We start from the raw sequence: 475284 nt of genomic DNA on the forward strand, positions 1-475284 counted from the left end.
CCTGCAGTGGGAAGCAGAGCGCTATGGCTGGGAGCTGGCGGAGTGAAGCGGGCTGGGGCCAAGCTGCTCCACTTCTCACTGCCGGTGAGTGCAGGGAAGTTGGGGAAAGGATGCTCTCAGCACTCACCGGCGGCGGGAAGTAGAGCGACGCAGCCCCAGCCCACTCCACTTTCCTTGCCCTGGCCCCAGAAGTGTCGCCGGGGGGGGGGGGGGAGGGGAAGAGTGTGTTAGGGAAAGGTCCTGCACTCACCTGCAGCGGGAAGCGGAGCGGGCTGGGGCCGGGCTGCTCTGCTTCCACTGCTGCCAGTGAGTGTGGGGGGATCCCTCCCCCCCAAGTGACACGGCTGGGGCCAGGGCGAGGGAAGTGGAGCGGGCTGCTCCCGGTCCCCTGCTAATCCCCCTGGCCACTCTGGGACTGCAAGGCCCCCAAAAGTGCCCCCCCAACAGCTCCTGTCTCAGACCCTGGGGAGGCAGGAGTCCCTGACCGCCCCCGAGACCCTCTGCCCCTTATCCAACGCCCCGGCCCGGCCCAGTACCCTTAACACGCTGCCCAGAGCAGCGTATCGGAGCTTTACCGCGTTGTATGCGGACCTGTGTTATATTGGGTCACGTTATATCGTGGTAGAGGTGTAGTTGTTCTTGTTTTCTTACTTATAGTTTATTGTTTTTGTTGTAGATAGTGGCAGTTGGGTTGCAGGGCGGGGGATTACCCTCCACCCAACTGCTTTTCCTTGAGAGGGCTCTCATGCCCAAGGCCCCGGGATTCAAGCCCTGCAAGTCCTGCTCCAAGCCTATGCCAACAGGCAACCCTCATGACTCTTGTCTGAAGCATCTGGGGGAGGCTCACCTAGCCGAAAAGTGCAGGATCTGCAAGGGGTTTTGTCCTAGGACCAAAAAGGAGTGGGACTTTCGCCTTAAGCACCTCCCAGTCTCCTTTGGAGTGGCAGGATCCAGCACCAAGTTCTTTGGTGCGAAGCGCCCTGGCAACAGTAGCGGAAGCAGCACCATGGATGGACTCTGGCAGAGATCCGCGGCACCACCGTTCCCAGCACCAAAGCCGGTGGCATCTACCTGGCACTGCTCCCACTCCCCAGCACTGAAGTGGCACTGGAAGCAGAAGAAAAGTGGCTCTCCATCCCAGAGACCCAGCCCTCTGGAGCCAGCTGATGTGGTGCGTCCCAGAGAGGAGCACCCAGGGGCAGTCTGTGGCCACGGCATCATCAACTTTGGTCCCACAGGGGAGCCGTAGAGTCTGGTGCCCTTGGACTCCCCAACCCAGAGCATTGTGGATGTCCAGCTGCCGTCCACCCGGACACCTTTGCGGCTGTGAGGGACCTCATTGCCATGACCGCACCAGGATCTCCTCTGCTCCAGTCCAAGCCTCCAGTGCCTCAGTATATGGCACCATCTTGAGGTAAGCCAGCATTGATCCAACAGTCAGCGCAGTCAACACTGTTGGTTGAGCCTCAGCACCGCTTAAGATCTCGGCACTGCTAGGAGTCCCTGTAGCGCTCCGCACGCCGATTGCGTCAATGCTACCAGTCATGGCACCGCTCCACACGCTGATCGCCTTTGCGGAGCAGGTCCCGTATCAGTCCCGGCACAGCTCCCCAGCCTTGCAGCACTGCCCTGGTCCTCACAGTCCCGATCCTGTTCCTCAGAGTCGGAGAGCGCGTCTCTGTACTCAGAGCAGGACCGGCACCGGTTGGACCGTGGGTGCCCTGATGTGGGAGCGGGGCCATGGCAGGGGCCAACTCAGTGGCCATTTTGGACTCCGTGAGCATACCACCAGACCTATCTTCCTGGTCTCCCGCCTCTGAATAGAGGGTGCCGGCAGCCTCAACCAGTCGGCCCATCTCTAGGGGTGCAGAGGAGGCATCATGCCCCCTTCCCCCCTCAGAACCACTTCCAACTCCGGTTCCTGAGTCAGAGGGGGTCATCGATGCAGGGCATTGCAGGGCATCCAAAGAGCAGGAAGTTTGGGATGACCCTCTCCTTCCCCCTTGGCCTCTTCGTCGTCCTCCCCTGAAGAGGCCGTAGCAGGCACCTCTGTCTCTGGGCCACCCCTCAGACAGCTGTGCCCACCAGGAACTTCTGCGCAGGGTGGTGTGCAATATGGGACTGCAGGCCGAGGAGGTGGTAGAATCGGAGGATCTGCTGGTAGACATTTTGGCCCCGGAAGGTCTGTTGAGGGTTGCTCTGCCCCTCATCAAAACCATTTAGGCCAATGACAAAAACCATCTGGCAGACCCCAGCCTCCATCCCCCCCTACGGCCAAGGGGGTCGAACACAAGAACTTTGTGCCCTTGAAGGGGTATGATTACCTCTTTACGCACCTGTAGCCCTGCTTATTGGTGGTTGCAGCCATGAATGAGAAAGAGAGGCAGGGTCAACAGGCCCCAGCGCCCAAGTCAAAAGAGGCCAAGCGGCTGGACTTGTTTGGCCACAACGTTTACTCCACGTGGGGGGCTCCAGCTCAGGATTGCCAACCAGCAGGCATGCCCGAGCCGTTATAACTTCAACTCCTGGAACTCAATGCTCAAGTTCAAGCAGCTTGTGCCACTTTAGTCCAGGGAGGAGTTTGGGGCCTTTGTTGATGAACGCAAAACGGTGGCACAGATCTCTTTGCAGGCCTCACTGGATGCTGCGGACTCAGCAGCGCATACTTTGTCCTCTGGAGTTGACATGAGGCGCACCTCCTGGTTGCAAGCCTCAGGCCTGCTGCCTGAGGTTCAGCAGACTCTGCAGGACCTGCCCTTCGACAGGGTGGGCTTGTTGGCAGAACAGACCGATTCTAGGCTGCATACCCTAAAGGACTTGAGGGCAACTATGAAGTCCCTGGGTATGCACACCCTAGCAACCCAATGGAAGGACTTCAAGCCCCAGCAGCTGCAACAGCGCTCCTACCCTCCTTGGCCAAAGCAGGACTTTTACAGGCATAGGGGACGGAATAGCAGAAGGAAGCCTTCCAACCCCCCGTCTGGACAAGGCCAGGGCCCGACCAAACCATCGTCTGGTTCCAAGCAGCCTTTTGAAGGGATGCTCGAGGATGGGGTACCAGACTTACCCCTGGATCCTTCCCCACCATTTTTGAATAGTCTATCCCACTTCCACCGTGCATGGTCCCAAATAACCTTGGACCGATGGGTCCTTCACACGGTGGAAGTGGGATACTCTCTTCAATTCTGCTCCTACCCACCCTCCCATCCCCCTTCCCTGTCCCTCTTCAGGGACCCCTCTCATGAGCAACTCCTTATTCAGGAGGTTCAGGCGCTCCTCGCCATGGGAGCAGTAGAGGAGGTTCTGCGGGAGCTAAGGGACCAGGGGTTCTACTCCCAATATTTCCTAATCGCCAAGGCCAAAGGGGGCCTCAGGCCCATCCTGGACCTGCAGGGGCTCAACAAATTCGTGGTAAAGTTGAAGTTCCGCATGGTCTCCCTAGGCACTATTGTCCCCTTCCTGGATCCTCAAATGCCGCCCTCGACATGTAGGATGTGTACTTCCACACAGCAATTCATCCAGCGCAGAGGCGCTTCCTGGTCAACCGTGAACATTACCAGTTTACGGTCCTTCAATTTGGCCTTTCAACAGGCCCCTCCCTGCCCCCAAGTGTTCACCAAGTGCATGTTGGTCGTGGCTGCCTTCCTCCGTCAACAGCAGGTGCAAGTATATCCCTACCGCGATGACTGGCTATTTCGGGGCCGCACCAGAGCACAGGTGCGGTCCCAACTCTGCCTGGTCAGGTGTACATTCAAACAGTTGGGTCTCCTCCGCAACGTGGAAAAGTCGACCCTGGAACCGACCCAGAGGATAGAATTCATTGGGGCGGTGCTGGATGCAGTTCAGGCATGAGGCCTCCTACCGGAGTCCCGTTTCCAAGCTATCGCGGGCATCATTCAAGGCCTTCAGCAAAACCTTACCTCGACAGCAAGAGGGTGAATGAACCTCCTCGGCCACATGGCTTCTTGCACGTACATGACTCAGCATGCCAGGCTCCGGCTCAGGCCATTGCAGGCGTGGCTCACCTTAGCCTACCATCCAGGGCGCGACAGCTTGAATTCAGTGGTCACTGTGCCGGGACAGGTGTTCAGCTCCCTTCGCTGGTAGCTCAACCCCTGAGCAGTGTGTGATGGAGTCCCCTTCCACAGCCCCCAGCCTTCCTTGTCCCTGGTTACGGATGCATCAGCTATGGGGTGGGGAGCACATCTGGGGAACCTTCAGACTGAGGGCCTGTGGTCACAGACCGAGTTCTTCCTCCATATCAACGTCAGGGAGCTAATGACGGTGCACCTTGCTTACTAAGCCTTCCAGGCCCAACTGCATGATCACTGCGTGGCGGTTCTAACGGACAACATCACGGCCATATTTTACATCACCAAGCCGGGGGGGGGGGCATTTGTCCCCCCTCTGCCAGGAAGTCATCTGACTATGGGAGTTCTGCATAGCCCACTCCATTCACTTGGTAGCGTCCTTTCTTAGAATCATAGAATCATAGAATATCAGGGTTGGAAGGGACCCCAGAAGGTCATCTAGTCCAACCCCCTGCTCAAAGCAGGACCAAGTCCCAGTTAAATCATCCTAGCCAGGGCTTTGTCAAGCCTGACCTTAAAAACCTCTAAGGAAGGAGATTCTACCACCTCCCTAGGTAACGCATTCCAGTGTTTCACCACCCTCTTAGTGAAAAAGTTTTTCCTAATATCCAATCTAAACCTCCCGCATTGCAACTTGAGACCATTACTCCTCGTTCTGTCATCTGCTACCATTGAGAACAGTCTAGAGCCATCCTCTTTGAAACCCCCTTTCAGGTAGTTGAAAGCAGCTATCAAATCCCCCCTCATTCTTCTCTTCTGCAGACTAAACAATCCCAGCTCCCTCAGCCTCTCCTCATAAGTCATGTGCTCTAGACCCCTAATCATTTTTGTTGCCCTTCGCTGTACTCTTTCCAATTTATCCACATCCTTCTTGTAGTGTGGGGCCCAAAACTGGACACAGTACTCCAGATGAGGCCTCACCAGTGTCGAATAGAGGGGAACGATCACGTCCCTCGATCTGCTCGCTATGCCCCTACTTATACATCCCAAAATGCCATTGGCCTTCTTGGCAACAAGGGCACACTGCTGACTCATATCCAGCTTCTCGTCCACTGTCACCCCAGGTCCTTTTCCGCAGAACTGCTGCCGAGCCATTCGGTCCCTAGTCTGTAGCGGTGCATTGGATTCTTCCATCCTAAGTGCAGGACCCTGCACTTATCCTTATTGAACCTCATTAGATTTCTTTTGGCCCAATCTTCCAATTTGTCTAGGTCCTTCTGTATCCTATCCCTCCCCTCCAGCGTATCTACCACTCCTCCCAGTTTAGTATCATCTGCAAATTTGCTGAGAGTGCAATCCACACCCAAATCCACACCCAAAGGCCAGAAGACAGCAAATCAGTGGCATAGTGCTCCCTCTTCTTCTTCTGAAGCTAGTAGCAGTGCTGCTCTCTGCAGGTAGTTGAAGTGACAGTCATTCCCTCTGTGCTGCGCACAGCATGCAGAAAGAACAAAATGCTGCATTTGGCAATCTGGAGCTGCAGTTAAGTCTTGACTTGTCTCCTCACAGACTAAAGAAGGAAAGCAGCTTTTGGTTTTCCTCTGAACACATTTGCAGTAGATGAGGAGGAGGGAGCATGGAGTGAGGAAGAAAGGACAGGAACGGAGGAAAAAAAAGGACAGGAAAAACTGGTTAAAGGTGACATGCAAAGAAAAGGGTGGGGAAGTTGTCTTTAGTTTCTTATGACATAAAAACCCAGAAAAAACAAACAAACATTTTTTAAAGTTATTCCTCTGGCAACTTCTCTTATGCCTAGAGCTCACAGTGTTTTTCCAAGAAAGCAAGAGCTGAAGTTTTGAAGAGCTGAAAAAACCAAGCAGAACAAACCCCTTTATTTAAAAATAATCTCATAGTCCTTCTCTATAAATCATAATGCAGCAGGGAATAAAGTGCCCATACCCCTTATTTTTCTTTTGCAGTTTACCTCTAAAGCTAGAAGGAAAAAAAAAATGAAAAAGTAGAGCGGAGAGTAAAGCGTAATGTGAGAGACAGAAAGAAAGTAGCTAATGAAAGGGAAAGAAAAGAAACAAAGAGATACAAAAGAAAGCATCAGATGGGACAGAAAAGTGAATACACTGAAGAAAATGAAGCAAGAGACAGGGACCAAATTCCAATCTCACTCATGCAGTGGGGGTACATGGGTAATTCCCAGTTGCTTTCATGTAGCATAAAGTTACCAGCTCCAATAATTTGACACAGCAGCTACCAAAATCAGTTCAGAATTGAGAACTAGGAAGAAAAGGATGATATTAATGAATTGTGTGATTTAAAGGCTTGTATCTACAGTGATGGCACACAACATTTGTTTCTGGCTTTCCATTGGCATATGGTGTTTATATAGTACATAGCTCTCCGCTACTCAGTTGGAGAATACAGTATTGTGCAGGGAGAGTTTAACCACAGCAAAGCACAATGCTAATTGATGTGCAATTGAATCAGACAATGAGAACAACAAGAGCTATTAGACCAACCATCACTGAGTGGCTGCCAGTCCTTTCAAATATCTCATCACCTAATTGAGACATTATATTGCAGCAAAAAACCTGACACCACAATTGCCACTTTTCAAAGATATGTGGAAGGCACCATGCCACAACTCATCAGCAGAAGATCAATCTTGTACTACATTACAAACCATCTCCACAACAGATGCGATCACACTGTGGTGAGCAGAATGGGAACAAGTTGCTCCTTTTGTAAGAAACTCCTTCTACATCACTCATCCAGATCAGAGACTGGCTGGCCTTGAGCTGCCATGCTATCTCTGGGGCAAGCTCAACCAGTTCAGATGTGGGGTGAAGTGCAGGAAATGACCACACCTCGGGATTCAGGAACAGCCATCTGTGTAGCTGACGTACACCTGGAGACGCCATACATCTACTGAATGGCTGCTCATCTTCTGCTGGTCTACCTGGAGAACTTTTCATACTCCATACTGCTGACCCTGAAGCTATCGAATGGCTAAAATGTGTCTCATATCTACCTAGCTCTTTTGCCTTTTTTTTTTTTTAAATAAATTTCTGTTTTACTCTACTTTATATTTTGAACCTTTTCCCATCTTTATTGTACCACTTGTGCATTTGCTAATAATGGGCACTACCCTAAAATACATAGCAGAACTCTCTAGTCCTGTTGGTTTTCTAAGGTATCAGACCTCAGAACTGTGACTTGATTGTTTTCTAGGCATTGATTCAGGATTTTATATCAGTTACCAGTCCTTGTAACTTTGTAGTTTTCAATCCTTTCTGGTTAGCTGCACACAAAACACTATAAAACAGTTTGAGAGGACAAAACAAATACTGAATCCAATTAAGCTGATGAGGGGAATTTCAGAGAAAGAAAATATAGTAATTCAAGTTGGATCTAGAATGCTTTAAATATTTTGGATCATGAACTGATAAACCAATTTGAATTCTGCTGCTGTTTAGAAAGGAGTATACAAAAGAAAAGAAAACGAACTCAGAGTGAGCACACAATACAAATTAACAGGGAGCTGCTACAGTAAGAATTTAGTGGTCTCAAAAATCAACTTACTTTAGTGAATTGAGTATAGGGTGGAACATACGTAAGGTTGGGAAGCTTGAATAAAATGGAAATACCGATACTTAACCTGAGATAGGTGTTCAGATTTTAAATGTGTATCCAATAACCATGAAGTGTCATGCAAGTGCTATATATTACTTAATGTACCATCAGGAGTTTTGGCCAGGGATGCAAGGGAGAATCTAAGCCTTCTACATATTGTGGGTATTTGCATTAGTTTCACTCGCACAGTTCTAGAAACAAGCCAGAAAATGGAAATGTCCAAGGAGATGTTCTCCCCTTATTCTAAAGCCCTTACCTCTCAGAAGCAACACCAAAACAACCACAATCAGTACAGCAACAGCCACTACAGCAACCATTACTTTGCAGATGTTGGAGTACTGACCTGAAATCAGAAGAGTCAACACCAAGTCTTATTATACTGAATAGAATGCTTATGAATGCCTTGCCTTTCTACATTACTTTCCATTGGAGGTTCTCAAAGCACTTAAGGAATTAAAATGACTACATCTACTTTAAACAGTGACATTATTGTCTGAACATTGTAACAAGTAATCCCAATGATGATTACAAGAGAAAAATTGAAGAAAAATTTCGTTATTTCTATTTTTCAATGTATTTTATTTATGTGATAACTGTTCATTGTCAGTCAGTCTCTGTGTTACTTTCAGACAGCAAGAGAAAACAAAACATTTTAAAAACAGAAAACTATAAAGGTAAAGTTAGATACATTATCATGGGGACTCAAGATATATATATATATATACACACACACACATATATACACACACACACACACACACACACACACACACACACACACACAGTATAAGTTTTAAACAGTTTAATACTGTACACAGCAATGATGATTGTGAAGCTTGGATAAGATAGTTAAGTGAGAGGGTGGGATATTTCCCAGGGAATGCCTTACTGCTAAATGATAAACTAGCACTCGGCTGAGCCCTCAAGGGTTAACACATTGTTGTTAATAGAAAAGGAGTACTTGTGGCACCTTAGAGACTAACAAATTTATTACAAGTACTCCTTTTCTTTTTGCGAATACAGACTAACACGGCTGCTACTCTGAAACCTGTCATTGTTGTTAATGTAGCCTCACACTCTACACGGGGGCACGAATGGAGGGAGGAGATACAGCCTGGCAGACAGAGAGACACACCCTGTGTGTGTGAGAGAGACGCATTGCCCCTTTAAGTATTCTGCGCACACACACACACACAGTAAACCAGAGTGCAAACTCCGGTTTGAACCCAAACTTCCCTACCATCTACACACACACCTGTCTGACTCACCTCAGCAACCACTCAGGACCCAAGTCCTAGGACTTGCCCAGGGGTTGGGTCGTAGCCCAAGTCCCACTATGACTTTGTCATTTTGCAGCGTGGATACAGGTCAAGCCATGGACCTGAGTCAGAAGATCTGCGTGGGTACATCTACACAGCAAAAAATAAAATAAAAAAAAAATATCCATGGCAGCAAGGCTAAGAGTCTGGGTCAACTGACTGGGGCTAAAAATAGCAGTGTAGAGGTTTGGGTTCGGGCTGAAACCCAGCAAGTGGGGAGGGTCTGGGAGCCAGGAATCTAGCCCCACTAGCTATACTGCTATTTTTAGCCCCACAGCGTGAGCTGAGCAAGCCTGAGTCAGTTGACTGGAGCTCTAAGAGTAGCTGCTGAGGGGTGGGGGTAGGGGTGGTGTTGCTGTGTAGCTGTACCCATAGTGCAGTAGGCTCCAAGCCAGGAGCTGAAAAACCCCTTGTTTGAAGTAGAAAAGATTCCAAGGCATTTCAGGAGGCAGCTCCTCCTAGAACTGTATTTTTTAAAGCGACTGAACTCCCAGCCGTTTAACCTGGGACCAGGGCCGGCTCTAGGCACCAGCAAAACAAGCAGTGGTTGAGCGGGCACATTTCTAGGGGCGGCATTCCGGTGCCCCCGCCGCCCCAGCTCGCCTCCGCCCGCTCCCCTGAGCACCCCGCCGCCGCGCGGAGGCGAGCTGGGGCAGAGAGCGGTTTCTCTACCCCCCGCCCCCCACCTCCGCTCGGCCTGCTCCCCGGAGCGCGCTGCCTCTCCGTCCCCGGAGAGGAGAGAGGCCGAGCGGCGGCGCATTCCCGGGAGCAGGCGGAGTGGAGCTGAGCTAGGGCAGGGGGTTGCTGGGGAGCTGCAGGAAGCGATGGGGGGGGGGATATGCCGCACGCCGGGGCGGGAGGAGGCGGCGGTGGAGGAGCTGGGGATTGGGGAAGGTGGGGGGAGCACAAAAAAAAAAGGGGGGGCACCCGAAAATTGTTTTGCTTGGGGCAGCAAAAATCCTAGAGCTGGCCCTGCCTGGGACGGTCCTCGAGGGGGGACCCTGTAGGGATCCCCGGGCCCTCCCCAGGCGGGGCACCCGCCCGCCAGCACCTGGAGCGGGGCGGCTGGAAAGTCGCCCCCAAGGAGCTGCCCTGCCGCCTTCCCTCTCCTCTCACCCCAATGGCGCGGCACTGGGGGGCTCGGAGTCTGTCGTTGCCCGTCGCTGTCCCGGGGGAGCCGCCCGTCCCCATCGCTGAGCCGGGAGCAGCGGCCGCACGCAGGCGGCTCATCCTTCGGCAGGAGGCTGCAGCCGGAAGCGTCTGCGGCTCCCTCCGCATCCAAGGCGGCGGCTGCTGCGGGGCTATTGGGGCCGGAATCGCACTCGGCTTCGGAGAGCGAGAACTTCCCCACCACAACCTCGGGCGAGTCCTGCCGGCGCTGCGGATGCTGGAGGCGTAACCGGCGTCCAGGCCCGGCCTTTCCTGTGTCTTCTGTCCTTGCTCGGGCGTCTGCAGCTCCCACTCCCGAACCGCCGCCGCCGCCGCCCATTAGCGAGGCCACCTGCTCACGAAAGGGGGCGGGGGAAATAAAAAATCAAATTTGGCGCGCGCCGAGAAAACACCCTCCTGTAGCAACGTGGCGCTTGTGCTTGTGCTTTAGCTTTACAGAGCAGGCTCAGTAACCCTCGCTGAAGCCCCTGCCCTTCTCCCTGCCCTTATTAGCCCTAAGATTCTGCGGACTGCTTTTTACAGGTTTTAAAGGGGGCAAATCGGAAGGGGCAGGGACTGAATAGGGGGGCGGAAAGTGACTGGTTGGGGGGGATCAAGTAGCGGAAGTAGGGTTAGGATAGGTTTCAGAGTAGCAGCCGTGTTAGTCTGTATTCGCAAAAAGAAAAGGAGGATTTGTGGCACCTTAGAGACTAACAAATTTATTAGAGCATAAGCTTTCGTGAGCTACAGCTCACTTCATCGGGTTAGGATAGTGGCTAGGATAGGTAAAATCAGGGATGGGGGGGAAAGGAGACGGAGTTAAAGCCTGGGGTGAGGCGCTACCAGAGGGTAAAACCCCAGCACAAAGAGGGGCAGAGGGGGTAACAGCTCCCCTGCTGGAGCGAGATACCAGTGTTTGTTATAAAAAAAATAGGTATGTGGAGCAGAGGGGCTTTTTTGCATGGTCACAAACTGAGCATGCTCAGAAACATCTGCTGAAGCCACTACTCTTCACCTTGCCCGTATTAGCCATAAGATACTGCTGACTGCTTTTTACAGGGCTTGCAAAAGGGGCAAATCAGAGGAGGGGGGTGGCCAAGGTCTGAGCAGGTGGTGAAAATTGACTGGTGGGGGGGCTGTGTCAAGCAGCTGGAAGCAGGGTTAGGATAGGGACTGAAGGCAAAATAAGGGGTGAGGGGGGAAAGGAAATGGAGTCAAGCCCCAGGGTGAGGCGCTGCCTGAGGATGACAGAGGGCAAAACCCCAGCAGAGTGGGTAACAGTTAGCCCAGTGGACTAAGACACCAGTGTTTGGCTAAAAATAGGGTAGGGGGAGCAGAGGGTCTTTTTTAGTTCCCCTCCCACAGACAGTACCTCTCAATATGGGCTTCCCAGGGCTTGGTTCTTAAAGGCATAGGCAACCGAATGCCTAGTCATTGAAGGTTTCAGAGTAGCAGCCGTGTTAGTCTGTATTCGCAAAAAGAAAAGGAGTACTTGTGGTACCTTAGAGAATAACAAATTTATTTGAGCATAAGCTTTCGTGAGCTACAGCTCACTTCATTGGATGCATTCAGTGGAAAATACAGTGGGGAGATTTATATACACAGAGAACATGAAACAATGGGTGTTGTCATACACACTGTAAGGAGAGTGATCACTTAAGATGAGCTATTACTAGCAGGAGGGGGGGAGGAAGAAAACCTTTTGTAGTGATAATCAAGGTGGGCCATTTTCAGCAGTTGACAGAACGTCTAAGGAACAGTGGGGGGAGGGGGAATAACATGGGGAAATAGTTTTACTTTGTGTAATGACCCATCCACTCCCAGTCTCTTGAAGCCTAAGTTAATTGTATCCAGTTTGCAAATTAATTCCAATTCAGCAGTCTCTCGTTGGAGTCTGTTTTTGAAGTTTTTTTTGTTGAAGAATAGCAACTTGTAGGTCTGTAATCAAGTGACCAGAGAGATTGAAGTGTTCTCTGACTGATTTTTGAATGTTATAATTCTTGACGTCTGATTTGTGTACATTTATTCTTTTACATAGAGACTGTCCAGTTTGACCAATGTACATGGCAGAGGGGCATTGCTGGCACATGATGGCATATATCACATTGGTAGATGCGCAGGTGAACGAGCCTCTGATAGTGTGGCTGATGTGATTAGGCTCTATGATGGTGTCCCCTGAATAGATATGTGGACAGAGTTGGCAACGGGCTTTGTTGCAAGGATAGGTCCCTGGGTTAGTGGTTCTGTTGTGTGGTGTGTGGTTGCTGGTGAGTATTTGCTTCAGGTTGGGGGGGCAGTCTGTAAGCAAGGACTGGCCTGTCTCCCAAGATCTGTGTGAGTGATAGGTCGTCCTTCAGGATAGGTTGTAGATCCTTGATGATGCGTTGGAGAGGTTTTAGTTGGGGGCTGAAGATGATGGCCAGTGGCGTTCTGTTATTTTCTTTGTTGGTCCTGTCCTGTAGTAGGTGACTTCTGGATACTCTTCTGGCTCTGTCAATCTGTTTCTTCACTTCAGCAGGTGGGTATTGTAGTTGTAAGAATGCTTGATAGAGATCTTGTAGGTGTTTGTCTCTGTCTGAGGGGTTGGAGCAAATGCGGTTGTCTCATAGAGCTTGGCTGTAGACAATGGATCATGTGGTGTGATCTGCGTGAAAGCTGGAGGCATGTAGGTAAGTATAGCGGTCAGTAGGTTTCCCAGTATAGGGTGGTGTTTATGTGACCATCGCTTATTAGCACCGTAGTGTCCAAGAAGTGGATCTCTTTTGTGGACTGGTCCTGGCTGAGGTTGATGGTGGGATGGATATTGTTGAAATCATGGTGGAATTCCTCAAGGGCTTCTTTTCCATGGGTCCAGATGATGAAGATGTCATCAATGTAGTGCAGGTAGAGTAGGGGCATTAGAGGACGAGAGCTGAGGAAGCGTTGTTCTAAGTCAGCCATAAAAATGTTGGCATACTGTGGGGCCATGCGAGTACCCATCACAGTGCCGCCGATTTTAAGGTATACATTGTCTCCAAATGTGAAATAGTTATGGGTGAGGACAAAGTCACAAAGTTCAGCCACCAGGTTAGCCGTGACATTATCAGGGATACTGTTCCTGACGGCTTGTAGTCCATCTTTGTGTGGAATGTTCGTGTAGAGGGCTTCTACATCTATAGTGGCCAGATTGTAGTTTCCTCAGGAAGTCAGTGGTGTCTCGAAGATAGCTGGGAGTTGTGTTGCCCAAGTGATCAATTTTGGCTGGTGTTGGGAATTGCTGTACTAAACATTTTTATTATATTATAATTAATTTTTACATAAGAACATAAGAATGTCCATATTGGGTCAGACCATGATCCATCTAGCCCAGTATTCTGTCTTCCAACAGTGGCTAGTGCCACATGCTTCAGAAGGAATTAACAGAACAGGGCAATTATTGAGTGATCCATCCCCTGTCATCCACTCCCAGCTTCGGGCAAACAGATGCTCTCAGAGCATGGTGTTGCATCCCTGCCCATCCTGGCTAATAGACATTGATGGACATACCCTCCATGAACTTATCTAGTTCTTTTTTGAATCCTTTCTAGTTTTGGCCTTCACAACAGCCCCTGGCAAAAAGTTCCACATGTTGACTGTATGTTGTGTGAAAAAGTAGTTCCTTTTGTTTGTTTTAAACCTGCTGCCTATTAATGTCATTGAGTGACCCCCTAGTTCTTGTGTTATGTGAGGGAGCTTTTGACTTTCTCCACACCAGTCAAGATTTTATATCCCTCACATAGTAGTCTCTTGTTCAAGCCGGAAAGTCCCCCAGTCTTTTTAATCTCTTCTCATATGGAAGCTCTTCCATACGCCTAATCATTTTAATTGTCCTTCTCTGTACCTTTTCCAACTCCAATATTTTTTTTTTGAGATGAGGCAATCAGGACTGCACACAGTATTCAAGATGTGAGCATACCATGGATTTGTATAATAAAAGTGGAGGAGCTTGGTTTGCCAGACTGATCAGCAAAGCCAATGCTGACAAACTATGTGAAAAGGCTGCAAAACACCAATCCTCTGGACTGCATCGACATGCAGAAAGCCTTATAAGCCAGGTTTCAGAGTAGCAGCCGTGTCATTGTCAAAGCCAATTTTAGAAGTACTTAATGAGGCTGTTAAGAATGCACATAACAGTTTATGTGAACAAACATGGCTGTCACATCATACTTTCTCTTTTAAGCAAGAGATACCACACTCTACAAACTGGAGGCCAATGTTAAGTGCATTGTCATTTGTTAATCCAGAAGCTGGACACTGTTTCCGACCAAGACCAGCAAATGCTCACTATCTTTCTACAAGAAACTCAACTGACTGGTTAGAAGCATGCAGTGCCACAGTGACTCAGCAGTTGAAAAAGTGAAGAATTTCTCACCACATTCAGAAAATGTGCATACATGGCTGATGAATGCACTGATGCAAATGGGTGTCAAGTATTAAGTCACTGCCTACGTTATCTTGATATAAGTGGTAGGTCAGTAGATGAATTTCTAGATGTTCAGGTTATAGAAGACACATCGGCTGCATCTCTAAAACCCACATCTTAGAAGAATTAATGCTTGTCAATTGAACGCCAAACAGATGGCTGCTTGTGCATTTGTTTGAGCTGCAAACTTCTCTGGAAGACATAGTGGAGTACAAGCTTTGCTCAGAGAAAAGTGTAACTCTAATTTTTCCAATACACACTGCAGGGGCCATCTATTCCAGCTAGCACTAGTACAAGCTGCAGAAATTTCAAAAGATATAACTTTAATGTCATCATTATACTCTTTTCCAGAAAGGTTTCAGGGTGGTAGCCGTGTTAGTCTGTATGAGTGGGTTTTAGCCCACGAAAGCTTATGCACAAATACATTTGTTAGTCTGTAAGGTGCCACAAGTATTTCTCATTCTTTTTCAGAAAGAGTCCAAAAGGACTGAATGAATAGTTGGGGGCTGAGGGTGACAGCTAGTGGTGTTCTGTTATTTTCTTTGTTGGGCCTGTCCTGTAGTAGGTGACTTCTGGGTACTCTTCTGGATCTATGAATCTGTTTTTTTTCACTTCAGCAGGTGGGTATTGTAGTTTTAAGAATGCTTGATAGAGATCTTGTAGGTGTTTGTCTCTGTCTGAGGGATTGGAACAAATGCAGTTGTATCTTAGAGCTTTGCTGCAGACAATGGATCATGTGATGTGTCCTGGATGGAAGGTGGAGGCATGAAGGTAAGTATAGCGGTCAGTAGGTTTCCAATATGGAAATGGTATAGGGTGGTGTTTGTGTGACCATCGCTTATTAGCACAGTAGTGTCCAGGAAATGGACCGCTTGTGTGGATTGGTCTAGGTTGAAGTTGATAGTGGGATGGAAAGGCTGCTCTAGATTTGATTTTGACAAATAGGGAGGAACTGGTTGAGAATTTGAAAGTGGAAGGCAACTTTGGTGGAAGTGATCATGAAATGATAGAGTTCACGAGTCTAAGGAATGGTAGGAAGAAAAAACAGCAAAATAAAGATAAAGGATTTCAAGAAGGCAGTCTTAGCAAACTGAGGGAGTTGGTAGGTAACATCTCATGGGAAGCAAGTCTAAGGGGGAAAAGCAATTGAAGACAATTGGCAGTTTTTCAGAGAGACATTAACAGCACAAGAGCAAACTATACCACTGCATAGGAAAGATAGGAAGTATGGCAAGAGACCATGCTGGCTTAATCCGAAGATCTTCAATGATCTAAAAATCAAGAATGAGTCCTTCAAAAAGTGGGAACTAGGTCAAATTACAAAGGATTAATATAAACAAATAATAGAAAAATGTAGGGACAAAATTATAAAGGGCAAGGCACAAAATGAGATCAAACTAACTAGAGACATAAAGGGTAACAAGAAAACATTCTACAAATACATTGGAAGCAAGAGGAAGACCAAGGACAGCAAGGTCCATTACTCAATGAGGGGGGGAAAACAATAACAGAAAATGTGGAAATGGAAGAGGTGCTTAATGACTTCTTTGTTTCGGTTTTCACCAAAAAGGTTGGTGGTGATTGCATGTCTAACATATTTCAGAGTAGCAGCCGTGTTAGTCTGTATTCTCAAAAAGAAAAGGAGTACTTGTGGCACCTTAGAGACTAACAAATTTATTAGAGCATAAGCTTTCGTGAGCTACAGCTCACTTCATCGGATGCATTTGGTGGAAAAAACAGAGTAGAGATTTATATACACACACACAGAGAACATGAAACAATGGGTTTATCATACACACTGTAAGGAGAGTGATCACTTAAGATAAGCCATCACCAACAGCAGGGGGGGGAAGGAGGAAAACCTTTCATGGTGACAAGCAGGTAGGCTAATTCCAGCAGTTAACAAGAATATCAGAGGAACAGTGGGGGGTGGGGTGGGAGGGAGAAATACCATGGGGGAAATAGTTTTACTTTGTGTAATGACTCATCCATTCCCAGTCTCTATTCAAGCCTAAGTTAATTGTATCCAGTTTGCAAATTAATTCCAATTCAGCAGTCTCTCGTTGGAGTCTGTTTTTGAAGCTTTTTTGTTGAAGTATAGCCACTCTTAGGTCTGTGATCGAGTGACCAGAGAGATTGAAGTGTTCTCCAACTGGTTTTTGAATGTTATAATTCTTGACGTCTGATTTGTGTCCATTCATTCTTTTACGTAGAGACTGTCCAGTTTGGCCAATGTACATGGCAGAGGGGCATTGCTGGCACATGATGGCATATATCACATTGGTAGATGCGCAGGTGAAGGAGCCTCTGATAGTGTGGCTGATGTGATTAGGCCCTATGATGGTGTCCCCTGAATAGATATGTGGACAGAGTTGGCAACGGGCTTTGTTGCAAGGATAGGTCCCTGGGTTAGTGGTTCTGTTGTGTGGTGTGTGGTTGCTGGTGAGTATTTGCTTCAGATTGGGGGGGCAGTCTGTAAGCAAGGACTGGCCTGTCTCCCAAGATCTGTGTGAGTGATAGGTCGTCCTTCAGGATAGGTTGTAGATCCTTGATGATGCGTTGGAGAGGTTTTAGTTGGGGGCTGAAGATGATGGCCAGTGGCGTTCTGTTATTTTCTTTGTTGGTCCTGTCCTGTAGTAGGTGACTTCTGGATACTCTTCTGGCTCTGTCAATCTGTTTCTTCACTTCAGCAGGTGGGTATTGTAGTTGTAAGAATGCTTGATAGAGATCTTGTAGGTGTTTGTCTCTGTCTGAGGGGTTGGAGCAAATGCGGTTGTCTCATAGAGCTTGGCTGTAGACAATGGATCATGTGGTGTGATCTGCGTGAAAGCTGGAGGCATGTAGGTAAGTATAGCGGTCAGTAGGTTTCCCAGTATAGGGTGGTGTTTATGTGACCATCGCTTATTAGCACCGTAGTGTCCAAGAAGTGGATCTCTTTTGTGGACTGGTCCTGGCTGAGGTTGATGGTGGGATGGATATTGTTGAAATCATGGTGGAATTCCTCAAGGGCTTCTTTTCCATGGGTCCAGATGATGAAGATGTCATCAATGTAGTGCAGGTAGAGTAGGGGCATTAGAGGACGAGAGCTGAGGAAGCGTTGTTCTAAGTCAGCCATAAAAATGTTGGCATACTGTGGGGCCATGCGAGTACCCATCACAGTGCCGCCGATTTTAAGGTATACATTGTCTCCAAATGTGAAATAGTTATGGGTGAGGACAAAGTCACAAAGTTCAGCCACCAGGTTAGCCGTGACATTATCAGGGATACTGTTCCTGACGGCTTGTAGTCCATCTTTGTGTGGAATGTTCGTGTAGAGGGCTTCTACATCTATAGTGGCCAGATTGTAGTTTCCTCAGGAAGTCAGTGGTGTCTCGAAGATAGCTGGGAGTTGTGTTGCCCAAGTGATCAATTTTGGCTGGTGTTGGGAATTGCTGTACTAAACATTTTTATTATATTATAATTAATTTTTACATAAGAACATAAGAATGTCCATATTGGGTCAGACCATGATCCATCTAGCCCAGTATTCTGTCTTCCAACAGTGGCTAGTGCCACATGCTTCAGAAGGAATTAACAGAACAGGGCAATTATTGAGTGATCCATCCCCTGTCATCCACTCCCAGCTTCGGGCAAACAGATGCTCTCAGAGCATGGTGTTGCATCCCTGCCCATCCTGGCTAATAGACATTGATGGACATACCCTCCATGAACTTATCTAGTTCTTTTTTGAATCCTTTCTAGTTTTGGCCTTCACAACAGCCCCTGGCAAAAAGTTCCACATGTTGACTGTATGTTGTGTGAAAAAGTAGTTCCTTTTGTTTGTTTTAAACCTGCTGCCTATTAATGTCATTGAGTGACCCCCTAGTTCTTGTGTTATGTGAGGGAGCTTTTGACTTTCTCCACACCAGTCAAGATTTTATATCCCTCACATAGTAGTCTCTTGTTCAAGCCGGAAAGTCCCCCAGTCTTTTTAATCTCTTCTCATATGGAAGCTCTTCCATACGCCTAATCATTTTAATTGTCCTTCTCTGTACCTTTTCCAACTCCAATATTTTTTTTTTGAGATGAGGCAATCAGGACTGCACACAGTATTCAAGATGTGAGCATACCATGGATTTGTATAATAAAAGTGGAGGAGCTTGGTTTGCCAGACTGATCAGCAAAGCCAATGCTGACAAACTATGTGAAAAGGCTGCAAAACACCAATCCTCTGGACTGCATCGACATGCAGAAAGCCTTATAAGCCAGGTTCAGAGTAGCAGCCGTGTCATTGTCAAAGCCAATTTTAGAAGTACTTAATGAGGCTGTTAAGAATGCACATAACAGTTTATGTGAACAAACATGGCTGTCACATCATACTTTCTCTTTTAAGCAAGAGATACCACACTCTACAAACTGGAGGCCAATGTTAAGTGCATTGTCATTTGTTAATCCAGAAGCTGGACACTGTTTCCGACCAAGACCAGCAAATGCTCACTATCTTTCTACAAGAAACTCAACTGACTGGTTAGAAGCATGCAGTGCCACAGTGACTCAGCAGTTGAAAAAGTGAAGAATTTCTCACCACATTCAGAAAATGTGCATACATGGCTGATGAATGCACTGATGCAAATGGGTGTCAAGTATTAAGTCACTGCCTACGTTATCTTGATATAAGTGGTAGGTCAGTAGATGAATTTCTAGATGTTCAGGTTATAGAAGACACATCGGCTGCATCTCTAAAACCCACATCTTAGAAGAATTAAATGCTTGTCAATTGAACGCCAAACAGATGGCTGCTTGTGCATTGTTTGAGCTGCAAACTTCTCTGGAAGACATAGTGGAGTACAAGCTTTGCTCAGAGAAAAGTGTAACTCTAATTTTTCCAATACACACTGCAGGGGCCATCTATTCCAGCTAGCACTAGTACAAGCTGCAGAAATTTCAAAAGATATAACTTTAATGTCATCATTATACTCTTTTCCAGAAAGGTTTCAGGGTGGTAGCCGTGTTAGTCTGTATGAGTGGGTTTAGCCCACGAAAGCTTATGCACAAATACATTTGTTAGTCTGTAAGGTGCCACAAGTATTTCTCATTCTTTTTCAGAAAGAGTCCAAAAGGACTGAATGAATAGTTGGGGGCTGAGGGTGACAGCTAGTGGTGTTCTGTTATTTTCTTTGTTGGGCCTGTCCTGTAGTAGGTGACTTCTGGGTACTCTTCTGGATCTATGAATCTGTTTTTTTTCACTTCAGCAGGTGGGTATTGTAGTTTTAAGAATGCTTGATAGAGATCTTGTAGGTGTTTGTCTCTGTCTGAGGGATTGGAACAAATGCAGTTGTATCTTAGAGCTTTGCTGCAGACAATGGATCATGTGATGTGTCCTGGATGGAAGGTGGAGGCATGAAGGTAAGTATAGCGGTCAGTAGGTTTCCAATATGGAAATGGTATAGGGTGGTGTTTGTGTGACCATCGCTTATTAGCACAGTAGTGTCCAGGAAATGGACCGCTTGTGTGGATTGGTCTAGGTTGAAGTTGATAGTGGGATGGAAAGGCTGCTCTAGATTTGATTTTGACAAATAGGGAGGAACTGGTTGAGAATTTGAAAGTGGAAGGCAACTTTGGTGGAAGTGATCATGAAATGATAGAGTTCACGAGTCTAAGGAATGGTAGGAAGAAAACAGCAAAATAAAGATAAAGGATTTCAAGAAGGCAGTCTTTAGCAAACTGAGGGAGTTGGTAGGTAACATCTCATGGGAAGCAAGTCTAAGGGGGAAAAGCAATTGAAGACAATTGGCAGTTTTTCAGAGAGACATTAACAGCACAAGAGCAAACTATACCACTGCATAGGAAAGATAGGAAGTATGGCAAGAGACCATGCTGGCTTAATCCGAAGATCTTCAATGATCTAAAAATCAAGAATGAGTCCTTCAAAAAGTGGGAACTAGGTCAAATTACAAAGGATTAATATAAACAAATAATAGAAAAATGTAGGGACAAAATTATAAAGGGCAAGGCACAAAATGAGATCAAACTAACTAGAGACATAAAGGGTAACAAGAAAACATTCTACAAATACATTGGAAGCAAGAGGAAGACCAAGGACAGCAAGGTCCATTACTCAATGAGGGGGGGAAAACAATAACAGAAAATGTGGAAATGGAAGAGGTGCTTAATGACTTCTTTGTTTCGGTTTTCACCAAAAAGGTTGGTGGTGATTGCATGTCTAACATATTTCAGAGTAGCAGCCGTGTTAGTCTGTATTCTCAAAAAGAAAAGGAGTACTTGTGGCACCTTAGAGACTAACAAATTTATTAGAGCATAAGCTTTCGTGAGCTACAGCTCACTTCATCGGATGCATTTGGTGGAAAAAACAGAGTAGAGATTTATATACACACACACAGAGAACATGAAACAATGGGTTTATCATACACACTGTAAGGAGAGTGATCACTTAAGATAAGCCATCACCAACAGCAGGGGGGGGAAGGAGGAAAACCTTTCATGGTGACAAGCAGGTAGGCTAATTCCAGCAGTTAACAAGAATATCAGAGGAACAGTGGGGGGTGGGGTGGGAGGGAGAAATACCATGGGGAAATAGTTTTACTTTGTGTAATGACTCATCCATTCCCAGTCTCTATTCAAGCCTAAGTTAATTGTATCCAGTTTGCAAATTAATTCCAATTCAGCAGTCTCTCGTTGGAGTCTGTTTTGAAGCTTTTTTGTTGAAGTATAGCCACTCTTAGGTCTGTGATCGAGTGACCAGAGAGATTGAAGTGTTCTCCAACTGGTTTTTGAATGTTATAATTCTTGACGTCTGATTTGTGTCCATTCATTCTTTTACGTAGAGACTGTCCAGTTTGGCCAATGTACATGGCAGAGGGGCATTGCTGGCACATGATGGCATATATCACATTGGTAGATGCGCAGGTGAAGGAGCCTCTGATAGTGTGGCTGATGTGATTAGGCCCTATGATGGTGTCCCCTGAATAGATATGTGGACAGAGTTGGCAACGGGCTTTGTTGCAAGGATAGGTCCCTGGGTTAGTGGTTCTGTTGTGTGGTGTGTGGTTGCTGGTGAGTATTTGCTTCAGATTGGGGGGGCAGTCTGTAAGCAAGGACTGGCCTGTCTCCCAAGATCTGTGTGAGTGATAGGTCGTCCTTCAGGATAGGTTGTAGATCCTTGATGATGCGTTGGAGAGGTTTTAGTTGGGGGCTGAAGATGATGGCCAGTGGCGTTCTGTTATTTTCTTTGTTGGTCCTGTCCTGTAGTAGGTGACTTCTGGATACTCTTCTGGCTCTGTCAATCTGTTTCTTCACTTCAGCAGGTGGGTATTGTAGTTGTAAGAATGCTTGATAGAGATCTTGTAGGTGTTTGTCTCTGTCTGAGGGGTTGGAGCAAATGCGGTTGTCTCATAGAGCTTGGCTGTAGACAATGGATCATGTGGTGTGATCTGCGTGAAAGCTGGAGGCATGTAGGTAAGTATAGCGGTCAGTAGGTTTCCCAGTATAGGGTGGTGTTTATGTGACCATCGCTTATTAGCACCGTAGTGTCCAAGAAGTGGATCTCTTTTGTGGACTGGTCCTGGCTGAGGTTGATGTTGGGATGGATATTGTTGAAATCATGGTGGAATTCCTCAAGGGCTTCTTTTCCATGGGTCCAGATGATGAAGATGTCATCAATGTAGTGCAGGTAGAGTAGGGGCATTAGAGGACGAGAGCTGAGGAAGCGTTGTTCTAAGTCAGCCATAAAAATGTTGGCATACTGTGGGGCCATGCGAGTACCCATCACAGTGCCGCCGATTTTAAGGTATACATTGTCTCCAAATGTGAAATAGTTATGGGTGAGGACAAAGTCACAAAGTTCAGCCACCAGGTTAGCCGTGACATTATCAGGGATACTGTTCCTGACGGCTTGTAGTCCATCTTTGTGTGGAATGTTCGTGTAGAGGGCTTCTACATCTATAGTGGCCAGATTGTAGTTTCCTCAGGAAGTCAGTGGTGTCTCGAAGATAGCTGGGAGTTGTGTTGCCCAAGTGATCAATTTTGGCTGGTGTTGGGAATTGCTGTACTAAACATTTTTATTATATTATAATTAATTTTTACATAAGAACATAAGAATGTCCATATTGGGTCAGACCATGATCCATCTAGCCCAGTATTCTGTCTTCCAACAGTGGCTAGTGCCACATGCTTCAGAAGGAATTAACAGAACAGGGCAATTATTGAGTGATCCATCCCCTGTCATCCACTCCCAGCTTCGGGCAAACAGATGCTCTCAGAGCATGGTGTTGCATCCCTGCCCATCCTGGCTAATAGACATTGATGGACATACCCTCCATGAACTTATCTAGTTCTTTTTTGAATCCTTTCTAGTTTTGGCCTTCACAACAGCCCCTGGCAAAAAGTTCCACATGTTGACTGTATGTTGTGTGAAAAAGTAGTTCCTTTTGTTTGTTTTAAACCTGCTGCCTATTAATGTCATTGAGTGACCCCCTAGTTCTTGTGTTATGTGAGGGAGCTTTTGACTTTCTCCACACCAGTCAAGATTTTATATCCCTCACATAGTAGTCTCTTGTTCAAGCCGGAAAGTCCCCCAGTCTTTTTAATCTCTTCTCATATGGAAGCTCTTCCATACGCCTAATCATTTTAATTGTCCTTCTCTGTACCTTTTCCAACTCCAATATTTTTTTTTTGAGATGAGGCAATCAGGACTGCACACAGTATTCAAGATGTGAGCATACCATGGATTTGTATAATAAAAGTGGAGGAGCTTGGTTTGCCAGACTGATCAGCAAAGCCAATGCTGACAAACTATGTGAAAAGGCTGCAAAACACCAATCCTCTGGACTGCATCGACATGCAGAAAGCCTTATAAGCCAGGTTTCAGAGTAGCAGCCGTGTCATTGTCAAAGCCAATTTTAGAAGTACTTAATGAGGCTGTTAAGAATGCACATAACAGTTTATGTGAACAAACATGGCTGTCACATCATACTTTCTCTTTTAAGCAAGAGATACCACACTCTACAAACTGGAGGCCAATGTTAAGTGCATTGTCATTTGTTAATCCAGAAGCTGGACACTGTTTCCGACCAAGACCAGCAAATGCTCACTATCTTTCTACAAGAAACTCAACTGACTGGTTAGAAGCATGCAGTGCCACAGTGACTCAGCAGTGAAAAAGTGAAGAATTTCTCACCACATTCAGAAAATGTGCATACATGGCTGATGAATGCACTGATGCAAATGGGTGTCAAGTATTAAGTCACTGCCTACGTTATCTTGATATAAGTGGTAGGTCAGTAGATGAATTTCTAGATGTTCAGGTTATAGAAGACACATCGGCTGCATCTCTAAAACCCACATCTTAGAAGAATTAAATGCTTGTCAATTGAACGCCAAACAGATGGCTGCTTGTGCATTTGTTTGAGCTGCAAACTTCTCTGGAAGACATAGTGGAGTACAAGCTTTGCTCAGAGAAAAGTGTAACTCTAATTTTTCCAATACACACTGCAGGGGCCATCTATTCCAGCTAGCACTAGTACAAGCTGCAGAAATTTCAAAAGATATAACTTTAATGTCATCATTATACTCTTTTCCAGAAAGGTTTCAGGGTGGTAGCCGTGTTAGTCTGTATGAGTGGGTTTTAGCCCACGAAAGCTTATGCACAAATACATTTGTTAGTCTGTAAGGTGCCACAAGTATTTCTCATTCTTTTTCAGAAAGAGTCCAAAAGGACTGAATGAATAGTTGGGGGCTGAGGGTGACAGCTAGTGGTGTTCTGTTATTTTCTTTGTTGGGCCTGTCCTGTAGTAGGTGACTTCTGGGTACTCTTCTGGATCTATGAATCTGTTTTTTTCACTTCAGCAGGTGGGTATTGTAGTTTTAAGAATGCTTGATAGAGATCTTGTAGGTGTTTGTCTCTGTCTGAGGGATTGGAACAAATGCAGTTGTATCTTAGAGCTTTGCTGCAGACAATGGATCATGTGATGTGTCCTGGATGGAAGGTGGAGGCATGAAGGTAAGTATAGCGGTCAGTAGGTTTCCAATATGGAAATGGTATAGGGTGGTGTTTGTGTGACCATCGCTTATTAGCACAGTAGTGTCCAGGAAATGGACCGCTTGTGTGGATTGGTCTAGGTTGAAGTTGATAGTGGGATGGAAAGGCTGCTCTAGATTTGATTTTGACAAATAGGGAGGAACTGGTTGAGAATTTGAAAGTGGAAGGCAACTTTGGTGGAAGTGATCATGAAATGATAGAGTTCACGAGTCTAAGGAATGGTAGGAAGAAAAACAGCAAAATAAAGATAAAGGATTTCAAGAAGGCAGTCTTTAGCAAACTGAGGGAGTTGGTAGGTAACATCTCATGGGAAGCAAGTCTAAGGGGGAAAAGCAATTGAAGACAATTGGCAGTTTTTCAGAGAGACATTAACAGCACAAGAGCAAACTATACCACTGCATAGGAAAGATAGGAAGTATGGCAAGAGACCATGCTGGCTTAATCCGAAGATCTTCAATGATCTAAAAATCAAGAATGAGTCCTTCAAAAAGTGGGAACTAGGTCAAATTACAAAGGATTAATATAAACAAATAATAGAAAAATGTAGGGACAAAATTATAAAGGGCAAGGCACAAAATGAGATCAAACTAACTAGAGACATAAAGGGTAACAAGAAAACATTCTACAAATACATTGGAAGCAAGAGGAAGACCAAGGACAGCAAGGTCCATTACTCAATGAGGGGGGGAAAACAATAACAGAAAATGTGGAAATGGAAGAGGTGCTTAATGACTTCTTTGTTTCGGTTTTTCACCAAAAAGGTTGGTGGTGATTGCATGTCTAACATATTTCAGAGTAGCAGCCGTGTTAGTCTGTATTCTCAAAAAGAAAAGGAGTACTTGTGGCACCTTAGAGACTAACAAATTTATTAGAGCATAAGCTTTCGTGAGCTACAGCTCACTTCATCGGATGCATTTGGTGGAAAAAACAGAGTAGAGATTTATATACACACACACAGAGAACATGAAACAATGGGTTTATCATACACACTGTAAGGAGAGTGATCACTTAAGATAAGCCATCACCAACAGCAGGGGGGGGAAGGAGGAAAACCTTTCATGGTGACAAGCAGGGTAGGCTAATTCCAGCAGTTAACAAGAATATCAGAGGAACAGTGGGGGGTGGGGTGGGAGGGAGAAATACCATGGGGAAATAGTTTTACTTTGTGTAATGACTCATCCATTCCCAGTCTCTATTCAAGCCTAAGTTAATTGTATCCAGTTTGCAAATTAATTCCAATTCAGCAGTCTCTCGTTGGAGTCTGTTTTTGAAGCTTTTTTGTTGAAGTATAGCCACTCTTAGGTCTGTGATCGAGTGACCAGAGAGATTGAAGTGTTCTCCAACTGGTTTTTGAATGTTATAATTCTTGACGTCTGATTTGTGTCCATTCATTCTTTTACGTAGAGACTGTCCAGTTTGGCCAATGTACATGGCAGAGGGGCATTGCTGGCACATGATGGCATATATCACATTGGTAGATGCGCAGGTGAAGGAGCCTCTGATAGTGTGGCTGATGTGATTAGGCCCTATGATGGTGTCCCCTGAATAGATATGTGGACAGAGTTGGCAACGGGCTTTGTTGCAAGGATAGGTCCCTGGGTTAGTGGTTCTGTTGTGTGGTGTGTGGTTGCTGGTGAGTATTTGCTTCAGATTGGGGGGGCAGTCTGTAAGCAAGGACTGGCCTGTCTCCCAAGATCTGTGTGAGTGATAGGTCGTCCTTCAGGATAGGTTGTAGATCCTTGATGATGCGTTGGAGAGGTTTTAGTTGGGGGCTGAAGATGATGGCCAGTGGCGTTCTGTTATTTTCTTTGTTGGTCCTGTCCTGTAGTAGGTGACTTCTGGATACTCTTCTGGCTCTGTCAATCTGTTTCTTCACTTCAGCAGGTGGGTATTGTAGTTGTAAGAATGCTTGATAGAGATCTTGTAGGTGTTTGCCTCTGTCTGAGGGGTTGGAGCAAATGCGGTTGTCTCATAGAGCTTGGCTGTAGACAATGGATCATGTGGTGTGATCTGCGTGAAAGCTGGAGGCATGTAGGTAAGTATAGCGGTCAGTAGGTTTCCCAGTATAGGGTGGTGTTTATGTGACCATCGCTTATTAGCACCGTAGTGTCCAAGAAGTGGATCTCTTTTGTGGACTGGTCCTGGCTGAGGTTGATGGTGGGATGGATATTGTTGAAATCATGGTGGAATTCCTCAAGGGCTTCTTTTCCATGGGTCCAGATGATGAAGATGTCATCAATGTAGTGCAGGTAGAGTAGGGGCATTAGAGGACGAGAGCTGAGGAAGCGTTGTTCTAAGTCAGCCATAAAAATGTTGGCATACTGTGGGGCCATGCGAGTACCCATCACAGTGCCGCCGATTTTAAGGTATACATTGTCTCCAAATGTGAAATAGTTATGGGTGAGGACAAAGTCACAAAGTTCAGCCACCAGGTTAGCCGTGACATTATCAGGGATACTGTTCCTGACGGCTTGTAGTCCATCTTTGTGTGGAATGTTCGTGTAGAGGGCTTCTACATCTATAGTGGCCAGATTGTAGTTTCCTCAGGAAGTCAGTGGTGTCTCGAAGATAGCTGGGAGTTGTGTTGCCCAAGTGATCAATTTTGGCTGGTGTTGGGAATTGCTGTACTAAACATTTTTATTATATTATAATTAATTTTTACATAAGAACATAAGAATGTCCATATTGGGTCAGACCATGATCCATCTAGCCCAGTATTCTGTCTTCCAACAGTGGCTAGTGCCACATGCTTCAGAAGGAATTAACAGAACAGGGCAATTATTGAGTGATCCATCCCCTGTCATCCACTCCCAGCTTCGGGCAAACAGATGCTCTCAGAGCATGGTGTTGCATCCCTGCCCATCCTGGCTAATAGACATTGATGGACATACCCTCCATGAACTTATCTAGTTCTTTTTTGAATCCTTTCTAGTTTTGGCCTTCACAACAGCCCCTGGCAAAAAGTTCCACATGTTGACTGTATGTTGTGTGAAAAAGTAGTTCCTTTTGTTTGTTTTAAACCTGCTGCCTATTAATGTCATTGAGTGACCCCCTAGTTCTTGTGTTATGTGAGGGAGCTTTTGACTTTCTCCACACCAGTCAAGATTTTATATCCCTCACATAGTAGTCTCTTGTTCAAGCCGGAAAGTCCCCCAGTCTTTTTAATCTCTTCTCATATGGAAGCTCTTCCATACGCCTAATCATTTTAATTGTCCTTCTCTGTACCTTTTCCAACTCCAATATTTTTTTTTGAGATGAGGCAATCAGGACTGCACACAGTATTCAAGATGTGAGCATACCATGGATTTGTATAATAAAAGTGGAGGAGCTTGGTTTGCCAGACTGATCAGCAAAGCCAATGCTGACAAACTATGTGAAAAGGCTGCAAAACACCAATCCTCTGGACTGCATCGACATGCAGAAAGCCTTATAAGCCAGGTTTCAGAGTAGCAGCCGTGTCATTGTCAAAGCCAATTTTAGAAGTACTTAATGAGGCTGTTAAGAATGCACATAACAGTTTATGTGAACAAACATGGCTGTCACATCATACTTTCTCTTTTAAGCAAGAGATACCACACTCTACAAACTGGAGGCCAATGTTAAGTGCATTGTCATTTGTTAATCCAGAAGCTGGACACTGTTTCCGACCAAGACCAGCAAATGCTCACTATCTTTCTACAAGAAACTCAACTGACTGGTTAGAAGCATGCAGTGCCACAGTGACTCAGCAGTTGAAAAAGTGAAGAATTTCTCACCACATTCAGAAAATGTGCATACATGGCTGATGAATGCACTGATGCAAATGGGTGTCAAGTATTAAGTCACTGCCTACGTTATCTTGATATAAGTGGTAGGTCAGTAGATGAATTTCTAGATGTTCAGGTTATAGAAGACACATCGGCTGCATCTCTAAAACCCACATCTTAGAAGAATTAAATGCTTGTCAATTGAACGCCAAACAGATGGCTGCTTGTGCATTTGTTTGAGCTGCAAACTTCTCTGGAAGACATAGTGGAGTACAAGCTTTGCTCAGAGAAAAGTGTAACTCTAATTTTTCCAATACACACTGCAGGGGCCATCTATTCCAGCTAGCACTAGTACAAGCTGCAGAAATTTCAAAAGATATAACTTTAATGTCATCATTATACTCTTTTCCAGAAAGGTTTCAGGGTGGTAGCCGTGTTAGTCTGTATGAGTGGGTTTTAGCCCACGAAAGCTTATGCACAAATACATTTGTTAGTCTGTAAGGTGCCACAAGTATTTCTCATTCTTTTTCAGAAAGAGTCCAAAAGGACTGAATGAATAGTTGGGGGCTGAGGGTGACAGCTAGTGGTGTTCTGTTATTTTCTTTGTTGGGCCTGTCCTGTAGTAGGTGACTTCTGGGTACTCTTCTGGATCTATGAATCTGTTTTTTTCACTTCAGCAGGTGGGTATTGTAGTTTTAAGAATGCTTGATAGAGATCTTGTAGGTGTTTGTCTCTGTCTGAGGGATTGGAACAAATGCAGTTGTATCTTAGAGCTTTGCTGCAGACAATGGATCATGTGATGTGTCCTGGATGGAAGGTGGAGGCATGAAGGTAAGTATAGCGGTCAGTAGGTTTCCAATATGGAAATGGTATAGGGTGGTGTTTGTGTGACCATCGCTTATTAGCACAGTAGTGTCCAGGAAATGGACCGCTTGTGTGGATTGGTCTAGGTTGAAGTTGATAGTGGGATGGAAAGGCTGCTCTAGATTTGATTTTGACAAATAGGGAGGAACTGGTTGAGAATTTGAAAGTGGAAGGCAACTTTGGTGGAAGTGATCATGAAATGATAGAGTTCACGAGTCTAAGGAATGGTAGGAAGAAAAACAGCAAAATAAAGATAAAGGATTTCAAGAAGGCAGTCTTTAGCAAACTGAGGGAGTTGGTAGGTAACATCTCATGGGAAGCAAGTCTAAGGGGGAAAAGCAATTGAAGACAATTGGCAGTTTTTCAGAGAGACATTAACAGCACAAGAGCAAACTATACCACTGCATAGGAAAGATAGGAAGTATGGCAAGAGACCATGCTGGCTTAATCCGAAGATCTTCAATGATCTAAAAATCAAGAATGAGTCCTTCAAAAAGTGGGAACTAGGTCAAATTACAAAGGATTAATATAAACAAATAATAGAAAAATGTAGGGACAAAATTATAAAGGGCAAGGCACAAAATGAGATCAAACTAACTAGAGACATAAAGGGTAACAAGAAAACATTCTACAAATACATTGGAAGCAAGAGGAAGACCAAGGACAGCAAGGTCCATTACTCAATGAGGGGGGGAAAACAATAACAGAAAATGTGGAAATGGAAGAGGTGCTTAATGACTTCTTTGTTTCGGTTTTCACCAAAAAGGTTGGTGGTGATTGCATGTCTAACATATTTCAGAGTAGCAGCCGTGTTAGTCTGTATTCTCAAAAAGAAAAGGAGTACTTGTGGCACCTTAGAGACTAACAAATTTATTAGAGCATAAGCTTTCGTGAGCTACAGCTCACTTCATCGGATGCATTTGGTGGAAAAAACAGAGTAGAGATTTATATACACACACACAGAGAACATGAAACAATGGGTTTATCATACACACTGTAAGGAGAGTGATCACTTAAGATAAGCCATCACCAACAGCAGGGGGGGGAAGGAGGAAAACCTTTCATGGTGACAAGCAGGTAGGCTAATTCCAGCAGTTAACAAGAATATCAGAGGAACAGTGGGGGGTGGGGTGGGAGGGAGAAATACCATGGGGAAATAGTTTTACTTTGTGTAATGACTCATCCATTCCCAGTCTCTATTCAAGCCTAAGTTAATTGTATCCAGTTTGCAAATTAATTCCAATTCAGCAGTCTCTCGTTGGAGTCTGTTTTTGAAGCTTTTTTGTTGAAGTATAGCCACTCTTAGGTCTGTGATCGAGTGACCAGAGAGATTGAAGTGTTCTCCAACTGGTTTTTGAATGTTATAATTCTTGACGTCTGATTTGTGTCCATTCATTCTTTTACGTAGAGACTGTCCAGTTTGGCCAATGTACATGGCAGAGGGGCATTGCTGGCACATGATGGCATATATCACATTGGTAGATGCGCAGGTGAAGGAGCCTCTGATAGTGTGGCTGATGTGATTAGGCCCTATGATGGTGTCCCCTGAATAGATATGTGGACAGAGTTGGCAACGGGCTTTGTTGCAAGGATAGGTCCCTGGGTTAGTGGTTCTGTTGTGTGGTGTGTGGTTGCTGGTGAGTATTTGCTTCAGATTGGGGGGGCAGTCTGTAAGCAAGGACTGGCCTGTCTCCCAAGATCTGTGTGAGTGATAGGTCGTCCTTCAGGATAGGTTGTAGATCCTTGATGATGCGTTGGAGAGGTTTTAGTTGGGGGCTGAAGATGATGGCCAGTGGCGTTCTGTTATTTTCTTTGTTGGTCCTGTCCTGTAGTAGGTGACTTCTGGATACTCTTCTGGCTCTGTCAATCTGTTTCTTCACTTCAGCAGGTGGGTATTGTAGTTGTAAGAATGCTTGATAGAGATCTTGTAGGTGTTTGTCTCTGTCTGAGGGGTTGGAGCAAATGCGGTTGTCTCATAGAGCTTGGCTGTAGACAATGGATCATGTGGTGTGATCTGCGTGAAAGCTGGAGGCATGTAGGTAAGTATAGCGGTCAGTAGGTTTCCCAGTATAGGGTGGTGTTTATGTGACCATCGCTTATTAGCACCGTAGTGTCCAAGAAGTGGATCTCTTTTGTGGACTGGTCCTGGCTGAGGTTGATGGTGGGATGGATATTGTTGAAATCATGGTGGAATTCCTCAAGGGCTTCTTTTCCATGGGTCCAGATGATGAAGATGTCATCAATGTAGTGCAGGTAGAGTAGGGGCATTAGAGGACGAGAGCTGAGGAAGCGTTGTTCTAAGTCAGCCATAAAAATGTTGGCATACTGTGGGGCCATGCGAGTACCCATCACAGTGCCGCCGATTTTAAGGTATACATTGTCTCCAAATGTGAAATAGTTATGGGTGAGGACAAAGTCACAAAGTTCAGCCACCAGGTTAGCCGTGACATTATCAGGGATACTGTTCCTGACGGCTTGTAGTCCATCTTTGTGTGGAATGTTCGTGTAGAGGGCTTCTACATCTATAGTGGCCAGATTGTAGTTTCCTCAGGAAGTCAGTGGTGTCTCGAAGATAGCTGGGAGTTGTGTTGCCCAAGTGATCAATTTTGGCTGGTGTTGGGAATTGCTGTACTAAACATTTTTATTATATTATAATTAATTTTTACATAAGAACATAAGAATGTCCATATTGGGTCAGACCATGATCCATCTAGCCCAGTATTCTGTCTTCCAACAGTGGCTAGTGCCACATGCTTCAGAAGGAATTAACAGAACAGGGCAATTATTGAGTGATCCATCCCCTGTCATCCACTCCCAGCTTCGGGCAAACAGATGCTCTCAGAGCATGGTGTTGCATCCCTGCCCATCCTGGCTAATAGACATTGATGGACATACCCTCCATGAACTTATCTAGTTCTTTTTTGAATCCTTTCTAGTTTTGGCCTTCACAACAGCCCCTGGCAAAAAGTTCCACATGTTGACTGTATGTTGTGTGAAAAAGTAGTTCCTTTTGTTTGTTTTAAACCTGCTGCCTATTAATGTCATTGAGTGACCCCCTAGTTCTTGTGTTATGTGAGGGAGCTTTTGACTTTCTCCACACCAGTCAAGATTTTATATCCCTCACATAGTAGTCTCTTGTTCAAGCCGGAAAGTCCCCCAGTCTTTTTAATCTCTTCTCATATGGAAGCTCTTCCATACGCCTAATCATTTTAATTGTCCTTCTCTGTACCTTTTCCAACTCCAATATTTTTTTTTTGAGATGAGGCAATCAGGACTGCACACAGTATTCAAGATGTGAGCATACCATGGATTTGTATAATAAAAGTGGAGGAGCTTGGTTTGCCAGACTGATCAGCAAAGCCAATGCTGACAAACTATGTGAAAAGGCTGCAAAACACCAATCCTCTGGACTGCATCGACATGCAGAAAGCCTTATAAGCCAGGTTTCAGAGTAGCAGCCGTGTCATTGTCAAAGCCAATTTTAGAAGTACTTAATGAGGCTGTTAAGAATGCACATAACAGTTTATGTGAACAAACATGGCTGTCACATCATACTTTCTCTTTTAAGCAAGAGATACCACACTCTACAAACTGGAGGCCAATGTTAAGTGCATTGTCATTTGTTAATCCAGAAGCTGGACACTGTTTCCGACCAAGACCAGCAAATGCTCACTATCTTTCTACAAGAAACTCAACTGACTGGTTAGAAGCATGCAGTGCCACAGTGACTCAGCAGTTGAAAAAGTGAAGAATTTCTCACCACATTCAGAAAATGTGCATACATGGCTGATGAATGCACTGATGCAAATGGGTGTCAAGTATTAAGTCACTGCCTACGTTATCTTGATATAAGTGGTAGGTCAGTAGATGAATTTCTAGATGTTCAGGTTATAGAAGACACATCGGCTGCATCTCTAAAACCCACATCTTAGAAGAATTAAATGCTTGTCAATTGAACGCCAAACAGATGGCTGCTTGTGCATTTGTTTGAGCTGCAAACTTCTCTGGAAGACATAGTGGAGTACAAGCTTTGCTCAGAGAAAAGTGTAACTCTAATTTTTCCAATACACACTGCAGGGGCCATCTATTCCAGCTAGCACTAGTACAAGCTGCAGAAATTTCAAAAGATATAACTTTAATGTCATCATTATACTCTTTTCCAGAAAGGTTTCAGGGTGGTAGCCGTGTTAGTCTGTATGAGTGGGTTTTAGCCCACGAAAGCTTATGCACAAATACATTTGTTAGTCTGTAAGGTGCCACAAGTATTTCTCATTCTTTTTCAGAAAGAGTCCAAAAGGACTGAATGAATAGTTGGGGGCTGAGGGTGACAGCTAGTGGTGTTCTGTTATTTTCTTTGTTGGGCCTGTCCTGTAGTAGGTGACTTCTGGGTACTCTTCTGGATCTATGAATCTGTTTTTTTCACTTCAGCAGGTGGGTATTGTAGTTTTAAGAATGCTTGATAGAGATCTTGTAGGTGTTTGTCTCTGTCTGAGGGATTGGAACAAATGCAGTTGTATCTTAGAGCTTTGCTGCAGACAATGGATCATGTGATGTGTCCTGGATGGAAGGTGGAGGCATGAAGGTAAGTATAGCGGTCAGTAGGTTTCCAATATGGAAATGGTATAGGGTGGTGTTTGTGTGACCATCGCTTATTAGCACAGTAGTGTCCAGGAAATGGACCGCTTGTGTGGATTGGTCTAGGTTGAAGTTGATAGTGGGATGGAAAGGCTGCTCTAGATTTGATTTTGACAAATAGGGAGGAACTGGTTGAGAATTTGAAAGTGGAAGGCAACTTTGGTGGAAGTGATCATGAAATGATAGAGTTCACGAGTCTAAGGAATGGTAGGAAGAAAAACAGCAAAATAAAGATAAAGGATTTCAAGAAGGCAGTCTTTAGCAAACTGAGGGAGTTGGTAGGTAACATCTCATGGGAAGCAAGTCTAAGGGGGAAAAGCAATTGAAGACAATTGGCAGTTTTTCAGAGAGACATTAACAGCACAAGAGCAAACTATACCACTGCATAGGAAAGATAGGAAGTATGGCAAGAGACCATGCTGGCTTAATCCGAAGATCTTCAATGATCTAAAAATCAAGAATGAGTCCTTCAAAAAGTGGGAACTAGGTCAAATTACAAAGGATTAATATAAACAAATAATAGAAAAATGTAGGGACAAAATTATAAAGGGCAAGGCACAAAATGAGATCAAACTAACTAGAGACATAAAGGGTAACAAGAAAACATTCTACAAATACATTGGAAGCAAGAGGAAGACCAAGGACAGCAAGGTCCATTACTCAATGAGGGGGGGAAAACAATAACAGAAAATGTGGAAATGGAAGAGGTGCTTAATGACTTCTTTGTTTCGGTTTTCACCAAAAAGGTTGGTGGTGATTGCATGTCTAACATATTTCAGAGTAGCAGCCGTGTTAGTCTGTATTCTCAAAAAGAAAAGGAGTACTTGTGGCACCTTAGAGACTAACAAATTTATTAGAGCATAAGCTTTCGTGAGCTACAGCTCACTTCATCGGATGCATTTGGTGGAAAAAACAGAGTAGAGATTTATATACACACACACAGAGAACATGAAACAATGGGTTTATCATACACACTGTAAGGAGAGTGATCACTTAAGATAAGCCATCACCAACAGCAGGGGGGGGAAGGAGGAAAACCTTTCATGGTGACAAGCAGGTAGGCTAATTCCAGCAGTTAACAAGAATATCAGAGGAACAGTGGGGGGTGGGGTGGGAGGGAGAAATACCATGGGGAAATAGTTTTACTTTGTGTAATGACTCATCCATTCCCAGTCTCTATTCAAGCCTAAGTTAATTGTATCCAGTTTGCAAATTAATTCCAATTCAGCAGTCTCTCGTTGGAGTCTGTTTTTGAAGCTTTTTTGTTGAAGTATAGCCACTCTTAGGTCTGTGATCGAGTGACCAGAGAGATTGAAGTGTTCTCCAACTGGTTTTTGAATGTTATAATTCTTGACGTCTGATTTGTGTCCATTCATTCTTTTACGTAGAGACTGTCCAGTTTGGCCAATGTACATGGCAGAGGGGCATTGCTGGCACATGATGGCATATATCACATTGGTAGATGCGCAGGTGAAGGAGCCTCTGATAGTGTGGCTGATGTGATTAGGCCCTATGATGGTATCCCCTGAATAGATATGTGGACAGAGTTGGCAACGGGCTTTGTTGCAAGGATAGGTTCCTGGGTTAGTGGTTCTGTTGTGTGGTGTGTGGTTGCTGGTGAGTATTTGCTTCAGATTGGGGGGCTGTCTGTAAGCAAGGACTGGTCTATCTCCCAAGATCTGAGAGAGCGATGGCTCGTCCTTCAGGATAGGTTGTAGATCCTTGATGATGCGTTGGAGGGCCTCACATCAGCCACACTATCAGAGGCTCCTTCACCTGCGCATCTACCAATGTGATATATGCCATCATGTGCCAGCAATGCCCCTCTGCCATGTACATTGGCCAAACTGGACAGTCTCTACGTAAAAGAATGAATGGACACAAATCAGACGTCAAGAATTATAACATTCAAAAACCAGTTGGAGAACACTTCAATCTCTCTGGTCACTCGATCACAGACCTAAGAGTGGCTATACTTCAACAAAAAAGCTTCAAAAACAGACTCCAACGAGAGACTGCTGAATTGGAATTAATTTGCAAACTGGATACAATTAACTTAGGCTTGAATAGAGACTGGGAATGGATGAGTCATTACACAAAGTAAAACTATTTCCCCATGGTATTTCTCCCTCCCACCCCACCCCCCACTGTTCCTCTGATATTCTTAGGTTTCAGAGTAGCAGCCGTGTTAGTCTGTATTCTCAAAAAGAAAAGGAGTACTTGTGGCACCTTAGAGACTAACAAATTTATTAGAGCATAAGCTTTCGTGAGCTACAGCTCACTTCATCGGATGCATTCATCGGATGCATCCGATGAAGTGAGCTGTAGCTCACGAAAGCTTATGCTCTAATAAATTTGTTAGTCTCTAAGGTGCCACAAGTACTCCTTTTCTTTTTCTGATATTCTTGTTAACTGCTGGAATTAGCCTACCTGCTTGTCACCATGAAAGGTTTTCCTCCTTCCCCCCCCTGCTGTTGGTGATGGCTTATCTTAAGTGATCACTCTCCTTACAGTGTGTATGATAAACCCATTGTTTCATGTTCTCTGTGTGTGTGTATATAAATCTCTACTCTGTTTTTTCCACCAAATGCATCCGATGAAGTGAGCTGTAGCTCACGAAAGCTTATGCTCTAATAAATTTGTTAGTCTCTAAGGTGCCACAAGTACTCCTTTTCTTCATGTCTAACATAGTGAACACTAATGAAAATGAGGTAAGATTAGAGGCAAAAATAGGAAAAGAACAAATTAAAAATTACTTAGACAAATTAGATGTCTTCTGATGAAATGTGTCCTAGAATATTCAAGGAGCTGACTAAGGAGATATCTGAGCCATTAGCAATTATCTTTGAAAAGTCATGGAAGACAGGAGAGATTCCAGAAGACTGGAAAAAGGCAATTATAGTGCCAATCTATAAAAAGGGAAATAAGGACAACCCGGGAAATTACAGACCAGTCAGCTTAACTTGTGTACCTAGAAAGATAATGGAGCAAATAATAAAGCAATCAAGTTTGCAAACATCTAGAAGAAAATAAGGTGGTAAGTAACAATCAGCATGAATTTGTCAAGAACATATCATGTCAAGCCAACCTGATAGCTTTCTTTGACGGGATGGATGGGGGGAAATGGTCGACATGGTATATCTTGACTTTGGTAAAGTTTTGATACTATGTTGCATGACCGTCTCATAAACAAACTAGGGAAATGCAACGTAGATGAAGCTACAATAACATGAGTGCAAAACTGGTTGGAAAACCGTTCCCAGAGAGTAGTTATCAGTAGTTCACAGTCATGCTGGAAAGGCATAACCAGTGGGGTCCTGCAGGGATTGGTTCTGGATACATTTCTGTTCAATATCTTCATCAATGATTTAAATAATCACATAGAGAGTACACTTACAAAGTTTGTGGACGATACTAAGCTGGGAGGGGTTGCAAGTGTTTGAGGATAGGGTTAAAATTCAAAATGATCTGGACAAACTGGAGAAATGGTCTGAAGTAAATAGGATGAAATTCAATAAGGACGAATGCAAAGTACTCCATTTAGGAAGGAAATGACTTCCTAGGAAGGAATACTGCGGAAAGGAATCTGGCGGTCACAGTGGATCACAAGCTAAATATGAGTTAACAGTGTAACACTGCTGCAAAAAAAGGGAACGTAATCCTGGGATGTATTAGCAGGAGTGTCATAAGCAAGACACGAGAAGTAATTCTTCTGCTCTGCTCTGCACTGATTAGGCCTCAAATGGAGTACTGTGTCCAGTTCTGGATGCCACATTTCAGGAAAGATGTGGACAAATTGGAGAAAGTCCAGAGAAGAGCATCAAAAATTATTAAAGGTCTAAAAACATGACCTGTGAGGGAAGACTGATAAAATTGGGTTTGTTTAGTCTGGAGAAGAAAAGACTGAGAGGGGACGTGATAACAATTTTCAAGTACATAAAAGGTTGTTACAAAGAGGAGGGAGAGAAATTGTTCTTCCTAACCTCTGAGGATAGGACAAGAAGCAATGGGCTTAAATTGCAGCAAGGGCTGTTTAGGTTGGACATTAGAAAAAACTGCCCAACCGTCAGGGTGGTTAAACTCTGGAATAAATTGCCTAGGGAGGTTGTGGAATCTCCATCATTGGGGATATTTAAGAGCCGGTTGGACAAACACCTGTCAGGGGTGGTCTAGTCTAGATAATACTTAGTCCTGCCTTGAGTGCTGGGGACTGGACTAGATGACTTCTTGAGGTCCCTATGATTCTGTGATAATACTTTGTCCTGCCATGAGTGCAGGGGACCAATTGCTATCTGTAGGCGTTTGCTACCTCAGGTAAAAGTTGTTTACAATAGCAGTTTCTTACACTTTGTTACCCATCAGTAACCACTACAGGCAGCACAGGTTTCAGAGTAACCGCGGTGTTAGTCTGTATTCACAAAAGAAAAGGAGGACTTGTGGCACCTGAGAGACCAACACATTTATTTGAGCAGAAGCTTTCGTAAGCTACAGCTCACTGGAGCTCACGAAAGCTTATGCTCAAGTAAATGTGTTGGTCTCTCAGGTGCCACAAGTCCTCCTTTCCTTTTACAGGCAGCACACTCTACCAGGGAGCAAAAAGAAAAGGAGTACTTGTGGCACCTTAGAGACTAACAAATTTATTAGAGCATAAGCTTTCGTGAGCTACAGCTCACTTCATCGGATGCATTTGGTGGAAAAAACAGAGGAGAGATTTATATACACACACACAGAGAACATGAAACAATGGGTTTATCATACACACTGTAAGGAGAGTGATCACTTAAAATAAGCCATCACCAACAGCAGGGGGGGGAAGGAGGAAAACCTTTCATGGTGACAAGCAGGTAGGCTAATTCCAGCAGTTAACAAGAATATCAGAAAGAAAAGGAGTACTTGTGGCACCTTAGAGACTAAGGTGCCACAAGTACTCCTTTTCTTTTTGATAATACAGACTAACACGGCTGCTACTCTGAAAAGAATATCAGAGGAACAGTGGGGGGTCGGGTGTGGGGGAGAAATAACATGGGGAAATAGTTTTACTTTGTGTAATGACTCATCCATTCCCAGTCTCTATTCAAGCCTAAGTTAATTGTATCCAGTTTGCAAATTAATTCCAATTCAGCAGTCTCTCCTTGGAGTCTGTTTTGGCTGCTACTCTGCTACCAGGGAGCAGTTTCCCGCCCCACGCTCTACGCTGGCGTGTGTCTGACGCAAGCGAAGGAACGTTCCTTTGGTGCCGCTGCTGCGCGCGCAGTCCAAACTCCTCCTCTTTTCGCCCCCCCTCCCGCGGCCACCCCTCGCCCGCGCGGTGCATTGTGGGAGTGGCGGCAAGATGGCCGCGGCCGCCGCCGCTGCTGGCTTAAGCTGGAGGCGGGTCCCTTCCTCCACCGGGCCGGTGCCCCGCTCCCGCCACGGACATCGCGCCGTGGCCATCCGCGAGCTGGTGATCATCTTCGGGGGCGGCAACGAGGGCATCGCCGACGAGCTGCACGTCTACAACACGGGTACGGGGCGCGGCCCGGCCCGCGGCGGGCGGGTCAGGAGCCGCCGCTGCCGCCACCACGGCCGGGCTGGGCGCGCTGGGGCTGAGCGGGTCTCCCAAGGGAGCCATAAGTGCGGGTGCCTGGGGCATATGGAGCGCGTGGGGGGCATATGCGGGGGGGGTGCACGGGGGTGAGGGCTCGGGAGGGATGTTTTCTATCCCTGCTCCGCTGATTTTTGTGGGACGTGGGCTTCCAGCCCTGGGTGTCTGGCGGCAGCTGCTGTTGACTGTGCTGCAGGCCACTGAGAGAAAAATCTTCCCTAGATTTGGGTCCTGCTGGCGTTGTGCCAGCATTTGAATGCCAAGGCTGGATTTACTCCCTCTTCTAAGGCAAAGGAAGTTAAGTCCCTAGGTGTGAATCTGTCATAGCCTCCTCTTTAGCTAGGACTGGATTGGATGGAATTGACTGAGAAGGTGCCTGTTGAGCAAGTGGAGACCAGTTTGTTGCTCTTGTCTCTCCTTCATCCGCCAAATCCCACTCGTTCCTTCTGGTGGCAACTCAAGGCATTGAATATGAAGAGAAATGGATCTGGGTTAGCAAAGTGAATGTGGCTGCATTGGGAGTTTTATCAGACAGCAACTCCTGAAGACTAATTTTATTCATGAAAGATTAGATGCTGAAACACTTACTGCACAGAATCCCCTCTGACTGGGATAGTTGTGTAGAATTTCAGTGCGTGACCTGAGATGGGGACTAGGTAGGCTTCTCTATACAAATCAGTTTTCGCTACAGCTGGTTGGGATAAGAATTAAAGGACACCCAAGTTGAGAAAATGAGAGCTAGACCATCATTTTCCCTTTCCAAATTTGAGTACTATAGAAACGTATATAAATAGGAAAGAAATGGTTGTATGATTTTTTTGACTGCATTTTAGCTGAAGTCAGGGATTGTGAAAATATTTTGAAGGTAGCTCATTCAGAGGAGAAATGTTAGATTTTTCTTTAGAGCAAAATTTTGCCATACCAGCTTGCGGATATGACTTTGCTACACTTAAACAGATGCAGTCAGTTTAAAAACCCCACTTTTTAAAATGTCCTAATCTACTATATTGTTATAAATAACATGAGATTGGGGAAAGCGTTGTTTACATTTTACTTTGTGTATTTACAGTATTTCTTGTAGAATTAGTTTAATGGTTTCCCCTATTGTGTGTGTGTGGGGGGGGGGGGGGGAATCTGACAGCCAAAGGGGAGAAAAATATTTACAATAAAAAAAATGTAAATGTACATATATTACTGGTTGGGGTAAATATAATGAAACTTTTTAACACTGACTAGATGTCAAATTGATAGTGTCCTTTTAAAACACTGTATGGTAGTAAAAGGATATATGACTTTGACCTTTATTTCACTGTGACAGTAGAAAGATTTTTTTTCTTTGGAAAGAGTCAGTGTGGAAGTTAGTGAGTCTGACCAGTGTGAGAGACTTTTACTAGTTACCTGGGTCAGGTCTTCACTAGGGATAATTGTGAAGAATTCCCTGCAGTTGTTAACATTAATTCAATTTCTGCACCAATCTAGCTAGACTTTGTCATAGCAGGGCTAGATGACATAGCGCTAAAACCGTGTTAGTAATGAAACCACATCTGCACTAAAACTCTGAATGTTGCTAAATTCGATTAATCTGAACTGGTGTTGGCAATAATGGAAATTTTTTCAAAAGGTTCTCTACTGTTGACAGAGGCATAGAGAGTGTGATCTAGAACTTAGTATAACTGTAGAGTAGCAGCCGTGTTAGTCTGTATTCACAAAAGAAAAGGAGGACTTGTGGCACCTTAGAGACTAACATTTATTTGAGCATAAGCTTTCGTGAGCTACAGCTCGTAAAAGCTTATGCTCAAATAAATTTGTTAGTCTCTAAGGTGCCACAAATACTCCTTTTATAACTGTAGAGGAAGCCAGAACTACTACGGTTGACTCTGCCAGTGGCTCATTGTGAGAGCTTGGGCAGGACAGTTATGCACTTTGACCTTGTATGTTCTATCTGGGACAGTTCCACATATTTGTCATCTAAAAAGAATGTCTCAGGTCTGAGAATCTCCCTCATCCTCTGCAGTGAACAGACTGATATAAACAATTCATTTAACTTCTCTGCTTCTTTAGCACCTTGATCGTCCAGTAGCCCCACTGATTTTTTGGCAGGCTTCCTGTTTCTGATGTGCTTAAAAAATTTTACTGTTAGGTTTTTATGTCTTTTGCTAGTTGCTGTACAGATTCTTTTTTGGCCTGACTAATTATTCTTTTACACTTGACTTGCCAGAGGTTATGTTCAGTAACACCTGTTCCACAGAGCAGTGATTAATGTGGTGTTGTTTCCATCAATTGACTTGCTTTTTATTTTATAACCTCTTTATTGTTATCCTTTCCCATTGAGAGCCACCTACAGTCAGTAAAGAAGAAAAAGTCTCTTGTGTGTCCCTCTTTTGATGGCAGAGTTGTTAAAGGAGCATCAATTCCATCTGTGGGTGTTAAAAAAATTTTTTTTTATACTATAGCTACAAATCAGTGGTTTCTTCCTGCTGTTAGAGGAGATATTCCTCCAGGCTGTGCAGCCCATGGATTTGTCTGCGATGGCACCAGAATACTAGTGTTCGGAGGAATGGTTGAATATGGAAGATACAGTAATGAATTATATGAATTACAGGTAAGAAACACAATAAAGACCTTTCAGTTTTAAAGATTGCTGAGTTTATCTATTTTGCTAAAAGATTCTGCTTCTATTTAAGTGAAATAATACACTGAGTTTGGAATGATCTGACAGGCTGTGGCTCCCAGAAAGCTGGCATGGATGAGCATTGTGTGTTCTGTTGAGGAGAGAAGAACTAAATCTTGAAAATGGATCATAAAATGAAAATGTGTAATGTCATTAGGTTTTACTTCATCATTAATTTATTATCAGTTGTTACTTAACTTTATTCCTGTTTGATTTAGGAGGGTATCAGGAAATATTCAATAAATTAATACTCAACTAAAGATTATACAGAAAATATGCAAAGAATAGTACATGATGTTGTCATCTTGATTCTCAAATTACACTTTGATAGTATGTGAGCAGATTTGATTTCTGAAGTTCGTTTTTTTTTTTTTTTTTTTTTCCCTGCCCCCTTTAAGGCAAGTCGATGGTTGTGGAAAAAAGTAAAACCTCAGCCTCCATCTGTTGGTTTACCACCTTGTCCTCGACTTGGCCACAGCTTTTCTTTATATGGTAACAAGTGTTATTTATTTGGTGGCCTGGCAAATGAAAGTGAAGATTCAAACAATAATATTCCCAGGTATGCTGATTGTGTTTGATCAAAATGTATAAATAATAGATGTAACAAGACACAAACCAAAAAAGCTTCCAAACTGTTAGAAGAAGAAGAAGAAGAATTTTTTTCATGTCCCAGATGATAGTGATGGAATTACTAGAAATGCATGTTAGATAGCCTTTGCGCAATAAAGGGGCTTTGCTATAGTCTTCCCATTAGGCTTGTTGCAGGGAGAACTGGCTAGAAGCTCTGACATATTTGCAGTGGAAGCTAAATAGACTGCCGTTTTGCAGAACTCCAGGATTAGCTACTAAATTTCTGAACAGTAGTCTCTTTCCTTCAATCTCCTGTTAGAGAAACATCAGATGACCTTTTTGGGTACGTCTGCGGTGCAATTAAACACTTGCGGCTGGCCCATGTCAACTGACTGGGGCTCAGGCTCAGGGCTGTTTAATTGTGATGTAGGTGCCTGGGCTCAGACGGGAGCTTGGGCTCCGGCATCCTGCAGGCTGGGAGAGTTCCAGAGCCTGGGCTCCAGCCCAAGCCTGAACATCTACACTGCAATTAAACAACCCCTTAGCCAGAGACCCACAAGCACGATTCAGCTGATATGGGCCAGCTACAGGTGTTTAATTACAATGTAGCTATACCCTTAGATATCTTTATACAGTGCTTTGGCATGCGAGTAGTATTTTTTAATTTAAATTTCTTCAGTGGAAGTTCCCATGAGTCTTTCTGCTTCAGTGGATTTGGGTTGGAAGATTTTGTTCACAAAATCCTTATAATCCTTCAGTTATATTTTTCAATATCTTCCTAATTTTACACTAGATATTTAAATGATTTCTATGAACTGGAGCTGCAACATGGTTCTGGAGTCATAGGCTGGAGCATTCCAATGACCAAAGGGATCTTGCCTTCTCCTCGAGAATCCCACACAGCCATTGTGTATTGCAGAAAAGATTTGGGAAATCCAAAGATGTATATTTTTGGAGGGATGTGTGGCTGTCGACTTAATGACCTTTGGGAGCTTGACATAGGTGAGTTCAGTCAATGTGTGAATCAGCTGAAGTGCATGTCTGGTGTTGAAGAAAAGTGAAATCCTATGACAATTAGTGATATATAATTGTAGTTAACACATGATTTAATGACATCCAGTATATAGTCTTAATGCCATTTTATTCAGTGGGACAAAATGTGTCAGATTTCTATGACTATTACTTTTACCACTAACATGCTGCAGCATTCACTTGCACACCAAGATCATTGGTTTTACTAGGATATCTTAAATATTCTTACCAAAATAATTAAAAATTAAGTAGCCTTAGTGAAATTGGGATTATAATCTCAATTGGTAAACAGGTTTGTAAACCAATTATATAAATCTGAAAAGGACAGTCAACATAAAAATCATCTTGGTGTGAAGTTACTAAAAAACTAAATGTGAAGATGGATATTAGCTTGAAAGGGCTACCTTCTTGCTTTGTTAAAATCTAATTAATAGTAGGTACGTGCACATTATTTCTCGAAATCTAGGAAGTGATAAGCACAAATAGCTGTATAGAATATATTTATTATTCTACTGAAATGCTATGATGTGATTTTTTTTTTTTAATAGAAACAATGACCTGGTCAAGACCAGAAACTAAGGGGATGGTGCCACTTCCTCGCAGTCTCCATACAGCCAATGTAATAGGAAACAAGTATGTCTGTTGTTAAAAGCTCAACTATAGAAAGGTACACCTAGTAGGAGAATGATGATATAGTGTTTCTGTGTTGGATTACCCTTACCTACCACCGTACAACATAAACAGCTTTGGCCTTGTGGAATGCTCTTCTGGATGTTGTGCTTTCGTGGAATCTATGGAGATAGCAATATGCCATCATCTAAATTAAGGCTGTTAGTGAATTTTAGTAGTATTACTACTATTATTACATCCTTCTCATGCCAATGTTGGCGCACAGGGCAGAAACCAGTCTCTTCCATTCCTCTCTGTCATTAGCTGCTGCTTCTATCTGCTCTGTGGTGTTGAAATCAACTCTTCTGCTAAAGGGTAGTCTCACACCAGTTGGCTTCCACTTAACAGCATCATGTGGGAGTCTGCATATTGGCATCCGGAGTATATGTCCCAAATATGCCCAACGCATCCTTCTAATTCTAGTGGAGACGAGCTGCTGGTTGGTAATTTCTCGGATCTCTTTATTGGTAGACCGTAGTTTTAAAGCTCTTTCAGTAGTAGGCACATAGTCTCCTGTATTAACTTCACAGCTTTTTACCTCAAGCCATAACATTTAACAAATTTCAAAAACTCATGAAAATAGAGACAGCTTTTAATACATGTAAATAACCACCCATGCGCTTTTGCAATTGCAGAATGATAATCCATAAAACCGGGTAGTGTAATATTTGAACGTATGGGGTAACACATACAATCATCTGAAAGATGGGTCATTCTATTACTTTGTAGGGACTTCAATATTGTAATATACTGGAGTTGAAGAAAGAAGGGGAGAGAAACATTCCAGATACTGAATGAGAGTAGGGAGTGGGGGGGGAAGTGTATGTTGAAATGCTAAACTTTAGAGTGATATTTTAAAAAAGACTGATGTTACTTAGTAGTATAAATAACATTTAGCTTGAATAGTTTTTTCCAGGCAATACTGCTGATAACAATTTAGTGGGAGAGGTAGAGCTTGATCATTAGCCTTTTCGTTTCGTAGGCCATCAAAGTGCTGTGGAAATACATACGCACAGGAGTGTGCATGTGTGCGCACGCGCACACACAACCCCATAAACTTCCATCAGCAAAACTGAATCTGTATTCTAAATCATGTAATCAGACTGAGTCATGCATGTATCTAATTCTTTCCCTGGTCCCTTTGTGTAACTATACAAAATAATACTTAAAACATGGAAAATTGCTCTATGTTCTTTTACTCTCTAGATCAGTGGCTCTCAACCTTTCCAGACTACTGTACCCCTTTCAGGAGTCTGATTTGTCTTGTGTACCCCAAGTTTTATCTTACTAAAAACTGCTTGCTTACAAAATCAGAGATGAAAAATACAGAAGTGTCACAGCACACTATTACTGAAAAATTGCTTACATTCTCATTTTTACCATAAAATTATAAAATAAATCACTTGGAATATAAATATTTTACTTATATTTCAGTGCATACTATATATAGCAGTATAAGGAATTTGTATGAAATATTAGTTTGGACTGATTTTGCCAGTGCTTTTTATGTAGCCTGTTGTAAAACTAGCCAAATAGATAGATGAGTTGATGTACCTCCAGAAGACTTCTGAGTACTCCCGGGGGTATGTGTACCCCTGATTGAGAACCACTGCCCTAGATTACTCTTCTACCAAGTATCATAACTCAGTCCATCAGATAGCTTTAAAGAGTAAATATACTTGCTTCCAATTTATGTCACCTTACAGGTTGTATACATGGGGTGGGGGAAGAAGAAGAGTGCCCTCTGAGACAAGATCACAACTTTTTTTATTCCTAAAAAATGCTATCAGATTGTATTTCATACAACGCATTTCTAATTTTGATATCTGACAGTCTTTTAAAATGGTCTGTTGTGAACAATACATGGAAGGGCTTTAAAGTTGTGTGTAAATGTTTAACTTCTAAATATCTAGCAGTTTCAGTTGCCTTTATTGAGATAAGAAATATGCTACAGGTGTATTAATTTTGTAAGTGTCCTAGTGCATAATATGGAATATTTCTCGTAGTTGTTTTGCTCAACACTTTTGATATCTATAGACCTGTAACAGCACCGATTAGAAAGAGACGTGGGGCATAAACAAACTCTTGTAAACTACGCTTGAGACACTAAAGTCCTGTAAATATTCTATTTTGTCATAGAGTATATAATGAGATGGAACGATTCAACAGGCCTGGGAACATTGTTAATTAGCTTTGTTTTTTGTTTTGTTTTTTTTTCCCCCATCCCTCTTCTTCCCTTATTTTTAGAATGTATGTTTTTGGTGGATGGGTTCCACAGACAGTGGAGGATGAGATTTCTGCTTGTGATGGTGAATGGAAGTGTACCAGTTCATTTTCTTATCTAAATTTGGGTTAGTGTTTCTGCTCTTTTTGATGATAATGATAAATTGAACACTTGTTTTAATAGATGTAAACCTATGAGTAAAGTCTTAAAAAATATTCTTAGGTGACTTTAGAATGAGACACCAGTTTCACATCCCACCTGGCACATGTTTTACTTTCTCCATTGATCTGGGTGTACATTTAATTTATGAAAAATACTTTCTGGATAATAGATGTCATGTTGTAAATAGGGCTGTCAAGCAATTAAAAAAAATTGTGATTAAGTATGTAATTAATCACACTGTTAAACAATAGAATACCATTTATTTAAATATTTTTGGATGTTTTCTAAGTTTTCAAATATACTGATTTCAATTACAACACAGAATACAAAGTGTACAGTGCTCACTTTATATTTATTTTGATGACAAGTATTTGCACTGTAAAAAAACAGTGTTTTTCAATTCACCTAATATGAGTACTGTAGTGCAATCTCTTTATCATGAAAGTTGAACTTACAAATATAGAATTATGTACAAAAAAACTTGCATTCAAAAATAAAACAATGTAAAATTTTAGAGCCTGTAAGTCCACTCAGTCCTACTTCTTGCTCAGCCAATCATTCAAACAAATTTCTTTACATTTGCAGGAGATAATGCTACCCGGTTCTCGTTTACAGTGTCGCCTGAAAGTGAGAGCAGATGTTCTCATGGTACTGTTGTAGCTGGCATTGCAAGATATTTACGTGCCAGGTACACTAAAGATTCACATGTCCCTTCACGCTTCAACCACCGTTCCAGAAGACGTGTGTCCATGGTGATGATGGGTTCTTCTCGATAATAATCCAAAGCAGTGTGGACCAACACATGTTCATTTTTATTAGCTGAGTCAGATGCCGTCAGCAGAAGATTGATTTTTCTCTTTTGGTGGTTTGGGGTCTGTAGTTTCCACATTGGAGTGTTAGTCTGAAAGCAAGCTGAACACCTCATCCCTCTCAGATTTTGGAAGGCACTTCAGATTTTTAAACCGTGGGTTGAGTGCTGTATCTATCTTTAGAAATCTCATATTGGTGCCTTCTTTGCATTTTGTGAAATCTATAGTGAAAGTGTTCTTAAAATGGACAATGTGCTGGGTAATCATCCGAGACTGCTATTACAGGAAATACATGGCAGAATGTGGGTAAAACAGAGCAGGGGACATACAATTCTCCCCTAAGGCATTCAGTCGCAAATTTAATTAACCCTTTTTTCTTTTTAATGAGCGTCATCAGCATGGAAGCATGTCCTCAGGAATCGTGCTGAAGCATGAAGGGGCATACGAATGTTTAGCATATCTGGCATGTAAATACCTTGCAATGCTGGCTACAAAAGTGCCATGCAAATGCCTGTTCTTATTTACAACATCACCAGAAAGTGAGAAGAGGGCAGCATTATCTCCCTTAAATGTTAACAAACTTGTTTGTCTTAATGATTGGCTGAACAAGAAGTAGAACTGAGTGGACTTGTAGGCTCTGAAGTTTTATGCTGTTTTGTTTTTGAGTGCAATCGTATAACAAAAAAAAATCTACATTTGTAAGTTGCACTTTCACGACAAAGAGATTGAACTACAGTACTTTTATAAATATTTCTTTTATCATTTTCACAGTGCAAATATTTATAAGCAAAAATAATGTACACTTTGATTTCAGTTACAACACAGAATACAATATATATGAAAATGAAGAAAAACATCCAAAATATTTAATAAATTTCAATTGACATTCTGTTATTTAACAGGTTTCAGAGTAGCAGCCGTGTTAGTCTGTATTCGCAAAAAGAAAAGGGGTACTTGTAGCACCTTGGAGACTAACAAATTTATTTGAGCATAAGCTTTTCGTAAGCTACAGCTCACTTCATCGGATGCATTTGTTAGTCTCTAAGGTGCCGCAAGTACCCCTTTTTCTTTTTGTTGTTTAACAGTGCAGTTAAAACTGCGATTAATCACGATTAATTTTTTTAAGTTAATCATGTGAGTTAACTGCGATTAATCGGCAGCCCTAATTGTAAAAAGTCAGCAGCATTGTAAATACAGAACAATGCGGGGGTAACTCCCCAATAGGTTCTGTATTCTGTTATATTCCTGTTCTATAAGATGTGGTTATTGCCTTTTGATTATGCACACTGAACTACTTTAGGACCCATATCTTTTTACTCTACATTTCCACATGATGCAACCAATAAACAGGAAAATGGTTTCAATTATATTTGTTTGCCAGGAGACAAATTTGTAGATCATATATGGTACAAATCAGTTGGAGTGGGGGCTCAAATGACTTGCCTGCAATGTAGATATCTGGTCTAACTTCAGAGGTTAGAGAATATTGGAAACATTAATGATTCAAATGAGTAAATGTAAACATATGTATATTCTCATAGATGATCACTCCCTCTTTGACTAGTTAGATGGATTATTATCCGTATTTCTTGTTTTGAAAACGCTTATTGAATGGTACTGATTATTTCAAGTTTCACTTACTAGATACCACGGAATGGATCGGTCTAATCTCAGATTGTCAGGAAGACAAAAAGAACTTGTTACCCGGGCCAAGAGCTGGACACTGTGCTGTGGCAGTCGGCACTCGTCTATACATCTGGAGTGGTAGAGATGGTTATAGAAAAGCTTGGAATAATCAAGTTTGCTGCAAGGATCTTTGGTATTTAGATACAGGTGAGTAAGACCATAATAAGTACTATAATATGTTGTTCATCTTACTGCAATATAGAAACTTGGCATCATACCTACTCGGAAGTTTTAGTCTATAGCAAGTTTAGTGAACTTTTAAATCTCAGGTTTTTCTGGTAAAATATTGTTTGTGTTGATGCATTTAAAGATCTTTATTATTATGGCTTTCTGCGAAAAACAATGATCTGTTTCACAGTCCTCAAATCCCACAGGTGTGCAAAGATGTTTTATGAGGCTAAATTCAATAAAACACCTCTAAGATTCTTGAGTACAAGATGCTAAAGAGCATATTATCTAAACATTTGTAAGTTGTTTTTTTTTTTTTTTTTCCTGATGTGCACTTTACATTTTCCTTAATTTCACTTTATTGTTGTGCCTACCTCTTTCGCCCCACTAAACAATTGCTATATTTGGTGTTTGCACACTTCAGGTACTTGTAAAAGGTTGTGTTCCACTCTTAGTTGCTTAATGAAACAATAATATTCTCACATTTTCTCATAGGTCGTCTTCTGCTGCTTAGCCATATTTGTTGAATTCTGTCCAATTGCGTTCAATGCTAGAGATACTTAGACCCAGTCTTCTGGGTGCATTGTCAATAAAGCTGTCTAGGGAGCCTCTGTTTTCCATGATCTTTGAAGTGATGCCTCTGCATATGTAGCCTAAAACCTCATTGATTTTTCTGCTGGCGTGAGACTTCAAAAAATGTGCCTTGAATGACACTCGAGAGAGACAATTCAGTATTTTCTGGCTTTATTTTATAACCTGTTTGAAAAATACTTTTTTGTCACGTGGCCTATGCCATATGTATTTGGAGAAATGAGAACCGTTGATGTACTGTCATTACAGAAATATCATTTGAAAGAGCAGCTTTAAATATTCCAATTGTATTTAATTGGTGTCTTTTAGAGAAACCATCAGCACCATCGCAGGTACAGTTGATCAGAGCTACAACTAATTCTTTTCAAGTAAAATGGGATGAAGTTCCTACAGTTGAAGGATATCTTCTTCAGTTAAATGCTGACTCCCCAGCACCTATGGTGACTGGTGGAACTGTGGTTCCTGAGACTGCACTGCTGAGTTCACAAGGTAGTATTGCAATATTTCCCTTAGATGAAACTACATTTCTACAAAGGTTCCTGTAGATATTTACATAGATAGTTAAATATGTAAGATAAAGACCCAAATCCTTGGCTATGCCTAGGGAGTGCACACACTGCAACTCAAGAGTTGAAAATCTGGTTTTAAACTACCCTTGTGCTTCATGACCCCGAGTTGGCTGAATGATGGAGTGGTTCCTTGATGTAAGCTAAAACTTCATGAGCCTGGAAGTGCCTTACAGAGTGAAACATTTGATATGAGGCAGGAAAATACAATCTATGCTCAGAATGGATTTTGTACTTCGCTATATGATATTCTGAAATCTGGCTGCGACTTTGGCTAGTACATGAAGTAGTGGGGAATGAGTTCAAAGGTAAGTTTAACATCCTGTTTGTATGTGACTTGAAGGCGAAGGTATTGGGAAAAGGATTTCCGTTGATTTTGTTTGCTCTTACAGTTTCATTTCAGGCTTAGTGCTACTGTAACTAGAAACAGAGATTTTGACAATAAGACAAAGGGCCTGATTCTCATTTACACAAAAGTGCCTTCATACTGCTCTGGCTCTCACTCACTGGGATAAAATAGACTCCATATAAAGCATTTTAATGCTTCATAGAATCAATGGGTGTTTGTTTTTGTTTACCTGTAAGGTGGTTCTACTCAGCAGCAAAGTCTATAATCAATGACTATCATCCTTCCTCCAGGAATCAAGTTGGATCTTCACAGCCAAACAAATCACATGGTTCCTAATAATGTAAGTGTAAACTGAAAATTCTCAAATCAGGACAATGTTTTAGTGATGGTCTCACTTCCCACCCTAATTTGCCAATTTAAAAAAGTCTGAAATATTTTTAAACTAAAAAATTAACTGCTTAATTACATTACTTCTGTTCTAACGATGCTACCTCACTTCCTGATTGAATGGAGGGTCTTGAAAAACCATTGTTGCTGATACAAGAGGGAAGCTGCAGTCTCACTGAGTATTTTATGGTAGCTGGGAGCCTGATACCAAGAAGAAAATCTCCTTCATCCTCAAAGCCCCAGCAAAATGGGTACAGAGAGGCAGAGAGGATATGCTACTTTATTAGAGCCTTGGTGAAATTCCTTTCTTTGTAGCAGGCTCCTAATATGGTGTTTGGAAGCCTGTTAGTAGCAGCTGGCTCCTAATATGGCCTTTGGAAACCTGTGAATAGCAGTGTATGTACAGCTGACTTCCCTTCTGCCCTGTTACCAGTAAAAGAAGGGTCATTAAAAGAGAGATTCTGGTTAAAAAGACTTAAACTTTCAAAAATCTAGATTAGGTCATAACTGCTTAAGGCCTCTAAAAACAGCCGAACTTGTGTGGAATCAAAAATTGAAGACATTTAAAGACTACAACTTGTTCCTCAAGACTAATTGGGGATCTTAATGAAATACAAGTTTTCTTTAATAATACTATATGTTGATATGAGGGGGAATTTCTAATAAAATGTCTTAATCTTTTTTGGAATATAGTTGAGCCTACATAATTGTACTTTATGTGATTATTTGCAAATAAACTAAATGTACACAATAATTTTAATTTGCACTTCCATTTAAGAATACCAGTGGTCTCCAAAATAGAGCTTTGAATGTTACAAGGACACTATCAGATCAAATTTAGACTTTGTGAAAAGCTTGTTTTACAAGTTTAATTACTTTCATCTTTATTTGAAATTCCAGTGGAAAGATTTTTATGAACAAACATTTCCTTGCAATGTTTGCAGCTCAAATTGTAAACTCCAATAATTATTGTAAACAAACAATTGCTTTCTTTTTGGATAGGTACAAGTTGCATCTAATTCATTATTAAAACTAGAAGCTAAAGAAAATATTACTGAACCTGAAAACATGGTTACACAAGAAGCTACAAAGAAAAACCATCTAGATTCCAGAGGATTCAAAGAGTCAAATGCCCCCTCACTTTTGCCAGTGTGCACTTTAGGTAAGAGTTTATTCAGTAGAGACTAAAGAAAAGTTAGAGTTAAAATCTTGCAAATATAGCAAAGAAAAAAAAAAAACAAACCCACAAATATTCTAAGTTAAGCCTTTCACAAAGTATCTGTTACTGTACATATTTAGAACAGTGGGGAAAGATGAAACCATAATTTATCCTTAGTCTATTGTGCTTTAAGAGGAATAAAGTGTTCACTTCTGTCATTATGATGACAAATACTTGGCTATAAATAGCTATCTACAAGAGAGAGGTCTGTTGCTACAGGTTGAAAATTGGCATAGAAAGTATCAACTGAGAAACGAATTCTACAGTTTTATAATATTCCTAGTCACTTAAATTGCATGGACTGGCAAAAATTTAGGATTTCAAGGTTGCAGATGTTTTTGCTACTAAGAATTGCTTTTAGGTCAATGTTTTTAAATTTTTACCTCCCAGATTTAATGCTTAGCAGAATAACAGGATTTAATCAGATGGGCCTATTTTATCAATCAAGGAACTAAGAAGCATCTTATGTACCTGTCCGTAGTTAGGTATTTTTGTGTTTTGTGTAAATATATCAACTGGTATGGGGGAGAAATTGATATTAATTAAATAACACCAAAGTTGGTGAATGGCAGGGATCTAACCAGACTCATTCTAGTGTGAATCTGGCTAGCATCAATTCCTATAGCAGACTAAAAAACAACTAGATTAGGCTGATATTTATCAGTTGACATCAATATTGAAGTTGAGTTAATATTTTTCATATTGCAGATCCTCAGACTTCAGCAAATGTAGCTGAATTACGTGACTTGGACATACGAACTGTAAATCCTGATGCTTCTGTATCCAGTACTGTCTCCAGCACACAAACTATGGTAACCCAGCAGGCTGTTAAAACTGAGTCATCAAGTACAAATGGGGCAGTTGTTAAAGATGAAACTTCACTAACAACATTCAGTTCAAAATCTGAAGGTTTGAAATGTGTTTCACATACTGTATTTTGAGCCATATTTATCTAAGGCCATCCAACTTCTAGTGTCGTGGGAAATTTGTGATCTTTGAATAGTGGCTGGGATTAAAATAATGGTTCGGGCATTGATGATATTGAGCAAGCTGAAAGATCTCTGCCCTGGTCTCACTTTAAAATGAGGATAATCCTTACACACCTTTGTAAACCATTTTGATTTGTGTGGGTGAAAAGTGCTACAGATATTCATTACTAGTTGACAAAAATCCACCTTCTAGATAATGGTAGCTACAAACTTTGGTGCCTGTGCATGTTTGCGCGCTCCAATGTTTTTCTGGCTAAAAATGCAATATAGTCAAATGGTGACCTCAGATCATCTTAATTTCTTTCCAAATTGGAAGCCTCATACCACAAATTAAATTAAATTAATCACATTTATTATTTTAGACTGACCACCTCCTAATGTATGATTTGAAATGTCTGAAATGAGCAGGTTATGTAAACACAATGTATAAACAATGCCAATACAAAATTTCTAGATGGAAGCGAATATTAACTATTTGCCATTGCCTGAGAGCAGTAACTACTGGTTGATCCTCTGCTGGTGATGTCTTGCATACACCAGCACTATTCTAACAATTTGACATGTAAGCACAGAATACAAATGGAATAATTAGAGTTGTCTGAATCTTGAATACAATTATTATATAATGAATGTTATTTTTTCTCTTCCAATTGGTGGGTTATTTAAAAAATGTATTTTCTGTATTCCTTGTTTAGAGTTCTCACGTGATCTGTACTGATATGAATGAGTAAGGCTCAGGTTGTATGACTTCCAGAGACCTCTGTGACATTTTCCACTTCAGCCCTGGGGCGGTGGCTAGAGCTGTCAGACGGTGGGGGGCACTCCAGCACTCTCAGCCAGCCTGGGGGAACTCTGGCGCTCTCAGGAGCAGAGGGGGTGGGAAGCCGTGGGTGCTGGACCTCCTTCCCTTCTCATTTTGTCACAGTTATTTTTAGTAAAAGTCCGGGACAGGTTACAAGCTTCCGTGAATTTTTATTGCCCATGACCTGTCCCGGACTTTTACTAAAAATAACCTTGACAAAACTTTAGCCTTATGCATGAGCAATACATTTAAAATTATTCATTGCCTAGGTTTAACGTTTAGGTTGTTCATACTGGGTGGGCAATTTCTGCCCCAGTCTGATTTGTTTGTGTATAGTCCAATATTGATGTAAACAGAACTTATATACGACTCTAGGCCATAACTATTAATAATGCCACTGCCTTAGAGTTGTGTAGGTCTAGTCTCCATTGATGCTACCATTTTAACTGCAATGGCATGCAACGCCGGACACCCTTAGAGTTGTTCTGTAAATTTAAAACCAACCGTTAGTTTTAAAAAGCTATTAAAATTGTTACGTTGTAAATAGCACTGCATGTAAAACATACCAAACTATGTCTGAAATACTGAATAGACTTTTGCAAGAGACACTTGTCACTGAAATCCATTTACAAATTTTATAAGCTATGGAGTCTGTCTTTACATATCAATTGTTTTATGTGAACTAATGTTTTTAATATAATTCTTGTTTCTAGTTGCTGAAACTACTTTTATAATACCTTCAACCAAAGTCAGCACTGGTCAAACAAATAACTTGACTGTGCACTTATCTGTAAGTATGTGATATTGCATAATAACAAATAAATGATCTCTGTTCTTAGTCTCGGGCCCCTCCAGGTAGTTAGTTATATTTTGTTTGAAAGAAAAGCATGATGCATTGCTTAGTAGGTTGCGGTGAATAGTACAGATGAAAATTATACGTTGTATCCAGTCTCTCAAAAAATAACTTCTGTGTTGCAAACGGTTTGGTTTGAGAGAGTGTAAATGAAACAACTACTCAAGAAAGGTGGGAGGAAACTGAACTACATTTCAACTCTAGGACCCCATTTCTTATCACTCAGTATAGTACAACTATGTGTATATAGCTGGTATGCGTAATAAGATAATAAATGAATCCTGTAATTTAGTACTTCAATTAAAATAGAAGTATATAATCTTGCATACTTTAGATCAGGCATACTGCACAGTTTCAAACCTATAGATAATTTAATTAAGTTCCTTTTGAACTCCAAGATGAGCTAATATAGAACTACTTGCCCCTTTAGAGGTGACAAAAAATCTAATGTCCTTTCAAGAAGAACCTCTTTTCTGGGGCAGTACTCTTAGAAATGACATCAGAACATCAGTTTATTTGTATTTCTAATATGGTAGTAAAATCTGTCTTGGCACATACTATCTGCATACCTTCCACCTTATGTGTTTGGAAGTACCATGTTTTTAACAAGTTTAACCATTCAATACTTTAACTGCATTTGAGTAATAAATGTATATTTGTTCTTTGTAAATACAACAAAGTGTAACTTACTGGAGTGATTGGGAGTTCTTTTTTCATACATTTTAGTTTTATGAAATGTGACTTTTTTATGTTAGTTAAAGTATGGGTGGTCTGTATAACGTGTTCCTCAAACATTAGAAAACTACTCCACTAAGACAGATGGCAACAGTGAAAACAAGAGAACGACGGTGGTACGATGTGGGAATTTTTAAAAGCAGTAGTGCTTTGGTGAGCCAGTACTATTTGTTGCCAGAAGAAAAATCAAGCATCTCCAACAAGGTAAGTGCTATTTGTGTGTTCTTAATTTTGGAATGTGTTGCCCAAGTGTATTAACTGGTTGAGACTAAAGGTTTGGGAATTTCCTGGTTTGGTACACTGTGGAAGGAGCTAGTGCTAGTAGGAGTTCTGGACCCACAGTTAAAAAACCTAATTCAGGATGCTGGCAGATATCTTGCTTACTTATGTTCTTTTTCTGAGGCTAAATCTTCAACCAGTCTAATAAAATGCATGATTATAGGGAAGGTGCATGTAAGTTTTTACTAGTTTTATGCCAGTGTTACATAGGAAATAGCTCTCAAACTGGTAAATTTTCAAACCAGTAAGAACTTTTTGTGTGATCGCTGGAGGTATGAAAACGTAGAAACCTGCAACTGGATTTCAAAATTAAGAAATTGTGTGGGTTAGCTATACATTTTTAATATAGTATCTCTATTTTTGAATACAACCTTGAAACTTATTCACTGAGGTCTCTTCTCCTTTAATTGTGACTTTTTTTTTAATACTCATTAACATTGTTTGACATTACACATGTCCTTACTTAAACGAATTAATGAATTCTGTATTGGTTAGCCACATAGTGACTTTTAAGATTTATTCAATTTTATTTTTATGTCAAGTCAAAGTTATAGCTCATGACTATAAACAGCAACTTCTGAAATAAAAAAAAGCTAATGGACAAAATATAATAGCTTGGGCATAAGACTGTTCATTTTTTCAAATGCATAACTTAAAAAGCTTGCTTGTGCCATTCCCTTCACTGCCCAAAAAATAAAATAAAATAAAAAAATCACACTAATGCTAGAAAGCAATCAAAAAGCATTTTTCAGGAAGTGAAAATAGGGATTACAGTTTTAACTGTTTTTTACCTTATCTGTCATTCCTCTGCAGTAGGTCAGTGCTTTAATTAGTATAATTTTTGTAAATTACTGAAATAAAAAAATATATTTAGTTTGTTTAAAGAAAACTAATAAATTGTGACACTAATACAAAGCAACGTATGGCAACTCCTATGTTCCCTACCAAAGCAAATAATTTCTGTTTAGTCCAGTATCCTGCCTTTATCACTGACCATAATCAGATGAAAAAAAAAAAAAACAAGCCATAATATGCTGTGTTCAGTGTAACAGAGCAGACTTCACAGTGAAACTGTAGCTGAGGATTTCTTTATTCTTATGGGGATTATAAATTTCTCTTAAATGCTTCTGTTATAAGGGCTACTCTTAGCCCTTATAACAGTTTGACCTAACTTCTGGGGTCCGCTGTGTATATACTGTTCACGCACACTTCTAAAATCACTTTACATTTAGTTTTTTCTTAAGCTGATCCTGCCACCTGCTAATTCATTAGGTTAGGTGTGATTTTTAGTGTTTTACAGGTAAACTTATTTACTTGAATTTTGCATTATTTAAATTTTCAGGTGGAAAATACAGATGTCCCAGACTACAGTTTACTTAAGAAACAGGATCTCTTTCCAGGCACTGTGTACAGGTTCAGGGTTGCTGCAATTAATGGCTGTGGTGTAGGCCCTTTCAGTAAAGTCAATGAATTTAAAACCTGCATTCCTGGGTTTCCTGGGGCACCTTCAACGGTCAGAATCACCAAGGTGAGAAAGCTGATTAGGATTTCACTTTGTGTAGTTTTGTGTTGACTCCCAAACCTAATCTGGTAATTTCTGGGATTTTTACTTAAAAAAACAAACAAAAAAACTGTCCTAGCATATAGTGTCAAAAGTTGATGGGTAAATTCTACTTGCTGTAACTTTTGTGTATGTGTGTGTGGCCTTTTTGTTAAGAACCACATTCAGACACTTAACAATGAGATAGAGGTGTTGATGGAAAATATTATTACCAGGTAACACTTACTTTTCAGTTCTCTGATAAGTAAAGACTTTGTTTAGTGTTTGTGTTAAACTGTCTCTGTCCTGAGGTGCTTGCAGCCTAAAAGAAAAGGCCTGACAACACCACGTTAAAAGATCCAAAGAATGGTGATGTTTTAGAATGTTTTTTTTTTTTTATAAATCAGGCAGTAATCATGTTAAAATGTTGGTCACTCTGAAAAGTTCTTAAAATGACATTGAAATTTAATATTTGTCTCAATGACTGTATTAAATTTTTTCATTTACAGATAAAAAGATGGGGGGGGGGTTTGTTGGCCACCCCAACAAATTCAACTTGGAATCTGAAAATCAGTCTCTGCTTTTTCTGACTCGTGTTATCTTACCAATAATACATTTTAAATAGTTTCTTCCATTATTTACACTTACACAACCTCATTCCTGCCAAGATATCCCCTTATTTGTACATCTGGACCACGGTGTTTGTTTTGCATAAGCCAGAGTAGAAGTTTTCTGTTTTCCATACCTGTTTTAGCTCAGAATTGCTATCAAGAGTAAAAGGTAGTAAATGCTTGTGTAAGTAAAGTAAGCAGCTGTGACTCAGAACAAACATAAGGACCAGTGGTCTGAGTAAGACTGTGCCTTTTCACTCTCCATATAGTATAACCACACTTAAATAGTAATGGAACTTTATGTAATGTACTTAATTTACAGTTGAGTTTCAACACATTGTGATACTATGCAGATAATGTTTCAAATTTTTCTCCAGAGTGTAGACTGTATTCATCTTTCATGGGAGCCACCTGTTTCACCTTCAGGAAATATCTTGGAATATTCAGCTTACTTAGCTATTCGTACCACACAAGTACACGAAAACCCAAATCAGCTTGTATTTATGAAAATATACTGTGGTCTTAAAACATCATGTGTAGTGACTGCTGCACAGCTTTCAAATGCCCATGTTGATTACACCTCCAGACCTGCTATAGTGTTCAGGATTTCTGCAAAGAATGAGAGAGGATATGGACCAGCCACGCAAGTTCGATGGCTTCAAGGTAAAGTGGATACCAAATGTTGTGTTAAATGGGATTTATCTGCACTATGAGAACTATTTATCAAACCATTTTTCTGTTTGTTGAGTCCATTTTTCCTCAGCAGCATGCATGAGGAAACCTCTTCTCTCTGAATGATCTGTACAGTTTTTAGAAACATTTGGTCATTAATTTAAGCTCATCTTAAAACTTTCAGACAACTTGTTTTATTCATTTGGATGCAAGTAAAAGCTGAAAAGTGGGGAAAAAAAAACCTTAATCAATATATTGGTTCACCCCACAGGTATACATTAACAGAAAGAACCCAAACTTTAGATTCTAATTAGCTTAATTTCAACTTCAAAATTTTTGTCTTGCTGATACTGACAACTAACGTAGTATCATCCACTGTTTTGATTGGTTCCTTCTGTCCTTTTTCCTCTTTAATCAGAGAGTAATTTGTTGCCTCTGTGTATGAGGTGCCCTGATTTTGTTCACCCAGTAAAGGCAGTGAAATCACTGCTTTCTCTTAAGGTTTCTAAAATTGTGTTAGTGTCTTGGCTTATTAGGACAGTGAGCCACTCATTACTACTTTCTAGCTTTTACATTTAAACCAGTAAAACAATTGCAGGGCTCAAACCAAGGTGAACTATAAGAAAACACTATTGTCCACACTTGAAAACTGTTTCTCTAATATGGGGGAAGACAATGTAGAAGAATTTAGTTTGGTGTTTACTATTTCAGCCTTGCTTTGAGGGTTTTGGCAATAATCTATATATACTTTAATCTCTAGATACAAGCTTCAAGAGTATGGTCTGTTTGAATGTGTCAGACCACTTAAACGTTCCGTGACTTCATATAGGTAATAGTGTGTCTCCTTCTTTTCACAGAAATGAAAACATCAAGTTCAAAATAGAAGCACCATAATAAAATTCAAGTTATAAATGTAGTGTTTAACATTTGTAATATTTTGTAAATGCTCCAAATACTTTATTTTTGCATTGTTTTTATCTTAAATTTATATGAACACTTTTTTTTAACATTTTAAACATCAGCATTATGCAGCCTTGCTCAGGTTGAACTACCATATACGGAAATTCATATAGTGAAGGTAAATAATTAGATACTGACTATCTTCTATCAACAACCATTTTGATAGTTAAAATTTTAACTATCAGTGTCTTTTAAATCTGAAATTGACACTTGAAGCAGAATTTAAATTTGTTATAACTGCAGGTGCACAAGATTATCTGCCACTTTTGCCAGTTTTCAAAGATTTCGTAGAGATTGCCCTGTCGAAATGTCATTGCACAGATAATGAGGCGTTACAAAGTTATCTCTGTTCAGTTGAAGTTCTTATACCACATTCATCACTGTGGTATCTGAGTGCAAGGCGAACATTTCCATTTATTATAGTATCTTAAAATGTATAGAATATTTTAATATATGTACTTTTTGTAAAGAAATGATTTTTCTACTATTTGTAACAAATATTTTAATCTTTAAAGGCATTCCCTGAAGATATGCAAATACTAGGAAACTTAGTCACTTCTGTTATGAAAAATATAAATGTAATGTAAATGCACTACTAGTAGTTGGGATTATCCTTTTGAAGTTGTACAAATCTTAAATCTGTAAATATTCTTAATGTTTACAAAGAGACCTCTCTGGTCTAATATTAAACCCTTCATGAGGATTCATCCATTTTTTAAATCCATATGCTTTGCTTCCAGCATATGCTTGCTTTTTGCACTAATAAGAATTTAATGTACCTCATTCTTATGTTTATAATCGCTTGTGTTGCTTCCATAACATTTCTGTAATACTTTAGTATAAAAATTTAACCAAAGTTAAAATACATGGTAAGCAGTTTTGCACATATTATATGCTAATTCTTATGACATATTTATTCCAGTTAGTCTTCATAACTGCTTGTTTGGTAGAATATACAAGTAAAGCAATCAGTTCAATATTCCCATTTACTTATCAGTAATTTTTCATTAATTAGATAGCTATTTAGCTCAAAAAGCACTGCTGTTAGGAATAGGTTGATCCATTCCGGTGCTAAAAAAAAAAGTACAAAAAAAATAAATAATAAACAAAAAAAAAATAGAACAAATGTAAACATTTCAATGCTATTTATTTAAAAAAAAATTTGTTTACCAAAGTGTAGAGTAAAATGGCTGAATTGTGCAAAGCCACTAGGTGAATAGATTTTGAGGCATCTAATAAGAATTTTTTTAAAACGAGTTACTGCACATGTGCAATGAAGTTTTATACTTTGCACTTTAAATTTTTCCTTCAATGCCAAAATAATATACATCAAGGTGGAATTACTTGCCTTTTCCCCTTACATTTGTGTTAAGAACATATACTGTAAATATGTAATCTTAAAAATCAAGAATGGACTTACTTCCTTTGGTTTGGTTTGGTTTTTTTTTAATGGAGGGCATAGATATTTGGCAAAAGATTCTCAATAAAAGATTGGATAACCCAAATATGCTGAAGTAAATTTTATGGCCAAACTTTAGACTTCTAAAAGGCAGGGTTTATAATGGCAGTGCTGGTACAGCCTTAACACAGCCACAATCTGTGATGCCATGTAAAAGCACTTGGGGACTTTACAGATCTTCATTGTAGAACTGATTGTGACATAAGAGTAGTAAAAATAGTTATACTCATAACAATAGAAAACCTGACAAGAAAAAAAACTTGTGCATATAGTGTTGATTTCAACAGATTCGTTTGAAGCCGAGTGTTCACATCATGAATTTTTATATAGGGTTTTTTCCTGCAGACAAAGTTAAATGGGCTTAAAAACATTAGTATGATGGTCTTCTTCATCAGTTATGACCTTGACACTACCCAGTAACTAAAATCTCCACTTACGTGCAGGCTGTAACTAGAAAAGTACAACTTTTGCTTTTCTTATTAGTACTGTGAAAGATGCCTTTAGAAAACATTTATGGCTTTAACTTTTGCTGGTTGGTAGCTGTGATTTTTTTAATGATATTATTTAAGAATAAAATCTGTTGGGTACGTCCATGAATGGAGTTTTTGCACTTGGTTTCATATACTTTGCACATTTTATTTTTTAAAGGATGTGTCACGATGACCAAAGGTAGAACTGTGGTGTTTTCAATCAAAATATGATTTCTTTGTAAGTGTACTTACAGCTGGCTTTATGTAAGTTTTCACTCTCTTCCATTATCCCAGTTGGGTAATGTTTGAATAGTGAACATATGCAAATCTCCTGTTCTGTGCTTCGCAGTTTTACTTTAAAATTAAATTACGTTATACACTGTGAAAATGCACATTGAGGTCTGCTTCTCAGAACTGTGCTTGCAAAATGTCTAAATCCCACCTAAGTTTCATCTTAGAGAAGCATTTTATTTGCTTATAAGCTAGATGTTGCACAAATATACTGAGATGTTTTTAAATTTTTTGATATACGATTGAAATTAGCTGTTTGAGAAACTGCATCAGAAGTTCTCATTATTCCATATTTGTTGTTGTTAAAATACATGTAAACAAAACATCCACATTGATCGGAGTACAATATCAAATTTGTAGAAATTTCAAGGGGTTTGATAGACTTTTCATGAAAGTTCTGACTATATAAGTAGAAAAGTTATGCTAGCTGTGACAGATATTGCAACAACTTAAGAATGTTTTTGTGAAATTTGAAATAAAATGAACAAGAACCTACATTTTTGTGTTTAAAGTAATTATAGCAATATCTTTGAATATAGTTTGAAGTAGAGCACATGATGACCAAGCCAGAAACTATGGAGGTGTAGTTAACGATACTGTTGTTAACTGGTATTTCAAGATGGTTGATTTGAGGTGGTTATGGTTTTATGGCCTGTTACTTCAGTGATCTCTACAAAGAAAATGGACATTTTGTACAATGAAAAAATAATTGAATATATCTTATTTCAAAGCATTGTTTATTCTTTGTAATAAAGTGGTTGTCCTATAAAATGAGTTGTATGTCGGTACTTTAAATTGAGAACTATTTGTGTACAAATTTCAAAGGTCAGAGTCCTTTGAAAGATTTGGTCTTCTAGGTTTTAAACTTAAGGATTTGCTTTAAGAGGTACAAGGAAGGAGGGCACTTTCATGATACAGACATGAATGTCAACAGTACCTTTCCCAGAACAATTTTAGATTAAGAAATTTCCGGACTATTCAAATGCATCTCTTCTGCCTGTCCCAAAGAAAATTAGTTGGATAAGGAAAGACAGATCAAATGTGAGTAAATTAAAAAGTCTTTTTCTTCTTCCTAGTCATGACTGAAATAACACTTTTTTTTAAAAAAACGTCAGGTTGTCATTTATTGAAAGCAAAAGTTTAAAAAAAAAATACTTTCAAATTTGAATTCTTCTTTCTTGTATAAGAAATATTTGTTTCCCAACGAATAGCAGATGTTCTGTAAATGCACATTTTGCAGTTAAGATTAAAATACCTTTGTTTTTGCTTATTAACAAACCTCAGTTATGGTCAAAAATAGGGAATGATTCCCAAGGTCCTCTCATTCTGACATGGAAGCACTAGCAGCAGTGTCCTTTTAAAATATTTTTTCAATGGTAAAAATATCTACAATTTCTTTGCCAGACTTGAGCTGTTTGCTTCAGTTCACTTGACAATACTAATCTGTCAATCAGCCTTGTTTTGATGTGCCACAACAGTATCTTAGTATTGCCAGTTATTCAAGATTGTTCTCCTTGGATGGTTCCAGGACACTTTGAAGACTGTGTAGAAAAGTTGTTTTGACACTGACGTTTAGAGGTTGTTTGAACTGCATATTTTAACTGCAAGTTTATAAATAAACAACAAGACACTGAAAGATTGACACATCACAGTGAGAAAAGATGTTAGTGAGGGACTCATCCCAATAATTGCAATGACCATGTGTATATGACTCAGTACTATTCACTAGATGTTCTCCAAACCCATGAGTGGTTAGGTTATCACTGAACTTAATGTCTCCTGGTCAATACCCATTATGAGTTTGTTTTTTATAGTGTTTATTGCCTTAGACCTTAGTCCATCCCATCCTTTGCTGCACATTGGGCTACCCACATTTGTCATCCTTGCCTGTCAACTGCCTTTCTCTCCAGATCTTCCCATTTCATGTTGAGGTGCTTGATGTCGTTCAGAACTGTTTGTTTCCATGTTATTCGCAGTCTTCCTCTTTTTGTGTTTTTCTGGCTTCCATTCAAGAGCGGTATTTGGTAAGCGTCGTTTACCAGTCTACTGGGGGGAGCTGAATGAGGAGAAAAACTGCTAAAAATTATCAGGTAAGAAGTTTCTTGGTCTGTTGCACAACTTCTCTCCTCATTCGTCATTAATGGGAAGTTGCCAGCAGTGAATCACAGTAGTAGGGGTAAAGGATAAGCAGGTTTAATTATAGCAGAATAATAGGCAGGAATGGAAGATCTCCCCTCCCTCCATATAAAGCTAGAAATTGTGGTAACCAGCCCAGAAGCATGTTCCTACCAAAGGTGGCAGCTGCTGCTGCAGACGAATGAAAATGTACTCATTCTGCAGGTGAGGTTACTACGTTTTCCTCAATGCCACTAGGGCAGAGTTGGGCAAGCTATGGCCTGCGGGACCGTCCTGCCTGGCCCTTAAGCTCCCTGCTGGGGAGGCTAGCCCCCCCAGCCCCTCCCCTGAAGCCTCGGCTCACCATGCTGCCAGTGGTCTGGGTGGCGGGGCTGTGAGAGTCGCCAGGTGTGGTGTATTAAATTGCTCCCTGTATGAATGTGTTACGTTATGGAGCACCAGGACTGGCAGTCATGAGTAGTACACCGTAAGTGGCACATTCTTACAGGGAGCAATTTATTATACTACACCTGCGTAGGGAAGGCAGTGCCTCCCCAAACAGCCTGTCCCCTATACGCCCCCTCCCACTTCCCACCCCCCTTAGAACCTGCGACTATCTAACCCCCCCCGCTCCTTGTCCCCTGACTGCCCCTCTGGGACCCCACCCCCTATCCAATCCCCCCTGCTTCCTGTCCCTTGACTACCCTGACCATATCCATACCCCAACTCTCTGACAGGCTCCCCGGGACTCCCATGCCTATCCAACTGCCCCTGTTCCTTGTCCCCTGAGACCTCCTGCCCCTTATCCAACCCTCCCCACCCCCTTACCATGCTGCTCAAAGCACCAGGAGTGGCAGCCGTTAAGTAATACACCGTAAGTAGTACATTCCTTTGAGAAGCAATCTAATACACTACACTGGCCCTCTATACAGTTTTGGAACCCTGATGTGGCCCTCAGGCCAAAAAGTTTGCTCACCCCTGCCCTAGGGACTTTTGTGAATAATTTCCCAGATGCCTAGCATGCCAACCGGTGGAGATTTTAACATCTTAGCTGCAAAGTTGTTGCAGACATCAGGCCTTGGCATTTTGGATAGAACGAGATGAACAGGGTACAGTTGGCATAGGTACTCTCCATATGCTTGTGATGTATCTTTAGCGTACTAGGAATGCTTATTTATGGGAAACCTTCCAGAAGGAGTGCTAAGAGGTAGAACAAAATGATGGAAGAACTCTTTCCCAGGAATTGCGGATTGAGGAATTTACTCATGAAGAGAGGTTTCTGGAACTCTAAGAATATCCTTTTTCTCCCACCAGCAGCATGGTTCTTGTATAGACAGGGGAACTAATTCCAAAGCTTGCCTGTTGGAGGGAAGGGCCATCCTGGAGTTGCATTCAATGGGGTGTTGGGTTTTTTGTTTTTCACTTTCTCTCAAGTATCTTCTTAGTGAACATGTAACATTTTAAACATTAGTGAACATTTTAAAGACAGTGTGGCTGCTTTTTAAAACCCAAATAAAAAAACCTTAAGGCTCAAATATATCTTCAAAGAAAAAGGGGAAACATTAAAACCTGTGAGCTACTGACAGCAGTTTTGAAGGTTATTTTTATGTTTAACAATACAAATGTGAAAATACTGCATGTCACATGTACAAACAGTTAGTGTAAAAACTATTTCAAACTGTTTTTTGAAAATACACAAAGTGAGTGCTTGTTCCCTTCCAGTTGTTCCCTTCAGTTGTGAAAAGTGCAAAACCTATGTCTTGGGTTGCAGTGTACTCATGGTAACATTTTAGTATCTGATATTCTGATTTTAGATTGTGACTACATGGGTCTTGTGTACAATGCGATTTAGCTACCACTGCAACCCCCTACACCGCAACCATTTACACCAGTGAAGTGTGGTTTATTTGAAATGAGTAAGCTGCCTTGATATAAATCATATTTAGGCTGAGGGTAGGCAGTGGTGTAGCTACAGTTTAGTATAGTATAAGATCTTGAAAATGTTTACTCCTGGTTTGTGTTTATCAAGAAAAAACATTATGGTAGGAAAGTTTCTGTAAAATGAATTTAGAAATAACAGGAATTCTAGTTGCCCTAAACAATGTAGTAATTACCTGTGCCTAGACTTCTTCCTAGCTAGAAGAATGAGGGAGATTACAAGGATATCTAGTGGAAAAACTGACTGACAATGTATAGGGATGGATCTGAATTTGGCTGCCAATTACTGAAAACAGAAAAGGAGTTGAAGCAGTATCACCACCTTATTGGAGGGCCTTGTTAATAAAGGGCAAAGCAGTCAGACGTATATGAAATGTTACCATGTCTACACTGGCCTAACCCCAATCCTCACAATTATTTTGAAGAGGAATAGTTGAGGTGTATTAACCTTATAGAAGATTAAATTACACAGACATGTATCAAATGCCTGCGATGTAAGAATTTGGCTTGACCATCTCCTGGCAGCCAGCTAATCCTCTGACGATGCAATTCTGAGGAAGTAGTGTTGCGGGATATCTGTGACGTGTCTAATGTAGAAGCCCTAGAAGCAGGCTGTCTGGCAGGCATTGAAATGTTCCTAGCAGTAGAACAAATCCTCCTGATTAGGAACTGTGTGTTAAGTCTATGATTAAAGAGAGTACCTATTGCTCCAGGTTGACTAAGCAATGCCTTTCTACAATGCAATCTGATTATTCCCGGAGGAGGGCAAGGCATAACTACTGTGGTGTGTCTTATGAGTATAGCTGGTGATACTCTCACACTGTTTACTGCTGTCCCCATCTCCAGCTGATGCAAGAAGAGCAGTGGTGATGGGGTATGGATTCCCTTTCAAACTTACCAGGATAATTACTAAGGTAGTAACTGAAGAGATTTGTAAGAAAACCTAAACCCCAGATTAGTCAGCTCCCCTATAACTAGTCATAAGAGAGACTAACAGTGGCAGATCAGAGAAGAAATGGCTTGCTGATAGCCTTAAGTAAATGAAACAGCTAGAAGTGGGCTTTAGTTCCCCCTTCCATTATGTAGTAATGAAATGCCTATGGATGAGCAAATCAGCAGGTATGTCGCTATCTTGAGTAAATGAGGACCTAGCTGTTCCTGACTGTCTACCTAAGAAAATGAGACAATAGCATAAGCAGTCCATAAGAAGTCATTAAAGTTATGCCCCCAAATAATAGCTGGTATGCTCCTTAATGAAATTGGTTGCTCATGCTGAACCCTAAGAGCAAGAACTGGGATATTAATTGGAGAAAATAGGGTTCTTGCCCTCCATGACTTAACCAGGCACCCTGACTCAGATCTATAAATGTGGACATTTACCCCCAAATTAGAGATGTTCTCAATGGTTGGGGATATGAAGGTGACTCCTGCATTGTACATTACCAGAGAACTTGGAGATGAATTTCTGATTGGAAATGATGAGGTAGAAACATCAAGTACTGGATTATTACTGTCTTGTGGTTGCAAGTACTGAAGCATATACCACTGGGATATGTGAGAGGGGAAACAAGTTTATATGCAAAACAAAATTGTAAGCTTTCAACTGTTAATATTTTACCAAAAGTAATCTAAAATCTGATATTTTGTGTGGGATGGCCCAGAGCAATTACTAGGGATGCAAGAGTTAAATTGTCAATGTTCAAACTGTTTCCTTTTGAATAATAGACTTTAGCCTCCTGAGAGTGTTATTTCATACAAAGGCAAACCAGATACCATCACTTCTGATAAATGCAGCATACAGCCTGCTGTACTGTAAGAGGATATTCCAGAAATTGACCCTTGCACTTTGCCTGGAAGGGTTTCTGAGAGAGTGCATAGCAGAATTACTATAAACACTGATGTCTTTTCTTTTAACTGCACTGCAACCACAAGGTGGAGGCAATAGTTTAGTTTTATATGTACCGGGCACCAAATTTCAAAACTACTGTATGTGGAGGAGCAACTATGCTGCCTACCTAGGGACCACAGCTTTAGACAGCTGGGCATTGAACTAGCACTGATCTTTCTATTAGCTTTACATTATCTTTTACCTGCCACTGATGAAACACAGCATGCCATTCAGTTTCATGCTAGCCTTGCAAGTAAGTTGATCAACATGCAGTTGCCTAAGATGAATAATTTACAAGTCTCTTGCAGGGTGTAAGTTCTGAATAGTTGCACCTGCCAATAAAAATGCAAGCTATTTCTGAAGAAAGGTCTTTCCCTTTGGAAGGGAAAAGGAAACAGGCACTCTACTGTAACAGTATGCCCATAGTGTGAGTTGCAGTAGTTTCGATGTGTGTAATTCCTACTTTACTAGTCTAGTTGCATCTATCCTGGTGCACTTTACCCAGCTAGTTTAACAGCAGGGGGGAGGAGAACCTATTCCCCCCCCGCCCCTGAGTGGAAATATTAAAACTCTATTTTACAAAGTATTTAGGCCTCAAACTAAAGACTGCATCTAAATGTATTTTTAAGATGAAAGTAATGTAGAGAATAGGAAGAGTGTAACAGTTTATTATTTCTCCTCTTTCCTTTTTTTCATTCATGCTAGAAGTTTACTTACTAGTAGTATTTTCCATCTATGGTAAAGAGACAGCTACTATTAAAGTAAACTGAAATCTATTAAGAAAAGCCATCCCCCTTCTTGCCCACATTTTACCCTGCACAAAACAAGCCCTAGGGATTCAGTCTAAAAACAGATACCTGATCATTTAAAAAAAAAAATCCAAGTCTGCACAGATGAAATGAAACATTATTCCCTTCTAAAGGTGCTAGCATGCAAAGAATTCCACAGCCTAAATGAGGATAATGCTAGATGTTAGTGAAATAAGTTTTTTCCCCAGTGGTGTTATGCAGCAGCCTCTGTTGAGGTATCCTTCTGCAAGCCACTTGTACTGTATATGCTGCACTGCTTTAGGTACAATGAACCATATACTCCATTCCACTGGAGAAAGGGGAGCAAAATGAGTAAGATCATGCAGAAATTTAGGTGGCAGGCTTGGAAGAGAAAAGCCACTGTTTTCAGTTGCGAGCTGCCATTTGCCTCTCCACATAGTTGACAAGTCACCCTATTTCCCCCTCCCTCCCACAGCACTTACTTGCCTAAAATATGTTAATACTGTGCAGAGCAGTATTAACTACTCACCCTACACTCTGTGAATCCCAGCTACTGAGGAAGCAGGGAGACCTGTAAACCTCAAGGAAGCTTGAGTGGAGACTGACTAATCCATACTGAATGCAGATGGACACATAAGCACAGGTCAGCAACATTTTATAATCTGTTTCCATACATACTAAAAGTCCACTCTACACACTTTGGCTACACCACATAATTCAATACACAGCAGAGACCAACCAGGGGGAGCAAAGGCACAAGCTAAAACTATCAAAACACAAGTACTTAATGTTTGGCACCTAAATAAATGGGGTGACGTGTGAAAGTGCTGAGCACCAGTAATGAAAAAGTGTTAGAGGGGCCCAACAAGTCAGACCCCTTTTGGGTGGGGGAGGAGACTTTAAGCACCCTTATTTGACAACTTTGGCCACAGTAGTTTAACTCTCTTCCCCTTTTATATGTGGAAAAGGGCCAAAAGACCAAGTAAAGAAGTTTTAACCAAGAATTCCGATATTAGGCTGCCATTACATGCTTTCAGCTACAATAAAACTATTGCGCATGCTGCATGAGGTGATCTTTCATACACTAGTGCTATTTAGAGTTAACATTAAAATGTGAAACAAGGTAACAAGCTCGATGTCTGGAAAGAATCAGGGTTACATTACTTCTGAAAAAAAAAAAAAAACAGTCAAACAAAGCTTTATTATAGAACTGCACTTGGGATAAAGCATCAGATGACATGACCAAATTGATGTCATTTTAGGGTTTTTTTGTTTTGTTTTGTTTTTTTTTTAAATGGAAGGGAGCTGGGGAAGAGAGAGAAAACATACCTATCTAGGTTGTACTATCTATCTCTATCGGTAGGGACCCATGTAATTCAACACCATTGAATTCATCCTTGCCAGAGCTGTGCTCTAGAATCTAAGCTTTAATTTAAAATAAATAAAATCCATCCCTCATGTTTGAGGACATAACCCTGAAACCATGCAGCTTGTGTGCAATGCTGTCTTCCTGACTTCAGAAAGAATAGCACACGTGTGAACTGCTCCATTCATCTCAAAGAGACTTAACTCTGAAACCTAAGATAACGAGTTAAAGAGATTAAATATCCGCATTAAAATATGTAATCAACACTCTCCAACTAATGAGCTTTTCCTGCAAGTCCAAGATCCCTTCTGTGCCCGCACCAAGTGCCAAAACCTCTGGTTTGTCCCGCCCACTTTAAACGTTACCCTTATTCAGTACCAAATTCTGCACATCAAGAACTGGAAATATGGGACTGGTCTAAAATAAATTGAACATAAAACATTCAGGGCTCCTGTACTGCTTGTGTTATTAATCTCATATTTAATGAAAAACTTGTTGCTGCAAAAATGACACCAGACTGCCAGAGCACCTGAGAACACTGCTACAGAAGATACGTCCATCTTGCCACAGAATACAGTGGCCTTGTCCAAGGACTTGCCTTGGCATATTGTTAGCCTACATATAAATTATGACATTTCAGTTACCAAAGAAAGATATACCAAGACTGCTGGCCACATACAGCCCATAATTCTGAAATTTCATTCTTTTGGTTGTTTTGTTTTAACCCAATTATCTAGTCCATTAAGGATTTAAACATCACATTTGCAAAATAGCCTCCAGGAAAATTACGGCACCAGGTCAAAGGTTTAAGTTTAAAAAAAAAGTGTGACAGAATGAGGGTTATACTAACTTTCAGCTCACTGAAATACAAATAGAAATATTAAAAGTCTCCAAACTCAGCCTGAACAACAGGGATGCTAGTACACGACCACGCTTACACCAACACAGTCTGGGACACTGAAGTATCTAACAAGATTACTCACCGAATTATTTAAAAAACAAACCAACTAGAACGTTACTAAGAATAGCTCACTAAATATACAAAATTACATTATCTAGGTACAGTTTATTGCAAAATCAGGAAGGAAACAGCAAACTAGAAGTCTGAGTCTTTCCTTTCAGATTTTTATCACCTATTCACATTTCAGTCACTCACACATGCATATGCATGTATGCACGTGCACACACACACGTACACACACCCTGTACACACTATTTCTGAAACATCTGAGCGTTCCTACATTCTTACAGGAAACCAAACCTTATAACATTTCAGTTTAAAAAGTTAAATTGAGGTCATTTATCACAGGACTATAAAATCCTCCTAGAACGCTTGAGGGAACAGTTAAATTTTGTGATTTGGCTTTCCAAAAATCATGCATAAAAGGAAAGCGTATAATTTCAATAGCACTAAGACTACTTTAAATTTAACAAATTACTCTTCAGGAGTCTGTACAGAGTTATTAAGTTAATATAATTGTAGAAGTAGCTAATGAATGCCTGTAGTGGCTATCTCAAATAAAAACTGTTGTACTATAGTAAACACTGTTGATGGGCACCAAATCTCTAAATTTAAACAGATCTAACAATTGTTTGCTTCTGGATTAACATTAAATTCTAAAGTTACATTAAAAAAACAATTTTAACAATTCTTTTGAGCTGCTAGAGTTTCATGAAAAAAATCCCTTTCAAATTTTCAATAAATATATCAACATTAAAAACCTAGTTAAGACATGCAAGACAATTTACATAACCAATAACAATTCAAATTTTATAATAAAGGCAACTTGCATTCAAAATGAACTTTACCCTTATTTTATTCAAAGGGTAAACATGAATTAAACTCAGCTGTTTACTTGAATTACAAAAGTAACATGATTCAATATGAAAATAAGAAACTGTCTACAAATCTCTGACAGTAATAAATTGCAATATACAATGCATACAGGAGTTATACAGAGCAACAAACTCTTGTACAAAACAAATACTTTAATACCCTTAAAATCCAATTTTTTTTTTAAAATTCATGAAAAAAGATTTGAGTCAGAATTCACACCTCCATTAGTCAAGCTTCCGGTAGCTACATTACAGCTATTTAATGTACAAAGAGACAATTCTCTCCTCTGTCATTTAAAACTAATGTCTCTTCTCACAAGTTGTACAGCTTTCTTGTCTCTCTCTTCCATTCCCAAATCCAAAGCCTTCTTCAAATCATGAGAACTGAATTTGCTGAACACCAGAGATCTAGAGAGATGGGGGGGGGAGAGGAGGAGGAGAGAACATAAGCTTAGTTTCAAGTTTCCATCCTCAAAAGATGTATCACATTTAGTAATCTTGCATGGTCGTAATGTCAGAAAGGCATGACAAAAGTCTAAATACAAGTTATTCTCATCTCTTTCAGACTGGGGGGTGTTGAAATAGGGCTTTCAATTTTAGCAACAGAAGGAAGAGAGAGTGGAGGAGAGGATACTGTACCTGTTGATAAGATGTTGTATAAACCATAACATTTTGCTGTTGGCCATCTGTAGTTATTAAACCTGCTGGCAACTGGTTAGCTAAAAGAAAGAGCATTTTAGTTAAGGAAGTTAGACAATACTGCAGGAGACATAGAACCTTGTTTAAAGTATATATTATCATTCACAACAGAAAGTTCAGTAATGGTCAGAAGGACTATGGCTATCACCTTCCTCATCGTATTTACTTCTGAAGTACTATAAACTCACATCAGTTTACTTTACTAACAAAAACAAGTTAACTGCCATTAGCACTGCAGAGTTGAAATTGATTTTATTCTGCATCAAATCATTATCTGAAATCAGCTTGCAAAATTTTTACTGCTGATGATGTATGAAGGCAAAAACCAGCTGTACTTTCCAATCGGAGGTGGACTTTATCATACTGGCCACTTGAATTCTAAAAAAATTTCTTAAGAGCATTGAGCACATAGTCCATGCTTTACAAGACATGACGGGAGACTAGGATTTGTTAGTGGAGAAAATGGGGTAGTGGTAAGGGTAATGGTAGCAATTAGAGCTGTGATGTAGGCTTGGATGGAATTGTGCAGTGTTCTGAAGGATATGACAAAGAGCTTGAACTTAACACACAGTGACCTACAGGAAGCCAGTTAAATGAATAAAAAAGTTTTTGACTAGTAAACTGACTAAATGTGGTGTGGAAGTCAAGAGAATAAAGGGAAAACCTGTTAGGTAAACATTGTTGTAATTGTGGGTCTAAGCCCTGTGACAATCAAAGAGTAGAATTATAGAAGTCATTAGGAAGCAAAAGTTAGAACTCTGATATTCTGTATTTGGAGAGAATAAGATTTGGAAAGTCCAGCCATTTCTACATAAGGATAAGAGACAAAAACAGAAAAACCTCAAAACAATCCTAAATCAGTTTCCCATGTAAAAAAAAGTTTAACCAAACTTATGACAAAGCTGAACAAACTAAAAGTTACATGCAAAAGACACATTAAGTCTGAAGTTAAACTCTCCAGGCAAGATAATCCTGTACATAGATACATGACTTGCAACGCACAGTTTTTATAAGAGATAGTGTCTGTCTCTTAGTTCTGCCTCTGCTGGCTCTTAGCCAGGACTTCTTGCTCCCTGCCAAGTCCTACTATTCTCCTCCAAAACTGCCATTTTTTAATGCTGGCATTAAATGACATGTGTAAAGTAACTTTCCCAATCTCTCAAGCTTTGCATCATAGAATGTACTGAAGCCTCCAGAGCCTGGGAAATTTGAAATATAATTGGTGAGCAGGTGTCAAGGCATTTCTTCAGCCTTCTGCTTCCAGATTAGGGAGCATCTCCCAGAGACCAAACTTGGGAAGTAGACAGCAGACTCACACAGTTGATGGGAGTATCCTATCTTCACACCAGTTCTTGAAAGTGCTATACTAGTACTTCTAATAAACACACACACGAATGGTGCTGTTGGAGCACATGCTTCCTAGAAGCATAGGAATGTTTCCTGTGAGTACTACATCAGTGCCTGCATAAAGGGGTCATTCATGTGGTCGAGTTAGCTTTCTCTCCTCCACCCATTTTTCTTTACACGAGTCCTTGGGAAATTACATACGACCCCTAAATCATTGAGTCCAGTCCCCTGCTACTGCAAGCAACAGAGGTAGGATTAAAAATCCTAAAGGTTGGATCCAAACAATCAGGACCTACAAGAGTTGAGGTTTCTATATCAATGTTAAATCATTACACACACAGTATTTTCTATTCCTGTTTACCTTGCTAAATGTATAGACATACATTACTGTTCGTCTTTAAATGTCTGACAGAAAATATACAGAAGGCGCAACATGGCTGAGTTAATGTTGCTGTTGGAAAGTTACCCTTTGCATTTGCTGACCTCTGACTTTAAATTGTGAATGTCAATGTTTCACTAACTGTGGGGGTTTTGCATTTTATTAAAATAACTTGTAAAATTCCACTGCAATGTCCCCCTTTAAAATTCTCAGAATCACGAGGCTTGCTGGAAACTATCTTTCTGGCCACAAGAGCCTCCATAGGTTTTTCTACATTCTGTAGAGCCAAAATGGGATTGCATAGGAGTGCAAAGTGCATCTCATTGCTTCAGCAGGTCATCACCTAGTCAAGTCTATAGCTCATCTCTAACGCATTAGATTAACAATAATTTTAATAGAGGTATTTACCAGGTATTTTTAAACTGGTCTAACTCTTGAAAGTGGTGAGAGCTCTCCCTCAACTTCTCTGCAACTGCTTTACCACCACTACCCACAGGTACTTAAAGCAAGAACAGAAGACTCCACTGTTACTAAGACCTTAGTTCCAAGTTTAAAAAAAAAATTTGAGGGACCCCTATGAACCTTCAGGCCCCATTGCATGATATGGGGAAGTACGCTACAATGAAGCCATAAAGGAAAAGAATAGTTTCACAAGATTCTTCTTCCCTCGACCACAGCTGCCTTTTTTCCCCACGTCCACAAAGTCTGTGCATTCTATTTACAGCAAGAGAAAGCAAGTGTTTTAAGAAGGACAGGAGCCAGAGAGGATCCTCAATTTCATTTTGGCAGACTCTACGGCTCCACAAAATGTGATTTACTTTCTTCTCTCCCGTGCATTTTTGCAGGAAGATTGCATATGGGCTTCAATGGTTAGCTACTAAGGAAATAAGAAAACTTTAAAAACTACATCCGATGAAGTGAACTGTAGCTCACGAAAGCTTATGCTCAAATAAATTTGTTAGTTTCTAAGGTTCCACAAGTCCTCCTTTTCTTTTTGCGGATACAAACTAACACGGCTGCTACTCTGAAACCTTTAAAAACCTACGTTCTTTAAAATCTAATGAAAAATTACAGCACTAGTTTATGCTCTCAAAGCACTTCACATTAGGACTAGAATGTAAACCTAGTGCCATCAGATAGGATTACCAACTGCAAAGTTAATATCAAACGACTGATGAATAAATTCTGACCCTAGGCGCACAAAGCTTCTGTTGACTCCAATGAGTCCATCTAAATGCAGGTTATCACCACACTTCCCAAATGAAAAAATTCTGATTATTTTAGATCCCACCCAGCTAGTCTGACCCAGGCTCAGTTACTAAGAGGAAAATTCTGATGATTAACATTTCCTCAAATCTGAAACCTTAGAGTATCTACAAATAAAGTAGTAATGAGATCTGAATTAGCAATTTAAAAGTTTACTTACTAAATGCTTCTTCTGTGAGCTCTTCACTAAGACCGTCTGCAGTTGTAACTGTTCCTCCAATCCCTTTCTCTCCTTTCATTGCCTTGAATGAAATACAGAAAATGTTTGCATTATGATATAGTTACCTTAGATTGATCATGATCCTAGTTTCCTAAAATGGGAACTTTTACAACTGCTAACAGAGCCTGTATACAGTAATGAGAAGTGTGACACTAACATCCAAGGACTGCAATGATGATATTCTTTAAAACACACACACAGTATGTAAGCAAAGTAAAAACTGCACTTTTATAGGAGATCCTTCAAATTCTGCAAAAGTAAGAGTTCTGTGGTAACTCTTAAGGAATAGTTAGGTCTACATTTGTACCTATAATCCACAGCAGATTGCAGAATTCCAGGAGTACTAAAAATGTGGCAAACATATGCTGGTTACATAAGCTTATTGGTTGCATTTTATACATGGATATATATGCCTTCTAGTACAATTCTTGGAATATGAAGTGGGAAAGAGACAAGATGTGGTGTTGGGTTGTTCCACTAATTTGTATGCTATAGCTTTAATGCCTTTTCTAATAGCTGTGGGAAGTAATTATGTACAGTGCCAATGTCATACAATAGGAACGTCACATTTAAACCCAAGATAATGGATTTCTTCCCCATAGTATCCAATATAACTAGAACCTGGGGTCAGCATGATGAGCTAAGGCACCTAACGAACTGTGTGCTGTTTCATCAGCCAGGCTTTTTGTGAAAACATCAAGGCAAGTACTAACGTAATGACAAACTGTCCATACATTTAAGGAAAAAAAAAAAAAGTTGAGACCATTTCCTTTGTATAGTACTCTGAAGACAAGACTGGAAACATCATTTATAGCGGACAGGCAAAACCAGAGTCAACAAATCCAGATATTAAAAGCTAGCTCCATTAGCCTATTGACACAGTTGGTAGTGTAACCTATGTCACTGTAAAGAAGAGGTACGTTTGAAGCCAAACGGGCTCAAACATTTTCTGAAGAGCTACTGCAACATACAATTTGGCGTCTTTGATACAAGCTAACCTAGCATTCAGACACTGCTACATGAACACAGGGAAGAGGGTTAGAGCATAGGGTGTTCTGTGTACAGCGTGGGTATGCGGGAAGAATGGAGGGATGTTGAGGAGGGGAGAAGCAGCTTATTAGCTGAAAGTTCCTATAACTTGTTTGGACAGACTCAGTTCTTGAGTCAATGTCTCATGCCACAGTCTCATAGGAAAACTCCAACTCTTTGGCATAAATTGCCACAGAGGGATGGTGGGTGAAAGAATAGAAGATACATTAATCTCTTCAGCCCCCCAAAGTGGAAAAAAGCAGAGGACAGCTCTATTTTGCATGAAATGAAGGTTGCTTGTAGGAAGGAAGAAAGTTCATGCTAAATTCTGAGAAGACTAGAGGATATGCTACATCTTGAAGCATCTTCTGCAATAAGAAATGCAAATGCCAAAACAGGGTATTGGAAAGTACTTGACAACCAAAGCAAAATATGCTCAAACAAGCATGTAGCTGACAAGTTTTCATGTCACCAAAGTAATGTGTTAAAAATATAACTTTCCCCTTTGCAGATTAGAAATGCAATCTGATAGAATGTAGTGGGCTGGCTCCTCAGCTGGCGTGAGTAAGTGTAGCTGCATTGAATGTCGCTGAGGATCTGGCTGAGTTCTTAACAGGAGCACAAAAACTAATTTTTACCATAATGTTAGAAACGTTCAAAAAAAAAAAAAATCAGTTGGACAATTTAGCTACTTTGGAACAGCAAATTTGCCAATACTCTTAATTATGTTTTTAAGTGGTTTTTATCCCATGTCATGTTTTATTCTGATGTAGACATGGATGTTACATCAGTCACTGGATAGTAGATTCTGGGGTACAGTGCAAATGAACCATTTTCAGCTGTATATGGAGATAATAAAAAGAGCCAACACTGAACACAGTAAGTTTGTCTAAACCTGTGTGGAAAGATAGGCTACCAACCTCTCTGAATTTTTGGAGATACAGCTTCAAAGGTTCAACATAACTATCAAATCCCAAGGTAGACATGGCAAAGAGAATATCCTCTCCATTGATAGTCTTTCGTTTCTCTTGATGACACCTCTCACTTGCTTCAGATGTTATAAAGCTGATGAATTCACTTACACACTCTTGCACACACTCCTTTGCATCTTTAGCAATCTGGTAAGAAAAACCATTACTAAAGTCACCTGAAGTTTGCTTAAGCTTCACTGTGTTAATAAACTGCAAATTAAAGTTCTACTAACTAAGCCTGTTCCCAAAGCTCAGTTCAGAGATCTGATCCTGAAAGGTGCCGGCCAGCCACAACTCCCCTTGACTTCACTGGAAGTTAGAGGGGCCGAGGCCCTCTCAGGATCAGGTTTGTGGATTAAAGCCCTTAGGCCCACAAGTTCAGAGAATCTTGAAACATTATACTAAAGACTTGTAGAACCCCAACTCTTAGAACGGGAATAATAAACCAGAAGATATGGGGATGCCCCCACAATAATTATCCACAAGTAATATGCATATGTGAACAAAACTAGTGTGCATATGCAAAACAGTCACTGGATGTCACCACTGTTCCAGGTAAAATGCAGATAAAATAGCATTTTAAATAAACTAAGACTATTATGTTACTATTTCAGGTGACACTGCAGACTTCTACAATTTCTGTAATATTTCACAGCTGCATTTTGTACAAGCTGTTATATATGCACACTGTTTAGAGACACTAGTGGGTTGCATGCTTCCCTTTCTTCTCCTCTTTGGACACAAGCCATTATATTCACAGTCAGATCTGAATTCATAAGTTGTAAGTGTAAGTGAATCTCATGGCACTATAACCTTCTGGAAATGGAAACTAAGAAAGGTACGAAATTGGAGTCATGATGAATCTGACTGGACAGCACTTTATAATGTCTTGAGGGACAAAGCATCTTCATGAATTTCTATTCTCCTTTAATTTGCTCAATCTGCTATGGAGCCTGTATCTCACGCCTTCCAGAACTAAATTTCTGCAGCTCAGGCAGGGATATTTTATCCTAATCAGATTCATAACTAGTGCTTATTCAGTTCACCCAGCAGTGGTTTTTAATATTCTAAGTTTTCTAAACAAGCATTCAAGTGAATAAACAGATGTGCTCCTGCCAAGAATAAATTAGGTAAGTTAAATTAAAGTTTTTATCCCGTTAAAAATAAATTAGGTGATTTAGAATAGCAGAGGGGCGCTACAGCTGAGTATTTTAGGAAAGTAAATAAACAGGAATCCACTGAAGCATTATCCTTATCTGATGCTTGTTCATATGTGACAAATCTATTCCAGTTGGAATATGAAGAAGAACCTTTGTATCTCAGAGTAATAGCAATCTTTATTCAGAACCCCATATTCTCTCAGACATAATTTTCAAGCATCCAGACACTTAGGGGCAGCAGCTCCCATTGTGATATTTATGGCCAGATTTTCAAGACAGCTTAGCACCCAATGTGCCAACTTCTTTGGAAAACCTGACCTCAATTGTGGGTGCTGAGCACTTTTGAAAATCTGGCATAAAGAAAAGATTAATGACTAACAATCCTACACTGAAACACTCAGGGGTTTTGAAAGTATCCATGACTGCCATGGTTTGCCTATGTCAGGTTATATTTTAATGTCTTGCTAGCTGTCTGATTATTTTGTAAGCTGTATCCAAATCCTATGTAATATTAGAGAGGACTCAGATGACAATGACTGTTTGGTTAAGATAAGTAGCTTAGAGGGTTCCAATATTTAATCAAATCTCAAGTCTGCAGAAGTGGAGTACAAGTCTCATGAGAAAAGCTCTCACAAGCCTTCTCATATCTCGTACTTCTAGTAAGGCCAGAAATTAAAGCCATTAGAACAGCCTATTTAATGGCATTTTGACATCTTGCTTTTGGAAATACAGAAGTTCAAAGATGAATAACTAGATTTTTTCCTCAGATAATTGAGAAGGAAGTTCTTATTTCATCCAAACTGGCTCACTCATTCCAATTTCCCTGCACTCCAATCAAGAAAAGTAAAAAAGTCAAAAAAAGAAAAAAATCTCTTTCCTACAAGTTTAACAGTTCTCAGTATTTGATTGCCACCATGCCTGATAACTTTTATGAGTGAACGTCTGGTGGCTATTTTGAAAACATTCTTTGTCTATGTAAAGCATTGTAGACACTAGATAAACACAAAACCTACTTTGGACCCGGCTACATCAGTAATTTACATTTGTCATATCTCATTAGCCTGTTTAAGCATGTCCACTCAGGGGTTTGCATCAGTTTAAATTGCTTTAAAAACAGTTTTAGTTAAACTGCTGCAAACTGTGTGTTTAGATAAGGTCTAAGCAAGCCAGCTCAGATATTAGCCTCTATTTTTGACCAAATAAGTCCACTTTTATGTGGCAGTTATGCATAATTTGCGTGTCTAGAAAAATACCACCAATCACCACAGCTACAGACTTCATAATATGGATGAATAAGTAGTTTATATTTTTTATGAAAAGAGCAATTTCATCTTTTAATTGTTGGATTCCTGTAACTCAAATATAGTTCAATATATATTTTGGGAAACCTGGCCAAAAAAAATTGCTCTCAAAGAGCAAGCATGCAGTTTCAGCAACTGAAGATAGGAATGTTGTACTGGAACCCAACTTTGCCTAACAGAAGAATGAATGCAATACGTGAATATGTTCTCATTAGCAGAACAGCCCTGTTGGATTTAACCATAGATATTACCTTTCCTGTCTGGGGTATGGCATTTTTCATTATCCTTGCCACATTTGCAATTGGAAGATATATATCTTGTTCTCTAAAACTCTCTTTTGAGCCATTTGTGTCTTCATGATCATTCATACTGTCCTCAGTGTCTAGCAAAATAAAGAAAAGTTAGTATTGGATGCATTTGCCAAGCACCTTCAATCATCTTACCTGTAGTCTACTTATTAATCCAGGACTACTAACATTCCAAACCTCTGATCAACTTCACATAGCTGCCATTAAAAAAAGCTTGCCACAGAAGTGCTCCTTCTTATCATCCCCTAAATGTAAAATTTCAAACTCCACCCGCAACATTAAAAGAAAACGATACTGGTCTGAAATAAACCTCACTGAATATTGCCAGTCATTTAAGATTTAACAACAAGGGTGGAAATGGGAGATTCCCAACTTCCAAGTGAGTACCACACTTGCTTACAGCCCTTGAAGGCCCAGAGTTGTTAAAAATTAACACGTGCCCATGACATTGTGGTGCTTAGGAAAGTTGTTTTCTATCACACCTCACCAATATGTATTCTTTTTATATATTACACATGGACACATCCAATATTGTACTTCCTGACACCAGCTTCACAAATATTAAGATTTAATTTGTTTATTGAACAATGTTATAAATTTATTTGTTTATTTTTTAAAAAAGGAGAGACATTCCTCTTCCAGCAAAGACAAGTAACATCCTTTGATATTTAACACACACCACCCCATAACAGGTCAACATTGAGCATATTAGTGTGGATTACTTCTTTTTCCCAGAACACTAGATTGCTTTCAAAGGGGCTCTGATGCTAACACTCAAAGTTGCAAACCCATTTTCAAATTGATCAAAACTGAATTGTATGCAGGGAGTCATTATGAATGCAGATAAATACCAATTCTTAGCTTCATGAATGATGGAAAATTGGTTGAAGAGCTAGACAAGAAGTGACAGGACATAGCATAATACTATTAAGTATGATAAAGTAAGACAAACTTCCACTTTAACTGGTAGGTTTCTTACCATCATGAGGCTGTATTACAAAGTGACTACCACCAATGTAATCTCCAGCAATTCCTAACTGAGAAGCATCTGTTGTAGAACTGTCACCATCCATCTATAACAAAACAAAACAAAATCATGTACTCCAGTATACCACAAATGCTACTGCTTAGCAGTAGATTCATTTAAGTTACCTTGAAAGTAAGGGGCCAAATTCAGCTCTAGCATAAACAAACACCTTCCTAAAACAGTGTCCATTGCTCTTCAATTAAGGCTGAATTTGACCTGCCATGCTTTGGCTTCAGTAGCTCCTTCACATTTAAATTTATAGAAAGGTACTTTTAGTGTAATACAATATTGTTCATGAAAAATATTAAACCAAGGAAACATCCTTTATTATTCAAAGGGTTGCTTAATGTGGTCTATGAAAATGAAAGCTAACAATCCCTCTCTCCGGTCCCCATTCAGGCAGAAAACAAGTCACAACACTCTCTCAGATTACAACCGGAGACTGTATATTCTCCTTTTAGATTATTAAGCAAAACGCAGGCAGCCACAGGTTAAACTACAAGACCATGATAAAAAGCTGAGTGTTTAAAAAGAATTACACTGTTTATTTTGAAAAGTAACCAGGTGTGCTCCTATAAAAGAGTGGTATTTATGTCAATATAATTTTATATTTAGGTAGTGAGCCTTGTATTAGTCACCTCAGACTACCCGTAACCGCATTTTCAATTGGTTATAACTTTGTTAAACTTTTAACTGCATGGGCTGAAGTTTTCCATGTTTGGCCTCTGCCTCAGACTGAGTTTCTGGAGGAAAGCTTCAGCAAAAACTCTGTAACCATTTGAGAATGAGAATAGGGAAACACAGGTAATTTTGCCAGTTTTTAAAAAGGAATTTTAAAGCAGTGGTTCTCTATCCTTTGAGCTCAGGACCCATTTGTAAATCTTTATGGCCTGTCATGACCCAGTAAATAGTTTTAGTGCAAAAAACAAATGTTTTAGTAAGCCAGATCTTACCCACGATATATAGTATACATATTAAGTACTAAATAAGTACATTGTGTATACCACAGCAGTAGCTCCTGTCCTGCAGGGCTATCTGTGCTCAGATCCCTGCTCTGGGCATTGCAATCTCTCAGGTTCCAATGCTATTCAGGTCTAGCCAGGCCAAATTTGTGAATGGTGCAAAGGATCACAGCACCACTTGCTCAAATTTAGCCTGGCTGGCCCGTCACCGTGGTGGAGGGACAGCTGGGTCAAACCTGAGCGATGCTGTGGCCCTGCATACCAGGTAGCAACTCTCAATGCTAGGACCTGAGCTCAGCTGGCCCCGCAAGACCAGAGCTGTAGGATGCACCCCTACAGGATAAGAGTGGTGCACAAATCTGCAATTGCCTACCCCACTACCTCCCACACACTTCCTAACCCCAGAAGCAGGACCTTGCCCCCTCGCCATTCTTTGACACATACTGGCAACCCGGTTTTGGGCTGCAGCCCACTGGTTGAGAAACCCTGTAAAGCCTCATTGGTTAGGAGCAAGAACTCAAAATCTGATTGGGAGTTAGTCCTGGGGCTACAGAGGTGCCTTTTGCTGTTCCCATGAAAATATGTCCAGATTTGGCCAAGTCACACTGAAAATTGCCCTTTGCTTATAATTTTCTGGATGTTCTGTCTGCACTATGTATGCTTCTTGGTCTCAGTGACCCTCTGGCTTAATTCTGGAGCAGGCACACAGACCAGCAGCTCTAAGTTGTATGCAGACCAAATGGTTTCACCTCAATTTCTGTCATGAGCTTACCAAAAAAAGTAATTGAAATTTCTGCAAATTCAGAAGCATCTTTCATTCTGTTTGTTGTAATGGTTTGATTTTTCTGCAGAACTATTTTTAAATTGAATTTTTGATGATTTTTCAATGGGGGGGAACCCATCATGCAATTACACTTTGACTGGGCAACACTAGTGCTTCCCTCCCCCCTTCCCCCCAGAGAACATGCCAAAACTGAAAAAAAGATTTCTCAAAACAAGCAGAAAGTCTTTTCACTTCAAGTTTCCATCAGAAGCTTTTTTAAACAAAAATGGAACATTTTGAAAGTTTTTTTCATGAAAATATGCTCTTTGCATAAAAGACTGAATTTCAATGAAAAATTTATTTGAAAAATGTCAAGCAGCTCTGGCTGTTAGTATGAGCTAGCAGCCATGACAGTAAGATTACATCTGTAATATGACTTACACTGCAAACAATGTATGGTAATTTTAATCGGTATTAATAAAAATGTATGAAATTCTAAAATTTAATTTGGCATTATTTCAAGAAATCCACTTTAGTAGAGTGCACAAGTGGTCAATTGAGTAACATTATTATTATACTAGGACTTCTCCATTGCTTTCATAGTAGGGAAGCAGCAACACTCATCTGTCATTACCCTGTTATTGAGGAATAGCGGAGTTCAAGGCAACCATTTTAGATAAAGTGTGATAGCTGGAATGCTGTCTATCATATTCACTTAAAAATTAATTTGTTATTTAATGTTCAGCAAGACAGATGCTCTATCACCATTTCCATATCTGGGAATTAAAGTAAATGTTTCCTACCTTCAGGAGTTGAATTAACCTTGTTTACTGTGGTTCTTTGTGTTGTTTCTTGTTTAATCTTACATAGTCATTGGCTAACAAAACCCCAACCAGTCACATCTGGATTTCTCCTTAATGAGAGAATGAAAAGCGGTCTTACACCTGATCCTACAAAGGGATCCACCTCATGGATCTTTATGACCGCAGAAAGGGTTTTCTTCAAGAGCATAGTCCATACCAGATTGAATACCCAGTTCACTGCAACCACCAGCAATATTGCAGATACTTGGTTGCTATCACTAGTGTGAGTTATCAGAATGAAAATGCTTGAGACCTGTCTACATCAGCAGCTTAGAAGAGGTCAAACTGCACCAGTGCTGGCTGTTTAGTAACAGGGGTGCTAGTATTATATCTACTGTGGATGAATCCAAGGTGAACTGAAGAAGCAACCTTGTAACTACGTTGATAAGAATTACAAGATTAATAATGTTGCTAGTTTAACCACATGAAGGTTGTGTCTATCACAACCTGGCCTAGTCCCCCTCTCTGAGAAGACAACATTCTGTTGTGAGTGAACACAACTACTGGATGCCACATGTTTCTAAGCCCTTTGGGTCTGGACAGTGACTGGTCACTATTCCTAGCCCTGGGTCTTTAGACACTCCAAGGTGAAGATACCTGTCTGACACCTCTCTTGGGCACTTGGCCCCCACAGTCCAGTCACCTCACACTCCAGCCTACCTAAGCCTCAAGTGCTTATATATGCTCCCTCAGAGTTCCACGACACTGTGTTAACCGTTTCCAAGACAATGTGGCAGACAAGCAAGGAATATGAGCTTAGTAAAGGAATTTCTTAACCACAGACACTTTACTCTTAAAAATCACTTGAGTTGCAGATCTCTGAAAAACAACAGTCCTGAATACATTCTCCTCATCCCTGATCTCATCTCTCCTGCGACTCCTGAGTTTGATCAGCATCCTTAGGCTGGGCAGCCCTTCTTGCCTCTTCTCTCCTTAGCCTGGTCTTCTTGAGTGTGGCATTAGTCTGACATTCCCCACCCCTTTCACAGAGAGCATTCCCTCTTGAATAAAGTCTCTGACCCCTTTGGCCACATGTCTAGGTTGAGGATCATCAGCTACTTTTTCAGCTAGGCTTCTGTGTAGAGTTCATTGGTCTTCTGGATGGGCTGGTTGTTGAAGATTGCTCTGTGCCCTCTTCACAGACAGTCAATTTGTGTCAAGCCTGTACTACCAATATTGATGCTCTAGTCCACAAAGCAGGATTCAATACCACATGAAGGTCACGCTCCAAAGTGAAGGTAGCAATAAAAAGTTGAGTCTCGGAAAAGTGGCAATCACACAAAACAAGACGGAGTTTACAATGACAGACTCTCTTCTCCTCCCCCCCCCATCTGCACTGGGGAATTTTAGAGGAATCCCCCCCACACCTTACTCTTGCTACCACCTGTATGACCCCACTTGTGATAACAATGATGCAAGCATTTATATAGAGAAAGGGCACTCGACAGCCATCAGCATTTGAGGCAGTGTTGCCTAACCCTGCTCAGAACAAGTCTATTGGACACAGTGGGTAAAATGAAAAGAAGTACTTGTGGCACCTTAGAGACTAACAAATTTATTAGAGCATAAGCTTTCGTGAGCTACAGCTCACTTCATCGGATGCATTGATGCATCGGATGCATCGAAATGCATCCGATGAAGTGAGCTGTAGCTCACGAAAGCTTATGCTCTAATAAATTTGTTAGTCTCTAAGGTGCCACAAGTACTCCTTTTCTTTTTGCGAATACAGACTAACACGGCTGCTACTCTGAAACCAGTGGGTAAAATGTCAGTGCCTATACGATTCTTTTTATTACTGACCTTGGCACAAAAAGTGGGAGTGTGCTAATAAAGTTTGCAGATGATACAAAGCTGGGAGGTATTGCCAATTCGGAGAAGGATCGGGATATTATACAGGAGGATCTGGATGACCTTGTAAACTGGAGTAATAGTAATAGGATGACATTTAATAGTGAGAAGTGTAAGGTTATGCATTTAGGGATTAATAACAAGAATTTTAGTTATAAGTTGGGGACGCATCAATTAGAAGTAACGGAAGAGGAGAAGGACCTTGGAGTATTGGTTGATCATAGGATGACTATGAGCTGCCAATGTGATATGGCTGTGAAAAAAGCTAATGCGGTTTTGGGATGCATCAGGAGAGGCATTTCCAGTAGGGATAAGGAGGTTTTAGTACCGTTATACAAGGCACTGGTGAGACCTCACCTAGAATACTGTGTGCAGTTCTGGTCTCCCATGTTTAAAAAGGATGAATTCAAACTGGAGCAGGTACAGAGAAGGGCTACTAGGATGATCCGAGGAATGGAAAACTTGTCTTATGAAAGGAGACTCAAGGAGCTTGGCTTGTTTAGCCTAACTAAAAGAAGGTTGAGGGGAGATATGATTGCTCTCTATAAATATATCAGAGGGATAAATATAGGAGAGGGAGAGGAATTATTTAAGCTCAGCACCAATGTGGACACAAGAACAAATGGGTATAAACTGGCCACCAGGAAGTTTAGACTTGAAATCAGACGAAGGTTTCTAACCATCAGAGGAGTGAAGTTTTGGAATAACCTTCCAAGGGAAGCAGTGCGGGCAAAAGATCTATCTGGTTTTAAGATTCTACTCGATAAGTTTATGGAGGAGATGGTATGATGGGATAATGGGATTTTGGTAAGTAATTGATCTTTAAATATTCAGGGTAAATAGGCCAAATCCCCTGAGATGGGATATTAGATGGATGGGATCTGAGTTCCTATAGAAAATTCTTTCCTGGGTATCTGGCTGATGAATCTTGCCCATATGCTCAGGGTTTAGCTGATTGCCATATTTGGCGTCAGGAAGGAATTTTCCTCCAGGGCGATTGGAGAGGCCCTGGAGGTTTTTCGCCTTCCTCTGTAGCATGGGGCATGGTTGACTTGAAGGAGGCTTCTCTGCTCCTTGAAGTCTTTGAACCATGATTTAAGGACTTCAATAGCTCAGACATGGGTGAGGTTTTTCATAGGAGTGGGTGGGTGAGATTCTGTGGCCTGCGCTGTGCAGGAGGTCGGACTAGATGATCAGAATGGTCCCTTCTGACCTTAGTATCTGTGAATCTATGAGTGATTTTACTGATTATATGATTGGTACAACTGACTTTTGGTGGGAGGGAGGAATTTCTGGGAAAAAATGCAAGCACAGATAAGACCCAAGAAGAGAATTTATTCCATTGGTTGGAACTGGTGGAATTTGGACTTTTAAATTAGATGTTCTACCCAAAGACATCAAGAGTGCTCCTCATAGTCTTCTCACTTCAATAGAAAAATGATAAAGAATATTCCTTATTCATGGATGAACTTTTATGTTTAGGGTCTTGTATCTTCACTTTTATAAGAGTTAGATTAACAGCAGACATAGGCTCTGGAATTTTCCCTCATAGTTCAACTGGGACTTTCTTAATTCATTCCCAAACCTTTCTGGAGTAAACACTATTTGTTCCATGGTTTTGAGGTGTAGAGGGAAAGAAAAACTAAATTTCAATTGTTGCTTAAGCCATCAGGATCCAGGTATCCAGAGAAGAGATACCAGACTAACATGACACCCTACTAATTTTTCTTTAGGTTCCGTTCTTGGCATTAACATGAGCCTGTTTAAAGATCGCTGTTACTAACAGTTCTGTCACAGTGGATAGTCATAAAATACTGGAGTTTTAAATTCAGACTTGTTTAAAATTAACATTTAAGTTTACAATAATCTGTCGTTGGAGTTAAGATCACCATAAGTGTTTACTTAACATGCTCAAAGTCAGCTCAGTACAAGACTCATACCCTATATAGCATGACCTGATTTATGCAACAATAAAGCGCTGCGGTATACAGCTATGTTAACTGGCTACAAAATAATTCAAAAGTATCCAGTTTTAAACTGAAAATTATTCTAAAAATGCATCAAAGTTCAATGTACCAGAGAAATACCCCCAGCATACAGACACATTTCAGAGTAGCAGCCATGTTAGTCTGTATTCACAAAAAGAAAGGAAGTACTTGTGGCACCTTAGAGACTAACCAATTTATTTGAGCATAAGCTTTCATGAGCTACAGCTCACTTCATCGGATGTAGCTCACAAAAGCTTATCCCCAGCATATAATAATCTGACTCACTGACAAAGTGTGGAGGAGAAGGGCAGCGATTCCCGTCAGACTGATACTTCTGGTAACAACAATGCAACTAAGCCATTACTGCAAGTGGGAACTAATTTTCAGAACAGCAATGAGCCTCTAGAGGGAGAGCTAGACCTTAGTTAATAATTTCAAGAGTGCCTATGCAAGTCAGGAGCCTATATCCCACGTTCAAAGATTACTTATGCATTTAAATTCTTTTTGAAAATGGGACTTGGCATCTTTGAAAAAACTCTTGTCTTGACTTGAAGGACTCAAATCCTGCACAAGGGGAACTCTACCGCATTCCTACTGAGATGAGATTATTCGATGTCATTTTTAATAAAAAGGAGCATATTTCCCTGTTTGCGTGATCAGGTAATGGCATCATACATGGAGTCTCAAACACACTGAATTAATAAATTGGATTGCATACCTATCCAATCAAAATACAGCTACATTCTACATTTCTGTAGCCTGTTTGAAAAATGACTTGAAAAAAACAGATTGGCTTGGACAGAAACACAAGCAAATGGAGTGAGCACAAATAAAGATAAAACGGGGTAATGTATCAAATTGAGAGTCATGAATTGGGATTTTGAGGTGGTGAGGTTAGTTCCATTCTTATTTGATATGGTCAATGATTTGGAAGTAAACAGCACAGTAATTTGCATGTAAATAGTCAGGGAAGTATTGCAAACACCACTGAAGACAGAGAAATATTGTGAAGAGATCTTGAAGAGTTAGAAATAGCAGGAAATACAGTGAAACTGCTGGGGAAAATGGAGATTAAAACACCTGGAGAAGACAATTCAAGAAAGGGGAGAGAGAGAGAGAGAGAGAGAGAGAGAGAGGAAGGAAGGCAGGCATTCAGAATTGTACTAAATGAGACTCATAGGTAATAGTGGACAGCAAATTAGTTTAGATGTGAACTTACACTATCACATTACATTAAAATAAAATGAGGTTCTGGGCTGCACATAAAGATGTTCTGGAGCAGTATGCATTATTTCCTTGTCAGCAATGCCCTGTTGAGACTGCACCTAGAATACTAAACTCAGTTCAGAACACCTCAAGATCATAAAAACTTAAATGGGATATAGGATTTACTTGGAAGAAAAAAGTCAGGAATATCTGTGGCTTGGCTCAGTGACAACTATGGAAGGACATAAGTCTACAAACTTTTGAGAAGTGTGAATACCAAGGAGAGGAGAGGAAATTTAGCACAGTACAATAAAAAGTGCATAACTAACCATAACAGGAAATGAAAAATTTGCCTTAAGAACAGGGAAAACTCCCTAGCAATGTGATTTGTAAGACTGGAATGATCTCCCACAGGAAGTTAAGCAGCAGGCCTTGTATGACATTTAAAACTAAAACTAGAAAAAAATAAAACAATGTAGGCAATAATCCTGCACAGGCAGGGAAGGGACTAGAATAAGTTTGTTGAGCTTTCTTTATCCTCTTCAGTTGCTGCACTTGATTTAACCCAAAGCCTGAGGTTCCCCCTTCATCTTTATTCATTGAATTTTGAAAATCCTAGAGTCTTAGTAATATAATCACTAGCTTGAATAGTCCACTCTATCAATTTAGATAAGAAACTTTGCCTAACGAGCATGTGCATGGGACTGGGAGAGAGGATGTTATTCCATCAATTTCTACAGAATTACTTTATTAAAATGTTTAAAGTCTTTATACATTTGCAACCTGTGAATGGATGCCCTGTGTTCTTCCTGCATCTGAAACATTTCTATTTGCTTAGATACTCAATGCCTTCCCTAAGAGCTGTAGAGTGACACTGACAAGACTGGACAGTTTCAGTGCTGCTATTCAGCATCTAGGTTGTAAGAGGTTCCGTCCATGTAGGCCAGAGGTGGGCAAACTACGGCCCATGGGACCATCCTGCCCAGCCCCAAGTTCCTGGCCCAGGAGGCTTGTCCCCCGGCCCCTCTCCTGCTGTTCCCCCTCCCATGCAGCCACACAAGTAGTAGGGCTGCGAGCTCCTGCCGCTCTGAGCGGCATGGTAAGGTGGCGGCTGCGGCACCACGTGCGGCAGTGAACGGGTTGGGTAGCGGGTCCCGGGGGCAGTCAGGGGACAGGGAGCAGTTGGATGGGGCGGAGATTCTGGGGTGGTCAGGGGTCGGGGAATGGGGGGGGGATAGGACATGGGAGTCCCGGGGGGCCTGTCAGGGGGTGGGGGTGTGGATAGCTCGGGGCAGTCAGGATACAGGGGGAGTTGGAGTGGGATGCCAGGGGGGTGACAGTTTGGGGTGGGGAGGTCCCAGGAGTGGGCAGTCGGGATGGGAAGTGGGAGGGGGCAAGGGCCAGGCTGTTTGGGGGGCACAGCCCTCCATACAGTTTCACACCCCGATGTGGCCCTCGGCCCAAAAAGTTTGCCTACCCCTGATGTAGGCTCCTCCACACTATACATAAAAAGTGTTCTAACAGAAGCCCCTTATGCCAGTTAACTTGTACACTAGCATGGTTACAGTTGCAGCATGGACAGACTCCAACAACAGAAATTTCTTGTTGAAACAGCCACTAAACTGAGTGGCTTGGTCTGAGTGTGGTGGGGGACACCAGGAAGAATTGGGCACAGTTTCTGTGATTTCTCTTGTGGGTTTTTGGATTTTTTTGGTGGTGGGGAGGGAGGGCGAGGGAGCATGGGGGGACATGTGAACTGGAAAGAATCAGAGCTTATACAGGCTATTTAAGAAAGTTTGTGCAGTTCCACTACTTTTGCAGAGACTGAAACGGATAAGCAGTGCTGAAGAGGAGGCAGCACCAGCAGCTCTCTGTCCTATATATTCCATCAGCACAAGCACGAAGACACAGTTTGAAGTGTTTTAAAGACATTAAATTAATATTTTAATAACTGTCCTAGTACCTTTACTTAAATAAAAATATCCTTCATTTTCTACTGTGATCCATTATTTTTGGCTTCCCCCCCCCCAGATGAGTTACAATTTTAAGTCAGGGCAAAGGCTATTTGTCCTTCCTTTATCATATTTAAAAATATTTCACACACTTATGAAAAATAATTTCTTCACCTCAAGCAATGAGCAAGTAGAATTTTACAAGACTAATTCAGGATAGTTTTATTTACGACCAATACTTGATACTCTAACATGCTGAGCTATTCAGTTTAATTCTAACATTGTGGCTTATACATTTTGATGAACTCTATTTACTATTTAGTAAATAAATAACTTTCATCTGTTTTTATTTGGCACTAATCCTAAAAAGATAGACACTTTCTAAATAACATAATTACAAAAGGTAATTAAAAATAAAGAGTCCGAATAATGCAATAACCTCATTGCTTAATCACAGAAAGATTTCAGATCCGATACCCAACAATTAATTTTCAGATTAAATAAAAATTACATTAGCAATTGTATCCCTTTTAAAATCCTGATTAAAACAGTTAAATTGTCTTGACTAAAGTCAGGGATTAAAGCTATTTCTATACCATAGCCCATATCTTAGTAGAATCTCATGGACCACTGTCCTCTTGCCAACCACAGATCTGTAGAACAACTTCCCCTATCCACAATCACAGAGTCTCCTCTCCCACTGGCAATCAGATATCATTTATATGGCAACTACTGCAATTATTTATATTGAAGGGTAATACCAGGATATTTATTTTTAGCTTTTTTTTAGTCTAGTTAGCAGCTCAAAATGCCAGCAGCCAACACTACATAACCAGCCAGCTCTCTTCAGACCATCAACAAGTGGTTGATATACCATCTTGGGAATTAATGATTTAGGATTAGACCACCCTGGATTTTCCTGAGCATTACAAATAGTATTTTTCCTAACATGTTAAAACAGATGCAATACAGACTATACAGAAGAGATAATCTATTATATAGCAGAGTTTGGCTGGCACAGTGATGAAGTGTATACACTGTTCAGGAAATCTATTCTAACAGCTGCACATGAACACAGTTCTTGCACATGTAACTACAATTATACTAAAAGAAAAGGAGTACTTGTGGCACCTTAGAGACTAACAAATTTATTTGAGCATAAACTTTCGTGAGCTACAGCTCACTTCATTGGATGCCTCCGATGAAGTGAGCTGTAGCTCACGAAAGCTTATGCTCAAATAAATTTGTTAGTCTCTAAGGTGCCACAAGTACTCCTTTTCTTTTTGCAAATACAGACTAACACGGCTGCTACTCTGAAACCTATAACTATACTGTGAGTAGTACCCCAAGCTGCTCCTTCCATTTTGCCTTTGGGCTACTGCTTCTTTTGTCAGGAAAGGCGTAAGTAAGCAAGATTTAAAAAACAAAAGACAAAAAACATTTTGCATCCCAATTAACTTTTTAAAATATGTTTTCCTGTCAGCAAGGCAAAGGTCATTATGAATAAACTGATAAGACATTCAAGGATGAAAGGCAGCCTTCATTTATTTGATACAGTCTTGTAATCCATGACTTAATAAACCAGAATACCCCTAAAGAATCAATACAACCCTGCCACTCCTACAGCCTTCTACACTGAATCTTATTTACAGAAGCAAGGTCTTGCATTGAAGGGACACAAAAAAGGGGCAGTAGTAGAATCTGATTAAATTTCTTTGCAGTTTTACCCTTTTGGAGTGGCCTACAAAATGTTCAAGCTTGAAGAGTCACATACGGTACTAGTCTTCTGATATGTTATTGGAACTTTAAGTTTGTTTTCTTTTCCAAGTTATTCTTAGGCAGTGTACAGCACTTTGCTCTCTCAGTGTCAACAGCTTGGATTTTGTTCCAAGATGGCAGCAAAGGTTAGCACACAAGAGGAGCTAAAGACAGGGGTAATGCACCTTAAAATTTAAGTGTGTAAAACAATTTACAGCGATTATTAAAATGGAGTGTTGGTCCCAGGCTATTAGAGAACGCTTTTGAGCTTACACAGAGCAAGAGCAGAAGAGCTCTGTATAAATTTGAGCACTTGTCTCTCTCACCAACAGAAGTTGGTCCAATAAAATATATTACCTCACCCACCTTGTCTCTCTCTTAAAATAGAAATGTTTTCAGATTTAGGCTACTAGTCACCATTTGTTACCGGTTACTTTTGCATTTTGCTCAGATTTGTCAGCCTAATAAATTTCATTTCCCTCTTCTTATGCACTTGAATACAGCTGTGCCTGAGTTACAAACACAAAAAGGAAAATCTTTACATTTAAATAAGTTTTGTGAATTAAACTTCATGAAAACACTTCAATATTAAGTTTTGTAATGCATTCCCTACATCCACAGCCAAAATCCCCTAAACCAAGATCAAATCTGCTTCACCAGACACCCTTTTTTGTCTATTGGTTGAAGTTCACATCAAGTTTCTAAACACCTAGAAAAGTTTATTTTTATCAGCTTGTTCAGAAGCTTAGCTGCCATTTCAATATTAACTGTAGCTGCTGGAGGGCACACCTATGGGAAGGGAAAGTCCCCTCTCCCCATCACTTACTTTCCGGTCCTCAGGGGAAGGTTTACCCACAGGCTCAAGATGCCATCATTTTAACTGTGAGAGTTGTGCATGTTAAAAAAAAAAAAAAGAAAAGAAAAAGACAGAGAGAGAGACTAAAATCCATTATTTCCTGTCTAAAACTGAAGTGCCACTGCCTACCTACTGTGGAATCAGATGCTCCTGCCTGGTTTCTCAGATCCTCTCACCACATCCTGGGGTTTTAGAGCCTCACCCTACGCTCCTTACTCATGCGGAGCACTTTGACGGCGTTTTTGCCTGCGAGAGGACTGCAAGGTTAACTCCGGGGGGCCGATGTAGAGGAGACTAGCTGTCCTAGCTCTGACCCCAGGATCGCCGACAGGCTGCACCACACCAGCACCGCCATCCTCCCAGCCCACAGCACTGACAGCCGCAAACTCGCAACTGCGCGGGGGAGGCGGAGGACGGGGAGCAGCTTTGGCCGCACCAGGGGCTCGGGACTTCCCGCACGCTCCGCAGGAGAGGCCGGGACTGCCCGGGGATGGGCAGAAAAGGTCGCCCCCGCCTAAGACCCCACAAGCGGCCCCCAATCCGCAGAGACCCAAGTCGCTCCGCTACAGGGCGGGGGAAGGAGCAAAGGGGACGCGACCGGCGTTGGACCTGGGGCGGGAGGATCCCCGCTGCTGGGCACCGCGGCCAGGGGATCCCGGAGGCGGGCAAAGGGGGGGGGGATCGCGGCCCCCAACCCCCGCTGTGACCGGGACGGCCCAGGGGCCCTCCCCCGTGTGTGGCCGGGCGCGGGGCAGCAACAGCCCGGGGAGCCGCGCTCCCGCCGCCCGGGCCCACAAAATGGAGCCGGGGCCGCGGGCCCCCGCCCCCAAAGCCGAGGCCCGGCGGGAGCTGGGGGGAGGGGAGCAGGGCTCCGCTTCGGTCCCATCTCCCCCCGCCCGTCCGTCCGTCCGTCCCGGCTCCGGCCGCACAAAGAGGCGAGTGGGCGCTGGCGGGGCCCGGGCTCCTCTCCCCACTTCCTGGTCCCCTCGGCGGCGGCGCGGCGGCGGCGCCGGGGCCCGGGGAGGGAGACGGACATTTCATTCGAGCCTGCAGTGGAACCGGTTACCAGTCATTGGCCGGAGCCAGGCACAAACCTCCAGTGCGGCCCTGGTTGGCTCCCTCCGCAAATCGGCTGTTTGGTTGGACAGAAAATGGCTGCGAAGGAACCAGTCCCAGCGCGGAGCCCCGCTTCCCGCAGCCGGCCTGCCCTCCCTCCGCGCCGCCTCCCCTCCAGCCCCGCCACCCTCGGCTCTTCCCGCCGCGCGGACTCCCTCCCGCCGCCGCCCGCCAGAGCCTTTATACGCGGGGCCAGAGCCGGGGGGAGGTGGTTGCTCCCTCAGCCAGGGGTCGCTCTGAGAGGGGGTTTCGGTGGGGTGGATCCTGTACAGCTCTCCCCACCACCATTCACACGCAGATTGGGGGGGGGGGGTGTTCTCCGATAGGGGGTTTCGTTGCGGGCAATTGGGATAGACCCGTGCAGCTCTCTCCCACATCAGGTCACACACATGGCTCTTGTAAACCGAGTTGTCTGGGCATGGAGTGTCTGTGTAAGAGGAGGGATGCGCTGGACACTACATTTCTAAGAGGGAAACAGTGTTTGTTTATTAAGTAAAAAGAATTGAGGACTTGCAGCACCTTAGAGACTAACACATTTATTTGAGCAGAAGCTTTCGTGAGCCACAGCTCGCTTCATCGGAGGCATTCGGTGGAATATACACTGGGGAGATTTATACACACACACAGAGAACATGAAACAATGAGTTTTATCATAGGCGCTGTGAGGAGAGTGATCACTTAAGATGAGCTATTAGCAGCAGGAAAGGGGGGGGGGGGAGGAAGAAAACCTTTTGTGGTGATAATCAAGGTGGGCCATTTCCAGCAGTTGACAAGAACATCTGAGGAACAGTAGGGGGTGGGGGGGGGAATAACAGGGGGAAATAGTTTTACTTTGCGTAATGACCCAGCCACTCCCGGTCTCTATTTAAGTCTAAGTTAATTGTATCCAGTTTGCAAATTAATTCCAATTCAGCAGTCTCTCCTTGGAGTCTGTTTTTGAAGTTTTTTTTGTTGAAGAATAGCCACTCTCAGGTCTGTAATCGAGTGACCAGAGAGATTGAAGTGTTCTCCGACTGGTTTTTGAATGTTATAATTCTTGACGTCTGATTTGTGTCCATTTATTCTTTTACGCAGAGACTGTTCAGTTTGACCAATGTACATGGCAGAGGGGCATTGCTGGCACATGATGGCATATATCACATTGGTAGATGTGCACGTGAACGAACCTCTGATAGTGTGGCTGATGTGATTAGGCTCTATGATAATGTCCCCTGAATAGATATGCAGACAGAGTTGGCAACAGGCTTTGTTGCAAGGATAGGTTCCTGGGTTAGTGGTTCTGTTGTGTGGTTGCTGGTGAGTATTTGCTTCAGGTTGGGGGGCTGTCTGTAAGCAAGGACTGGCCTGTCTCCCAAGATCTGCGAGAGTGATGGGTCGTCCTTCAGGATAGGTTGTAGATCCTTGATGATACGTTGGAGAGGTTTTAGTTGGGGGCTGAAGGTGATGGCTAGTGGCGTTCTGTTATTTTCTTTGTTGGGCCTGCAGTACGTTACTTCTGGGTACTCTTCTGGCTCTATCAATCTGTTTCTTCACTTCAGCACATGGGTATTGTAGTTGTAAGAATGCTTGATAGAGATCTTGTAGGTGTTTGTCTTTGTCTGAGGGGTTGGAGCAAATGCGGTTGTATCGTAGATCTTGACTGTAGACATTGGATCGTGTGGTGTGGTCTGGATGAAAGCTGGAGGTATGTAGGTAGGAATAGCGGTCAGTAGCTTTCCGGTATAGGGTAGTGTTTATGTGACCATCCTCTATTAGCACAGTAGTGTCCAGGAAATGGATCTCTTTTGTGGACTGGTCCAGGCTGAGGTTGATGGTGGGATGGAAATTGTTGAAATCATGGTGGAATTCCTCAAGGGCTTCTTTTCCATGGGTCCAGATGATGAAGATGTCATCAATGTAGCGCAAGTAGAGTAGGGGCATTAGGGGATGAGAGCTTAGGAAGCGTTGTTCTAAGTCAGCCATAAAAATGTTGGCATACTGTGGGGCCATGCAGATACCTATAGCAGTTCCACTGATTTGAAGGTATACATTGTCCCCAAATGTGAACTAGTTATGGGTGAGGACAAAATCACAAAGTTCAGCCACCAGGTTTGCTGTGACATTATCAGGGATACTGTTCCTGACGGCTTGTAGTCCATCTTTGTGTGGAATGTTGGTGTAGAGGGCTTCTACATCGATGGTGTTTTCAGACCTAAAAGTTGCGATTCTTCAACAAAAAAACTTCAAAAACAGACTCCAGTGAGAGACTGCTGAATTGGAATTAATTTGCAAACTGGATACAATTAACTTAGGCTTGAATAGAGACTTTGAGTAGATGGGTCATTACACAAAGTAAAACTATTTTCCCATGTTTATTCCCCCCCACTGTTCCTCAAAGGTTCTTATCAACTGCTGGAAATAACAGGTTTCAGAGTAGCAGCCGTGTTAGTCTGTATTCACAAAAAGAAAAGGAGTACTTGTGGCACCTTAGAGACTAACAAATTTATTTGAGCATAAGCTTTCGTGAAGGGAGCTGTAGGTATTACCTAAACAGTCAATATCTTTCCAGCCCTCAGGAATGTATTTTTCCTCATCTCCATTTATTTTGAAGCTTGTTTTCATCACTTGCTACCTTATTATTATAAAAATGCACTGTTACCTTGCTCTGCAGCTTTAAAAGGGTTGTGTGGATTCGGTCACCCCAACCAGGAATTTCACAAATAAATCAGTGAGCACACATTGAGTCAGGTACAGAACTTCTCAAATCTTTGATACTAAAGTTAGGGCCAGATCCCACTACCATTTAAGTCAATGGCAAAACTCATTTTTACTTTAATGGCAACAGGATTGGGACCTGTGACACCTAAATTATGGTCAAGTCACAGCAGGAAAGCTTCAGTGAGGAAGTAGTTAACTATAAAATGAATGATATTGAAAGAATAAAGTGCTTTAAAAGACAGCTCAAATATTTTCTACTCTGAACATGCGAATATTTTGTATGAAATCCTACTGTCTTTTAAAAAATACTACACTATTCTGTAGAAATGACCCAAAGCTTTTTCTAGGAGTACTACAGTGTTTTGTACGATTAATATAGCATTTTATATATATATATATATATATATATATATATATATATATATATATATATATATAATACACACAACCATGTTAATAGAACATTATTAAGGTTGCAAAGTCAAGCCTTCAGAAGTTAGAAAATGCTGCAATTAAATTTGCCTGTGCAACCTTAATTCATCCCCCTTGTGTGCATGCACTATGATACATCTTTTAATTACACAATCACATACTATTTTTTCCATAGGACCCATTTCTCATTCAGTGCCTGGTTTGAACGGTGTTCCCTTAATAAGAAGCTATTCAATATTTTGTTTTCTCCCTGTTGTTCAGCGACTAGCCCCAAGCGTTATTTACTGCACACTGTTCAAACCCTGCTCTGAAAACAGAATTATTAATTTCCTAATGAACTTTTCTATGGTGCTTATCACTATAATATCTGAGTGCTTCACACACAATAATGAATTTATTACCACAACCCCCAGTAGGTAAGGAGGTGGTTGTGAGTGTGACTTTACCCAGAGTACAATCTGGACAGCTGTGTCCATTCAATTCTCCAGCGTGGGGTTCCTTTTACACTGCTTTACTGTGAGAGCAACCACTCCTGGTCTATTCACACAGCTCCAGCATATAAATCACTCCCAGCTATATTGTAAGAGTGCTATAGCCAGTCACTCATGAATTACACTGTAGGGCCACACCAGCATGGGAGTGTGCCTCAGAGACCCAGAGCTAGGAACCGTTTACCAGTCACTACCCAGACCCAGGGCACTACCTCCTTTCTCTATCACTGTGGACAACACCACTATCCTGCCTGTCACTCAGGCCCAACACCTTGGTGTGAACTTTGACTTGGACCTCTCTCTAGGTCCTCACATCCAGGCTATGTCTAAGGATATGTCTATGCTAGCAATGCGGCACCAGCTCAGCTGTAGTTGAACCACTGCAGTTTAGACACTTATTACAGTGATGGAAGGGGTTCTTCTGTTGCTATTGTAAACTCACCGCTCCAAGACGGGGTCAATTTAGTGGTGTAATAGGCATAACTATGGCTCTCAGGATGGGTAAATTTTTCACACCCCTGAGCAAAGTAGCTAGGTCAATCTAACTCTGTAGCATAGACCAGCCCTTGGTCTTGCAGCTTGTTTCTGCATAACAGCTCTAAAATATTGCCTTTCCTTCCATCCACACATCCAGAACTCTCAGGTAGGTTCTCATCAGTTCACATCTCAATTACTGCAACATCCTTCTTTCTGACCTTAGCAAATGCAATCTTGCTCCACGTCTCTCCATTCAGAATGTAACGCTGCTGCAAAGATCATTTTCCTAGCCCATCACTTCAACCATGTGTGAAGGGGTCTCCAGTGATCCCCAAACAAAACACGGGCACAGGGGTTAAGAACCTTCCTGGCCCACAGATAGCAAAAGCAACCTCAGCTGCTCAGCTGTAAAAATGGTCAATTATGAAAAGACATGCCCAAAACTGCTGCAGCTAATGAGGGCAAGCCCAAGTGTAAAGATGGAGAACAGCATGAGAAAGGGTGGAAGAGTTTTCTCCTTCTACAAGCTCCCTCTTCTCTAGCACATCAAACATAAATTGTTTGTCTTTGCTTTCAAGGCCCTTCATAGCCTATCCTGCTTCCTTCAGTCAATCAAAAGATTGACTCCTGCTTCTGATTGGTCCAAGATGCTTCCAATGCCCATTCCATTCCGCTGTTAAAGTTTCAAACAGCCACTTTTGTGCATTCTCCCAGCCTGTGCCTATGTGGGGGAGAAACTCCCTGTAAACATCTGCAAAACTAACTTATTATTCTCTTTCAAAACCCTCCTTCAAACTGTCCTTTGTCATAAGGCCTATAAAAAATTGAGACTGGGTAGGCTGCTGGAGTGCTGAGATCACTGCCTATCGTGCTGACCAATATCATCTCCTTGTTTCCTTGTACTCCCATCTGCCTGTATTCATCGGTTATCTCTCATCTTACACTTAGATTGTAAGACCTTGGGGGCAGGGACTGTTCTTGTCCTGAACTTGTCTATTTACTAGCACAATGGGGGTCTGGTCCATGACTGGGGCTCCTAGGCCCTAGGATAATACAAATAATAAAGCATGGGGATCCAGCAGTTGGGTTTATTTGCAACAGACTGTTGTCTTTCCAGAGAGAGAGACTGGGCAGGTTGTGAAATTGAGATGACCATAACTCATCTGAGAGGAAGGGTAGCCCGGTGGCTAGGGTGCAAACTGGAGGTTTGAGGGATCTGCGTTCAATTATTGGTTCCACCTTAGACTTATTGTGTGACCTTGAGCAAAGTCGTTTTGAGCTGGATTCTCAAAGGTATGTAAGGCTTCTAACTTCATTTGAAATAAATGGAAGTTAGAAGCCTAAATACATGTGATGATCTGGACCTTTGTCGCTCTGTGCCTCAGTTTCCCCTTTGTAAAATGGGTCTGAGTACCTCTATAGTCTTAGGAGTGTTGTGAGGATAAATACTGTAAAAGATTGTGCAGTGCCAGATATTACGGTAATAGAGGCTGTATAAGTACCATAGATCGAAATGGTAATTAATCTTGGTTTCACCAATGGAACAGCTAGCTAGCTCAGCAGCACCAAGGGTATGTCTACACTTGAAACTTAGTCATGTTTTAACATGTATTAATTAAACCTAGGCTGCTCAGGGTTAAACATGGGTAGCAACAAATGCTTTGTGTTGTGTCTGCACTAGAACTGACTTACTTGGGTTAATTAATATGTTAAAAGATGACTAAAAAATCTAGTTTAGACCTACCACAAGAGTGATAGGGAACTTCAAAGAACATCTGCAGGAAGAAGATCCAGGTGTAGAGGATTCTGAAATATTAATTTGAGAGATTATATTAATGGAGCCCCTCCACTCTGCCCAAGAACAAAACAGTTGGAGGTGGTGCAGTAACGATGTCCTCACCATCTTTTATTCAGCAGAGCAGTGTTGTGATTTTACTGAAGCACATTCTGACAGGAGCCCTGCTTTGTGACTGTGTGGGAGCCTACAATTGTAGCATAATAATTTGAACAAAATAATATGAACAAAATAACTTGCGCTAGTCTTAGCTCCATTTTAAACACAGGAAAAAATCAATGCTGATCTTAAATGGAAAAAGATAAAAGCATCTTTATTTTCAAGCATTGTGCGAATATAACAAACAATGACTATGAAATTAGAAACTGATAATACTTTTAATTGTTAATTTTTGTAACTATGCTTATTATGCACTTGCTAATAAAGATCTCTTACCATGTAGGAATTTTTTGTTGTTGTGGTTAGTTTCTAATTCTCTGTATTCCATTGGCTTTTTGGACATTCTCAGCTGCACTTGAGTGAAATTTATCTAGCAGCATAAGAACTGTGAAAAGCTTATGCTATACTGCTTTGGAGAATGGACAGTTGCTTAATGGCAGTGCAGAGAACTCTATGTTCCCTGCATGTGGTGGAACTGGGTTCCACACCAGCTCTACTTAGGCCAGTGTGGAGGAAGTAGTGGAGGTTGGACAGTGATCTGGGTCAGTAATTACAAAGATAATGGACTGTGATCTGGGTCAGTAATTACAAAGATCCTATGATCACAGAACTCTACACAGGTGGTGCAATGGAGTTGTGGAGTAATAGCCACGGAGGGCTGCAGAGTTGTCCCACATCCTGCTTGTGGGTTAAGTGGGGATTCCATCTCCTTCTAGTCCCTACATAGTTTCCTTGCCCAAAGCCAATTTTCTCAGACTTTGTGAATAGTGTTGAATTTCATCCTTGTCATGGATTTGAGGACTTTATTTTGTTCATGCCATTGAAGGAATTCAGAACTTGCTACAAAATGACAGAGCTGTCCAGATCCTCTGGTGTTGGTCATCTTTTGTAATTTACATCCCGCGCAGGTTACTGTGTGGGACACTGGGATGCAAGGAATTCAGGGTCTGTCTGCACAAGTACAACCATGTTAGCAACATGGTAAAAACAAAGTTGTCCCCTAAACCAGCTACAAATATGATTCCAATTAGTAGCATCAACTGGATCCGAACTATCTCCCCTAGGTTGGTTGGTTCTTTGACATGGTTGTATTTGTAGTGTAGGCAGAGCCATAGATTACAGTATGTTCTTTTTTCTCCTGTGATCCTAAACACAAATCTTGCAAAATTGACAGCCTATCTTAATGAAATTAAAATCCAGGACATCCATGAATGGTGTAGGTTTTAATAGTGCTAAGATACAGCTGCTTTTGCATTCAGGGCTGAGAGTTCAAACCTTAAAGCAGTTGGCATTACAGGATCTTGACATTACTGAGACAAGCTTTTCTCTTCTAGTTTACACATAGGAGAGATCTTAATTTCACCAAGAGAAATTGTTAAAAGATAGGTAACAAAGGGTAGGAATAAACAGTCAGATTTCACAGCTTTGCAGGGTAAATAGTGGGTCTCCCTAGGATCTGTACTGGCACCTGTGCTGTTCAACATGTTCATATATGATCTGGAAAAAGGGATAAATAGGGAGATGGCAAAGTTTGCAGACAATACAAAACTACTCAAGATAGTTAAGTCCAAAAATGACTGTGAAGAGTTGCACTGGGATCTCACAGAACTGGGTGACTGGGCAACAAAAGGGCAGATGGAAATTCAATATAGATAAATGCAAAGTAATGCACATAGGAAAAACATAATCCCAACTATACATACAAAATGATGGGGTCTAAATTAGCTCTTACCACTAAAGAAAGATCTTGGAGACACCGTGGATAGTTCTCTGAAAACATCTGCTCTATGTGTAGAGGCAGTCAAAAAAGCTAACAGAATATAAGGAAAGGGATAGATAATAAAACAAAAAACAACATAATCCCACTATGTAAACCATGGTATGCCCACACCTTGAATACTGTATGCAGTTTTGGTCATCCAATCTAATATAAAGGTATATTAGAACTGGAAAAAGGACAGAGAAGGGCAACAAAAATGATTAGGGGTATGGAACAGCTTCCATAAGAGGAAAAGTGAAAAAGACTGGGACTGTTCATTTTAGAAAGGAGATGATTAAGGGGAGGAGATATGATAGAGGTCTATAAAATCATGAATGGTGTGGAGAAAGTGAATAAGGAAATGTTATTTATCCCCTCCCATAACACAAGGAACAGGGGTCACCCAATGAAATTAATAGGCAACAAGTTTAAAACAAACATAAGGAACAGAGGTGAAAGTAAGCCGGTATGGTCCGGTGCGGCGTACTGGCAAGAGCCAGTACACGGTGCCGGACCGGACCGGACCAGCTTCCCCAGGCTGGCGATTTAAAGGGCCCAGGACTCCCTGCAGCGGCCGGAGCCCAGGGCCCTTTAAATCACCTCCCGAGCCACGCTGCCAGAGCCCTGGGGTAATGATGGCAGGGCTCCAGCTGTGATTTAAAGGACCCGGGACTCCCGCCACTGCGGGGAGCCCTGGGCCCATTAAAGCATTGCCTGAGCCCTGCCGCCGCTACCCCAGGGCTCTGGCAGCTGGGCTCGGGCAGAGATTTAAAGGACCCAGGGCTCCGCTGAGGTAGTGGTGGCTGGAGCCCCAGGCCCTTTAAATTGCCCTTGAGCCCTGGGGCTCCCAGCTGCCTCTGCAGCTGGGAGCTTGAGCAGGATTTAAAGGCCTCGGGGCTCCCAGCCACAGCCGGAGCCCCTGGACCTTTAAATCCTTAAAGGCCCTGCCTCTTCCGGTTGAGGCCATGCCTCTTCTGGTTGAGGCCACGCCCTCGCTCAGGACTCCGGCATACCAGTAAGTCCTTTAAGTTACTTTCACCCCTGAACACTCAACCTGTAGAACTCATTGCCAGGGGATGTTGTGAAGGCCAAAAGTATAACTGGATAAAAAAAGAATTAGTTAATTTCATGAAGGATAGATCTATCAATGGATATTAGCTGAGATGGTCAGGGATGCAACCCTATGCTCTGGATGTCCCTAAACCAGTGCTGAATTTGTAATGAAAGAGATGCCAGGGCTCAAGCAATTATTTTACACTCATAAATGATGCAGCAAGCCCAGAGGTGCCAGGGCTATGAACTGTGAAGCCTCGAGGTGCCAGGCCTCAGACCTGGCACAAATTAAGCACTGCCCTAAACCTCTGTAAGAAGCTGGGACTGGACAACAAGGGGTTGATTGCTCGACTGCCTGTTCTATTAATTCCCTCTGAAGCATCTGGCACTAGCTACTGTCAGAAGACAGGCTACTGGGCTAAATGAACCATTGGTCTGACCCAGGATGGCCAGTCTTACGTTCTTAATGAGATACTTGGTGGGAAAAAGGATTCTAATATTATTTTAATGATCCCACTAGCTCAGTCACTGGTTTGGGAGTCAATCGTCTTAAAAAACAGTGAGATAGCATTGTGGTGGGCTCAGAACCACAAAGGTATTTAGGCTCCTCATTTCCACTGCGATCAATGAAAGTTGGGAGCCTAAATACTTTGTGGATCTGGGCCATATAGCTTAGATGATTGCAACTCTTTTATTAGGGTCCTTCAGCAGGGATCATACATTGGGTAAAATTACTTGAAAATACCTTCACCAAGATTTCAACATAGAGTGAAATGCCTTCTTATATTTCACCATTATAGAAGCTGAGTTTTTTATTAGTGACTAGGGCACTTCATAGACTTACTACATATTACTGAATTTATTCCCCCCCCCCATCTCCCTCCTTTGTTTTCATGATGCTGGTGCAATATGTGTAATGTAATAGCCCAAAATACCAACCAGTATGATGCATTTGCAATCTTTCTTTTTGCTTTACAGAAATTCCTAAGGATACAACCTCCTGTCCTGCTCCTTTGAGAGTGCTGTGGCATCACAGAAAAAAAGAGAGCAATATATATAATGGTTTTATACTGCTGCCTATCACTGTAATATGAGTGCCTTCCATGTAAAAGTGGTTAGCAATAATGAAGATCCTAGTGGACTTCACGGAGCCTCTGATTCTTCTCCCTTTTCTCCAGAATGCTATCTGATGTTCAAAATAAGTGATTGCTTGTTGTTGCACAGCAGTCCTTAACATCTGGACAAGTTTTTCACACTGATAGAAATTAAGGATGACTCCAAAGCATATTTAAGTCAATGAAAAGACTTCTAGTTTTCCATTGACTTCAATAGGCAAAGTTTGGATCAGGGCCTTAAATTAGAGTCTGTGTCCAGGAAAAACTCCAGGATCCAAGTGCTTCTCCTTTGACTTTTATAATACCCATGCAATGCTCTCCTATGCCTATTTTATTATTTAAAAGAGACATGATCAATTATTATTTATTATGCAGATTGAAGTAGACCTCAAAAGGTTCTAGACATTTTCCAAACACAGAGAAAGAAACCAGTCCCTTTTCTGAAGAGTGTACACGTTAGGAAAAGATGAGCAAAGGCTGGGAGAAACAGATACAACATACAGTCAAAGGAATCAAGGTGGTGATAATCACATAGATTATTAGTTACATGATTGTAGTTTAAAAAAATAAGTTTCACACACCACATTTTCTTCCCCTCACTCTCCCTCCACAATTCAGCTCTCTCATTTTTATCCCACAATTCCCATCTTAAATTCCAATGTTCACATGCATCGTCTCAACATTTGACCCCTTACCTTCATGAAAATGAGCAGTTCATTCATGCAAAGAACAACTTAAATAGGTAAGTAGGTGTCTTTAGTCTGCTTTATCATAGATATCACAGAAAAAATAGAAAAGGAGTACTTGTGGCACCTTAGACACTAACAAATTTATTTGAGCATAAGCTTTCGTTAGCTAGAGCTCACTTCATCGGATGCATTCAGTAGAAATGCTGTAGCTCACGAAAGCTTATGCTCAAATAAATTTGTTAGTCTCTAAGGTGCCACAAGTATTCCTTTTCTTTTTTGCGAATACAGACTAACACGGCTGCTACTCTGAAACAGAAAAAATAGTTTTTTTCTGGAGGGATTTAAATTAGGAGAGTACAGTGGCTTTGGGCACCAGCTCAGAAGTATTTGATGTGTAGGGGATGGTGTGAAAAAAGCATTGAGACACTTGTGGGAAAAACAGACAAACAAGGTGATGAGACTGGCCTAACTGGCAGAACAGAAAGGATGACAGGGCAGCAAGATAAGAGTCAAGGTTAAATAAGTAGGGAGGACCAGAGTTATGTAGTGCCTTGGAGTTGACCACAATGAATTTGCTGTGATAGAGATGGGAAGACAGTGACAGGATTCAAATTGGGGGCATGAGATGATCAAAACCATAAAGAACATGACCTTGGAAGCTGCATTTTGTATTGATTAGAGGGGACAGTCAGGGAGGCTAGGGAGGGGGCTATGATAGTCAAAAGGGGATATAGGGTGGTCCCGAAAAAATGTTTTAGAAGTTGGGACAGAGGAGGGGAGAGAGGAAAAGCTGTTTTAGGAATATTGTGTAGGAAGAAGCAGCAGATTTGGACAACCCATGGATGTGTGGGGAGAGGGAGAAGTTGAAGATGACCAGTAGCTTATTTGGCTGTACTGACAGGGTTCTATTCAGTAGCAGCAGGCACTTTTGTTTAAATTTACTTACCTACTCTTGTGGCATGTAACATCTACAATAAATATAACTGAAAGACATTAGGAAGATATATTTTCAGTTTTCTTATTTTGTGCCCTAGACAGTGTATAGTTCCCTTTCACTGTCCCCCCCTTTATAGTCAGATGCAGCCAAATTTTCATTGATTTTGGGCACCTCTGTTTTTGGGTGTCTTAAGTTGAGCTCCCAAAATCATTGGCCACTTTCAAAAATGTTGATCTTTGTTTCCCCTTTTGTTTCTGTGGGTCTTTCTCACAAGAACCTAGGAGATATTTTTATTTTTCTAATAAAGGAATATGATTGTGAAACCACAAAAATTGTCAAGAGATACCAAGGCAGGTGCAGTATCTTATGCTACTTTTAACTTGTTTATTTTCAAACTGACGAAATGTCCATTTGATGGTGTCCCTTTGAAGACTTTGTGGGGCTTGGTGGAGTAGAGTGACTTCCCACAACCTATCTTGAGAATGATTTTATATCCCTAAGTCTGAAACCGTAGTCCCTGAATGACTGTTCTAGTTATTACCCTCTATTATAATAATTATTGCTATATAGATGAGTGAATACAGATATTAACTGCAAAATCTCGGTGATCATTCTCATTGCTAGGTCAGAAGCACTGCTTCATTTATAAGTGCACTGTAATAAAGTCATCTTAATTAAATGAAGATAGCAGTTTATGCATTTATAGATTTAATTATCTTAACTCCAAATTATTATTCTTTTGCCTTAGAAGTCATTTAACAGGGTGGGCCAGAGATTTCCATTTAAAAAATATGGCTTTGGTAAAAATATTTTGCCTGTTGGTTTATCCACTTTGTACAAAATTAAATGGCTTACCCCTTGGGGTTTTAAATTAGATAGAGGTCAGTATACTTACATACCAGATTTAGGTCCCAATCCTGCAAACTCCTATGCACATGAACATCTTTATGCATGTGAATACTGATGAGTTCAATGGGACTACTCACATGTGACGTTATTTATATGCATATCTGTTTGCAGGATCATGGCCTTAGTCAACAAAAGTGTTTCAGAAATTCAAGTGTAATTTTTTGGTACTTGAATCTCCAATTAATGGTGGAGATTGGATTGTAGGATGAGAGCACTGTACAGCATTTGTAACAGGAATGGCAAAAGTCATCCGTGCATACAGACCGGGTTTCTGGGAGGTTATACTCGTGTTTGGAGGCTATTCCACCACCACTGTGAGAGCAGAGAAAGAGGTTTCCTTTCTATAGAGATCCCTAGTGTTGTATGTTATTTGTATTATGGTAGTGCATAGAAGCCCCAAGTGAGATCAGGGTAGGGTGACCAGATGTCCCGATTTTATAGGGATAGTCCCGATATTTGGGGCTTTTTTTTTTACATAGGCTCCTATTACACCCCCCCCCCCGTCCCGATTTTTCACATTTGCTATCTGGTCACCCTAGATCAGGGTCTCATTGTGCTAAGTGCTGTACAAACACATAGCGAGAGAGTGTCCCTGCCCCAGAGAGGTTACAATCTAAGTAGACAAGACAGGTATAAAGGTGGGGGAAAAAAGAAGGATAATTATCTCCATTTTACAGCTGGGGAACTGAGATACGGATAACAAGAATGATTTCCCCAGGATCACTTAAAGTCTATGACCAAGCTACAGAATGAACCTAGATCTCCTGAATCCCAGTCTAGTGCTTTAACGACAAGGTCATTCTTCCTCTCAGCATATATCCTTCTTTTCATTTCCCCCCACCCCTAGCATATAATCAACCTGCATAATGGAAGAGATGATTTGTTACAAAGACAAGAATTTTTTTTTAAACATCAGGTATTGGCCATAAGCAAGAATAGGATACCAGCTTTGATGGACTTATTGTCTGAGCTGGTTTGGCCAATCATATATTTCCATACAAAGAGAAAGGAAATGCACAATTTCAACGAACAGTAAGAAAACCACATCACATGTATGCTGTTGTTTTACTTTTATAGATTCATAGACTTTCTCTCCCATCTTTTACCTTCTGTAAATTCTGGTTCTCTCGTGTACCTTTAACATCTATCATAAGGGTATCTCAATTTTGGTTGGGGCTTCTAAGCAGAACTGTAGTAGCTCCTAATTTAAGACCAGAAGAAAACCATGATCATCATCTAATCTGACTTCCTCCATAGCTGAGGCCACTGAATTTCAGTGAGACACATACAAAGTCAAACGTTTTCTTTCTTTTATACTTTCTAAGTTGGAAATTATTGGTTTTGGAAAAAAAAGACATGCTGAAAATTGTCCCATATGTAGATATTTACTTTCAGAGTCCATCCTTGGGGTTTTTTTAATCCAAATGTTTCCAAAAGCTAGACAGCATATGCGGACACGTGCTACTGTCTGTGATTTACTTATAGTTAAAGTTGTCCTCCTTTACCCCTTTTTAATATTTTTGAAATCAGAAATGAAAAAGATAAATATAATAATTATATCTAGCTCTCATGTAGTTCTTTTCACCTGTAGATCTTAAAGCATTTTACAAAGGAGGCAAGTATCATCTCCATTTCACACATGGGAAACTGAGGCACTGATAGGTGAAATGATTTGTCCAAGGTCAGCCCTCAGGCCAGCAACAGAGCAGGGAATAGAACCAGGTCACCTGATTCCACTCCACTGTTCTATCCACTAGGCCACATTGCATTCCCATATGGGTGGATGCTTGCAAGTAGGATTGCAATAAGGGCAGGTCATATTTTTAAATTTTTCACTTAACTCCTTTGTAGTGTCCCTTTGAGCATGGTTCCAAAATAAAAAAAAATTCAAAAAGAAAAAAAAAAGTAGGGATATTTAACTTTTAAAATGTGTTTTGCCATGTGCTCTGTTCTAATTCCATGTCAGTTTGCAATATGCTTCTTGAGCTGCCTTGCTAAAGCTCCAGTTTTAGTACTAGTTTCTGCATATTTTTATATTGAAGAAAATCCCCCCACCTTTACTCAATGCCTTATTTTAGCTGCATTGGTCTTCCAAAGAAATTGAGTAATGTCTTTTACTTCTAAGACACCTCATCTGTAGTGTCTACGGTATGTACAGTAGTTTGAGGTATGCTTGACTAAAAATTAGGGCTGTCGATTAATCATAGTTAAATCACACAATTAACTGAAAAAATAATAGCAATTAATCACAGTTTTAATCACATTGTTAAACAATAGAATACCAATTGAAATATTTTTGGTGTTTTTCTACATTTTCAAATATATTGATTTCAATTACAACACAGAATACAAGGTGTACAATGCTCACTTGGTATTATTATTTTTCATTACAAATATTTGCCCTGTAGAAATGATAAACAAAAGACATAGTATTTTTCAATCCACCTCATACAAGCACTGTAGTGCAATCTCTTGACAGTGAAAGCACAATGTACAAATGGAGATTTTTTTTTGTTACATGACGGTAAGCAAAACCAAAACGATGTAAAACTTTAGAGCCCAGAAGTCCACTCAGGCCTACTTCTTGTTCAGCCAAGCGCTAAGACATTAATTAATCATTAATGAATAAAGTCACAAGGGAGCTGCCCCTCATCAGCTGCTCAAGACTGCAGGTTTGGGCACAGGCCAATTCACTAAACAGCTGCTGTGATTCCCCCTCCAGGGGCGAGCTCAGTTTCTTAAACAACCTGGTGTAAAAAAAGAAAAGGAGGACTTGTGGCACCTTAGAGACTTAACACATTTATTAGAGCAGAAGCTTTCGGGAGCTACAGCTCACTTCATCGGATGCATTTCGAAAGCTTCTGCTCTAATAAATGTGTTAGTCTCTAAGGTGCCACAAGTCCTCCTTTTCTTTTTGCAAATACAGACTAACACGGCTGCTACTCTGAAACCTGGTGTAAAAAAGAATCAAGTGGGAGGCAGGAGGCGGTCCGGCGCCGCGTCCCGCACTCAGTAGCTGAGGCGCGTCCGCCGGCAGGGGTCGCCGGCGCGGCAGGGTTTGCAGGCGGCTCTATTGCTATTGCAAGCGGAGCTTCGCCTCGCAGGAGAGGAGCGCGCAGCTCCCTTCCCTGCAGGCGGGGCTTCCCCGGCGTCCTCGTCTGGTGCTGGCCTGGCTGAGGGCGCTGCGCGGCCCCTCCCTGGGAGCCGCTGGGGGAGGATGCGCTCAGACCCGCGCCATGGGGAGCTCGGTGAGGAAGGGCAAGGCGGTGCTGCCGGCAGAACAGGCTGCCCGCCCCAGTAGCCCCGGCCGGGAGCAGCCCCGCCGAGCAGGTAGGCAGCCCGCCCCTCGCGGGGGGACCAGGCGGCAGCCGGGCAGGACGGGGGGAGCAGGGAGCGGGGCTCGGCTCCCGCAGCAGCAGCCAGTTCGCTCTGCCCGTGCCAGGTGGCAGCCGCTCCCCAGCGTCTCCCCATCTCCTCGCGTCTCTCCCTGCCAGGGGCCTGCCTTGCCAAGCGTGGGGGCTTCCGCAGGGAAGCCTGCGATTTTTCTTCTGGGTGGGTATCGGGCAAGATGTTCAGCCCTGCCACTGGCTAGTGATTTGGGGTGCCCATCTTCATAGACTGGGGCCTGATTTGCAGAAGGTGCCAAGTGCCTGCCCCATGAAAATCAAGCCCTTTTAAGATGCCCTAACTAAGGTAAGTGCCCCAAAATAGAAACACCCCAAATCACTAGTTGCTTTTGAAAATCTCGGCCTCCTACCTAGATCAGGTGTGAGTCTCTGCATCGAAATAGCTAACTGTATAGACCATCTTTCTACATATCTGCCTAATAATACACAGGTTTCAGAGTAGCAGCCGTGTTAGTCTGTATTCGCAAAAAGAAAAGGAGGACTTGTGGCATCTTGGAGACTAACAAATTTATTAGAGCGCATCCGATGAAGTGAGCTGTAGCTCACGAAAGCTTATGCTCTAATAAATTTGTTAGTCTCTAAGGTGCCACAAGTACTCCTTTTCTTTTTAATAATACACAGTACTCGCAGCCCCTTTACACAAAGTACTTGACAAATGCCAATTAATCGATAGCTCTGGTCCATAAACTGACAATGAAACACTTAGATTTTCCGGTAAAAGAATTCATAAGTCTCAGAAACTGAAGCTAAAAATTGTGTGTGTGGGGTGGGGCAACATAAAGTCAAGAGCTCTGTAGCTATCTTTCTGCTTCAATTCCCTCTTCTAATCCTGACTCAGGACTTCTTATACTGGGACTTTTTAGGTACCTGTGTATGTAATTTTGAAGACAGACCTGTTTAATGAAGTAAAGGTGTGACTGCAGACAAGGCTTCAGTAATAATATGTTTCTAAAATTCAATTTGAGAAATTGAATTGTTTTCTGTGATTGCTTATACTTATCAAAATCTTGATCTGGTTTATGTGAAACAAAGATGATGTGGTTGATTCAGTTCTTATCTGTTTATGGCCAGATTCTGATAACCTGTCGTTTTGTTCTGTGTTTGTACAGCACCTGGCACAATAGGGACCTGACCTCTTTTAATAGGGCATTCAAGGCTGAAGGAAACTTTTAAAACATTACATATTTATGGATTATGGAAAGTTTTTAATACATAGCCCTCGCTCCCTCAAAGTTGGATACGGGTTGGTTGTTTTTTGTTTTGTTGTTGCCATAGAGCATTTTTGTATATATGATACTTGGAGAATCGTCAGGGCTAAAACACTTTTGTAGTTCTCTAAGATAATGTAAACCACTTTACATCTGTTTTATATACAGCTTCCCCAGAAATACAATGCAGAGAGGAGCACCCCCTCCAGAGCAGCAGCTTTGCTCCTGGAACCCCCCCAGAGCGCCCAAGATTTAGTCAGGGGTATATAGTACAGGTTATGGACAGGTCACAGGGCTGTGAATTTTTGTTTATTGCCCGTGACCTGTCCATGAATTTTACTAAAAATACCCATGATTAAATCTTAGCTTTACACATGATCACATACTATATAGCCCATAGAATCTCCCCTCCCCTTCCCCAGCTCCATGTCCTCATGTCAGTTTTGCCTCCCCTGTCTCCCCCAACTCCACATCTCGGTTCAAATTTGTGAGGTGCTGAGTGCCTTACGCTTCCAATAACTTCAGTAGGAGTTGCAGGTTGGGCTCTTGAGACGCAATTCCTTGTCGCTGGTGTGTATGGAAAGATTCTAACTGGAATCTGGGAGTGAGTTTGGTATCAGGCCCTTCATGGGTAGAGTTGCAAAATACTGTTACTATTAAAAATCACTGTTGCACGTTTTCTTTTACTAATAATAGCTGGCAGAGCCCCAAAATCCAACACGACTTCATGGTATAAAGATAAGGGGCCCAAATCACTGTTGTGTTACTCTACATTTATGCCAGTGTAACTGTACTGAAATCAATGAAATTACATCAGCGTGAAACTGGAGTAATGTAGTGATGAATTAGGCCCAAACTCATTTTATTTCTCTTTGTGCTGTTTCCTGTAAACATTTCTGCCATATTATTGTGTGTGTGGACTTTTAAAATATAACAAACAATGCTTCATAGCTGTGTTCACATAGCATTATTGTTGATGGATGCAAGCTTGCAGACTCTGGGCTCAATTTTGTCCTTGCTTACATCAGTGCAATCTTAGGCCTAGTCTGCACCTAAAATTTAGGTTGATTTGGCTATGTCACTCAAGGCTGTGAAAAATCGACACTCCTGAGAGACATAATTGAGCCAATCTAAGCCCCACTGGAGACACCACTAGGTTGACCTGGCTACCGCCTCTCGAGGGGGCAGATTTTCTACAACAGAAAAATCCCTTCCATTGCTGTACCAAGTGTCTACACTACTATGCTACCGTTGCATAGCTGCAGCACTTGTAGTGTAGACATACCCTTAGTGACCTCAGTAGTAACTGAGAGCAGGACTTATCCTTTAGTATATGAATTGCCAGTACTTTTCCTTGCCAGCCTAATGCTCATTCAATATGCATTTTTTTTTATTCCTATGTGTTTTGCAATATGCCCTAGTTCCCCACAAGCATAACACAATCAAATGGACATTTCATCAGCTTGAAAATAAATAAGTTAAAAGTAGCATAAGATACTGCACCTGCCCTGATGTCTCTTGACAGTTTTTGTGGTTTCACAATCATATTCCATTATTAGGAAAAGAAAAATATCTCCCAGGTTGCTGTGAGAGAGACCCATAGGAACAAAAGGGGAAACGAAGATCAACATTTTTGAAAGTGGCCAATGATTTTAGGAGCCCAGCTTAAGACACCCAAAAACAAATGTGAAATAACCTAAACTCTTGAGGAACTTTAACAAGACTGAACAAAACACATAGGAATAAAAACAAGCATAACATCTGTACACAGCCCAGGGTATTCCCTCATTCTTTGAGCTATTAGGTCTTATCCCATTGCCTTCTCTCCCTGGTTCCCCAAGGCCCTTTTTGGCCTCAGCTCTCTTTCAGCATCCCTCCTCCCCAAGATAGTCCTACCCAAACTTTCTGAGGTCTGGGCCTTTAGCACTGACACTGGCTTCGTTATCTGGAACATCTTTGGTCATCTGAGAAAACTTTCTGGCCATTAAGTGCCTCTCTATGAGGGTGACTAAATCATCATAAGAGGAAGGGTCATTTTGGCCAGCCTACCCTCGGAGGTCTTGTGGTAGTCTTCTCGGGAATCTGTCCAAACTCAAGAGTTCCATGATTTTTTTTTCATGCTGTTTGTCCCGGAAGGCAGCCACTCCCATCTCAGATGGATCAGGTTGAACAGTTGTGATCTTGGTGCTTTGTCTCTGGGTATCTCCACTAGTGGAATCTCTGGGCCCCTATGGTTGTAGTTGTCTGGAAGTAGTCCTTAGCAGTTTCTGCTGGCATGTCATAGTATGCCTTCTGGGTCTCCCAATATGCGAAAGGAACCAGGAGTGTGGATACTGGCCCACTGGTCTCGGAGCCAGGCCTCCTATAGGGCTGTTCTTTCAAATGTGAGGAGATATGCCTTGATGTCATGTCTCTGTTGTCATTTTTTGTAGATAACTGTTAGCCTTCAGGGATTAAGTTCCCTTGTGGCCACCTCCCATCTGAGTCAGGGCTTTTAGTTGCAAGTTCCCTTTGCATAGAGTGACTTGGTCTTGTGTTCCTGGTTTATCAGCAGTTGACTGTCTTCTGCTGTGTTCGCACCCTCACCACTTCCTCCATTCTCTGAAATGGTTTCCCTCTCCCTGGGAAAAGTCAGCTGTGCCAAATCCCATCCCTAATACCATGTGTGACAATACACCTCTTTCATCATGTCAGGTTGCAGCGTTTCTCCCAATGGCATTGGGGGCGTGTGAGGTAAATCAGTCCTACTCTAGAAGTTTATTCTTCATGTTGGTTTATTTAGAGGAGGCCCTAGGTTTGATCCAAGAGCTTCCTTAAACAAACGGTCCATTTCCTACCTCTCACTGGAGTATGCCTCTTCATATGCTGGCTACCAGTTGCCAGCCACCCTCTAACCCACTCTATGCCCAGCTATGCTGGGAACTAAGGCCTGCTCCCGAAACAGAAATAAACACATTTCCCTTATTGAGGAAAAACAGCTCTTTATTTGGAAAAGCCTTCCCCCCTCACTGCACACAGCCCTTTTGTTGCTTGCTCCTCTCCTCTCTCCCTCACTCTCCCTGGAAGAGGTTTCTAAAGGTCACAGGTTGTCCTTAATTAGACTCAGGTGTTTATAATTCACCTGAGGTAACCTTTTCCAGGTGATATTAAAAGGTCTTTAAACATTCTAAGACTGATATACCTGCCTTCAACCACATATTTATCCTTTTAAAGATAAGCACAAGAAAAGAGGTGCTCATTAATGGAGGTACATTACTATAATGCTCTACTTCTAATAGAAATGAACAAGCTGTTTACAGTTTAAATTGCTGAATAAGATATTTGAGCTATTTTAAAGCTTACTTTTGTGTTTTAGTACAAACTAAATGAAGGTGAAATACATGCTATAGGAATTTACTGATATTTCTGCATCATGTGTACAATATTGAACAAAAGGATTTTTTTCACTTTGTTTGTTTTATTTTGAATAGTGTCATGTTTTTGAATTTAATAAAGTTATAATATTCCACCTTTCTAGAACTGTCAGGTCTACCTTTGTCATGTTGCTAACACCTGAGAGCTTCCAGACTGCAAATCTCTAGGATTTGGACTCTCTTCTACTGCTGACTCATTCTATACTTAGCCTCAAAACACTTTCAGAGATGCTGGGACACTGCCTAGGAAAGCTTGGTTTCCTTTGACCATGTTCACTTTTGATACTTGGTTGATGGTACTCTTCCTTTAGTGCAAAGTACTTCCCTGTGTTTGCTTGTTCTGTGTCACTAAAATGCAGACCTGATAGTAAATAATAGATAGATAGAGATGGTGCAGAAAGGAATAGTTTTACTGGTGTGCATCAGGCAGTGTTGTTTGTTAGAGCAGTGGACTAGGACTCAGGATTCTATTCCCAGCTCTGCTGGGTGACCTTGGACAAGTCAATTCAGTCCTCTGTGTCTTGGTTTCCCCACCTGTAAAATGAGGATGATGATACTGAATTCCTAAGCACTTGGTGCTAGATTCACAAAAGTTTTTAGATGCCTATGTCCCAGTTTTAAGCTCTTTAGTGATCCACAAAACTAGTGAACTCTGTAGGCGTCTAAACTAATTTGACACCAAGATTTTCAGGGTACAGGTTCCCTTGGTACCTAGATTTCTGCCTCTGAACATGCACGCTGCTTCCTCCCTCTAGGCATCTGGACGCCTGTCTCCTGCCTAAGCCACAGAAGGATTGACAAATGGGAAAGATAGGCACCTATCTTGCATGCAGGGCCTGATCTTGTAAAGTGTGCTGAAGGGTTGCTTATTAGATTGGATCCCAATTAAAATCTGGCCAATGGTGGTGTCCACCTTACAACTTTTAGCCCAGTGGCAGGAGTACTTGCTTGGGATGTGGGAGACCCAGGTTCAATTCCCTCCTCTGCCTGAAAGGGAGAAAGGATTTGAACAAGGTTCTTCCACAGCCTAGGCAAGTGCTCTAACCACTAGGCTAAAAGTTATAAGGTGGGCACCACCACCCATGGGTGCCAGAAGGACTGCAAAAAAGGCTAATATTCTGGGGAGTATTAACAGGAGTGTCGTGGAAAACATGGAAGTAATTGTCCCGCTGTACTCGGTATTGGTGAGGTCTTATCTGGAGTACTTTGTCCAAGTCTGGGCACCACACTTTAAGAAAGATGGGGGCAAATTGAAGAGAGTCCAGAGGAGAGCAACAAAAATAATACAAGGTTTAGAAAAGCTGACCTATGAGGAAAGGTTAAAAAAAAAAAAAAACCTGGGGAAGCTTAGTTTTGAGAAAAGAAGACTGAGGGGGGGACCTGATAAGAGTCTTCAAATATGTTAAGGGCTTGTTATAAAGAGAATATTGATCAATTGTTCTCCATGTCCACTGAAGGTAGGAGAAGTAATTGGCTTAATCTGTAGCAAGGGAGATCTAGGTCAGATATTAGAAAGTTTTTTCTAACTATAAAGGTAGTTAAGCTCTGGAACAGGCTTCCCAGGGAGGTTGTGGAATCCCCATTGCTGTAGGTTTCTAAGAACAGGTTGGACAAACACCAGTCAGAGATGATCTAGGTTTACTTGGCCCTGCTACAGTGCTGGGGACTGGACTAGATGACCTCTTGAGGTCCTTTCCAGCCCTACATTTCTGTGATTCTATGAGAAGGGTGTGTGTGGGTGTGTCTGTGAGGTGGTGGGAGCGGGCTAACCAACCAAAACAGCTCCTTCCCAGAGCCGTGGAGGGAATACCCTTCCCCCCCTCAGCCTGACCCTCCTCTTCCCCTCTCACACCTCACCCTCACACGTACCAGCTTGACCATCTCTGGCGCCTGTGAACCAGAACCAGTTCACCAATCTTTAAACCTATTTATATTTTCACCACAATGAGAAAAATCTCTGTTCACAAGAGATTGCGCACTAAACAGTGTATTTAGAGATTACAAATATTGCAGGATTTTTCTTGATAGGACCAAGATAGCAGTCAAGAATGGGGGCGGCAGGAACAGGATGACTAAGGGTAGGTGAAGGTCTGCGAAAGAGTTAAGGGGGTAACAGATCCATAGATTTCAAGGCCAGAAGGGACCATTGTGATCATCTAGTCTGGCCATAGAACTTCTCCAAAATAGTTCCTAGAACAGATCTTTTAGAAAAACATCCAATCTTGATTTTAAAATTGCCAGTGGTGGATTTTGGTTACTCAACTTTTTTTTAATTTCTTCTAGCAACAGAAGATTATCACCATGCAGCTCAGAATGCAAACAATGGACAAGCCATTACAGCTTCCTGCAAAAATAAAGATACAGACCTGCAGTTTAAAATACAGGCCTACATAGATAAAAACACTGTTATGATCTTCAGTAACACAGCATGCAGTCTCTCTGCTAAGGTAATGTGTCAGTTTTCATGCAGAGATGTACAGGATTTGTCATATCTTCCAGGTTCAGTGTCCTTCATTTCACTAACGTAATTGAGTTGCCAGATCCCATTGATTTCAGCATGGCTCCACATGGGCACAGGAATCTGTCCACGTGGAGTCATTTTCAGGATCATGGTTTTCGTTGCTGTCTCCTCTACTTTTCCTAGTCCAGCCATGGCCAGAACCATCTTTCTGTTTTTTCCCCCCTGAAAAGTGCATGTGTGGTCTCTCATCCTAGCTGCAGACTGCTCCTGCATCTGGCACCCATCCCACTGTCCCTGACAAATATCTGGTCCTCGCCTTCCAGCTCACAGGCCTCAATCCAGAAGAGTACTTAAGCATGTGCCTAACATATGTTTACTTCAGTGGGACATATTTAAGCACATGCTTAAGCCTAAGCATATGTTGAAGTGGTTTGCTGAGTGAGGGCCATAGAATGCTCTGTTTCTGGATGTTCTCCACCTGGAAATTAAGTTGCAAAGGCTAAATTTTGGCTCTTTATCCCAGTCCATTCGTTCAGGGCCTGATCCTAAATTAGAGTTTTCCTGTTGACTTCAAGGTTTTCCTCCTGACTTGGGTCAGGCCCTCAGATAGATGACCGAGATGAGATTTCTTATTAATTCTGGTGCAGAATTTATCATCCCTTTGTCAATGCCTCTTCTTGAGTTACCTTGCTTCTGTAATACCCTTGCTCTGCTATTTAGAGATTTATTGAAAAGTTGTTAATTTATCTAGTTTTTCCTTTTGGAGAAACAGAACTGTGAAGAGTAGTTTCTGCCTTTTTCACGTATTCATTGGGTTTGATTAACTATGGATTATCTTTCTGTTAAAAGATGACCACTTTTTCTTTCTGTTATGGATAACATGTTTAATTCTTATTCAGGTTGAGAAGTTCCCAAAAGGAAATTCACATCTACATAAAGATATTTTCCCCCTTATTATGTAACTACCTGCATATGCCTCTACACATTATTTGTACATTTGTACTCTAATGGATGTAATTAAAAATAATTTACATTTTCTCAAAGGGGAACAGAAGTTTTATTTCAAGTTAATACATTATTTTTAAAAATGGTGGGCAATTGGAATAAGATTTTATACATTAGCAGAGGGATCTATGTTAGAGCACAGCCCCATTGTTCCTGTTATTAGTGCTTCTGTTTTTCCGGATTTATTTTTAGCAATTTTTGATTCATTATTTATTTTTAATTTAGCAATTTTATGTAGATGTCCAAAAATCAGGGCACTAAGGGGCTTTCTCTTTGTATATACTGTAATAAATAATCACTTCATAATGTTCCCTAGTGCACTTCAATGTAGTACTGTTTCAAACAGCAATACATTAAAGCACACTATGGAATCTAAGGGTTTACGCGGACCAATTAATGCACAACACATTAAAGTGCATTAGAAATCACCACCGTAGTGTGCGTTACTGCTCCATGTAGACAAGCCCTTAAATACAAGTAACTATTTCCAGAGTTTTTCCAGTGTTTATTGAATAAGCACCGATTTCATTTTTTAAGTCAGTAGTGTTTTATTGGTATTATCAGTTAAAACTTAAAACCAGAAGCCCTACTGTTAATGTAAAGTATTTTTAACTGAATTCTAGCTCAAATCATCCGACATCTTGCTCTCACTCAAATCAAGCTTAACTTTGGATGAAAGCAAGATTGGGCCCTAAGACTTTAAAAGCCGCAGAGCAGAACAACCACAGCACAACTAAGATTAAATCATTCTAGTTCTTGTGTCAGTAGTATAATGGATAGATAAGATAGTGTGAGTGTCTGATTTTCTCAGGGCATTGATTATAAGGACAGAGTGGCAAAAATGGAGGCAAATATAAGTCCTTTTGAACTTTGGTGTTCACCTCTATTTTCAAGGCGTCAGAATTAATGAATACCTTGCCCGGCTAACTTCTAATATGGCAGAACAATCTACCTCATTCCTGATTTACCAGTTATGAGGCTAACATGACTCCTTTTTTAATGGATTTTAGAGGGCTTGTCAAAATTAAATTGATAACAAAAACTCAAGGGTAGATTTGATCCTGATCCGAGTTCTGCTTGGCTTAGGGAGGTGAGTGTAATGGAGGAAGGGCATTGGGTAGCCAATTCCAGCTCCTTGATCCTGTGGGCCAGTTTACAGTGGTCTAAGCAGTGGTGAGCTGGAGCCGGTTCACGAGGGACAACCAGTTCTAAAAAGGCTTCTAAATTTAACCAGCCAAAAGTGGCACCTTAGGCGCTTACTCCATTGGTGCTCCAGAGAGTCTGTGGAATTTCTTGTGCAAGACAGTGACTGCTCACCATTTGGAGTAAGGCCCAGTGTTTCCCAGAGACTGGCTAAGTGACTTGCGCAAGGACACAGTGAGGCAGTGGCAGAGCCAGGAAGAGAACCTATGGCCTCTGAGGTTCTTCTCTAGCCATTCATCTACACTGCCTCTCAGTGGGAGGATTCTTATGGGCTAAATGTAGATAGGAGGATAAATGGGTGGCTTAATAGAGGGAAGAATGGAAAATTTCAGTGTTCAGTGCTTTGTATTAATGTCACTATACACTGTGCTTTATGCAGGTGAAGGAGCTGTTCAAATCCATGAGCGTTCCCTATTGTTCACTTGAACTAGACAAGACAGGTAAGGCTCCTTTGCAGCTGAGTTTGTTGCATGCAAATAAATATACTCACAGTCTGTAAGCACCACAGTCTTTCTTAATATTTTCTATGACTATTTCCTCGTTGGCTGTATCTGCAAACAATGAGATTGCTGTTCTTCATTGTAGTCTAAAGACAAAAATTTTTTTGCATCTCTTCCTCATGGAGAGCATAGATGTTCTTGTAAAACAGGTGAAACATTTCCTCACCTGCCTCCTCAGAACAACTATCGAGAGTAACCTCTGTGTGACCTGTTAAAACTACAGTACCAAATGGAAGAACAATGAGGAGTCCTTGTGGCACCTTAGAGACTAACAAATTTATTTGGGCATAAGCTTTCATGGGCTAGAATCCACTTCATCAGATGCATGGAGTGGAAAATACAAGAGCAGGTATAAATACATGAAAAGATGCGAATTGCCTTACCAAGTGTGAGATTGGTCTAGCGACTGCACCAAATGGGATTCACTGCTGTTGTGTTTCATTCTGCTATAGCTATGGCTGGGATTTGCATGATGGTATCTGAAAATGATAGTGATGCTTCCTTCATCCTATACTGCTTTTATTTAATGTTTTAGCCCCTATGAGAGAAGGTGAGATTATAAGTGAAGTTGCTTTTATATGTATGGTGCGTCTTAAACACAAGTAGCTAAATTGAGAGGTGAGGCCAGTGAGACTGTAAGTTCATGTAACATACGCCTTCATCCATACCTATAGGGCTTGCTTCTGATCTCACTTATGACATTACATTAATGTAACTCTTCTGACTTCAATGGGTTATTCCTGGCTTACATTGATGTCAGTGAGAGGCGTAGAAAGTCCCTTGTCTGTACATTATACCCATTTAGATTATCTTTGACTAACCAACTTGCTCACTTTGGCACAGCCAATGATTGAACCCTGACTGTGAAGGCAAATGTGGCTCTAAACCACATTCATGTTTCCTCTGAGCTCAGTGGAGCCAGGGGTTGGGTCATCCCCTGACACAGACTATCCACAGGGCTGCTCTAATTTTTATGGTAAATTAGGCTACAATGGCCCTTTGGTCAGGGATCAGTGCAGTGTCACCCAAGCCAGCCCTGCTACATCTCTTGCAATGGAGTTGAGGGGTGGCAGAAGCCACTGACATAAAGCCAACATAGCTGCCCTCTGCAAGATCACAAAGAGAAACTGTTGGGACAAAGATCTAGTCTTATGATTTACACCCACTCATCACCCTGCAAAAAAGTCTTATGCACATCACCTTTGAATTTGGCCCACTGAACCTGAGTCTGTTGAACTGTAAACTGATGTAACTCATATTGCTGAGGGTCTAGGTGATAGGAGTAAAGCAACTGGCACATCATTGTTAAAACGAGGCATTTGTTTTTAAGTTGTCTCTTTCAGAGTAGCAGCCGTGTTAGTCTGTATTCGCAAAAAGAAAAGGAGAACTTGTGGCTTTTTGCAAATACAGACTAACATGGCTGCTACTCTGAAACCTGTCATTATGCAAGGCACTGAATTTAGCCATATAGAGTGGAAATCTGTCAACTTCATGATTTATTTTTAGTGCCACAAGTTCTCCTTTTCTTCTTCCAGATTGTTAGAGTAGTAATGACAGCTAATTTTTCAATCAAATTCTTTATGGTGCTGGTGCATGCCAATGCCAATCAGCAGAAAGTTTCTGCTTTGTGATATGGAGAGCAAATTCTTACTTAAATCAACAAAGACTTTTTTGCCTTGAAGTGCAGTTCTTAGATCTGCATGGCAAGTACTTTAAGGGTTTACACCTACCACACTTTCTTACATAAGCAACAGTTGGTTTTATTCCTTACAGCACTAGAAGTTACACAAACTTTAGTCTGAAGTTCTCAGGTGGGGGCTTAATGTAAATGAGAATCAGGTCCTCCATTTTACTCTTGTACTTAATATTGAATTTTGTTTGGCTTTTTAATACTGTAAAGAGGTTTTTTTTTAATAGTATCAGATTGTTAATGAACCCTTGTGCAGGGGGCACAAGGGCTGGGATCAAAGCTCTTTGTGCTTTTCTCCCCTTATCCTGCTCCACTGAGCTATCACAGGGTGCTTTCCTCCACAAAGGGGGCAGGCACAGAGGGGTAGAGTCTGTGCGTGGGCCAGCAGGTGAGCCCAGATGTGAGGAGAGCACACACTGCCTCCATTTCAAGGGTGGCAGAGCTGCAGTGTGCGCTCTCTGGAAACCCCAGGAAGAATTCCTCCTGTGCTATCATTGCAGCATAGACCCTCCTTACCCATTCAGTGCAGGATTGTGCCTTTAAGGCACGATCCATCTCGTAGTGCTGTTAACATTGATGTATATTTAGTGACAGGGTGGGGGAGTTTCATATTTTCTTTAACATTACAGTGTGCCAGATGTAGTCCAATATCATGGCCCAACCAGCTTTTTATGGGGTTTCCTAACGTTATGGGCCATATATTCACCTGGTGTAAATTAGCACAGCTCCACTGAAGTTAGAGTGACCAGACAGCAAATGTGAAAAATCAGGACAGGGGTTGGGGTAATAGGAGCCTATATAAGAAAAAGATCCAAAAATCTAGACTGTCCCTATAAAATCGGGACGTCTGGTCACCCTAACTGAAGTCATAACTTCATTAGAGCGATGCTAATTTACACCAGCTATGAGAGTGGCCCTAAATGCCCTCTGTCTCAGAGAAGGATCCAAATGTGCTAGATGTGAGATCCAAGACTTGCTTGTGGATGTTACCCTGAGGAATATGCTAGTTTATCTGAGGGAAAATATTGATTCACCAACTCCCTACATTATTGTAATTTCCATTAATAGAAGAGATCATACTGAGTGTTTGCCAGAACAAACACAGGATATGAAAAGCGCTTCTTTGTCATTCGTCTCTGGCAGTTTGCCCAGTGCAACAAGGGAGTGGCCAAGAAGCTATGAATTCATGACTAAGTTCTCCTGGTAGATACTTGGGGTGACTAGAGTTAATTGTGTACAATTTGCCTTGTCCAACCAACATATTTTTATCTCATTTCAGAGTATAGTTTTACATGAACATTCTTGAAGCTGTTTAAACTTGTTATAGGAATACACATAAGGTTCATTTGTTTAAAGTCCATAGAATTCTGGCTTTTCGTAGGGTTTTTTTTTTTAATTTTATTTTTGTGGCAGGGGGAATGTTCTCCCTCAATACAAATCCTGGGAGGTATTCAAAAACTGTCCCAGTATTCCTCAGCATATATTGGGGTAGGCTGTTGTCCTGTTCCCTCCGCTCAGGAAGCATTAAACACTACATTTGGAGTCTGTTCAGTCCCTTTCCTTAGGGCACCATTTGTTTGCACTGACAATCTTTAGCAAATCCCAAAATCAAACAGTTCAACATAAATCCAGCAGCCACCCTTCCCTCAACTCGAGGGCTTTCTTGCTGGAGCCTCTCTGCACCTGGCAACACCTGGTGCTGTGCTGGGAGTGCTGCCTCACCCTCTGTCCTGAAGTGGTTTCCATCATATCCAGGGTTTACAGTTTGGTTCAGTGGCTCTCAGCATCCTCACTATACAAATTGTTCCAGTGCCCCTGCCAGGCAACTCTTCCCCAGCCTTCCTATGGACCAGAAGCTGCCAAAGTTACTGATCCTCCAAGCTGCATATAACAATCTTCAGAAGTTCAAGATCTACAGCACAGCTGCCAGGGCCTCGGGCTTATGCCCTGCTGGAGGCACCTGCCAGGCACAAGGCTTCGGTCCCGCTCTTGTTGAAGCCCTGGCAAGTGCACACCATGGGGCTGAAGCCCCGCAGAAGGCCCTACCACACCACCCTGCTATAAGGCCCGGTCACCCTTCCACTTCCCCCCGCTGAGTCTGGTAGGTGAATGGGGGAGGGGTCATGGGGGGCCTCCAAGAGCCACACTTTAACTGTAAAAGAACCTCATGCGGCTCGTGAGCCACAGTTTGGCCACCCCTACTATAGACCGTCTTCCTGGGAGTCCCCCTGCCACATGAGCCAACCTGCTGCCTGGAGTGTTCCCTCTGAGTAGAGCTCTTTCAGCCTTGATTGGAACCGGGTGTTCATCAGGCAATTACCTGACTCCTTCCTTCCCAGGGGCGGGGCAGGAAGAGGTGTGGCAGGGGCGAGAAGAAGTTGGGTGGGGCCTTGGGGGAAGGGTTGCAGTGGGGGCAGGGCCTGGGGTAGAGCGGGGGTTGAGCACCCCCAGGGAAATTAGAAAGTTGGTGTCTTGGGTGAGTATTATCCCTAAGTTACGGAGTAGGAAATGGAAATAATAAAGTTAAGGGCTAATTTTCAGTAAGTTGGTCTGTCTGTATTTGAGTGCACAATTGAATTTCTCCTTTGTGTGCTCACTACCAGATATGTATGCACATATCCAGGACAGGTGTGTGTCTAGCCATGTGCATGTGCAAACCAGAATTTGCACTGCACATCCTGTAGTAAGCAGAAGTATGCACACAATTAAATACACACACGTGCGTGCTGACCAACTTATGGAAAATCAAGCCCGTCGTGACTTGACCAAAGTTGCGTGGAGATTCAGGAGCAGAGCTGGTCATAGAACGTGTTGTGTGCAAACCTTGCCTCTCCTCCTCATTCAGTGCTATGCCAGATCATAAATCATCAGGCTTGGAGAATTTTCTGGGTTTTCCCAGACATGACCTCTTTTTTTGGTAGTCTGCTCTCCATCTGGGAGGATTTTTCAAATAAGAGGAAATGTCTGGGGAGTAGTGGAGCAGATGCTGCCTCTCAGAAAGAGCGGTCTGTGTGCTCCGATCAGTCCCTCCCCTGCATACGCAGCTGCTGGATCCCACTCACCCCACCCCGGCCTGCCAGGTAAGTGGAGCTGCCAAGTGCCTCTCAGCCATGCCGCCTGCCGGGCTTCGGTGCCTTCGAGCCTGGCCAGGAGGGTGACCGGGCCAGGCTGAGGCTCCCTGCCCTGGGGATGTGGAAAAGCCTGCAGGCACTGACTGATGTGCTGGTGCCATGTTGCAGGCCTGCCACTGTGATAGGGGGTGTGACATTGACCCCCACCTTGATTGTGAGGCCACAGGTACTCCCTCCAGCACAGCCCAGGTACCTCCAGCACCCCCAAATACCCGTCCCAGGAAACCCCTCACCCCCACCCGCTTGGCAGTGTCCTCTATTTGGGAACTTGAAATATGGTAACCCTAGTCATGGTAACAGATCCAATTGAAGGAAGAGTTCTGAAGAAACTAACCAAAAGAGAACCATCCCAAACTTTTAATAAATTTTCATAAAATATTAGCATGAAAAACTAATGGTTGATGAGGGCTTTTTTTCTGGAGAGCTGCGAGAGAAAAATATTGGTAGTAATTTTCTTTAGAAAATTTAGAAAATTCTTTTAAAAATTTAACCACAGACAATCTAATTATATTGTAAAACTGGCAGGAACCCTAGCAAATCAATTTATTGGATTTCAGCAGATTAAAATATAGCAAGTCATTCTACCTTTGCATGTGACTCATCATTGCCTTAGGAAATAGGTTGCATTGCAGTGTAATCCAATTCATGGGGAAGTGAGTGATCTTTCTTGAGAAACAGAAAGCCACACCCCTCTGTGATTTCACTTCACATAGTAGCCTTCATAAAGGAAGACTTTAGACTGTATTTTTGTTCTTTATTTCACAGAGGATGGGCAGAAGCTGCAAGACGCACTGTATGAACTAACCATGGAAACTTCAGTACCAATTGTATTTGTGCAACAGAAGCAAATAGGAGATTATGACAAAATTTTAAAGGTAGGAAAAGAAACAACATGAGCAGACCTTTATAACTTTTTAGGTTTGAAGGTAAGAATCAGTACAGATGCAGCCTTCCTTTTAACAGTATGTAGTTCGGGGGGTTGTTTCAGCCTCGAATCACAATCACCCTTTCTCCATATTACTGAATGGGAAGCAGGTCCTGGCAAGATCCCAGCTAAATCAGAGCAGAGCTCTGAAGGGGGACTGGGAAGGGGGAGAGGGGAAGGATCTTGATATGGAAAAAGTTGAGAACTACTGATGTAGTAAAGACTCTAAACAGTTTCATAACTTGTGTGATGCAAAGTGTAACTTTTTTTTTTAAATTTTCAAAGCATGACTTACAAAGTATCGTCTCCTCTCCAGATACACTATAAGTAGGTTTTGTAGTCTCTTCTTATGATGTGTGCTTCATCAAGGTATCTTTTTTCTCACTAATTATGTTTGATGGTTATCTGGTAGCTATTTTGTGATGGCTGTCTATTCTCAGACAAGGCTGTCGCCATCAGGCAAACAAAAGGATGTGTTTTGGGGAGGAAGAGGGGTGGAGAGAAACAGTACACTTTCTTTTTAAACTTATTTCTGTAAACTTGAACAATATGAATGGTATTTCACAGAGTACAGTAAATGCTTCCTTCCTAAGCTCTTCTAACAGAAATAGAACTTGAACCTAGGCATAGGGCAAAGGCCATGTTGCAAAAGGGGAACCGAATCCAAAGTTTTAGATGCAATATTCTTTTTTCTGTGGGGTTTGGGTGTGTGTGTGTGTGGTTACATGTTCCCAGCTACTGATGTGTCTGATGCTTTCAGGGTTTTGTTTCCATTTTTAAAAAGCAGTCTGATTATCTAATGCTTCTGATTTATCTTTCTACAGCCAAGTCTATACTACTGACTTTTGCCAACATAGCTATGTTGGTCAGGGGTGTGGATAAGGTGAGATCTGTGACTTAGAGCTGTGCTGGAAAAAGCCCCCAGTATAGATGGTATAGCTTTTATGATGTAGCTTATTTCGCTTGGGATGGCTGGAACAATAAAAGTGCAGCTTTGCCAGTATAAGCTGTGTCCACCCAAAGAGCACTTTGCTAGTATAGCTATTCTGGCAAAGCCTTCAAAGTGTAGACCTGGTCTAAATAATGAGATGTTGCATGTGAAATTTCAGTGAGGTTGACTTGTGCTGGGGCTAGGAGGTTGGAAAATCTAGCTTAAAATCAGAAGCTACTGTGAACCTTAGCTATGGAAGCATCATCATCCTTCCATAATGCATTACACATGATGTCTGTTTGGTGTGAGAGTCAAATACATTGTATAAAGAAAAGGAGTATTTGTGGCACTTTAGAGACTAACAAATTTATTTGAGCATAAGCTTTTGTGAGCTACAGCTCACCTCACGAAAGCTTATGCTCAAATAAATTTGTTAGTCTCTAAGGTGCCACAAGTACTCCTTTTCTTTTTGCGAATACAGACTAACACGGCTGCTACTCTGAAATACGTTGTATATGGTAGAATATTGTCTCTTTGGAAGATATGATGTACTCATTGAATGAAACTCCAAATAGAGAGAAATTTGTAGTTATTTCAGTGTGGGTTTAGGGCATAAGGATGCCTTTGCTAATTTATCATATGTGTGATTTGTGATATAAATGACAGCACCATAATTTGTTGAGATGTTGTTTGCTTAGTGTGGAGTTTTTTCAGGGGGCAGGGAGATGGGTGGAGTATTGCCTGATCTGTTCATTCTTTACTTCCTGACTTTGTTCTATGAATTTAGTATTTTCTTAATACGTTTCTTTATCTGACGCATTTGTTCTCTTCATGTACTTTCACACCTTGATCCATGGGGATAATAACCTCGCAATGCAGTGCAAACAGCTAACTCAACAAAAATGTGCTTGGCATGAAATTATAATAGATAGATGCTTGAAGGGGTCTTGAAATTTAGTCAGTTCAATGAAGTGAGTTAAAGGTATTTTCAAGTGCTTTTCTTGTTCCCTGAATCCCTTGCCAATTTTGGGGGTTCTTTTTTGTTTTTCAATGATTTTCTCTCCTTGCTGTCTGAAAGAAACAGAACAACAAAAGAAAACACTAACAGACAGTGAGCTACATCTTCTTCTTTCTCTCCACTCCACCTTGATCCATGCATGGCTCTCAATACCTTTGTGCTGAAGAGAGATTTGTGCGCTTTCCCCTGCTCTGAACACTGCAGAGGCTTCTCTGCTCAGTCTGGGGTCCATGCAGAAGTATACAATGGGCTAGGACAGGGATGGCTAACCTGAGCCTGAAAAGGAGCCAGAATTTACCAATGTACATTGCCAAAGAGCCACAGTAATACGTCAGCAGCCCTGCATCAGCTCCGTGGGTGTCCCCCCACCCCCCAGCACCTCCCGCCCACCGGCAGCCACTCCCCCTCCCTCCCTGCGCCTCCCGATCAGCTGTTTGGTGGCATGCAGAAGGCTCGGAGGGCGAGGAGCAAGGGCTTAACAGGCTCACTGGAGGGGGAGAGGGTGGGAAGGGGTGGAGTGGGGGCAGGGCCAGGGGTTGAGCAGTGGGAACCCCCCGGCACATTGGAAAGTTGATGCCTGTAGCTTCAGTCCTGGAGTTGGTGCCTATACAAGGAGCCGCATATTAACTTCTGAAGAGCCGCATGTGGCTCCGGAGCCACAGGTTGGCCACCCCTGGGATAGTAGGATGCCTGTCATTCCCACTCTGACCTTCCAGAATTTATCTGGAGAAAATAATTCAGCCCCAGCCTAGCTGTGTTACCTCTTCCATGGAGGTCCACATTCTGAAATGAAGTTTCAGAATTACAAGATGCAAATTTTCTGAAAAACTTTCTTTTTTTTTTTTTAGTTTCAAACTTTTTTTTTTGTGGGAATGTCTGTCGAAATAATGTATTTTTCTAGATGCTTTGGCTTCAACAAAAATTCTGTCAAAAGTTTTGATGAAAAATTTCCTTCCAGCTTCCTTCCACTAGCTGACAAGCTCTCAGAGAGCTGTGTGGTTTCAAAGGTGGCTGTGTCCCTTTAACATACGGGGATGTTTATTTAGTATGGAAAGTCATTTGGAGCTATGCCCATGGACACCAGCTAAGGATCTGGACCTTGCTCACTAGAGGTCTTATCTTGTGCCGTTGGGGTCAATGGAAGTTTTGCCTGCAACATCAAGTATCACACATTTAATACAATGGCTGATTTTGGACAGAGGGATATGAATATTAATGGAATGTGCTTTATAGACAACTGTCCAAATGCATGACTATTAGAGCAGAATAACAACAGCTAATCCACAAAAAGAGAGCAGAGGCAAATTCATCTCTGGTGCAACTCCATTGACTTCATTTGACTTCCTGTCATTTGGACTTATGATTCTGGAATGAAAGCTAAAACTATTATGTCAGACCTCAGGGAAAGCCACATGCAAAAAACATTAAGTATAGTTTTGTTTTCTAAGAGACTAGTTTATGTAAAGTGGTAAATGAAGTTTGTTTAAAAACTTTAGGGGATGTTTTCAGGGAATATGGCACTGCTGAATTTTCCTGCTCAGACATGCTGTGGAAAAAACAATTCTAGAAAAGAGTGGCAGTTGGTGGGGGAATAATTATTTTAAAAACCCCAACAGATTATACACCTGTTGCATTCACCCTGTCAGCATATTATATAGTATGAACAGGGACTAGGGCTGATTTAATACAATACATTGAACTGTTCAGCTCAAACCTGCACAAAAGCAGCAGGTTCATATCTTTGTGTCTATATAGGAAGCTGAGCTACTGGAGTAAGGATTACAAAGATACAACTCTAAGAAGCTAATGGGGAGCAGTGTTTGCAAACTCCAAAAACACCCATTTCCCCCTCCACCAGCAACTGTTTCTCATTGGAAGTATTCATTTTGTCATTGATTCAGAGTTGAGAGCTATGGATAATACTTTTCTTTGAATAAATGTGTCTCTTTGTTTTCTTCTTTCAGGCACATAAGGAAGGAAAGATTCAAAAACTACTTGAAACAAAGGGACATGATCATATGCAGGATTCCTATGACTATGATCTAATTGTCATTGGAGGGGGTTCTGGAGGTCTGGCTGCTTCCAAGGTACGAGTGACAAAATGCAAATGTATGAGCCACTGATAATTAAGCAGAATACATCCTGAACGTTTCAGGTCTGAATATCTCTAATATTGTAGAGGCATCAAATTAATTCTTGTTCTTTTGTGGATCTTCGGGTGCTAATCCTAGTAGCATGGTATCCTCATTTAAAGAGACAGTGGTTCTGAAGATGAAAAGTATGAAAATGTAACAAAGTGAATATAAAATAAAACTTGACCTTTTTCCCCCCCACCTCCCTTCCAGAGATATTGTTAGAAAACACTGGGAAAATATCTCAAGAGGTTTTCTTAGCATTTGGATTAAATTGCTGAGACTATCTTGAAATTATTATAAACAAGTTTTTATTTTTGTCTGAGATTAATATCCACCTTTGTGTGTGTGTTCGTACATACACGCACCTGCGCACACATTTTTTAAAAAAAATTTGGGATCAGTCATTTTATTTTTAATGGAAGAAGTTGTATAACTTCAAAGTTTCATAGAATGAAATCCTGGCCTCACTGAAGTCAATGGGAGTTTTGCTTAAATAGTGTGAGCCCTTCATATGATGGAATATAATTAATAGCGCGTGAGCCAGTTGTGGTCATTCAAGATATCAGGTTACTAGTTTGAAAAACAAATGCCACTCTTGACATCTACAGATCGTGGGCTAAATTCTGTATTCATGTATACCAGCACGACCACATTGAAATGTAGGGGATGTGCAGAGATGTAACTGAGGGCAGAATTTGGTGCCAGGTGCCTTTATGCTGTTATAGGACATGTCAGATCAATGCAGTAGAAACACGTTTTTAAAGGGAGAACCAGATAAATAATGTTAGAAGGATTTTAAAACAAATGGAATGTTGAGAAATTATTTAAGCAATATGACTGGCTGAAGTGGAGAGCATCAGTTCTTTAGCAGTGCCCTCAACCTACCAGGTGGAACTGTATCACTTGTAGAAATCTGTATGCCCGTTTCCCCCCCCCCCCCCCTTTTCCATTTGAGCATGCAGATTAATCCTGAAGATTAATGACCGTTTGGCCATGCCCTTGCAACTCAATTGTTATTACATAATTAAAAATGACATTGATTTTCAGCAGTGTATGATGCTATCATGTAGTATGGATATAAGTTCTAATATTTCAATATTTGTGTTTAATTTGTTCTCCAGGAGGCTGCCAAGTATGGCAAGAAAGTGATGGTGCTTGACTATGTTACTCCTACTCCTCGGGGAACTAGATGGGGTAAATTTCTGATGGCTACAGTCATGTTGTTATAAAGGGGCATTTCTTATTAAACTCAGATTCTATTTTAGAACAGAGCACATTCATACATAAAACATATTCTCTTCTCTTAGGTCTTGGAGGGACGTGTGTAAATGTGGGTTGTATACCTAAAAAACTGATGCACCAGGCAGCTTTGCTAGGACAAGCCTTACAAGATTCACGCAAGTTTGGATGGCAGTTTGAGGAGAAAGGTATAGAAATTAAAAAAAAAAATCTTAATTTTCATGTACCTCTAACCTGCAAGGTGCTGAGCACTTCAGGACCTCTGCTGCAAAGCAATTCAGATTGTGCTAGCTTTAAGAACATAAGTGGTACCATTGAGTTCAGTGGGATGACACACATGCTTAAGTGCATTGCAGGATCAGGACCGGAGTACTCAGCATCAGGTCCTCAGTGGTGTAGTGTGCATTTTTATAGTCATTGATTCCTTCCAGCGTTTAATATCATGAACTTTACATGTCCATATATGTGGGTCAGGATTTGGTGCAGGCATGCTCCTGTAAGTGGGAATATGCAGAGGCAATTCTTAAAGAGACGTAACCTGTTCGTGTTTTAACAGACACCTACTCACAGTTGTCAACAGAATATTGATACTGAGATAATATTGATACTGAGATGAAACTTCAAGGGTAGACATAGGAAATGACAAGATCTTGAATGGCTTGGTCAGAGCCCCCTGATAGCAAAATGCTTGCCTGCCACTGTTGTTGCAGCCATGTGGTAAGCACTGTAGGTCAGACTACCTTATTCCATCTTTTTGCTGGTGTAACTCATTAGATTTCAGGGGGTACACAAGGGTGAAACAGGAGCAACACAGTGGTGAATCGGGCCCTGTGTGACTACTGTGATGTGATAATCCCACTGGAAGGCTGTGGAAAATGAGGAATAGACAGGTTAAAAGCTGGATATCTTTGTTTCTTCAACAGTCAAACACAGCTGGGAGACTATGACAGAAGCTGTTCAGAATTATATTGGCTCTCTCAACTGGGGCTACAGGGTGTCTTTGAGAGAGAAGAAGGTCACGTACGAGAATGCTTATGGAGAATTTGTTGGGCCACACACAATTAAGGTACCAAATAGCAATGTGTCCTCTATCTCTTCTTTACTCTTTTTGGACAAAGATGCTTTTCTGACACAACAATCTTCTTGTTGGTAAGAGTGTGAAATACAAACTGTGTCCTGTTGCTTTGCATATAGGCAACAAATAACAAAGGAAAAGAGAAATTTTACACAGCGGAGAAATTTCTGATTGCCACCGGTGAAAGGCCACGCTACCTGGGTGTCCCTGGAGACAAGGAATACTGCATTAGCAGGTAAAAATGGGCAGGAATGCAGAATAATCCACTATGCCTATTTTAAAATGGTCTCCTATAGTATGAGTTCTGCAGGTTGTAAGAGAGTAGGGGTGCTGAGCATGGTGCTTTATTACTCATGGCCCTGTAAAGTAACACAAGAGGAGGAGAATGGCCATGGCAGAATAATGGACCAGCAAGAACACCAGACCTAGCATACATCACGAGGCTGTGAGCACTTAGCTATGAGACATGTTTCATGCAATCCTTTAGTAGTACTACTTCAGGGGGACAGCAGCAGTAATTGAGAATACCATAATGCCCAGAATTTTGCATTAATTCATCAGGCCTATCTCCATGCCCATTGCACTCATTTCCTCCCTATTCGCCTGCGACTGGTTCAATGCAGCTGTGGTGGTTTGTTCAAGTTGAGGAGCACTGTGCACTTTGAGGAAGCCTTTCTGCACAAGTGCTGAGGAAATCCTGAGTCTGAAAGCATTTCCACTCTACAAGTCAGCAGTCTGTATAAACTCATGTAGCAAGCTGAAGTACTGTTGACCCAAGAAATACTAGAGTTTTTGTTGTGAAACCACATGAAATTTGCCTGTCTTCTTGTCTTGTTACAACTTTGAAACTCAATCCAGGTTCCCCAAGAAGTTCATAAAATTTCATGAATCTTATGGGTAAACGCGAACTGATTTATGACTCCATGAAAGCCATACAAAACTTGTGGCTTTGCAAGTTTTTAACACATCCAGGTGAAATGCAGTGGTTTCAACCGAGTATAACTTTTAGGTTCTTTGGAGCATGGAACCGAAGGCAAAAATTATGGGCATGCAAATCTTATATGAGTCAAAACAAATAAAAGGTTTGAATAAACTCCTGTGAATGGAAACAGCCAAATTTCACACTTCTCTACTAACAGGAAGTGGTGAGAGTGGACATAATTTATATATAGACAACATAACACACAAAACTGGTAAAAGAACATTAAGATTGCAAAGTCAAGCAAGTACTCAGAAGTTAGGAAATGCCAGAATAGTTTGTCAATCTCAATTCGGTCCCTTTGTGTGCATGCATTATAATACAGACTTTAAGGACATGATCATATTCTGTTTTTTCTACAGTAGCTTTTTTAGGGAGAATCCTGCTGAGCCTCTGCAGTCCTGGGCTGGAGCATGCTTATTATAGATGGAATCCTTGGAGATTTCAGCTGCCAAACTTTAACAAATCTCTACTAAGCATGTGGAATGCACCCGCTGCCAGATTTCAAGCCGTTGCTCTAAAGCAGGGGTTCTCAAACTTCATTGCACCATGACCCTCTGACAATAAAAATTACTACATGATCCCCAGGAGCAGGGACTGAAGCCTGAGTCCATCCAAGCCCAGCTGCCCGGGGAGCCGGGGGGGCAGTTCCAAAGCCTGGTGGGGCCAACGCTGAAGCCCAAGGGCTTCTGTCCCGGTCAGGGGGCCTGTAACCTGAGCCCCGCCACCCAGGGCTGAAGCCCTTGGGCTTTGATCCCAGGTGGTTGGGCTTGGGCTTTGGCCCTGGGTGGTGGGTCTCAGGCTTTGGCCACAAGCCTCAGCAAGTCTAATGCCAGCCCTGGCAACCCCATTAAAACGAGGTTACGACCCACTTTGGGGTCCCACTCCATAGTTTGAGAACCGCTGCTCTAAAGCATGGTGGAGCTAAAGCCACTCCACAAAACAGTTGAACTACGTTTGCTGAAACATTTAAAAAAAAAAAAAAAAAAATTGAGCCTGAAGCAGACACTCAGGTTGGAAAACTTCAGCCCAAACAGTTAAAGCTTAGCAAAGTTACGTATAACTGTGTGGACCTAATGGCCCCACCTATAGTTATGGTTTGTGCACATTTGTTATATTTTATTTGCATATTGGTTGTATTTTTAATATTTTGTACTATACTGATTTAAAATAAAATCTTAAAAAAACTCAAGATGGTACATTTATCTACATACTGAGCCCTCTTCCTTGCGAAGAGTTAACTCATTACAACACCATTTGCAATGAGATTCAAATTTTAAGAAAAGCAGGCACTAAGATCTGCGCAGCTGCTTATATTTATTGTAGAAAATCCATAATTTTTTTGGTAATTTGGACAAACTGAAAGGCAAATTAGAGTATTCCACATTCATTTTTGATGCTCCTAGTTAGAACTTCTCTGCCATGTGGTGACCTCAGATTCCAATTGTGTATATAGTGTATTCCTAGTTCTAAAGATTTCCTATTTCCGCTAAAGAAAAATAGCTGTCAATTGTAAAGAATTGTATTATAGTCTATTTTTTTTTTTTTTTCAGTGACGATCTCTTCTCTCTGCCTTACTGTCCAGGAAAGACCCTGGTGGTTGGAGCTTCCTATGTTGCCCTTGAATGTGCTGGATTTCTTGCAGGTCTTGGTTTAGATGTAACTGTAATGGTGCGATCCATCCTTTTAAGAGGATTTGATCAGGAAATGGCGAACAAAATTGGGGAACATATGGAAGAACATGGAATCAAGTTTATTAAACAGTTTGTTCCAACTAAGGTAAGCCTTTTCATTGGAACAATTGAAAGTGATACATAAACATAAATGAAAGCAATCTTCAGATCGTAGTATTTTAAGAAACATGAATTATCTATCTTAGTGGCAACAAAAAGTTGAATCCATATTATTGGATCTGCTAAAACGTAATGTGACAAAACTCTATCCTTGCCTCCGTGGGTCCTGCGTTTCCTGGCGGATTTCGCTAGCCTCAGAGGCTCACTGTGACCCTCCACGTAACCCTTCTTTCTCTAGGGACAAGGGTCACAGTCTACTGAGCCATCTTCATCATAAGCCAGTGAGGGAGGTGAGGAGAAGCTATCCTTCCTTGCACAGTGTCTGTTATCTCCCAGTCTCAGTGATTAATCAGGGGGCAAAGGTGGTGGGGGGAGCCCAGGCCCACCCTCCACTCCAGGCTCCAGCCCAGGATCCCTAATAGCATCAGCTATGGTAGCTGACCTTTTAGAAACATGACATGTACAATTCCTTGGGCTACTTCCCCCACAGCAGCCCTCACTTCTTCAAGCTCTACTTCACCCTTACCTCAAGGCCTCCTTCCCTGTGCCTGATATGGTGTGTACTACTCAGCCTCTCCAACCGCGCAACTTCTTCACACAGCTCCTGACATGCACCCCCACCTGACTGACTGGGAGGCTTTTAACTAGTTTCAGCCAGCCCCTGATTGGCTTCAGGTGTCCCAATCAACATAGCATTCTCCCTGCCTTCTGGAAAGTTCTTAATTGGCCCCAGGTGTCTTAATTGACCTGGAGCAGCTGCCATTTCACTTATCCTGTACCAGAGATTTGTTTAGCCTGGAGCTAATATACCTATCTCCCACTACTCTTCCATAGCCATCTGGCCTTGCCCCATTATAGGAAGTAAGGTTAATTTTTTTATTGCCTTGTAACAGTCTGATTTTATAAACTTTATCTAATTGAGAACTACAACCTAGTTTTATTATTTAAGTTGCCTGAGGTTTTAAAATTCTGTATAAGAATTAGATTCTTTAGCCTCCTGTGCTAAAAATATTGTTAGAAACTAAGGTTCTGATTCTGCAAACATTGAATGCACATGCTTAACTTTGAGTATGTGAATACTTCCAGTGAAGTTAGCAGCACTATTCACATACTCAAAATTAAGCATATGCATAAGTTTTTGCAGAACTGAAGCCAATGCATTGAAAGCATTCACATTACATGAGGATAAACTGAATGCCAGTTTCAGTTTGTAACAGTCTGAACCTCTAAATGCTTACTGCAGTACCTAATGCTTACTACCTAGTAGAGTCAAGGGAGCTATCCTTTGATATTAACCACTAAGTACGGTAGTAAGTATTTGCAGCATAATGCCTTAAATTTGCAAGGTGACAAGAAAATTCTTTTCACTGTGGAATAAAAATAAGAAGAATGTTTATCTGATTATTTTATTGAAAATAGTGTAAAAAATTAAATACCAACCACCTTGCAGTTTAGTCCCCAATTGTGCAAATAATTACACGTGTATATCTTTACTCACATGTAGTGTTTTGGAGGATGGGGATCCCGAGACATGGACTCCTGCACCTGTGGCTTTAACAGAACTATGTGTGGGCATTGGGATCCACACCATCAGATCCCAATGCAGGGCTGGGGCCTACCTGTAAAAAATACAATTGTATCTTTACAGTGTAAGATAATGGCTAAAATGAGGCAACAAAAAGGCCTTGATTGGCAAATCACTTAAGCACATGCTTAACTTTGACTTTGTGCCTATGAGTAAGCCTGTTAAAGTTAAGCATATTCTTAGATGAATTAGGGCCATAAAAAGGACCCATTATACTACATATAAAGCTTTTTTGTCCTTTATGTAAAGTTACTATCAAAGACCAGGGCGGGTGCCAACAGCATTTTGCTTAATGATTAGGTTTTAATTATTATAAAATGGGAAAGGAATTACAAAACAACTTCCATTAGGCGCTAAGCCAATACATTATAATGTTTTAGGTGTTCAAGGATTAAAAATTAAATAAAATGCATTCCATTTTTTTCACTCTTAGCACACCAGGGATAGGCTTAAAAAACTGTTTGTGTGTGTAGGGGGGATTGCTAATTTCTATTGTGTGAACTCACTCTGTTCTCGTAAAGGATAAGAGATTTATCCTGAAAGTGGATATTGCAGTGGAGTTAGAGTGGAGATTGCAAGGAATTTTCTGTTTTATTCATGCAAAATCTGCAGCAATCCCAATGTATATGAAAAAGAGAGAGCTGAATGTTTAGCTTCTAATTGCTCCATATTTAGTGCAGCAGTTTTTTATGGGACCCAATCCTACAAGATGCTGAGCCTTCCCTCAAAGTGCTGAATACTCTCCACTCCCATTTGAAGTCAGCAGGCACTGAGGATGCTCAGCACCTCACAAGTGCTTAGCACACTGCAGGATTGAGCCCATTCTGCATTACTTGCAGAATATACTTTTGACTGTTGCATACTGTGTCTCTGCTACCTTGCCATTAACTTCAATAGGAGCAGGATTCAGCCCTGTATCCATTCAGGAATTTACTTGGACGTTAAGTCTCAGATGACTGGGCAGATTTTCAGCAGCCATCTTCCTTGTTTTTCTTTTTGGCACTGGGTTTGAAGTTACGTACATTCCATTTTAGTATCAAGCCTTGTGTTGAATGTTGTGAGACAGCAGATGCATCAGCCTAAATCAGTGGTTTTCAAACTGCGGGTCACGACCCAGTACTGGGTTGTGGAATGTAAGGCACTGGGTCGCGGCGGCTTTGGTCAGCACTGCTGACCAGGCCATTAAAAGTCTGATTGGCAATGCTGCCTGGCTAAGGCAGGCTAGTCCGTACCTGTTCCGACACCGTGCTGCGCCCCAGAAGCGGCCAGCAGCAGGTCCGGCTCCTAGGCGGGGGGGCTATTGGGCTTCGCGCGTTACCCCTGCCCTGAGCACCAGCTCAGCACTCCCGTTGGCTGGGAGCTGGGGTTCGCACTGCCTGCAGGCAAGAGCCACACAGAGCAGCTTGCACGCCTCTGCCTAGGAGCCGGACCTGCCTCTGGCTGCTTCTGGGGCGCAGCGTGGTCCATGGTGCCAGGATAGGCTGGAAGCCTGCGTCTGCACCCCCGCTGCGCCGCTGACCGGGAGCTGCCCAAGGCAAGCCCACTCCCCAACCCCCTGCCCCAGCCCTGACCCCCCCAAACCTGGAGCCCCCTTCTGCACCCCCAATCCAGAGCCCTGACTCTCTCCCACACCCTCACCCCCTGCCCCATCCCAGAGCCCTCTCTCGCACCCCAACCCTCTGCCCCAGCCCTGAGCCCCTCCCACACCCCAAGCTCCTCATCCCCAGCTCTGTTGGGTCGCAGTCATCAACAGTTTTCTTCAACTGGATCGCCAGAAAAAAAGTTTGAAAACCATTGCCCTAAATAACACTGAGCTGATTCAATGCAACCTGTAAAATGGGTCCAGTGGCACAAAGATTTTAAGAAATTGTTAGGAAAAATCACAAGAACAGTTGTTACAGTTTATTATTTTGGGTTGCTTAGTAATTATGCAGTAAAACTGTCCCTGAAAATTTCATACCATGATAAACTTACTTGTAAAAGGCTAGGTTTTGTTTTATACACCGCCCCAGGTCAGAGGCAGCATGGAGCCTCACAGCCTCTGGGAAAGCACAGGAAGGGATTGTACTTTAGGAGGCGCAGTCTCATTCACATGGCTCAGTGAAGAGGAGGTGTGGCACTACAGAGAACTGACTGCATGGATTTGCAATCTAAATAGGTTCAGAGTCTGTTCTTTAATTTTGTTTGATTAAATGTTAGTTTCCCTTTGGTGAGAGCAGATCCTGTGTATTCATCAAAGGAAATAAAGTTCCATGGAAAATATTGTGGTATATCTTGCTTTCGAAGTGTCCATAGGAGCGTTCTCAGTATGAAGACCTAGCTGCAGTTAGATACAAAATTTCTGTCTTTCACTCTGTTATGCTAGGCTGAAAACAGCTGCAGCCTTAGTATTTTACTTCTGCATATCTCCCGTTCGGAAAGTAAAGCTTCATTTTCAAATATTGTAGATCGAACAGCTTGAGGAAGGAACTCCTGGCAAATTGAAAGTCATAGCCCAGTCCACAGACGGCAGGGAAATAACTGAAGGGGAGTACAACACTGTAAGTAATTCATAACGGTGCCTTCACATTGATAAAGAAGAGCATGGAAAAACCTTTGAGTGAACATTAAGATTTAGTGCTGCTGGAGAGATCTTCTGGAGATTCAAGTGGTTTTCGTTATTCAGGCCTTGTCTACACTACCGCGCTAAGTTGACTGAGTCACGTAGCTGGAGTCTATGTAGCTTATGTCAACTTACCGCGGTGTCTATGCTCTTCCATCAACTTACCTATTCTCATTCCAGTGAGTACCTGAGTCGACTGGAGAGTGATTTGTGGCTGATTTTAGTGGGTCTTTACTAGACCCGCTAAATCGATCCCCATTGCATCGATTGCAGCAGCGTCGATCCCCGGTAAATGTAAACATGGCCTCAATGTCAAGATGTGTTTCTTGAATATCTGCAACAGATAATGAGTAAAATTTGCAAAAGCACATAAATGACATAAGAACATGAGTCCTACTGACTTTCAAGGGAACTTAGGCTCCTTGAGCCACTTAGGTGCTTTGAAAACTTTACTCATTAGGGAGTACAGGGGTCTGCATGTGTGGAGCCATTTGCAGGATTTGGCCCTAAGGAGTTACCCATGATAAACTATTGGCAAAGGAGGATACATAATGGCTTCTACTACAACTACAGCATGCTGCTGCAATATTAGTATACAACAGATGGACACTCTAAAAACCAGACACAAATAAAGGTGATCCCTTCTCAAGACCAACTGGTGAAACAACACTTACATGAAATCACCCAATGCCTAATTCAGTGGTCCCCGAACTTTTTACCTTGTGCCTCCCCCTTGCGCCTGTCCATGTTTCCACCCCCACTGCCCCATGGGACTGGGAGCAGAGCTGCGACGGGGGGGGCGGGACAGGACGTGGACAGGAGTAAGGGGGCCAAGGCTGGCTCCAAAGCTTGGGATGGGGCCAAGAGTGGAGCCCTGGGCGCAGGACCTGCAGCCAGAACCGCGGGCGTGGGGCTGGCAGTGGGGCACAGAGCTAGAAGCTGGTGCTGGGGTCAGGAGTGGAGGTGGATGGTGCTCCCTCCTCTCCCCCTGTGGAGGACTGACCCCGGGCCCCAGCCACACCCCCGAACTTTCCTCTCCATCCCCCTGGGGGGCATGCTCCACACTTTGGGGACCTCTGGCCTAATGGCTAGGCTGAAAGACAGCTAGGGAAAGCTATACTTATTTTTAATGACACACACACAAAATATACCATTTTAGTTTTATTATATATATTTGATTGTTGCCCTTTTCAATTCACCTTTTTGCATGCCACTCATTTTCTTTTACCCTGATCCTGACAAGACTTATGCACACACAGTCAGTGAGACTACTTACAGTGCATAAAGTTAAGCCTTGTGAGATCAGGGCCTTTGATTGTAAGTGCTTGGAGGCATGGACTTATCTACCTCAATGTATGCATAGAGCCTCTGTGTATCTCAGCGTATCACACCAGGGCCTCTGGGTACTACCATAATATAAATGTTTAATAATAATTGTGTTGTGTGACATTAATTACTTACTACCCTTTTTTTCTGACTTATGCTAGTGGGAAGCCCTAGGTCTCAAAACCTGAGCCATCTCTTCATAAAGAAAAAGCTGCTGATTTCCCACCACCAATACCCCTCCCCTGACTATATCACCTTGATCTCTCCTTCCCAAGGGCTGTCATTCCATTTAGGACCAGTGAGCTAATGAGTCAGCTCAGTTAAGAATGTAATCAGTTACTCTTCTGGAGAACTAAATTTAGCTGAACCATCTGGTAGTATTGCAGCTCTGAAGTGCTCAGTCACCCAGCAGGGATGAGAGGGAGTTTTTGAACGTGTCTTCAACAGTTCTTAGTGGTTGGATGTGTGGCATTGTGAGGGCTGAAGCAACTCCTTGACCATAATTGCAGATCTTGATGGACCCTTTTTTGGGAATCTACCATGCTCAAAAAGGTGGCCAATTGGTGGGATAGGTGAAGAATTTCACCTGGCCTAGCCAACATTCTGAGCAAATGCTTGTGTAGAGATAAGTCCTCTTTGACCATCGTCTTGCTTAGGGGACATATTCAGACATAGCTACTTGGGGTTCCAGAGCTAAAACAAAAAGAGGTGACTGTTTTGCATTCTTCTTATTTGCCAACGCCTTTGAGTTTCCTAATTAAGGAAGCCTTCCATTAAAGAACTGTTGCAGACTCACGTCTTGATTTTTTTTTTAAAAAGTGTCATAATACTTCTGTGTCACAGATGAGAGAGTGGAGAGACAGGATCTGATCTGCATTTGGGGATGTTGTCTTGAGGGAAGATGTTTAACTGGGCTTAATGGTAAAAACTATCAGCTGGCACCATTAGCTCATGGAAGAGGCAGGGATTGTCTCTAACATTGTGCTTGCACAATGCTTTGCACAGTGGGATTCTGATTGGGCCTCTGGCTGCTACCATAATATAAATACTTTAATAACGTATAATAACAGATAAGTATGCAAATGCCTTTCCATGCTCTTAGGAAATCACTAATACATGCACTGATGTTTTTCAGGTGTTGTTAGCAGTAGGAAGGGATGCATGCACAAGAACAATCGGCTTAGACAAAGTCGGAGTGAAGATCAATGAAAGGTAACGACAAACTTCTTTGCAGCTTTAATGATTGTGTGGATATGATTTACTATTGCAACATTAGTTATATAAGACATAACATTTAATTTTTGAGACCTTTATTTTTCTTTCAATTTCACTTATATGGCAGTAGAAAACCTCTTAGCAAATAGCCGCCCTTTATTAAATGCACAAAAAGGACAAATACGACAGTAATGCAAACATAGTCTGTTTTACCTAGGTTCTTATACTGCCCTTGTCACCATGGTATCTCTCACTGGCTTCCAGCAGTTCATTAAGCAGCATGACTTGCATCTGTCACATGGTTCATTCTTTCTCTCATCCTCTCCCTGGGTGGAGAATTGTGTCTGCACTGTCGTGTTTTAGTAGGGATTTGTTTATTAGGTTTTTTGTTTCTTTTTTTAATGTACATGCTACTGTGTGTTTAAGTGAGAAAGCAAGGTTGAAGAAATGCACCTTGCACTTCAGGTGGAAGATAATGAGATGTGTGATGGTCCTTAATTCTTGGGGGAGTTCATTCCACAGTCTGGGACTGCCCCCACCCCTCCAATATTCTTTCTCCTGCACAGACAAGTTTCTCCCTCACTGTAAGGAGCATGTTGTGCCAGAGGAGTGGTGGTGTTGGCCATGGTATTCATCCTGAAGCTTTAGTCGATCTTTTTTAGATAGTCTGGGCTCAGCCTATGGATCGCCTTGAAGAGAAGGGCCGCAACCTAGAACTTGACCAATATTCTACGGGAAGCCAGTGTAGAGAGCAGAAAACAGCTCTGATGTGCTCACAGTAGCCCAGGTTGCTGAGGAGATGTGCTAAACTGGTTGGAGTCTCTACATCTATGGTGTCTCCATTTGTTGTTGTCTTGGGAACAGCAAAAGACACTTCCCCCCAGCCACATTCTAAAGTCCTGGTGTAAGTCATGGAGGGTGGTAGAGTTCTTAAAATAAAAAGTTACAGAATTTTTGTAATGGGAAGTGTGAAGTGACCTTTGTATAGGAGTCTATAGTGGTCCCACTATAATTCCTTCAGTCAATACTGTTGGTTGTTACCATGAGATGAACGTCTGTGCAGAATTCCTTATCTACCTTTTTCCCCTCCCTGTAATGCCAGCTGCGCTATTGACTTATTAGCAACCTAAGAATTATTAATATTTTAATAACTCATTAAATATAACATTTAAAAAAATTCTTGTTAGTTCCCCTTAGATGGGATGTTCTAGAACTCTGGTGGGCAACCTGCGGCCTATGGGCCGCATACGGCCTGTCAGGATAATATGCTGGCAGGCCGCCAGACAGTTTGTTTACATTTTGCACAGCCGCCCACAGCTCCTAGTGACTGTGGTTTGCCATTCCCGGCAAATGGGAGCTGTGGGAAGCGGCGGCCAGCACATCCCTGTGGCCCACGCCATTTCCCACAGCTCCCATTGGCTGGGACTGGTGAACCGCAGCCACTGGGAGTTGTGGGTGGCCATGCAAATGTAAACAAAGTGTCTGGCTGCCCACCAGCGGATTACCCTAATGGGCTGCGTGCGGGCCGCAGGTTGCCCACCACTGGTCTAGAAGCTTAAACTGCATGTCTGGCACTTAAAGTGGAAGACCAAGGGTTAGGGCCTCAGTAGCAACTTCTACCATCAGGTTGGATTATCAGCAATAGAGAAGTTCTGCTTCTGCTCCAAAGCTTGTGTGGGAGAATATCTCCTGTTTTGGGTCCTGGAGATTCTCTGTACCCAATGCAGCTACTGGGGGTGGGTGCTGAGAAGAGGATCTGGGTCCTGCCCTATGAGACTGTAATTCAGAAGCCTGACTACTGCTTCAAGAGTCCAGGTCCTTATCTGGTGTGTAAATTGGTGTAGCTTCGGTTGGAGAGATGCTGGTTTGCACCAGCTTAGATTCTGGCCCAAGACTGTAACATAGGGTTGTCTGGCTACTTGAATTTCTCTCAGACACCTCAGTATGTATCCTTCTGATAGAGCTAGAGGGTTTTACTTCTACGGGTTATTAATATTTTACTCCTCCAGTTTCCTCTATTGAGTTACTTCATGCCTTGTCTCTTGTTAATCTAACTTGTAGATCAGGAAAAATTCCTGTCAGTGATGAGGAACAAACTAATGTGCCTTATATTTATGCCATTGGGGATGTGTTGGAGGGCAAGCTGGAGCTCACACCAGTGGCAATCCAAGCAGGTAGATTGTTGGCTCGAAGGCTTTATGCTGGAACAACCTTAAAGGTAAGCAAGCAATTAGCATGAAGCACTGTCGTTGTTCTAACCTTTAAATGCAGCATATTGGACTATATACTCATAGCATGTTTTTTAAGCATTAGCTTTGTTTATTCTTCAGTCTCCCTCCTTTGCAAAGATGTTACTGCAGATGTGTTCTGCCTATAGTGCAGGACAAAATTAATACTTTAAGAATGCAATAAAGGTCTGATTTTTATCTAGTATAAGTGGGTTTTTTCTTTCTCTCCGAGAGTATAATAAGAAAGTAAACTGAGTCCATTTTGACTAAATTTTAGTGCTATCTTATAAATGTCAGCAATAGCCATAGTTTCATTAAACTAACTCTCATTCACAGGCAATTTAGTAAATCTGCTTATTGTCCCTAACAAGACAATAATAGGGTTTCAAGATCCTATGTGGTGCTGTTTGTTCTCAGAGCTATTTGGACTAATATTTTTAACTTCCCATCTTTGTGTTTTCATTATAATACATAACTCTAAGTTCTTTGGCATTTTAAAATGTGTATAGAACAAGGGTCTGATATATTAGTGGAGCAGCATATTTTCACTTATAGGGTCTGGATCACAACTGCGTATTTCCATTTTACATCAGTGTAACTCTGTTGAAGCCAGTGGTGTTACTCTAGAGCAACACCCTTAGGTCCTGTTGCTTTCAAAGTGATACCTTCAGAGTTATGAATTTCCCATCTTTTCTTCCTGTGTTTCAAATCTACCTGAAATGTTAACAATGCACTGATTTATAACTGGTATATTGATGATGCCAAACATGCTGACATAAAATAAATAAATTTAATCCCATACAGTGCGACTATGTGAATGTTCCAACCACAGTGTTCACTCCACTGGAATATGGAGCCTGTGGATTCTCAGAAGAGACAGCGCTGGAGAAGTTTGGGGAGGAAAATATTGAGGTAAACTGTTTTTAGTTCTTCTTTTTCATTAAAAGAAATATTTTTGAATTAAATTTTAACTTCCTACCCTCTATCAGAATGAGGGAATGTTTACACAGCAAGTAGACGCCCACAGCCAGCCTGTTCCAGCCGACCCAGGCTCGCAGGGGATGGGTTGTGGGGCCATTCCATTGCTGTGTGGACTTTCAGGCTCAGGCTAGAGCCTGGGCCTTAGGACCCTACAAGGTGGGAGGGTCCCACAGCTCGGGCTCCATCCTGAGCCCGGAAGTCTACACAGCTATGAAACAGCCCTGTGAGCCCAAGTCAGCTGGCATAGGCCAGGCATGGGTTTTTCTTTGCTGTGTAGACCTACCCTTAAGGGCAACAGGATACTAAGAATATTTTTATCGCTTTGGTTAGACCCTAAAACCTGGTGTAAACATTAGTCTGCAATTCTGGTAAACCTAGCTGCAGATGTGTTTTCTTGTTGGCAAACGGGGCTTGTGCATGAAATACTTGTAAAAATGTAATCTTTGTCCCTAGATGTAATAAGGGGATCAATTAGTGGAGGAGCGTTGACATGCAGTAAATGGTTTTTAGTGCCAAAGCTGAACTATTGGTGTAATCACAAAGTATGGCAATATACTCCTCTGCCATGGTTATTATTCCTGTTAGGCTGTTTGGACTTATCTACACAAACGCATAGTTCATGGCAAGCTGGGGTGTAAGTCTACCTCGCACTAGCCTGCCACCCACTGTCAGTGTGGATCCTGCTGCTATGCATTCTTAGTTCTTTAGTGCACTTTGATCTACCCTGCTTTGAAATGGCATCAGGGTCAGCATGGACTCTTAGGGCAGATCTACACTATGGGGTTAAGTCGACCTAAGTTATGCAACTCCAACTACATGACTAACTTAGTTGGAGTCGATGTACCTTAGGTCGACTTATTGGGGTGTCTGCACTGTACTGGGTCCATGGGAAAATTCTCTCGTCAACTTAACTTACACTTCTCGTTCCGATGGAGTACTGGAGTCAACAGGAGAGTGATCTGCGGTTGATTTAGCGGATCCTCACTAGACCTCGCTAAATTGACCCCCGGTGGATCGATCGCCACAGCATCGATCAACGGTAAGCGTAAATACCCTTAGTGTAGCAGGCTGGTCAGAGGTGGATTTACACCTCAGCCTGCTGCAAGCTAGATGGTTCTATAGACAAGCCCTAGGGCCCTGATTGTACAAACACACACATACTTAATTTTATTCAGGGGAGTAGTCCCACTGAGATTGCTCATGGGAGTGAAATTGAATATGTGTAAGAATTTGTAGGATTGGGCCCTAAAACAGTAAAATATTCTACAAACCACAGAGTAGAAAAAAGAAAAAAATCTTTGCAAGAATCTGGCAGTGAATGGTGTCTTCTCATTGATATAATTTTGGGAGCAAGACCTGGGTGAATGATTATGTAAGGACTGGTTCATAAATTAGCAACTTTTAATAGAATAAAGCTAAGAAGATTTTTAAGAGAACTGTGTGGAAAAAGAATATGAGTTGACACACAATGGCCCCTTCCCCCTCCCCCCCTTTTCTGGCCACTAGAAGATAGCTGAAATTCTCATTTGCACACACACCTTCAGTTTATGTTCACAAAACCCAGTCTGTGGAAGCCCCCAAACTGGATGTGGAATCTTGGACCCTTAACTGTGAAAAATGCACTTGAAGTTTTAGAAGACTTTTTTTTTTTTTTTTTTAAATTTGATCGAGGAGGCAAAAAGACTTTCAATGTCATTTGTAACCTGGCTGACTTCTAATTTGGATAATTACAATTTCCTTAGCACTTAGTTGCACCTGTACTCTCCTTTTCTTTGTCCTCTAAACATTTTTTAGAGGTGGTCTTGAGCTGCCTTTCACCCCTGAAATGGCTAAATTTCAGTGTTGAGTGACAACATCTTTCTATATATGTAGTTTATAAAGTGCCTTAGAACCTTACTTATGTGAAATGCATTAAATCAGTTCTCTCCTGATTGTTGAGGGGCATATGTTCAGTTTTTTTCTCAGTAAGCTGCAGTTAATTAAACTCTTGTCATCTAATAATTCATTTACAGTTATCTGATAGTAGAGCTGCACTGTTACGCAGAGAACTCCAGGAGGGATTGTGCTTTACAAAATACAACCACTCCCAGAGCTTCCAGGGGACTGGGAAACCTGATCCCCTCTTAGAACTCAACCAGCAGTTCAGACAGTTGTAGAGGAGGGACAGGATCATGGTCCATTCTGCCCCCCATCCTTCCCACTTCAGGTTGATGTGCACCCAGATGACTCGGAAGGTGCATTCCGCAAGCACAGGACTCTGAATATTCCTTTCCTTTGTACTTGGTGTGCCTCCCCTCATACCTTTTTTTTAGGAAATCTTGTCTCTATATGGCTTAAAGTATTCCAAGTTTTGTATGCTTGGATAATTGTCAATTAACATATTAGTAAATGATTTATGCTTGCATTGCATCACAGTTTGTACTCATTTTTAAGAACTATAAGGGTGAGAATTTCAAAAGTGCCCCTTGTCAGCCTAATTCTGCTCCTGCTGAAGTCAGCAGTAAAACTCCCCATTGACTTCAGCAGGTGCAGAGTTAGTTCAATGCTGAGCACTTTTGAAAAGCCTACCTAGCACCATAAACTTATAAAACTTGTTTAAAGTCCTTATTGTATTTCTAGGTTTACCATAGTTATTTCTGGCCACTGGAGTGGACTGTCCCATCTAGAGACAACAACAAATGCTATGCAAAGATAATCTGCAATATTCAAGATAATGTAAGTGCATTTTTTTCCTCATGAGGAAACAGGAGTTGGCTAGTCATTTTAGGGGCCACAGTGAAAGGGATAAGTAGTTTTTCCTATTTGTTAAAAATAAATATCCTTCAGTTTGTCACTAATCTACCTTTTGAATATTATTAAACATTTCTAATAATATGTACCAAAGATTTATAGAAAAATGGCCATTTAACAGACTATATGACTGACATTTGTACATAGTAGTTTTCAATAAGGATAAAAAATATTGGTAGTTATCACTAGAAATGTTCATTATATTTCAAAAGTAGGTATATAAACTATTAGTAATGCTACATAACTCTTACACTTTTTTAAAAAGTCATCCTGTTCTTCCTCTAGGAGATGCATCTCCCTTAAATCAAGGTCAGCCAGAATCCATCAAATTTCTTCTCCTTACAAATCCATGGGTTAGTTTTGAACCCTCGAGATGACTATAACAGGATTTCTCTGTCTTGCCCTCACAAATCTTATTTTAAATGATAATGCTAAGATTAACCTGCCATAGTAGGGATAAAACTACCACCCTTCACTACTACAGACCTCTACAGAAGCTGTTAAACCATTAAGTAGATTATAAACCATTTAGAAGAATCAGCATTCCCAGCTGTAAGTGAGCAAGATCTGTTTAAGAGCTGAGTTGGACTTTAATTATTAACAAGTCTCTCCCTTGCCTTTAACTTTTTCTACTGTGACAGTATCTTTGTTACTAGATATTGGCATCTAGCAACTAATATGAGCAAATGTCCATAAAATCTATTTTATCTAGCTACTCTTATCCATGTTGTCTAATGTACCTGTGGTAATTTTAAGGATCCTACCACAAGCTTATGGTGTCTAAATAACTATCTCATTTCTAAAGTGCCCATCACCATAGTATTTAAGCTCCACTTTTTGGAGATCACCTTTACACCCATGTTGATCCTGTGATAGAACTGGGGCTATAGGGCCTGATCCAAAATCCATTGAAGTAAATGGAAAGACTCCCATTAACTTCAGTGGACTTTGAATCAGGTCCTTTGCTTTGTTCACATTTTATTGTCCTGAAAATTGTAAATGAGTTTAATTATCTATAGGGTTAGAGGTTTCCAGGATGAAAATTGAGAGCATTAAATATTTAAGTTTGTACCTGAAACTCTTATTAATACATTGTCATAAAAAAAGATAATTGAAAATAGATATACTTTAGGTTTTACCCATTATCTTATCCTTGAAATAGCTCATAGGTAACAAGCCCAGAGGTGCTCACTAATGAGGAAAAATAATCTTTAAACTCAAATCACAAATTGTGTGTCCTGTAGTTAGCAGAAGCAGATAGCCTTTGATATCCAACAGGATTGCTATGGCATGAAAACAAAGACACAGAACCTTAGCTTGCATAAATCACATAATTCCATCAAAGTCCATGGAGCTATGGCAATTTATACCAGCTCAGGATGTAAAATATTTTATAAATCAGATTTGTTGTTCTCTCGGTAGTACGGAAAGGAGCTATACTAAAATGTTTCTAGATATTTTTAATTTGGACACTGGCGTATGCTAGAGAAACGGAGTATGCAGTGATAGTAGTTTTCTTGTGACTATCTGCCTAGTCTGTTTCAGCAATCACCAGAGATGTTATCTATTGGTCGTAGTTAAGGCTACGGGTATTTTGGCACAGGTATTTTTATTAAAAGTCACGGACAGGTCATGGGCAATAAATAATAAAATAACAGAAATGAACATAGGGCTGGCATTAGGGGGTAGCAAGTAGGGCAGTTGCCCTGGGCCCCCATGCCACGGGCCCCACGAAGCTAAGGGGCAGAAGGGCTCAGGCTTCAGCCCTGGGCAGCAGGACTTAGGGCTTTTGACTCTGGCTTTGGGCCCAGGTGGCGGGGCTCAGGCTTCAGTCTCCTAGTAACCTGACATCACATCCATGAGCCGATGTTTTGATTTATGACCTTTTGCACAGAATATGTTTTACTTGTCGGTGAATATATTTGCCCAGCAGAAATCATTCAATTCCGTCAATCCAGTTAGAAAAGCTAAATAGAATTATATATACATGTTTCTTGTGGTGTTACACTTAATGTTACTTAACTGCTAAACTGGAAGTTGTAAAATTTAATTTTTATTGAGATGATTCAAAACAAACACACAGTAAATGAACAACTAACACTGGCCCTGGTATTGCAATATGCTTGATATACACATATGCTTATCTTCACTTAGGTGAGTAGCCCATTGAAGTCAGTGGAACAGCTCATCTGAGTAAAAGTTAAACACACTGTCTTTAATAATAAGAAAATCTTCAAGACTATCTGGGTATAAACTGGCCACCAGGAAGTTTAGACTTGAAATTAGACAAAGGTTTCTAACCATCAAAGGAGTGAAGTTTTGGAATAGCCTTCCAAGGGAAGCAGTGGGGGCAAAAGATCTATCTGGCTTTAAGATTCTACTTGATAAGTTTATGGAGGAGATGGTATGATGGGATAATGTGATTTTGGTAATTAATTGGTCTTTAAATATTCAGGGTAAATAGGCCTAATCCCCTGAGATGGGATATTAGATGGATGGGATCTGAGTTACCCAGGAAAGAATTTTCTGTAGTATCTGGCTGGTGAATCTTGTCCATATGCTCAGGGTTTAGCTGATCGCCATATTTGGGGTTAGGAAGGAATTTTCCTTCAGGGCAGACTGGACATTTAAGAAGAGGCCCTGGAGGTTTTTCGCCTTCCTCTGTAGCATGGGTCACTTGATGGAGGATTCTCTGCTCCTTGAAGTCTTTAAACCACGATTTGAGGACTTCAATAGCTCAGACATAGGTGAGGTTTTTCGTAGGAGTGGGTGGGTGAGACTATGGCCTGTGTTGTGCGGGAGGTCAGACTAGATGATCAGAATGGTCCCTTCTGACCTTAGTATCTATGAATCTAAGAGAATAAATGTACAAGGCTACTTGAATTGATTTTCTTTATTTAGGAGCAAGTTATCGGTTTCCATGTGCTTGGTCCAAATGCTGGAGAAGTTACCCAGGGGTTTTCAGCAGCCATCAAATGTGGACTGACAAAAGCGCAGTTGGACAACACAATAGGAATTCATCCAGTTTGTGCAGAGGTGTGTATTCACTGTCTATTATTGTGTGGTATCGCTAAACAAAAAATACATAAGGTTAGATTTTCTTATGCAGTGCAGCCCCTTTGCACTGCAGTGCCAGATGATGTGATCGTAAAGCTAGCACATCCAGCCCCAGGGGGATCACACCTGATTATGCCATCTTGCTTTAGCCAGCACAGGGGGATCTTCTGATAGAGGAGAGCAGGCATCTCCCTCCTTCCTGCTGCCAGCACATGAGGGGAAAGAGTGCTAATGTAAGAGCTCCCATACCTGCCCTACTCCACCAGAAGATCTCTCTTTCTGATCCTCAACCTTATGGACATTAACAGCCATCATAAATCAAAGTATCCCTAAGATGCTCTAACTCAGAGCACAGGGACCAGTCTAATAAAGGATCAGGGATAGTTCAAGAATGAACTTTAAGCCTGCCCATAGCTACTTCCACCCTTACACTCCCCAGCTTGCACTATGCACATTTTGGCCATAGCTGAGAATCTGTCTCACAGCCTTTTATTTTGGGGTCTCGGGGGAAGATGTTGGAAATCTTCAAATAATTAGTCTATAAAAATGAAGTTTGGTTTCTACTCAAAGTTTTGATTTGAATTTTGGATGACCAGGAATTTCAGATACTAAAGTTTTGACTGTATATAAAGACTCAGGGTTTTTCTTCACATATGTTTAATTCTTTAATTATTTAATGTCAATGGTCTGCCATGATGTAGTGTCTCCTCTGTCTGAGAGTAGAGAATTCTCCTCATGCTCTGACTCTCAGAAATCTGTATATGGAGGCTTCAAATATTTATTTCTGCTAATTGGTTATCAAAGCTAACATTTCAGGTTGATCTAAGTACTTAAAATAGACTTATAAAGTGGTATTCGAGAGAGAGAGAGAGAACAACTACTTAATGATTTTTCTCTTAAATTTTGCCTCTCCGGAGATTTTTTTCTTTATTCAGTTCATGTGTCTGACTCCAAGTAAAGAAGCATGAAAAGGAGCAAAATCATTTGCTAGTGTAAATCAGTGACGTTCCATTGGAGAGTGCCTATTTACACCAGCTGAGGATTTCCTCTAAGGCTAGACATATGCTGCAATTAAAAACCTGTGCCTGGTCTGTGCCAGCTGACTTGGGCTCGGGCTAAGGAGCTGCTTAATTGCGGCATAGACGTTTGGGCCCGGGCTGCAGCCTGGGTTCTGGAACCTGAGAATCCAGGCTGCAGCCTGATCATGAACATCTATGCACGAGCAGCTATAGGTGTCTAATTGCAGTGTAGACATACCCTAAGCCATTTTAACTCTTGAATCTGTCCGTGGGTCTTGGACTGAATCTGTGTCCTTAAGTACATATTTTAGCTACAAGCTGTAATATTATAAAATTCCAGAGATCTGCAAAAGTAGCCCCATCCACTTGTCTGTGCTATTTGTATGTTATGTTTTCAGCATAATGCAAGGTAGGTCAAGATGACAGCCTTTGTGAATGTAACAGATTGGCAGATACCCGAGTGATTTCAGAGCATCCACGGGAAAGGTTTTACCTTTCTCTGTAACATCATGTTATAATGGAGTTCTTATAAACCCTCAAAGAAAGGAAAACAAGTTCTCATTTTATCAGAGGCCTTTTCCTGGTAGACGGCTGAGTCGGAGTCTTCACACCTGTGAATTCAAATGGAGCATTAGCATATGCAGTGTGAAGATACATTATGATTATCATTCTATTTTGGACATCTGAGCTGCTAAAATTGAAAATGAATTAGAATGATTAGACGTAAGTTGGTGAGGTAATTTCAGCTAATTATGTTTATTTGGAGAGGAGTTGGGGAGAGAATCATCTGAGGAGGAACATGCAAATTAAAAGCTCCAGAGGGTTGTGATAATTTTGTAGTCAAAAGGTTTTTGCTCCTCTTACTAAATCTCATCTCTTATTCAGCCACCACCAACAACAAAAAAATCAAAAAATTTGTTGGCATTTTGTAGGTACTGAGTGTTTTGGGACAAATAGAACAATGAATAATCTCAGCCTGCTTTCTATGTTTTATATATTTATAAACATGCTAAAGGAAAGGAAATTACTATCACTTTTCTGCACAGATGTATCACCAATTTATTTAGGACCAGATACTGCCACTCTCAGTAACTTCCAGTAGCATCTCATTTCACAAGCGGTCTTCTGACAAGTACAGAGGTATTCAGCATGAATATTTTGCTTTTATAAATTAGAGCCAGATTTTGCTTCTCTTACTCACTCTACAAAACAGGCTCTTGAAATCAATGAGACTGTTTGTAGAGACAAGTGCTACTCAGCGTGAGTATAGATGGCAGAAACTGGGTCTTAATGAGACCTGGTTTTAAGAGAGACTGAATTGTAGTAATTAAAAATGTTGGTATTTACAATTCAGGCAAATCTTCCTTTTAAAAACTGGCATGACTCAGCTAGTTCACTAAATGAGTGCTTTCCATTTATTGGATCTATAGCCTTGTCTTCACTTGTACAGCTAACAAGCTCTCAGTTGAAAAGTCATGTTTCCAGTAACTCAGATAGATCCCAGCTGGTTTGCTTTAGTCAAAAAGCTATGCAGAGACAGCAGCTAGACCTAGCCGGTACACATAGAAGTTGGGGTCAAGACCAAGAAGGAAAAACAGATAAAGCTAGCACATTTTAATCTTGATTTTCATTTCAAAGTGACTTCAACAATGTAGTGCAATCAAAGTCCACTTGAAATGAAAATGAAAATTAAGATGCGCACATATTGCATTGGAGAATTAGAAGCCCTATTTCAAACCCAGTCCCTTAGCTTAAATATATCCTCTTTCTTTTCACTATACATTAAGGTAGTTTCTTGCATGTATCTGAATTTCTTATTGGTACGTAGTGTTTTATTTGCTTACAGAGGGAGGATGTTGTGTATCATTTATTGATGCTATTCTCCAAAGAGCTGTTAGCAGTCTGTATACACCAAGGCTTCAACTTACTGAACTTTAAGGCTTTCAAATCTCTATTAACTGCAGACATTTCAATCTTATTTGCATGGCTGAAATGTGCAGATACTCTGTTCTGTTCTCAGTTTATTCTTCCTCAGAGATGACTTTGATGCCAGCTAATTACTGTAGCTTTGAACCATTTAGATAGAAGTGGTTTTGATTTCCTGTAATCCTTCCTGTATTATATGTGTGCAAAACAACAACATCAGTTGTGTAGTAAACCTTAACTACTAACTGAGATAATTTGTTGGATTTCATGCAACTTATTTTTCTTCTAGAATTTCAGTATTTTTTCATTTTACAAAAACTACTCTTGAACATCTTTATTTTTAATGTAAGTTTCAGGAAAGCACCAAGAGTCCTCACTTTGTAGACTAGATCTACAAAGGGTTCTTAGCTATTGTCTGGGGGGGAAAGAGAGAGAACCTTTACAAAGTGCATTGAGAATATTTTTCCTTCAGCATCATGTTAGAGCAGCTTGAATCCAAGAGAACTACATTGGAAGAGTTGTGCTCATGGATTTTTCATTTTTTGGGGAACTGTTTGAGCTCCTTCAGTCAAAGATATAGTTAAAAAGAGCCTGGTCCTGAAATATGTGGGATACCTCCATTAAAGTTTATTATTATTATTTTATTTGTATTACAGTAGCATGTAAGGGGCCCAATGTGCGAGGCACTATATAAACCCATAGTAAGAGATAGTCCCTGCCCCACAGTGCTTGTAGTCTTGTAGATAAGACAGACAAGAAGTATGAGAGAGGGACACACAAAAGCAGAAGATTGTAAACTGAGGCATGGAGAGGTTAAGTGACTTGCCCAAGGTCACAGAGGAAAAGTGTGTCAGAGTAGGGAATGGAACACAGGTTTCCTGGAGTCCTTGTCCAGTGCCAATATCATTTTTGGCCTTCAACAGGCAAGTTGCTGGGGAAGAATTTCCTCCTTGCAGGTACTATGTTGGGCCACAATAGGTGTCCCTATACTGGCCCTTCCCCAGACGAACGTTTGTGCCATGGGCAGTAGACGTTGAGGCCTTAGTGTATATTCCCATGGCCATTCTGGCTTGTACCGCAAATGATAGGAACCCCAAGGTATGCTGCCATAAATTAAAGCAGCCTCCAGGACTGTTCTAAATTACGCTGGTTGGCATTTTAGCCCCAGAACCAGGCAGACACAAAATTAGCTTAAAACCATCATTCTCTTCCCCTTGCCCAGGACTTCTGGAGACATAGCACAGAATTCCAGTGTATGTGTCGGAATGGTAGCCACATCTTCTCCACGCTTCCTAAAGCAGGAGTTCCAATCACCAGATCCTGGTCAGCACAAGTGCTGTAAATCCTAATCCATAATATCTAGAGCTGGAATTGGTTCCAGAATTAAATTTGATGTGATATCTTAACTAACGTGATATCTTAATTTACCATATTAAGATAAAAGTGGTAGAAAGCCATGTGACTTTCCCTCAATCATTTCTTCTTGACCACAAAAATAAAAACCCAAAGAAAAGTGGTGAAGACAAGAGGTGTGTACTGTGAAGCAATGAGGATGTTAAATGAATCTTTGCTATTGCAATATACTACTTTGAATAAGAAATGCTATTGTTGTAGCATTATTCCTTATATATCTGAGTGCCATCCTCCTTGGGATTCATTTCACTATACTGAAAACATTCTTGCTTCCTTCCTCTCAGATATTCACCACGCTGTCAGAGACTAAGCGTTCTGGTGGAAATATCCTTCAGTCTGGCTGCTGAGGTTAATCACCCCCATTGTTGCTGCATTTGCCAGAGACTGACTTTCATCACCATGGTTGACTTGTGCAAGGCAGAAGAAAACATCTCCAAACAAGCCGTCATCATCATCCTTAGCAGCAGTGGGCACCCCCTTGACCAAAGCATTCACTTAACTGAATGAATGAGAAAAGCACACTGGGAGTTGTTAGTCACTCGTGATGATTGGATGGCAATCGGCAAAACAGTGGGAGTATTTAACATCAAGCTGCTGCATGGCAAGGCATCTACAGGATGCTTCCATGATGTCGCAGCCTAAACCCAGTGTTTTCTGGTAGGCAGCGATGGAAGAACTGCTGGCACAGTTTGATAACCCTTTTTCCCTAAATGAAGAGCTTCCTAATTTAAATGTGTTACCACGAGTACTGATAGTTCTATGGTGTCTCTGATATATTGCATTATAAAACAGTATGATGGTGACTCTTCCTCAGTGAGCCTGCATATCATCATCATCATCATCAGATCACAGTTATGCAGCAGGTAAAGTATGAGTATAGAGGAGTGATCTTATCTCATGTTTCATTCTGAGTCGCAAAATAGCCTGTCACGTACATTTAGCCATAATTAGCAATATCTAGTCTAGCAAGTCTTTTTTGGCTTCCAAAAATCCTAACACCAAAACTAATCCCTCATAATTTGTTATTTTAGAGACGACTACTTGTTACCATGGTTGCCCTTGTACTAGCCTCCGAGAAAGGAAAATGTTTATCTCAGAAAGGCCTTGCCTACACGGGAAAGCTTTTTTGGGGGTATCTTTAGTTTTTTGGCATAAACTGCTTTCCATCCAGACTCAAATGATCTTGTGGGGCATTATCTTGCATCTTATCCCTCTAATTAACCCATTTGGGAAGTGACATAATTCTGTTTTGGAATGTGTTATACCGCTGTAAGATTAGTGTGGCCATATCCCTGTTTTGAAATAGCTATATCGCATCAGGTAGTCCTCCCACTGCTATCCCACTCTGCATTACTTTGTATCTGGATTGGCTTGTCTGATTACATATGCACTTTCCACTAGAACTGGGACCAAAACTACTTTTTGTCCAAAAAATGCAGATTTGGATCAACCAAAACATTTTGCTAATTCATGTTGAATTCGCCGAATTGTTTTTGTCAGGAGCAAAAAAATTCTAAAATAATCAAAACACTTTGTTTCAACATTTTCTGAATGAGGTGTTTCATTTTTTTTATTCAAAATTATTTTGCAGTTTGAATTTTACCTCAAAATCATTTTAAAATTTTTGGGGGAAAAACCCAGACCACATCCTCAAACAAAACATTTAATTCAACCTGAAACAATTCCCCCCCCCGACTTTACGGTTCACCCACAAAACTAAAAAATGACTTATTTGCACAGCCCTGTATCCTCCACTGTATCCGGTATTTAAAGTGTATGTGCTTGGTGAGGGAGTGGAGGGGGGACATGGTGGTCTAAGGGGTTGCAGACCTGGGGGGGGGGGAAAGAAAATTTAAAAAAAAACGAGCTAGGTTGCTGAGGGGCACACCTCAAGCACTGTTTTACCAAAGCTGCTGTTCCCAGATTATGATGGACCCCCCCCCCCCACACACACTTTTTCAGACCAATTTAAGCACTGACTGCATGTTGATTGGCCGTCCCTATCTCTTTTTATATACTGGCAGACACACAAGTGCATCTGTGTCTCTCCAGTTTGGGGCAAGTTCACAGACCCTGAGTCCATTGCACCCTCATGTGGTTGCATCAGGAGACTGAAGAATTCCTGGCCTTGCAGGGAGAAAAGTACATTGTCTCATCTTTTCAGGAGTCACTAGAATGCCAAGATTTACCAGCAGCTAGCAGAGCAAATGCAGGCGAAAGGGGTATTCCCAGGATATGTGCCAGTGTGGCACCAAAACCAAGGAGCAGTGGCAGAATTACAAAAACAAAGGTCTGTTAATGCCCCTAGCATATATGCATGCTATGGGGAGCTGGACTGAAGTAACTGCTTAGTTTTATCCTCTTGCTCTAGAACCATCCATGTGGTGTCACAATTGTGGTGATCCTTCATCTCTTCCAACACCACCTGCCTACGCAGTTAACACACATGAGCACCCTGTTTGCATTAATGATGGTCAGGATTGCTGTACTCAGCAGTGCTTCCTCCATGCTGCCTGACAGCAGTTTGAAAACTCATTTGAAACTAAAACAGTTTGAAAATCGTATTGGCTAGTGAAAAACAAGCAAATTATGGGTTACAGTGGAAGGAATCAACTACCATGTTCCAGTAGTCCTGTAGATTCCCATAGGTATCCCACAATCCAAAACAATAAACAACCCACAGTGTATTGAGCCTAGCAACAGAACATTGTACCCTGGGACACCTGCTCAGACAGCTTGTGTGCGTATTTCAAAAAACACAAAGGAAGTTGCTTAAGCCACTTTAGACAAAGCAGTGTGAATGCACTCTTTCAAGTTAGCTATATTTGTATAGTTGAGTAAATAAAAAGGAAAAAAAAAACCCTGTCAATCTTTCTTGTGTAGACAAGACCTAAAACTGTCCTCATTTCCATATGTGCATTGTTTATATCTGATTAAGAAAATTATATATTTAAAATAGACTATATAAGTGGTGCACTGGCCTTGCACTGGGCTTCTGCACAGGGTGAATATCACCATTTTCTATTAAGAAGCTTCTAATAGTGTTGTAAATTATTTTTATAAACTCGTATACTTAACTGAAGGATTTTTTATGCTTTATACCATATAAAACAATGTGTATTTTTCCTTGGCCAGTTTATGACAGCAAATAGAATGTTTGCTTGAAGTGCTACTCCTTTTGATGCACTCCTGAGTGAAGAAACTATAGCTTAGCAAGACATACATTTTTAAGACCAGAAAAGGCCACTTTGATCATAAACCTTTGCATCATTTTATTTCAGTCTTTTGATTTTTGAGCAGTATGTTAGATATTTTCAGAAAAATGCAGGGTTTTTTCCCCAGTGCATATCAAGCAAATAAGGACATGTTTTTAAAATGTAAGGAATGAAAAATTAGAAGCCTACTTTTCACTAACATTAGGAGCATTTGTGTTCCTAATGCTCTAGATGTCACATATATAAGACCAGAAAATATAGTGAGTAGAGTTTCACACTAGGTAGGTCCTCGAACTCAAACATTTAGACACATGGACAACTACTTAATGCGTTGTCTCCTGAAGACAGACATTTAATTATATGAATAAGTTCCATGTGTACTCAAGCATTTGCAGGACTGGGCTATAGATTATAAATCCTTCTTTACTGATTAATTTGCTAAATAATAATTTTTGGTGTACATTTTCAAAGCTGCTGATTTTTATATTTTAAATAAGACAACTGAACTGTGAAAACATTAATACTTTCTCCAGATTTTTCTCTCCAATATTATTTTTATTGTGGGTCTATGCATGGTGAAAGAGGCGTATAATTTATGAAGATATCATATAAGGCTACGTTAAAGGCCAAAACAAAATCCTTTGAATTAATATCAAATTAAATATACATTTTATTATAAAATCATGGAAATATACTAGAAAATGTAATAAATTAAACTATTTATATTCCACTCGTGTCCTGCTCTTTATTTCATTAGTCATTAACATTTTTGGATCTCCTACATGAATACAAGCCAAATTTCTCCAAAGGTATTTCATGTCAAAAATGTAGAGATTCAGTATTTTGTAAAGTTTCAGTGCTTAATTAGCAGGTTTTATCTAATGAGATTAAAATTTTTACTGTTTTTAATTCTCTTCCACTTATCTTTACCCATCCTGGTGTGACCTGTTAGAACAACCCTAACCTGTACATGATTGTAGTATTCAGAGAGATTTGCTGATGGTGATGCCTCCCTCTTTCAGATCAAAACACTACAGTTTTTTGTTCTGTAATCAGAAGGTTGCTTTCTTGGGCTTAATTGTCAGATGCCCTCTGACCTCTTTTAGCCCCCTTATGGACTCACATTTTCTGGAGTTGGGGTAGGAAGCAGCTGCTGCTGGCAGAGCTACTACTGTCTCACTCACGGAGATGGGCAAGGATTGGACAAACAAGAGGGGGGAATGGACAGAGTATTGGCTCCACATTCCCATGCACCAGCCAGCACAGCTAGGCTGGTGAAGAGGGAAATTAGGTGGTGCCAGATATAGTGCTGGTGCAGTTTACTTATCTTATAAAACAAGGAATAAGAAAGGACCCTCGGGTATGAGAGCTACACACTGCCCCTACTAAGGGCTTTTGATCACTCCCAATCTAGCTCACAGGTTTCAGAGTAGCAGCCGTGTTAGTCTGTATTCACAAAAAGAAAAGCAGTACTTGTGGCACCTTAGAGACTAACAAATTTATTAGAGCATAAGCTTTCGTGAGCTACAGCTCACTTCATCGGATGCATTTGGTAGAAAAAACAGAGGAGAGATTTATATATATATATATATATATATAGAGAACATGAAACAATGGGTTTATCATACACACTGTAAGGAGAGTGATCACTTAAGATAAGCCATCAGCAGCAGCGGGGGGGGGGGGGAAGGAGGAAAACCTTTCATGGTGACAAGCAAGGTAGGCTAATTCCAGCAGTTAACAAGAATATCACAGGAACAGTGGGGGGTCGGGTGGGGGGGAGAAATAACATGGGGAAATAGAAAAGGAGTACTTGTGGCACCTTAGAGACTAACAAATTTATTAGAGCATAAGCTTTCGTGAGCTACAGCTCATGATGAAGTGAGCTGTAGCTCACGAAAGCTTATGCTCTAATAAATTTGTTAGTCTCTAAGGTGCCACAAGTACTCCTTTTCTTTTTGCGAATACAGACTAACACGGCTGCTACTCTGAAACATGGGGAAATAGTTTTACTTTGTGTAATGACTCATCCATTCCCAGTCTCTATTCAAGCCTAAGTTAATTGTATCCAGTTTGCAAATTAATTCCAATTCAGCAGTCTCTCGTTGGAGTCTGTTTTTGAAGCTTTTTTGTTGAAGGATAGCCACTCTTAGGTCTGTAATCGAGTGACCAGAGAGATTGAAGTGTTCTCCAACTGGTTTTTGAATGTTATAATTCTTGACGTCTGATTTGTGTCCATTCATTCTTTTACGTAGAGACTGTCCAGTTTGGCCAATGTACATGGCAGAGGGGCATTGCTGGCACATGATGGCATATATCACATTGGTAGATGCGCAGGTGAAGGAGCCTCTGATAGTGTGGCTGATGTGATTAGGCCCTATGATGGTATCCCCTGAATAGATATGTGGACAGAGTTGGCAACGGGCTTTGTTGCAAGGATAGGTTCCTGGGTTAGTGGTTCTGTTGTGTGGTGTGTGGTTGCTGGTGAGTATTTGCTTCAGATTGGGGGGCTGTCTGTAAGCAAGGACTGGCCTGTCTCCCAAGATCTGTGAGAGTGATGGGTCGTCCTTCAGGATAGGTTGTAGATCCTTGATGATGCGTTGGAGAGGTTTTAGTTGGGGGCTGAAGGTGATGGCTAGTGGCGTTCTGTTATTTTCTTTGTTGGGCCTGTCCTGTAGTAGGTGACTTCTGGGTACTCTTCTGGCTCTGTCAATCTGTTTCTTCACTTCAGCAGGTGGGTATTGTAGTTGTAGGAATGCATGATAGAGATCTTGTAGGTGTTTCTCTGTCTGAGGGGTTGGAGCAAATGCGGTTATATCGTAGTGCTTGGCTGTAGACAATGGATCGAGTGGTATGATCTGGATGAAAGCTAGAGGCATGTAGGTAGGAATAGCGGTCAGTAGGTTTCCGATATAGGGTGGTGTTTATGTGACCATCGCTTATTAGCACCGTAGTGTCCAGGAAGTGGATCTCTTGTGTGGACTGGTCCAGGCTGAGGTTGATGGTGGGATGGAAATTGTTGAAATCATGGTGGAATTCCTCAAGGGCTTCTTTTCCATGGGTCCAGATGATGATGTCATCAATGTAGCGCAAGTAGAGTAGGGGCATTAGGGGACGAGAGCTGAGGAAGCGTTGTTCTAAGTCAGCCATAAAAATGTTGGCATACTGTGGGGCCATGCGGGTACCCATCGCAGTGCCGCTGATTTGAAGGTATACATTGTCCCCAAATGTGAAATAGTTATGGGTGAGGACAAAGTCACAAAGTTCAGCCACCAGGTTAGCCGTGACAGTATCGGGGATACTGTTCCTGACATGTTATTTCTCCCCCCCCACCCCACCCCCCACTGTTCCTCTGATATTCTTGTTAACTGCTGGAATTAGCCTACCTTGCTTGTCACCATGAAAGGTTTTCCTCCTTCCACCCCCGCTGCTGGTGATGGCTTATCTTAAGTGATCACTCTCCTTACAGTGTGTATGATAAACCCATTGTTTCATGTTCTCTGTGTGTGTATATAAATCTCTCCTCTGTTTTTTCCACCAAATGCATCCGATGAAGTGAGCTGTAGCTCACGAAAGCTTATGCTCTAATAAATTTGTTAGTCTCTAAATCTAGCTCACAGTGTCAGTTGAAAGTTTGGCAGTTGGAGGTAGCTATTGCCTGAGGTAAAACACTATTGCCGGGTGGCACTGTCGGAAATGGCAGAGCACCTCTTAACTTAAAAGGACAACGTGTAAAACCATAGAAATCTATTCAGTTAGGGCCAGGTCCACTCCCATTAAAGTCACTCACAGGACGCCCATTGATTTTTACTAAGCGTTGAATTGGGCCCTTCAGAGCCATTGACAAGCCCACTCGATTAAAAGGGTAACATACTACAACCTAGTGTTAGTTTAATTATTCTTTTAGCACTGTATTTTTTTCTTTTAAACAGGACTTACACTAGGCTGCATGTACTGTAATCAAGTTGTGCCTGCTGCTGGCTTAAGAGTAAACTGTGCATAACATTTTTAGCCTAAAAACATCAGTGTAAATAAGGCACTCACTGAACAACATTACCCATGCTGAGAACTGAATGTATGCCACACAGTTGACACAGAAAGAAGAATGATGAATTGTGCCTGGTTTTAGATGAGGTTGGCCTTCACTCTCTGAGACTCTTACTCTATTTGGTTCTTTGGCCATGGTTTTTATTGCACTTTGTGAATTGTGGCATAGGTGAGCTAAAGGTTTTTCCAGTTAAATTCTTCATTCAAGTCAGCTTGTGGCCAACAAGTAATTCAAGCAAAACAAACAAAGACCCAAAACAATAATGACAACCACATACACTGTGTTCCATAGCCAAAAGTTATTTAGTATTCTCCAGTTCATGTTCTTTGTGCATATTTATCAACATGGTCATTAGAAAACCACCTGCATAGTTGAGTATAATTGCACAATTGGCAGTATCTGCAAATCCACGCAGAGGACTGAGGCGCTGTGCCAGATTTGATGTGGGGAGGCCAAGAGTAATATAGCAGAGGGTATTGAAAGTCAGAATTCAGATGACAGTGACAAAGCTGTGTGTGGAAAGCTTACACAGCTCTCATTTGTATTTTTCCTGGCTCTGCCCAGCATCATCTGTCCTTTAGAACATAAATGATCTCTCTCCTGCCATCCATCTCCACCCTCTGACAAACAGAGGCTAGGGACACCATTCCTACCCTATCCTAGCAAATAGCCATTAATGGACTTAACCTCCATGAATTTATCCAGTTCTCTTTTAAACCCTGTTTATAGTCCTAGCCTTCACAACCTCCTCAGGCAAGGAGTTCCACAGGTTGACTGTGCGCTGAAACCTATGCGCTGAGTGAAGAACTACTTCCTTTTATTTGTTTTAAACCTGCTGCCCATTAATTTCATTTGGTAGTCCTTAGTTTTTATATTATGGGAACAAGTAAATAACTTTTCCTTATTCACTTTCTCCACACCACTCATGATTTTATAGACCTCTATCATATCCCCCATTAATCTCCTCTTTTCCAAGCTGAAAAGTCCTAGCCTCTTTAATCTCTCCTCATATGGGACCTGTTCCAAATTCCTAATCATTTTAGTTGCCCTTCTCTGAACTTTTTCTAATGCTAGTGTATCTTTTTTGAGATGAGGGGACCACATCTGTTTGCAGTATTCAAGATGTGGTTGTACCATGGATTTATATAAGGGCAATAAGATATTCTCCGTCTTATTCGCTATCCCTTTTTAAATGATTCCTAACATCCTGTTTGCTTTTTTGACTGCTGCTGCTCACTGCATGAACATCTTCAGAGAACTATCTATGATGACTCCAAGATCTTTCTCCTAATTAGTTGTAGCTAAATTAGCCCCCATCATATTGTATGTATAGTTGGGGTTATTTTTTCCAATGTGCATTACTTTACATTTATCCACATTAAATTTAATTGCCATTTTGTTGCCCAATCACTTAGTTTTGTGAGATCTTTTTGAAGTTCTTCACAGTCTGCTTTGGTTTTAACTATCTTGAGCAGTTTAGTATCATCTGCAAATTTTGCCACCTCACTGTTTACCCCTTTCTCCAGATCATTTATGAATTAGTTGAATAGGATTGGTCCTAGGATTGACCGTTGGGGAACACCACTAGTTACCCCTCTCCATTCTGAAAATTTACCATTTATTCCTACCCTTTGTTCCCTATCTTTTAACCAGTTCTCAATCCATGAAAGGATCTTCCCTCTTATCCATGACAATTTAATTTACGTAAGAGCCTTTGGCGAGGGACCTTGTCAAAGGCTTTCTGGAAATCTAAGTACACTATGTCCACTGGATCCCCCTTGTCCACATGTTTGTTGACCCCCTCAAAGATAGATTAGTAAGACATGATCTCCCTTTACAGAAATCATGTTGACTTTTGCGCAACAATTTATGTTCTTCTATGTGTCTGACAATTTTATTCTTTACTATTGTTTCAACTAATTTGCCAAGTACTGACATTAGACTTACCAGTTGCCTCTCCCCTTGTGGGTTCCTGTACCAGTTGCTCCAAGAAGCAGTCATTTAAAGTATTGAGAAATTTTGTCTCTGCATTTAGTCCTGAGGTGACATGTACCCAGTCAATATGGGGATAATTGAAATCCCCCACTATTATTAAGTTCCTTATTTTGATAGCCTCTCTAATCTCCCTTAGCATTTCATCGTCACTATCACTGTCTTGGTCAGATGGTCGATAATAGATTCCTACTGTTATATTCTTATTAGAGCATGGAATTACTATCCATAGATATTCTATGGAACATGTGGATTCATTTAAGATTTTTATTTAATTTGATTCTACATTTTCTTTCACATATAGTGCCACCCTCCCCCCCACAACCCCCTGCACGACCTGTTTTGTCCTTCCGATATATTTTGTACCCCGGAATGATTGTGTCCCATTTATTGTCCTCACTCCACCAGGTTTCTGTGATACCTATTATATCAATATCCTCCTTTAACATGAGGCACTCTAGTTCACCCATCTTATTATTTAGACTTCTAGCATTTGTGTACAAGCACTTTAAAAACTTGTCGCTGTTTATTTGTCTGCCCTTTTCTGATGTCAGATTCTTTAAGTAAATGTTTCTCGTCTGATCTGGCCCATACTTTATCCTCTTCCATCCTCTCCTCCTGACTAAAACGTAGAGAATCTCTATCAATAGACTCTCCTCTAAGAGAAGTCCCTGTCTGATCTATGTGCGCCTCTGCAGCAATCAGCTTTCCCCCATCTCTTAACATTAAAAAGGTTGCAGAGTAGTTTTTAAACTAAGTGCCAGCAGTCTGCTTATTTTCATGAGTGTTAAAAACAACCTGCAAATTAGTAACTTATCCACAAATAACATTTAGATCTAAACCTATCCTGGTCACTCTGACAATTTGTACAGAAACTACCATTTTTGCTACACATTTACAGCTTTAAAAAAAATTGCCTCTAAGATGTGGTCTTGCTTTTTTTGTCAGCAGATATCAGGTCCATAACATGGATTAAATGTTTTTGTAAACGATAATTGTTGCTTTTCCTTAAGGCAATATTAAACTATTTAAAAAGAATATTAACACGTATGATTCAGATGTTAGAGCTTCCAAATTATTAATACTTGTTTCTCCAAAAGGAATGGTGAGATTTTCAAAGGTGGCTCTTTCTTCCATATTTAGGTGCCAACCAGCTCCCAGGCTGTTACCTCTGGCCTGTTGCTGCGGCCTCACTCCCTCCCCATTGTCCCATACAACTTCCAGCTGTGGTCTAAAAAAGTCCAGAGGGGACAGCAGCTTCCATTTGGCCTTAGTGGAAGTTTCTGTGTGCTCAGCACTTCTGAAGATCAGGTCACTTATTTAGGTGGCTAAATATGGACAGAAGAGCCCAACTTTATGCACCCATTTTTGAAAATCGTGGCAAATTTGTTTTCACACTCCTCGCTAGCAAGGTACATGGACCGGGAAGAAAAAATTTGTAATTCAATTCAGAATGTTTGCTTCCAGCAACAATCATTAACTGCTGAGGTAAATACATGCCACGTCATCCCATCACTGCCAAAGCCTTTTCTCCTCAGGCTTTATAATGAGCTGGTCGAATAATTTTCATCAAATAGCTGTATTCAAAGACTGTCACACTTGGACTACATTATTCATGGCATATTTTTAGAGAGCTGGGTGAATAATTTAAATATATCCATCCAATTCATTTATCAAGTATGATGTTTAACAAATCTATCTTTTCTCCCATTCTTTGCCCAGTTCTTCTGTATCTGTGCAGTTCTGTTTAATGGAGCGATACTACTCTTCCTGCAGAGATCCCTGTGTTGTAGCCAGCTCTTCTTTAAGGGGGCATGGGGCTAGGGTTGCCACCTCAGCGGCACAAAAAGCTGGGACATCCAGGATGATCTGGAGCCCATAAAACTGGATAGCTGGCAGAGTGCACTGAGAGCCCTTAGAGATTGCCCAGGACAGCTACCTCAAAAAAGGGAACAATGCTGGGAAAACTTGGTTAGGTGGCAACCCTCCCATGAGGCAGCCACTGACAGGGGAGGCACTGGTAGAATGTGACTTCTTTGGAGCTTTGTTGTCAAGTAATAGGGGGTGGGAAGGCAGCAATTTCCCAGATGTACAGAGCAATCACAGGGTGACTGGCCCCTTTAAGAGTAATAGGTCCAGCCCTACCTGAGCTTCCCTCAGCTCTTCTTCCCAGGTGGGAAAAGTCATTGCAGCTGTGTGACAGGTAGATTTTATGGCTAAATCAGTCCCAGGCCTCGCAATAAAAGAGAAGCCTCCAGCAATCCAAAAGGGAGGTGGGGAGGGAACTGCTTGAGGGCTACAACTGGCTTGAGTTACCAGTACAGACTCTAGGAGGAGGGCTGTGAGATTTGACCAGAGGAGGTGAAGCCTATGTGAGTTACCAGCACAGATTCTAGCAGGTGGGCTGTGGGAACCCCACATCAAGGGGAACAAGGGTTGTCTTGAGGGGCTGAGGACTAATCTGATGTACTGTAAGACACTTAAAGTACATCTACACTGCAGTTAGAAACCTGCGTCTGGGCCATGTCAGCTGACTCAGGGTCGCCAGGCTCAGGCTAAGGGGCTGTTTAATTGTGGTGCAGCCTGAGCTCTGGGACCCTCACAGGGTCCTATAGTCTGGGTATGTCTACATTGCAGTGTAAGCCCAGGGTTTGAACTCAGGCTCAAACCTAACCTCTCTTCCATTTACACACAAATCGTGCTGTCTCAAGGCTCGCTCGCAGGACCCTACAGGGTGTGTGTGTGTGTGGGGGGGTGTCAGAGCTTGAGTCAAGCCAGGACCCAGGGTTCAAGTCCTATTGCTTTGCAGTGTAGACTCAGCCCCACTGGACTTGTGCTCTGGGAGTCTGCCAAAAGTAACTCACAATCCCAAACCCAAATGTCTACACAGTGACTCTTGGCCCCCATGAACCTGAATCAGCAGACCTTGGCTGCCTGCGGCTGTGCCACGGGTCTTTTATCCCTGTGTAGAAGTACCCGCCGAGACAATCTCAGTTCCAAGTGTTCTGGCCTGGGAGTAGCTTCTTACAAGAGGCAGACAGAGGGAGCAGAGTACAATACACCTGCAGGGCCACGCTGTGCCACAAGGAGGGTATCCTGGGGGACAGTTGCCTGTCACAAGGGTTTTCACATGAATGACTCTGCCTTGGGTGGCTAAGGGTTTGAGGTCTGAACTTGGGGATTGTTGAGGACTACAACTGGCTTGAGTTACCAGTACAGACTCTAGGAGGAGGGCCGTGAGGGAAGTTGTTGGAGGGGTAGGGATGGGGAAAACCTCCCCTTGCGAAGGAGTAATGTGGGAGAAACTCCACAAAGGGGACTGCCACGAACACTTCTCCCCCCATAGCTGCCTCCCCTGGCTTTTTACTGCAGTTAGGGAATACAGAACGTTGTTAACCTGGTTAAATGTGCTTATTTTTAATGTGTGACAGATGGGCATTAGTCTGTCAGTTTATATTTGTGGTAGTGCAAAATAATATTAAAAGAGAACAAGGAAAAAAATGTGAGCTCTGTGTCTTTAAGCTCAGATGGAAGACAGACAGCAGTTGGCTTCAGGAGAGCACCTCCAGAGCACTAGCATGTAAAAGCATAGTGGTTGGGCTAGAACAAGGACATGAGATGCAAAGGTAGGCAGAGGAGAGAGAGAGAGAGAGAGAGAGTGTGTGTGTGTGTGTGTTTTCACACCTTTTAAATTGTAAAGATGATATAGGAAATTGGAGTTAAAACCGTATATCCAGAACAAAGATTAAAATCTTGAATGGATCTGTGTTACATACCAGGAACACAGTCACCAGACTTTCTTCTCTATCTAAAAAAGAAAAGGAGTACTTGTGGCACCTTAGAGACTAACAAAAAGTACTCCTTTTCTTTTTGCGAATACAGACTAACACGGCTGCTACTCTGAAACTTCTCTATCTAAATACACCTCTACCCCGATATAACGCGGTCGGCGGGAGCCAAAAAATCTTACCGCGTTATAGGTGAAACCGCGTTACATCGAACTTGCTTTGGCCTTGAGCATTTCCGTTATTAATAGTCACTTCCCACCCCCTGACTGACCCCTCAGACCCCCCCCCCCACCCAACCCGCTCCGCTCCTTGTCCCCTCACTACCCCCTCTAGAGGCTCCCCGCCGCTAACCACCCCTCCCAAGACCTCACGCCCTATCTGAGCCCCCCGCTCCTTGTCCCCTAACCGCCCCCTCCAGAGACCCCCGCATCCCTAATCACTCCCAGTAGCCCACCTCCTACCCAACCCCCCTGCTCCCTGTCCCCTGACTGCCCGGACCCCTAGCCACACCTCTGCCCCCTGACAGGCCCCCCAGGACTCCCATGATCTATCCAATGGCCCCGTTCCCCATCCCCTGACAACCCCACTCCCAGAACCTCCTAACCATCCGACCCCACCTGCTCCCTGTCCCCTGACCGCCCCCCGAGACCCTCTGCCCCTTATCCAACCCCTCAGCCCTGGCATGGCACCCTTAACACGTCGCTCAGAGCAGCGTGTCAGAGTCAGACATGCTGATCCGCCGGAGCTCACAGCCCCGCCCCTCCAGAGCGCTGCTTTATCGCGTTATATCCGAATTCATGTCCTATCGGGTCATATTATATTGGGGTAGAGGTGTATACCATTGAGGGTGAGGTCATGGTGTGGGCAAATCAAAGTATCCGGTAAAGAGTAAAGGGCTTGTGGAGAGTGAGGGTAGCACAGAAGTTGATTTATGACAATTGAAAAAACGGAGGTTGTGTCATTGCATATTGCCTCCCAAGAATCAGAGGAAAGAAAAGACACTCTAGAAATGAATAATATTACTCATTTTCTAGTAACAACATGGGAGGTACAGATCTGCCTTGCAGAGTTTAAGGCTAGATATGTTATATGTTTCATTTCTTTTGTTTTAATCTAACTTTCTTTCTTTTTAATAAAACCTTGGTGGTTTTTGACTATTATTCGGGGAGTTCATGAAAACCGTTGCAGGGTGTGGCCCAGATAAGCATGCACCCTGGCATGACACTTCAGTGACCCCATCTCACCTATCATGGTTCTCTAATGAACTCCTTCACAGCCAGGAGTTTATAATATATTATTCCACCCTTTTGGGATCTAATTCATTAACAAAATATATTCACAGTTCCTTCAGCCCTTCCAGGCTCAAATCCTTCCTTCCTCTGCCTGGACTTCAAGCTGTCTTTCTTGTCTGATCAGGGGAGCTCTGCTGGGCCCCCTCTACACTCCATGTCATCTCCGGAGAGACCCCCCCACACCTCCCTCAGGTTTCTTCCTAGCCCCTGTCCCTGAGCTCAAACTCTTTTTGACCTCAGTACTGTGACTTCACAGTCCTCCTCCTTGGGACTGCTTCAACTGCCCCAGCTCACCATCAGCCTTGTTCTACTGCAGCTGAGCCTGTGTCTTGGCTCGCCCTTATTGAGCCAATTTTAATTCTCAGGGAGCAGTGTTTGTGTTCAGCCAAGTCAACATATCAGGTTTAAATTGAACCGAGGGCCCACAGGGGAGTTTGAGGTTAGCTGAACTAAATTGTTTTAAAATCACAGCTTAGTTAAACCAGTACAACATGGAATATAGATAAAACATTCCATTTTCTAAAACTATCTAGTGACAAACATATTGGAACAAGGTACTTCATTTTAATAAAGAATCCCTCTCTAAACAGAGGTTAAGTTACTCTTGCCGGTGATTTAGGGCCCAGTCTAATATTGTGCAGCAACTGAATGGACCACTCTGTACAATCATGGAGAGTGTGTTATTACACAAATTTATATTCTCCACCAATGACATCATCATTTAAATTACCTATATTGGCATACAAAAGCTGGGATTGTGTAAAGGCAGATTCATGCCACACAGTCTGTTCTGTAGAATTGGTTTTTTCTTGTTACATTTTACCAGCCAATGAGGAGGGAGCTAATATTGTTTGAAGTCCAAGACCATATTGCCAAGATAGTTGTATAGTTCCCCTTTTATGCAGCTGTATTTGTGCAAAAGTCCTGCCGCATATCTATCCTGGTCATCCAGCTAAATTATACAGGCGACAAAAGGAGAATAATAGATGCTAGAGGGCAACTGATGTTGGAAATCATGAGCTTTATTGACTGCTGAGCACACTATAGACATCTTGCTGGACTGGGCTGGTTTCTCCTCAATTTGTGTCGGACCCATCTGTCGTTTAATTTGGTGAATTTTCTCTACAGATTCCCCCCCCCTTTTCTGTAAGTGTTACTCCAACAAGAAAAAGAAGCAAGAGAATATGAGAAAAGAAACAAAAATTAGGTCTCAGAAAATTGAAAGACATTTATCTGGCAGGGAATACAGTTTTACATTGTTCAGAGGAAGCACTTGGTGTGGCAAGAGGGTTATAATGTGGGCATTGGGCCCATTGGAGTTAAATATATTTTTGCATATTATTTGTACAGGCGTGCTTACATTTTTCAATATGTGCCTTTTCAGAAATCAGAATAAGTGAATGTGATTCTAAACAATCTGGCAATGAATGGAGAACATGTACCAAGGTATAGCCGGCAAAAATTAGTCCTTGTGTAACCCCACTGATTTCAAAATAAGAGAAGGCAGAATTTGACTACTAGTATATGACTTAGTAGTGATTCTGCATTGCCATGTAAGAAAGATTTTTTACTAGTGCAGTTTCTTGCAAATCTTAGTGGGAAAGGGAACATCTTGTATTACTCCACATCAGTTCCTTGGATTAAAGCCCTGACTCAGGAAAGTGCCTAGGCACATCATTAAGTCCATCCCTATCTAGCACAGCATTTAAGTACATGCCTAACTTTGAGTATGCGTTTCAGAGTAGCAGCCATCTTAGTCTGTATCTGCAAAAAGAAAAGGAGGACTTGTGGCACCTTAGAGACTAACACATTTATTTGAGCATAAGCTTTCATGAGCTACAGCTCACTTCATCGGATGCATACCAATGAATCCGATGAAGTGAGCTGTAGAGCATAAGCTTTTGTGAGCTACAGCTCACTTCATCGGATTCATTGGTATGCATCTGATGAAGTGAGCTGTAGCTCATGAAAGCTTATGCTCAAATAAATGTGTTAGTCTCTAAGGTGCCACAAGTCCTCCTTTTCTTTTTGAGTATGTGTGTAAGAGCTTTCCTGAAGCGGGGTCTAAATGATGATAATAGGCTGTAAATGGAGGTCTGCCCTCTGTAAGATTCTCTTGATAGAGAAAAATGAAAAGGATTCTTGGGGCTCTGAAACAGATGCAGAAGAACTCTGGAACCTGTGAAAAAACACAGATTCAGTGACAGAACTGTTTTACAAATTTGTATTGTTTTCCAAATTGTGTGTGTTAGGGAGGGGGGACAACAACATTTCCAAAAAAGTTTAAATGTTTCATTTTGACATTTTCAAAACTAAATGTTTCCATTTTTTGTTTAAACAACTTTTTGCTTCAAAATTTTGTTTAATTGTATTTTTTAAAAAAAACCTTTTAAAATGGCTGAAATTGAAACAAGCTAGTAGTTTGATTCAATGAAACATCTGTTTTGACCTGAAACAAATTTTGATTTTTTAAAATTTTCCACGTATTCAAAAAATTTAGTTTTCGGTTTGACCAAACATGATTTTTTTTTTTAAAAAGGAATTGCCAGCAAACTGAAAAATCAATTATTCACACAGTTCTACTCAGAAGTGCAATAAGGAATCTGTTATACACAAGTAAGAATTTGCTAGCAGATGTGAATTCTTAGCTTGTCACTCACTGTCTCCACTGCTCTTCTCAAAAAGTTCATTTAAATACTTAAGCCAATATTCCTGTGACTGAACTGTGATTGCGGTGTGTTTCTCTTTATGCATCTTAATTCAAAGGCAGCAAGTTATCCTGCTGAGTCAGTGATGTGAGCCATTGCCCTTTTAAAAAAAAAAAACAACCCCATAATTTTGGCTGTGTTGAGGATTAAGAGAAGAGCTCTGTATGAACTCAAAAGCCTGTTTCTTTTGCCATCAGAAGTTAGTCCAATAAAGATATCACCTCACCCACTGTGGACCTCAGAGGATTAATTGGTAGTGATCAAGTCTGAGATTTTTGAAGGAGCCTAAGGGAGTCAGGTGTTCAAATCTCATTGAAATCCAATTAGAGGTGTTCACTGGTGCCCTTAGCACCCTTTCAAAATCCCCGCCCACGTCTTAAACCTGTTGAAGAACATGCCAGACGGTAACCTATTCTTGCTCCTTTTGACCCAAATGGCTAGCTAATTTTCAGGGGGTTGTGTGTTAGGAGGAGACACAGATGATGCAATCTGGTATTTCGTTGATGCAATCCTGTAAATTTATCTAGAATGTACAAAATCCTGGTTGCCTGAACACAGCAGGAGACAGTTTCTTTGCTCACAGCCACAATCCTTCTTCCAGCCAATGCTTTACCTCTTTCTCTTAGCTTGTCTCAGGGTCACCCTACCAGTGCTTCTCTGTCTGTGGGTTGGCTTTCTTGTTGCCTTCTATAGTATGTCTGGTGCTTCTCTCCTACCCCCACACACTCATAGCTGCAATCCAGTCAATCCTATGCCCCTGTTTGTTATCAGTCCCCCAGGAAGCTCTATGGACCTCATGACCCAGGCTTGCATGTGGTCTCATCCTTGGGAGGTGATTTTACATTGTTTCAGCTATCACTAAACACAGGGGCATCTAACTGTTCCCTCTTTTAGCCTGAATGGAAGGCAGCTGTCATGCCCGACTGCTTTGAGTTGTGTGATACTCAGTCCCCTGCATAACACTATTATCAGTGCTGATGAGCATTTGGATGTTTGGCCTCAGTTCCAATAAGCACAACAATATTTGGCTCTTTATACAAATTATCTGGACCTCATGCATCAATAATAAGGAGACTGGAAATATGAAAAGGTTAAGTTTCCTTGCAGTGTTCCTTCTGAGTTTGAACCAAGGTTGTCCCCTACAACCATTTCTTCTATGAGGTCCTCACTACTCACCAAAACCAAATCTAAAATGGCATCCCCTCTTCTTGGTTCAGCAACTACTTGGTGAAGGAATCCATCAACTATCACATCCAGGAAAATCTGAGCTCTATTATTATTACTAGCACTTGTCCTCCAGTCTATATCTGGGAAGTTAGTCTGCCATGATCACACAATTCCCATTAGTATTTACTTCATTAAAAACATTAAAAAGGTCTCTATCCTTAACCAAATCAGATCCCGGCAGTCTATAGCACACTCCAAGCACTATCCCAGGGGAGGCTCTTGTAGCTTTCTTCCCCAATGTGATTTTTGCCTAGACAGACTCTCTTATCCATTCCATCACTTCTTATTTCTTTACAGTCTATCTCATCATTGACATACAATGCTACTCCACCACCTTTGCCTTTATTTCTGTCTTTCCTAAACAGCACATACCCTTCAATATCTATACTCCAGTCATGACTACTATTCCACCATGTTTCTGTTATCACTATAATATCTGGTTTCACTTCCTGCACCAATAGCTCTAGTTTCTCCATTTTATTACCTAGGCTCCTTGCATTAGTGTACAAACATCAACTTTTGCTGTTTAGCATCTCTCACATTCTTTACCTGATTAGACACAAACATTCTACTGCCACTATCACCTATTAGATTGGTATCTACACTACCCTTCCTCCTTATGTCCATTATCCTACCCACGGCTGTATCATTTCTTACTTTGTTTTCTTCCCTCTCAATGTTAAAATCTGGTGTGGAGATTACCTAGACATCTCCCAAACATCTCCCCCAGATTCCTAGTTTAAAGCTCTCTTAATCAGTTGTGCCAGGCTCCATCCTAGAAGTGTATTTCCCTCCCTACTCAGGTGAAGTCCATCCTGAGAGATCAGTCCTCTGTCCATGAATGCCTCCCAGTGGCCATACATCCCAAAGCCCTCCTTATAGCACCACTGCCTGAGCCATCTGTTGATCATCATAATTTTGTCACACCTTCGTTGCCCTTCTCTAGGAAGAGGCAGAATCCCACTGAAGATCACCTGAGCCTCTATTTCCTTAAGCATCTTCCCCCCAGTCTGGCATAGTCTCCCTCAGGGGAGGAAGTAAGCTAAAGGACTTACTGGTATGCTGGACTCCTGAGCAGGGGGTGTGGCCTCAATCGGAAGAGGCATGACCTTAAATCCCTGGGCCCTTTAAAGCTCGATTTAAAGGGCCCGGGGTTCCAGCTGCCGCTACCACGGTGGAGCCCCGGGCCCTTTAAATCACTGAGGAGCCCCGGGGACTCCTGGCTGCCACCGCTACCCTGGGGCTCTAGACTCTGGCAGAGCTTTAAAGGGCCTGGGGCTTGCTATGGTAGCGGCTGCTGGAGCCCCGAGCCCTTTAAATCCCCACCTGAGCCCTGCTGCCCCAGTTCTGGGGTAGCGGTGGCCAGGCTTCGGCGGTGATTTAAAGGGCCCCAGGGCTCCAGCCGCCGCTACCACCCTGGCCCTTTAAATCCTCACCAGAGCCCTGCACTGCTACCCCATGGCTTTAAATTGCAGTCTGGGAAAGCTGGTCTCAGTACCGCGCACTGGCTCTTGCCAGTACTCCGTACCGGGGCATACCGGCTTACTTTCACCTCTGGTCTCCCTTGATACATTGCAGCGAGAATCTAGCCATATCATTTGTTCCCACATGAAGGACAATCAGTGGATTCTTTCCCACTCCTGTTAGGATCCTCTTCAGCCTCAGGTCCACATCCCATATCTTAGTATCTGGCAGACAGCACACCCTTCTGTTCTCTGGATCAGCTCTGGTTACAAGCCTCTCTTTTCTTCTCAGTAAAGAGTCCCCATCACGTAGACCTGGCTTTTCCTGGTGATGGTGTGATTCTCTGGTCTATCCCCTGTTCCCTCTGGCTGCAAGTCCTCTCTATTCCTTTTGTCCCTTGCAATCCTCTGCAACCCATCCTGTATCCTCCTGGGGCTCATATTTGGTGTTATTTCCATTGACTCTTCCCCTCTTCCTATAGGACAGAGTTGAGAAAACTACAGCCCGCGGGACTGTCCTACCCGGCCCCTGAGCTCCTGGCCCAGGGGGCTAGTCCCTGGCCCCTCCCCCACTGTTCTCCCTCCTCTGCAGCTATGTCACCGTGGGGGCAGCAGGGCTGTGAGCGCCTGCTGCTCTGAGTGGCATGGTAAGGGGGTGGTGGTGGCATATGCAGAGCAGTGGGGGTGGATTTGGGAGTCCAGGGGGCAGTCAGGGGACAGGGAACAGGGGGGTTGGATAGGGCATGCAAGTCCCGGGCACTGTTCCGTCTAAGCTGTGTGCACACACACAGATCCTAAACCCCATGCACATGGCAAAACACCACGTGCACAAAAATTTGCACAGAAGCACAATAATTTGCACAGAAGAAATTTTTTGTGCACACAGCCTGTCAAAAATTAGAGGGAACATTGGTCCCAGGGGGGCCTGTCAGGAGTGTGGATAGGGGTCAGGGCAGTCAGGGGCAGGGAGCAGGGGGGCTTGGATTGGGGTGGGATCCTGGGGGGGGTGGTTTGGGGCAGGGGGTCCCAGGAGGGGCAGTCAGGGGACAAAGAGCAGGGGGGGTTGGATGGGTCAGGGGTTCTGAGGGGGACAGTCAGGGGGCAGGAAGTGGAAGGGGATAAATAGGGCACTGGGGCCAGGTTGTTTGGGGGGCAAACCCTTCCCTACCCAACCCTCCATACAGTTTTGCACCCCGATATGGCCCTCGGGCCAAAAAGTTTGCCCCTCCTACTATAGGACTAGCTGCTCTTCTCCTTTGCCCTTTCACCTTCAGTGACCACCTGCTATGCCCCGTCTTCATTTTCCAACTCTGCAAACTTGTTCCTGAGCTCTATTTCTCCATCACTAGCCCATCTTTTCCTCTGCCTGGTTTTCTTAATCACATGCTTCCACTGTCCACTTTCCTCACCCAGCAGTCTCCCCTCAGAGTTCTTTGGTCCTCCTTCCATCTGTAAGTCTGAGCTTTTCCCTTCAACCGCCTCATGTCTTTGCTCCATCATCCGCTCAAACCCCCTTCTAAACTCAACCAGAGTTTCCACCTGCATCTCTAATCGTCGGATCTTTTCTTCCATCAGCTCTATCAGACGGCACTTCATGCAGATGAAACTCTTTTCAGGTATCCCCTCCAGGATCATGTATATGCCAAAGCTTCTACATCCAGTCATCTTCATTGTGTCTTCCACTGCTTGGTCACTACCACTGCTGCCTCTGTATCTGTCATGGCCTTCCCACCTATATCCTGTTAGTCCGGAAAACCTAAACCAAACCACCACCACCCACAGCAAAGCAAACCCCCAACATGCACTAAAACACTGCCAGACCACCACACACTCCCTTCATTAGCCTGTCTGATCCTCTGCCTGCCTCTTTTAGTCTCCCCCAACTCCCCTGCTTACTGCTCTGTTTGCTGGCTCCTGTGCTGCTGGCTGGTTGGCTACTTTTATAGGACCCCTAGTCAGAGAAGCCCTGCCCCCTAATCAGGGCTCAGCTTCTCTCCCAGCACACTGCCCCTACCAGCCGAAATACCTTCTCCTCCAACAGAACTCCCATTCATACTGGTGAGGCAGTGAGGGGGAAGGCAAAGAGCAGGCCAGATCAGGTAGTGTAAATCAGAGTATCTCCACTGAAGTCAATCCTCAGCTGAGGTTCTGGCTCCCACCAGTGCCCAGGGGTGCCAATAAGGCATTTTTCACGGGTACTCCATTCAAAATAGTACATATACCTCTTTAAAAGCAACTTCCCAAGGGCAAGACTTCTCTTGGGCATGGGATTAGAGCTCTGCCTACAAAATGGATGAACCAATTCAGCTGGAATGCTAATTTAGTAGAATGAAATCTTGTTTCATAGAGGACTTATTTGTGTGCATTTTTTTAAATAACGGTACCACAAACTGCCTTCAAAGGAAAAAAAAAAGCGATTGCTATTCAGAATGAAAAATGTCATTACTATGCTGATGACTGTTGACAGGTACATGTCATGGATGTGTGCTATGATGTGCTAATTATTCTGCAGTTTGAGCAGATGGCACTTTGTGTTTTCATTTCAGCTGTAAAAACACAGTATTTGTGACATGTTCACAGTGCATGTTTTAATTGCTCCGAAGATGTCTTCCAAGCTCATGTTTTCCACTCATTTTCAGAAGAAAGATGCATAATTAGCTCCAGGGTTATGGAGTATGTTGCTCGTTAGCATATTTTCATTTGCTCCTCAGTGATGAATGAGGACTGGTGTCACAAATACTAAAACCTACCTTTGACGCTGAATGCTGCCACTGTGGCATTATACAAGTGGATTCCTAGCCAATGTTATGAATCAAGGACACAAGCAAAGTACATTGTGATCCAACTCATCTTCCATAAATTCCCCCATTCCAGGCCTAGACTTGGAAGAAAGGGATTCAAATTAGTTAGCTATTAATAAGGTCACACAGGATATACCTGGAGGCACTGTTCTTGGCATCAGGACAGATTATTTCTTTGACATTTAATGGCAGTTTTAAGTCCCCCTTTTCTCTGCCTGTGACTTTGCTTACTTTTTTGGAGTCAGGATTATGATGTACAGTTGTACAGCAAGCCAAATTCATCACATGCACCTGTGCAATCCAGCTGAAGGCAATAGGGTTTTATGGGTGAAATGGGAGATGGCTTTGAGCCAAAATCCCAGATCCAATGTCCCTCTGCCCCTGAGCTTTGGAGGGGATTGCAGTTTCAGGATCTGGATTTGAACTTCCCAGCTGGCTGCTCTCTAGAAATGAACCAAACCCCCAGTTATGAACAACATCTATAGACTTAGAGCTTTGAAATCCAGATCCAGACTTGTTTGCTGGGGCCTATCTCTTCAGTTAAACCAGGACAGGATTTTGCCTAGGAACTTCTATCATTGAAGCTCACTGGACCTGCCTCGATGACAGAGACTTACAGAAAATCCTAGACATAAGGCAAGGTAATGAGACAATTAATGGAAGACTGGCCTCAGTGTAGGAAGTGATTTGCATTAGTGAGAGTTTTCACTGGGGATAAAGCTTCCACACTGAATTCCATGGTGGAGAGCCCTGAAAACCTACTAACCAGAGGGAGAGCATCAGAGAAAAGAAAAGCACAAAGCTTAGGTTCCACCCACAGTATTCTTCAATTACTCTCAGAAACAGTCAGAAGAGGCCTTAGGGCATGAGGAGGATTTTAAATGTGCATTAACTTGGCATCAATCAAGACACACTAAAAATGTCTGGGCCATAGCAAAAATAGTCAGGCAGTAAGACTACAGCATGATGCAGTGATATTCATGAGATAATCATGTAATTTTTTTTCTTCAAAGAACATTTTAGAATTCTTTTTGAGGCAGAACAGACAAATCTCTTTCCTCAGTACGGAATGATATAATTTTAAATTGGTTTACATTCTGTTCGCTGTTTTATAGATGGGGACCCAACCTAAAACTCCAGATTGAGGGGCACAAATTCTCCTGGGAAAATGCCTCCAGCGCCACCACCTGCCATCTGACTTGTTTTAGTCCCATCAGCTTTTTCCTCTCACGAAGTAGAGCATTGAGATCAGAGGTATCAGATGTCCCTGTGGAGATGAGGCATATATAGTAAGAGTCTAGAGGTCTCAGAAGTGATGGATGTGTGGTGAAATACTGGTGTCATTAGAACTTGCCCTCTCTGCACTAGATGAACTAGTTCTGCCCTCGTGCCTTTGTATGATTTGACAAGCTCTCCAGCATAATCCCTCCACATTTTGTCATCTTCACATCTGTTGGTTAGTTCTTACCTATCTAGGTTTCTAGAAGGCTGCCCAATACTGTAGTATCTGAGCACCTTCCTTGAAAAGTACATTGCAACTTGGCCCTTTGAAGATGAGACTAGTAGAGGAGATTTCTTTTGTGTACTACTACGACAGCTTTCAATGTTAGAAAAGTTATGGCTTCATTATATCTGCGGTTCAGAACATCCAAGCTGATTTGGAAGAGTGAATGTTTCAGCTAGGAATATTTTGAGAGATGCGGCACCCCAGCTACACCCACTGTTCCCTAGATACTCCCCCTCCATAGAAGTTGGGAGTTTTGAGGTGTGTGGGGCGGAGCTGCTATATCTGCTCTATGCCATGCAGGATTCCCCTTTCACAAATGGGATTTGCCAGTAGCTGATTAAACCCACATTGTGCCGAAGGGGCCAAAATCTGGCCCTAAATTTCAGAACTTCCCTCCCTGAAGCTCATGGGGAGGAAAAGCTGCCATTCAGGTTACAGGCCCATATGACATCATGATTATCCTCTCCAAAGAGCTTGCCAGGGTCCTCCAGCAAAGAGTGAGCAGCCAAGGCTTAATATTTCTCGCACAAAAAACAAGCGGGGGAGCGAGGGCAGGATTCTATTTTAAAAAAATGGAGACTCTATATACACAATAAAGAAGTAGCATGGGGAAACCTAACACATTTTTGCTTTGGAGTTCACCTTTGTAAAGGACTAGCCATTGCTAGTAAGATTAATGTTTACATTTGAACATTTTTTTATTGTATTCCAAAAGTGAACATATGGTTATTTCTTTCTGCTTTTCTGCCTCTTAATGCTATTCCTCAAAAAAAAAAATTCTTTTTTCTTCACAAGTCTGGAGTCAAATGGTTTAGATATGTGGGCTCTTAGTGTGTGATACTAGAGGGAAAATGCATTCTTTATTTTCATGCACTGTGATCACATTATGGATATGTGTGCTATTCCCTACTTCCCTTTGCACTGCAACTATTTTTGGAGTATAATAGTTATTGAAATGAATGTGTTATGGTGGAATTAGGAGACATGAAAGTAATTACCAATGCAGTAGTCTTGCCTCTCATGTGGCATATGTAATTTAATTTCTTTGGCTTGTGCAAATCTGTTTTACAATCCCAGTTTCCTAAACTGTGTATATGAATTTATTAGGCAAATAAGAGAGCCAAACTGGACATCTGAATACAGGATGTGCTGCTTTCCTTTTCCTTCCCTCCCTGTGGAGGGAAGGCAGCCAGGTCAGAAGAAGCTGATAGGCATTTTACCTATCCCTCCATTCTGAGCTGGGTTTGTTTATTACAATGCAAGCTGTGGACTTCCACCGTTCTCCCTTCAGGATAAGAAAGTACATGGGGGGAGATGAGTAGAGGGGGCCCAGATTTCTACATACATATGAACAAGCGAAGACATAAAAAAGCTGTCTGTTAATGAAGCTATTTCTCCTCAGGCTGGAAGAAGAATTAAAATATTATTTATATTTTTAAACACTTGGGAGGTGCTCACATACTTTGTTGCTGGGTTTCCAGAAGTACATAAATTGAAGCTTGCATTGCTGCTGTACTTGTTCTGCTGCTAGAGGGAGAACTTGAGCCGTAGGCTTATCAACTTGGCTCTTTTCATGCATTTAAATATTACTCTATCAACCTTTCATCTTTCCTAAGTACTGTATACTAGTAGCTGCCCTCAAAATTCACAGTGACAATTGCAAACAAACAACAAAAGAGGGAGTTGCCACTTCTATCACTTTCGTCTAATTTTTGTGTGAATGTTTTAAAGATGTACAAACCTAGGTGCTGACAAACACTTGCCCATTAAAAATGACATGCCCAGCCACGAACTTGCCCTCCTGCTTAGTGGGAGTTAATGGAAGAGTTAATGAAGCACCCAACATCTCCATTGTGATTTCTGATCCTGGGGCCTGTGACCCAACCTTTAGTGGCCACCTTGATATTCTGCCTACTCAGCTGAAGTCACTGGAAACTTTGGATGCTCAACATTTCCGAAAATCAGGTTTCCTATGAACCAAACTACCAGATGTGTAAGTCAGTTCTTATTAGATATACCTTCTCAAATGTGGTTCTATACTAAATAGGTAAGGCTTTTTCAGTGTGTGCTTATTGAATGGGAAATTATATATACATGTGGGCCGTCATTTATGTGATTTGCAGTCTATTAGGCCTACTTCAGATGCACCAAGCTCTGCAAATATGGCTTTACAGGGGCCAAATTCTGCACCTTGGATACATGCATGCAGTTCCGTTTGACTTGGACAGCCACACATTTAGGGCAAAATTGACCTCATATAATTATTGATTATTTCCAGCCCATTTTTAAGAAACCTAGTGTACCCATAGTGAAGGCTGTGCCTCTCTTGAATATTTTTCTCCCTCAGAAGTATTTACAATTTCTCTCCTTAACAGATGTAGTGCTAGGAGATACCTTTGCATCCTTCCTACATGTATTTCTGTAAACAGAAATGGGATGTAACAGAAAAGGCTTGTTTGACTTCCTTTTGGAAAATGTTTGCTGTAAAATTAATTAGAGGCCTGGCCTTGTTTTATTAGATAAACAAGTTCAAGTGGTTTTAGGGGGTTGCAGTGATAATCCACCTGACTGTATCGCTATGCAAACATTAAGGAAGAGAGCAGAGCCTATAACTTTTTTGTTGTTGTTTGTTTTGTTTTTAGCTGTAGGAAAGTGCAGCTTGAGCTCTGAGGACTAAAGTTGAAAGCTCACATACTGTCCACACTGGGCACAGACCTGTGCTAGGTACAGTGTAATCATAGATTCATAGATACTAAGGTCAGAAGGGACAATTCTGATCATCTAGTCTGACCTCCTGCACAATTCAGGCCACAGAATCTCACCCACCCACTCCTGCGAAAAACCTCACCTATGTCTGAGCTATTGAAGTCCTCAAATCGTGTTTTAAAGACTTCAAGGAGCAGAGAATCCTCCCTCAAGTGACCTGTGCCCCATGATACAGAGAAAGGCGAAAAACCTCCAGGGCCTCTTCCAATCTGCCCTGGAAGAAAATTCCTTCCTGACCCCAAATATGGCAATCAGCTAAACCCTGAGCATATGGGCAAGATTCACCAGCCAGATACTACAGAAATTTTTTTCCTGGGTAACTCAGATCCCACCCATCTAATATCCCATCACAGGGGATTAGGTCTATTTACCATGAATATTTAAAGATCAATTAATTACCAAAATCACATTATTCCATCATACCATCTCCTCCATAAACTTTTCAAGTTTAATCTTAAAGCCAGATAGATCTTTTGCCCCAATGCTTCCCTTGGAAGGCTATTCCAAAACTTCACTCCTCTGATGGTTAGAAACCTTTGTCTAATTTCAAGTCTAAACTTCATAGTGGCCGGTTTATATCCATTTGTTCTTGTGTCCACATTGGTACTGAGCTTAAATAATTCCTCTCCCTCTCCAATATTTATCCCTCTGATATATTTATAGAGAGCAATCATATCTCCCCTCAACCTTCTTTTAGTTAGGCTAAACAAGCCAAGCTCCTTGAGTCTCCTTTCATAAGACAAGTTTTCCATTCCTCGGATCATCCTAGTAGCCCTTCTCTGTACTTGTTTCAGTTTGAATTCATCCTTTTTAAACATGGGAGACCAGAACTGCACACAGTATTCCAGGTGAGGTCTCACTAGTGCCTTGTATAATGGTACTAAAACCTCCTTATCCCTACTGGAAATACCTCTCCGGATGCATCCCAAAACTGCATTAGCTTTTTTCACAGCCATATCACATTGGCAGCTCATAGTCATCCTATGATCAGCCAATACTCCAAGGTCCTTCTCCTCCTCCATGACTTCTAATTGATGCGTCCCCAGCTTATAACTAAAATTCTTGTTATTAATCCCTAAATGCATAACCTTACACATCTCACTATTAAATTTCATCCTATTACTATTACTCCAGTTTACAAGGTCATCCAGATCCTCCTGTATGATATCCCGGTCCTTCTCTAAATTGGTAATACCTCCCAGCTTTGTATCATCTGCAAACTTTATTAGCACACTCCCACTTTTTGTGCCGAGGTCAGTAATAAAAAGATTAAATAAGATTGGTCCCAAAACTGATCCCTGAGGAACTCCACTGGTAACCTGCCTCCAGCCTATTTAAACACAATTGTTTGTGGCAAGGTCTAACTATAGCTGCATTTGTGGTTGTGAAATAGTTGGAGATGAGAAGAAAAATGCTAATCTAGACAAGGGCCTACAGATTCCTAGTTGGTTCTTTGGATCCCTCAATGCAGGGGTTCAAACCAGATTAAGGAACTAGGGTTAAATATAATTCCATCTCTAGAGCTTTCTGAAACGGTTTAGTCAGTCATCATGGACGAGGACAGTAGTTGTTAAAACCATGTTTAAAAGCACTGTTACGCTGTGGGGTAGGTTGACATTTAAAAGTTTTGCCACTCTGTAAAATGGGAACAATAATACGTCTTACTTCACAGGGGTGTTGTGAGGATAAACAAATGAATAATTGTGATGCATTTTGAGATCAACTGAGGAAAAACACCATAAAAGAGCCATGTATGTATGTATGTATGTAGTTATTTATTAACAACTGTCAATCAGGTTAAAACCTGGGCTCTAATTTAGCTGGTAAATAGGGTAGACAGAATCCTAACCCAATCAGTTATAAATGTTGCGTAACTGCATCCAAAGACTTGTAACTTAGTCCTTGACACATTTTTAACTGTAGCATAGACAGCCTCTTGGAACCATGAAATATCACGGGTTACAGTCTATAAAGGGCTCAATTATGGCATTAAGGTAGGCAAAGGGAAGTGCAGAGGACTCTTGCAGATATGTCTCAGGCAAGAACAATGCATCCAGGATACCTAGAGGAGCACAGCTACTGCACCATCCTTATTCACGGTCACCTTTGTTGGCTGTACTGGGTGGAGGGTGGCATCATTTCTGGGGAGGTAGTGCCAGCAGTGGCACCCACATACATTCATTGGCAAGGAGTGCCAATATATCTTGCTGCTGTTCAAAGTGCTCAGACACTATAAATGATGGAAGCCATATAATTACCTAGAGGGGAGTAGGAGGAGCTTGCTTGCCCTATTTTTCATCCCCTCTTTCCTCCCTACCTTAAACACCCATGTAGGACTGAGCACAACAGACCCCTAAGGGGTTGTAACATTGATGTCTAGTAGAGAAAAGATGCTGAAGTCATAAAGAATGATGGATGTCTGAACCAGAAGTTAATCTCCTTTAAGAAGTAGATCATTAATCTAAGGCCCTATTTGCCAATTATAGGCATATTTATCAATGGCTAGATGTTAGACAAGTTCTAACTTCCTCCACTCAGAGAACCCTAAAAGTTACACAGAAAACATCCCCATTTACACCTTTTTGGGCCATCTCCTCAGCTGGTGTAAATCAGTGTAGCTGCCAGGAGAGGAAGGATGATCCTGGAATTCAGACATTGGTCTAAGAGTGAGGAGATCTCAGTTCAGTTCCAGGTCTGTCACGACCATCCTCTATCACCTTGGACTAACAACATAAGCAGCTAACTATCTTTGAGGATCAGGGCCTTAAACTCTCCGTGCTTCAATTCCCCATCTGTAAAATGGGGATAATAATCATTTGTTTGTCTGCTTTTTCACGGATTACAAGATGTTCAGGGCTGGGACTGGCTCTCACTATGTGTTTGGACAGTGCCTAGGACAATGGCCCTCCCCCCTGCTTACAGCTGATCATTCGAGGAGTGCTGTACCAGCAGAAGAGTTTTTTATAAATTTTTTTGGCAGCCACAGCTGCTGTATTAACCCAGGTTGGGAACGCCCTTGTCAGTTGTGGTCTTTAGATGCTGCTATAATAGAAACAATTAAAAAAAGGAAACCAATGGCCATGTGCCAGTTTATGCAAGCTAAGGACCGGACCTTTTTTTTTTTTTTTAAATGAATGGTGAAAAATAAGAATCCAAACATTTCCTTTTCCTTTTGTTTTTCAAGCAGAAGTTAGCACTTTCTGTAGAATTAAAAGAATATGGCCTCAATTCTCTGGTGTGTTCTGATCCCTTTGTGCTATTTTAACAGTGCAAAGTATCTGGAAACCAACTGGATCTATCCAGCTGAGAACTACATTTTTGTGGGGAGCACTCAGCTTGGGCAGAGCTACCATACCTGGCTCTTATGCCATCCCCCATACCCACCTACCCTCAGTATGGGGTATGTTGGGGTTGTGGCTGGAAGACCATTGCCAATAGATTGGCTCCAGGCTGCTCTCACATACACTGGGACAGAAGCTAATACAGATGCACCCAGTGACTCAGGTGAGGCAGGGTGGATTTATGACTAGGATGCTGGCCTGGGATTTAGAAGATGCAAGTTCCTGTCCCAACTCTGCTATTAGCCTGCTGGTGACCTTGATCAAGTCACTTCATCTCAGTTTCCCTATCTGTAAAATGGGATGATGATATTGACCCCTTTTGTAAGGCAATGAAAAAAAAACACCTAGTATTAACAGGCCCCCTTTGTGTGAATAACCATTATATGGAGATGATACTTAGTAAAAAGTGGTCTTTCTATTTCTCTAAGCTTAGACCATAGCCAAGAGGTTGCAGACAACTACTGAAATATTACTCCATTTAAGTAATTGCCTAATATAATTTCAGATCAGGTAACTGAGTGAACAATATGAATTTTTCCAAGTCCCAATAATAGGCTGACGTAGGCTCCATAGTATAGATACAGTCTGTGTCATATTCCCTCTTGAGGTATGTCTACACTTCAAACTGGGGGTGCGATCCTGATCTGATCAAGCTAGCATGCAAAAAATAGTGTAGCTCTATCTACCTCTCTTTATAATGGGCTGACTCAAAACCCTGGACCAACTTAACCCTCCTTTCCCTTTCAAACAAACAAACAAAACCCTTCCCCCCCCCAACTTAGGTTTGTGGCAGGGCCTGTAACTTACTATGTTTGTACAATGGTTAGTACAATGATGAGTGCAATAGATCTCTGACTGGAGGGTGCCCCTAAGTGTTACTGCAATACAAATGTTTATTATTAATAATAACTTTAGAGTGTTAGAAATTCAGCTCTGATCTTGGCCACTAGAGCCCATCTCTAATAAATTACCAAAAGTCTCCCACTGAGTCTGAACAGTGATGAGCATATTGAGTTTGGCAGACATTGTAAGTACTGAATACCTCCTGGGATCAGGCTCTATATCAATCAACATGTAAGAAAGACAAAGAAGCTAGGACCAAAGAAAAATGTACCCTTCCAACCCATGCACACTCACAGCTGTTATTCCTCCTTTGCTATGTATTAGGTCTGGACAAACAACTGACTTTTTGGGGTTTTTTTGGTTCACTGATAGTTCCAAAAAATTTGGACAATTTTTTTTTTTTTTTAGTTCAACCCAACCTCAAATTATTTTGAAACTTTTGGTTAATTAAAAAGTCAAAAGAATTCATTTTGGATTGAAGGAAATGTTTTGTTCGAATCAGACAAAACATTATGTTTTGAATACGAGTGGTTCTGTTTTTTAATTTTTTAAATAAAATTGACAAATTTTAAAATAAAAAGTCATTTCAAATAAAAAGTAAAAATATTGGGTTTCTAAAATGCTGAAACAAAACATGTTGATTTTTTTTATAAAGATTTTTTTGTTCTTTTTTTTTAGTTTAACCAAAACAATTAGCCAAAGTTGACACGAAGAAGAAAAATGTTCCAGTGAATTGGAATCTGCATTATTTTTGAAGAGGGTGGGAAGTTTGGCTCAAAAATGTTGCCCAGTTCTACTCGGTATATACAGCATCAGAGTATTATCAAGAAAAGATATTTCTATTAAAGACAAAAGTACATTTTCCCTCAGAATCCAGCTTGCTTCATCTAGCACAAGCACATTGTATGTATGTTCTCACAAGGTGGCGCTCCAAACATACTATTTGTTCCTTGAGGTAGTGGGTCTCTGATGGAAAACATGATGGCCACTGCACTCCATCTTTGCAGACTTTATCCAATTAAAAAGATGAGAAATTAGATTAAATTCATGAAGCCTGTGGGTTTTCTATTATGCCCCTGTTCACCTGTAACCCACAAACGGTTAGCTCCCTTCTCTGCCCTGTGGGAGGCTTAATTAGGAAAAAAAATCAGCTTAAAAGGAGAGGCTTGTTCTAAAGAGAAACATATGGTGCTAAAAATAAACAGCCAAACATACATTAGAGCTGTTCTGCCACATAGTGAGTTCAGATGAATGGTCCCCCTCAGGTTTGGAAGATTTCTACTACTTTCACCTGTCAGGCTGAGTCTTCACAGGAGCCCTAAATGAGGCCCATTAGCCTTGATGCAGAAAGCACAACCATATATATCTGTAAAGTGTCAGCAAGAAAGGAGACATTTCCCTCTCCAGTTATGTTTATAATATGCTCATAGAGGGTGCCTAGTATCTTTTGTGCTGTGCTGATAGCCACTGTAAATCTATAGTTATGTAGAGAGACAGATTTGTGCCTAGATATCACAGTGATTGGTGCTTCCTAAGTACCTGCAACGGAGAAACTAGGCCTATGAACTGTAAAAGGAAGAGCGTTGAGGCTCCTTTGGATATTATAGGAGAGGAAATTTTGTAGTGAGCAAAAGAAAGGAAAGCTGCACTGAACAGAGTCAGTGGGAATAGGAGGAAGGTGGATAAAGAACACCTCTCTCAAACAAATAGGGCACAGGGGTTGCTTTTTTATCTGCAATAGTGAACAAGGCAAAAAGATGCAGTTGTTTCTCCTCACACTAAAACATCTGCCCCTGTTGTCCAGCTGAGGTGTTTATTATCCGGTTCCTCTGGGAAGTCTGACTCTATTGTGTTTGTGCTTTTGTGGTATCTACTCAGTCAGTTGGCTTTGGCCAAAGGAGGACCACAAACTGGGAAAAGATGCAAGCCAAAGAGCAATTGTTATTGCTAAGGAATGAAGTGAAGAGGGGATTTCAGTCTGCATTTAGCCTAGGAGGGAAATTCTAAACTTAATTGTAGATACATAGAACCTAAATAAAGGCCCTTAGCAATAGTATTTGGCTCCATTTGTGTGTGGGTTCAGTTCAGCTTGTTTATAATTTCTGTTACAAACATTTTCTTGCCTCCTTAACCATGAGTCAGAGGAGCTAACAACTAGTTGCCATCAAAAGGGTGAGCTGTGATTTTTTGGACCTTGATCCTATGATTGGTTCTATGCAGGCCAACCCATATCTGTGCTTCAATTGGGTTCCTATGTGTATAAGGATTTGCCCACACAAATTCAGTTGCAAGATTAGGGCCTTATTTTGTCGTTATTACTCCTAAAGTTCTCTGGTTTCCTTTAGTTGCACACTTTACATGCAGAGGTGGCATCTGGGGCCTACAAAATCCCCAAATCTGAGGGGGAGATTTAGAAAAGCCAGAGCTTTCCCCCCTTCCCCCTGCTTCATCCCCCACCCCCTTTATTTATTTCTAGCCTTTTTCCTTGCAAAGATCTCTTTTATTAAGGTAAACCAACTGCTAAGATTGGGAGTTCAGCACTTATCTTTCTTAAAGATCATCAGTTATTTATGGTTTCATCTACAGTTGCTCAATGTTGGCTTTTGAGGTCCAGGAAACCAACAGTCAGTGGTTTCTCAATTTCTGAAAGAACCACACACCATTTTGCAACTGGGGATAGGAAACTACTCAAACTGTCACTAGGGGATCGTGGGGGGTTGGGGGAGCCCAGCTCCGCTTCTTCAGGTAAAAATAGGAGATTTCCCCCTTCTCCATGGCTGGTATGGTCAGAACTCCCAGTCCTGTTCCAATCTTCTTTAACCATTGGTGGCTGCTGCAAGATCCTCCCTTGTGGTGAGCAGTTAGAGAGCTTTAGCTGTTCTCAGAAGAAGCAGGTCCTCACAAGGAAGATAGGGACAATGCCATCTGGAATCTTGCATGTATAAATCTGTGTCTGATAGATACGAGGAGAAAGAGGGATTTAACCAGGAACATGGCATGTTTGGAAAAAAATATTAAATTCAGTTTGCAAATCATAATAATTTTACTGTTCCCTCATCTGTCTGTATCCACCCATTGTTTCTTGTCCTACACGCACATTATAAGCTTCTTGGGACTGAGACCATCTTTTCATTACATGGGTACAGTGCAAAGCACAATGGGGCTTGGATCCGTCTTTAAGGTCTCCAGATGCTACCACAACAAAATAACTATTAATTGTTGTAAAACAACCAATCCTGTTGGCAATAGCACAGACAGGAAAGGCACTAATTCCATTAAATATGCCATTGTGAGGAGATTTGGCTACACAAACAAAGATTGCCCATATGGTTGTTAATAGTACCTAGTACCTCTAGGTCTCAAAATGTTTTACAAAGGGGAATTATAGTTACATGGAGAACATTCAGTTATCAATAATGATAACACTTTTTTTAAAGGGATATTGAACCTCATGTTTCAGGGTTTAAGACATTCCCTGCCTATAAAATCAGTCTGAGACTTAATAAAGGGGGCACAGATTATACTGTGTCTGCATATCAGGGGGTTCCTCTGAAGCATCTGATACTGGCCACTGGGGGAGACAGGATATTGGGTTAGATGGGCCTGGGGTCTGATACAGTATGGCAATTCTTATTTTACCCCCATTTTCTAGATAGAGAAACTGAGGCACAGAGATTAAGTAACAAATTAATAGTGGAGATGGGACTAGAACTGAGGTCTCCCAGGCCAGTGCCCTGCCCATTGTATTACATTGTCTCTTCTTTAAGAAAGACAAAACACTGTCACAAGTATATGACAGTAGTGCCTTGCCCTTGAAGAGTTGGGCTGACATCAAGCTGAAGGTTTGGAGTGGGGCAGTGTAGCCCCATTTTTTTAAGTCTGGACATTTAAACATCAATAAAAGGATTTGGTTTCTGACTATGAGGCTAAAAATATGAATCACACAGTAACTGTAGAACCTGCTCAAAAAAATCACAGTTCTTAGACCAGATCTGCTAACATTGCTGGGAGTAATGGGTTCTAAAATTGAACTACTAAATTAGTCTCAAATGGAACTTGTGACAACCGGTGCCAAGGTGGGGAAAATTGGATGTAAGAACTGGACCTTTGGCATAGCAGCATGTCTAGAAAGCAGCTATACTGTAGCAGATGAACTCATATGGAGTCTGGATTTCATTAGAGAATAGCAATGTAAGAAATGTCAGTATGGGAGCACTGCAAATTCAGCCTAGGGAAATCCCCTTTAAAGATATGACCCAGGTGAAACAAATGCTTTGCAGGCAAGTAATCTGCAGCGAGCAAACTATTCTAAGCTCCTGGGGCTGGAACTATAATTACAATCACATGTGTGGGTAACTTTCTAGCAAAGAAAAGAAAAATTGAGAAAACTTGTTTTGAAACAGTAGAATAGGGTGAGATTTTAGATCTTAATACTGGAAATTTTATGTATGTGTAAAGTTACTCACATGCAGGACTGAGGCCTTATGGTTGAACTGAGCTGAAGCAGGAAAGCATTCTTGTTAGATTGCTAAATGTTTTTGATAAGTAACTGACCCTAAAGAAGGGAACAACTATTGTAACAGTAGAAGCTAATAGAGTCTGGCACAGGAGAAATCATTAATGGAAAAGGTGAAGGAAAGCTTGCAAAGTTTTGAATGGATTTGTTCCAGTACCTCTGAAATAAGAAGTTGTGGAAAAGGTTTCTGGTAAAGAATTTATTAATGACTTTCTAATTCCAGTTTCCTTTAATCACAGTGGGATGGAAACACAGTGATTGCCTAGTAGCAGAGGAAACAAAAAAAAAAATCACAAGAGATGTTTTCTAGCCTTTAAGGGCCTGATCCTGCAAACACTTTATTCACATGTCTCTTTCAGGACTACTCATGTATTATATTTGTTTGCAGGGTTAGGACAGAAGAGGTATTGTATTCAGTGGTGAATAAACAGCCAATTAAACTTTTTACAAAATTATTGAGTTTCCTTATCAAACTGATTTTTCTGCATCTGTGTTTTATCAGCTCAGACTGTCAATATCTTTGTGCAGTGTCTTATCTCAAATCAAAGTAAAATCTGTTGTTGGCTCTTTGGTGAACAATTCAGATCATTACTCTTTATCAATCTGCCTACTATTTTCTGTAGTCACATGTTGTATAAAGATCTCTAGAAGGCAATGGTGATTCTTGATATTGAAATAAAATGTATTTCTTAAAATATTTATGGATTGAAAACTATCTCTTGTGTGTTCCTCTATTGTAGTTCAGTGAAACAACTTGGTAACCACGCAGGCAGTCCTTTCCCTAAAATATCCAAAGAGATCAACATTAATTTGTATTGCAGATAAGAAATTCATCTCTTTACTGTTGGCTCCAGTAAGTAGAGGAAGGATGGTCTAGTGGTTAGGCTGCTATCCTGAAATTTAAGAGCTGGGATCAATTCCCTACTCTGCCAGACTTTCTGTGTGATCTTGTGCAACTTACCTTGTCTGTGCATCAGTGCCCCTTCTGTAAAATGGGGATAATAGCACTTCCGTACCTCTCAGAGGTGAGGATAAATGCATTAAACCTTATGAGAGGATTAGATACTTTGGTAATGGTATGTGTGTCTGTGTCTCATAAGTACCTATGCAATAAATATTTAGATCAGTACCTATTTGAACTGATTTCTGGGCCATTTAATTCCTATGCTTCACCTGTAATCCTGAAAGGGCATTCACTCCGTGCAGCATTCAACTAATTGTCTAACATCTGTCACCTTGTAGGAAGACTTTATTCACAAAGTGTATTGTAACGGGTGTGTACTGTACTATATAAAACCACATTTTCAAAGGCACTCTGCAGCCAACAGCTTCAGTGTAGGCACCTAAATACAGTGGCCAAATGTTCAGAAGTGTTCTGCTCCTGTTGAGGACAATGGGTGGGGGCTGAGCACTTCTGAAAATCTAGCTGCTTCATTTAGGTGTCTCACTGGAGCTGAGCTCTTGGGGAGGAAGGAACCTGGTCCTAAATGTATTCTAGCAGCACCCCTTTAGCCTATAAAGCTATTGAGGAGTAGTAGTAATGTTGTAACACGTCGTACTAATATGAGATTGAATTTTAATCCATAACCCAATCATCTGACCGAGGTCAGGGCTACAAAAGGTCATAAAACAGGGGTCAGTGTCTATTGTCTAGTGGCTGCTGATACTCTTCATTGTTTTGAGCAGTTTTATATGCTTCTGCACTACCATGCTTCTTTCCAGTTCTGGGTGTGTCCTTGAAATCCTGTTCCGATTCTGCATATGGCCAATCTAATTCTTCTTCCCTCACCTGTTTAGTTTCATTCTCTTCAGAAATTATAGAACTAAACCACAGGTCTTTTCTTAAAATGTTTCCAATGTGACCTTGGATCATAAAGAATCTAGGTACAAAGGAGATTGTGTGGATTTTTAAATACACCATTTTTCTCTCTTTCAGGAGCTTCCCCCCCATCCCCTCCCAGAGTCCTTAGTAAACGTATGTGGTCTTTCATTCTCTGTTGGATCAAAGAGACTCAAAGCAGTCCAAATGATCAAATTTCTTCAGTTTCCCCGCTGGGGATTTGTTTCCTGCTCTGAACAAGAGACATGCTAGAATTGCCCAGCTCATGTCCAAACATGAATGGTAGCTCTATTTTGGACTCTTTCACTTGTGTTCTTAAGCTATAAAAAGAATGGAATATACCATTCTTAGATGGTGTTTTGGACAGGTAGCCAGCTTGAACCTGTTAATTTTCTACCATTCCATCACATAGTAGGTGTGCTGAGGTGGTATGGATGTCACACTCTGTAGTCGGAGTTTTTCCCTGAGCTGTATGCAGCTGAGCTGGGACCCTAAATCCAGAAGAGTTGGTTTATTAGAACATCAACTAAAGTTGATATTTTATTGGGTGACTGTCAGACCACTTTCTCCATGATAAACAACAAGAATAGACTGCAAGACTTTGAAGACTTTTTGTCTCTGACAAAAGCCTGAACATGTGAACACCCAGGTGTTCCATGGATGATCCTATAAAATACAGCTGCTTTGTGGCTCTTCCTGGGTGAAGGCTGTCTCTTTCTCTCTCTCTCTCTCTCTCTCTCTCAACCTTGCTACTCAAAGATTATATTTTCTGCTCCAATCTTTTACATCTCTTCTGTTCTCCCCAATGTTCTCCTTTAGTGTATCTCAGATTTTCACAACCCAAAATATCCAATCATTTTTAAGCTCATTTTAGCATAATCTAAATACTACTTTTTTAATTATCTGATTCAAGAATCATGGGATGGTTTCTCCTATTTCCTTCCTCTCTAGGTTTTAAATTCCACTCTTACCCCATGAGTCCATAAGTGGTGTGTTGTGTGTGTTTTTTTTTAATGGCATTTTTGGGGAATGCTATATTCTAGTGTCCTTGCGGTTGCTATGTGGCTTTGCCATATATTGTTCTAATGTCTGTATCATCCGTTTGTTTCCACTTGTCCAATACTGCCTCTGTCCCAGTCGTGAAATGAGGGATACTTGCACTGCTTCTAATGTTGAGCATTTGGGGAGGCGCCATTCCTTCATTAGCATACTCCTTCACCCTGCTCAACCATTTCTGTGTTAGGGCAGTATTTCCAATTGTCATCCCAACAGGGAAACCTGGACAAAGCACCAGTGCTACCATCTTTTTTCTCCAGCTGTCTAACCTTGAAATCCTATTCCTATAATTTGTGTAGCCAACTACTGCTTGGCATTCTTGTGTCTAAAGAGCCATTAGAAAGATGAATGGGTTATAAATTTACTCCTTTACAAATAACGATAAAAATACCCAGTGGATTCCTTTCTGTTGGCACAATAATTGCATTGTGCAGAACACACACATTTCATGGCATTTGCCTCTAACTCTTTTAGCCCTTTTCATTGTGTGGGCCCAAGCATTTACATCTGTGTCTGACAGGACTGGGGGTTCAAAACAAGGGTAAATGAACAATAACCCCAGGCATCCCTTTAGCTCTACCAATGGCAAATTGCACTCTTGTGGTTGCATAAAGGGCTTTTCGCTTACTGTGTAGAAAAAATGTGACATAAATTAAAACTCATATTAAAGGCTACTTTTTACTATACAACCACGTGTCACCACACGGCATTCCAAAGCCTTTTACAGTGTTAAAAGCCAAGTCATGGCCAAGCTTTAGATGATGGCAAGAGAGAGTAAAAATGTCATCTTTATACCCCCTACACCTTTGCTCTGGCTACCTGCGTCGCAAGTAGGAGCATGGGAGGAGAGGGGAATTGGGCTACGCAGAGACTCTGTGCCCTGCCTTGTGCAGATGGACCATCCTGCTCTTAGGGTAGTCATGATCTAGCACCAAGATCCTCAAAGGTATTTAGGTGCCTTAATACTGTTCAGGATTTGGGCCCAAATTACTTGTATTATGAGGAAGCACCTCTCCAGCCTGACCAGAGACTAACCAGAACTGGTACCAGATTTAGCAATACAGTATGCATGCACACAGGGAAAGGAGGCTCTGGACCTCACGTATTCCTCTGTGGTGCTTTAAGTTTTTATATTAAAATGCCAGACAGCAATTAAACTGACGCTTATTTCATTTCTGTTTAGTGTAACTGGCAGACCGATCAATAGTTCTGGCTGCATGAAGGTTTGTATGTTAAATCTATCTTTTTATTTAAATAAAATAACTGAATTGCAATTGACTAAACAGCTTTTAAGTATTTGCTTTTAAATGTTTTACAAGCAACAAAATAACCATTGGTATCAAATGGGAATGATTGATTGTATTCTCTTCTTTTGGTTCCCCCCCCTGCATATTTTCAAATAAAGGTTCCACACATTTTAAAAAGTACTCTCTTATTGCTGGTGGTATTTCTTGTTGGACTCTTGAGGCAAGTTCTAATCTGCTAACACAAATTTTTGTTAGGTCAGCTTGCTTAGCAGTGCCTTGTGCTGGTCCAGACGGTGGGAGGAACAGGAAATGCACTCAAGCAAACAAAGCACAAACATTAGAAAACCAGAAAATGTATAGTTAAGATCATACCTTCCACAGCACATACCCACACAAACTTAACTCTATCCCCTTTATTGCTGCTCAGACAGATCGTGCTGCCGTACTACTCTGAGACATTAGCGAGTCAGCAAGGAGCGTGAAGAAGAGAATAGCTCAGAAGCTTTTAAAGTAGTTTTAACTGTTTTTAAGACTCTAGTTCATGCTCAAAGGAGACCCTTCTGTATTGGGTGAGAGAGCCACATGCTCATATCTGAGACACTCAAGTTTATTGATTCAAACCTTTATTTTAATTGGCTTTTATAGTTGTGTGTGGTTTTGTTTTTGTTTTTTTTTAATCACCCTGGTTTATTAAGGACATTCCTAATTTAAACAGTCCATGAACAGTTTCTATTCTTTTCCCCAAGTGCTGTCATAGATTTTTGGACTATTTCAGAATTCCTTTATATATTTCTCTATATAATTTTTCCTACTTGGCTTCCCTTACATACTTCAGTATGTTCAGCATTCCACTGGGAGATGTTAAGAATCATGAGGACATGGAAACAATTACAATATAGTGCACTATTTCTGTTCTGACTGGGATTTTTAATCCACTTTCTGGTCCTGGCTTTACTGTGGGGCATTTCTGGGGACTCACTTTTTACAGACATTAAAGCACCAATCTGCAGTGGTATCAACTGATTACTATTATATGTTGAAATTTAAGTTGAAGTTACCAACTCTAGAATGCTTTTAGTTTGTTTCATGTGGTTATACCAATACACCTCTCCACACGGGGGTTCTCAAAATGTGTCACCTGGCCAGATGCAGCCCATCAAGCTCCATTAGATTGAGACTCCAATGGTATCCAATTACCACTGTTGTTTTGTCAGGTTAAGTAACACAATAATTTTCCTTTGTCTATACCCCACAGATAAAATTCTGAGGGTGCTCCATACCCCTCTCATTCCCCTTAAGGTAAGGCCAGTGATTGACACACTCAAAATCTTAACAATTTTTTAAAATAGGGCTATATTCTATACTGAGTTTATATTCCTTTTTCTCTTCAGCTGATGACCTTTTAACGAGTCTTTTACAATGGTCGGGGGGGGGTCAGAAATCTTCCCAGACTCACTTGGCTATTCTGCAATTCATTGTGACCACTCCCCTCCTTTCCTGTTAAGACTGGGTTTCTGTGGTTTTTTTTTCAGAGTAGCAGCCGTGTTAGTCTGTATTCGCAAAAAGAAAAGGAGTACTTGTGGCACCTTAGAGACTAACAAATTTGTTAGTCTCTAAGGTGCCACAAGTACTCCTTTTCTTTTTGTGTTTTTTTTGATAGGTGCACATCCAAAAATCTGATCTCTGCCGTTCCTGAATCTGTCGTGAGCTGATTGATCAGTTAAATAAAGATTTAACTTTGCCAACATTTACTCCTTACCACTTCCATCCCCAGGATGCATGAGGCATCATAATTGACATTTCACCTAAATCTCCTCATTTTTTGCCTTTCAGGGAATACTGTCTTCCCATCAGATCTTGGTAGTTCCCATTTATACTCAGGTATAACCTGTGACTTTTCCAAATAGACCCAGGGCTTCTAGCAACTGTGCACAGGGGTTTGTCACTGAGCCTTGGCACTGTATTAGGAAGATTGTGATGTTTCAGACAGTTCTATGGGATTCAAATGACCTGAGCAAATAAAACAGATCTCACAAATACATTTGTTTCCTTTATATAACTGAGGAAATACCATCTCCTAATCTGTTTCCTTCCCTGGTCGATTTGAATGCCAGAGAACTGTTTTGCAATTCCTTACCTTCTGGTCCCTGCTCAAAGGAGACTCCAGGATATTGTATTTCCTGACCCTTCACTCAGACATATTGTCCTGGATGATGTCTCTCAGCCTCGAGATCAATGGTGCTGCACTAAGCACAGAGGGGTACCTTGGGAGTATATGACTGGGAATGCAGACTTGGAGTTGTGTGGGGTGTGATATCTTTGGGAGATCATACTGTATTGTAGGCCAGAAAGTATATGTAATTCCATGTGGGAAGGTGATTACAGCTCCTCCAGAAACTAAGAACAGTTGGGGGGAGGTTTAGGCAGACTCACTCAGGTTGTAACACCTCCAGAGAGGTCCCACCACCTGGAGAGGCTTGCATATACTGGTTCAAGCTGGATTCTCCAGAGACCAACAGACACAGGACTTTTGGATAAACAACTTGAGTTTAAACTGGCACAAGACCTTCTGTCCAAAGAGGGCCTCAATACTTCCTGGAAAAGGTTGGAAGGATTTTGGCCTACTGAGACCCCATAAGACTGATTGGTGATCTCTGGTAAGCTTGTAGCATGTATATAAGAACTTTTATTGTTTTCTCTGTAATGCTTTCACCTTAAGAATAAATGTATTTGTTTATAACTGTTGGCAATTATGTTGTTCATAAGCCTTCAAAGAGAGAGCAAAGTGTATATGCTGGCCTGGTTAGGCGATCTGACTGTGCTAGGGATATCGCAGTGTAGGTGGGGAACTGTGCATCCTGGAAAAACCCAGCTTTGTGGGGGGGGGAGAAGAGAGAGAGAGTGAGCGTGTGTCTGTCTGTCTCTTCCCAAGAGAGGTGACAGCTGAGGAGCCAGGAACCTAGGGTGAGTTCCCTTACTGGACCATGTGGGGGAAGAGGAAATTCAGGTGCTGTGGTCCTGAAGTATGATAGAAGGCACAGAGAAAATGACGGTGGTGGTGGGAAGGTAATGTTATATTCCTATTTGCTATTGGCATCCCAAGGGGGGATGCGAGACTCCTCCAAGTGCAGAGCTCTAGCTCTGGGCCTGCTGTGGTGGCAAAGTGGTGCCTGGCAGCCAGCTGCAAATGCTCTCCAGATCAATATTGCTATCCAGAGCCCAATGATGGCTAGCGAGTGTGTGAATAAGAGTGGTGATTTGAAATTATGGTGGGCACTGAGAAAAGAGCAGGCTTTATTGAGGATGGATGAGGGCTCTGTTTAAATACCTGGTCCCTATTGCCATCTCCATGGGGCAGAGTTAAGGTGGTGTGGAAGGCATTGCTGTAACTGTGCTTCCCTGGCTTTCTAATATTTGTGTTTTTACTTGACTGAGTGCACTTCCTGGTTCTTGGTGGCTTCTGGTTTTTCGTTTGTTTTTTTTTTTGGCTGCCCACTTCCATGTGATGGAAGGGTACAGCCCCACTCAATTCTCATGAGAGTTCTGAATGGTCAAGGAGTACAGGACTGGGCCCATGACACTTGTTACAGCCACATCTGTGAGTGGCAATTCTTTCTTCACAGTTTAAGTGGCTTAGTTAGGTCACCTGCTTTGGAAACTGCTCAATTCAAATTCTTTGGGTTCAGTTTCAAATTAGCCGCCCTTAAACTTACCTTTACAAATGGTCAGTGGTACCAGTCCTTGTTCAATATCAGAGTGTCACCCAGGTATAAAAAGCAGGCTCAGAGAGACGTGTCAAATCCTTTAAAAGTCACAAAGGTATGGCATAACTTTAAATCCTTTCAGTCATTGCCTTGCTGTAAAAGCAGCTATCTCCCTGTCATATCAATTCACTTCCAGTTATTCATATTCCAGCATGGAAAATTAAACTGAGCTTGTTACATCTAAGTAGGGCTGTCGATTAATCACAGTTAACTCTCACAATTAACTTAAAAAATTAATCATAATTACAAAAAATTAATTGCAATTAATCATACTGTTAAACAATAGAATAATACTTGAAAGTTATTAAATATTTTTGGATTTTTTTCTATATAGATTACAAAGTGCACAGTGCTCACTTTATATTTTTGATTATAAATATTTGCACTGTTAAATGATAAACAAAAGAGTATTTTGCAATTCACCTCATACAAGTACTGTAATGCAATCTCTTTATGGTGAAAGTGCAACTTACAAATGTAGATTTATTTTATTTACTTGTTTGTTACATAACTGCACTCAGACAAAACAATGTAAAACTTCAGAGCCTACAAGTCCACTCAGTCCTACTTCTTGGTCAGTCAATCGCTATGACAAACAATATTGTTTACATTTACATGAGATAATGCTGCTTCCTTCTTATTTACAATGTCACCTGAAAGTGAGAACAGACATTTGCATGGCACTTTTGTAGCTGCCATTGCAAGGTATTTACGTGCCAGATACGCTAAGCATTTGTATGCCCCTTCATGCTTTGGTCACCATTCCAAAGCCATGCTTCCATGCTGCTGATGCTCGTGTGTGGGGAGTTGTGGTTTTTTTTCTTTTTTTAATTTTTTTAATTTATTTTTAAATAATGCATTAGTTAAACTTTGTGACTGAGCTGCTTGAGGGAGAATTGTATGCCTCCTGCTATTTTACTCACATTCTGCCATATATTTCATGTTATAGCAGTCTCTGATGATGGCCCAGCACATGTCGTTCAATTTACGAACACTCATTGCAGATCTGACAAAATGCAAAGAAGGTACCAATGTGAGATTTCTAAAGAAAGCTACAGCATTCGACCCAAGGTTTAAGAATCTGAAGTGCCTTCCAAAATATGAGAGGGATGAGGGGTGGAGCATGCTTTCAGACGTCTTAAAAGAGCAACACTCCAATGTGGAAGCTGCAGAACCTGAATCAACAAAAAAGAAAATCAATCTTCTGCTGGTGGCATCTGACTCAGATGATGAAAATGAACATGTCGGTCTGCACTTCTTTTGATTTGTTATCGGGTAGAACCTGTCATCAGCATGGACGCAGGTCTTTTGGAATGGTGGTTGAAGCATGAATGGACCTATGAATCTTTAGCGCATCTGGCATGTAAATATCTTCATTTAACTTTCTGTAATTCCCATAGAATTTAGTACTTCCTTATTTTTTTTTTCTTTAGCAGAATTATGGATGAAATCCATGAGTGACTCAAGGCTCAGTTATCTCTTCCTGATGCATTTTATTAATAGTGTCTATACTCATAACCCCTTTGAAATCTGTAACCAGTGGGGTACCTGTAATAGGCTAATCATCTCCAGAGTCAGTTGTCCAGGAGCCAAGTGTTAATCTCCCAGTGTTAATTGCCAGGAGCATGAGTAATCAAAGCATGCAGAGCACCCAGTAGCTGCATGCATATTGGGGATCTACAGTAATATTCAAAGGGCATATCTGAAACCCCGCTCCTGAATGCCACTACTGGGCTCAATATATAGAGCACTCACAGAGCGTCTGCAGAATGTGAACTCGGAATACTTTGCTATATTCCATTTCCCATTCTTATCTGTACTTTGTTTAAATTGCAAATTCTTTGGGGCTGGGATCTTCTCTTGACATTTACCTATAAAATGCAAAGTGTGAAATTCTGGCTCCAGCAGTGTCCATAGCAAAACTCCCATTAACATACAGCAGGGAAAAGATTATACGCTCTTGGCGCTATACAAATAAAATCTCAATAGGTGTGAGGAAAACAAGGATCGAGGAATAACAGTTGCATAATACAGTTCTTCACCTGGCTCTGGCTTTACGTTTAGCCAGAAGACTGGTTTTAATCCTAGAGCTACATTAATCTCTGGACCCACTCCATTAATTTCAATTGAGTTGAGCTTGCTTTCATTAGGGCTGAGTTTAACCTCATTTAGTGTAATATGTGTTGTGTTGCTCATGATGTTGCTGTTAATATTAATATTAACATACTGTTGTAGCTCAATGAAGGGGTATTTGCACTAGCCTTCTGTCAAGACACTTGGCAACAAACTATGTGGGGAAAAAATATGGATGTATACAACATAAGAAATAGGCCAGATTTTTGGCCTAAACACATTGTCCATTAAGTAAAACCCAGGAATGTTTGGGAAGACTCTTATTTTGGCATGTGTCTGAGAAGTCTCTGGTGGATACGCCCTGCAGAGCTCTTCTTCCAGTCTATCCAGCCAGTGGCCTCTGAGCAACCCGGCCTAAAGCCTGTTTCTGGAACACGGGTTGACCTTTTGTTCCCTGTGTCACAGTGATTTTCAAGATCTTGACTCTGCCACTGATGGGTAGGGAGGAGGTGGGTGTCTCATTAGCTTGAGAAGCAGAAATGTATGTTGGGGGAAAAAACCTTAGGTTGCTTGTTTGGATGATTCAGTGAGAAGGTCTGGCTAGGAAGCTTCACCCACAAGCGTGACAAATATTTTCTCCAAAAGCTTACAATATCATGTTAATCCTTCTAAACAAATACAAAGCTTATTTTCTTGTACATACTAAAGAGTCATTTTAAATAGGCACCTGGGCAAAAGGAAAACAGGAATCCTTGGAGACTGTTGAATGTTATACTGTATCTTTTTGCAAACTAATAACTTACTTATTGGTGCTCTACCTAACCATGAGTCTGTTCTGGATACTGTCTGTAAACTCAGAGGTGACAAATACTTGGAAGGCTACAGATCTGATAGTATCGGACACACACACAATAAAATAAATGGAGGCAAAAAAGATTACCATATTGTTACACTGTCAAGTAAAGTTAATACCATCACTGAAAGATTTAAAGGGTAATTTTGTAAAACTTTTCTTTTATTGCAACTTTCAGTCACAGAAGGTGATTGCCAATCAGATTTACCAGCTATGTACAGCTGAGCAATAAGACATCTCTCTATGTGTTGGAGAGAGGAGAAAGGGCTTCACGATTCAATTTTATGCACAAATCAAAAAGCTTAATCTTGTGGCCAGCTCATTTTATCAGCTGTGTGTGTAGAAACTCAAACTGACACCTGCTGATGGATCCTGAGTAGGGCTGTCGATTAATGACAATCGTGTGAGTTAACTCAAAAAAATTAATCGTACTTTTAATCTCTCTGTTAAATTCAGTTGGTATTCTATTGTTTGTTAAATATTTTTGGATGTTTTTTTCTACATTTTCAAATATATTGACTTCAGTTACAACACAGAATACAAAGTGTACAGTGCTCACTTTATATTCTTGATTACAAATATTTGCACTGTAAAAATGATAAGAGAAATAGTATTTTTCAACTCACCTCACAGAAGTACTGTCCTGCAATCTCTTTATTACGAAAGTGCAACTTACAAATGCAACTATTTTTTTGGTTACATAACTGCATTCAAAAACAAAACAATGTAAAACTTTAGAGCCTTAAAGTCCCCTCAGTCCAACTTCTTGGTCAGCCAATCACTCAGACAAACACATTTGTTTGTTTATCGGCGGTAATTGCAATTTAATTTTTTTTAATCGCTTGACAGCCCAATCTTGAGATGTAAAAATATATTCAGCACCTGCTGATATTATGAAGACAGCTAGAGCCAGTTACAAAAAATAACATAACGCTTCTAAAAAATCAACCTGAAAGATGCTGCTAGAGGAAGAATCTGCAGCCAGTTTGTTGTCAGTATCAAGATAATGGGCCTGTTTTGTTTTGGTTCCCCTCCTGCCACACGTGCTTCCCCCTCCGCCTTCCCTTACACAAGTTTTACTTCAGTGTGACTCCATTGACTTCACTGGAGTCACGATGTCATAAAATCCATGCCATCAAAGGGACAATCAAGCAGCATGTGTTTTCAGATGTATTCCTTTTGTTTCTTAACACTACCCCATGTGGGTTCTGTATAGGCATGATATGGAAGAAGAGTTGCAAAGGGGAAGCCTTCTAGAGAGCTTTTCCTACCAGTCCTTTAAAGTTCAGAATAGGGAACTGTCAGCCTGACCCTAAATATCTGATATTAACCTTCACTGCTGCCACAAGATGAGAGGTGGTCTTTAGTGAGTATCTGGGACCCAGCTAGGGTTGCCAGCTTTCTAATTGCACAAACACCCTTGCCTTGTCCCTTCTCCAAGGCCCTGCTCACTCAGCCCCCACTCCCTCCCTCACATCCCTCAGGCGGGGGTTGGGGTGCAGGAGGGGGTGTGGGCTCTGGGGTGGGGCTGAGGGGTTTTTAGGGTGCAGGGGGGCTCCGGGCTGGGGCAGAGGCTTGCGGTCTGGGCTCAGGTTTGGAGAAGGGGCTTGGGGTGTGGGAGGGGGTGTGGGTCGAGTTGGGTGGCATTTACCTTGCACAGCTTCTGGAAGCGACTGGCATGTCTGGCTCCTAGGCACAGTGTTGGCCAGGTAGCTCTGCACACTGCCCCTGCCTGCAGGCACAGCCCCCGCAGCTCCCATTACCCATGGTTCCCAGTCAATGGGAGCTGTGGAGTCGGTGCCCGGGGCAGGGGTAGTGTGCAGAGATCTCCTGGCTGCCCCTGCATCTAGGACTCCTGTACAATCCAGGAGAGTTGGCAACTCTAGACCCCAACCCATTAAAAACTTTAAACCCATGCCTTAAGCTGCATCCAGAAGTAAATAGGTGGCCAACAGAGATACTTGAGCACACTAGTGTGGTGTTCTCATAATGGCCCATGCCACTCGGAACATGCGTTTCTGCATTATGTGCTAGCAGAAGCTTCTGCTTGGCTTTCAAAGGGAAGATAACCTGCACCAATGCACTTTGCTTAGAGATATCATAAAGGGGTCCCAAAGGCATAGGGTTGCCAGGCATCCTGTTGTCGACTGGAATGCCCAGTCAAAAAGGGACCCTGATGGCTCTGGTCACCATAGATGACTGGGCTGCTAAAAGACTGGTTGGCTACAGGGAGGCAGGCAGGCTCCAGTGGTTTTCAAATTTCAGGTGGTGACCCAGTACTGGGTCATGGAATGTAAGGCACTGAGTCGCGGCAGCTCTGGTCAGAACCACCGACCTGGCTGTTAAAAGTCCCATCTGCAGTGCTGCCTGGCTAAGGCAGGCTAGTCCCTACCTGTTCTGACACCGCGCTGCGCCCCAGAAGTGGCCAGCAGCAGATCCGGCTCCTAGCTGGGGGGTGCGTGGGGCATAGGGCTCTGTGCGCTGTCCCTGCTTTGAGCACTGCGGTGCTCTGTGCACCCATTGGCCAGTTCCCAGCCAATGGGAACTAGGGGGGGCAGTGCCTGCAGGCGAGAGCCATGCAAGCCGGTTGTGCACCTCCGCCTAGGAGCCGGACCTGCTGCTGGCTGCTTCCGGGGTGCTGTGTGGTCCGCGGTGCCAGGACAGGCAGGAAGCCTGCCTCTGCACCCTGGCTGTGCCGCTCACCGGGAGCCACCAGAGATAAGCCCGCACCCCAACCCCGCACTCCAATCCCTTGCCCCAGGCCTGGCCCCACCCCAGAGCCTGCACCCCCTGAGCAGAGCCATGACCCCCTCTTGCACCCTGACCCCCTGTCCCAGCCCAGAGCCCCCTCTCACACTCTGAACCCCTCCATTCCTGGCCCCACCCCTCATCCCCAGCTCTGTTGGATCATGGGCATCAACAAATTTTCTTCAGCTGGGTTGCCAGGAAAAAAAAATTGAAAACCATTGATCTAGACCCTTCCTGACAGGTGTTTGTCTAACCCTGCTCTTAAAAATCTCCAATGATGGAAATTCCACAACCTCCCTAGGCAATTTATTGCAGTGCTTAACCACCCTGACAGTTAGGAAGTTCTTCCTAATGTCCAACCTAAACCTCCCATGCTGCAATATAAGCCCATTGCTTCTTGTCCCATCCTCAGAGGTTAAGAAGAACAATTCTTCTCCCTCCTCCTTGTAACAACCTTTTATGTACTTGAAAACTGTTATCATGTCCCCTCTCAATCTTCTCTTCTCCAGACTAAACCAACCCATTTTTTTTCAATCTGCCTTCATAGGTCATGTTTTGTAGACCTTTTATCATTTTTGTTGCTCTTCTCTGGATTTTCTCCAATTTATCCACATCTTTCCTGAAATGTGGCGCCCAGAACTGGACACAATACTCCATTTGAGGCCTAATCAGCGCGGAGTAGAGTGGAAAAATTACTTCTTGTGTCTTGCTTAAAACACTCCAGCTAATACATCCCAGAATGATGTTCACTTTTTTTGCAACAGCGTTAAACTGTTGACTCATATTTAGCTTGTGGTCCACTATGACCCCCAGATCCCTTTCCGCAGTACTCCTTCCTAGGCAGTCATTTCCCATTTTGTATGTGTGCAACTGATTTGTTCCTTCTTAAATGGAGTACTTTGCATTTGTCCTTATTGAATTTCATCCTATTTACTTCAGACCATTTCTCCAGGTTGTCCAGATCATTTTGAATGTTAATCCTATCCACCAAAGCACTTGCAACCCCTCCCATCTTGATATCATCTGCAAACTTTATAAGTGTTCTCTCTATGCCATTATCTAAATCATTGATGAAGATACTGAACAGAACCGGACCCAGAACTGATCCCTATGGGACCCCACTCGTTACAGCCTTCGAGCATGACTGTGAACCACAGATAACTACTCTCTGGGAATGGTTTTCCAACCAGTTATGCATCCACCTTATAGTAGCTTCAGCTAGGTTGCATTTCCCTGGTTTGTTTATGAGACGGTCATATGAGAGAATATCAAAAGCATCCCCACATCTGTTTTTATGTCCTCTACCTTATCCAAAACTGAGTCACATTCTTTTATTGTTTAGAATAGTTCTGAGATTAAGAATGTACTATAAAACATCCTGGTGCTGATCCAAAGCCCATGGAATGCATCCAATGAAGTGAGCTGTAGCTTACGAAAGCTTATGCTCAAATAAATTTATTAGTCTCTAAGGTGCCACAAGTACTCCTTTTCTTTTTGAAGGCAATGGGAATCTTTCCAATGGACTTTGGATCAGGCCCTCTGACATAGAGGGAAATTTTATCTAAAAACATTCCCTACTGTCATTCCTATCCTCTTTTTCTCCCCTCCACCCCCAGTTTGGTCTCATACTGGTTCCCAGTGCTTCTATTGCAAGTAGGAATGGGAAATGCGGGTGAGTAACTCCTATTAATGTAAGATATTTGAAGTTATAACTTTTTTTAATCCTAACCTGAGCCTCAGGATTGTCATAGTAGATTTTAATCCAGTACATATACATACACACATTCTACCAGGAAATCTATTTTTCCTAACACTGAAAAAAGAGATCACTTAACTAGGGACTTGAAGTCAATAGTCACAATGAGAAGCCCCTTGTCAAACAAAAATTACATGTTCTATGCAGCTTTCATTCTGATTTACGCATGTAGCAACAAAATACTAACTAGTGGCAACTAAACTTGGCATGCATGCATGCGCGCGCGCGCACACACATCCCATTGTGGCCTAATTCAGGAAAGCATGTAAACACATTCTTGACTTACTTCCATGGGACTTAATGTACATATATAAATACAAAGTTAAGTACTTTCTTGAATAGGGATGTCTTCACTAAGTAGAACAGAAAAAATTAAAATGGAAGTTCTCCATTTTACCTTTCACTACCAATCCCCAATAAATATATTTAATTTTTTAAAAATTTGTAAACATATCAAGATTCAGATGGAATGGGAATAAACCCAGGGTAAAATATAATTCATTACTCTTTAATAGGGTGACCAGATAGCAAGTGTGAAAAATCAGGACGGAGCAGAGGGTGGGGGTAATAGGAGCCCATATATAAAAAGCCCCAAATATCCAGACTGTCCCTATAAAATCAGGACATCTAGTCACCCTATTCTTGAAGACAAATCTGACTTTGATTCTTGGATGATCACACTTATTCATCTGGGCATGTAAGAATTAAAATGTTTAGCTCTTGTAATGGGAATGAGCTTTGCACTGCTCTGGTGGCGAGCTGCTCCTGCTAGTCAATTGATATTGGCATCATGTCTTCCTGGCTGGTGCATATTGCTTTAGTGACTAAAGAACGCTACGGATGAAACATCAGTGATGCATTCTAAAAAGCATGAGTAAACCCTGCTGAGTGAGAGTAAAATTAGGATGAGCAGTCGGATGTAATTCATCCTTAGTATGCAATATGCATTCAGAGTCAGGAGATGGAAACAGCCCATGGCTAGTGGAATAAGGAGAAATCAGACCTGGAACTTAAGTTCAGTTGACAATACAATAATATCACCAGGAAGAGAGTTAGTTACTTTGCATTCACACTTGTAAAAAAGTAACTAATTTTAATGCACAATGGAGCTGGCATGGTCAAAAAAGGTTGCAGAGCACTGGCTTGGCCCCTTCAACAAAGATGCTCATTGGTTAAGCTCTACTTCAACAATTTAACTTTATAAAAGGTGTTCTGGATTGGCAATGGAAAAATGGCAAAAGCACAGCACATGAAGTAAGAGACAACTGAAATGTGACAGAGCTTGGCAGATATTTTAGTTTCTACCCTGCCCCAGGAATTTGTGTTGGCTGCTCTGGCTTTAGTTGTGGTATCTGGACATTTCAAAACTTTCCTTGGACGTGGTTTTCAGAGGTGCTTTCCACCGCAGCTACTTTGGCTTCTGTCCTGCAGTACAACTCTAAGTAATGGGGTAGTGAAGATACCCTTCTAGCAGGCTATCCCATAACCACCTGTTGCAGAGTTTCTTGATCCTTCTTCTGAAGCAACGGGTACAGGTCACTGTCGGATCCAGGATACTGGACTAGATGGACCACTGGTGGCAATTCCTATGTTTCCATTGACTACAGTGGAAAGAGTTATGGGTGTGAAAAATCCGGCTATTTGAAATTTTGATCAAATTTTTTTTTTTTTAACGTTTAGACACACTTGTTGTGGTTGGTTTTTTTTTTTGTTTTTTTTTAAGGTTTATGTTGCTAATAGTCATTGTTATACTTCCTTTAAAGCAGAGGGTTCTTAACCTTTTTCTTTCTGAAGCCCCTCGCAATATGCTATTTAAAAACTCCATGGCCCACCTGTGCCACAACAACTGATTTTCTGCATATAAAAGTCAGGACTGGCATTAGGGGGTAGCAAGCTGGGCAGTTGCCTGGGGCTCCATGCCACAGAGGACTCCATGAAGCTACATTGCTCAGGCTTTCGCTTCAGCCCCAGGTGGCAGGGCTCAGGGACCTGGGCTTCAGACCCAGGTGGTGGGGCTTCGGCTTTCTTCCCTTGGCCGCAGCGAGTCTAATGCTGGCCCTGCTTGGAAGTCCCCCTGAAACCTGCTTAAGGCCCCCTAGTGGGCTCCAGACCCCTGGTTGTGAACCACTGCTTTAAAGTATCCTTGCAATCTACAACTCAACCCAAGCCCGATTAAAAATGCTGCAGTGCCCCTCTCCTCCTCCTCCTAAAACTAATAAACATGCAAGTGATATTTTAACAATCTTGCAGGTGTTCAGTGTTGGGTTTTCTAGCATTAGTACTTTATTTGTAAAATTTATTTTATGTTGTTTTTCCTTCTTCCCCCATAGGAGTCTGTTTAAACTATTTGAATACAATGCTTGCCATGTATATCTTTATTTGAAAACCGAACTTTCTGCCACTCTTAAAATAGGCCAGGTCTACACTAGAAACTCTTGCTTGCATGGTGTGTGTGTGTGTGTGTGTGTGTGTGTGTGCGCTCCCTCCCTCCCGTGATCAGGGCTGGCCCACAACATTTTGGCACCTGAGGCGAGGAGCTCAAATGACATCCCCATGCCCCCTCGCTTGGGCCAAAACTTTGAAAGGTCTCAATTCTGCCTTCTTCCTGTTCTGTTCCTCTCATGGTACTGCTCTGCTACCTACCCCAATAAAGGAGAACTAACAACTTAAAATGCCATGTTCAAAAATTGTAAGTAACACTTACATTTTCTGTTCAGGAGTGTGAAGTTAACTTTTCTTGTCTGCATAGTAAACAATGGCATTTTTATCTGTTTGAATAATCAAAGTGGTGCTTTCCGAGCCTTCTTGGTTGCAAAGATTTGAACTGCTTCCCAAAGGTCCACAGTCTGGGCCAGCTCATGCTCTACTGAGATGGTTGCAGGCCGACCAGCCTCTCCTGTGTCATTGTGGAACATAGATGTGTTTTTATTAACTTCAGCTTGGAGAAGCTCTGTTCTCCCCAGGCAACTGTTATAGGAAGTGTTAGAGGTATACGCAGAGCAACGAAAGCATTTGGAAAGAGGGTGGTCATCTTATTTGTGCACATATATTCCAGAACATCCTTTTGGAGTTGATCCTGCTGAAATGTATCTTGAAAGGGCTTTCAGTTCATCACCTAAATTACTTGCATCAATATCGCGCATGTCATCATGTGTCAACACTGTCTCTAGTGCCCTGCATTGCTGGTGTAGGTCTTTTTCAGGTATAGTGAGGAGTTTTGGAATATCATACAACATCCCAAATATACTGCTGTGTTCCTTGAGCTGCATGAAACATTCTTCAACTGACTGTATTCCACAATCTAGCACCTGGTTAAAGAATTCAACTTTGAATTGTTGTTTGGCATCTCTTATGGGATTATCCAGTGCCTCGTAATCAAAATGTCGTCTTCTTCGGTGACTCTTGTATTCTTGAATGGGTGGGAAAATAGCTTCAGTGCGAAGTTCCTCTGCCAACTTCTGTACACTCTTCAGAACATTGCGAAATCCCTCATCTGACCAGTAAGACTGCAGGTATGACTTTGCTTTGTCCAGTTATTCCATTGCTCCAGATATATCAAGGTCAACACCTTGGAGTCTCTTGCTTACAACATTTATTTCAAACAGTATGTCATGCCACAACACTAAGCTACACAGAAATTTGAAGTTGTGTATGTTTCTGGTGATTCCATTTCCCTCTACCACTGTTTTCCCATGAACAGTTCCTGTCATAGCATTATCCTCCATAATGGCAACTATGGCATCATCTATCTTCCCAATTTGGTGTTTGATAGGCTTTATTGCCTCCACTCGACTTTCCCATCATGTGGCACTCAGTGGTTTCAGTGTCAGAGAGGATGTTCCCAGATATTGCTTCAAAATTTGTCATCCCTGAGTTGATGCAGAGAAAAATACGTAGAGGTTTTGAATTACATTAAAAAAATTCAGCAGCCTCACTAGAAACTGATGCTGCATTGCTGACCACCAAGTTCAATGAATGAGAACTGCATGGGACAAAAAAATCTCGAGGATTTAACTCTCGGATCCGTGTCTGCACTCCTCTGTTCTTTCCTCTCATGTTGGCACCATTATCGTAGCCCTGACCTCTCATGTCAGCTATCACAATTCCCGTATCTTCCAGCTTTTTAAGAAGCACATTTATCATACCAGCTCCTGTAGTATCATCAATGTCAATAAATTCTAGAAAATGCTCTGATAGTCACCATTGCAGGGACATTTTCACTATGTTCTGTTGTTGTTACAAAAAGCACCATTAAAGTCATTTGTTCCGTATGGCTGATGTCAGGTGTGCAGTTCAGAATAACTGAGTAACATCTTGCTGACTTTAGATCTGTCACAATCTTCTGTTTTGACTTTTGTTGCCAGTAACTGTGTGATCTCATTTTGAATTTGTTTTCCCAAGGTAGTGGTGTGTGTACATTTCTTGGGTGGTGACTCTTCTTAGATGCTCCTGGAGTACAGCATCAAACTCAGCCATCAGCTCCACAATTTTAAGGAAGTTTCCATTGTTTGGCACATACAGCTGATCTGAAGTGCCACACAGTGCTAGGTTTTGGGTAGCAAGCATTCTCACAATGGCAATGAGCCTTTTCAGAACATTTTGCCAGTAAAGAGACTCTGATGCAATCTTCTCTTGATGCTGATCATCTGTGATGGCCTTTAACCTTAGTCTCATCTCAAGCTCTTTCCACCTATGGAATGCTCTCTGGTGATTTGCTGCCTTCTCGGGGCATGCCAGATTTCTAGCCAGATTTTTCCAGTCCTTTGTTCCCATATAACCCAATGTGGCTGGAACATTAGACTGGAAGAGGTTTTTATTTTTTTTCTTCAACAAAAACAGTATGCAGCATTCTGGGTTTTTGAGTACATAAGCCATGGCCTCTCCACTTTGTCACCATTGGGGATTTCTGCCAGTAATGTGTTGGATGGAAACTTCTATTTTCATTGTCTTTGGGGAACATGAAGTTTTTTCACTTGCTATGGCCCATGCAGTACAAGGAAGTCCCTCAGGCTACTGCTCAAGTGGTCCACAGTCCTGGATCATCTAGACTTAAGGAACTAAACTCACCAGCAGCTGTTTCTTGCACCTCCACCACTCTCTTCTCTGATCTACACTTTTCTTCACGAATGTGCATTGTTACATCCATCTGAGATGGAGATATGGGTGCTGCAGTAGCTGTCAGGTCACCTGCTTTCTGACTAATTGGAAGATCGGGCATCTCCTCACCACTCACATCCTCGCTGGGGCCAGAAAGCTCACCATGAACATTTGTGTCTATGTATCTCAGGAGAGCTCCTTCCTGCTTAGATAGAAAAGCTTCCTTTGCTTTTCCTTTTTCTGAATGCTGGCCCAGAGGGGCGTTTTCTTCTTTCACTCATGACTGCTGTTTTGTGCCATCGATAGTGGCTCTCAACACTCAGTTGAAGGGGACAAATAAGCAGGCTGGTAGCAGGGTCTGAGTGAGAGAAGATATCACCATATTAAGGGCCTAACTGCCTCCTACTACTTCAGTTGACTGCCTGGTCTCCTCAAGTGGGTCCAGGGAAGCAGCAGGAAACAGGAAGCTCCCTGAGAAGCTAGTGTTAATCAGTCCAGGCTCCGGGGGGTGCTAGAGAGGTACATGAGAGGCTCCTCCTCTTCCTCCTTTCTCCCTGCAGCTCCTGCTGCTTTCTGTTATTCCCTCTCACCTTTTCTCCTGCCTGCCTGTTATGTCTCTTGTGCCTCCTTCCTCCAGCACAGCACTCCATCACCTCTGTGCATCTAGAGCAGAGAGAATACATATGCACCAGCAGCAGACACAATCTTCTACACTCTGGGTCCTAGTGGCGCCCTCCACAGTCTGGCACCTGAGGCGGCTGCCTCCATTCACCTCATGGTAAGGCCAGCCCTGCCCATGATATTGCGACATCAGCAAAAGCCCTAGAGTAGATGCAATGCTACCAGCCAAAAAAACAAACAAACCCCAAAACAAAACAAAAAACAACTTTTGCTGGTATTGCTTATTTTGCTTGCAGAACTGGTATAAGCTATAGCAGCAAAAGTATTTTTTGGCACTATGACTCCATCTACACTAGGGGGTGTACTGGTATAGATACTCTTTTCTAGTGTAGAGGAAGGATATGTTTACGCTATGAAGACTATACCAGCATAGCCCTGCAGCGTAGATGCTGCCTACACCAACAGAAAGCATTTTTCTGTCAGTGTAGGAACACCAGCTCCCTGAACAGTTACCTATGTTAACAAAAGCTCTTTTCCATTGACACAGCTGCATCCACACTGGGGTGTGTGGGGTGGTCTGGCATAGCTACATTAGTCAAGGTTGTGCTTTTTTCACACCCCTGACCGATGGAGCTACGTCAATGTAACTCTTCCATGCAGACCAAGCATAGGCCATAGATTAGGTGCAGTATGCACTATGCACTTTGGAGCAATGGTAGCTGCACCATAGTTGAGGTTGAGCTTCCTATAATAAGCCTGAATTTCAACCCTTCTAACTTCTCTCAAAAGAAACATCATCTGGACACTTTACCTGTCACATCTCATCCCAGGATAAAACTTTAATGGGAAGTGTTTAATGTGTGTGTTTGGGGAACAGATCAGCAAGGCCCTAATCCTGTGATGGATCCCTGCATCCCATGTGAAATCCCTGGCAGGATCAGTATTTAAAGAGATTATACAAATGTTAAGGTGTTTCAGACATGTGCCCGTCTATTCAGCTTTCGAAAGTGTTCCTAGCATTTTGGGGTCATCGTGTCTCCAAAAGGAACCAGTTTACAATCTCCAGATGTGCTTAATGTTGTTGGCGTAGTGGATTTCATATAGATGGATTGTTAGTGGGGAATTCAATTCAAAGATGTAGGGGGTCCCCTCCAACTGCCACTGAAGTCAATGGAAAAACTATCTAGCTGACATCTGTGGAAATGGGATCAGACCCAGTAAAGAGGTGTTTTCTCACATATACAGAGTAGGGCTGATGATTGGCTTGTCATGGATTCCAGACTGCAAACTGCATCTGCTGCACTGAGTGAGAAATGTGGGGCAGGTGTCATGGGTAGGTGACAGAACAGGAATCTGAGAGGGAAGCAGAGGACTGGGAAGGTGATGAGCTGGGTATGTATAATGGAGCAATACAATGGAGTCATGATGACTAATTTTGGAATGAGAGGCATCTCTGGGGTTGGCAGGAGACTGACGGGGTGTGGATGCAGGATGAAGGGATTGCAGGGAACTGGGTGGCATAAAGAAAGGGCATGGAAATGGATCAAGGGACTGGGAAGGGGTATGGAAGGTTTCCCTGGAAAGTACATTACCCATTAAAATACACCTCTATGCACTTCCATTTTCATCTTACACTGAGTTCATTATTGCTCTGATAGGGCATGGGGGGGGGGTGATCAGAGACTGGCTTGGGTTAGAACACTGATTTACTTCTGTCAGTGGAAAAAATGAGATGTGGCTTCCCTAATGTATGATTACTGAGGCAGCAGAAGGATGTCCGTTCTGATTTACCCCCCCAAAATAAAACAACAATTTTCAGCACAGAATACAGGGATACTTGAAGAAGAAAAGCAAGATGACCTTCCAATCCATTGGCCTAAATAGCTGCCATGAAAGGTAGGTGAGATTGACAAATACTAAGCCAAGTAACTTAATTTATAACTAAAGAATTCTAATCTATTGTTAATCAAACATTTGTATGGTGTTAATAACCCTTCCTTGCTTTTGTTGAATATGCCTGTATTAGCTGCTTTGCTGTTGCCTGTGGTAGACTATTCTGTGAGTTTACTTCCATCTGTTTGGAGTTTTGTCTGTCTTGGTTTTCACCTGTAGTTTTATTTTTAGGCCTTATCCCTGAATCTTGGTTTTTTATTGTAGTTCAAAGAGGTGATTTGTTATGGAATCCCACTGATTTCAGTAGGCTTTGGATCAGGTCTTGGGTTACTATCTTCTTGAGCATCTTGAAGCCATTAGTCTAATTTTTCAAAGGTATTCAGCACTTCTAGCGCCTGTACATTTCTGTGTGAATGCTGGGTGTTCAGCACCCACAGTGCAGTCCAAGTTCTTCTAGCTGTTCTGCATTTGTTAACCTTCCTAATGATATGGTGAATTTCCAAAAAGATGGGCATATGCAACTCAGGCACCACAGGTAACTGAATCCAACTGGAAGTGCAGTTTCATTTGCATACTCAGGACCATGGGCTCCCCTCCCCTTCCATATGCTTTTCTGTAAGAGCGCCAGCACAAAGAGATCCTTGGCATCAAAAGCTTGGAGACTACACTGCCTTGTTGCACTATAATTGCACATCAGGCTTCTTGCCAGAAGGGATCATGGACAAGGCTTGAAATTACACATAGGTAAAGGCATTTGAAACCTTGTGGTGACAGTCCTAGTATGAGTGAGTCTCCTTTGCCTGTGCACTGTCCTTCTCCCTCCCCGAGCACTGGCAGCATAGCTGGCGTTCTTGTCATGCTGCCTGCCAACAGATGCATGTGTTGGACCCTACCCGCCGAATGGGGGTTTTAAAGACCCATAAAGCAATTTATCACTGCCTCTAGCCACATTAATTTTCTCTCTTTCCATATGGTTTGCTTTCAATTTTGGGAGAAAGCATAGAGTGTGTCTCTGTTGGGCTACCTCCTCCCACCACGTTCCTGGCCACGGTCCAATTTTCCCACTTTGAGTGTACTGTACTTGCTATCATAATGCAGCTCATGTACTGATAGGTGCATATTTTAAAGCCACACTGGCTATTTGCTGTGGCCATTTGTAGTATCTTAATATGAATTTCTTCCTTCTGTTCTGAGGGCATGGCCCTGGCATGTTTTCAAGAAGTAGCCCTACACAATCTACAACGTGTATGAACAAACACACAAAAATAATCCTGTGGGTGCGCCTTGGAGCGTGGCTATCTAGTGTGCAAATGCATGTTCAATATAACCACATCAGCCGAGCAACTAAGCATAGACAATGGATCTTCACATTTAGGTAACTGGAAAACATGCTGGGCCGAATTCTCTCTCACATGAATCTGTGTTAACCTCCAATTACTTCAGTAGAGCTGCACTGGTATAACTGAGAATTTAGCCATCTGTTTCTAATGCTTTGATCTCTGTTTCCTACAGATCTAATTTCAGGGAGGTGATGGTGCTGGGAAATGTTGTCATAGAGCATGTTAATAAAACTTAAACTTGGAGAACTTTGGCCCTGATTCAGCAAGGCACTTCAGTACCTGCTTAACTTTTAGCACCATAGTGGCCCCCCATTGGAGTCAATGGAACTAAGCAGCTGCTTAGAGTTAAGCAGCTGCTGAATCGGGACCCTGAAAGCTTTGGTTTAATTTTTGCTAGCTGACTTCATGTTCTGTAATTTTGATCTATTACAGATTAGAATGTACTTTTGTTTTTGTAGGATATTTTGATTACATTTTATCTTGGATCTAAAAGCTTGAAAAGGGGGGGGGAAATCTGTTTCCCTCCCTTTATATTTGCGTCACAAAATAGAAAAAGCTAGTGGCCCCCGCCCCTCCCCACATGCACAAAAAGCCCTCAATGATTGGTGATAAAATACTTTTATTTTCATTTGTGTAACTGAACACTTAATAAAGAAATAATAAAAAATATAAATCATTGGGAGAAAATGGACTTCTAATAGGATCACCTCAACCATATCTAATTAACCAACACAAGTATTCAGATAGCAAATAATTTATCTTTTTGGTGAGAGAGCCCCAAAAGTGAGTAGTGATTTTTGTGTTTGTGGGCATCCAGCTTGAAACATAATCTGACATTCTATCCCAGCGATGGCTGCACTTCCACAGAAGAGGTTATAAATTTTGCTCTGTTGCACTTCTTCACTCCTATGGATTTCAGTGGGCCAGTGTATAACAGAGGGCAGGATTTGTACCTTCCTATTCAAATGCCAATGAGTGTGCATGCATGTAACAGAGGTGAGGTCCTTCATTTTCAGTTTAGTGACTTTTAGTGAAAAATGTTCAGGCTTTACCCAAAAAAAAAAAAAGCTACAATTTGGTTTTTACTGATTTTTTTTCCACACCCAAATTTCAGACCACTCATGTACATGAAAATATCACTTACCTTAAGAAATCAGATCCATTACATTAAGTAGATGTGTTATGTTAATAAGTTAGTCTGTGTAAATAGGTTTTAAAAGTAAGGCAATGTAGGGGAAGACATACCCATACCTATGTACTGACTGTTAATGTACAGTTCATGAAATAAACCACAGCATTAAACTGCTTTACTTTCAGTACTCTTTTTTTCTACATGTCTTTTCTGTCCTCCTGTCTGCCACTATTAATCCTGGTATTTACCTAGAAAACTGTAGTTATTTTTTCCATGTTTTTGCTTGTTTTTTTAAATTTTTGTAATAATCTGATACATTCCCAGGAAATGTTAAACAAAATAAAAACTGAAAAGGAAGTGCCTGGAACACAGGGTAATGCTTAGCCCTACCTCCCTTCATGCCCTTGAAGTCTTTTGGGGCTGCACTGCTGAAAGTCCAGTGAAGAGATGGCAAGGCCTCCTTCAGGGAGGGATAGTGAATTTGGAAGGCTCTCCCCTTCTCAGTATGGTGCCCATCACCATCGTATCTGGATTCCACAGCCTGACATTTTATTTCCACTTTAGCTTGTCTGTCGCGGTGGGAATTTATTTGCAGGTGGCTCCAAGTGCACTATCCAATCTCAGCTCTCAAGTCAAGGCAAATAGTTCCTAAATTCCTAGGAATCTTCCCATTACCTCCCGCTCCACCACGAGTAGCGGGTCTCTGGGCAGGGAACCACTTCCTCTCCCTATGTGGGGGGGCTCCTCTTTCCACTCTAGGGTGATAATGGACTCCCCCTAGAGAATCGTCCTTTTCTCCCCCTCCTCTCCAAATTCCCTCTCTCTGGAGATCCTTTAATCTCTCCCTAGAAGCTGCCAAGTGTTTGTCAAGCTGATTTGCCCCGCCCTCGGGGTAAGAAAGCCCCTCTTTAAATGTAGGGGAACGGGTTCATGTCGAACGTGTCCTGGAAACTGACCTGAACCCTCTGCAGCAGGCGCAGATAGGAGTGGCTTTGGGACCGCGAGGGAGCCCGCAGTCTTGCCAAGGAGCAGCTGGAAGCGACCATGTTCTTAGCAGGGTAGCACGCTCTGGCTCTCGCCTTCCCTCTGCGCAGACAACTCCTCCGCCCTCCCCGGCCCGGGAGCGGAGAGTGGTAAAGCCCAGCCTAGGACTATCACCCAGCCCCATGAAGTAGCCCTTGTGCGCTGCTACCCAGGCATCACCCAGAGCAGCCGCGGGAGGAGGCGCCAGGCGGGCAGGCAGCCGGCCGGCTTCCAGGCATCTCTGTGCGCTCCGAGCTCCTTCCACACCCCCAACTCCGAGCAGGGCGCCAACCGGCTCCCCATCCGCTGTGCTCCTGCCCCGCAGCCCCGGGACCAAGCCATGAAGCAGGCTCTGATGGAAGTCATGAGGATGAACAGGATTTGCAGGATGGTCTTGGTCACTTGCTTCGGATCCTTTATCCTGGTCATCTTCTATTTCCAAAGTATGTTGCATCCAGGTAGGGCACCGTCACTTGCTCTCCCGGTCTGCCGGCTGTGCCAGGCGGGGGGACGCGGGCTGGCGGACGGTGCGCTCCCCGCCGCGGGATTCAGGCTGCAATAATGACTCTCTTTCCTGCAGCCCGGATGGGCGGTAGTTTTATTCTTTTTGTGTCTGAGAGGGAAGGGGGATGGGGGGGAGAAGAGTGGCGCTGCCGGGAGAGGGGAGGGGGGGGTGAGATGTGGGGAGGGAATTGGTAGGGGATTAGAGAAAAGGGGTGTTTGAGATATTGGGGAGAGATTAATGGGGATTAGGATATTGGGGGAGAGGTGGGGATTGGGATTTGGGGGCTGTGGGGGATTAGCGGGGGATTGGGATATTGGGGGAGAGGTGGGGACGGGGGATTAGTAGAGGGTTGGGATATTGGGGGGGTCTGGGGGATTAGCAGGGGGTTGGGATATTGCAGGGAGAGGTGGGGACGGGGGATTAGTAGCGGGTTGGGATATTGGGGGGGTCTGGGGGATTAGCAGGGGATTGGGATATTGCAGGGAGAGGTGGGGACTGGGGATTAGTAGGGGATTGGGATATTGGGGAGGAGAGGTGGGGATTAGTATGGGATTACAGAAGGGGTGATATTAGGGGATTGAGATATTGGCGGATTATTGGGGAATTAGAGGAGGGACATTATTGAGGATTGAGCTACTGGGTGGACGCTGGTTGTGATGGTGAAGAGATTATTTGGGAGTGGAGAGAGAGTGACAGAGGCCTGCAGGGGTGGGGCTGGTCGGTCTGTCTGGGGGATCAACTCGGGTTGTGTACAGCGCCGGGCGCCGATGCTGTGAAATCCGGTTCCAGCGCTGCCTCTCAGCCCGGGAAGGTGAGCTGCAGGCCCGCGGGCTCTCGAATCGCTCTCCCCGCTTCCGATCCCTCCTTGCCATGTGGGTACGGGGAGTTAAGCAGCTCCGGGTTGCGCTGCCGCAGAGGGGCCGGGGAGCCCCGGGCCGGGCTGCTGACTGGGATCGCGGTCCCTGCTTCTGCCTTGCCTCGGGGGCTGAGGTGCTGCCGGGACTGTTGTTGGGGGGGGGGCCGGGCGCCCCGCTTCTGCCTAGCCACGAGGATTGGGGCGGCGGGGACGGGGACGAGGTTTTGCTGCTCCCGAGTGTGCTCTGAGGCTGCTAGCCCCGGTCCTGGCTTCTGCTTCCCGGGGGTGAACCTGCGCTGGGGCTCGGGGCGCTCCGGGATGGAGCCGGGGCGCCGCCGGCTCTCGCAGCTGGGGCCCGGGCTGGCCGCGCGCCTCTGGGGCGCAGCAATTGCTGCCGCTCCTCGCCCCCCGCTTTCTATCCCCAGGGTGCGGCAGCCGCAGCGCTGGGGCGGGGGTTGGGGAAGCAGAGGGGTGGGTGGGAGCGATGCTGCCCCGCTCTGTGGAGCGGCTGGCGGTGACCCTATGGCAGGGCGTGCAGTCAAGAGTACAGGGGTTGGGTCGCGGGGACGCCCGGGGGCTGCGGCGCCCCCGCGCTGAACTTCCAGCCGCTGCCCTCCGGGCGAGCCGGAGATTTCCTCTCCAGAGCCTTTCGCTGCGGCCTCAGCCCCCCTCAAGATGTCCTGCTAGCGCTGAAGCCAGCCCGTCCGTGTCTCCCTCCACTCGGAGCTCCGGAAAGGCTCCCCCAGCCTGCCTACCTCCCCCCCAGCGACGGGGACCACGCATCAGAACTGGGGGAGCCTGAGAAATAATCGCTACCCTCGGTCTGCCACCTCCCATTCCCCCTCCCCAGGGTTTAGCCAAACAGTTCAGTGCTACGCTGGTGAAGTAAAACACGCGTCCCTGTCTAATCCTCGCTCTCCTGTCTAAAGTGGAGCGCACAGATGGGAAGATCCTACACTGGATTACAAAAATTATAGCATAATGTGCATCTGAAAAGCCCTTGAGTGTCCCATGCTGTCTATCGGCCCGATCCTGCTGCTGCTGAAGTCAACTGGAAGCGTTACTAATGTAGTTCAGTGAGCGCAGGATCGGGCTCAGTATTTTATTCATCGACGCTCTACGGGTTGTTTTGAGTGGAGTCCTCTTCATCTGCCAGGTTTCAGAGCAGCAGCCGTGTTAATCTGTATCCGCAAAAAGAAAAGGAGGACTTGTGGCACCTTAGAGACTAACATTTATTTGAGCATAAGCTTGGGTGAGCTACAGCTCACTTGGTCGGATGCATTCAGTGGAAAATACAGTGGGGAGATTTATACACACAGAGAACATGAAACAATGGGTGTTACCATACACGCTGTAACCAGAGTGATCAGGTAAGGTGAGCTATTACCAGCAGGAGAGAAAAAAACCCTTTTGTAGTGATAATCAAGGTGGGCCATTTACAGCAGTTGACAAGAAGGTCTGAGGAAGGGGTGGGATAAATCTGGGGAAATAGTTGTACTTTGTGTAATGACCCATCCACTCCCAGTCTTTATTCAAGCCTAAGTTAATTGTATCCAGGTTGCAAATTAATTCCAATTCAGCAGTCTCTCCTTGGAGTCTGTTTTTGAAGCTTTTTTGTTGAAGAATTGCCACCTTTAAGACTGTAATTGAGTGACCAAAGAGACTGAAGTGTTCTCCCACTGGTTTTTGAATGTTATAATTGAATGTTGAAGGTCTGATTTGTGTCCATTTATTCTTTTACGTAGAGACTGTCCAGTTTGGCCAATGTACATGGCAGAGGGGCATTGCTGGCACATGATGACATATATCACATTAGTAGATGTGCAGGTGAAAACGAGCCTCTGATAGTGTGGCTGATGTGATTAGGCCCTATGATGGTGTTCCCTGAATTGCACCAGCCATCACACAACAGAACCACTGACACAGGAACCTATCCTTGCAACAAAGCCCGTTGCCAACTGTATCCACATATCTATTCAGGGGATACCATCATAGGTGTCCTGCTGGTAATAACTCACCTTATGTGATCACTCTCCTTAAGGTGTGTATGGTAACACCCATTGTTTCATGTTCTCTGTGTATATAAATCTCCCCACTGTATTTTCCACTGAATGCATCTAATGAAGTGAGCTGTAGCTCAGGAAAGCTTATGCTCAAATAAATGTTAGTCTCTAAGGTGCCACAAGTCCTCCTTTTCTTTCATCTGCCAGTTTCTTTTCTCGATGCAGGGTTTACTGGGGCGACATACATAATCTCTGGCCTATACATCAGTAGATCCATTGGTTTTCCCTGAGCAAGGACTGCAGAATCTGGTCAATAGCTGCAGAAATAATTTATGATCCAATTCCATTAAAATGTAGGCAGGTGTTTAATTTTAAATACTCAAATTGTCCCACTGAAATCAATGGAATTAAGCACTATTTGAGGTTACATACCTGCCTAAATCTCTGAAGGGTGGGGGAAGGGGACTTAATATGGGGGGATCCTTCAAGGAAATAAATTGAAGTTTGTTGGCAAATGTATTTTCAAGGAACTGAAAGATGTGGTGCTTGAATTTTGGACTGACAGTGAAAGTTTCGCTGTTAGAACATGAACAGAAATGATTCCCTCTTTCGACTATAGATTGTGTCCTCCTGAACCCTTTATGTGTAATGTGTTGGTGTTTCTGCGACCATTAAGTAGCCAAACCAATGCTATCGAATGCAAGGAGAGCTGGCAAGGTAGCCTTATAAATGGGGTTTGTATTCGTGTGATTAAAATAGCGGAATGAAAGTGTTTGCCTTCACATTCTAAAGACTTAAAATTAACTTCAGGTAGTTGTTCCAGTACAGAAAAAAGTATTTGAGATTGACTCCAAATTACTCTTCTCACTCCGCAGTGAGAAGAGTATTTTGGAGATTATAGGCTGGAGGAGTGAAATAATCTGTATGTGGGGCCAGATCCAAAGTTGATGACAGTCGGCGGAAAGGTTTCCAGCGATTTCAATGGGCTGAGGTTTGGGTCAGGACCTGAAAGAGAAAGTCATCAGTGCTCTGGATGAGGCTGGAAGGTTTGCACGACAATGGCTTGATTTTATTTAATTTGGCGATAGGGTCCTTGAAACTAGTGCACGTCCAAAGTGTTGCAGCTCTATGTAGTTAAGCGTCTGGTGGAAACCCTCAGTAAAAATGCACCCTTCAGTGAAGTGTAGGAATGTGATGTATGTTGGGGGTGAGGGGGCTGATCCTGCTCCTGTTGAAGTTGATTGGGAGCTTTGCCACTGATTTCAGTGGAAGCAGGATCGAGTCCTAGGACATTAGTATGGAGTGTGGAGCTGCAGCTGCTCCAGGAACAGACCTTTCATTGACTCCAGTGACTGTCCTACGTGCAGAGTGACTGCAGAACTGGGGCAGGCAGAAGAACATCACTTGCACACACAGTGCTCTGATTTCCCTCCCCTCCCCCCCCAGCATGAGGAACGATGGGGAAGCTGAAATTAAAATACTTAGAAGAATCACTGAATGATAGTTCAATGAAAACACGTGTTCAGCGTGTCCCTCCCAGCACCTTGGACATTGCCACTAAACTGTAATTGATCAAAATGACCTTCATTAAGGCTCTTGGGGTCACTAAGCATTTTACATTATGAACTGATAAGTATTTTATGATGCAGTTGATCTCGGCTTTTGTGGTGATACCTGGTTCTCCTGAATACCTCCCTACTCAATCATCTTCAACTGCTGGCTTCACAAAACTTGATATTTGCCTGTTGAATATATTCCCTTTCTTTGCCCATCTCGGTTCATACCTGCCAATCTCCCTTAACTAATACAAATGTATTGTATTATATTTTTTTTCCTATCCACCCAGTGCCCTCCACTCCCACTGACTTCACAGGGAGTGCTCAGCACATAGCAGAATTGGGGCCCCAACTGCCAATCATGAATACACTGTAGCCTGTCATTCAGAACAAATGTAATTTTTACAGTGGTTATATCCAGTGGGCAGTATATTTAGTAGGTTTATTCAAAGGTAATTGGTTACAGATTTATTTTTCCTAGCTTCAGATAAAATATAGTATCAAAATCCTGAATTTGAATTCAATAGGCCAGAGATGAAAATGCTTTCTGGAATGCATTTTTTGAATACCTCCAAAAAGTACTAAATGCATTTTATAGGGACAGTTGAGGATTACCGTTTATATTCTAACTTCTTTTAAAACTACATTTAAGTTGAGATTTCAAAGCAGTACAAAGATTTAATTTAGAGACTTAATAGAAGAAAGTCATATTGTAGAATCACTGTTGATTGGATAATGTGAACCTGATTGCTGTTTCATACAGGTTTACACTGCTGTAACTGAATTAATATCAGTGGAGTTGCACTGATTTACATGAGCAGAAGTGCAATTGGAATCTAGCCTTCTGTCTTCAAGGCAGTGGTTTGCAACCTTTTTTTTCATTTGTGGACCCCTACAAATTTTCATATAGAGGTGCAGACCCCTTTGGAAATCTTCAGCATAGTCTGTGGATTCCCAGGGGTCCGCAGACTGCAGGTTGAAAGCCACTGCTCTAAAGCACCTTTATGAGTGCAACTGGTTCTGCTTTGTGTGGTATATTTCTGTGATGTAAACTACTCTAGAACTTTCATAGACTTTAAACTAGGACCATATATATTAGGTTCCAAGCCAGGTATAGAGAAATTAAAGTGTAATGTGCAAAAATCTATTGTTCCAAGAGTTACCATCTATTTGTTACCTTATCTTACCCAAACATAAGCAGATGTCTGTGTTGTGATACAAGTGCATACTAGCCTACAGTTCTTATATAAACTTGTGATAAAAGTTTTTCAACTCCAGCAAGTTTGGTTTGTTAAGCAAAAGGGCATTGGGTAATTTTCCAAATATCATATGCTAGAGATATTGATATGAGGTGAGTTTCAGTGGAGTTGCACCAGGGATGAATTTTGGCTCAAGGAGTCCTCAAAGAGCATGGCTCTGGAGTGTATGTGTGGGGAGTTGGGACTGAAGGTATTAGGAGTTTTCAAAGTCTTGGCATTTTCTCTGTTTCAAGGTTTTTCTTTTTATGCGAAAGTCCGTCTGCCTGAGTTCATGCAACAACAAGCCAACAGTCAAGTGACATGTCTCTTTGCACCATGGTTCATCTCTCATGTCACTTTATTTATTTTATTATTACAGTAGTTGGTATGTTAGGGACCTCACAATTAGGGCTGGTCAAAAATTTTCCACCGAAACATTTTTTAATGGAAAATTGGGTTCTCAGCTAAATACCATTTTTTCACAAAAATGTCTTTCCATGGAAATTGTTAGTTTTCATCAAAATCTTCCCAAAATCAAAATTTTCTGGGGGTGGGGGAGAAGGAACCTATTATCCCTCAAACTCATAATACATATTAAAAGACACATTCCTTATCCTAAGGGGCTTTCAAAGTAATTCTAGATGTGATGCAAAAGAGGGAGAAGAAGCTGGGGAAGTATAGGGGTGACAGCAATAAGATTCTCCAGTTACTCAGCAAAGGCTAACCCCAGATGGACAAATCAGCCCTTAAGCTGTCAAGATAGATACATTGAATTCCATGATGTTTAGTTGTGGAGTTTTTGAATGAGACATTTAAAAATCAAGGTCATGAGACAGATCGTTTGCCTAGGATGAGTATGTGAAAGCTACCACAGTAACAAGAGCTTTAAAACAACAACAAACAAACCCTAGATAAGTAGGTTGGTCTCTTTTCTCCATGGAAGAATGTAGTTCATGTCCCCATGTGCATGGGAAACTGGGTGCATTGTACTCATCACTCTCTGCTCTATACGTCTCTCCTCCCTTGGAAGTCAATAGTAAACTGCTCCAAGTTACATGGTGACTCAAGGTTTTATTAACTTTGGCACAAAATCCCTCCTTGCTGTGGAACGTGCCCTTTAATGAAGCTTCTCAGGGCAGCTGCTGGCCAGGGAAGCTGAGCAGTACTGATGGCTGGGGAATAGCTGCAGGGGATTGTAGAGCATTGCGGAGACAAAAATGCAGATAGCCCTGGTTTCTGGAGGATTCCAGACATGTGTGGGTTCTGGGGAGGTTGAACCCACTACCTGTTCCTCTGGGAGGACACTACAATCCCTGATGGAATGATCTGATGGAAACTGAGGGGAAATCTGTGAAATTTCCCACTGCCTACATGGAATATTCTTTGTAGCAGAGCAATCTGCTCTCCTGACTGTTCTGTATGGATATTGAAGATCACAGGGCACTTTTGTAACTGTTTAGGGTTTATTCGAGTGTCCTCCTTCTTAAAAATGTCTCCTTTCTCTACTGTTGTTAAATGAACTATACGCCGGTTGACTTTTGCTCTCCAACCATGAGGTTGCTGCATTTCATTGCAGCTCTGTCTGTGTATGATCTTTTGATTTTAGGGTTTTCTACTGCTGCCCATCACCATAGTATCTGAGCCACCAATTGCCCAGTCATTAATGTCACACTTTACTGTTGGTATTGGTCTGTTGCTTGAACAAATGCTAGGTCTTTCCTTCTTTAAATGTCAAAATATGGCCCACCCTGTACCACTGATTGACTTAAGAGCTTTTTTAAAAAAAATCCCAAACTCACCACTGGTTTCAATGGTGGGTTCTGATCAGTAGTGCAATATTCCCTCTTTCTTTTCTCCCCTGCTTTTCAAGTGGAATGAGGTCCATGATGGTCTCTAGCAGTGGAAGGGATGGGAATGTGACACTCTGCAGAGAGACTCAGATTTTGTTCTACTTGGAGTATTTTGTAGTCAGAACAACTGGGGGAGCATGTTTATCTGGTATATTTTAATTAAGAGTTAGATTCTAGTGCAATCACATGGAGTGAAATCCTGTCCCCATTGGAGTCAGTGACAAAATCTCCATTGACTGACTTCAGTGGGGCTAGGATTTCAGACACTGAGTAGCCCCCTGCTCCTCCAGTCATTCCATTGACTTCAGTGGGACAACTTGAAGAATTTAGTACTACTCAATGCGAGTAAGCTTGTCAGGCTGACCCTGTGTGTCAAGAACACTTGTAGTCTGGGAATGTACTGACTTGGGCACCTAATTGTCCTTTGTGCCTTTTGAGAATCTCCCTCTTTAATTAATATTAGCCCACTTTTTAGAGGGTAACTTTTTCATATGTGTGGATATGAATATGGCTTTTTGGAAAAAACACTTCCTATTTAACCTCCAAAAAAAGAAAAAGTGCCTGTTATTTCTGGAAATGTTGAAACCAAACTTATAGGGTACCACCCATGGCTAGTTTCCATTAAATGGTCAGAACATCTATTACTTCATAATAACTATTTCCAAAAGGTAGATGGTATAAGTTTTAAAAATTTTTAATGGTCTAAAAATGTAAGCTCTCATTAGTACAGACATTTGCAAAACACCTTATAAATATTGTGGAAGTTTGCGCTGACTTTTATAGTATTAATGCTCTGTACTACAGACTTAAACCTGTCAAGATTTGGCTCAAACCTCATTTTTTCCAAGACACAAAAAAATTCCATTCACATTAAACTTTTATTTTTTCTGTAAGAAATAGACATATAAATAGATGTATAAAACAGAAATGCACAGTGCAGTGTATAAAAACATTTATAGGCTTGGTTAAGTGTAACCAGTGTGTCAACAGCTTCATGTCTGTGCTGGGTGGGCATATTTTCTGAATGCTTAAATTGTTTCCATTACTTTTTCACAGGGACAGAGTGGTTTATCTTGTATGAGACATGTAACTTTAAAAGCAGTTCAGAGAAGTGGAAGAAGCTGGATCCCTGTTGGCTTTCCCAAAGCCTGCACTGCAGTACAGTATTTAATTTGATTTTTATATGTAGCCTGAGATACTGTATCAGATCCTTGCGTATGAGGATACTTCATTCATCCTTGTGTGAATGTCATTATAATAGTATCACAATTGCCCTTCTCTGAAGTCTTTTGAGTTAAAACATATGTATTATGTATCAACTCGAAGGTAATCCTGAGACATTTAAATAGAAAGATGGGGTTGGGGATGGAGACACAGCATCTTAAATTTGATACAATTTTATTTATAGATAGTTTACATGGTTTAAGGCAGTTGTTTGGGTTCTTATTTGATTAGCTTAAGCATGAATATTTTTTTATGTATACAGTATGATAGTGTGTATGCAATTTAAGGGCCTTGTCCAAAGCCCATATAAGTAAATAGTCTTTTTATTGACTTCACTGGGTGCTGAATCTGACCCTAAAAAAATTTTTTTTTTAATTAAAATGAATGTTTGTGGAAATCATCATCCCAGGGTTCAAGGCCAACAGACATTTCTAGGGTGTTAGATTTGATACTTCATTGATTTACAAGGATAAAGTCCATTAGAAAACACATTCCCGGGGTTTTAGCCCACAAAAGCTTATGCCCAAATAAATTTGTTAGTCTCTAAGGTGCCACAAGTACTTGTTTTTTTTCCTGTTCCTTGTGTAGCTCAACTGTCCTGTCTCTTTATGGGTGGAGTGGATTTCATCCTTTATGGTGGCTATTCAGATTACAGCGGTTTGGCTGATTTCCCCTTTTCTTCTTCTTTGTATTTAGTCAAAGATCAGGGCCTCATTTTCTAGGCACTGTATACACATTGAGTGAAAAAATGGTTCCCTGCCATAAAGAGCTCACAGTATAAGTCATAGATGATAAAACAGACGAATGGAAGGCTTCAGACCCCAGTTACTTCTGCACCATTCCTCCACTCCTACCCCTGAAGAGAGCAAGTGTTCTGGGTTCTCTGTTCCCTTTTTTGTGGATATAACCATGGGAGGATATGCTCTGACCCTTTTTATTGTTAGTTGTTTACTTTGGCATCTGAAAGCCAAGACTTAATGAATACATCAGAACTCCACTGTAGAGTCATTAACATGAGTATTCAGTACGACTTGCTGTATGAACAAATTCAATTCTCTCTCCTCTTCTTCCTCCCCGCCCCCCATTTCCACTGAAGCCAAATCTAAGCTTTCTAGATCAGGGCTCTGTTTTGTAAACTTGTTACAGGTTTTAACTTAATGCAAATTTTTATAGTGACTCTATGGCTAATAAACTGCTCTGATTCTACTGATTTATAAATATAACTCACTCTCCACATGCAGTTCCCTTACAGCTGCTGAGCAGCCCTGGGGTACTGTCACCATATCAGTTGCAGTGAGTTTTGGGCCATTGGATCCATGTAAATGTTCATCCCCTGTCCTCCCCCTCTGTTGGTCTTCTTTGTGGTATTCTGCCCACACAGCGAAGGCCTGGTATACAGTCCCTTTCTGGGGATATAGGGATTACACAGGCAGACAGGATAGCTCCAGCTCATTTTCTCTGCACATCCCCTACACTGGTCTTAAATGGGATACTAATCGCACACTGCCCCAAAGCGGAGCTTGAGTTGGCTGGAAGGCTTTGAGAATGGCCTCCTTACTTTCTAATATACAAATGAACTGCTTGTCTGTGTGAATCAGAAAGGTTCTACTGCGTTAAATAAACAAATGTCCTTACTTTAGATTAACATGCAAAGAATTTTTAATACCTCACTTACTTTTACCCTTTAGCTCTTTTTGCTTGCTGTTTGCACTGCACTCATCTTAGACAATATAAACAGACTATCAGTTCACTTTTACCTTTTATTAGTTACTTTTGTAGACTGGTTCTTATGTCCCAAACGTGAGGCTATAATGTTTAGCTTGTAGCACCAGAAAGGAATATTCATGAATGAATGTATACATCGTTTCCATTGAACATTTTACAATAGTTTCTTGATGATATTTCTGCTGAGATTAGAACTGGCTGAAAAAATGGTTTGGAGGTTTTTGGTTTTTTGCAAGGAAAAGAATTGTTGAAAACGTTGACCTTTTTTCACTGAAATTTTGATGACAAAAATTTATCAAAATTGTTAAAAACATCCAGAAATTGTCAGCTCTAGTTAATCTTTTGTAAAAGGTTGGGTTTGTTAGTTCATTTTTTCCGTACAAAATTTATAATTTGGGCCAACGCAGCCCAATCTGCCAACCTTCAAGGCGCACGCTTTTTTAGGAGGGCTACTGACGAAGCAAATATTGTTCAGGTGTGATGCGTTCAGGGAAAATGGGGAGTTTATTTTATGCTGGTTTATTCTTTGGTAAGATCATGTTGTTTTTGGTTTTATTGTATTTTTAAAATAATTGTCACATCTGACTAGACTTGCCATTTTACTAACTGAAAGAAATTTATTCAGCAATGATCCTTTTAAGCTAAATTTCAACTAGTCCATCTCAACATATGTAGATATTTGAAGATGAGCTGCTCAGAAAAATTAAAGTTGTTATAAATTCTTCCAAGGCAAGAAATGAGAGTGCAGTTTTGTAAATGACATTAGCTTAAGCAAGAAGAGATGGTGTCTTTCAGGGTAGTATGAATGTTGTTTGTGCCACATTATAGACAGTGAAGGATGAATTCGCATCCTTCTGCCATCAATCAGTGGTGCTGTGCTTTCACACTTGTGTGAAGGAACTGAGCAGCACATAATGGGAGAAATGGAAAGTGCAAACAATATATTTGAGCAGAATTTCTCACTGCTTTGTGAATCCACTGGTATATTTTGTGAGACATTTTCAGAGTCCAAAGAGTAGTGTAAAGGGGAATGGACTGTGGCCATGGAAGAACAGACATACATCCTGATTCTGCTGATGCTTAGGTCTGTTCTTAATTTTCCTCTGATGAGTAGTCCCATTGATTTCAATGGGATATTCATGTGATTGAAGTTAAGAGTGCTTGTGTTTGCAGCACCTTGGCTGGTTCCTCCAGGATGTGAGAAAGGGGCTCAGTCTTTCTCAGCCATGCTGGTTCTGCAAAGGAACCACTTCTCCTTTGAATCCTGTGCACAGGCTGGCAATCATTGTCTCGGGCTGCAAGATGCTGTTCTTCGTAATCTTCATATCAAAAGATTGTGCCTTTTTATGTTACTTAGCTGGGCTGTGGGAGACTATCGTTTTTAATTGTAGAATTCATACAAGGAATAAAAGGCTCTGTTGGGGTTTCAGTCCATTTCTCAAACACATTGTGTTCAATACAAAGCAGAGAACTATGTTCTTTTACTTTTTTTTTTTAAACTAGCATTTGCCGTTCATTTATAAAAGGTTCTATTACTGGTGCTTAAAATATATGTATTCTAAAACAATGAAAATTGGGATTTTTTTAGAAAGGGTTACTCTTTTTTTTTTTTTAAAGGGTTTTAATTCCCTTAACAGATGGTATTCTTTTGTAGCTGGTAATTCACATACTTCATCTTTGCCAACAAATCTGGATTGTGTAAGGTGGGCAGAAAGCATTTAGTGCTTTTAAAATGACTAACTTGTAGGGATTTGAGGATTATGGAAAGATAGAGGTATAATTAATAAGGTATTTATAATAGGATCCCTCAGATAATATCTATTATAATGCCTTATCTTAAAACAAAGAGCTCTAGGTATTTAAAATCCTTTAAATGCCATTTGCATTATTGTACTCCAATTTTTATTGGTATGCAACTGGGCCAATTTTGTGTCTGTAAACTTAAACGGAATTGCATGTTGTGCACACATACTGTAGCACTAGGAACCGATTATACACGTTTCTGATAATCCATAATAAAACAACCGTTGCTGGATGTGGGAGAGGAGAACTTTGTATGAGCTAAGGGTGTGTGTGTGTGTGAAATGTTTCAAATATTAAGTATGATAGTTAATAATAACTTACATGCTTTGGGGTTGTAGGCATGAAAGGGTAAAGCTGGGCCATTTTTAATAGTGCAATCACTATTGGTTATGCCTGGTTAGCTTTGAAAAATGAATAAGATTTGTATGTTTCTAGATGAGGATCAAACTATATTTAAGTTAGGAGCTAAAGTCTGAACAGTGGGTTCTTTGGGTAGGAGAGATAGGGCAGGGGGAGGGAAAAGTGGCAAAAATATCTCTCAAATGGGTGCTCAGATGTGTTACAAAATCAGTGTTAATATTCACATATGATCTGGTTCTAAGCATTGCCATGTATCATTCCCTTTGACAGATAATTCCTGCCTGGGAGAGAAATAATATTTCAGGGTATAAATAAAATCTCCATTGCCTGATCAGGGGTAATCATGCAGAACATGCCTGCTGATCTTTATCCTACATGTCCCCTCCACACCCTTCCAGTCTCTGTTGTGGAGGTACTACAAAGTGGCCCCTCTGAGTTTGGAAGACAGAAATAGGTTGGACACATTCTGTCCAGCAATTTGCAGCTATCTGGTTTTTATTTATTTTTTTGTCAGACTCCTATGCACAGTGTCACCCAAAAGGGGCCTAAGATTTTAGGGCTGTCATGAAAGGGGTATATTGATGGGAGGGTTGAGTTTGCTAGAGTGGTGACTATTGCCTAGTGAAGTCAATTGAAAGACACCCATTGAGTTTTATGGGCATGGGGTCAAGCTTTTGGGGATGGAATAAATGTTTCCTAAATTATGTATAGGGCACATATCTACTGTAATGGGTAAACTGCAGGACAAATTCTGTTCTGTTTCACTAGTGTAAATATGGCAAAATTCCAGTGACTTCAGTATATTGATTCTGGACTAACACCACTGTAACTGAGAGCAGAATTTGTTCCTTTGTGTTCTTGCTTCTTCTTCTCTAGTGACTTGTTTAATTTGCTTTCAGCAACATACTTTTTATTAGACCCCTTCTACATTAAAGTGAACTGTGGCTTTTTCCATAGAGGTGTGTGTTTTAAAGTACTAAAAGTTGCACTGTCCTCTATTCATTTCGGTGGAGATAACACTGATAGATTAAGAATATATATAAAGTCTGCACACAGGCCATCAATATTATCACAGTCCACTGGTCCTGCCATAAAATTGCACACTCCAGCAGAAAAAGCTATTAATATTTCTGGTATGACAGCAAAAGTTTAATTGCCTTTTAGCAAAAATTACAAAAAAATCTTCCTAGGCTACAATTGCAAAATATTAAATAGACTGAAATGGTGAATGTAAGACAGATGTGACTTAATTAAAACAAGGTTTCTGATTTGTCAATCTGGATCCTGTTTTGGTTTTCAGAATGCATCAGATTTTCTGGTGAGTCTTTCAATACTTATTTCATGCTTTCTAAACATTTTCCGAAAACGTTCCAGAGTGGAGAAGGACGAATTTTGTAGATGATGCCAAGCGTTAGCAACGGCACTTTTAACAAAACAAAAATATACACAAGGCCATTGTGTCTAAACAAGTTAGTAATGCCCAAAGTGTATGCACTACAGGAGGCTGAAAGTCACTTAGAATGAACTATCTAAAGAATGCCATATAACCAATGTGGTAGCATATTACTGTGAGAATTCTTTGTACAGTGAAAAATGTGCCCTAGTCCCCTTTTTCTGTCTGATTTGGCACCTATGGGAAGAGGCAATAATTATTGCTTGTCCAAACTAGCCTGGGTCATTACCAATCACCAGTCTCTGCACTGAGTTTTCTTCTTTCTTTTCTCTGTCACTTTCAGACTCTTTGCATGCCTCCACGTTCACTGGGGCATGGTGTGAAAACAATCTGAAGGTGTCTTGTTACACACCCCCTTTCCAGCTACAGAATCTCTTTTAATTAAGATTATTATTTCAACCAATTTTGCTGTTACAAAATGATTTCTCCCCAGTGTATTTCTATGAGGCTGGGAAACGTTGCTACATGTAATACAATGTGTGTATTAATTAGTGATTATTCCAGTTCATTCCCTTCATGTAGCCACTTGTTGCATGGCATTGGTCCTAAAACATTCCCATTTAAGAAGGAAGCAACCATTTTAGAAATCCTCACTGATAGTTTTGCTTGAGTATGAACAACAGAATCTGGCTCTTTAATAATAATTAGTAAATAGTCTTTTCATCCATGGATCTCAAACCACTATATAAAGCAGACAAGTACCATTACCCCCTTCTACAGATGGAGAAACTGAGGCACAGAAAGGAAAAAATGACTTACCCCAGGTCATCCAGTAGGCTAGTGGCAGAACTGGGAATAGAACCTGCGGTGAGATTCTGTGCTATGCCTCTATGGGTGGAGTAGGAAGTTCTGGAGTCAAAACTTTCTGTGGGCCAGTGCTGTCTGGAGTCTCTGCAGTGCTAAATGCTGTGCGTCCTCCGGCACACTGCTTCTGCTAGGGCCTTGTGAGGGGGTCTTTGGAGGGCAGCCTGATGGCTATCTTCTGCAGTGTTTGTGGCAGGAGAATCCTCCCCTGGCTGGCTTTTAGGACCCTGTTACACTGCTCTGACACAAAGGAGCTGGAGAAGGGATGAGGATCTCGTCTGAGTCTCAATCCAGGGCCCCTTCTACTGGGACAAACTGCTTAAACATATCATAGAGAAGGGAAACAAACCAACCATTCTAGTTCATAATTTTTCATTGTTTGATATTTACATTTGGGTTTTTGAAAGTCGAATCCACTGTGATCTGTCTTGTATGCATGCTGACTAATATTAAATATGTTTATTTGGATCAGAAGTAAGCATTACCCTTGAAAAATCAAGACTTTTAGCTCTTTAAATAGTTGGAAGCAGTAGATTTTTAGGTACCAACTTCATGCAGAACAGGGAAAAAAAAAGTGAGTCTACTAGAAGTCAAGTTCCATGAAAGAAGCTTAGAATTAAACATCAAAATATCAATCTTTTCAAAGGGGATACAAATAATGCATCTCACTTATGATGGTGCCTTTAATCTCAGGATTTCAAAAGACTTAAAAAGTTACATGAGCATTATTACTGGAGCTGCAGCATGGTCTAGTGAATCTGACATGGTCCTGGGAATCAGGAAACCTGGTCTGTAGTCCCAGCTCTGCCACTGATCTGCTGTGTGACCCAGACCAGTCATTTCACTTCTGTGTTCTGCTGTTTCCTCTCCATCCTTTATCTGGCTTGTCTATTTAGATTGTAAACTCCTCAGTGTCTTTTGCTATGTGCGGGGCTTGATGAGGAAATGGAGGTGTATTGAGATTAAGGCCTTGTCTATGCTTAAAAGCTCAGCTGGTATAGCTAGACCGGCAAAACCCTCCTAGTGTAAACAGTTATGCCAGGAAAAAGTACTTTTGCCACTCTGTCTTATACTGATTTGGTAAGTAGAAGAAACTATGCTGGCAAAAGCACTCTTTGTCTGGTATGACTGCATCTGCACTAGGGCTTTGGCATCAAAGCTATTTCATTAAAAAAAAAAATGTACCCCAGATAGTGAAACCATTAAGTGTAGACTTGACCTGAGGAAATTGATCTCATAGTACCACTTTGCTACTGATTCTGAAATACTATTTGCATTACCATGCCAGTCATGATAGATAACTTAACCATAAATTAAAACATTCCTGATACGGGAATACAGGTTGCTGTAAAATCCCTGCAGTTTTGCTAGTTCAGCTTTTCTGCAAGTTAAGAGCAAAAGTCTCCTGTCCAGGTTACGCTTGCTGATATCAGACAGGTAATATAAATTAAATATGTTATGAGTGAAAGACTTGACTGATGCTTTTACAGATTCTTCCATTCTCCCAGCTGTGCCCATCAGATCTGCCTCTCTGGCATGTTTTAGATGTTGGTGCTTTCTAAGTGGATGTGCTCAATAAGACAAATTCTTAACATACCTTGTTACTAATGCATTTTTTACCAGCTGAAAACAACACAAATTAAATCGGATATTGTGGAAAAATCTTTGTTTACTGGCCTTCAGCAGAAACATAATTATACTTCAGGTAATGCCATTCCAAGACGTGAAATTGATCATTATAATTACAACTAATGAGACAAATGGAGAACATTTTGGCCTCATTCCTGAAAATGCAGCTGAAAAACTCTCTGCATGTGTACAGTCCCACTGCATGTGGGGAAAGTTACTCACATGAGCAAGTGTGTGCAGGATTGGGGCCTTTGTTTGTAAAGCAGGATGTGATATTTAGAACAAATGAAGTGCACCAAGTGCTGCCCAAAGAGAAGATATTTATGAATCCTTATCATACCCCCCTCTGTCCCTGAAATTTAAATATCTAAGCCCTTTCCACTGCCAGATGTACACAGTGGGAAACGTGGCTTTATGATGGATACTGAATGATCACCGACTGCAGAGCTGCTCCTGACTCAAAGAACATAAGACCTACCGTACTGAGGAGGACAAGGGTTCCATTTATTCTAATAGCCAGTGTCTGACAATAGCTAGTACCAGATGTGCCAGCAGAAGGTGCAAGAAATCCTGAAGTTGGGAAGTGGGCAGCTGTGGAAGAACTTGTTAGGAAAGAAGCTTTTTCTTAGCCACACTCCTCCCCTATCCGTTAGCAGTTGGCTTCTTCCCAGAAGCATGAAGAACTTTGCTCTGAGTGTCTTGAGATATTGCTGATACTGGATTGCCAGTATATTGTAGTTGCATTTTGTTGCCTGATCTATTGATTAAATATTGATTAAATGTTCCCAATTAACACTCTGAAATGTGGTAGATTCTGGTCCCAAGATCAGGCCCAGTATTATCAGAATTACTGCTTTGGGAGCTCCGTAGGGCACAGCAATGACAACACTCACACTCCGGAAAGATCTTTTATAACTGTAAAGCTTTTATTACTACAGTGATTTAGTCCAATAAGTAAAACAAGTCAAGTGAGATAATGCCGCATTCTAAGAGCGACCAGCACCATTACACTCTACTCACTCTATCCTTGGGGAGAGCTCTAAGGGTCGAGACGGAGCCTAGTTTGACTCTGGCATGCTGATGAAGAACTCCAATGACTGTACCTGAGACCAGATGTTGTATAGGCCTCGGTGTCCCTCATGCACATGCATGCATTGCTCTTTCCTGCTTTACCATATCTTAACTTCCTCACCCCCATAATGTCAGGGCACCCTTATCCTATAGGTTAGTATGTTAATTAAGTTATATGCATCAATTGAATTACCATGGTTACCTGCAGTTAGGCATCTGCTGATATTCCCCTCCACAAATATCGTAAACTGGTACAGATTGTGGTCACCTGTCAGCAGTTTTTAACACCTGTGATTATTACAAAGTAATAAACAAAGCCGTGTGCCATCTTGTGACTTAAGGTCACTGTTAGTTTACTTATTTATGCTAACTTTATTCAGCAACTGCTCCTGCTCAGGCTATAAGGTAACTGCTTAAGCTATTCTTATAGGTCTAGGCCTATAGCTCTCTTGCATTTCTGCTATCAGTTCCTTGCCCTTTCATCCTTTAATTCCGACTAGGATTATTCCATGGCTACAATTTGAATGATCAAGATGGACCACTTCATATGTTCAATTATTGCCTAAAAATACATGGAGATTTTTTTTAACTTCCTTGTTGAAAATAGCAGGATTGTGTCGTGTTTGTCTTCTCTTGTAGCTGTAGGCATTTGTAAATGCTATATAGTTACATAGCAAACTTGAAAAATGTAGATCTGCCATTCTAAAGTGATGGCATATAGAAACTGTCCTACAGCCACATCAAACACTATGTATGTGGAAATTAGAGGAGCTGCTTTTGAGCAGATAACTGATGTTTACCCCTCTAGCTTATGTAGTACCCTTTTTCATTCTCCATCTGTTCTTGTGCCCCAGGGCAAGTGGGTTTACCATTTTTAGCAACAAACCTTCCCCCCCTCCAAAACAAAGGCAACGCCCCCCAAAAAACATATTTTTAAATGCAGAGAGTCAGAGGTGGATTCTCCCTTGTTGTCCTCTTTGGGAGGCTCAATAAGCAAGGAAGAGTTTAGTGGAGAAGAGCCTGGCTCGAGGAAGGCAGAAAGTTTTCATCAGCTGTCTTCCTGGTCTACATTTATTTATTTATTTATTTTATTTTTCTGTTTGGAATTCTGTCCCTTCCTCCCTCTCCTATGTTAAACAGTTATCGGCCTGATCCCTCCCTATAGCTTCTGTAGTTTATTTGTGTGTCCAAGCGATGCAAGAATTCATACACACTGAAGAGTTATTCACGTCATACGGCATATGGTCACGTTCTGCAAGCAAATTATTCTGTATTCTTTTTATGCATCCATGGCTAAACTGTGGCTTTAACCACTACCCTCGGGAGGGGCAGGTGTGGAGGTGCACTTCTCACTGCTGCTCCCTGGGGTATTGGGTCTGTCTGTTAAACCAGGGCAGCTGCAGGGTGGAATACAAGCTCTGGCCCAAATGGGACCAGCTCTGTCAACTAGTGGGGAGGAGAGCAGTGCTACAGCCGTGTCATCATCTCTGCTCCTGGCAGGGGGCTTTGGAACACCACAACACTTCCCTTTGTGGCCAATTTAAATTAAGCTGGAGCAAAGTGGCCAAAATGTAGGGGTGGATTTCCCTCCTGAGCAACTTGCCCAAGGCCTGACATGAAGCCTGTGACAGAGGTGGGAACTGAACCGACTTCTCCAGTATGGCAGTATCCCCAATCCTGTGCTTGAAGCACAAAACCATCCTTCCTTCTGTGGTTAGCACCTCCTGACTGCTGATGTTGCCTGAAAGTTACTCTATTTGACTGAAACGCTCCAGGCTTGATAGGTTGAACAAACCTTTTTGTGAATCTGAAGCAAATTAGTATTGAGACCAACCTGTACTCTAGTTTGTGATTACGCTGGAGCGATAAATCATTAACATAGTAGCTGGGTTTTTCTCGCTTTCGCTCATGTTTGGGCCAAAAGAGTTTTCACTTCCTGGCCAGAATTTTGCAGTGGTTGATGTGTTCCTTACAAGTTCATGATATCAGTTAGTTTTGGCTTGGTTTCCATTTATTTTTTATATTAGGGGAACTTATGTTCGTAACTCCATATATCTTACTTGTATAGCAGTGAGTGATGCTGATTCATCAGCTTTTGAAGAAAGGGAAACTTTTTTGAAGGGCACCATACATATCTTTGTGCTTATAAAAAAATCTAAAGGTGATGAACATTGGACAACGGGAAGGAATGTGCTGTGTAAATGATCTTTTCTAGAAACATGTCATCAACTGCACAGCTTCAGGTTTTCTCTGAGAATAAGGTATTCTCGTTAATCTGCTGTGTTTTTAGAATGTCTCATTTTTGGCAGCTAAATGTTAAGATGCTTGAGAGGCACACATGGGTGACCTTGTCCTGAAACTCCAGAGTGAATTTCCAGCTGTGAAAGCTGGTGGTAAACACTGTATGTGGAATGGTTGCTTCTGCAGAGCTGAGGAAGCAAAGTTTGTTGGCATAATCCAATGAATTGCATGATGCTGTCATTGTCATGGAAGTGGGTAAAACCCTGATTTATGTGAGGGAATTAGGAAAGAGATGACAGTAAGGAGGTGTATTAACTCCCCTCCTGACTCCCTTTAAGGAAGAGTGAGAACAGATTCCTTGGTAGAAGCTAAACAGTAGAAGTCTCCTTAGAATAAATACACTACAGTTGTGACTGCTGTCCTCTAGTTGAAGATTTATATCCCTGGAACATACGGTGAAGTCAAATTCTGCCCTAATGTGCAGACACGTGGTTCCTATTGAAGTTACTTGGTGAGGTATGTGTTCATCTTTTTGCAAAATGCAATGTAATATAAATGCTTTCATTAAATAAATGTACATGTGTTTACACTAAAAATCTTGAGGGTGGGTACAGTGAGGGCTTTGGATAATGGTGCAAAACACAAGATTAAAGCATGAGAATCATATTGGACTAAGCTGAGAAATAGGAAGAATATGAATCAGCCCCACATTTTTTATTTTGATTTTGTTTGTATGTCAGGTTGACCCGCTGAACTATCAAATTCACTGCCAACAGAATCCATTGGGTGTATTAGGATACTATACAGAGAAGTTGTGTAATCTTTAATAATTTGTATTTTATGTCCTTTTACTTAACTTAGTAACTAATTAGGATACACAGTAATCCCATACCCACTGCTTGGAGTGTTGGCGGTCTCCCAGATTTTTCTTTCTAGCAGTCCCAATCTTAATGTTGGATTATCAGTGTTAACAAACGCTTCCAAATAAAATTTGGAGGCAATAGTACAAAGAGATTAAATACATTGATTTCCAGTGGTAAGAAAAAGTTCCACATTGCTCACCATAAATCACATCATAAAGGAAATAATTAACCTCCATATTATGCACAGTTAAGTATACCTGACCAGTCCCCACTGTTAGATATTTCATTTCACAATATCTTACTACTTATTGTTACCGTTTACACTTCTCTCTGAATCTGCAAGTTTTGGCTGAAATGCTGGCTAAACTCTATTGTGCTGGCACCTGACCTCTTTCTTTTCTTTCTCTTTTTTCTTTCTTTAAAAGACTATTTTTACAGTAGCAGTTACATGTGTTCTAGGGATAACATTCACCCCGTGCAGAGAGCCAGAAAATGCCTTGTTAACCACTAACATCCCCTGTTACTTAGGCCTTAAGTGGGACATAAGTGCTTTCCAGAGCTTGTATTGGCCCACAGAACAGAGATGAATTTCAGTGTGTGGGAATTGTAATCTGATTCCCCCCCCACACACACACACACATTTTAAACCCTGATTCTGATCATTAAATCAAGTCAGTCTTACTCTTTCAAGAGGAAGTTTTAGTTGTTTTAAATTGCTTTAAACATACGAATGGCTATGTCACTAATAAAATTCTAGTTGTTTTGATCTTTAAAATTGTCTGATCTCAATAGATAAGTGGGTTGCAGTGAACTTCATAGAATTAATTGTATTTTGAGATTTTGGTTACATTTTGTACCGGTGGGAGCTTTCTGTTCTGAGCAATTGTGGTGCTTCCAAGAACCACTATGGCCTTGTTTGTCAGGATAGGCAAAGCAGATTGGATCAAGACTAACACAAGTCTTGGAGTTTAATTTTTTTTTTTTTTGGATATCTCTTCCCCACACCCCCATTTCATGTTCATAGCCTTGGTATTTCTCGCTTGAGGAGAGAAACGGAAGAACCAACATACTGGAATATGGGCAGCTCTCAAGCTATTTTCAGTTTATCCAAAAGCAGGGAGCACCAAAAATTTGCAGGAGAGTCTGTTTGACTGAGATTCTTACCTAGTGGGGCTAGTCCAAAAATGGGATGTGTGGTGGTGGTGGTGTTTTTTTTTTTTTTTTTTTTTCAAAAATTGTTGCAAAAAGATGTCCCCTACTTTGTCTACACCACTGCTATTTTATATGATATGCCATCATCTGCCCTGGCGATGAGAAGTACTTGCCTAGGAGGCAACTGCAATCTGCTGAAGATACTAACTCTGTCATGTCAAAGGGAGGTGAGCAGCAAAAGTAGGTATCTGTTACCAGGGCCGGCTCCTGGCACCAGCTTTCCAAGCAGGTGCTTGGGGCGGCGTTCAGAATGGGGCGGCAGTCCATGTCCCACAGCGGCAATTCGGCAGCAGCTCTGCCGCTCTTCCCGCCGCGTTGTCACGGAGTGCAGAGGGGTCCGGGCCCTGCACCCCTCTTCCTGGGGTTCACCGTGACTCTCAGCCAGCCAGTAAAACACAAGGTTTATTGGACAATAGGAACACAGTCTAAAACAGAGCTTGTGGGTACAACCAGGACCCCTCAGTCAAGTCCTTCTGGGGGGCAAGGAGCTTAGACCCCAGCCTTGGGGTTCCCTACGTTCCACCGTCCAGCACAAAACTGAAACCAAACCCCCCCGAGCCAGCTCTCTCCTGCAGCCTTTGTCCAGTTTCCCAGGTAGAGGTGTTACCTCCCCCCAGCCCCTCCTGGCTCAGGTTCATTGAGAATGGGATACCTGAGAACCTGTAAACTCCCCTGCCACATTCCCAGGTCAACACTCCCCCGTCCCTGCTGCGTCACATCTCTCCCCACTTTGAGACTGAACTAAGCGGGGTCACTCTGACTAGTGACCTGGGGAAGTTCAGGGCCCTCTCTCCGGGACAACGCATCCGCTATCAGGTTGGCACTTCCCTTCACATGGACCACATCCATGTCATAATCCTGCAGGGGCGTGGCAGCAATTCGGCGACAGCTCTGCCGGTGTTGCGGCAGTGGCAATTTGGCGGTGACTGCTTGGGGCGGCAAAATTGGTAAGCTGCCCCTTTCTGTTACCCATGTAAAGAAGAGACTGTTTGTTGTTCATCATCCTGTAGCATAAAAAAAGATTCCACCCAAGGTTCCTGGAGGGCCTGCCTCAGAATAGTTATCCCTACAAACTAGAAATGGGCAGAGATTATGGGGTTCAGAAGTTTAGGTTGGAATTTGGGGTTCTGGCTGAAGGCCAAATCAGGGCTAGGGTGAACGCTGAAATCTTGCAGGGTGATTTGGACACAGAATGCTAGAAATCAGGAACACGCATGTGGCTTTGCAAGATTTATTTCCTCTTTTAGAATGGGAACTGCTGGAGATAGGTTTTTGGCCATCTTGGGTCACATCTGAAATAGATCCAGAAAATAGGTTTCAGTTGTTTTGGACCTAACCCCAAAACAGACCTGTACATTTGGATTTGGGGATTCAAGTCTGAATCCCACTTCTCTAGACATTTGGTCAGATTTGAGGTTCTAGCTAAAGCAGATGTCTGCACAAATGGTCATTTCCAGTGCATTGTTTTAAAACCCCCACCATGTGTCTTAGGTGTAAAAATACTGCCAAAGAAGATAAAAGGGGATGTATATCTGTAAGCATTATAACAAGAGGCCTTCATGGGAATAGGAAGTGAGTAAAGTTCCACAGAGAATTCTTGCAACAGTGAAAGATTGGCAGGGGAGCTGCGTGTATGGGTCAGAAAAGAACAGTTTGAAGAAGAGGGATATTTAATTTGAAGTGGTAGCAGTTATAGGTAAGGCTAGCCTGCATATTCTCAATACGTAAGAAGGGTGTTATGATAGAATTAATTGGCCCTTGTGAGGAGACAGCAGATGCGAATTTAAGAGAAGAACAGGAGATGTAAAAAGGGGAGTATTTTGGCAGAAACTGAAGGGTATGGTACCTTGTTGCCAGAACTAGGTAACAGCTAAGAAATTTAGCTAGTAAATGCTCAAGGAGCACCCAATACAGAACCTCTTAAATGTTATTTAGAAACAAAATTTGTTTGTAAACTCTGGGTAAAACTATAAAATTTTTAAATGCCTAAGTCACTCAGGAGCTTTTGGAAATGTTTACCCTAGGCCATTTTTTCTATCCTTCTCTTGCTCTTTATTATTAATACCTTGTGATATTTATATCTACAGCACCATGTACAGTGTGTGTGCATAGTGTTTGCTGTACAGGCACATAAGACAGGTCCCTGCCCTGGGGAGTTCCGTGTTAGGGGCTGATCCTGTGAGATGCTCGCCTTCATTTTCAATGAAGTCCATTGACCTCAGTGGAAGTTGGGTGTGTCCAGTATCTCTCAGAATGGGGTTCTTTCTTATTCTGACAGTTATTGTCTCCTTTGAAGCTTTACACTGACTGTAAACTAGAGGAGTACAACAAAACATGTTGCATATTGGTTAATTAGAAAGTAAGGATTGTTTATAAATTTCAGGGTAAGGAACAGCTGTGGGTGAAAGATTGATTTTTTTTTTCCTCCCCCTTATGTATTCTTGGCAGGCTCAAATAGCCCAGGAAACATGTTGAGTGACCCAGATTATACCAGCACTTCCCGAATTTATGAGAACTGTGTGTTCTTGGAGGGGTGGGAGGGAGAAGAGAGAGGGATCTCAGAAGTGGCCTGAGTAAATTGAGGAGAGTCCTGGAATTCTGTAGATTATGCAAAGATATTGGCCGTGAGCTCAGTGCAGCTGAAATGGGGAAACAATGGTCACCTTGACATCTCCCCCGATCCTGGTGGAGGCTGGGGGTAGGAAGCTGGAGGCCAAACCCACTCGTGGCTCAAGTTGGAGCAGCTACAGAGCTCTTTTGCTTGCACCAACTAGAACAACCTCCTAGGGAATGTTCTGCAATCCAGAGATTGTTGGAGTGCACTCCACATTTCTTAGTCTACATCTTATGCTCTACATGCATTATTTGCAACACATCCCATGTGGTGATAGTAGGGAATTTTCATCATCCCCTGCAGGTCAGGCTTAAGGTCCCTTTGCATTTCTCCAGCAGTGCAAAGGGCAGCTTTGTATATTGTATTGTTTAATAGCTATAATATTTGAGTGTTTTGTTGCAACATGACATCAAAAGCTTTTATTAGTTAATAAAGCAAGTCTCCCTTGCGCTTGTTCTTCCCTCCTTTCCTCTGCCTTTATTCCACTTTTATTCCTTTGACATATATCTTGCTGCATCTTTTCCTCTGCCTTTTTCTGTGTCTTTTCCTGCATAGTATTTTTTCTTCGATATTTATTCTTCTTCTCTTTCTCTACCCTCCTTCTCCCACTCTGATCTGTATTCACCTCACTCCTCCTGGCCTGTTCTTGTTCGCAGTTTTGTAGCCGTGTCAATCCAAGGATATTAGAGAGACAAAGTGGGTGAGGTAATAGCTTTTATTGGACCAACTTCTTGGCCTTTTCTTAGGCTGAAGAAACTGACCATTGCTCCGCCACGTGGCACTGGGGCTGCTGTGACAGCAGTATTAGGCCAATCCAGCAGCCTGTGGAAGTCACCAGCCTGCCATGGGAAAATGCCTAATTGGTTGGCAGTCTGGTCACTTCTGAGTTTTCTCTTTCTCTACACAATGGGCCAAATCATGAGTGCTCTCTTGTTGACATCAGTGGGGTCAGAAGATATAACCTTGATAGAATATGGCCTGTTGCTTGAGTATTTGGAGAAATTTGAGAACTTCATATTTTTTCCCCCATACTTGTGGTGGACAAGTGTGTTAGGCTCTGGGATGACCATTAGTTTCCCCGTGCCATTCCTTTCTACTATCTAGCTACATGAATTTTAAAGTTTAAAGAAATACACTGAGCTGTCAGGACAAATGGTGAACATTTTTAAAACCATTCATTTACTGGCCTCCTTTGCTGGATGTGTGTTGTGTTGCTAGGCACAGCAGAAGTTAAACTAGGAGTGGGCTAGTTAAATTCACATTGTGACGCAATGTAATCTATGCTGAACTCATTCTCTGAAGAAACATATGAACTTGCATTCAGGACTCCTCTTTATGTTGAATATTTAATTGCCAAAGTGCCAGAAGCCTGTTTACATATTTATTACAAACAGAACGGATGTTGTGTTGAAGTAATTAAATTAGCATTGGGTTAGATGTCTAATGGTGCTGATGAGGTCCAGACAGTAAGTCCTAGGAGTTGTAAGATTAGTGAGTACATATAGGTATTCAGAGTGCTTAGGAATTACTAGATTAGGGCCTGATGCGAGAAATGCTTACACATGTGTGTAAATTTACTATTGTGTGTAATCTCTTCCATTTTGTTTTAAATCACTAGTATGTAATATCTAAGTATAAGTAAAGTAAATTACACTGAATGATGTTGTGATGAAGAACTACAATACGATGCAAGTTAATTTTGTTGTTGGGTCTTACAAATAATTTCCACATCTGATACAGCAGAGAACTAAGTAAAATAGTTCATTATTTTTTCTTAATCCTTTATATAGGATCAACAGGGTGCTGGAGATGTATGATGCTCAGTGGCAGTGATTCTCAAACTTTGGACCACATCAGATTAAGTTCTCCATGTGGATTTCCCCCCCCCCCCCCCCGGCCGCTTGTTTCCAAATTTCATGCCTGCCTCATAGTATCTATAGTGTATAGGACAAAGTTCAGGAAAGAAGATGAAAATAAACTCTTCAGTGTGATGGCTGTGTGTGCTTGGTTAAGAACATGCCTGTTTGTGTTTGAACTGATCATTTCCTCTCCACGGGTGTAAGCTTTTACATACTAGTACTAAATCTGCCCTTGTTTCCTGCCATTCTCATTGCTGTGATCACTCTGAGTCACTTTGCAGTTTGGTTCTTGTGTGCATTTGCTGCTGCATCCATTTTGGTGTCATTTGCAAGTTTGATCATAGTTGAGCTTCCACTTAAAACAAAAAGAAGTACTTGACGAAGAAAGGTGTTAGGCAGCCACGTGGTATGTGGAGCGGTGCATGGTATAGTTGGGTTTTGTTAGACAACCCTCCACAAACCCTTGACGCCCTAAAAGAGTCACAGCCTGGCCTTGTCCCGCTTTCTGGATGAACAACAATTTGTAGTGAGTGGACCTAACCCATGTTTCTTTTGGATCCCATACGCTTCTAAGCGCCCTGATTCTGGATAGTGACTGTCAGGTGTACTCTCAGGTGCACACCCTATGTCTGACACCCATCTGGGGCAGTGGACCCCACAGTTCAGCCACCTCATACCCCAGAACCGGTGCCACAGCCCTCCTGAGTCCCCAGTTGCCTGGATATGTTTCCCCCACCTTCTCACCTTGAGAGACAACATGGCGGGAAAGCAAGGAACTCCAGCCTTAGCAAAAGAATTTCTTGTCTACAAACATGTTAGTCAGAGCAGAGTTACAGATCTGTGGCAAATGCAATCCACTGGTCTGATCTCACTCCGGCAATTCTTGGGTGTGGCCTGAGTTTTTAGGAGCTGTAGCTCTTCCTGTCTGCTTGGCCCGGTCTCCGTCCTTCTGATGTTTGTGTCAGCATCTTTTGCTTAGAGAAGCACCACTTTTAAAACATATTCTGTCCCTTGCTTCCCAAGTGCTGCAAGCTAGGTGGAGGTCTAGGCTTCCACCTTTCCCTGCTATCTGTTGGCTTCTCAGAGTCAATGGCCCTGCTGGTGGAAAACCCATTGTTCCAGTAGAGAAGAGTCATTCACTGTTGATGACCTTTGATGGCTCTGCCCCAGCTTCTCAGACATAGTCCACTAGGTGTCAAACCCTGCTACAAAATGAATACTCTAATCCGCAGTAGAGATTGTGGATCACAAATGGCATTCACCAAACAAAATGGCTTTCATAATTTGACACAGGCAGCTCTCCAAACTGTCACAGGTGCTACAACTAAGGATATGTCTGTACTTTGAGTTGGGGGTGCGATCCCCAGCTCGAGGAGACTTATTCGCCCTCGTTCTGATCAAACGAGCATGCTAAAAACAGAGTGTAGTTGGGGAGGTGTGAGTGCCAGGTGGGGCTAGCTGCTCTGAGTGGGCACCCATCTGAGACACTAGATAAGTACTCAGGTTTGCCAACTTTGTAATTAAAAACTGGACACTCCAGGAGGAGTGCCAGAACTTTTCCTGCCCCGCCTCTTCCTCCAGATGCTCCACCTACATTTGCTCCTCTTCCTCCCCCCTCCTATAGGGGTCTCTGCTTTTCCCCTCTTCCTGCTCCTTCCCCTTTGCCTGGGTTGGGATAATCTTGCTGGGAGAGCTCAGGCTGGGAGCTGCAGCCCCCCTGTGCAGATGGGAGGCGGCCCTGACTGATTAGGGGCTGGCATGAGTGATGACCTCACGCCTCCCGGACTCACTTGGCTGCAGTAACCAGACTTTGGGTGTCTGGTCAGCAGATCTGATCTGACTCTGTCAGGTCCCCTTTTCGACCAGACTTTCCAGTTGAAAACTGGACCCCGGCACCCTAATTCAAGTACTCAGGGTAGCTGGCCTCTCTCACCACTCCTGCTACTGTGGCTACATTTTATCTTTAGCATGGTTGCTGAATGAGTATGAGTATATGCCCTTGAGCTGGGAATCGCTCCCCCAGCATGAGGTGTAAACATACTTCTTGTTGGGGTATCACTGCTAAAAGACTGATAGACACTTCCTCATAGTTAAGGAAGCTGCTCCGTAGGTCACTTAGAATTGCAGTGGGGAGCGCAGTCTTACCATGGCTCTGTGGCAAAGTCCTGTCCTATGATAGATTGAAGGCAAGGGAGTGTGTTCTTATGCTCATGGTGTTGTGTTCTATATCTCTATATACTCTCGGAAACGGTGCATTATTTTAATTTAAAAAAAAACAACCCACAACCTCATCTCCTAAATGATTTCTGAGAATAGCCTGTGGAATAAATGCTGTCTTGTTTCTGCTTTACTTCTTGATAAGCAGTGCTAAGGCTATTTCTTCGGGATGCTACCCTCTCAGTCTATTGATTGCAGATTCTGTTGGAGGATCCTTCATCCTTATGATGAATGCTTATAATAGTTATTGGAGTCCAATCCTTCCCGAGATGGATGGTCAGTAGTAGGGTGGCACACTATGTACTGCTGAATCAAAAGTATAAACAGTGTATGTTTATGTATTTTAGGGAAGGGGTTTATTTTATTTAAAAAACAAACACACGCCCTGTAAATGGATCCAGGTGGGCAGGCGACCCTCTGGCATTTGTGTTCTTTGGAGACTAGTTACTTGCTTCCCATAAGAGTAAAAATTCCATCGAAGCCAATGAGAGCTTTTCTTGAACAAAAATGGCAGGATTAGACCCAAAACATACAGGCAAAGAAACAGAATGCAACACAAAGGGTCTTTCCTTAGGATGCCCTGTTAGAACTATTTCAGAACTCTCAAAACAGCAGGTGACTAATTTTTCAGCCTTTATTTAATGGTTGTATCAAAAAATGAGGGGAAAATACCTCCCTTTATATAAGTGGGGTGTGTGTGTGTGTGTGTATGTATGTGTGTTGATAAATAATATTAAAAAAGCAAAACTAAATAACCCCCAGCCTAACCATTCGATAGCATGTTGGGCCTACAGCGCCTTTACATGCTCTCCTATCAATGTAACTTCTACAAAACTGCACAGTTCTGGAGTTTTCTGTACATGTCATATAGGGGAGAGGTATACTGGAGCCAGTAGCCTTGTGTGATTATACCAAAGGGCCCATCACAGTGATGGTCCCACTGTGCCAATTAATTTTGGAGCCTAAGCAGAGTGGGGAAGGTATACATTGAGAAACAAGCATAGTACAGAGTCAATATGTTTAAGGATTGATCCAAATCTCATTGAAGTCAATGGAAACCTTTCTACTGAATTCACTGGGGTTTGGATTAGGCCCTTAATTGCTGGGGAGCAAACATTCTGATTCACATTTTAACAGCATATTTAACACAATAGTATTTTCATTTATGGGCCCACTTCCATTCTGCATGGAAAGACAGGTACCTTTTAACTGCAGAGGTCTCCCCAGCCCTATTCCTTCGTATCCTACACCCTCAGGTGACATCCTTGCATGAGAGTAGCTGCTGTTAAGGAGTCTTACTTTGTCACTTTTATATTTGGCTCTTCTTGTGGCCTTGCAGGTGTTACTGGAGACTCGTGTCATTGATCAGCCACCACTATTAATAACCACAACCACAGTGTTTACATCTTGAGCCAAAGAACTATTGTTATGTTATAGGCAAGAGCTCATTATAAAAGAGAGCAACCTAATTGCAAAGGGAGTGGAATGTATTTTGCTATTACTGCTTTCTGAGGCCATTCCATTGAAATGTTGGGTCATTTGGATCTCCCACAATGTCAGTAGAACTCTTAAAGGCTCCCGTTGAAATAAAAATACCAAAGTGCAGACCATTTTTCTTTTTCCCGATTTAATAAATGAAAAAGATTTGGATTGGCCTGAAGGTAATAATTAATAAGAGTTATGTGAATGGAGGATCTGTGCACTATATGTCATCCCCATGTAGTCTGAGAACCAACTAATTAAAGGTGAAACTAATATGTGGGGAGAGACAGGATAGGCAATAGGAAACAGTAACTTGGTTTTTCTCACAGATGAGAGCACACTTTTTTGATATCAGTCTTGCTACTCTGTCTAAACTTAAGGACGTTTTCCAGGCATAGGGGAATTCTCAGGTGCAGGAACAGAGAGAGCTTGCTATTTGATCCAAGGAATATTACAATGACTTCCAGAGAGGCTGCATGGGAGAGGATAGAACACTGGGCTGACAGTCAGGAGACCTTGGTTCTAATCCCTGCGTTGCTACTAACCTGCTGCTGTGTGACCTTGGACAAGCCATGTCACCTTCAATCTCTCTGTTTCCACGCTCATTCTGTCTTGCCTATTTAGATTAAATTCTTTGGGGCTGGGACAGTCTTTTACTATTTGTATGTGCAGAGCCTAGTCTCATGGGACCTGGATCTCCGTTGTCCTTGTGTCTTGCTCATTTGGAATGCAATAGAACTCTCTGTTTACCAAAAACTGGTGGAACAAAATGGTTGCTGAACCAAAGCTTAGCATACATGGAGGTCTTGACTTTTCACTGCACCTTGTTCACCCAAACCTGGAGCATATTATTGTTTAATATTTGTATTGAGATTGTGCTAAGAGGCTCCAATCAGATTGGCGTCCCATTGTGCTAGACACCATACATGCATAAGGAAAAGATGGTCCTTGCCCCAAGTATTTACAATCTGAATGTTGCCATGTTTTCCCTGCTCATATTGAAGGCATATGCTGGCTGGCTTTCCCAAAGCTGACAGTGAAGGCGGAGCTGACTGGCTCTTCCAAGGGCAGCCAGCTGGAACTATGGGAGGAAGCCTCTGCTCTACATTTCCCAAGCCAAAAGCACCATGAAGAGCTGTAGATTTTCGAAAAGAATTCAGTGAAAAGAATGACAGCCTCCTTTGCATACCAGGTTGCTTTAAAAGGATTGAACTACTTGATGTAATTCGACCGGGCCTCTTTCTCAGTGTTGGCTTTAAGTAAGATTGCCCACGTCCTTTTGTGGCTGGCCTTTGGTCAACTGGCTAGCAATTCTTTGCTCTGCTCCAATGTGCAGCAAATAGAGAATTTTAACTAATTCAGACCCTTCTAAGCTGCTAGTCTTGAAAACTGGCTGGCATACTTGGTAGTATCAACCCCAAGTGTTCAAAAATCATTAGTTAGGCCCCAAAAATCATGGTTGGCTTAACAATCGTGAGATTTAAAAAAAATTAGTAAAGTTCTGTTCTGTATATTTGCCTTCTGGTGTCTAGGTTATGCTGATGTCAAGTTTTCAGCCTTTTCTCTGCAAGCATGAGGGCTAGAAATGTACTTTTTAGAGTACACACAGATTTTCACATAATTACTTAAGTGAAGGAGCTGAACCCTCTCCCCCCACACCCAAATATTGAGATTCACAATAAAATCATGAGTTGGCAACCTTAATTTGTAGTCTAAATTCAAGCAGCAGGGATTGCATCATTTTGTGTGCATGTACCTGAAATGAAAATACAGTCTGCATGCCTGTATTTCAGCCTTGGCATTCTATCAATCTATGCCACATCACTGCTAGCTTGTGGTGTGCCACATCCCAAAAGCAGATGTGTGCCATGCCTATAACATGCATGCCACAATATACTCACTCTGGATAAGCAATCTGTTCTTTTTTTGGTCTTACACACATGATGTTTAAATTTTTTAGGAAAACGTTACCCATTGTGCTCATCCTAAAAATCTGATCTTTTACAAGAAGCTGGCATGAGTCCATGGTTGTTGCTGAAAAGGGCCTTCTTTGGCAAAACCACAGCTCCTTTCTGGGTTCTGCCTTCTGAGGATATGTCTACACTGCAAAACAAAAAACAAAAACAAAAAACAAACAAACCCCAAACACCCCCATGGACGGAGTCTTAGAGCCTGGGTCAACTAAGACACCCGGGGTTCATGTTACAGGGTTAAAAATAGCAGTGTAGATGTTTCTGATCAGGCTGGAGCCCAGGCTCTGAGACCTGGCAAGAGGGGAGAGTCTCAAAGGCTGGGCTCCAGCCTGAATGGGGTCATCTGAACGCTGCTATTTTTAGACCTGTAGCGCAAGCCCTATGTCAGTTGAGTCGATTGACATGGACTTTGAGACTTGCTGCTGTGGATTTTGTGTTTTTTTTTGTTGGTTTGTTTGCAGTGTAGCTATACCCTGAGATGCAGAACATGAGTATGGACTTAAGCACATTTTGGAGTATACCAGAATCTCAAAGCTCTTTTCAGAGGTCTGGTTGTAACAGTAGGTTTCACCAGGGCTTAAATTCAGCTGGAGCTGTCCAGAGTGGAGCGCCGGTAAATATTTTCAACCCCCCCATCCCCACCGGAGTTTTTATAGCATGTTGCTGGGGAGGGTCTAGGAAATGCTCTATGAGAATTTAAGCCCTGGGTTCCAAATGGCTATTAGGGAAACAATAATGATTCTTTGCTACTACAAAAATAGCTAAATAAATACTTACTACAAAATAAATATAATACTATCTCTGATAGTTCAAAAAATAATTTATTAGTTGTTTGTATTTAGTGTTCTGTCTGTCTGTCTCAAGACCTCGATCCCTTTCTAATTAGTCAGTCAAAAGACTCCCATTGACTAGGGTTCTGGTCGAGTCCTCAATGGGCAGTTGCTTTAATAACAGAGCATTGTCCTTCTCAGTAGAAGTAGGACTGCAAGAATTTAAATTCTACTTGAAAGCATTTTAGTTTTAAAACTGGTTAATTTCACAGTTGGTTTCAACATTGTTCAATTGAACTGATTTTCTTCTCAACTATAAAACTTGGTTTTAACATTGTTAAAATGACCTAATTTTTAAAAAGCTGCTTTTGAAAATCTCTGCTTTGCAGTGGGTTCTAAATTCTGATCCTTGGCATATAAGCTCTTTGGGGCAGGGTCGGTCTCTTTGTTCTGGGTTTTGTACAGCACCTAGCCTTGTGCGGCCCTGGTCCGGGTCTGGCTGGGGTGCCTAGGTGTTACCACAATACAAATAATAATGATCTTGCTTTACCTTAATCATGGACTTCCGGAGTCCGCCTTTTTGGTGGGATGAATCTTTATTCTTTAAATTTAATTATAGTTACTCTGTTTTCTTGGACCTTAATAGCTGCTTATACATGACCATCTTATGTCACTGTCAACTTGTCAGTGTCTGGCCAATTCAACATGATAGAGCTTAAGAAGTTGAGTCATGTGAGACTGCAAAATAGTAGAGTAGTTTTTTAAATTGCTGTTCATCTTTCTTTCCCTTTCCATATGACAACACAGCTAGTATGTAATTCATGCTACAACAGGATATTTTAAGTCTTGTACTTCAGTTTATAACTCCTTGAATTACAGTTACAGCCTGCTTGCCTATTTATGGTCACTGGTTTTGTGTATCTTTGAAACATTTCAATAAAGCGAAATTCATTTAAAAAAATGTAGTCACAGAATTACATATCATAAAATAGGGGTGTAAAAAGCCAACAAAGAATTTTTTTTCCAGATTGCTCTACATCAGATTTTGTTATAGACAATATGTTACATTGCTCCCCTTCTTGTAAAAACTAACTAAGCATCTTTTCATAACCCCACTTCCTCTGCTTTGGTCCTTTCCATTCCAATGTGGAGTTCTTCCAGTGAGATTAGGAGATTTCAGACATGCGCTGTCACTTTATACACAGATCAAATTGCATTCCATTTAATTTCATCATGGTGACTGTGGGTTTAGTCCTGCTAGGTACTGAGTCAATTCCTAGAGGTTCTGGGATCCTCTCTGAACTCTTAGGCTTCATTGGGAGCTGAGTGGACTAAGAGTTGCTCAGCACCTTGCAGGATCTCGTCTTGTATACTGTAGGCTACATGCCTATGCTGAGGAGACTCCAGAGTTCAGATTGCAGAGGGGTTTGTCATTTGTCATCAAAACACTAGAGCAGCTGAGACACTGACTCATCTACCTCCTAATGACTCACAATAAACCCCCTTTTACTTATATTACTGAGAAAAAGAAAACCAGCATTACTTTTTTCACCTAACAAATAGCACAGAGAGCTAGATTATGCCTTGCAATATTTGTTGTGTTTAGCCTTGCAACACCCTTGTGAGCTAGGAGAGTGGTGTTCTCATGATGGAAAAGATGGGGAACAGAGGCACAGAGAGACACTATGAGCGTGTCTGTACTAGGAGCTGGGGGTGTAGTTCCCAGCCTGAGGAGACGTACCTGTACTAGTTCGGATTGAGCTAACGTGCTAAAAATAGAAGTGTAACCACAGCAGCAGGAAGGGGTAGCCACCCTGAGTCTTTACCTGGTGGCTGGGATGGGAACATGTTCAGGGTGGCTGGCCCCTCCCACAGCTCGGATTGTCACAGCAACACTCTGTTGTTTGCACTCTAGCTTGATGAGAACTAGCATGGGTATATCTTCTCAAGCTGGAAATTACATTGGGGTCACACAAGAAGTCTGTGGTAGAGCAGGACTTGAACCTGGATCTCAGTCTAACCACTGGACTATCCTTCCCCTTTATGCATATGACTGTCTATTTTATATACACTAACATAAACCTGATGGGTGGAATCAATCTAGTTGTCTTCAGTTTGTCACATTTCATGGACCTGCTGTTATTGGCAAGCTATAAAAAAAAATAGGTGAATCTAGGGAGAAAAATGGAATCTCAGACCCAGTTGCTGAGCTGTGGTTAAGGGGCCCAGAGTGCTGCTCAGCATGGGGTGTGCACAAAGGTGGCTTTAAGACCCTTTTGGGTGCCCTGTGTTCTGGGTGGGTGCGCCAACATGAATTAGAGCCATTCGAGGAAACCGGGAATACTGTGTGAAGTTCTGGTCTCCCAGTTTGAATTCATCCTTCTTAAACATGGAACAGGTACAGAGAAGGGCTACTAGGATGATCCGAGGAATGGAAAACTTGTCTTATGAAAGGAGACTCAAGGAGCTTGGCTTGTTTAGCCTAACCAAAAGAAGGTTGAGGGGAGATATGATTGCTCTCTATAAATATATCAGAGGGTTAAATACTGGAGAGGGAGAGGAATTATTTAAGCTCAGTACCAATGTGAACACAAGAACAAATGGATATAAACTGGCCATTGGGAAGATTAGACTTGAAATTAGATGAAGCTTTCTAACGATCAGAGGAGTGAAGTTCTGGAATAGCCTTTCAAGGGAAGCAGTGGGGGCAAAAGACCTACCTGGCTTCAAGATTAAACTCAATAAGTTTATGGAGGAGATGGTATGATGGGATAACATGATTTTGGCAATTAATTGATCTTTAAATATTCATGGTAAATAGGCCCAATGACCTATGAAAGGGATGTTAGATGGGGTGGGATCTGAGTTACTACAGAGAATTCTTTCCTGGGTATCTGGCTGGTGAATCTTGCCCATATGCTCAGGGTTCAGCTGATCGCCATATTTGGGATCAGAAGGAATTTTCCTTCAGAGCAGATTGGAAGAGGCCCTGGGGGTTTTTCACCTTCCTCTGTAGCATGGGGCACGGGTCACTTGCTGTAGGATTCTCTGCACCTTGAAGTCTTTAAACCATGATTTGAGGACTTCAATAGCTCAGACATAGGTGAGAGGTTTATTGCAGGAGTGGGTGGGTGAGATTCTGTGGCCTGCATTGTGCAAGAGGTCAGACTAGATGATCATAATGGTCCCTTCTGACCTTAATATTTATGAGTCTATGAGGGCTTGTTTTGGCCTCCATTAACCTCGTGGGGTCAAAATTAGGGCTAGTCAGGAAACTGATTTCCTGTCCTGCAAGAATTTTCCTGTCCCAAATCAGGATTAAAAAAATTCAAAATCTCAAAAAGATTCATGAACTGACAAACTGAAAAAAAAAATCTTGGTTTGGGTGGATCAAAACCTTTTTGTTTTGCTTTAGACTGTTTTTCTTCCCCTCTTTTAACCTCTTTAAGTCTAAAATCACTAACATTTTGAAACAGTCATTTCAACTAGAAAGACCTAAACTTGTATTGAAAACGTCTTGAATTGTGAGGTTTGGTGAGGTCAGCCCTGTTTTGCTAACAGTTTTGGCCTCAACAAAACAGAATTTTTTGGACAAAAAAATCCCACCCCGTTTAGTCAAAAATTCCTGACCATGCATCAAAGTACTCTGGGGCACAGGGAAGACTGGCTATGTCCTTTTTCCCCTGGCTTTGTCTGCCAAGGCTGGCAGCTAGTAGGAGGGTTGATGATGGCCTGTTTGGGTTCTCTGCTGCTGAAGGACCATCCTGTGCTGGTTTGTTTCTCCCATAGCTGGCCATTAAGCCTTTAGGACTGTTTTGCACCAGCATCATGGCACAAAGCAACTGCAATGCAGGGGACAATCTACCCCACGCCTTTTAACTACATTGAAATACAGAGACAGAGGAAGCTTTGAGAAGGCTAGAGTGGAAAATGGTGAATACTTTGCTCAAGAATAGGAACTGTCCTTTTTAAACAGGACTGGGGAGCATGGATGCTGGTCCTGTACCTTCTAACAAATCAGGATTTCTAACTGGAACAACTTTTCCACTTGATCAGAACAGACTGCAAGGTAAAATAGCGCAGGCTGATTTCATTCAGGGTGTGAAGGCTGATGCGCTGCTTCTGATTAGGTGCTGAAGTGGAACAGTCTGTGAATTGTGACTGCTTGTTGGCACAGTGAAGATGACTTTCTTGGCTTTAAGAAAAGGAGTACTTGTGGCATCTTAGAGACTAACAAATTTATTAGAGCATAAGCTTTCGTGAGCTACAGCTCACTTCATCGGATGCAATACAGACTAACACGGCTGCTACTCTGAAACCTATTTCTTGGCTTTGAAACCTCTTTCCCTTCCTACTCCATAGGGCTCTGATGCTCAGACTGGAGTGCCTTAACCTATTTTAGATCGTTAACTTTCTTTCATTATATGAATAGGGTATTTTCCCACCTTACAAAACAAAGTGTTTGTGCAATAGAGATAGATTATCCTTACTTGCAATAATTTTCTTGTCCACTTCATCCAGACAGAATTTTGTTTTAAAATCAATAGCTGATTTATTTAAGGTTTGCAATGTGGTATTGACTTTTTAGTACTTTTATAACTCCATGGTTATTACATGTCAGGTTAGTTCTCACAAAGTTAAATGTTTTTCAGTTTGAGTTTTCGTACATAAACCTTGCATCATTTCACTAATCCTGATCTTTTTTCTTAAGGGCTTTTGTTTGTTTATTTAGAAATGAACAGCTCCCACCCACAAAACTCACCTAGGAGTTAGTTTTCTTTTGAGTCTCTCTGTTTAATTAAACACCTATCAGCGTAAGAGCTTCTTTGTTTCAGGTGCAGCTTTTATCCATTTTAATTTATAATTGCCATTGAAAAACTTAACCCTCCTTTTTTTTTTAATCTCCAGAGAAAAGTACATCCAAAATAATAGTTGTTGGAAATATGATAATACATAATACATGTGGGGTCAAATTTTTCAAATGCACTCTAAGCCAGACTTTGACATGTTCAGCACCAAGAACTGGAGCCATATTTTTCAAAATGCTCAGCTCCTGTTTAGGTCTCTCCCTCCTCAAAAGGATCAGATTCTCAAAGGAGTGCAACTCCTAGCATGATGTTATTTTTACAATCTGATCACTTATTGTGATGCCTAAATAGGAGCTGATCTCTCTTGAAAATCTGGCCTAGATTGGATATGTTGAGCACTTCTGAAAATTGTAGCCTTAGAGTCTCTTCCATCTGAGGAATTCCAAGCATTTTTCACAATAACCCTGCGAAATGAGGAAGTAGTTCAGGCTCCATTTTACAGATTGACAAACGGAGGCACAAAGTAACTTGCTCATCTTTAGATAGTAACAGGGACAGAAAGATGAGAAGAGAACCCAGTCTTCTGTTCTAACCAATAGGAACCCCAACATGTAGTGAAATGTCTGACTGTCTTTAATCTTATTTATTTATTTATTTATTTATTTTTAATTGCACCAGTCCCCCAGATTCTCAATGTGACAAACTGTGTGTCTTCTTTCTGACAGCCTCTCCACTAGGCTCTGCTCTATTCACAGCCTGACCAAATGGGGTGCATGGGAAAGACAGCTCAGTTTCTCCTAGTCGTTATTTTTGAGCCATGTTCAAGAAATAACGCCGAGGCTGAAATCCTCCAGAGCAGTAAATCTACAGTTTGCACATTATCCATTTTAAATTGCTTCTTTATATAGCAGGAGGCTGAAGTGAGTGGCTGTCATGTAGTGTCATTGCTCGCAGTGCTGGAGGCAGAAAAAGTCCCTTTGTAATGGGAGACGGGAAGGAGACCTGAATGACTCATAGCATCACTTTCAGTTGATAGCATCTACTCTGGGGCATAAAGGAGAAGTTAAAAATGACATTGCATTACACCATGGTCTGTGCTAGACTCATAGACTTTAAGGCCAGAAGGGACCAGCATGACCATCTGGTCTGACCTCCTGCAAATCACAAGCCACAGAACCTCACCCACCCACTCCTGTAATAGACCCTGAACCTCTGGCTGAGTTACTGAAGTCCTTAATACATGATTTCAAGACTTCCAGTTACAGAAAATCCACCATTTACTCTAATTCAAACCAGCAAATGACCTGTGCTCCATACAGCAGAGGAAGGTGAAAACCCCCAAGGTTTCTGCCAATCTGACCTGGAGGAAAATTCCTTCCTGAACCCAAATGTGGCAATAAGTTGGACTCTGAGCATGTGGGCAAGACCCACCAGCCAGACAGGATTTTTTTTCCTCATTATTTCCTTCTCTTTTATCTGTGGTTCTTACCTCCTCCCCAGCCCTGAAAAAAACCCAAACCTCCAAATCCTCAGGCTGGGGCTGGCACTACAGACTAGCAACTCCCCATGCTAGGGATCATTTCCTACGCTCTTCAGTCTGTCTCTTGCTTGTGAATGCCTGGCTGGCTTGCGTGTGTCCCAGCACTGTATTTGCTCTTGAGGGCATGGATGCACTGTGGGCTGGTTTCTGGCTTCAGCTGGCAGTGTCGTAACCAGGCAAGTTCTCAAGCATCTCAAACCGGTTATTAAGAGAGAGCAGAAATCCTACAAGGAATGGAAGATGGGAGGGATCAGTAAGAAAAGTTACCTCTTGGAGGTCAGAAAGTGTAGGGACAAAGTGAGAACTCCAAAAGCTAGGCAGAGTTGGACCTTGCAATGGGAATTAAAACCAATAGTAAAAAGTTCTTGTCCCATATGAATAAAAAGAGAACAGTGAGAGGGGAACAAAGATCTACAGATGGCTATTTAGGAGGGGGAACTCATTTGCATGATTTCCCTATCCACCCTTAGTTAAAAGGCATTGCACCCCAGTTCCATCCTCAACCTGTTTAAAACTGGTTGTTGTCCCAGGACCTAGCCAGTTTATGTGGTACTATGTAGACTCGCTGCTCTTTACTACTGTGGAGCTAGTGATAGGGACTTGTAATACAGAAATTGGGGTCCCATTGTGCTAGCATTGTACCAAATGCATAGTCAGAAATAGTCTTTGACCCAAAGAGCTTACAGTCTAAGTAGTCAAGACAGAAGAGGCTGTGAAAGGAAACAAGCACAGAGAGAGAAAGTGACCTGCCCAAGGGGATGCAGTAGATCAGTGCCAATCAGGAATAAAACCCAGATTTCTGAGTCTGTCTAGTGCTCTGTGCACTAGACCACACTGCTTCTTTAACTGTCTCTTAAGAGCTTGGCTCCCTAAGAACTAACTTCTATTTTAAATTCTACATAGAGCTTGATATTTTATTATTTTACACATTATAGACTTTTTAAGAAGTTATGGGAAGCTGCATCGCAACTTGCTCATGAGTTTAATGCACTGCAATTTTAATTTTAGTGTCTGTTAAAGGAAACACCTTTCTGGAACATTAACCTTAATTTACTTCCTTTGAAAAGCAAAATAAAGAACATATGTTGTTAGAGCTGTCATTTGCCTGCATATGATTACAGTGAAATAAAAATAGTGCTGGATTTTTGTCCTAAACTTACAAAGAAAATTGTGAGGAAAATATGTGTTTAAAAATAGAAAAGTGATGAGTATTCCAAATCTAATATATGATTGACATAGATTTTAAGGCAGATTTAGCTGTTTCCTTGATTCAACAGTCAGGCATTCATTCTAGCCTCAGCTGTGCTACAGCTTATTGTGCATAAGTGGCCGTGAGTCATATAGGGTCAGAGTGAGAGCCTTACTTACAATAGGTGGTACCTTCCTCCATGGATAGTCAGTTTTCATGCTGAAACAGATTTCTATCTGGCCCATAGTTCGCAACAACAGTCCAGGGTTCAGAATAATCATTTCTTTTCTGCATTTACAGTATAAGTGCTTCAGACATAGCAATATTGGACATGCCCATTTGTTCTTTAATCTCCTATTAAGACTTTGTATCCCTTGTTCTAGCAGTGAGTGTCAGATTTTCCCACAGTAAGCCACATTACCACCAGATCTGCATGTCACATGCGTTTACCTAGATGTCCGTGAATATAAATTACAAGCTACCCAAAACTCCCCACTGTAAGTCTCATTCTTAATAGACAATCATTTGTCATATTTCTGATTTCATCCTGTTCTCAGTGCTGGCCTATAGTGCTTGTTTCAAATAGATACACCTTCATTCATCAAGACCTGCAGTGCTGTATGTAAATGCAATTGGGAAGCAATAAATTGAACTTAGAAAATTGTAGTGATCAGTGAGGGTATTCTCCCCTTTGAAGAGATCACTGCTAGCAACAGTGGCAGGTTTTATGGCAGGACATCTGTTATCTGAACAGACCTGCAGGCACTGAACAGTTGCTCTACTGCTCTTTGGCAGGCTTCCATAGTCACCAAGATATAGAAATAACATGTGTGATGCTCTCTGCTAAACAGCATTTGATGTGGGGTTTGTGCAAGCAAGTGCCTGTCTCAATCTCCTCTAAAAGAAAGTCCACACACTATATAGAGTCTAAAACTCGCCCCATTCCTGGTGTTTTGACTTTATTAACACAGGAAGTAAATCTCCTTCTTCCCAGGCATGGTGGCAGCTGCTGCTGTTACACCTCTTACTTCATGACTACTCAGTCCACACCCCGCCTAGATCCTCTCTCTTCTTGAGAACCACTCCCACATTCATTATACCCAAGTGGGGTAAAAAGCCACCAGCAACCGTGATTAGCAGAAGCCACTTAATTCTTTTCCCAGCAGGCTCAACATTGTCTCACAGGATAGGAAACACTGGCAGCCTGTCACAATACAAAAAATATCAGACTGCACTTAAGGGCCAAGCATGTCATGTTGGCCCAAGTATAATTTGTGTGCTCTGCAGCGTTTCTAATTCTAAATATTGCGGTCATTGTACCAATGTGAACAGGCTATAGTCAAGTTTGACTATGCCAGGAAGGCATGTTTCTCTTTGCAATTTAAAGAAAATGGACCAAGTTGTTTACTCTGATGCCAACATAAATCCAGTGTTTCCACTTCTGTTCTTAGATTTACACCACTTTTGCACCAGTGCAACTGAGATAAAATCTGACCAAGTAACTGTGTGAGAGGAGCCTCATTTACCTGTATGAATGAGGCCTAACATATATAAAGGGCCATGGTCATCACTGGTTAGTTGAAATACCTGATTGACAATCAGGTATTTACGGTGCTCCGTTCTGCTGTGGTAACCTCTGGGTTCTAGGAAGAACAGAACAAGATTCTGATAACACAAAGAACAAGCCAGAAATCTTTTCAGCCTCCACTTGCGACTACTGTCTGCCTGGTCACTGTGGTTTATGATGCTAGTGGCTTTTTTTGTGCGTGTGTTCAATTTCTGACTCTGACATCTAGTGTCAGTAATTCAGGAAAACAAACATGCTGATTATTACTCCTGAGGGCATTCTGTGCCAAAAATTAGAAATTCTGCACACAATATTTTAAAATTCTGCAAGTTTTATTTGTCAATAAATAAATGCAGAGGCTCCAGCATGGCAGTGGGGAGTACAGGCCACTGGCTGCACAAAGGTGGGAGATCACCCCGTAGCCCACCCAGGACATGGACTCAGCGGTGAGGCTGCATCTGACACTGACACAGTACAAGGCCTGGGCCTTCCCCAGAAACACCCTGGGGCCCTGCCCCTCTGCACCAGGTGCTCCAGGTGTGGGGCAGGCAGGCTCAACCAGGCAGGATTCAATTGTGGAGGGGATCCAGGTATGGGGTGAGAGGATTCTGTGTGGGACAATCTGGGTGCAGGCAGCTCAGTAGGTGGTCTAGGTATGGGAGGATCTGGATGCACAGAGGCTCATTGGGGGGTTCCAGGTGCAGGGGCAATGGGACTCTGCAGAGGCTTCCAGGTGAAGGTCGTTGGGGCTCAGCAGTGTGGGGGGTCTTAGCAGTGGGACCTGGCTGCTGAGGGAATGGGACTTGGTGGGGTGGGGGTCTTGGTGCAGGTAGTTGGGGGTCAGTGGCATGGGGGTATGGATGTGGGGGCTCAAGGTAGTGCAGGGGTGTGGGGCTCATTAGGATGGGGTTTGAGTGCAGGAAGGTCAGTGAGGGGGTCGTCTGGGGTGCAGGGGTGGAGGTCTAGAAGAAGGGAGTCTGGGTGCAAAGGGATCCAGATGCAGGGATTGAGGTTCAGTGTGGTGGGGTTTGGGTATGGAGGGCTAGCAGGGTTCTGGATGTACCTGGTGAGGCTTGGCAGGAGTGTCTGGGTATGGGAGGTTCAGATGCACTGGGTTTGGGCAAATGGGGGAGCAGCTCCCGTATAGTGACCCCTCCCCCCACAGCTGAGGAACGATGGGGGCATGAAGCAAGGGAGGATGCTGAGCTTCCTGCCACTGGGGGAGGTTTCTGGAGGTGGGTCTGACACAGCCCCAGCCACTCCCTGCAAGGGAAGAGGAAGTCCTCTCCCCTTCTGCCTCCAGCCTAGCTGGGACTAGCAGCTGATGCTGGCTCAGGGTAGAAGCCACTAGCTGGGGTGTCCCCAGCCCTGCAGTGATTTACCCCTCCAACGGCTGCTGCTGGTGCCTGAAACAATGTACCTGCGCTGCTAGGGAGTGGTGCAAGACTGCTCTTGCAGCTTCTCTGTCAGAAAGTAATTTTTCTGCGGCGAAGCAAAGAAATGTGGAATTTCTGTTCCATAGGAAATTCTGAAATTTTGGGGGAGAAACCATCGTTATAAAGTAGAAAGAAAAGTCAAAATTTCAAATCTTCCCACAAAATGAAATTTCTGAAAAAACTTCATTTTGGGTCAATCCAAACACTTCATTTAGATTGTTTTTTATATTTTTAAAATTAGGTTTAGTCTGTGTTTAAATTATAGTATAAAAATAAACATTTTTTGAAACAAAAGATGAAAAACCTGAAACATTCCATTCTGATAAGGTTAAAACATTATTGAAATGCTACTTTTTTTTATTTTTTTTTCCAAAATGAAATTTCATTGAAATAATATGTGTTCCCATGGCATATTTCAATGAAATTTGACAAATTGGTATTTTCTGACAGGAAAAAAAGTCAGTTGGAAAATTTTTGAGCAGCTCCACCTGTCAGTAGGTCCATGTCTGGAAAATGACAAAGAATATTTTCCTCCTGTAGTGTGCATGGGCATTTTGCCAAAATACTTTTCTCAAGCTCTTCTTGTAGTAAGTCTCCTTACTTAACCACCAAGGAAAATGGGCATTCGTAGTAGTGGGGTTCATAATTTATTCCAAATATTTCTCTGTGTTAAAATGCTGCAGAGTTTTAAGAATTCTGCTCAAGAAACTTACAGCAAACAAATTTGGAGTTGTCAGATATTTGTTGTAGGAATCAGTATTTTCACCTTGGGAACTGTTTTTAGACTGGTTTCAGAGTAGCAGCCGTGTTAGTCTGTATTCGCAAAAAGAAAAGGAGTACTTGTGGCACCTTAGAGACTAACAAATTTACTTGAGCATAAGCTTTCGTGAGCTACAGTGAGCTGTAGCTCACGAAAGCTTATGCTCAAATAAATTTGTTAGTCTCTAAGGTGCCACAAGTACTCCTTTTCTTTTTGTTTTTAGACTCTCTTTTGTTTGCTTTCTTGCGCTTACCTCTTCCTTATTAAAATCTTCCTGTCTTTTATTTTCTCTTCATCCTTAAATCCTCTAATCTTTCCCTGTCATCTGCTCTTTGCTTTGAGCCACTGCGTGCGTGTGTGGGTGTGTGTGTATGTGTGTGTGTAAATTAAAAAGAGGCTGTTTTTTCCACATTTTGAGATGATTGATTGCAATTAGGATGACCAGATAGCAAGTGTGAAAAATCAGGAAGGGGTAAAGGGGGTGGGGGGTAATGAGCGTATACATAAGACAAAGCCCCGAATATCAGGACTGTCCCTATAAAATCAGGACATCTGGTCACTACAGTTGCAATCATCAATCAGTGTCTGATGTGTATATCAATCTCCCCTCTGTTTTTTCCACCAAATGCATCTGATGAAGTGAGCTGTAGCTCACGAAAGCTTATGCTCTAATAAATTTGTTAGTCTCTGAGGTGCCACAAGTACTCCTTTTCTTTTTGCAAATACAGACTAACACGGCTGCTACTCTGAAACCTGTACTAGCAAGGGATCAGTTTGTCAAGACCATGTGAGCACTTTGCTAACAATGTACAACACTTGCTTAACTTTCTTTACACTATTGGCCCTTGTACTGATGTTTATCCTTTCCTGACTCCAACTTCTCTCCTACTCTCAGACTGTCCTATGTCTATAATGGCTAGTTGGTATTTATTTATTTTTATTATGGTGAACGTGATATTCTTTATACTGCAAATCTCTTTTTTTCTTAATGAGTTGTTACGATTATACGTATTTAAATGTCATAGACTTATTCCTGTCTATATTCATGCAGTGAAGAACCAGCTCATTACACAAATTGGACCTGAACCTGTAGTCTTGTCTTTCTCAAAACTCCTGTTAGCTGCAACTGTTGGTTTTTGTCCTAGTCGCAACTGTAGGATTGGGCCCCAGTTGTCTTGAGCCCTGATCCTGTGACAATCTAAGCACATGCTTAACTTTACACAACAAGAATAGTCCTATGAATGTCAAGGAGACTAGTCACAGGGTATAATGTTAAGCATGTGCATAAGCCTTTGCAGGATTGAGGTCTAAATTCCTATCCTTCCTGAGCTCTATTATTGAGTTTCTGAAAGTAATAGACTTTGAGCCTTGTCTTGGTTTCCTCTCCCCTGGTGTATCTCCACTGATTTCATTGCCTTACTCCCAACTTATGCTGGGGTGTGTGAGGTCTGAATCAGGTGTATTCAGTCTAGTTTGTGTGGTTTAGGGGAAAAGAAAGTTTGTAACCAATTTTAAAATCAATCTTTTCTTTTCCCCAGTCACAGCAGCAGTTCTTGTTATTGATTTTCATTTAGCTGAATCTTATGAGGATAAAACTGCTTGTTAACAGCAAAGGGCTAAAGGACAATAGAGACATTGTCTAGCAGCCTGCTCCCAAAGTCGACTGACTTCAGTGGGCTTTGGATCAGACTCTAGCAGTGCAGTTTCCCCCTGCAAACTCCAGTATGTTCTTGTTTAGGGGAAAAGGCTGATAAATAGGTGGCCAGATTCTCAGCTGGTGTACATAGGTGTAACTTCTGAGGATCTGTCCCTCAGTGGTATGTGCTGATGTAGGAGAACAGGCACAAGGTAATAAAGACAGGTTAAGGGAAATAACAAATTGACTAACTGAAGTTAACGCTTGTAAACACACAAGTATTTTCTTATACTCCCAATTCAATGGAAAGCTATTCTGTTTAGGACTGTAGTTGCTCTAAGGTGCATTTTCTCAGCTGAATGGAATATTTTACAACTTAGAGTTGGTCTAGACAGTTTAGCCACAACATTTTAACATTCTTTTGAGATTATTAAAATTTGCTAGTCATGTTTGAACAAATGGTCTTTCACCAAGCCCCCTCCCTAGTCTCAGAGATTTCTAGGGATATAACTAAACGGGTTTGGGTTTTCCTTTTTTTCTTGTGGGATAGGTGGCAGTGTACTGGGGGATTATCTTGCTTGATGCCTGCTTATTTATTAATGATCAGACCAGCTACAGCTCAGGGCAGCCTTGAGCAGATTGCCCAGACTCTGAAGGCAGTTAATGTGGTAAATCTGGATAACTCCATTGATGGTGATGATGATACTGAGTGATGGAAATGGCACCCCTAGTGAGAAGTGGCTGATCCAGAGCAGGCAGCATATACATGGTGTCTGACCTGGCTTTCAGTCCTCTGCCTAAATTTCAGAGTAAAAAGGAACTCGGCAGAAGGCTAGGACCCAATCCTGCAGATCCTCCCATGCATGCTTCCCATTCCTCTCAGTGGGATAATTCGCACGCTTGATAAGTGCAAGTTTAGGCATTTGCAGGTTTGGGGCCTAGAAGAGGGCCACAACCCACAGAGAATAGCAATGTTGAGTTAAGTGGACCTACCCTCATTCAGATGGCACCAGCCTGTTTGGCTCCATTCATAGAAGAGTAGTTTCAGTTCTGAAGTTAGCAACCATGACAATTTTGGCTGATAATTTTTGAATACTTTTTTGTGGGGGGGCTGAAAATCTCCCCCCATGAAAATTTAATGAACAAATATATATATATTTTTTAACAAAAACAGCAAAAAGTTTTGGTTTGTTCTCTCCATTCCAAACCCCCCCCCCATATCCGTGACAAAATAGAAAAAAGCGGCCTGGCTGAGCCGGGGGTTGGAGGTGAAGGGGAAAACCAAAATATTACAAAAAATTGTGATTTTCTAAAATTGTTTTTTTCAGCTGATTTTTCCCCAGAACTTTAACATGAAGAAACATGTCTTTTGTTTTGGTGTGAATTCCTCCCCCATGCTCTCCAAGCAACATTATACCAAGTGATCATGTTCAAGTTCGGTAGAAAGTAGATTTTTTTCAGACAAAGCCCGGGGCTCCTAAGCAATGACCAAGTCTAACCCTGTGTGTGAGAGGGGGTATTATAGCCTTTTTTTTATAGATGGGTAAACTGAGGCACAGGGAGAGCATTAGATGTTTTGCCCAAGACCACACAAGCAGTATATGACTGAGCTGGGAATTGAACCCGGATCTGCTGAGTCTCAGTCCAGTGCCTTACCCACTAGACCCTTATTCCTAATTCTTGCAAGGTGTCCTTACTAACATGGGTAGTCCCACTGAAGTCAGTGTGACTAGAGTATTTGAATGAGTAAAAATTTCAGATTTGGGCCCCTTGTTTAGATCTAGTGTGTTTGAACATTGTTAGATGCCCTTTTTTTCCCCCAAAGAAAAATATAGCAGCCTGTGGTCTGAAATACTTAGAATGCTAGGTTCCAAAGATAGCTTTAAGACGAAGGGTTAGCATATATAGTTTTATTTACTATTTTCATATGCATTCCCTTTCCAGGAACATTCTGAAGACCATTTGGTGAAATAATACATTTTTTATTTTTTCTGGGCTATGTCCATAAAGCTGTGGCCAAAATTTTCAAGAATGGGTGTGTAAAGCAAGGCACCTGCTGGTAAATCAGTGGTCTGATTTTTTTGAAGGTCATGAGGACTTATTGATGCCATTGAGTTCAGTGGGTGCTCAGCATCTCTGATAATCAGGCTGCTTTCATTTAGCAGATAAACATGGATATGCAAAAATATGTGTTTAGTCATAGAATGTACAATGAGTGTTTGCATGTATTGTTACTGAACTAATCAGTTGTATTGATTTGATAGGCTTTTTAAATACTTAAAGATACCTTGTTTATCAGTCAAGAAGAAAAGCAGAGCTACAGAAGCCTAACTATTTTCTACAGTGACTTTTCTGACTCCTGAGGAATCAGCGCTTCTCTCTCTCTCTCTCTGATAGAGTTAAATGTAACTTAGCCTGAAACACTTGTAAAGTATAACACACACAGAGAGAGGAGTTACTGCAACAGAACTGCTATTTTCTCTTTGAAATATAAGAGTCCAGTGGTGTAGGTCTTGAACTCTATTGGAGTTCTGGATGCATCAAGACTGATGAATTAAACTGTAATATTTTAGGAAGGCAAAGTCATCAGTGAACATTCAGCACCAGTTTGGTCATAGTGATCTTGTTTTTATCTTTATTTAAAAAACAAAAAACCTGCAGACCTGGCAACACAGCCCCTAGAATCTCAAAGGACGCTACTATCTTCAAGTGTTATAACAAAAGGTTAACATTTAAAAACCAACGAAACCCCAGGTCTATATTTCAGTAACTAAATAAGTGGTCTGATTTTCAGAAAAGTTTGAACATCTGTAGTTCTCAATGAAGTCGATGCAAACTGTTGTGTACTGAGAACTTTTGAAAGCCAGGTGACGTTCCTTCTTTCAGATGCCTAAATATGGACTTGGGAGTTCTAAATGTGGACATCCATTTCTGAAAATTGTAGTCTTAATTTTTATTTTTGTTTTCACCAAACAATCTTTACTATTAAATTTTTTCTCAAGAGCCAGGAAATGGCTTTCATCTTACACATTATAACTGCTGCATATGTTTACACTGATGTAGAAATGATTATTCTTAATGAAGGAGAATAATATGTCAGTATTTAATACCTGTGATATAGCATGGCCAGAGAGCAGCAGGAGAGTGTTAGAAGGGAGCCTTATTCCCTGTAGGGGGAAGAAAGTTTGCTATAGATTAATTAAAGCACCTGAAGCCAGTTAGAGCACCTGAAGCCAGTCACCTGATAAACACCCCCCCCCCCCCCCCCCCCCGCTTCAATCAGACAAGGGAAGGAGTTGAAGCAGAGTGGATTAGTGTTGGAGCAGAGAGCAGTTTGGAGGGAAGCAGAGGAGAGTTTGGAGAAGTGCTGCAGTGGGCTAAGAAGACCAAGACCCTAGGTAAAGGGACACCTGGTTTGTGTAGAGGGAGGGCAGGAAGCCGCACAAGCTGAAGGGCAGGAAAGGGAAGTAGCCCAGGGCAAGGAACTGCTAGTTCAAGTGGTTTACTGCTATCCCTAGGACCCCTGGGCTGGGACCCAGAGTAGAGGGCGGGCCTGGGTCCCTCCCTCTCCACTCCCCTCCTCTAGGAACTAGTGGGGCAGTTAATACCCCAGTTCAGGGGTGAGAAACAGTGCCCTGAACCCTCCCCAAGAAGAGAAAGCGCAAGACCTATCAAAGTAGTGCTGGCAATTTGTAACATACCTTATAACCAGAACACAAAGCAGACTAGCTGGTCCCTGATCCACAGAGAGTTTCTATAATAATCTAAAAATTGCTGTGAAAGAGTCTCTCTTGTTCAGACACATCCAACAGCCTAGAACACAAAAGGAGAACATTCTTAAAACACTGATACAGACCCTTAATAATCAAACTACTGACAATCTTTGCTACGTGTAGCTGAATCTTGGGCTTGATCCTGTTGCTGCTTCAGGCTTAATTTCTACTGAAATCAGCTATGTGCCTCAGGTGGGGCTGCAGGATTGGATCTTTTGTTCATATAACAGTGTAGTTTTTACTGACTTTTGTATATGCTATACACACACAAATATATAGTACAATGATACAATGTAAGAGATACTTGGCCAAATTTAACCCTCAGTTACACCTATGCAAACCCGACTAAAGCCAGTGAGATTTGTACTGGAACAGGCTCCACAGCAATTCTACAGGAACAGCTGCTATAAGATTGGGAACTACATGGTCTGGGCACTGAGGCATACAATACTGAATATGTCAATGCAGAATAGAGAGGCTAGTGGTTAAGGCACTGGTCTTGGATTTAGGAGAGATGGGTTGAATTTCTGACTTTTCCACAAACTTTGACGCTTTAGTCAAGATAATCTCTCTGCCTCAGTTTTCTGTCCAAGAAACGTGGATAACAATACTTCCTCGGTCTGTCTTGTCTATGTAGAGTGTAAGCTCTTTGGGACAGGGACTGTGCCTTATGATTTTATTTGTATGGCACCCAACACAATAAGGTCACAATCTCTGTGGGGTCTTTGGGCACTAGCACAATACAGATAATATGTGAACATTAAATGTTATAAACATTGGAGGTTATTCTATCATAAATACATTGAGGATTAGGGTTCAGAAGTCTGACACAATACACACACTGGATCACATTCTGTCCTCATTGATACTTGTACAAATTTCACTGACCCTAGTGGAATTTGCATGGGTGTAACTGAGGGTTACAGTTTTGGCCAAGTACTTCTCTTAGTGTACACTGAGGCCAGAAGGGGTGTAACTCCATTGTCCCCAACGTAGTTGCACCAATTTACATAAGCTCTGAATTTATCTCTGAACTAGATTCATCAGAGGTTCGAGTCTTTTCTATCATGAACTCTGTGTGCTAATTTAGGAGATCCTACTTTAAGCTGCGGAAATCCCCAGTTCAGTCACTAGCCATGGCAGCCCTCACAAAACGCAGGGGCCTCTCCAACACTTGAACTGTTGTGAGTATTAGGCACTGGGGATGAGCTACCTCTATCCAGGTGAAGAATGTAATCCTTTGTACAATATGTGGTACGTGTCTCCATCTGTGCCTGAACCACTGAGGAGATGAGTCTGTTAAAGCCCAGAGCTTACATTAATATATCCCCACCTAACTTCCACGATTTTTGGAGTTAGAGGATGATTCCCAATGCTTGCCTGGGTTGTTGCTCCTGTTGTGTCTATATGTAGAAGTCTGGTTTGTTTGTTTTGTTGGTGGTTACGTCAAATTACTCATTTGCAGTAATAATGGATTTTGTAGCAGACCCAGAATCTGTGGAAAGGAAGAATTAGTGATGGGGGCTTACACCCATGTGATATGCAGTTTCTTAATACTTCTTTAGTCCTGATTAAATACTTTTTCCCCCCGTGCCATTTTTTGTTTTTGTTTCTTGCTTTTCTCAGAACCATGACAGGCATAAACAATAGTTCAGCCAAGTGTCCAGCCTGGAAAACACATCAGAGCCACAGGTCAGACAGTAAACACAGGCACATCAAACGCCAGCCGCTGGAGGAAACCAAACACTTGAATATGAAGTAAAAGGAGTATGTGTGCATAATGAGAAAGCAGAGAAATAAAAACAAATACACAACACAAAACCACCTGGAAGGGTTGTCTGTCTCTGGGATGTGTGGAGCAGTTCACGTTATCCTGTGGAATTACACATAAAGACGAAAGGAAATGTGGACTTTCCCTTAAAAACCAACCAAACAGAAGAATCCCTTAAGGAAAAAAATCTTAACTAGTGGATCAGCTTACTAAGGGATGTGGTAAATTCTGTCACTTGGCTTTAAATCAAGACTGGATCCCTTTTTTAAGATATGCCACAGTTCAGTGTCAGGTTATTGGACTTGATGTGGGAATGACATTCTGTGGCCTATGTTATGCAGGAGGCCAGACTAGGTGATCATCCTGGTCATTTCTGGCCTTAAAATCTCTGTATTCCAAAATCTAGAAAATGCATATGTGCTCCTCCTCTGCCAAACATCCTCTCTGATTCCATCCTCTCTAGGTAGTCATTATTTCTGCTTCTCACTGGCTTTGTGAAGACAGGCTGTACATACATTTATAAAGTGCTTTACATCTTCAAAGTACTTTCTCACTACGTTGTTGTGAGATAGGTAAGCAAATATTTCCATTTTACAGCGAATCAGGCACCCTTAACAGAGTACAAAAACAAGCAGGCTAGTGCAGAGATTGTCAATTTTTTTTTCTTTCTGAGGCCACCCCAACATGTTATAAAAATTCCACGGCCCACCTATGCCACAGCAACTGTGTTTCTGCATATATCCAGTAGCCTGCATTAGGGGGTAGCAAGCAGGGCAATTGCCCGGGCCCCATGCTACAGGGGGCCCCACGAAGCTAAATTGCTTTCGCTTCGGCTTCAGCCCCAGGCAGTGGGGCTTCGGCTTACTTTCTGCCCTAGGCCCCAGTGAGTCTAATGCCAGCCCTGCTCTTTGGTTTATTTTGGCAAATCCCTTGAAACCTGCTCATAGCCCCCAAGGGGGTCCAGGGCCCCATTGAGAACCACTGGACTAGTTCATGGTTGCCCACAGTTGAGGGCGCGCATAACACTTTTTTTTTTCTTGCCTGGGTGCACAGAAAAAAGTGTTACAATTGTGTTGATTAATGGTCTTGTAGGCCAGGCTAGGGTTTTATAGTTGAGGCCTAGCTTGCTTGCTTACCCAAGGTCTCATCTCAAGTCATTGTTAGATGCTGAAGGTGTTTTAGGCTAGTTGAAACAGCTTGGTCTTCACCGTACTCTGTAGAATAGTTGATTTGAACCTTGACAATTTTACCATATGCCTGCATGCATAGTGCCTTTTGCTGTAATCATGTCAGGTCTCCCAATTTAAGCAAGGTTCTCTTGAGTCATATTCTGAGAGGAGACCCTTCCAAGAAGCACCTAGATGCTGAAGTAACAGGGGGCCAATGGGTAAAATTCTTTTTATTCCCCTTTGTCTTTACTGAGACCTTGTCAGGTCTCAAAGTAGCTTTTGTAAGAGAATGAGTATCCCTGCCATGCTCCAGATTTCATTTGGTTTACCTAAATTCTCCCTGCAGTTTCCATTGGTAAAGGTTTTATTTACTTCCTGTCCTAACCTGTTGTGTCCTCTGTGAAACTCTACCTAAATACAGGGACAGAGATGTCACATGCTAGTATTTTCCCCCCTATATTTTCCTAATTATGAAGAACATAAGGCCAAATTGCAAGCTTCTGCCCAATAATCCCCTAGCACCTTTACAATGCAGCTAGAGAAGACAATGAAGTGCCTAGAGACAACACCCACAGCAAGAGGTGACGTGTCTGATAGGTTCATTGTGGAAGTAGTGAGTCTGGAGTCTAATGATCTAGAGAGAAAACTCTTGTATGGTGCTGTTATCTCACAAAAAATTAAAACGGATTGGGACTCGTTCATTAAAATGGCAATTCCTCAGGGCAGGAACTGTCTTTTCTCTCTAATTCCATGCACACCTGTTGCTTTATACAAATATTAAATAATAATTAACTAGTGAAGAAGGGATTGCGTGGCTGTCACTTTCATTGTCCTAAAACCATATGCAACCAATTTACTGTTTTATTTTTAATTAACCCACATCACTTTCATCATTAGGCTTTTTTCCTCTCTTGTTTCAAATAAATGTCTCAGAGCAAGCTACTAATATTGGTGCCCTCCTCTGGGTGGAGAGAACAACTTATATAAAATACAATAGTATTCTGACCATATCATTTACCTTCCTTCACACATCAAGGCAATTCCTCTTAAAAGAGGGGAAGAGAATAATTAGCAAAGCCAGGAGTGAAAGTGAAGTTGAACTCTTACCTGTATGGAGCCAGCTCCATGCCCCCCCCCAAGGGGCGGGGCCTTGGGCAGAAGGGGTGGGGTGGGGTCTGTGTCCCCCAGCCAGCCCTTCCGCACTGCCTGGCCTGCGCTGCCTGTGGCTCCAGCAGCAATTTAAAGGGCCTGGGGCCCTTTAAATCGCCAGCCGTGGGGCAGCTGCTCCTTTTGCGAACACACCCTCTGGCCGCCGACATGGGGGTGTATGTGCAAAAGGGGCAATAACATTAAAGCGCTGCCGTGGCAGTGTTTTAAAGTCAGCTGTAAGGGCCGCTACCACTGGCCAATTTTTTACCGGTTCTCCGTACCGCCTTACTTTCACCCCTGAACAAAGCATAAAACATCTTAGAAATCACATTATTTAATTTGGAGCCAAAATTCTGATGTCACTTACAGCAGTGTAAATCTGGAATAACTGTTGAATTCAGGAAAACACACCTTATAATGAAAGATTGCGCTCCTTTAGTTTATCCAGTTTATTAAAGAGAAGGTTTAAGAAGATACTTGATCATGGTTTATAATTATCTACACAAGGAGAACATATCTGACAGTAAAAGGATCTTTGTACTAGCTGCCAATAGCTGGAAGTTAATGTCAGCAAAATTCAAACGTGAAAAAAAGCTGTAAATTTAAACAAGGGGCAATTAGCCAGTGGAACAGATTACCAAGAGAGGTGGTAAATTCTCAGTCACTTGGAGACTTTATTCAACACTGAATGTCATTCTAAAAGGCATGCTCACATCAACCTTGAGCTTAATGCAAAAATCACTGAGTGAGAACTATGGCTTGTTTTTATGCAGAAGGTCAATGATGATCATAGACCCTGCTGGCCTTAAATTCATAGATTGCAGGTTGATTTTATGTAGTCAGTGGAGGTTTTTTTCCCCTTTAATTTAAACTTATGCAGATGAGATCAGAATCTGACTTTTGGTCTTCGATTCACAGATGGTAGTTGGAGGGAAGGAAAGTAAACAAAATAGCATTAATTGTAGCAAAGTCTGCTGGTTTGATGCTTGGTCTGTCTTTTAAAATCCTTTGTCTCATAAAATCTTAACTGCCCAAATCTCTGGGCCCAATCCTGCAGTCCATATCCATTGCTCTGTTAAAATTCCCATGGATTGTGAGAGGTATGTGTGATATGGTTCTATTCTTGGTCTGAAAGTGCTCAACTAAATGTGGTTCCAGAGCTTTGAGAAGTTTGCAGCTCCTTGGCTATTTTCAGGTGGGTCTGACACTAAAGGAAAATAAAATTCATTTCTCCATTTGAAATGCATATTAAATTGTGAGAGACAAAGTTAATTATTCCTCTTGATCTGAAAGTGCTAAAAATGAGTGAACGCTGTGCAATTATCATGCAACACTGGCCAATGACATTTTACCCTCCTTCACAATTATAGTATTTTTCAGGTGATTGTGGTGGTGTCTTGTATTAGTTGGTTAACTAGTGGATGGCTCCTGTAAAATGCTGAGCACCTTCTTAGACCGGTTTCAAGTCCCTGGGCATAAGCACCTTTCAAGAGAGGCCCAGTAGTTATGGCCCTAACTAGGCAATTGGGTTCAATTCCCCACTCTGCGAGATACCCTGTGTGTGACTTTAGGCAAGTCACTAATGTCTTTGCCTCAGTTTCCCCTCTATAAAATAGAGATAAGGGGACTCCCTGTGAGGCAGGGAGGATAAATGCATTAAAGATTGAGAGGTGCCCAGATACAGTAATGTAGACCATGCAAGTATCTCAGATAGATACAGAAAAGCATTTAGCATCTCTCAAGATCTGCCCCTAAAAGAGACGCATTTGCTTTTTCTAGATTAACTGTTATGTCCTCCTTGTCATGAAAACAAGGACCTTTTGTAAACTCTGGGAGAGAGAAATATAGCGTCTTTTACTCCTGCTCAGATCATTAGCAATATTTCTTCTGTGGAACTGCACTAATTTGTTCCATAAACCATGGAAGGTAATTGTCATGGAAATTTTAGGGGTAAAGCAAATCGCTCGATGAAAATGAAATGATTATGATTCCCCGTGGCAGATTAAGTAGCTTAGTATGGAACATTAATTAATATTTATGGAGATTGGTAGTGATAGAATAGGTTGTGAGAGCTAGTCCTTGTAGCTTTATATCCGTTACAGATATAATTTGTTAGCGGTGTAAATATACAATAGCAGTGCATACAGGACATGTTAACACAGTTCAAGAGATAAAAATACCAGGCAGTTTTTATGCTTGTACAGTTTATTCAATCAACAATTGCATCTATTTTGGTAGTGCAGTGAAGTAAGCAAAATGGGACCTATCCTATCCCTGTGGAAGTCAGTAGCAAAATTCCTATTGTCCTTAATGAGAGCAAGATCTGGCCCATTACCTACGTTGTCAAATAATCTTTTTTCCAGGTACCAATATAGTAAGGTTTATAATTTTTCTATTTTAATGCTCAGTTGAATTTCTATTATGATCACAAAAATACAGTTTTTAACAATTCCAGGTACATTCCATCATGATAATGATGACACTTCAGTAATGGTTAAGTGAATTCAGCTTTGGATAGCAGCAAAAACTAAAACCAAAACAATGCCCCCTCCTCCCCCAACAAAGGGGCATTTAGAGTACAATCCTTTTTATTGGATTTATTTAATTTCTATTCTGAATGATTCATAGGTCTGTTGATCTGCAAAGTCTACAGGAACTGAATGACATAACTCAGGCTATGTTTTGATTCTGAAGATTTTTGTCAATTTAATTGTATTTTGGTCCATCTTGATTCCCCCCTGCCTGCCCCCGCTCCAACGTGTTCTTGCTTTAGCTCTTAATTATTCTTAGCCCCGGCAACTAGTTTCTGGTTACTCTTGCTTCCAGTTTATCATTATCTACTCCTAAATATGTAGGCCAAGATTTTGAAAAATAGGTGCCTAAATTTGGCTTCCAAATCACATGTATATTTAGGAGTCTAACTTTAGGCACAGGGGACTGGACTGGATGACTTCCTTCTGGAGGTCCCTTCCAGCCCTACATTTCTATGATTCAGACAAGTACCTGAAAGCTGCTTGATTTTTCAAAAGTGCTGATCACTCGGGAGCAGCCATGGAAGCCATGGCAGTGACTTGTACTTAGACTTAAAGTAGGTGGGAACTGCTGGGTTGCCCAGCACTTTTGAAAATCAGGCCACTTTTATTTAGATGTCTAAATATATATTTAGGAGCCTAACTCTAGGTACATCTTTTTGAAAATCTTAGCCATAGATTGTACCTTATCAAGGGTTGGATGTTCAGAAACATCTTAGTGACTTAGGAGCACAATTCCCATTGAGCAACAAGTGGAGTTGTGTGCCTAAGTCAGTTAGACATTTTTGAGTATCTCAGCCCAAATAGTTAACTATTGAAAACATGAGCGTGGTGCATTAGAGTGGCTCCTCTAGACACTGTAGCTCAGACGGTGTGCTTTATAAGAGAATGCCTTGCCCAGGGCGCTAAGCATACTAACCCTGGTGTACTGGCCAAAGTCTAATGAGGGTGACTTAAATTAAATTCAGCCTAAAAACATTTTTTCTGTAGTTTCAGTTGAAAACAATATTTCTGTCCTAAATGATTTTGCAGGTGGCTACCTGATTTCATTCCCGTAGTATACAAACAATAGGTTGGATTTATAGGTGACATTGCTGGGTCATTGAAGAAGTCCCAAAATATGTGGACCATGTTTCCAGGCCCCCTTACATCCAACCCTGCAGTGCCCCCTCCTGTTGTGGATGGCTTGTAGGTTGGGTTTTTAAGGCAGCAAGGGTGGGGGTGGAAAGCTTCCCCCATTGGTTCCTTGCTAGATGCTAATTGTCGGGTTGCAAGGGATACAGAATTTGGCTTGCAGTGCTCAAATAAACCAGCTGTTGCAGGGTACAACAGTAGAACAAGTCAGAATCCTTGGTGGTGACTGATTTTTTTCCTCTTGCACATCACGTATTAAAGTAAATACTGCTCAGTGGCCAGAAGCCTTGCGGTACACATTAGTCCAGATGAAAACTGAATTATCTTTACAAGTGTGAACTTTTTGGCTCTCAGCATGGTCTTTATGTATTGCTTTACTAAATGGTGTGTATATGTTTGTGTGTGTAGCTTGTTAAAAGCTGAGGTAATAAGGTGCACAGAGGAAGCCATTGGCAGCGTACAATACCTTTTATTGGGTCTACCATAACAGGAACTATGCTATGTGTTCTTGAGTGCCATCTACTGGCACTTTGTACATCTGTAAATAGTTGTTAGAGAGCTCTCTTGTAACATGGATTAAAAACTAGAAGTAGTTCTTTTCCCATCACTTATATCCATCTATACCTCTCAACCTGCAAAGGCCTAAATGTGGGACACAATGTGTGACAGAGACTCCGGGTCAGACCCACTATTAGCTTAATGGGGTGTGAGAGACAACAACGATGACACACAGAAAACAAAACTCGTTCCTGTAGTGTAAATAATTCTATTACATCAGTTTCATGATCCTTTATTTCTGACATAAATAATTTTCAGCCTTCAACAAGGAGGGATGCGGGTACCAAATTTGTGGATTTAACATAGCACTAACATCCCATTCAAATTACAAATGACTCTAAAGGACTATTTAGATGATGGTTCTTAATACATGACAGCAAGGACCTTTCTCTAAGATTTCATTTTTTTACCTAAAAACCTAAGCTTTCACAATGCTTTCTCCTTAACATACTAATAGATGCAAATGCATCTTATCAGTGCATTTAGTTGCTTAGCACTGAAGTCTGCATTTTCTCTTTCTCTGAAAATTGTTTGAAACTATTTTGTAAAGAAGCATTTAGGTAGCTTTAACTGACTGTTGAAGTGTTGCACAAATTGTTCCTGTTTTTAAAGAACTTATGGAGAACCACAATCTCCAGCAGCTATTTACGAGCCTAACTCAATGTACAGTATTTGATCCTTTGTATAGGAGAGCAACTGGGAGAATAATAAGAGAAAATGAATCTGGGGACTATAAGGGCAGAAAGATAGGTACAGTGTCTCCTATTGCCTTCAGTAAGCAGGAATCTGTAGTAGCTCATCATTACAGTTGTTCTCACACAGATCCTCTGATAAGGTATTGAAAGATGGGGAAAAGCCATTTATAGGGCTAAGAGAGTGGAATCTAAGGAAGCGGATGCGAAGAAATTAAAAATAATGAAAGGGCGGAAAACCCTTTGTAAAGATCTTATTTTGTGTCATGCACGGCTGCTAAGAGCGTGGGAGATGCCAATCTAGGGCTGGTGGAACAAAGATCTCACCTCCAGGAATTCCCACCATAAGTTCTGCCTGCATTCAGAATGGAAACAGCAGTTCAGTGCCCTCCTGCTTTCACTTATTCAGTTCATTTTTTGCCTTGAGACAGCAGTGAGCTTTTTTTTTTTTTTAAATGTGTTTTTAATTTGGTTTAGCTTCCCCTCCCTCACTATAGTGTCTTCCAGATTCCTTGAAACTGTCAATTTCCTATCAGCACACCTTGGAGTGCTTTTTTCCAATCTATCCCTTCAGCCTGGTTCATGAGATCTAGAAATAACACAGTGCTTGGAGCACAGTTCTTCATCTCTGGATAGAAGATGTTAAACATTTATTCTGTGCTAAGAATGATTCTAATATTTATTTTTGTGTGGAGTATTCAAATAAGCACAGGTTAAAGCTAGATGTAACTCGGGTAGATCAAAAATGTAGGGCCCCAAAGCCACCCTCTGGAAAGGGTAGTGAGAGAGGCAGGGCTAGAAAAACCTCAAGTTGCGTAGGTGGGACTAGGGGAAAAAAATACATTTCCCGCTCCTTGGGAGCATGGGCAACCCATTTTACCATGTATTCGGGGGGAGAAGGATTTCTGAATTGGAGGGTGGCCAGCATGGAGCATGTAGGTTTTCCTTTCTTGCTGGCGAGTCTTGACAAACAAACAACTTCAAGGTCCTGGTTCAGCAAAGGACTTAAGTATGTAGCTAATTTTAAGCACATGAATAGTCAGGATGCTTAAATGCTTAATTGAGTTGAGTGAAGTCCTCATTAAGGAAACTGAAGAGACCATTCATCTCCATAGAAAAGAGCAACACATTTCAGAAGAACTAGTGAGTATATGTTCCAAGTACTTCTGCCAATGTTACAGGAGGACTTGATGTTAACATAGACCTAGGTCTACATCTGCATTCATGATAAGTAGCACTTACTCATACAAGTAGTCCCCCTGAAGTCAGTGGAATTACTTGTATGAGAAAGTGTAACTCGGCATTAGGAAAGGGTGTGGAATCAGGCTAAAAGATTTTAAGTTGTTTAGGGCAGGGATATTGTCTGTTTTATACAGTGCCATGTATATTTATGGTGCTATATAAATAATGATTAACAGTTCCCTGCCGAAGTAATGAGCTGGGCACTTTGAACTATGGAAAAAGAGAAATCTTTCAATTTCCTTTCAGAATAATACTCCCTAAAATCTCTGAAATCAAAATTAATTATCCCTGACTGATTAAGTACAGATCCTGTACACTACATATTTGCCTCAATCTTCCAAATCTGCTTCCTTATTTGTAGCTCTGTTCAAGACCTGTGAGAGTTCTGCTGATAAAGAGAATATTTAGGAAATGCAAGAAAAAGAAAAGTAACTAGAAGATTGTGGCTCTTCGCTTCAGAATCACCATGTTTCTACACAGGGAAAAGAACCTAAGTATTCTGAAAAACTAGTCCACAGAGCCAGGAAAGACTTGTTCCAATGGAAATACATGAGACCATGATTAAAGCTTTTGGTTTTCAGTCAGACAGGGAGGAGGAAAAGGAAACGAATCAAGTTTTCATTTTAAAAATAAAAACCCAGTATGTTGCAGTGGGTTCCATTGCATTCCTCTGTATCGTTAATGCCAAGTGAGAACCACCAGATATGGGTTTAGATCTGAACAGGTAACGTGCAGTTTTAAAAAATAAAAAGGGACAAGTCAGACTGATGTCATCTATTTCAGCAGCTCTCAAAGCCGGTCCGCCGCTTGTTCAGGGAAAGCCCCTGGTGGGCCAGACTGGACCGGTTTGTTTACCTGCCGCGTCCACAGGTTTGGCTGATCGCAGCTCTCACTGGCCGTGGTTCACCGCTCCAGGCCAATAGGAGCTGTGGGAAGGGCGGCCAGCATGTCCCTTGGTCCGTGCCGCTTCCCGCAGCTCCCATTGGCCTGGAGCGGCAAACTGCGGCCAGTGGGAGCCGCAATTGGCCGAACCTGAGGACGCGGCAGGTAAACAAACTGGTCTGGCCTGCCAGGGGCTTTCCCTGAACAAGCAACGGACTGGCTTTGAGAACCACTGATCTAGTTCATTATAATTAATATAATAAATTGGCCTATTCCTCTTAGCAATGGTGTTCCTATTATGTCTGTAAGTACAGAATCAGAATTGGGAGGCATGATGGAATAAAGACAATTTCACACATTTCTCCAGGATAAAGTCTTCAGAACTTCACTGCACAGGATTTCCAAGATCAACTCTGTTTTACAGATCCCATAATGGTTTATCTTGACTGCCTTTTTTTTTTTTTTTTTTTTTTTTACCCTCACCCAAAAAAGTAAAAAGGCAAAATGTGGTATTTGGTTAAATGATGAGGATTCATTTACACTGTGCTAAATATTGTAGACCATCTCAATTTCCTTTCACCCTAAATGTAAGGGTTATAAAGCTGAGAGACCTGCTTGAGCCAGATGGCTAGAGTTGAATTATAGAAGCATGCGCAAAGCTGTGAGGAAAGTCTCCTTGAGAAATTAAATCCCATTACACTAGCTCTTTCCTCTTCCTGAGCAGAAAGAACGTGTGTGTCAGTTTGGCTCACTGTGCATATTTTCCCTGAACACAATGGAATAAATTGTGGATTTATCACTAGTTCTGAGTAAGGGGCAGTGTGTATTTGTGCTATCCACTGATCAGACCTGGACCAAATTGTAACTCAGTTGAAATTTGGTCCCTGGCTCCTCTCTCACTCCTGGGGGAAATTATCAGTGCCTTCCCTTTTCATGGTGCAGATTACTGTAGTAGAGAGAGCCTGGAGCACTGAGCCTGGTGCAAGATCTGAGGCCTGAACCAGAGGCTGTGAACCAAAGTCAGGCCATGTATTGAAGTAGTTGTTTACAAGTTCACTGTTCAGTACATGAACTCAGCAAAGTTGTTGCTAGTGTACCAGGCACTTGATATTTACGTAAAAATATTACAGCTAGTACAGATACATCCCAATCTAGTACAAGATAAAATGGTTTGACAACACAGTGAATAAGGATGTTTTGTCCAAGTTATCAGGAACAAGGGGAAATAACAAACAGATGTCATGAAATACATAAGGTGGTGTGTAATTTGTTTGTTTTAGTCTATAAATGTAGGGGTCCTTTGCCTTTATTCTTTGCCTGGCCTGGGGACGGCAGAAACTTCCGCTGCCGACTGAGCCGATCCATGCTACTAGGAGCTCATGTGTCAGTGTACCTCTAACCACAGAGCCAGGGCACTAATGCTGTGGCTAGGGGGCAATTAACCTGGCAGAGTGCCTTTGTCACTGAACTGTGCCTGTGGTCTTGTGTTATGAATAGGATCGAAGTCTGCTGAATGAGCAGGTTGCATTATTTGCTACTAATAACGTTGAAACTCAAAGAATAGAAGCACTGAGCAGCCTAGACAGCGCCACCAAGCCAAGGATGTTCCAGCTGAACCAGCTCTCTGCGCAGAGCAGGGGACAGCACCTGGAAAGAAAACGCCCCGTTCAAGCCAACTGACAACATTTACTTCCCCTACATGTTTGCTCATCTGTACAGGTTAGCACATTTGGGGTTGTCAAGGCTCCACCCACTTGTTTGTCCCCTAGGCCTCTCCTCCCCTGCCCCTAGCTGCGCAGAAGGGAGTGGTAGCCCAAAGGGCTGCTCTCCTGTCACTATGATGTTCTGTCTTGATTGGACAGATAGGTCACATGGTATGTTTGTGTCCTGACCTAATTAATAGAATCAGGTGCAAATACTTGTGATTATGAATTCAGATTGTGCATTTCTGCAGCATTCTCCTCAAAATGTGCTGTAATTTCCTTCAGGAGAACATTTGTGAAAAATGAATGCAGACAAAGCACATTTGTCATGGATTATTTTTTCAGTGTTCACGCAGCTTTATTAACCATGTCCTATCTTTTCATAAACTGCATACTACCTTTTTATGCACTACAGTCTCATAGCAGACGTTGTTTTTGGTACCTGGTGGCAGTCAGATAGATCTCCGCTTAAAAGAAAAATTTGGAGTGTATGAACGTGTGTGTATAATAGATATTATCCCTTTGTCCCTCATGACTACTCTGATTAGATGCTTCATTGCAAAGATTGTCTACTATTCTGTTTGAACAGTGCCTACTGCAATGGTGTTTTTCCTTTGGTTGGCCATTAGTCACTCACTGCCATAATAAAATATTATATGTATATTTAGGTATATGCTTCTATAATACACACACTCACACACACATTCTGTATATAGTATAATGCAACCAAATGGCCAATATTTTGGTAATATGTATGCTTCATACAACACTTTGCGTTACCAAAGTATAGATTCTTGCCAGGTAGTCAGTAGAGAACATAAGAACAGCCATACTGGGTCAGACCAAAGGTGCATCTAGCCCAGTATCCTGTCTGCCAACAGCGCCCAATGCCAGGTGCCCCAAAGAGAATGAACAGAACAGGTAATCAATCAAGTGACCCATCCCCTGTTGCCCAGTCCCAGCTTCTGGCAAACAGAGCATAACACTTTTTATATTGGGGCTGAGGTACTCATTTGGTATCCAATAGAAGGAGTCCAGCATTTGTTTTTCTGGTTAGTTATCAGTCTGCTACAAACATTTAAGATGAAGAGGGAAAATTTGTGACCATTGACTAACTCTGAAAGTGCTAATCCTCCTCAGTACATATGAGTGGAAGAAAAAAAAATCACTCTTTGCTTTCTTTTAATGAACAAAATTTGGGTCCTTCTGAAAATGGGGGTTTCTGCCAGAGGGCATGTACAATAGGCTGCTTCCTTTCTTTGTTGTTCAATGTCTGCTAATGATTGATGGGTACTCTGAACTGCTTTATCCACTGAACTCCCAATGGTGGTATGTGTGTATGTATGTATGTATTATTAGTATTTATGTATTTATTACAAGCAAAACAAAGAGAATGTATCTTGATAACCTTTAATTTAGGTCTTAATCCGTTAATAAACCTCACCCAATCATTGTCTGTCAGACGTGCCTGATCACCCTGGCTGTACCTTGTTTATACCTCTTCATTCCTTATTCATTTTATCCTTTCACACTGTAAATGGGAAGGCCAATCATCTATTCAGAACTCCAAAACTAGACATACAAAATGCCTAGATACAGCAGATGCACTGTCCCAGCATGGGAAGGGTTTGCTTTGTGGTCTCAGGACTATTTATTTTGTGCAATAGGAATACACCTCCTAAAAATAGTGAGCAGTGGAGCTATGTTGACCTATATGATCTGAGGATTTAGCCCATTTATTTAATCTGAAAGTCACTTTTGTCCATGAATGGAGAGCAGCCAGACAAGAGGGGAGAAGAGATGGAAAAGAGATTGAAACGAAGGGGTCTGAGGAATCAGAGGAGAGGAAAAAAGACAGAAGGAGCAGAAATAGAATAATGATTATGTCGGCTCTGTAGAGACAGAGACTGAGTGTTTGAAAACTGAAGGGGAAACAACTGGGATTTTTTCTTTACCAGAAAAACCATCAGAGGGAGAGGCTGACAATGTGTTTTTGTTTTAGAGACACTATGTTGGAGAAAGAAAAGGAGTACTTGTGGCACCTTAGAAGTGAGCTGTAGCTCACGAAAGCTTATGCTCAAATAAATTTTAGTCTCTAAGGTGCCACAAGTACTCCTTTTCTTTTTGCGAATACAGACTAACACGGCTGCTACTCTGAAAATATTCACTCTAGCCCCACGGAGATATGTTGCAAGTGGAAAGTTGATTCTTCAAACCACTTTCTATCTTCAAGAGTTGAATGTATTTTTTCCATCAGTAAAACATTGTAATATGTTTTAAAATGAGTGTTTATTTGTATGTGTTCCCCACAGCTAAGTAGGAATGCAGGCTTGGGATGCACTCAGAAGCCTGAGAGATGTGTACAGTCTTGCTCAGTCTGAAAGTTTCTGAAAGCCCTTCTCTGACCCTTTTGAATTTGAAAAAGTTAATACAATAGCTAAAATTGACCCAGTAGCCATAATTTACTTGGATATTCAAAAAGCTTTATATAAGCTTTGCTTTATATAAGCAAAGCTCCCTGAGCAGAGGCTATTACAGAAAATAAATAACCACAGGTAAAGAGGCAAAGTCTTGTCATAGATTAGGAATTGGTTAAGTAATAAGGGGATTAAAGTCATAATGAGCAAACAAACTAGGGATGTTAATGGTTGGTTACCATAGGGGTCCATATTGGGCTAGTGCTCATTAAAGGTCTGATCCAGCTTCCTTTGGAGTTAATGGGAATATTTCCATTTATTCTCATGGGAACTGGGTCATGCCCTGATACAGTAAAGATTTGAAATAGGAAGCAGACAGCAAGATGGCCAGGTTTGCTTATGGCAAAAAGTTGGATTGGCTAGTCAACACTTTAGAGGATTGTGAGAAATTCTGAAGTGGTATAAATGCTTCCCAAAGGATCAGGCATCATGATGGTAGATTAAATTGAACAGGGATAAAGTAATGATTGCAGGCAACAAATAATTTAAATTTCTCATGGATACAATTAGGCTCTGAACTTGCAGCAATATCTGGGGGGAAGTGAAAGATTTGGAAGTCGTGAGTAGCTCACTAAAGATGTCTGGCTAATGTGAAGTAGCAGTTAACAAAGCAAGATGCTTGGGTGCCCCCTCCTGCCCCTTTTTTTAAAAAATGGGCAGAATTTAATACAGAAAATATTGTGACATTATATCAAGCACTGTGTGTTCACTTGTCACTGCATTGTAAGAAACTTGCAGCAGAAACAGAAATGGTCCAGAGACAGAGGAAGAGAGAGTCGGCAAAGAGGTTTAAAGGTATGACAGGACATACATATGAAAGAGAGAGCACAGGCAATTTTAAAAAAAAAATCCTGGAAATAGAAGAATAGAAAGAACTTGATTAAAGATCATGAATGTGACCTGTCACATTGAAGGCTGGTCACTTTTCCTCCTGTCAAAGAGAAATCTTATGTGAAGTATCTCTAAAGGGTAATCTCTAGCATTCACTGTCCTGGGAGGTTGTGTAGTCAAATACTGTGGCGAGATTTTTAAAAGGGTTGTTACGATCACTAGTAACAACTGTACCTGTGCAAGCTGAGATGGTAAGGTCAGTCAGTTCTTGTGCTTTGAAAGACTGTGGTAGGAGCTAGAAAAGAATTAGAAATGTTCAGCATTGCCCATTTGGCAAGGTGCATAGTTGGATATCTTTACCTTCTTCAGAAGCATCGGATGCTGGCCACAGATACCCAATTGGGCGGACTAATAATGTGCTTTTCTATGGCAAATTCTATATCCATAGCCACAATTTTGCAGGTCATTTGTATGCTTGTGTAACTCTCCTGTCCTTATTATGGGTTGCCACAATTGAGTGATTGAGATTACATTCTCAATCTGAACCTTAGTGAGTGTCCTTTTCTTCTTCAAAAGCCTTCTTTCAAAGTTTCAAAGGTCTTTTGGATCATAGAAGTCTTCCTTTTTATCTCTGCTTTATCAGCCTCTGTCCTGATGTACAGTATCAGGCTCCCCAGACCCCTTTGCCTTTGTACTATTGTACTGTAGCTGTGTGTGTGTCTGCTGCCTGTCTCCTTTTCATCTGTGCATTCAATCTCTGCTTCCTCTGGTATGATGTCTCAACATGTCATTTCATCATAATGACAGCAGGCTTTTTTCCATGTTTCTTTTTTCCTCCGTTTCTGTTCAAAGGTTGTGATTCAGAGACACTGAAAGTACTTTCCCGTCCTCTGATCTCTGTATGTTCACTGAATTTGTCCTTGCCTACCTTTTTTTTTTTTTTTTTTTTTTTTTTTTATAAAAATACACCTCAGTGGACATCTCTTCTCTTTGCTACTGTAAGCCTTGTTCACCAATTTGAAGACATACTTGCTCACATTTATAGTCCAGTCCATTCCTTGTAAGCTAGCTAACTCCATCTTATTCTCCTTGATCGTCTCCTCCTCTTTTTCTGTGCCTTCATTCTTTCACTTCAACTTTCTCACAGGCTTTAAAATAGCTGGGGGGGGGGGAAGATGCCTCTTGTCATTTCTTCTTCCTGGACTCTCTTCATAAACTCTTTCACTGTAGTTGCAGTTAAGTCAAAATAGGTAACAATGGTATCTCTCATGCTATGGAGTAGTACGTTTCTGTTAAAAGCTGACTTTTTAATAGAGACCACTAAAGAGCTTGACTCATTAGTTAGTTAATGCTACAAATCCTTCATGGTCTAGTTCCTTGAATGACTCATGTGTCTACCTTGACATCTCTGTGGAAAAGCTTAATCCAATTCCAATCATGTACATGCTGAAGGCAAAATCCTACATACTTCTATTTCCCAACCCATATGAACATGATGGCAGATTTTGACAAGGGAAATTAAATTTAAAAATCATGTATTTTAATACACTAGTTTTTCTACCTAAATTACTAGTAACATCTCAGATTATTAAAATTGTAAGAAAATTAAAAATCTTTATTTTTTGCTGCTTATGCTGTGGTTTACTCTTTACATTTCTCTCAGTTTGTGCTATGAAAATCAACAAAGTCAATTTCTTTCTGTTCAGACCCTTACTGAAAAAAGCAGATAACATTTAAGCACACGCTTATCTTGAAGCACACATTTCAGTGCTGTCCTGAATGAAGGCCTTAGTCGTTTTCCTTTTCAAATTGGTAGTGCTTCCATGTTTGGCTTGCAGGCTAAAGGAGAATGTGTTTGTCTTGGAACAAAGTGGATCATTTTTGTTTATCCTGGGTTTTATAGAAGCTTGTTTACAGAGAATCTAAATTTTGGACCAAATCTGAGTTAAGTGTCCCATTAGCCTATCCAACTAGATTATTGATATACATCCTGCCTCCAGCACCTCAGCTGACTTACTCAGCTGGGTTCTGGCAATATCTGTGAGATCTGTCCAACACACACAGAACGGCTCCCATGGACCTCAACGAGCATTGGATCAAGACTCCCTCCATGGGGGAAAAATCCCAACCCCAGGTCTTTTGGATGGAACTGGAACCACTCCACAGCTGTACCTCTAGTCTGATGGCTCTGTGATCTTGGAACCCCATCTGAGAGGATCCCTGCTGCAACCTAATCCTCCTTTCCCATCCCCACTTTGCAAGTCTGACCCGTTCATTTAGGAATCCAGCTATAGGCACTGGGTTTTGAAAATCTTTGCCAGTCTCTTAATGCTAGGATACCAGTTTAAACTCCATGTAGTGCCTGAAAATCATTCCATTTTACGGCTTTTACGCAGTCCCAAGGAACGGGTTGTTGGCCTCAGTCCAATTCCTGTTTGACAGCTATCCTTATCACCATACCAGTTGCCACAATTGACAACCTGAACAGAGGGTCCAAGATTGAAATGGGCATAGAGACTGAACTACCTCCTCCTCTCTACATTGGCCTCTTAATGATAGGGCTGAAATGTTTTTTAAAAGGCGGTAGGTAGAAAGCTTGTGCTGCTGTTGGCCATGCTACTCCTTTGTTAGATTGATGAGTTTGATCCGGATGGCTGTGTAATCAAGCACCTATCAGAAACACCAAAATCACTAAAAACTAATGTTAATTAGCTTGTGTGCATATGTAACTTATCTCTCATTTTATGTTTAAGAATTTTCCAAGGAAACGTAGGTACAAGATAAGATATACAAACTATGTTGTCAGTATTGAAAGGGATTAGTAATAAATATTTTGTCTGCTTGTGCCATATCACACACGGATGTATGTGTTGGAGTAGGGGGAGGGATACTTTTGATCACACTTGGGTAAGAATGAAGGAAAGTTAGTCTGGATAATATTTTCATGGAGCAGTACTGGCTGATTTTGAAATGGGATGTAAAAATTACAACGTTAATTTTTAATTGTAACTGTTAAAATTTGGGGGGCAGATCCTCAGTTGGTGTAAATCCATATAGCTGTGTTGAAGCCAGTGGGATTTACACGAAGTGAGGATGTGGCTCTTTGTTTTTAGATAGTCCTGGAAAGGAATATTTAAAAATAAAAATCCTTTTTTCCTACACAAATACAAGCACTTGCTCACTTCTTAATTAAAAGGAAACCATTCCTTGCAGTTAGAATCATAGACTTTAAGGTCAGAAGAGACCATTATGATCGTCTAGTCTGACCTCCCGCACAACGCAGGCCACAGAATCTCACTCACCCACTCCTGTAACAAATCTCTAACCTATGTCTGAGTTATTGAAGTCCTCAAATCGTGGTTTAAAGACTTCGAGGTGCAGAGAATCCTCCAGCAAGTGACTCATGCCCTATGCTGCAGAGGAAGGCGAAAAACCCTCAGGGCCTCTTCCAATCTGCCCTGGAGGAAAATTACTTCCTGACCCCAAATATGGCGATCAGCTAAACCCTGAGCATGTGGGCAAGACTCACCAGCCAGATATCCAGTTGACCCATGGTGCCCAAAATGACTAAAAATACAGAAAGCTCAAACAGTTCTTTGCCCCCTGCAGTGATAATCAGAATTACCTTGCCCGTGGAAGTCTGTATTTGCAAAAAAGAAAAGGAGTACTTGTGGCACCTTAGAGACTAACAAATTTATTTGGCATAAGCTTTTGTGAGCTACTGCTCACTTCATCGGATGCATGTCCGACGAAGTGAACTGTAGCTCACGAAAGCTTATGCTCAAATAAATTTGTTAGTCTCTAAGGTGCCACAAGTGCTCCTTTTCTTTCTTGCCTGTGGAGTTACTCTGTTGCTCCATTAAAAAAGTGTCATGGCAGAGCTCTTGGCAAATGGCTCTTCCTGAAGCTGCCAGTAAGGCTGTTGATGCAGCATAGGTCACTCAGCAAAGGTTGCTCCAGTGAGAGGTTAACAAACACCATCTGAGCAGCGTTATCAGATCACTGCTCCCAACACTATCTCCTAGCCCTCACACAATGTGTGTTAATGAAATGTACATTGCTTTGGTGGTGTATTGCTAAAGGAATTCCAACAAGATGGGCATGGGGGAAGGGAAATCTGCCATGATTTACTATTCATGCTATGCTGTTGACTTCAGTGGAGTTGATCAGGGTATAAACCAAGGCAGATTTATAGTATGTTTTTTTGCTGGAAGGCTAGTACACTAAGCAAATTTAGCCAACACCAATATTGCAAAGGAGAAATTATTTTTCCTAGATCAGCCAAGCTTACATAGGTTTGGTATATGTTGCTCTGAAACAATCTGTAAGCAACATACACCTATATCAGCATGAGACTATATACCTATTGTATATGATTTTGCAAAGGGTGTAAAGATATGAAGATGTAGTGAACTTTTAGCCATTGCTTTAGAACACTTGAAAATACTACAGTTTTGCCAACACTGGCCTCTCGGAATGTAACTGTTATGGTGAAAGGGGCTAATAGTTGCAATCAGGTGAGTCTTTGATCCACAGATTTAGGGCTTGTCTACACTGGAAATTCACTGGCATAGATACTGCAAAATAATTATTCTGCAATAGCTCTTCCAGAATAACTCCTCGTGTTGAGTCCCTGTTCCAAAATATGACTTTATTCCAGACTACTGTCTATCGGGAGTTATTCTGGAATAGCCATGCTGATGAATTTCCCAGTGTAGTGGTGCAAGACAAATGGGAGCTCAGAGATAAGCTGTGTGAGCTGAGAGGTTTCTCTGATTGCTGAGACAGGGGCTAGGATATTGGTTTTGCTGCTTATGTGTGTTAGAGGCAGAAAACCTGGACAAGCAGTTATGAGCATGATGTCGACAAAAGGGAGCGGGACAGAGCTGCTTGGGAATAGAGCTCACCGGAGAGGCATATTCAGGAATTTCTGCTTGCTGTTTGATTCTGCTGTGTTTAGGGAAAGAAGACTTTGTGTACATTCAAGATTACATCAACAGTACACCTGGCTTGCCATAGAATCATGGAACTGGAAGGGACCTCGAGAGGTCATCTAGTCCAGTCCCTGCACTCATGACAGGACTAATTATCTAGACCATTCCCGACAGGTGTTTGTCTAACCTGCTCTTTAAAATCTCCAATGATGGAGATTCCACAACCTCCCTAGGCAATTTATTCCAGTGCTTAACTGCCCTGACAGTTAGGAATTTTTTCCTAATGTCCAACCTAAACCTCCCTTGCTGCAATATAAGCCCATTGCGTCTTGTCCTATCCTCAAAGGTTAAGATAAACAATTTTTCTTCCTCCTCCTTGTAACAACCTTTTTACATACTTGAAAACTGTTATCATGTCCCCTCTCAATCTTCTCTTTTCCAGACTAAACAAACCAATTTTTTCAATCTTCCCTCATAGGTCATGTTTTCTAGACCTTTAATCCTCCATATCTCTTCCTATAGAAACAGCTTTGCAAGATCTCAAATACTGGCTAACCTCTTGGGCCAAAGGGTCAACCTAATGCAGGCCCCTATTTGTACTCAATCAAGATCTTTTCCCTACAACTCCAGCTACCTACTTTCTCATTTATTACTAATGAAATGGACATACCTATGAGACACAAGTAATTGTAGTGGGTGGTTTCCATCCTTTTCAAGTAGTTGTTTTTTTGGTACTAAGAAGTGATTGTCATCCTTCCACTGTACTTTTCACCTGGTCTCTCTTGCATATGGGAAGTCCACTGACCCTTACATTAGTTGTGTAGGTATTGCTGGCAATAATTTATACTGTCGTGCACACAGAAGGGAATGCATCATTAGAAATGTGGACTGTTTGTATCTTTGGGAAGTGTCTGTTTGATAGGAATACTGACGGTTGGCATCCTTCTAAGAGACCAGTGATTGCTTAATGGTGAATAATGGCTGCAGATAGACAAATATATTGGTAAAAGAAAATCCTTAAAATACAAAAGTGGTACTAATGTGATGTAATTCGTAACTGGTTGCTGTTATCAAGAGTCCCTTTAAGGCATCTGACTATCTTCTTTTACCCCCACTGCAAGTGATTTTATTTTGATGGGTAATGTACCAAAAGTCCCTGATTGGAGTCAGGTGGTTTGTCTTACATTGGCTGGTCTGCATCCATTCTCTCATGCCTTCACCTGGGAGAGCAAAATAAGGCTGACTGGGCTAAATGCATTGTACAAATGCTTTTGTCAGGGTACAGAAGTTCAAATATTAAAAATTTATTTCCATGGAGGCTGAAATAGCATTTTAAAAATGTAAATGGGTCACTTATGTAAAGGGAATGCCGATTGCTTCATAACATGATCACTTCTCACAATTTGAGCTTAGCATTTTCATATCCAATTTATCTAAAGCTTCTATTCCCTGATTATCCCTGTTCTCTCACTTTAACTCTCTGCATTAAAATGTTTTCTCTCCTGTAGGCTCACTGGTTTGTATACTAAACTAATTACAGTTGTCCATCATATTTGATTACTTGTTCCTATAGACAGTGCTTTGAATGATATGGGGGGCAGAGGCTAGGAATTGTAATATGAGCTTTTAGCAAACAATGTAACAAACAATGACAGCACTAAAACAAATTATGAACCTTACCAGATGATTCAGAGCATAGGTGCTGGAAGTAAATGGTTGTGGGGGTGCTACCACACCCCCTGGCTTGAAGTAGTTTCCATCATATATATGGTTTACAGTTTGGTTCAATGGCTCTCATCACCCCACTATAAAAATTGTTCCAGCACCCCTGATTCAGAGACTTGGCTGCTTGCAGAAATAACAACTTTGTGTATTAGCTCAAGTGAGTGTTGTCTAGTGGTTAAAATCCAGACTTGGAATCGGGAGATGTGTGTTCTGGTTCCAGTTTTCTCACTGATTTGCTGAATAACTCACTTAGATCTTGATTCAGCAAGATACTTGTATTTAACTTCATTAAGGGCAACTCATATTCTTTATTAACACATGCTTAAGTACTTTGCTGAATTGGGAAATTTGTGGCAGAACCCACAACAGTCCTCAGGTCTCCTGTGTCTCAGTCTAGTATCTTAATCATGAGATCGCCTTTTCTTCTTGTGTAGAAATTTTGCCTTGAGCATCAGGCCCGCTAACTCTTGGAGAAATGTGTACAGATTAAAATAACTATACGTTATTCTCTGGATTCATTTTTATCTTTTAAAAAATGTTTAACTCTAATTCAGCCAAACATACTAATTGGGTTTTTTTTTCCCTTTTCCTCTATCATTAAATCTTGCCTTTATGTATGGGGATTTTTTCTGTAGGAATAAAGAACAGACAAATGATGGGGGGAATTTATTAAAATTGTTTTAAAAAATAGAACACCTGGAAAGTGCTTTAAAGTGAGTTGCTGCTGTTGAAGCTGCTCATGAACACTCCAATTTAAACAGAATTAAAACAAACCATATTTTTATATTTTTAAATGCCGGAATCTCTCTTCATAGATACTTTTCAATAGAGTAACTTACTGCAAAATTCTACTGACACAAAATAAAATGTGTTAATTTCACTTGACTAAGAAAAAAGTGAAGTGGTGATTGTTTTGCTGGGGTAATCTAAATATGTGTGAAAGTAAAACAACAATAGTGCTGCTGCTATTTGATAATTCTTCAGTTCCTTCCATCTGAGGATCCCAAAGAACTCTGCAAACATTAGTGATTGGGCATTTCAGCCCCCTGTGATGTAGTTAGGTTTTCCCATGAGGCACAGAAAGGTTGTGATCCTCCCCCCAAAAAATCGGAGGGACAGCCAGAAATACCTAGTGGTAATTGGGTTAAATACCTACACAGTGCTGGCTTTCTGTTCTGTGCTTTTGCCTATGCTACTAGAAGTAACCCCCCATGCTAATTTTGCAAGGTATCTTGATTTTTGGATTAATCTTATTGCAACAAGTAACTTTAAGGAATGTAATTATTTCATTTTACGCTCACCCAATTAATCTTCATTTTCACTTATTAATGTGCTGACTAAGCTTGATCATGACTTTCACCAAAGTAAATTGCTCCTGCATTCTGTACAAATGTCATCCCTCACCAAAAGTGATGGTTTTTTTTTTAATGCCATCTGAGGTCTTCGCAATGATTTCTTTGGCCCTGAGTCAGATTCTAGACATAATTTGTGCATTCAACCGGTTTCTTTGGAACAAGGCTAAGAACGTTTGCAGAGACTAAGGAATTTGGCTGTGCCCTCAGTAGCTACCTTGGCACGTGCAGTCCCAATTGCTGCAGTGTGATGCGCTCATTGTTTTTCCCCAGTGAGACCGTGTGGCCCTGTGAGACTCTGCTTCATTGGGCCCACTTCATTATCTGAGTGGTCCTATTCGGTATGAAGCCGACTGTCTCAAGCATGTGATAGCTTCAGGGAAAGTTGTGGTTATCTTTTTTTGTAGCAGTGATCTTTTGCTACTTGCATATCTCTGTGCTGTGTTTAAGGATTCTGGAAAAGGGAGTAGTCTCTGGGAACAGACAAAGATAGAAGTCAGCTTGTTTTCTTTTGTTCTCTGCTACTGTCCCTAGTAAATGCTTTCACTTTAAAGACTGTGGCTCGGTATATTATATGACAGAAGACCCCGCATGCTGCTGCTGCTTGCTATGTAATTGAATTTTAGAGCAGCAGAATTAGTTCTTCTATTCAGTTGGATGCCACTTGTCAACATAGCCAAGTAGAACTTCGATAGCATCTTGTATCAAAGTAGATTGAGTATTGTAAAGGAATATGTATTTCATTTTTGTCCAAAGCACCTAAGGCATTGGACTGGCACTTTTTTATTTGTAGTGTAACTCAAAACGAAAAAAGACTAAAGATAAAACCTTCTCTGGACTCAAAATCTGCGTTGAGTATGTATGTACTCCCAGTACTGCTTTGTCACTCTTGTTGTTGATGAAGCTGCTATATGGATTGACATCCTCATTTTTGCAGATGACATGCATTTGGCTCCTAACTGAGGAGGACTCTTGCATTCAGTGACAAGCTGGATAACTAAGGTAACCTCCTTTGTACGACTGCAGATAAACTTAATGACTTTTCATAATGTCAGTCCAATGACTTCTGTGACTTACAAAGCTAAGTGACAAAGAATATCCTGATGAGTGAGTGATTCTTCAGTACAGTAGTTGCCTTAAAGAGTAAAAAGTTGGTTGAAATTTGGGGGCAGAGGTGTACAACTTTTTTTTTTTTAAGTTTTCATTTCATTCAAAATTGGTGCTATTTTTTGTTCATATTTTGGCAAAAAAATCAGAAGGAATGGAAATTTTTGAAATGGCATAGAAGTCTTCACTTAGAATAAGTATTTACATTTTGTCTTGTTTTTCCTCTCTCTCTTGCTTTTGTACTCCCCCTCCCTTTTTTTCCCCGGCAGGGGAAAAGAGGAAGAAAAACCAGTTTAAAACAAAAGTGAGAAGAAAAACAATAGGATCAATGGAGTATAAGTGGATACAATGTTTTTGTCCTCACTTCTTTTTTTTTAAACTGGTTTTCTTTCTCTTTTTCCCCCATTGGGGGGAAAAACGTGAGGGAGTCGATGAATATCCTAACAAGCGTATGGTTACTTTGGTATGCATTTTAATAGGCACTAAGGGCAACTGTGGTGGGTCATATTTTTATCATCAGTCCTGCCTTGTATGTTGACCTTGATGTAGCCAGTACAAACCATTTTGTGCCTCAAATGGTTTTTCCCATTATTTCCTGCACAACCTGTCTTTAGGATGGAAATCATGCTATTTTGAAGTGTGTGGTAGAACAAAGGGGCTGTTTCTGTGGAGTGAGATTCCCTTGCTTGGATAATTGGTGCTCAGCTATTTCCATGTTTTGACCATGGGTGGTGTGTGACTCCTCCACTGGGGAGGCTGGGCATGCTCAGACCATTGCCCCATCACGAGCCCCCCTTCTACTTCCCCCCAGCCTCTCATGCCCCTTCTCTTGAGGTCCCACTTGCCCATTGCTTGCACCTCTTTGCCCCCTCCCCTGACGCTCCCCATGGGCAAAGTGGAGACGGGAAGGGCAGCGCGAGGATGGACCTCGAGGGGAAAAGGATGAGAGGGAATGGTGCCTTGGGGTGGAGTGTGGGCGAGGCCATGGCCCGGGTGCCCTTTCAGCACTCTCCAAAGGCTGTGGGCCGGCTGTTTGGGGAGGCTTAGCCTTCCCTGGCCTCTTATCCCTGCCACCCATAGTAATAACTGTTCACTTTCACAGTTGGTTGGAAAAATACTGTTTGGGTTCAGTATCATCACTTTGGTCATTGACTTGCTAATATTAAATCTGTCTGAATATTTAATCCTCTTGTTTAAAGGAGGGAAGGAGAATCTGCTATGCTTTTGTCTGTGTTGAGCAAACAGACGTTACTTAAAACAGTAACTATTCCTTATTTACTGTCTCCCATAATCTTTTGAAAGTCATGTGGCTTTCCTCCAGTGCAATCATTGCTATACAAAACCATTATGTAGCTGGTTGGTTGGTTTTTTGATAAGGGAAATTATTTGGCAAAACCCTTCTCCTGCAAACACTAACTCACATGCAGAACTTTACTTTTATGTCTTGGGTGTAAGAATGGCTCCTGGATGAAGGAGAGAGCTCCTTACACTTGATTAGTTTTTATTATTTTTTGTTTTGTTTCCCTCTCCCCCATCAGCAAAGTGTTTTGGTAGGGTTGACTTGGTGATGGGAGTTGGGCATGTCACTCCTTTCACTCCCCTGGATGATCTCAGACCAAATGAGCTGTGCATTGCAATCTGGGAGATACAAAGTCAATGCCATGGTTTGGGACTAAAGTGTTTATCAGGAAAGTCTGCATAACAAAGCAGAAGAGTATAACTAAAGACACAGTTAGTTCAAAATATATTGACTAGGGATTTCCTCATTTGGGCCAGCTCTTTTCTTTCATATTTTCTCTTAAAGCTCAATTTGCTGAGGTGCTGCACATCTTCAGAAAGGTTCCACGCACACAATGGCATATGGAGGCCTCTCTGCACCTGTCAGGGTTGGGCTGCACGGGTACGCGGCTCTTGCAGAACTGAGACTTTTCAAAGGCAAAAGGAGGTTCTGTGAAAAAGACTGCTGACTCTGCACAATCCAGCTAGACAGATGCTTAGCAACAATGGTTTTCTTGTTGAATTTCTATGAAGATGGGAAATGTACATGCCATGCATACCCAATAGAACCTGAGTAGTGCCAAGACAATCCAATGATATTTATTTCCAAAATTAGAAGAAAACAGCAAGTGAAAACATTCAGATAAACTGACACCAAATACATAACTGTTGGTTAATTCCAGGGGCTTGAACTATGTTTAACGTGAGATAGTTTATTTGAATACCAGTGCTACACACATAGTACAGTGAAGGCCATAGTAAGAGTGCTACAATATGGTAAGATGATGGCAGTAAGGCAATGTCAAGATTGGTAGGTGTGGAGAGCAGAAACTTTAAAACAATGGCTCTCAAGCTTTCCAGACTACTGTACCCCTTTCAGGAGTCTGATGTGTCTTGCATATCTCCAAGTTTCACCTCACTTAAAAACTACTTGCTTACAAAATTAGACCTAAAAGTACAAAAGTGTCACAGCCACTATTACTGACAAATGGCTTGCTTTCTCATTTTTACCATATAATTATAAAATAAATCAATTGGAATATAAATATTCTACTTCCAATTCAGTGTATAGTATACAGAGCAGTATAAATAAGTCATTGTCTGGATGAAATTTTAGCTTCTATGAACTTCCCTAGTGCTTTTTATGTAGCCTATTGTAAAACTAGGCAAATATCTAGATGAGTTGATGTACCCCTGGAAGACCTCTGCATACTCCTAGGAGTACCGTACCCCTGGTTGAGAACCACTGCTTTTAAAATAATCTCTTTCTCCACTTGAAACAAGGGGGAAGCATTTCTTAAAGGAACATTCCTCAGCCAGACAAAAGTTAAATGAAGCCCCTGAAGTACTTGTGTTGGCAGTGCAGCTCTCGGAACGCTAACTCATCAAAGCTGTTCTACTGTGTTTTAGAATGAAGTAGCTGAGGTCAGACAGAAACAGTTAAATTGTTGACATATGAGCAGAGTATATAGCAAACCATCCTATACATTAATTTCCCCATAGTATAAGTCGAATACAAAATGAACATCTGTGGAGCATGGAAATAATTCAGTCATGTAGGAGCATCTAAATACAATCACTGGTACCATCTCTGTTCTCATATTACAATTAACTTGCTATGCTTGAAGACACAGATTTTTCAGATTCTGTTTTATCCTCACCTATGTATTCTCTATTATTTTTGGAACAATTTTTTTTAAAAGTGGGGTTGACTAAATCTCTGGCAGTAAAATTATGCCCTGTCAGTGCTCTCCTTCATTAATGTTAAGTATCTGAATATTTGACAGTTAAAGAAAAGTTGTGACAAATTTTTTAAAGAAATAAAAAGAACCTTGCTGATGAGACCGCATTACATGTGTTCACCTTTCTCTGGATTTGAAAGACTGGGGAATTGCTCAGCAAATTAAAGTAGTCTGGTCAGGGTCCCTCCGTTCCATAAAGATATTTAAGTTACACAAACAGATGCGATCCCAAGAGAAGAATGAGCTGCAACAGGTGATGCACAGGACACTGGTAGGCTGGTAGGTCCATTATTTCAGCAAGCAAAGAATTTGTTTGAGAAAGTTATGAACAACTGAAAAGAGGCCTTAGAATGGAAAATGCATACCTATTTCTTCTAGCAGTTGTGTTCATTACTAGCAACTGCTGTGATTCAATGGAGATTACTGCTGGTCGTCACAATTTTTGCCCCTTCCATAGGCATCTGCCCTGTCAAGGCACTGCTGATTACAAAGTCATAATCCCGTAAATCTCGGATCTGTGTTGGAATGGTTCCTTTTAGTATGATGATCATTTAGGCTGAGTCACTTATCAGCTTATGAGACATTTATGCCTCAGGAATGAAATGAAGATTTGATTTCAGAAGTCATGCTTTACTGTGGTCAAATTGTAGTGGAAATACTGATTACAATCTCCTAAACTGTACTATACTCCAGGCATAGGTATTAATATGGCCCATATCTGAATCAGTTTGTATAAACTATTTGGAGGCAGATAAATTGAAAGTGTATTTTATACATGCCAGACATACAGTCCCTGGTTTGTTGTAAACATGTCTGTAATATAAATGGGTAAAATTGTAATAACCTGCCTCAAGGGGTGTGTGGGTGGTGGCTTTCCTAATTAATATTGGTAAAATACTTTGAGATTCCTGGAGGAAAGGCATTACAGAAATATAAAGATGTTTGCTGCTGTTTTGTTAAGTGGTATGGTATTTCATGTAAAGAGGGATGAGATTTGGCTGTTCTGCATCTTGATTGTTGTAAAGGAAGCCCCCTCCCTCCAAGTATATGTTTTCTAAAAATAGAGACAATCTAGCCAAAAAACTATTGCCATGATTTTGGGTCAAAGCCGGGTTCATGGCCACAGCTCTTGCAAATGGGCCGTAACCAAGGAAGGTCCGTGGAAGAGGAGGAAAGGATCTTATCCCCTATGCCTCAGAATAGCAGCAGAGAGGTTACCAAAAAACCATTCAACTGAAAAAGATAGGGGGCTGTGCACTAGCCCATGCTTCATCAGGGGGGAGCAGAGTGGTATGTTTAGCGCCGGCCCTATCTCTGCCCATGAAAACTTTTCGGTGACAGCATATGAAAACGCTGCTGAGCCTACTGAGGCTTCATATCCTGCCACATCACTCCCATTGCAGAGAGATTTTAGTCGATGGTGTTGGAAGGAGAATCGGGGCAAGTGAGTGACCCTTTCCTGCATTCGAAGTAGCCCAGAGCTTCTGCTGTGGAATATTACTTTCTAGTAGAGAAACTTCCTTGGTCTCTCTCCCAACTTGAGCTCAGCACAGCCTGTCAAGGCGTTGCTGATACTCGAGTGTAGTCAATGAGAAAAGTCAGAAGCAAGTGCAGTAGGTTCTTGATTCTGTCTGGTTGCATTGCGTTTAATATTCTCCTGGTTCACAGCCAACACGAACTACAAGGAAAGTATTTTTTGAAACTCTGGTCCCTTTCTACCTCATTGTCTCAGACCAATGAAGTAGAGGATGCTCTCACTTCTTTGCCATGGGCGCCAGTTCAGTCTTCTGCAAGGCCCAGCCATGAGTTTATGCTGAAAAATTCTGTAATATGAGGGCTGCTCAAATGTTTGCACACAAGAGCCAACTCACTGCAAACTGGCTAAAGAAACTCCAGCTCAGTCAGCAGCAGCTTAGCTAGCTTCATCCAGAAAAGTCACTTCTTCAGGCCTCCGCTAGCCTTCTGCCTGCTTGTCTTAAGATTAGTTTACCCCACCTGTGCCCCAAGTTCTTCACATTTCACTTTCCTCCGCTTCTGTGTCCGTGGAGACACTCACACCACACAACTGGTGTTTCAAAACTAGAATCACCTCAGGTATATTAATAAACGCCACAATCTTCTCAACCCTTTACCCTCGACGACTCCCCAGTCTCCCCGTATCAGGGCCAATGCTAATCTGTTCTCCTGGGCTCATGTCTAGCTCCCTTTCAGTGGGGAACCCTGCCATTCCAGGCAGTGATCCTTTTGCATGGTGCTGTGAGAAGCCCACACCAGACTTCCCCAGTCCCCCACTTTCCCTTGATTAAGCAACAGGGTCTGCTTTTTATTTCCTACCTAGCATGACGACAGTCATGTTCCACATGAGTGTCTGGGTGCAGACTGCAGGTACCTGTGGCTCTTTCTGGACAGAATAATAATAATAATAATTATTTCCCTGTCAATCCAGGGATGGGATCTGGGCACCCTGTCACAGTATATGCTTGTAATAGCACTTCAGGGCTAAATCAAGCCCAAGTTTGTTAGCATCCCGCTCACTAGTGATGCAGGACAACCCTGATTTAAATCTAGAATTATGCAGTGTTGATCCTGAATCGGTCTATTCATAATGGAGGGGCATTGTTTTTATATTTATAAGAACGTCTGCAATGCATTAAGATGTTTAGATAGTTGTATTATACACTGCCTACCACTGACTTCAAGATTATTGCAATAGTTGAGATCAATGTATGTTTTTAATGAATATTTAGATTCACGTTTATGGTTAACACACTCGGCAAAGGCTACAGAAGCTGTACAGTTATATAGCAAATGTAATTTCCCCCCTTAGCTTTTATACAGGTTCTTGAGAAATAAAACAAATGGCCCCACTTTATTGCCATATCACATTGTCTCTATTCTATTTGTGCCTTTGTGATTGTGATGCTCATCAAAATTTTCCATTATTGACCTCCAACCCTGTCCTCTCTCCCAAGTTCTTGTTAATTAAAATAAAAACAAAGCAGCAACTAAACACTAACAAGACACCTAACAATAGGCATATCACATGGTGTTTGTACTGTATCTTGTCCTCCCCGGCTGCCTCTCACACCCTTTGTTCTTTGTCCTTTTTTCCATCTGTTCTATCTCATTTAGGGTTTAACATGGATGAGGTTGTTGGGAGGGGAGGAAGGTGGTTCACTGAGTAGCAGTGCCTGAGAGAGGCATTATTCCTCTGGATGCTTGCATGGAAGAGCACCACTTGTTGCCTCTGTTGAATAGCTGTAGCCAGCATTTCCTTCAGCATGGCCATCCGTGCAGGGGCCCCTGGACCATTGTGCTGCTCTCTACTCCTCTGGCACTGGGTACACTGCTGGCAATGCTAGCTAATCAGTTTCACACAACCCTTGTTCTCCAAACTCTTGAGAGCTAGGTGGAGGGGGGATTTGATGGGGATGGTGATCAGGAAAGTAGATAAAGGGAACAGAAGTACAACAAGGTGCAAGGGAACATGAGGGAGCAGCAGAGAACCAAGGAAAGATAGAAGTGTGTGTCCGGGTGTGTGTGTGTGTGTGTGTGTGTGTAAGGGTAGGACCAGAGGATTAAGGGGAATAATTCAGGAACGGGGATTGGGAAGAAAAAGATGGGAGGATAAAGTGGGGGGAGGGAAATGGTGACAATTTTATTAAATTGAAGAGGGAGGAAGAATCGGAAAATAAATGGGTTCTGAATGAAAGAGTATCTGAAAAAAGAACAGTGTTAGAGGAAAAATTAACATGATCTTTTTAGAGTACTAACAGTTAGAGGTGAAAGAGCCTGGGAAAAGCTGCAATAAAATGCACTGAAAGAAGTGGGAGGGTTGGGGGGGGGAGAGAACTGAAACAAAGGAGACCATTAAAATGTATATTTCAAAATGATGCAAAATAGAATGATAAAATACAATTGTTTGATTTCAGATATATACACAAGACACAATATGGTATATACGGATGCCACTCAAAAGGAAATTTCTCACTAAAGTTTCACTTTAAGTTGTAGTATTTACCAGATGTCAGATAGAAATGTCATGGTGAAATAGATATTAACTCAATCAGAATTATATTCTGGACAAGACTTTCAGAAGTAACTAGTGATTTTGGGCATTCATCTTTAGATACTTTTTAAGGGGCCTGAGCTTTTAAGCTGAGCATCTGCCCCCTAAAACTCCCCCTTTAAGGTGCCTCAGAAATTGAGGCATCCAAAATCACTAATCAGTTTTAAAATTTTGGCCTCTGGTAATAAACGAATATGGTACTATGTTATGTTAATATCAATATAATATCAACATTCCCTTCAGAACTTCCACTGTATAACAACACATCAGCATGTGCATTATTGTTTCCAGTGTGAATGTTAGTCATGCTGCTGCTGAGGAGTTATGTGGGAAATCTCAACAGATCCCTCGTTTGACAAATTGAGAATCTGGCCTGGATTGTCTTTGTTTAACCAACAGAGATCCATTTACTTCAGTGGAGCTATGCTGATTTACACAAGCTGAGGATCTGGTCCATAATTTATAATGTGAAGTCAAATAAGTTTTTTCATTTGAGAAATAACACCTAACACAGCCCTTCATATGTGTCTCCCTGACAACCACTGATAAATATTTAATCAAGACAAATGGAATTTTCAGCATAAAATGTAAAGATTGCCCAGAAGTGATAGACTTATGAGACTGCTATTCAAAGGTCATTTATACCTGCCATTCGTGTCAATGGCTGACATAAAGCACTAATTAAAGAGTGATTTTTATTATGTTTTATGTATTTGAGATAAAACTATACACTTTTTTTAAATTAAATGTAGTTTTCTTATTTCAACTCATAAGGACTATGGACAAAATCAGCCCCAGTGTAGAGCACTGCAAGGTCTTATTACGCCACATAAGATTTTAGGAGAAAATCCTGCCCACACATACGTAGACTTGGAAATTTAGAGACAGGCAAATAGTGCAAAACATTTTTTTTCCATCCAATATTCACTCACATTTTAAAATGAATTCCCCTTTCCCTTGTTTGTATCCCTCTTTGTGTTAACATTTCTGGAATAGTTGAATGGCTGCGTGTTAATGTAAATGGTTGTGGAAGGTAAATTTTTGAAGTCTGCAAGTATTTTAAGAAACCAGAAGTGAAGCTGGCAAATGCATGTACTTAAACACTTAGAAATAGGGCTTTGCAACTGCTAAGGGCTTAGCCCAATCACTGTAGACAGAGAGATCTCCTTTGTGGACTCCTTGTCATTGATCCGACTGTTCTACGGCTGGCATTTGACAAGTCACATCACCTTTAGACTCTTCCGAACAGGTTCCAAACTGGCCAAGACTATGTGCAGCCAACTCTGCACCTGGGGTCCGCTCGAAGATCCACTTTGTCAATGAGCAAAAAGAAAAGGAGTACTTGTGGCACCTTAGAGACTAACAAATTTATTAGAGCATAAGCTTTCGTGAGCTACAGCTCACTTCATCCGATGAAGGTGCCACAAGTACTCCTTCTCTTTTTGCGAATACAGACTAACACGGCTGCTACTCTGAAATTTGTCAATCAGGCCTCCCTTAGTCAATGGGGCATGTTGTCGATGGTTGTCACCTAGCCAGACTTCATGGTGGCCTTAGGGCCCTTCATTCTGCCGATGAAGCTGCTATCAGGTGGCTCGGCAAGCACTGCAAATGCAAGAAGAAGCGTGAGGAGGAGCAGGATACAACTGTTTAGCCACTAAAGTGAGGATGGAGGTGAGGTTGGAAGAAATAAGGCAGGCAGATGTGTACAGGGGCTCATGGTGGATGGATATAGTCCAAATCACTGTTGCTCTTCTACCCTTCTGATTTGGTGTAGTTTTACAGACATGTTGCATAGGTGTACATGACTACACAAGGTGAATGGCAATGCTGAACTGAGCCCACAATCCAAAGTTGACTTAAATGATCCTAAGTAATAGGAAAAATATACTTGGGGAACTTGTATGCTGCAGCTAGGAGGTGTGATTTCAAGCTTCAGTAGAAAGATTTGCACTAGCTCAGCTCAAGCTAATGAGCTAAAAATAGCGAGTATGGATGTGGTGGCACTGGTGGCAGCTTGGACTAGCCATCCAAGGCCAAGCCTGCCCGACCCACTGGGTCCAACCTCAGGTGGTTAGCCCAAGCCACTGCCAGTGCTGCAACATCTACACTAGTATTTTTTAGCATGCTAGCTTGAACTGAGCTAGCACGAGTCTGTTTGTCCATTCTGGGAATCTCAGCTCCCAGCTGCAATGTAGACATACCTCTATGGAACCTGTTCTCTCCTTTCTCTTCTGCAGTGGCTCAACACATATGGATCTGGACTTGTGTGCATTCTGGACTATCTTGTAGTGATCTTCATGTCTGTTAACTTAATTTGGGATGGATGAACCAGCTGAGATGAAATAAAAATCCAAGGTGAACCTTCCTGAGGGTTGAAAGTATTAAGTTTCGTTTCCTTTCCCTGTTTTTCATTCACTGTACACTTCTTGCATATTGTCAGGATGTAAAAAATGCAAGAAGGTCACAAGAGAGACTAGTCTCATAGTACATCTGGCTTGACTGTGATCAAGGAGCCCTTTCTGATAATCTCATACAGGAGGAGGAGAGAGAGAGAATGCATGCCTGTTCCCATGGGATTTATTTGTTAAAGTTTATACAACACTTCATATAGCAATTTATATTTTAAGTGCTATGTCTTACTGTTAGTCTTGCAAAATTCTGCTTGCCTGGGGTGGGTAATCTTTTTGGATGAGTGAGGAATATATAATGAGCCAAATTATTTCTTCGCTTGTGAAAACCCACAGGAAGGGCCTTTTTGGAAGGAAATCTCCCCAAGGATCTCCTTGAAGAGATCCCCTCCCCCCTCCCCCCCAACATTTTCACACTAAATAGATAGTTTGCTCCCCATGGAAAAAGTCTGAGGGCCTGGCCCAAACCTGAAGGATCCTGGCTAGGCTTGGATCATCTGCCCAGAGGCTGTTTTCCAAAGCAGTAGCTCAACGTAGCCATGCCACCAGGGGGCTGAGTAGGAGTCAAATTGCCAGGGACTCACCTGGCAGTTTAATGCTTCAGGATTCATCATGGGGAAACAGAAACTCCATGGAAAGGTTAATGAGGGGCAGAGCTGTGCTATTTTTTCCAAAAACTTTTTTTTTTTAAATGGGGGTGGATGGAGGACAGTGCGAGTCTGTCCCAGATCCACTCATTCCTCCCAATACATGGATCCTAGATGCACGGAGAGGCATCTTGAAGGGTCCAGGCATGTGGTGAAGAGGCGATGTTGCAGAAGAGGCTGAGCCTTCTTTCAGTGCCAAAGGGGGAGAGCCACACTTCTGAAGGCCCCTTCCACCTATGGATCAGAGATATGTGATCTGGCCCAGTTAGATTTTGAGGTCAGAAGGGACCATTATGATCATCGAGTCTGACCTCCTCCATAAAACAGGCCATAGAGCCTCCTCTAGTGATTCCTGGATCTAGCCAAGTCATCCATCACCCCACCATCATAGCAAAGAGGTGTTTCGCAAATTGGAGGCACTTAATGATTTTCTGTGTGTGTTAACGTGACAAAAGTATACTAATAATGAGATGTGAGTAATTCAAATGAGGTTTGGGTTGGTTGGTACCCATACTTTCTAGTGATTAGCAAACTGATCTGTTTGCTATTTAATGCATAGGAAGCCATTGTATTGAAGCAACTCCTTTGCCTAAATTACCATGGGGAACTTTGATAGATAGCGTGTATCTGAGGTGCAGAATAGAGCCCTCAGTCAGTGTCACATTCTGAATCTATCCAGCACCCAACTGGGGTTGTTATCAGAAAACGGGCCTTTTGTGATGGCTGCTTTTGTGAATAGTCACATTGAAAGGAAAATAGCTGGAAATGCTTTCAGATCTCATTTTATTCATTTATTTATTTAATCTCAGTTGTGCCTTCAGGACACAGAACGATGTATTTGGCCCATCCATTTGTGCCTGTAAGATATATGATAGTGTGGCATCTGTGTCCAGAAGGAAACGCATCACAAGATTTTAATTGAACTCATTGAAATGAAGGGGGCAGGGGAGGTAGATAATGAAGGGAAATAGAATTGCTGAAAGATAAGCAGGCACTGAGAGCTAATGCAGTCTAGGAAGGTGTAGCTCTGAATGGTTTTTCTGTGTTTTTTTGCAGGGTTCCCTCCCCCCAGAAAAACAGATCCTAAGTGCTAACTCCACCATCCAAGTACAGCTATAAGGCTGTGTCCCATAATGGAAATAGAAATTATGCTCAGTGAGATGAAATTTTATAGTGCTAATGTCTGTCTTAGTCTTTTATGCACTGAAGTGCACTGTGAATCTAGGGAAGTTGACAATGTGCTATTCATATGTAGAATCTGTGGTTTGGAATATTTCAAAGCTGCTGCATGAGGGGAAATCTATGATCTTGCATATGAAAACAATATAATTCTGTGTATGGATGGATGTTAAAGCAGACGGGAGAATGTGAAAACATCTTCCTCATCTCAAATTCTGAGTTTTCAGGATCTACTGGAATAAGCTAAGAGAATTAAAGAGCTTCTGGTGTATTGTAAGGGGGAAAAGAAAAGCATATTAGGTCAAATCCCTCAGCTGGAGTAAATAGATGTAACACCATTTTTGAGTCCATGGAAGTATGCAGATCTAACCAACTGAAATTCTGCCCCATTGTTTTAAAAAAAAAAAGTCAGTCTTCACTTTCTATAGGTGCTTGATTCCTGCAAGCGCTGAGTGTCTCTCACTGTCTTATGATCCTTGGTGATAATGGACTGTTGATTGTGCTCAGCACATCTTAAGTGTTCAGCTATCCCTGGGGCTGAACATGATTTAAACTCCTAGGTGGAAGGTGCTGAATCTCACAGGATCAGGATCTTAAATTTCTGCCGCCCTCTTCTAATTCTTTGATTCTACATCAGTTCTAACATTAGCAAGGAAACTAGGATCCTTGTTTCTTAAGAGTTCATCTGCTCCTGCTGCTTATTCCCCAAGATGCAGCCATAATCTCTTTGACATAATGAATGATTGCTCTGAAATGATTACTATAGGATTTAATATTTTTATCTTTCTGCCTTATGAAATGTTTCATTGTTTTAAAAGAAAATTATTTTTTTTTTTACGACAGTAAAATATGGAAAGGTGAGTGCACTGAAATACCAGAGATACAACATTACATTTGCTATGCCTTTATATAACTGAATACATTGTGGGTGTGCCATTATTATTGAAGATACCTCTAGTGCCCCCATTTCTTTTTTTGCTTTACAATAACGTCAGATGAGCAATGTGTGCACTTTGGTTAAAGATCCTGTCTCCCTGAACCTCCTACCAAAACCAAAAGTTTGAGGACCTGGCTCTGGTAAAATTACCAGTGCAGCTTTATTCCCTTTTCTGTTTGACTCAGGAGAAGCCCTGAGCCTTTTAGTATCCCTGTGTCAAATATGATTCCCGGTTTCATCTTGGATTCACATCTGTTGAGAAAGAGCACAATGTAGTAACTCAAATAGGATGCAGCTGGAGCAGCCATCTTTCTCATTTTGACCACATTTCAGGATGAATGCTTTTAAAATTATACTTCACCAAAAAACCCTCTTCCTTTTAAAGTTTCCCTCCCCTCTTCTTAAGTGAGCTCCACTCATTATATTTCATAGCCAGTCTGGCAGTTCATGGTGATTAATGATCCCTGGGGAAGGGGGAAATGAAACATGCAAAACACTATCTCTCTCTCTCTCTCTCTCTCTCTCTCTCTGTTTTCAAAGACCCGGGGCCAATGTAGCTGTTGTAAAAGTGAGTTCACAACGCTACCGATTTCAGATGAATTCTGTCCTACACCAACATTGAACTTGGCTCACAATGTTTATTGGAATTGACATTGCCGAGATGCTGTATAATGTTTCTTTATGGAGTTGAAAACTCTTGCTGGATATGACTGATAATAAGAACAAAACGGAATATTCAGCACTTTGCTGTAAAAAGATTCTACAGGCACCTTTGTCTGCATTTGCTAGTAATAAATACCTGGGAAATTTAGAAAGAAATTTGTAGAAATCTGTCTCCAATAGAAATTTTCATACCTGTTTATATTGTTGGACCTCTATGCAGAAAAACAAAACAAAATTGGCTTGTGCTAGCTTGCATTGAGCAAGTGGAGACAAACTATAAGGAACAGAAAGAGAATTTTAGTTTATACTTCTGATATACCAGCAGTACTCTGACTGCAAATTTTGTATAATTTTGTCTGTCTGTATAATATATAGATGAGAGCTAGCTAGAAAATAGTTTTTCCCTCCCATGAAAAATATAGAATCTTTTAAAAAACAAAACAAACAAACAAAAAAACACTTTTATCTTGGACAGGATGAAAGGTCAAAAGTTGACTTGTTTTGGGAAAACAGAGAAATTTTCAGTCTGCTTCCGCACTGTCTTATACCCCAAGGATGCAGCTTCCATGGGAGTTGGGGAGGTTAGTGGTTGAGTGGACAGGAAAGCAGGCAATTTTCTGTTTCTGAAAGTTTAAATGAAGTCGACATGTTCCCACAGAACCTGTTGATTTCAATGAATTGGTGTTTACAAGAGAGAACTTGTGACCTGCTCTAATATAGGTTACATTCAAAAAACTACATTAGAAGAACATTGTGGCCAAGTCAAGCACTCAATAGTTAGTAAATGTCCAAACTAAGGTAGGATGTGTCTGCTCTGGTGATATAGACCCTTCTGTTCCTATGCCCTAGACCAGGAGTTCTCACACTTCATTCCACCATGACCCCCTTCTGACAAAAAAAAATTGCTACACAATCCCAGGAGTGCGGGGGCCCAAAGCCCAAGGTCTTCAGCCCCAGGCGGGGGGCCTGTATCCTGAGTCCCGCAACCCAGGGCTGAAGCTCAAGGGCTTGGGCTTCGGCTTTGGGTGATGGGGCTCACGCTCAGGCTTCAACCCTGGGTGGTGGAGGTTGCGGGCTTCAGCCCTGTACCCCAGCAAGTCTAACACCAGCCTTGGCAACCCCTTTAAAAAAGGGGTCAGGACCCACTTTGGGGTCCTGAGCCACTACCCTAGTCTGTGTCTGTCCCATTCTGCTCCCTGCCCATGTCCTCTATTTCTATCCACCTCTGCTCCTTCCATTCCTCCACTTCAGCTCCTACTTCCTTCCCACTCTGCTTGTATCCATCCCTCTCCCTCCAAGCTGGTGCATTCCCCTTCCACTTCTATCCACCACCTATCACTTGGTTACAGGCATCCTCTCTACCTGTTTTCCCACTCCTACCCCCATTTCTGACCCCTTAGCATTCAAGTGAGGCTGTTTCCTCCTTCCCCTTCCACACTGCCAGGGTGCCAGCAGGGGGAGCTCTGACAATCTTTCTATTCCGAGTTCTCTGGTGGCCAGGAGGAGCAATTACAGGGAAAGAACTACTCTGCCCTTCAAGTCTTGGGCTGGAGCATGCTAGTTTGCTCTATGGTGATGCTGCATGTGCAGTCCAGGTGGCTCATAGGAGCAGTGAGGATATGGAGCATGTGCAGTGCAGACAGAACCTCTAGAGAATTTAGCTGCCAAACTTTCAAACAAGTCTCTACTAATTGTTTGCAAATTGAGACCTTTTGAGGCCTGTAACTTATCCAAATTTGGCCATTCTTTATGATGACAACTAAAAACACATTCTTGACACCAGAGCACTCCCCCTGCAGAGTTTCAAGTCCCTGCTCCACAGAATGGGGACGTTAGGGCTTCTGAACAATACAGTTGAATCTTTTTTTTTGTTTTTCTTAGTATGGGCAAAACATTTTTTCCCCTAAGCTCATCCTTGAAAATGGCTAAACCATTTTAGCTCAAACTTCCCCTTCCAAATAAATAAATAAATAAATAAATAAAATCAGCATAAGGCAGACACATGGCATGGAAAATCTTCAGCCTGAACAATTTAAGTTTGGCAAAATAAAAAGCAACTGCAAACAGGTCTTACAACAGGTATTAGACAACCTTAATAGTGTTACCATCCCTGCCTATAATATATATAGCTTCCCAATAGGGGGTTTTATAGGATGATAGTATGCTTATGTACAGGGTAAGCATTAGGAACTCAGAGAACTCTACTTTCAGGACTGACTAATAAGAGAGGACTGTTTGTGCGGAGGAAGGAATAAAGCCTGAATGTTGCACTGTTTTAGGTCTCTCTTCTTCTTCTTCTATTTGAACAGTGTGTGTGTGTGTGTGTGTGTGGTCAAAAATTACTGGAAAACTTACTCAGGAGTCATTGTTCATTTAGCAACAAATGTGTGTTAATTTATACCACATGCAAAGCTGCATAATTTGACCCACAGAAATGAACTTACCCACTGTGCCTAAATAAATCTACCCCCATGCAAATCTTAGAACAATACAGGATAAAATGCAAATTAATTTCTGGAAAAATGGTGAGGGTGAGAATTAAACAATGCTTTGTTCTTTGGAAAGTGGTCAGAACGTTTACAATTCATAATTGCTCAGAACTGGCACTCAGGGCTAATAGGGTATATAGGACTTAGATCCTCAAAGGTATTTAGGCAGCTAAATCCCATTGATTTCAATGGCAGCTAGGTACTTAAATACCTTTTAAGAATCAGGGCCTACTTGACTTACTTGCTGAGTGACCTTAGGCAAGTCTCTTAACCTCTTTCCCATAGTTCTTGGTCTATAAATTGGAATTAATAAATGCCTCTCTCATATACAGGTGTTGCAAACCAAATTTAATGACCTTTCAACTTATATCAAGTATAACTATTTCACTAGTACCTTGTACTCCCTTTTTTCCTTCATTTTTGTTGTCTTTTGTCATACACTAAGATTGTCTCTCTTGTTAAATGGACATACAGTGTCTAGCACAAGGGAGCTTGGTCCCTAATTGGGGCCTCTAGGCACTGTTGCAATACGTAAAATAATGTTGGCAGTATTTTGATATACTTTTGTCCCCTGTTCTTACAGTGAGTAGTACCTTACTCCTTGGGTGGTAAATCACTGTTCATTGTGAGTAAGGATGGCAGAATCTGTCTCTATATAAATGAAGATTAAAAGTATAAACTCACTGTGACGGGTTGGATCACAAAAACCCCCTTGGGAGCTGCCACCTGATGTGCCAAGACTACTTCTGCTCCTACTCTCCTACCTTGTCAGCTTAGGACATCAGTGCCCTGCCTGGTTTGAGCCAGACCTGCTAGCCTGCTGCAAACCCAGACCCAGGTCTGAACCGTGTCCCCTAACAGCTGTAGGCTTAACTGAAAGCAGCTTACAGAAGTGTGCCTGTCTTTAACACTCAGATGCCCAACTCCCAATGGGGTTCAAACCCTAAATAAATCCATTTTATCCTGTATAAAGCTTATACAGAGTAAACTCATAAATTGTTCGCCCTCTATAACACAGATAGAGAGGTATGCACAGTTGTTCCCCCCCCCCTCAAGTATTAATACATACTCTGGGTTAATTAATAAGTAAAAGTGATTTATTAAATACAGAAAGTAGTATTTAAATGTTTCCAAGTAGTAAAAGACAGAACAAAGTGAATTACCAAGCAAAATAAAAAATAAACCCGCAAGTATATGTCTAATAAAACTGAATACGGACAAAACCTCACCAGTTCCAGTAAGCTTCCTTTTACAGACTAATCTCCTTCTCGTCCGGGTCCAGCAACCACTCGCCCCCGCTGTAGTTATTGTCTTTTGTTCCAGTGTCTTTCAGGTATCCTTGGGGGTGGAGAGGCTATCTCCTTAGCCAGCTGAAGACAAAATGGGGGAGGGAGGGTCTCCCACAGGATTAAATAGACTTTCTCTTGTGGGTGGAGACCCCCTCTTCTCTTCTATGCAAAGTCCAGCTCCAAGATGGAGTTCTGGAGTCACCTGGGCAAGTCGCATGCCCATGCATGACTCACAATTTTTACAGGCAGAAGCCCTTGCCCACATAGTATCTTGAATGTCTCCAGAAAGACTTCTTATGTGGATTAGAGCATTTCAAGATGCATTGTTCCTTAACTAATGACAGGTTTCAGAGTAGCAGCTGTGTTAGTCTGTATTTGCAAAAAAAAAAAAAAAAAAAGACTTGTGGCACCTTAGAGACTAACACATTTATTTGAGCGTAAGCTTTCGTGAGCTACAGCTCACTTCATCGGATGCATTCAGATGAAGTGAGCTGTAGCTCATGAAAGCTTATGCTCAAATAAATGTGTTAGTTTCTAAGGTGCCACAAGTACTCCTTCTCTTATTGTTCCTTAAATGCTTCTTGATTGGGCACTTAACTTTGCAAATTCGTTTCTCCGGGAACTGACCAAATGCTCTACTAAGGTTATTTAGAAATCAAGCCAGTACACGGCCAATATTCATAACTTCAAATACAAAAATGATACATGCATACAAATAGGATTCATAGATTCTGTAGATCATAACCTTTACATAGCATATGTAGCATAGAACATATTCCAGTTATGTCATAAATCTTCATAAGCATGTTTCCATAAAATCTTATCGGGGGCCCTGTCACACTCACTGTATGTATATAACACTTTTATATGCAATGCATACAATAAAAAATGCTTTGCTCTACAAATACGTCTCTCAAGCCCCAAGAAGCAACTATAACACTGCCTTAAAAAAAATAAAACAGGCTAGACAGGCATTTAATCATAAATACCAGCACCTATATTTTCCAGACCAAGGACCAATATTTTTGACTAAAATCGTTGATTCAATGTAACAATCACAAAGACCAAGATTTTTATCGTTAATAAATCTTAGCAAACCGCTGCTGAATTATGAAGTGCTCAAATTCATTGTGGGGGAAAAACAATACAAAGCTATGTTACCTTAAGCATTAGATGTATGTGCAGTAGCAATACTTAATGCATTCAGTCACAATGCTTGAGATTCCTATTACAAAATAAACACTTTAAAAATGTTCAATCCTTAACATCAAGTGTTTGTAAGTGGGCCCTGGGAAAGTAACAAAGCTTGAAATGAAGGTGGTCTTTGTATTGGTTAGCTTCTGATTTCCTTCCTTGTAAGTTTCAGAAAATTCTTTATAGTTGGCTACCAACCAACTAGACTGAAATCTTACAGAACAGTTAGACATGTTTAGTGAATTATTAGGGAACCCTTGTGTGTTGCTGCAGCAGAGAGCCAGCTACTAATGGCACATTTGTTCAGCATGATTTTAATTTGAGAGACAGAAGATATCTACAGAACTGTCTAAAATGCAGTATATTCAGCCCTTGAGGCTCTAACAAACTTTCTGGGAAAATTTCAGTTCCGGTGAGACTTCTTTTTCAAACATTTTGAGTTTCAGCTATGTAGTTTCAAATGTCATGGGTCTTATGCATGCAGAGTACTGCAGGATTGAGCCCTATCGATAGGGTTGCCAACTTTCTAACTGCACAAAACCAAACACTCCCACCCCGCCCCTTCTGAGGCCCTGCCCCCGCCCTCACTCCAGCCCCTCTCACTCTATCACTCACTCTCCCCCACCCTCACTCACTTTCACTAGACTGGAGTAGGGGGCTGGGATGCAGGAGGGGGTACGGGCTCCAGCTGGGGTGCAGGCTTTAGGGAGGGGCAGGGCGTTAGGGTGTGGGATGGGGTTCTGACCTGGGGTAGGGGTTTGGGATGCAGGCTCTGGCTGGGTGGTGCTTACCTCAGGCAGCTCCTGGTTGGCAGCGTAACGGGGCTAAGGCAAGCTCCCTGCCTGCCCCGGCTCCACGCTGCTCCTGGAAGCAGCTGCTATGTCTGGCCTCTAGGTGGAGTCATGGCCAGGCGGCTCTGCACGCAGGTGCTGCCCCCGCAGCTCCCATTGGCCACGGTTCCTGGCCAATGGGAGCTGAGGAGGTGGCACTTAGGGTGGGGGCAGCATGTGGAGCTTCCCTGATCGTGCCTAGGGGCCACAGGGACATGTCAGTCGCTTCCGTGAGCTGCGCAGAGCCAGGGCAGGCAGGGTGCCTGCCTTAGCCCTGCTGCGCCGCCCACCGGACTTTTAATGACCTGGTCAGCTGTGTTGACTGCAACCATCAGTGTCCCTTTTCAACTGGGCATTCCAGTCAAAAACCGGAGCCTGGCAACCCTACTCATCACTTTGTGCACACTGGGAAGCTAAATGGATGGCCCTTGAATCTGTATTGAAAACATTTAATGTAAACCCAACAGCAGAGTTGTCAATATCCTTTCCAAGAGAGAGACTGAGACTTGTGGAAGTTGTGGGTGGTCAGCATCTAGAATCTGTCTACTTATTAGTATGAATTATTATTAATATTACAATAGAGCCTGGGAGCCCTAATCATGGACCAGGACCTCATTGTGCAAGGTACTGTACAGTAGGTGAATGTGGATTTCAGTACCTTGCTTTAGCCATCCAAGTTTGAAAACTTTGCCTTGGCTTGTTCAAGGTCACAGTGGAAGTCTGTGGCAGAACTTGGAATAGAAACAAGCTCCATGCCTTAACCACAAGAGCATCCTTCCTCCCTGACCCATGAGTGCTGGAGTAATTTGGGTGTTGTTGTTTTTTTTTAATGTTTAACCTGGTAGTAATTGATGAATAAATGTAGATTGTGCTACTGAAAACTTCAGTCACTTTCTTGATCCTGTACCATTTTAATGCTCCTGGTTAGTGTAGCCCAAATTAGGAATAACAAGTTGAGCCCCCCTGGACTGGTAGATATCCAGTAATCCAAATAGTTGATCTCCAGGGATAAAATGCTAACTTACCTTCTCTTCAGCAGCTGTCAATGACTGTTCCACAGAATGACATTAACACTGACCATGAAGAAATGGACTAAGGCAGTAATGATAGGAAGAGAACCTACTTGCTACTGAATAAAAAAGTGCTGCTAACTTTCAGTATTTGTAGAGAGTTCAATGCAGTAAAGAAATTCTTCAAATTGGCCTACCTTGATTATTTCCCTATAAAACTGACAGTAGGACCTGATCCAAAGCCTCTTCAGATCCATTGAAATGGGCTTTGGATCAGACTGAATAGTCACTTATTTGCTGTTCATTTAAACTTGTGTTGAGGATGCATTTTTCTCTTGTAGATAATCACACTAGATTTAATAATTTTCCTTCACAAGATGAAGTAACTTGTATTCAATACAGATTTAATAAGTGTATGAATTATGCATATCAGTTTTAAGCAATGCTGTATTAGGATATTTTGACATTGTACTTTGAACCAATTTAATGAAAAATTAAATATTAATATTTTGTTAGAACTGTTTTCAAATGTTTGTAATATGAGATTCACTTAATTTAAGAAACCTCAAATAGTGATAACTTCCTCACATTTGTTTTGCTTTACGTTGCAAACAGGGAGTAATTAGAATAGGGCAAACAATATAAATTAAACATTACTCAGTAGAAAAAAAGTCACTAGATAGTAGTGTGAGAATTGGTACTCCACAGAAGTCTTGAGAGTGCCAACATTTGACATTTACAGTACTATATAATGGGGGCAACATAAGTGGCTTCTGAATGCAGGAGCACACTATTTGAAATGTCAGTTGCTCATTTCTATAACTGCAATGGTAGAAACAGTAATGATCTTTTTCAGTTGTTTTGCCATGATATCTTTCTATCACTTGATCTCCAAAAGGCTTTTGACAAATATACATCATTATTTTCACCCATCTTTCTGACATTTCACAAGGAGGTGGACTTTTAATTTTATTTTTAAGATGCTTGTTATTCCATTTCCTTTTATCATTTTTCTTTTCATCTCTAGATTTTCTTTTCCTCTTGTTTTATTTGTCATTCCAATTACTGGCATAGGTAGGATCAGAACTCAGGAGTTCTGGCTTCCATCCTATAGGCCATGTAGTCTCTCTGGAAAGGCACCACCTGCCATTTCTGGTTCCGCTAGCTTTTCTAAAATGTATAAGTGTGAAATTTGGAGATGATGTGGCTTTTTGTTTGATTTCCACATCATTTGTATTGTGGAAAGTGCTTGGGGGGAGGGTCCTATGAAGTGCTTACAGTCTAAGTTGTTTCATATGCTTCAATATGAATAATTTTCAGTTTCCTAAAATGTCCGAAGATTGCACGAAGCAAAGAAAAGTAGTACTTCACCCAAGTATCTGCCAATTTTCTCCCTATGTTCATCTAACCATTCTTGATTTCAGCTGTTTCAGAGCTAATTGAACATTGGATACATCTTGGAGGCGACAGTTAGGTTCCCACCGAAGGTACTACCTGGAGCGCTTTTAGCACCCTCTGCTGAGAGCTGATCATGTGGCCAAGTAATTTGGAAGCAAAGTAAATTGCCACCCTCACAACTTGAGGAGGAGACTGGCTGGTAAAAGCATTGATTATAGGAGCAAGTCCAAGGACCACAGCTGGCTTGGCATGTGAAACATGGTATATCAAAGCTTTGAATCTTCTCCCTAACTCGGTCTTCCAAAGTGTGTTTTTATTTGAGGGATGTAAATTTTAATTCCCAGCCATTCTGGCAGAATCTTGCTACATTAAATATCTGCATGCTTTCTGCATAGATACTAGAGAATGCTGGTAGGCTGAGGAGCACTATCTATCCATCTGTCTATATATGCTCAGTGAGAAATCTCTCAGATCAAATCACTGCTTTTAACACCAACACATCTGGATATATTTTCCTAGAAGCTATCAATGAATTCTTCTAGTCTGAAATAATGTAAGGAGACACTATTTTGGGGTCATTATTATACTGGTGCTCTTTCAACTCAGAGATAAGGTTTGTTTATGAGAAGATATGAATTGCCACAGTGGACAGAGCAATGGTCTATCTAGCCCAGTGTCGTGTCTCTGACAGTGGCCAGTACCAGAGCTTCAGGGGGAGTGTACAAAATGGGGTAGTTGGAGTTATCCACTCTCTCAGCCTCTGGCAGTCAAAGGTTTAGTCACCCCAAACATGGGGTTGCGTCCCTGCCCATCTTGGCTAATAACCATTGATGGATCTGTCCTCCATTAACTTGTCTAGTTCTGTTTTGAACCCAGTTATACTTCTGGCCATCACAACACCCCATGGCAGCAAATTTCACAGGTTAATTGTGCATTGTGTGGGGAAAAAGTACTTCCACTTGTTTGGGTTAAACCTGCTGCCTGTTAATTTCACTGGGTGATCTCTGGTTTTAGTATTCTGGGAAAGAGCAAATAATACCTTCTCTCTTCACTTTTTCCATCCTAGTCATGGTTTTGTAGGCCTCTGTCAGACCCCCCTCCTTACTCACCCTCTCTTCTAAGATGACCAGTCCCGGTCTTTTTAATCTCGCCTCGTGTGGAAGCCATTCCAGATCCTTGATTAATCTTTGTTGCCCTTCTCTGAACCTTTTCCGGTTCCCTGGTATCCTTTTTGGATGGGGCAAACAGAACTGGGTACAGTATTTAAGGTGTGGGCACACCATGGATTTGTATAGTGGCATTATATTTTCTGTCTTATTGTCTATCCCTTTCCTAATGGTTCCTGACATTGTTTTGCTTTTTTTGACTAATGCTGCACAATGAGCTGAAGTTTTCAGAGAAGTATCCACGATGATTCCAAGATCTTTCTTGAGTGGTTACAGCTAATTTAGAAGTCGTCATTATATATGTGATGTTGGAATTATTTTTTCCAATGTGCATTACTTTACACTTACCCATGCTGAATTTCATCAGTCATGTTGTTCAACCAGTTTTGTGAGATCTCTTTGCAACACTTCAGTGTCAGCTTTGGACTTAACTATCTTGAGAATGTTGTATCATCAGCAAACTTTGCCGCCTCCGGATCATTTGAGACTATGTTGAACAGCACTGTCCCAGTACAGATCATTGGGGGACCCTGCTATTTATCTCTTTCCATTGCAAAAACTGACCACTTATTCCTACCCTTTGTTTGCTATCTTTTAACCAGTTACTCATCCATGAGAGGACCTTCCCTCTTGTCTCATGACTGCTTACTTTGCTTAAGAGCCTTTGGAGTGGGACTTTGTCAAATGCTTTCTGAATGACCAAATATGCATTCTCATCTGGATCACCCTTGGCCAGATGCTTGTTGATACCCTCAATTACTTCTAATAGATTGGTGAGGCGTGATTTCCCTTTACAAAAGCCATGTTGTCTCCTCCCCAACAAATCGTGTTCATCTAGGTGACTGATGATTCTATTTTTTACTATAGTTTCAACCAATTTGCCTGGAATTGAATGGTGTGGAGATAGTGAATAGGGAAGTGTTATTTACCGCTTCACATAACACAAGAACCAAGAGTTATCCAATGAAATTAATAGGCAGCATGTTTAAAACAAACATAAGGAAATACTACTTCACACAATGCGTAGTCAACCTGTGGAACTCATTGCCAGTGGATGTCGTGAAATCCAAAAGTAAAACTGGGTTCAAAAAAGAATTAGATAAGTTCATGAAGGATTTGTCCATCAGTGACCATTAGGCAAGATAGTCATGGATGTAATCCCATGGTCTGGTGTCCCTAAATCTCAGACTGCCAGAAGCTGGGACTGGATGACAAGGGGATGGATCACTTGATAATAGCCATGTTCTGTTCAGGGCTCTAAAGCAGGGGTCTCCAAACTACGGCCCACGGGCTGGATCCGGCCCAGGGCTTCCATTTGTCCGGCCCTCAAACCAACAGGGGAGAAGCAAATAGCTGAGTAGGCACCCCGAGCGGGCAGGGGGAGGGGCCGCTGTCAGCAGCTCACGCGGGGCAGCAGCACAGCTGAGCTGTGCAGAGGGGTGAGTGCCTCTGGGCGCCAGTTCCCCCCCCCCCCAAAAGGGGAGCCAACTTAGGGGAGAGTTGCTGCTGTAGCCAAGCAGGCACGGACCCGTGCCTTAGAGTAAAAACACAAGTCAGATGCTTAATTACATCTCCAATAAATGGAATAAAGAAAATGGAAATTAACAATTTCATAATGGTTAAATTTTAACTACAGCACTAATAGAACCAAACAGTCCCAACCAACAATGGGAACCTGGAGCTTCTCTTACCAAAGTACAGCCAAACTTTCAATTCTTTGTCATTTTCTTCAGCAGAGAGGGCATGCCTAGCAGGCACAGGGAGAAGGGAGCGGGCACGGGGCAGAGCAGACCCAAAAAGGGGAGCCTGATAGAATTTAATGCAATACTGACACAGTAGAGTAGTGGGTTTTTTTTAATGATTTTGCACATATTTGCATAATTTAATTTTTCACAGTTGCTTCAGCCCACAAAGCCCCTTCAAAAATCTAATATGGCCCTCGTCTCATAAAGTTTGGAGACACCTGCTGTAAAGCATCTGGCACCAGCCACTGTCAGAAGACAGGATACTGGGCTAGATGGACCATTGGTCTGACCCGGTATGGTCATTTTTCAGTTCTTGTTCTTATGAACCAGCTCATAAAATGTGTATGAAGAGTTGAATTTCCCCAGAGCTTTGGTTCTGAGGTTTAGTAGGGATCCATTTGTAATTAGAGGCCCCTAAACAGCAAAGCACATGCTTAAGTCTCATTAAGTTCAGTGAGATTTAAGCATGTGCATGAGGGCTTTCCTGAAAACAGATGGATTTAAATATATGCTTAAAGTTAAGCACATGCTTTGCAGATTTGGGGTTATACTGATAAAATTACAAACTTATGAACAAGTGCATTAGCTTGCCTGTGCTTGATATTCAACAGTGCTTTCTTTAATGTAATATGCTGGACAAAGTAATGCTGCTTTTTGTGTAGAAGGGGCAAGTGGAAATTTGTTTTCAGGATTTATTGTTAAATTATCTTATGGCTCATTAATGGGAGGATGAAAGGGAGGACAATGTTAGTGCAATAGACCATTGGGATAAAAATCATGAGTAAGCCATGTGCTATATACTCTACAGTGTAAAATGTTTGTCTTTGCTTAGTATTTTTTATGGCAGTTGGCAAGTTTTTTTTTGTCTTCATCTGGTGTTTTATTAGAGCACTGCAAGATATCAGTTTCTACAGAATCGGCTTTTGCTTGTTAATCCGAGCTTCCAGCTGTAACTAATGCAGTTTATAGAAAGATATCTAGTAAATCAACAAAACACCTGATAAAGATTAAGGGCCTTATTTTCATTTACACGAAGGCCTCTTTATACTATTGCGACTGTAAAGGGGTCTTAAAATTGGTGTAACAGAAATTTAAACCCAATTTAAGTCCCCTTTGCACTTCCAGAGCTGTGTAAATGAGAATAGGCCTGAAGAGATTGACATACATCATAAGAAATGTTGCATCAAGGAAATTATAATATACACAGTAGTAGATGTGTATTTGATCATGTTGTGCCAACTACAGCAGGGATGGACTTGCCCTTTAATAGATGGGGTGATTGCTTTGGGAGATAATAGGTAAACTTGGGGTAAACCATGTTTATATTTCCAATTTCTTGCTATGCTTTTGGTACAAATACACCTCTTGTGAAAAAGAAACATTTTGAATATATTTGTAGCTATAAGAGCAAATCCCATTTTGCCACTGTCCAGATGTGGGACAAAATGTGTGACAAAGACCTAAACTGAGGGGGTACTGTCACACTTCAGGGATGCAATCCCAATCAAAGCCATTGAACTTTCAGATATAATTAGACAGACATGCATTTTGGTATCCATCACTAGACAGATGCAAGGAACCAAAGCTCCTGCAAGCTCAGAAAGATGGGTTCTTCAACCAAGGCGGGGGGTGGAGGGCTGACATCTCTAGGAACTGCATATAGGTGAGGAGCTGCTTAGGCAAAGATCTTTCATCTAGGCTGACAAGGGAAGTCAGCACCTTGTATTCGAGTGGAAGGTCCAGACTATGGGAAAGTCCGATGTGATTGGGAAGAAGAATGACTGGTGAGAGAAACCATCTAAAAAGTCTAAAACTTAATCTAGCAAGGTACAGGCCTTGTTTCAAGAGGCTGGAAGACCTCCTGCTGTCGTGTGGTCTTCCCACCCCCTTGCTGATTTGAATGTAAATAGGGCTTCTATTGTTTTTGGTCATAACTTGCTTAATTTCACTGGAGGCAGGCAGATAGCTGCTTTCTCTCCTGTGTGGGAGAAACCTGTTTTTCCCTTTCTTCAGTGACAAGACTGTAAAGCATAATATTAATGAGTATCCATGTAACAGGGTTCAACTCGCCACCCTGGTGCCTCCCACTGGCTGTCCTGGGAATTAGTTCTCAACCATTCCAGTGCACCTTCAGCTAGTGGTGTCATGCCTGCCATCACTGCTGTCTACACTCTTTGGACCTGCATCTCTCCCCAGACCGCAGTCCTCTTCTGGGCACAGTCCTCTGGCTGTGCCCTCGCGCTGGTGTCTCCCCACTTCCAGGGGACCAGCAGTCCTTAGTCCTGCCACTTGCCTCAGCAGCCAACTGCAGTCCAAGGTCCAGCCCCTCACCTCAGGGGCAAACTGCAGTCTGGATACTGGCTACTCTCTATTCATTGGCAAGTGGGGTGCAAGGGGAGGGGGGACCCAGGCCCACCCATTACTCTGGGTCCCAACCCAGGGACCCTATAGCTGGTAGCCACCTACTGCCTATTTTCCCTGGGCCACTTCCTCCATAGCCCTAGCACCCTCTCAGCCCTTTATATACGGCCCTCGCTGGCCCTGATTGGTTGCTCCAGAAAGCCTTCCTTCTATTGGTGGGCTCAATAAGCCCTTTCCTGATTCATGGGTTCTGCGCAACCTCCCTGGTGCTGCTTTTAACCCCTTCTTCTCCCTGTGTGGGGAAGCTGCCCCCACCACAATCCACTGAAGTGAGCTTATGCTCAAATAAATTTGTTAGTCTCTAAGGTGCCAAAAGTACTCCTTTTCTTTTTGCGGATACAGACTAACATGGCTGCTACTCTGAAACCTGTCCTTATGCAGTGTTAATACATACAGTTCACAATGATACTAAATATCACATTCGTTATACTTTTATAATACAGGAATATTGTATACAATCAGTTGATTCAGTTGCTTATCACTTGAGGTTCAGATCCCCTGTCTTTATAGCCTAGATAAAGTTTCTTTTCCCTGCTGCAGTGTAGACACCAAACTGTCTCCTCCCATGCTTGTTAGCTTGATAGCTTCGTTGACCTGACATGTAAATAGACTTTCTTTGTTTCTGCCTGAGTCAGAGAAGCAAAACACATTCCTTTATCTAGGGCAGACCTGATTGCCAACTCCCCCTGACATGCCTGGTTTAAATACACTTTAGTCATAAATTCCAGCATATATCCAGAACTCGTAATGCACACCCCATACACACATCACACGATGTTAATAATCAGTGAGTTATTAGTTTTCCAATTATATATAAGATATAGATGTTAACATCAATGAATTGGGGTATATTGAACTGGTCAGGCCAGTGGAAACTCATTACGTGATACCAGTGAGTCTCTGGCATTAGGAGGCTCATAGGGTCACAGGGACACACACACTTAAAATTTAAAATCCAGTGGGGATTTCTTCTTCTAGTGCCAAGGACTCTTTCAGTAAGCTCAGTTTTGTCATTCTTTATTTCTGATGTTAATATTTTTCAACAATAAAACTGAAAGGGACACCAAATTGGAGGGGCATTGCTTATTTTAGTCCCAAAGTAGCCTACCAAAGTCAGGAGGGACATGTCTACAAAAAGTGTGTGTTCTGTTTTTGGTAAGGGAAATATTTTATGAAGCGAATTGTTGATTCAGATGTGAAAGACCAATCTCAAACAGGTATTTCCAAGGTGCTCATAAACTGGTGTATATAATCCCACTTAGTATAAGCATGTCCTGTTACTGAAACTAACAAACAGGGAGTTAAGCCCTGTGTTAAAGATGCCACATTGCTGTGCTAATTCCTCAGTCTCGGTTTAAAGACTTTATTGGAAAAATAGATCAATTAAATAATATTGGGACTCACAAAATAAAGATTTAATGGTTTCAATGGCTGAAGCCCCACTGGCATTTAGCGGTTGCTTGGGTGCAAAGTTTTTTGTGGTGGTTTGTATGCATCTGGGAATCAAATCTTGTATGATGTGTGAATTTTGTAAGCTTTATGACAGTTGCTGCTTCATATAAGGCGTTGATGTGTTAAGATCCGCCTGTTAAATGCTGCCATGTTTGACAGGAGAGGGGGAAAGATGTTTCCTTTTTAAATTTACCTGCTGGGTGGCTCCCAGGCAACAGAGTGGTTCTGCCTCTTTACTTCTCCTTCATCCAGGTCTACCACAGAGAAGTAAGGACAGGATTTTCCCCTAAACGTTTGTGTACAGTGGGTCTGTGAATCTAGACAAATCCATCATTCATGTGCATGATGCATCTAGATTTCTTTGCCATTCGGTGCCACAAAGTTTTACAAAAGCTGCTAGAAATGTTTTCACTTTTTTAATTTCATTAAAAACTTTAAGGGGCTTTTAAACTTTCCCCTACAGGGTTTGCAATGCAAACACTGAAGCACTTTGCTAGTTCAAAAGAGCAAGAGAATGAAACTGAACAGACACTGACTAAAAACAAAACTGAGATAGACTAATCTATTTTCAAAAGGCCAAACTGAAGGAAATGCAATTACAAATAGAAGAAATGGTGAAAAGGCATATTCTAAAAATGCTTTCAGTGTTCATCATCTATGGTATTATCACACAAGGGAATTGTTTTTAAAAATAAAAAGCAAGTTAAAATTGTTAAAATAAACATAGCACAAAAATTTTGCAATTAACCGATTTAGCTGCATGACTAAAAGTGTCTGGAAGTTAGTCAGGTATTTAAATATGTAAATTAAAATTTATAGGCTGTAGTAAGATCCAATATTTTAATTGTGAAGACCAATCAAAACATTTAGCATGTTTTGTTTACTAGACGCATACATCTGAATCTCATTACAAAACCCAGTGTCTTTGTGTTCAGAGGAAAGGTAGCGTGTCACTATTAGATAATTACCTTTTTTAATTTTAAAATAAATACCAAGTGGATGAGGGAATCTAGTTTCTTTCAAGAATGAAATTGGATGTACTATGCCACCTCTGTAGAGACTCTTCCATTGTTCATACTACTTGAAATATTAATGATGATTGTGCATAAAGTACCAGCTCTACCTCTGTTCACTGAAAAAATGCACCACTGTATTCTATAACCCTTTCCTAAAGGCTGCAGAATAGTATTATTGTAAGATGTGCTGGTTTGAGATGTTTCTGAAAGAAACTGTAGTCCTTTTATATAAATGGTGTACATAACTATATTAATACTTTGTCTGACTCTAGTTAATGCCGTTGGACCCTCAGGAAAACTTATCTCCTCTTCCAATTAAGGCATATTTTAATCTGATTTTTTGCATGTATAGGATGAGGCCCAAATCCAACAATCAGTTCCACATGGGGTGGACCCTTATTGATAAAGGTGAAGTCACTGGGGTCTGCGTGGGTGCTAGGGTCCGTCTGTGCATGCCTGTGTGCAGGATCAGGGCCCAAGTTAAGAATCTTCCCTGGAAGCTGTTGTAGTACTAACACAACTGCAATTAAATATCGTAAGAAACTCATAGATCAGACCTTTTGAAAACCTGCCTGTGCGCAACTGGACAAACAGCATTATTGATTTGGGTTGTTCGACTGGCACAGTCCAGGAGAAGAGGTCAGGTAGTTGGATCTCTTATGTAAGGTACAGTATTCAGCACAAAAAAAAAAAAGATTCCGATCGAGCCAGTGTTCATGTCACATGTGCTGCCGCCTGTCTGTGGTAGCAAGAAACTGAAGCCATAGGCCAAAAACTTCAAATCCAGGTGCTTAATGTCAGGAGGCTTATGCTAAATCCATCGTCGGGCATCTAACTGGAAATGGCCTGATTTCCAGACATGCTGGGCACAGTGAGTAATTTGGCCCTCTGGAAACAATGGGAGACACAGGTGCTTCAAATCAGGCCACTTTTGTTTAGGGGCCTAAATATGGGTTTAAGAACCTAACTTTAGGCATCCAGGTATGAAAAATGTTGGCAGACACTTTTATTTGATGGGGAGGGAAAGGGACAAACCCCGCTTTTGTGGATCCAAGCCCAGAACATTCCAACTGCACTCTGCTCTTAGATCTTTGCTAGGGCAGGTGAAATGGATGTTTTAAGAAACACAGAATCATTTCTCAAAAAGAAAAGGAGTACTTGTGGCACCTTAGAGACTAACAAATTTATTAGAGCATAAGCTTTCGTGAGCTTGCTGATGAAGTGAGCTGTAGCTCACGAAAGCTTATGCTCTAATAAATTTGTTAGTCTCTAAGGTGCCACAAGTACTCCTTTTCTTTTTGCGAATACAGACTAACACGGCTGCTACTCTGAAAAAAGAATCATTTCTGGAATTCCCTGGTATTTCTGGAAATCCCTCTCCTCAATATATGTATTCTGTTTTCTTGTCTGTTTTAATTCAGCCTTTGCTAACCTGTATTAATTTCCATTTTACCCTGTAGTAATACGTAGGAATCCATTTGGAATGGACATCTGTTGTCGGAAGGGGTCAAGAAGCCCGCTCCAGGAACTGTACAATCCCATCCAGGTGAGTGTATCAACTTCGCAGCCCATCCAACAAACACAGCCTGTATTGCAGAATTTTGGGTTTTTCTTCCCCACAGCATAATTGTGTTCATCTTGCGGGGAGGGAAAGGGGTGGACCCTGGGACCTGCACAGCTTGAGCTAAAGGACTGTCTCCTAGCTGGAAGCTGTAGCAGAGTTTTGTCCTCTGTAGATCAGGTGACAGTGGGTTACAATGGCACTGTTGTAAGACACTTTTGTTTTAGAGTTCTAATGTGGATGGACTTTCAGCTAGCCCAGATGGCTTTTCAGTCACAGCTGATTGCAGGTATGCAGTCCAAACAAGCTGAATATTTTACAGAGCGGCAGATCATGATATCTTTACCCCGAATGCTACGTCATGCCATGATTAGTCCCACTGAAATCATTGAGTCTACTTGTGAGGGAAGGGACTACTCAATGTGAGTAAGGATATCCGGAGTTCTTCTCGCTATGACACCCAGAGTGAAAAAGCATCTCAATTTCAGGTCTCCAATTTCTGCTGCTGTTCACTTAGTCCCCATGTGCGTGCTGAATTGGCTTAGTCAAGCACAGCACTTCCTGTTGGAAACTGAGAGGAAGTGCAGTCATTGCGAGAAAATGGCAGCTGACTTTTAGGCAAACAGTATTTATTAAGGTTTAATAGCTGCCTATTTTATATTTATACCCCAGTTAATACATTTTGTAAAACAGAGTTAGCTATTAAGGAAAGTGAGGTTAACTCATTCGATTTAACAGGGCATAAATGTTTCAAATACTTGTTGATTACGAAAAGAATCGCTATACAGTACATGAAATAAATGTCAAGTGATTTTAACACATTTATAAAGTATTCTCAACAATCTAAAGATACAATATGTATTATGCAAAGGAGTAAAGTGCAGGCATCCAATAATCTTGTATTTTATTAGCATACATTAGTTTCCTAATTAAATCTCAATTCTACGGGTGCACAGAACACGAATTTACCAATTTTTGTAATAACGCTTGATACAAGTGATGTACAATCAATGTTGCTAAATGGAAAGTGCACGCTCTATAAGAACAAACATGCTGCAAAGGAAAAATAATAAACTCTTGAAAAGCTTTTACAAAAGGGCCAGAGGGGAGAAGAAAGTTTTGTCTATTGTGTCTGGAGTCTGCTGTGCAGCAATTGAAATCTTCTTGCCATTTAATAGTCCCATTGCCAGAGGTCATCCCGTATGAAAAGAACAGAGGAATACCTCATAGGGTGTTAATCTGATGCCTTGCAAATTTGGTGAACTACAGGTTTTCTAACCTTTTGCAAGCAGTGAATCCAGCTGGCAGCTCCCCCTCTTCCTTTCTACGTCTTGATCAAGAATTCTGTCAAGCATTAGAATACCTTCCCAATCTCTCTTGTGGAGGAGCCCGAAAAGTCAATGTCTTAATGAGTTCAGCACTTCTTGCAGCCAGTGTTGAACTAAGCCGATGACGTTTTACACAGGCAAAAAATTTCCAACAGTACTTTGGCCTCTTCTGTTCTTAGCACGTAAAAAAGGCAGAATATTCCGCTGCTTTTTGGACTGGATTTTATGTGCGGCACGTGGTTCAAGAGTATTCCAGTAGACACTTTACTGTTAGCATGCAGATGTATATATTTCAGGGAAATGATAACAGCAAGAGACAGTGGGCGAAGGGGGAGATATTAACAACAAGCTGATTTGGGGGTCTCCACTGAAATATTTATTTTATTTCTTTGACACATACACCACTCTCCCCCCCCCTTAAGTAACAGTTACATTCTTATCCATAAGAAGGAAAAACATACTCTCTACTGCCTAGAAGATAGCAGGATAGGAAGCCAGATCGTGGTTTGGAGCAGCGGTTCTCGAGCTGTGGGTCAGAATCCCCCAGGAGGTCCCCCAACTGTTGTCAGGAGAGTATGAGCATACTCTTATCCTTTCTTTCCAGTTCTCTGCTGATCAATGACTCACAAGTGGGTATTCACCACAAAAGCTTATGCTCCAATAAGTCTGTTAGTCTATAAGGTGCCACAGGACTCTGTGCCACTTTTACAGATCCAGACTAATACAGCTACCCCTCTGATACTTGACATACAACTCAGAAGTCATGATAATTGGGGAAATAGAAAGTTTTGGTCAAGCACAGCAGAACAAACCTTATTCTCTTATGAAAAATACCATTGGATGTTTAATACTGTACAGGTATATCATAAAGGATTGCAGGTGTTAAGGGCTCAGCCAGAAAATGACACACACATGCACACAAAGCCACAGTAATCTCTTTGGTATTCAGTTTAGCAACCTTTGTAAGATGAAGGGCTATAAGTACTTGTAGCTCCAGGGAGTCTACTCAATTCAAACACCAGACTAAACCACTGAGAGAGCTCCTGCAGCAGTCTGGCTTTGGCTAGATACTGTTGTAATTTTTTCAGTGTATGCAACTTTACATATTTAGTTTCTCCAACTAATGTTTTTATTACAACTGCATGTTCTAATAATCAGAGAAACCCATTGGCTAGTTTGCTGCTTTCACCTACAGAATGCTAAAGTGCAGCTTTCAGAATTTTCCAGCCTCTGTTAGCTAATATTGTACCTGGTACTGCTCGCAGAGTTGGTGCGAATGCTGCCATCAATGGAAACAGAAGCAAGCAGGATTGAGCCTTTTGGTAATAAGAGCAATAACTTTACTATTGGGTTTAGATAGCATCATCATCCATGAGAGTGATATTCCCGTAGCTAATACAATCATGCCATTCTCAAGGAAGTTTTCTTGTATATGTTTGGCACAGAGATTGTATTTAAAAAGCCTGATGGAGATGCATCAGGTGAGGGTCTGGCCTGTAGTATCTGCTATTCAAAAATATACTAGTGTATTTGGTCTGCTCTTTTCTTCTTTTATGGAGTTGCTAGCAGATGCTGTGTTTTCTGTTGAATCTTTCGGGTTTAATAAATGATTGTAAAAATAGTTTATCTTTATCTTGCTGGTTCAACTCCAGAGGGGACCAAACTTTGTTGTTGTGTAATGGATGTCCAGTGGCCTACGCGAACCAAGTTTAGAGGTTTCAGTCCAGTGCTCAGTGGATAGGTGCCCTCATCGCAAAAGATCGCCACCGTAATGGGTTGTAATTGACATCCTTTGTTAATAGCTTCACAAGAGAAGTAAAAGATTGAATGGATAGAGAGAGAATGAAATTCACCGCTCAGTAGAGGGGCCAGCTCAAAGTCCTTGCATTACTTAAGTGGATGCACAGCCTTGTATTGGTCCCACTGCGCAATCCCACAGATAGGAACAGGCTTCTTGCCCCTACACATGGTCCCTCGGTGTCAGGTTTGAAGTATAATAGGAGGGCTGTGTGTGGGAAGTTTGCCCTCCCTGTGCTGTATGTATTCTGTGGACAGAGGACTTCATTTCTGGGGGGCTTTCAGTGAAGGACTTTCACATGCATGAGTACCACATTAAGGCAATATAGTCAAACTTTAGATGAATTGACAAAACAGAATAGACTCATTCTGTCACATGGCTCTAAAGGGAAGAGGGAGAGGATCCAGCGTCTAGTGATATTGCATACTTCTGGGGGAATTCTGCGCAATGCAGAATTTGTGCAGAAATTATTGTTCTGCACAGAATTTCCTCTCCCTCCTCCCCCCCCCGCCCCCAAAATGGGCTTCAGTGCTGCTGGTCACCACTAGAGGCTGCTGGACCCAGCAGAGCGCAGCTCATAAATAGAAGACATTGTTCGGGGGGAGGGAAATGGAGCTGGAGGTTTCAGGTAGCTGCAGTTCCTGGCACGTCCTGAAGGAAGGAGGTGGTGTGCAAGAAACTCCACACAAGCCTGGGACCCAGCATGAGGCTATTTCTCCCTCGGGATCCCTGGGCTCTGGATGATAGGGGGTTAAAGTATCTGCGCTGCAGGACCCACAGTTGGGCTCTGGGAGGTAGTGCGAGTGTTTGTCTGTGGGGCTACATGGCTGGGCTCTGGGGGGGTAGGGTGTGCGTGTGTCTCTGGCCCACCAGCTGGGCTCTGGTGGCAGGGGGCAAAAGGGCAGAGAAACAGGAACTGGGTTGTCATAGGGGTTTAACTCTCTACTCCTGGGGGAATTTTTTGTGTGTCTGTATTACAAATATAGTTGCTAACTGGTATTTTGAAACAAATTACCAAAATAATTGAAACTGGCATGATTAGGTGTTGCTTTGACAAATAAAATATGCAGAATTTTAAAATATTGTGTGCAGAATTTAATTTTTTGGTGCAGAAGTCCTCCAGGAATAAGTTGCTGTACTATGAGTGTGTCTGGGCGGGGGAGAAACATAGGCGTAACTGAACAAGGACTAAGAGCCTTGCATGAATGTGGCATAAACTCACTTTGTAGCTTGTTCTTTGTATTTCAAACCTCCGGACTTTAAAACATGGGTAAACATATATTTGCAAAGCATATTCTTAGAAAAATGCCACATGCCACAGTGTCTTGTAATTACATGATTTTGTCCAGCCCCAGTGCTCTAAAAATAACAGTTAATTGTGGATCAGTCCATTGAACTCAAGTCACTGAAAGTTCAAAATGAGCCAACAACATATTTGGGCTTGAGCACATCAGGGGGCGACACTGATCTGTTCAGCCCCAGTTGAAAATGGTACCAAATTGTGAGCAATTAATAGCTAAAATGGACAAAGTGTTAAATGAGGTGAAAATGCAAGATAGGGCCCATGATCTTGCACTTTTGTGCAGGCAAAAATTCATACTGAATTCTAAGGGAATTTGGCCTGCATATAATCTCCTTCCGCTATCAGGCATTTATTCTTTATTCCTCACCTACAGAGAAAAGCACTGGTCTACGTAGAAGCTGTGACAGGTCCTGGACATTTCCATGCTTCAATTTCTAACCTTAAATCTCCCAACTTTCATTTGAGAATCATGTGTCTAGTTAACTCTGGGCAAACCTTCAGTGATTTTTGTTGTTGTTGTTTTTCTTTTCAAAAGATGAGTCCATCCATTAAAGAGCTGGACTGCTAGGAGGTTATGTTTTGGTGAAGCCTGAGCTGAGTGCCCAACTGTTAGCCAAAGCTGGTGGAGCTATGCAGCAGTCCCAATGCGGACCCCACGCTGCCTTGTGTCCTGACATTTTGTTGGACTACTGTTAGAGATGAGCAATTCCTTTTCTTTGTTGCTGTTTTTTTATCACATCCTGCTCGATGGCCCAAAGAAAGCAAGCTGATGCCTTTGAGACCGTACTGTGATTATGCAGCCTCACTTACCTCAGCCCTGAAGTGTTCCCTTTCTGGAGGTGCTACATAATCACCCCTGGATCTGGCTCTCTGCATAGGATCAGTGTATGTCAACCCAGAACAGCCATAGTCACTTCCATCTGAGTTGATAATTTTCTGTTGTTCTCTGGCCCACCCACCACAAGGTAACTCCATGGGCACTCATACCTGTTGCTGGATGCATGATAGCTTAGTGATCTAAGCTTCATTTCTAGTAATACCGAGTTGCCTTGGAACTACAGGTTAAAATCCCAGCGATGTCAACTCAGCTCATCATACTTCTGAGGAAGATGCATTGGTTACCCTATGTAGTTTACTGTGTGTGATGAGTTTGGGATCTTAAAAAGCAGGGTTTGGAATCTGAAACCCCCCTACCCCACAAAGTGCTTGTGATATTTGAAAGTTCTCTTGGTACTTTTGGTGAGAGGATGGAGTTGTGTCCATGCCCTCAGCCAAAATTTTTCCTTTCTTCACTTAGCTACGGTGTGCTGTGCACATGCTGGTTGCCATATTCCACCCCAGGGATAACTGTGTGTCAAACTTATTATAAAAGCCCGGAGATGGGTACTGTGCAATGCAGAAGATTACAGAAGTTCCTCTGTGTGCTAAAAACCAAGAAATTAGGTGCTGCGCATCAATAGGTTTAAAGACAAATTGTTGTAAATGTGCACATGCATTTGTTGTGTGTAAGCTTTTATATGCCCTGCTATTTACCAACAGTGCTAGTAAGTAGAATCACAACGCGTGCCCTTAAGAAACAGGACAACCTCTTACTCCTGTTTTTACATGCAGATGTGCTCTTGTAAATAACAGTAACTTGGTAAAAGCAGCTCATAATAGCTATTGTTGATAGAGAACATATAAAAATTCAACAAGGGGCAAGAATGGGGAGCTCGTAAAAAGAGACAGCATACTATGCCAAACGCTGGTCGTTTAATCCTATCGCTACAGACCATCAGGTAAATGATAGCAGTACATCTAATTATCCTATGCTGATGTAGCAGATGTCCACCGATAAAAGAATAATTAATTGATTTACTCCAAGGATGACTCCTTATGCAAATATATTACTTACTGTCATGCTTGCAAGTAATAGAAGACAGCTGGCTGGCAATGAAATACTATGTTAACCTTAGCATAAGCATAACATTAGTGAAAGTACTTTATTATTAATTACAGATTACAAATAAGAGCTCACTTTAGAAGTTGGGGAAATCACTTGGGGGGGGTGTAATGGGGTGGCACACACCTCCTTGCAAGCACCTCCCCTTGGCAGAGCACATGTGCCAGCACTTTCTCTCTGGCTAGCAGTGAGTCTTCAGCAACTCAGCCCTCCGGCTGAGTCTTACATAGTCTGAATATGAAATAAAAAGCAAACTCCTTCCAGTGCTAAAGTCCAACAGGGGTCTCTTTCAATGCCCTCTGTAACATCTCTTTATCTGCAGCCCGAACCCTGGGCTCTCTCCTTTATCAGTCCAATCACATCTATATATACAAAATGATAGGGTCTAAATTAGCTGTTACCAATCAAGAAAGAGATCTTGGAGTCATTGTGGATAATTCTCTGAAAACATCTGCTCAATGCATAGTGGCTGTCAAAAAGGCTAACAATGTTAGGAACCCTTAGGAAAGTGATAGATAATAAGACTGTAAATATCATAATGCCACTATGTATGCCCACACCTTGAATATTGCGTGTAGTTCTGGTTGACCCTTCTCAAAACAGATACATTAGAATTGGAAAAGATACAGAGAAGGGCAACAAAAATAATTATGGGTGTGGAATAGCTTCCATGTGAGTAGAGATTAAAAAGGCTGGAACTGCTTATCTTGGGAAAGAGACGATTTTATAGACCTGTATCAGATCCTCTTAGTCATGCATGGTGTGGAGAAAGTGAATAAGGAAGTGTTATTTACCCTTCACATAACACAAGAACCAGGAATCACCCAATTAAATTAATAGGCAGCAGGCTTAAAACAAACAAAAGGAAGTACTTCACACAATGCACAGTCAGCCTGTGGAACTCCTTGCCAGAGGATGTTGTGAAGGCCAAGACACTAACAGAGTTTAAAAAAAAACTATACAAGTTCATGGATGATAGGTCCATCAATGGCTATTAGCCAAGATGGTCAGTGCTCTAGGTGTCCCTAAACCTCTGACTGCCAGATGCTGGTACTGGATGACAGGGGATGGATCACTTGATAATTGCCCTATTCTGTTCATTCCTTCTAAAGCAACTGGCATTGGCCACTGTCGGAAGACAGGCTACTGGGCTAGATGGACTATTGGTCTGACCCAGTATGGCTGTTCTTGAGTTGATTACCTATGGGACTATTGCAAATGTCCTAAACACAAAAGCTGCCAATTGCTGACATGAAGACAGGTGTTTGTCACATACTCCTCTAGAGACAGGTGTTTGTCACATCCTCCTCTCTACTCTGTAATAAGTGCTCCAGTACCGTTAGCCAAATGGCTGCATCCCAAGCCCATCTCCTAGCTCAGATCTCCTAACTGTTCGTACTATAACCTCTCCTCATTTGTTTCTGCCAATGATCTCCATAGGTATCCGGGAAATGAATTGCATTTGTCAATACATCTTCAATTTCTTCTGTAGTTTTGTTAGAGAGATGCTTTAACTCTATGCTGCCAATTCATAAGTCTGCAACAAGGAAAAACAATCCTCTCTAGCTCCAGGGAGTCTGGCTACAAACTACCTATCCCTAATGGTCTGTAATGTGTCCTAATAGGCCCTATTAAGAAAACAGGGGAAGAAAGACGTTCAAAAACTATCTACTGAGACTTGCAATTTGCAGTTATCTAACTGAATTTTGGTATTAAAGATGAAAAAACATTAAAAGTTAAAATTGCAGTTTTGTCCACAATTTCTGATTCCCCAATTCCCATTTTTTTTACAGATGTGTCACAACTAATGTGCAACCCCAGGGGCTGAGAGCTGACCTTTCAGATTAATTGATAGACTTCTTAGCTCTTTCAAACATCAGTTGTCTCAGTAATATAGCCAGCTATGTCTGACTCAAACTCTCTACAGTAAACGTGAAGCACTAAATATATGACTACTCCTTTGTAAACACTGCGGACACAAACAAGCTAAAATGTTGTCAGTGACCCCCACAAACTACATGGCTGCAGAAGCCTCTGTGTATTTGGCAGTACTGTCATATGGAAATATGTGGTATCAGTCTGAGGTGGACTGCATCCAGAAGGATGTCTGTTTTCACTGATTTCATTTTAAAACTGCTGAATCATTTTCTTTGAGGAATACACAACAATTACCTTGTTTTCCATATTCATCCATCCCCAAATTTCAAAAGAATAGGGACACTGTGGACAAAATTTAACAGAGCTTATGCAAGGGGAATGCCCAGGTAGCCAGTTAAACCATCTTTCCAGCAGCCTGTTCTATCGAAGAGGTGGGAAGTAGCCAGTGTGGGGTGCCAGAAGTCTTACTCCATCTTATTTAACTGACAGAGTCATTTTAAACACTGTTCCCACTGAAACAGGTTTTACCAAGGTTTCCAGGGTCAACGTGGACCACGTTAGAACATTTTTATTCGTGAGTTTCAGATCTAGATTCCTTGTGAACTAGAAAAGTGAGATGAAAAATCTGTTTCAACCTGATTTTAGCACATCCCTACTATGTGTGAACCCGACTTAGCAAGATTTTCAAACATGGTTCCTCTGCAAATGCTGACTGAAATGAAAGGTTCATCTATACTAGAATAGCAACCAGTAGGGCACCTGTTTAGAGTACTTTGTCCCCAACATGCTTAAAACACAGTTCTGGCCCATATTGGAATGGGACCTAATCATGTTTTATCTGTGTCACCAAATTATGGTACAGCTTTGGACAGAATAGGGTAGTAGTGGAGTTCAGTGGCATTGTTAAAACAAGATTATCTCATGTATACTCCAAGGAAGGACTATGTTTTAACTGGGGGACTGTCAAGTTGCAACCTTAATTTCCCAACATGGTGATGTTTCAAGTATAGCCCAACTTGTCTATTCAGATCATAGAGAGAGGGAGACAGGAATGGAGGGTGAAATCCTCACCCACTTGAATCAGTGGCAAAATTTCAATGGGGCCAGCCTTTCACCCAGAGAATCTAATCAGAATCTCCCATCTGACTCATGACAACACTAAAGACTATTGGGTGTTCATTACAGCAGTTACTTTGCCTTTTTTTCACAGTTCGTGACATACTATTGCACAAGAAAATGTTGCAAAGTTTAATTCTGATGCTGAAAAGGCTCCCAGCCCCCCTCCCCATAGTCAGATTATTATAGCCAAACCAAAGAGTTGGCAATTTACAATGCTCTGACGCTCATGGGTTTTTCCAGGTACTAGAAATACACATAGAGGGGTGTTACTTTCCTTCAAATTTTGTAACTCTGAGCAACATTCAGACTGCAAAGTACTAAAGTCCATCACAGCAAATCAAAACATTATGTTCAAGTTTTGGGATGCATTTAAAGAAATACAGTATTACTGCAGCCAAAATTACATTAAGGGAATGCACAGTCACACATCAGATTAGCAAGGACTCAGAAGTTAACTAGCAAATTGATACCCTAGTGTAGATATATCCCCTCCTTCCTATAAATGTGGAATGCCACCTTTAGATCATTTTGGACAAGCATCTGGGGATAAGTAAAAGGAAATGGTGTTAATTCAATTAGATGATAAAAGACAAATACACAGGCTGGCATGGGGAATTGACGTCAGTTGCTGAAACAAGAATTGAGTTCTATATCTGGGAGAAGACTTTTTCATCTATTCAAGTCATGCTTGGCTTTTGCCATGCATATATTTTACTTATGAAACATCAGTTGACTATTTACATAGCGATATAGTTAAATGTCATATTTTGGGACTGAAGCCTTGATATCAATAGATGGATGGAATGCTAGAGAACAGATGCAAAGTGTTAGCTTTCAGCTCATTTTGATGCATTAAATATTCATAATCAGCACTGGTGAAGGAGAAAAGAAATGTTTTATTAGACTGGTAAATTGAAAGATAAAGCCCTGGAACATTTCCAAAGTATAACATCTTCCTTAATGTAAATTGAACGAAGGTCCCTGCGGTGAAGGTGAGATGCAATATTAGTTAGTTCTACAATTGCTGCTTTGCTGTCTTTGACGGATTGCATTGCCAGTGACATCACTCTATAAAATCATAACTAAGAATTTACTGTTCTGAGTCATATATATAAGCAGAGCATAATTTTATTTTCATTGCTTTGGACCTACAAAAGTCACCCCGTGCACGCTTTCATACACTCGAACAGACACTTTTAAACATTCTCTGCAGTGCACACATTTATAGCCAAGGAACAAAAAAACCCTTCCCCTCACCCTAATAAAATCGTTTTATCCCATATTTTTGGATGCTCGTATCACCACTTTCCCATGTATATTTCCATTTTACAAATGGCTTGGTACCAACGTGAGAACCCAAATGCAGGATGGAGAGGCCTTATCAAGCACCTGCCTTTGACATGTGTCACCACACTGTGTGTAAAAGATAAATGGTTTGTACATGCAGATGTGTATCTGTGCGTTAATGCATACGAGTATTACAGATGGCATTCTCAAGGGTAAATGATATCCTAATAAACCACAACAGGGTTTACACTAATAGGCTATTAGTGTATTATGAGGAGCAAGGCCAAGTTATCTCAGACACACACAAATAATCTCCTAGTGCCCAGCAAAGAACTTAAGCAAATGCTTAACTCTAAGCATGGAAGTAGTCCCACTGATTTCAATGGAGCTATACTGACCTACACAGCTGAGGGCTAGACCATAGTGATTACAGTAGATGGTCCATTAAAAGAGGCAAGAAGGCCACAGACTGTTGTTGAATAAGCAGCTTTGTGGGAGTGGGCAGGTTAAAATGGTCACTTTTTCCTTCTGGCCCCTGCCTCTCTTTCCCCCAACTTTGAAGGCTGCCTCTGTTATCTTCCCCAACCCCTAACTTTTTTCTCTCCAACCATTTAGCTTACTAGGAGTAGATTTTTTGTATTTATTTTTTGCTAATAATGAGGTGCCAGCTGTGCATAAGGGTGGAACATCATCAAAATATTCAAGCAGCCAATGAGGGAGTGACTTTTAACAATGTCAAATCAAGTAGGGGAAGGAGGGGATCATCCTTCTCTAATGTGATGGTCTTGGGTTTTTAAAATCCACCAGTGTAAGAACAAACCAGACACACAGTTTTTATTGCATCTGCTGCGTAAATAGAGCTGTGCACCATACTTTCCTTCTGCCCCACCCTCTGTCTCCTGTTCCTTTCTTGTGGCTTGTGGAGAATTATGTAGGTTTTACTAGGAATATAGCAAAAATTATGCCAAGAATCTAACTATAGTTTGACTCTCTGTGACATACCAGAATTATAATTGAGACTAGTGGAGGGCTGTGTCACCTCTGCCCTGCAACCTTGTGGTGCTTTACAATACCTTGCTGTAGCAGTTCCCAGCTGGGCTGCTCACAAACAGCCTTCCAGCAGGCGAGCCACACCCAGAGTATCTGTGTGTAACTGCAGCCTGACAGCTATACACTGGCTTTCACCAGTCTTGGCTATACTGCAGGGTAACCCCCAACACACCCTCAGTTGTGGATCTTTCTTAGAAATGTATGTCCTGTACTGCCCAGCCCTCTCTTGTACTGTACAAATATATTAAGTCTATTAGTTCTTTAAGGGAATAATATGCTATTTTATTATCTTAATTAGTTACTTGGACACTTCAATTTAAACACACTGGATTAGATAAAACAGTAAAGCAAGTTTATTAATTACAAAGAGATTACTTTATACTCAAAAGCTATGAGGCATAAAAGTTAGAAATGGTTACAAGAAAAATAAAGATGAAAACATTTACTAGGATATGTTTAAGAAACTATCTTAGTTACAAAGCAAACATTCTCACCCCATGCTCCAGCAGTTTACTGACCAAACTCTCAGGTCAGGATCCCTCACACCAGAGTCAAATGGTTGTTTCCTTTTGTCTTCCCAGGTGTGGAGAATGAGGTGGGCAGAGAGAGAGTGAGAAGGGAGCCTTGAGGTGTTTGTCCCTCTTTTTTTATAGTTTTGTCCTCCTCTTGAAAAACATTTCCAGCTGAGAACCAGGAGACAAAGAGTCAATGTAGAAGGACATTCCCTGCTGGGTTTTTTTTCTCCTGTTTGAACTTCCTTTGTTTTCCCTCGCTGCTTGATGACTCTATTTACTGCTTAAATGCAAATTAAGGCAAGCACACATTTTTTTCTTTGTTTAGGATAATCCTGACTTCTGCCTGCGCAGGGCTGTTGGGTTTGGAACATGTGTTAATAACATTCATAGAATCATAGAATCATAGAATATCAGGGTTGGAAGGGACCCCAGAAGGTCATCTAGTCCAACCCCCTGCTCAAAGCAGGACCAAGTCCCAGTTAAATCATCCCAGCCAGGGCTTTGTCAAGCCTGACCTTAAAAACCTCTAAGGAAGGAGATTCTACCACCTCCCTAGGTAACGCATTCCAGTGTTTCACCACCCTCTTAGTGAAAAAGTTTTTCCTAATATCCAATCTAAACCTCCCCCATTGCAACTTGAGACCATTACTCCTCGTTCTGTCATCTGCTACCATTGAGAACAGTCTAGAGCCATCCTCTTTGAAACCCCCTTTCAGGTAGTTGAAAGCAGCTATCAAATCCCCCCTCATTCTTCTCTTCTGCAGACTAAACAATCCCAGCTCCCTCAGCCTCTCCTCATAAGTCATGTGCTCTAGACCCCTAATCATTTTCGTTGCCCTTCGTTGTACTCTTTCCAATTTATCCACATCCTTCCTGTAGTGTGGGGCCCAAAACTGGACACTACTCCAGATGAGGCCTCACCAGTGTCGAATAGAGGGGAACGATCACGTCCCTCGATCTGCTCGCTATGCCCCTACTTATACATCCCAAAATGCCATTGGCCTTCTTGGCAACAAGGGCACACTGCTGACTCATATCCAGCTTCTCGTCCACTGTCACCCCTAGGTCCTTTTCCGCAGAACTGCTGCCGAGCCATTCGGTCCCTAGTCTGTAGCGGTGCATTGGATTCTTCCATCCTAAGTGCAGGACCCTGCACTTATCCTTATTGAACCTCATTATACATTATACAAGGGAATCTTATAACTTCACATACAATATTGCCACACATATTTTATCGGGACAATATCTACTAGCAAATTATGAGTTTATTGTACAAATGTTATTACTACAGTGTGCAGAGTGTGAATACAGGGGTGTATTCCATCATACCTGCCTTTCTGTAAAGGTAGTGGAATTTGAAAAATGACCTGCATACAATTTGTGACTTTGCTCCACATTTTGGAGGTGGCTGTTGAACACTCAGTTTTGAGAGCGGAGATGTAGGCATGTTAGAGAACACAACACATGTTCTGTATGCAGCCCTCTTATGGCCACACAACCCCACGTTTGCAGACATGCACATGAGTTTGTACATAGAACTTGGTATTTATGGACCTGATCCAAAACGCACTGAAGTCAATGGGACTCCAATGGGCTTTGGATCACACCCTTATGTGTAAATACCAGAAAAGGGAAAATGACTGCAATTATTGCATGGGCAAATGCAAGTTTTTTCCTGTATTACTGAAGCTACGTTGAGCTTGTGTAGTGCGTTCTATTTAAGGAAATCAAATGAGATTAGACATGTTAATGAATTGAGTATCAGACCACCATTGTGTGGTAGATCATTATTATCATCCTCATTTTGCAGATGAGGTTAATGAGGCAAAGAGGCCCCTGCACAAGGTCCTTCACACTGCCTTACCCTTCTGAATCAGCCTTAATAAGCCAGCTTGGAGGGGTAGATTTATGGATGGGCTTTTGGCTCTGTGCTTCTGTGAATCCAGTAGCTCAAACTCGTATGTCTATGTGGGAGAGTGGCTTCAGGCTACAGAACTGTTCTCTGCCAAATGGGTTCAGGGGGTGAATTCTACCCTGAACTTGGCTTAGTCACTTAGGCAAAGTTCAACTACACTGGCTTTTTCTTAGGATGGGTGAATTTCACCTGGAGAGAGTCTTACCCGATTGTATACAGGGGAAGCTTGTGGCAGAATTGTGAATAAACTCCAGGACACCTGACTCTCAGTCCTGTTCTTTCCCCACAAACCCATCTTTCTTCTTTTTATATTTGCTGGGTACACTCACAATTTTGCAGGCACTCTGATTGTGCCCTGTTTTGAAAATCTTAGTGTCCAGGACTGACAGTGCCACTTTAATTTGGGCTATTTGTGTCAGTAAGGACAAAAAATATTGATGTTCTTACTGAAGCATAAATGATTTTGAAACAAATACGCAGGCTAAAAAGACCTGAATCCTTAGTCAGGTTTAATTAATTATTAATTCCTACTCCTTCTGACATTATCAATGTAATTAAATTTGTGGCTGAAGAAGTGATGAGAGAGACAGTATCTTCTGTTAAGATACTGAATCTCTCTAAACAGCCAGTGGCAAAATACTACCATTCGTTATTAGGAACTAGCCTACTGATGTGCAATTTCAAATTCTATCTTTTGCTAACAAGCTGATGCGACACAAAAAATAAGGCAATAAAAATCCATGTATGCATCCAACTATTTGAATACAAAAATGCAGATCTTAACCAAATCCAAAAGAAACTCACTAAGGTCTTGGGTAGTTGGCTGTTCAGGAGCTATGTATTACAATTGTATTGAATAAAAGCTCTAGACTATGAGTTTGTACAGTCAGGTCCTTCAGGACACAACGTATAGCTCCATATTTATGTGACTAATCAAGCAAAAATGATTATTGTGCAAGGCATTTGCAAGAGATTGATGACTGGTTCAGAGGAGTAGACCGCTTGAGTTGCTACTGAGGATCATTAAACTCAGTCAGTCACTCCTCCCCAGAAAGTGCCCTGTATGTCAGTCAGTCATTGCTATTTTAAAAGCATGTTTAAAATTACCTTCTTTTAACATAATGGGAATTAAAGAAAAACAAACAAAAACTTGTGGATATAGCATGCTTGTGACATCAGATTCTAAGACCTAAAGAGGCATCAACTGCTTGGGATTTGCAGAGGATGGTGAGAGTACTTTCCATTCCATGATACTGATAGTTTATAGGAATACTGTATTATCCCTTTTAAATAGTTTGGGAGCACAGCAGTGATGCTCACTGTGTTCTCTGTTGTAGAAATCACCAGAAATGTATGGAGCAGCAGTATGTATGGAGCTAGGCCTGGCATGTTTGTGTATCTTCAGAAACCACAGTTATTGGGACCCAACTGTGCCTGCATGGTTTCTTGCTATTATTTTTGTTGTGTAAAGAGGCCAAAAAACCACTGAGTTTTGCCAGTGAGGATGGGATCCTAAATCAGGAATGCAGTGGAATAGAGAATGACTGGAGAGGCCAAGTGAAACTAAAAGGAATCTGCTGCCACTGGGACTGTCAGTAAACTGCTCATTTAGGAAAAAATTATAAATGTATTACTATCAGTACTACCAACACTAAATGTGCAGCATGTTACAAATTACATTTGAGAGCTGATTAATGACTTTCCTTTGGATAATATCTCGGAGGCGTCACAAAAATATCTGGAATGGTCTGTACTTCCTGGCAGCTTCAACAGCATAGAACAGTGAGCGTGACTGGATGGCTCACAAACTATTTAAAGGGATAATATCCTGTTCCTCATACACTACACTACTTGAAGGTTTTCACTGTGAGGCACGAAGGCTAAATTATATTCTGGCAAAGGTATAGGTCATTGGGTCTGATCCAAAGCCCTATGAAAGTCTGTGGGGTCTTTTTCCACTGAGTTTAGTGAATGGTGGGTCAGGGGCCCTTTATGCCTTGTTCAACAAGAGCTTGATGCAAAGGCCATTGAAGTCCGTGGAAAGATTCCTATTGATTCAAATGGGTTTTGCGCCCAAAGTGATCACAGCTGAGGAAGTTTTCCATTTGTGTAGTTAGTATTTATAATGTAATAATGGCTGCTGCATTGATCCTTAAGAACTAATAGGCATTCACTCAGGTTTAGTCATACGTAATGTAATCTAAATCCTTTAATATTGAAATGTTAATGATTTAATTGACTCACAATGATGGTAATAATAATAAAAGCATTTTTAACAGAGTACAGTGAGGTTATGCATCTTATTATTAATTATGGCTGTCATCAGTTATTGATATTACCAAAAATGATACTGTGAATAAGTAAGTGTAAGCCTCGTCTTAGGGCTTTATAGAGAAAATTAATTGAATAAACACATAAATGACACAATGAGGTGAAGAGAGAAAACAATTGTTCTTAATTGTGTCAGGAGGTTTTAAAAATATTTCAGCTGGGATATTATTGCATGGGATTGGGTTCCGCAAATGGCAATTTAGATCTGAATGAGATTCTAATGCTGGCTTTGCCTCTGAGTCATTCTGTGGTCTTTATCAAGTCACTTCACCTGTGTCTGTTTCCCTGTATGTAAAATGAGGATAATACTATTTACTCATCTGCCTCCCATGGGACCAGTGAAGATTTAATTAATTAATGTCTGTACAGTGCTTTGAACTTAGAAAGCACTATTAAAATGCAAGTTTAATTATGGTTCTGGATATAAAATGCATATGTACCAAAACTGCCCTCTGGATGTGTCTCTAAGTACCTTATTTGCCTGAATGAAGGCCAAACATGTGGGACTTGGCATCATGAATAGATGTCAAGTGGTGCCTCCTTTTATATTAGGACATATAACGATGTCATAGCACCAACCAATCAGTATCTGAAGAGGCTGCGATAAATGTTATTCTAAGTAACATTCTGAGGCGGGAAAAATTGATCTTGTGATTATTAAAGACTTGGACAAGCACCACAGAGTTGGATAGATAAGGGAATACACTCAACCTACCTACAGGTTTTGCACCATTTGTGTCCAGACTGGAAAATATCAACAAGTTGGACACTCTTGAATGAAATCTGGCAGCCTCTACTCAACTTGTGCTAACATAGATAGGTTGATGTAAAGTGATATGAAGTTACTAAAATAAATAGGTTTTTGAGTGTATTCATCTACCTTTGATTTTTGTCATCCCCTTTAGTTAAAATGTCTAGTTCTAATGTCAAAAGCAATGCTCTAATATATACACAAAAATGTGTGTTAAATGGAGCCTGACATTTTTTATCTACAGAGTACGTATCACCTGGCTGGGTATACAGGCTGGCTTTGTTCCTGTATTGCTCCAGCATCCAGCTTTGAGCTGGAGAAATACTTCTGAAAGAGAGAATAATTGTCTCAATTTTAAAATTAAGTGGCTAATTGATATTAATTCATTTGGTATGAAGTGCAATAATGTTAATCACCATAAATGAATGTTTCATTAATGTGGATGTAATACGTGCTCTATTAAAATTTGATAATTAATGTATGTAGTGTTATTTGTGAGGCTAAGAGTCTGTTGTTCAATCCTAGGATACTGTTAAGCAAAATGTGGAAATGTCTGGTGCTGTAAGATTATAGATTAGAGTACTAATGGCTAAGGCCCTGAGACAGGAAAACAGCCTTTAACTTTAAATGCGTAAGTGCTCTCCTGAATTGGGGCCCAAGAGACTGCTCTGTTCATGTTTATCTTGCATGGAGGTTTGTGATTTCGGTGGCCACAGAGGATAATCTTGGTGGAGGAAAAGTAGTTTGCCTCATTAGGACAGACTTGTAGGCACTGATTTTTCAGAGGCATGTCTGATCGTTTTAAATCAGGTTGTAGAATCAAAGGTTGGGCACCTAAACATTAATACACTCCCAAATTAGAGGTCACTTTTGAAAAACGGACTCAAATGTCTGTTTCAAAAACTTGTTACAGAAGATCATTTAGTTGCTTTCTTCTACATTGCAGCTGTTACTGAATCAGTTTGATTTGTAAAATGAGAAACATGTCTTGAAAGCAGTAGCCTTGTGCATCTTGGGTGATTAGCCCCGGTGTATTATATCTTTGGTTTCATTAATCTTTATCAAAACACCTGGGGCCAAATCCTATATGAGAGAGATCTCTTACCCTCAAGGAGGGGAACTTCAGACTGTCCTAATCTAAGTACACTGTGGCTACTCTGTGGTTGGGACTCTTAGATGCTCAGAAGGAGGTGAAATTGGAAATGGTTTGGAAATGTTAGTTCTGACTCTGTGTGGGGAGGGGAGAGTTACCCCTGTGCACCTCATAATTCACCTGGAACCCAACTACCCTATAACAGCTGTTGGTAGAATCATAGACTATCTGTGGTCAGTGTGGCTATGCTCTGTGCCTACAGAGAGAGGGAGGATCAGGAGACAGCTTGTGCAATATATAATGGTGTTACTAAAGAAATATTTTTCCCCCTTATTCATGCAAAGCTTTCATTGACATCAATGGAAATTTTTCCAGAGTAAAGAGAGCAGGATTGGACTCCTTTCATTCTCTCTCCTTCTAAAAATAATTTTTAAACATTTTTATTTATTTGCCCAATTCTAACAAATTGTGTACTTCAAAATTTGCAGATTTGTGTTTGGGGGGGACCCTACAGAACAGTTAAATCGATTTAACAGCATGAATGAACTGCATTGATTTGCTGTTCATGAGCATTCTGGTGGATTAGATTTTGGTCACATGAAGTTTGGGGGAATCTTGCATATATGCAATTATGGATCTTCACATGAGAACATATTTATGTGCTGGAAACATGGGATCTCAACTTGGTACTCAGATATCTTAAAAGGCCTCCCTTTGAACTTTTGGCCACCTGTTCCCTTCTACACCTGTCTTTGAAAACTACATTTCTAGAAACCATTACTTCTTCTTAAATAGTGGGTGAGATAAGGGCTCTGACGGCACACTTTCCCTTTGCAGTCTTCCTTAAGAATAAAGTCACACTGCAATTGCATCCCCAGTTCCTTCCAAATGTATCTCCCACTTGCACATAAATCAACCTATCGACCTTCCAGTTTTCTTCCCTAAGCCACACCAGATAAAGGAGGTGTGACATTACATACACTCAATGTCAGGAGGGCATTAGTCTTTTACTTAGACAGGAATGAACCCATTAAGAAATCTCCCAGATTATTTCTCTCCATTGTGGACAGAATTTAGGGATCTCCAATTTCCAAGCAAAGACTCTCTAGATGGATATCTGGCTGCATTACCTACTGCTATCAGTCTCATGATCTTCAGCCTCCCCAGAGTATTAACTTACTCCATGAGATCCCTCTCTGCTTCAACAGCTTTTCTTAAGAACATTCCCGTCGTGGAAATATGTAGAGTTGTGACTTGGATGTCCATTCATACATTTGCTGAACACTATGCAGTCACTCGTGCCTCAGCTTCTGATGCCATATTTGGCACTCCTAATCGATCTTCAGTCTTAGCCTTGACTCCAAAGCCCCAATCCTCCATAGAGAGTACTGCTAGATAGTCGCCTAGAGTGGAGCACCCATAGGGACACTACTCAAAGAAGAGAAGGTTACTCACCCTGTGCAGTGCCCATGGTTCTTCCAGATGAGTGCCCCATGGGTGCTGTGCTACCCGGCCTCCTCCCTTCTGCCTTGGAGTTCTTCACAATGGGCTCTACATTAGAGAATATCTGAGGTTGGTTCGTCCACACAGCTCTATATAGCTGCAGGTGGTGCAAGCACAAGCCAAATGGACGCTGCTACCTAAAAGCACTGATCTGAAACGCATGGGGTACAAGTGCACCTAGAGTGGAGCACCTGTAGAGAGAGAGATCTCGAAGAACCACAGTTACTGCATTATAAAGGGTGAGTAACCTTCTCTTATAACAACTGCACTATAAACACTAACTAACTATTATATTTACAATTGAAACTTGTATCAAATTTAAGGTTAAATATGACTTCATATCATTCTCCATGTCGCTGGATGACCTCTGAGTTGATAAATAATACCATCTAGTATGTTTTTATATCTTTTTTTTTTTTTTACATTGAAGGTACATATTTCTTTTCCTCTCATTCTGTGTATTCTTGCTACTGACAATACTACTCCAAAACATTTTCTTTGCAGGCTGTTGTAAATTATTGAAAGTATGTGTGACATAACACAAATGTTTTTAGTAATTATTATTTGTTATTCTTTAATAGTAATAATTGTGACATATTGCCACCTCATGCAGCATCTTTGGAACCATATTATATGAAGTGTATGAATAGTTTGTGTATCACTTTGGGTCAGGGATTGTACTCAACTGCAGGGGGTAGAGTTGCTCTCGTTGTACCAGGAACTAGGGGGGAGGGGGAGGTGTAACAAAGGTGAATTATTCAGATTGTAAACGCCTCTCAAGAGGTAGCACCCCCCAGAGGAGACTTGGAGACCAACAGATAAAGAAAAGGCTTTTAAACTGGCCTTCTTAATTCAGCAAAGGACAGGACTTCTTTGGCCAGTGGGGCCCCAACCCTTCCACTGAATCTTGCTTATACTGGAAAACTTCTGACAATAATATTACAATCTTCCTGCATTTTCAAACCAAATGCACAAAGTTCCCCAGACTCTTTTGACAGGTCTCTGAAATAGAATATACATCATATTAATTTGCTTTGATATTCTCTGTGTCATCCTTTGTTTAGTATCTTTGGGTACAAATATACCCTGTTCATATATCAGTCTCCAGTGTTCTCTTGAACACCTTGCTTTTCACCTTTCTTGACCTTGTAAAACGTCCCTCAAATGATTACCAGTCAAAAAGCTTTATATGTATTCTTTCAGTTCATTTCCCCAAATTGCAGTCAAACAACATCTGTGTAATAAAAATGGGAAGAAATGACTAGCTAGAATATCATTCTTTTATTTTTATTATTGAAAAATATATTAATATTTCATTAACAAATATTTCCATTCAGCGAATTATTTCTTTTTCCCAAAAATATTTTCAAAAAAGGAATACATAAATAGGGTTGGCAATCTAGAACCATTATTTAATGATCATACAGGAAAAAGTGCTTGATTTATTTTTTTGTGATAAAACTGGGTATGAAACATAAAAATCTGTTCTGATTGGCTTATTTGTGCTTGCCTTAATTTCATTTAAACAGAGAGAAAAGATTACATACACTTTAAGGTATTACAGCATGTGAGCTGGATTACCATTTACATTAAGGCAATGTAAAGGGGTCTTACTATAAATATGAATAAGGACGTAGGTAAAATTTTCAAAAGAGTTTAAATGACTGCGGGGCCTATGTTCTATTTTCAATAGTAATGTAAGCAATTAGGAGTGAAAGTGATTTTCAGTAAGATTTGGACTTAAGTCACTTTTGAAAATGGACTTTGACTACTAAGTCCTTTAAACACTTTTGAAAATGTTTCCCCCTCTATCTGCATCCATGTCAAAGAAAACTGAGGGCTCTATCACATCTAATACTGTTGAGCTGCTCAAACACTAGGACCCAGTCTCCATTGTTCTAGGTCTTGTTGTTGTCATTTAAACCTGTGGACAAGGGTGTAAAATGCGACCAAATCCAAATAGTGGTATTTTGAATCCACTTTGCATTCACTTTACATTGGTGTGTAAAGGACTTCTACCATGGTCCAGGCCAATGGAGAATCAGGCTGTCACAGTCTTGGCTGAGTTCCATCTTGTGAATGCTCACCAGGCAGCAGCTGGATCCATGTACTTCTGAGTTCCCCTCCATCAGGTGGCACCAGCCACAATCTCTTGCTCTGGCCTCTCAGGCACGTTTTCTGGGTACTGGTCGCCTAGTGCCACTTCAAGGGAATGGGACCGTGCATTCTGGCTGCCCTGAATAGAGCTGGGTGAAACTTTTCAGTTGAATAGTTTATTTGATGAAAAATGCATTTTGTCATCTTGAAACTGTGTGGATTTTGACACAAATAATTTCAATCATTTACAAAATGGCCAGAAGAAGTGGTACTGCTGCTGCCCTTCCCCATCCCACTGTCACAACCCCACGGTTGCCCTGGGGAAGGCAGATCAGCACTGTATGTGGCTAACACTGTTGCAAGCCTCGCAAAGCATTTTGGGGAGGGTCAAAGGTGTATGAGTGGAGAGTGGAAGTTTCCTTTGCAGAATACGAGAGGCCCGGGGGGAGAGAAAGAAGAGCAGAGAACGGATTAACTTAATACTTCAGCTAGCTCCGTGTGAAGATCAGACACTGGCCCCGGCCCAAGGTCATGGGCTCAACGAGAAAGCAGCAGCTGCCCAGCCATGAGAAGAGAAGAACTAAGTTGAGCAGAGCTGCAGAGATAGCAGCAAAACCAGTGAGAGCAAATAAGACGGCGACAGCAAAAGCCAGTAGAAGGAAAAACAAAGTCTCCAGAGCTGGGATGTTTTGGGAAACAGAGGAGGCCACAGCAAGCCGGTTTGGACTGGCACAAAAAGCACCAGAAGCAGAGGTTCCTGAGTGGAATACCCCCACGCTCCCACCCCCCAAGGAGCCCAGGACTTAAAATCCTCCTGAGAGCTGGTGCAATTTGGAGATCAACAGCGGATCCTTGGACGACCTGGGCCCAGGACAGCACTCCGGTCCACCTTCCCCCCCGGCTCTTCTTCTGACATTACACCCAGACTTGGCCAGTCCGGGTCATGCGTGCGTGAGTATGAAAGTGGGTTAGGGCTTGGGGCATTAATGCTTTCTTTCTTCCCCTGAGTGATGTGGGAGTATTCCCAGCACACTCTGCTGTTGTTTTATTATTTTATTAATAAAGCTTTAAAATTTAGACACTTAGTATGCCTTGTCATCTCCTCCCCAAAAAAGATCCTGTGGCCCCAGCCTGATCAACTGTGGCCCCAGGGAGAGTGGTAACGAAAATCTGTCACACCACATACACCCCATAACCGTTAGCCTAGTGGTTAGGGTGCTCACCTGGGGTACAGGAGACCCAGGTACTGCTCACCTGGAGTCCAAGCTGGAAAAACTGGTTTCTTGCAGCTCTGAGCACACTCTTTAGAATACATGTTGTATTGCCAGATTAGAGTCATTCAAAGGTAATGACCCTTCATTGTATGCACTGTGTCAACATCCCTTGGAATATTAGTCCAAGATGGAGGTAAAAAGACAATAGTAAAGGTGCGATCCAGTCTTAGAATCAAAATGGTCCTCAGAAAACAAAGTGGAGTTTATAGTTTGCTATAGACACATGGTAACATACTAAATCATCATACAAGCACTAAAGTTTGAGCAGCCCAATAGTAGTAATTTAATCCTGGATTTGCAATGCCTCACTGTCAGGAAGAAGTATTACAAATTTTGATTATAAGTGGCTTAACTATTAAAATGATGTAAGTAATTTACCCATAATTCTAAAAAATTTGGAATTTTTTCTAAAGAGTTTGGAAAAGGTACAGAAATGGAGAGTGGTACATTAATTCGTAGACTGTTGGACCTAACTGTAAGGTAGTCCTGATTCAGCGTCAGAGTTGATAGATTATCCATAGGAGTTCATAGGGGTAAAACAGTGGGAGAGCCAAAGACATTGGGTCAGATCCTTAAACTGGTGTTAAATGTAGTAGTGAGGTAAGTGGAGTTATGCTGATTTACACTAACTGAGGATCGGGTCTACTTCTTCAGAGTTTGAAGTGTTTGAATCTGGAGTTTTGCTTTTGACCCATCACTATATGCTGTAACCCTTAGGTATTCAGGGTTGTTGTAGCTGTGTTGGTCCCAGGAGATTAGAGAGACAAAGTGGGTGAGGGAATAGCGTTTTATTGAGAAGATGATCCAATAAAAGATATTACCTCACACACCTTACAGCTCTTAGGTGACTTTTATATACAGTATCAATTTGAAGCTGAATGGAGTAGAACAGAATAGAGAATCTCCATTTATGATAGTTGAATATGATAAAATGGCTATATGTGATATCTGTGGCTCATCTGCCTGGTCTGGGAAAAAAAAATTAAATCTTTCTTGGGTTTAAGAACTTTAACTAGAGGAAGTGCATAATTTTTTCAAAAGCACCCAAGTCCTGTTGACTTTCAATGATTCTGGGGCTCCTAAGTGCCTAACTGAGTTATAAGAACAGGAGTACTTGCAGCACATTAGAAACTAACAAATTAAGTACTCCTGGTCTTTTTGCGGATACAGACTAATGGGGCTGCCACTCTGAAACCTGTAACTAAGTTATGTAAATGGGACTAAGGATTCTGAGTCATTTAAGTGCTTTTGAAAATTTTACTCAGTGTATCTGATTGGCAGAGTTGGTTAATGCATTAGCCTCAACGTAGTCCCTGATGATGTCCAACAACAACATACAACCAGCACTATAATTTTGCCCAGTTAGCAGCAATCTACTTAGACGAGACCCATAACTAGCAGGGATGTTGCAGGATAAGATTCAGATATTTGCCAGATCTGTATGGGGGTAGAGTATATAGGACATGTCCGTACTACAGGACATGTACTGTCATTGATCCACAGCAGTGGGAAACCTACCTGTGTATTGAGGGCAGTATTTGGCCAGATACAGCACATGGTTCTAGTTAGTACCAACATTTTAGATGCTTTTATGAGCACCAAAACTTTGAAGAGAACGAAAGGCCCTTTAAGATTTTCTTTTCTGTATCCAAATAACCAGAAGCATAAGAAGATACAAGAGTATCTGTAATAACAGAGATTTCAAGATTGTTACATTATCTGAACTATCACACATGCTTTATTTTAATATGCCCCTGCAGGTATATGAAAAAAATTCACACACAAAGACAACAGTTTTGGGTGAATACACTATGAGAATGTTAAAATATGCTTGGACTGCTAGCTACTGATAAAATTAAAAATCTGTGATATTCAGTAGCTAAAGAAAATACAGGCATGACAGTAAAAATCCTGCTGAAGCGCCCTTTTAGAACAGAGCTAACATCAATAATTCTTGCTTTGCCCATTAAGTTTTAATGTGTTGACAACTCTCTGTGCATAGCAGAGGGTCTCTGGAATCATCAGTGAAAGCTAATAAATGCCTGCCATATGAAGAATACATTAGCTATAGAGAGCAAACTAAGTGAATCATTTAGTTCTCCTATAACCATTAGTCATTTTCATTAATATTTTTATCTATGATATTAGCCACCTAATATCAAAATTATGTGCAACATGTGTTATAATTTGTACATAAAGATTTCTTCCAAAATCCATTGTGGGTGCAGGAATTTGATCTTATTCAATGGTCTGTGCTTCAGTTGTGATTTCTTCAGTGTGTCTCTTACAAGATGGTACAAATCCAGATGGTAAGAGAAATAAGTTCATTACATGGCTTAGGAATTAGCCAGGGAACTGTCATTTTATGTAAACAGGAACTGAGTAGTGTAGTAACCATGCTGAAAGTGAGTACCAAAATAGCATTTTTAGAAAGGAATTTCTTCCAAATTTTCAAATGTAACTTGCAAAAAGGGTTTGTTCTCTGAAGACATTAGTTCCTGTTGTTGCCTGTTTCAGCCAAATCCTCTTGAGCTGTTGACCTTGAAAGCTCCCACATACTACGTAGAATTGGGAAAGGTCTTTACCTAAATGGAAGAACTCCAAGGACAACCTGCACCAAACAGTGTTGATTACATTCTTCACTCTGAGTCACTACTCAGCAAATCTTCTCATTGTGGTATAGGGCTGTCTTTCTGGATGCGATGTGAATCTGAGCTATTGACTATCTGTGGTTATTTTAAGAGCCTGTGGTACTTTTGTCAAGAATATGGGTATTTAACCCCATATGTCCTGGCTAAATTTCAGTCTGGATTACTACCCTGGCCTACTTAAATTCCTTCTTCCATTTCAATTTATTCTTCTTCCTCACTTGCCGTTCTAAACTCTTACATATTGCAATATGCTGTTTAACTGGTTGCTGTGTTCACCTACCATTGAAGTTTAACCCTATCTGTGGTAGATGCAATCCCTGTGAATAGACAAGAATCTGTAAAGCATTTGGGGATCATTACACTTTCTAGTTTAGTTTATTAACATAGTGTCTTAGCCATAGGTCATTTTGCATGGATAATTAGGATAAAAGGTGCTACATATAAAATGTTATAGTTCTAAACAATAAGATATTAAAATGCTTTGGCGTAAATAGACCCAAACAAGAAAGTAGTTTAGTTTAATCTCTTGGTAACAAACTATATAAATATTTATAATGGAAGTCTTGGGAAATAAAGATATGATTAATTGTATTTTGCTGTATGTATTCAATAGTATTAATTTTTAGTTTGAACATGTGCATTTATGAAAGTGAGGGAAAAGTTAAACTGTGTATTCCAAAATAAAGCCAGGTATAGACATGTATTTTTAATGTACCATTCTTGGGATAGTATTGGAGAAGAGGAAGTGTTGCACTTGTACTGCTTCACCTATTTAAATGGTATAAAGATTCGTCAGCATGAGATGGGATTGCCACTTTGCTCACAACTAAAGTCAATAATGTTCCACCTGAAGAGCCCTGGAGAGGTGGAGAGAAAAATTATAACTAATAAAATTGTGAGAAACAACTACAAATCACCTAAAATAGTTTGTCCATAAATGGCAAATTTGGGAATTTGATATCCAATATTGCAGCAACAGCCAGAGCTAGAAATAAGTGCTGTGATTCTCATTTGAAAGCTGAGAAATCTCCCCTTTCCAGTCATTTAAAGTGCCAATTCCAAGTCCTGATGAAGTATCAGATCTTAAACCCATCATTTGTTCAGGACTAAAGTTTTCCTGTACTCCATTTCAGACCAGAGTAATTTTGGGGGTGGGACTGTGAAGAAATCAAACATCTGCGGGGGGAGGGAGGGTAGAATGAAACAAGAATGAGCAAACTGTCCACACTAATATTTTTGTGTGTGAATTTATTTTATCACCTAAATTCCAAAGATTATTTTGTCTGTTAGCAAATTTTATGTTAAAGGTGCTGATTCGACAGCACTGGAAACTGAAGCCCTGGATTAATCCTCAAAAAGGATAGTGTCAGTTCAAATTTCCCCCTACATGTTCCTGTGCTATGGGGATCCCCGCCAGGGGAAAGAAACCCATTCATTCATCCTCTTTCAAAATTGGGCTTCTTTTCTGGGAGTGTTTTAAAGGGTGCCAGTTAGTGTTCTGTTTCTGTGATAGGGACACATGTCCATTGGGAGCTGGATTCCAACTGCCCAATTTATTTCACACAGGCCACTCAGTGGCTTTCAAAAGATAACTGTCAATGTGGACTGTAACTGATGGCCTAGAGATGTAATGAGGTGCAAGGCCTTTGTACTCCTCTGAGCCATGTAGGCCTCTTGGTTTTGCTGTCAAGAATTCTAGATCCTTTTTTATATTTTAACCATTGACAGCTGCATCAGAATGAACTCACTTGAGTGCTGACAGCTCCCAAGAAAGCTGAAGTAACATTTTAAGGATAATAAAAATATCTTCAAATCTGGAAAGTCTTGGATGGCTTACAGCGGGAGAAAACCCTCAGGAAGAAAGTGGATCTCTCTCTCTCTGTCTTTAGTTAAGTGTTTTGTTCAAATTGTGAGGGATTTTATGCAACTGTTGCTTTAGCACAATGTGTGTTTATGTAAAACCGCCTTTACATGTACTGCTCAGTTGTATAATGAGCTCTGAACAGGTGGACCGCAATTGAAGCCCTATTGAAGCCAATGGTCCTTCATGTGGACACAGTGCAGTTATTGTGCAGAGCAATTTGGAGAATAGGTGCACAAATCTTTAAACGGGTAGGTTAAGGAGGGCAGGTTATGGAATTGTACGAAACTGTAGTCCATCTATAAATAAGACAAAACTTAAGAGAAATGAATGGGGCACATAAATATTCCTCCTTTCCTTGCTGTATCTGAATATTGACTATCCAGCACCAACATCTATTTTTTTTAATGAGGAGAAATATTTCCAACAATTCCACAATCTCCCAGGTTTAATTTTTATAATTGAACTGTTGATGGTGATTCATAAGTCTGCCCTGCAAAATAACAGTTTGGCAATAATTCAGGGCTCAGAACATGTGTTTTAACTACCTGCTATTTATCAAGCAAGAAATTATACTGAGCTGTGCATCAGTCAAAAAGCAATATTTAATTTTTTCTAATGTTTTAGAAGCTAATATCAATTTTTTTAAACTCTGATTTCGAATTCGAGAGTTTTCAGTGGCAGGTTGTTTGTGGCACATCTATAATTACTGTCCACATGTTTTTATGATTTTTTTCATGGCAGCGTTTTCTCTCAACCACTGCAGCTTCTGGAGGGTCAGGCCAGGTGGCAAAGTCATCATGAGTTTATTACTGCTGATTTCATGAATTGTGTAGCTACATCAAATATTTTTATTTTTCATTTGTAAAGTCTAATCTTCTTTTCCCCCCTTCCCTTCTATCTCCTCCCTCATTTACACACAAAAGAAGGCAGCTGGTTACAGTGATTTATGCATTAGGTAAGTATTGCCATTCCAAAGCACTTTGTAATTGCCATTATCTGGGTCTCCCTACACCTTAAAAAGTTCTAAGCGGCAGGGATTTGCACCATCCAGTGAAAATATAGTCTATGGTGCTAAGGCTTGCAAGGAGGGTCTGTGTTTTGTCAGCAATGACAGTTTTAGCACCACTCGGCTTAATTTTTTTAAATCCAGCAAATTACTCTATCCGGCCCAAGTGTCTGTAGCATTAGTGGCTGCACCCTTATACTTTGGGCAGTGATCTTATTGCCTTTTACAAGCTAAAAAGGGCATGAGCTAATCGGTGTTTGGATGAGAAACCTCCAAGGAAAAAAGATGTCCAGTGGTGGTGTTGATTCAGCAGGTGGCATTGTTCCTGGTACATTCCAGTCAATATTGAACCGATGTCCCAGCACTGGATTGGAGGACACTGAGATGCTTCAAGTGCTGTGTTTCAGGTGAGAAAGCCAAGGTCCTGACCACTTCTTCCAGCTATGTTTTTATGATTACTCAAACAATACTCCAACCGAAAGACTGGAACGTGTAATATGAAAGCGTGGCTCTACTCTGAAAAAGAAACTCGGTAACAATGCATAGTGGGGTTCCCTGGCATTGATTTCAGTTGACAAAGAAAAATGTCATCCTTGAAACTCAGCCTGAGCTCTGACAATCAAGCTGGTCTCTTTCCTTCTTTTTCCTCCTCCTCGACATAATCAGAAATCAACATTCCAGCAGGGCGAAACTAGTTCCTCACTGACACCTCTGCAACCCGCTTGTCTTCAAATCATGCCTTTAGCTTCACTCATGAGATAGTATTGTCTTCAGATTATGACCTCAGGGACACTTATGCACTTACTGCCTTCAGCATGTTTGCACAAGTACAACGGTTCAACCCTGAAACTCCATGAACAGTTGAGCTGATGATTGGAAAAAAAAAAGACTAGAATCCAGCTTGTTTCTTTCTATCTGTGCTGCATGCGCAGGGATAACAGGAGTAAAAAGCAGCAAAAGCATTTTCTTGTCACTAATGCCAGCAAATCTTGACTACATGCAATGAGCAGATCTGTTTTATAATAATGTGCCATATTTATATAATCACTTTGCATAGAAGCAGCGCATTTTAAAGAAGGGAACACCTTACTCTAGGAATTGGTTGCTTTTATTTTTTGTAAATGCACCAAGATATTGCCATGATTGGGGTGATATACAGTGATCACAATTAAAGAGCCTTACAACTGTTACTTCATGGTGATATCAAACATTGCAGTGTTGTCTTGCACCTAGAACATGAAATAATTGTGACACCTCAAATACTGTTGTCTGGTAACTGGTGATGTTTGTAGGTTATTAAATGCATATATTTGGCAATGTGTGATTTATATAGAGTTCTCTATTATGACAATTTTGATGAAAATCCTTGTAAAAACATTGGCTGGATATCATTTTGCATGTCATTGGCTGTTTTGTTTTTTGCCCCCCCAAGGACTGCAGACATCCTGGCAAAAATAAAATCAAACTCCTAAAAATTGTATTATGCTGTCAGCCACCATGTCATAGGAGTACAATAACTTTCTTTTATCATTGGCAGCTGCTACTGTAAGTAATGACTACCAAGCTAACCCCCTAAATTTGAGCAGTTTGCAATAAATTTTTCATCCTAAATCACTTTTAAATGAAACCAGCAGTGCTGAGATCCTTGCACATTAAAAGTGAGACTAGAAAGGGATTAATAAAACCTAAAAAAGAATCCATTGTGGCAGCTGTAGTCATAAACAAGCTTTATAGTTATGTCTCTCCACCAAATGTCAAGAAAGCTCTGATTGTGCAGTGTGGTAATTTTCTGTCTTGTTCTTTCACATTATAGAAATGGGATTAGATTTGCCAGGTGTTGTTTCTGCTGTCTGCTTCCTGAAGTCTCTTTTTTGACCCCTTTTTTGATGAGATGATTGCTTGTAAAACAACTGGCAATTACTATTAACAGATTAGAAGTTTTGGAGATGTGCCACTAGGTGATTAGGTATGTGCACTACAGAGCAATTGTGATCTATATTAATATGTAAGTGTCATGGGGCATGGATCCTCTCTTGCCTTCTTGCTTCGCAGACTCCCATGGTTGTGCCTTTACCATGTCTTTTTATTATGCATTCCCTCCACCACTTTCACAAGAGTCCCTGTGCAACAGTCTGTTTACAATGTTAACCTACTTTTTGGCCCTTTCATCAGGGCCTTAGGGGAACAGAGATCTCCCTGCTCTGAGCCTTTGTGCGTCATGGCTGGGCTGGACTGGGATAGCTGTGTTCTTCCCTTTCTCTCTGCCCTTTTCATTGCCTTCCTGTGCCTCCTCTTATCTACCTGGGCTGATAGGGTAATTGACTCAGCCAGACATCCTGATTGACTGATTACCTCCGTCAGCATTCTCCAGGGGAACTAATTAATATTAGAGTGATCAGAGTGCAGGTTCCCCTGTTTGCACCCTGCACTCTGTCACAGTAAATAATAAAAAAGGTGTTAGTCTATTAAAAAAAAAAAAAAAGCACAGCATTTTAATGTTGTCCTATGAAGTGTAAAAGGGATGGATTTGTGGCTAATGTGCTGTACCTGTGTTAAACACATGATGCTATATTAAGCTGAAACAAGTAGCAAGGAAATTAAGTCAGTCCATTTTAAACATTTAGCTGAATTCAGAGGGCATTGGTGCTTATAAATTAACCTCCCTCAAAAATATTTTGATTTGTACCTAATGTGGTGCAGTACAATGGGACCTTGATTCAGCTAAGTACTTAAGCAAATGCTTAAAGTTAGGCACATGCTTAAGTTCCTTGCTGAGTCCGGGCCTGGAAGGGGAGTGCTATACCTCTGAGGTTCCATCTGTTACATAAAATGTTAGAGGTCCTGTCTGCCAATCTCTGGCTGTATGGGTGAATGCCGAAGATGCAATGATTAGAGTGACTGATTTCATCCTTAACTTGCTGAGTTTCAATATTCATTGAAGCTGTTGTTGCAGTCATTTTAATAATTATTTAAATTTCTCTACAATCTTATATCAGAGGGTCTCTAAGTGCTCTCTGAATATTAATGAATTAACACCCCTATACCCAATTCTGGGCTTATATACTCTTGATGCAGTGTCTGACGACCATGGGATTGCACGGGGTATGGCAGTTGTGGGTTGGCCCCTTTAGGCTGAAATCCATTTAGTAAGTGCATCTAAAGGAGTTTCAGGTGGCGTAATTTATATCCTCTTCTAGGACACTCAGCGTGTAAGTTACACTAACATAAACCAGTCCACTTTAAACTCAAATCCCACTTACCAGTGTGTAATTTACACACTTGGCACATCACTTCTGAAACTGGTCCACTGACCTTTACCAAGTCCAATGGAATCTAAATGGGCGTAATTTATAAACCAGAGGTCAGAGGAGAAGGGTGTAGGAGGAAAAGCAGTTAACTGAGGAACTTCAAAGTAGCTTCAAGAACAAAAAAAGAAAGATTTCTAAGTTTAAAATCTTACACTTGCACCTTCCTGTTAGTTGTTTTTCCTCCTACACCCCTCTCTTCAAGCCTGTCAATGTGTAAGTTACACCATCTTAAATTCCCTTAGGCTCAGTTAGGCCCAGTGGACCAATTTCAGAGATTATGTATAAGGGGGTTTATGTTACACACTTGTAAGTGAGATTTGAATCTAAAAGAATCCAGTTGTGTAATTTACATGTTGAGAGGGCCGGAAGAAGGTGTAAATTACACCAGCTGAGACTCCACAAGGTTCACTTAGATCTACCTTGTGACTTTGCTCATAGACTCCTCATTTAATCACCATACCTGCTGTCATTCTAATGAATTCATTTCTCATCTAATAAGCCCAGAAAGTTGGATCCCACTTCTGTATTTTGAGATGAAATCCACAGGTGAGAAAGCAGCCCAGCAAATTCTAACCATTAAAAATCCCTGCAATTTAGATCAGTTTTATATACGGTACAGTGCTGAACTGCAGCTGATGGGATATGACTATGGCTAAGATATTAAACCCTGAAAACTGCAGTTTGCATTGGAGGAGTTAATCCAGGTTTTTCTTATAGAAGAGCTACTCATTCCATTGTAATGGATGTGGCTGTTGTATGGCTTTAATTCCTGGTATGCCACTGGAGGGGCATAATCCAGTAGAAGAGAATAGGTCTGGAAACCAGAAGTCCCTGAGTTCTAATCCTGGCTCTGTCACTGCCTCTCTTCTCTTTATTGCATTGGGCAAGTCATAACCTCTCTGCCTGACTATTTGTATTTACGTCCCTCCCTATGAATGATTTGAGGATTAATTGGTTAAAGTTTGTAAAAAGCATTGAATATTAAATATCTGATTATTACCTACTGTAGGAATATAGGACCTGTTCCAATAGCTACAGAAGTCAATGGGAAATGTTCTATTGAATTCAGAGGTCTTTGGATAAGGGCCATATAGCCTAATAATAGGTTTGGATTATAATCTGATACTTCAGTGAGAAACTATATATGGACTGTCTGAGCTCAGTTCAATAGAGTTTTGGTCATTCACCCCAGCATAGAATTTGGCCTGTTATATCGAATCCAAGTTTACACTAGTTTAATTCCAGTGACATCAGGAGAGTGCACTCTGGATTTACAGAAGTCTTAACTGAGAGCAGAGTTTGGTCAATAATCTGTCTGCCTCTCCACCTGACATTTTATTTCCGTTCAATGGTGACCCTTGCTGTTTTTCCTTCTAGAGGCACATATTGTACAAATGAATGTGCCATCTTATTTCCCTTCCTGCCTCACCTTTTTCGGCAGCAACCTTTGCTCAGTGCCCTTTTGCATAACAGTTTAAATGCTACTCTCATACAAATCTTAGAGTTGCCTTAATCAAATAAGATACTTCCTGATCTCATATTTATTGAGAGATATCCCCATCTTCTCAGTGTTGACCACAGTCAGTTTGCAAGGGGATGCATATAGTGATTCATTAAATGCCTGACGCTCACTAGCCCTTTCTGAGATTGATGAAATAGGTATGTTGAAAATGTCAGTAATCTTCACTGTAAATGTCTCAGTCACTTTCCTATCAGAAGGGTTCTGCATTCAGCTATTGTATGTGTCTCTTCACTTCACCCGCACACTGCTTTCATAACCTAGGAAAGTTCAAGTACTTCCTGTAGTTTTTGTTTGCCATTTTCACACGGGAGCTATCACTACCTCATAGTTTTCTTTTCTGAAGAGGTTGTGGCTAACAGCCTGATCCTGCTGTTACTCGTTGGGTTAATTCTGCAACTCTTTATTCCTATTGAAGTCAAGGGGACTGCAGGATTGGGCTCCAAGGGCCAAATCCTTCCCTTAAAATGTGCCCTCTGCAGCCATAAACCTGCAGTGGCGACCCCATAGTGGCTCCACTAGCCCTCTGTAGCTTGAGTGTAGAGACAATTCTGTCCCCTCCAATCCCAGTTAAACTTTCTGGTCCAGCCACCCCCTGCCACCCATTCACATGGGCTGCCTGCAAGGACCAGGATTTTGCTCATTGGGAATTATGGATGTGGGTTCTATCACATCCTATTGGTATTCATGTCTAGGATGGCCAGATGTCCCGATTTTATAGGGATAGTTCCGATATTCGGGGCTTTGTCTTCTCTAGGTGCCTATTCTCCCCAATCCAATTTTTCACACTTGCTGTCTGGTCACCCTGTTCATGTCCCAGTGTTGAGTTTGGGGTTTGTGTGTTTTTTGTTTAACCTCCTACAATATTAAATGAAGACATCACAAACCGTTCCATCACAGCAGATTTATATAGTATAGAAGCAGAAGCTGAATGCAGTGACTGCCTTCCTCCAATGCTGGAAGTCTTGTGCATGAAAGGAAAATGCGATTATAAATAAAATAGTTGAAATGAAATGTGTGTGTCAGCTGCCTTGAATTCTGAAAGAAACCGCAGCAAACACTTTGTAAGTGGCAAACCTTAATGTAAAAGGTACAAGTCACTGTAGTTCTATTTTTGTCATCAGTTTTGCATAAATCTGCTACTCACCAAAACAGATGCAAGTAAAATAAAATGACCATTAATAAAAACTCCTTATTGTGGAGGTTTCACAGCAAAACCAAACAGTGCCTGGAGGGGTTTTCATTTTTCCTTTCACACGTATGCATGATTCTTGCTTTAACACTGGATTTTGTAATCTCCTGGAAACTGTGGGCCAAATTCTGCCTTTTGGATGCATTTGTATGAGTCCCCCTGATGTCAATGGAAACACGTGCATGTGAGGACAGAATTGTCTCCCCTCATCCTCCCATTGTTGTATTGCGTTATTGCACTAGCTAAACTAATATACATTAGTGATGAGTAAATATTAAAGGGTCTATCCCAGTGGTTTTCAAACATTTTTTTTCGTGGACCTCTTGAAAATTGCTGAGGGTCTCGGCAGACCACTTAATGATCTTTCCAAATGTTGCTTGTACTGTTAGCTAACTATTGTAAAGCGCTTTGGATAAAAGCACTATATTCAAAAAAACTTAACATTTTTTTGTTCTACAAATAAGCACACAACTCATATTTTAATATCAGTAGTTTTACCTTTCTAATGCGATGGATGTGCCCTCTCTCCCCAACCTTAGCAGCCCCTGAGCTCAGGCTGGGAAGGAGTGGGATCTCTCCCCTGCCACAGCAGCCACAGAGCTGAGGCTGGGAAGGAGTGGGGTCTCTCCCCGGCGGCCACAGCTCTGGAGCTTGGGAAAGAAATCTCTTTCTCTGGCTGCCACGGCCCTGCATGTCCCAAATTCGCCCCACCCTCTCTTCTCATCCCACTGCTCCCTCTCACCTACCCTCTATTCCCCCCAAGGCCACCCACCACCTCACCTTACATGTGCATCTTCTCCAGGGTCCAGGCACCTAATTAGTGAAGCAACACCTGCACAGCTCCACTAATTAGGTGGATGGCCCTTCATTCTCTCGTGTGTGGCCGCCTTAGAGGGAATTATCCGCAGACCACAGTTTGAAAACCTCTGGTCTATCCCATTACTTGTTCTGTAGCCAAGATTCCTGTCAGGGGAGAGAGCTTTGTCTGTAGAACAAGTACAGGATATGTGCTGAAGTCATAATATATGTTAGTAACATATGCTAAGTATGCTAAGATGGGGGCATACAACCTATCCAATATATAGAGCGCAGCAGCTTGAGGAGGAGGAGAGCATAGACCAGTGGTTCTGAGTTTATTACACAGTTTGGGCCGCATTTGCGGCCCATAATATGTTACCTGGGCCCTGAGGGCCAGGTGGCAGGGCATCGGCAGCCCAGAGCATGATCCCTGCCACACAGCTGCCCCAGACCCTGGAGCTTGCGGGGCCAGCTGGATGTCCTGGATCTCATGGGGTAGGCCAGGAGCCCCGACCCCAGACTCACACCACATGGGGCAGGCTGGCAGCCCTGCCCCCACTGCACTGGCCAGCGTTGCAGCCCAGACCCCTCTGCGCCAGGCAGCCGAGAACCCAGGTGGGACCCCGGGCTGCCTGTTAGCACACAGCTTAGCTGGGCTGCAGCTGTGCGCTAATTTGAGCTGCGGGTTGAGAACCGCTGGCTTAGACCCTAAAGTAAAATTCACACTGCTGCCATGTTGTTTCATTCCAACCAATGGAAAACAGCCAGACATGCATCAGGCACTCTACATTGGGCAGAGGGAAAGGCAGGTAGGCTGTTTTGGTTAGAATAAGCATGGCCACTGGGGTGTGCTGTTCTTCAGTCATGTCGTTGGATGCTCATCTCAGAATTCTGGTTTTCCTAGTGTATTGGAAGAAAATGAAGGCAAGAGATGTCAGCTAGGAACCAGTCCAGATACTTGCTTAACTTGGGGTTGTTCGAGGCTGTTGCTTAATAGTAGGTAGATTTTGTTTTATATCATGTGAGATTTTATTTTCTTCTGATTTTAAACATGAAGGAAAGGGGCAGCTTCAGGAAACTCATCCTGTTAGGTCACATGGAATGTAATGGCTCACTACTGTGGAACAAGAAAAGGAGTACTTGTGGCACCTTAGAGACTAACAAATTTATTTGAGCATAAGCTTTCGTGAGCTACAGCTCACTTCATCGGATGCATCAGATGAAGTGAGCTGTAGCTCACGAAAGCTTATGCTCAAATAAATTTGTTAGTCTCTAAGGTGCCACAAGTACCTTTTCTTTTTGTGAATACAGACTAACACGGCTGCTACTCTGAATACTGTGGAACAATGCAGCTGCTACAGACATAATAGCAAGGGTTCTTGCAGTTTCTCTTAGCATAAGAATTACAAATGCCTCTCCTGGCTTCCAAACAGGGCGGCCCCTCTTTTGCTCTGGAAAATGCAGTGAGTAGCAAATGAGGGGCCCACCTATTTCCATATGTGTATTGTTTCAACCCCTGATTGGCCTATTGCTGTCCATAGCATATGCTACTTTGTTTCTTTCACGGGATTGGTTCTAAGAAGGCAGGAAGAAAAGGCGTACTTGTGGCACCTTAGAGACTAACAAATTTATTAGAGCATAAGCTTTATTAAGAAGGCAGGGTATCAGTGCATTGTTGGGAGCAGTGCTTTTTCCCAACCAGTTCTAAAACAAATTCCACACACTGTGTAGAATCAAAAACTCACCCACTTCCTGAGGTTTGACTTAATTTCTCTCTTGATAAACATTAACGTAATATAAAAACTGTCTGCCTGTCTTCTTTATTCTTTATTAATTTATTATTAAGGTGTAGTTACATTATAATAGTTTAGTGCTTAAAATGTTCAGATGGAAATCAGGTAGAAACATGCTCAAATCATGGAAAACGTTGCATTGCACATGTGAATCAGTTTAGGCAAGAGCAAATTCCACATGCAATGTGGCAGGCAAAATTTTAGAGGATGCTTTGAAATTTGGGCTTTAACTATTTTGCTGAACTTAAATTTGCATAAAACATTTAGTCCAAGCATGTGCTTGTTGGTTTATCTGACAGCTGTTTCATTTTAATATGCGCCTTTATAGACACTGGTAAAACTGCAGGAGTTAACACATAGCACTTTTAAAGTCTCTTCTCTCATTTTTGTTCAGATCTGCTGTTGAGGGTGACCATTTACTGCCTTCAGAGCAACCGTATAAGAAAACCATAGGATAAAAACTCAAAGGGAGCACATAGAAAAAGTCTGATTTTGGCTAAAATATGCCTCTGAAGAAAAGGTTGGCTTTAGATCTCCACTCATGCATTTAAATACTTGTTTAGGAGACATGAGAGCAGGAGTCTGCAGTGCTTTTCCTGGCTGAGAGTTGTATTATTGATTGCTCATATATTCTTGATCAGAAGAGCCATATAAATCTGAAACCTGCTGTCAAGGTTCCTTCCCCACTCTGAACTCTAGGGTACAGATGTGGGGACCTGCATGAAAACCTCCTAAGCTTACTTTTACCAGCTTAGGTTAAAACTTCCCCAAGGTACAAACTATTTTACCTTTTGCCCTTGGACTTTTGCTGCCACCACCAAACGTCTAACCGGGTTTATTATTGGGAAAGAGTAGTTTGGAAACATCTTTCCCCCCAAAATCCTCACCAAAACCTTGCACCCCTCCTTCCTGGGGAAGGTTTGATAAAAATCCTCACCAATTTGCATAGGTGACCACAGACCCAAACCCTTGGATCTTAAGAACAATAAAAAAAATTCAGTTTCTTACAAGAAGAATTTTAATAGAAGAAAAGGTAAAAAGAATCACCTCTGTAAAATCAGGATGCTAAACACCTTACAGGGTAAACAGATTCAAAACATAGAGAATCCCTCTAGGCAAAACCTTAAGTTACAAAAAGACACAGACAGGAATATCCATTCTATTCAGCACAGCTTATTTTCTCAGCCATTTAAAGAAATCATTATCTAACGAATATCTAGCTAGATTACTTACTAAGTTCTAAGACTCCATTCCTGTTCTGTCCCCGGCAAAAGCATCACACAGACAGACCCAGACCCTTTGTTTCTCCCTTCCTCCAGCTTTGATAGTATCTTGTCTCATCATTAGTCATTTTGGTCAGGTGCCAGCAAGGTTATCCTAGCTTCTTAACCCTTTATAGGTGAAAGGGCTTTTCCTCTGGCTAGGAGGGATTTTAAAGGTGTTTACCCTTCCCTTTATATTTATGATACGCCCCCCAAATCACAGATAGGGTGAAACCCTGGCTGGGATTTCTTCCTGGAGCTCTAGGAAAAAACAGCGTGAATAAGACACATGCATCTCTAAATATACTACCAAGTATATAAAGACTAACAATAATTTCCCCATCTCAAAGATGATTTTAACCAGTTGATTCTGGGAAACTTTCACGGGAGAGTGCATCAGCCACTTTGTTAGAAGCTCCTGAGATGTGTTGGATGTCAAAATCAAAATCTTGGAGAGCTAAACTCCACTGAATAAGTTTTTTGTTATTTCCCATGGCAGTATGAAGCCACTGTAGTGCAGCATGGTCAGTTTGCAGGTGGACGTAGCTTTTCCAGAGCGTAGACAATGGCGTAACTTTCTTTTTCACTGACTGACCAGTTGCTTTCCCTCTCGGATAGTTTTTTTTGTTGAGAAACACTACAGGGTGGAATTCTTGATCCGGTCCTTCCTGCATTAAAACTGCTCCCACACCATGCTCGGATGCATCTGTGGTTACTAGGAACGGTTTGTCAAAGTCTGGGGCCCTTAGTACAGGGTCAGACATGAGTGTCGCTTTAAGCTGGTTAAAGGCCTTCTGACGCTCTTCGGTCCACTAAACGGCATTTGGCTGTTTCTTTTTGGTTAGGTCTGTCAGTGGGGCGGCGATTTGGCTGTATTGTGGTACAAATCGTCTGTAATAACTGGCCAAGCCCAAGAAGGATTGAACCTGTTTCTTTGACTTTGGGACAGGCCATTTTTGGATAGCATCCACTTTGGCCTGTAGGGGGTTGATAGTTCCTTGACCCACCTGGTGTCCCAGGTAAGTCACTCTGTTTAGGCCTATTTGACACTTCTTAGCCTTAACAGTTAGTCCTGCCTCCTTATGCACTCGAAGACTTTTTGTAGATGTTCCAGGTGTTCTGCCCAGGAATCTGAAAATATGGCCACATCGTCAAGGTAGGCAACTGCATATTCTTCTAATCCTGCTAGGAGACCATCTACAAGTCTTTGGAAGGTGGCAGGTGCATTCCGCAGCCCGAAAGGGAGTACATTAAATTCATACAGCCTGACACGTGTGGTGAAGGCTGACCTTTCCTTGGCGGATTCATCTAGAGGTACCTGCCAGTACCCCTTAGTTAAGTCCAAGGTAGAGATGAACTGGGCCCATCTCAGTTTCTCTAATAGTTCATCTGTGTGTGTCATTGGATGATTGGGCGAGTTACGGCATTTAGTTTACGGTAGTCCATGAAAAAACGTATCTCTCCATCTGGTCTGGGAACTAGAACCACTGGAGATGCCCATGCCCTGCCAGAGGGGTGGGTTACCCCCATCTGTAATATATCCTGGATCTCCCATTCTATAGCAGTTTTAGCTTGAGGAGACAGCCGGTAAGGTTGGACTTTAATTGGGTGAGCATTACCTGTGCCAATGGAGTGGTATGCTTGTTCAGTCAGTCCTGGGGTGGCTGAGAACGTCGGCACGTAACTAGTGCACAGCTCCTTGATCTGCTGTCACTGCATACGCCCAAGGGTAATGGAGAGGTTCACCTCTTCCACGCTGCCAACACTTTTCCCTTCGTAGTAGACACCTTCAGGCCACTCAGCGTCATCTCCTCCCTGGGCTGTAAACTGACAAACCTTAATTCTCTGGAATACAAGGGCTTTAGAGAATTAATATGGTATACCTTAGGCTTTCAGTTGGAGGTTGGGAATGCTATGAGATAATTAACAACTCCCAGGCGCTCCTGGACCGTGAATGGCCCTTCCTATGACGCTTCCATTTTATGGGCCTGGATCACCTTTAAGACCATAACCTGGTCCCCTACTTTGAAGGAACACTCTCTGGCGTGTTTATCATACCAGGCTTTCTGCTCTTTTTGAGCATCCTGTAGGTTTTCTTTAGCAAGGGCTAGAGAGGTTCAGAGGGTGTTTTGTAGGTTGGTTACAAAGTCCAGAATGTTAGTTCTTGGAGAAGGTGTAAATCCCTCCCATTGCTGCTTCACCAACTGTAACAGCCCCTTAACCTCACGGCCATATACAAGTTCAAATGGTGAAAACCCTAAACTAGGTACGGCTCTGTAGGCAAAGAGCAACTGCTGCAACACTAGGTCCCAATCATTGGAGTTCTCATTTACGAAATTACGTATCATGGCCCCCAAAGTTCCATTAAACTTCTCCACCATGCCATTTGTTTGATGGTGGTAAGGAGTGGCAACCAACTGATTTACCCCATGAGCTTCCCAAAGGCTTTCCATAGTTCCTGCCAGGAAATTAGTTCCTGCATCTGTGAGGATGTTGGAGGGCCAGCCTACCCTGGCAAAAATGTCTGCTAGTGCCTGGCGCACACTTTTAGCCCTGGTGTTGCTCACAGCAACTGATTCCAGCCATCAGGTGGCAAAATCCATGAAAGTCAGTATGTACTGCTTTCCTCTGGGTGTCTTTTTCAGAAGAGGACCCAGAATATCCACAGCTACTCGCTGAAATGGAACTTCAATGATGGGGAGTGGCTGGAGAGGGGCTTTGACCTGGTCTTGGGGTTTTCCCACTTTTTGGCATACCTCACAAGACCGGACATAGGTAGAAACATCCTTGCCCATTCCCTCCCAGTGGAATGACCTCCCCAACTGGTCTTTGGTCCTGTTTACCCCAGCATGGCCACTAGGATGATCGTGGGCTAAGATCAAGAGCTTTACCCGGTACTTAGTTGGAACTATCAACTGTCTCTGAGGATGCCAGTCTTCCTGGTTTCCACCAGAAAGAGTTTCCTGTATAAAAGTCCTCTTTCTACAGCAAACCTGGATCGATTAGAAGAGCCGAGAGGCAGTGGGTTGCTCCGTGCCTCCGTCCAAGCTTTCTGGAAGCTTTCATCTGCGTACTGTTCGCTCTGGAACTGTTCCCTTGATGCTGGAGACATCAGTTCCTCATGATGTGAAGTTAACGTTTTGGTCTAAACTAAGTTACTGAGCTATGAAGATGTCTTTGAAGAGACCTACATGGATCCTATGCTGTGGGCTTCCTCATCTGTGTATTTTTCTCTATATTTCAATAGCAGCCAAGCATCAACTGAGATCAGGGCCTTGTTGTGCTAAGAGCATGACACACCTTACTAAGGCCTGGCCTACGCTCGGGGAGGGTTGATCTAAGTTACGCAACTTTGACTAGGTGAATAATGTAGCTGAAGTCGACATACTTAGATCTAAAAAGAAAAGCAGTACTTGTGGCACCTTAGAGACTAACAAATTTATTAGAGCATAAGCTTTCGTGAGCTATAGCTCACTTCATCGGATGCATTTGGTGGAAAAATGTTTTTGTTTTTTTTTTCCCACCAGATGCATCCGATGAAGTGAGCTGTAGCTCACAAAAGCTTATGCTCTAATAAATTTGTTAGTCTCTAAGGTGCCACAAGTCCTCCTTTTCTTTTTGCGAATACAGACTAACATGGCTGCTACTATGAAACCTGTACTTAGATCTATTTACCATGGTGTTTTCACTGCAGTAAGTTGACTGCTGATGCTCCTCCATCAACTCTGCCTACGCTTCTCGCTCCGGTGGAGTACCGGAGTTGACGGGAGAGTGCTTGGCGGTCGATTTTATCGCCTCTTCACTAGACACGATAAATTGACCCCTGCTGAATCGATTGCTCCAGAGATCATTGTAGACATGCCCTAAGACTATACAGCAGCTGGGAGTGCGCTTCCCAGTGTGGGTGGACAGACGCACTCTAGCTCTGCTCATGCTAGTGCGCTAAAAAAATCAATGTGGTTGCTGCAGCAGCCCCTGCCACTTGGGTTAGCCACCAGAGTGCAATCCTAGCTCACACCCTGGGTATGTACTCAGGCAGCTTGCCCGAGCTCTACACCCATGTCGCTTCTTCCACTGTGCTAGTTTTAGAGCGCTAGCTCAAGCAGAGCTAGTGTGTGTCTGTCTACTCATGCTGGGTAGCATGCTTGCAGCTGCCTTGTCAAGGTACCCTAAGAGACATTCCCTGCCCTGAGGATCTTGCCTTCTGAGTAGATGAGATAAAGGAAGCATTATCCCCATTTTACAGATGGGGAATGAGGCACAGAGAGACTATGTGACTTGCCAAAGCTCACACAGGAAGTCAGTGGCAAGCTAGGGACTAAACCAAGGTTGCCTGAGTTTCAGCCCAGAGCTTTAATCACAAGTCTGTCCCTCATCTCTAATTAGAACATCAGAAAAAAGTGATGGCATCCTAAATGATGTATCAGTACAAAAGCATACTTTGGAGGGATGTCCAGAAGAGAAAACAGAACAGTGAGATGATTAAAGACACTATAAATGGAAATTATTTTAAGGAGCTTAGTAAATAGTTGAGGGAGAAGAATTGTATTCAATGTAGTGGGAAAATGCGGAAGATTTCAATTTCTTTCAAGCCCTCCAGGGCTAGACTCGGATTGTCTGATTCTTGATCTGTGTGAACTGGCACCATTGTTTGGCATTTAGCATTTCATAAAGATAATACTATGGGGGCGGGTGAAGAGAGGAACTGGCTGCTGGATTTTAAGTGTGTTTTTTTGGCACATGTTAATAGGCTACTTGGTCTATTTTAATGTCCTGTCTTTTAAATATTACTGTAGACACCAGCAGGATTTGCTGATATTCATGCCAGAAGGCAAATAAAAAAGGCAATTAATGTCAGTATAATAAAATGTATTCCTTTATAATGTATTATGCTAATAAAAAAATGTACTACAGCTCATGTCAGTTGAAGATGGATTGATTCTAGAAGACCACTTCATTGTTATGCTTGCAGAGGTTTGTACTGCGAAGTGGTATCTCTAGTCCGGCACTGAAGAAGGAATGAATTTAGGAGGATTATGCACCAATAAAACTGCAGTCTTCTAACTTCTCAACTGATAAGAATGTAGGATGGCCTTGTGGTAAAGCTGGGCTGGGAGAGAGGAGTTGAGTTGAGTTCTTGGCTTTGCTACAGATTCTTGTATGTCTGTACCTCAGTTCCCACCTGTAAAATGTTGATGATAAGACTTTTGTTGTCAGTCCCTGCCCCCAAAATTTTACAAGACAATCTTTTACTGTACAGTGCCTAGCACAACAGGACCCAGCTCTCACTTGGGCCTCTAGGCACTACTATAATATAAATAATAACTTCATATTGACTTGTTAGGTGCAAAGAGCTGAGACTTTTCAATCAATACCCACTGGGCCATCTCTTCAAACTCAACTTTTCCATTGTGTGTCATTTCCATGCATGACCGGCAGTCTTGTCCAAAGAGACATTCAGGACTGAACAAACAGGAAGGCTGAATCATCTGTTGCCTGTGTGAAGAGTAATCCTTACAGTTGGGGCTTCATTAGGCACTACTTAGTCATTGATTTCAGAGGGAGATAGCCTGTGTTAGGGCTATGGGATTGGTCCCCTTGTGTGTGTCTGGCTTTTTCTTAGCATATAAGAACAGGGGAGGGTGATAAGTAGGATGCTACCAAATTCATGGTCCATTTTGGTAAATTTCATGGTCATAGCATTTTAAAAGTCTTGACTTTCATGGTTTCAGATATTTAAATCTTAAATCAGACATGCAGTATGTTCTTAATGAATTTGTATTGGTTTTTCAAACACATACACTTCTTGTATGACTAGGTCAGTGAAGAGTAGTGGTGTCAAGGCTGATTCCCCACTCTGGCACTCTGAGTGCAGAAGATGGGGGCCCACAAGGATTTTAAAAATTAATACTGTCCACTCCAGGCTGGTATTAAACTCCCAAGGTTACAGCTTTTCTCTGACCTTGGATTGGTAGATACTGCCACCACCCAAGTGCAGAACCCCTTTGAGAGCCTAGGAAGGTGCACTTGGGAATTCCTTCCTGTGGGGTACCCCCAAGCCCTTTCACCCCCCTTCCCAGGAAGAGCTGAGGGGAAAAAAAAGCCAAAGGAAATCAGCTGTTGCCACCAGCTAATTAAATAAAGTTCACAAACCTCTTAGGACACAAAAAACCCATTCCTGTTCTTAAAAAAGGTAAATTTTATTAAAACCAAAAAGAAAGAAAATACATCTGGAACGTAGACTTTTGCCAGATTTAGAAAACCCACTTTAAACATTTAAACATCAAGAATAACCTTCCTGAGGTCCAGCTTAAAGGTTACAAGCAAAACAAAAAGCATTTGGGGTTAGCGCGGAGGAGTCCACAAGCCTTACAGAAAATAAAAGAAATAAACCTAATTGCGTCTTTCTAGACATTTCCTGATCTACTTATGTTTTTGGGAAGTTCTAGGTATAATCTGATGATTTCCATACCTGGCAAAAAGCTTTTTACAGTATAGTCGTAGCCCTGATTTTGTTCTGTTCCCTCTCTCCAGAGAACAACCACAGAACGCAAAGGGAAAGACTTTTTTCCCAATTTTAAAAAGTTCTAGCCCTCCCATTAGCTCTTTTGGTCAGGTGCCCACTCCTTTCCTTTTACCTGTGGGCTTGTTAATTCTTTACAGGTAGAGGAAGTAGAGAACAACCACCAAGAGGGATTCCATGGCCAACTGGCTGGCTGGGTGTCCACAAAAGGGAGCTATCCCCCCTCTCATTTATCACAAATGGTAATATACAAAAATAAGCAGGACAGAAAAGGAAACTAGAGGCAAATCCTGAGAGGGCCTCAGCAACTTTAACTCCTGGTGATTTCAATGCAGATTGGGCTTTGGGAAGGAATGTTAGCTGTAGCACCCTAATCATTTAGGTAATTGCATAACAGATAAGATCATGGGTTTAACTGGAATCAATTAACCTGTAATGGTGGGGATTGCAGACACTTGGCGGTAATGATTGAACTAATGAAATGATTAGCTCAGTTGGGGAAGATATATAATTGGCAGGAATAGGAAGGAAAGGGAGTTCAGAGAGTAAGCTGGGTGTGGAAGAGAGAGCTGGCTAGAAGGTTCATCCGAATATATATGCCTGTATTATGTTCTGCGGTGCTTGGAATCTAAAGCATATGGGGCAAAGAACAGACTGTGTGTATGTTGTGAATAGGAGACCACCCAAATGGGTCAGGAAGCATGGTACACCAGGTTACTCAGGGGGACCCTAGTGATAAGGATGTTCTGAGCTTCTCAGGAAGTGTGCTTGGCATTATGCAAGATCAGGCCCTAAAAGCATAAATGAGAATAACCCAGAGCTGCAGGGTTTTTAACCTGGTGACAAAAAATAAAGGCTTGATGTAAACCCTGTTGAAGTCTATAGAAAGTCTCCTACTGACTTCAGTGGACTTTGGATCAGGCCCTTGATGTGTTACTGAGGAATTTAGGAAACCAGATTCACAGTCTTAATAGTCACAATGGCTGCTTCTGATAGCAAACGTGCCAGGAAGTCACTGGTACCAGATTGTGGGATTTCTCAGTTGTCCACATACAGTAGGTGGTTGATGTAAACCAGAGGGCTGAAGGCACAATGTGCTTTCCTAATAGCTCTTGAAATATTCAAAACTATGTCTCTGCAGTTTGTATCTTCTGTTTTTCTCGGAAGACAACACCCCAAGAGATTTTTTGGGCGGTGTGACTGTTTTTGTTTTTTCTTGGTATGTCACGGGATGTTGTGGTTTTTTGTTTTTGTATCAATGTGATTTTCTTTCCTGACACTGATTTTGGAAGCAAGTAGTTTTTAAGTGAGGTGAAACTTGGAACTATGCAAGATAAATCAGATTCCTGAAGAGGCACAGAAGTCTGGAGAGGTTGAGAGCCGCTGTTTTAGTGCTATAGGCTCAGGAACAGGAATGCCTTTTGAGTCCAATCTCCATGGGGGGGGGGAATCACAAATTTGGGTTTAAAAACATCCTGTTGGTTCAGATTTCTCCATTAAAATAATTTTAAAAAACCATACATTGTGTGTAATAATGGAGGTCTAAAATGCCCAAATACTTCGGTATTTTTCTAGCTCAGGAATACTTCCCACATGAGTGAACAAAAATGAACGCTAAAATTAATCAATTTAAACTACTGCAGTTTGTGCTAATTTTTGTCTTGTCTTGCCTGTTTGCTCCAGTTGCCTTGGAATCAGGCCCTGTGTATGAATAGTTCTAATGATTTCTTCCACTGTATGTTATCTTACGTTTATAAACTTTGAAGTTCATCTACCATTGGGCTGCCCATTCACCTGGCTTAGTTAGTGTGGAAAGTTGTAATCATTTGGGGGGGGGTGACAACAACAGATTCTATTTTTTGTGGAAAGCTGTGGTGCCAGTGTCTGAGCCCGATTCTAACCTCAGATATACAGTTTCCATTGGATTTGGATATTCTGGGAGGATTTGGACAGCTCACAATGAAATGAATGGAAGTTGTGCATCTAATTTCCCATGGTAGCTTTAAAAACTTTCAGGCTCTAGAGTAGCAGCCGTGTTAGTCTGTATTCGCAAAAAAGAAAAGGACTACTTGTGGCACCTTAGAGACTAACAAATTTATTTGAGCATGAGCTTTCGTATGCATCTGATGAAGCGAGCTGTAGCTCACGAAAGCTTATGCTCAAATAAATTTTAGTCTCTAAGGTGCCACAAGTACTCCTTTTCTTTTTTTCAGGCTCTGTGTATCTAAGGGCAAAACTTGGCCCATACAGTGCACTGGATTTTCAGAGAAATTACTAGCAAAATTGGATACAACTGCAGGGCCAAAACCAATCTGCCCAAACAGTTGGAAAGTTCAGATTTCCATCCTGAATCTTTTTTTAGAATAAAACAGGTCACTCGCCTTCTGTGTGAATGGACTTAAGCAAAGTCTCCAAAGCCAAAATGAAGACCTTTTTCACTCACTGCAAGGCCACCCAGTGGCCACCCACCATGAATAGCAACTAAATGACTAGCTGTTTGTTCGTCCTTCTGGCTGGGGAAGTGAGATGGGGGTGGGAAGGCAGAAAGGGATGAAAACGCTCATGGATGCAGCTATAACTCTCTTTTCACCCTAGACTGACCAACATGGGCAAGAAAGTTTTACTTTGTACAGCACCTCTGGCATAATCTGACTCTAAAATGGCCTTACCCAGCCAATGTGGAATCATCCTAATTAAATGAAAAAAAAAGAAAAGGAGTTCTTGTGGCACCTTAGAGACTAACAAGTACTCCTTTTTCTTTTTTGCAAATACAGACTAACATGGCTGCTACTCTGAAACTTAATAAAATGGTGATCATGCAGTGTTGCAGAGCTGACATTGGCACTTGGAACTGGTGGGGGGGGGGAAATTCCCAACTTTTTTCTGATTTAAAAATGGGTTTTGAACTAAATGGAAATCTTCAGGAAAAATTTTCAGGCTTTTGTCAAAAGCTGAACCATCTCCCCCGTCTCTACCCCCACCCACCCCAAAAGTTTTGTAAAAAAGCCAAAACATTTCTGGAAAAAAACTGGATGAAAACAAAAAGACTAACTTAAAAAAAGAATCACAGAAAATAAAATGTCTTCTCACCAGCTCAACTTGTGCAACTGTCCCCCACTCCCTGCTGCCTGCATAGCAGGGAAAGGAGAGAGTCGCTACAGAAGAGTGGACCCAATCAGGACTCATCAAAGCCACAATCCTGGCTGCTAAAGGTTGATGTGAATTATTAGAACAGCCCTTCGGATGCTCTAATCTATCAGAGAAGGGATGGGCATGTGAAGAGCAGTCCCATGATTGGGTCGATACAAAGAGATTTACATCACCGTTGTGTACTGCTGCCTGACTTGAGATCTGTGGACCCAATCACAACAAAACACATAAGTAGGTGCTTGAGTCCATCCATATTCAGGAAAGAACTTAAATACATGCTTAACTTCAGACACATACTTAAATTCCATTGGCTTACATGGGACTTAAGCATGGTGCTTCTCTTGAAGCCTATGCTTCAGTGCTTTTCTGAATTGGGGCCTATCAGAGCAACTATAGAATGATGCATCTGGAGAAGGGAAGGTTATATACTGATGTGTTAATTTTCAAAGTAATAGGTGGGGCAAGTCTAACTGATTTAAATGGATGTTGAGTGACCAAATTGCCCATGCAGTGCCTTGAAAGTTAGTTCCTGATGTCCTAGAAAGAATCCCCACAGGGAAAAGGAGTGGACTATAATAAATGTATTCTTTTTAAAAACAAGTGGATGCTATGGAAAATAGAGTTCCTATATCCAAAAACTGCAGAAAGATGCTCAAATGAGTATCCTCGGTTATGTCATGACTGTCAGTTTCCAGTGATTCATAGCCACCCAGTACAAATGCACTGCCACAGAAAATAGAGCATAATCTCAGTCATTGTGTTTGCATTATGAATTCAGCAACAAGCTATAGAAATAACATAGGACTAAGTCAGCAGAATGTAGGGGTTTGCTAGTCATTTGTCTTTTGGGATTCCTCCCCTTTTTGAAGGGGACATGCCTTCTGACTTTCTTGTATCAATGCAGCAGGTATTTGAGTATTACCATACAAATATGTTTGCAGGGCGGGGAGAGACTGAAATTCCTTACTCATTTTTTAATTTGTTCCTGATCTTTTTCCTTTTCATGACCAAGTTCAAGGACAGGGTCAGTCCTGGTTGAAAGTCTGTTTTAAAACAAATACCCAAGATGTCATTATTGTAATGTTTTTGTACAGCTCTTAGCCCAGTGAGATCCCATCCAGATTGTGGGCCTTTTGGCACTACTGTAATGTAAATTTAACTAATTCCAGCTACCTTAATTGAACAGCTTGCTAGGGAATCATGAAAATGCTACACAGTGGCTTCACTGCACCACCCCTGGCCAAGAGTCAGCTGTAGGGTCATTGGGAGAGTCTGCTGACCAGATCCTCATCTGATATAAATCAGCGTAGCTCCAATGAAGTCAGTGGAGTTGTACTGATTTTCACTAGCTGAGGATCTGGCCCTGGAAGTTTTCACCTGGTGTCTGAGACCTGACGTAGTATCTGTTAGATGTCTGATCCATCCTGTGTATGGAACTACGCTGTGCACGTGCATGGAGTTCATTACCCTGCTGTAATACTTCTTCTCCAGCTCTAACTACTGTGAATTGTTGTTAAAATAGAGAAGGTGGGCCTCATCCACCATTCTAGTTGTGGATCTGGCACCTGGGCTCAGAGTATGCATGTTCCAGGCTCTCTCAGACCAGCAGCACCACACAGCTGATGCATATCCAGGGGACAAAGTGCCTCCTGATGCTCTGTAGTGACTTACTGATGGAATGATGTTGGAAGAAGCTGCCCACAGCCCTCTTCTGCTGGAGGGTACATTTCCATAATCCAGGGCATATGAGGAAAGAGAAAAATATGAACATTCTGGAGGGTTGACAACTCCAAAGGAGGGTAGAACCTGGGCAGCATCTACTTCCTGAATTGGTATTGTTTAAGTTCTGAAAACCCTGTACCAGTTGCTAACCAGATTCAGTCTTTTAAACTTCGATTCTTACTTATTTAAAAGGAAGAGAGACAATAGTTTTGGCAGATTACATTTATTACACGGGCATGATTTTTTTTTATAGGTGATTTGGATTCTTCATTAAATATAAAAGCTTCTTGTTAGCTATCCTTTTTTAAAAGTCTTACACTTTTCTTATCCTTCTGTACTGTTGTCACTGTTCTTGTTTAAGCACTTAGTCTCAAAAGGAAACATGAAAAGGCATTGCAAATTACCGGTGTGTACAGAATCTCAATGATATTTTGGGAAACTAGTAAATGTTTCAGATTAGTTGACACAAAGATCCTTACTTGATTCTCCTTCAAGTCAGTTCTTGTACTGGATGAAAGAACTTACTTTATTGTAAGCAACTTTCTGACTGCTATACTCAAATTCCTTTTTTAAATACATAGCCCCTCACTGATTCTTTATACTGTCTTCCACCTCATAAAACATCTTTTACTTCTTTCCTGTCTTCTGCTGTCACATATTCTTGAACATTTGTTGTGTACCTTAGGAATTCATTAAGAGTCAAGGAAAAAAAATCTATCTCATTCTCAGACATATTTATCTGGAAAACGGCCAGCCATTTTCTCTGAAACAGACAGGCTTTGATTTTCAAGGGTATATAGAGAGCAGTGTGAGGTACATAGGAGTGGGGTCACAGCTTTTACTTCTGATTCACCTTTCTCTGATGGTACCTGCCCTGTGTCAGACATTTTTCAGTCACACGCAATGACATATTTTTGTATTTTACAGACCATAGGACCAATTTTCAAATATAATTTCTGTAATAGAACATAAATTCTGCAATTGGATGCTCACTTTTGCAAACGAAATGTATATTTTACAAGTCTAAGCGCTGAGCTGAGATTCTGCTAGTTGCATTTGAATGACCTGTTATGGGGCCCACATTTGTAAATGGAGGCTCTGAATAGGTTTTTCTGGAAAGCCAAAAGAATTATGTACTCACGATTTAAAATAGTGCTGAACATATAGTGCCTGATACAAAGCCTACTGAAGTTGATGAGAATCTTTCCATATACTTTAATGGACTTTGGATCAAGTGCCTGTTCTTAAGATCATTTAAATACTTAGTTAGGGTCAGATTTTTAAATGGTGCTCATGTTTTTTGCTCCTGTATTTTGTGGGCACCAGTAATTGCAGGTGGAATTCAGGTCATTTAGGTGTCTCCAAATCAAGTACTTAGACATCTAACTGACCTAAATTGTGCCACGTTAGTTTGCATCCATTAAAAATGGAAGTCCAGTTCTGTCCAAGCTAGAAATCCTGTGCAAACTCATCAGTAGAGCACAACTTCTTTTAAAATTAGTTTACTATTATTTTATAGAAAACAACCTAGCAAGAGAAGAATAGGCCCTGTATGGTATTGGGAACAGTACACTCAACAAACATAAATATAGGACTTAGTTTATTTGTATTGTGTTTCAACACAGTGTATGGGTAGATGTGAAATAATGCTTAGGCTGCTTTTATTCTCCTGTCTGCTAAAATGCTAGAGAGACTGCCTCCCCTGGAGTGCTACAGATGCTGAATCTTTACTAGCCGGATCCCCATAAAAAGTGTCAATAAGTTTCTCTGGGGTCAAAGAAAATCACCAAATGCACCATCAAGCTGCATCGCAATGTTGTAGATCTTTCTGATGCAAATGGGTTTATTGCTTTGCCCGCACAATAAATTTACTGGAAAAACAACTCCTCACATTTCTTGTGCTTTTAACCTCACTCCTGACTGCAGAAAATGTTCTTTATTTAATGCTTCAGCTTTCCTGGAACTTGCTTCTCGGCAAGATTATGAATCTGCACAGTCAGGAGGCACTTGAGTACATGATTGTGCTACATTTAGGGTCAAATTTTCAGTGGCCATAAAGTTCTGTGTGCGTGCAGACACAAATCAGGTAGCTAGACAATGGAACTGTCAAGATTTTTACCTGAAATTCCAAAAAAGGCAGATGTATTTTTCTTTCCCTACAAGCACAAACTGCAGGCAACATCTCAACCACCCACTTCGTTGATCTTGACTTGGATATTCTCTCCACCCACGTGTGTGGAACTCTTTTTAATAGCAATGGTTTTTAATATGCAGAAGGAAGAGAGTATCAGAGATGGGATCTGGAATATGGATGGCATAGCAGAATTTTGTTTTTCTGCCTTCATATCTCTCAGCTGTGGTTCTAGTCAAAAAGAGGGAAAATACACTTAATGTCATTGACTCTTTTGTGGGGGGGGCGGGGAGAGAGGTCAAAATTCAAGAAAAAAAATTAATAACTTTTTCTTAGCTGTGACTTTTACAAGTGAGGTTAGTTGTTTTAAGTCCAAATTTATTTCCTTCCCGTGCATACCTGATGTGTCTCTTTTAATCTTTATGGCCTTTGTATTGGAAATATTAAATAGTAAATAAAATGAATGTTAAATAATAAAACTGAGATATGAGGCAATACTTATGTTAACAAAGGCTACATCATTTAAAATTTCCTGTATCACTGTTTATCTTGGGTCTCTCCTTTTCATCTTTGGGCTGTGGCAAGCTTAGTACTAGGAAATGTTGTGAAGGTGAAAATAAGTTTACATTTTTCTTTCTCTCTCTGAATTTTCACGAGGAGGGTGTAATCTAATGGTTAGATCAGAAGATGGAGTCTAAGTTCTTTTCTCAGTTCTGCCACAATTTGATGTTAGACAAATCAGTGAGCCCCCAATCCCTAAGGACCAGATTTTTAAACGTATTTAGGTACCCACCATGTTTTTTTCCTTTTCTTTTACTTTTTTTAAAGGTGGGTTTTGTCTTTAGCTTGTGACCATCAGCATAGTTTATTAAAAAGCTTAATTTATATAGTATAGTTTGCTGGGATATTCTGCATCCCACACGAGTGAAGATGTGTATGGAGAGCTAACAATAGCAAATACTGTGAGAAACTAGACACAACACTTCACATACATCCTTGGAATCTGGGGGTGAGATTTTGTGCTGTGGTCTGAGAGGTAGGTGCTGCACAGAACTCCCAATGCAGGAGAAGTGGGAAGTAAGGTCCTTTCACCCACCTGATACTGGGTAGCTCAGTCTTTCAAGGCTGTCAAATTACACTGCTCCAGCCCTCCTAGGGCTCCTTGTGGGGACCAGTACTGCAGACTTTTTTTCCCCTGTACCTTTTCCTCCACTTTCTTTCCTTTTTTCTCTCTTCCCCGCCGCCCCTTGTAACTGGTAACACTTTTGCCCAGCTCTCCTTCTTATTCAAACTAGAAGCCCCACTGATGCCCTTGGGACTCTCCATGTGACTAGTCTATTTGTATAAGGCTTACACAGTGAAGCCTCTGCTACTGGTAGAGCATGTCTCAACCTTCCAAGGTCTGAACGTTGGGAGTAACAGGGGTGAAGACCCCAAATTAGGGAAATTACAACAATTATACATACAGGAAATTTAAAATGCTGTGGGATTCATTCCCTCGTTGTCAGTAACTTTCTGAACTGTAAATAAATTGCTTTTTTTCTTCTTTGATTCTGGTGTAAATAATTTCAACAGTAAAGTAAGAAGACACCCATTTTGCATGGAACATGGGTAATTTTGGGACTCAAATGAGAAACTTTCCTCTAACTGAGGGACATTTGATAGGCATGGAGAGGAGCCTTAGATAACTTAGCGTTCTTGGGATAGTTTTTCATTCCTCCTCTCTTCTCTCCCACAGAGAAAGAACCTGTCCACTCTGCAGCTTCCACAAAAGCTTCTTTGCTTTGGCTTTATTTTTAATTACTTATTTACATAAATCATCTTAAAAAAACAGGATGTGCTGTAATCAAACCTATGTATTTTTAAAGAGTTTTAGCTAATTCTCCTGTGTGAATGATGAGATTGATTAGAGGAAGAAAGAGCTGTTAAAGGAGAGAAGTAACGGGTCATTCATTAACACACGTTCCCCATAGTGCTCAGTTTCCAGTGATAAAAAATAAATGAGATACAGAGCTGTTGTAGCTGGAGACACAATCCTCACTTTTATGCTGGTGTAGACAGTAACCTGTGTAATTTAACAGGAGCCCCAAACACCTACTAGTATATTACAGGTGGTTCTTTGATGGGTGATACTGTTAGAGATGCATGAGATACAACGGACATAAATAACTGGCTCCATACTGTTCAGTTTTATGTTAGGAAAGAACAAAGTAAAGTTTCAAATGCACTGTATTAATCAGTGCACCACGTAATTGAGCAAGATTTAGCCATCCGTTATGTTTCAACAGCTATTTGGGATTTTTAGATATTTATTCCTGGTTAAGGGTCTGGAGGGTTCCACTGTAACCTGTAGGAAATGTGTGGGAACCTTGCTCAATAAGCAATCTGTGACTGCTTTGGCTTAAGGTAAAATTTAGTATCCAAGCGAGGCTGTAGCAAAATAAAGACATTCTTTCTTTCCTCCTCAGTTTGGAGAGTCTGATTTGGAAGGTAATGGTGGAACAAAGTTAACAGTGTTCTTTGACACCAGTCTACCTCCCCATTGGTAGTTTTCCACACAGGCAGAATTGGCTGAGCAATCTGCAGAGAAGATGTAGGCTTTTTTAAAAAATCAAGTATCTAAAGAAAATAAGGCTAGGGAGTGGCTACCAGGCTTGTTTCCATGCTATGCCATACATTGAGTCCCCTGGTCAGCGATGTGTAAAGGACACAATTTGTCAGACTCAAGCATTGTATTTGCTTTACCATAGTACAAATGGTCTGTATGTAACCTTAAGGGGCCTGATCCTGCTTTTCTTGTCCAGGCATCTTTATATGTCAGTGAGGAGTTTGGATGCATATGTGATGTAATTTCAGTTTCTGGGCCAGATCTTCAACTAGTGTAAACGGGTGTCACTCCACTGAAGTCCATGGAGAATCTGATAGTCTGTCTTAGGTAGCAGTTGTCATAGATTACAATTAATTCATCAAATACTTAAAGCATTCGTTTTAATTTTGCAGATCTCAGGCATTTGCTGCTAAGTCTGCTCTTCTTCCTCACATGGATTGGCAGCTTCTCTGGGTTCTGCAAGATAGCTCACTACCCACTGCTGTACATCTTTGTGTATGAAAGGAGGCGCCTGAACTTTGAGTGCTTCCTCGGAGCACAGATGGGGTGCACAGTGTGCTTGGATTTATTGGCCCCATTTTCTTGGTGATGTTGGCAGTACCTGTGTTTGGCACAGGTGAGCACTTTGATGAATGGATGGTCTTGATGCCTCTGCTGCAGCCTCAGACAGCGGACCTTGCTGTTTAGCGGGAGGAAAACACACTGTGGTCATTTCTTCTATTTTCGGTGCGTCATTGGGGCCAGCTCAACACAGATATAATAAAAGAACACTTTATAGCGGAGAGGAAATGACTGAAAGAGAATACTGTTGCAAAAAAAGCATGAAGGAAATTTCCACTCGTTCCATGGGCCCATCTAGGTATCAGCCTTTAAGCATGTTGTTCTGCGCTGCAATTTTTTTAAAAAAATGGTCAATATTTATGTGGTTTCTTATTTAAAATCAGGAGGCTGTGGGGGTTATTGATAAATACAAGAAACCAGGAGTATAGTTTTCTCTTGGGATAAGCGACACAAAATAGGAGCTTTTTAGCGTTCGACCCCGTACATTTACCTGCCCAGGGTCCTGTGCTTCCCACCTGCGGCTGGCGTGGTGTAGAGTGGAGCAAAAGAGCAGAAACTCCAAAGGGAAGAAAGGCTAAAATGACACAAGGTAGAGAGTGTCCATATGAAATGGGGCTCCACAGGTTTGACATGTGTGGTTCTCTTTATGTGGTGAGCACAGGGCCAAGGGTGCCATGCTCCCCAGGGAACTGGCGGATTTCTCTGCAGGCATCTACCTGGAAGCTATTACTGACCAGCACAGCATTCGCTGCTGCTCCTTGACTGAGGTGCTAGAAACACAGCAGTGGAAGACCTGTGGTGCTTGGGCTACTGAGCCAGCGGGGTTGAGCTCAGAATGGTGCAGAGAGAGCAGTCATTCTGCATGGGTGAACCAATATCTGTAGGAACTGAGCCCGGGAGCCTCAGTGACTCATCAGGCTCCATAAAGTCAGTGCCTGGGATTGAAAACCCTTTGGTGTTTTGTAGATTGTATCAGAGTTGTTATCTCTGCTCCCAGGAGCTGCTGTTGATGGGATCAAGACTACCAATCCTAGGGAGAAGAGGGTTGAGGGTACAGAGAATATTAGGTAGCAAAGCTCTGGTGTTTGTTTCTATCCTTCATTTTCTTTGATTTGGGAACAGCTGGCGACGGCTGGAAAAATCACTGTAAAACTTGTTCATTTCCAGATCCGATTGAGATGCTGGGATTTGAGACTCAGGCAGTATTTAGTAGACAACATGTCTGTAAGGGCTCCTGCTAGTAGTAGGTATGGACCTGAGCTAATGAGCTGACCCTTCCCAAGATGTTCTGAGATAGTGATAACTGCGGTATCTGCAGTCCAGCTTAGTCAACAGTTCAAAGTAACTGCCTGGGTTACAATGGGATTCTGAGATGCAAAAGACCCACTTTTTCATAGAAACCATCCCCTGCAAGGCATAGTCCCTGTACAAAACCACAGAACTTTAAAGATGGATAAGATCTTTAAAGATGGATCTCCTCTGTACACCAGCGTAGCTTCATTGGCTTCTAAAGAGCAATATTACTGGGGTTACACTATTTCATTAAAGTGGCCTCTCCCTCCTAATGCAAGATTGTTCCCTGCACTACAACTTCTAGTGCATCCTTCCCTCTAAATATAAATGTCCCTATTCATGGGATTCCAAGCAGTTCTTTCGAAAAATTATTCCACCAGGATGACTAGAGGATATACCAGATGTTAAACTCATCTTACATTCAGGTAACCTGCAGTTGTGCTGCTCTTGAAGCATGACATTACCACTAGTTCAGACAGAATTTGACATTAACCTGTTTAATAGTTTGCAAACCCTTTTTGTTTGGAGTCGTGGGGGAGATCTTTCAACCTGCTGGAAGAAAAAGTTTTAAATTCCCCCCCAACTCTTGCCCCTCCCACCCCACATTCTTCTTCTTTTACTCTAGTCTATACAATCAATTAAAAATAACCCTGAATCTCCCCTGCACTGGCTAAACCAGTAGCTATTCTAAACTAGAAGAAAAAGCTCCTTTCAAATTGTTGATATGCAATGTTTGTTCAATTTCAGTAAGGCTTTCTAAAGGTGTAATGCCAGTAGAGTTTATTACTACTTGAGTCTTTAATTGCTACACTAATATTTTTTACAGCTCCTGTTTAAGGGTCCCCAGATACTGTGATTTATTGGCATTGGTGAATGACTGATAAACGATTTAGGTTAAACAGAAAAACTGGAGGCATTGTATAAAGCATCAATGGTGCCAGAATGACCATGCAGGAACCACTAATATATTTAATGTGATGCATACTATACTGCTGATGCTAACCACAGCCAAAGCAACTACAAAAATAGACTGTTCCCTGGGGGGGGAGGGGGAGTAATGACAATAAAGAGGTGTTTCTGCTGATCAGGATAAATTGAGTTTGTTTCGCTGAAGTTGAGCTTTTCATTTTAATATCTGATGACATTATCAAATATCATGATGAAATAAAGATTAAGGTTGGGATTTTTAAAGGTGCAGAAGGGAATTAGGCACCTTATTCCTATTGAATTTCAATTGCAGTTGTGTGCCTCTTTCTCTGACTCCTTTGAAAATCCTGTAAGGACCCAGTCTTGAATTTCTTGTGCATGCACAACTCCTATTGATGTTAGTGGGAATTTTGCTTGTTTGGTGACTTTGGGATCAGGAGCTTAATGCATGAAGAAATAAAGTTTCTAACACCTGAACAGTTTTAACTGAGCAATGAAGCAAAACAACCGTGTCATAATGGATAAACGTTGAAGGAACTTATTGAGATGAACACTTCTATTGATAGCACTTTAAGGATGTAATGCAGCATATGTGCTTCACCCGCTTCAGGTCATTAGTGTCTCCTGATATCTTATAAAACACTGAAAAGTGCTTGCTTCTGGAGGGGAAAACACACATACCACCTCTATACAAGTATGAGCTCTCAGATACACTGGGAAAGTCGAACTGTGAGCTCTCACTATGTGGTTTTGAAATGTCCACAGCTTTTTGGTAATTTCCAACAGCTTTTTTTAAAGACAGAAACGTTCTCACATCGCACATCGCGTTCATCAGTTTGAGTTATCCACATGAAAAAATTTGGAATTTTTTTCATAGCAAGGGAAAAACGTATGCAGTCATAGTACACACCTATGTGAATGCTTTATTAGTTAACCTTAAAAAACCACCACTGTTTTCAGGGAACAAACCTGATATGTTTCACCTTCAAAAGATAATTTTCCAAAAGTTATGAGTGAGAGTAAATAGGGGGTTAGAATGAATTTTTTTCTGAAACAAGCCAAACGCTATAAAAGAAAAAAGAAAAGGAAAAGAGTGTGTGTGAGCACGCTTATTCTTTTTACTTTCTGTGCAGATGAGAATGGAAAGGACACAGCACCTGATCCTCAGAAGAAGTACATTATCATAGTTCAGCTAACTTCATTGGCATTATTCCAATTTATATCAACTGAGGATATGGCTACCTGACATGTCTAAAGTAAAAATACACAGCTACAAGTTGATGGACCCAACGCAGGAAACACTTGGTGAAATTCTGCGCCCTCTGCTTTGCAGGAGGTCAAGTGATCACAATGATCTTTATTGACCTTTAAATTAGGGTGACCATATTGCCCAAAGTAAAAACAGGATACTGCGCAGGGCTGGTCTGAGCCGCCTGGTGTTACTGCTCACCTGACCCCCCGGCATCGCCCGAGCCCCGCACTGCCCGGGGCTGGGATTGAGTGCCTGAGCCCTCCGCTGTCCCAGGGCTGAGGCTGACTGCTCAAGCCCCGCCATCCAGTGCCTCGCGTCGCCACTCGCCCCCCCACCCCTGAATGTTCCTCTGTGCCCGCCAGGGGGCACACCCCACTTTTTTGACAAAACTGGGTATTTGTTCCATTTCCTCTTGCTAACTCGTGATCCTCACTATGAAACCGGACAAATGCCCATTTTTGCCCCAAAAAATCATTGTCTGGGACAGGGCTTAAAAAGGTGACTGTCCCGGCCAAAACGGGATGTCTGGTCACTCTACTTGAAGTCTCTGACTCTTCAGAAACTGGAAGACTAGCTGTTACTTTGGCTGGATGCTCAGTTACCTAATCTTTAGGGGATGATTTATCTTCTGGCAGTCTTGTCACAGTTATGTTCTGAAATTGCTTTATTCAGAATATCTTTATTTTTTTAGAAATTAGTTTTATAGCACTCAGAATAAAGAATAGTTAACTTTGTTTCTGTATTAATAACAAGGGCCAGATCCACTTGCTTATACAGGTGCAGGGTTCCCATGATTTCAGTAGGCCAATTTGTATGTGGTTAAGGTAATCATGCCTTGAGGAGCATTTAGTTCACCTAAGGCAATTTCTTCTGAGCGGGGCTTGGCTGCTTAATGACTATCCCCTTTCCAGCAATTTATGCAGAGCAATTGGTTTCTCATATTCCTATGGTAGGGCTAGATTCTGCCCTTGGATGTGCAAATTGGGCTCCCATTGATTTAAGAGTGGGAAGGAACAGACTTAAGGCGTATATGCTTCTGTGAGCTGCATAAGTGAGTGACAAAATATGTAGCAATTTGCTTCAGATTCAGCCTCAAACATGTGAGCTCCGGCTCAAAACTCCTGCTTCCTCCAATACTTGTAGCTGACAGATGATCGGTAAACAGCACAAAATGGGAGTGCAACCTATGGGAACATGGGATGAGCCAAATTAAAGCGGAGAGGAGCCCAGTTTATGCATCCAAGTGACAGATTTGACCCTGGAACAACAATGTAAGAAACCAAACTGTTAGAAACTTTTCTGCAGCATGAGAAGCTTTGGATAAGTGAAAATCGTTAAGCTGCTGAGCACTACTCAGAGTCAAGCCTTAGATAAATTAGCCACTCTTGAAGGCACAATTTTGTTAATGGCATACAATTACATACTTTGTTTTTACATTAGGCCAGCTGTGCTGAATGTTCCTATACTGCTGGTGCATTTTACATTTTTTAATGGGCTGGTACTAAACCCCCACAATCAGGAGCTTGTTTGTAAGTCGGAAAAAGTTCAGTGTGTGATCTTTAAAATTAACTTGGTAATTTTAGATATTCAGCATTATTTGCAGGTTTGCTTGGTTTTTTTAGTTCCTTTTTCTTCCTTTTGGTTTTTCACGTAACATTTGGAGGGTGGGGGTGGAGGAAGGGGTTAGGTTATTTTTATACAGCAAATGGTTGCTTAATCTAGGGTTGCCAGGCATCCAGTTTTTGATTGAAACGCCTAGTCAAAAAGGACCCTGGCGGTTCTGGTCAGCACCACTGACCAGGCTGTTCAAAGTCCGATTGGCCGCCTGCAGCGAGGCAGGCAGGGTGCCTTCCTAGCTCCTCACAGCTACTGGGAACCACCAGCATCTCCCTCTGGCTCCTAGACATAACGGCAGCCCCAGGGCTCTGCGTGCTGCCCCTGCCCCAAGCGCCAGCTCCACAGTTCCCATTGGCAGGGCCAGCGCCCAGAACCGCATGGCCGTGCCTCCGTCTGGGAGCCAGAGCAAGATGCCAGCAGCTTCCCAAGAGCCGCCTGAGGTAAGCACCACCTGGAGCCTGCACCCCGAACCCCCTCCCGTGCCCCAACCTCCTGCCCCATTCCTGAGTGCCCTCCCGCAACCAAGCTGCCTCCCAGCCTGCACCCCGCAACCCCTCACACACCCCAACCGCCTGCCCCAGCCCAGATCCCACTCCCACACTCCAAACCCCTCAGCCCCAGCATGAGCCCTAGAGCCTGCACCCCCAGCCGGAGCCCTCGCCACCTCCCACACCCCAACCGCCTGCCCCAGCCCAGACTCCAAACCCCTTAGCCCCAGCATGAACCCTAGAGCTTGCACCCCCAGACGTCCCTCGTCACCTCCCACACCCCAACCCCCTGTCCCAGCCTGGTGAAAGTCAGCAAAGCTGAGGGAGAGTGAGGATGGAGTGAGTTGGGGCGGGCCTCGGAGAAGGGGTGGGGCAAGAGTGTTCGGTTTTCTGCAAATAGAAAGTTGGCAACCCTAGCTTAATCCAAGGGAAAGATGCTTCTTGTTTGGATTAGTCAAGATCTGTAAAATTTACTTGTATAAATTTGGAATATTAAATGGCTTGATGGGGTGTCAAAATAGGCCTCCTTTGCTAACCAGGTATATACAGTGTAAACTAACTTTCTTCATTTACACTGCTGCAGTCACTGCAACCTCTACAGTGAATGAAGTTACCTACGTTGGGTAGGTAAAAGCAGGAATTTGCCTGCACACCCGTTGTTACCATCGCTAGGGTTCACAGTTTTGGTTGGATGTATTCCTGGAGGTTTCATCACATGACATAATATTTAATTAAAGATGAATCTTTAATTCCTGGAGACTCCAGGAGAATCCTGAAGGGTTTGCACCCCTAACCATCGCTGAGAATGTGGGTCTCAAAATCCAGTATTTGTGAATATATGCAGTACGAAAGTTGCTTCCCTTGACAATAAGGGACAGTGGCTTAAAAGGGAGGAGTTAAACAACATAAGTAGAATGTGACAGACTGACAATATCCAGCCATATCCTGCACAGACCTCATGGAGTTAAGATAAACTTTACTGAATTCAGTTAAGCCTTACAGAATTAGCTTAATACCTTTGGGGTCCATTGTATTAAAAATGCAATTGTGTATCTGTTGTGGAATTGTATGCAAGTCCTCTAGGAGGAGGGAGGGAGATGCTAATATAATTCCTCCATTATCTAGGGTGACCAGACGTCCCGATAAAATCAGGACTGTCCCGATATTTAGGTATTTGTCCTGCATCCTGATGGGGCCATTTGTCCCGATATTGCGGCTTTGACCAACAGACAAAGAAAGGATTTTTGGATAAATAGCCAAACAGGCTCAGGGCCTTCTTCCTGAACCAGCAAACAGTTACTATTGGAGTATGTTAAAAGTAATGCCTGTATGCAATAAATATCCTTTTACCTCTAGGGCTGGTAGATTCAGTCTGTCATTTGTATCTCCTGGTAGTCAAGCCGCCTATTCTCCCACAATCTGTACCTCTGGGTGCAAAAGTGGCAATGGAATTTTCATCACTACTTTATGCAAACACAGTTGTGACTAACCAAGGACAGCTGTGGACCATGATTCAAAGATACGTTTGGTCATACTGCCCTCGTGTCAGGAGCATGATGTCAAGAAAAGGTGCAGGTCACCTCTGATTTTTAGTTTGCAAGATGCTCACAAAGAAAATAGTGCTTGCATAGCTAACTGTCATTGAGCAGATAAAGCTGTATTATATACAGTACTAAAATTAGGAAGTTGGAAAGTACTGTGGCGTAAAGCCCTTTGCCTCGGGAAAACCAAGTTTAAATCCAGATTTGGCTCACAAGGAAAATGAGCTTGGTATTTACAACTTAGTCACCATTCGTGCGCGAACCAAAGCTACTACAGAATTTGGCATGACTGGCAGCTTTGTGCTCTAGAGAGGCTTAGAACTGAAGTTTTGATCTCAATGTGTGCAACTAAAACACCCATTGTGACCTTTTTTTATTGTTAATCATAGAGAGGCCAAGGACTGAATAGGTATGGAAACTTAATTATCCACTTATTTCTAGAATTAGTGCCTCCAAGTGATGGTAGAAAAACAGTGGCTTGGGTAGTGCAGGGAAGTCTGCATTGCTCTTGGGCCTCTACTGTAGGAAATTGGAGGGTTTCAGTCTTCAGGACTTGCCAGCCCAGCACCACTCACAAGAACTAAGTCCATTCAAGAAATGTATATGAAATTGATAATCCTTTTAACGTCTGGGTGCTTGTCCATACTGGAAAGTTGGAGCTTCGCTCCTCATCAGAATGACTTTCATGGCTTTATGCTTCATTGAAACGTTTTGGTTTAACATCAGACAGGAGTTGGTTCTTTTTACTTCTCTATATTGCAAATTTTTGCCTTTCTGACACCCTCCATAAAATGAAGCACACTACGGGCCTAATCCAAAGATCATTAAAATCCATTGAAAAAAATCACATGGACTTCAATGGGCTTTGGATCAGATCCTATAACTTGCAGTATGTTACAGTCAAAAAACACTGCTTTGCTACCGTTGAAAACCACTTTGCACTTGTATTGCTTTTAAAGTTGTCCTCATAAAATGCTCTGCCATGTCACAGGAAAATGGAGAAATCATCTCATTGAGTAAGAGATCTCATCTGATGTATAGCCATGGGAGGACATGTGCACATCTAAGCTGACAAAAGCAACCACAGTGTGAATAATATCTGGCACTCATTTATAATGTATAGTAGAGCACAAACACTGGAAAAGCAGTACCAGGAAAAGGGAGCTGATAGATGAATCATTGTCTACTAGAGTATGTAAACCTCAACACTGGAAACCTTTAAAAATGTTTATACATGAGGAAATTTTCCTTCCACTCCTATTCTGTAATGATCAGTCTGTTTATCTATCGATCTGCTTGGGGTAAGGCATGTCACTAGTACAGAATTTAAGGGACAGCTTCCTTTTTCAGATTTAAAAAAGGTGTAAAAATGTATTCTCTCTCTTTTTTTTTTTTTCTGTAACCATAATGTGTGGCTTCTGGAAATGCTCACCTGAGATCAGAGTGCGTTCTGATGAAAGGTCCACACAGGACTTTTTGTGTCCCATATTCTGTTCTCCTAACATGTACAGGACTATCAGTCCTCAGTTCTACAACACAGCCCCAATCATGAAGTGAGCTCTGTGCTGGTCTCTGTGTCTGCAGGAAGCCCTGTTTAAGTCAGTGGGGCTCTCCATGGGCACAGAAGTTGCACAAGCTCATTGCATGATTGGAGCCAGGGAGAAAGCAAAATATTGGAGTGGAGATTCACTGCGTGATCTAAGAACTAAGTTTTTTTTCTTAGGGAGTCGCATACTGATCTCAACTTTATCAGTATAAATCTGGAATAACCCTGTTGATTTCAGTGGAAAAATCAATCTGGCCGTAAACATTTGAGAAGAACAAAATCCCATTCTGTTCACTCGAGCCAGTCTTTCCTTTCTACGCTTCCACACTGCAGCCGATATTTAACTGTTTGTTGGACAAACTCTAGTGACCTTGTCTCAACAAACCTTTTACCCACCACTTGCCCTCTCCACCATTCACCTCAGAAAGCTAATCTTTAAAGATTGAGTTTCGTTGAAATACAAAAGTGTTTCCATATATGTGTGAGAGGGAGTTGAATCCTCTTTCTTTTAATTTCCTTTTGTGGCAGATGGCCTATCATCAATTCTCTGGTAAAGGCACTAAACGATGTTAATATTGCTATCTGAAATCTTGTTTAGTGTGCCATCAGTTAAATCACCACTTTCATGTAATCTCTTTTTTCACTGAGTAAATAGATATGTAAAACTCTATGTGTAGTTCTTTTCTCTTTATTTGGAGTTTGATTTTGAGAATATTCCATAATTAAACTTATTTCATGCATAAGTTCTGTGTGCTTTTCAAGTATTGTACTTCTGTTTCTATTAAATTTTATTGGTTTTGCATCAGCTCTCTGATCTAGCCAGAATACACTAATACTTTTGATTATTCTTCGGTTTATTACTTTTGTAACATTATATGTTCTTTATAGGTCTGATCGAAAGCCCATTGAAGTCAATGGGAGTTTTTCTACTATGGGCCTTGGATCAGATCCTATATGTTTGGTACGGAAGCATGGCCTAGTGGTTTGAACACATTACGAGACGCCAGAAACTCTTGGGTCCTAGTTCTGAATTTAACACTGATTTTAGGCCTGATCTAAAGTCTCTTGATGTTAATGGGAGTCTTTGTTTCCCCCCATTGATTTCAGTGGGTTTTGGATCAGGTGCTTTTTGTGCAGCCTTGGGCAGTCTGGAGCAACTTATGATCTCCATAGTAGTGTGCACCATGGAGACCTCCCTCCCACTTCTGAGACACTCCCTGCCCTCATGTGGTGGCCAGTATAGAGTTACCCACAGCAGCTCTGTGCTGTGTCTGTGCCAAGGGGCTACTGTTCCAGCCCCTGTATGTCACTGGAGTGGTGAATGGGAGAGAGTGTCTTCTCACCACAACCCTGAAGTCCCAGTTAAGGTGTCTGATCTCTCTCTTTCATGAATGGGAATTCTGCACCTAGCACAATGGAGTTCTGATGATGGTTCGGTTCCTCTTGGGGCTACTGTTATATGAATAACCATCACTGGCATCTTTCACATTTGAAATCACGTAGCTTAACATACAAATCTACCACAGGCTGGAAGGGCTTGGGAATTATTTGCCTGGTTGTTCTCAGACTATATAATTTAGTATTTATATTACATATCCCATCATGTACCAGAATCTCCTTGTGTTCGGCACTGTACAAGCACAGAACAAAGGTCAGCCAAAGAATTTACGAACTACCTATGCACTATTTGGTTTTTCCACCATTTCAATTTGTCCTTTCTAAAAGTCATGTTGCTTTTAATTAGTAATGGTTTAGTTTTGGAAGTACCTTCTCCCACTCTGTTAATACCATATCTTACCTCCTCTTCAGCCTGTGCACCATCCTGTTTGCTGTCCTATCTAAACTGTTGAACTGAGAAGTCATTGCCTCTCATTTGTAGTCTGCAAATGTCACTGAAGCCTGCCAGGCATCAGATTTTGCAGAGATTTGTTCAAACATTTATCTCACTGACCCGCTGCTCTGGGGGCAATCAGAGCTTAGCTGCTGTTGGCAAAAATGGCACTGGCAGGCTGCCCAAATCTGCTGAAAGCTGCAGACTGGAAACGTCCTTTGCTGTCTTCATTTGGGGACTTCAGCATCCCTCCAGTTTACCAGATCTAATAAATATTAGAAATTCTCCAGGATTTGTGTCCGCTCTCTGTTTCGATAGAGTTGTTTAAGCCACGTTAGTAAAAGTCCTCAGAAGCAGTCCTGAAGCATGGTCTCCCTGTTGGAAACTAGCCCCTGCCGCCCCCCCTCCCCTCCGCCCCGCTGGAAGCTCACGAAAGCTTATGCTCAAATAAATTTGTTAGTGTCTAAGGTGCCACTAGTACTCCTCTCCTTTTACTGCTTCTCTTCCCCCCACATACACCTTAACTTTGTGCTGGTAATAAAATGTGGATTGAGCCAGGCTGTCGCTGCTCTGGCATTAGGAGATGTGGTAGAAAACACACAATAGGTGCGGTCAGCATCTCCTAGGGTACCCATCTCAGGAGCTCTCCAGAGGTGAAACCAGTAGAAGATTTATCTCACTCCAGTGTTCACTTGCTCTCTGGGGAAATGAGCTGTGCGGCAGCACTCTTGAATCACTCCCCACTGCCTCCTTCTCTGTTTGTACGTGAATTGGGAGTTATGCTTTAATAGCTGGCTCGAGTCAAGCGTAGTGTGAGTAAGCACTTTGCCTCCTTCTGTCTGGCACACAAATTAGCTTCATGCTGTCTTAATAGTATACAGTCAATCCTCATCTAGCCAAAAGCCAGAATTCCTATTGTATATGACAGTCATTTCCCCAATGTAGCTGCAGGAACTGCCCTAATTTATGGTCATTTCCGCCCCCCCAGCTCCTCCGGGCTGCTTTGCAGACAGCTGCAACAGAGAATCCATGCAGCTGTGTATGCTATAGGGACATTCCTCTTTCATCCTACACCAGATCTTACTGGGGGCAGAGGGGTATGGGTTGGGCAAGGCAGCCTACAGCTGTCCCAGGCGTTGCCTGGGCTGGGGAAATTCTCCACCAACAAGCTGAAGAGGTTTTACCATAAAAAAAGGCTGTTGTGGGAAGGAGAATCCCTCATGAGTTCCCTTTCTAACTCTCCTTGCCCACTGAATTCTTCTTTGGGACAGGTATCCTCAGGCCCAGATCTTCAAAGATATTTAGGCACCTCACTCCAATTGATTTCAATGAGAGTGAGGTGCCTAAATATACTTTGAGGCTCTGTTGGCTCTGAAAAAACAAGAAGTTGTGATACAAGGAGGTTAGGGGCAGACTGTAGTCACATATTACATCTATTGCATAAAATATTCTGTAATTGGTATGAGGAGACTCGCCTCTTCCAGGGTTCTCTATTGATCTTCCAACAGCCCTCAGTCTCTTCCAAGATAGCCTCTTACTCCAGCTTCCCATTCCATGTTCCTAGCTTTGTTAGACCCAAGTGTTCAAAAATCATGATTGATTTAAAAATCATTAGATTTTTTTTTTAAATAAATGTTGTGTTCTTTGTATTTGCCTTCTAGTTTCTACGCCTTTAAGGTGCACTTTCTTCACACTTTCAAACTTTTCACTCCAAACACGAAGGCTAGAATTTTTTTTTTTTAAATGAAAGCTGAAGTACTCAAGTCATCACTTAACTCAGCCACTGGGGCTATGAGGAGAATGTGGTATATTGCAAGACTTGCCAATAAATCGCAAGATTTGGCAATGCTGTGTTCCCTGTGTGAACATGACCATCACTTAGGGATTCAGAGTGAGACTTGCGTTTTGCATGCTTAATTCAAACCCAACTTCCTCAGACTTCAGGAGCATGTATGAACTGGTTCCGAGAGAGAGAAATCGCCTGTCTGTTGTGGATGGAACTTAGAGAGATTCCCACAGCTCTAGGTGCTAAATTACAACAGCTTATTTTTCTGAACCTATCCACACAGTGAGCTTCAACAGCAATATTGGGTTCAGGAAGGTTACATTTGGTTTTATTTTTTGGTCTGGACAGGCTATGTGAAAGAATGACCCAGTTTGAAATGGGTGAATCTTTAATTCCCCAAACACAAAAACACATTCTATATGCAACCCTAGACAAGGTCAAGGGAACTTAGAACCAGAGCTCCATCTTGCACCAATGAAGTCAGTGGGAGGTTTAATACGGATTTAGAGGCTGTTCATGCAATTACACCTCTGCAAGAGGATTGCTGTGTCTGCACAGAGCTCAGCTGAAGCCCGGGAGCTCAGTGCAGGCTCAGGGGTCTGCCTGCATGGATATCATTGCAGGATCAGGCTCTCATGGGGCTGCAGACGCTACAGAGTGATGCATCAGAACATGAATGTACTGCAGAGTGTTAGGTGCTGATGGAGTGACATTTGCTGATCATTTGGATTCAAACAAGTGACCCATTGAAATCCTCTGAGAAGAAAGATTTCAGACAGTCTTGCTTCTATTTATTTATCTTTTTTTAAAAGGGATGTATTTTAGTGCTCACGAAAGCGTGCACCTAGTAGCACTGAGTACAGCCAGGCACAGTGCTGGCAAGCTCTGTGCAGATTTCCTCACGCAGCTCAGCCAAAGCACCTCAGGCTTTGCCTACAACATCCCTACTATTCCCCTCTTATGCCTCTCCTGAGCAAGGCCTGTGAATTGCAGCTTCAGTCTGCCTTTTTAATATATAGCATGTACACCCCAGAGTCTCTCTTTGCCAAAAAATAGCAATGAAACAACAAAGAATGAAGGTTTTGTTTCAGGGAGTGTTGTGTTAAACAAATGACTGAGTTTTCAGCAGGAGGAGTAAATAGTGGTTACAGAAAGCAGGCCAGAAAATGTACAGAATTGCTTAGAAACATGGAGACGGGGGAAACAAAGAATTATTCGGCTGACCAGGTGATAGGTGCAAACACAGGGGGCGCTGGGTGGAAACCATGTCAAACAGTATTTCATTTTAAACACCCTGGATTAAACCTGTTTATTGGAAGGGAGTTTATATTAAAAAAGGCAGGATATATTACTGTACCTATCAACAGTGACAGGGCATAAAGAGCAAGACTGTTTGATCAGGCTTTCCGAGGTAATGTAATGTTTCCACTAGGAATTAGACATACATTTTTTGTTTTATTATGCGGGGGGGCAAAAGGGGGGAGTCTATAACAAAGAATTCCCTCATGGTTGTTCAAAACTGAAAGCTGCCTACTGAATATAGATATCTGCAGGGCCAGGTCCTCAGTCAGTGTAAAGTAACATAGCTGCATTAATGACAGGGGATGGATCACTAGATGATTACCTGTTCTGTTCATTCCCTCTGGGGCATCTGGCATTGGCCACTGTTGGAAGACTGGACTAGATGGACCTTTGGTATGGCCATTTTTACGTTCTGATGCATCCACTGTGCCAATTTATAACAGTTGAGGATTGGCCCCACATTGTGTCCAGATAGTCTGGTTTTTTTACATTTCTATTTGCCTTTGAAGCTTTTTGAATATTCTAACTGTATTGTTAGTATTAATAATGCCTAGCTCTTATACAGCACTTTTTCATCTGTAGATCCCAAGCACTTCACAAAGGAGGTCAGCACCATTATCCCCATTTTACAGATGGGGAAACTGAGGCACAGAGGCCATGTGCCTAAAGGCACCCAGCAGGCCAGTGGCAGAGCTGGGACTATAACTCATCTCCTGAGTCCCAATCCAGTGCTCTATTTTCTACTAGGCTACACTGCCCTCCTTTGTAAAATAAACACTTTTTTAAAAAAAACTCTCATGAGTGATTTGAGAATAAATCATTGCTTGCTAAAGGGATTTGAGATGCTTGGTCAGAGGCTGTGACAGGAATGTAAAGCATTAATATTGTAAGTAAAACATTGTTTGCTGCCTCTAGTCTTTTGCTGATGATTGATGCAGGTTTTAGGATAACTTACTTGTTTAATTAACAACAAGAAATAGCAAAGTAAACAGATTGCTGTAATGATTGAACTAGGATGACCATATTTCCCAAAGAGAAACCGGGACACCCCCAGCTGCTTGCCTGAGGCCCCTCCCACCTCAGGAGGCTGTTGCCCATGGCTGGAAGCCTGTGGGAACCCCCCACCCCCTGCATTCTGTAATGCTGCCTCCCTTCCCCTGTTTTGCCCCCCCCCCCCCCCCCCCCCCCGCGGGGGGCTGGCATTTCCACTCATCCCCTCTGCACTGCATCCAACTTTTTTGACAAAAGTGGGCATTTGCCCCTTATTGCTCTTGCCAACTGCTCAAGGACAAATGTCTCCTTTTTGGGAGGGGCAGGGGGTGTCAGGACAGCCGAGACAGGACTTTAAAAAGGAACTGTCCCAGCCAAAATGGGATGTACGGTCATCCTAAGCCTGGCTGTACTCTGTCTTCTGTTCCCTGTCTGGGTGTGTGGGAGAGCCCCAGGAGAGCTGTAGCTTACGAAAGCTTATGCTCTAATAAATTTGTTAGTCTCTAAGGTGCCACAAGTACTCCTTTTCTTTTTGCGAATACAGACTAACAGGGCTGCTACTCTGAAACCTGCTTTGCATGGCAACTTCAAACTTCCTGCTGAAGCTTAACCCTTTAAAGCTCACAGCCCTGCGCTGTCTCTGCAGAACTTTGCAGATCTTTTCTCCACTCAGCTGACCTAGCATCTACCCTGCTGGGTAAACGAGTGACCTCTATACTGTGGTCAGTGTTGCTGGAGCATGGGGTCTGCTTATGGGGGAAAGGTAGCTTAAATCAAAGGGTCTGACTTTCCCCATGTCAAGACTTCATTCTCTAGGACTAACAGTGACTTCAGTTGTCACCAGCACAGTGTATGCTGGGGCAATGGAGCAAAGTGAGATCTCTGACTGCTGGTGGAGCAGGGGAGACTGCACTCCGCAGAGCTGGGAAACAAAAAAGCAAATGAAAGTTACTTTTGGGCTGACTGACCCATATTAAACTTTGTTCCAGTAACACTGAATAGTTTTTAAAAACATTCTGGTTGGCTTTTAGCTCAGGATTTCTTTTTCAGTTGAGGTTACATGACTAGAGGGAAGCATGGCCTAGTAGTCTAAGGCCAACATTTGGAGGGAGGAAATCCTAAATTCTAACCCTGGTTCTGACATAGACTCCCTCTGTGACTGCAGGCAAAACAATTACCTGAAAGTGAGCCTCAATCACTTCTGAATGCCTCTTTGGATTCGATCGAAATCCACATCTAAACATCATATCTCAGGCCTTTCTCAGGTCCTCAGTTACAGGGGAGATGAACTCATGCCTACATAGATAACCTTTCTAATACAGGCCAAATTTGAATATCCTCAAATGTTGGAGATCTTGGATCAGCATATGGATCGAAACTATGTGGCCCATGCCCGTGTCTGCATTTAACCTCTCTCTGCTTCATTTTCCTCAGCTGTAAATTGGGATGATAACGTAGTTACAGTACTTCAGAAAAAAGGTTGGGAAGCTCAAGTAGCTGCCAATAGAACGTAAGTATTTTGTTATATTATTAATGGACATTTCTAAGTTGGTGTTAGTACACCATCTGGGTTGCCAAACCCCTCTTTTGACACTTGCTTATTAGCTAAGGTTTTTAAGTTTAATGCCAGAGTCTTCGAACAGGCATTTGAATTCTGTGGAAGTATTTTGCGAGGAATTTTTAGCTAATCAAAGTCACTTACCTAAGAGTGGAAAAAAGCAAAAATTAAGAAGTTCTGGAAGGAGGTAACTGGCCACAAGTTAGGAAAGAAAACCAAATGCAAAAAACTCTTCCGGGACTGAGGTACTAATCAGCAAGACACTTAACCGTGGACTTCACTGGGACAAGTCTCCTGCTTAAAGTTAAGGATCTGCTTAACTGATTTGCTGGACTGGAGCCAGAAGAAAAAGACCTGGAAGGGGAGGTAGCTGTTGATGGAGAAAAATTTAAAACTCTTTTGCCTCAAATGGAGTCATAGATGTTTGTATGCACACACACAAATGTAAGAGGAAAGTCCTGCTGAACAGGAAACAATAAGCAAAGCCCTAAGAATTACCACACACACCAACTGTATGTATTTAGAAGAGCCTTTCCACACATCCCTGTCTTCTAAAATCCACTCATCGCTTTTCCATTCTGCCCATTTAAAAAAAAAAAAAAAAAAGTCCAGTAGAGTTAAAAGGATTTCCTTAGAGTTAAAAGGTATGTCCCTGCTTTGCTCTCCAAAGAGTTATATTTTTAGTTTACGAAATATTGGCAGGTGTGAAAGATGTAGGCTGCATTACAAAAACCAGCACGTCATCATCAGCCAGTGACTGCTCAGAAGCCTTAAATTAGAAATGTTACTCGCTTGTGACTGCTGAAGATTAGGTCTGGAGCAGCTCGTACTAGGAATTCTCAAGCCATTTCTGTTTCCCTGGAAAGTATAATGCGTTCGGTGTCCAGTCTAGGCTGTTCTCTTTAATGAGAGGGTAATACAGATGGATTTGAACCATTTCTTTTATATCATCTGTGGATTTAAAACAATGAACAGCCAATATGTGCAACCCAGATTCCCACTGAAGTCAGTGGCTCTCTCTATTAGCTGAGAGGTCCAGCTGCAGGATCAGGCCTTAGTGTTGATGAAATAATCCTAGCGCTGTAAGAGTTTCCAAAGCGTGTCTGGGGAGGCACTGCATCATTTTTAAGACCTGATTTATTTAGATTAGAAACTTAAATATTCTCCCTTTAAAAAAAATGCCACCTGCTTGCTAAAAAGAATAAAATATTGATATTCCATTACCCCTGGTTCATCTGTGTTTTAGTGAGTGACTGTCCTCTTGTGGAGTGTACAAAAGAAAAGGTATATAGTACATGCAGAGACATGCTCAGAGCTCTCATGAAAGATATTTTGTGTAACTGCTGCTGCATGAAAATCAGCAAGTTTTGGAATGGAGTGGAGGGCAATAAATTGAATTTAATATGAAAATAAAAAGCAACAAGGGATACTATATAAAGTGTGCTGGACTGATGCAAGGGAGAGTGATGGGTGATGTACCACATAATTCTGGGCTTCTTGCTTCATAATTTATGTGGGGAGCTGGTTTAAAAAAATTTGACATTCAAAATTTCACCCAAAAATTCAGGCATGTAATTACTGTGAATATTGTATCTTGTCTTTTTTTCTCTAACCAGATTAAATTAAGTCTATTGTATGGCATAGGACATGGGGCCTTGCTTATTTCATTTTATTGCCATTGATAAAAACTAACAATTTTAGAAGCACAATTCTAACATTGTAGGCTAAGCTTTGAAAAAAGAAATGTTTTATAATTCCTCAAGATGACAACATCCTCTATTCTATAACTTCTGACACTTTTGCCCCCACTATAAGTGAAAGTTTTCCATTAGATTTATTAAGTGTACTTATTTCAGAAAATCCAGCATTGTACCATTTCATGTAAAGATTGCATCAAAATGAGTGGAAAATTAACTAGTGGTTTAAAGTTCAGAGTTAAACCCAGTATTGCTAACCCCAGACACACACAAATCACGAGTCAAGCCCCTGAAATCTTGAGACTGACTTAAAAACTATGAAATTTAAAATAATAAATGTGGGGTTGTTTTTCTTATGCCTTACACTTCTTGAGCTTTTAGGGTGCACACTGGTCTCAGTTTCAGGCCTTTCTCTATAACCAAGAGGGCTAGAAACTTTTTTTCCCCTGAAAGCTGACATTCTCATATAACCACTTGCCTCCTGGAGCTGAGGCTTTAAGTCAAATATCAAATCTGACGATACTCGTGAAAAATTTGTAAGTGTTCACAATGCTGTAAAACACTTACTCAAAACGACTGCTCCTTTGCAGAGTGAGAAGTTCTGGATTGCGACCAAATCTTGGGCAGGGGAGAAGGGCCTAAAGGAACGCTGCTCTGATGACCAGCAGTGCACATTATAACTGTTATTCTGCCAAGGGTTTAAACTTTAAGCCCTGTTTAGTGAGGGGGAGGGGAGGAGAAAGCAAACCATGAGACTTGGGACATATTTTCAGGCCCCAAAACAGACCATAACCTTGGACAAGAGTATGATTCAGCAATGTGAATAGGAGATTGTTTCTGCGTTTATACAGATCAGTGCCCCTAGTCCACTTCTTACAGCATGGCAGAATAAATGATGCTTGGTCAGGTACTTATGTTTAACCTTTTCCCTGCACTGTTAATATTTCACAGCAACCCCCTGTGCTGCAGAAATGTTATGATTTGAGGGCTGAAATATGTCAGAATGTTAAAAACTCTGTGGTCACCTTGGAATAATTCAAGCAAGCTGTATATGGATTAACAGAGCATGTGCCTTGTCGTCTTCTAGGTTTTATATAGTGCCAAGCACACCATGTGGGCTTGACAGATAATAATTCTAATACTTTTCCCAGCATGCCCGGCAATTTAATTTGGTGCCTATGTTGTGTGAATATCTTACTATTCTCTTTATTTGTATTGTGGTAGCGCCTACAGGCCACAAACACGGACTATGACCCCATTGTGCTAGTTGCTGTACAAACACAGAACAAAAAGACAGTCCCTGCACCCAAAGAGATGAAACACTTAGCTCTGGTCTAGACATGGTTTTTGTACCAATAATAACTATTTCAGTTAGGAGGTGTGTTGGTTTTGTTTTGTTTTACCAGACTATTATATGAGTGCAACCCCTAGTATGCAGAGCGTCCCTTGGGTATGGTGAATCGGGGCTACCGCTACAGGCCCTGCACTTTGGGGAGCCCCCATGCTTCAGTGTGCATGTGTTGTGTGGGGGCACTATGCCGGCCCGGGAGAGGTTGGGGTTAAGGATTCAGGGGGCCAGGCTGGCCTGGGCAGTTAGCGGAGGGCCTGGTGCCAGCAGAGGGGTTGGGAAAGTGCGCATTGTATTTCTTTTTTCTTGCTTGGCATCGTGGGGCTCAGGCTCAGTCTCCGGCAGTGGCAGCAGCGACCCCGGCCTACCCTGCCCCGCCAGCTCCCAGTGTCGCCTACCACCACACCGGCTGCCAGCGTCCTAGCACCACCAGAACACGCCAGCACCAGGCTGACTCCATCCATTTCCCTTCCACCCTGGACCCCTCCCTTTTCCAGGAACCCCCAGCAGAAGGGGCCCCCTAGCACAGATGCCACCCTTTGGACTCTCCATCTTCCCTCACCCCCCAGCACTCGTGTCCCCTCCCCACACCAGATTTCATCTATATAAAAAATGTTAAGGGGGGCCCATACAGGCTGATTTGTCCCGGGCTCCGCACCCCCCTAGGGATGGCCTGCTAGTATGGATGCATTTATACCGGTATAAAGGGGCCTTACTGGTATTGTTTGTTCCCTGTATGGGGATAGCTTTAGGGGTTTAAAGTGCCCTTATACCAAGACAAATATAATTAAAGTGGCACCACTTTTATGTATAAATCAGGCATTAGCCTAGCCCCCAACCAGTTTTCAGTCTTATCAGAGAAACACAAAATTCCACCCAAACCGTTAACAGGTTTCAGTATGTCTAGCTCAGTGAGCAGTAGATATGGGAAATATCTTATTTTAATGTTGTTGCTGCACATTAAAACCTGGACATTTCTAGACCTTAATTCTAAGCCTTTCTCAAAGATCCCCAGAAAAATATAATAAAAGTGTATTTGCTTAAATCACAATAAAGACTTTTAGGTCATTCAGTTTAAGCCCATCAAAGGGCTCGGTAGGTTAAGTTTCCATTTAAAAAAAAAATCCAGACTATGACATTCAATGTGCGACCCAGAAGGCAACTTTTATTGAAGGTATTAAAAATCTGTTGAGCATACATGTATAAAACCAAGGGAACTGCTTCATCCTTCAAAACCAAAAATTAGAAAGAAATGACTCACAAAATGCTGATGTTTTGGGTGAAAAAACATTAAAATCATTGATACTGAGAGAATTTTACAAGCAGAAAGTGAGCCTGGGATTCATCATTGATTGTTTTTATGGATGTAGAGCTTCCAGGTTTATTAATGATGGGCAACAAGTGTAATTTTTAAAAATACAAATGTATATATATGTGAACTAAATCTACATTTTGTCCAACAATGACATTAAGGATAGAGTCTGATCCTGCACCATTGAAGTCCATGGGAGGGTTGTCATTGACTTCAGTAGACACAAGATCACAGCTTTATAATAGTGAAGTGAGGGCTTATTTGTAATCTCAAATAGGTATGTGTGCAGTTTGCCATATCCTGTATACCATTTGCGCTATCGCTATGGACTGCATGTGCTTAGTGTCTGAGAATATGAGTATAGCATAAATTCTGAGCTCCTTACTATGTGTTACAAGCCTAGGGCATGTATGTGGCGCACTCAGTCTGCATTTGTTTGCTGAATAAATAAAATTCACTTTTTAAAACTTCCTAAATGTTGAATTCTACATCTCCCACCTACATGCCTGGAACAGAAAGGCCAAGATTTTGAAAAGCAATGAGTGACTTTGGGTAGCTCAGTTCTTGGCCACCCAACCAAAGATGTCCAAAAGAGGATGGATTTTCAGACAGTATGAAAATAAGACTCCTTTCAGGTGTCTCAAGTTTGACACCCCAAAAAAATGAGGTATGTAAAAATCGTTGAGTCTCTTTTGTAACTCTTGGCCATGTAGCCCTAGATATGTCTACCCAATTAGCCACAACAATTCATCATATCAGTATTTTTCTTTAGAGCATGCCTATATATATAGTCACATGTTATGCCATGAAAGAACCATTTCAGTCTCTCTTATCAGATCTCAAACCAGTGCCATTGCTAGGAGTGTGAATTTGGGTGAGTCTCAATTTATGGTGGGCAGGCAGTGACAGGCTTGCGCTAGCATAAAAATAGCAGCGTGGACATTGCAGCACGGGCTAGCCATTAGAGTCCGAGACCACCTGGTTCTGAGGTAGAGAACAAGCAGGGTAAACTGAACTGGCTGACTGAAGTGTCTCCTCTCCTTCCCCCCACCGCCATGTATAGCTATAGCCTTTGGGAGAGAAATGCAGAGTGCGAGATGCAGCCTGGGCCCCTTGAGGCTGAAGACAGAGCTGGCCTGACTCCTGCATGGGGCAGAGCAGAGGGAAGATTAATGGCATAGAGAAAAAGAGGTGGAGCTAATAGTAATAAGTACCGGACACAGGCATGCTATTCCAGGTCTATTCCCACTCTTCACCTCCGAACTCTGGGCTCAAGGACTTCCACCCCAACCCTAGGCTACCACAGACACTCCAACCAACAACCCTCTCCCTCCACCTCAAGTCTTCCATTAGTTAAAAATGTCTTTATTTTCCAGTTTTCTGGTGGTTGATTGTTGGGGGTTTTTTTACATACTTCCAGAAGCTAATATTTCACTCCTCATTGAGACATGCCAGGGCTGAACTATTAAAATTAGGATATTTTGAGTTAACAGAGTGCAAAAATGTCTGGGGGAAAAATGTAGGGAAGTGTGTGTGTGTGTGTGTGTGTGTGTGGTGTGACACTAAAATTCACCCTTGGGCTGAGAAACAAACATGATCAATTGCAGCCCAAAGAGTAATTCTTGTAGAAAGTTAAAAGCCTCTGAAAATAGCACCATAGTATGAAAGTGCTTCATTGAGAATAACTACAGCGTTGCTACTGTGATGCAGTAAAAAGATAATTGATACTTAGCCCTCCATAAAGCTGTTCATTTTTTCCATGGAGATGTATCAAGTGTTAGCATTAAACTTAGATCCAATTTTTGCATTATATTCCATTTATCCCCTTTTCTAATGCTTTTCCATTCTGTTCTAAAGTGATTTGACACACAGACGAATGAAATGCCAGCAGAGAAGGCACTGAAACAAAGTAAATTGATCAGCTATCTGATCTGTCTAAATCTTCTGTGAGCTGCAGTTTGATGCCATGTTCTTAGCTCCAAGTAGCTCCCACTGACAGCAGCAGCCTTGCTTGGAATAAGGCTGAAAGATAAGAGCAATGGCTCTGTAAACTGTTTACAGCACAGTGCAGCTTGCAGCAGACATATAGCTGAGAAGAAATCAGAGCTGTGAAATTCCACACCTTTCATTTCAACAGGTTCGAATTCTATCCTCTTTTGTAATCCCTGCAAAACTGTAAGTGAGCTGTAGCTCACGAAAGCTTATGCTCCAATAAATTTGTTAAGTCTCTAAGGTGCCACAAGTCCTCCTTTTCTTTTTGCGGATACAGACTAACACGGCTGCTACTCTGAAACCTGTATTTTGTGAGACCCTTCACTACCTGTTTTTTAAAAAGTGTAGGTAGGGCAGTAAATATTCCATTCCCTTCAGCACATTTTTGTATCTCTAAAAAAAAAAAAAAAAAAGTTAACTTTACTTAGTGCATCATTTTTTATTTTATTTTATTTTATTTTATTATTTTTGCTCCCTCAGCATCACTTCAGGTCCAAATCCTGGGCTTTGGAATGCAGAACGTCACTTCCCACTCTTGTGATTCCATAGACTATACTTTCAGGCCAGTATAGTTTCTCAATCATCTGTGCTGCAGCTAAAACCTACTTAGTCGTCTGCCCCAGATGTAATTAGTAAACGGCTCTGGTTTTGTACCAGCTGCATCTCAAGTATAATTCTTGCTCTTGGCTATGGCCAGTTGCATTGTGGATTATTCTAATTTCTCTATCAAATAGCGTGTGTAATTTGCGGTGCTTTCCTTCGACAAGTGAAATGATGATAAACACAGACAAGGCACTGTATAATATAATTTGCTTTTTGCAAAGAGCCTGGACTATGCACATCACAGTATAGACAATTTTGTATAAACCTGAAAGAAAAATATATCCTTGTCTCCTTAAAATTAAGGTCAATCTGAAACTGGATATAGAGTCCTTGTCTTTGACTCTCTCCATGTTGACTTTGGATTAGAGCCATTAAAGTGCAACAGATTTGCCTCTATATGTACCTATCCCCATCTAAGAAGATTCTGTGTCTAAGCAAGTCATCTGGATCACATGCTTCAAGAAATGATATAATTTAATTTTCAGCCATTTCAAGCCAGGAGCTAATTTTATGGAGGATAATTTAAGAAGCAGCTGCCTGATGCCATGAGCACATGAAATGCTAGGAGGCAAATGAGCATTGCTTTACAGCTTTGAATGACTTTTTGCAGCTTTGCTTCAGAACAATTATTGGGTCAAATTCTTCACTGCGGTAATGTCACTGAATTCAGGTGGGCTTACAGCAGGAGAGAATTGGGCCTATTATATTCTTTTTAAGATAGAATGAAACTTAGCGCTGGTTGGGAATATTAGTTATTTCCTTCATAACACTCGGTAATAAGGAGGAATCAGAAAGTAAAGAAAAGTAAGATTTTTCATCTTCTAAATCAGGGGTTGACAAACTTTTTGGCCCAAGGGCCACATCACAGTTGCAAAACTGTATGGAGGGCTGGGTAGGGAAGGCTGTGCCTCTCCAAAGAGCCTGGCCCCTGCCCCCTATTTGCCCCTCCCACTCTATGCCCCCTGACTGACCCCCTTAGAATCCTCAACGCATCCAACCCCCCCTGCTCCTTGTCCCCTGACCGCCCCCTGACAGGCCCCCTGGGACTCCCATGCCTATCCACCCCCCCCCCCCACTCCCGCTACCCTGACTGCCCTGACCCCTATCCACACCCCTGCGCCTAACCGCCCCCCTGGATCTCACTCCCATCCAACCCCCCCCACTCCCTGTCCCCTGACTGTCCCAACCCCATCCACACACCCCCCAACACGCCCCCCCAGGATTCCTACACCTTTCCAACCCCCCCCCGTTCTCCATCCCCTGACTGTCCTCCGCCCCCTGCTCCCTATCCCCTGATGGTCCCCCTTGACCCCCTGCCCCTTATGCAACCTGCTCCCCGCTCCCTCACCATGCCGCTCAGAGTGGCAGGAGCTCGCTGCCCAGTAGGAGCAGCGGGCCAAAGTGCTGGCATCGCGGTGAGGCTGTGGGGGAATGGGGACATCAGGGGAGGGGCCAGGGGTTAGCATTCCCGGCTGAGAGCTCAGGGGCCGGGCAGCATGGTCCCGTGGCTGTAGTTTGTCCACCTCTGTTCTAAGTGGTAAGATAATGATGGCTTCTTACTATTGATGAGCCACTGAGTGAAGGATTCAATGCACAAGAGCATTACATTAGGCTTTTAAGGGTTTTTTATGCTTTCCTCCACAAATTTGCATATAGCGTATTGCTCAAAGTATGAAAAGCTATGTTAAAAATTTATTATGATTCAGACTTAAGCCAATGAAGGGCCATATCCCAAGTCCTTGATGCTAATGGAAAGACTCCCATTGACTTCAGTGGGCTTTGGATCAGGCTCACAAAGCAGAAAATACAGGCATAGGTCTTCCTTAACATATCCCATTCTTCTTGTTACAGACTGGCATCTCCAGGAGGTATAAATCAGAGTAGCATTCAGCCCTCTGAATGGAAACTAGTGCAGCTTTATTTTCTTGTCTGCAGATACTCAGACAGAAACAATATCCCACATTCATCTGTGCTGCAATTCCATTGACTTTGGTGGACTTATAGTTCTTCGAGAGAATTTGGCAAATATCTATGAAAACTGTGAACTGCCTCTACTTATTTGAATAGAGTTGTTGATTCTGAAACATAATGATGGCAGATTAATAGGAATATTAATTGTCACTGCTAATAATTTAAGCAGAAACATCAAGTTCTCCTAATATTGCAGGCTAAGTACCTTCACCACCCCCCTCCCCTACCACAACTGCATCTGAGCTTTCTGGGAGTTACAGTACAGATTGGTAGCAATGGATGTAACTACAGACTATGCCCAGTCATATGAGTTAATAGCTTTATTTGTTTCTTAAATGAAAACTTAGTCCTACAGAAACAGATGTGGCCACCTGAGAAGGTAACAATAAGAGGTAACATCAAGTATCATCTCAGGACTGGCCTACACTAGAAAATTAGATCAACCCAGCTACATTGCTCAGGGGTGTGAAAAATTCACACCTCTAAGCAATGTAGTCACGCTGACCTAAGTCCCCTTGTAAGCAGTGCTAGGTCAACAGAACAATTCTTCCATTAACCTAACTACCACGTCTTCAGAGGGAGAACTCCTCCCATCAACATAGGTAGTGTCTACACTGAAGTGCTACAGCAACATAGCTGCAGCTGTACCACTGTAGCATTTCAAGTGTAGACAAGCCCTCAGTCTGACTCCTGAAGTCAGGCAGAATCAATAGATACAATTCTTCTTTGCCTGTCACTTCATGTGCTATGGCCTTTCCATGTACATATAACTAAAATTATCATTTTATGAAGAAATTGTAGTTACAGTCTGCTGGGAGCATTGTCTTGCTGTGATCAGATTAAATGAATAATTTGATTGTATGTGTGTGTGAGAGAGAGAGAGAGAGAGACAGTTGGCTGGAGGGAGGGGGGGCAGGGGAGACACTCTATAAATGAATGATCCATCCCTCTCATTCTGGAGAAAGCAAACACTTGAGGAAGAGAAGTCATCTGAAACCTACTTGTTTTGTCTCTGCCTGATAAGTCCTCCTGAATAGGCACAATGTAATGTTAGATTCCTTGAGAATCCCTTGGAAGTATATTAAATAGCCATCTGCATTTTCCTATTTCTTCCCCAAATGCCCTATTGAGTTGCATTGGTAGTGTAAAAAGAAAAGGAGGACTTGTGGCACCTTAGAGACTAACAAATTTATTTGAGCATAAGCTTTCGTGAGCTACAGCTCACTTCATCGAATGCATTCAGTGGGAAAAAAATAGTGTGTATCACTGCTCTCTGCTTTGCCTTGATGAAAGTGAGTTTGCTTTGCAAATGACCACCCCGCAGCGTGGCCTCTCTGCTCTCCTTTCTAGGCTTTGAAATAAAATCATACCTCAACATTTATAATGAATGCTGTCGGTCACTTTTGAAGTTTGAAAAGTTCATCCTTGTTAAATATGTCTGAAGCTGAGGGAGCTGAACTGTTGCCCTGCTAGGGAGTTATATCTCTGGGTGAGGCTGCAGAGGCCCTCAGTGATTCAGCAGCTGAGGAGTTAATTCCCAGCCCTGATACCACAGAGGAATAATTATTTAAGCTTGTATGGGGACTGAAGACCAATCAGGTATTCAAAGGAAAGCCAGGAAACTCAGTAGGGGAAATCCCCCCTTGTGCAGGTAATGCCTATGCCCATTTAAGACCCACAGAAGCCCTATTTTGTGTGACTTAAATGGTGCATGAGTCATGTACTGATCCCTTGCACATATGAAAACGTTGCTGCATAAAGGAATTTCCCAGAGGGGACAAGAGCTTTTAAGGAGGCAGAGCCCCCAAATCCTCATGTTAGAACACCAAGATGTAGCCTGGGCTGGGAGTTTTCTGTTTGCTTCTCTGGTTTCACAGACGCTTCTGTGTCAAAGAGCTCAAAAATAAAGCTTGGGAGGGTGGAGGGAATTCACTTGGTAAAAGATTTTGCTGTTGGATCACCTAGCCCAACCCACCAGCTCACAATCTCCTTCACTAGAACTCCCCATCTTAGTGAGCTGTTTTCTTTTTCACCACTTGATGTGAAAATGGGAGGTGGAGTAGGAAAGGGGAGGGGAATAACTTAAGCCCCTTTCTGTCCATGAGAAATGCCAGCAGTGGGGCTGTAATGTATTGGGAAGGGAGACTGTCCATGGCCAATGTCTACCTCTACCATGCTCCTGTATGTCCCATTTTAAATTTTATTAACAGGCTTCCTTTTGCAACAATTCTTTCCTTCTTCCTTTTCTTCTTTCTTTCTTAAAAACAACCAACCGAATGACACCAGGCTCCCTGCAATTGGCAGCATCAATAGACACTCCCTGCACTCAGAAAGGGATTCCTCAGGCTCTGCTTAGAAAACACCCTGACCCCATCCACCATAAAGTGGTGCACAAGCTCCATCAGTCAGCTCAGGATCTGGCAATTGAACAAGAGAAGAGAAGAGAAGCCAGAGTTGAGCACCTATCAAGGAGAATGACCCATCTCAGTCCCAGCAGCAAGCCTAACTTGGTTCAAACTGGTTCTGAGTTTTTGTACGCCTGATTCTTCTCTCTTTGCCACCATTTCTTGCTAAGGAGTGGATTCTGCCACCTTATGTGTACTGAATAGAATACCTTACTCTAGGAGTAGGCTGATTGAAAATAGTATGATTAGTAGAGCAGAATAAGGTAGTATTCAAGGTGAGTATAGATAAGAAAATCTGGCCTTTTGTACGGGCCTGATCTGAAGTCAATGAGTGTCTTTCCATTGAATTCAGTGAGCTTTGGATCAGGCCCTATGTTCTTATTTTACTTCTTACACTAGTAAGCACCACCGTCAATATTAAATGTTTGCAGTGTGGGACCCGTCAAATGCTCTAGCAGAACCCATCTCATTTTATGTCCAGAAGAACCAGGCTAATCTATTGCCTCAGTTCGATGATATCTCAACAGTAAGCAGAGGGGTTTTTTTTCTACATTTCAGTCTAATTTAACACCCATTTAAGTTCCCCTAGAGTTGTTACCAAATATGGAAGGCAAGTGCTTTATAAATAATGACTCCACAGTACCATTGTTCAGCATAGTTACAAGACTGACTGTGTCCATGTGTTGAGGCGAAGGAACACGCAGAGAGATGTCCTTAACTATGATCTCAACCTTGCCCTGAAAAACTAATTTCTCAGGATAAGATGCAGTTTTTAATTACTCGTCTGCCACTTAATAACTCCTGCCAGCTGCACTAAATAGTCCCCATTTACATGTGAGGTATCATCCTTGTGTCTGTGTTTCCGGCATTGAACTACTGTAACCGAGAACTGCAAGCAGGGTACAAACTGTAGGCTGAGGTTATGTCTTCAGTGTGCCGTTAACTCAGACTCTTACTATCTGTTGCCCTAACCCAGCATTAGCTCTTGGCCAAACACAAAGCCATCTCATGCAAGTTGGGTGGTGCTTTAAACCCAGGCTAGCAGGCTCAGCTGGGGTACAGGCTAGAGCTGCTTTTGCTTGCACCAACTTTGCAATGAGGATGCAGGCTAAACCACTGAGTGCTGATATCTTCCAACATCTTCCCACTATTCCTCTCCCCCCACCCCCTGCCATGAACCCAGAAAGACAGACAAGCTCTTCCACAAAGCGTCAGCGAGAGGCTCTGCTTACTGCAGCACAAGAAGTCCTAGCAACGCACTTGGGGGAGGGGGAGTGTCGCAACAGTGAGGACACAGTAACTCTGACATGGCTTTGCAGTGTGGCTGCTCACCCCTAGGCTAGACTAACCCAGGTGCTCGCTGCTGATTAACTGTACAGTGAAGACATACCATCAGAGATCGAATCCATTAGCTACTGCTTTATTTTCTTAACCATTGCCTGCTGTTTAGTAAAAATGCCACATATGAAATCAAATAAGAACAGCCATACGGGTCAGACCAAAGGTCCATCCAGCCCAGTGTCCTGTTTTCTGACAGGTGCCCCAGAAGGAAAGAACAGAACAGGGAATCATCAAGTGATCCATCCCCTGTCTCCCATTCCCAGCTTCTGGCAAACAGAGGCTAGGGACACCATCCCTGCCCATCCTGGCTAATAACCATTGACGGACCTATCCTCCATGATGCTATAAATATAGCTCAGGCTTCCCATTGTAACTTTGTGTACTTGCGTTCTGTGACACATGTTGTTGTTTGTTCCTGCAGGGGCAGTGTGGAGCAGCTTTCTTTTTAAAAATCCTTTCTTGGTTTACGTCTTTGTTGGCTCACTGAACTGATGACCAGTGCTGTTTCTGTTGCTTGGGTTAGGTTTTATTGCTGACTATAATATTCTGCCTACCCTGGCGATCTCCAACATGTATGTGTTCGAGGCCCCATGGAAAGACACTATTCTCTTGTAGGGGCAGTCCAAGCAGTTTAACATCTGCTACCTTCCAATGGAGATGACCCTTTCCTAAAGAGCAGGTAAATGTTCCATTGAACACTTTAACCTATGCACATACTGAACTGGAGATTTACTCTGTGGTCTCCAACCTCTCTAACATAGTTAGCTCAGCTGAGAGAGAACAACAAAATGAGGGCTCTTTAGAAATATTCATGTGCATCAGCAAACTTAATTCTGGCATTTCCTAACTTTTAAGTGCTTGGGTTGGCAATCTTAGGGATGTTCTTTACCATAGTGGGTTTTTGTGGGTCATTTACCTAGGTTTTAAAAAAGCAAACTGAACAAGCAGAAAATCCATCATGTGGCATCATAGTGAAACCCACATGGGTCATCAGCAGGTTCAGAAACTTTAGTTCCACTGCCCAGCCCTCTGCCACTTGAGCTAACAGAGTAATAGATAGCTGTCGGAGGTTGTCATCCTCTATGCGAATTAGCACTAGAGGGGAAGAGAACACCTTGCCAGGGGAGTTCACAGCCATTTGCTAACAGCAAAGGAATAGTGGGACTCAGGAATCTTGGGTTCCACTGCAAGCTCTGGAGGGGTGCGTGCTCTGGGGGACACAGAATCTTCTGCCCCATCCTTTCCAACTTATCCTGGTTTCATTCTTGTCATTTTCCCCACCCCTGTCTCCTTGTCCCAGTCTCCTCACCTTGCCAGTCCCAGTCTCCATTCCTCTCAGCCCAATCCCAGTTTCCTTGCCCAGCACATCCTAGTCTCAGCCCTCTAGTTTGTCTCCTTGCCCAGCCAGTCCCAGTTTCCCCATCACTCTGACTCCCAATCCCAGTTTCTGTCTTGCCCACTGCCAGCCTCCAGTCAGTCTCTCCCCTGCACCAAGGTTCCTTGTCCCAATCTATTTCTCTCTCTCTCTCTCTCTCCCCTACAGGTCTGATTCTTGTTCCCTCTCCATTCCAATCAAGCAGCATGGAGGAGGAAGCTGCCTGGGTCAGGCAGTGGGCTCATTGAGGGCACAGGAAAGATAGGCTCCCTGATCCCAGTGCAAGCTCCATACCGAGCACATTCCACAAGAGCCCAAACTGCAGTTGCAGGGAAAGTCCTGCTCAGCCTTTGGCTGGAGCATGTTCTGTAGGGTTGGAATCTGGAATTTTAGCTGCTAAAATCTAACAAGTCTCTACTGAGCATGTGTGAACTGCAGTTTTTCAAAGTCTGGGCTAAATTGGGGCGAATTTTCATGGGTATGGAAAACAGCATATCCCTGGCACAAAGGCCATATCCCTTCCAATTTCAAGTACCTGCTCCAAAATATGGGGTCTCTAAAATTGTTTTGAACATGGGCAAAACCACGTATTTTCCCTAGCCTCATTCTCAGAAATGGCTGAATCGTTTTAGCTGAAATTTTCTAAAAATATTCAGCCTGAAACAGACATCCTGGCATGGAAATTTCAGCTCAAATGGTTAAAGTTTGGCAATATTATAAACAACTGAAAACAAGGTCTTAAAATAGGCAGTGGTATCAACTCACGCTATAATAATTATTAACTTGGGTGGGACCAATTTTTCAAACTTGGACGTTTCCATATTATATGTGCAATGTGACTAAGTTCCTTTGAAGTCGATGGGTGTATTGCATGAGTAAAGACTGCAAGATGTATCCTTCATGTAGAGTTAAACACCAATATACATGATTTGTTTGTCTGACTTAGGCACCCAAGTTTGAAAGTTATGTATATTAGATGAATGATTCCATATTGTATACACGGTAACCTAATAACAATCATTTAAAATCCAAATAATTTTAATACAGTTACCAGTGAGACTACTTCCTGGTGATCTTCCTTAGTAAGCAGCCCACTCTAGTGCTCTGAACATGGAAGCTAGAATATAACTTATGAAGTGAAACATCCATAGAGAAGGACCATGTTTCTTTTTGAACTTTTTTGCTGTTAAGTGTTTCAGATTATAGCATTTTTACTAGAGGTATAAATCACATGGGCTTTCATTGTCTTACTGCAGTGGAATAACAGAAAAGACACACAAAGGCCACAGTAGGACATTTCAGTACCATTTTTGGACATCCCCCACTGCATTGGTGTTTGATTCTAGTCCCACATCAGGTGTCTCTGCTTGCTGTGAGATGAGAGCAGAACTGGAGCCGGTCTAACTTGAGCCAGCTAGCATATGGTTTAGGGAGCTAAACAGAACATGATGTGCTCCCGGTATTCTACCTCCTGGCCTCCAGCATGCCCGCTTGTGCTGGGAACTGTGGGACCTGGCCCTGCCAGCTGTATGCCTGGTGGGCATTTCTCCACGTCAGGGCTCTCCTCTGCAGGGGAGTTATGGGAGGTATCTGCTCCCTTTGAGTCCGGAGAATCTGCCCCCATTCTACTTGAATGTATTGAGAAGATGCCAAACAGCGAGGGTAGAAAACAGCATCCAGCATTATCCCTTTCTCCTTCTCCAGATAGACAACACGGCCTATTTTTATAATGTGTAAAGCATGAAGTAAGTTTAGTGTTTAGGGAGAACCTTAGGACAAGGGTAGCCCATTAATAACTGAGAACTTTACCCCATCTCATCCATATCCAGTATCTTTCAGAGCCCACAAGCATGAATCTAAGATTAACTATAAATTAGAGAAACTGGTGAGCTATAAACCCATCTGAAATATGTATCTGTTTGAAACTGACAACATCGCTTGTGCTTTCTTCCCTCTGAGGAAGCTAACTCTTGATCTACATATGGAAATTAATTCTTGTGTTAAACTTGGAATTTTTTTTCTATGTAGAATTCAATTGTGTGGGCAGGGGGGCAGCCACAGCTCCTCTCTCACCTGTTAACAAAGCAGCTTTGTCTAGTGCAGTGGCTCCCTAGCTGTGGTCCACAGAGCACCACTGATCTGTGGAACACTTGCTAATAGCCTATGGATGGTCTCGTGATGCAGGCTTTGCCCTTGTTTCTGACTGTTAAAGGGGCATTAAAAAGAAACTAAAGCTCCATGAAATACTGTCCTAACTTTACTTTCCCATTGATAGAATTGCCAGGGTCACCACAGAGACTGTATCAGATTGGATCATGTTCTCTCCCATTGGCAATTTCTGTGGTCAGAGCTACGTAAAAGTTGGAGAACCTTCCGATCTGGCGGTTAGTGCCAGAGATTGGGAATCAGGAATCTTGACTAGGACGTTGCGAACCCAGCCAAATTTGGTTCATGAACTAAATATTACAGTTCTGTCCTGAGGCACTCAATTTACGTACACCTCCACAGCCAGTTCCTCTCTACTGCCCAATACAGCCTGGAGACATCCCCCCCCACACACACACTCATACCTCTCTAGTTAAAGAGGCATCTCTGGGCTGTTTTGGGGGCTAGAGCAGGAGGCCAGTTGGGCACTGGTGTCCCAGCTGCAGATAACCAGAGTTAAAGTGAGCCAAACTCTCTCAAGCATGAAGGGCAAATCACAGCTGTGTAAGCCCTCACTTTGAGAGAACATGAGGTCTGATGCACATCTCTAGTTCTGGGTCCTAGTCCCAACGCCAGCCCTGATCCACTGTGTGAGCTGGGGTGAGTCCACATCCTCGCTTTGAGTTGGTTTCCTCAACTGTTAGATGGAGATAATAATATTTTCCTCTGAGGGATGTTGTGGGGCTCAGATAACTTGCTTCTACGACCAAGGGTTGTTCCAGTGGTCAGAGTGCAAACTTGGGCTCTGGGAGACAAAGGTTCCATTTCCTGCTCTGTTGTGGCTCTCTGGGGGACCTTGGGCAAATCACTTGGGCTGAGATTTTCAAAGATATTTAGGTGCCTATAGATGCAGATAGGCACCTAGTGGGATTTTCAGAAGTTCCTAAGCAGGTTAGGAACCTAACTCCCATTGATTTCAATAGAAATCTGGTCCTTAGTCTCTTTGGGCTTCAGTTACCCATCTGTAAAATGGGGAGAATAGCACATCCCTACCTCCCATGGTGTTGTGTGGATAAATACATTAAGGTGGTGAGGCACTCGGATACTATGGTAAAGGGGGCCAGTTAAATAGATAAAATAAAAAAACACTTTGAGATCCTTAGCATCTTAGAGGTGCTCAATATATTATTTGTAGATATAGCAGATGTTTCGAAAGCAAAAGGCCTCATTTCTGCAAAGTAATTAAGCATGGATTTAACATTAACTATGTGGTTAAATGCTTTGCTGAATAGAGCTAGTCGGTTGAATTTGAGCCTGAATATAAAATAGGTGTATATGAGAAACTCTTTTAATATGTGATCTGTTCAAGCCATACCTCAAATCAATTGAACATCTAGCATTGGAGGCATGTTCTGAAACAGACTTCACCCTGTAAAACCCATCCATACAAACAACTCTCTTCTCTTTCCTGAATGAATAGAGACGTCTCTTTCAGTTTATGGGGTGATGCCAATTGGAGCAGTGGACGTCTAAGCTGGAGCTGTGTGACTGACTGCACCTCTGCTTTGGTTCTAAAGCAGTAGTTACTGAAACAATTTACCTTTCAGATAAAGACTCTAAATGAAAATCTAAAATTGCTCTTTGTAAGTAAGACTGAAACAGAAGCATAAGCAGTAAAGGATTGAATCTTGGAGTGGCGGCTGCTTTCCCTTTGAGTGCTTGGATGGAATTTGTACTGATTGGTCTACAATTTGTAGAGATATCCTGGGAACAGAAAAATACAAACAGCTTGTAAAGTGATTAGTCTGTAAGGTTGATATAATGCTAAATGTTACAGTGATTACGGCAATTTTAAAAAACAACAACAAAATTCAATTTTTTAAATTTTGTTGACAAAAATCCAGTTTGAACGGGAGCATTTCATATGTTATTTTGCCAGACAAGGCACATAATGGTAGGCTGTGTATTTTTTCCAAGCTATACCCAGTAGGTTGTTCTAAACTTCTTGTTAACTAAAGTGAAAAGAATGTATCTCAGAGCAGCAGGGGTGTTTCAGTACAGAAGTGGGGCCAGTACTATTTCCCATTCTATAGGTAAGGAGGGCCTTGTTGCAGAAGAATAGACACTGTTGCACATGAGGGTAAGATCTAGGAGCTATGCAAGAGATTCCACTTCATACGTGATGCAGTGCTCAGTCCTAGGGGGCTCCCTGCATGTTGCTTGTACAGTAGGTTTAGAGGCAAGATGTGAAGAATATGCCACTATTTCATCCTTCAGCCTTCTCTCACCTTTGTGGATGGGAGGTGCCCTTGGGCTACTCTGGTCTAATGGCTGTGACCATGTCCTCTGCTACTGCATGGCAGAGGATTCCTCCCTTTCCCCTTCTGATCTCTCCATTAGCCATCCAGGGCTCTCACACTGGCCAATATTTTTTAATATTTCTTTTTGTTGACAAGAACCCAGTCTGATCAGGAGCATTTCACATGCGTTATTTTGCCAGACAAGGTACATAGTAGTGGGCTGTGGATACTGCTTCATGCTCCATGACTTGGGGTGGAGGATTCTATCCCTTCTCTATTTCTGCAGAGAATCCCTGGGCAAAGCCACTTAACTCTGGCTTTTCACCAGGTTCAGGGTCTGGGCTACTGTCAGTTCTGTGATACTCCGCAGCAGGAATATGAATGATCAGACATCGCAGTGGGGTGACAAACCAGGAGCAGAGAATGAGCTGGCACAATGAAACTCAGGAAAGCAGCAAAAACCGGGCCTTTTCTTCTGCTTTGTTTAAAAATAAATACTCATGGTGGAAAGCTACAATTCAGCAGTTGTGGATCAGTCCTTGCTGGTATTCAGTGGCATGAGTAAGCCTTGGATGCAGTAAATTGCAGCTTCTTGATTGCAGTATGTCAGTGGTTAGCTTTTCCACCTGCCTACAGAAGGAAGTGGTAACGCTGAGGCATTTTTTAATGATGAAACAGCTCGGAAGAGCACTCAGAAAGGAGAGTGCTCTGTCAGCAAGTGTTATGTAACTGTCATGGATTGATACAGATGGTCATGACAGTTTTTAAAATAAACCAGGACTAGAGAGCAACATGAGCCGATCTGGATCATTATATCATGTAGCACTGTAGGCGGTGCAGTCAGATGTCCCAACACTTTTTTCCCCAAGGGCAGCTTGTCCAATTCAGTAACAAGGTCACTGCAGTCAAAGTCACATCTGTGTGAGAGAGCTAATGCAAGTAGTATGAGGAGTCTCTGACTTGACTAAGTAGACTGAGACATTCTGCACATATTAACACACTGTGCAAGAGACTTGACTGCCTACTACATGGAATTCTTTTTAACATCCCAGGCCTCAGTCCTGCAATTGCACCTGTGCAAGTGGACATCTGATGGAGTCAACGGAGCTCTGCAGAGGCTCGGGGGCCTACCTGCACGGAACCAGTTGCAGGATCAGAACCTTACTATTTAATCTGGCATTGAAACAGGATTAACAATTTTGTGTGGCCCACAGAAAAAGGAACTGAGAATTACTTGTAATAGTAATTATAGAGCGTGTTTTTCATTTTCAAAGAGCTGGACAAACATTCATTAATCCCTGTGTTGAATAAGTAGGAATCATTAACTATATTTTATACATTAAAAAAAAACCTATGACCAAAGGTTAAATAACTTGCCTGAAGCTACACAGGGAGTCAATCAGAGTAGGGTTCAGAACTCATGAATAATCCTGACTACCAGTTCTGTGCTCCAACTGCTAGACCAGGCCTAACAAATTCAAATGGAGGGCTTCCCAAGTTTTTAACCACATATAGCTAGAGTCCCAAATACATTTTGTTGAAGTTAAATACCATGTTGCTTATACCTGGCCTGTTCATTAAAAGTTCCCAATGTGTGTTGTAATTATGGTCACATTTTTTGATGTGTGTTCAATTAAAAAATTGATTGTTGATTTGCAGGATAAATCAAGGCAATCCCAAAATGGACACCTAATGAAATACTAGAATTATTGCATTCATGCTGTTACATTATACACTCTCAAAATGAATGGGCTTTCCTATCTGAGAAGTGAAACTGGAGCCACTCACGGTGAGCCAGCCCCATCACGCTGCAGCGTTATAAAGAGTGCAGCAAAATCCTCTCCATGCTGTATGTATCAGAGGTCTTTGTCAAGGCGATCAAGTGTAATATTTAGAAAAGAATGCCTTGTTTCACAGTATCAGTGATATCTCAGTTGATATGGCTATATCAGAACTGAGCTGCGTTTATGGCTACATTGGAATATCTCTGCATTTATTTCAGAGTTCAGCACGGCGCATGTCATTTTCAAGTTGCTTCTAATTACAGATAACAATGTTGTGACACCACAGTTACTGGCGTTTACTGACCCCTCTGAAGTTAGCTAAATGGACACAAGGTACCAATTTTCCACATCGGTGTGGAAAGATTTTTATTACAACTCTGTCTCTAAAGAAATGCTGTCCGAGTTAGCTAATGCCAGCTTCCCCAAGCATGTCCAAACAGCATTTTTGGATTTGCCTTTTGAGGTTGGGATTTAAAAAGGACTCTGGGCACCTCATATATTTAAGAATTCTCAAAAGCAGAGACTTGATAAATTGACTTAGGATAATAAGTCATTGGGGTTTGTACTCCAGTGCGATATGCTGGGGTTAACTAGCTGGAACCAGGGAAGTATTCCACGTAATGCTTCAGTAACTCCCTTGACATCATTCCCAGCAGTGTGACCAGCAGTGATTTACAGCCATGACTTATTCACAATGCTCCATAAATCATGCCATTCCATCCTATGTCCTCAAAGGCCTTCCAATAATACTTCACTTACTCCCTGCCACCCATTTCCTTAACACCTGACATTTGCAGGAAGGCAGAAAAGTTAAAAATTTCTCTTGCATTCCTGCAGCTGACGTGTCTCCCAGCAGGATTCATGTGGAAACCTGCTGGATTCTGAGGTAATCAGAGCCTAAAGCCTGCAGTAAACTCTAGTTATTTTGTAACCAAATTAATTACTTTTTAAAAATGCAAGAACAGTCTAGTCAGTTTAACCCAGAAATCGAGTTGCTTTTTGCAGATTCCGCATACTTTACCCATGCATGGAATAATTTGATTACAACTCCCAATGAGCTTGAATCCAAGATCATTTTTATGTTATGCTTCGACACAAAGCAAGCTGAGCAGATTTGGATGTTTATTTACAAACTTTTAAAATTGTTCTGGTGCACTTAGTGCTTAATAAGGCAAGGGCTACCCCACTCACTGCAGTGGGAGCACTACATAGGTTCTCTTGCACACCTTGGTCAAAGTCCCGCAAGCCTGATCTGCAGCATGCCTGCTGTTACAGTCCTGGGCCTTTTGTGAACAAAGATTGCCAGTCCTGCCACATGGAATGGTAACTTTGGCATGTGGATAAGTACCCAGAGGGAACGGAGACCACCCAAATTGTGACTCAGTGAGGATTTGAACCAATGCTCCACAAATGAAAGATTAATACATTAATCTACTGAATTACACAGCTCCACCAAACTTTGACCATATTTAAAACAGTAATGCTTTTAGCATACCTGTGGTGTGGCCATGCATTATATGGCATTTTGGTCAGGAAGTACCTTTCCAACCATTTTTTTCTTTCCTTTTCATAGGAAGAGCAAAATGGTATGTAACTCTCCATTTATCTCAATTTTGTTTATATTACTGCATCATTTTAATATAAGGAAATATCACAGGCATGTAGTGTGTGAATTCTACCAGCCTATTTATACTAAAAACATACACGTAACTGGTTACAAGCAGTGTTCAATGTTGTGCTCAAGCAGCTGAAATTCACGATGAATACAAGTGGTCTTGAATCAAAAGTTGAAAGAAAAGTTCAGTTTTTGATCAGGCACTCAGTTCCTATAGTGATGGGCAGCAGTATAAACCCCTATGACAGACAGATTTATTTTGTTATATTGGTTAGAAGACTCTGATAAAGACAACTAGCAAAGCTAAGTCTGGGGAGACTTGGGGCACAACCTAAGCCAGAAGGAGACAAAAATAAATGAACACAAACATGGCAATATGGCCATCACATTTCATTGATGTTTCAATAATTTCTTGTGGTTCACTGAATGTTAACCTATATGGCTCTAAAGAAGAAGGGATTTAAGGGAGTCCTTTTCCACTTTCTTTGCCTGTTTCTCATCTTTTGTTTTTTCTCATTCTTCCCTTTGCAAATTAATTGAGTTTCCTACCAAAACCAGCTTCACTTGAATGTCTGTTTGCCTACCTGTTTTGGCAAGTAATGTTTTAGGCGGCTGAGCAAAATAGTGTTTTAGTGTTATTGTTTTATTAGTGTTTCCTTTTATTGTCCTCATGTCAACAGTGGGTGAATAGATTTTGCATCTGTGTTGGTTGCATCAGGGTTGGAGCAGTTTCACGAGATTTTTGCAAACGCAGTTCCTATTAACGTTTGCAGGAGTTGCATACGTGCTCTCAGGAGTATGGTTTGGTGTCTATTCCAACATGTTTTTGCTTAAAATAATCAAAATTGTCTGCTATATGTCTAAATAACTGACAATTATATTTATATTTAGCTTTCACCATTTGAACCCGACAACTTCTGCTGGATTCATATTTTTACTAGATCTTGAGTCCCCCAGGAGATGAGACTGACTGTTAAATGTTGCTTGGGTTTTAGATGGACTAGAGAGATTTTAATCTTGGACATATTGACCTAAATTTTTAAAAGTGACGAGTGATGCCTCAATTTTAGGTATCCAACTTGGGACAACCTTAACGGGCCTGATTTTCAGACGGTGGGTGCTCAATCCTTTTTGAAACTCAAGTCCCTTTAATATAACTCAAGTTGAGACACACACAATCATTAGTCACTCTTGAAAATGTAGGCCATTATCCCTTGCAGGGTAAGCATTGTGGAAAATGTCACATTTAATATAAAACTGTGACCTGCCTTCTTAGTCTTTTATTAGGAGTTTCACGATTCCTAATGTTTTATTCAAGATATTTATTTGTGGAATATTCATTCAGTATATTTATTCAGTGAATACCGAGATAGTTTGACAAATTCAAAGACTAAATGCTCTGTGCTTCAAGTGCAAATAAAAAAAATAATAGATGGAAACACAATTTGTACGCTGAGTACTAAGTGCATTATTGGAAGGTAATAAATGCTGATGCTTGAGAGCGGTAGCCATTGTGTACAGTGGAGTGAAGACCCACGTTATCATGAATCTGTGTGTCATTTTAACTGTTATAACAAAAATAAAAATCAACAAATAGGCTACATATCTGCCAAGGACTTGTTTACACACCCCCATTCAAATGAGTGGAAGTAGAACAAGCGGTCAGTCCTATCAGATGAATCGTGCCACGAGCTCAATGAGCTATTGCATTAAAAGTCCAGCATTTATTAGTTGTTGCTTCAGCTGTCCTTTCAAACAGCTTTTTCTGTCTGTGTGGCCTTCCCATCAGAGGAAACGCTGCCTGGACTTGCTTTATTATCGCTGAAGATCAACATATGTGGTTTCCTCAATTGAAATGGTAATGGAGAAAACCTACGAAAAGGGAGAGAGTAGCATTTTCATAAGGCCTCAGCACTGCATTAATTCTGCGTCCGCTGAAGTGAATGGTAAGTTTCCCATTGACTTCAGTGGGAGCAGAGTTTAGGCCAATGCTGAGCTCTTTTGAAAATCTTGCCTACAGAGATGGCATATTCTAAAGACTACATATATCAGCCAGAAAATCCTGTTGCTAAGTAATATGAGCAAGATAGGAATTGCTAATAACAGGTCATTGAAGTCACTGGTGATTTTTCCACTGGTCTGACTCAACAGATTTTTGGTCATATTAACTGCAGTAAAATTAACTTATTCTCTCTCCTCTTAACATTGCAGTTGGGTGTTAACATAAATAATACATAGGTGAGGTCTACATACTTCCTATTAATATGTTAGCTGCTATGATGCAAACTATTCAGGTAACCTGGCAATAGGGATCTTATGTACTTAATAGAGCTATACAAGCACTGGTGAGCTGGAGCCGGTTCGCGCGAACCGGTTGTTAAATTTTAAAGCCGGTTTAGAACCGGTTGTTAAAGGGGTGGGCAAACTCCGGCCCAAGGGCCACATCCAGCCCATGGGACAGTCCTGTCCAGCCCGCCTGAGCTGTCGGCTGGGGAGGCTCCCCGAGAATCTGTTTTTAATTTTTACTGAGTCTTCGGCAGCATTTCAGCGGTGGGCCCCTCACTCGCTCCAGGTCTTTGGCAGCACTTCGGAGGCAGGTCCTTCGGTGCCGCCGAAGACCCGGAGCGACTGAAGGAACCAGTTCTTCAGCTTTTGGCAGCTCATCACTGTATACAAGTATACAGGTTGGGCCTGAGTTTTCATTGCTTTGCACCTTGTATAGTTGTTTCTGCCTTTGCAAAGTGGGTGTATAAAACGCTGTCATCCTGATCTGGTAGCACTTGACACAGATCTAACCACTGAAATCAGGCCCCATGACTATGAAATATTCAGCAAAGAGACTGATGATGGCATCAACCAATCATTTTCATCAAATTCTTTTCAAACGTTAGGGCAAAATTCTATTCTCCAATCTGCACTGCAAATGAAAGTGCAAGTCTCTCATCCTTATTCTGTATTCGCTCCCCAGGTGGTATTCCTGTTGATACTCACTGATATGCTGTATATTATGGATCTAAATGCAGAAATTAGTTGTTGCTTCAGCTGTCCTTTCAAACAGCTTTTTCTGTCTGAATGGCCTTTCCAGGCAGCGTTCCCTCTGATGCGTTGTAATTGCTGCCTCAAATTCTAAGGCTATATGTAGATATGAAAATATGATAGTATAACACGACTTTATAAAAACCCATGTTAAAATCAATAGCCTTTTGATTCTGGTTCACCATTGATCAGCCATCCAGTGGATGTGATGTGGTCATCGAAGACCAGTCTAATGATTTGTACATTCTTAGATGAGATGCCCAGGGCAATAATCCGTAGAACAAGAAATTATGTGTAATAATATGGACATTTCCAGCCATGCAGCTTTTTCCTTGTGTGTTGTGGATGTTGAAGATTCTGCTTTTTTAAAAAAATGTGTAAGTGCTCTGTCTCATCTGAATCTAAATATACAGGCCAAGCAACTTACATTATTTTCTCCAAAGTTCAAATTAAAATTTTCAAGAGAATTGCTTTTTAATTTAAAAAAATTGTGTACTTCCGAATGGTATTTTACAAGGTGCTGCAGTATATCAATTATGTTGAAGTATATGAAGTGCAGTGACACAAATAGCAATAGACTACATTACCAGATGTCCACCTTATAACAGTAAGTTAAAAGCACATGTCAATCTGCTAAAGGGGGGCGGGGCATAAATGATTTAAAACGAAAACATATCGGGTTATTGACTTCCTTGCCCTGTAATTAGAGGTCTGCATGGCCATATGAGAGACGCAAGATTGAGTACTTAGTCCCTTTGAAGTAAATGGAAGGAGACTCACCAAGAACATCCTCAGATATGATATCAGCCTGATCAATTTTATCCTTCTCCCCCGGCCTTTTATGTCAGTTTTATTTTTAGACTAAACTCTTTAGAGGCAGGAAACATATCGTCTTATGTTTGTACAGCACCTGTTATGATGGCACTCCAGTCCTGGGTCTAATACAAAATAATCAGCTACAGCAGCTCTGGAGACAGCACACTGCTTCTGATGGGTGGGCGAGGAGAAAGGAAGATGTGCCGCTTCTTGCTTTATAGTAAATCTTCTGGCTATACTTGGAGCAGTGCTGAAGAGCTCCAAAGGGAGTCCCATCCATCCCTGATCAAAGAAAAGTCTGGGGCAACTAGGAGAATTAGGATAGTGGGGCATAAATTGGGGCAAGGGAGGATCCCCTCATACCACCCAAAATGAAAGCCCCATACAGACTCGCTCCAGATAGCTGGTTAAAGAAATGGGGTTGTTGACACAGGTACAAAAATGTTTTGCTGACCCCAGACGTCCCCTTTGTTCTAATGCAGACAGAAAAAATGACACGTGAGGATGGAAAAGTATATTCTATTCAGAAATGTGCCAGACCATTGAAATCTGTGCATGCGTATGCATGTTGCCTGCATGCACAAAGGTCTTCCAAGAAAAGAAAAACTAAAACAAATTGCAGCTGAGCTAGATGCATTCAGGGATCAGTGTCAGTCTGTTGAACAAATTATCACTTTTTTAAAAACAACCCTGCAGTCTTCACTCAGGTAAAACACCATTTGAATTCACATGAGTTTTGTCTGAATAACAATTCCAGCACTGGGCCCACTTTTAGAAAGCAGAATCCTTTCCCCAGACATTTAAATCCTTCTGAACAGCATGAAAACTGCCCAATAAATCAAGAAAGAAATACCTCTGACCTTACATTCTCCATTCAGGTTAGGAGATCATTTGTTTGACCATGCACTACAGAGTATGGTGCAAAAGACAGCTTCCAAATCCAGATCCTAGTGGAACATTTTAATCAGATGTACAGAACAATCATATGAGCAACGATGATAAAATGTAGCAATTATGCCGAAGCACATGGTCTTGGAGGATCTGTAGATAAAATAGAGCACCCTTTGTATTTCAGCACTACAAAAATTATGGCTGTTCTCACAAACTACTGCTGATGCACAAGCTGAAGCCTTTTAGAAATGAACTTTCATCCTGTAGCAAGTTTTAAAAGGGAAAACATTTCCACAAAAAGAAATGCACGTTGCCAGTATTTGTCTGTCTTGTTCATTTTCTTTGCTGTTTAATTGGGGTCTACACAATCAAGCTTCTCCTTTACTTATTATTTGTATTGCAGTTGCATCTAGGAGCACCAGTCATGGATTAGCACCCTATTGCGTACACACGCACATACACAAACACACAGCAAAATCCTGACCTCATAGAAATCAATAGGAGCTTTGTCATTGACTTGAATGGGGCAAGGATCTCACCCACCATCTTCTTGATCCAGTGGTGAAATTACATCCTGTGAGCAAACCCATCAGTCTTTACTCACACAAAACTCCTAATGAGGCCACTGGGAGTTTTGTCTCAGTAAAAATGCCAGGTGTGGCCCCTTTTGATAATAAAAGCATCATCTGTTGTCACCACCTTTTCCATGATGTCATATATTTAGCATTATGATTTAGTGGCAGGATGAAATAGGAGAAGATGAGCTGTGAGGGAAGAAGTGCTTGTTTACCACACAAAGGGCCAAAGTCTACTTCTAGATGTGTAAACATCCCGCTGTATTGAATTCAATGGGAATTAAGTGAACGTGTGAGGGAAGGACGTGGATCAAAGAGTAGAGCTGTTCAGAAAATGGGCTTTTCTTCCACAGAATATTTGACACTTTGGCTGAAAATTCAAATATTCAGATTCGGAAATGCTATCATGGAAGTTGTAGTTCAGGCGCTTCATGCTCTCATTGTTCTCAATAGGCCAGACTCTTTGCCTAGACAGCATCTCCCATGATGCATCACAGTCTGTTCTCTTGGGGAGTTATGAGCTGCATCATGGGAGATAAACATTTCGGTTTTCTGGTGTTCGGTGTGGTTTTTGACCAAGTTAACTTTCTGAAGTTAGGGGACACTTTTCATGCAAAATTTAATTTAGTGGAAAATCGAATTTTTCTGTCAAAAATAATTTTGGCATAAGATTTTTGACCAACCCTACCAAAGAGTTGCGCTAAATGGTAAGCTAGGTAAGAAAACCGAAGAGTATGGCCTGTGGTGAAATCATAGGATGGGAGGGTAGGATCTCTTAGGTCTGATCCTCATGTCACTTTATACCAGTGTAGCTTCTTTGACTTCAGTAAAGTTACTCTTGATTTAAACTGCTAGAAGTGAGAGAACAATGGAACCAGCCCCTGGCTCTGCCACTAATTTACCATGTGAGCTTGGCCAAGTCAATTTCACTTTGGATTAGTTTTATAATTTGTAAAATGGGGATAGTATTTATCTACTCCACGGGGACACTGAGATACCGTAGTGGTAAGGCCCATATATGTTGCTTGATAGAATATCTGTTGCTTTGAGATATTTGAGTGGAAAGCATGATATAAAGACACTAGCAAACTGGATTATGTGGAAGTCTGCTGTATTCTTATTGGTACACTCCTTTCTGAAAAGTCCACTTCCATGCTGAGTGCTACTCCTTAACTAGAAGGATGTCTTTTCCAGAGTCTGAAATTATAAAAACAAATACATTGATATGTTAGGGTGAGCGTTGTATGGAGTGGCATTGTGTTATTAAGGATCCATGCTGGGAACAGTCTGTGGTTTGTCTAGTTTGTTGAGCCTCAGAGGGAGAGAATTTATATCATGTGTGGTGACCACAGCTATAACCAGTTGAGTGGTTTCTTTTATATAATAAGAGATTGCTTTTAGTTTTAATCAGTTGCTATTTAAAGGTCCATGCAGTAACTGATTTACAAGACATTTCAGAACATTGCATCCAGCTTCAGTAAAGCCACAAATAAACAGCAAACAGGGACCATATGAAAAGTCAAATGACCTTATCAGAAAGTTTTTAAAGTCAATTCATGCAAACTCTCACCCAAAATAAAACATCCCGTTCTTCGTAGCACCCAGAATAACTAAGTCACTTGTTGAATGACTCCAGTGTCCTCCACTCCAAAACTTTGCTTCATTGACTGTTGCAGACAAGTAGTTTGTTATAGTGCTTGTAGAGTGTGTTAGTCCTGAACTTATTTAAACTTTACATTCTGTGGTGCTGAGTTTTAAAAACCTCATAAAACTCAAATAAACATTATCTATCCATCTGCAGTCACACAGATTTACACACCCATACATTTGTTTATTTTTTTTAGTAATTGGTTTAATATGGAGACTTCAGACCCAGCAGCAAAATAGTCAGATTGACAGGAGCTGAAGAAGCCAGATGGTAGAACTGAGCAAGAGAGAGTGAGTCAGTTTCTGCCCTGATTTTCTCCATGAACACTATTGGGATTGCACAGCATTTAGTCCTTTCTATGTAGCTGAAGTGAAGGGATCAGTTGTTACACCCCATTCCGCCAATCCGGTGGCTAGCTGGAGGCCAGTTCAGCCTCTGGCTCAAGTTAGAGCAGCCTCAGGATTGTTCGAACTTGTATGGACTGATAGTGGCCCTAAAGGGGCCGTGGCACCAGTCAGGGATCACCAGCATGCAGCAGCACTCTGGCCATGCTCTCTCCTGAGCCACATGCTATATGTGAAAGTAGGAGGGGTGGAATTAACTCAGGGCCATCAGGGATTGCCACACTGTGGGAATTCTCAGCTGGCTGGGCAGCCAAAATGGCAAAAAGGAGCTGTGGTGGGAGCTGGCCAATTGTGACCGAACAGGTATAACTGAGAACTTTCTCCTCCTTTGCTAGACCAGATGGATAGGCCTGTGAGCTGAAAGAAAACCTGCCTTAAGCGTTCATTTCGGTGCCCACCTATCAGTGTGCAGAGGTATAAAGCATTCATTACCCAACTCCAAAAAACAAACAAAAAACACTTTGGTGAGGAGTTGAGCACAGTTTGTGGATTTTCTATAAAAACTAATTATAGACTTTATTACTAAGGGCCACATACATTTCCCCCTCTTCTGGGAGTCATTCAATAAACTTTATGTTCTGAGGTTGAGCAGAACGGCTGCAGCTTAATGCTGTGTTTTATTCACGTTCCCTGGTACTCCAACACCAGGTTATTGCTAGTGTCCCTGTGTGGATTTTTTTTCCTTCTGAATTTATATTAAAAAGCCTGAGATGCTGCATGAGGGGCATGTCTTCTTAGAGTGGAAGCATATTTTTTTCAAAGCAGGTTTATAACTGTATCATGTTATAACTGGATCGGTTCAATTTGGGGATGGGTGCAGTGAAGACTCAGTCCCCAGACTAAGGGCTCGTTCTGAATTGCAATAAAGATTGATCATTTCCATGCAAACCAGCTGGTCAGCCAGTAAACATAACTAGGATTGCAATCACCTACACCACTAGAGAATAGGCTGAAACCTGGGCAATAGCTGATAGGAGAACAAAGACAAGGATGCCATTGTTCCTTAGTTTTGGACCGGATTCTGCAACCCTTGCTCACGAGACTAGTCCATGTGAAGTCACTGGGACAGCTTGTGAGAGTAGGGACTACTCACGTGAGGAAGGGTTGCAGAGAAGAAACTATTTCAACCTGTCTGCAACAGCTGCCAGTGTGTGTGCTGACAGGATCCTTTGGCTGAAACACATTCTTCTCTTTGAAGATCAAACACTCTTCTAAATCTACGCTCTGGTGCAGAGAACACAGTGATTTACGTTGTTTCTTGAGCCATGGGTCTGGAGAACCTATTTTCTAAGACATTATCAAGAATCTTTTCTCAGTGAGGTTCGGTGAAGGAGGAAATGTAATCCATCAGCTGAAGTTTTCAGATCCTTAGCATCCATATATATAGCTCTCTCACGGGAGCCTTGTGATTATGCTACTGCAATTCAGGAGGGTCAAAACAAGAGGAAACCATGTCTAGAAACTAAACATAACCCTGCCTAAAACTAAAGTCACATCCAAGAAATGCACCCACAAGGAAACAGATTCAGAACTGAGGCTGTCACAGTGGTTTTGATTTAGCCCTTTTTTATCTGAGCCATTCCAGCATTTAAGAGCTTCTATCCACAGAGCTCGCTCTTTAATGGAAATAAATTAGGAAAGAGCCCATTCAGGATGAATATTGGGGGGAAAAATCTCTTGGCAGTGAAATGTATTAGGCTGTAAAATGAGTTCCCAAGAAAAGTAGTGGGACTTTTAAAAACAAGACTAATCAGCACACTAGAGATTGCACAGTAGTGCAGGGAACAGTGCAGTATGGCAGGGAGTTGGACTGGGTGACCAAACAGGGCTTTTTCGTCTCTTATGGGGGAGATTTTCAAAGGCATAAAGGGCAATTAGGCACCTAACTCCCATGGAAAGTTGAGTGCCTGACTTCCTTTTGACAGGTTTCAGAGTAGCAGCCGTGTTAGTCTGTATTCGCAAAAAGAAATGGAGTACTCGTGGCACCTTAGAGACTAACAAATTTATTTGAGAATAAGCTTTCGTGAGCTACAGCTCACTTCATCGGATGAAGTGAGCTGTAGCTCACGAAAGCTTATGTTCAAACAAATTTGTTAGTCTCTAAGGTGCCACAAGTCCTCCTTTTCTTTTGACTTCCTTTTGTGCCTTTGAAAAAATCCCCCAGTGATTCTTTTAGCACTTCTAAAGCATCCATTCTCACACTATCAAGGGTCCCCCATCACCCATCAGGATTCCATTCTGTTGAGACAAGCACCTGTTTCACTACTGTCAGCTGAATCTGTGGAGTTATGGAAAGATGTTGTGCATCCAGGCTGTGGACAATCTGTCTGTCTGAGGGCATGGGGGGAGAGTGCTAGCTCCCAAATCCTATTAGAAGCTGAAATTCATATAGGGTTGGAGCTAAAGCCCTCTGAAATCAATGGGAATCTTTCTGTTGACTTTGGATCAGGCTTATAGTATATATATTTTTTCTTCTTCTTTTGACATTGCTTGGTGCAGAGACCTCAGAGAGGGGAATTCTTGACAGAATAGACAGACTGCAGGTTTTACATCTGCCTTAACTCAAATCATCCTCCTTTCATAAGTTTGTGTCAGCTTTTATTTTACCATAGTCTTTTACATTTCATAAATATTAATTCCCCAAATATTCCCTGTTATTTAATAGTTCACATCTATCACAGGCATTTCTGCTTTCTTGTCACACACAGATGTCATTCTCTGCCATCAAAAGCATGAGCATTTTCAAAAGAAGCTGTTCAGCCAAGAGATAAACAAGCAATATTTTACTGCACGTATTATTTATTGTGGTTCTTTATCGTTCTTTCCTTTCATTTTCTAATGCATCAGTCTGCCCTCTGAGGCTCTTGTTCACCTGCTTCCTTGGAGGGGACTGCTATGCTTTTTTAATCAGTTAACCAAATCTCTAGTAGGCCAGCATTTCAGAATATTTCACGATATGTGCCAGCGTCAAAGTGACATTTTTGGCTAGTTGCCATTTAAAGCCAGATAGTTAAAGGCTGCCTGGGAGCAATTGGATCACTATAACTTTCTCACCTTCTCATCTACAATGCATACCGTGCCTTAAACCCATCTAGAGATGTTGATACCTGGATTAGTAAAAACCTGCATGTTAATTTGGACTGTTGATAATATTTTATTTTGGCTTCACCCACCGACATGCTTTGTTTCTCATAATGAATACTGGTTCTCTAAGCTGGCCACATTTGGCACAATGTTTCACCCTACTATTCCACAGAAACTGTATCCCTCTTGTGTGTCTCTGCTCCTTATGAAACATGCAGTACTTTTCCAGGAAAACAACACTACCTTTTACATTTAGCCTGGTAAGTACACATGCATGGGCCAGTTATTTTTCTGTAACGTACTGGTTGATTTCCAGTGAGGCACTAAATCTTCATTTAAATTCTTACATTTAAACAAACAAACATGAAGCTCCTCTTTGTTCATGCGTACAAGGTTGCATGATTTTCTTCCATTGCAAAACATCTTGGAACTGACGACTTTCACTGAACTAAAGGTTTTGCTGACTTCCAATCAGATCTCAGTGATTCAGAAAGTTCATGATCTATCAAAACAGCTATATGTACTGCTAGAATAGGCGCTATACATTTTAACAGACAGATAATGCCAATTGCCTACCTGTTAAATTCCTCAGTGTCACTGATTTAGCTTGGTTTCAGAGTAGCAGCCATGTTAGTCTGTATTCGCAAAAAGAAAAGGAGTACTTGTGGCACCTTAGAGAGACACATTTATTTGAGCATAAGCTTTCGTGAGCTACAGCTCACTTCATCGGATGCATTCGGTGGAAAATACAGTGGGGAGATTTATATACACACACAGAGAACATGAGAACATTGTTTCATGTTCTCTGTGTGTGTATATATCTCCCCACTGTATTTTCCACCGAATGCATCCGATGAAGTGAGCTGTAGCTCACGAAAGCTTCTGCTCAAATAAATTTGTTAGTCTCTAAGATGCCACAAGTCCTCCTTTTCTGATTTAGCTTGGAAATTAAACCCAAAGGTGAGTTCTCAAGAGCTGTGGTGAGAAATGAACAAGTGGCAATGAAGGTAGGATGTACATCCAAGCAATAACTTTTGGCCCCTTGTCTACTACCACTGAAACCCTGCTCACATCTATCATAGTCACAATGTAACTAGCATCATTTCAACCATAGATTCTGATTCATAAAAGCAGCCCTACTCAGCAAAGCATTTAAGTGTGCTTAAAACCCACTTATTTCAATAGCATTTTAAGCATGTGCTTTAAGTGCTGTCCTGAATTGGGGCCATAGTGTGAAAGCAGCCTTGGCAATGTTTTAAGGCAAATCCTGCCAGGGTCTCGCTCCCCAGTCTCTGCTGCTGTGGGGGGCTTGACAAGCCCCACCAGTAGAACAGTTTCTCTGTGCAGAATGTGACACAGCATGCGAGGAGCCCCTGCGGGTGGTTAGCCAGTCCTGCCAATCCCAAGAGTTCAATAATCAGGAGTTAGGACCCAGTCTCTGGGGTGTATCAAGCAGGAGAGCTAGAAACTCACCGAAAAAAAAAAAGGCTGAAATTTTCACACAAAACATGTTTTTATCTTACAGTCCCAGCTCCCAGAGTCAAGACAGATAACCAAGTTGGGAGAGCTGGCCACACTGGGTTAGCATGCCTTGCCCAAGGCAGAGCTGTGCTCTGTAGGGGCTTCTTCCATGCTTCTGGGCATGTGTGGAGAGAGGCTGGGGGCAGGGCTTGACTGGGTGGCACAATGGCAGTGTGGCTCTGCTGTCAGACTCCCCCAATGGCAGAGGAGGGGAAGTGCAGCAGTGTGAGAGCACCTCTCTGTGGCTCAAAAACGAGGAGTCCTTGTGGCACCTTAGAGACTAACACATTTGTTTGGGCATAAGCTTTTGTGGGCTAAAACCCACTTCATTAGATGTATGGAGTGGAAAATACAGGAGCAGGTATAAATACACAGTACATGAAAAGATGGCAGTTGCCCTACCAAGTGGGAGGTCAGGCTAATGAGACAATTCAATTAACAGCAGGATACCAACGGAGGAAAAATCACTTTTGAAGTGGTAATGAGAGTGGCCCATTTCAGATAGGGGACAAAAACTGTGGCTTAGTTCTGTGGCTCAGTTTCCACATCTGGAAGCAGGGGAAGTGTCAAGGACTTTGATGTCTCCAGATGAAAAGTACCATATAAAAGCTAAGTGTTATTTTTATCCCAGCCCTCCGTCTGCAAGAGTGGCTGCAGATGCAGCTTCAGGAGGAAATATCCATCCTGTCACCACCTGTTGTGCTCCCTGCCAGAGGTCTATTTACTGGGATTTAAAACTGCAACTAGGATTTATTCCTATTGTGTGTATATCTGCTACCTCAGACCCTAATATTGCAGTTCACACCTACTATCTGCCCAGATTTTAACATTCTTGGGCCTGATCCAAGGTGCACTGTAGTCAATGGAGAGACTCCCATTGACTTCAGTGGGCTTTAGGTCAGGCCCATAGTTAGGTTCTTAAGCATTATTGGTACAATCGTCTCTCGCATAGAAAAATCAATGAGGGGTGGCGGGGGAGGTAATAATTCCATCTAAAGTGTTTGTGTGGAGTGAAGAGGAGACTAATTTAGGTCCATAAGCTGCAGGGGTAAAAAGAAAATTCAGCAAGAGCCAACTCTGAGCTGCAAAAAAGGGCATCCCTTTTCTTCATGTGTGGGCTTTAAGTCTCCTGGCTGGCTATTTAGTGGCTCATCTGGCTCAGCTAACCATGGTAAGGATTCTCTCTTCCTCGCAATGGGATAAACTAACCTGCTGTTTAGCTCCACTCAAGTGTTTCTCTTCTCATTGTAGATGCAGGCAAAAGAGACTGTGAATCATTAAAAGCTAAACAGGAGCAGATGTTCTGTATCAGGTTTAAAGTAGCAGTGTGTGGTAGCTGCTTTATCTTAATCTTCTAAATAGTATGTATGTTTTGGAGCAGCCTCTTATCCATTCTGTTTAATATTTGTGCCTGCCTTGGAAAATGTCTGAGTCTTTTTTTCCTCTTGAACTGCGGGATTGAAAATTCAACTGGACTGTGAATCCAAGACTGTAGAGTTTTGCACAGGAGACGTTTTAAAAAAGAGCAGCAGAGGCCAGAACGAGAACAGCTAGTGAGACACTACTGTGAAAAAAGTCAGAGCAGACAATAGGCAGAATGAAAAATAAATGCAAACCTTAAACTATCAAAATCCAATAGAATTCCAATGATCTCCGGGCATGCCTCCAACCTCTGCCTACAGGAGTGCTGAGGCTCTACCAGTGCAGCCAAAACACGGTGGGATTGCTAATGTGAGAGGAAGTGCTTTGGACCAGTACAGTGTTTCTGCTTTATTTATGAAGGCAAAAAGATGATGGGTGAAGAAAAGAGTGAGAGGGAAAAGAGAAAAATGAATAAAAACCAGAGTCAATATACTGTGAAGCTCCCACACTTGTATCATTGGAATGCGGGCAGGCTCTTCTATTCCGAACATGCGGCACACATTTCACTTTAGCTAGGAAAACAAAGGGTGTGCGGACGGTTGTTTTTGTTTTTTAAATGAACAAATCATTGGGGGGGTTGAGAGGAGGTGGATCTGGCCTGCACAGCCCATCTTGCTGGTGAGAATGCATGAAATGGAAAAACTAACAAGTTGTGACTTGTAGAGCTCCAGCTGGACTTTGCAGGGCTGGAAGTCAGGGGTCGGGGTTAACTATTTCTACTTGTCACCTGAGAATATTTGCTCTTGAAATCATTGAGACATGACAATGGGTGAAACCTTCCAATGCCATCATCTTAGTCTCTCTTGAATGTGGAACCATATTTTAAGGGCTAAAAGGGAACTGGGGGTAGAGAGTCGCACCTCCCTAGCTAGAACTCCTGGAAGCTTGTGCCGCCCTGAGGTACAATGTCTCCAGGGGCAGAAAAGCCATGTTTCTGGGTTTGCTAGTTCCTGCAGCAACACTGGTGCATAGAAGTTCGGCATGCTGGAGAACCGTTGTGACTGGTTCTTGTCTGGTTGCATGAAGAGAAGTCTCCTGGTACTCTCCCCACCTTTTGTGTGGGGAGTAAGCAGTCTCATCTCACCCTAAGTCAAAAACGGAAAGTGAGCAAACACAGTATCCAAAGTGTCTCCAGACCAACAGCGTGAGATGTCCAACTGACAGAGAACTCAATTGGACTCAACCCCCATTTGTGAAATTCTCACAAAGGGAAGGATTGATGCCTTTCCCTGCTGCTGTCTTTAAAACAGTCTGTGTCATCATAGAATTCACTAACTGTACAATAGCCCCTTGGTCTGGAACTGCTGCATCTCCGATACAAGCATGCATTCGGCTTCATTTTCTAGCACTGAAAGATATTGTAACTCCTGGTCTAAGCTGATGCATTTATTTTAATGTAATAGGGTTTAGACTGAGTGACCCTATCAATAATTTAAACAAGAATAAACATCCTGCCTGTAAATCTGTTTGCATTTTAAATTAAACATGAAAGGTATCTTTAGGCATTTTATGCCCCTGTTATTTTATATTGCTAGGTCAGCCACCTTACAAAGAATGTATTAGCATCAGTGTTCAAAGGGCAAATCCTCCGCCTAGAAATTCACCATGCTTTGTGCCATAGCAACCCTGTGGGACCCTTGCAGAGGTTTCATTGGGCCTCTGCACCTCCTTGTGTACTGGGCAGGAGCGATCCCACACTCAGCAGCACAGAGAGGGACGGTGCAAGTGAGCCAGAAAAAGTTGCCACTGGCTCCTTACTTATGTGAATCCAGCAGTTGGAAATCCTATATGGAGGGTACAGAGACGCACATTCTCCAGCTGCAGCCAATAATTTATAGTATGGCTGCTGCTAGCAGATAGACCATGTATTCACAGATTGTCCTTTCTGTCTTGTAAAGTAGTGTGTGAATTTAGTGCTGGGTTAAAGTGTCATACTGCTAGCCCTAGCTAAGGACATTTTCTGTTCACTCACCTCACCGGTGCTGCCTCCACCCTGCCCTACCAAAGTGTTTCAGTCCTGCCCTGGAAGAACCATCTCCAGGCATGAGAAGGCAGGTCACCTCCCTGCCCTCGCAGTCCTTAGGCATGATCTGAAATATGGTCTTCTGCTCTTTCAAAGCCCATCCATTACGTATGGATTTCATTCTTTTCCATGTTTCAGAGTAACAGCCGTGTTAGTCTGTGTTCACAAAAAGAAAAGGAGTACTTGTGGCACCTTAGAGACTAACAAATTTATTTGAGCATAAGCTTTCGTGAGCTACAGCTCACTTCATCGGATGCATCAAGAAAGCTTATGCTCAAATTTGTTAGGCTCTAAGGTGCCACAAGTACTCCTATTCTTTTCCGTGTTACTAGCATTCCTTGTTAAATCAAGAGAAAAAGAGCCATTTCCCTTCAAAAACAATGACAAGCAAGTAAAAAGAAATGGGCAGAGCGAAAACCCATATGCAAAGAATTATAGTCGCGTTGAAGGATCTCTTAACCTAGTCCCTTTCTAAGGCTATAATGGGGGGGGGGAAGTACAGCGGGTTTAAACCACGTGATACTAATCTCACCTGCATTGAAGGAGAAGCTCCAGATGGTACCACTTTACGGCAACAGGCACCATCCTCCCATTAGAAAACCACGCAGAGGATGAAGGGAAGGGTGCTGGCTGTTCATCTGGGATGGAAGCCATTATGCCTGGGCTGGGCAGGCTGGCTCAAGGTGGGCAGCTTCGAGGCTATGCCAGGCATACCTTGCTTCACCATTATAAAGAAGGCGAGTGCACTTCCATCTAGTGCATGCTGTTGACCCTAGCCATACACACAGCTGAGTGTCTGGACTTGCCCCTGGCTACAGACTGTGCCTCTCTTGGGCCATTGTATTGTAGCTAGCCCCCTCTCCTACCACTTTTTGTGTCCTGCCCTGCTGTTTTCATGGGAATGGGGAGAGGGCAACATTCCCAAATCCTATGACCCCACAGAGCCAGTGAGCAGGAGCTAGGCAATGTAAAAAGGATTATGCCAGGAGATAGGAAGGACCTAGCTGTTTAAGGGTTTACATCCTGACAGCTACAGCCTGACACTTATTTGAAAAACTTATTTCTAGAGCTCTGTTGCCTCCCATTCCTGATGGAGTCTTCAAGCAGCCGGCGGAGCAGGACAAGGCTGCGAGAGCAGCAAAAGGGGAGTCAGCGTTTTAACCAGATCAGTGGAGGGGAAAAAAAAGAACCTGGCAAGTGTTCAGAATCCATGAAAGGAGCATAATGCAAGGCAAGCAGCCATAGGCTGCAGCCTGACGATTCAGGAGCAAACAGAAAGCAAACTGTAAGAGTGGCTTTCCACCCCATAAGCTTTTCACAAGGAAATGAGCTAAGAGTGAGAGCTTTGAAAAAATAGAAAGGAGCGAGTAGGTTTAAAAAAAAAACACACCCCAAACTAGTTTAAAAGGAAAAATCTGTTGATTTTACTGTAAATTAAAATTTTGCACCCTGCCCTAAAAATAGATGAACTATTATATCAGTTATCAGGCAAGACAACACTCAGACAGGAAGATAACAAGATGTTATACAGTTCATATGAATTATTTTTAAAATTTCCCATAGATTTTAACATCAGAAGGCTTTATGTGGCAATTTAAGGGGCTTAAAAATGTAACAAGGAACTCGCTGAATTAGTTTTCACGTGGTTATTTGGGAATATGTGTCACAATTCTTTCCCTGTTGTGCTTAGACCCAGGGAGATGCAGCCTTTTCAGAAAGTGCCGCATGGTCAAATTTGCAGAGCATTAAAATGGTGCCTTTTGTATTTTTGGCATTGTCGCTGGCTCGTGCTGGCATTAATGGGAAGCGGCACTGAAGGAAAGCAGTTTCAACAGCATTGTGCCAATCAGAGCTGCTACTTAAGGAAGCTTGCGGTGGATAGCTGCTTACTACTGACAGTGGGTTTCTCTTTGTGCACAGGAACTGAGATGGCTTGGAGGGAAATTTTCATTTCATTTACAAACCCTCTTCATTGTATATTGTCATTATCCTGTCTTGCTCTTTCTTTGGGTCTCATCCTGAGAGATGTGAGAAACCTCAGCTCCAACCCCAACTCTGATTTGGGTTGGAACCTCTGATATTTGTCTTTAAATCAGAAGAAAACAAAAAGTTACAAAGAGATAGAACAAGCCCACTTTTCTTTCTAACCTAGTAAATGATATTGCTGTGCGAGTAGATTCTACTGCAGAAATATTTGCTGGAAAGTCCTATGTCTTTAAGTTTATAAATGGCTGATAGCATTTTAATAGGAGATTTTTTAAAAGCATGGAGTCGCACCATTCTTTTGCTACCTAAGTAGGTAGGTGAAAAAGCAGGATGTTGGGCAACTTCCAGTTCCTTTGGTGGTGCTATATATGAAATGCCCACCCACACCCACTTTCCCTAGCCCCCTCCCTGTCCTCATTCAAGTCTCTCGAGACGCTTTTCTTTCAGAAAGGCTACAGTAGGGAGCTAACAACATAGAACAAAACTTCAGGTTACTCCCTCTGCTTGGTGTCCTAGCACATCCTTTCTTCTCTGTAGTTATCTTAAAACATGTCAGCCCAAGCCCAAAGGACTTATCTGTGTCTCATCAGTGCTTTGTACATTAATTTATAATAACTCATAGTTATTTAAGAGATAAGTGGGAAGGCTGCAAGGCAAATTAAGTCAGCTGCTCAAAAGCTTGTGGCTTTAGTAGATCAGTGTCTAATGACTCAAGGCCCAATTCTGCAAGCCCTCCACCTGTCAAATTACCATAGACCTTAGTGGGAGTTCTACACAAAGAGGGTTTACAAGATCAAACTGAAAGGTCTGTTTTCACTCACTCAGTAGGTCCTGGATTCGACTTCTGTATCAGGATGTTCATACTCCTCATACTGCAGTGTACCATAGACATGAACTGGTGATAGCTGTCCACAGCACGTCTGAAACAATGTGGCAGTCATACCAGCGGGGGGCAATATACAGTGGCTACTGGGGATATTCCCCAAAGTGAAATGATGGGCACCCCTCAAGCCCCTGCTGTGAACAGCTTTGGATGAATCTAGGCAGATTGCAACGTAACTGCATTCCCCTTGATTCTTTCCAGTTACCGTGCTAGGAACCTCTTCCTTTTTATGGAATTCAGCAATGTGTTAGCAGTGTCATAACAGATGCTGAAAGTGTGGTGACCTCTAGCAATGTAGGTCAGACAGCAGGAAGGTTTTTCATTTTAAATTAAATTTGTAAATGGTAGGAACTTTTAGTTTTTAATATGAACAGTGATTTATGATGGTACTTAAAGAATGAGCCAAAAGTGGACAAATTCATCAAACATACTGTCCTTTTTTTGTCATAGAAGGACCAGATCAATGTGACATGATTGTTAGACTTTTGGAGCCAGATCTCCAGTTGGTATAAATGAGTGTAGCTCCACTGCTTACAACAGAGCGACACCAGTTTACACTAAGGGTTTAGCCTTTGGTTTCCTTGGCTTTGCTACTTTTATGAGACAATTAATTGGAAATTTGCCAAATTAAATTCTTTTCCTTTCTACCAGCCGCCTTATAACACTGAATATATTATGCAACATGCTTTTAGTAGATGCAGCTTGAGACACCAAGTTTCCCTTCTGTATGTTAGGTCCCAAGAAATACTGCAGCATTAATATTCCTCTTTAAATTATCCTGGGTTCATGATCTTTGTCCTTCCTGAGGTTGCCATCTGTCCTCCAAAAATACTGTATTTAAATTGATGATTTTAACTGTACCTTTGTCGCCATTGTTCTCTTTGTTGCCAGTCTAGGATACTGCCAGAATGCTTATTTCCAAGTTGTATTAAAAGCAGGGGTGGGCAAACTTTTTGGCCCAAGGGCCACATCTGGGTATGGAAATTGTATAGCAGGCCAGGAATGGTCACAAAATTAGGGTTGGGGTGCGGAAGAGGGTGAGGACTCTGGCTGGGGGGTGCGGGCTCTGGGATGGGGCCAGAAATGAGGAGTTCAGGTTATGGGAGGGTGCTTCGGGCTGGGACCAAAGGATTCAGAGCGTGGGAGGGAGATCAGGGCTGGGGCAGGGGGTTGGGGCACAGGAGGGAGTCAGGGGGGCAGGCTCCGGGCAGCGCTTACCTCAAGCAGCTCCCAGCAGCAGCAGCATGTTCTCCCTCCAGCTCCTACCCGGAGGCGCAGCCAGACAGCTCTGCGCGCTGCCCTGTCCGCAGGTACCGCCCCTGAAGCTCCCATTGACCATGATTCCTGGCCAATGGGAACTGCGGGGGAAGCACTTGGGGTGGGGCAGGGTGTGGAGCCCCCTGGCTGCCCCTACGTGTAGGAGCTGGAGGGGGGACATGCCGCTGCTTCTGGGAGCTGCACGGAGTTGGGCAAGCCACTGACCCCAGCAGGAACTCGAGGACCAGATTAAAACATCTGGAGGGCCGGATGAAACCCCCAGGTCATAGTTTGCCCACTCCTGTTGTAGAGACTCAGGCTGCAGCCAAATTCAACCTTGACTTTAGTAGAGCTAAACTTTAGTAGTCTAGCTACAAAAGATGGATTTTAAGTGTCTAATATTTACAGATTTGTCATGGGACTAAATAAAGCAGTGTTCTGACAATATCTCCAAATCTATTGGGTTACCTTTAAAATCAAACCCCCAGCTAAATTTATTTCAAGGCACAGTTCTAAATTATTGACCTACAGTACACATTTCTGGTCCAAAATAACGTAAAGTCTTCACTACAACAGATATTCTTTTGAGAAAGGCAAATTGGGAGGTTAACCAATGCTGAGGTCTGAGGAAAATCTTTTTTTTTTTAGTGATATACAGCTATTTCCTCACTCCCCCATTAGGGAAATGCCTTAAGTGCAAATATCTAAATGAACTTGAACAAGCCAAATACCCATAAAGCCTGAAGTATAACATACTACTTAAGGAAATGTTTTCAATTAGCAGGTCAGATTCTGAACATGCTGCTTGATCACGAAGCCAGGAAAGGCCCTTAAAGATTAGCTGACCCTGCTGTGCTTAGGTATCCAGAAGAAAATACCTACCAGCTCATTACTGTAATTTATCCACTGGCAATAAATCTGTAGTTCTTTGTGTTGAAGGTTGATGGCTGTCAATTTGTCAGCAAATGCAAGTCCCAGTAGCATAAACCCCTGCAGAGAAACGGCACAAAACCATGACACATGCCTAGCTATGGGCATGATCCAGCAAAGAGCTGAGTGTCCTGAAGAAAAATAATGGATGATGATCAGCAACTCGCAAGAGAAGCTCAGCCCCACCCTGGATCAAGCCCTGACGTTGCAAGGCATGGGATGAACTTAGCAATAACACACAGACAGTTTCTCTTTTCTTGAATTTAGCCGTGCTTTAGGTATTCCATCTAATGTCACTTAAAGATAACTAAAACTAATAGTCAGCACATGTACCATACCTGACAGTTTCTACAGAAGTCAAGAGCATGGAAAGCAGCTGATTTGTTAATCCTCAAAACATTAAAGGACCCATCTATGTTACACACACACACACACACACACCCAGGTGAACAGAACCCTTTTTTTTTAAAAGGTCTTTTTTCCTTTGTACTTCATCTGAGGTCTAAATGCGGCCAGCACCTCTATTAGTAGCTATTTCTGGTATCATATTGTTGGCTAATTATTTGTTGCTGCTGGACCTGAGATTGAGAGCTGAAGAAACTATTTGTGGTGTGTTGTCCTGCTTCACCCTGATGCCACATCAGGAGAGTGACATCAGGGTGACATCCGTTTTTATATGGTCTTTTATCTGTCTCAAAGGTACCACACCAACAGGAAAGAAACAGTGACTGAGGGTCAGTCTCATTAGGGTAAAACAAATGTATTTTAGCATGTCTTCAAAAACTGTAAGCACTTTCCTGAATCAAGACCTAACTTAGTGAATAAAGTAAAACATGTGTTGATCTTCTTCTCCTGCTGCCCCCATCCCATCCCCACTCTTGACTTCAGTGGGACTTAAGCACATGCTTAAAGTGCTATCCTAACACCAAGGATGGATTTAAGTGTTTGCTTAACTACTTTCCTCAATCAAGGCTGCAATTAATTAACTCTAGCAGTGAATTTATCCAAACCTAAGAACAGGGCCCACGTTATCCTTTCAGTTACATTTCCATAACTGCTACTGAAGCCCAGCATATAATGACTTCAGTGGGAAGTATGAGCACATACTAGCTGTTTGATTTGCCTCTCACCTGATCCATGGCTGAGATCCGATTCAACTTTTTTTTTATTTCAGCACCCAGAGTAAATTGTTCAAATAGCCTCTAGGTATATTTTCCTTTGCTTTGCACTGACATAGCTAAACTTAGAATCACAAGCATTTCTTTAAAGGAGACTAACTGTGCAGCTTTAGAAAAAACAAACGTGCAGGATCAAATTCATCCCTAGGTTAAGTAGATGCAGTTTCAGAATCAGCAGCAGATTCGCGTCTCTTTTCCACGTTGAGCCAATGAAGTCATTAAGTGACTTTGGCCCTGCACAGAATATAGAATGAAATGCTGGTTCTGGGCCACAACACAAGAAACTTCAAAGTTAATATTTAATATATTTATTTTAAAATAAGTCACACTTATTAAAATTGCATTGTATATTATCCTAGGTCCTGGGGTAGACAGTACATGGAATATTGGTCAATTTGGCAGGAGACTGCTTGGTGTCCCCCTATGAATTCAGTCAGTGGCTGTGTTACCTTAACTGACCTCTGGGCTGCACCGTGAAAGTCCTTTGATGTCTCCCTCCAATTCAGTTTGAGACCTATAATCACCTCTTATCACTAGGTGAATACCAGCAGTGTGCTCTTCCTGTGGATAGAGAGGACAGCTGCTTCCTAAGATTCATTTGATATGTGTGTCAGCCACCGAAGAGCATTTGCTTTACTAGTGGGGAGCGAACCTGCCTATAAATGCCAAGAACAATGCACCTGCTTCACTTTGCCTCAGTCTTTAATAAGGCTAATGAGGATCTTAGGGATAATGGTAGCATGACAAACGGGAATGAGGATATGGAAGTAGATATTACCATATCTGAGGTAGAAGCGAAACTCGAACAGCTTAAGGGGACTAAATCGAGGGGCCCAAGAATATTAAAGGAATTGGCACATGAAATTGCAAGCCCATTAGCAAGAATTTGTAATAAATCTGTAAACTCAGGGGTTGTACAGTATGATTGGAGAATTGCTAACATAGTTCCTATTTTTAAGAAAGGAAAAAAAAAGTGATCCGGGTAACTACAGACCTGTTAGTTTGATATCTTTAGTATGCAAGGCCTTGGAAAAAATTTTGAAGGAGAAAGTAGTTAAGGATATTGATGTCAATGGTAAATGGGACAAAATACAACATGTTTTACAAAAGGTAGATCGTGCCAAACCAAACTGATATTCTTCTTTGAGAAAGTAACAGATTTTTTAGACAAAGGAAACGCAGTGGTTCTAATTTACCTAGATTTCAGTAAGGCATTTGATACTGTGCCACCTGGGGAATTATTAGTTAAATTGGAAAAGATGGGGATCAATATGAAAATTGAAAGGTGGATAAGGAATTGGTTAACAGGGAGACTACAGCGGGTCATACTGAAAGGTGAACTGTCATGCTGGAGGGAGGTTACCAGGAGTTCCTCAGAGATCAGTTTTGGGACCAATGTTGTTTAATCTTTTTATTACTGACCTCGGCACAAAAAGTGGGAGTGTGCTAATAAAGTTTGCGGATGATACTAAGCTGGGAGGTATTGCCAATTTAGAGAAGGACCGGGAAATCATACAGGAAGATCTTGATAACCTTGTAAACTGGAGTAATAGTAATAGGATGAAATTTAATAGTGAGAAATGTGAGGTTATGCATTTAAGGATTAATAACAAGAATTTTAATTATAAGCTGGGGACACATCAATTAGAAGTAACGGAGGAGGAGAAGACCTTGGAGTATTGGTTGATCACAGATTGACTATGACCTGCCAATGTGATATGGCCATGAAAAAAAGCTAATGCGGTCTTGGGATGCATCAGGCGAGGTATTTCCAGTAGAAATAAGGAGGTTTTAGTACCGTTATACAAAGTACTGGTGAGACCTCATCTGGAATGATGTGTGCAGTTTTGGTCTCCCATGTTTAAGAAGGATGAATGCAAACTGGAACAGGTACAGAGAAGGGCTACGAGGATGATCCGAGGAATGGAAAACGTGTCTTATGAAAGGAGACTCAAGGAGCTTGGCTTGTTTAGCCTAACCAAAAGAAGGTTGAGGGGAGATATGATTGTTCTCTATAAATATATCAGAGGGATAAATACCGGAGAGGGAGAGGAATTATTTAAGCTCAGTACCAATGTGGACACAAGAACAAATGGATATAAACTGGCCATCAGGAAGTTTAGACTTGAAATTAGATGAAAGTTTCTAACCATCAGAGGATTGAAGTTCTGGAATAGCCTTCCAAGGGAAGCAGTGGGGGCAAAAGACCTATCTGGCTTCAAGATTAAACTCGATAGGTTTATGGAGATGGTATGATGGGATAACATGATTTTGGCAATTAATTGATCTTTAAATATTCATGGTAAATAGGCCCAGTGGCCTGTGATGGGATGTTAGATGGGGTGGGATCTGAGTTACTACAGAGAATTCTTTCCTGGGTATCTGGCTGGTGAAACTTGCCCATATACTCAGGGTTCAGCTGATCGCTATATGTGGGGTTGGGAAGGAATTTTCCTCCAGGGCAGATTGGAAGAGGCCCTGGAGGTTTTTTGCCTTCCTCTGTAGCATGGGGCATGGGTCTCTTGCTGGAGGATTCTCTGCTCCTTGAAGTCTTTAAACCATGGTTTGAGGACTTCAGTAGCTCAGACATAGGTGAGAGGTTTATCGCAGGAGTGGGTGAGTGAGATTCTGTGGCCTGCGTTGTGCAGGAGGTCAGACTAGATGATCATAATGGTCCCTTCTGACCATTCTATGAGTCTTAATATCTAGGAGTCTATGAAAGGTAGCACAACTATTGATTTCACCGCAGTTACACCACCTTGCAACAGCAGTGAAGTTAGTGCGCTCTTCAAGAAGTCTGACCCAATAGGCAAAAGCCTAGAGTGAAGCTCCCAGTCGCAGGTCTCCTGCATGGTGTTAATTGTCTTCCATGCTCTGGGGATGGCTGAATAGTTCAAGTGCTGTAGAGTGTATATTAAATAGAGTGGTTTCAGAGTAGCAGCCAAAAGAACAGGAGTACTTGTGGCACCTTAGAGACTAACACATTTATTGAGCATAAGCTTTCGTGAGCTACCGTTCACTTAATCGGATGCATTATGCTCAAATAAATGTGTTAGTCTCTAAGGTGCCACAAGTACTCCTTTTCTTTTTATTAAATAGAGTGGGTTTTTAAATAGTTAGTGAGCCCTCTAGTGGTACTCATTGTGTTCTGTGGTTTAGAAGCCATCAGACCCAGAGCAGCAATATATATGTAGCTAGGCCTGACATGTTTGTGTCTTTTTAGTATATGTGGTAATTGGGACCTAACTGTGCCCAGATAGTTTATTCAGATTGAAAGAGCAAAAGGCACAATAAGCACCCATTTGGAATGTGCCCTTTAAGGAGTGAATTCAATTGTGGGCAACCCAGTTTAGTTGCAATCCAAAATGGGACATTATTCTCCTTTGCCTTGATATATGAAATTCCCATTAATGGTAATGTGCATATGCCCTGAGAGGAGAAACTCTAGGACTAATTATATGTAAGCAGAAATACAAAGTATAGCACTGCAAAGATTCATTCATAAATTTTAAGTCCAGAAGAAACCATTACACCATCTTTACTGATTTCCTATATAACACAGGCCATGGAACATCTCCCAGTAATTCCTCTATGTAGTCCAAAAACAGAGCCACAAGAAAACATACATATTAGAATATTGCAAACTTTGAAAGTTGTTCTGAATCTGGAAGTAAAATAAGGTACTGGGCCCTATCCTGCTCCTACTGCTGTCAACGGAAGTCAATTTTGCCATTAATTAAAACAGGGGTGTTTCTACCTATATGAAGAGCAGTGTATTGTTCAGTACCAGGGGCAAAATTAATCCCTTGTGTAACTCCAGTTAATTTAATAATGTTGTTAACATAACGTTGCTCCTGTAGCTTTGTGAAGAGGGTACCAATTTCAATTGTTGAATTTCTTATTTCTTTCCCCCCTAGCCTCAGAAAAGACATTTTCTTTAAACAGCAGTGCGATCCTGGACAGAAGCATTTAGACATCCTACTTACAAATTCCCTGCTAGTCAACTTCCATAGGACATGGGAAGCCAACCGTAGAATGTTCTTCCCATCTCCAGGACTGTAACATCAAACTGCACTTTAAATGCGCCTGGCCAACATTCAGAGGAATGCCACACACAGGAGATGATCCAGATTGTCTACACTGCTTGTGTTAGGCCATTGTGTATGGATTAAAACTCTGGGAAAGAGGCAAAGAAGGTAGAATGGCTGGTTTTCATTTTATTTGTATTACAGTAATACCTGGTGACCCCAATGAATATCAGAGACCCATTGTGCTAGGCACTGTCCAGACACACAGGGCAGGGGCCAGGGACAGTCTCTGGCTGACATCTGAAAATCTGAACAGATAATACAAAGGGTAGGAGAAGAAACAGGTGCAGAGAAGTGAAGCGACTTGCCCAAGTCGCACAGTGGGTTAGGAGGGCTAGGATTAGAACAACAGTCTCCTACCTAGTTCTGTAATTTTTTGCAAAGCCAGGATTTTTTCCTGTAATAAAACAATTGAAATATTTAAATAGTTGTTTGCTTGATCATTAATATTTTAAATGAATTACAAAACCAGCTTGTCTCCTCTCCATAGACACTAAAGATTCCATAGTACTCTGTAAGTACTCTGTAAGCTGCACTTAAATGTTCAAACATTGACATATTAATCAGGGTCAAGCCTTGCAGAAGTAGGAGGTTAGGCTCCTAAATCCCAATTTAGTCAACTAAATGAGCGGTCTGCTATTCAAAAGCTGCAAGCACCCAGCAGGTCCCACCAATCTCAATGGCTCAGCACTTGGGGGGAAAACAGGCCACTTAAGGTGCCTGAATAGGGATTTAGAAGCCCGTCCATAGCCTCCTATTTTTGAAACACATGGGTCGCCTGAGGAGGTTGCCTCAGTGTCCTTGACCAAGTTTTTCCCTCCTTTCCCCATTGTTATGCAGCATGCCGTATGCCTGTTGTTGCCACCATCCATGTTGCAAAGGTGACAGCATTTCAGTGGTGCTTGGGGATCCTTCAGGGATCACTGTGTAAATGTCCTAGCAACTAGAATTGCAGTGTAGGATCACCCGAATGACGTGATCAACTCTGAGAAAGTTACCTTGTCCTGCAGTAGCTAGTGTGGTCTTTCTAGCAAAAAGCAGTAATTTTCTCTCTCCTTATGTATTTACATTTGCAGAGGCTAAATATACTTGTGCCAAAGTTAGGCCCTGATGCTTAAATCCATTCCTGTTCAGCAAAGCCCTTAAGCACATGCTTAACCAGGGACATTGAGCCAGACCTTCTCACATTAACAGTGTGGGTCAAGTTTTTCAAAAACAGGAGGTTTAGTTGGACTTTTAAATAGTTCTTCTATTTAGGAGTCTAACTGGCTTAAATGGGACTTCAGCAAATATGTGAATGCTTTGCTCAACTGGGCCTTAAATGCAAAAAGTTTGGGACGTACCAAATCAGAGCCCCAGTCCCGATTGTGGCACAGCTTTTCTCTCCAACCTGCAGCAATTCAGAGGGAGGGAAATTCTCCCCTATGCAGAGAGCTAGCAAAAGGCCATTCACCACTTAGCTTATGCACCTCTGAAGCCTAACTGTGTCCTTTGTGCTGGCCTTCTGCACTGGGGAGAGTTTCACCAGCTAGGCCTTGTATACAATAGTATCACCACCCACAAATGTTCAGTGTTAAAAATATTCTCATAATTCAGCCAAAAGTCAAGTTATTGGCCTTCTGATTATTTTTTTTTTAACCTTTAGGTTGCACTTGGGTCACATTTTCAACCTTTTCTCCCCAACCGTGAAGGCTAGATATGTTTTTAATGAAAGCTGAGAATCTCACGTATAACACCAGGAACTGGGGTGTCAATATAAATACCAAAGTTTGTAAAACTTGTAGTAAAGTCGCAAGAATTGACAACACTGTTTTACTATGCAGAGCAGCACCTGTTTAAATTAAAGGTGTGATTTTTAACCAGTAAGGGTGATCAGATAAAGCAAGCCTAGTTCAAGCTATAATAAAATTGACTAAGAACTAAACCGCCAAAAAAAAAAAAAAGCAAGCCCCCACTCCTAAACCAACCTAAAGGGAATTGCACCAGTTACATCAATTTAGTTAAACTGACATAGATCCAAACTAGCACTGGTTTAGTTGAACTAAGAGTATGTCTACACTGCAATCAGGAGCTGTGATTCCACCATGCGTAGACATACCCAGATTGCTGCAGCACAGACAGTGGCCACTCAAGCCTGTGCCCTGTGTTCTGGGCAGGTGGGCTAGCCTGTGCAGACACTTGTTCTGCCATGGCTTTACTACTGCTATTATTCAAGTTAGCATGGGTATGTCAATGTCTGCTGCAGTTACACCTCCTGACTGCCATGTAGACATACCCTAAAGCATTAATGTCACTGAGCGGGATTTTCTAAAGCACCTATGGGAATTAAGTGCCGACTGCCAATGAAGTTAGGCACCTGTGAGCTGGATGAGATTTCAGTGCTTAACCCAAGTGTCTCTTATTTCTCCCATCTGTAAAATAGAGATATTAATATTTAACTACAGTACATCGGGCGGGAGGGGGAGGCATTGGGAGGCTAAGTTAATTAAGATTTGTTAAGCTCTATGAAATCTTCAGATGGATATTCCTTCTAAATATGCTAGAAAGGCATCTAATAGCATTCTATGTGTCTGACATAAGTTAATTGAGAATAGCAGCTAGCCCCATCAACAACCCACAACAAAACTCTGCCCACAACAGTTAAAAAAAATTAAGAAACTTAACAAAATAATAAAGGGTAACGTGTTCGCAATACTAGTGTGTTAAAAGGCTGCATACTCTTCACCACTCTCTACTAAACGCAAATCAATAGGCAGGAAGTTATAGATAGAATTCTCTTCCTGCTCCTTGAGATATCACTTCAGTGACTACTCTCCTTGGAAAAGCAGAAATCTCCCTGGGTTTTATTTCACATTACAAGGTCATAACCAAGAAATGAGCTGAGATTATTAATTCTGTAGTGTGAAAGACATCTGCAACAAGATCACTTGCTGTTTTCGTTTTGGCAAACTGTCTGACAATGGTGTTCTCCAGCCATGTCTCAGCAGTAAAGGTCAAGCTGGGTTCTGTACTTCTTTAGAAATGAGTCTGACTGCAGTGGTCAGAAAAGATTCTTTTTCTATATCTAAGAAAGCAATGATATTTCAGGAAAATTATATGGCAAAAAAAATGTACTGCCAAGATACATAGGATTGCACAGTCCCTTGCCCTTGTGCTGAAGGGGAAAGCAGTAAAATATTAATGACCACATTTGTACCAGCTCGAATCAAGAAATTTAGAGGCAAAAGCTTATCCTGCAACTTTGGAATTACTGCACTCAGCCAAAGAATTAAGTGTTTCAAATACAGTGCTTGCAATGGTCTGTTTTTCTACAAATGGAGCAGTGGGGATTAACCTAGTAAGTAAAAAAGCAACAAGAATTTCCCATTTGTACTGAATTATTTGTATCTATGTTTTCTTTCCAGTTGGAGTTGTCTAATACAGCAATCCTTCATCAGATTAGGAGAGACCAAGTCACAGATACATGTCGAGCCAACAGCATGTCTAGCAGGAAACGCCGTGTGCTGACACCCAACGATCTCAAACATTTGGTGGTGGATGAAGATCATGAAATGATTTATTGTTATGTGCCCAAAGTGGCTTGTACAAACTGGAAGAGAATCATGATGGTCTTGACAGGAAGGGGCAAATACAGTGACCCCATGGAAATACCAGCCAATGAAGCCCATATATCCTCAAACCTGAAGACCCTCAACCAGTACAGCATTCCAGAGATCAACCACCGCTTAAAAAGCTATATGAAGTTCCTGTTTGTCCGCGAGCCTTTTGAGAGACTGGTGTCAGCCTACAGGAACAAGTTCACCCAGAAGTACAACACTTCCTTTCACAAGAGATACGGTACGAAAATTGTGAGGCGCCAAAGGAAAAATGCCACCCAAGAGGCTCTGCGTAAAGGTGACGACGTGAAATTCGAGGAGTTTGTGGCATATCTTATTGACCCACATACCCAAAGAGAAGAACCTTTCAATGAGCACTGGCAAACTGTCTACTCCCTCTGTCACCCCTGCCATATCCATTATGACCTCATAGGAAAGTATGAGACACTTGAAGATGATTCTAATTACATCCTTCAACTTGCAGGAGTAGGCAGCTACCTGAAGTTCCCCACCTATGCAAAGTCTACGAGAACTACTGATGAAATGACCACAGAGTTCTTCCAGAACATCAGCTCAGAACACCAAACACAACTGTACGAAGTCTACAAACTTGATTTTTTAATGTTCAATTACTCAGTGCCAAGCTACCTGAAACCGGAATGAGGGGGAGAAGGAGGAAAGAAAGCCTGTTTTATTTAAGATTTTTATTTGTCATAATAAATATGGAGAATTGTTATTTTGTAAATTAATATTTTCTTTTTGAATGATGCTGCGAGCAGCACAGTCGAAATTATTTAAATCATCTGTAAGAAAGGACAGTTCTCTTTGCGGGGTAACAGGATGGTGAAGATCTCGCTTTAGAATTGAATATTACTGCTACACTGTTTATAAACGTTAATTGTGTTCTGGTGAATTTCATTTATCTTTGCATTCAACAAATTCTAATTAATGTTATTTATACTTATTTAAAACATGGTCTCTTGGTAGGTTTCACTTTAGCAGCAGAAATACGACAATATTTGGACAAAAGGAATCTGGTTTATGCTTTCCTCAGCTGAATTTATTTATTGTTACTTGGCATATGTTTTGGAAACCCAAGTAGAAATAATTTCTTCCAAGGTGATTCTGCACTTAAAGCAAAATTAGAAAGTTATCTTCCCATACCTGAAAGAAAAACATGAAACACATTTTGTTACATACAATAGTTAAAATCCAGGACTAAAAGAAATTGAATGTATCCCTTGAAGCAAGCAAGCATACATTTTTCTTACTTGGACATGCTAATATCACCAATATTGTTTGTGTCCCAGTGCCTGGCATTTCCAAGTCTTTCAGCCCAATGAATGCTGACAGGGATTTGTCCATATTACATACCAACAAAATATGGGCCAAGAGTTTCAAAACTAACTTGAGATTTTGAATGCCCATCCTGAGCCACCTTAATGGAGGCCTGATTTCAGCCAGTGGGTGCTTAACACTTCCTAAAAAGTCAGGCCCTTTTAAACGATCTCACTTTGGGCACCCAAACTCACTAGACACTTCAGAGAATCTTGGCAATAATAAGTTTGTATATACTATATAGGCATCCAAAAAGATCACCTTCATATTGATCTGAGCATACGGGGCAATAAAAGAACTCCTATATCCTTAATACATGTTGGTTTCATGGTCTCTCGCCTCCAGGGGTAGTGTTATTTTCTATTTATTAGTCGATATTAAACACCATTGGTGAGCATGTTTCTAATTTCCAGCAGTTTAATATTGCACCTGAGTTAAGTCTAGTATGAGAACATGACCCTTTGATGTAAGGTGAATGTTTCAGTAGCAGATGCTCAGTATATAAGGTTTGTTGAAATGGCATATTGTGCTAGGAGGAGTAGATTGTTCAAAACATTCTCCAGGTAACAAAACAAACAAAAGTATGGATAATTTAGTCACTATAAATAAGAAAAAATGGTATTCTAATTTAGTACTATCAGCAAGCTCAGTGAGAAGAATACAGACTTCTCCAACTGCAAAATTTGTTTAATTTTATCTGTGTTGGATGTAAATGGGATCTACAACTAAGATGGCAGTGGGCATGCTGTTTATGAAATATTATGTACTCACTACCGAGCTATCTTGGTGAACTAATTCAATACATTGCTTTACCACTTTCTTCTGGCTTATTTTCCTGTAGCTGAAAATGGAACGGAAGAATTTGTCAGAATCAGGGGTTGATAAAGTACATTTTACTTGTCAAAGTGACAGCCTAGATTCTATAGCCTTTATGGTAATATTTTACAAAATCAAAGATTGCTATTGATTTTTGCAAACATTCATTGGGCTGGGATTTTGTTTTGCAAAAAATCAAGGTGATGGGTTAAAAAAAACTTTCAAAGATGCTTGTGTGATTTAGGAGCCTACTCGTGATGCTTTTTTACTTTGAGTTGTCCATATCCATCTCTCACTATAATCAAATTCCCAAACAGTTGTGAGGAGAGTTAGATAAAACAGCTCTGCTTTTGACCCAATTTATCAGTCTCTGGGTTAGATCCTGGAATTACACAGATTTACAATTGTCAGGCACCAGGACCCACACAGACATTGTTGACTTTTAAAGGTGACTAAGACTTAGAGGAAATAGGTCTTATTTTGCAAAGCTATTGCTGGACAAAAATCTCAGATAAAGACAAAGGACAAAGTGACAAAGCTAACAAGAAGCAACTACCATACTTTCACAGCTGAAATTTGGCCTTTAAAAAACCCACCCTCCCTCTTGTCAGTTCTAAAATGGACATTCTATATATAAAACCCATATACCATTTGGGAGAGAGGATATAAGCAGGGCTAGTATGCAATTGGCTGTCTGAATTTATGAATTCCTAAGTGGTTTCTGAATGCCTACTCATTTTTCACTTGAAAGCAGTTTTGTCTTGGACAGTGTGTGAGGATCTGGTGCAAGTGCCTATCACAGTGTGTGCCCTGTCTTTCTTTTATTATGTAGTTCAATGGTTATATATTTGCTTTTTTAAAACCCCATCTACACTGATGGTGGATTTTTTCTACGAGTTATTTATAGGTTGTATCTGCTTGCTCAGAGTTGTGCCTGGCAGTATTAGTATTTTGGTCCAATTTTCTCTATCATCCGTTGGGTGTTCCCCCCCGCCACGGGACGTTATTTTAAAATTGTCATGGAAGAGAAAATGCTGCTCAGTAAATTTTTAAAAACTAAGGAATGATGCACTTTCCCTGTCTTTTTGTTTTTACTCATCCCTTGTCATCACCACAATTTCATCTGTTCTTATATATTCGCTTTCATTTGACTATTTTGTGTCATGGTTTTTGGTAAAAAGCACTTGGTGAAGGAGTTTGGAAAATGAGGAAACTGCGTCCTATTAAAAGAACCAAGATTTTCAACTGCAGCTGGGGATTTGGATGCCTAAATTGAGGCACTTTAAGGAAGCCTGATCTCAGAAGGCAGATGCTCAGCACTTTCTGAAAATCCTCATAAAAGGTGTCTCACATGGGGCACCCAGAATCACTTTTTGTTCTTGAAAGTCTTGGGCCTAGATTATCACAGGGTGTTGATTTCAATAAGGTGGAATAAGTTTTTTAAATAAAAAAAACAATTGACAAATAGACTATCGTAACTTCCTGCTTCCTAACTGGGACTAAACAAGAGGATCTACTTAAAACTACAGGCTGAATTGATTTGACTGAGCCAAATTTTCTTTTCCCTGAACCCATAGAGATATGGCTCTAAGGATCTTCCTATATAGTCAAAAAGGCACCATCCTTTCACAGTGAAAAGACTGGCAGAAAACAAGATTTCTCTTTTTCTCCTACAATTTCTCAAACTCAAAGTAAAAGACTGAGTCCAGCAGTGGAATTCAGAGCATCCCATATGGCAGAGCTAGGACTAGGCCCTTAGCCCTTGCCTCATAACCATTTATCTTGTCTCAAGAAGCCTTTTAGAGCAATGCTATTAGTTCTTCCTAAGGTACCAGTGAAAGAGTTGTCAACTGTTCTGATCCTTAATTCCACTAACACACCACTCACAACTAATATTTGTTAAGACCAATGCAAACTTCACAGAACAGAGGTTCCATAAGTGTAGTTTGACTTAAATATTTTGGTGGGGGGGGAAGCAGTTTCAGTCAGGCCAACAGGGCCATTGGCGGGGGTGGGGGAGAGAAAATCCATGCCTGCCCAAGGCTTGCAGTTTTGGAGGGAGCAGGGTAAAGAGGCTACAGATGAAAAATGAGAGTATAAAACTAAGTACACAATGTTGATCCCAAACAGTACATACAGATCCTGAGTCCATGTCTTCATGCTCTGGTAGTTGTTACCAGTGTTGATAGAGTAATTAGTCTACAGTGGATCCAAACTTGTAAGCTTCTGGACTCCAAACTATACTTAGTCCACATCAGGAAATGTCATCTAGTTAGAGTTCTCAGAAATCTGACTTCCTCCATGCTTCAGCCTCCTAAGAAACATTTTGAGAGTCCTTTTCCGAGACTGTCTAACCAAGTCTTACACACTGCAACAGCAAAATGCTTTTAGAAGTAAATTGACCCCTGCTGTTTTAAGGTTAACTGTAGTCTGCTGCACTTTTCAGGTACAAAAAGGGACTGTCCTTACTATTACTCTTGTTACAGAGAGTGTTATTTTCTTACATGCATGCACAATACATGTATATATAATTTAACATCGATGTGCAGTTTGATTTTTTTTTTACCTATTTGTATGCAGTAGAAGGCTTGTTGTAGAAAAGTATCTCCTCATATCTGAATATACTATTAATAAAACAAACAAAAAAAGCTAACTTATACATTGCCAACAAAAGTGTGAACTGCTCATGAATCTTTCCCTGAGAGAAAAAAAGCCATTCAAGCCTGATTATTTTTCTAAGTAACTTCAATTAAATTGAAGAAAGAGTTTCTCTGTGTGTTTTATTTCTGTCTTGCATTCTAAAATACAGATTAAAGTGGGGTTTTTAAAGCAAACACCCACACACTTTGAGGTAAGCAACAAATTGTATAAGAGAGTAATGCTAGACCAGACCATGATGCTCATCTAGTCAGATCTCTTGCATAACGGACCATAGAATCACACACTAATTCCTGCACCAACCCCATAACTGTGTTTGAGCGACAGCCAATCTCTTAGAAAGATTTGCAGTCTGGCCTTCTAGATTGCAAGTAGACTTTTGGTCTCCAGCATGGAAAACGGGGCTGCTGTTGGCAAAGGCCTAAATTAGTTTTCACCCTTAAGTTGGGGGCAGGAGTAATGTGAAGGTAGTTCCAAGGAGGAGAGCCCGACTGCAATGTTTTTGACACTGACAGGTTCTGAAACCAGAGATTGCATTACAAAAGATCAACGCTAGTGGCCCAGTTCTCATTTTCACTGAGACCCCTTGCGCCATTCTGGCAGTGTAAAGAAAATCAGTAGGAGTTAGATTGAAGACCTTTGTGAATCCTACCCTAGGAGTGCTTTACCAGGAAAGTGTACTTTGCCAGTAACAGTGAATGAAGCTTTTACTAGCTCCCCCAAGAAAAACAAGTTATACTGCTAAATGCAGAGTTTGGCCAATATAACTGCATCTGTACTAGGCCCTTTTGCTGGGTTGGTCACAAATCACAACCTAACCTACATAGCTATGCCAGCAAAAGTTTATATTGTCGACATGGCCTTAGTCTAAATCAGAAGAAGGCCCTAGGGATATAAAGCAGTGGGAAAAAGTGGGAAGGGGATAAAAGTCCTGACATTTCAACCAAAACACAGGGCTTCTAGCTGAAAGGAAAGGCACACAACAAACTAAACCTACAAAAGGAAAAATTAAACAGAAACCCTGAAGACTAACATTTCAGATACAGTTAGCCAATGCTTTGTTCTTAGGCCCACTTTTGGTCTATATCATCTGTTGCTGAGGGGAGAGATGGTATGCTAAAGACCCTGTGCCAGCAGTCCAAACGTAAAGCCTCCTAAAACTATTGTATTTGAGAGACTGTGCACTGGCATACAATGAAACTACTCATTAGGTATGTCTACACTGCAATTAAAAACCTGGCTCAGGCTGCAGGGCTGTTTCATTGCAGTGTAGATTTCTGGGCTTGGCTAGAGCCTGGGTTCTAGGACCCGGCTGGTAGCATGGGAGGGTCCCAGAGCTTGGGCTACCTCCAGAGTCCGGAAGTCTACACTACAATGAAACTGCCCTGCAGCCTGAGCCCCACAAGCATGGGCCAGCTCCGGGCATCTAATTGTAATGTAGATCAGTGGTTCTCAAAGCCGGTCCAGCGCTTGTTCAGGGAAAGCCCCTGGCGGGCCGGACTGGTTTGTTTACCTGCCGCGTCCACAGGTTCGGCCGATCACAGCTCCCACTGGCCACAGTTCGCTGCTCCAGGCCAATGGGGGCTGCGGGAAGGGCGGCCAGCACGTCCCTCGGCCCATGACGCTTCCTGCAGCTCCTATTGGCCTGGAATGGCGAACCGCTGCCAGTGGGAGCTGCGATTGGCTGAACCTGTGGACACGGCAGGTAAACAAACCGGCCTGGCCTGCCAGGGGCTTTCCCTGAACAAGTGGCGGACTGGCTTTGAGAACCACTGGTGTACATATACCTAGACAAAAAGAAAAGGAGTACCCGTGGCACCTTAGAGACTAACAAATTTATTAGAGCATAAGCTTTCGTGAGCTACAGCTCACTTCATCGGATGCATCCGATGAAGTGAGCTGTAGCTCACGAAAGCTTATGCTCTAATAAATTTGTTAGTCTCTAAGGTGCCACGGGTACTCCTTTTCTTTTTGCGAATACAGACTAACACGGCTGCTACTCTGAAATATACCTAGACAGAAAACACTAATGGGGATTAAGCATGTGCATTTCTTAACCACAGGAAATGTATCAGCGATGTGAACATTTCAGAACACTCTACAAGCTACACTATACACAGAGGGCTCACTTCACTCACACTGCCTTAAATTCACTTCTGCTGTGAAAAGCAGTAGCTATCCACCAGCACACACAAGAACTGCATAATGTACTTTCAGCTAATGTTAATAAATTCCACACATCCTCTTCATGACAACATTCCCTGGAGGGGAGCCATTTCAGTGTTAAAAGATAATGGAGTCAACCTAAGATATGGCAAGATTTCATCAGAAATCCAACTAAGCCTCCTGATAAGGTATGGATGGACCCATCCCCTCAGCCCTCAAGGGCTTTTAGCTGTAGGAATGCGCTAGCATTCACACCAGTAGTTATTTAAAGTTAATTGACTCTCCCAAATTTATTCTTCAAGTTCCTTCTCTAATATTAAAGGGTCTGGCCGCTGAATGAAGCCAGCAACATCACCTCAGACAGCACAGGCAGCAAATGTCTGGGCTCAGTGCCGGGCTTCATCCCCACAACATGCAACGTGGGCAGGATTGGCGGGCCCGGATCAGGTATAGAAAATGCATGCAAACACATCCCTGCTTTACATCACCCCACTTAAAGCAGTGCTAGGTTTCTTTAATATGCTAATTATAACACCGCCTGCAATTTAACATTTCTAGCCCTAATGAACTAGTAGTAAATGTTTTCATTACAAGTTACTGTGGAGAATAAATAAATGCAACATATGATAATCAATACAAATAGCCCAACACACATGGGACTGGGCTAAAATGAGGACTGGTAAAGTCTATTGAAGGCAGGTATCAACCGAGCTCCATAGCAAAGTCGCCTCTGCTACAGTCTACTTCCTCCTCTGTTTCCAGGACTGGTTTAGTTTCTCGAAGTACCACTGGGGGGGTCTGAAATGTATTAACGTTCTACAGTGATAGACCATGCTTCATCCTGAAGCGTCTCAAAGTATGTTTACTTCTGATCCCATTGGCAAAACTCTCCTGCTTCACTGGGAGCAGGCCCAGGCCCTATATGAATTGCTAACTCCACTACTGAAACAAAACTACTTCCAGGATGAAACACAGCAGCTGTTTAAGAGCATATGGCAGCACACCCACCTTTAGAGCAAAACACTGAAGAACATTATTTCCAACTGAAAGTTCTTGGTGAGTTTATAGATTCATAGATATTAAGGTCAGAAGGGATCATTATGATCATCTAGTCTGACCTCCTGCACAATGCATGCCACAGAATCTCATCCACCCACTCCTGTGATAAACCTCTCACCTATGTCTGAGCTATTCAAGTCCTCAAATCATGGTTTAAAGACTTCAAGGTGCAGAGAATCCTCCAGCAAGAGACCTGTGCCTATGCTACAGAGGAAGGCGAAAAATCTCCAGGGCCTCTTCCAATCTGCCCTGAAGGAAAATTCCTTCCCAACCCCAAATATGGCAATCAGCTGAACCTTAAGCATATGGGCAAGATTCACCAGCCAGACCCAGGAAAGAATTCTCTGCAGTAACTCAGATCCCACCCCATCTAACATCCCATCACAGGCCATTGGGCCTATTTACCATGAATATTTAAAGAGTTCAGGTGAGCAGAAAAGAAAAACAGTTACTAACCTTGGGTAACTGTTGTACTTTCAGATGTGTTGTACAGGTCCATTCCGCTCTTGGTGGTGCCAGAAATATTTTTCCCCCTCAGTGTCACCTGTCAGAGTGGCTCAAGTGGCATCTGCTGCCGTTAGTGTTGGTCTAAAGGGCCCAGCCGAGCCAGAGTCTCTTCAGTGCCTTCTTTCCAGAAACTCCGCTGAGGAGGGGTAAGAGAGCAGGTCCTGGAATGAACATGTGCAACACACCTCAAAGACCAACTGTTACAAACGGTTAGTAACTAGTTTTTTTCTTCTTCAAGCCATTGCACATGCACTTTTGGTGACTCCCAAGCAGTTAAATAGGTAGAGCAATTGGAGTTCCTGTACATAGATTGGGGTACAGCTTAGGCAAATTTGGCATCCTCTCTTGAATACAAAGTGGTGGAGTAATGGGAGAGAAAGTGTGCACCAACTACCAGGTTGCTGCTTTGCAACTGTCCAGAATAGGGATCTGCTCTAGGAATACTTTTGAGGATACTTGGGAACTTGCGGAGTGGGCAGTCATCTTATCTGAAAGAGACATGTCTGCCAAGTCATAAATGAAATTCCTTGTGTGTAGATTGGAAGATCTTTCATTCTGTCTGCAACAGCCATGAATAATTGGGTGGATCACTGAAATGGTTTGGTCCTGTCTGTGTAGGACACCAGTGCTTGTCCAATGTGTGGAGCCGTTGCTCATCCCTATTTGTGTGTGGTTTGGAGTAAAATACAGGCAAGTAAATTGATTAATATGAAAATCTGAAACTACCTTAGAGAGAAATCTCAGATGAGGCCATAAGTCTATCTTATTTTTAAAGACGATTGTGTATGGTGATTCAGATGTGAGGGTGTGCAGTTCAGAGACTGGTCTGGCAAAAGAAGTGACAGCACTTAGGAAAGCCACCTTCCAGGAAAGATGCAAAAGCTCAAATGGTGGTCTCATAAGTTTAGGCAAAACTAAGTTCAAGTCCCAAGGGGAAACGGGTTCCTTTGAGTTGAGGGTACAACCTTTCCAAGCTCTAAGGAAACTAGTTATGTCATTAGGAAAAAAAACAAAACCAGTTATCTATCCATATGAGGGTGGAAATCCGATATGCTGCAGGTGAAGCTTGATAGAGGAAATTGAAACAGCAAGGTGTAGCTGATGCAGCAGATCTTCCAACAAATACTTGACTGACAAATGCATCAGTGAGACTCCAGTTTGACAAGCCCAGATAGGGAACCACTTCCATTTTCACAGGTAGGTGGCCCTCATGTATGGCTTTCTTCTAGCTAGAAAAACCTGGTGAACTTGCTCTGAACAAGCCTGTTCCTTGGGATTTAACCATGGAGTTTCTAGACTGTTAAATGAAGGGATTGCAGATTTGGGTGGAGCACCTGACTACAGTCCTAGGAAATCAAATATGGGTGTAATGGGAGTGAGATTAGAGTCACCACTGAGTGATCCAGAAGAGTGGAGAACCAGTGTTGGTGGGGCGATGCCCCCCCTTAATCTGTGTAGCAATGGGATTAGGGAAAAAGCATAATATAGCTTTCTCATTCAGGGCAGTAGGAAGGCATCTGTGATGGAACCCTGACTGTGGCCTTTTAGGCAGCAGAATTGGTGACATTTTCTTTTGTACTTGTTTGCAAACAGGTCTATTTTGGGAGTCCCCTACTACTGGAAAATGCATCTGGCTATATTTGGGCAAAGAGACCACTCATGGTGACTAGAGAAAGACCTCTCAGGTGATCTGCTACCTTGTTCTGAACCCTTAGAAGGTAAGCTGCCTCAAGGTTGATTGAATGGGCTATGCAAAATTCCCATAGGTGAATTGCTTCCTGACACAGGAGGGATGATCAAGCTCCTCCCTGCATGATGAGGTAAAACATCACTGTGATATTATCCATAATTGCAAACTGGTTTCTCCTCCTACTATAAGGTAGAAAAGCCTGACAGGCAAGATGAATCGCCCTGTGCTTTCTGATGCTGATATGAAGAACAAATTCTGTTGAGGAACAAAGACCCTGAGTTTAGAGGGCCACAAGTGAGCTCCTCTCCTTAGAGCTGATGAATCTGAGACCAGAGTCATGGATGGTTGAGGGCAGAAGAAGGGAACGTCTATGCAAACATTGAGAGGATTCAACCACCAATTCAGTGAAATTAGAAGCTGCAAAGGTATCGAGAGCACAGTATCCAGATGCAGATAACCTGGAGAGTACGCTGAGGCCAGCCATGTCTGAAGGGGTCCGAAGTGCAGCCTTGTGTGTTGTACTAGGTGCATGAAGCCATGTGCCCTAGGAGCCTCATACAGTTTCAGGTTTTTGTGAATCAGATGAGTCTTGAGGTCTGTCACGAGATTGAATAGATTTGGAATCTCAACTCTGTGAGGAATGCTCTGGCCTGGGTAGAGTCCAACATAGCCTTTATGAACTCTATCCTCTGTACTGGGCAAAGGACAGATTTGTCTGCATTGATCAGTAGTCCTAAGGCCTTGAAGGCTGAAGAAGCTGAACACTGGCTATAATCTGAGCTTTGGACTGGCCCTTGATTAGCCAGTCATGCAGATAAGGGTATAGTTGCACTCCTCGTCTCCTGAGTAACACTGCTACCATGGCCATACATTTTGTGAATACCCGAGGAGCTGCAGGTAGCCCGAATGGAAGCACTCTGAATTGGTAATGTGTGCGCTTCCCTACAAATCAGAGGAACTTTGTGTCCTTGGTATATCTATACATGAAAATAGGCATCTTTTAAATCAAGGGCAACATATCAGTCTCCAGGATCCAGAAAGGGAATAATGGATGCTGGGGTGACCATGTGAAACTTTATATTTTGGAGATAGCTGTTGAGCTGATGCAGATCTAAAATAAGCCTGAGATCTCCATTGGATTAGGAAATAATGGAAGTAGAAACCCTTTCCTCTTAAGTTCTACAGAACTTCCTCTACGGCTCCCATCTAAAGGGGAAATTGAACCTTGTGGACCAGAAATTCTTCATGAGAAGGGTCCCTAAGGAGAAATACACTGGAGGGTGTATTACACTTCTACAGTGCTGAACAGCCAATGGCGCAAGGTGATACAAAACCAAGCACTGAGGAAATGGAAAGGCAGTTTGCAAACAAAGGAAAAACAGGGTTTAGCATCTTAGGACTTGGTACATCCTGAGCATCCTATCAAAATGCCTGTTTAGAATGCCCAGGATGTGTAAGTGGGGCAGGCATTGAAGCAGAGATAAAAGGAGGAGATGGTCTATGGCTATAACCTCCTCCCCAGGCACAACAGCAGTCCAAAACAAAAGCTAAGCAAACAAAATAATCTTGCAGCCCCCCCAAGCAAGGGCACGCTCTTCAAAAGGCAAAAAGTTCCTGTGAAGGAAGCTTGGTTTCTAACCCCTTGAGTGTTTGGGAGCCCAGGCTGGGTACCCTGGGGTCTAATGAAATGCAAGGCAAATATGGTGTCCCTCTACCCTCTCCAGAGGGCTGAAGCAGCAGAGACTCTTGAGCAGCTCTCTGTGGGGGCAGGGAGCTCTAGCTCTGCTTCCCTCGGAGTACCACCCCATTCTGGGCTTGGATCCTTCCTTTTAAGGAGTCACCCCTCTCCAGGTGCAACAGGCCTCACAGATGCATCAGGTTGGGGCTGATTTTGCCCAGAGGAGCTCTTTAACCTCTGCCTCACCACCACACCCTCCTCCTCCCCCTCTCCACCTTGTGGTACAAGGGCTTTAAAGAGCTCAACCAACACAAAGAGTTTGTTGAAGGTATTTATGGTGACCATCACCGTAGGCACCACCAGATTTAAGTGTGTGTGTGTGTGTGTGTGTGTGTGTGTGTGTGTGTGTGTGTGTGTGTGTGTGTGTGTGTGTGTGTGTGTGTGTATTGGATATATCAGTCACCAGGAAGGTACTATTGCAATCACCTCAACCACTAGAAAGCACTTTCTGGTTTTTAGCACTTCTTGAGCTGTGTCCTTTGAAGCCTAAAAAGTGCCTTTGCTTAGCTAAGAAAAAAATATCCAGAGGTTTCTAGATGTATCTGTTTCTTTTTAAAAAACAACCTGGCTTTAACTGGCTGATAAAGAGCAATAAATGCCATATAAAATCTTCTCTATGCCACACAGCTGAACTCTGAGTGCAGATCTTTATTGTGTGTGCTCTACAGTCACTCTGCCATTGGCATCAACAGTAATTTTGTACCAGAGAAAGGATGGTCTTGTGATTAAAAAGGCACTGAACTCAGGAGATCTGGATTCAATTTCCGCCTCCATTACAAACTTCCTGTGGAATGTTGGGCAAGTCTCATACTCCAGCTCCTCACCTGTATGTTGAGGATAACAGCACTTCATGAGCTGTAGCTCATGAAAGCTTATGCTCAAATAAATTTGTTAGTCTCTAAGGTGCCACAAGTACTCCTTTTCTTTTTTGCGAATACAGACTAACACGACTGCTACTCTGAAACCTTTCCCCTCATGCTTTCCCTGTCGTGTCATTTATATTGTCTGTTCCTAGGGCAAGGACTGCCTCTTAATAGGTATACGTATAATGCCAAACACAAAGATTAGAGCATTTCGGCAATACCATAATAAAAATAGTAATGTACGTGGAAAGACTGCAGAGCCTGCAGTAACGATCTGTGCTCCAGATCGGAGAATGGCCATGTGGATGAGAGACACTGTGGCTGGGCATTTTTTGCTTTTGGTCATGAACCACTGAAAGAGGTGAAAGACTGTTTCCTATTATTAGAGCATAAGCTTTCGTGAGCTACAGCTCACTTCATCGGATGCATTTGGTGGAAAAAACAGAGGGGAGATTTATATACACACACAGAGAACATGAAACAATGGGTTTATCATACACACTGTAAGGAGAGTGATCACTTAAGGTAAGCTGGAGCAGCAGCAGGGAGGGGGAAAAGGAGGAAAACCTTTCATGACAAGCAAGGTAGGCTAATTCCAGCAGTTAACAAGAATATCAGAGGAACAGTGGGGGGTGGGGTGGAGGGGAGAAATACCATGGGGAAATAGTTTTACTTTGTGTAATGACTCATCCATTCCCAGTCTCTATTCAAGCCTAAGTTAATTGTATACAGTTTGCAAATTAATTCCAATTCAGCAGTCATAGAATCATAGAATCATAGAATATCAGGGTTGGAAGGGACCCCAGAAGGTCATCTAGTCCAACCCCCTGCTCAAAGCAGGACCAAGTCCCAGTTAAATCATCCTAGCCAGGGCTTTGTCAAGCCTGACCTTAAAAACCTCTAAGGAAGGAGATTCTACCACCTCCCTAGGTAACGCATTCCAGTGTTTCACCACCCTCTTAGTGAAAAAGTTTTTCCTAATATCCAATCTAAACCTCCCCCATTGCAACTTGAGACCATTACTCCTCGTTCTGTCATCTGCTACCATTGAGAACAGTCTAGAGCCATCCTCTTTGAAACCCCCTTTCAGGTAGTTGAAAGCAGCTATCAAATCCCCCCTCATTCTTCTCTTCTGCAGACTAAACAATCCCAGCTCCCTCAGCCTCTCCTCGTAAGTCATGTGCTCTAGACCCCTAATCATTTTTGTTGCCCTTCGCTGTACTCTTTCCAATTTATCCACATCCTTCTTGTAGTGTGGGGCCCAAAACTGGACACAGTACTCCAGATGAGGCCTCACCAGTGTCGAATAGAGGGGAACGATCACGTCCCTCGATCTGCTCGCTATGCCCCTACTTATACATCCCAAAATGCCATTGGCCTTCTTGGCAACAAGGGCACACTGCTGACTCATATCCAGCTTCTCGTCCACTGTCACCCCTAGGTCCTTTTCCGCAGAACTGCTGCCGAGCCATTCGGTCCCTAGTCTGTAGCGGTGCATTGGATTCTTCCATCCTAAGTGCAGGACCCTGCACTTATCCTTATTGAACCTCATTAGATTTCTTTTGGCCCAATCTTCCAATTTGTCTAGGTCCTTCTGTATCCTATCCCTCCCCTCCAGCGTATCTACCACTCCTCCCAGTTTAGTATCATCCGCAAATTTGCTGAGAGTGCAATCCACACCATCCTCCAGATCATTTATGAAGATATTGAACAAAACGGGCCCCAGGACCGACCCCTGGGGCACTCCACTTGACACCGGCTGCCAACTAGACATGGAGCCATTGATCACTACCCGTTGAGCCCGACAATCTAGCCAGCTTTCTACCCACCTTATAGTGCAATAGTCCACTCCAGTCTCTCGTTGGAGTCTGTTTTTGAAGCTTTTTTGTTGAAGGATAGCCACTCTTAGGTCTGTAATCGAGTGACCAGAGAGATTGAAGTGTTCTCCAACTGGTTTTTGAATGTTATAATTCTTGACGTCTGATTTGTGTCCATTCATTCTTTTACGTAGAGACTGTCCAGTTTGGCCAATGTACATGGCAGAAGGGCATTGCTGGCACATGATGGCATATATCACATTTACTATTGTAAATAGTAAACACCCCCCACTGTTCCTCAGATGTTCTTGTTAACTGCTGGAAATAGCCTACCTTGCTTGTCACCATAAAAGGTTTTCCTCCTCCCCCCCCCCGCTGTTGGTGATGGCTCATCTGAAGTGATCACTCTCCTTACAGTGTGTATGATAAACCCATTGTTTCATGTTCTCTGTGTGTGTATACAAATCTCCCCTCTGTTTTTTCCACCAAATGCATCCGATGAAGTGAGCTGTAGCTCACGAAAGCTTATGCTCTAATAAATGTGTTAGTCTCTAAGGTGCCACAAGTACTCCTTTTCTTTTTGCGAATACAGACTAACACGGCTGCTACTCTGAAACCTGTTTCCTATTATGCATCACTGAATGTTCCTCTTTTACTAAGGAAAGAGGCAACCTTACGCTTATGTTGTTGTTAAAAGGAGCAAGATCTGATGGTTGTATTATGAACTGTTCAGAGGTGGGGCCAAAGCATGGCCATGACTGATACAGTCAGTCAAAGAAAAACCACAATAAATAGATGCAATATCCTAGGGTGATGCACTCAGAGATAACTTTAGCAAACCTGGAAGTGCCAAATGGGTTTTATACAATTTTTAAAGGCAACTTCAAAACTAATTTCCATGCTGAATGCCACCCCACATAGCCTAGTTGGTGGGACCTATAATAATTTAAGTTTTCTAGTGCACCTTTTAAAGTTGCGTTAACAGCAGAAGTATGGCAATATAATTCTACAGCCATTGCATAGCACTAAAATTTTTTAATACTGAACTTGCAAAATACCACGATTCTATTTCGCTGCAGCCTCAGTGAGGAAGAGAAATAATTAAGGTGATCTAGTTGATCTGTATGCAAAATGTAACAATAAACTATACCTAAGCTCTAGCTGCTATACCAAGTACTTTGCCCAATCTCTCTTGGCAGTTAAGAATGGCATGGATTACATTACAAAACAAAGCATCTGTGTGTCATGTCAGTATAGAGGACAAAGAAACCACCCATCAGCTCTGTAAACGTCTATCAATTTCAACATCTGCAGACAAAGATAAATTACAGAATCACACAGAGCTAGAGGTAGGAAAATATTTGCACTGTATCAAGCTCAGATGAGACAACACATACACAGAAAATAAACAGGCGCAGTTCAGTTGAGTGTTACTAATAATGTAAAAAGAAAAGGAGTACTTGTGGCACCTTAGAGACTAACAAATTTATTTGAGCATAAGCTTTCGTGAGCTACAGCTCACTTCATCGGATGCATTTGGTGGAAAATACAGTGGGGAGATTTATATACACACACAGAGAACATGAAACAATGGGTTTTATCATACACACTGTAAGGAGAGTGATCACTTCAGATGAGCCATCACCAGCAGCGGGGGGGGGGGGGGGGGAGGAGGAAAACCTTTCATGGTGACAAGCAAGGTAGGCTATTTCCAGCAGTTAACAAGAACATCTGAGGAACAGTGGGGGGTGGGGTGGGGGGGAGAAATAGTTTTACTTTGTGTAATGACTCATCCATTCCCAGTCTCTATTCAAGCCTAAGTTAATTGTATCCAGTTTGCAAATTAATTCCAATTCAGCAGTCTCTCGTTGGAGTCTGTTTTTGAAGCTTTTTTGTTGAAGGATAGCCACTCAGGTCTGTAATCGAGTGACCGGACAGATTGAAGTGTTCTACAAATGGTTTTTGAAAGTTATAATTCTTGACGTCTGACTTGTGTCCATTTATTCTTTTACGTAGAGACTGTCCAGTTTGATCAATGTACATGGCAGAGGAGCATTGCTGGCACATGATGGCATATATCACATTGGTAGATGCGCAGGTGAACGAGCCTATGATAGTGTGGCTGATGTGATTAGGCCCTATGATGGTATCCCCTGAATAGGTATGTGGACAGAGTTGGCAATGGGCTTTGTTGCAAGGATAGGTTCCTGGGTTAGTGGTTCTGTTGTGTGGTGTGTGGTTGCTGGTGAGTATTTGCTTCAGGTTGGGGGGCTGTCTGTAAGCAAGGACTGGCCTGTCTCCCAAGATCTGCGAGAGTGACGGGTCGTCCTTCAGGATAGGTTGTAGATCCTTGATGATGCGTTGGAGAGGTTTTAGTTGGGGGCTGAAGGTGATGGCTAGTGGCGTTCTGTTATTTTCTTTGTTGGGCCTGTCCTGTAGTAGGTGACTTCTGGGTACTCTTCTGGCTCTGTCAATCTGTTTCTTCACTTCAGCAGGTGGGTATTGTAGTTGTAAGAATGCATGATAGAGATCTTGTAGGTGTTAGGGTTGGAGCAAATGCGGTTATATCGTAGAGCTTGGCTGTAGACAATGGATCTGTGGTATGATCTGGATGAAAGCTAGAGGCATGTAGGTAGGAATAGCGGTCAGTAGGTTTCCGATATAGGGTGGTGTTTATGTGACCATCGCGTATTAGCACCATAGTGTCCTGGAAGTGGACCTCTTGTGTGGACTGGTCCAGGCTGAGGTTGATGGTGGGATGGAAATTGTTGAAATCATGATGGAATTCCTCAAGGGCTTCTTTTCCATGGGTCCAGATGATGAAGAGGTCATCAATGTAGTGCAAGTAGAGTAGGGGCATTAGGGGACGAGAGCTGAGGAAGCGTTGTTCTAAGTCAGTCATAAAAATGTTGGCATACTGTGGGGCCATGCGGGTACCCATCGCAGTGCCACTGATTTGAAAGTATACATTGTCCCCAAATGTGAAATAGTTATAGGTGAGGACAAAGTCAAAGTTCAGCCACCAGGTTAGCCATGACATTATCAGGGATACTATTCCTGATGGCTTGTAGTCCATCTTTGTGTGGAATGTTGGTGTAGAGGGCTTCTACATCCATAGTGGCTAGGATGGTGTTTTTAGGAAGATCACCAATGGATTGTAGTTTCCTCAGGAAGTCAGTGGTGTCTCGAAGATAGCTGGGAGTGCTGGTAACGTAGGGCCTGAGGAGGGAGTCTACATAGCCAGACAATCCTGCTGTCAGGGTGCCAATGCCTGAGATGATGGGGCGTCCAGGATTTCCAGGTTTATGGATCTTGCGTAGCAGATAGAATACCCCAGGTCGGGGTTTTAGGAGTGTGTGTGCGTGGATTTGTTCTTGTGCTTTTTCAGGGAGTTTCTTGAGCAAATGCTGTAGTTTCTTTTGGCAACTCTCAGTGGGATCAGAGGGTAATGGCTTGTAGAAAGTGGTGTTGGAGAGCTACCTAGTAGCCTCTTGTTCATATTCCGACCTATTCATGATGACGACAGCACCTCCTTTGTCAGCCTTTTTGATTATGATGTCAGAGTAGTTTCTGAAGCTGTGGATGGCATTGTGTTCTGCACGGCTGAGGTTATGGGGCAAGTGATGCTGCTTTTCCACAATTTCAGCCCGTGCACGTCGGCGGAAGCACTCTATGTAGAAGTCCAGTCTGCTGTTTTGACCTTCAGGAGGAGTCCACCCAGAATCCTTCATTTTGTAGTGTTGGCAGGAAGGTCTCTGTGGGTTAATACGTTGGTCAGAGGTGTGTTGGAAATATTCCTTGAGTCGGAGATGTCAAAAATAGGATTCTAGGTCACCACAGAACTGTATCATGTTTGTGGGGGTGGAGGGGCAAAAGGAGAGGCCCCGAGATAGGACAGATTCTTCTGTGGGGTTAAGAGTATAGTTGGATAGATTAACAATATTGCTGGGTGGGTTACAGGAACCACTGTTGTGGCCCCTTGTGGCATATAGTAGTTTAGATAGCAAAGTGTGTGTTGTAAATGGCTTGTCTAGTTTTTGTAAAGTCCAGCCATGAGGAAGTTTGTGTGGAAGGTTGGTTCTTTATGAGAGTATCCAGTTTTGAGAGCTCATTCTTAATCTTTCCCTGTTTGCTGTAGAGGATGTTGATCAGGTGGTTCCGCAGTTTCTTTGAGAGTGCGTGGCACAAGCTGTCAGCATAGTCTGTGTTGTATGTAGATTGTAATGGATTTTTTACCTTCAGTCCTTTTGGTATGATGTCCATATGTTTGCATTTGGAGAGGAAGATGTCTGTCTGTATCTGTACGAGTTTTTTCATGAAGTTGATAGATTTCCACTCTATACAGCTAAATTCAGTGCCTTGCATAATGACAGCCCATTGTTTCATGTTCTCTGTGTGTGTATATAAATCTCCCCACTGTATTTTCCACCAAATGCATCCGATGAAGTGAGCTGTAGCTCATGAAAGCTTATGCTCAAATAAATTTGTTAGTCTCTAAGGTGTCACAAGTACTCCTTTTCTTTTCACAAATATAAGTGATTATAATGCTGGAAGATTTAATAAAAACAAACAAAAACCAAAACCCCCAAAAACTGAAGATACCAATTGAAAAGAACATAGTTACAACTAATAGCCTCATGTCACATCAGAAAAAGAAAGCCTACTCACATAGTTTGGAGAGTAGTGACAGTGTAGTAACATGTTATGAAGCATGTTCCATATTTTCAAGAGCTGCTTCACAGATGGGAAGCATTTTAAAAGCAGGTGAGAGTTCTGCAACTACTTCATAATACCAAATGACTGTTACAGGTGTAGCAGAGCAAGAGTGGCTCACAGTTGTATTAGCAGCCCCAATCCCATAGTCCTTATACTCAGACAAACTACTGAATTCAGAACAATTTTAACGAAGGAGTCAAGGCCACATGTTTCTCATCTTTTCCATGAAAGGAATCAAAATGTGGTCAAACTGGTATGGAGACGACTGGCCCTGTGGCATGCTCTCCCTTCTCCACACCAAATGCATGGGGACTGGACTAGAGGACTGGAAGGGACATCGAGAGGTCATATGATTCTATGGAAGCCCCTCTCCAGGTATCTAGATCTGCAAGTGAGGAAGGCATGGGGAGCTTATAACTCCGCTAAAAACTCTTCCTCCCCAAAATCCACTGGGTAAACTGGGCCATATACTGAGACTAGAGTTTGAAGTATGCCCCCTCCCACCCACATTACCATAGATCTCCTCCAGCTTCTGGGGTATAGAGTGAGAGAAGGGTAGAAAGGATCCAAGCTGTCAGAAAGCAGAAAGTACTGTGGAGACAAAAAGACAGTGGACCTTTCTGGATTACATAGGATTTATTGATTTAGAGGCAAGATCCCTAGCCCCATCCACAGGGCTGCAAGCCCTGCCTTCCCAATAGAAGAATTTAGGGGAAATTTGAGGGAGTTTCTTCTCCTTCATGTTGAGTGTCTGAGTGAGTAAGGACTACAGGATTTGGTCCATACTGAAGAGCTTCATTTTGACTGTCTGAGACCATATTTGAGTGCATCAGACGGTCATAGCCTAGTTTTCACAGGTGCCCTACACCTCTGAAAGTCATGTAATCAGAGACTAGCTTAATAACTACAGTTCATCTGATGAAGTGGGCTGTAGCTCACGAAATCTTAGAGACTAACAAATTTATTTGAGCATAAGGTGCCACAAGTTCTGCAGTACTGCATGTAAGATGGGTTTAGACTGGCTGAATTATTGTTAGCACTGATCTCAATTAATAACGGCCAACCAGCCATCTGATTAGCTGAATTATCACTTAGTTTAATTTGTACAAAATAAATACATGCTGCTGGGCTTATGGGTGCCAGAAATGCTCAGAGCTGCTTCATTACTGTTCAGAAGATGACACATTATCCCAAAAGATATAGTAATGGATATGAGACTCTGAGTGTAGATTCCATAGCTGTTAAACATGTAATGTAATGGTCTCCTAGTTGAAAAGGTTTTTAAATATTTACACATCTTAATAAATATTTTAAATACAGTTTTAATACCAAAACTGCAAACATACATTTAAACACCTTTCACTACATCCAATAAGACACTGTGCTTGAAGATACGGAGACTCCTGAAAGCAGTGGGATCAGTGTCCCTCCCTCACATGAGGAGGGAGACAGTACAGGAAAGCCCAAGCAGTGGTAGAGCACAACTCCACAGGAACTCTCTGTCCATAGCTATGCATGGAGACAAGAGGTCACTGGAGTCAGGAACTGACTCCAGTAACCTCATACCAGAAACATAATAGGTATAAATGCCCCTGTCTTGATTCTATAGTAATAGCTGGTCAGTTGCCTAAGGTGGAGAATTCCATTTCTCCTCCTTAGTGCCAAGCCTGTTTATTCCAAGCTTTGTGCAAGGCCCAGGATTTAGTCTATACTAGCAGTATGACATAGTAATAGCTCAGTTTAATCCTTTCATCACCACCCTTGTTCTATACCTTCAGGCACAAGCAGACATGATATTGTAAGTGTGCGGAGTTTAACGCTACATGGCGTGTTATGCTTGTAATGCCTTTTAAGATGACTTTGTAAAAGAGACAAGTGAATCTGCATTCTAGAGCAGCACTCAGACAAAGGCCATTTGGTAATGAAACCTGAAAGGGAAGACCTCCATTATCTTGATTACTGTAGAAGTGTTTCCAGATTCTTTACACTGCCTCGCTTCAGTTCCATAAGAGGGATGTAGATTGCATGTGCCTGGTATTATTTGTACTGCAGTAGCACCCAGAGGCCACAATGAGCTGTGAAGGTACAACCTAAAGTGAAAATCCCAGCCTAGAGAGTTTACAATTTAAATTGACAAACCAGAGGGTGAAAGGGGAAACAAAGGCACAGAGAAGTGAAGTAGCTTGCTTATGGTCACACAGCAGGTCAGTGCAAGGCTGGCAATAGATCAGAGGCATTGTGTTTTCCAGTCCAGTGTCCTACCCACTATACCACCTTGCCTAATGATTGGCGTAAATAAGGAACCAAATTCTACCCTTAGGTCATTTAGAGTAACTCCATTGACTTAAGTGGAGATAAAGTGGCACATGTAAAAGATTGATTTCTCTTTTAAAGACATTCCAGGTTTCAGAGTTATTCCCTATATGTAACAGGAGGAGTATCAGTAGCATCTTTAGAATGGAATTAATTTTATGTGTGTGTTCACTGTACTCCAAATTTACTCAATTGAGTGGAAATTGGCTCAGTCTTTGTACAATTGCTATTTAATGCCTTCTTCTACTGTGATAACTTGGATCCTATAAAAGAAAGCTGGTTGCCTCAACAAAAGGAGAAACTGAACATGTGTTCTGGATGTTTCAAGGTGAAACTTCTAAACAAACAAACAAACAAACAAAATGGAATACTGTAGTAAATGAGATAGCAGCTTAACTATACAGCAGAAATAAAAATTCAGGGTGCAACTTGGTCATAAAACTTACCTAGTAGTTAATATTTTAGGAGAAAATTACACTACACAAATGCATTATAAAGCTCAGAAAAGGATTTTTTTTGAGTTGTAAATTACACCTTGGAAATAAATTACAACATAAAACTCTAACCATTAAAGCTAAGACCACAGGATGGCAAGCAGACAGCTGGATTCTGAGAAAATGGTGAACTATGGTCAAGATCTATTGCATGTACTTCTAAGATTTATCAAGCATGGAATATGCATAGGGGCCATCACCCCCCAAAAAAGGTGTTTTCCAGAATTCATTAGTGCATCTTCATACAGTATAGCCTCAGAATTATAAATTGACCAATCAACCACAGTATTTTCTTAGCTGGAACTGGAAATACGCAATCAGGCAGCAGCAGAGACAAAAAAAGCAAATACAGTATAGTACTGTGTGTTAAACATAAATTATTAAAAAATAAAGGGAAATTTTTTTTAAAAAATGTGACAAGGTAAGAAAGCTGTTTCTGTGCTTGTTTCATTTAAATTAAGATGGTTAAAAGCAGCATTTTTCTTCTGCATAGTAAAGTTTCAAAGCTATCTTAAGTCAATATTCAGTTGTTGTTCTTTCAAAAGTTTACCATAACGTTTTGTTTGGAGTTACGAATAACTTCCATTCCTGAAGTGTTCATAATTCAGAGGTTCTACTGTATTTCTCAAAGGTAACCTGCAATACTTAAGATTTTGCTATTGCTTTTTTTTTTTTTTAAATCAACTCATCTAAAAATTATATAAACAAAGCACTCATAATCCGTAATGATCACTCTATTTTTTGATTGAAGCCAATAGATATGCTCCTTCCCACTTCACTTATTAACCAGCTAGATTTCCTTTAGCTGTTTTATATGCAGTTGAGGTTTTCAACAATAATTTGCATAAAACAGTCCTAGTGGCATTCCTAATATTTTCCTTCCATATGCAACCTAATATTAATTATTCAAAAAGGACAGTAAAGGCCAAGACCAAAGGGACAGTTATTTCTAGTTGCCTTGTCAAATAGTAAATAAAACAATCCTCAGGCTCTATTCAGGGCTTTTTCTTGCCTGCCATTTCTTAAAAAGGTGTGCAGTTTGAACAGAGTGGTTCTTGATAGCTATAGTTCAAATCACAGAAGATATTTTATACCCTTACAATTTGATATGCAAATTTCCTAGGGATGTGTATTTCCTGACCTTAGTGTGCGGAGCGGATGTGCTTCTTTGGGATAAAAATATTGGAATATAACAACTCCAGGACATACTTAAAGAACACACACTTACCTAACTAACTATTAATCAGCACTGCTAATAGTATACCTATCAATTACAAAAAGAAAAAGGAGTACTTGTGGCACCTTGGAGACTAACAAATTTATTTGAGCATAAGCTTTTGTGAGCTACAGTTCACTTCATCGGATGCACTGAATGCATCCGATGAAGTGAGCTGTAGCTCACAAAAGCTTATGCTCAAATAAATTTGTTAGTCTCCAAGGTGCCACAAGTACTCCTTTTTCTTTTTGCAAATACAGACCAACATGGTTGCTACTCTGAAACCTATCCATTACAAGTAACGGGACATTTCACATTTATCTTAATGGTGTATTTTGTACTTGTATCTTACAGTAGAACATCAGTTCAGAACAGTATTGGACTGATCCAACACCCATTAAATCAATGAAAAGATCTCCATGAGTATTAGATAAGAGCTCTTCATGCTGAAATGCACCAGTTCTGATACAAATCTTGTACCCACCACTTATAAATACAGAAGAGTGATTTATAGCTTTCTGAACATGTGTACATAACTGCTAATCAAAAGGACACTTGGAGAGCAAACACTAGTTTTGATTCGAAATTAAAGAACTCAATCTCATTTATAAAAAAAATCACACACAAAAATCATCAGTTACATAACACCAGCAAAAAGAAGCAGTCATTTCACAACAGAGTTTGCATTACTAACAAATATATAGTACTTGCTCTTTTCTAAAACCACTGCTGTAGCTTTTGAACCATATAGTCATTCAATAATAAGGTATATCAATTTTTTCTCTCTTCTTTGTAAGAGCAATTTTTCTTTATAACAAGGTTTTTTTAAATACTCCATTTCAGAGTTCTCACAGAATCTGGATGCATATATATATTTTAAAATGTTAAGTATAGGGAACCAGTTACTATCTGTTGTGATACAAAATTTACTCTAATTGTGAGCTCAGCTGTACAAAGTATGTTCAAGATTTGTAAGGATATTGTGATGCTTTATGTCTTTATGTGAAAAGGAGACAGAAAAACTAAATTAGTCTAAGCAAAAATGGCCTACTGATATGGTTCAAGGACTATATGGAAATCATGGTTGATAAACAGATGTGCGACTGGAAATAAATGATCAAAATTGGTGTGTCAAATACTAGGCATAATTGGACGACAAAATAATGAGGGAATGGGCTATTCCATCCATCACTCCCTTTTTGGGTTTTTAAAGAAAGAGACTTTGGGGAGAAAGAAGGGAAGAACTGGCAAAGGCTACTGGAGTGAGCTTCACCACCATTGCTGCCACTCCCACTGTTTCCTGAGACCCTGGGCCTCTGTCATCCTGATCCTGAGAGATGTCCTGACCAGGCCAGGCCAGGCAGAGGGATCCAGATAAAATCACCACCCCTACTAGCTGAATACAAACACCAGGAGGAAGATGAAGCAGAATCAGACCTTAACAGCTGCAACAACAGCTCCAGATCACATCAACTAACTTACTGTCTTTTACCCGGAAGGACAGTTACTACTATCTTTGATTCCATATAAGGGACTGTCAAACAAGAGAGTTTTTTCCTTCTAAAAAGGGAAAGGGAACAAAGGATGTTAACATCAAAGCTTTACTTAATGCTTTACATTTCAATTGCTTTAACTGTTTTTTCCTTCTTTTGTATCTTTAATAAAAAGGTTAAAAGGATTTTTAATTGTGTGCTTGCCATAGCATTAAACACAAATCCCTGGACCTTTAGCATGGTTGAATTTTGGATCGTGACAGTGGACAGAACTACATTAACACTTTTAGCCCATTTATTTCATTTAAGTTAATACAAATATCTTCAGGATTTAGATTAAACAATACATACACTTAAATTGAGAAACTGGCTACCATTTTGGGCCCCAAGCCTACAAACCTCCACTATCGTGGCAGTTTTAATCCTTGTAATATAGATTCAGCTTGTTCTAGGTACTGAAATGACATGAAAGCAAGAAAATCACTTTTTTCATACTTTTAATTACACTAACTTCAAAAGATGGGACAATATTTTATTATCAATTTGGAAGAGAAAACAAGGGGAATATCATAAAACAAAACATCATGAAGTAAAAACAAAGCCCATACCTAGGATGACAAAAGGAGATGGCTGTTCCAACTAAGTCAAAACATAAAATCTGTCTCAGTGTAGCACAATATATGGAGCTGACCTAACTAGATGATTACAAAGTTAATATTATTACCATAAAATAAACAATAGCAAGTTAATTCCTGAAAATTTAGGAATAAGCTTTAAAGAAGTAAACACCCTCCACCCCCATAGTAGAAAATTAAAATCAAAAGTTGGTTATGTGAAATTATAGCTAAATACATTTAAAAACAAAATATTTTCCCTTTACTTACCAAGATCATCGGAGTTCAAGATTCTGTTATATGAGAACAGAGTTCAGCCCTTTCAAAGCTCCAAATGATACTCACATCAATTGAGCACCCATCCACCTATTTTTTAAACTAAGAATAACTTAGATGTACAGAAAAGGTGCAGGCAACTGGGAGTGGTTAAGGAAATACAGCTGTGTTCCTTCTGTCCCAGGTTTATTAGGCTGAGATTGGGCAGCTGTGCTTCTGACCCTGTCAGCAGAAACAAATAGGTCCTGATAACATGATCAGTGGATATGGAAGACTGGAAATGAAAGTTTATTGGAATAAAAAAATAGCTCGCTCAGGAGGACACTGACACAAAATTTCATCTCATTTGGTTTATTGTTTAGCTGTTTGAGTAAAATTAATGGCTGACTGATACTGGGTTTTAGCTGAGTCAGTAAATATACAGACACCTGGAAAGGGAATCATACTGCCTTATGAAAAAGAAAACCAGGTGGGACTCACTTGTTTGACTGAGGCTTACTACACAACTGATAATACCACTTCAACCTGCTAGGACAGCATTCTCTGCAGTTTCAAATAGCTGTGACTTCATGTAGTGCAGGGGAATTGCAGAAACCAACAGGAAAGTAACTTGAAGGGGCAATATCCCACATTTTAATTTTTCCTTTTGCAAAATAAACTAAAATTAGAAAATAAAAGATCTGTATTCCTTTACTTAACAGAAACAACAAGGAGTCCTTGTGGCACCTTAGAGACTAACAAATTTATTTGGACATAAGCTTTTGTGGGCTAGAACCCACTTTATCAGATGCATGGAGTGGAAAATACAGTATCAGGTATAAATACACAGCACATGAAAAGATGGCAGTTACCCTACCAAGTGGGAGGTCAGTCTAATGAGACAACTCAATCAACAGTAGGATACCAAAGGAGGAAAAATCACTTTTGTAGTGGTAATGAGAGTGGCCTATTTCAAACAATTGACAAGAACGTGTGAGTAACAGTAGGGGGAAATTAGTATGGGGGAAATTAGGTTTTGTAATGATCCAACCACTCCCATTCTTTATTCAGGCCTAATTTGATGGTGTCCAGTTTGCAAATTAATTCCAGTTCTGCAGTTTCACATTGGAGCCTGTTTTTGAAGTTCTTTTTGTTGAAGAATTGCCCCTTTTAGGTCTGTTATTGAGTGACCCGGGAGATTGAAGTTTTCTCCTACTGGTTTTTGAATGTTATAATTCCTGATGTCAGATTTGTATCCATTTATTCTTTTGCATAGAGACTGTCCAGTTTGGCCAATGTACATGGCAGAGGGGCATTGCTGGCACATGATGGCATATATCACATTGGTAGATGCGCAGGTAAACGAGCCCCTGATGGTACAAAAGAATAAATGGAAACAAATCTGACATCAGGAATTGTAACATTCAAAAACCAGTAGGAGAACACTTCAATCTCCCTGATCAGTCAATAACAGACCTAAAAGTGGCAATTCTTCAACAAAAAAACTTCAAAAACAGACTCCAGCGTGACCCAACTGTTTGAAATGGACCACTCATATTACCACTACAAAAGTGATTTTTCCTCCTTTGGTATCCTACTGTTAATTGAATTGTCTCGTTAGGCCAACCTCCCACTTGGTAAGGCAACTCCCATCTTTTCATGTGCTGTGTATTTATACCTGATACTGTATTTTCCACTCCATGCATCTAATGAAGTGGGTTCTAGCCCACAAAAGCTTATGCCCAAATAAATTTGTTAGTCTCTAAGGTGCCATAAGGACTCCTCATTGTTTTTGCTGATACAGACTACCACGACTACAACTCTGAAACCTGTTACTTAACAGAGTACATGTGTAGCCATGAAGTATGCAGGGCTCTCCACAATTCTCTGGGCATTCATGCAATGCTCAATCCTCATTCAAACTAGAGTGACCTGCAGCATCTACCAAGAGCAAAGCAGTGCTATACTGTGTAAGAGGCCAGAAGAATGAAAGAGGAAAAAGGACAGGCAAATGGAGCTACAGCAAAGTATTTTCTACAGGCCAGATGAGAGAAAGAGGTGAGGTAGGAGAACTGGCTGGGAGGCAAGTAGTTGTGGAAAAGAGACCCATATTAAATTATATAAAAAACCAAGAAGACTGTAACAGCAAAAAATCATACTTTTTAAAAAAATTATTTGACTATTATTGGGCTGTGGTTAAACAAAAAGTTTGGTTGTGTGATGATTTAGGGAACTTGTCTGTTCAATTTATGAACTGTGTGAGATTATGAACTCTCTGAGTGTATCTTTACCAAGTTACAAGTTGAATGTGTAGCCCTTGGGCTTTTTAATGGCTATTTCCCTCCATATTGGCCTGAAATTTTAACAGGGTAGTGGTACAGGACAGACCATAGCAGGTTGTTAAATCTGGATTGCTCTCCCATTGAAATGGTAGAGATCTGAACAATCGACTGACTCCCATCCCAAACTGGTTTAATCAGAGGAGAAGTCACCGACTGGAGGTCTCTGATCCCCTGGGAAAGCTGATCCAGGAATCTCCTGGAAGATTATAGGACTGGAGCAGCTCTATTTGGGATCTTCCCTGGCAGTTTTTCTCTAGTTCAAGATGAGGGAGAACAATCCAGCACCTAAAAGCCAGATAAGGCTCCTGAATACAGATGAAGGGAAGGGTGAGCTAGTGAGGGGCATGTATTAGGATTGTTTATGGCTTTCTAAACAATCTGTAGTCTTCATCTGTTAAGAAAAGAGCAATGGTGTTAGCATCCGATGTAAAGCGTTTCTGTGCTATATGCTGCAACTACCACATGCCTTCTGAGAGAGTTCACCTTCAGTGGGATTCCAAAAGAGGGTGTGTGTAAGACATGGGAGAGTCTGAAGGGCCAGCACTTAGCCCAGAGACTAAGCAGCAGGATAGTGGGTTCCAGCCTTCAGGAAAGGGTGCTAGACAGAATGTCTATACCCCTAGATTGTGCTCAGTGATCCCCAGAGTGGGGCATTGGGTGTGCTCCATCCAGGCTCCGAAGCCTAAAATACCTGTGGACCCAGTGG

At 41.8% G+C, this 475284-nt stretch overlaps 4 protein-coding genes and 1 long non-coding RNA gene across 18 annotated transcripts; 3 read left to right on the forward strand and 2 right to left on the reverse strand.

The window, feature by feature from the left end:
* Positions 1-39171: 39171 nt before the first annotated feature.
* Positions 39172-61013, forward strand: HCFC2 (host cell factor C2). 2 transcript variants are annotated; one of them, XM_038371068.2, is made up of 16 exons: positions 39172-39370; positions 41904-42052; positions 42520-42680; positions 43485-43693; positions 44272-44356; positions 46640-46743; positions 49232-49420; positions 50342-50521; positions 51238-51287; positions 52337-52496; positions 53262-53462; positions 55058-55134; positions 55996-56136; positions 57554-57739; positions 58740-59025; positions 59892-61013. In XM_038371068.2, the coding sequence occupies exons 1-16, from the start codon at positions 39199-39201 to the stop codon at positions 59915-59917; spliced, it is 2376 nt and encodes a 791-aa protein (XP_038226996.1). In that variant the 5' UTR covers positions 39172-39198; the 3' UTR covers positions 59918-61013. The 2 variants fall into 2 exon arrangements, with proteins under 2 accessions (XP_038226996.1, XP_043375382.1); XM_043519447.1 differs by having other exon boundaries at positions 58740-61013.
* An 11077-nt stretch (positions 61014-72090) lies between these two features.
* NFYB (nuclear transcription factor Y subunit beta) lies at positions 72091-95293 on the reverse strand. 5 transcript variants are annotated; one of them, XM_038421561.2, is made up of 7 exons: positions 95125-95293; positions 81787-81880; positions 80751-80881; positions 77988-78185; positions 75979-76060; positions 72767-72846; positions 72091-72535 (listed from the first exon to the last, which is right to left on the reverse strand). In XM_038421561.2, the coding sequence occupies exons 2-7, from the start codon at positions 81878-81880 to the stop codon at positions 72503-72505; spliced, it is 618 nt and encodes a 205-aa protein (XP_038277489.1). In that variant the 5' UTR covers positions 95125-95293; the 3' UTR covers positions 72091-72502. The 5 variants fall into 5 exon arrangements, with proteins under 5 accessions (XP_038277489.1, XP_038277533.1, XP_038277496.1 ...); XM_038421605.2 differs by having other exon boundaries at positions 95097-95219; XM_038421568.2 differs by lacking the exon at positions 95125-95293 and adding an exon at positions 94160-94313.
* A 15351-nt stretch (positions 95294-110644) lies between these two features.
* On the forward strand, positions 110645-158760 carry TXNRD1 (thioredoxin reductase 1). 3 transcript variants are annotated; one of them, XM_038368845.2, is made up of 17 exons: positions 110645-110989; positions 117971-118134; positions 120736-120796; positions 126443-126552; positions 130516-130638; positions 131808-131880; positions 131994-132113; positions 132849-132991; positions 133120-133235; positions 135533-135758; positions 139805-139897; positions 142421-142497; positions 144562-144718; positions 145533-145640; positions 148329-148424; positions 151401-151535; positions 156199-158760. In XM_038368845.2, the coding sequence occupies exons 1-17, from the start codon at positions 110896-110898 to the stop codon at positions 156259-156261; spliced, it is 1959 nt and encodes a 652-aa protein (XP_038224773.1). In that variant the 5' UTR covers positions 110645-110895; the 3' UTR covers positions 156262-158760. The 3 variants fall into 3 exon arrangements, with proteins under 3 accessions (XP_038224773.1, XP_043375425.1, XP_038224796.1); XM_043519490.1 differs by having other exon boundaries at positions 110719-110989; positions 117974-118134; XM_038368868.2 differs by lacking the exon at positions 117971-118134 and having other exon boundaries at positions 110723-110989.
* A 32523-nt stretch (positions 158761-191283) lies between these two features.
* On the forward strand, positions 191284-451471 carry CHST11 (carbohydrate sulfotransferase 11). Of its 7 annotated transcripts, none has more exons than XM_043519524.1 (4): positions 191284-191540; positions 323754-323839; positions 349556-349615; positions 446292-451471. In XM_043519524.1, the coding sequence occupies exons 2-4, from the start codon at positions 323777-323779 to the stop codon at positions 447144-447146; spliced, it is 978 nt and encodes a 325-aa protein (XP_043375459.1). In that variant the 5' UTR covers positions 191284-191540; positions 323754-323776; the 3' UTR covers positions 447147-451471. The 7 variants fall into 7 exon arrangements, with proteins under 7 accessions (XP_043375459.1, XP_043375463.1, XP_043375461.1 ...); XM_043519526.1 differs by lacking the exon at positions 191284-191540 and adding an exon at positions 198118-198221; XM_043519511.1 differs by lacking the exon at positions 191284-191540 and adding an exon at positions 218005-218322.
* Positions 447518-472968, reverse strand: LOC122461159. The gene is made up of 4 exons (XR_006282929.1): positions 472252-472968; positions 448890-449019; positions 448593-448662; positions 447518-447647 (listed from the first exon to the last, which is right to left on the reverse strand). It is a non-coding gene; the product is annotated as an uncharacterized LOC122461159 (long non-coding RNA).
* Positions 472969-475284: the final 2316 nt, after the last annotated feature.

The sequence above is a fragment of the Dermochelys coriacea genome, chromosome 1, assembly GCF_009764565.3.
Source record: "Dermochelys coriacea isolate rDerCor1 chromosome 1, rDerCor1.pri.v4, whole genome shotgun sequence".
Lineage (NCBI taxonomy): Eukaryota > Metazoa > Chordata > Testudines > Dermochelyidae > Dermochelys > Dermochelys coriacea.

Bases quoted from the DNA above. Each gene is read 5' to 3' on its own strand.
- HCFC2 (XM_043519447.1), top strand. From the start codon at position 39,199: ATGGCCGCGGCCGCCGCCGCTGCTGGCTTAAGCTGGAGGCGGGTCCCT. The intron at 51,288-52,336 runs GTAAGTGTAAAC...CTTTTTGGATAG, and splicing joins ATCACATGGTTCCTAATAAT to GTACAAGTTGCATCTAATTC. The intron at 52,497-53,261 runs GTAAGAGTTTAT...TTCATATTGCAG, and splicing joins TTTGCCAGTGTGCACTTTAG to ATCCTCAGACTTCAGCAAAT.
- NFYB (XM_038421561.2), bottom strand. From the start codon at position 81,880: ATGGATGGTGACAGTTCTACAACAGATGCTTCTCAGTTAGGAATTGCT. The intron at 78,186-80,750 runs GTAATATCTATG...TTTTCTTACCAG, and splicing joins CCATACCCCAGACAGGAAAG to ATTGCTAAAGATGCAAAGGA. The intron at 76,061-77,987 runs GTTGGTAGCCTA...ATTTCATTCAAG, and splicing joins ATCTCCAAAAATTCAGAGAG to GCAATGAAAGGAGAGAAAGG.
- TXNRD1 (XM_038368845.2), top strand. From the start codon at position 110,896: ATGGGGAGCTCGGTGAGGAAGGGCAAGGCGGTGCTGCCGGCAGAACAG. The intron at 144,719-145,532 runs GTAAGCAAGCAA...AATCCCATACAG, and splicing joins ATGCTGGAACAACCTTAAAG to TGCGACTATGTGAATGTTCC. The intron at 145,641-148,328 runs GTAAACTGTTTT...TTGTATTTCTAG, and splicing joins TTGGGGAGGAAAATATTGAG to GTTTACCATAGTTATTTCTG.
- CHST11 (XM_043519511.1), top strand. From the start codon at position 218,205: ATGAAGCAGGCTCTGATGGAAGTCATGAGGATGAACAGGATTTGCAGG. The intron at 323,840-349,555 runs GTGAGTGTATCA...TGCCTGTTTCAG, and splicing joins AACTGTACAATCCCATCCAG to CCAAATCCTCTTGAGCTGTT. The intron at 349,616-446,291 runs GTCTTTACCTAA...TTTTCTTTCCAG, and splicing joins ACTACGTAGAATTGGGAAAG to TTGGAGTTGTCTAATACAGC.